This window comes from Felis catus, chromosome X (assembly GCF_018350175.1).
Source record: "Felis catus isolate Fca126 chromosome X, F.catus_Fca126_mat1.0, whole genome shotgun sequence".
Classification (NCBI taxonomy): Eukaryota; Metazoa; Chordata; class Mammalia; order Carnivora; family Felidae; genus Felis; species Felis catus.
Genome location: NC_058386.1, coordinates 90,980,576 through 91,557,291, shown reverse-complemented (window position 1 = coordinate 91,557,291; position 576,716 = coordinate 90,980,576). Strand labels below are relative to the sequence as shown.

The 576,716-nt window shown below is 40.4% G+C and overlaps 3 protein-coding genes and 2 long non-coding RNA genes across 7 annotated transcripts; 2 read left to right on the top strand and 3 right to left on the bottom strand.

Annotated features, from left to right (window-relative positions):
* Window positions 1-219,485: 219,485 nt before the first annotated feature.
* Window positions 219,486-486,108, top strand: TRPC5 (transient receptor potential cation channel subfamily C member 5). The gene is made up of 12 exons (XM_004000806.5): window positions 219,486-220,487; window positions 333,626-333,765; window positions 351,208-351,606; window positions 384,179-384,700; window positions 432,121-432,457; window positions 434,064-434,203; window positions 439,021-439,343; window positions 452,908-453,103; window positions 481,794-481,997; window positions 482,248-482,289; window positions 483,179-483,268; window positions 485,285-486,108. Exons 3-12 carry the CDS (start codon window positions 351,229-351,231, stop codon window positions 485,975-485,977), a joined length of 2,925 nt encoding a protein of 974 aa, XP_004000855.1. The 5' UTR covers window positions 219,486-220,487; window positions 333,626-333,765; window positions 351,208-351,228; the 3' UTR covers window positions 485,978-486,108.
* Window positions 387,773-463,852, bottom strand: TRPC5OS (TRPC5 opposite strand). Of its 3 annotated transcripts, none has more exons than XM_023249043.2 (4): window positions 463,717-463,852; window positions 405,747-405,793; window positions 395,849-395,937; window positions 387,773-390,881 (listed from the first exon to the last, which is right to left on the bottom strand). In XM_023249043.2, exon 4 carries the CDS (start codon window positions 390,771-390,773, stop codon window positions 390,438-390,440), a length of 336 nt encoding a protein of 111 aa, XP_023104811.1. In that variant the 5' UTR covers window positions 390,774-390,881; window positions 395,849-395,937; window positions 405,747-405,793; window positions 463,717-463,852; the 3' UTR covers window positions 387,773-390,437. The 3 variants fall into 3 exon arrangements, with proteins under 3 accessions (XP_023104811.1, XP_023104809.1, XP_023104810.1); XM_023249041.2 differs by lacking the exon at window positions 463,717-463,852 and adding an exon at window positions 415,085-415,417; XM_023249042.2 differs by lacking the exon at window positions 463,717-463,852 and adding an exon at window positions 408,399-408,541.
* A 4,479-nt stretch (window positions 486,109-490,587) lies between the features above and the next one.
* Window positions 490,588-496,410, bottom strand: LOC109496573. Its single transcript, XR_002152696.3, has 2 exons — window positions 492,523-496,410; window positions 490,588-490,912 (listed from the first exon to the last, which is right to left on the bottom strand). It is a non-coding gene; the product is annotated as an uncharacterized LOC109496573 (long non-coding RNA).
* Window positions 496,411-500,749: 4,339 nt separating this feature from the next.
* ALG13 (ALG13 UDP-N-acetylglucosaminyltransferase subunit) lies at window positions 500,750-562,714 on the bottom strand. The gene is given in 30 exon segments (XM_045051270.1): window positions 500,750-501,656; window positions 506,287-506,473; window positions 508,502-508,542; window positions 510,078-510,263; window positions 517,696-517,861; window positions 519,346-519,417; window positions 522,857-522,912; window positions 523,015-523,047; window positions 525,253-525,373; window positions 525,696-525,852; window positions 526,046-526,159; window positions 526,592-526,838; window positions 527,510-527,637; window positions 528,669-528,769; window positions 529,299-529,363; window positions 530,486-530,594; window positions 531,587-531,662; window positions 533,242-533,404; window positions 533,608-533,689; window positions 536,712-536,784; window positions 538,407-538,453; window positions 539,184-539,234; window positions 541,315-541,398; window positions 541,962-542,132; window positions 542,135-542,179; window positions 542,181-542,297; window positions 542,300-542,333; window positions 560,417-560,555; window positions 561,971-562,133; window positions 562,583-562,714. Coding segments are annotated over 28 exon segments (3,063 nt in total). The 5' UTR covers window positions 560,488-560,555; window positions 561,971-562,133; window positions 562,583-562,714; the 3' UTR covers window positions 500,750-501,390.
* On the top strand, window positions 512,593-517,789 carry LOC123383506. Its single transcript, XR_006593341.1, has 3 exons — window positions 512,593-512,778; window positions 513,289-513,365; window positions 517,655-517,789. It is a non-coding gene; the product is annotated as an uncharacterized LOC123383506 (long non-coding RNA).
* Window positions 562,715-576,716: the final 14,002 nt, after the last annotated feature.

Below are 576,716 nucleotides of genomic sequence, written 5' to 3'. Positions count from 1 at the left end.
GGAGTCCTGAGGTATTTTCTTCAAAATGCATAAACTTCTTCTACAGCTGGAAGTCAAATTCTGCTCTTTATTTGGCAGGATCTGCATCATTTACAATCCGAATCTTAGATTTTTAATGACGAGCTGTCATTTATCAAACACTTACTCTGTTAGCACTTTACAGATACCATCTTATTTACTAGTTAGAATAACTCTGTTACATGGGATTTATTGTCCCTGTTTACGGGTAAAGAAACATCAAGAGTTGAAGTGACTTTTCCAAGGTCACCCAGCAGAGCCATAATTCAAACCCAAATCTATCCAATGCCATGACTTGTGCCTTAAATTATTAAACTTTACTGCCTAGGAAGAAACTAATGGGTTAGTTATCTTGAGAATATAAACATTTTAATTATGTACCCAAGGAATGACTCTGTCCCAAGTTAGCAACAGATAGATAGGTTTTTGAGTAGGGGACTATTTCTAGCAGAAACTGTGAGTAAATAAATCTCTTCTCTCTGAGCCTTGATTTCTTCAACATTAAAATGAGAGTACTCATACCTGCCACACAAGGTTGTTTGAATGATTAAATGTGAAAAGAAATGTAACACTAAGGGTGCTCAATGAATGGTGGCTGTTGTTGCTATTGTTAATATTATTGCTAAGAGTGAATGGATTTTTAGAAAGGAAGCAGTTCATTCAAGTTAACTAAAGGAACGCTGGTTGTGGATAAGGTACTATATGTCTAGTATTAGTTATTTTTAGTGAATGAAATTTACAAAAAACTGGTTTGAGTTGGAAAGATCAGAGTAAAGAGTTGAGCAAGAAGTCTTCCAAAGTGCACAGGGGGTACTAAAGGGGAAGGTGTCTATGAAAGCACAGAAAGGGAATAAAGGGCCAGAATGGAAGTGAACGTCAAAACTTGGACAAATCAAGGAAGTAGGGTGAATTAGGAGACTGGCAAGATCACCTACACGGAAGATTTTTAAAGCAAAATTCAGGAAATCTTGAATACACTAATGGGTGGAGAATACCTTTTAAGTTGTACTTAGTTGTGGTTAACATGGTGTAAAGGAAGGAATGTGAGCTCATTAGATATTGCTTTCTAAATACGGAGGGGAGGAAGAAAAAAGTCTCAGTGGTGTTGACCACATGTGCCTTGTAGAAAGTTTAAACACGGTTATTGCATCACAATTCTTGTCCAGTGCTCCCCATTCCTCTTGTCAGAAATGAAACCTGTTCAGATCCAAGGATTCACCCATTTCCCTAGAACTCATCTGAGGACCCTCTTAGAAGTACAGCTAACAGTCTCGGAAATCGTCAGGAAATCATATGGGAAAGAGGTCACAGGAAGGCCAGTCCTCCCCTCAACAAACTGAAACTGAGGAAGAGAATAATCATGGGCCCCAGCTTCTCAGTTCTCAGTTCTGGCCCTTCTTCCCCTTCAGCGCTCACTTGTTCTCAGCCTTGTAACACCTATTTCCATTCATGGTCACCAGAGTTTCCTCTCAGATCTTTCATTCACATCCACATATAACCTACTCTTAACAGCTTCACAGACCTTAAGGCTTCTTCAGGACACAACTTCAAGTGGCACTATTCATACTGGAGCAACTTATGCAGCCTTGACAGTCCTTCTTAAAACTCACTTTGAGCATCCCTAGGCAGGGGAGAAGGAAAAATAGCCCCCAGGGCAACGTCAGAGATATAGCCCAAAGTGCTTTGTCGCACAAGACTGGAAACATTTTGCTATCTTCAGTTTTGTTGTAAAACAAAAGAAAATTTTTATGTGGATCCTGAGAAACTTAACAGAGGACCATGGGGGAGGGGAAGGAAAAAAAAAAAAAAGGAGAGAGGGAGGGAGCCAAACCATGAGAGACTCTTAAAAACTGAGAATAAACTGAGGGTTGATGGGGGGTGGGAGGGAGGGGAGGGTGGGTGATGGGCATTGAGGAGTCACCTGTTGGGATGAGCACTGGGTGTTGAATGGAAACTAATTTGACAATAAATTTCATATCAAAAAAAAGAAAGTTATATGAATCTCAATCAACTAGATATTGTTATAGACTGAACTGCAACCCCCATACAATTCATATTGTTGAAACCCTACCCCTCAGTGTGGTGGTATTCAGAGATGGATTGGAAAGGTACTGAAAGTAGGAGGAAGTTTTGTTTGGGGTTTATTAGAATCACCCTAAACCTCCTGCATTTCCATACCATGTGAAGTGTTTACTCGACCTAGGGTTTGAGTAATACTGGCTCCAACGAGTCCATGATGAGAACAGCATAGGCTAGCACATTGAATGATTAATCCAGAACAAGCAATCAACACACAGCTACTGCCCAAATCCACTCATTCACCTAGATAACCATCGTTTACCAAATGTTTACTATGTGCCAAGCAATAGTCCAGATATTGAATATGCAGGGAGAATTTAAACAGAATCTTAAACGGGGAAATCAGATCAGGAAGCTGTGAATGTATCCAGGAGAAAAGGCAAGATGCTCTTTTTCCCCTGTGCTCAACCTGTCCTCAAATTCCCTACTTAACTGGCCCTTTATCCAGTCAGAGAACTAGAATTGTTACGTACAGAATATTGTGAAGCTAAGTGCTGAGAAAAAGTGGGGCCTTCTCCACAATAGCTCATTTTTCACAGTGCCAATTTGTGCACACTGTTAGCTATGTGTTTGCCTTCACTATTTGCATTCATTATGGTATCAGGAAGATCCAACCCAGGAATAAAAAGATCATTAAACCAAAGCTACCAAGTCTTATCCTGGCTTTGTCTCAGAGTAGCAGCTGATTTATTTTGCTATATTTGAACGATACTCCAAATATCAAACTTATCTTCTCCCAGTTGAGTAGCGGTTGGGACCTCTTAGAGATCTCTAAACCAGCTTACTCCATTCTAATCCTGGTGCTTTAGCAAAAACACCCAGAATATGGTGCAATTTTAAGTCAAAATTGTGTGTTCAAAGCCTCCACATATCTTAGGAATTCCCCACACCTACTCTTGTTTGTATGTAATAGTACTAGGAAAGACGTTCTAATTGGAGCAGAGACTGTGATTCCTTGCAAGTCAACTAAACTACCCGAGCTTCAGCTTTATCACCTCTCAAAGGTGGCCAATGTAAGTGGTGATGGCTGCCTCACAGGGAAAGTTTGGAGCAAGTGAGTCCACCTATGTGTAAGTGAAGATGAAGAAAAGGAGATGCCGGTAAGAGAATTCTGAGGGCAGATCCCAGGCAGTTCTTATTGAGAAGAACAAAGATGGAAAAGCAACAGAAAGAATATCAGGGCGAGATTAAGAGACCTTAACAGTCCTCAGAGTTCAAATTAACCAAGCTATGGCAAAGTTCAAATTAACTGAGGTATGGCACAGTGATGATCACATGTGAATGTAAACTGAGGAGGCAACCAGAAAATGTGTGGAACTGGGGTGAGATGAATTGAAGGGAGAAATGGAAGGAAAATGAGAGAGAACTTAAAAAAAAAAACAACCTTAAGGAATCTTCTCATGTGTATGCTCTAAGGCCTGTACAATAGCCCAAAGACATTGAAAAGGAATCATTTGCAGTGGGACGATTTGCCATGGAGTTAATTCCTCAGATGAGAAAGCAACATCCAACTAGGCAGACTGGAGATGTAGGGAATTGACATACTATCTCTGAGGTAGTATTGGACTAGTGGACATGGACATAAACATGGGTTTTTGTGTTAGGAAAACCCGGGTGTGAGTTTTTCTCAGCAACTTATTGGCTGGGTGAACTAGAACAGGTTAAACCCTAAACTTCAGCATCCTTGACTACCAACAGGCTACAGGCTTGCAAGAATTAAACGAGATAACTGCATGTAAGTGTTGAGAACAGAGCCTCACACATAGAAAATAATCAATACATGTCAGCTATTATTGTGGGGTTTTTTTCCTATTACCACTTTAGTCAGCGATAGGAACAGGACCAGGAGATTTTAACTGTATGATGAGGATGGATAGGTCTGGAGCACTGGGAACTGTTGAGCAGGGCAGGTTGAGGTTTGGAGTGCCAGCATGAAGGGACCTGGGATCCCACAGGTGGCACATGCACACAAGGTTTCTAATAGGTGCTGGGCAGAGAGGGACAGGGACACTGAAAGAAGCACAGAAAAGTGCCAAGGACAAGCTCCTTATCTTTCAGGACTTAGCTCTTGGCCAGTCAGGTGTGCAGATAGCCCTGGGACAAGATTCCCGACGTGACCACTGCACAAGCTCTTCCTCCCTGCTCCCACCAGCCTGCCAGGGAGTACATTTTCCAACAGAGGTGGCAGGGAGTGCCAAATGTTTTGGGGACACTCTGGTCTCCGCTGCATCCGATGCTTCTACATAAAGCCAGCATTAAGACAGACAACGGTTGCCAAACCCAGGGCTCGCCCAACCGGGGCAAGCGGTTCTGCTTCCCTGCTTCTGTCCCTCCCCTCTTCATAACTAATTGCTTTCCAGGACACTTGTTTCATCCGTGTCAAAGAAACCATGCTGGTTAAGAGCTCTGAAGTCAGCTTGGCTATGTTTGAAAGCTGCTTCTCCAGTTACTTGTGTGACCTTGGACAAGTCATGGAATCTCTCCAAGGCTTGGATTTCCCACTTGTCAAATAAGAATATTGAGGACTTACCTTCCTTACAGGATTGTTGTGAGACTTGAGTGAGACAATACATGTTATGTTCTTCTCCTGGAGCCCTGCCTCTGTCTAAGTTCTAGATAAGTGATTGCTATGGTTATTCAATTGTCACACATTGTTCTCTTGACTTGCAGCACATCCTGGCTCCCTCCCAGAATGTCAATGAGAGCTGAACAAATGTGCTTCAAAATCAAATATTCATTGAGCAGAACAATGCTGGAATTTGGGGGAGGGGGGGAAAGGTATCGAGATGGACACACAAACACCCACCCATAATCAGCTCTCACAAATCTGTCATTCTTTCTCTTCCCAATGACATTTGGCAAGGAGCTTTTGAAAACCAGCAAGAGGTTTTGAAGGGAAACATCTCCTCTGCGTCTCCCACCTCACCTCACTCCAAGCCACCACCAAGGGGGTAGCCATCTCGTCAGACCAATCATAGAATTTCAGACTGGGAAGGGAAGGACCACTCCAGGTCACCTAATGAAAACTTCTCTGAGGACCAGAGAGGCTAAGTGGCTTGCTCAAGTTCACACAGCAAATCCATGACTAAGCTGGCAGTTGAAACCAATGTCCCTAATTCTTGTGCAGCTTTCCAAAGGAGGCAGCATGTGACAAAATCTGAGAATTGCACAATGTCCCTCTGAGAGTACAGCACTGGCTGTACAATGGCATATATTATACAGGGAATAACAATTGCGTTTCTTCTCTCCCTGCTGAGCGGTATTTGGCAAGTTGTTGGTACCGAAAAAGGTGTAGCTGTAATTCACTATGACTACTCCCCATCCCTTCCATGAACATGCCATGTGTTCAGCCATTTGCTCACATGTAGATTATTTATGTTACCAAGAATCTGCATATCCACCCAGCCCAGATATAGAGCTACTAACAGCTCTTGGGGGCAGGGAGTATTTTTTTTTCCACCTTTTGACAGCCCTTGGCGTTGTTCCTGATACAAAAGGGATTCTTGACATGCTTTCGGTGAAGGTCAGAGTCAGTGTATGTGGAAGGGAAGTAAGGAGAGATAGGGAAGGAGATGTGGAAGGGCAGGGTGGGAGAAGAGAAGCATGAGGAGAGAGGAGGTAGCCGGGAGTAAGAGGATAATGGGCGGGGAGGGAAGTTTACTAACAGTTATTATGTCTTATTCTAGAACAATCTACGCGAGTGTTTCTTGAAACGTGTGTTGTGGAATAGTGTTCAGTGGGCTACCACACAGGAAATATTTCTGTGGGTCAAAATAATGTGGGAAAACTCTGGTAAGCAAAGTGCAATCAGGTTTCTTTACGGCAGGACTCTTTGGGGTCTTTTATATGTTGACCACATCCCCACGAGATAATGTATACAGTGTTCCCCCACACTTCTTTGATTAGGGAACATGCCCTTGGTCCTTTCATCACGAATAGGTCCTTTTAAAATATTTTTCATTAGTAGTAAAACTAGAATTCCACTCTACATCTATCCATTCAAGTGCTTATCAACCACATACATTTGCAATACCCTAGGAGACGACATACTTACACACACACACACACACACACACACACACACACAGACACACACACCAGGCTGGTTGGTATCTTAGAGAACGGCATCTTGGCCACCTACCGACGTGAAGCTTCCTTCGCCATTGCTAACACTCTTGGCTCTGGGCATTGCTGTATTCCTAGCATGGCCTCAGAGCCACAAAGAGATATGACTGGAGTTGTGCACTTTATCTTCAGGCAGCCTTCCTTGGCTATCAGCCACAACAAGGTCCAGATCCTTCACTTTGAGGACTAGGCTCTATACCCAACCACATGACCATACTCAAAAAAGAGGAAGAGGGCAGCATTAGCATTTGTAAAGATCATAAGTGAAATGCTGGTGTTAGTAGTTGGTAGAACTTTGCAGGTAACAGTTACTACTTTGTCAGTGCTACTTAGTGGGTGGAAATATTGCCGTAGCGATTGCAGTAACAGGCATCCCTGCATATCGAAATATAAAATATTATTCAACACATGTTCTATAGTGAGTTAACATAAAGTGCAACATTATATTTCATTGTTTTGACTGAGAAAAGAACAGCACATTCCCAATTCATCCCAAAGCCCCAACCAATATTGAATATCACTAAAACACTCCTAAATAGTACTTAAACACTCTTAAATAACTATATATCAATTCACTAAGTATTTATCAATAATAAATTTATCGAATATCTAATTATCTAATTATTTAATATCTATTCAATATCTATTTGACACTTTATAAACTCATCAATAGGTATTTTTTAAGCATATTTTATTTTGAGAGAAAAAGAGAGAGAGCACGAGCAGGGGATGGGCAGAGAAAAAGGGAAAGAGAGAGAGAATCCCAAGCAGGCTCCACACTGTGAACATAGCACTCAATGTGGGGCTTGATCTCATGAACTGTGAGATTGTAACCTGAACCAAATTCCAGAGTCAGCCGCTTCAACCAATTGAGCCACCCAGGCTCCCCTCATCAATAGGTATTTTTATGTTTGGTATACAATAATTTGCAATCTCAGAAACAAATTATATTTCCTTTTTTTAATGTTTATTTTTGAGAGAGAGAGAGACAGAACATGAGTGGGGGAGGGGCAGAGAGAAAGGGAGATACAGAATCTGAAGCAGGTTCCAGGCTCTGAGTTGTCAGCACAGAACCCGATGCGGGACTTGAGCCCACGAACCGTGAGATCAGGACCTGAGGTGAAGTTGGACACTTAACTGACTGAGCCACCCAGGGGCCCCTATTTCCTTTTTAAACTTCAATGAACATATAGTGTAATTCAAATATACAATGAAATGATAGATTAGAGATTCTCAAGATACTGTCCACATGGACCCCGGTTGATAGTATCCCCAGGCACTGTAAATAAGCAAATACTGGAACTCATGGAGGGAGAAACTCCAAGGAAAAATGTGAGGGAGATGATAGTGATGTTTTTATTAAAATGTTTTCAATCAGTTGAAACCCAAGATGCCATCTTGTCCAGAGAGGGTCACATTCTATGTCCTTTGGACGGGACTTCCATACCACTCAAATGTGTCATTTGAGTGCTTTTGTTTTGAAAGGTGAATTTTGGGTAAACACTTTTGTAACTTGTTATAATGATTGTCCAGATAGGGAGAGTTCAGATAGCACGGGATATCTATATAGGAGTAGTAGCGGGAGTGGTGGTAGTTCTCATTTACTGAAAACGTTACTTAAGAGCAAGGTTCCTGTTTGTTTCACTCAGCAATGTATTGCCATTGTCTGAGCACAAAGCTCCGCACATTGTAAATGATCGACAAAGGTTTGTTCAATGAATTGAGCACAAGTTGAGTAGCAGACACAAACCAATTTATCTGTGTTATCTCATTGAATCTTAATACTAAAACCCCTATGAGGTAGATGGTGTCATTCTCATTTTTCAGATGAGGAAACTGAGGCCTAGAATTAAAGAGGAAATTGGCCAACATTATAAAGTACATGTGTCAGGGAAAGGGACTCGAACCTCTGTGTTCCTGAGTCCAAACCCAATGTTTTTAACTTCCATCCTATACATGCTTCTCTTCTTTCATTTAAAAATTCAGATACCTGTTTGGTTCTATAGGCTATAGAACTTTCTGACGCTTCATGTCAGAGACCTTGAAAAAAGGACATCTGCTTCTGAGAACTATGAATACCCTGCACATGATATCATTAATACTATTAGGCCAAGGCTTTAAATATTATGACATACTTTGTTTTCTTTATTAGCATCAATAATAATTACAGTTACCAAATGTTGAGCCTTCATTATGTGCCAATCAGGCACTGTGCTACGTAGTATTATATTGTTGAAAAGAAAACCACAGGCCCAAAATGGTGTCACTTAGGCCAAATCATCAAACTGGTGCTTAAAACCTAATTTAATTGCAGTTTCAACCTCCCTTCAGACATAGTCTTAACCAGTCAGTCAGGAATTTTCTGATCAGCGCCAACGAAATAATCTGCCACTTGGGCCCTTTCCATCCTCCAAGGGAAGAGGAAGTAATCTACATGATAAAAGACTTTCTGTTCTTCCTTCCAAGGGAAGTGATCTTGCCTGGAACAATCCTTTTCTTTTGCTAATAACTTTCTTACCCCACCCTCCTTCCTATAAAAAAACCTTCCATTTGGTATAACTTGGAGCCCCCCTCTACTTGCAAGACGGGATGCTGCTTGATTCGTGAACCAATTCACAAAGCCAATTAGATCTTCAAATTTCCTCAGCAGAATTTTGTTTTTTATCAACATCCATCATTGCAGTTAATCTTCACAGTAACCGAATGAAGTATGTACTGTTACGATTCCCATTTTATAGATAAGGAAACTGAGACTTGGAAAAGTTAACTAACTTTCCTAGGCAAATACCCAGTAAATGATAGAGCTGAAATTTGGACTCAGTGTGTCAGATTACAGAGTAAAGGATCTCAGTCACTTACCACACCACTGATGACTAGCTAATGAGCCAGCCCACATGACAAAATAGCAGATTTTACTACTGCTGCCTTATCAACTATTGTCAGGGCTTGAAGAAATCCCACCCTCCTCCTGTTGGCTTTTGTAAATCCTACCCTTCTTCCATACTCGACCCAATTTCCACTTCCTCCATGAAGCCTGCCCTAACTCTTGTTTTACTCCTTTGATTGCTCCCTGTGATAGGTCCCCTTCAGCACGGCATGTGTGAGCCTCAAAGAGTTGTCAATTTCTACTTCTCCTACACTGGCCTCTGGCTTCTCTGGTGTAGATGCCTTCAGCGCTCTCACTGGTTGGAGTGGGAGCTCACGTAGTGCAAGACCCAGATTCACCGGGAAGGGGAGCAAAATATGCCACCACCAAATATGCCTCTTTGGCATAAGGATTGTATTAAGCTAATTATTTTTAAGAAACAGCAGACGGAGGAAAAGCTCTGAAAACAAAGAAGTTGCTCTTTTCTAAGGGACATTTCTAAAAAAAAAATTCATTTGTAAGGGTGCCTCTCTCTCTGTACCAGAAAGAGGAAGACGACCAAATCTCTAGAAACTCTCATCGATGGAGAAGGCAATGAGTTAAATATGCATAATGACCTTACCCTTGTTTACTCTGCTTTTCCTGGTCACCTCCCATAACTGTATCTCCCACTCCCTCCCTCACCATCTTTCTTTTGTCTTTAGCTGGAGATGGTATTTAAAAGGTGGTGGCTTGGGTCATTTGGGGGAGTTTTTCAGTTTTTCTAGGTCTCTCTCATGTATACAGGAGGTACACATGCTATTAAACTTGTTTGTTTTTCTCCTGCTCATCGTTTATTACAACAGAGTCGCAGTCAAGAACCTGGAAGGGTAGACGGAAAATTACCTTTCTTCCCCTACAGCTGGTTCTGATACCTATTTCTTCACCATTAAGTAGAATGCCACAAGTACAGTAAAGACAGGAGAGTGTGGCTGCAATGCCACATGGTGCAGGTGAATCTTTTGTTGTTGTTGTTGTTGTAGTTGTTGTTACTGAAGCAATATATATTTACCGTCAAGAACTTGGAAAATAGGCATAAGCAAAATGGAGAAAAATACTTAAAGCTGTCATCTAACTACCTAAAGAAAATTTTTGTTAAGAGTTTAACAGTTTTATGCATACATGCTCATAGATTTTACCCAGATTTTACCCATCAGAGCTCAACTATTCAAACTAACTTGTAACTTGCTGCTCCTATAAAAAGACATAGTGAACACTTTGCTATGGCACTGAATGTGCTTTTATATCATTTTTAAAAGACTACATCATAGAATAGCGGACGAGAGAGGTGATTTAATGTATTTTGAAAATATCGAACCTCTAGATTATTTCAAATTCTTTGCTATTCAGACAAACTGGAAGCAACCTAAATGTGATTGCTAGAGAAGTAATTAAATAAAAATGGTACAACTATTCAATAGAAAGCTATGCAGCTGTTACAAAGCTTCATGTAGAATGTTAAGTGATGATATGGATTGATTACCAAGATATGTCATTAAGTAAAAAGAGAAAGCTGCAAGATCACATGTGTAAAAATGGTCTGTACCTAATTTGAGTAGATGGTTTTACGTGCAGAGATTTTTCTGGAAAGACATATAGACATAAAAAATACAACACTGTTATCAGTGGTTTTACCTGGAGAGGCATAGGACTAGAAATGGGCAGGAAGAGGCTTTTGTTTTCTTAATTTTATACCTTTCTAAAGGATTGAATATTTTGTCTTGTGCAATACATACACATATATACAGTATGGTGATGAAAAACCTTGTCACTAAATATTTATACATATTTATGATAGGACATTTTTCAACATGGTGGAGAAGGAAAGGCAGGGACAAGTTATACTGGCACTGAGTGCCCAAGAAGGTTGATAGAGGACACACTGTCAAGAAGAGTAAACATGTCCCCTGGGAAGGCCCAGGAGGCAACTCTGCTCCATGGCAGAGTTGATGAAGGCTGGCTTTCCGGATCGACCCACTATTGCAGACCCTAGAGCCCAAGGGGGAGAGTGAGGCTTCCAGTTCGTCCTCTAAATCAACGCTTTCTCAGCTGTGTTCCCTGAGGCCCTCCGAGGGTACTGAGAGAGATGCCAAGTTTCCACTGCCTGGCTGCCATTTTGCTCAAAGCAGACTCACTTTTTAAATAATTTTAAATTGTGGTAACATACACGCAACATAAAATTTACCATCTCAAACATTGTTGAGCATGCAGTTCAGTGATATTAGGACAGCAGATTCACTTTTAACTTGACTCATATTTGAGGCTCCGTAGTTAAAAGGCGTGTGATAACTGATATTCTGAACACAATACTTCCTGATTTTCCTAGGCATGGAACAGGTGAAAAACGATAGAGTTTGCATGGCATATCAAAGCAGAATGGTTAAGTTTGCTTATGGCCAGAAGCAAAATCTGCCCAAGGACTCTGGATGCCTTAGTAACTAGCAGACCACCTACAAGGATGACTAGCTCAGCACACCTGTAACTCACTAAGAAGGGCACATTGGTATGTCTCAATTTACCAGTTGGAAAGGAGTGTTTAAAGGACTAAAGCAACCAACTCTCAAAACTCAAAGTTAAAAAGCCAGTGTTGAGTGCCCTGTCTTGAATGTCCTGTGATTAACAGGTAAAGTCTGCAAAAAAGGAAAGGGCACAAAGGGTACTGAGAACTCAATGACTCAGAGACAGCTGAGCCCACTTACATGACTCAGAACAGAGTGTCATGGGCATCAGTCAGTATGTTTCACAGAGGGTTGGTTGATGCAGTCATTAGTTGGATTAAAGTTTAAAGAGCTTCTTCTGCCATTGGTATCATGAAGTAAAAGTTCACCTTGCTTCTGAGGTCTTGCACAGAAGAGGGTCCCTGAAGAACCCCACTTCTCATCAAGTTGGGGTTTGCACTCAGTCACTGGGGCTGCAACGGCTAGGCTCAACCAAGTCAGGCAAAGTCTGGGATCAAGAACACTAAATCAACCATCAAGTAGAGAAGCAATTAATGAGATCCAGACCATACATCTTTCTGCCCAAACATTGGTTCAAGTTCCTAGGGAATAAGGAATATAGGGAGATCCTATAGAAAGAAAAACCTCAAGAATAGGAACCTAAGACCTCAAAGAATGTTGCCCACATGATAAGGGATCCTAAGAAGAAGAGGCCTAACTTAGAACATTGGAGAGGTAGAGCTAGCCTGAACCTCTAAGGTCATTCAGGCTATGTTTTAGAGGTAGAACATCACAGCTATGCCTAGGTTGTCTTTCTTTCATAATAACTAACAGTTATGAGCATTTATTATATGCTAGACTATCTACATTCTTTATTCCATTTAATTCTCATGGGGAGGATTAATCCATTTAATCCTCATGGGGAAGATTAAATGAGTTAATCCATGTAATGCAGTGAGTACAGTGTCTAGTATGTAATAGACACTCAATAAATGCAAGCTAGAACAAACAAAAATTACTCTGAGGTGTATTATATCCATACTTAATGTTTGGGGCAACTCATGCCGAGAGAGATAAGATAACTTGCCTCAAATCACATTGAAAGTAAATGGCAAAGCTGGGATGCAGGCACTTTGATTCTAAAATACTAAACTATGTTATTTTATCCACCCAACCAGCCAACCAACTAACCAACACGTTTCTAGACGTGTGTATATGTATGTGTGTGCATTATACACACACACACTTCCAATATTCATTTCAAGGTTTCATATATATATATATACATATACATATACATATACATATACATATACATATACATATACATATACATATACATGTATATATACCTTTAACCTCTACCACAACCCTGTGAGGTAAGTAAGATGGGTACTATTAATCATCCCTATTTACAAGTGTGAAAGTTGAGGCATCTTGTAGCTTACCCAAGGTATAGAGCTAGTAAGTGGGACTTGACTTTTGAAGTCAAGTAGTCTCATCCAGATCTTAGGGTCTGTACTCTTAATCACAATGCTATGCTGTGGGTAAGCATGGAACATGCAGACAACATTAAATAGTTAAGACTGTACATGGTGTAAGTGGATATGTCAGAGAGTAGGCTATGGAACTGGAAGTAGGTCCAGAAATATTGTGGAGTATTGGAAGTACCACGATTATTAAAGTTATTGCCTTGGAATACAGAGAAGACTAAAAAAATGAAGGCTATTATTAATTGTAATGAATGACTAGAAAATAACTTGAGAGTATTTATAAACAACTACTGTATTTCCTGGGAGAGATGAGGTTTGTAGGTCTTCAAAAAAGGAAGCTATAAATACAGAGCGACATCATGAGGGAAGTCTTCATGGAAGAGGTAGAACCTGAAGATTTAAACTTTTCAAGCAGAGAAGTGAGCCAAGGCATGGGATGTGGGGAGGTAATGACAGTGACAGATAGTGCTGACTGAAGAGGAAGGGTTGTCTTAAGAAATCATTATACAAACTGCTCACACAGTAATAAAATAGGGACAGTGGCATTAATACTTTTTATGAGTGTTGCGCATTCCCGTTTGTACCATTTGGTAACGTGTTAGAGCGCTGGACGGAGAGTCTGTGGACCTCTGTCCATATGCCTCTGTTGTCACATACTAGCTGGATAACTTTGGGCACATAGCTGACCTATGAAGTAGGCACTGCCAGTTTCATTTTTGAGCCTTTTTTTTTTTTGGAGAAAGAAATGAAAGTTTAGAGAAATGAAGTGATTTTCCACCAAATTACATGGCCATTAAGTGGTATAGGATCATTCTGACTTCTAGTCTAAAATGAATTTCTTTGTCATCACATTTTCAGTAAGATAACTGGGTCACAGCATCATTTTGTGGGAATAGAACCGAAGATGGGGACATTTTACATGAGGAAGAGGGAGGCAGGACCAGCTCTTGAGTCAGTCCTTGCTTGGGATAAGGGTATTGGAAAAGGCCCCTAAATAGTCTAGAGGCAGCATGAGGGGCCTGGAGGTGGGACAGGTACCCAAATAGGTAGTAGGATGTAGAAAGTGTGGAGAGCACCATTGAGCAACATTTCTTTCCTCAGTTTGACCAGAACCAGTTTGACCAAGATGAGGGTTGGCTCAGTTTCTTACAGTGTGCATTTCGCAAAGAAGATTTGAGCCAAATTCATGAATATAGATATGTGTATATGTGCACACACACACACACACACACACACACACAAACACACAATGGTGGGGTGGTGGGGAGAAAAGGGCAGGAGTGATGTTTGGGATATTGTTTTCAACAGAAACATTGGCATGTCAAAATGGGGTCCATAGATCATTACAAAACATCATAGAGCAAAAGCCAGAATAAACACCATTCACCAGAAAGGACTTGACCTAATTAGACACCTGCTAGTTTTACCAACCATCTCCCCCTATCTTTCCCTCCTGCTTTTCCCCCCTAGGAGCTGGACCTCCTCCTCCCCCTACTTCTCAAACTACACTCACCAGTTGCAGCAGGGTGATTTCTGGAGAAATTGAATTCATTAGGATTTTTATGGATAATTATAGTTGCAATATGCTTGGAGTCATTTTATTAAAGCAGTTATGAGGTAATTAATCTTGTCAATAACCTCTGGAATGAATGTGCATTTTCTGTATTCTCCACGCTTTTTGCCTCTGTTCAAGTCTCTGAAAATATCCAAATGTGTTTGCCACTTCTGATGCTCCCACCCCCCTCCAGAGCTGAAAGTCAGCCAGGAGCCCAGACCATAATTATTTTCTTGGCCAAGGAGATATAAGACATAAGACCTTTAGTCGTCCTTTGCTTTTTTTCCTGTTCTTTGCTATTTGAGAATGAAAAACTACCTGTGGTCTTGTACCTCTCTGTGGCCCTTCTCCCCAAATTAGGGAAACTGACAATGCTTCTGGATAATGCCTAGCACAGCAAGGGCCTCTGAAGCCTATTCCCCACATTGAATACCATGTGGTATTTTGCTTATCCAAGAGCACCCAATAAGGCAAAATCTGAATATATGGTATTATGAAATGTGGGTGCTTAGCATCACAATTATCAAAAGATGTTTCCCAGCCCAGAGGTTTCCTCTAAATAGACATTTCATATAGGATCTAGTGGACAAAACCAACTATGTAAAAATTCCATAAAATGAAAATTTTAGAAAATGCTAGTTTGCTCAATTCACCATCTAAGTACCTCTCAGTATTTATTTTTGTTGGACTGTGAACCAACCTAAAGCTTTTACCCCTTGATGTATGGAGCAAAATAGCTCAATCCAGAATATATATATTCTGTTCAATAAGAAAAAATCTAAATGTATGTTATATAATTTATATGTGTGTGTATAATTTATATATATAATTTTTCAAATAAGGACCTTAGTAGAAAACAAAACATTCTTTTAACAGAACCAAGTATTCGTTGACTCATTGGTTTTCAGTCTTCAAGTTACATCTGACTTCCCAAGAATGCATCTACTGCGTAAAGAGGGCACCTTTGCTCTGCCTACTGTGCTTGTGAAAGCTTCTGTCCTAAGAATTGCTAATGGCGACACAGGCAGCCTGCAGAGAATCAAAGGACAAGCCAATCTGGACCTCCGACAGCTCTTTGATTTTCTTCTTATAACTCTTGTTTTCTGTAACTCAAAGGAAATGTCAGGAATGGTCATTATTGCCTATGTGGCTAAGATGGCTAAGGAGATAGATATGACAAGCTGTTCCTTCTGTTGGGAGTACTTTCATCTTCCTTCCGTAGCTGGCTGAGTCACAGAGGATCTCCATTAACGGCCCCCATCTAGAGTCACATACCCAATTCTGAAAGCACGCACGCCACTAATAGACATGTTCCTCATCTTCCCCAACTTTTGCTTTATTCTTGTCCATTGGTTACCAGCTCTAAAGAATATGGCACACCTTATCCATTCAGTTTCTTAAAATGAATCGTATACTTCCGGTGAGATTTCAGGGATGATATGGTTACCTGCTAGTATTGCCTGAACATCATCTGCTCATAACTTTTGCAATGTTAATCAATAAGAATGAGGTGACAGTCTCCATGCAGTCACCTGAATAGCAGGGTGTCTGGTGAGATTATGTCTTCCTTGGAATGGAACAAAGGGAATTAAAATGGTTCTTGATTAAAATTAATTTACTTTCTGGAGTGCCTGGGTGGCTCAGTTGGTTAAGCATCTGACTCTTGAATTTGGCTCAGGTCGTGATCTCAGGGCTGTGGGATCAAACCCTGCATCCAGCTCCACACTCAGCATGGAGCCTGCTTGGGATTCTCTCTCTCCTTCTCTCTCTGCCCCTTCCCTGTGTGTGTGTGTGTGTGTGTGTGTGTGTGTGTGTGTGTGTGTGTGCCTGTGCACATGCACGCATGTGCACGTGCTCTAGCCCTCTCTCTAAAAAAAATTAAAAAAAATTTCCTTTCTGGCACTGAAAGAAATCTTATTAACTAAAAGTACACTAGTCTCTACTCTGTATTTCCTGGTCACAAAACTGTCACTAAGGTTATATTGTCTATAAAACAGCTTCCCAGTGTTTGGACATGGAAATAGTACCCATAGGGACTTGGTGGTTGTTCAGAATATTAGGCAACAGGCTAAATTGTGACTTAGCCAAATTCCCTAACTCTATTAGTTTTGAGCAGAAACTCCAAAGTCAGTTTCCATATGTGCTGTCCCATTGGCTAAGTGTCTAGAACTGATTGATAGGTATAAAATAGCAATTACTAATAGGAAACCTTCCTAAATAATATAAGTCTAGAAGTGGGTCTTCATTTTGCGGGGAGGAGGTCTTTGACCACTTTGGCAATGACCTAAAAGCTACTGATTCTCTCCAGAGAAATATCTATAGGCACACGTTTCGTAGATAATCATGGGGACTTACACAGATCTTGTAAGTGCCGCTTTAGATAATACGTTAGCCTAAGGAGGCTTGGGCCCACAATATAGGCAGAACCTGGGAAATGGGGGCAGTGGATCAAATGTTTTTAGTGTGTTCTGGGATTTATCGAAAATAGCAACCATTTGTCCCTCAGAACTTTTGTGAATCTGTTACATAGTTTGACATCTCACAATACATTTAACTTTAATACTTTAACTCAGTCTTATTCTTCTGGGAATATATAACATGTTCATCGTAGCTTCTCTGGTTTTTTTTTTTTTTTTACATGTTTAACATCACAGGAAGGTCATTTCATTAGTAATCAGCAAGCTCAATACCCGATTGGACTGCTGAATACTAGATGGCCTCTTTTAACACTCTCGTGTATATTCTAGTAGATCCATTGCATACTAGCCAATCTCTGAGCAAGAAATGGTTTGTCCACTGTAATTATGTATTGCTACAAATACTTTTTTTACATATATAATTTAACTTTACAACATACTTTCTTTTTGTCTTCAAGGGCTACCCCCTAAAGCTAAGGGCATTTCAATCTCAGTATGCCCGTGAGTTTCAGTAGAATATTTTATGGAAGCAACATGAGAGCTATTTGCTCCTCGAAAATGCCTTTATTACTTTTAAGAGCATCCAGAAGCAATCGCCCAAAAATCATCCAAGAATCCATGATTTTGAAGGCTCACAGAAGCCTTGAATTAAACATCTCCAGGCAAGAGCTGATGTTTTTCTTTTTCATCTCACTTCATAGTCTCTTGCCACTGAGAATCTCGGCTCTCCATTTGATATTGTTGCCTTCTTCATCCTCCCAACATCTCCCTGGCTCCCTGGCCATTATGCTTTTTGGTATTTCCCATGAAGTTTTGCTTTCTTCATGCCCACTTGAAGCATAGACACTCAGCTTCTCTTCTCGTCACCTGTTGCTCTCATGTGATTTCAATAAGCCCTAATCCTCAAAGGGCCAAACCAAGAACATCACCGGCCCTTACTGCAGGAGCCTGCCTTCTGGGAGCAGGACACAGGAACATCAGGGGCCACAGGGACAGCCCACACATGCCAGTGACACATACCAGAGCCATACCCGTTTTCCTCCTGTCCCTTCTGCAACTTTGAGCCTCAGAGCCAAATTCACCACCTTGAGCTTCTGGGGTTTTATGGCCAATCATTTTCAGCTGTGGCTGATGGGCAGCATCCCAGAAAAAGTGAGCTTAATGGGTCTATTTCCATTCCTGCCTTCATCGTCTATAATGCCAACATCATCAAGCACTCCGAGTACAGCTCATTACGTTTGCATTCTTTTTTCCATTGGAATCACTGTGCAATTTGTCTAGAGTGTTTTATATTAAAGTACATGAAGATTGTACCCAACTGCCCCAATTCCAAAATCAGGTGAGTGACAATAATCAGTTGTATTTTACATTGCTGAAGTATATTACCACAAAATGATGCTGAAATGTATTCCTTTATACTGGAATGAACTGTGTGGCTATTTCCTTGCTTGTCCTTTACCACACTACAGAGGGGTGGAAGGACGAAGTGCTTTTTCTTCAGAGAAGCCAAAGCCCTGTGGGGGCAGCTGCCAAGGCCTGCCTTATAGTATATGACCCTTTATCTTACCCTTGGGCCTTCCTCTCTATCCAGTCTTATCTTCCTTCACTTCCCCTATGCACCCTAAAACTGGCCACAGCACAGGACCTGAAGTTCACCAACACTATTATTCTCTGAGTTGCCTTACTGCCTTAATTCATGCTATTGGCCCATTTCCCCTTTACCTGGCTAATACCTATGTGTATTTTAAGACTCAGCTTCAACTTTGGTTCCACTCTAGAATTCCTGGGTGCATCTCAGGAGTTAAGGCAGAATCAAGCAAGGCCCTTTTAGCCTTACTCCATTCTATATTTCACTATCCGCACCCCCGACCTCCTCCTACAACACCTCCCCCACCCTAGCTCTTAGTATGACCTCAAAGAATCCTTCCCTCATCTCTTGTTTTCTTTTCCTTCTTGGTTTTTCCCTCTTGAGAATCCCTTTTCTTTGCCTTCTCTTCCTCAGTCTTTTTTCTACCGAAGATATTCTTAAGTTGAAAAAATAGGATTTGAAGGAATGATGACTGATTTTGTCCATCTTTGTTCCTTTTCCAGTGGTGACTGCCTTTTCTTGTATTCCAGAAAGCTCTGTCTCACCTGCCATAAGAATCCTAGAAAACAAGATAATGTCCTTCATGTTACCCATTTTCTACCTTTCCTCAGCCCCAAGTGGAATTAATCACTTCCTCTTGTGCATGCCTACAACATGGTACAGAGGCCATGTTGCAGTTACTGGTTTCTGGGTCTGTCTTGCACCAGACAGATGATCTCAAGCTTTTTTATTTTTTTGTTGTTGTTGTTTAATGTGATACACATGTTCATTTATCCTAGATTTTTCATGTGTCTACTCCACTTGAACGATATAGAAAAGATGAACTATGAGTTCTGGGACACTTCCATCAGGGCAACTCTAGCTATAACTCTGTCCCTTCTCATAACTGAAACCTGGCTGGGATTTCTTCAGGACCAGGCCTGATACTTTATCACGTCTGTATCTGAAGTATGTGAGATTGAGTAGGTCGGGCCCCATGTCGGGCTCTGTGCTGACAGCTCAGAGCCTGGAGCCTGCTTTGGATTCTGTGTCTCCCTCTCTCTCCGCCCATCTCCTGATCGTGCTCTGTCTGTCTCTGTCTCTCTGTCTCTCCCTCAAATATAAATAAACATTAAAAAATTTAAAAGACTTACATTACAGTATGTGCGGCTACCTGTTATGTTCCCTCTAGAGCAACGAGCAGCAATGTTTTAACGATGTCTGTTCCGTTAGTCTGAGTCCAGAATAAGGATGGCATAGAGAGGAGCCCCAGTCGACTCACAAGGAGTGTGAAAAGGAAACTTCTACCAATTCAAGCCATTGTAATTTTTTAGGTTATTTCTCACTGCAGCATAATCTAGCATATCCTGATTGATAGAGTTAAAAGAGGAAAATAAGAAAACAGTATCCCACTCTCCTTTGCATCCATTGCTATGTATTTACCAATAGCTGTCTAATTAACTAATGGGGTTTGGAAGGCTGAATATGAGCACGCTTGAGGGGAAACAATGCTAAATATCAATCACAGCTATAGCAGTACTCTCAGCAGAGTAGGTAGCATCTTCATTATAGAGTGTCAGTAAAAACAAACACCAGTACAATAAAACTGTATACATATATCTGCATAGACCCAGTGAACATATAAACCAGGAGAGCAAAGCTTGAGTGCTTCCTTCAGTAGCAACCTAGTAATCAATTTTTTATGTTACACTGTTTCTTTCGGCTGCTCTCCATAAAAATGGACTTCTAATGTTCTCCCTGGGAAACTATGCACTGTACATTTTCCAAGTAAATATTCGTGGTCTACATAAGTCATCATAACTCGAGAGTGGGCCGTGGCAGCCATGAGAATAAATCTTACACACTCCTAACTACAATAAGCATAATTGACCAAGGGGCCTAGCTGCTCCCCTCTGAAATATATCAGAGGATTTGCTCCCAAGTCACACTCCCTATAGGCTACTCCCGACTACCCGTGGCAGAGAAATGAGGCAGGCTCATCCCTGGGGGACACAGGACTCCTCTGATGGCTAACTCCCTAAGGCCTCATCAACCCTTCTTTAGACTGCTCAAAAGTCTAGGACACTTCACTGGACTTGCCTTCCCTGTCTCCTTTACTCAGGGTCGGACATAAATTGTAGTCTGACAGCAATCCCAGCCTTTGCTGGCCCTCTCCCCCATTTTCTCTCACAGGAATTTCCCCTAATAAAATCCTTGGACATTAAATCTCATCCTGGTACCTTTGTCTCAGAAAACTGTGACAACCACATGGGCCAATTTGTTGTCAGTGCTTAAGATGTCACACTTAAGCCTAGACCTGGAAGAAAGGAATCATGTCCACTTCTACCATGCGTATCTTTCAAGTGAATGTCCCTACTGGTATGCAGGCCCCGTGAGAGTAGGGAATGTGAATCAATGTTGAGTCCACAATGCTTAGTCCAGTGCCTAGTAGAGAGTAGGTACTCATTTTATTTTTTGTCAAACCAATAAGTCAGTGAATGCTCCCTAGATTAGTGGTTTGTCAGTTATACTTCTCAGAATCTTATGCTCCTAGAAGGGAGCATTTAGTCCATGTAGGAACCAACCTATTTTGTACTACTACCTGGAAATCTCTTGTTTGCTGACTACAAGAAATGTGACGCTATTACTCTTAGGCTCATTCCAGGATTTAAGAATATTTTGGTCAAGATATTTTTTTCTTATGTCTAATCTCATTCTTCATCGGTACTCTAAATCACTTGTAGAAGATTATCAGCATTCTCTTTACAATAACCTTTCTATGGTTATAGTCACTCACTCGTGTATTCTTTTATCAGACATTGAGTATATTCTATGAGCCAGGTTCTGTACTAGGCACTAGAGATACAAAGTAAGACTTGGTCCTTGCATTCACCTAAGCTTTTAGGATAGTCAGATAAACAAACATGAAATAAATAATCCAATGACCAGATATGTACCCACAGTTGGTGATAAGAGTCATGCAGGAAAATGACAAGGAACCGTGGGAGCATGAAATGGGATTAACACAATTTAGGTGGAGGGAGGAGTTACACAAGGTCATTCCATGTGGTGATATTTAATCTTAGGTGCTATTTTTCAATTAGTTTCTTGAGAAATAGTCTGTGGTTTCATTGATACTGCTACTAGAAAGAGGAGCATTGCTGACAGCTAGAAAGAGGAGCAGTATCACTGAAACCACAGACTATTTCTCAAGAAACTAATTGAAAAATAGCATCTGAGATTAAATATCACCACATAGAATGACCTTGTGTAACTCCTCCCTCAACCTTCATGGCGGACTGGAAGGATGAAGGCAGTGCCATTCTCTTAGGCAAATCCATTGGCTCTACCTACAAAATACTGTATCTAACCACTTCTTACTATATCCACTGCTATCGCTTTAGTCCAAGCCACCATCATCTCTCCCTTGGACTTTCACAATAACATCCTGACTGGTCTCCCTGCTTCCACTCTGGCCCCCTACAGTCTGTTCTCATCACCACAGCCAGAGATCCTTCCACAATCTCAATCAACTTATGCCTCTCCTCACCTCAAAACCCTACAATGACTTTTCATCACGCTTGGAAGGAAATCAAACTCTTCTTATCATGGCCTACAAGCCCATATATGATCTGGCTCCTGGATACCTCTATGACCTCATTTCTCAAAACTTTTCTTTTTACTTATTACTCCAGCCATTATGCTTTTTCTCAAACACATCAAGTATATCCCCATCTCAGGGCATTTGCACATGCTGTTTAATGTGAAATATTCTTCCAGATATCTGCACGGCTTATTCCTTCTTTTTGTTCGAGGTTTCCTAAATTAATATCTTCTCAAAGACACCTTCCTTGATCACTCTATCAAGTACAGTATGCTCCCCATTACTCTGTACCTCCTAGTCGACTTTGCTCCCATATACTCAATGTACATTATATATATATATGTATATATATATATAAAAGCTGAAGTTTTCATTTATTTTTTATTATGAGTCCCTACCAATAAAACATAAACCCCAGAAGTCAGAAACATATTTACTGCTATATCTCTGATACTTAATACTATGTTTTGATACATAGGAACAGGGGTGGGAAAAGAGTAGTTTAGTTTGAGATGTGTTGATTTGGAAATGACTCGGGGACACCCAAGCTGGGGTAGGCAGTTGCATAGTAGAATCTGGAGCTCAGATCAAGTTGGACACAGAAATTTGAGAGCCATAAGCATACATAGAGATGGTATTTAAAGCTATGAGACTTGATAAGGATGAGGTAAACTAGAAAGGACTGTACAGTGAAAAGAGGAGAGGACCCAGGGCTGAGTCATGGCAATCGACGGTATTAAAGACCAGTATGATGGATATCATTCTTCCTTAATCTTTTTCCTTCAGCCTCTCCCAATTCTTACTTGGCTTTTAAATGTCTATTTCCAGAAGGTTTGTCCTAATTTGGCAGAATGCTGGGTTAAAAAGAGGCAACTACTCCTACATATACAAAATAAAACCCACCCTCGGAGAGTAACATCTTTCTGGATCTTCTAAGGGATGAGCCATATTTAGGAAGAATCCATCCATTGAAAATATGCCTGAACAATGTTTATTATGGTTCATGATTTGGAGTTACTTAAGAAATCTATGAAGATTACTGTTGTTAGGAATTCCATTAATATTAAAACTCAGGCAAATGCCATTGTAACTACTAGATCTAAATGAAATGCCTTCATTTAGTGTACTCTCTGTGATTGTCCCTCCTTCTTTTTAACTACAGCACATTTGAAACAGTTTAGGAGAACTTGAACCAATTCTCACTCTTCAGTGTCAGGAACCCAACCGGAGGCAGGTCCATAGAAATAAGCTACCCAAAATGGATGTGCAACTTTGATAAGCAAATACACTGTGATCCCTGGGCATGCACACTGAGCCACTGTTTTTAGATAAAATGGGAGCATCAATATTTGTCATTTAGCTTGTTTGACTTAGGTTGTAGAAGAAATGAAAAATCAGGAGACTTCAACTCTGTTGGATGCTTTAAGAAAATGTCCTTTAAATTATTCAGGGTCCATTTGTCTCTATCTGAGAGTGCATAAGGAGTCAGATTAATTTTCAGCAGTTAAGAAGGCACTAGAGTGACTCTGTGATCAGAGTGGGCAACTGAAATATGCTAAATTGATGACACCTGGGACAACATTTCTCTTTTGTGTGAGAGGCACAATAAGCTGTCGGGAATTAAGTAGTGTGAACGGAGGAGTCATACAAGCCTGGGTACCAGGTGCTTGTGAGTCATGGCCTAAAGGAAAAACGGAAAGGTGGCACTTTGCCATTAAATAATTATTACAGCCTGACCCAGGCAAAGATTCCTTTGGGCCACACACAACCACCTAAGTGCTTTGGCCCTTCATAGTTTAGAGAACCTTGCATGCTGACCCATAAATTTGGCATGGGCAGAGGACAGAAGGTTTGTTGAAGGTTACGACCCCCTGAGATGCTAGGGTGAGAAAGTTCAGGGAGAATGCAAAAATAGTAATAAATAAGTAATCCCTTTGGATCCTGCTTTTTTATAATGTACATAGTATGTTACAGTTGGTGAAAATGAGGTTCAGAGAGGGCTAAGTGACTTTCCCATAATCAAATAGTCACAATCAGTAAGTGAAAAAGCTGGGATTTGAATCCAAGCAATATTTTTTCATATCTTAAGTCAGACAATTGAATTTAATTAAAATTTTTGAAGATGAACCTTTCTTGCCCCAAATGTGGAGCTGATCTGCCTGAAAGAGAAGGAAGCCTGGAGCTCTATGAACCAAACCTCACGTCTGCCTCCCACCTCCCACCCCAGCCACTCTTTGGATCCTAAAGCATCACTATGAACTTCTAGGAGTTTCAAAACTATACAAAAAATTTTTTAAAAAATACCATGACATTGTTCTTTTGAGGATCTACTCACCCTTTTGAGGTATGTACTAGATTAGTAGAGAATTGAGACTAGAGATGAAGGCCAAGTTCTGGGAAAGATACGGTCACAGGAGCCGGTTATGAAATGTCTGCAGGGCAGGGGTGATAAAGGAGAAGTCAGAGTGGGATTGACATGACAAGAAGGTAAGAAAATTGTCCCAGGACAAAAGCACAGTGGGAGAAAGGCATAGGGAAGGCACAGAAAAATTAATTTGATGCAAAGCAAAAGGAGCATTTTATTTGCTCAGTTTGGAGCTAAGTTGTGGTCTGGAGAGCTCTGCTGCTCCGTGGATCCTACGTGATCTCAAAGCGCAGTAGGCTTGCTATAGGAACTTTGTGTCTTTATTTTCAACAGCTGTATTCTGATCTATTCAAGAAGCTTCTGATCCTTTTGGGAATACTACATCCTTGAAGCTTGTGATCCTGTTGGGAACACTACATCCCTGGGGGAGGGTTTGAGTTCTTCTCTGCAGGGTTAAGATTCCATTCCAACTCAAAATGGGCTTGGGGTACACGGGTGGCTCAGTCGGTTAAGCGTCTGTCTTTGGCTCCGGTCATGATCTCACAGTTCGTGAGTTCGAGCCCCGCGTCAGGGTCTATGCTGACAGTCTAAAACCTGCTTCAGATTCTGTGCCTCCCTCTCTCTCTTTCTCTCTCTCTCTGCCCTTCCCCTGCTTACACTCTGACTCTCCGTCTCTCTCAAAAATAAATAAACATTAAAAAAAATGGGCTAACCACTGGTATTCTTTTTTACCCCATCAATCTTTCTCTCTGAGAGTTCTACATCTCTCTGGCATTGGGATCAGGGTTCTGGAAGAGAGGACTATTGACCCACCACATGAGAGTAGACATACCTTCTCTTAGTATATCCTTTGACAGCTGAGGAAACTAATGTCCAAAAAAGGTGAATGGCTTGTTCAACATAGCACAGTATTCAGTGGCAGAACAGATATTCAAAATGAGCACTGGGGGTTGTATGGAAACCAATTTGACAATAAATTATATTTAATAAAAAATAAATAAAAATAAATGAATAAAAATTTTAAAAAACACAAAAAACAACAACAACAACAACAAAAAAAACAAAGTCTTTTCTTCCTAAGTGGACATTATTTAAGAAAACACTACCTCAAAACAATTTTTTTTCACATATGATAAAAATTAATTTAAGATTCCAGGAGCTGAAATAGCTTCTATGAAAGAGGAAAACATTTCTACGTGGTTCTTTTGAATGAAGTCCATGAGCCAGAATCTCTTATCAAAATATAAACATCAAAGCTGAAACCAAGTACATAATTTTCCAAACTGTTTATTGAACGAGACCCCAAACAAAATGATTTTTTAGTTCTTTTATTTTTTTTTCATTTTTTAAATCAAGGTTACACATGCCCCTATTATAATAAATCCATGAATTCTACAAGCTTTGTTAGGCCGAGCAACCATCCCTGTTCCCCTTCCCTCATTCCATTTTTCCTTCCTATTAGGAAGCCACTTTCAAATACTTTCCATTGATTCTTTTGATGCATATCCCAATATATCTAAATTTACATGCTTGTATTGCTGACTGAAGAATTTTCAGTTTTAGGCTTATCCATTGATTTGCATGTTTCGAAGATGAAAATTTGGTATTCTTTCTTTTCTCTACTTATCACAAACATATACATCTCCCATCTCTCTGAACTCCCAATATAATTAAATTTAGATCAGGGTTTACATGATGCCAATGTAATAATCTTTGACTATTTTCATTTTGCTGCACAAACTTTTATTTTTCCTAGAATGAGTGATATAATTGGGGTTTCTAGTTAGAAATAGTTTTTTTTCTTCAGAGTTTTAAAAGCATGTCTTCATCATCTCTGTTTTCCTGTTTTGCTGTTTAAAAGTCCCAAATCATTCTTGATGGTTTTTTCCTGACTTTTCTCTACCCCATCCCGAAAGCTTGTGGAATCTTTTCTTTTCCCCTAATAGTCTGAAATTTCATAATAATGTGCCATGCTGTGGGTTCACGTTAATTCATTGTGCTAGGCACTAATTGTGTCCTTTAAATTTAGAAATTCGTTTTCTTCACCATGGGAAATTTTTCTTATATTCTTTCACAGATAATTTCTTCTTTTCCATTTTCTCTGTTGTAACATCTGTCTCTTTCTGCACTTCGTATTATTAAGATGTTGGGCCTCCATGATTGGCCCTTTAATTTTCTCACCTTTTGTCTCCTATTTTCCACCTTTTGTTTCTGTGAGATTTTTGTACCTTATTGTCATCCACCCTTTCCACTTATTTTTGTTTGTTTTTGCCATTGTGTTAAAATTCCAAGGGGTTTTGAGTATGTGTGTGTGTGTGTGTGTGTGTGTGTGTTTCCTTTGCTCTTTTTTTTCCCTTTTGACATAACCCTCGTTTCATAAATCTAACACATATTTTAGCTCTCTGATGATATTTATGGTAGTGTTTTCTGGGAGCAAGCGATTTTATTCTCCCTGTATGGTCTCTGCTTCCTCCATGTTGCCTTTAATTATTTGTTTTGATCATTATCGTTCAAAGGTAGAGGCTTTCAGCAAATTGTTGTAATGCTTGGCTCTCTGCTCATATATTGACAGAGGAAAGAGCTGATTGGAAATTCTGAAAGCATGAGTGAGACTGTTCACCAAGAGCTTCACTATTTGCAGCATGGACATATGTTCTGGTATTACTAGGACGGTCCCAGGTTATAGCCGCTGCCCCAGAACAATTATTAATGTAGCCTCCTTTTACTCTCAAAAACGTCCTACTTTGTATGATAAAATAATTGGTCATCAGAAACACAGGGTGATCTGTCTGGGCCATTTGTTAGGAAACTGAATGTCAGTATCTTTAGGTTCTTCGTCTTTGGCTGCTCAAATTTCCCAGGGAATACCCTTTCATTTTCCTACCTAAAGGTAAATGTCTGACTGCCAATATTTGAGAAACCGCCACAATAAAACGTTCAAAAAAATTAAAAACGAGACTCACATACCAATCACGGGTCAGGCAGATTCAAAGAACATTTTGCATAGGACCAAACAAAACCCAGTAAGATTTCTATGAAGAGGACTTTAAACTTTAAAGTATCACTGAGAGGTATAAAAGAAAACTTGCACAACAAGGCAATAAAGACGATAACCTTTGAAGTTATGTTTTCTGCTGGACAAAAATTATTTGCACCTCTACTGGGTAGAATCTGTAAGTTAATTTCTAACTTCTCGGAGTCTGAGTCCTTCAAATAAATATCAAAGTCAAATAAATGTATAATTAAATCATCCTTGGGTGGCCTTATTAAACAACGCAATGGTACGCCACAGTCTGGAGATCCTATGTCTTGCCATCTGTAGAGAGTAAAGCTCTAGGTTTATACTGAGGTAGAGGAGTGGCAGTGGCACGGAAGCGTAGAGTTGAGGGAGTACCTCTAAGGACAGATTTCTTAACCAGCTTTCCATCAATCCTCCTTTAATACCTTGCTTTTTACGCCCGGTTCCAGAGATACATGGTGTCCCCAGCTGTAATCCTTTTGATGATTCTGCAGGGTAAACCAACTTGGCTCTCAGCTTTCCCCACCACCAGTCTAGAATTCATGTTTCTTAGATTTGCTAATTCTGTTAACCTTGACCTATTTGCTTTCTGTCTCCCAAAGTATTGTTGTCTTCCCTCATTTCTATTTGGGGGCTTTAGGACCTTCTGTTTTAACAGAATCATTTTATTGTAGTTTACAGGCATTTCAGGAGGTTTGATGAACACTCCAGTGACAGTATCTTTGTTATCTTTCTTCCAAAACCGGTAAGATTTCCCAGCAAATATGATTCCAATCTACCTATAGGGTAAAGATCTGGCTGCCAACATTCGAAGAATTGAGTAGCGGAAGAAAGCAGGAGGTTTCTGATTTCAGTACGTATAGATTCACTCAATTCCCCTAGTTTAAGTATAGCACTCTTGCCTTTTTCGGGATTACACTAGAAGCTTTCACTAGACCCAAGAAACGAGGAAAACTCATTGAGTGAAATTAGATGTATGTGTTAAATCCACCAGCATCTTAACCCCCAAAGTCTGAGTATTTATTTACTTTTTATTAAAATCTCCAGGGATAATTATAAATCAGAAATTTAGCAGGGCACCCGCGTGGCTCAGTCGGTTGAGTGTCTGATGGATTTCGGCTCAGGTCATGATCTCATGGTTTGAGACTGATCGATCCCCACATAGGGCTCCATGCTGTCAGTGCAGAGCCTGCTTAGGATTCTCTCTCTGCCTCTCTCTTTGCCCCTCCCCGTCAAAATAAATAAACAAACAAACAAACTTTTTTTTTTTAATTTAGCTATTCAAGTCATTGACTTAGGACAAAACTAAATGTGTATTTTGTGAACTGAACATTTTATTCATTTCCCCACCACAAAATATGCACAACTAGAATTGTGTTAACTATACATAAAAAGTGTAGAACAGTGCCTACCATTCAATATGTAATTCATTGAATTGAATAGTAATTCAAATGTTAATTACTTGATACTATTATCGTAAAACATACAATAAATTTAATAGGTAAATTTTCTTTAATTTTTTTAAAATTTTTTAATTTATTTTTGAAGGAGAGAGAGACAGAGCATGAACGGGGGAGGAGCAGAGAGAGAGGGAGACATAGAATTTGAAGCAGACTCTACACTCTAAGCTGTCAGCACAGAGCCCGATGTGGGGCTCAAACTCACGAACTGGGAGATCATGACCTGAGCTGAAGTCAGACGCTTAACCGACTGAGCCACCCAGTCGCCCCTAATAAGTAAATTTTAATGAACTGATGAACTATATCAGCACCCACACATCCTACGTGTTAATATAACCATCTATTTCCTTTGGTTTTTGCTGTACGTTTTAAATTAATTCAATAAACCATATGGTTCAAGCATCTTAATTTAGTCTGTGAGCCCTTCTGCTCTGTGACCTTGAGGATATTCTGCTAGTACCATACTTTGCGATGACCATTACATGAAGGTAATTTACAACTCCGAGAGGTTCGGAGGTCAAAATAAGTTTTAAGTATTGGATACAACAGAGGAAAACTGAATTTCTTATTGCAAAATTATTTAGAGCTTGTAATAGACTAACGTGGAGTATGACTTTCTAAGAAGGAGACACAACATGCTCTAGTCCTCAAACTTTTTGACAATGTGAACCTTTTCGTCCCCTGGAGAATCTCATGAGGCTAATGTTCCACAGACCATACTTTGGGAAAGGCTTCATTAAGAAAATAGGTACTGCCATCTTGGTGCCTTTTCAACATCAATCTCTTGTTCATGTTTCCTTTCACTTCTGCCCCTGAGCAAAATGGTTGGAATAACTGACACATTTTTGCAAAGAATACGGTTGAAGCTGTCAAAAGGTTGACTGGTTTGAATAAATGTCCACTTTAAATTGAAAGCCAAATGTAGGGGAAAGAAAATCCATAGAGACAAATGAATGAAGACCTTGGAGACCTTCTAAAAGATGACAGGAAAAGGAAAGAATGGCTGGTGAATCAGGCTCAGAAATGAACTACTGGGGTTCCCAAAAGTTCCCCAGAGGGAATAACAGCCAAATGAACTGAGTGCTAACTCTGCACCATTTTTTTTTTCCAAGCATTGATTATTTTATTTTTTCCTCCCAACAATCCTGTGAGATTGGTCCTAGTTTTCTCGCAAGTTTACCAGGGCTACTAACGCACAGAAAACCTAAGTAATTTACACAAAGTCATACGGTTAGCAAGTTTCAGAGCCTGCATTTGAACCCCAGTTCGGAGGCCTCTTAAATATCATGTTAATTCTCTCACTGAAGACGCTGTTGAGAGTCTATCATGACAATTTCAGTGAAAGGACCAGAGTTAACTCAGAGGCTAGGCCAGGGCTGGTCTAACTGGCACACTCCCATCTTTAACCACACCAACACATCCTTCCCTGGAAGGAGGCCTGGATCTTTATTTAGCTCTGTGGCTGGTCCCCTATTAGGTGACTTCAAGATGTTTTTCTACCCAGCTTCTGGACAGCTGTCATCCTGGAGAAAAAAGAGCAGAAATAACTAGATCTAACTAATGTGTCAATAGCAGATAATGGCCCAATAAAGCCGTATAATGTGATGAGAAGCATGCAGATGCCAATGCCAAACTTACTTGGATCAGAATCCTGGCTCTGCCCTTTATCAGCTATATGATTTTCATAAATTCCTTAATTTTTCTGTGCCTCAGTTTTCTCATCCATAAAATGGGGATGATAATAATATGACAGGAAAAGATAGGATAAAAAAGAGAGGGAAAGATTAGGACCTGACTCCCTGGCTGGGGAAAACCCCATATTTTGGAACAGTGCTGGGAGTGTCTGACCACAGCAAAGCCCCCCAGGCATAAGGTTGCTCTTAAGAATGTAACAACGCTACCCACTTCCCCTCAGGTTCCTCTCAGGAGACCTAACTAAAAACAAGTAGTAGACCATAAAACATACGACGCACAAGGAATGATATGGCCATAGACCACCCCTCATACAATGGAGTCGAGCCAATCAGAAATGGACAACCCAGCACCTAGAGTTATCCAGCCAGTAAGGGTAGAACCTGAGAAGGAATGAGAAGGAAGGGAGGAGAGGGCTGCCCAGCACCTTATAAAACAAGGACCTTTGCCTAGAGTTGCAGGCATTCACTTTCGAGTGTTCCCTCTCTGTAAAGAGAGCTTTCCTACTATTCGCCTTTTCTGATCTTATACTCTAATAAATTTCTGCCTGCTGCTTATTTTGTGTGGACCTCTTCATTCTTCAAAGCTGAGAGACAACGAATCTCGGGTATCGAGGTAAAAAAAATCCTGCAACTGTCAGATTTTTTTTTTTTATAAGGCTGCTGTGAAGATTAAATGAGTTCATATATGTAAAGCACTAAGAACAGGGTCTGGCTCGCGATACATGCTTTATTATGTCTAGTTATGATTATGATCCCACTATTAGGATATTACTATTTGATCACAGGAAGCTTCCTAGAGCTAAAGAAATGAATCTCAAAATGTAGAATTTCACACTGCACGCACGCTAGAAGAAAACAGAAGCACAGGAATTAATCTGCAAGTTAAGACCATGTGGAAAGGGAGACCCTAACCAACCACTGTGGTTAAGACCCTAGGATCTTTTTTTCCTGCTGGTGCCCTGCCTCCTGAGTCCTACTTTGTAGCTGTGCGTGTGACCTATGAGACTTTTCCAATCCACCTACCTCTGCCCTTTCGTGTTCTTAACCTTGTTTCCTGCTGGATCCTTAATATTGTACTTTTTGGCATGACTGACCGTTCTCAGTCAGGAGGTTTGCTCTTCATTTTACAACTTCTTTTCATTCGCTTTTTGCCCTTTAAAGAAGTTTGTGTTAATACTATTTTAAAATACTGCTGAAGTTTTCTAATTAAGCACTGCAAATCCCCTGAAGTGTTTACAGCACGGACTGGGAACAGGCTGCTGACTTCTAAAGGGAACACATCCTTCCACAGAAAAGAGAAGACATCCTCCTCTGAAAGTCCCCTCCAGCCCCACCGGTTCAATGTATCTCACATCCAATTTGTCTTTCATTCCAGACTGGTACTCCCCCTCGCCCCCCCCCCTTCCCATTAGCCTCTGGCATACCACACTCGAATGCTCCTCCTAGAAAAAGCAAGCCGGATTTGGGTTATGTGCCACTGGTGTGACCTTAGACACATTACTAACTAGAATTTCACTGAGCCTCGATTTCCTTTCCTATGAAATGGGGATAAAAATACCTCCTCGTGGGGCATCTGAGGAGTTAATGAGAAAAAACAAGTAAAACCTTCAGCCTATTGCCTGGCACATAGTAGTAGCCAACACCTGCTGACGTTTGCCCTGTGCCCGGCAGTGTTCTAGCACTTTTTGTGTGTTTTTTACTCACGTCATCCTCATAACTCAATATCATAATTACCACTATTATCCTTACTTTGCAGATGAGAAGATTCAGGCATCGAAAGGTTAAATTATTTGCTCAAGGTCACATAGGAGAAATGGTGTTCAGGTCAAGGAAAGTTAGCTCCAAAAGTCATGTTCTCATCTTAACCATCCCACTCTCACCTTCCATGCAGTATGCATTCAAAACTCTCACCATTTTCCACAAATGATGGCATTTACTGAATGTCAGGTGCAATGTGCCAGAGACCATGCTGAAAGCTTTGAATGCACGATGTTAATTAATCCTAAACCCTATGAGGTATGAACACTTCTCTCCATTCTATAGATAAAGAAACTGAGGCTCAGAGAGGTGAAGACACTTGTTTTAAATGTCTTCGTGAAACGGAAGAATTCTTTTTTTTTTAAATCTTTTTTAACATTTATTTATTTTTTAGAGACAGAGACAGAGCATGAGCAGGGGAGGAGCAGAGAGAGAGGGAGACACAGAATCTGAAGCAGGCTCCAGGCTCCGAGGCATCAGCACAGAGCCTGACGCGGGGCTCGAACTCACGGACCGCGAGATCATGACCCGAGCCGAAGTCGGACACCTAACCGACTGAGCCACCCAGGCGCCCCAAGAATTCTTTTGTCATGAGATTTCACCTGGGCATAGAAATGCTACGGTGACACACTTAGGTCAGGAAGAGTGTCATACTTAATGCCGTCAACTGTGAATATTAATTTTAGGCTCTAAGTGGCCACGTGGGCTCTGGAAGACAAAAGTCTAGAGAACATCCCTTAATACCTTACTCTAATTGTTTCAACTTAAAATGCAGTCTTTTCCAAGACACTGTGGTGTGTGAAATAGGGTATGCTACACTGTTAAGTGACCAATAAAAGTGATCATGCCATTCTTCTACTCAAAAGCCCTATAGAATTAAAATCAATATGTCCGGGTTGACATTCAAGAGTCTCCACATTCACAGCCCAACTTCCCTCCCTGACATGAAACCTATTGTAAGGGTTAAATTGTAGGGCTCACCTGTAGCCTTGAGAAATAACAGCTTTGTTTTGACACTGTAGGTTAAGAGATAACAGCCTTGTCCTATCAATCAACGGAACAAAAGTTCAAGGAAAATCAACTGGATTAGTGTTTGATTGGATTGGGGCAAGGGCATGTTGAGAACTTTGAAAAAGTGGCCCGGAGGCAAGGTCAAGCAGGTCAACTGGTTGCGTGCGGCTTAACCGCAGAGTGTCTGAACTGTTTCCACCCCCATCTGGGAACTATTTCTTTGTTCTGTTCCCAGGTGATGATAAGACGATGTGGTCGGCTATAAAAACTCTGTACTCCGGCTGTTCGAGGCCGCACTCTGATCAAGAGTGTCGGTCCCGGTCGGTCGGCCTTGCCTCTCATCGCAATAAATTTTGCTGTGACTGTCACTGGTGCCCGTGGCATTCTGTTTCAGGAGTCGTGTGGACGCAACACTATATTCCAGTCAAACCTTTCTATTCACTACTACCGAGTTACCTTTGATGCTTTCCCTTCCTCCGTGCCCATCCATTCAGTCCCAGTTTAGGATCTACCTCCCAGACAAATCTCAACTCACAATGAGCCCCTTGATTCTAAATTTACAACTCAGTCAATTTCCCTACAGAAAATAATGTTAGACGTGGTCGTTCAGGGACAACATACCACAATGACTATTTAACTCATGAATTTTTGAATTCCGTGAATTTTTTTTCCAGAAAACTTCTGTGTCACCATGATTTTTTTAAGTTGTATAATGATTGCAAATCTTGTCTCCAAAACAATATCGTAAACTCCTGAAGGGCAGGAAACATGTATGTCTTCAACTCTCTTTTTTTTAAGTATTCCTAACTTGTACCTCAGTTCTAGGTACTACTAAACGCTTAGTAAATGAATGAAACAGAGTAATGCTATAGGCGAACATCTAAAAAGCACGGACAAAAACAATTAATTGTATGAGTGAGTATGTCACAGCACAAACAACAAGCAGTTGGCTTTGGGGGAAAATTTGGTCAATACCAATTCCTGCCAAGCCTTCAACATGTTCTAACTGTCAAGGATACACATATATTTTTAAATCTTGCTTCTTTCAAAAGATTGATCTCAAAACAGCTCAGGCTTTGGGCCATTTTTGAGTCATTGCTAATCTCGCGCTCTGTCTTATATGTGAATCATTCAAGCCCTGCCTGTTCTCTTTAATCCCATCAGAGAGCATCAACTCAGTTCTCATTGTGCTGTTCTTACCTCTTTCCGGCACACCCTAACTGACGTGGACTACTGTTGTTCCATTCCTTTTTTTTGTTTGTTTTTCCTCTGACAGCAGTTCCGCAGTTTAGAGTGGGTGCCTCATTGATTCTTGACTGTGCTTTTCACCTCTGAGGGGCTATGATCACTAATAGGCCCAGCTGCCCAATACATCAGTTACCTCTGTGTTACAGAAGCATCTTAAAAAAAAAAAAAAAAAGCCCACTAGCCTTCAAATATTCCTTCTTTACGGCCTGTGATACAGAAAAAAAAAAAAAAAAGGGCAAGATTTCACATTACTTCTCTCAGTTAAGACTTCAGAGAGCCCATTCTCTTCAGGTATACTCTCTTTCCTCCAAGCAGAAGGCACTTCTAAGCACCAAACATCATCATGCCACCTCTTAACTGCCCACCCATTTCCCCTTCAGCGATCGGGACAGGCCTGTCTGCTAATGATCTAGAAAAGAAAGGCCTAGTCCTAGAAGGACAGAAAAAAGGAATGAAATAATAGGCTAATTCAGTTATAGCACTTGGAACCAGTGCCCAAACTCCATAGTCTCTCTTCTTCCCATCAAAGTTTACCTGTCCTATGTCTCCTTCCCTGGGAATTGTTCTGGGTAATGCTACTGTGATACAAAGTAATCCGAGCAAAGGCATGAATAACTAGTATTGTCTTAAACTATTCTACTCCTGACTGTCAGTCAAAACAGTCATTGGTTATCAACAGAGGTGAAAAACCAGAACTCCACATATGTGACCACATTTTTAAATTAGTTAATGTTTCATGGTTGTGTAGTGTTATAGAATGAGCTTTAAGGGGCACTTGAGTGGCTCACTCAGTTAAGCGTCCGACTTCAGCTCAGGTCATGATCTCACAGTTCGTGGTTCAAGCCCCATGTCGGGCTCTGTACTGACTGCTCAGAGCCTGGAGCCCGCTTCGGATTCTGTGTCTCCCTCACTCTCTGCTCCTCCCCCACTCACCCTCTGTCTCTCTGTTTCTGTGTGTGTGTCTCTCTCTCAAAAATTAATAAACGTTAAAGAAAGAGCTTTAATTCACCACTGGTGATTTTTCTTTAATTTTTTAAATGTTTTACTTATTTTTGAGAGAGAGAGAGAGACAGAGCATAAGCAGGGGAGGGGCAAAGAAAGGGAGACAAAGAACCTGAAGCAGGTTCCAGGCTCTGAGCTGTCATCACAGAGCCCGACAAGGGGCTCAAACTCACAAACCGTGAGATCATGACCTGAGCCCAAGTCGGACTCTTAACCGACTGAGCCACCCAGGTGGTAATTTTTAAAAATATCCACTGGTAATTTTTTTTAAACATTTATATTTATTTTTGAGACAGAGAGAGACAGAGCATGAGCAGGTGAGGGTCAGAGAGAGAGGGAGACACAGAATCTGAAACAGGCTCCAGGCTCTGAGCTGTCAGCACAGAGCCCGACGCGGGGCTCGAACTCACGGACGGTGAGATCGTGACCTGAGCTGAAGTCGGCTGCTTAACCGACTGAGCCACCCAGGTGCCCCGGTAATTTTTAAAAATATCATCCAAACAGCCGAGACACCTTAGGAGATGCAAAGTGCTTAGCAAACAGGTTTATTCTTTCACCTTCCAACTGGTAGATGTGACCCTAGTGGATGTAATTAAACGTTCTCACTTAAAGATGGACTTTCCCGATAGTTCTTCCAGCAAAGAAAAGGCACTTGATTATAGAAAAGGGAAGGGAACGGGTCCTCTCTAAGGATGCTGCCAATAATTTGACTTGAATGATGTTATAAATGGTTTTACCTAGCATTCTAATTATCCTTCTCTATAATTAATCCTGCTCGTGCCACAAAGCTATGCACAGTTATGTTTTTCCCTGGAGGAAACACCATGCTTTCGGATTACTGCAATATGTGGCTTGAAGTGAAATGGACAAAAAGAGGAAGAGAAACGTGAGCTCCAGTGTTCAAATGATTATAAATAATGCTTAGAACATTGGTTCAGTGCACTTAGTTTCAAAATAAATCATTTTGTATCTTGGGACTAAAGAACGGCATTTAAGTGAAAAACCACAGGGGCAACTTCTACATCTTGATCCAAGAGGCAGGCTTTCAAGGCACGGAGACCGGGGATCAAGCCCAGTCCTATTCAGTGTGTGACCCTACCTTTTTTTTTTTTTTAATTTTTTTTTTTAACGTTTATTTATTTTTGAGACAGAGAGAGGACAGAGCATGAACGGGGGAGGGTCAGAGAGAGGGAGACACAGAATCTGAAACAGGCTCCAGGCTCTGAGCTGTCAGCACAGAGCCCGACATGGGGCTTGAACTCACGGACCAAGAGATCATGACCTGAGCCGAAGTCGGACGCTTAACTGACTGAGCCACCCAGGCGCCCCATGACCCTACCTTTTTATTTAACTTGGTTGAACTTCAGTTTCTTCAGCTGTAAAACAGGCATCTCGTTATTACAGAATTGTCATGAGTATTAAGTTGCATAATGGATATAATGAATTTGGTACATGAAAGGTACTTAATAAATGCTAGTTCCCCTCTCCTGTTGCTTTCTGATGTGAAGTATGCATTTGAGCAAGAGGCCTGGAAACCTAGGCTATCCGAGCAAGAGGAAGCTGAGAGTTCAGCTTCTTGAATTACCTCATTTTTACAGATGAGAAAACAAAAGTTCACAAAAGTTGGGTGTGCCTTACTGGTGTGCTTTGTAAAATTGGAATGGGGCTACCAATTCCTATCTCAATACTTCAGGGAAGTCTATAATTTGCTCTGCATTACCTATTTCTATCCAGATCTGGTATATGGAAAAGAGGTGCTATTCTGCAGTCTTTTCCTGGATTTTCTACTTAAGCCAGCTTTGTAGTTTATTTATTTATTTTTAAACATTTATTTATTTTTGAGACAGAGAGAGTGCATGAACAGGGGAGGGTCAGAGAAAGAGAGAGACACAGAATCTGAAACAGGCTCCAGGCTCTGAGCTGTCAGCACAGAGCCCGACGCGGGGCTTGAACTCAGGAACCGCGAGATCATGACCTGAGCCGAAGTCAGATGCTTAACCGACTGAGCCACCCAGGCACCCCCAGCGTTGTAGTTTAAATGGACAATTACCCACCTGTGGCCAACAACTTCCACAGCTATTTGCTGAGATAGTTTCCTAAACAGCTCTCAGAATTAGGTAGGATGTGATTATAGTCAAGTGGATTCAATGAGGTCCTAGGATTCCTCAGAAGAATGGAAGGAAGAAATGACATCCATTTCATCCTAGGAAGAAATGACATGCAGGTCGAACTGACAGAACCTGAAACTCTGCCTAAATGTGGCAGAAGGTAGTGGGAGAAATATGTCTAAAGTTTGGATGCCTGCTTCGGATTCTGTGTCTCCTTCTCTCTCTCTGCTCCTCCCCTGCTTGCACTCTGTCTCTCTGTCTCTCTCTCTCTCCTTCTCTCCCTCTCTTTGTCTCTCTCTCTCAAAAATAAATAAACGTTAAAAAAAAATTAAAAAAAAGGGGGGGCACCTGGGTGGCTCAGTTGGTTAAGTGTCCGACTTCAGCTCAGGTCATGATCTCATGGTTCATGAGTTTGAGCCCCACACTGGGCTCTGTGCTGACAGCTCAGAGCCTGGAGCCTGCTTCGGATTCTGTGTCTCCCTCTCACTCTGCTCCTCCCCCCCCCCCTTGCACTCTTTTTCTGTCTCTGTCTCTGTCTCTCTCTCTCAAAAATAAATAAATGTTAAAAAAAAATAAAGTTTGGAGCTTGAATGGGAAAATGATGACTTTATTAACAGACATTTGGAAGTAAAGAACAAGAGTAGATTCACAGTGGAGATAAGAGAAGAGGATGAGTTTATTTTTGGACACATCATGTTTGAGGTTGCAATGGAACATTCAAGCAGTAATGCCCAGGGGGCAGAGTTAGAGCTAACCTCCTTGGAGATTTTGTGTTAACAATGAACAAGATGCTTTCTCCAGGTAGACAGCCCTGAGCATAAGACTTGGTCAGTGGACAGACAGCTGGCACATTCCTGGGAAGAAAAGAGTACCACCACTTTATCCAGTCTGCATGGTGCCGCCTGGTGCAAGGCTTGGTGAGCAGAATACCAGCTAGATTCCAGCTACCACTGTTTCCTCCAGAACTAGCAACTGGCAGTTGCTCTGTCAGTAGCCGGTTGGAGATGTGGATCTGGAGTTCAGAAGAGATATCTGGACTGGAAATAGAGGTTTGGGAGTCATGAGTTTATAGGTAAGAGTTGAAACCTCCCAAAGAGAGTATATAGAAAGACAAAGAAGAACAGCCTTAATGGGCTTAGGTGTCTTGAAGATTTCAAGAGGTTGTTTATCATTCTCTCATTGTTTTTGCTTCTTTCATTCGCTGAAAGAAGAAGTTATGTGTGTACATGGGAGAAAAATCCTTCCGGGCAGAGATAACAACAACAAGGAAAAATACCCACAAGCAGGAATAGGACTAGCTTGTTCTAGAAGGAGCCAGGAGGCTAGTGTGGCTAGAACAAAGTGAGCAAAAGGGGAAAGTGACGGGAGATGAGGTCAAAGTAGGTAAAAGATGAGGATCAGTGCCCAATTAGACAGGATCTTGCAGGCTGCTGTAAGGACTTTGCTTTTCCTCTAAGTCAAATAGGAGCCATTGGAGGGTTTTGAATGGAAGAGTGACATGACTTATGCCTCAAAAGGTTCACTCATGGTTCTGTATGGAAAATATAATGTAGGGGTATAAGGCTGGAAGGGGGAGCCCAGTGGAAGAGGCTACTGTAATGAGCTAGATGTGAAATCGTGTTGCCTGGACCAGGGTTTTGGCAATAAAAATGGTGAGAATTGATTAAATTCTGGATACATTTTGAAGGTAATACCAACATGATTTCCTTATGAATTGGATGGACAGGGTTGGGGGGGAATATTAAGAGAGAGAGAGGGGGAGGAAATTCCAGGATGGAATTGCCATTTCCTGAGATGGGAAAGACTATGGGAGAAGCAGGTTTGGCGGTGAAGATTAAACATTCCATTTTGGAAGTATGAGGCTACTACTTAGAGAAGAGGTCCAGGCTGGGGATTTCAAATTAGGGGTCATGATTGTACCGTTAGTATTTAAAGCCATGAATCTGGATAAGATCACTGAGGCAATGAGTACAGATGAAAAAGAAAAGCATTCTGAGATGGAACCCTGGGGATCACAGGGATCAGAGGACACAGAGAGGAAGAAGAATTAACAAAGGAGACTGACCAGGAGCAGCCAGCGAGGTAGGAGGAGGACCAGAGGAGGGCCAAATCCTGGAAACCAAGCAAAGAAAGTATTTTAAGGAGCATATTAGCTCTGTTCATTGCTGCTGATAGTCTAGCAAGACAAGGAATAGGAACTGATCGCTTAAGTAACAAAGTGGAGGTCATGGGTGACTTTTACAAAGAACAATTTTGGTACAGGGGTGCCTGGGTGGCTCAGTCAGTTAAGCATCTGACTTCTGCTCAGGTCATGATCTCACGGTTCGAGGGTTTGAGCTCTGTGTCGGACACTGTGCTGACAGCTCAGACCCTGGAGCCTGCATCGGATTCTGTGTCTCCCTCTATGTCTGCCCACCCCCCTCGTGCTCTGTCTGTCTGTCTCTCTCTCTCTCAAAAATAAATATTTAAATTTTTTTTTAAAAAGAACAATTTTGGCACAGTGATGGAGCAAAAATCCGGATTAGAGTGAGCACATAAGAGAAGTGGGGACAGCAAGTAAAGACAACTTTTAATTTAAAGGAGTTTTGCTAAGAAAGTGAGCTGAGAACTGAGGCCACAGATACAGGGCAGGTGGAGTTAAGAGGAGGTTTTTTGTTTTGTTTTAAGATACAAACAGTAACACTATGTCTATATGGAGGTAGGAATGGTCCAGTAAAGAGTGAAAATCACTGATGTGGGAGATCAAGGGGAGAATTACTAGCGCAATAGCCTTGAGGCTGTTGGCATGCCGTACACACAGGGAGGAGTTGGTCTTAGGAGCTGAGATGGTTCTTTCATAATGACGAGAGAAGAGAAAGAATACGGGTATATTTGCAGTAGGTGGGGAGATGTGGGAGTCTCTGGGAACTCTATTTTGACTGCTTCGGAAGGTCGGCAGGTGTGGAGGGGGTGTTAGGGAGGAGGGGTTAAGGGTTTGAGGAGGAGGGGAAAGTAAAAAGAGTGAGAGAGTGAATGAACGGACCAAGGAAATGGAGTGGCAGTCAGCACCAGGGGTCCAGCTGAGATGAACGGTCATGAAAATAAAGAGAACTTCATTAACACAAGGCTTCATCTGTATTCCATCCAGCTCCCTAGACTTCACCCCTATTCATTTCTGCTCAATCGCACAACAAAGGGGGCCTGGACTGTGTCCTCAAATCCAAACCATCTCCCTTTTTGCCTCTGAGGGGATCTCTTCTGCATAGCTGACGCTCAAGGAGAAGCAGCCGGTTTGAAGTGGGAAGTTAGATTTTGGAGAGGGAAAACCTGGGGGGCGCCTCTAGGACATCCAAGTGGTTTCAGATCTGGGGCTCGGGTCAGAGCTCTGGGCTGTAGGCACAGATTTGGGAGTTGGTTCTCAAAGCTAAGAGAACGCATGGCATTACGCGGGAAGGAAGGGAGGATAAATGGAAAGAAGAGGGCTCAGGACCGAGCTGGAGAGTCTGACTATACTACAAGAGCAGGCAGGGGTAATGGGAGAAAGATTTTCTAGTGAAGCAGGAGATAAGCTACCCTCCTTTTGCCTGACCACTGTCAGTCAGGCAACGTTTGAAAAAATACAGATATGGACCCCACCATATTTCATCTATTTTTCACTATGCCATGAGCTGGTTGCTGCCTCCCTGCTTTACAAATTATCCTGTCCCTGAGGATCTCAAAGGACACGGTGTTCCAATGCGGTACGAGCTTGAATCACGGATGTTGGTTAAACAGGAGGAAAGCAAATTAAAACCCCCATATGTGCAAGTTACACAGGGACTCTCCCTTCCTCTCTTCTTCTGAGTCAAGCCCTGGCCCTGGGAGTTTAACATCCCTTCGCATCTGTAAACTTTTTCCTTTGCAAAGAACTTTCATGACTGTCAGCCAAACTGGGTCCACACAGAACCTCGGTGAAGTGGGCAGAGAAAAGATTATACCCTTCACTTCACAGGTGAGGACCCTGAGGCCCAGGAAAGCAGGGAATTGCACAGAGTCACGCGGTTGGTTCTGGGGGCAGAGCTGCATCTGGAATGCAGGTCCTCAGCCTCCAGGCCTGGTACCCTGTCCCCAGCAGGGAGCTGCCTAAAGGGCTGTTACTGGGTGGCTGAACTCCGTGCTCATGAGAACCTGCCAGTCGTGGTTGCCAAAAACTGCCTCAGCCTAAGAGCTTATTTAGAGCCTGCCATGGGTCCACTACCATGCCAGCGCTCACGGGGACCTCAAACGGGGTATAGCATAGCCCCTCTCCTCAAGGAAATGACAAGTTCTGTATTCACCTCTCTCCTACCCCAGTCCTGGGGGGGGGGATGGGTAGTGAGGGCTAGGAATGATGAAGGATGGGAAGATGGGTAAAGAAAAGCAAGAGTTACTGTAAGTGTCGGGCATAGTGTAGAGTACATAGGTTATATGTATATCATCTCTATGTTTGTAATACACATATGTACACACACATACACACACACACACACAATCAATCCATTTCCATGGATTAACTCACTTAGCTGACTCTAATGCATGTGAAGAGCTTATAACATTGTCCGGCACTTAGAAAACACTGACTGAATGTTAATGATTCCTCCTCCTCCTCCTCATTATTATCAGCAGATATATTTCAAAGCTTGGGTACCTTCAGTGTGTGTGGAGTTGTTTACAGAGGAAGGCAGGAAGGCTCCAAGCAAGAATTTGATTTCCCTCAATAACCCAGTAGGGACCCGGAGCTAAAGAAACTGCTGTACACACTAGCCTAAAACTACCAAACTGCTGAATTTCCAAATATTTATTATTATTATTATTATTATTATTATTATTATTATTATATTGCTGTTGTTGTTGGTCATCTTTATTTTCCCGCCACCTCTCCTTTCACTATCTACAGATGTTCAAACCTCTTGCTTCACTGAGAAAATCAAGGTCATCAAGGGAGACTTTCCTCTCCAGCAACCTCCCACTGTTGACTCCTTTTCTCTAGTCGCAAAGAATAAGCTATCATGCCTCCTGTCCAAGACTGACTCACCGCTTGGATCCTGTTGTCCCTCTCCTGCTGACTCTTTTTCCACAGCCTCATGGCATGCTCGAGTCTCTTCCACATGAAGCAATATTGAAAACCCTCCTTAACCTACAACCCCTTCTAGCTGGCATCCTCTTGCCTTCCTTTCTTTCCCAGCTAAACTCTTTGAAATAACAGTCTACACTCACGATTCTAATATTCTGATTTCCCATCAATACCTCAACTAATTGCAAACTGGCTTCATCTCTCACAGTTCCACTAACACTGCTCTCCCTGAAGTCACCAATGATCTTCCTAATTCCAAGTTCAACTGATACTCTTCTGTCATTTTCTTAATTGATCTCTCTGTTCCATTTGATATTATTGTTTACTCCACCCTTAAACATCTCTCTCCTCTTTTGATTTCTATGAAATCATTCTCTCCTACTTGTGCTCCTTTTCTGGCCATTCATCCTTAGATTTCTATTCTAGATCCTCTTGCCCTGCTCAAACCTCAACTATTGTTGTGCTCCAAGACTTCCACCTTTGACCTCCCTGGGTGATCATCTCTGAACCCAAGGCCTCAGAACCCTATGCTTCTCTCTATCACTGCATTGAGCCCCCTGTTTCAGAATTGTCTTCCTATCTGTCTATAATGTCCTTGATGTCAGAGACCATGACCTGTTCAGTCTTATATTCTCAGTGCCTTGCACAGTGCCTGGTATGTTATGGACATTCCATCAATTTGTTTCATAAATGACTTAAAGCTAAGGTTTGACCTTGGTTAGGCTTTACCAAATTGGGAGTCCCCCAGGAGCTGTTGCCAGGTTTACAATTTATACTTTACATCAAGTAAATACTCAGTATTTGTTCTGAACGAGGCTAGATAAGCCCCTTAGCCTGCCTATGTGTCAAGGCAAAGTTGCTTAGTTAAAAGTAGATATTCACAGGGTTCTTTATGATCCAGAGACCCCAATCTGTAAGAAGTCACTGTGATTGTGTTTAGACTCAGTAAGATGATGTATCATGTATAAACATCTTATGTTTATATGCTCATTTCCTTCAGCCTTATAGAGTCATTTGCCTAGATATGTAAAGACAGTAACAACAATGACAGGATATAAAAAAGGATTGTGACTGCGTTAATTTGGCTATGTGTGTATTCAAGTTTGGTGTTAAAGAAATTTGCCTTTACAGGACCAAACTGTCCCTTTCAGAAATATTATCAATACTCTGTTGTAACAGTTCCCCAATATAATACCCCCACCTCCAGACATTCAAGACCTTCCTCTTTTAAAAGGTAGGCAGCTAATACAAATCTTTCCTTCTGAATTAACTGCACATTTCTGCAATCCTTTTCCTGTGTATTTATTTCTCAATTGCAGGCTAAAAGGCCTCCATGAGCTGACAGAGAAGAACTGAAAAAGACAGTGGGGTCTCCTTGGAATTCCAAATATCATAAAAGATGGACCAGTCTTAAAAGCTGTACTTGCTTCCAAGACCCAGATCCATTTCCTTCAAGGGCTCCTGTGAGCGGGTGCTGATATGCATGGATGAGTTAGATACTATAGCCAACAGCCCTTGATAAATTGTTCTTTCCAGCCAGCTAAGATTTTGTACCCTACCAGAAAAAAAGCTCAGATCTTTCCACCCAGGGGAGTCAGAAGACAGGATTCTTTCTACCTCAAACTTCAAAAATTGGTCTTATCAGGATTAAAAGCTCAGATCATGAGGAAAAATCAAACAGGTGCTCCAAAGCAGAAAGCATCTGTCTAGCCCACCAAAATTCATTTCATAATAATCCAATATTAATCACCTCAGAAAATGTTTCCCAATCATAGCGAGAGATTCCATGTTACTGTATTCTCCGTAATCAAGGAAGTCCTGCGTGGGTATGGAGGAAATATACCATGATCTGTTTAAGTACTCCAGATAGAAAGACAGAAACAGAGGAAAGAGCCCCTGAGAATTGCTTTAATTGCCAATGGTAAAAAAAAAATAATGAGTCATTCTCATTGTTACTACCACTTGTTTCTTGAAATGGCGATTGGAATTGCTTGTCCTATGTTCCAATAGGGATTCTAAGGCATACAGAGTCTAGATGTTACGGCGAAGAGTCAGATATCTGAGTGACAGTGTATTGTATACCCCTGGTAGGTTCATGACATAATGTCTAAGAATAAGTTCTCCAATGACTATGAAATGGCTATTCGGTGTCAGGCACTGTGCCAAGAGCTTTAATACATTATTTTCTTCAATCCTTGAAATATCTCTAGGAAGTAGCGGTTATTATTATCATTATCAGTTTACAAATGAGGAAACCATTGACTTTCATCTTATTAGAAACTCTAATGGAAATAAAGATTCTATTTAGAACAGGACCAAACAAAACCCAGTAAGATTCCTATGAAGAGGACTTTAAGCTTTAAAGTATCACTGAGAGGTATAAAAGAAAACTTGCACATCTAGAAAGATACACTGCTCTTGAATATGAAAACTCAATGTTGTAGGATAACAGCTCACAGATTAGTCTAAAATTTTGTCTATTCATTTGTGATCCAAATGAAAATACCAACAGGACTTTGGGGATTTAGATATGCAGATATTAAGTTCATGGAGAAAAAATAAACATGTAAGAATAGCCAGAAAAGTACTCAAAAATATATTATAAAGTTATGGTAATTATACACTGGCTAATAAGAAAACAAAGTGATCAATGAAACAGAACAAAGTGTCCAGAAAGGGCAGCTATACAGATAGGTGTTTTGTGCTATATAGATGGTATTTAAAATCTGTCAGGAAATTAACTATTCAATACCTGATGTTACTGAATTGATGACTGATTAATAACTGATGTTATCAATTGTTATGAAATTGGATGACTCCCTACCCAAAAATATATACCAGATAGATAGTAAATGATTTAAATATAAAAAATAAAATGACAAAAATACTAAGTGAAAATATGACAGGATATTTATAAATTAATCTAACGTTGAGGAAGGCCTTTCCAAGCAACACATAAAATGGAAAGAGTCATGCAGGAAAAGACTGATAAATTTCAATACTGAGAAAATTTTAATTTCTGACTGCAAAAACTATTCTAAACATTTGAAGAAAAATGAATCGATATTTACAGCATAGCATAAAGACCTAATATCATTTATATATAAAGAGCTCTTTAAAAACTATAATAAAAAGTAACAGCTCAAATAAAAATGAACCAACAACATGGACATGCGGTTCATAGAATAATTTTTAAATGGATTTTAAATTTATAAGTAGTAAACTTCACCCATAATAAAATGTAGATTTTTAAGTAATGGATTCCATTTTCGAGAGCAGTTTTAGGATCCAAACAAAATTGAGCGGAAGATACAGAAAGTTCCTACATATCCCCTGTCCCTATACATGCACAGTCTCCCCCACTATTGACATCCTGCACCACAGTGGTACGTTTGTTACAGTCAATGAGACTACGTGGGTACATCATAATCACTCAACATTCAAAGTTTACATTAGGTTTCACTCTTCGTTTGTACAACCTATGGGTTCGGACAAATGCATAATGACATGTATCCATCATTATGGTGCCATAGAGAGTATTTTCACTGCCCTAAAAATCCTCTGTGCTTCACCTGTTCATCCTTTCTCCCCACCCCCCAACTCCTAGCAAACATTGATCTGTTTACTGTCTCTATAGTTTTGCCTTTTCATTATACAATATGCCTTTGCGTTATACAGATGTATAATGACATATACCCACCACTGTAATTAAATGAATTTTTTAGGGATGATATTTTTAACCATCAAAAGAGAAGACTACAAAGAGCTTTATGCTAATTAATCTTAGGGAAAATTGTCTCCAAACCAACCCAGAGAGAAACAGAAAACCTGAAAAGCTATACGATTATTGTTCAAAAATTGAATAAATAGTTAAAAATCTCCCTCCACTAAATTTCAAAAAGTAAACTTTCAAAGAACATATAATATCTAATTTACATAAATGTTCCAGAAAAAAGGCATTCAGTGCTTTAATGAGCCTAGTTTAGTTTTGACATCAAAAGCAGAAAAGGACAAAGCAAAAAGGAACAATTACAGGCCAAGCTCAATTATGAACATAAACACAAAAACACTAAATAAAATATTACAAAACCAATCCATCTATATACCACATCATGACCAAGTTTGGTATCTCTGCAGACTACAGTGATGGTTTTGCATTCAAGAAAAAAACATATTCTGTGTCTTTTAACATTACAAGATCAAACAAAAATAATTTGATGAAATGCAGGAAAAGTTTTTGATAAATACCAACACATTTTCAGGATAAAAACTGTCAGAAAACTGAAAATAAAAGTTAATTTCCTAAAAGGCAGAACTATGCTCTGTGCTGACAGCTCAGAGCCTGCAGCCTGTTTCAGATTCTGTGTCTCCCTCTCTCTCTGCCCCTCCCCTGTTCATGTTCTGTCTCTCTCTGTCTCAAAAATAAATAAACGTTGAAAAAAAATTAAAAAAAAAAGGCAGAACTATGGAGACAGTAAAAAAAAAAACAAAAACAAAAAAAAACCAAAAAAAAACAACTTGTTGCCAGTGTGTATGTGTGTGGGGGTTACTGGGAGGAAATGAATAGGCAGAGCATAGAGAATTGGGGAGGGGCAATGATATCATATTACTCTATGATATTATAATGATGGATGGGTGTCACTATACATTTATCCACACCCATAAAATGTACAACACCAAGAGTGAATCCCTCAGGTAAACTATGGACTTTGAGTGATTATGATGTGCCAGTGTAGGTCCATCCTTTGTAAAAATTGCACCATTCTGGTGAGGAATGTTGACAATGGGGGATGTGACGCAAGTGTGGGTGTGGGGGTGTATCAGAAATCTCTGTATCTCCCTCTCAATTTTGTTGTACATTAAAACTACTCGAAAAAAGTAAAGTCTTCTTAAAAAGTTGATTTCCTTAATAAAGGCTAGCTACTGGAAAATATATAACAACTATAATTGGTGATACCTTTGAAATGTTTGCTTTAACATCAAGAACAAGTGAAGAATGCTACTGCCACTGTTTTTAGTCAATATTATACTGGGAAATCTGGCCAACACAATTAAGCCAGAAAAAGAAATCAACTATTTCAATATGGGAAAGAAAAAAATAAAACTGACATTATTTGGACATAATGTTTGTCTACACAGAAAACCCAAGAAAAACTATGATGTCGCATATAGAGTTAATGTATAAAGACTATGTTCTTAAACACCAGCAACAATTAATTTAAAAATAAAATAACTATAGATATTATTTACAATAGAAAAATACTACAAGGATTAGAGAATAAATCTAACAATAGAAATATAAGGCTTTTATGGAGAAAATTATAAAATATTAAAAGCATAAAATGAGATAAATATATAAAGAAATGTCAATGTCCATGTGACATTTTCATGGATAGGAAAATCAGTATCACAAAGATTATAATTTTTTCCAAGTTATTTCATAAATCCAATACAATTCCAACAAATCCAACAAAATTCCAATACAATTCCAACAAAATCCTTCAAAAGCTAATCGTAAAATTTGTACTAAAGAATAAAAGGCCAAGAGAAGCCAGGATAATGCTGCATCATCATCATCATCGTAAATGGAGGATTTATCCTCCACAAAATCAACTTATTAAGCTATAATTATTTTTAATTTTTATTGAATAGATTTGACATGACGTTGTATAAACTTATTTTTATTTTATTTCATTTCATTTTAAATTCCAGTATAGTTAACATACAGGGTTATATTGGTTTCAGGTGTTCAATATAGTGATTCAGCAATTCTATACATCATCAGTGCTCATCATGACAAGTGCCCTCCTTAGTCCCCATCGCCTATTTCATCCAACCCTCACCCACCTCCCCTCTGAAAACATCAGTTTGCTCTCTATAGTGAAGAGTCTGTTTCTTAACTTGTCCCTCTCTTTTTTTCTTTGCTTATCTTTTAAATTTCTTAAATTCCCCATATGAGTGAAATCATATGGTATTTATCTTTCTCTGATTGACTTATTTCACTTGGTATTTTACTCTCTAGCTCTATCCATGTTATTACAAAAGTCAAGATTTTGTTCTTTTTATGGCTGAATAATATTCCATTATAAATATATATACCACTTTTTACTTATCCATTCATCTATCGATTGATGGACATTTGGGTTGCTTCCATAATTTGGTTATTGTAAATAATCCTGCAATAAACATAGGGGTGCATGTATCCCATCAAATTAGTGTTGTTGTTGTTGTTGTTGTTGTTTGGTAAATATCCAATAGTGTGATTACTGGATCATAGGCTAGTTCTATTTCTAAATTTTTGAGCAACCTCAATACTGTTTTCCACAATGGCTACATAAGTTGGCATTCCCACCAACAGTGCAAAAGGGTTTCGTTTTCCCTACATCTTCACCAACACTTGTTTACTGTGTTGTTCATTTTAGCCATTCTGACAGGTGTGAGATGATATTTCATTTGCATTTCCCTGATGATGAGTGATGTTGAACATCTTTTCATGTGTCTGTTGGCCGTATGGATGTCTTCTCTGGAGAAATGTCTGCTCATTTCTTCTGCTCATTGTTTTAAATTGGATTATTTGTTTTTTGGGTGTTGAATTTTATAAGTTCTTCATATATTTTGTATACCAACCCTTTTTGGACATGTCGTTTGTAAATATCTTCTCCCATTCAGTTGGTTGACTTTTAGTTTTGCGTATTGTTTCCATCAATGTGTAAATTTAAAGTGTACAACATGTTACTTTGTTATATTTATACATTGTAACATGATTGCTGTTGTAGCAATATTTATCACATTACATAATTAGAGTAAAGTATGGTTGTCTGTATTCGGTGTACTGTGCATTAGATCTCTTTGGCTCATTTACTACTCTTTGCAAGTTTGTACCCTTAAACAGTATCAATCTCATTTTCCCACCTCATCTCCTGGTAACTGTTATTTTACTCTCTTTTTCTATAGGCATTTTTCTAAAGAGGACATCAAAATGGCCAACAAGCACGTCAAAAGATGATCAACATGACTAATCATCAGGGAAATGCAAACCAAAATCACAATGAGATATCTCCTCACATCTATTAGAATGGTTGTGTTCAAGAAGATAAGAGACAGCAGGTGCTGGTGAGGATGTGGTGATAAGGGAGTGCTTATACACTGTGGGCGGGAACACAAATTGGTCCAACCACAAAAAAAAAAAAAACGCAAAACATGGAGTTTCCTCAAAAAATTAAAAATAGATCTATCATATGATCCAACAATTCCACTTCTGGATATATACCCAAAGAAAATAAAAACAGAATTTTGAAGAGATATCTGCATCCCCATGATTATTGCGACACTATTCGCAAAAGATATACGTACAGAAACAACCTAAATGCCCATCAACACATGAATGGCTAAAAAATATGTGCTGTATATACACAATGGGATATTATTCAGCCATGAGAAAAAAAATCATTATTTTTTGTGTATTGGTACGAGAATAGACATATAGAACAATACAATGTAACAGAAAACTCAGAAACAGACCAACTTTACATATCTGAGCTTTGCATATGACATAGATTCCATTATAATTTAATTAAGGAAAGATGGGATAAATGAGTCAATAAATTTTGTCAGGCAACAAGCTATCTATATGAAAAAAGATAAAATTAAATTTCTACTTCATCTTGCTGAATTAGAGTTGAATACAAAAGGCAAAACCTTAAAACTTCCCAAAGGAAAGAAGGAAAAGTTTTGAGATTTGGGGTAGAGAAAATATCTTAAAAACTCATGAAAAATGCAGGTCACAAATGAAAAGACTGATAAATTTGACTATAATGAAATTAAATTTTTCTTTTTTTTTGCTTTTCAAATTTTTATTTAAATTCTAGTTAGTTAACATATAGTGCAATATAGGTTTCAGAAGTAGAATTTATTTAGTGATTCATCACTTACATACAACACCCAATGCTCATCATAAGTGCCCTCCTTAATACCCATCACTCCCCTACTACATCTCCTACCAACCTCCCTCCATCAACCCTGTTTGTTCTCTAAAGTTAGGTTATGTTCTCTAAAGTCTCTCAAGTTAAGAGTCTTTTATGGTTTAAAAAAAATAGAGGGAAATTTTGTACATAACAAAAGACACCATAAACAAAATTAAGAGGCCAGACACAAACTGGGAGAAAATATTTCTAATGAATATAGCCAATGAAGGTTTTTTTTTTAATGCAGAGAATATAAATAAGTTTAATAAATTAATATAGAGAGGGCAAACCCCCCCAAAGGAAATAGTTAAAGAATATGTACACGTATTTCACAGAAGAAACCCAGATGGTTAGTAAGTGTGGTAAAACATACTTGATCTCAGTAACAATCAGAAAATGCAAGTTAGGATAATGAAGGACCGTTTTATTCTCCTTAGGATGACAAAAAGGAATAAATTTAATTAATATCTAGCAGGGGTGGGACTAGGGTGAGGCAAGTGAGGCACTCTCCTCAGGCACAACATATAAGAGAACACACAAAAAAAACTCACTAGTCAAGGTAAGATTTTAGAAACTCAAAATTAATGAGAAAAAAATTCCAATGATGAACAAAGTATCAAACTTTCAAATGAAGACAGGATCTGACCATGAACTTGCATGACTCATTTCATTTGCCTTAACCCTAATGCTGGTCTGGTGGATCAAGGACTGCTAAGGATTTGGGAAAATTGGACATCTTACGTATTTCTGACAGGAACACGAATTTGTGCAACTATTCTGGAGAGTGATTTGATAATCCTGAAGATGCCACACCTTCTATCACAGTAATTCCAGTTCTAAGATTCTATCTTAAAGAAACTGTGACACCAGGGCACATGTGTACAAAGGTGTGCTCTGTGGCACTGTTAACAGGGAAAAAAAAAATGTGACAATCCTCGACAAAGATCCTCTCCTTGGCCAAACTCTAGCCAGGCTCCTCTGAGCCCCTTCTCAACTAGGGCTCAACCTTGGCCTATAAAGGCTTGCTTGAACAAAAACATTAACATAGTTTCTAAGAGCTCAAAGCCACATGCCTAAGATGATGTTCTCTTAAAGTCCCTTCTTGGCAAAAATCAAGTCTGTCTAAAGAAATGACTGTTCCAGCCAACATCGGAAGATAGGGTCCCTGTCTCCCAGTCTCTGTGGGAGGATAGAAGCCTAACTTCAGTAAGTGCCAGGTAGCAAATCTAGATGGATTTTACAGGGACAAACATCCCTCCCACTTTTTAAAAAATGTTTATTTATTGAGAGAGAGAGAGAGCACGGGCATGCACAGGGAGAGGCAGAGGGGGGTGGCGAAAGAATCCCAAGCAGGCTCCACGCTCAGTGCACAGCCTGATGCAGGCTCCATCCCATGACCCTGGAATCATGACCTGAGACAAAATCAAGAGTTGGAGGCTTAACCGATTGAGCCACCCAGGTGTCCCTCTCCCACTTTTTAATCTTTCACCTCCCTGACTCTCTTGAGCCCTTATACTCTTCCCTATTCCCTCAGTACAAATCGAAGTTGTGTTCACTTCACATTGGACTCTTTTTCCTATTGCAATAGTATATTATTGATTAAAGTCCATACCTACCACTTTAATTAGTTTTCAGCTTTGTTAATCCTTTACAGCACCTAACTGTTCCACAGGACGAAAATGGATAAATAAACTATGGTTTCCTCGGACAATGGAATACCACAGAGTAGGTAAAATGAATGAACTTGATGTGCATTTATCCACATAAACCTCAAACATAATTTTGAATAAATAAAAGCAAGTTTCATAAACCTCAAAAATAATTTTGAACTAAAAAAACAAGTTGCAGACAATATGATACCACTATATAAAGCTTAAAAGCACACAGAGATACTACATATTAATGTGAGTGTATACATCATATATATGCATATACACACATATAGAATGATATACATGATATATTTGTTATATATATTATTATATATCATTCCCTTATATGTATTTGTAATGCATATTATATATTATTATACAATATACATTATAATATATATGGGTAGTGATATACGTCAATTTTGAGGTAGTGACATATATCTTTATCTCTGAAGATGAACGGTTCCTCTCCCTTTGTATATATGCATCCTAGATATAACTAAGAAGAGTGATTCTAGTTATATCTGTAACATTTTATTTCCTCTTTGAAAAGAGAGAAGGAGAAGGGGGCCCGGGTGGCTCAGGAAGTGTCCAACTTCGGTTCAGGTCATGATCTCAGGTTTCTTGAGTTCGAGCCCCGCGTGGGTCTTGTGCTGATAGCTGGGAGCCTGGACCCTGCTTTGGATTCTGCATCTCCCTCTCTCTCTGCTCCTTCCCTTCCTGCACTCTGTCTCTCTCTTTTTCAAAAATAAATAAACATTAAAAAAATTTTTAATTAAAAAAATAGAAAGGAGAGATGTGCAGCAAATAAGGTAAAATATTAGCATCTATTTGTTACTGTACCTATAATACTATTTTCTGTGTTTTCTGTGTGCTTGAATTTTTCAAAAGTAAAAATGAAAATGAATGATCACCTAGTTTCCACCCTCTACACTAGCAGAAATGAAAATTTAATAATGCACAGCACTGAGAGGGTGTGAAGAAACAGGCAATGTCACACATTGGAGGTGGGAGCACAGATTAATGCAACTTCTTGAAACAGCAGTTTTGCAGTATCTGTTTAATTACGAGTGCCTGCTCTCTTTCACCTGGCCATTACATTTCAGGGGATATTTTTCAGACAGGTGCACAAAGAAAAAGGTTGCTCATTGAAACACTGCTGCAGCATTGATTATAACAGCAAAAGATTGCTAACCTAGATGAGCATAAAACGGGGATCTGATTAAAAAATTTAAAACAGGGGTCTGAAAAAGAATTTATATTTCTTTCACTCATGTGATAGAATAGTCTGCCACTATTTAAAAATGCCAGATTGACTTGTATATAGCAGGGATCGGCAAAGCACAGCCCATAGGACATACCTGGCTTCACGCAGTTTTCATAAATAAAAATTTATTGGAACACAGTCATGCCTGTTTGTTTTTTATTGTCTGTCTATGGCTGATTTCATGCTACAACAGTAGAACTGAATAGTTGTGACACAGACCATATGGCCTGCAACTTAAAACATTTACTATCTGGTCCTTTACAGAAAGGTTGCTGATCCCTGGAACATACCGATATGGAAAATCTTCAAATATGTTGATCAGCATTCACAAATATGTATAGAGTCTCCAGCATGTGTCGTTTTTTAGGTGCTAAAAAACAAATAAAACTGCCTTCCTTCCTAGAGCTTACATCCCATTGGCATTATTACATGTGAAGGACAAAGTACAGACAAGTGTATATGGTATGCTATCATTTGTATTTTTAGCTGTACATTTACTTATACAGAAATAGAATATTTTTCAAAGGATTTACAAGAAAGTGGCAACAGTGATTGCTTCAGCGTAAGGGTGATAAAAGACATAATATATCCATGGAGGGAAATTTATTGGTCATTGTTGAAAATTTTGTGATGTTTAGATGAGTATATACTACACACACACACACACACACACACACACACACACACACACACTCAAAAGCTAGCCTGATACAAGCAAAATGAAATCCTGTCTATAAGTTAACAATGCCATTGCATGTGTTCTGAATGAAGGGAAATTCCCTTAAGCAGCAATTCATGTGAAAAACACTCGGGCACGTTCATTAACTATAGGCTAAAAATGAACCAATCATATGGCATGGTTGCTAAAAAGGCTAATGCAGTGTAGACCACGAAATAGTTTTATTATCCAGATCAAGAGAACTGATGGTTCTACTTTACTATATACTATTTCAACCATACCTGGAGTACTATGCTCATTTCATCTTTGTAAGTGAAGAAAGATTCTCACTTCATCTAGGGGAGAGTATCCAGGAGAGAGAGAAGGAACCATAAAATAGCTGAGAAGGATTAGTTTCAGAAAGGAAGACTTAAGGGAAATAAGAGATCTATCTACAAATATGAGAAGGCAGGAGGGGTTAGACTAGGAAGGCATTATTATCCATTTTCCAGAAGAGAAAATGGAGTCTCAGAAAGGTTGAGTAACCTCACCTAAGATGGTATGGCTAGTAGCAGCAGGGCAAGGATTCGAGTCCAGCGTTACAACACGCTCCTAACTTGGTGCATATATCTCATCCTGTCCTTCCAATAACAACGAAGCCAGAATGCTCTCTTTAAGACATAAACCGGATTCTGTTACTTCCCTGCTTAATTTTCTTGGCTTCACTTAAAAGGCCCTTCGTGATCCGGTCCTTGCTTACCACACTCTAACCACTTACTACTTGGAACTGCAATGTAGCCACACAGAATATCTTTGAGTTACTTAAGTACACATAGGGGAAAAAAATTGTGTTGGGGCGCCTGGGTGGCTCAGCGGGTTAAGCGTCCCACTTCGGCTCAGGTCATGATCTCGCGGTACGTGAGTTCGAGCCCCGCATCGGGCTCTGTGCGGACAGCTCAGAGCCTGGAGTCTGCTTGGGATTCTGTGTCCCCCTCTCTCTCCGCCCCACCCCTGCTTGTGCTCTGTCTCTCTTTGTCTTTCAAAAATGAGTAAACATAAAAAGTTTTTTTTTTTTTAAATGTGTTTTAGTGGAAAACTATGCATCCTCTACAATATAGTTTTCCGGGCTATCAGATTCTATCCCCATTTGTTGTCTTTGAGCCATTTTGCAATTCATTGCTAGTTGTAGATAATGGAGACACATGTAAGTTATGTCCTACCCAGCAGTGATTTAGCTGACTCCTCTCTACCCCTGTGAAATCACCGGTTTTCTCTATTTGCAGTTCATCTCAATATTCCTTTACTCCATATATATCTGTGCTGTTTAGATACCAGTTACAACATCTGCCTGATTTGCTCGTATCATATGTAAAATAAATTCTTTAACACATATCCATTTTTATACCTGCACAAGCATCATGATTTTACCTTTTTCTGAAAATTATTTTTTAACATATGCCATGCTCTCTCCTTCCTTGCCTATTTCTTGCCTGGTGGCCTTCACACAGTCTGTTCCCTCTATCTAGAATAGACTCCTTATCCCATTTTCCTCTGTTGCTGGTGAAGGGTTCATAAGACATCTGTTGAATGAAAGCCACAGGAGGGTTAGAAGGAAGAAAGCAGCCAACCAACCCAGGCCTGCCTGACACCAAAGCTGTTGTTTTTTCCAATAGGTTGCTGTCTTTTGCCTCTTGCACATCATGTAAATGGTCTACCTCAAAGTAATGAACTCCCTGTCACTGGAAGTATTCAAGTTGAGCCTGGGCTGTCACCTCATTAGGGATATAGTACGGTGGAATTCTGGCATTGAGATTGTTAAGTAAAAAAAAAAAAAAATATTCTGACATTTGTTAAAACAGCAACGAAGACTTTATTCAAAGAGTATTGCGATCGAGTTACTGCAATAGGGGAGAAAGATTGGGCTAAATTCTGGCCACAGCAAAGACAGCTGGGTGTTTGTAGCCAATGGGCAGGGTGAAGGGATCAATGGATGGAAAAATACTAAGAAGGAATATCAAGGGTAGGGGGTTCTTACTAAATTGGCCTTACAAGATTCTTGATTAAGGCAGGCCAAGGGCTTACACGTCAAGAATGAGGGATGATCAGATCTCAACGGTAATTAGATATCAAGAGTGGGAGGATTACTTACTTAGCAGGATTCTTTCCTAAGACTAAGCTGAGTAGGCTAAAGACAGGGCAGGGGTCAAAACCAAGGCCTAGTCAAGAAGAGGAGAGCCAAAACCTGTATCTTATGTTTGTGAACACTTAAAGAGAAAGCAAGCCTAGGACGAAAGGAGCTCCACCCCTGTGAGTTTCCCACAGGACCCTGATACCAGCCCATTTGGCCTTTTTGGTTCTAGCCTATTAAGTTCCGAGCAAAATCTAGCAAGGAAAGCAGAAAGATGACTGTGATTTCTAAAGTGTTCCTGGATGGCTTCCCATTGTGAAATTCTTAGGGAACAGCCCCAGGCATTTTTAAGCAGAGCTGCTTCTTTCTATTTATGTGGGCAAGTCATATCAGTAATTTGCAAAAGAGAGAGAATGGAAATAAGCTCAATGAAATGGTGAAAACTATTTGCGATAGGCTCACCTCTTGCCCAGAAGCCACTTTTCTGACACCGTCAGAGAAGGTACCAGAGGTAGTTTTCTCTGGCAAACAGCACAGGTGCAACCAGCTAGATGATATGCTCACCTAGCACAGGGACCCATGCTTTGCACCTCAAGAGACAGAAGCCAAATCGATAGCAGAGAAGAAGGAACGACTTCCCATTGAAAACCTCAAAATGGCTCAAAACCGTTTCATATCTATTTTTCCACATCAAGCATGGAGTTAATTCCACCATTAGAGTCACTCCTTTGGGCTGAAGGGTACATAAAACAGGACATGGGAAGGATAACCTGTTAGCCCTCAATAACCAGCTGTATGACTTTGGTTGCAGTAATTTCTGTCTCTGGGGTCCGGGATCCCCAAGGTCAAAAATGAGAGCTTTAGGCCACATCTCATCCAGCTCTGATTTTCTATGTTCCTATGTTTCTTTAGCCCCCTAAGGCACTTACTATCAGCTAGGAAGAGCTACCTAATTAACGGGGTCAGAATAGTAAATTGTGATAATGGACAGGGACAGAGAAATGTACGAGAAGGAGACACTGCATGGAGCCAGCCAAGTCTGGCAGGGGCACTATAGCCAAAGGACTCGGGCAGCTACAGGACAGAACCAGCAGGAAAAACTGGGCACCCGCAACTGTTGGAGTTTAGAGTATGCTAATTATAAACTTTACTTACTACATAATTTTGCAATGCACAGGCTCCACCCTCCATGTTCACACACCGATAGATGCATACACACAGCCTCTCTCTCACCGTCTCTGTCTCTCCAAATAGAATAGTTCACAATAGACACTACCTGTTATTTCAATAATCAACCTGACATTGGAGGTTATAGAGCAAACACTCCCCAAGCTCATGTTAGCATAGCAGGTACTTGTTATGAGATTGAGCTTAGAGAATAATGAGCTCATAGCTTAGGAGAAAGCTTCTTCTTCTTCTTTTTTAATTGCTCCCTTTTATTTAATGACGTGACCCTTTGTAGGACGCCTGGAAAAGCTTGGGCCATGTAAGATGGTATGAATCAGTTTATTTTAAACTCGGTTCATTTTAGGTGGATTTCATTGCACCTAGCGATGTTGTTTATCTTTATGACAAAGAGGGAAGCAGCTGATACCATGGAAAAAGTTCCACTTAAATTATCTCCCAGAGCTCAAATGGCAGAGAGCTTAGAGATTGATCTGTCTCTCCGGGCGGCCTCAGGTTGATACTCACCTTCCATGCTTCAGTGTAGCTCATTTTCATAAGGTTCAAAGCCACATTTTTTATTAGAATGCTTTACAACTTCACCAAGTAAATCCTTTGAAATCGAAGTGTACCTGTTTTTCTCTTAGGCATTGGGGCACTTTTTAAAATAAAGCTGTATATCTGCTTTAAAATGAAAAGCTATTTCATCCCAGCTTATTACCACCGGGTATCTGAGGGATAGAGACCGGGGGTTATGGCTATCAATCTTTTAGAAGCGACTGCCAGCCTGCAAGGTCAATATGGAGTCATTTCTAATCTTTTATCCTTGATGCTAACACATACACCCCCCACACGTTATATATTATCTATGTAGGTGTGAAAAATAGTCAACAATAGTCAAAACTAAACTTACATAAAACTTGGTTGGATCAAGACTTAATTAATTTACTTCAAACATTGTGAACGTTGGAAAATTCCCTTAGTAAGTTTTCAAGTGGCCTGATGTGCAGTAATGTTTTCGAAGGATATCAACAGGGCCCACGCCACAAACAAAGAATGTCTTTAATCTTTCTACACGTGGCCACTGAAGGAAGGAGGAAGAAGAGGAGGGTGAAAGAAAAGGTAAGAATGAACAGAAAGGTGGAAGCAAGGTCAGAAAAGACAGAGCTTGACGTGGGTCAAAGCACCAAGAAATAAAGATCTAACACATTGACTTTTTTAAAGAAAATAATGCAATCAGTTCTAGTTTACCAGTAGGTAAAAACAGAAGTTAATTTCTGTTTAAAGTTCAGCAGTGCGGGGCACTTCTAAACTATGCCCTACGTCATCGTAGTCTACATCGCAGCTGTCATCATCATCCTTACATTTTGCCAAGATAAAGAACTTCAACGGGAAACCACTCCTCTCTTCTTGTTTTTTAAACAAATCCACAAAATACTTGAAATGTCACGTGTGTGCTCCCAACTACACACATAAATAGGATGATCTTCTAAAGTCTGACCTGCGGGCTAAACGTAAAATAAGTTCCATAGGTGACCTTTCCCCTCTGGGGGCTAAATGCTCCTCACTACTGATAACAACCAAACACGTGATGACCAGTTGCATTTTTCTTTTGCAACTTTAAGTATGTTTGCCAGGTAGACATAACCATGCTTTTTGGTTAGTCTTCTTTCTCCCGAGAGATCTGCATACAGTGGGCAAATTGCCAATTACTGTCTTATCACTGAACTCCACCGAAGCCCCCACATGTGGCGTTATCCTAGCCACTGTACCTGCGATACAACAATGCAATCTCTGCCCTGAGAACATTTAAAGCAGTGACACCCACAAATATAAGTGATGCACAGGCTGGCTCTACACAACACTCCCACTGATCCATTGGCCAGTCAATTCAGCCAGAAGAGCATCAGAAGAGCTGATTCTAGTCCCTTACGGTTATAGCTACAGACAAGCAGTTGTGGATTTAAGTAGGCGATAATTATTTCTTCCTCTTACAGGACAAGTGCAAGGTTATTCTAGCTGCTCTCCCAAGAAGGTCACCTACGGGAGAATTGGACGGATCAAGGGGCAAGCAATAGGAATTTTGGTACTATATTAGGGCTTCCCAGAGAAATAAAAAGAGAGAGAGAGAGAGAGAGAGAATGAGCTAGAGCATGCACATGTGTGTACATGTGTAGGAGAGAGATAGATTACAAGAAATTGGCTCACATGATATGAATGCAGACACAGGAGTCTGAAGGCAGGAAAAGACAAATGTCCAGCTTAAAAACAATCAGGCAGAGAGAGTGTATTCTTTCTTACTCAGCCTACCCACATTGGTAGGGGCACTTTGCTTTACTTGGTCTACCAATTCAAATGTTAATATCATCTAAAACACTCTAATAGACACAACCAGAAATAACGTTTAACCAAGTATCTAGGTACCCATGGAACAGTCAAGTTGACACATAAAATTAACCATCACAGGATCCAAAGGTTGATCAAGATGAATGGTCAGATCAAAGAGTGAGCTCTTCACACACTCACACACTGACCTTCATTCCTCATCCTCCCAAATCTTCATTTATTGGCATCAGTATAACCCAAGGGTTGTCACCCATCAGCACTTTCTGTTTCCCTCAGCAAAGGCCCATAAGGGGATTATTCGAGTTTTGGAGGGTGAGAAGATAAGACTGTTTCCTTAACCCCCTCACTAACCTTACTCTGGCCACAATGAAAACTATTGAATATACCACCTTCATTTCTCTCCCCAGCCACTTTATAGTGCTGGGCTCTGATTGGCGCATTAAAGACAAACAACAGTTCAGCCTAGAAGGGATGTTCCCAGGACTTTAAAAGTAAGCCCGTGCCAGCAATAGTCTGTCATTCAGGATAAAGTTGACCTGCCTTTATCTCATTCTTCAGGACTATTCTACTGCTATCTTGTTGCTAACCTAGGTTTTTATTCATGATTCTACCTCCAATATTAACTCTGCATACCGAAAAACACCCTCCTGACCCCCAAAGGATTGTTTTGAAGGGAAAATAATAACCCAGTGAGCACTCATTGGTTTTTGACCCTTAAACTCCCTACCTGAATTGGATCTGGCTTTGACTACACCTTAACCCACTTTTCTTATATATATATAATTTATTGTCAAATTGGTTTCCATACAACATCCAGTGCTCATCCCAACAGGTGCCCTCCTCCATACCCATCACCCATTTTCCCCTCTCCCCCACCCCCCATCAACCCTCAGTTGGTTCTCAGTATTTAAGAGTCTCTTATGGTTTGCCTCCTTCCTGCTCTGTAACTTTTTTTTTCCCCTTCCCCTCCCCCATGGTCTTCCGTTAAGTTTCTCAGGATCTACATATGAGTAAAAACATAGGGTATCTGTCTTTCTCTGCCTTGACTTATTTTACTTAGCATAACACTCTCCAGTTCTATCCACGTTGCTACAAATGGCCAGATTTCATTCTTTCTCATTGCCAAGTAGTATTCCATTGTGTATATAAATCACATCTTCTTTATCCATTTGTCAGTTGATGGATATTTAGGCTCTTTCCATATTTTGGCTATTGTTGAGAGTGCTGCTATAAACATTGGGGTACAAGTGCCCCTATGCATCAGCACTCCTGTATCCCTGGGGTAAATTCCTAGCAGTGCTATTGCTGGGTCATAGGGTAGGTCTACTTTTAACTTTTTGAGGAACCTCCACACTGTTTTCCAGAGCAGCTGCACCAGTTTGCATTCCCACCAACAGTGCAAGAGGGTTCCCGTTTCTCCACATCCTCTCCAGCATCTCCTGGATTTGTTCATTTTAGCCACTCTGACGGGCGTGAGGTGATATCTGAGTGTGGTTGTGATTTGTATTTCCCTGATGGGGAGTGACGTTGAGCATCTTTTCATGTGCCTGTTGGCCATCTGGATGTCTTCTTTAGAGAAGTGTCTATTCATGTCTGCTGCCCATTTCTTCACTGGATTATTTGTTTTTTGGGTGTAGAGTTTGGTTATTTCTTTATAGATTTTGGATACTAGCCCTTTATCCAATATGTCATTTGCAAATATCTTTTCCCATCCCATTGGTTGCCTTTTAGTTTTCTTGATTGTTTCCTTTGCTGTGCAGAAGCTTTTTATCTTCATGAGGTCCCAATAGTTCATTTTTACTTTTAATTCCCTTGCCTTTGGGGATGTGTCAAGTAAGAAATTGCTGCGGCTGAGGTCAGAGAGGTTTTTTCCTGCTTTTTCCTCTAGGGTTTTGATGGTTTCCTGTCTCACATTCAGGTCCTTTATCCATTTTGAGTTTGTTTTTGTGAATGGTGTAAGAAAGGGGTCTCGTTTCATCCTTCTGCATGTTGCTGTCCAGTTCTCCCAGCACCATTTGTTAAAGAGACGGTCTTTTTTCCATTGGATATTCTTCCCTGCTTTGTCAAAGATTAGTTGGCCATACATTTGTGGGTCCAATTCTGGAGTCTCTATACCTTAACCCATTTTTAATGTGGTATCACTCCCCACATTCAAAGGGTGGACCACCATGGGATAGTTATCCTGCTATAGAAGAGAAACTTCCTAGAAATATATTGAGGACTCTAGTTCTACCTTTTCTTCCTCTTCCCTTTCCCAATGCCACGATTCCTTCTCCAAACAGCTTGGCTCCTCCAGGAGCTATAAGAATGATAGGGTGCATGAGACGCTGTGTTCAAAATAGGCAATCTCCTAACAGATGGTGCAGAATGGTGAGTTGAAGAGAGAAAGCCATTGTTAGGCAACATTTCAAAAAACAAAACTAAGTTGTGGGGGCTTAGGGAGGCAATTGTGTTTTGGTTCAAAGCAGCAAATTACCTGGATGCCTTACAGTATCTGACAATCTAAGAATATCAAATTATCCACTGAAAATCTGGCTACCTAAGCTGCTTTTCCCAACTGCACATTATTTGCTCAACAAATCTTCTGCTTGCAAGTCTCTGAGAGGAAATTTCAAAATGCTCTTTTCACCGGTAAAGAAAAATAGATATTTTTTAAAGAGACTATAGAAAGAACTTCCAGAATGAAAACACCAAATTTCCCTGAAATTTTCAAGTTTCTCCTGGAAATAATTATAGCTATCTGTAGCAAATGATGTCTTCCACTTACATTTATTAAGCATGATAGCTTAGATAAATTGCCAACAGCTATGGTATAAAGTAAATACATATCCCTTTTATTGAAAACTTCAAAGTTCTAAAGAGGTTTAACCCCGTTTCATAGATGGGAAAGGATATTGGTCATATCGGTTGACATACAAGCAGAATTGGTCACAAATGAAAGATGTGGGAGGCCCAGTTCTGCAAGACCAGATTTCATGGTTGGAGAAAACCAGTCCTTCCTGTTCTCAATGCAACCAACTCAAGTGAAGGCCAATAGAATCCTCAAATGTTACAGCTATGGCCAAACAATAATCGTCACTAGGAATCAAGCAGATTCCAAGTTATCTCCTGGAACAAGTCCACCTTGTCCTGAACAGTGAAGCAGCATGGCCTAGTGGAATAAACATGAGCTCTGTCATAAGCCCTGGGCTTACTTTCTGGCTCAGCCACTTACTAGCTGTTCTGAGTTTCATTTTCCTCATCTACAATCAAGATGATCTTATTTACTAACTTCAAAGGATTGTTTGAAGAGAAAACAAAATAAAGCACTTCAATGACCCATCATAGTTCCTGGCACCATGTCTTGTGCCCCATAAGTGAGGAATTAAAAAAATGAGGGGGCATGCTACAACACGGATGAAACTTGAAAACATAATGCTAAGTAAAAGAAGCCAGTCACAAAAGACCATATGTTATATGATTCCATTTATGTGAAATATCCAGAATAGGCAAATCTACAGAGATAGAAAGTCAGTTAGTGGTTGCCTAGGGCTGGGAATGGGGAATAAGGGATGGGGAATGACTTTTAATGGGTACAGGTTTCTTTTGGAGGTGATGACAATCTCAGTCATTTAATGATACATTTAGACCAATTAAAGTAATGATTCATATGTAGGGTTTAAGTCTGTATTTTATTATTTGTTTTCTATCTGTTTGTTCTATTTCTTATTCCTCTGTTTCCCTTTACAGGCTTTCTTTTGGGTCACTTGAGCATTTAATAGAATTCCATTTGGATTTATGTTTAATAAATTTGAATTTTATGATATATAATGTATTTGTATATGGTTTTGGTGGTTGCTCTAGGTATTAATATATATATATATATATATATATATATATATATGCTGAACACATTACAGTCTACTTGGACCAATATTTTACCACTACAAGTGGCAAACCTTACATCCATTTAAGTATCTTTACTATCCCCACTTTTTAAAATATATTTTAAATTTTTATTTATTTTTGAGAGAGAAAGAGAGAGAGAGAGAGAGACAGACCATAAGTGGGAGAGGGGCAGAGAGAGAGAGGGAGACAGAGAATCTGAAGCAGGCTCCAGGCTCTGAGCTGTCAGCACAGAGCCCAACGTGGGGCTTGAACTCACAAACTGCAAGATCATGACCCGAGCTGAAGTCGGATGCTTAACCGACTGAGCCACCCAAGCACCCCTAAAATATAAATATCTGAAGTATTTTCTCTACATAAATTGGACACCACAATCAGATAATGTTATAATTTGCTTCAACCAACACACAGTTAAAAACCTGACAAGAAGGCCAGTCTGTTATAGTTACCTATTGCATTGTTGTTGTTTTTTTCCTTCTTGAAGTCCCAGCCTTCTTTCTGTTATCATTTTATTTCTCTTTAGGGAGTTTCTGTAGCCATTCTCTCTTTTTTTAAATGTTTATTAATTTTTTTGAGAGAGAGAGAGAGAAAGCACAAGCAGAGGAGGGGCAGAGACAGAGAGGGAGAGAGAGAATCTCAAGCAGGTTGCATGCTCCCAACATGGAGCCCGATGCAGGGCTCAAACTCAGGAACCATAAGATTATGACCTAAGCTGAAATCAAGTGTCAGGCACTAAACCAACTGAGTCACCAGGGCACCCCCTCCTTTAGCTATTCTTTAAGGGTAGTTTTGGTTGTAACAAATTCTCTTCTTTTTTTTTTTTTTTTCATTTGAGACTGTTTTCCTTTCCCTTTCATTCCAGAAGGGTATTTTTGCTGCATATAGAATTAGGTGTTGACAGTTTCTTCAGTGCCGCTTCCTTCTGGCTTCAATGGCTTCAGATGATAAATTCACTGACATTTCTTTTTTTTTTTTTTTTTTGTCTCAAACAACATTTAATTCACTCAGTTCTAGAGGCTGGGGAGTATAAGATCAAGGCACCAGCACATTTGGTGTCTGATGAGAGTCCACTTTCCTGTTAATGGCAGAAGGGGTGAAATTATTGCTCCTGGAGATCATTTTTTTTTAATGAAATTTATTGTCAAATTGGTTTCAACACCCAGTGCTCATCCCAACAGGTGCCCTCCTCAATACCCATCACCCACCCACCCCTCCCTCCCATCCCCCATCAACCCTCAGTTGGTTCTCAGTATTTAAGAGTCTCTTATGTTTTGCCTCCCTCCCTCTCTAATTTTTTTTTCCTTCCCCTCCCCGATGGTCTTCTGTTAAGTTTCTCAGGATCCACATAAGAGTGAAAACATATGGTATCTGTCTTTCTCTGTATGACTTATTTCACTTAGCATAACACTCTCCAGTTCCATCCACATTGCTACAAAAGGCCAGATTTCATTCTTTCTCATTGCCACATAGTATTCCATCGTGTATACAAACCACAATTTCTTTATCCATTCATTAGCCGATGGACATTTAGTCTCTTTCCATAATTTGGCTATTGTTGAAAGTGCTGCTATAGACATTGGGGTACACATGCCCCCATGCATCAGCACTCCTGTATTCCTTGGGTAAATTCCTAGCAGTGCTATTGCTGGGTCCTAGGGTAGGTCTATTTTTAATTTTTTGAGGAACCTCCATATTGTTTTCCAGAGCGGCTGCACCAGTTTGCATTCCCACCAACAGTGCAAGAGGGTTCCCGTTTCTCCACATCCTCTCCAGTATCTATTGTCTCTTGATTTGTTCATTTTAGCCACTCTGACTGGCGTGAGGTGATATCTGAAAATTCACTGATATTTGAAATCACTGGTCCCCTATAGGTAATTTGTTTCTCCTTAGCCTCTTTCAAGATATTTATCTTTAGTTTTCAGAATTTTGATTATTATGACATCTTGAATTTGGTTTCTTTGGATTTATCCTTTCTGTGATTTATTTAGCTTCTTAAATTGGTAGGTTTGTGTTCTTTTGCCAAATTTGTAAAGCTTTTAGCCACTATTTCTTGAAATACTTTTTTTCAGTCCACACTATTTCTTCTCTCCTTCCAGGGCTCTGATAACACAAATGTTAGATCTTTTTTATAGTGCTCATTGTCACTGAAGCTCTGCTCATTATATTTTCAGCCTACTTTTTCTCTGTTGTTCAGACTGAGTAACTTCCATTGATCTTTCTTCAAGTTCACTGATTCTTTTCTCTGTCATTTCCAATCTACCACTGAGCCTGTCTTGGAAGTTGTTTTTTGTTGTTGTTGTTGTTGTTGTTGTTGTTTTGTTTTTAATTTCAGTTATTATGTTTTCCAGTTCTGTAATATTTCTTCGGTTCTTTATATTTTTTCTTTACTGTGATATTTAATTTTTTACTTATTGTGAGAGTGTTTATTATTGCCCAATGAAGCATTTTTATGATTGCTACTTAAATCCTTGTCAAATACTTCCAAAATCTGTGTCATATCATTGTTGATTACTTTTTCTTATTCAAGTTATGGTTTTCCTGATTCTTGGTATAACAAGTGATTTTCAGTTATATTCTGGAAAATGTAGGCATTATGTTGTGAGACTCTGGACCTATTTAACCTTCTTTATAGTGGGCAGCCTTCATAGTTAAGCACAATATATAGGTATGGGTGCGAGTGGGTGTTCACCTTCTGTCTGGGCCTGCTAATACCACCTTAGCAAAAGTAGAGGCTAAAACAAACCATCCCATTGCAAACGGTGGTGCAATGAAAGTTCAGCTCCCCTCTTCGCCCCACTGACACTCTTTCAGTGAACATGGGGCACAAACTCACACCAAGTGGGTGTGTAAGCTTAGCAGCCCTCCAGGCCCTGCTAACACCAAGGATAGAGGAGGAAACAGAGGACCAACTCTCCACTTTGCACAGCCATGTTCTGCTTTGTTGTTGCCACGTGTGAGTGGAGGATCAGCTTCCCTGTGGGCCAACACCACGAAAGGGAAAAACAGAATGCCCATTTTCCCAGCCCTATCCACAATCATTCAGTATTATTGTTTTGTGAGCAGCAACACAACTCCCCAGTGGTCTCTCTACTTGGTCCTGCTGACATAACCTTGCTCCTCCTCATCCTACCTTGCCAATGTCGGGCAGGGGTGGAATCTAAATCTCCCCACAAGGCTCCACTGCTTCTGCCAGGTGCAGCGATGGGAAATCAGCTCCTTCCTGCTCAGCCCTACCAACACCACTGCAGGGAGGGAATCAGAATATCAGCTACTTCCACAGAATGGGAGGTAATGGGGTAAAGGGATGAGAGAGTAGATCAGCTCCCTACTCTGCCCACTGACGCCACCTGGGTGGGGGACTGAGTTTTTTCATCTGTTTTCCAGGTGATGATATGGTGGAAGATCTGCTTCCCAGTGGGAGAATTGGCGCATAGTCACCTGTTTCTGCAAGACAGCAGGGTGGGGTGTAAAGTTAGCTTCTGTTTGGCCCACTGAAATGATGGGAGAGCTTGGGTATAGTTTTTTTTTCACTGGTGTTTAGTTGGAGTAGGCTAGGTATTATCAAAAATGTGCCTTGTTGTTAGGTCACTCTTTCGCCAGTGATTTGGCTAAGAGTCACAGGCTTTTCTTGGAGATTTTTTGGCTGTGTATGTTGGTTCCAAGTTAGAGGCTACTTCAGTATGCTGTTTGGGATATATAGGAGGTAAAAAGAGAGCCCGGCAAAATCACTGCTGTGTTGTTCCTTAAATCCTGAGGTTCCTAAGACAGTCTGCCTTCTTCTATTCTCCTTTCAGAGATTTCTTCTTTGTTTGATGTTTTAAGTCTGTGGTTTATTTGTAAGAGAGAGAATATGAAAGGAATGAGGCTTCTCCATCTTGTCTGCAAAAGGACATTCCAGTGCCCTTTGTAATACCAGTAAGAGTGAAAACATCCCACTTATCCATCAAGAGGGGAATAGGATAACTACATTTGGTATAGTTTTATGGCTAACTACTACTGCAATTATAAGGTGTGGACTAGATCTGTATATATCACCATGGGCAGATCTTAGAAAACAATGGTGAGTGAAAAAAGTAACATATGGAATAATAAGTAAAATATGATGCCAATTATATAAATATGAAAATCATATACACAAAAATAATATCCGCTGTTTATGGTGATATACATAAGAGTATACAATTTATTATACTGCTTATCTCTAATGTGGAGAGGAATGAGACTAGGGTGGTGGTTAAAGGGGACTTTGGCTTACTTTTAATGTTATAGTGCCTAAAACAGACTAGAAAGAAATAGGACAAGATGCTAATAGTTCATTGTAGTAGGGGGGCGAGGTGGATATCAGTGTTATTGTTCTTTGCGCTTTTCTGTACTTTTAATATATCTCAATGGAAGTCAAAGGACACATTTGCTTTGTAATAGGAGCCATGTTAGTGAAATCTCTGAAGAAGTGGTCATTGTGCAGTCTCTAGTGAGCCACCTTTTTAACTCCAGAAAAGCATGGCATGTGCCTTCAGTAGATCATGGCTTTGAGCCTTCCTCGTGTACCAACCTCAGTGAGACTCACTCAGCATCCTTTGACTCTCAGTGGAAACTCCTCCTCATTCATCCACAAAGAATGTAGTAAGTGCCCCCTTTCCATGCAAAGTGCTTAGCATATACTGTTGAGTAAGATACAGAGAAAGCTAGTAATAAAATATATAAAAACTATAATAGAAATGTATACAAACTATATACCTCCATTATAGCAAGATTCAGACTAATTTCCCCTTAGAGTTTGATAGGATATAATAATTGAGCTATAAATGCTTGAAAGGAGGAAAAATATGTTTCTCTCCCTTAGGTTGTACTTAAACTAGAGTAATATAGGAAAGAATTTGCCAATTAGCAAATAGTAGCCCTCTGACTCATGGGTAGCTGCAATTGTTCCCTTGCTGGCCTCTTTTAGAGGCCACTCAGCTTCAAGGTAGATCAAGCTGGAGGTCACTACCCTGATCCTTAGGGAATTCTCAGGACAAAACTCTAGCTCCTGTGTACCCTGTGAATTGTATGAGTGAAATAGCTATGTGGCAAACCACTCTACTCCCATAGGCCCATATCTAATTGTTCTACTTCCTCAACAAATCATACCAGTCTTCCCTCCATGGTTCTAATGGGAATTCTTATGAGCAAGGCAGCCCTTTGTGATGCCCCTAAAATAAAACCATCTTGGCAGGACACCTGGGTGGCTCAGTCAGTTAAGCAACCAACTCTTGATTTTGGCTCAGGTCATGATCTCAGTCATGAGACCAAGCCCTGCGTCAGACTCCAATAGCACAGAGCCCTTCCCATGCTTGCTGTCTCTCTCTCTCTCTCTTTCTCTCTCTCTTTCTCAAATAAACTTAAAAAAAAATCTTGGAAGTTGACCTACCACTACATAATGATAAGTTCTGATCAAGAAAAAGACAACTTGCCTGAAATCTAGGATTATTTACTAAAGACTACTTAATTCTAGAGCTCTATGGTTCTTTTCTGAAAGCTCTAGGGGAGATTCATTTTCTCTGCTTTTTCCAGCTTTTAGGAGCTTCTCACTTCTCTTGAATTATCATTCCCTTCCATCTTCAAAGCCAGCAATGGCATCGCTCCAACTTCTGCTTCTGTTGTGACACTGTCTTCTGCCTTTGACCCTCTGGCTCTCTCTTATTAAGACCTTTGCAATTACATTGGCCCCACCTAGATAATCTAGGATAATCTCCCCATATCAAAATCCTTAATCACATGTACCAAAGCCCTTTTGCCACATAAGGTAACGTATTTACAGGTTCCAGGATTACAATGTGGACATCTTTGGCCAGGTAAGGCATTATTCTACTTTGTTTTTCTATCCACCTCATAGTCTGGACTACTGATCTAAAACTTGTCTCTGGTGTCTCTACTAATTCTAGATATTGGCCCCGATTCGAGTCTGAACACTGTATTTCTCTACCTTTTGGTTACTCTGACAGAATAATATATTTAAGGGTGTACCTAGGAAAGTCAAGAGCAGGCATGTGTACCATGGAGAGGGAAAGGGAAGGGTATTTAATCTTCATATAAATTTAGGAGGTATATACCATTATCCCCACTTTGTAATGAGGAAATTGAGGCTCATAGAGGTTACATCACTTATTTATATCACGCAGATAGGAAGCGGCAAAGCACAGTTGAAAGAATGCTGTTGTGACAATGGGTTCCCCTAACCAATTCACCAAAAGTAGGCAAATATAACCAGATAGGCGAACGGCTAGGTTCATTCAAATCATTCATTTTCCCTCCCTGGCACTTGGGCCAATGTTACAGTAAATTATTTCACATTTTCTCTTTCCTTTCATATTTTTCCCACCCCACCTCCAAAGCAATAACTTTGTTCATTGCCAAAAACATTTGGTACAGCCTGGGATGCATGGCTCTATATGGATACATGTAAGAAGCTATTTCCACAAACATTTACAGCTCTAAAATGGATCATTTCCTCAGCCTTACTTGTGAGTAGACTCTTGGAAGCTGAGATTTCCCTATATGCTTGTTGTAATATCTCCCAGATTTAAATAGCAAAGGACATAGTGGGAGCAAGTGAGACCTTGGCTAGCCCTTATAGAATTCTAAACTGGCTTGGCAATTTTACTGGATACAACTAATATCTATACTTTTGCTTATGTCACAATAACTAAAAAGATATTGCCCAATAACTTAGAAAGAAATGTTTGAGAGTTCTGGGACTTTATTTCATGGTAGGCCATATGGTCAAACCCTGCCTTCACAGAAGACACAGTCAGGTACACAGTCTGCTTCTGAGACAAACAACAGCCCTGGCAATGAAGCCAATTATGGGGGTTGCTTTGGGTCCAAACCAAAGGAACATAGCTGTTATGAAGCACTAAGGCATCCTGGGAACTTAGCAGGGGCATTCTAGAACTTCAGACCACTCTCCTTGTTGAGTAGGTTTCAGGCTCAGGTTTGACTCACATTTGGAATGCACTCATGTCAATTGCTGCGAAGGAAACTGTATTCTAGTCTAGGGTAGCTATTTGCGTTTGTCCTTGACTGAGGCCACTAATACAAGTTGGCTGCTAAGGGTAAGTCGTAGGTTGCAAAGAAGCCAAAACTGAAATGTCTGTTCATTTGAGTTTGATACCATCTGTGGCAAAGAATTCTATGAGTAGGCCTTGATAATATTTCTCAGTTTTGCTGCCAGAAACAATTTGAACATTAAAAAAAGAAGGAAAGGTAACTGAATCCTGAAAACAAGCAAGTCTGAATCATAAGCTCCAGGAGCAGAATCCCTGAACACATCTAAAAAGCCAAGCCAACCCTCCCACTTGATATATGCTAGCCAAACCTCAAAGCCAGGGTGAATATAAGCAGTCACCAGACCAGAATCATAAAACTCTAGTGCACACTCCTCCTCTTTTTTGCTCCATTAAACATAATATGATCATAATGACATTGTTTGAGAGTGATAAATTAAGCCATCCAGGCTTGCATTTTACTGGGGGGTGGGGGTGGGGAGTGATGTTGATCCCACTTGCCTGAAGTAGAGATTTAAAATCAGGTTTTCTGGAGTACAAAAAGGAGCCCATCAACCTGGCTTCTCCCCAGCCACTCAATTTCCCTGGCAAAGGCAGAAGAAAAGGAGGAGGGAGGACAGGTGGGTAGGTGGGACTCAAAGATGACTCATGGCTCACAGCCCTTGCCCCCAGTGCAGCCTGTGGAAATCACAAACCTTTGCAATTTGACCACTAGTTCTGGAGCTGACTGTAACTATGCAGACAGCACTCTTATATTTAGACTAAAAACCCAGGGGGTTCCAAGTCCCCAGAATATGTGGTGTTAATGAAGGTGCCACTGCAGTGGAGGGCCCCAGGAAATTCAACTATTTTACATGAATGCAGGTTAGATTTTGTACCTACTGGTTCCTCTTTTCCATGATTATTTCCTGCTTGTGAGGGCTGATGACCCCACACAAAGAACAAAGGGATAAGAGGATATAAGATGACACCCTGGCCCTTAAGTTCCTGAAGATTGTGTACTGGTTAACAAGTCAACCATTTACTATTTGTGGCAGAAGGTTTTTGTTTTGGTCTTTAAGGTAGATCAATATCCATGCCATCTTGCCACATAATGCCAGAACAATAAGGGCCAGGGAAGTGGTACTTGTTGAATGTGTAATCTTGTCAGGACACTATGCTGGCTGCTTTACCTATGGTGTCTCACTTAACCCTCACTGCATATCTGTGAGGAGTACATTATTAACCCTCTTGGACAGGGGAAAAACAACAGTACAGTTCAGAAAGATTAGGTGAATTGCCCAAAGTTACATAGCCAGTAAGGGTTTTACCTGACTTCAAAATCACAATCAATAGATCACTGACTGTTGAGAAAGATCTTCTTCCAACGAGTAAAATCAAAGTTCTAGAATAACAGTGGAATGATTCAGAAACTCCAACAACATTCTTTTTGTTGCTACGTTTTCAGTAACAAATGCTTGACTCTCATCTAGATCTTTCTAAAGGCAACTGGTAGGCAGGTCCACTTGGGTCCACTAATCACCAAGAATTAGATAAACTCAGGTGGTGCCTATGCCATACAAAAACACATGGAAAATGGATCTAATTCCTCCAAAAACGAATTTAATAGAAATGAAAACATTTCAACAGCACTTTTAGATCTATTATTTTCTTTTATCCTCACCATCCCTCTGTCAGATAGACAGAACAGAGACTGCAGTTTGGATCAGACTAATGGAAAACCTGAGGCTCAAAGAGACCTAAGTTGCCTACTGTTAACCAGAGAGGTAATGGTAAGGCTCAGAGTAGGACCCAGCTCTTCTGACTGACCATGAAGATACCAGATAGGACCCCTTTGCTGAGTGCACCTATGACACTTACTCCCTGCCTTTGCTGACATTTATGGGCTTTAACTCCTGTACTTGAATCGAAGTTACCTGTTTTCTGTTGTTATCTTTCTGTCATCCCATCAGTCCACCTGAATTACAATACCCGCCTATTCCAAGTTCATCTACCTGGGCTTCTAGTTCTAGTCTACCATGTTTTATTGCCATGATATGCCTTTCTGACCTCTTTGTCCCCAGGTAATAACCAAAGATTGATTTCACAGAAGCAATGGAACATAGCAGTTAAGCACATGTGCTCTGGAATCTACCAGGGCTTAAATCCTGGCCCTACCACTTATCCCTCATGCGACCTCAGGCAAGTCATATAACTTCTCTCAGTCTCGGTCTCCTCATCTGTAAGATGGAAATCATAACAATAGTTACCACATAGGGTTTTTGTATCACGTGACAGAAGGCAAAGTCCTTGTCACAGTAATATACATAATAGAACAAAAGCGTTGACTCTTGAACCAGACAAAACTAGTTCTACCACTTGTGGCCATTAGTAAGTTGCTGACCTTCTCTGTGCATCAGTGTTTTCATCTGTAAAATGGGGAAGAGATAGCACTTATCTATAGAACTGTTGGGAGGATTTAAGAGAAACTACATCTAAAGTATCTGGTACATATTTAATAATTAATACATAGTAACTATAATAATTATATTTTTAGCCTCAATGCCTGGCATTATGCATGACACATAATAAATGCTCCGTAAATATTTGTGAAGTGGACCTGAACAGCCTAACATCTGTAACAGGAGGGACAAAATAAGTAAAACATCATCCTTCAGGAGAGTGAATAGGAGTAGACACGATAATTCGTGGGCTGAATGAGGATTAATAACATTCAATCATTGGGGCACCTGGGTGGCTCAGTTGATTAAGTCTCCAGCTCTCGATTTCAGCTCACATCATGATTGCATGGCTCGTGAGTTCGAGCCCATGTTGGGCTCTGTGCTGATGGCCAGGAGCCTGCTTGGGATTCTCTCTGTCTTGTCTCCTCACTCTCTGCCCATCCCCCACTCGTGCATGCTCTCCCTCAAAATAAATAAATAAACATTTAAAAAAGTAATGTTGAGGGAGAAGCGGCAAGATGGCGGCTTAGGAGGACGCTGGGCTCACCGCACGTCCTGCTGATCACTTAGATTCCACCTACACCTGCCTAAATAACCCAGAAAACCGCCAGAGGATTAGCAGAACGGAGTCGCTGGAGCCAAACGCAGACGAGAGGCCCACGGAAGAGGGTAGGAAGGGCGGCGAGGCGGTGCGTGCTCCACGGACTGGCGGGAGGGAGCTGGGGCGGAGGGGCAGCTCGCCGGCCAAGCAGAGCCCCCGAGTCTGGCTTGCAAAAGCGGAGGGGCCTGACGGACTGTGTTCCCACAACAAGCGCGACTTAGCGTCTGGGAGGTCATAAGTTAACAGCTCTGCTCGGAAAGCGGGAAGGCTGGAGGACAAAGGGAGGGAGAGCTGCTGAGCCCCCTGACGACAGAGCTCAGCTTGGTGGGGAACAAAGGTGCTCGCCAGCGCCATCTCCCCCGCCCATCCCCCAGCCAAAATCCCAAAGAGAACCAGTTCCTGCCAGGGAACTTGCTCGCTCCGCGCAAACACCCAACTCTGTGCTTCTGCGGAGCCAAACCTCCGGCAGCGGATCTGACTCCCTCCCGCTGCCACAGGGCCCCTCCTGAAGAGGATCACCTAAGGAGAAGCGATCTAAGCCTGCCCCTCCTGCCCCCGTGCACCTTGCCTACCCACCCCAGCTAATACGCCAGATCCCCAGCATCACAAGCCTGGCAGTGTGCAAGTAGCCCAGACGGGCCACACCACCCCACAGTGAATCCCGCCCCTAGGAGAGGGGAAGAGAAGGCACACACCAGACTGACTGTGGCCCCAGCGGTGGGCTGGGGGCAGACATCAGGTCTGACTGCGGCCCCGCCCACCAACTCCAGCTATACACCACAACACAGGGGAAGGGCCCTGCAGGTCCTCACCACGCCAGGGACTATCCAAAATGACCAAGCGGAAGAATTCCCCTCAGAAGAATCTCCAGGAAATAACAACAGCTAATGAGCTGATCAAAAAGGATTTAAATAATATAACAGAAAGTGAATTTAGAATAATAGTCATAAAATTAATCGCTGGGCTTGAAAACAGTATACAGGACAGCAGAGAATCTCTTGCTACAGAGATCAAGGGACTAAGGAACAGTCATGAGGAGCTGAAAAACGCTTTAAACGAAATGCATAACAAAATGGAAACCACCACAGCTCGGCTTGAAGAGGCAGAGGAGAGAATAGGTGAACTAGAGGATAAAGTTATGGAAAAAGAGGAAGCTGAGAAAAAGAGAGATAAAAAAATCCAGGAGTATGAGGGGAAAATTAGAGAACTAAGTGATACACTAAAAAGAAATAATATACGCATAATTGGTATCCCAGAGGAGGAAGAGAGAGGGAAAGGTGCTGAAGGGGTACTTGAAGACATAATAGCTGAGAACTTCCCTGAACTGGGGAAGGAAAAAGGCATTGAAATCCAAGAGGCACAGAGAACTCCCTTCAGACGTAACTTGAATCGATCTTCTGCACGACATATCATAGTGAAACTGGCAAAATACAAGGATAAAGAGAAAATTCTGAAAGCAGCAAGGGGTAAACGTGCCCTCACATATAAAGGGAGACCTATAAGACTCGTGACTGATCTCTCTTTTGAAACTTGGCAGGCCAGAAAGAATTGGCACGAGATTTTCAGGGTGCTAGACAGAAAAAATATGCAGCCGAGAATCCTTTACCCAGCAAGTCTGTCATTTAGAATAGAAGGAGAGATAAAGGTTTTCCCAAACAAACAAAAACTGAAGGAATTTGTCACCACTAAACCAGCCCTACAAGAGATCCTAAGGGGGACCCTGTGAGACAAAGTCCCAGAGACATCACTACAAGCATAAAACATACAGACATCACAATGACTCTCAACCCGTATCTTTCTATAATAACACTGAATGTAAATGGATTAAATGCACCAACCAAAAGACATAGGGTATCAGAATGGATAAAAAAACAAGACCCATCTATTTGCTGTCTACAAGAGACTCATTTTAGACCTGAGGACACCTTTAGATTGAGAGTGAGGGGATGGAGAACTATTTATCATGCGACTGGAAGCCAAAAGAAAGCTGGAGTAGCCATACTTATATCAGACAAACTAGACTTTAAATTAAAGGCTGTAACAAGAGATGAAGAAGGACATTATATAATAGTTACAGGGTCTATCCATCAGGAAGAGCTAACAATTATAAATGTCTATGCGCCGAATACCGGAGCCCCCAAATATATAAAACAATTACTCATAAACATAAGCAACCTTATTGATAAGAATGTGGTAATTGCAGGGGACTTTAACACCCCACTTACAGAAATGGACAGATCATCTAGACACACGGTCAATAAAGAAACAAGGGCCCTGAATGAGACATTGGATCAGATGGACTTGACAGATATATTTAGAACGCTGCATCCCAAAGCAACAGAATATACTTTCTTCTCGAGTGCACATGGAACCTTCTCCAAGATAGATCATATACTGGGTCACAAAACAGCCCTTCATAAGTTTACAAGAATTGAAATTATACCATGCATACTTTCAGACCACAATGCTATGAAGCTTGAAATCAACCACAGGAAAAAGTCTGGAAAACCTCCAAAGGCATGGAGGTTAAAGAACACCCTACTAACGAATGAGTGGGTCAACCAGGCAATTAGAGAAGAAATTAAAAAATATATGGAAACAAACGCAAATGAAAATACAACAATCCAAACGCTTTGGGATGCAGCGAAGGCAGTCCTGAGAGGAAAATACATTGCAATCCAGGCCTATCTCAAGAAACAAGAAAAATCCCAAATACAAAATCTAACAGCACACCTAAAGGAACTAGAAGCAGAACAGCAAAGGCAGCCTAAACCCAGCAGAAGAAGAGAAATAATAAAGATCAGAGCAGAAATAAACAATATAGAATCAAAAAAAACTGTCGAGCAGATCAACGAAACCAAGAGTTGGTTTTTTGAAAAAATAAACAAAATTGACAAACCTCTAGCCAGGCTTCTCAAAAAGAAAAGGGAGATGACCCAAATAGATAAAATCATGAATGAAAATGGAATTATTACAACCAATCCCTCAGAGATACAAACAATTATCAGGGAATACTATGAAAAATTATATGCCAACAAATTGGACAACCTGGAAGAAATGGACAAATTCCTGAACACCCACACTCTTCCAAAACTCAATCAGGAGGAAATAGAAAGCTTGAACAGATCCATAACCAGCGAAGAAATTGAATCGGTTATCAAAAATCTCCCAACAAATAAGAGTCCAGGACCAGATGGCTTCCCAGGGGAGTTCTACCAGACGTTTAAAGCAGAGATAATACCTATCCTTCTCAAGCTATTCCAAGAAATAGAAAGGGAAGGAAAACTTCCAGACTCATTCTATGAAGCCAGTATTACTTTGATTCCTAAACCAGACAGAGACCCAGTAAAAAAAGAGAAGTACAGGCCAATATCCCTGATGAATATGGATGCAAAAATTCTCAATAAGATACTAGCAAATCGAATTCAACGGCATATAAAAAGAATGATTCACCATGATCAAGTGGGATTCATTCCTGGGATGCAGGGCTGGTTCAACATTCGCAAATCAATCAATGTCATACATCACATTAACAAAAAAAAAGAGAAGAACCATATGATCCTGTCAATCGATGCAGAAAAGGCCTTTGACAAAATCCAGCACCCTTTCTTAATAAAAACCCTTGAGAAAGTCGGGATAGAAGGAACATACTTAAAGATCATAAAAGCCATTTATGAAAAGCCCACAGCTAACATCATCTTCAACGGGGAAAAACTGAGAACTTTTTCCCTGAGATCAGGAACACGACAAGGATGCCCACTCTCACCGCTGCTGTTTAACATAGTGCTGGAAGTTCTAGCATCAGCAATCAGACAACAAAAGGAAATCAAAGGCATCAAAATTGGCAAAGACGAAGTCAAGCTTTCGCTTTTTGCAGATGACATGATATTATACATGGAAAATCCGATAGACTCCACCAAAAGTCTACTAGAACTGATACATGAATTCAGCAAAGTTGCAGGATACAAAATCAATGTACAGAAATCAGTTGCATTCTTATACACTAACAATGAAGCAACAGAAAGACAAATAAAGAAACTGATCCCATTCACAATTGCACCAAGAAGCATAAAATACCTAGGAATAAATCTAACCAAAGATGTAAAGGATCTGTATGCTGAAAACTATAGAAAGCTTATGAAGGAAATTGAAGAAGATTTAAAGAAATGGAAAGACATTCCCTGCTCATGGATTGGAAAAATAAATATTGTCAAAATGTCAATACTACCCAAAGCTATCTACACATTCAATGCAATCCCAATCAAAATTGCACCAGCATTCTTCTCGAAACTAGAACAAGCAATCCTAAAATTCATATGGAACCACAAAAGGCCCTGAATAGCCAAAGGAATTTTGAAGAAGAAGACCAAAGCAGGAGGCATCACAATCCCAGACTTTAGCCTCTACTACAAAGCTGTCATCATCAAGACAGCATGGTATTGGCACAGAAACAGACACATAGACCAATGGAATAGAATAGAAACCCCAGAACTAGACCCACAAACGTATGGCCAACTCATCTTTGACAAAGCAGGAAAGAACATCCAATGGAAAAAAGACAGCCTCTTTAACAAATGGTGCTGGGAGAACTGGACAGCAACATGCAGAAGGTTGAAACTAGACCACTTTCTCACACCATTCACAAAAATAAACTCCAAATGGATAAAGGACCTAAATGTGAGACAGGAAACCATCAAAACCTTAGAGGAGAAAGCAGGAAAAGACCTCTCTGACCTCAGCCGTAGCAATCTCTTACTCGACACATCCCCAAAAGCAAGGGAATTAAAAGCAAAAGTGAATTACTGGGACCTTATGAAGATAAAAAGCTTCTGCACAGCAAAGGAAACAACCAACAAAACTAAAAGGCAACCATTGGAATGGGAAAAGATATTCGCAAATGACATATCGGACAAAGGGCTAGTATCCAAAATCTATAAAGAGCTCACCAAACTCCACACCCGAAAAACAAATAACCCAGTGAAGAAATGGGCAGAAAACATGAATAGACACTTCTCTAAAGAAGACATCCGGATGGCCAACAGGCACATGAAAAGATGTTCAGCGTCGCTCCTTATCAGGGAAATACAAATCAAAACCACACTCAGGTATCACCTCACGCCAGTCAGAGTGGCCAAAATGAACAAATCAGGAGACTCTAGATGCTGGAGAGGATGTGGAGAAACGGGAACCCTCTTGCACTGTTGGTGGGAATGCAAATTGGTGCAGCCGCTCTGGAAAGCAGTGTGGAGGTTCCGCAGAAAATTAAAAATAGACCTACCCTATGACCCAGCAATAGCACTGCTAGGAATTTATCCAAGGGACACAGGAGTACTGATGCATAGGGCCACTTGAACCCCAATGTTCATAGCAGCACTCTCAACAATAGCCAAATTATGGAAAGAGCCTAAATGTCCATCAACTGATGAATGGATAAAGAAATTGTGGTTTATATACACAATGGAATATTACGTGGCAATGAGAAAAAATGAAATATGGCCTTTTGTAGCAACGTGGATGGAACTGGAGAGTGTGATGCTAAGTGAAATAAGCCATACAGAGAAAGACAGATACCATATGGTTTCACTCTTATGTGGACCCTGAGAAATTAACAGGAACCCATGGGGGAGGGGAAGGAAAAAAAAAAAAAACAGGTTAGAGTGGGAGAGAGCCAAAGCATAAGAGACTCTTAAAAACTGAGAACAAACTAAGGGTTGATGGGGGGTGGGAGGGAGGAGAGGGTGGGTGATGGGTATTGAGGAGGGCACCTTTTGGGATGAGCACTGGGTGTTGTATGGAAACTAATTTGTCAATAAATTTCATATAAAAAAAAAATAAATAAATAAATAAATAAATAAAAATAAAAAATAAATAAAAAAAAAAAGTAATGTTGAATCCTTGTGGAGGTACTTTTTCCCCCCCCTAGAGGGAACACCTGTTTTGGCATAAATGTCAAGCTTCCCTCATCTCACAGAGGGTTTGAGTATCTGGCGTTTTGTCTTTATCAGGAAACCATTGAGGGAATACTCTGGGTGCAGTGGCTTGGTTTTTGTCAATTGATTTGAAATTTTATTCTGAGATAATTCCCAGCTAATCAGATCTTGTTGAGACAAAATTAGAGTCATATGGAAGGAAAAAAGAAAAAACCTCTCTCACAGATTTCACTGTGTTACATTAAAAGAATAGTTTCCTTGAACTCGCAGGTCTGGCAGGGGAGAAGCCAAAGCCAAGTTTATCATGATTCTGGGCCCCTGCCCTCACCATCTCCCACTCTCCTCAGCTAAGGCACTTCCAAGAAATGTGGTCAGTACTGATTTCCTTCGATGTTATTCAATCCTTATTTCTGACTCAGTGATATCCTCCAAGATCCCTGCATCCACAAGTGGCAGAGCGAGCACTAAAAAAGCCTGTTGAAATAAACTGTGCAACCTTCCAGTCCCCGGGCTGTCGCAAGTGCATGCAAGTATGTCCAAATCTTGTCACACCATTACCTACTGCTTCTCAGTGCAGGCCAACAGCAAGTGATGTCCCTTGCCACTTGGCAATTCAGGGACCTGCTCTGAACCTGGGACCCAGAATCAGCCTGAGGCAAAATGGTGAAGTCTGGAAAGTTTGTCTCCTGAGCCACAAAATTCCCATTTCCGCATGGCCAAGTGTATTTTAAAAATCCTCCAATATTCTCCCCCTTCTCATGTTCTACCATTTGAATGCTCTATTAACCCCTGCCCAGTTCTGATACAAATATTACACATTCAAAGCAGCCTTCAAAAATGCCTAAGCTTAAAGAAGAGCATTCCAGAAAGACTTTAGGTACCACAGAGTTATGTAGAGTTGGATAATCTCCAGCATACCAGCCCGACAGCAATCATCCGGGAGGATCCAGGGCTAGGCCTGCGAACTCCAGACCCATCTGGCTCTCTCCTGCCTCTAGGCCAAAGGCCGAGTTGATGGATTGGTACTGGCTGTTTCTTTGACAACCTCTTCATCACTTCATCAGCCCACTGAGCCTGGCTGACACTCAAGCAGACCGCAGTGCATGGAAAGTGAGTTTTGATACACTGGAACTTTAGCATGTGGGCATGTAGTACACCTCAATCCCAGCTTTCTCTCTCCTGACTCACTCATTGCCCTGAAAGCCATAAACAATATGAGGCAGGAGAGGCAAGTAGATATCAGGCAAGTCAGCCATTTGCAGCTTAGCAAGGTGAAGGGAAGCAAAGGATATGGCTTCTGTGTGGGTTGGCAGCCCTGACCAAGGCTCAAGGAGAGGCTAAGGGTCACCAAAGCCGAGCTCAAATGCTGTTCTTTTTGTTGGGTCAGTGGGTGAATGGCATTCAAAGTTGATAAAGGAAAACTGTACTCATAGACTATGCCTTTGGTATCAAATTATTGAAGATACAAAGCCATGAGTGACATTTGTCAGTATATGGCAAATAGATGAATAATAACAAGTATAATTTATAAGTGCCTGGCACTTCCCATAAATTATTATTTATCTTTACATGATCACGCAGGGTCACTCTTACCGCCATTTTACATCTATGGAAATTGAGGCTTAGAAAGGTGACTACTTCTCAATACAGCTGATCAATATTGCACCTGGGGTTTGAGTTGATATATGTCTAGCTCCAAAACCCATGCTCTTACCACTGTGCACCATTGCTTTCCTGCACCATGCTCCTCTTTTTTAAGCAGAGTGGATCTGCTTGAAGAGCAAGTCCTCCAAAAATGATGTCTCTACATAACCCATCCCATAGCAATAGGAGAAGACACATCTGCTGGGAATGGGGAAATTGGAAGGCTTCAAGGAGGAGTCTGCAGCTGAGGTGAGCCTTGAAGGATGGGCAGAATTTTCACATACAGAACTGGAGGGAAAGAATATTCCTGAAACTGGTTAAACAGTATGCACAGAGGCATGGACAACGCAGGGATTAAAGGCATGGGCTTGGGGCTCCTGGGTGGCTCAGTCGGTTCAGCCTCCGACTCTTGGTTTTGGCTCAGGTCACGATCTCGTGGTTGGGGATTTCTAGCCCCACATCAGGCTCTGCGCTGATAGTGCAGAACCTGCTTGGGATTCTCTCTCTCCCCCTCGTTCTGCCTCTCCCCTGCTCATGCTCGCTCTCTCTCTCTCTCTCTCTCTCTCTCTCTCTCTCAAAATAAATAAATAAACTTTAAAGGCATGGGCTTGGGAGTGAAAAAGTGCTGGGTTTAAATCCCAGCTCTGTCACCTACTAGCTGCATTCAGTGCCCTTCCCCTTCCTATGTTACTGCCAATTTCCTATCCACACCCTCTGACATTCACCCTTTCAATGTGCAGGTGCCAGCTTGCACTGGCTTACAAGAATCAACTGTGCATGTGTCTTCCACAACTCTGAATTCAATGACCTCACATATGTAGCTGGAAATAAACCATGGCAGAAATATTTACACCACGAAAATTGGCAAATGCTAAGAATCAGATGTTGTTGTGGTTTTTTTTTTTTTTCTTTTAGAGACATGGTTATTTTACCATCATACCACTGCACACTCTCCAGAGGTGGATCCAGGGCATTTGTGTTCTTTTAAAGCCCCCACATTATTTCTTCAGACCCGGCCATTCACAAGGCTTCTTGGGGGCCGTGGATCTCAAACTCAGTTATGCATAAGAATCACTAGAGAGGAGCCTGCTAATATGCGTGCTAATATGTGCTATTCATGGATCCCTTTCCTAATGTTCAAATTCAGTGGGTCAGCAGTGGAGCCCAGGAATCTGTATTTTTATAAGATCCACCCTCCCCCCCGACCACCATGATTCTGTTGGAGGTGACCGAGGGCATTTGGTCTCATCTCAAATATGCAGGCACTTAAGGTGGAGTGCCAATCACAGACATCTGAGAAATAAACAAAATCACCCAAGTTTCTCACCAGGTTTTCTGTTTTTATCATTGGGAAAGCAATTGATTAAGTAGCTGGAAAGAAATCTTTCCTCATCCTGAAGGTGGCAAAAAAAAAAAAAAGTACAAGAACAAAATGCACATAGTAAAAGAAAGCTTACCATTTAGGCAAGATGATCCCTCCCAGCCATCTCTCTGCCCAAATCATGTACTGTATGGGGACGTTTAATTCATCCCCCCAGGAGGAACTCCATTGAGACTATTCCAACAGACTGTGTTGTGAGTTAAAAACTGCTTGAATGAGGAACCTTCAGTGTCTCTCCGCCCTATCCAATAATCCACAGCATAACGCATAATGCAAAATGCACTAGAGAAAAATCAATGGAAAACATGAGTTTAGGAGATACCAAGGTCCAGTCTTGGAAAAGAGATGGGCTTGGAAGGTGGGATGGAGAAGAAAGTCAAAAAGGCAGAGTAGTAGGTAAACAGGCAGCTTTTGAAATCAAACTGCCTAGCTTTAAATCTCTGTCCTGCCACTTATTAGTGGTACGATCTCAGACAAGTCATTAACTCTGGGCTACATATTCCTTATCTGTAAAATAAGGCCATTATTAGTAACTACCTCCTCTGTCATGTAGATTATATGAATTAATATTTGTGAAGTACTTAGAAGAGTGCCTGGCACATAAGAAGCCCTCTATGTGTTTGCCACATAAACAAATAAATGGCCAGTTAGAAAGGAGAACATTATTGAGGGCTATGGGCCAGACATTGTTTTCAAGGCCGAATTAAGAGTTTGACCACTTGCTTAATGAAAATCAAATTGAAGGGGAATGCAACATTGATCCCCTCCAGTAAACCCTCACCTGCCTGGGAATGGAAACCACTATGATTATTCTATTTGACCAGCGTGAGAGCCTGCCTGCCATTAAGGTGACATATGAGTGGGAAGCACAAACATAGCTGCTGTGGGTGGCTGAACTATTTTTCTGAAGGATCTGGAAGGTTTGTAATTATTTTCATTATTCATAATACAAATAATGCAATTCTCCAAGCTCATTTGGTATTACCCAAAATACAGAGTAGCACTGTTTCTCTCTGTGGGCCATGTCTCTTCTGGCATGATTCTTAGACTGTCTATCCCTGAGTGCCCAAGCAGTCCCAGCCTGTACCTCTTCTGGCCATAACAGGAGGGAGCAAGTGTGGGCTCCACAAATTCGGAACATGTGGAGAACCAGGTGGGGGCCAGGGAGAGCAGATAGCTAATTAACAGATATTCCAAACTGAGGCTGAGAAGGGAAAAACGCAGGAAATTGAGCAGTTTTCCCAGGAAAGATGAAGGAGAGAGCTGACTGTAATTTCCAGGAAGTATAATGCATCACTACATGAAGAGTAAGATAGCATTATAAATCTCCATTAAGGAAAAATGAGTGCTGAGATACTCTGTCAGTAATTTAGGTCAGATATTAAGAAGAACTTCCTGAGAGAAAAGGGTGATAGACACTGCTGTGGATTATTGGATAGGGCAGAGAGACGCCGAAGGTTCCTCATTCGAGCAGAGTTTTTAACTCCCAACAAGGTCTGCTGGAAGAGTCACAATGGAGTTCCTCCTGGGGGGGATGAATTAAATGTACTCAAGATCTCTTCCTATGAGTATAATAACTGGAAACATTCATGGAAGTAGCCTGAAGGTACCACAGATGTCCCTAGGGATAGGAGGGTGCAGAACCGGGGACTGTGGCCTCTTTATTGACCCAGAATACACAGATGATGCTGTCTCACAAGGGAGGCAAAGGTAGCAAGCACCTTACCCCATCCCCAGTTTATCCTTTGTCTTTAAACTATCTGTCTCATTTAAGATAGTCAGGTCCAAGTTAGATTAGATTACAGCAAGGAAATAGGATTCTTTTAAGGAGATAATATAAAACATGTCTAAGGAAACTCAATGATAATTGCATTATCTCTGGCATGCTGTCAGGGAATTATCTGTATTGTATTAGGTGGTGGAAAGATGCCAAAAAGCTGTTTAAAATGCAAGCCCAGTTGTGCTAGTCAATCAGTCATTGGTTACAAATGAATTAAAAAGCTGGAAGTTTTCATCTTCGTAATTCCAGTCACCCTCCTTTACCAACAGCTATGAGAGCTGAATACAATTAACAAGTGACAGCTTGAACAGGCAGAAAAAAATATCCTTGTGATGATAATCTCGTCTCCTGACCCTTCTTCCTCTTTCCCTCACCCAGTTAAGGCTGTTGGCAAAAGGTCGGCCAAAGGAGTAGCGTTCGGCCTCCTGTGCACGCTTCAGTCACTGCTGAGAATTGTCAATAGTTCAGTTTTCGTGATACATTAACACCGGTATTGTAATATGTTCAATCTGGACTAAACGAGGGTGAAAACGCCGGCAATGATTTTCCTCTCCCAACCCCCACTTCCTTCCCTGGCGACTGGAAGAAAAGTACAAGACGGTTGTCAGCAGTACACCAGGGCCTAGGGAACTTCTTGTCAATTACATGGCATCAGCCCCATTCAGCATTTCCTTGACTGGATCCTAATGAATGACAGAAAAAGTCTCGACTGTTAAAAACAATACAAAAAGATTGCTTCACTGTCTGTGGCTATTAAAGCCGGGCTTATTTCTGATGCTAGAAGTCTGCAGTCCTAGTGGATCTTCCAGGCTGTAGAATGTATTTCCTGTCCCTAGTTGTAAGAGGACCCACTGTCACGGGTGGGGTAGGAGGAGAGAGTGGAACTTCTGGAGAGATGGTAAAAATCTCATTTTTTGGTCTCCAAGACAACATAGGGAGAGTATTGTCTTCCCATCAATTTTTTTTTTTTTCTGGTCATGATTACAGATCTTGTGTGTCTGGTGAGCCTCCTCATATGCAAGGAAACAATTTAAGATCTCGATTCCTTAGGATGCCATACAGTTCTTAGTGCTATCTTAGAACTCACTGTCCATTCTGAGAAATGAGCTCTTGTTTTAAGTATTTACTTTGTAAAGAATGAAAGAATGAGGAGCACAGAATGAATACCAGATGAACTCCAGATTTTTTATTGTTCCACATTCATTGTTTCTGTTGTCTAGGCCGCAACAACAACAACAACAACAACAACAAAACAAGAAAAGCAAGGCCCTATTTTCAATAAACGCTCAGAATCTCACAGGAAACAGGACCCTCTTGATGCCATAATAAGGAAGTTAAATCTTCATTTTTGATGGTCCATTGCTCTTTCCTTTGGTTTCCTTTGGAAAGCAACTCCTCATGTGGTTTGGGTGAGGCTGACCCCGTTGCCATGACTTCACAGAAAAGCAGGTGACCCCGGTCTGGCCAGCAAGAGTAAGCCTCAAGATATTCACTAAAATTATCGGCAAAGACGGTTTTCCTGCTAGGGTTGCTAAGCTGGCAGGATGTAGGTCGAGAGCTGTTAGCGCCCATCTTTCTCAGCATTTGAGAAAAACTTGGCTGAGACCAACAACATGCACAAAAGCAGCACTAAAAGAAACAGTCTCCTTAAGACCTGGCTGAAATACTTTGATCGAGCCATACCTGATGCCAAATACTTAAGCTGGATCGCTTAGTTACATGAGTCCATTTTTCATTCAGAACCGCTTTGAGTGTTTTTTTTTTCTTTCACACAACTGAAAAAGTACTGATTCATGTACAACCAATTATGTCTCCTATTTAGAGAGCGTCTCGCAGTTCTTTTTAATCCAATTAATTGAATGATTACTGGTTTTACTGCTAATAGTGTCATTATTGCCTCATTGTACCGTTGCTTTGACTTGACTTGGGTCCTTATAAAGAATCTAATGAGCCCACAAAAAATATTTTTCAATTCGGCAAATACAATCCAGATTAGCAAAACAACTTGACCTTATTCTTAGTTCAAGAGGTCACTATTTCACCATAACTAAATCTCTTTTAGGTTTAAGGACTGTATTTATTTTTTCATGATGACTTTATTCATATACAGGCAATATATAAATGTTTTACCTTACTGCCATCACAGTGAAATGCTATTTATTTATTTCATTTATCAAAAATGTTCCATGGGGTGCCTGGGTGCTCAGTCAGTTGAGCATCCAACTCTTGATTTCGGCTTAGGTCACGATCCCTGGATCGTGGGATCGAGCCCTATGTCAGGCTCCATGCTGAGTGTGGAGCCTGCTTAAGATTCTCTCTCTTTCTGCCTGCCCCTCTCCCCTGCTCATGCTCTTTCTCTCTCCGCCTAAAATTAAAAAAAAAAAAGTTCCATGTTTCTACTTGTTAAAAAAAAGAAGTCATTATTTCATAGGTTTACTTAAAAATACAAATATGTTCTAGGAAAAGGGGACAGAGTCCCTTTGAAGAAAAATATTAGTGTCGGGAGCCAGACTATAAAACTGCTATGAGAAGTTTTTAATGAGTAAACATAACTGATTATAGAGAGAAAGAACGACTAATTTGACAGTGCAGGTGGAGGCAGGGATAAAAATATCGGAATGATTTGAATCTAACGGACTGGGGAAACAGAGAAGGGGAAGGACAGTAAAGGCTGAGAAACGCAGGGAGAAGATGTAGAGGAAGAAGGATTTTTCTATCCTAAGCAGTCCTCAGAATTAAGTTACCAGTAGTCTAACCAGAGGTATGCAGAGCATAAGGGAAGGGTTCATGCACCACCTTGCAAAATATTTTGGAAAATATGTCCAAATATATGTAAAATTCATTACCTATAAATTATGTACATAATCCTTGGTGATTCACTATCTCAAGGCAAAATATATACCGAGGATGAGATGTGATCATTAACAATAACGAATATAAATAGGGTTGTTTTCCTTTTTCAGACAGTCTCCTCAATAATGTTGTTTTGCTCGGGGTTGGGAAAACGGCTTTTCCAAACTCATTAGATCACCACCATTTTTACCTGATAAATCGCTAGCTGATGAAAAGCTCACGCTACAAATAGGAGAGGTGCCAGCTCTGCCATTTTATTGTTGCTCATTTGTGCTTACATCATGAGTACGATCTTCAATCCACAGTTGCTTTGAAAAAACATTTATTAAACCACATATCCATTTTATGTTAGTTTAATTAAAATCAGATATAATTCATAAGTTCACTGACCTAGACATACGTAAACTGCAACGTAGTGCAATATTCTGAAGGCAAATTAATGAGTTTCTAACTGTAGAACTCATACCCTTCCTTCCGAATATCTTGTGAATCTTAGTTGGCGTGAGTCCCTCTAACATAGACACTGAATAAGGGTACCAGTGTCGATTCAAGTATTAAATGTAAGTATATCCTTTAATACAATGAACGTTAACATATCACTAGAATTTCTAATATTTTCTTCAAGCACACCATTTCAGCGATTACTGCTCTAGAACCCTCCTTAGCACAACATGAAGACACGCATCCTTATTTATTATCTGCCGGATCAATCTAATGTGGCATCAGGAGCTACTCTGCCTCCTTCTTTATTTTTATTGAAGTATACTTGACATGCAACATCATATTAGTTTCAGGTATACAACATAGTGATTTGACACATACATTATAAAATGATCACAGTAAGTCTAGTCACCATCTGTCATCATACAAAGTTATAATAATATTACTGACTGTATTCCTTAGGCTGTACTATACATCCCTGTGACTTATTTATTTTATAACTGGGAGTTTGTGCTTCTTAATCCCTTTCACCTATCTTTACCATCTTTTACCCCTCCCCCCTCTGACAATGACCAGTTTGTTTTTGGTATTTATGAGGCTGTTTCTGTTTTGTCTTATTTGCTCATTTGTTTCTTAAATTCCACATGTAAGTGAAGTCATATGGTATTTATCTTTCTCTGACTTGTTTCACTGAGTATAACACCCTCTATGTCCATTCATGCTGTTGAAAATGGCAAGGCTGCATCCTTTTTATTGCTGAATGATATTCCATTATATTCTTCATCCATTCATCTATTGGGTTGCTTCCACATTTTGGCCATTAGAAAATAAAGCTGCAATTAACACAGGGGTGCTTACATCTTTTAAAAGTAGTTTTCTCATGTTCTTTGGATAAATAACCAGAAGTGGAATTGTTGGATCATATGGAAGTTTCATTTTCAATTTTCTGAAGAACTTCCATACTGCTTTCCGTAGTGACAACACCAACTCAGACTCTCACCAACAGTGCACGGGGGTTCCCTTTCCTTCACATCCTCACCAACACTTATTTCTTGTATTTTTTGACAATAGCCATTCTGACAAGTATGAGGTGATAGCTCATTGTGGTTTTGATTTGCATTTCCCTGATGATTATTGATTCTGCCTAATTCTTAAAGCCAAAATTATCTTGTCGTCTTTGTGACTCCTAAAATCAATTTTAAAAGGCAAACTGGTTTTCTTTGCTTATTTGTGGATAAAGGAATTAAAATGCAAATGCTGGTGTAAGCAACATAAATTTCAGACACTGTCAACCATAGTCTACCATGACTGTGGTAGCTTCCAGGCACTCAGGTCGTTATAACATACACAGGTGATAACCAAGCAGCACTAATGTCTACACAGTGATAGCTACTTAAATTGCACATAGAATATCTAATCAGAATTGTCAAGAATGAATCATTAACTCTTCATACAGCTAGTGAAAAACTACTGGATTAAATTTCTCATTAAGTGCACAGAGACCAAAGACTTTGGAATAAGCAGCAAGATGCCCTCAAATTATGGATAGACCTTAATGGGCTGCTCCACTGCCATTGGGGGAAATGAGCCAGTTTCTCATTCTATAGATGCTGAAGAGGATTTCTTACCCTTCTCTACTAAAATAAATATACTCAAGGAGACAATTCTATCCCAAGGTTCTCTAAGCCAACGGTACTTTCCAGCTTTACAAGTGCATTAAAAGGAGGAGCCATCCATCATTGTAGGAAAGCTCTTCATGGGGAGGCAAAGAAAGTAGGAGAACACAGAACCCCAATTTAACCCCGAATTTTCACACAGGTTTCATATAATTCCTACAACCAGAATTTAAAGACAAAATGAGTAGTGGGCTAGAGCAGACAAAATATCCCTCCAGTGCCCAAATACTAATCCCTAAAAATTCTTCCTTCAGGGATAAATTCATTATTGGGGATTTAGGCCGAGATAACGATCAAAATACAAATATCTTAGAGTGAGATATATGGTGATTATGAAGTCACGAGGTTCTAAAACACTCATTGAAACCACTTGTTTTGCTTAATTGCAGGGCTAGCGCTTAATATGGTAGAATATTTATTTGGATAAAGTTCAAAGAGGTCTTCTATTTCAAACTTTCACTTGCTTCACCAATCTTCTCTGCAATGCACCTGACAGATAGGGCTCTAAGAACTGACTGGGAACTCTTTTTGTCCTCCAAAGCAGCCCACCTATTGTAAGCGTTTCAAATTGAGTCCAGATTGACCTCCCTAGAACTTCTACTTGGATTTGGTGCTGCTCCCTAGACCTTCAATCTGGAATCTAAGCAAATAACACTGCCTCTCCTCAGCCCTTGACATAAAGGAAAATAATGTCGACAGATGTGAAACGTCCTGATTCTTATGTGTCGGAAACGAATCTGAAAGCCTTTAAATATACTCAGTAACCTTTATGCATTGCTGGTAGGAGTGAAAAGTGACACAGCCACTGTGGACAACAGTATGGTAGTTTAGCAGAGAATTATCAAACTAATTATCAAACTAGACTCGAAAGTTTAGCAGAGAATTATCATATGAACCGGCAATTTCACCTCTGGGTGTATATCCAAAATAATTTAAAGTAGGGATTCAGAGAGATATTTGCTCACCTGTGCATGGCAGCATTATTCACAATAGCCAAAAAGTAAAAAACGACCCAGGTGTTCATGAACAGATGCATGAATAAACAGAATGGGGTACACCCATACAAGGAATATTAATCAGCCTTAAAAAGGAAGGAAATTCGAACACATGCTACAGCATGAATGAACTTCCAAAACATTAAGCTAAGGGAAATAAGCTAGATACAAAAACGCAATTATTTTATTATTCCACTTACATGGCATAACTAGCCATTAGATTCATAGATACAAAAAGCAGAATGGTGGTTGCCAGGGGCTGTGAGGAGGGTAATGGAAAGATATGTTTTGGAATGTATATTTCACCACACTTCTTCAGACCACTGATTAAATCTGAATGAAGCCTGGAGTTTAATTAATAGTGAAAGAGCAATACTCAATGATACAAATAAAACATGTCTACATGGCACCAAGAAGGGGACCCAAGTCCCTACCTGTGATGTGGCACCAAGTACGACAGACTTTGTCACCTCCCTTGATCTGGAGAAGAGATTTTCATAAACACAGGGTTATTCTCATACTAGAACCACGGCACTTTCTGAATGCTTACAACACGAAAGGCACTGCTCGAAGCACCACTTCTCTAATAACTCATTTCGTCCTCTCCACGGTCCTGTAAAGCGAATAATGTGACGAGCCTTATTTTACTGAGAAAAAAACTGAAGCACGCCAACAACGTTGCATGGCTTGTAAAACTACACACTCCCAGATATGTTTGCCTTTCCGCAAGCTGTTGCCTCGTCAGTGCTCCCCCATTGTCGTGATTGTTCTGTTTTCTCTTTTACTGGCTATTCCTCCCAACTTAAGAGTAAAGACATAAGAAGTGAGCCTATCAGGTTTTCCCATAGGACAAACATAGTGAAGAAGACCAACACTGCCGCTCACAAACATATATCCTCTCCAGGGTCATTTGGCACTTAAGGCCAACCTTGTGGGGAAGGGGGGGAGGTCAGCCAGCTCAAGCCCACGTTGCAAGCCAACTTAGTCATTTATACATCACTGTAATTAAGTGTAGCAGCTCCCGTGTAAATAGGTTTTGGTAGGGAGAGATAATATTGTTTGAACGTGGGAAGGAAAACATCCACTGACCAAGTGAAGGACACTGCAAGGTGACTAGGGAAATACCGAACACTATCTTCACTGGCTATTCTGCCTCAGGCCTACGCTCCAAAACGTTTGCACTTCAACTTGAGACCAGCAACCTTTTCTCAGAACCTCAGCTGGGTCCTCTCCCAGCTTATGAGATTGTGGACATAGTACTCAAAACCCCAGCCTCAGTGCCTGGGAAGAAGAAAACCAAAACAGCAAGAGATCAGGAAGGCATCTTAGAAGAATGGCCAAAGGACCCAGGATGTTTAGTTTGGAAAAGAGAAGGTTTGGTGTCACCAGACCTTGTTCGTAATAGGACAGCAGTGGCGATGGTTGTACTCAGTGCTAAGAACTGACCTAAGTACTGCCTGCCTAGGCATCACGCCCTTTCCTTTTCACAAAAACCCTATAAAGAAAGTACCGCTGTTACCCCTAGTTTGCAGGTGAGATAATTTTAGACTCAGAGAGGGTAAGTTTGCACAGTAAGTAGGCAGCAAACCTTACTATACTACCTGATTATACATTCACCATTCACCCCATCACTAAACTCTGTGTGTTCCTTCCATAGAAACTCCTATGGTTTGTATTTCTTTTACTTTTTGTTCATTCCCTAGACTATTATAAACGCTAAAGGAGCAAGATCTATACCTAGTATTGTTCCACATTTTATTGCCACTACCTAGCACAGTGCTGGTATATTACTCAGAATTCAACAATACTTATGGGATGGAGGGAAGCAAAGAAGAAGGAAGGAACTAAAACCCAGGGAGATCTAACGTCAGGGCCTATGCTCTTAACCACTAAATTACACTGCTGAATTGTTATAGGCTGCCAGCACAATATTTTGGCCAAAACTCTGATTCAGTCATCTGCAAAGTTCACAACAAACCCAGATTCATGTGCTGTGTCAAAGCAGCCAAATCAACAGCAGGCAGAACTCATAAGACAGTCTATTAAATGCTGTCTTACTCTGTGTGCCACCCCCATGGTCCAATTCTAGGCAGCACTGTTCTAACTGGAATACACATTCTAATAAAGCATCCTACCACGCAGGGCTGGCCTGGGGTGTGGCTCACACAAGCAGATCCACACTTTTCTTGGGAAGCAAACATGCCAGTGCCCTTTTCCTATATCCCAGTGGCCTTGGTACAAGAATCATCTATTTCACTTTCTGTCCCTTTGTTTTAATTAGTGCTTTTTCTAAGCTCCTCAGTGGCTTTCCTATATACGAAAAAAGTTAAAATTAAAAGAACATTTTCCTGATTAAATCCCCTCCCTGCACTTGCAAACCTTCAGTTGTCTATTTATGACTGTGAGCTTCATTTTACTAAGTTCTATTTCTAGGCCACTAATATCATCTCATGCAGAGAAAGATGTATTCAGCATTCCATGTGGTGTCATTTTCTGAAGGGGGTGAAGTCTCATCTCCAATGCCTTATTATTCTTTTTTTACAGAGAGTTTCAGAACACATAAAGCACCCGTTTTGAAGGAACAGCTCCCTTATGCCTTTGCCATTCCTAGTACTGGATCTTAATGGTGAGGAATGAATGCATATCCCATGACATAGCAGAGACAGTTTTCAAGGAAAAATAGCTCTCCTTCAGGGAAAACTTGATGTTCCCTAGGACTTGGCGATATCCAGGCTAAAAGACGAACTTTTATTCTCAAGTTCACAAAGAAGCTGAAAAATCTAAGACCTGCTTCCAAGAGCCTTATCCTCCTAGGATGTGATGCCCTGAAGCCCATCTGAAAATTTCAGTTGAAATGTATTAATGAATGCAAATCAACTGACTATGTCAATGGTTTGCGTTGCTCTCTTTGTGGAGTCCCCACTGGCTCAGGAGAGCTCAGCTTGAATCTGGGATGAAAAGATACAGGGATTTCTGATCTTCAGGAAAGTAATAAACATGCATTCAGGATAAGATATAATAAAAATGAAGTACACTAAAGGATTAGCTCTGTATGTCAATAGCTGAAATGCTCCTGCTATTGCTTGAACTAAGTCACGCAAAACTGAACATGTCATGACTGCATGTTATCCCACCATTCAAGTTACATCATATTCTGTAGCTTGGACATAATGAAAGCTATCATCAAATAAGCACTTAATATGTGGCAGCCACTGTGCCATATGCCTTCATTTATTCAGTTATTCAACTTTCACAACATAACTCTGTGACATAGGTACTATTACCATTCTCATTTACACGTGGGGAAGCAGAAGTACAGAGAAGTAAATAACTTGCCCCATGATCACAGAGCTCATAAGTGAAAATGCCGAGACTATGGCACAGGTCTGTCTGACTCAGAACATCACATTCTTAGCTACGGTCTTATAATGACCCTCAGGTAAGACAAAGAGTAAAGGTTTAAGAGGGCTAGGTGAAAAAATGTTTATGAAGCATGAAATGATCATGGTTGGGCTGTTTTCACAGTAAAGCAAAATCTAAGAATCTAAATATTCCAAGCCAGCTTTGAAATAAAACTGCAAACACCCTTGGAAAAAAGAATGCAGTTAACAAGAGGAGAATTTCCAGAATAGGCGATCTATAAAGACAGAAGTTGCTGGGGGCAGGGAGGAGTAACTGCTAACAAGTATGGCATAATGAAAATGTTTTGGAATTAGTGGTGATGGTTACACAACTCTGTGAATATACCAAAAATGATTGACTTGCATGCATTAAGAGGGCAAACTTCATGGTATATCTCAATAATGTTGTTACCAAAAAAACCAAAAAAGCTGTAAAAATGAAATCAGAAGGCTCAAGCATATGATGGCAGAAACTTGCTTCAGAAATAACCAAAAGGGCTGGAAGTTCAAGGTCATTTGTGATCTACTTCTCTTGAGACACCAGGAGCCCTATTCACAAGCTTTCCAGGACCCCCAGAAGACAGCAGCGCTGCCTGACCACACTACAGTGCCTCCTTCTGGGCATTTGTACATGGTGGTAGGACTGGGTAGGGAAAGGATACATAGAACCTTCTTTCTTGCGTGCGTTTTGGTAAATATGTTGATACGGTTTCTAACCCAGTCCTGTTTATAGAGAGCTGATTGGTGCATCAATCTGAGGGGCTATGTTGTCATCACTAGGAACTTGGGTGTACTGTGACTGGTAAAAAGAGTTAAGGTCTAGAAGGACTATAGTACAGTCCTTCAGCCTATGATATCATATTGGGGCTTGGCTACATATCATACCTGGAAGATTCTTAAGAGGCTCAAAAATAGCCCTTTCTTCCAAAGACTGTCAAAGGCAGTTGAACTATGCTCCTCAGGTCAATTTCTGGCATAAAAACAGGTTAAATTATCTATGGTTGAGTCTTTATATACACATCCAGCCTTTCTGGTAATTTAACCTGTTTTTAAGCAGCTTAAAAGGCTTCCTTATCTAACAAAACAGATAATGAAACTGACTTTCTCCCTTGATTAGAATGGCAGTTTAATTGAGGCCATAGGTACACGATAGCTATATTGACTTTCTCAGTCTCTCCAAATGGCCCTTACTATTATTGGATATCATCCTAGTTCCTGGAAATAATCTTAGTGAAGAACTCAAGGATCTTATTTTTTTAATCGATTGCTGAAAGAATACAGATAAACTGTTGCCAAGTCACCTCTTGGCCTCAGAACTACTCACTGTTATAAGGACGTGATCCTGCAGACAGAACAATATCTGGGTTTGATTAATGATGGTGAGAACTCTCAGATCAAGTATGTCTGCTGAACTGGCCACTCCCACTATTTCCCAACACTGCAGAGGTCCTATTTCCCAACACAACACTTCCGAAGTCATAATTTGTATCAGCACCAATGATTTATAAAGAAACAAGAGGAACATGAACATCTTCTCTACATAAACAATTATCCAGTGACCTTTTCAGTTGAACTCCTCTTCAACTAACAGTAGTTTGGAATCATAGCACCATCCATTAATCTCAAGGGTAATTTCCCCTGCCATGGCAATAGGTGCTCTGATTTAATCTTTGACTTCAGTGCCATAAGTCCCTGTTCTTACCAAACTGAACAGTGCCCTGGCCTAATATCTGTCTAAATGAGACAGGTTTTCAGGCCATGGCATTCAATGGGGTCAATTTGTATAAGGTCTCTGATTTCCATTACTATTGCTAAACATATGTTTATAATGAGCATAAGCTACAGGAGTAGGGCCCAGTGTCATAACCCTGCATTCAATTCTATTAAATATCTAATTCAATGGTGCAAGCCATGTTTCAGAGCCCCAGGATTCTATGGTAAGTCTTAGGTAAGTCTATGGTAAGTCTTAGCTCCAGAGAAGCTTCAAGGGGCAAGACTAACTGGGAAGGCACAGTATCCCAACCTATCTTCTGCTTCACCAGAGGAATTCCATTTTGTCTGTTTGATTTATTGGGGTGGGTTCCACAGATGTCGTCTGAAAACAGTGATGCCCCTTTTTAAAAATATTAATTTTATAAGCCACTAGTGCAATTAATCCAGACATGATTGACCATTAATATGGATGGGGTCTCTAAGTAATGAAATTGGAGTTTCAAGAATAGCCCTTGTTCAAAAATACATGGTTAAGGTCGCCATCCATTAATTTATCACATCTACTTTTGAAGCAGTTTTTTTAGCCTAAATCACAGTCAAGTACTTTCAGATAGTCATAAGTACAGAGAAGAAAATAAAACAGGGTGGTGGGATAGTATGACCAGAGTGGTAGACAAAGGAACTATGTTAGATAGGAAAGGGTCAGGGAAGACCCTCAGGAGGGGACATTTGGGATGAGATGATATGGAGAGAAAAACAAAACATTCAGCTGGTACTCCGTGAACTAGTGTAATATATGCAGAGTGACTCAAGCTGAGATCAGAGAGATAGCTCATGCAGCCACCAAAAGAGTTTAAGCATAGATTGATTAACATTTGCAAAACATTAGTTCTGGCTCTGGTTGTGGAGGAGGACAAGATAGGAATTGGGAAAGCATTAAGGAGACTAGTATAATAGTTCCGTTGAACAAAGATGGTGACTAACTACAATGGTAACAGCGGAGATTGAGAGAAGAAGATATGTGTGGGATATGCTTTTATAGGTAAAGTTGAGAGCACTTGTTGATGAACTGAATGTGAGTTGTGAGAGAATAAGAGAGATCAAGGATGATTCCTAGTTTTTTTTTTTTTAATGTTTACTTATTTTTGAGAGAGAGAGAGTGTGTGTGAGCAGGGTAGGGGCATAGAGAGAGGGAGATACAGAATCCAAAGCAGGCTGCAGGCTCCGAGCTGTCAGCACAGAGCCCGAGTCAGGGCTCGGAACTCAAGGACTGTGAGATCATGACCTGAGCCAAAGTCAGATGCTTAACCAACTGAGCCATCCAGGAGTCCCCCCCCACACTTTTTTTTAATGTTTATTTATTTTTGACAGAGAGAGAGAGAGAGAGAGAGAGAGAGAGAGAGAGAGAGCATGAGCGGGGGAGCGGCAGAGAGAGAGGGAGACACAAAATCCGAAGCAGGCTCCACACTCTGAGCTGTTAGCACATAGCCTGACATGGGGCTCAAACCCACACTGTGAGATCATGACCTGAGCCGAAGTCGGACGCTCAACTGACTTAGCCACCCAGGAGCCCCCAGATGCCCCTTGTTTTTTAAAAGGGTTAAGCATTTGGATGAATGATAGTACCACTAAGTGAGATTAAAAAAAAAAAAAAACTACTGTGTAATGAACAGATAACGAGGACAGAGGAGGGAAGTAGAGAATAGAATAGAATCAAATGAATTATGTTTTGAGCATATTATGTTTGCAACATCTATTACACATCCAAGAGATGTCAAGAAGTCAATTGGATATAGGTATTTGAAGTACTAGGAAGATATAAATTTGTGATTAATCAGCATAGAGATGATATAAAAGTCATAAAACTAAGTGGGATCACCTACATAATGAGTATAGAGAGAGAAAACAAGATACAATTAAGTACTGAGGAGCCCCAATATTAGAAGCCAGAGAAAGGGGTTTCCAACAAAGTAGCAGAGAAAAAGCATTCTGCCAGATAGGAAGAAAACCAGGAGAGTGTGGTGTCATGAAAGCTCAGAGAAAAGAGTGTTTCAGAGAGGAGGGTGTGGTCACCTGTGTCAAAAGTTTCTGAGAGGTAGAATAAGGTAAAGACTGAGTGATGGTGGTATTTCAGGATTTGGCAATGAGTGGGAAGATTGGGGGTAAAGGGGCAAATCATTAGTCTTCCCACCTTTTCTGAAATCCTATCACTTGGCTAGCCATCGACTTTAGAGGCAGTAGAGACCTTTATGAAAGAACTAGAGAGGAAGTTACAAAGACAAAGCCCTGCAAACAAACATATTCTTGTCAATTGTTGCTTAAAACTATTGCTAGAAGTGAGACCTGGCCCAGTAAATTTTAACAGATCAAATTTTTGATTTACAGGGGGCTAAAGGCAATAACATGACCACAGATGTTCCTAGAGAAGAATACTTCCACCACCCCAAGAGAAAAGTAATATTGAATAAAGAGAGATTCCAAATGTATACAGGGAACTTCCAATATTAACACTGTGCAAACAACATATACATAATCTCAGGAAAAAGATGTGTAGGTAATTTAAAACCATTATCTATATCTAAATTTTTTAATGTTTTTAGTTTACTTTTTAAAGAGAGAGAGAGCACACAAGCAGGGGAGGGACAGAGAGAGACACACGCACACCGAATCCGAAGCAGGCTCCAGGCTCTGAGCTGTCAGCACAGAGCCCGATGCAGGGCTCGAACTCGTGAACTGCAAGATCATGACCTGAGCCAAAGTCAGACGCTTAACCCACTGAGCCAGCCAGGCACCCCCACAATCTATATCTAAAGAAAATATGCTAAAAGCCCCAGTCCCTTATGAGTGTTGCAACATACAATCATCACACCCTCTTCTGATACACTGCCTACTTTGCTGGCCCAATGCTCTTTCCCCATTGACTTGTTATTTTCCCCCAGTATATATATATATATTAAAACATGGTACAGATAAGGCTTCTGATCCAAACTGGCAAAACAGTTAGAATCATAATTACCACCGGGCACTCAATACTGACTATTTCAAAATTAAAACACTTGGGTGGCTCAGTTGGTTAAGCAGCCAACTCTTGATTTAGGCTCAGGTCATGACCTGGGTTCGTTGGATCAAGCCCCATGTCAGGCTTTGTACTGACAGTGCAGAGCCTGCTTGGGATTCTCTCTCTCCTCTCTCTCTCTGCCCCTCCCCCAACTCACACATGTGTGCCCATGTGTGCTCTAAATAAATAAATAAATAAATAAATAAATAAAACCTCTATAACAGTTGATCAAAGTCCCTCATGTTAAAATTAATGCCGATCAATCAACTGTTTGCAGTGTGGAACCGTTTGTGCACATGTGTGTGTGTGTCTGTGTATGCACATGTGTATCTATGAATCTAGGCACATTGTACATTTGAGAAATGAGGTATTCAGGATGATCAATTCGGTTGCATTTACCTCCACGGAAGGTCCAAGAATTTGATCCAAACCTTAATTTTTTTTTTTAATTTTTTTTAACGTTTATCTATTTTTGAGACAGAGAGAGACAGAGCATGAACAGGGGAGGGGCAGAGATAGAGGGAGATACAGAATCTGAAACAGGCTCCAGGCTCTGAGCTGTCAGCACAGAGCCCGATGAGGGGCTCGAACTCACAGACCGTGAGATCATGACCTGAGCCAAAGTCAGACGCTTAACCAACCAAGCCACCCAGGCGCCCCAACACGATTCCATTTATATAACCAGTTTTTTAGATGTACGAGGGGAATTTTTCTTCCAAAATTGTATATTTTTGTTGAAATATAATTAACATACAGTGTTCTATTAGTTTCAGGTATACAATATAATGATTCAACATACTATACATTTCTCAGTGCTCATCAAGATAAGTGTAGTCTTCATCCTCTTCAGCTATTTCACCCATTCTCCCACCCATCTCACCTCTGGCAACTACCAGTCTGTTCCTGATATTTAAGTCTGTCTTTTTGTTTATCTCCGTTTTTTTGTTTTATTTCTTAAATCCCATATATGAGTGAAATCTATGGTATTTGTCTTTCTCTTAGTGACTTATTTTACTATTATACTCTCTACATCCATCCTTTTGAATGGAAGAAGATATTTGCAAATGATATATTTGATAAGGGGTTAATATCCAAAAAGATATTATTTTGGATAATAATACAACCCAACACCAAAAACCAAACAACCCAACACCAAAAACCAAAAAAATAAAATACAGCAACAGAAACAAATAATCTGACTTTGAAAAATGGGCAGAAGACATGAATAGATATTTTTTTCCGAAGAAGACATACAGATGGCCAATAGACACATAAAAAGATACTCAACATCACTAATCATCAGGGAATTGCATTCAAAACCACAATGAGATATCATATTATACCTGTCAGAATGGCTAAAATGAAAAAAACAACAACAGAACAAATAACAAGTGTTGTTGAGGATATGGAGAAAAAGAAACCCTTGTGCCCTGTGGATGGGAATGCAAATTGGTGCAGCCACTGTGGAAAACAGTATGGAGGTTCATCAAACAATTAAAAATAGAATTACCATATTAATCAATAATTCCACTACTGAGTATTTACCCAAAGAAAACAAAAGCACTAATTCAAAAGATATATACACCCCTATGTTTATTGTCACATTAGTAAAGATATGAAAGCAGCCCAAGTGTCCATGGATTGATGAATGGATAAAGGAAATGTGTGTGCGTGTGTAACAGAATATTACTCGGCCATCAAAATGAATGAAATCTTGCCATTTGCAACAACATGGATGGACCTAGAGGGTATATTGCTAAATGAAGTAAGTCAGAGACAGACAAATAGCATTTATATAACTTTTTTAAATGACAAAATTACAGAAATAAAGAATAGATTTGTGATTGCCAGGGGTTAAGGATAGGGTTGGGGGTGCAACAGAAAGGTGAATTTGGTTATACAAGGGCAGAATTTAACTGTGGTGGTGGTCACACAGATCTGCACATGTGATAAAACTGCATAGAAATAAACACACACACACACACACACACAAACACAAACACACAACAAATAAACTTGGGGAAATTTATATATGATAGTTGAGTTATATCAATATTAATTTTCTGGTGTGATATGTTCTATAGTTATACATGATGTCATCATTGGGGGAAATGAGGTAAAGTGTGCTCTGGGATACCTCTGTATTATTGCTTATAACTGTATGTAGCAAAATTGCCTCAAAATAAAACATTTTAAAAATCAATCCACATTTAAAGGAAATAGGTAATGCAAAATCCATGTCTTAAAACAAATGTCTCACACAGAAGGAGGCTCTCCTACAGGCTCTTGATTGAATCTAATTTGATTTTTCACAGGCTCTTTTTTCCCTTATTACCTGGTTCTCAACTGTGTTCCCAGTGGGTCAGGTGCTTTTTAGTCTTCTCTCTTTCTTTCTGTTTGTTACTTCTATTTCTCTGGTCCTTGACATGTTTCAAGTACAGTATAACCACAGATGAAAGGCACTTACTCTCTTAAAGATGCCTTTGGGATGCAGGTGAGTGAAGAAGAATTGTCCTCGGGGAATCTGGGACTGAGGTAAGCGTTTGATACAACAAGGTAGAAATAGTAGAATGATAGAACAAAGAGGGGATAAGACTCACATAATGGTAATAAAAGGGACCTTTCTTCCTTGTTCCTTTCCCTTCTCCTGCTTTGTATATTCTATGACACCACTCTCAATTTTTTTACAGATCTTGACGAATTCAGAAGCCTACCTTTAATTGGGGGGTTTGTTGGGGAAAGAGATACCAGGTTTTCAAAGGGAGTATGTGTTCAAACCATCAGAGCCAACCAGAAAGACTGCAGACTCATGAATGATATCCCCTCCTCAACTCCTGATTTATACCTGTTGGATTTTGACTCGTAATAACACCACCAACTTTGGTGCTCAAATTCGTCCTGCTCGGATTTGGATGTCCTGGGTAACTGATTCCAATATCTGAGCTTGTGCTCCTCTCCAAGTCTTAATTCACTAGCTGGACTCTGGTATCTGTTGCCTTTTGCCATTTTTGACCCTTTTGTATTTTGGCACTGGCAACTCAGGGCAGCTTAGCTCACGATAGAGCCAAAGGGTTGAGTAGCTGATCCCTGGAATTGGACATCCCAAATTTGAATTTTTAACCCCCCACGTACAATCTGGGAGAACTTGAACAAAACCTTACTCCTCTATGTTTCAATGTCATCTGTAAAATGGGTATAATAATGGTTCCAAGTTCTTGGTTGTGGTGGAGATTCAATGAGTTATGTGAAGCACTTAGAAGAGTGCCTGGCACATAACAACATAATACATGGAAAGCCATTATTAATATGCCTGCCACATATAAATGCTCCATAAATTTTAACTATGATGACTACTACTGCTATACTACTCTTCTTATAACTAAACCAGAAAATTGTTTAAAATCTGAAAAAAAAGATGATCTGAAGGAGAATTCTGCTGTGCAATGTGATTAACAGCCACTTCTGGGAAGTATCTGGTGTTTCTTATAAAATAAACATTTTTTGGTAGAGTTGGATGAGCTCAAGGGCCCTTCTGAGGAGTTAGGTTCATCCAAATGGTCTTATGAGGAGTGATCTACACAAAGTCAGTCTTGTGACAAACCTAATAACTTTTAACCAGACATTCCTTTCTTGACTCTAATCTAACAATGTTATCTACTACTATTTTATCCTATGAAAAGTCTCCAAGAAAGAAATACAAAAGCAGACGGGGGAACTAGGAGGTTAATGGAGCCTCCCACACCTATCATTTCACCCATTCTTCCACAGGTAGCTTAAAGGAAAGATAAAATGTGCACATAGCTGGTCTGTTTGCACTCTTTTAAGAACTTCAGTGTACCTGTCTCCCTCTTGAATCTTATCTCATATCCTTCTGCCCTTAGCTCACTAAACTCTTCTATGAATTGGTCTTTCTTTACCTTACACGAGTAAAACCCCTTTATGCCTCAGGGCCTTTGTATCTGGTGTTCCCTCTTCTGGTGATTGCTTACCCACTTTTGCAACCTCACTGGCCTTACCTACTTTCAGCACAAAGAGTATTACCTAGTCCATTAGCTTAGAAGTTATACATAATTATACACTCCATGGTACTCCATAGTTCTCCACAGTAACACTCTGCACAACTTTAATCACTTCTTTTACTTCTGACAGAAATTTTTGTATATCTTGAAGTCCTTGTCACACAGTCAGTATTCAAGAAATGTTGGAATCACAAGTAAATTATATCAAATATCTAAGGAAGAGTTAATATCTATTTCTCTCAAACTCTTCCAAAAAGTAGAAAAGAAAGGAAAGATTTCAAATTCATTCTATGAGGCTAGCACTGACCTGATACTGAAACCAGATAAAGACACAGAAAGAAAGAAGAAAGAAAGAAAGAAAGAAAGAAAGAAAGAAGAAAAAGAGGGGCGCCTGGGTGGCTCAGTCGGTTCAGCGGCCAACTTCGGCTCAGGTCGTGATCTCGCGATCTGTGAGTTCGAGCCCCGCGTCTGCTCTGTGCTGACAGCTCGGAGCCTGGAGCCTGCTTCTGTTTCTGTGTCTCCCTCTCTCTCTTCCCCTCCCCCGTCCACGCTCTGTCTCTCTCTACCTTTCAAAAATGAATAAATGTTAAAAAAAAATTTTTTTTTAAAGAAAAAGAAAGAAAGAAGGAAGATACAGGCTAATAGCTCTGACAAACATAGACACAAAAATCCTTGATAAAATATTAGCATATCAAATCCTATAATATTTTTTTAAAAAAATCATTCACCATGATCAAGTAAGATTTATTCCAGGGATACGGAAATGGTTCCATATTTAACAATCAACAAGGTACATCACATTAACAAGAGAAAGGATAAAAACCATATGATCATCTTGATAGATGCAGAAAAATCATTTGACAAAATACAACATCTATTCATGATAAGACTTCTCAACAATGTAGGCTTAGAGGGAATACACCTCCACATAATAAAGGCCATATATAAAAATCGCACAGCTAACATCATAGTCAATGATGACAAATTTAGAGCTTTTCCTGTAAGATCAGGAATAAGACAAGGATGTACACTCTCACCACTTTTATTTAACATAGTATTGGAAGTCCTAGCCATAGCAATTAGACAACAAAAGAAATAAAAGGCATCCAAATACGTAAGGAAGAAATAAAATGTTCACTATTTGCATATAACATGATACTATATATAGAAAACCCTAAAGACTGCTAAAAAATGCTACTAGAACTGGTAAATGAATTAAGTCAAGTAACAAGATACAAAATTAATATACACAAACTGTTGTATTTCTATACACTAGTAATGAAGTATCAGAAAGAGAAATTAAGAAAACAATCTCATTTACAACTGTACCAAAACAATAAAATACTTAGGAATAAACTTATCCAAGGGGGCAAAAAACTTCTACTCTGAAAACTGTAAAAAATGATTAAAGAAATTGAATATGACACAAACAAATGGAAAGACATTTCATGCTCATGAATTGGAAGAACCAATACTGGGAAAATTTCCATACTACCCAAATAATCTACAGATTTAATCCAATCCCTATCAAAATATCAATAATTTTCACAGAACTAGACCAAATAATAATAAAACTTGTCTGTAACCACAAAAGACCTCAAATGGCCAAAACAATCCTGAGAAAGAAGAATAAACCTTAAAGATATCACAATCTCAGTCTTCAAGATATACTACAAAGCTGTAGTAATCAAAACAGTATGGTACTGGCTCAAAAATAGACACATAGATCAAAGGCACAGAAAAGAGAGCCCTAGAAATAAGCCCATGTTTATATGGTCAATTAATCTATGACAAAGGAGGCAAGAATATGCAATGGGAGAAAAGACAGTCTCTTCAACAAACTGGACAGCTACATGCAAAAGAACAAAACTGGACCATTTTCTTACACCATGCATAAAAATAAAATCAAAATGAATTAAAGACCTAAATGTGAGACGCGAAACCATACAACTCCTAGAAGAAATCATAGGCAGTAATTTCTTTGACAGCCATAAAAACATTTTTTCTAGATATGTTTCCTCAGGCAAAGAAAACAAAAGCAAAACTAAACTATTGGGACTAAACGAAAATAAAAAGCTCTACACAGCAAAGGAAACAATCAACAAAACTAAAAGACAACCTACTCAATGGGAGAAGATATGTGCAAATGATACATCTGATAAGGGGTTAATAAAGAACTGACACAACTCAACACCAAAAAACCCACAAGTAATCTAATTAAAAAATGAGCAGAGGACCTGAATAGACATTTTTCCAAAGAAGATATACACATGGCCAGCAGACACAGGAAAAGATGTTGAATATCACTAATCATCAGGGAAATGCAAAGCGAAACCTCAGTGAGATATCACCTCACACCTGTCAGAACGGCTAAAATAAAAAAAAAACACAATAAGTTATCACTTCACACCTGTCAAATAGCTAAAATTAACAACACAAGAAAGAAAAGGTGTTAGCAAGGATACAGAGAAAGAGGAACCCTCTTGCACTGCTGGTGGGAATGCAAACTGGTGCAGCCACTCTGGAAAATAGTATGGAGGTTCCTCAAAAAACCAAAAATAAAACTACCCTATGATCCAGCAATTGTACTATTAGGTATTTACCCAAAGATACAAAAATACAGATTCAAAGGGGTACATGCACCCCAATGTTTATAGCAGCATTATCAACAATATCAAACTATGGAAAGAGCTCAAATTTCCATCAATGGATAAATAGATAAGACAGATGTGGTATGTATATACATACGATGGAATATTACCCAGCCATCAAAAAGAATGAAATTTTGCCATTTTCAATGATGTGGATGGAGTTAGAATATATTATGTTAATCAAAATAAGTCAGTCAGAGGAAGACAAATACCACATGATTTCACTCATATGTGGAATTTAAGAAACAAACCAGATGGACATATGGGAAGCAGGGGAAAAAGACAAGAGAGGGAAACAAACCATAAGAGACTCTTAATGATAGAGAACAAACTGAGGGTTGATGGAGGGAGGTGGGTGGGAGATGGGCTAGATGGGTGATGGGTATTAAAGAGGGCATTTGTGATGAACACTGGGTGTTGTATGTGAGTGATGAATCACTGAGTTCTGCTCCTCAAGCCAATAATGTGCTATATGTTAACTAACTAAAATAAAGTAAAAATAAATAAAATAAAATAAAATAAAATAAAATAAAATAACCCTCCCAAAAAACACAAGAAATAACGATTTTTCTTGAGGATGTGGAGAAAAAGGAACCCTTGTGCACTGTTGGTGGGAATGCAAACTGGCGTAGCCACTGTGGAAAACATTATGGAGGTTCTTCAAAATATTAAAAAGATTAAAATATTAAAAAGATTAAAATATTAAAAATATTAATAGTCCAACCATTTCATTACTGGGTATTTATCTGAAGAAAACAAAAACACTAATTGAAAAAGATATATGTACCCCTATGTTTGTACATAACATATGTACATATGTACATAAACATTATGTACATATCACATTGATAGATGTGATAGTGTCTATAGTGATAGATGTGATAGTGATATAATATATATATATATATAATATATATATATATATAATATATAGACTGATGGAATATTACTCAGCCATAAAAAGAATGAAAAGAATGAGCCATTGCCATTTGCCACAACATGGATGGATCTATGAAGGAATCTAGAGGGTATAATGCTAAACGAAATAAGTCAGTCAGAGGAAGACAAACACCAAACAGTTGCAATCTTATGTGGAATTTAAGAAACACAACAAACGGACAAAGGAAAAAAAGGAGACAAAAAGCCAGACTCTTAAATTCAGAAAACAAACTGGTGGTTTTCAGAGGGGAGGTGGGTGGGAGAAAGGTTAAAAGAGATAAAGGGGGATCAAGAAAAAAAGAGAAAGCAGCCAAGAAATGCTGGATGGGTGGATAGTTGGATGGATAGATAAATGGAAGGATGGATAGAGGAATAAATGAGTGGATGGGTGAGTAAGTGGATGAATGGATGTCATAAATAGGTTATAGGAAAAGAATAAATATTCACAGAACTATTGAATAAGAGAGGACAAAAGGACCTAAACGATGTTTTAGTGCAATCCTCATCTTTTATAACTTCAGAAACTTGGCCCAGGGAAAGGAATATGGCCTGGTTAAGATCTCTAGTTAGTGGCAAAGTCAGGACCAGAATCTAGGTGTCCCAATATCCAAGCCATTCATTCACTTATACATTTATTCAACCAATATTTATTGGGAGCCTACTACATGCCAGACACCATTCTAGGCTCTGAGGATACATTAGTAAACAATTCAGATGAAAATCCCTGCCTTCGTGGAGCTTATATACTAGTGGGAAGACAAAGACAGGTTAGAAAGGTAAACAGGTTAGAAAGTGAATTATGTGTTAGAAAGTGGCATATCCATCTCTGTTCCTTGAACATATGCCAAACTCATTTGCAATTCATTTCCTCTCTTTTGAGAATACAAAAAAATAGCATACACAAGTTTTTTTCCTTCTGCCTCATTTATCCACACATACACATATCTCTTCAGAGCATGCTGCCCTCCCTATGGACCATCACAACCCCAGATCTCTTTAGTATTCCATTTTCTGCCCAGTTGCTTTTTTTTTTTTTTTTTTGCTGAGTCCTAATCCCTCACCATGTGCTCAATATCAGCTGCTCAGATGAGGCCTTCTGTTCTGAACTTCTCTTCTTTTGTTTCTCTGTACCATGGAAAAGAAGTCAGGGATTAGCTATTTATGAGGCTGTGAAGAGAAGCCAGTCATAAAACTGACATCTACAGAAACTAATTTAGGACTTCGGCTTCCAGAAATATTTGGTCGACATACTTTTCCCTATTTCTCCCACTAAGTACAACTAAAATCCTGAAAATTACATAAGAGGCAAACATAAGAAGATTCTTAAGGGTGAAGAGAAGAAAGCACAGCAACGAGAGACCTCAGGAACAGGAAACAACATGGAGATACGGTCCTTCACTTTTCGTTCTGCCTCCTATACCTCAGACTTGTGGTGGAAGAAGCCAATAACATGGTAATACCAATGGATGCAGTCCCAAAAAATGCCAACAAAAGCCTGCTCTTTAGCCAGAGAATCAAGAATGAAGAAGCCTAACAAAAGAAAACTTTTAAACAATACTGCAGTGCAATACTACTATATTCCAGCCATATACCACAGAAAAACTCATGACCTCACCCTAACCATTGAAGGCAGAATAGACAGCTTCGACTCCCACACTCCCAAGGTTACAATGAGGCAGCCTAACTTCCATGCCGGGGTGGGGCCGGATAAGGAGAAGCAAGAAGCTGACACTTTCATCACTGTATGACCAGAATGAGCTTCTCCCTCCCCGTTGTCAGTGGAAGCCAGGTGGGGAACCTAGACTTCCACCCATCCCTAGCATTAAGAGGGCCACATTCCTCTCCTTGCTGCACCTAACAGCTGAAGAATGCACATTCTTTTCAAGTACCCTTGTGCATATCGAAAGATAGACCATATCCTGAGCCATAAGACCTCACCAAATTTAAAGGATTTAAAACCACACATAACGCATTTGCCGATCACAATGGAGTCAAACTAGAAACCAATAGTAGAAAGATAAAAGGAAAATATCTAAAAATCTTGGTAACCATATCTAAATCTAAATCTAAATCTAAATAATACATGACTGAAAGAACTCTCGAGGGAAATTTTAGTAATACATGGGAATGGATGAAAAGGAAAATACGAAATCAAAATTTGTAAGACACAGCTAAAGCTGCGCTAAGGCAGAAATTTATACCAATAAAGGCACACCTTAGAAAAGAGGGAAGTCACTTTTTTTAATTTAAAAATTAAAAAAGAAGAAAAAGAGCATTAATTATAATGCAAAAAAAGAGGAAATCCTCAAAACAATAGTCTAAGCACTTGCCTCAAGAACCCAAAAAAGAGCAAAATAAATCCAAATTAAACAAAAGGAAGGAAATAAAAAAAAATCAGTGAGGGGCACCTGAGTGGCTCAGTCGGTCGGCTCAGGTCATGATCTCATGGTTCGTGAGTTCGATCCCCGCGTCAGGCTCTGTGCTGACATCTCAGAGCCTGGAGCCTGCTTCCGCTTCTGTTTCTCTCTCTTTCTCTGACCCTCCTCTGCTCGCGCTTTATGTCTCTCCCTCTCAAAAATAAATAAACGTTAAAAAAAATTTTTTTTAATCAATGAAATTGAAAATCAAGAGAAAAAATCAATGAAACAAAGAGCTAATTTTTTGAAGAGATCAATAAAATCGACCACCCTCTAGAAAGACTGAGGAAGAGAAAGAGAGAGAAGTCACAAGTTACCACAAGAACTAAAACAGGGTTTATCACTACAAATCCTGCATATATCACAAAGATAATAAAGGAATACTATTTAAAAAGCTCTACACACAAAAATTTCAGAACTTTGGTGAAATGAACCAGTTTATCAAAAAAAAATCTACCACAATTTACCCAATATGAAATAGATAATATGAAATGGTCTATAACTATTAAGGAAATAAAGTTGCAATTTTAAAACTGTCCAAACATTATCTCTAAGCCCACATGGTTTCAGTAGAGAATTCTACTCAAATACTTAAAGAATTAATACCAACTCTGCACAATCTCTTCCAGAAAATAGAAGAGGGAGGAACACTCCTCAATTCATTTTATGAAGCTAGTAATATCCTCATACCAAAACTAGACAAAGAAAGTACAAAGAAAGAAAATTCCAGACCAATATTCCTCATGAACACAGGCACAATAATCCTTCACAACATATTAGCAATTAGAATTCAGCAATATATGAAATGAATTATAAATGATGACCTAGTAAGCTCTATTCCAAGGATTCAACACTGGTTCAATATTCAACAGCATTCAGTATAATCCACTACACTAGCAGGTTAAAGAAGAGAAATCAGGTAAACTATATCAATTGATGCAGAAAAAACACGTTTGACAAAATTCAACACCTCTTCATGATAAAAGTGCTCATAAAAATAGGAATAGAAGGAAATTTTCTGAACTTAATTAAGAGAATCTACAAAACACCTACAACTAACATTGTAAGTAATGCTAAAGATTGAATGTTTTAGTCCCAAGATCGGGAATAACCCAAGGATGTATGTATGCTCTCACCAATATCATTCAACACAGTGATGGAAGTTCTAGCCAGTAAAATAAGGCAAGAAGTGTAAATAAAGGGCACACACATCACCAAGGAAGAAGTACAACTGTCCCTACTTACTGATGGCATGATTGTCAATGTACAAAATCCCAAGGAATTTACAAAATCTATAAAAGGTTCGCCTAGGACCGATAAATGAATTCAGCAAGCTTGCTGGATATAAAGATAAACATAGAAAAAACAATTGTACTTCTATATACTAATGATAAAAATGTACACACTAATATTAAAAATACAGTTTGGGGGCGCCTGGGTGGCGCAGTCGGTTAAGCGTCCGACTTCAGCCAGGTCACGATCTCGCGGTCCGTGAGTTCGAGCCCCGCGTCAGGCTCTGGGCTGATGGCTCCGAGCCTGGAGCCTGTTTCCGATTCTGTGTCTCCCTCTCTCTCTGCCCCTCCCCCGTTCATGCTCTGTCTCTCTCTGTCCCAAAAATAAATAAACGTTGAAAAAATAAATAAATAAATAAATAAAAATACAATTTGTTCAAAATATGAACTACTTAGGTTTAACAAAACATGTGGAAGGTTCGTATGCCGAAAACTACATAACCGATGAAAGAAATCAAAGAACATCTAAATAAATCTTTCCAAATGATGATAATCATTTATAAAGATGATAAGTCTTCCCAACTTGATACATGGGTTTAATCCTATTAAATTCCTATCAAAATGTCAGCAAGATGTTTTGTAGATACGGACAGGATTAATTTAAAATTTCACAGAATAGCAAAGGAACTAGAATAACCAAAGCAACTTTGAATAAGAAGAGCAAAGTGGTCACAATCAGAGACAAGTGATACAAATCAGTTTGCTTGATTTCAAGAATTGCTACGTAGCTATAATAATTAAGACAGCACGGTTATTAATAGAGAGATACACATAGATCAAGAGAACAAAATAGAGAATCCAGAAATAGACCAACACACATATGCCCAAATTATTTTTTACAAAGGTGCAAAAGCAATTCAGTGGAGGAAAGACAGCTTTTTCAACAAATGGTGGTGAGCACTTTGACATTTATGAGGGGGGAAAAAAAACAAAAAAAAAAAACAAAAACCTTGACCTAAACCTCACACACGCAAATTATACCAAAAAATTTTCCAAGTGGATCACTGAGTTAAATATAAAATCTAAAATGATGAGCAAAAAAAGATAAAAATCTCAGGATCTAGGACTAGGCAAAAATTCTTAGACTTGACACCAAAGATATAATCCGTAAAAGGAAATATCAATATATTTGAACGCAGGGTAGCTTGGGAAGGTGGCAGAGCAGGAGGACTTTACGCTCATTCTGCCCCATGTTTACAACTAGACATCACCCATACCCTTGTGAATAAATTGGAGAGCAATCTGAAGACTGGCAGAAGAAACTGACAACTAAATGCAGAGAAGAAGCCACATCTGAGCGGTTAGGAAAGGCAGAAACAGTGGTTGGGAGCTGCCCACAGAAGGGAGGGAGCTGCAGGCGTAGAGAGGGAAAAGAACCAGGGAGCCCACACAGGTAAGACAAATACCCATAAAGTCTGGCTTTGAAAACCGGAGGGGCTGAATAGTTTGTAGAACTACCGGGACTTGAAGCCAGAGCTTTCAGAGTCGGCTGACTCAGCACTAGATGAACCTGGAGGGTGGTAGCTTCGTCGCCACCCTTAAGGAGACAGCAGCCCACAGAGAGGCAACATAGAAGCAACAGCTTGCACAAAAGGAGGGAGATCTGTTTCTACTGGTTTCAGAGCCTTTGGGGGGTACTTCTCTGGGAACAAAGGTGCTGGCAGGCGCCAATTTCCCTCCCACCCACACTGGCATGAACAAAGCCACCTGTGGGAGGCACCACTGCACAGACACTTGCCACCTAACGTGCTAGCGGTGTGCCCTGGGCTCAGGGCGTATTTGGTTAACACTACCTGCGTGTACAGCCTGCATAGCCACCATACGCCCAGGCTGCACGCCCCCTCCACCACCCCCTCCTCTGCACACTGTACCCCTGGCTGCTGCCGCCACCGCCTCCATGCACCAGGCCCCAGCAGCCGCCATGCTTTGGGGGATCTGGCCTAGGACTAGTGGCTCAACCCAAATTTTGCTTCCACCGCTGCCCCACACCAGAGCCTTCCTGTGGTCACATGAGAGCTGGGCAGCCTGGGTCTCACTAAAACACAGAGAGAAAGCATAGGCCCCCACAGGCAGAGTCAGCGCAGACATCTGGATTGAAAGAAAAATGACTCAGACACAACAGCAGGGCATAGGGAACATACATAGGAGACCCCCCCTGAAGTGCTAGGTTCTGGTGAACAGGTGACATTGCACTGCACTGACCTCTTCTTGATAAAGCCACTTCTGTTGGAAACAGAAGATGCAGCTGACTTTCCTAACACGCAGAAACAGACACAGAGAGGTAGACAAAATGAGGCAGAGGAATATGTCCCAGATGGAAGAACAAAACAAAATCACAGCAGAAGATCTAAGCAAACAGGGATGAGTAATATTCATGACAGAGATTTTAAAATAATTATCATAAAGATACTCATAAAGATACTTCAGGAAAAGGTAGAGGATATCAGTGAGACCCTTGACGAAGAGATAAAAAAGTAACATATCAGAGATGAAGAATTCAACAAATGAATTAAGGAATCCAATCAATGGAAAAAATAGTAGACTACTAGTAGAGGAATATATCCGTGAGCTGGAGGATAGAATAATGGAAGTATACATAGAATAATGGAAAGCAATCAACCTGAACATGTAAGAGACGAATAGTTCATAATGAGAATAGACTTAGAGAATTCAGTGACACCATCAAGTGAAATAACATTTTCATTAAAGGGATCCCAGAAGAATAGAGAGAAAGGGGCAGAAAATGTATTTGAAGAAATAATAGTTGAACACTTCCTGAATCTGGAGAAGGAAACAAAGATCCAGATTCAGGAGGCACAGAAGTACCACAACAAACTCAACCCAGGGAGGTACACACCAAGACACAGAAATTAAAATGGCAAAAATATAGTCATTGAGAATGAATGGTAAAGGTTGCAAGAGAAAAGATGACAGTTACATACAAAGGACACCCTATAAGGCTATCACTGATTTTTCAGCAAAAACTTCGCATGCCAGAAGGGAGTGGCACAACATATTCAAATGCTGAAAGGGAAAAATCTGCAGCCAAGAATACTCTATCCAGGAATCCTATCATTCAGAATAGAAGGAGATATAAAGAGTTTCCAGACAAACAAAACTCAAAAGAATTCATGATGACTAAACCAGCTCTACAAGAAATGTTAAGGGGACTCTGTGAGTAGAAAACAAAACTCATAAGAGTAAGAAAAATTGGAAGGACCAAAGCAAAAAAATTAAGCATACCACTAAAAATCAGTCAAGAGAAGCACAAAATAAAAGGATGTAAAATATGATACCAAATTTCTGGACCATGGAGAGGAGAAGAGTAAAGAATGGGTTAAAAATTAAGTGACCATCAGCTTCTGCTGTATGCAGAAAATGTCACATATAACTCAACTCGTAACCATAAATCAAAAAAACAGTAACAGATATGCAAAAATAAAGAGAAAGGAATCCAAGTATATCACTAAGAAAACAAAACAAAACAAAACAAAAACATCAAAGAGACAAAGAGAAGAAAGGATCAAAGAACAACTACAAAAACAACTAAAAAAACAAGTAACAAAATGTCAGTGAGTACATATCTATCAAAAATTGCTTTGGATGTAATGGACTAAACACTCCAATCAAAAGACATAGGGTGACACAGTGGATAAAAAAACAAGATCCATGTATATGCCACCTACAAGAGATTCATTTTAGACCTAAAGGATAGAGAAATATTTATCACGCAAAAGGATTTCAAAAGAAAGCCCAAGGAGCAATACTAATATCAGATAAACTAGACTTTAAAACAATAACAAGAGGGGTGCCTGGGTGGCTCAGCCGGTTAAGCGTCCGACTCCGGCTCAGGTCATGGTCTCACAGTTCATGCGTTCAAGCCCTGCATCGGGCTCTGTGCTGACAGCTCAGAGCCTGGAGCCTACTTCAGATTTGGTGTCTCCCTCTCTCTCTCTGCCCCTCCCCCACTCACACTCTGTTTCTCTCTCTCTCTCTCTCTCTCTCTCTCTCTCTCTCTCCCAAAAATCAATAAACATTTTAAAAAAATAAAAAAATAAAAATAAAAAAATAAAACAATAACAAGAGACAAAGAAGGATACTATATGATCATAAAGGAGACAAACCAACAAGAAGATATAAAAATTATAAGTATTTATGCATCCAACATAGGAGCACCCAAATACATGAAACAGTTAATAACAAACATAAAGGAACTGATAATAACACAGTAATAGTAGGGAACTTTAACACCCCCCTCATATCAATGGACAGATCATCCAAACAGAAAAGCAACAAGGGAACAGTGGCTTTGAATGATACACTGGACCAGATGGATCTAACAGATATATTCAGAACATCCCATCCTAAAACAGCAGAATACACATTCTTTTCAAGTGAACATGGAACATTCTCCAGAATAGATCACATATTAGGCCACAAAACAAGCCTCAACAAGTTCAAGAAGATTGAATGCATGCATCTTTTCTGACCACACGCTGTGAAACTAGAAGTCAACAATAACAACAAAAAAATCTGGAAAGACCATAAATATATGGACATTGAATAACATGCTACTAAACAGTGAATGAGTCAATCAGGGATAAATAAAAAAGTACATGGAAACAAAAAAAATGAAAATACAAGTGTTCAAAACCTCTGGAATGCAGCAAAAATTGTTCTCAGAGGATAGTTAGGCCTAACTTAAAAGCAAGAAAAGTCTCAAATCAACAACCTAACTTTATACCTAAAGGATCTAGAAAAAGAACAACAAAAACAACCTAAAGCCAGAAGAAGGAAAGAAATAAGAAAGACATTAAGAATCACAAAAGACCCCAAATTGCCAAAGCAATCTTGAAAAAAGAAAAGCAAAGCTGCAGGTATTTCAATTCTGGACTCCAATTTTTACTACAGCAAAAGAATGAAACTAGACAACTTTCTTATACACCATACACAAAAATAAACTCAAAATGGATTAAATACCTAGATATGAGACCTGCAACCATAAACATTCTAGAAGATAACACCGGCAGTAAGTTCTTTGACGTCACCCATAGCAATGTTTTTCTAGGTATGTCTCCTGAGGCAAAAGAAATAAAAGCAAAAATAAATTATGAGGACAGAATCAAAATAAAAAGCTTCCGTACAGTGAAGGAATCAATCAGCAAAACTAAAGGACAACCGATGGAACGGGAAAAGATATCTGCAAATGACACATCCAATAAAAGGTTAATATCCAAAACATGTAAAGAATTGATACAACTCAACACCCAAAAAACAAACAATCCAGTTAAAAAATGGGCAGAAGAAATGAGCAGACATTTCTCTAAAGAAGACATCCAGATGGCCAACAGACACATGAAAATATGCTCAACATCACTTATCATCAGGGAAATGCAAATCAAAACTATAATGTCAGGGAAATGCAAATCAAAACTATAATGAGATAATACCTCACACCTGTCAGAATGGCTAAAATCAAGAACACAAGAAGGAACAAGTGTTGGAGAGGATGTGGAGAGAGGGGAACCCTCCTGCACTCTTGGTGGGAATGCAAATCAGTACAGCTACTGGAAAACAGTATGGAGTCCTCAGAAAGTTAAAAATAAAACTACCCTACAATTCGGTAATTGCAGTACTGGGTATTTACCCCCCAAATACAAAAATACTAATTCAAAAGGATACATGCTCCCCTATGTTTACTGCAGCATTACTTACAGTAGCCAAACTATGCAAGCAGCCCAAGTATCTACCAATAGGTGAATGGATAAAGAATATATGGTATGTATGAACAATACATTATTTAGCCATAAGAAAGAATGAAATCGTGCCATTTGCAACAACATGGATGGAGTTAGGGAGTATAATGCTAAGCGAAATAAGTCAGAGAAAGACAAATACCATATGATTTCACTTATAGGGGGAATTTAAGAAACAAAACAAATGGGCAAAGGAAAAGAAATCAAGAAACAGTCTTAACTATAGAGAAGAAACTGGTGGTTATCAGAGGGGGGTGCGCAGGGGCAATGGGTGAAATAGGCAATGGGGATTGAGGAGTACACAGTGTGGTGATGAGCACTGAGTGATGTATGAATTTTTTAAATCACTATATTGTACACCTGAAACTAATATAAAACTGTATATAACTATACCGGAATTAAAAAATTATATTGGAACTCCAATAAATAAATAAACACACGAACAAATTTGAACTCATAACAACTAAAAACTTCTACTCTGCTAAAGATGCTGATAAGAGGATGAAAAGGCAAACTACAAATGGGGAGAAAGAATTTGAAATTCACATATCTGACAAAGAACTAGTGTCTAGAATGTATAAAAGAATCCCCACACTCAATCGTAAAAAAATAAATAAACAAGCCAATTAGAACATGGACAAAAGTTATGAAGAATCATTTCACTGATGATGAAGAGCAAACAGTGTTTAAAGATGTAATTTGTGACAATAACGGCATTAATGGAGTGGGGAACATAGCTATAGGGAAACAAAATTTTTGTATGCTATCAAAATTAACCTGGTATTAATTTGAAATAAATTGTTACAATTAGTATTGGCAATTTCCAGTTCAACGACTAAAACAAATGCAAAACGTAACACAAAAGTATGCAGCAATATAAACGACAAAGGAATGAAACTGTTACATCAGAAAATATCTATAGCACAAAAGAAGGCAATATTGGAGTAACTGAGAAACAAGAAAAAAAAACATAAAACTTATAGCAAACAAATAGAAAAATACCAGGCATAAATCTACCTTATCAGTAGTTATGTTCAATGTAAATGATGCTAAAATAATTTGGGAATGAATGGGTAGTCTTTTTGACAAATGTCGCTGGGACAACTGGATATCTACATGCAAAGGAAACATTCAGTTTGACTCCTACTTCACACTATTTACAAAAATTAACTTAAAGTGGATCAACAGCCTAAAAAGCTAAAACCATAAACATGTAGAAGGAAGCACAGGTATAAATTTTCATGACCTTGCATTAGCAATGGTGTCTTAGATCTGACACCAAAAGCACAAAGAAAAAAAATAAATTGTACTTTATAAAAATTTTAAACTTTTGTGCTTCAAAGAACACTATAAAGAATATAAAATAAGCAATCCAGGGGTGCCTGGGTGGCTCAGGCAGTTAAGTGTCAACTTCAGCTCAAGTCATGATCTCACGGTCTGTGAGTTCGAGCTCTGCATTGGGCTCTGTGCTAACAGTTCAGAGCCTGTAAGCTGCTTTGGATTCTGTGTCTCCGTATTTCTCTGCCCCTCCCCCCCCATCTCTCTGTCTCTCAAAAATAAAAAAAAAAAACATTAAATTGTTTTTTTTAAATAAAATAAGCAATCCCAAGAATGGGAGCAGATACCTACCAGTCACATATCTGATAAAGATCTAGTCTCCAGAATATACAAAGTGCATGTGCACCTCAATATTAAAAAGACAACTCAATTTAAAAAATGGACAAAAGCTTTGGATAGACACTTCTAATAAGATATGCATATGGCCAAGACATACGTGGCAAGATGCTTAACACCATTAGTCATTAAGGAAATGCAAATCAAAACACAATGAGATTCTACTTCAATACCCACCAAGTACACTATAATCAAAAAGACAAAAAATAACAAGTCTTGGTGAGGGTATGGAAAAATTGGAACCCTCAGACATTGCTGTTGGGAATGTAAAATGCTGTAGTTCTTCAAAAAAAAGAAACAGAATTATCATAAGACTTAACAACTCCTCTTCTAAACATATACTGAAAATAATTAAATATAGATATTCAACAAATACATTCACACAAATGTACACAGCAGGACTGATCACTATGGCCAAAATATAAAAACAACCTAAATGTCCATCAAATGATGAATAAATAAAATGTGGTATATTAACACAATGGAAAATTATTTGGCCATAAAATAAATTAAGCATAGATACTTGCCACAAAATGGATGAACTTCAAAAACATAATTCTAAGTGAAAGAAGCCAGACACAAAAAAGCCACATACTGTATAATTCCATGTATATGAAACATTCAGAAGAGATAAATCCATTGAGATAGAAACCAGGAGCACCTGGGTGGCTCAGTCGGTTAAGCATCTGACTTCAGCTCAAGTCATGATCTCACGGTTCATGGGTTCAAAGCTCTGTGTCTGGCTCTGTGCTGACAGCTCAGACCCCAGAGCCTGCTTTGAATTCTCTCTCTCTCTCTCTCTCTCTCTCTCTCTCTCATTCTCTCTCTCAAAAATAATTAACATTAAAAAATAAAAAGAAAGAAAGCAAACTATGAGTCGTTAGGGGCTGGAGGCAGAGGAGAATGGGGAAGGACTGCTTACTAGGTGCAGAATTTCTCTTGCAGATGATAAATACATTCTGGAGTTAGAGAGTAACGATGGTTGCACAACATTGTAAATGTACTGAAAGGCACTGAATACACTTTAAAATGACGAATTTTATTGTGTGTGAATTCTAGGTGAATTTAAAGAGAAAGAGAAAAATCTAAGTTATCCCACTTAGTGGCTTTATAATCTTTGCCAATTTAAACTTCTGTGTATAGGTTGTTTCTGAGAATAAATGAGAATACCATATAATGCCCCTAGCATAGTGCCAATAAGACTTCTCCAACTTTTAGCTCTCAGAGAAAGAAATGGAATCAGGCTTTGTTAGGAAGTTTGTTTCCTGAGTTTTTCTAAGAATTAGGATTAGACAATATCCTTTAGGGAGCTGGGCTTCTTTGATAGGTCTTTTGCTAAATGAATAGATTCAACTGGCTTTTCCATTGGACCAATGGAAAAATGAAATTAAAATGGGGAAGATGGTTCCAAACTGAGCCATTGTCCAAAACCTGAAAGAGATCTCTTCTGCTTCAACTATGGTCAACTGTGGGAAAAAACAGTCTAATCAACAAACATTCACAGAGAACCCACTGCATGCCAAGCACCTTTAAGAATTTTACAGTCACACAAAAATATACATAACAGGTCACTATCTTTAAGAGCTTACACACTAGTTGTGAAAAATAAACCATGAGTAGATAATAAAAAAGAAACAGGAAAGGGCAACTGACCAGGAGGCCAGAAAATCTGGGCTCTAGTCCTTGCTCTAACATTCACTTACTATGAGACCACCTATTGGTCCTTTCTACTCTATGAAACTCAGTTTTCCAATGTGTAAGCTGAAGAGGTTGGACTAGATTCTTAAGGGTCTTTTTAACTCAGACATTTACTTAAAAATAGTATATGAAAGTGGAAGGAAGACCATTGAACATCTAATGCTAATGAGAGTTTAGTTTTTTTGAAGATGAATTTCTTTTCTATTCCAAGGGCATGAGGTATCTTCCCAAAGCTTTGGGGTCACTGGAAGCTGAGGGCCATAGGAGTACAATGCCAGTGATGGATAACATTTCCTCTCCAAGGATCGGTAAATGCAGTCTGGAAAGTTGGTGACTCATTCTAAGACCTCCTTGGGGCAACTATAGAGGGCAACTCCAAAGTCAGCTCCAAAGTTTCCAGACTCTCCTTTCTCATCATCTGCTGTCCAAATGCAGGAGGATTGAAAGAAGATACATATCAGGGCCGTCACTTTGGCAAAGAGCCCAGTATCTGCCTGACAATAAAGGCAGTGTTTGGCGCTCATAAATAAGGCTGGTAAATTGGTATCCTTTGTAATATTGCTGAGGGAAATATGCCAACTTTAAGACAAAAAGCCCATAGGTAGACTGGAGGTGAGGAGAAGACAATGAATGGGGATGGTCTATTACAGAGATTATATTCACAGGGTTTGAAGCCATCCAATTTTAGGCTCCACTCTAGCTCTAGCACTTTGAGCAAAATGTTAAACCATTGTTTTGAGCCTCAGTTACTTCAATTGTAATGTGAGGATAACAATAATACTGACAATGTATATCATTGCAAAGATTAAATAATATATTATGCATAAGTGGGGCATGCACCTGACATCTAGTAGGTGTTCAATAAATGGTAACTGCTAACATCATCATCATTGTCACCCACTTCTCTCAGTACCGGCAGTAAAGACATTTCTAAATCATTCACATAACAAATGACTTATCAAAGGTCATTGATATTAAATGTTAAAAAGTCATCAATGGCTCCTTATTTCCTATAGCTTCAAATCCAAACCCCTTTTCTTTGGTACTTAATTCCTTCCACAATCTGGCCTCTCCCACTTCATTAGTCTTCAAAGCCATTTACTTGCCATCCTAGGCCTGCTCGATTGCCCTACAAATCTCAGCCATGACTGGCAGTGTATTGGGAGCTTTATTTCTCCAGTTGGTAGGTTTGGTCTTGATTGTTCTTCCCCATCCATGGTGTCCAGTGAGACCGGAGTGACCCCTGGACTCCTGTCCCTGTGGCATTTCTGTCCCTTAACCCATGGTCATTCAGTCTAGATGACTGAGCTTCTGCCTCAGTTTTTTGGTGCGAATGAGGACTATCTTGTCTGTCTGCCTAGACCTGACAAGTTCCTTCTCAGGAAGCTGGGTTCTGTGTTATGGAACCTTCAGATATGGTCAGGATTCTTATTACAATAGACTGATAATTGAGAACCAGGATTCAACCCCTCATCAGACTTTGAGTGTTGTCTGTCACCTAGACCCTTTTGCTCTCATGCCTTAGAAACCCCAGTACATTCCTTTGAGTACTAGATTGGCCTTATGATGTTTTAGTCAGGGTCACAGGAGGAAACAGATGTCACACTTAAAGGGGATAATTGAGGAGAGTTTAACGAAGAGCCTATTTAAATGGTATAGGAAAGGTTAAGAGAATCCAACGAAGGTTGATATAGCACCCTAAAGCAAGCAATAACAGAGGAGACTTTACCACCCCTAGGCCTAAAGGGACAAGGAGGAGAGCAGTTACCAGAACCCAGAGAGAGACTTATAAATGAGTCTATATAGGAGACTGAACTTTATTCCCCAACAAACTGTGGTCTTTGAGGGAGGAATTCAGCCACTGACAACTAACATCAACCTGAGGGAATAATTATCTTGACCGCCATCTCCTCCCATCTTCTGGTGCTATCTTCCATTGGCTGCACTCAACTGAAAAGTCAAAAGGCAAAATAACCTAGTCAGTATATCCATAAAGGTCAGCCTCTTGGGGCACAGAGAAGAAAGAAGAAGGGTAAGGACTGAATCTAGAAAAGCAAATGGAAAATACTCAGCACAGGTGAATACTTCTGATGGAGACTACACTAACAAGTGGACCAGTTCTGCTATCACAAGTCCTTGCTCCCCCAAACTTCCTTGTGTTACTCAGGTCTCTGCCATCCCAATGTCCAATTCCCACCCCTCAACTGCCAAGTTATGCCAGAGCCCAGACCTTATGCATCTGTCTTTATCCCCCCATACCATTATACTTGGTGACAGATTGTTTTGCAAGAGTTACAATTTCTCCAAATTGTCTTCTTTCTATATTGTCTTTCTACCCACTCAACAAGTGTTTCATGAGTTTCCACCATATATCAGCCACTGTGCTAGGTGGAGGGATACAATGGGGTACATAAAAATATACATATTCTCTCCTCTCATGGCACTTGCAATCTAGTAGAAGAAAAAAAGTACTAATCAAAGAACCACACTGGCAAGTAGAAGAACTAATGTCTAGTAAATGCTTAGAATACACCAGGCACAGTGTGGTGGCTTTGTATTATGCCAAATTAGTTATAATCCAGAGCTATGCTTCTCAGAATTACTTTCTCTGTATGGTCCCAAGTTACGGTTGGCCACAAGAGAAATTTGCAAAAGATTTGAATGGTGAAAGTGAAGGAGCAACCATTTGTAACACTCCAAAGGTCCTTGTGGGGCCAGGTTTAAGTTCATGAGCATGATTGCTAATACCCTGATCCATCTCATTGGCATGAAGCAGAGGCCACACCTGTAGCTCCTCCAGCTCCCTCAAGATATCCTCCGTTAGCTTCTGTAAATTCTGGGCTAGGTACATGTTTAACTCCATAGTAAAGGACACCAGCTTTTCCTGGAAGTTACCCACATCATCAAGGCTAAAGGTGGTAAAAGATAGTCACAGGTTCTCAATTGTCCTCATGGGGTCCAGTTTGTCCTCTTAGGTTTCAATTTATCTTTGTTCTCCTCGACTTCTCCTGATGATTTTGGCTCAACACCAAATACTGCAATGAGCCTTGCTAAAACTATTTAACTAGCTCCCACAATTATATAATGTCTAATGCTTATAATAAAGTATCTTTTTCTCTATCACATATAATGCTTCTGCTTCTCTGATGGAACTTTAATTGAGACTGAAATGGGTGCTATTAGTATCCTCATTTTAAAGATAAGAATACCACAAAAAGAATGAAATCTTGCCATTTGCAACAATGTGGATGGAACTAGAGTGTATTATGCTAAGCAAAATAGAGAAAGAAAGATCATATGATTTCACTCATATGTGGAATCTAAGAAACAAAACAGATGAATATAGGGGAAGGGAAACAAAAATAAGATAAAAACAGAGAGGGAGCCACACCATAGGAGACTCTTTCTTTAATTTTTATTTAGTGTTTATCCATTTGTGAGAGACAGAGACAGAGTGCAAGTGGGGGAGGGGCAGAGAGAGGCAGGAAGACACAGAATTCGAAGCAGGCTCCAGGCTCTGAGCTGTCAGCACAGAGCGTGACTTGGGGCCTGAACTCATGAATCATGAGATCATGACCTGAGCCGAAATCAGATGCTTAACCAACTGAGCCACCCAGGTGCCCTGACCATGAGAGACTCTTAAATATAGAGAACAAACTGAGGGTTGCTGGAGGGGATGGGCTAAATGGCAATAGGCATTAAGGAGGGCACTTTTTGGGATGAGCACTGGATGTCATATGTACGTGATGAATCACTAAATTCTATTCCTGAAATCATTATTACACTATATGTTAACTAATTTGGATTTAAATTAAAAAAAAAAGATGAGGATACTAAGGCATAGAGAGATTAAGCAACTTGTCCAAAGTCAAGCAGATAATAAATGGGGGCAGCCATGTTTTGAACCCAAGTAGTTTGTATTAAGAATGTGTGTGTGATTAACCACCATGCTGCCTGCCTCTCAAACCTCAGTTTGAAATTATGCACACAGAGGTAAATAAGTACAATGAGAAAAAGCACACAATTCTATAACAGCACAGCATATAAGAAGAAGCCTGAATGAGATTATATATCTCTCTGTTTACTTACCAATCCTATCTATATGCTTAGAAATACACACACACACACACACACACACACACACACACACATATAATATATCTGGGTTTTTTTTACCTACAAATCCCATCTATATGTTTATTTTATGAGTCATGAGTTCAAGCCCCATATTGGGCTCCATGTCCAGCATGGAGCCTACTAAGAAAAAAAGAAAAGAAAAAAAAAAAAAATATATATATATATATAGAGAGAGAGAGAGAGAGAGAGAGCATTCATGAGAGCGAGTGCTATAGGTGTGGCTCCTGCTCCATATATTACATATATATATTTTATATATTATATATATATTTTTATATATATTATATATATATATTTTACATATATATTATATATATTATATAAGTACATATATTTAACAAAATAGCTGAGGCAAGAGGAAATGCCTAACCTTATTAAAATGGGGCAAAGGTGACCACCACGGGCTCTGGGCTGATGGCTCAGAGCCTGGAGCCTGTTTCCAATTCTGTGTCTCCCTCTCTCTCTGCCCCTCCCCCGTTCATGCTCTGTCTTTCTCTGTCCCCAAAATAAATAAACGTTGAAAAAAAAATTTAAAAAAAAAGGGGGCGCCTGGGTGGCGCAGTCGGTTAAGTGTCCGACTTCAGCCAGGTCACGATCTCGCGGTCCGGGAGTTCGAGCCCCGCGTCGGGCTCTGGGCTGATGGCTCAGAGCCTGGAGCCTGTTTCCGATTCTGTGTCTCCCTCTCTCTCTGCCCCTCCGCTGTTCATGCTCTGTCTCTCTCTGTCCCAAAAATAAATAAACGTTGAAAAAAAATTTTTATAAAATGGGGCAATGATGAAGAAAAATCTAGAGTATTTCTCCACTGTTGGGATATAGTGGCTGTCTATTCCACGACAAAGAAACCAGCATACCAAGCACATAATCACGCAGAAGTTGTTTGCAGTGCTGAAAACCAATGAGAAGATAGTATAAAGTGCATGAGATTGAGAATCAAGGAAATTGCCTTATAATCCTAGCTCTACGGTTAATTAGTTGTGCGACTCTGTGAAAGTGACTTTCCTTCTCTGATCCTCAGTTTCCCCTTTCTAAGACTATATGGTTAGACTCTATGATCTCTAAGTCTCCTTCTAGTTCTAGGATTCTATAATTAGTGGCCTATGAAATTAGAGCATGTCCAGGCTTTCAGCTCAGTTAAGAAAACACTTGGGTAATGAGCTGGGGACTCCTTGGTGGTTATTTACTGACTCTTAATAGAAAACCAGATTGCTAACATTTAGATAACTTTGCTGGAGCTCCTGAAGAGAAAGAAGAGATGGCTGGGCCAGTTTACCTGGTCATAAACCGGTCTTGCAGTTACTGGCTATCACCCATAATTCATTTCTCTGGCCAAGATCTCAAATGAATTCTTGTGTTATAACAAAAAAAGATGAACACATTCACTTTGGAGAGGTGATCTCTTCATTCAAAAAGTCTCCAGGGGGACTTTTATCAAATAGCAGAATGTGAAAGCAAAGCATGATTCAAGGAAACCACATGACCTTCTGCCCAGAGAATGATGAATACTTTCTGCCTTGGTCAGGAAGGAAAACATGAACTAGAATTGATGTGCTCTCTTCTCTTGGGAGAAAGTAGGAATGAGGGCATTAGAAATTCCACTTCTAGACTCAAAGATTCATCCCAAGTCTGGATTCACATTTTTTGTATTTATTGATAAGTGGGAGCTAAGAGAAACAAAACACTTGTCCTGTTCAATTATGTTTGTTGTTCGGCAGTTTGAACCGAATACATTTCTCTAATTAAATTTTAAGATAATAAAGTTTTAAGTAAGTGATCGATTCAGGTATCATGGCTAAAGTTATAATTCAAGCAGCCATTTCTTAAATGAAGAAAGAAAGAGAACAGCTACAGATTTAGCATCTTATCCTGAAGCATCTGAAGCACCTCCACCCGGTGTGTGGAGGGGAGTCTTCCTCTTATCTTGAAAGAGCATGAGGTGACTTAAAGAGATTGTTCTTAGGTCCATGAAGACCAAAGTCCTATATGTATACGGATGTGATGAGATCACATTGCCTTGACCTACAGGTCCATAAGGTACACTAATCAGTTCCTAGGTAAGGGAAATGAACTGACCTCATTTGATTAGCATGGAATGGTTTCTAAGGGGAAAAAAAAAGTTTTATTAACGGCATGTAAATGGTCCTATTTCAAAAGATGCAAAATCCACAGTGAGAATTTATGTTTGGAAAAATAAAAACTCTTATATCACAGGAAGTCATGTTTATCTCCTTTTTGGCTTTTAGTTGCTCCTCTTGTTTTGGCACCAGTTCATTCATTCACTCAAATATCTATTAAGCATGGATTTCATGTCAAGTACAGTGCTAGATATTATCATATCGCTTTGAATTTTAAGATATATGTTTAGACACTAAGCCTCCAGATATGGAAGTTCAATGCCCATTTTAAGATTTTTCCACTTTGCTTTCGAATTTCCTCCCTTTTCAGTTTTCCTCCAACCCACCCCTTTAATCCAGTTTGTAGGCTATCAGGAAAGTGGGAAGGGGGATGAAGCATGCAAGATAGAATTAATGCAAGCCACGGTGGGCATATAAAGGAATGTTTACAAACGTCAAGACATTTTAGTGACCATATATAGCAAAATCTGCCTCGGTTCTTTGGACCCCTTCAGGATCCTGATCAATGCCCACGGACAGAAGTCTGTCACATCCAGCAAAAGATAAACAAAAGTAGAGAGCAAGTGCTTCTGCCCTAGCATTACCATTTGTCATTAGTATCCCTTGCTCACAAGTGCTGGCTTGCTGGTACATTGGAGTTTTCAGCTTCTAAATCATGCTCACCTAGTTCTGGGACAGACCTCCGATTCTCATCATCACTATCCTTTCCCTTACCCTGCTTTTTTATTGCATGGCATATACAACCTCCTAACTTATTATACGTTTTCCCATTTGCAATCCATATGAACCCCATGAAGACAATTTTGTTTGTTCTGTTCACTCAGTGCCTAGAAGAGTGTCTAATGTATAGTTAAGCATGCAAAGAAAATATGGTAAGTAAACTAACGAATGAATGATACCTACCTGTCCCTTTTTGCCTTCGCTGACTCTTTGGGCCTCAATTTCCATGTCTCACCTCTGTAGCATCAACCTCACGTTCCTGTTCCTACGACATAAATCCTTTGCTTGACATAACCAGATTTGGATTAATGAACTAGACCCATACATAACCCAGGAAAGAAAATAGCTAAATCAAAACCTTTTTTGCATATAAAATGGCAACCCACAAATGATTCATTTATTCATTTTTGTTTAATTTTTTTAATGTTTATCTTTATTTTTGAGACAGAGAGAGAGTATGAGCAGGGGAGTGGCAGAGAGAGAGGGAGACCCAGAATCTGAAGCAGACTCCAGGCTCCCAGCTGTCAGCCAGAGCCCGACACGGGGCTCGAACTCATGAAGTGCGAGATCATGACCTGAGCTGAAGTCGGACGCTCAACCGACTGAGCCACCCAGGCTCCCCTATTCATTTTTCTTTAAGGTGATGTTCTACATTACTGTATATGTGAGTACATAAAATGATTTTGACCTCAACAGATGGGGCAACAGCCTCACTAACCACCACAGCCCCCCCTCCAGGTCATCATACTTTATTCAGGTTCTGTTCAGTTTCACTTGACTTATTTCCCCTCCTAGGCAACGTTTGCATTTTGATGGGGAACACTTTGATGCCCGAGGCCTGGCTGACAAGAGTGAAGAACTATGGGTCTCGTGAACTAGAGGGTAACAGGAACTGGGGATGCTTAAAAAGGAGCTTAGAAAATATTGAATACTAGGAATCTGTTCCTCAAGGAGGGATCAGTCTAACCAATCAGCTGTTTTTCTTTACAAACTCTTTTCGCTTATGTCCACTGGGCCAAGAACCCAAGAGGACTCTCTTTCTGGTGACAATTCAAGAGGCTCTTCACACACTCTTTGCTTCCAGTGGGTGTTAAGAACCTATTTTCTTGTTTTAAAAAAAATGTTTGTTTATTTATTTATTTAGAGAGAGAGTACATGTGCATGAGTGGGGGTAGGGGCAGAGAGAGAGGGAGAGAGAGAGAGTCCCAGGTAGGCTCCATGCTGTCAGTGCAGAGCCCAAGGCAGGGCTCAAACCCATGAACCGCGAGATCATGACCTGAGCTGAAATCAGGAGTCAGATGCTTAACCTACTGAGCCACTCGGGTGCCCCAAGGACCTATTTTCTAAGTGTGTAAGCAGAGGAATACAATGAGAATTGTATTCCTATCTACTTCAGAAGTATCCTTGGTATATGTTCGTTTATTCCAAGGAATTAATGCAGGAACTGGGGTTGGGGTGGGGAAAGTCACACTTTGCACATGTTATCATAAATGAGATTACCATGATACCGAACAATGAAGTGGGAGGGATGAGGTTGGGAGATGAGTTAAGCAGGAAGTTTTGTTTAAAATAAACTATATATTTTGGAATACTTTTAGATTCATAGAAAAGTTACACAGGTAGTACAGAGTATATACCCTTCACTCAGTTTCCTCTAACATTAACATCTTATATAACCACGGTGCATTTGTCAACAGGAATTAACATCAGTGCATTCCTATTAAGTAAATGACTTGATTTCAATAGTTTTTCCACTAACGTCCTTTTACTGTTTCAGGGTTCGATCTAGGATCTCACATCGCATTTAACAGACAGCTTTTTGGTAGAATGTGAGATCTAATCAGGAGGCCAAGCCGAGGCCAAGCTCATTAGGGGAAAGCTGCTCACTCGGGACTCTTTTTTTTCTGATTGCAAATCCCGGTTAGTCTGCACTGCACGGTGCAGCCAAGAGGAGTTTGGCTAAACACCAAAATCAAAAAGGACGTTGCAAGGGGAATGACATCTTTCAGATCATGGAAAAACATGAGGGAAAAGAAAGACAACAGTATCAGGTGCCAAGTAGAGATTAGGTGAACAAAAGAAGAATTTGATGGCCATTTTCCCAGAAACTCCAAAGTCACTCATCAGAGTTTCTAAAAATGCATCAAGGAAAAGAAACCACCAAGAATTCAGTAGGACTCCATAATAAACACAGTGGCAGGGGCGTGCTCAGGCATTCAAGCTGACACATTGAACGAATTCCCTGCCTCTGACTCTATTAAGAATGACAAGCTTGTATTGTCGAGTAGCTATGTTAGAGTTACTAAATCAGAGTATGTCAAGCACATGGAATGTTCTAGACCAGGGGTTTGCAAACTACCGCCCCACAGGCCAAGTCTTGTCTGTTGCCTGTTCTTGTAAATAAAGTTTTATTGGAACACTTGGCCATTTCCATTTGTTTATGTAAGGTCTACAGGTACTTTTGCACTATCAAGAGAGTCGAGGTCTGGTGCGTGGCCAGTGTCATACCCAGTAATAAGAGAGGCTTCCCTAGAGACTCTAGGAACAGCAGACTGCTGAGCCTGGCTTCTACCCCAGGCCCCGGCTGCTGGAATCTCTAATTAAGAGGAGATCACTGAACCACAGAAAGGCTGGAAAGGCATGCTTGTTGGAAGGGAGAAGTCACTCCTGACCTGTGCTCTGAGAGATCTCTGCAGGAGTACGGTAATATTGAAAAACAGAAATAAAGGAAACCCATGGTATAACCTATTTAAATATTTTGATGCTTTCCTTTGACAAAGTTGGATCTTCGGGATGACCTTGAAACATTAGATTACCATCAGATAAGATTTTTATCAGTCAAATCTTCATTGACTACTTAGTGCATGGCCCTATGGGATTCCAAAGAGGCATTAAAGCATCATGATTTTAGTGAGCAGGAAAAGACAGGCACCCAGCCACTTATAAGAAAAGCACCATAGAGAAAATAGCAAAATGTCTAAATGTCTCCCAGTTAGTCCCAATTTTCCCTCACTCCTAGGACTGCTCTGTCCTTCCTTTCCATGTATCAACCTTTTCCATTGGCCTCTCTGGAACCACCATTCCAGAGTAAGCAAAATCTCTGACATGCTCAGCTTCACACAACACTTCTTTGCTTAGCTGAAATCTGGCCCTGCCACAAGCCTCCTCCTTCTTCTCAAGCTCTCTCAAGAGCAGGATGCTCACTTCTCTACACCTCAGAAATCATCCAACCGTAACTGCTTTTATTGTCTTCATTTTAGAGACAAGGCTTAGAGAGGCCAAGTAACTTGCCCAAGGTCACACAGCCAGTAAGTGGCAGATCCAGCATTGCAACCCAGTTAGGAACGATTGGAGCCTCACACTCTTTGCCATCACACCAGACACCCTTTTAAATGTTCTATGATCCTCCATCCTCATTTGTTGCTAAAAGTGCAACATCAGAAAAACAAAAGACTTCAAAAAATTATTTTAGGGTCAGGTACTTTCTTAGAGTACCTGATGCAACTGCCTGATGTTTCTGCAGAGGCAGCAGGGATTACACAGTCTCGCTTTATGTTCTAGCAGCACCTGTTACTCACCCGATCTTTTTTCTTGGAGCCAGATATTGTCACCAGCAATCTAATTATGGTCTGGAGGCCAATTCTTGTCTGACAGAATATCTGCCAGAAGCCATGTGGAAGTTGGAACCAGGACAGGTCAAAAGAGATATAACTGGGAGAGCTATATGAGGAGAGTTGGGGACAAGGCTGTCAAAGCAGCAATGCTCCCTAATTAGTCTGCCCCAGCACTCCGGTGTCCTGCAAATGAGCTACAGGCTTGCCAATATATTCATGATATATGGAGTCCTCAGCCTCAAAGTCCCAACGCTGAATGCCCCTGGGTGCTACAACTCTCATCAGTTTTACACCAGGATTCCACAGAAATATTTTCTACTTATGCCACAGTTGCAGTGCAGGTGTTTGGAAAGCGCTGACCTTGAAGATGGCTACACTGACATTCTGGCCGCTGAAGATTTTGTGCCGTGTATCCAGTGTGTAACCCCTTCTTTTCTCCTGGTTTGCTACGATGTCAGAGGCTCAGGGTGCCTTTTGGAGAGTTCGGGAGAGTCAGGTAGGAGAGGAAGTGTGGAAGAGAAGCAGAGTCCACCACAGTGAGGTGCAGCGACGGCTCTCCAGGTGAACTGGCGTCCAGCTTTTCAGAACAATTTCAGCTCCCTTGACAAATCTTTTGCTCAGCGTGCAAGAGAGATGCAGAAGCAAAAATGGGCTTATTGACAAATAGGTGAGCCTTTCCACAATACTTGTGTCAGTCAGATCAGCCCTGATTAGGATGGACTGAGATCTTGGAGATCACCCAAATACAAATGAAGTGACAGAGAAACAGACATATATATAAAGGGAAACAGTCGGGGCGCCTGGGAGGCTCAGTCAGTTAAGCATCCGACTTTGGCACAGGTCATGATCTCATGGTCCGTGAGTTCCAGCCCCGCATCGGGCTCTGTGCTGACAGCTGGGAGCCTGAAGCCTGCTTCAGATTCTGTGTCTCCCGCTCACTCTGCCCCTCCCCTGCTCGCACTCTGTCTCTGTCTCTCTCTCTCTCTCTCTCTCTCAAAAAAAATAAATAAATAAACATAAAAAATTTTTTTACATAAAGGGAAAACAGTCTTGGAAGGCTATATAACAAAATGCTAACAGTGCTGTCATCATTTTTTTTTTAATTTGTTCAGGTCCTTCTGTATCTTCCCATTTATTTTACCATTACGTATGCATTTTCCTATAATAAGCAATAGCAATAAAGCTTTTTCTAGCTTGGAGGATGCCCACACAACAAATAAAGTAGTACATGACCTTGTATACATCCAAACCTCATTGAAACTCAGTTTTCCTATAAAACAAGGATAATGCCAGTGCCTTACAGGTTATAAAGATCAAAAGAAATAGTAGTGGACACACAGCAGGAACTCAAACAAGACAAAACAAAACATTTCTTTAAGCAAACAAGTCCTCCGAAAGAAGAATGCCATGATATAAATACGAGATTCTTTCTGCAAAAAAATAAAAGCAGAAGTCCTTGAATTCAGGGTCAGACTGCTTGGCGTTGGTGCCTCTGGAGGTCAAGAAAAAAGCAATAGGTGAAGCAACTTCGGTAGAACGAGGAACCTTCTTCCGAAGGAAGAAGCTTACCTGAATTCCATTAAAACAGTTTGCTCCGCCACTGTTCACTCCTGTTGTTGCTTTAACCCCTCTGCTTTTCCTTTTCCTGGCGATACGGGTCACTTAATAAACCTAACAGAGTCCCCAAGTATGTCACTGGAAGAGCCACCTTGCGAGAGGTAACTCTGACACACAGGTGGGCATCTGCTCTTGTTGTTACCGTAATCGGAGACTCTCTAAGTAGACACAGGTTCGGCTCAAACCTATCTGACCTATTGCACCTCCCAACTCGTGGTCTTGCGGTATATTTTTGGCTCTGAGGAGGTTTGTCTTATGCCATTAGATCTTGTCAGGTACACAAAGATAGAGGCTTTAAGTGTGTTTTAAACCTTTAAACAGAAGAAGTCAGAAAGTCATCATAAAACAAAAGACACAATAACCAGCATTCCTTGTGTAGCAATTACTGTGTATCAGGCCCCGTTCGTAATACTTCACATACGTCAACTCATTTAATCTTCACACAACTTCACGCGGTAGGTACTTTTATTGTTCCATTTTACAGATAAAGAAACTGAGGCACAGACTCACTTCGGTAATCCAGCTAATAAGTGGTAGAGCCAGAGAGCCTGACTGTCGGGTCTCTGCCAGTAAACACAGCGCTAGATCGCCTCCCTAGGAGACAAAGCACTTTCAAGCACAGGCTTCCGGCAACCTGAATAAAAGAGGTGTTGGGATAAAAGGCACAGCATAGGGAATAGCGTCAACGGTACCGCAACAGCTACTGATGGTAGCTGGACATGGGAGCCCAGCAATTATTATGTTGCGCCCCTGAAACTGATGTAACGTGGTGTCTCAACCTTCCTCAAATAAAAAATAAAAATAAATACAAACAAGAGAACCCCCCCCACCCCACTTGTTCCTTCTGAGTTTCTCCAGGGAGTTTCTCTTCCCCAACGTCCATCTTTACCCCTACTTTCTCACCCCTTCCACCCTGCAGTCATCCTCACCCACACTTGATGACACTTGGGAGCTCGGAAGAAAACACAAAAACAAAAACAAAACACTTCAGCAGGACACGGTCTCCCGCAGGTCCCGAAAACTAACCCCTGACTTCTTCCCGGCCTCCTCATTCATCGGTGCTCGCTGGATCTTGTCCCCTTGGTACTTGCCAATCCACACACACACAGAATGCTGTCTCCTGCACACGTACTATCCCTCCTCCTGCCAATTCGGGCTATTCAAGAATATGGTGTTTAAAGTTTTTTTAAAGTTTATTTATTTATTTTTAGAGAGAGAGAGAGAGAGAGCGCACACACACACACACACAGGTTGGGGAGGGGCAGAGAGGAGAAACAGAATCCCAAGAAGGATCCACGCCATCAGCACAGAGCCTGATGCGGGGCTCAAACTTACATACCGTGAGATCACGACCTGAGCTAAGATCAAGAGTCAGATGCTTAATGGACCGCGCCACCCCGGGACCTCAAGAATATGGTATCGTATAGGAAATGAGAAAGGGAACTGAAAGAATTCAGTACCCAGAGAAGGTACTGTACCCTATCTTTGCAAATTCCCACTTAGTGGACCCTGAGGCTCCCCTGGCACTTGGAGTGTTTTCACTGAATAGAGCCTCTGAAAGACATTGAATAATATGGACTTGTAAGCCATTACTAATCAGCGCTTTTGTCAAAAACATCACATTAATTACTCTTTAGAGCTTTTAAGTAAGGGTTGATCCTTTGGATGCAGGAGGTTTCAACAAGTCAATTATTCCTCAGGTTGCAAATCTCCCTAATCTCCTTCCTCCTGAAGAGTGCTGCAGTTTTCTATATGAATCGACTTTAATGAACATATGTTCCATTTCTAATGAATCTGTTCTCCATTAACGGCACCGGAGTGGAAGTGACAGCCCAGTCAGTATTTTCTGTAAGACCTTTCTTGGTTGTTACCTGACTGTGCAGAAAGAATAGAAAGCCAAGGTAATAGGAATGTGGTAGGAATACAAAGCCAAAGTAGTGAAAACTACAGCAAATAAACTAGAGTCAACAATATTAAGAAAAAAAAAAAAAGAATAGATTGAAGCCAGCAGATTCTGTCTGTAGGGAATGAGATTGCATACTGGTGTTGGCCCGGCAGGAGACAGATGATTCATGTTGAGTGGATGCATCAACCCAATTCCCCAAGGACTCGCTGGGGCCCACCTATGTGCCTTGCTTTGTGCTCAGAGCCGAGGAGGAGGGAGAAGTGGAGGCAGGGTCTGAAGAGAGGATTAGAAAAGAAGAAGAAAACAAGAGAAAAAATATGACAAGTCCTTTCCTTCAATGAATGGGACACTTAGTTGGGGGGACCAGACTTATGGACAGTATACAAAGGATAGTATATGCCAACCTATAAACAAGCGTTGGATAAAATGGTACAAGCTATTATATTTTCTCAAGACTAAGACCTGTGTATTTCTTTTGGCACTTTAATGCTCCTGAAATTAAAGGCTGTCTTACAGTTGCTATGTACATTTCATGTAGTGTTCCATTTTCTTTTCCAGAAAGCTGTTTTTAAAAGCAATGGTGCATCTTAGAATGACAGAAATATGGTATACGGGCTCTGATTCTCCGAAACGGGAACCATCTCAGTGATCCCAGTATGAAGGAGAGTCACCATACATGAGGCGGTATCTGGCCAAGTACCTGAAAAATGAGTGTAGTGGAATCAGGCAGAGAGAAGAAGGCGACAGACACACAGCATGAACAAGTCCAGAGACAGTTATAAATGTGGCAATGGGCATGGGAGCCTGGGCGGAACTGAAGCTGTTTACAAGGCTGGTAGGAAATCAGGCAGGAGAAACAGGTGAGCTCTGCTCTTTTTAGGAAACCTATCCTACGATGTATCCTATAGCCAAACTGTCATGGTCAGGAAATGAGCTAATTGAGGAAGGCACCCTGGGGTGAGTCAGGAGGGTGAGACGTTGAGAGGCAGTTGTAAGGAAACAGACAGAAAGCCAGAAAACAGGCCAGAGTCAGATTGGAGGGGTACTCTACCAACAGGAAAGGGCAGGCTGGAAGCAGATTATAGACAGATTTTTGAATTTCAATAAAGATAGTGAGACCCGGACCCCTCTGGGCAACAGGCATAGCCAACAGCACTACCAGAGTGACATGTCCTCTCCATGCCCTGCTGGACCATCTGTGAGCGGTCACAGGCGGGCAAAGGGAGAAGACGGGAAGCCAGAGAGAAACAGGACTTACCTATCCCATGATTCTACGGTCTTAGCAACTAACTGGAGTGGAGACTTCCCTAGGAGGGAAGAGCGGCTCAGGTGAAACTACCATTTTCAGGAAGTACCCTAAGTGGAGGGCAGACCTGGAGATCAGGGGCTGGGATGCCTGCAGGGAGGGTCTACCATGCACCCCTCTTCCCATCAGCTGCCATGAGAAGTATCATGAAACTATCTGCACGAGGCTGCACAGAATCTGTGGAAATCACACAGCCTTTGAGTCAGACTGCCTGGGTTTCGTTCCAGCTCCGCCGCTTACTAATTGGCTTCCCATGGACAAATCACTCCCTCACCCCAGACCTGAGTTTCCTTAATTATAAAACTTAGCCTGATTTTACCAACGAGATGACGAAGGTTTCAAAAGGATGCATGTCAGTTTTATATCCTCCACCAAAACTATCTCCGGTGACTGCAGAGGGAGAAAACTAGTTGCCCCATTCCCAAAGGCTCATGCAATTCCTGCCAGCCTTGCAATAATGGATTAAAACTTAAAAGTTGATGAGCGTTGGAGATATCCACTTTACTCCCTTGTCTTCAAAAGGAACTACCGTTTAGTGAAAACCTACTCTCCACTAGATACTTTTCATACTTCATCGGATTCAAACCTCCCAATAACCCTATAAAACTAGGTACTATTATTCATCCTCAATCTACAGTTGAGGAAATTGAGGCTCAGAGAGGTTACGTGTCTTTGCCACGATCACACAGTTAGGCCTGGAATCGGTCTGACTCCAAAGTTCAGACACACTTTCCCCTGCAAATGTGACCATCACTTGAAGCAGTTTCTGGTTGTGCAATTATAGGCTTTATCCTCAAGTAAAAGAAATGGAGGCCTCAAAGGTTCCACAGTAGAATGTTGGGAGAAAAACACGTTTGCAAAACTCTGACCCTAGGAATACCACATTGGAACCCCACATCAACCCTCTAAGGTACACAGGGCTGCAATTATGACTCCCATTTTACGGAGTTAAAGATGGTGAATCTCAGGAAAGTTAAGTAATTTGCCCAAGGTTACAAAGCTAGGAACTTGACAGAGCCAACATTCAAATGCAGGATTTCTGGCTGGATTCTATACACCTGTGTTTTTTTTTTTTTTTTCCTTTGGTTTCATGCTATGCTTTGTACAGATCCCCATGTGCTATTGATGCTCAACAAATAATCAATGACATCTACTGCCTGGCTCCCTACCAAGAGTAGGACACAGTGAAAATGTGCTCCATGAATCTTAAAGCACTGCAATATAAAGAGCAGATAAATGAAGAGAAGTGTAAAGTGTGTGCCAGGTGCTTAGTATTCATCATTTAGCATCAGCAGCAGGCGTCAACGTTGAGGCAATTCTATTTTCAGACGCCGCTAAATAAATTCATCTCCTTTCCCTGGTATGACAATAATAGTAATAAATTCTTCTGACTTTTCAACATGAAACTCTGTCTCCTTAGGATCCTCTGAAACAGAAAATACTGAGCAAAACTGGAGCAAAATCGGCTGCAGAAATTCTTGAATAAACTACATTCAGGGGAGTCTTGTCTACTTTAGGTGGCAAAGGACATGAAGTGAATCCACGAACTTCCCAGATGGCACCGATTGGAACCATTATAAAGGTCTCCTAGTAGCTTAGTGTTGAGGTCCCTTTTTGTCTTGAGATTTACCCTCTCCCATATAATTTTATCTAAAGAACTACTTCAGTTTAATGAGGGCAGTCAGGCTTGCTAGGAAATAGTGTAGTAGAAAGTACTGTGGGAAGGAGGTTCTAAACCAAATTCTATCACTAATGATGTCAGGCAAATCATTTCTCTTCTCCCTAATGGGAAAATGTTGCCAGGCTAATGTTTTCTCAACTGGAAAATTATTGTCTCACAGTTTTTTATCAGTTTTAGAACCAATCATGTGAACACTGTCCCTATGATATCCATCCCCAAAACCAATCTACTAATAGGAAGAGTGAGAAAAATGGAAAGGAGAAAACATGGCTCCTTAGAGGTAAGTTTGTTGCCCCAGAAAGGGGCAATCAGGATTGATTCAAAGTCAGTTGTTTCATACAATTTTAATTGTTTTTAAGTTTCTATTTAAATTCCAGTTAGTTAACGTGTAATATTATTATTTTTGTTATTATTATTATTAAACCAGATTGATTTGGTTACCTGTGGGTCATTGACCAATACTCCCTGTGATATCATTGTCTAAAATTTCTTTCCAAAACCTTCTTTTCTAAACAACAGAGGTAAGTAAATTTAATTAGAAGAAATACAAGGTATTGCTAAAAATCTATCCTGGTGAAGCTGCTTATAAGGGCATGACTCTAGCAAGTCACGATTTGCATATGGAAGAAAAGGTGTTAATCAGAAAGGCGAGGCACCATTCAAATGGATTTTCCTTCAAAATAAAAAAAAAAGGGAGAGAGAGAAAGAAAGAAAGAAAGAACAGCAATCTGGCAGAATAATTCTGGCAAGCACAAGGCCTCATGGTGCTCTGAGCCACATCAACCAGGCTGTCCCTCACTCTGCCTTCTTTGGCCTACAGAAAGGAGGGAAATGAAAGGTGAAATGTGCAGTAAATGCATTTGACAACAAGCTGTGTAATGATTCCTTAGGTTGAACTACTCTAGTTGACAACTGTGAAACTCTAAAATGGTTTTTGAAATTCAACTCTTAGAAGATTCCAGCACTCAAGTTCCAACAATCTTTCATGTGAATTAACTTGAAGATAGAATTCAGAATAGATTTGAAATCTAATCTATTATTAGATGTCTGGGGCAAATTTCAGGGTAGATTAAGCCATAACTAATAATGATTAAGGATTCATGAGAAAGGAACCATATCGTATCTATATGTTTAGTACTTTCAAAGCTTACTCTGAAGAGCAACTCATTTGTGTTATGTTTAGTTATTTCAAGATCTATAACTATAGAGAAGACATACACACAGGGGCACCTGAGTGGCTCAGTTTGTTGAGTGCCTGACTCTTGATTTCGGCTCAGGTCATGATCCCAGAGTTGTGGGATCCATACTCAGCAAGGAGCCTACTTAAGATTTTCTCTCTCCCTCTGTCCCTCCCCCTGCTCTCTCTCTCTCTCTCTCTCTCTCTCTCTCTCTCTCTCTCAAAAAAAAAAAAAAAGACATAGACACAGATATTTTAAAGGAAAGCTATAGCAAATAATAGCTGTAACTGGACCTCAAAGAACACATGCCTGTTGTTCAAATATCCTCGACCAATGAATCAAGGTATATACTAACTACCTAATGTCAGAGTATCAGAATTGCAGGGTCAGATTTACAGAGATGGATAACCTTTTTAATACTCGTATTTTCAAGCTTTAGGTGACAATAGAAATGTCACACTCATAATTTGTATTTGTTCTTAAATCTAAAATGTAAAGATCAATTAAACTGATTGAAAAATTGCACTATAATCCACTAACAGCATTTAAAATGATTGCAAGTGAGGAGCTTGTCTTTGCGTAATTTTGTTTCCCCCAACGGTGACTAGCATGATGTTGGGCTCATGGTAGGCATGAATTACATAACTAATAAGTGGTTGGGTGTAGTAGAGGAGAGTCAGATTTGCTGCTTGGCTGCTTGGTTTCTCTTTAGAACCTGTTCTCTCCCACTGCAAATTATCAAATTAACATTAAGAGGAGACCTTAGGGGCGCTGGGCTCTGTGCTGACAGCTTGGGGCCTGGAGCCTGCTACCGATTCTGTCTCTCTCTCTCTCTCTCTCTCTCTCTCTCTCTCTCTCTGCCCCTCCCCTGCTTACTCTCTGTCTCTGTCTCAAAAATAATAAACATTAAAAAAATCAAAAAGAAAAAAGAGGAGACCATAAATTTGCAATTAAGAGTGAAGAGACCGGGCAAGAATAGGCTTGGCAAGTGAAGCAAGAATGTTGATTTTAGTTTCTGTTGGGGCTTACATAAAGAGAGTCAGAGACTAGAGGGTAATCTTGTCTTTTGGATCCAGTCCAGCGGGTGTATCTCACTGTTACCTGCAACCCAGCATATTAAGTCATCATCACATTCCCCCCCACACAAAAATCACCTTCCCTTGGGTAAATATCTTTGTCACTGGTACTCCATTCCCCTAGGAGTCCTCTAGGCATCAAAACATGGTGGACGTACAATTTATCATCCAAATCAGGACACTTGAGAGTGAAACGGGGGAGCGATTAAAAATGATGCCAAGAGAACTGGTTTAAACCAGAGCCTAGGGTCACTCTTTTCATGCTCATGACTCTTCCTTATCCTTAGCCAGTTAGTAAATCATGTCACTTTTTCCTTCCACATTTATTAGACCTATGCTCTCTGACTCTAGATTAAGTCAACCGTATTTCATTGGACCCAGCTGATATTCCTTAAAGCACCTTTTCAGCATGTTATTTCTCTGTTGAAGTCATCAAGGTCTAACACATTTACTGCCAGGAATATCAAGTCTAAATGTCTCTGCATAGTTTTATTCCCCCCCCCTTTTTTTAATTGAGGCATACTTGAGATATACTATTATATTAGTTTCAGGAATACAACATAATGATTCAATTCATGTACATATTGCAAAATGATCAACACAGTAAGTCTAGTTAATATCCATCACCATTTATAATTATAAAATCTTTTTCTAAAGATTTACTCTCTTAGCAGCCTTCAAATATGCAATATATTAACTATAGTTTCTATGCTGTACATTACACCCCTATGACATCTATTTTATAACTATTTGTACTTTTTGCCCTCTTCACCCATTTTACCTACTCCCGTCCCCCACCTGTGACAACCACCAATCCATTTTCTGTGTCTATGAGCTTGTTTGCTGTTGTCATTGTTTTTGCTTTTTAGATTCCACATACAAGTGAGATCATATAATATTTGTCTTTCTCTGATTTATTTCACTTAGCATGATGCCCTCAAGTTCCATCCATGTCATTGCAAATGACAAGATTTCATTCTTTTTATGGCTGAATAATACTCTGTTACACACACACACACACACACACACACACACACACTATATCCATTCATCCATTGATGAACACTTAGGTTGTTTCCATATCTTGGCTATTGTAAATAATGCTTCAGTGAACTTTTGAATTAATGTTTTCATTTTCTTTAGACAAATGGTCAATGGTAGGAGTGCTAGAGCATATGAGAGTTCTGTTTTTCTTTTTTTTGAGAAACCTCTATACTGTTTTCCATAATGGCTGCACCAATGTACCCTCCCACCAACAGTGCATGAAGGTTCGCTTTTCTTCACATCCTTCCCAGCACTTGTTATTTCTTGTCTTTTTGATAATAGCCATTCTAACAGGTGTGATGTGATATATCCTTATTGTTTTGATTTACATTTCCCTGATGTTTAGCGATGTTGAGCACCTTTTCAGGTGACTATTAGACATCTGGATGTCTTCTTAAAATATGTGTATTCAGATCCTCTGCCTATTTTTTAATCAGATTATTTGTGTGTGTGTGTGTGTGTGTGTGTGTGTGTGTGTGTGTTTCTTTTTTGCTATTAATTTGTACGGGTTCTTTATATATTGTGGATACTAGCCCCTTATCAGATATATGATTTGCAAATATTTTCTCCCATTCAGTAGATTGCCTTCTCATTTTGTTAATAGTTGCATATTCTTCAATAGCCTTCATAATAGGGCTTTTCTCTATTTTTGCAACAATGTTTCCCGCCACTCTACACATGAGCACCTACCATTCTAATTTGTGAGTAGCTCCACAGTGCTTGAATACACCTGACTCTCTCATTCCTGTGCTTTCATTCACAATAGTCTCCACAACTGCACCCTCTTCTTTCCCAATCTAAATCTACACACCATGCCAGTCCCCCATGAACTCTTTTTTCTCTGCCCTCCTAGAAAAGGAGAGGAACATAGGTTTCATCTTGCACACCAATTCTAATTCATTGTGATTGACTGAAGATATATGTTGAGAAGGATTCTTAATCTGAGTCCAGGCCAAATGGGAATGAATAAAGTGATAGTCCATCCACGTCGAGTGATGGGCATGAGAGAGTGGAGTAGAAACAAACAAACCACATGTAAAACATCCCTGCCCTAGATTCTTTCTACTATTTTATGTGGATTGGTCTTATCTCTCCCATTAGACCAGAAGCTTCTATAGTGCCAATTCTGCATGGGGACATAGTAAAAGCTCAGTAAGCACTTGCCGATAAAAGGTCTTCACAATAAATGAGTACAATTTCAATTTGACATCCCCTTCAGGGAAAATTCTTTGGGGAATATAACGTTGCTGTTGTTGTTAAAAACACAGGCTTCAGAATCAGGGAGTTCTGGATTCTAATCCTGGATTGACCCCTTTTAGCCATGTGCCCTGAGCAAGTGACTCAACCTTTCTACATGCCTGAGTTTCTTCATCTGTTAAATGAGAATGGTGTTCAGACCCACTTTGCAGTGTGTGTGTGTGTGTGTGTGTGTGTGTGTGTGTGTAGTTTTTCAAATACAAGAGCAACTATATATGCTTAGCAGAGTTCCTGGCACGTAGTAAGGACTTCGGCAAATTAATTGCGGTCGTCTCAGTTTGTGTGTTTGAGCTACTGCCTGTCCATATTTACTCCTATGGCAGGGAAAGCTCTCTCCCCTCATGTTGTTCTTTGCCACCCCCCAAGCAAAAGTAGAACTAAAACTTTCATTCACATTGAAGGGGGAGGGGCTTAATGTGTTTGCTAACCCAGGCGTATTCCTATTTGAAGGAAGGATGATGGAGAGAGAGGAGTGCTTTCCTCGAAGGAATGAATCCCTGTGGTTAACATGTTAAGAACGGACCTACTGAAAAATTGGGGAGAAATTTTCGAGCTAGGGATAGGGACCACGTGTTGTTCACTTAAGCAACAGCAAGGACAGTACAACTGCTCCTTTACATATACACAGCACAGAGGCACATATAAGAGGCAGTTCCCCTGGTATTTAAATCTCTTAAAGATAACATGCTTTTTTTTTATTCACTCCTATTTATCATTTCCTTTCTCATTCTGCACAGTTAACATCGCAAAACTTCATCTCTTGGCTCAAATTCCTCAGCATAGCATTCAAAGCCCTTTGTAATCCATTTCTAACCTAATTCTCAGAGCTACCCTACTCTCTCACCTCCTCGCAAAATATACACACAAAACACACAGAGACACCCCCTCCCCAGTTCCTGTAACATACTCTGAACCGTCATGCTTTCTCTCTCCCTCTACCCGCTACGCCTATAACCAACATATCTAATTCAATTGTCCACCTTGCTCAAAACTCTCTCTTAAACTCCCTGTCTCTGGGTCCCACCTCTATCCAGGCTGAAAACATTTTGATAGACAATGTTTGCTGCCTGGTAAGTCCTGAGGTGTGACTTTCCCTTCTATTCCCTTAGCACTTTGTGAATATTTTTACTATCGCACTTATCATATTGTGTTATAAGGAGCTGTGCACATATATGCTTTTGGAGGGCAGAGCCTAATATCATGCATCTCTGTATCCCCCATGCCAAGCTCGCTGGCTGACACATAAAAGTTTGCGGAATGAATGAAATTCCCAAGGTCAACTATTAAGTTTTTGGCAGAGACGGGTTTAGAACCCAGGTCTACCTCCCACAGGGCGTTGTGATTTCCTTACAGGCACACACTTTTAGCACGTGGCAAGGTAGAGGCACACAATAAGTGCTTAATATATATTTCACTGAAATGGTAGACTCCACAAATACCCACGATCACCTACCAATTTACAAGCCTCTGCTCCAGGTATCCCATACCAACAGACAAGATGTACTCAGGCTCTGTCCCAACCCTTAAGACAAAACCACATGCAACCCTAAGAGACAGGACAGTACAGGAAAGACTATAGTAAAGCAACAGAGGAGTGTATAAAGATAAGTGAGAAGGAAAGGATCTGTAAAAGCTGAGATGGGGAAGCTCTATGGAAGTGGCTCTCAATCTGAATGCTGGAGGACAAGATGTGTTTATATAGACCCAAGAAATTGGAGGAGGAAGAGTATGGTAGATGTGGAGAACAGTAGTGTCACAGGGATTGCTACAGAGAGGGACACACTTGGCATCACTGAGGAGTCTGGGTGGAGCATATTTGGGACAAGGTGAGAAAATGACACGTAGCTACATGGAAGCAGATTACTAAGGGTCTTGAATGACAAACTGGGGGTCTGAACTTGCCTGGAGACAATGGAGAGCCACCAGAGGTGCGTGTGACAAGGAAGAAAGTGATAAAATGAATAAAGTGACCAAATGGTTGCCTTACCTTGCCCAGTCAATTATTAAATAGCCCATGTAAAACTGAACTTCTGCATTTATTTAAATCTAAACACGTTGGCATGAAGAGAGGTATCTTCACCATTTCCCTTGTGGGTGGCTTTGGAATCGGGAATTAGTAATTTAACATGACAATATTTGGGAAGATGGGTGTCATATCTCAGATCAGCCATGGAAGTCCACGGTGGTACTGAGCAAGCCACTGAACCTCTCTGGGACTTACTTTCGTGCTCTCAAATATGTCTATCCTGCCTCTGGCTCCAGTCCAGGCTTACAATGATACTGAAATAATAAATGAGCAAAACATTCTACTCCTGCTTATAACTAAAATTGGCCATGATAGTTGCAGTGAAGCCACTTCAGATCTCTGCTTTAAAAAAAATCTCATGGGGCGCCTGGGGGGCTCAGTCGGTTAAGCGTCCAACTTCAGCTCCGGTCATGACCTCACAGTCCGTGAGTTCGAGCCCCGCGTCGGGCTCTGTGCTGACACCTCAGAGCCTGGAGCCTGCTTCGGATTCTGTGTCTCCCTCTCTCTCTGCCCCTCCCCTGTTCATGCTCTTTCTCTGTCTCAAAAATAAATAAAAACATTTAAAAAAAACTTAAAAATCTCATTAGAAGATGTTAACAATCAATGTGACAAAGACAACCATGCTAACAGAAAAATAGGCAGAGGACACAAAGAGGCAACACATGAAAAAGAAATACAAGTGGCCAGTGAGCACAGAGTAAAATAAAAATCTCGATGGTAATCAAAGAATGTAAATTAAAGCAAGCATGAAATCACATTTTTTTTTTCTAGCAGATTGTTAAAGATCTGTACGACAGATAATACCCAGGGTGACCAGAGTTCCCAGAAACAGTCTTTCTCTTGTATGCTGGTGAGTGTGTATATTTGTGCAAATATTTTGAAAGTCAGTCTGGCTCTCCATTTCAAAGGTCTTCAAAATATGCATACACTTTGACTCAGTGTTTTCATTTCTAGGAACTGACCCTCAGGAAATTATCGGAGAATGGCACAAAGATTTAGCCAAAGAGAGATTAGTTACATAATGATTTCTAATAGTAAAATTAAATGCCAACAATATATATGTCCAACTGAAGAATGGTTAAATTATATCTCAGTATGTCTATCATAGATACTGTTGAGCCATTAAAAATGTCATAGAGGAAATACATAATGACATGGAAAGATGGTCATCATATATCATTAAATGGGAAAACATCATATACAATCATATTTGGTAAAAAAATATATAATTGTGTGTGGATGTATGTATATATGTGTGTGTGTGTCCAAATATGTGCATGTATACATAATGGTTTTCATGTATATGTGAAGAGACAGAGAATACCAAAAAGGATACATACATACAGGGGCGGGATTGCAAGAACTTATTTTATTTTTCTTTGTATTCTATATTTTACATAGCAAATAATACTTTTATTTTTTAAAGACTATTTAAAATCACATTAGGTGTGTAATAATTTCTTTTAAAATGGCTTGTTTTGGGGGCACCGGGTGGCTCACTCAGTTAAGTGTCAGAATCTTGATATCGGCTCAGGCCATGATCTCGAGGTTCCTGAGATCAAGCCCCATGTTGGGCTCTGTGCTGACAGCACAGAGCCTGCTTGGGATACTCTCTCCCTCCCTCTCTCTCTCCTCCTACCTCTCTCTCTCTCTCTCTCTCTCTCTCTCTCTCTCTCAAATAAATAAACTTTTAAAACATGGCTTGTGTTTCAAAAGACATCAGCTCATTCAGAAGAATTTCTGGTCTAGGCTGAGATTATGATGACATCTTGTTTTATCAAAGGCAAGCAGTTTCTTTGCAGCTTTGGATGCTGGGGTCAAATAATAGTCGAGTTGCCTTTCAAGGCAGCCGGAGGAAGCAGTGCATCAGGGCAGGTAGGGCCAGGCCAGTGTGGTAAAATCAAAAGAAGTCGCAAGAGCCGTAGGGCCGCGGGGAAGCAGGAGTAGGGCTCAGGGCAGTCCAAAGGGTACCATGGATCCAGAGAGAACAGATTAAAGGGAAGACCTCAGCAGGGGAGCCTGGCAAAGATCAGTTTTTACAGCACTGGCCTGTGCTGAAGTGCAAGGGTGGGAGCAGAGTCTGCATTTAAGGGGAAGGCCAGGGCAGAGGCTTCAAGCCAGGTAAAAAGGAATAACTGAAGAAGAGAGACTAATCAAAATGAGCCAGGGATGACCGCTCAGGAAGCAGGACAGGAGGGCATGAGTGTGACTGTCTCCGTAGCGCATATACATAGAAACAGAGTGACAGGGGCGCCTGGGTGGCTCAGTCAGTTAAGCGTCCGACTTCGGCTCAGATCATGATCTCACGATTTGCGGGTTCCAGCCCCGTGTTGGGCTCTGTGCTGACAGCATAGAACCTGGAGCTTGCTTTGGATTCTGTGTCCCCCTTTCTCTCTGCTCCTCCCTGTTCTCACTCTGTCTGTCTCTCAAAACTAAGCATTAAGAGATTATTTTAAATAAAAAATTAAAAAAATAAATATAAAAAAAAAGTAGAATGACATGTGTTGGATATTGAGGAGTTTCCAATCAATACCATCGACTTTCCTCACTAAGGTTATCAATCGACAGGCTTTTGTAAAAACAAAACAAAACAATCACAAAAAAGAGAAAGATAGTATTAATAAATAAAGCTGACACTAGAGAATGTGTTTATACTTGCAGCCAGGTATCTTTTCTCTTTCTAAAACCAGATTTACCCCCACTCAAGTCACAAGCAACGTTGGACAGTAAAACTTAAAACATCGACGAGGGGCATCTGGGTGGCTCAGTCTCTTAAGCGTCCAACTTCGGCTCAGGTCATGATCTCACAGTTTGTGAGTTCAAGCCCCATATCAGGCACTGTGCTGACAGCTCGGAGCTTGGAGCCTGCTTCAGATTCTGTGTCTCCCTCTCTGTCTCTCTGCCCCTCCCCTGCTCACACTCTGTCTCTCTCTCTCTCTCAAAAATAAATAAACATTAAAACTTTTATGTGGGACGCCTGGGTGGCTCAGTCAGCTGAGCGTCCGACTTCGGCTCAGGTCATGATCTCGTGGTCTGTGAGTTCGAGCCCCACATCGGGCTCTGTGCTAACAGCTCAGAGCCTGGAGCCTGCTTCGGATTCTGTGTGTGTGTGTGTGTCTCTCTCTCTCTGCCCCTTCCCCTGTTCATGCTCTGTCTCTCCCTGTCTCTCACAAATAAATAAACATAAAAAAAATTTTAAAAAAACAACTTTTTTTTTAAACATAGAGGAGTACAGGAAGACAGGTGCTCAATCTCACTCTGGCTTCCCAAGAGGAAGGAAAGATGGAAGGACTGGACTTCACTAACTCAGTCCTGCCTCCACACCCACCAATAGAAATCAATCACTTCTCTCCCCTGGAGAAGAGTCAGCAAAGGGGAAGAGAGAGAGGCCAAAACTGCTACACTAATGGGACTTCCTCAGTGTGAAAGGAAATATCCAGAGCGTGAAAAAAGCATGCCCTCACTAACAGCAGGATCATATAATCTTAACATCTTCAGTTTGACTAGACCCTGGCAAATCGTCCTTTAAAAATGTCTGTGCCAGGGCACCTGGGTGGCTCAGTTGGTTAACCATCCGACTTCGGCTGGGGTCATGATCTCATGACTCATGGGTTCAAGCCCCGTGTCAGGCTCTGTGCTGACAGCTCAGAGCCTGAAGCCTGCTTCGGATTCTGTGTCTCCCTCTCTCTGCCCCTCCCACCCTGCTCTCTCAAAACTAAACATTTTTTTAAATGTCTGTGACATTTTGCACTCCCTTAGTACCATTTTCTTCACACTCACAATGTTTGGAATCATCAGACTTAAAAATTTGCCAATGTGATAGGTAAAAAGTGCTGTGTGATTGCTCTTCTTTGCATTTCCCTCCTAAATAGTGAAGATAGGCATGGTTCTTTGTTTTAAAGATTTTATTTATTTTTGAGAGAGACAGAGAGAGAGAGAGAGAGAGAGAGCAAGTACACAGAGGAAAGGCAAAGGGAGAGGGAGAGAGAATCTCAAGCAAGCTCCCCACTCAGCACAAAGCCCAGTGTGGGGCTCAACCTCATGACACTGGGATTGTGACCTGAACCAAAATCAAGAGTCAGAGACTTAACCGACTCAGCCACTCGGTGCCCCCAGATAAACATGATTCGTAGTCATTCAGATTTTCTCTTCTGTGAATTGCCTGCTTATACATTTTCAATTTTTCCAATCGGGTTATTAGCCTTTTTCTTACATATGTGTATATGTTCCAAAAATATTCCGGATCATTTGCCAGCTAAATGCTCTGCACATCTTACATTCTTTGAACTGTCTTTTGACGCGCAGAAGAATTAATTATAATGCATTCCTCAACAGTTTCTGTGGGGAAATAGGTTCTACTTACATAAATGGGTTAGAAAAAAGCTTAGGGCAGAAAGCTGCCACCAAGGGGCGAAAGCGTCCGCGGTTAGGTAGCGAGATATTGTAATGGGATCACGAGTAACTTGTTATATCACCTGCAGGAAATTACTTTCCGTCTGACACCAATATACTAACGTACCTCGATCACAAACACCACTTGCCCCCCAGACGCTTTGCTTCTTACACACACAAGTTAATGATTACTGTCTGATTGTTTTCTCCATGTTCATGTGTCTAAGATCTTGTTTACTTCACATTTACCACGTGTGTAAGATCTTAAGTGCATAATAAATATGGAGACAAAACCCTTGTTCCGGGCTCTTGTCTCCTCCCAGACTTTAGCCTCTCGTATTCAATTCTGCATCCTCTCTCTTGCTGGACAAGAGAGAACTCCAGACTCCTAGTCTGCGACAAGTTTCCTTTATGGTTTGTCCTTCTTATGTCATGTTTATGAAACCCTTTCTAGCTCTGAGGTTATATCTTCGCCTACACAAAAATTGCAAAGTTTTGCTTTTTCTGTTTAAGTATAATGTCTTTTCCTTCAGAACTACTTTTATTTCCTTCATCAAATGTTTTATGATCTTAGAGTCTCTTTTATGAATATTTCTTTTATGAATATTTCTTTCCATCACATTTTTCTACATTTAATTACTGGTATATAAGTATTCCCTTGGTTTTATCGTGTTTATCTTGTATCTAGATAACTTATTGAACCCTCTTATTCGTAGTAATAGTTTACCTGTAAAACATATTGTTCTTTTTATTACTAGGCAGTGTCCCGGTAATAAAAATATTAATTAACAACATTAATTAACCATCATGTTCTTTGGCTTAAATTCTACATTTGTCTGACATTAATTTTGTCATACTAGCTTTTTTTAAGTTTATTTATTTATTTTGGAGGTGGGGAAGAGAGTGTGGGAGGGGCAGAGAGAAGGAGAGAGAGAATCCCATGCAGGCTCTGCCCTATCAGTGTGGAGCCCTATGTGGGGCTCAACCTCAGGAGCTGTGCCATGAGATCATGACCTAAGGTGAAGTCAAGAGTTGGATGCTTGGGGCGCCTGGGTGGCGCAGTAGGTTGAGCGTCCGACTTCAGCCAGGTCATGATCTCACGGTCCGTGAGTTCGAGCCCCGCGTCAGGCTCTGGGCTGATGGCTCAGAGCCTGGAGCCTGTTTCCGATTCTGTGTCTCCCTCTGTCTGCCCCTCCCCCGTTAATGCTCTGTCTCTCTCTGTCCCAAAAATAAATAAACGTTGAAAAAAAAATTAAAAAAAAAAAAAGTTGGATGCTTAACTGACCTAGCCACCGAGGCATCCCCATGCTAGCTTTTCTTTTGCCTAGTACTTGCCTCATTTGTTTTTCTCCATTTCTTTATTTTCATTGTTTTCCTTTTAGACTTGTCTCTTATAATGTGCTGCTTATCATGTTGCTTATAATGCTTAGATGCATTTTTTTAGTTTTATTTATTTTAAGAGAGACAGAGACAGTGTGAGCAGAGGAGGGGCAGAGAGAGAAGGAGAATCCCAAGCAGGCTCTGCAGAGCCCCACGTGGGGCTTGAACTCACAAAACCATGAGATCATGACCTGAGCCAAAATCGAGTCAGACACTTAACTAACTGAGCCACCTGGGTGCCCCTGCATTTTGTTATTTTGTTAAAGTTATTATTATTATTTTTTTCTGAGGAAGAGAGAGAGAGAGAAAGCACCCACAGGGAGGGGCATAGAGAGAGGAGTGAGAGAATCTCAAGCGGGCTCCACACCATCACCAGAGAGCCAGATGGGGGGCTCAAACTCATGAACTGTGAGATCATGACCTGAGTCAAAACCAAGAGTCAGATGCTTAGCTGATTGAGCCACGCAGGCATCCCTGCGTTTTGTTGTTTTTAATCCAATCTGGTGGGTCCTATCTTTTAAAAGTTTTATTTAATTTATATTGGCTGGGATTATTTTTTTTACCTGCTTTTGATGTGGGTTTTTTTTTTTTTGGCATTTTACCAAACTTTTTAATGTGGCTTTTGTGTTTTTCCACTCCTACTTTTTGTTTACTTGACAGTTTTATTTCATTTTCCCTGTGCTGGTTGGAAATTATAATGTATATATTTTTATTGAGTGTCTTTACATTTTTAACAAACATTAACTACAGACTTCTGTATCCAGTATCTCTACCCTCCTCTCAAACAAGGCAAAGGCCTTAAATATGTTAAGTAACACTGACCATCCACATATTTGCTGTGATTGCTGTCTAAAATTGTAGTTATACTTTCTGTTACAAATGCATGAATGTCATTATTCTATACAGTTGATAGTTCATTCAATAATCTTCATGTTTTATTGTTTCTGTCCTCCCCATTATGTCTTGTACCCCACCCCTTCTTTGTGGGTTCACTTCCTGTTTTTTAAAATACAATCTTAAGTAATATTGTATGCCAACTACACTTTAATTAAAATTTCTTTGAAATGCAAACTCAAGTAGTTCTTTTTTTTTTTTTTTTGTATTTTAAGACTTTATTTTTTTAGAACAGTTTTTGGTTCACAGAAAAAATTGAGAGGAAGGTACAGAGATTCCCCATATAGCCCCTGACCCCACACATGCTACCTCCTCCAGAGTGAGACATTTGTTACAACTGATGAACCTTCACTGACACCTCCTTATGACTCAAACTCCAAAGCTTACATTAGGGTTCACTTATGGTGTTGTTCATTCGATGGGTTGGGACAAATGTATAATGATATGTATCTGTGATTATAGTTTCACACAGAGTATTTTCACTGCTCTAAAAGTCTTCTGTGTTTTTCTTCTTCATACCTCTCTCCCCACTAACTCCTAGCAACCAAGGATCTTTTTACTGTCTTTTATAGTTTTGCCTTTTCCAGAATGGCACATACTTGGAATCATATAGAATGTAACTTTTTCAGATTGGCTTCTTTTACTCAGTAACGTGCATTAGGTTTTCTCCATGTCTTTCACGTCTTGACAACTCATTAATTTTTAGTGCTAAATAATATTCTATTGTCTGCATGAACAATAGATTATTTATCCACTCCCCTACTAAAGGACATCTTGGCTGCTTCCAAGTTTGGGCAATTATGAATAAAGCTGCTATAAACATTTGGGTTCAGGTTTATGTGTGCATGTAGGTTTTCTTTTTTTTTAATTTTTTTAAATGTTTATTTATTTTTGAGAGAGACAGAGACAGAGCGTGAGTGGGGAGGGGCAGAGAGAGAGGGAGACACAGAATCTGAAACAGGTTCTAGGCTCTGAGCTGTCAGCACAGAGCCCGAAGGGGGGCTTGCACTCAGGAGCAGAGAGATTATGACCTAAGCCGAAGTCAGACACTTAACTGACTGAGCCACCAGGCGCCCCATACGCTTTCAACTTACTTGGAGAAATACCAAGGAGTGTGATGGCTGGATCATATAAGAACATGTTTAGTTTTGCAAGAAACCACCAAGACGTCTTCTAAAGTGGCTGTACCATTTTGCATTCCCACAAGTAATGAATGAAAGTTCCTGTCGCTTCACATCCTCAACAGCATTTGGTGGTGTCAGTATTTTTTGATTTTCGCCATTGTAATAATTGGTTAGTGATATCTCATTGTTTTAATTTGCATTTCCCTGGTGACATATGATGTGGCACATCTTTTCATATGTTCAGTTACCATCTATGTATCTTTTTTGATGAGGTCTTTGTTAAGGTCATGGGCCCATTTTTTACTCAGGTTATTTCTTTTTTTATTATTGAGTGTTAAGAGTTCCATATATATTTTGGATAACAGTCCTTTATCAGACATGTATTTTGCAAATATTTTCTTCCAGTCTGTTCCTTGTCTTTTTATTCTCTTGTTAGTGTCTTTTGCAGAGCATAAATTTTTAATTTTAATGAGGTTCAGCTAGACAAACTTAATTGTCTCATTGTTGGATTCATTTTGCTTAGGTGTTGTATATAAAAAGCCATCACTAAACCCAAAGTCATCTAGGTTTTCGCCTATATTATCTTCAGGAATTTTATAGTTTTGAATTATACATTTAGGTCTTGATCAATTTTGTATTATTTTTAAAATAAACAGTATATTTCTGAGCTATAATGACAGGTTATCAATATGATTAAAACGAAAATATTTTAAAATATAAACATACTAATTTTCTATTGCATAACATGTTAGTTTCCTACTGCTGCTATAATAAAGTATCACAAACTTTGTAGCTTGAAACAATACAAATTCATTATCTTATGTTTTGTTAGATTATAAACCCAACACAGGTTTTACTAAGCTAAAATCAAGGTGTTGGTGTGGCTACATTCCTTCTGCAAGCTCTATGGCAGGATCCATTTCCTTGCCTTTTCTTTCTTTTTCTTATTTTATTTTATTTTATTTTATTTTATTTTATTTTATTTTTAGTTCAGTTTATTTTTTGTTTAAATTCTAGTTAGTTAACATATAGTGTAATATTGGCTTCAGGAGTAGAATTTAGTGATTTATCACTTCATATGACATGTGTATATACACCTGTGTGTATAGTCTGTGTCTAGATTCATTTTTTTACATGTCAACGTTCAGTTGTTCTGGTACCATTTTTGGAAAAGACTACCTTTGCTTCATTGCATTGCTGCTAATCCTTTGTGAAAGATCAGTTGACTGTATTTATGTGGGTCTGTTTCTCGGTTGTCCATTTTGTTCTATTGATCTATTTGTTTGTTCTTTTGCAATAACGCATTGCTTTGATGAATGTAGCTCTATAATAAGTCTTGAAGTGAGGTAGTGTCAGTTCTCCAACTGTGCTCTCCTTCAATATTGGGTTGGCTGTTCTGGGTCTTTTATCTCTCATTATGAACTTTAGAATCAGTTTGTCGGGGTGACTGGGTGGCCCAGTTAGTTAAGCATCCAACTTTGGCTCAGGTCATGATCTCACGGTTCATGAGTTTGAGCCCCACATCGGACTCTGTGCTGACAGCTCAGAGCCTGGAGCCTGCTTTGGATTCTGTGTCTCCCTCTCTCTCTGCTCCTCCCCGACTTGTTCTCTCTCTCTCTGTCTCAAAAATAAATAAAAAAAATTTTAAAGCATCAGTTTGTCAATATCTATAAAATAATTTGCTAAGATTTTGATTGGAATTGCATTGAAGGTATAGATCAAGTTGTAAAAACTGAATTCTTAACAATATTGAATCTTCCTATCCATGAACATGGAATATCTCTCTATTTAGTTCTTCTTTGATTTCATTCATCAAAGTTTTGTAGTTTTTCTCATATAAATATTGTACATGTTTTGTTAGATTTATACTTAAGTATTTAATTTCTGGAGGGTGCTAATACAGATTATATTATGTTTTTAATTTCAAAGTCCACTTGTTCATTGCTGATACATAGGAAAGCAATTGACTTTTGTATATTAATCTTGTATATTGCAACCTTGTTATAATCACTTATTAGTTCCAGCAGTTGGTTTGTGTGTGTGTGTGTGTGTGTGTGTGTGTGTGTGATTCTTTCAGATTTTCTACATTGGTGATTCTTTCAGATTTTCTACATAGATAATCATATCATCTGTGAACAAAAAGAGTTTTATTTCTTTATTTCCAATATGTATAACTTTAATTTCCTTTTCTTGTTTTATTGCAGTAGCTAGAACTCCAGTAAAATGTTGAAAAGCAGTAGTAAGAGGGAATATACTTGCATTGCCCCTGATCTTAGTGAGAAAACTTCAATTTTCTCACCATTATGTATGAATAGAGCTGTCCACTTATCATAGATATTCTTTAACAAATTGAGGTAATTCTCCTCGATTACTAGTTTACTGAGAGTTTTTATCATGAATGTGTTGGATTTAGACAAAGGCTTTTTCTGCATCTATTGATATGATCATACAATTTTTTTTCTTTAGCCTATTGATGTGATAGACTACATTGATTTTTGAATGTTGAATCAAGTTGTGTACCTGGGATAAACCCCACTTGGTCATGGCATATAATTCTTTTTATACATTGTTGGATTGAATTTGCTAACATCTTGTTGAGGATATCTGTATGTGTGTTCATGAGATGTATTGATCTGTAGTTTTCTTGTAATGTATTTGTCTGGTGGCCTTACAGAATGAGTTCGGAAAATTCCCTCTGCTTCTATCTCCTGAAAAATGTAGAAAATTGGTATAATTTCTTCCTTAAATGTTTGGTAGAATTCACCAGTGAACCCATTTGGACCTGACGCTTTCTGTTTCAGAAGATGATAATTATTGATTCAATTCCTTTAATAGATATAGAGTTATGAAGATTGCTATTTCTTCTTGTGTGAGTTTTGGCACACTGTTGTTCAAGGAATTTGTTCATTTTTGGTCATCAAAAGTTATGGTTATAGACTTATTCATAGCATTCATTTATTATCCTCAATGTCCATGGGATCTCGAGTGATATCTCCTCTTTCATTTCTGATATTAGTAACGTTTGTTATCTCTTTTTTTCTTAGCTTGCCTAGAGGATTTTTGATTATATTAATATTTTCAAAGAATCAGTTTTAGGTTCTGTTGATTTTCTCTATTTTTTAAATCTTATTTATTTCTGTGCAGATTATTATTATTTCTTTTCTTCTGCTTACTTTGGATTTAATTTTCTTTCTTTTTCCAATTTCCTAAGGTGGAAGCTTAGTTGTTGATTTTAGCTCTTTCTTCTTTTCTTATGTTTAATTAATTAATTTATTTATTTTGAGAGAGAAAGAGTGAGGTGCACAGAGGAACAGAGAGAGAGGGAGAGAGAGAATCCCAAGCAGGCTCTGTGCTGTCAGTGCAGAGCCTGAGGTGGGGCTCAATCTCAGAAACTGTGAGATAATGATCTGAGCCAAAATCAAGAGTCAGATGCTTAACTAACTGAACCACCCAGGTGCCCCATCTCTTTCTTCTTTTCTAATATATGCATTCAATGCTATAAATTTCCCTCTCAGCATTGCTTTCATTGCATCCCACAAATTTTGATAAGTTGTGTTTTCAATTTCATTTATTTAAAATTATTTGTGGGGCGCCTGGGTGGCTCAGTCGGTTGAGCCTCCGACTTCAGCTCAGGTCATGATCTCACAGCTCGTGAGTTCAAGCCCTGCTTTGGGCTCTGTGCTGACAGCTTGGATCCTGGAGCCTGCTTTGGATAGTGTGTCTCCCTTTCTCTGCCCCTAACCCACTCACATTCTATCCCCATCTCTCTCAAAAATAAACATTAAAAAAATTTTTTTTTAATTACTTCTTAATTTTTTTGAGATTTCTTCTTTGATTCAGGTGTTATTTACAAGTGTGTTGCTTAATCTCCACATATTTGGGGGTTTTCCAATTGGCTTTCTATTATTAATTTCTTGCTTAATTCCATTGTGGTCTGAGAGCAGACACTGAATAATTTCGATTCTTCTACACTTGTTAAGGTGTGTTTTATGGCCCAGAACATGGTCTATCTCAGTGGATGTTCCAATGTGAGCTTGAGAAGGTGTATTCTGCTGTTGCTGGATGAAGTATTCTATACATGTCCATTATAACCAATTAATTGATGGTGTGGCTGAGTTCAACTATGTCCTTAATGATTTTCTGCCTGCTGGCTCTGTCCATTTCCGGTAGAAGAATATTGAAGTGTACAACTATAATAGTGGATTAATCTATTTCTTCTTGCAATTCTATTAATTTCTGCCTCTGATATTTTGACATTCTGTTACTAGATATATACAGATTAAGGATCATTATGTATTTTTGGAGAATTGACTCCTTTATCCTTATGTAATGTCCTTCTTTATCCCTCGTAGTTTCTCTTGCTTTGAAGTCCATGCTGAAATTAATATAGCTATTTCTGTTTCTTTTTGTAGTTGTAGCATAGTGTATCTTTCTCCATCAATTTACTTTTAATCTATTTAAAGTAGGGTTTTTTTGTAGACAACATATAGTTGGGTGGTGGTTTTTAATCCACTCTGACAATCTCTGTGTTTTAATTGGTGCGTTTAGACTACTGACATTCAAAATGATTATTGATATAGTTCAATTTATATCTGTCAAATTTATGCTACTGTTTTCAATTTGTTGCCTTTGTTCTTATTTTTGTCTTTCGCTCTTTTTTCTGTGTTTTGTATTTTTTATTGAACATCTCATATGATTCCTCTATATCTCCTTTCTTAATATATCTATTATATTTCTTTATTTTTTGTTTTTTTTTGTGTGTATTTACCTAGTGTTTGTGATATACATTTATAGCTAATCCAAGCCCACTTTCAAATAACACTGTACTGCTCTACTGGTAGTGTGAACACATTATAATAATAAAATACTCCTAATTTCTTCCTCTCTTCCCTTGTGTCATTGCCTTCAATAATTTCATTTACATATATTCATAAATTAGCATATATACATACATATGCATCAAATATATTCATAAGCATATATAAACACATAGGTGATATTATTTTTTGAAAAAAATTTTTCAGATCAACTAAAAATAAAAATCATTTTTGCTTTACCTTCAAATATTCCTTCTTTAATATTATTCCTTTTTAATGTAAATCTGAGTTTCTAGCTTATATTATTTTCTTCTCTCTAACAAACTTCTTTTAACATTTCTTACAAGGCAGGTCTACTGGCTACAGAACCTCTCAATTTATGTCAGAGAAAATATTTCGTTTTCACTTTTTAAGGATAATTTCACAGAATACAGAATCATAGGTTGTTAGGTATGTTTTTTTTCTCTCAACAATTTAAATATTTCACTCCACTCTCATGCTTCCATGCTTTCTGATTAAGTCGTTCTTTTCAAAAGGTCTTATAAGTGTAAATTCTTTTAGTCTCTTTATATCTCAAAATGTCTTTATTTACCCTTTACTTATGAGTGGTAGTTTACCTGGTTATAGTACTCTAGATTGATACTTTCTTCAGCACTTTGAGTGAAAATCTGCCTTCTACTACCATATGCAGTCTAGAATTTATTTAGCTTTTTTTAAATTTAAATTTCTGTATTTTTATATTTCTAAGATTTCTAATTGTGTGTATTTTTTGTTTAATTTATGCCTGGTTTAGTTTTGTTTAATGGATGTCTTTATGTATATTTGAGTATTTTAAACAAGTACATTTTAACATCATCTTTTGATTATGTTGTTATTTTCATATGTAATCAATTCATTTCCTGATTGTTGATCTTATTGGTTACCTTTCTTAGACTTACTCTTTCTCAATTTTGGAATGTTAACTTGCAGACTCAACTTAAGTAAGATCAACTAATCTTTCTCGTTCATCAACATTCTGTCTAGTCCATTTTTAGTTGCCTCTACTCACAAAACTCCCATCTCCCTCTGTAGTTCAGAACCAGATGGCTTAGGCTCCCTATTTCGATATGATATTGATGATATTGTAGTTATAATTGTTGAGCTAGCCAGAGATTTAGCTTAAGTTCTAGATGCTAGGATGTGTCTGCCTCCTCCTACTTCCTTGGTATACAGCTTTACATAAGTCACCGAAGCAACGGTGAAGCTGTTTTCAACCTCTTTCAATGCAGAAAAGTCTAATCTTCTGCTCCAATGCAGAAAAGACTAATACCAGTCCCTACTTCTGAGTAGTAAGCCTAGCCCTAATTCTTAATCCTCCTATGAAGCACTTTTACTTCTGCTATTCCAAAATAGTTGAACATCCATCTACCTTTGCTTATATCTAGACCAGAAGTGCAATGGACCTATGATATTAACCTTACATTCAGGTTTTTTTGTATTTATGTTTAGTTTCCCATCTACGTATATGTTTACCTTATTTTGAGTACAATTGTGTTTTCTACATTTACTCTGTCTATATCTTATCCATCATTTCTATGTGTTAGGAAAGGAAGAATTCTCCAAGTATCAACTAACCATGCCATTTTGATCAAATGACTCTTGAAGTGTCTTTCATTTAATTTTATTTATGTTACTTGGTTTTTAAATAATCTAGCTCTATGACTTGTAAGTCACAGGTGACATAGGAAATAACTCAAAGAAAAAATCCTCCTGGAGTTTTTATCAGAGAGGAGGACATTGCCGTCACTCTCTTCAGGAAAGGTTAAACAGATTGAAAATAAAGTCTCAAACAAGGCAGCTGAAACCACTGAGAAAATATTTCAGAATCGGCTGTAAAGGAGGACAATGACTGGAATGATTTTTTGGACTGAAACCTAATGAGCAACCCAACGGCCACTTAACTTTGTAAGCACACTATGAGGCTGTACTGCTGAAAACTTGGCCTAAAACTCCCAGATCCATCCAGAATAAGTCAAAAGATGCATTTTGGTAAAGTCTTACCTTTAAACTATAGTGATATTCACCAAATATTAATAACAGGATTAGTAATTATGGTCCCTAGGGAAATTATATGAGTGAGAATACTGAGTGAGGCCCTTTTAAAAGCTACTACTCTATAGAAGCTCCACAGTAACTTTGAAAACTAATATATGCACAATCACAGTGAAACCCAACAGCCTAGTAGCCACTGGAGAGGGAAAAATGGTTTCAGAGCTTCACCAAACCACTATTATCAGAACTGTCATTATTTGACCTGTCTTGCAGTTCCGTTAAACCTCATGTCACTGGGCCTGTCTTTATTTGGCCTAACTCAGACATTGCTCAGTGTGCACAGCCTTATTCTTCAGAGTTTTGAAAACAATCTGTGGCAAATGTTTAATATTGTATCTACCTAAGACACCAATGAAACTGGGGGAAATCAAAAAGTGGCCTAAACACTTAAAATAAAAAGCAAGGGAGGGGCACCTGAGTAGTTTAACCAGTTGAGCGTCTGACTCTTGATTTTGGCTCAGGTCATGATTTCACAGTGTGTGGGGTCGAGCCCCACGCTGGGCTCTGAGCTGATAGCACAGAGCCTGCTTGGGAGTCTCTCTCTCCCCCTCTCTCGCTCTGCCCCTCCCTTGCTCACATTTATTTCTCAAAATAAACAAACTTTTTTTAAAAAGCAAGGGAATGAGATGCACATGTGGGAGTTTAAAAAGTTCCAATATATTCCTAAGTGTATAAAAGGCCATGCAAATGGGTAGGACTGTGTGTTTCCCCAGGAAAAACTTAAGACAGCCTTTTACTTCAGAACTTATGTTTACTGAAGAATTTAAGAAATCTCTCACTTTGGCTCACTTTGCGGCTCTGCAGATTAAGGCAGAGTTATAAAGTGCTGGAGGGCTAACAGCATGCCCCAAACAGTCACACAGAAACCTTCTGTGATGATTAAAACGCCTTTTGGTTCAAATCGTTTAAGTAAATCTCTGTTCAATCATTAGCTGACCACTAAGATAACTGATCAGAGACTTTGGTGACCATGCATGAAAAAGAATGCAGACTTTTCAGAATCAGTACAAGAGAGTGACTAAATAAACAAAACCAGCATGCCAACAATAATAACAAATGGCAACAACAAATCCTGGAGCAGTGGGAATCCAATTTCCAGATATGACACACTATATTATTGAAAACATCCAGGTTTCAACAAAAATTTATAATACGTACAAATAAATAAGAAATTTTGGCCTATAGAAAGAAAAAAAAAAAGCACTCCATAGAAATTATCCCTGAGAAAGCTCACGTGTTGGATTTATTAGGTGAAGATTTAAATCAGCTATTTTAAATATCTTTAAAAAAACTAATGAAAAAAAACTATGTCTAGAAAACTATAGGAAAGTATGAGCATGTTGCCTTATTAAATAGAGAGTAATAAAGAAATAGCAATTATAAAAAAAGGAAGTAAAAAACCTGGAATTTCAAAGTACAATAACTGAAATAAGATATTAAGGGGGGCTCAACATCAATCTGAGAAGGCGGAAAGAGTCAGCAAACTTACAGATAGATCAACTGAGGTTATACAGTATGAGAATAGAAATAGAAAAGAATAGCAAAATGAAAAGAGTCTAAGAGACATGTAGATGCCATTAAGAATACTAAAATATACCTAATGGGGGTTCTAGAAGGAGAGGAGAAAGAAAGGAGGGGAGAATGAATTTTTTGAAAAAATAATGGCTAATTTGCAGTAACGTGGATAGAACTGGAAGGTATTATGCTGAGTGAAAAAGTCAGTCAGAGAAGGACAGATATCATATGTTTTCATTCATATGTGGATCTTGAGAAACTTAACAGGAGACCATGGGGGAAGGGAAGGGGAAAAAACAGTTACAGAGAGGGAGGGAAGCAAGCCATAAGAGACTCTTAAATACTAAGAACAAACTGAGGGTGGATGGGGGGTGGGGGAGAGGGGAAAATGGGTGATGGGTTGAGGGCACTTGTTGGGATGAGCACTGGGTGTTGTATGTAAGCAATAAACCACAGGAATCTACCCCCAAAACCAAGAGCACACCTTACATACTGTATGTTAGCCAATTTGACAATAAATTATATTTAAAAAAAGAAACAATGGCTAAAACTTTGCTAATTTGATGAGAAACCTTAATCTACAAATATGAGAAACTCAACAAATTCCAGATAGGATAAATTCAAAAAAAAGTCACACCTAGATACTGTAAAATCACAAAATGGAGACCAGACTTGAAAGTCATATAAGTGAAACTTAATTTAGTTTGTTCTGCTAAACAAGCAAAACCTAACTTGAGCTGCTTCTTGTAAATGCCTCTGAAAATCATAAAAGAAACTTAAGTCATCTTCCTAAAAACGGTATAAGATAATCACTTTTAATCAATCTCCTACCATCTGGAAACCCCATGGTAGTAACCAATCGTAATAAAGATTAAGCAACTGCCTCATTTTTCCCTTTATAAGTCATTCCGTAACACTATGTTCCTGAGATCCATATCAGTCTTTGAATTTGAAAGCTCTCGGTTCATGAACAGTTCTTATATGCACAACGAACTCTTATTAAATATGCTATTCCTTTGGTGATTTTCATTTTGCTTTGCCTGGAATTTTGACAACACATTATAATCAAACTGCTTGAAAGTCAAAGAAAAAATCTTGAAAGTATTGTACCTAGCTGTTTCTATATTTTTCATTTTAAAATGTATGCTTTAGGGTGACAGATGGTATTGACACTTGAGGTGAGCATAACATAACATAGAGAAGTCAAATCACTATATTGTACACCTGAAACTAATGTAACATTATATGACAACTATACTCAAATAAAAAAATATTTTAAAGTGATAATTACATAAAATGAAATAAAATGTGTGCTTTAGGACTATTTACGTCATCTCATATTCAAACAGCCAAACACAAGCCTTACAGTTTCATTTTTATGGAAATGAATACTTGTATGGAAAATTGTCCTTATTTCTCTGTTATATTAGCTTACAGAAAGCCTGGCTGTTTGGATCTTGGATCCATAATCAAAATGCTTACAGGCAAATTATTTCAGAGGAAAAAAGCTTGATTATTAAATAAATCAAAATATAAAAACCATTACAGAAATTTCTCAACAATCAACTTTCATTTAGCCGGTTTGATGCGGAAATGGCATATTTCTTAATTGATCACTCTGGGCAACTAAAAGTTATCAGCTCGTTCTACTTTATATAAACGACCATTTTTCAAATAATCAAGATAATAACATGAAAACAGAAAATCTACCCTACTGAGAATGACCATTTTTCTTCAGTGACTGAACCTTGTTTACAGCTTTAATGTTCCCATGGAGAATATGATTTCTCATTATCCAGTACTAGGGATATAACTGGTTTTAGAAACTTGAGTTGAATATGTACCAAGTCCTAACCAGTCCTTGGATGGTGCTTCTTAAAAAATCAATTCCTTATGTCGGTTTCCTTATTCGTTCTCATCAAAGCAGTGGGTAGAAAATGCCAAAGAAATCTGCTTGTTTGACCTTTCTATGATCTGGACTTCAGATACATAAACAATTGTTTTACCTGGCTGTAAATTAAGTACTTTGGAAGCTATTGAACACTTTTAGATGAGTGGGGCAATGTTTAGTGGGCTTTTTCATAGGATCTTTAAGGGCCTCGAGGGACATGAATAAGTTCATCCAACTTTCAGAGGTTTCTTCCTTAAAGCCAGTAAGACTTTGCTATAACAGAAGAACCTGTTTCAACGATTTGAAAGGACTGTGAACTGTATTGAAGAAAAGGTCAGTAAAGACCAAAAGTCTTAATTTTCTTGTGTCTAACTCTCTAGTAGAGATAAGAGTAGTATAAATTTGCTGGGAAAAAACTTCACAAAGTTTATTTGACATGGAAGGGGCAGAGACAACTGACTTTCTTTCCTAAAAGCCTGTGTGGTTGGGCAGGATAGGAGACAAGGTCAAGTTGCTACCAGAGTGGTAAGTCATTAATTCATTCAACAAGTATGTAATAGAAAGCTACCATGAACCAGGCACTATACCAGGCCCTAGAGATAATACAGTGAGCACTAACAGACACAGATCCCATTCTTATGAAGGTTACAGTCCCGTGAAGAATAATTATTCTCCAAGTTTACAATTATAGAAACTTCCATTAAAGGTTTTCTAAATGGCTTTCCTTTTTTTTTAAATTTTATTTATTTATTCTGAGAGAGACAGAGACAGCACAAGTTGGGGGGGGGGCAGACAGAGAGGGAGAGAGAGAATCCCAAGCAGGCTCCATGCTGCCAGCACATAGCCTGATGTGGGGCTTGAACTCACAAAACGTGAGATCATGACCTGAGCCTAAACCAAGAGTCAGGTGCTTAATCAACTGACCCACCCAGGTGTCCCTAAATGCGTTTCTAAGTCCACTCAAAATTTATGTTAGCCATCAACCACTGAAACTTGGAGCCAAAAATGAAGTGTTTTTTTTTTTTCCAGAATATTCCAAATTGCAGAACACTGGGCAAAAATTAGAAACCTTTACCCCTACCCCAGCCCCATTTAAAGTCCTCAAGACCATGTGACCATATCCTGCAAAGCTGTTAGGGGCAACTATGGCCTTTTAAAGGTTGCATTTGTTCCTCTTAGGCCCAGTCTAAAAATTGCACTCTCATTTCAGCTAAAGAAGAAAGTACCCTGAGCAAGATACCATAACCTTACCTCCTTGTTTCTGATTGGTCCTTAAAAGCCTGGAAATCTGACAGGAAGAACCCCCTCCTCCCAGATGGTGTTTTGTTTTATGGATTTAGTCAAACACTGAATAAGCACATTAAAACTTGTGTTGACCCTACACTTGCTATTTCCTTCTCCTCTGTTTCCCTCTAGCATTCCATTTGTGAGCCTGCATGAATGTTAACATGGAGATTTTGTGATCAGAGGAGTTATGGGGTCAAGGCTTGGAACAGAATTGCTGTAAACTAGTTTGATTAGTCATTGCTTTGAATGGATTAAAGCAGCATGAACACCTGCCTTGCTGAGGGGGACAAAAGGCGAGACTGTAAAAATAAATTAAACTCATTTTGCTTCCAAGGGAACATACAGGGCATACCGAACACCATCAAATCTGTTTCTTTCTTTCCCAGTGGCTAATGAAAAGACACAGTGAAAAGACATTCAGCATTGACATGAAATCATCATACTTAAAAGTAACTTCAGTGCTGGAGAAGTAGTATCAATGGCTTCATTACTGATATTTCTCTATGTAATGTAGAAGTGATAAAGGCCAACTTTGGTCATGAGCCAAGATGAACTGAATGGTCAGTCCACACCAGGTTGTGGGGCAGGGCTGGAGAGAGTGATAAAGAGGCAAGGAAAACAAGTATCTCCAAATTATTATCACTTGTCAGTCTCCAACTCTATAAGTGCTTCATAATTGCCTTTGGCTCAACCCTGACCTTTTTTCCATTGAATATTTGCGGAGAGGCTTAAACATAATTCACAAAAAGGAGAAGCTTCCAAACAAAGAAAAACATCCCTAGGGGGGCAAATCTCTGTGAGAGCATACACTGACATCAGCATTCACTGCCAGCCAGGGGGCTGTCTTGCATACCGGAACCTAGTTGAAAATAACATCCTTCCTTTTGGAAGAATTAAAAATTATTTAGACTCCTTGATGTATCCTGACTGCTCCTCTTTTTCTTGACTCTGTTTCAGACCAGGTGGCCAGACCCCTTTCCCATGGGAGGGTGAGAAAGCAGAGGAGTCCTCAGAAGTCCCTGCCTGACGTCCCTCTGAATCCCTTGTGTAAACCAGATAGTCAGCACTGAGAAGAATGGAAACAAAGATTGCTTTTCAGAGTCCAGAGAAAATGGTTAGGTGGGAAAATAACCTCCGTTAATGCTTTCAGAGTAATGGTTTCCAATTGTTTCCCCTCATGGTCTTCTATGTCCCACATTTGCCTTTATTAAAGCAAAAGCCCAGTTGATTTCTTAGTACAGTTATTTAACCTGAATTCCAGGTTCTTCTAGAGTATCCATGGATGGGCATAAGGGGTCCACGAACTTATGGAAATACACAAAAATTCACAGTCATGTGTCTATACAACTTAAAAAAATATTCCATAGCTTTCACCAGCCTGTCAATGGGATCTTTTATTCTAAAATGGTTAAACATCACGGTTGTAGGTGCTGCCACTACTGAACGTTTGTATGTCCTCCTTGAATTTCAGGATACTAAAGCAGGGATAGAGAGGTAGAAGAAAAGTGGCTGTTTCGGCAGGTGGTGGGGGGCAATTTGTTTCAGTCAGGAGCAATCTGTTGCAATCAAAAAAGGGACTCCACTGCCTAGGTTTCTGTCACATCCTTTAACCTCTTCAAGATTACCTGCCTTCTCTGTTTTATCTGCTCCTTCCAGAAGTGAAGAAATGTCAAACTCCCAGTTGAAAAACACTACCTGACTAATAAATCTATTTTAAGAATCTCATCTATTCTAAGAACCTGGCCCCAAGTTTCCTTTACGTATACACCGAGATACTGTCCACACTTGGGAATCTTCCCATCTCATGGTCTTTATATTCTTTTTCATGTACCAAATTGAAATGTCTGTTTCTAAGAAAAGCAACCAAGCTATATCCTGACAACTTCTAAAACATGGATAACTTAATTAGTGTTGGCCTAGCATCATTCTAACTTCCTGGGCAGTGCACATATCCTTTGCTTCATAGGGACAGTAGAATTGTCCTGCCAAGTTTTAGAGATTGTATTTTCTTAAGAGATCACCAGCATTTCTTTCAGATGAATAAAAAACAAACCCCTTGCAATGGACTACAAGGTTTAATATCTCCCGGCCCCAGTCATTCTCAGTACTCTTCTGATCTTGTCTTCTGTCATTCTCTTCCTCTCTCATGCTGCTCCAGCCATATTGCCCTCTTCACTGTTCCTTGAACACACAAGCATACTTTAGCCTCATATCCTTTGTACTGGCTGTTCCATCTATCTAGAAAGGATTTCCTACCAGAAATCCCCATAGCCGGTTTCCTTGCTTGCTTCAGATCTCTACCCAAATATCATCTTAGCAGAAAGATTTTTCCTAACTACTTTACTGAAAATAGTGAATAACTCCCACCCCAGGTTTCCCTTTTCACCTTTTATTTTTATTTTTAGCATGTCTCACCATCTGACATATATTTATTCCCACCCCCCAGACTATAAGCTCCATATAGGTAGGAACTCTATCTACCTTGTTTCCCACACTTTATCCCAGCACCTAATACAATGCCTAGCACATGGTAGGTACTCAAATATTTGCTGAATCAACAACAAACAGAGAGCTCAGTATCAAAGCTCTCAAATTGAGTTTCTCATTGGCAATTTAAGGAAAAAGAAAAAAAAATCTATACTAATCACGCACTTCATTTCTATTCCAAAGTCAGATGGGACCTTGAAGTATAAGTTTCACTACCACACACTCTAGTCTAAGTTAAAACCCTCGTTATTCTTTGCCAAAACTCTCTTGTCCTTTTATTTCATAGCACCATTCAACATGTGTAATCATCATGTGTTTATATTTAAAAGATGTTTAATATCTGCTTCTTCTCATTAGAATGCAAAGTGATGAGGGGTCAGGGATCTAGTCTGCCTTGTTCACTACTTGTATCACTAGTGCCCAAGTAACTGATGGGGACCTGGTGGACTGTCAATAAATATGAGTTGAATGAGGAAATTAACAAGTAAAAAGGCCTTTATAGAAGTTAAATCCCCCTTTTTCTTAGCTACGCTGTCCCAGTACCAATGAAGGGGGAGCAGTTTTAAAAATGGGTAATTCCTCAAAACCACTATTTAAGAGACAAAGTAGGGACATTTGGAAAGTAAACCCCCAATTGACATGAATATCTTATTTTCCATTTTTGACCTCGTATTATTGCAATTTCTGTAGAGTCTGACTACAAATTTTGAAAGAAATTGGTCAATAGGAGGAAGTGGGAGAAGGATGCTTTCTCTTGTTTGGTTTGGTAAAGAAAATATAATTGCCACCTATAATTGCTAATGTTTTATTCTCCAGATCTATGAAAGAAGATGGCCATGTAATACAGTCTCAACCTTGTTCTAAATTTGCACTTTTGCTGAGTATCTTGACTCTTCAAATCACTCAAAGCTCACTGGAACTTTATTTTCATAGATAGAGCAGATGCATGAGAACAAGCATAATACTGTTCTCACTGTTTTCTTGGGTTTTCTTTGGAGCCACCATCAAATAAAACCCTCCATTTGCCTAGCTATGGACAGTTGAGCATTTTTACCTATATGAATTATTTCATTTAATGCTCTCTACTCTGGAGGTTGGGTACTATGGATATCACCATTTCTCACATGAGTAAGCTATGACCTAGGGAGGAGCAAGGACATTCCCCAGGTTACACAGGACAGATGAAGAGTCAGGATTTTCACCTAGGTTTTTAACACTAAGTTCAGTTTTCCTTCTATGATACCCTTCTGTTTCCATATTTTGTCCTTAGGGAAGATTTGTTGTCTGGGGCGACAGACTCATCCTGGTTTGCCTATGTCTTTCCTGGTTTTAGTACCGAAAGTCCTATGTCCCAGGAACCCTCTCAGTCCCAGGTAAACAGGGAAGTTTATCACCCCAGTTGTCACTCAGACTGATATGTCAGTCATATCTACAACTTCACCCTTTTTCTATCTTATAGTACCCATAACTACAACCCAAATTTGATGTCACGAAATTTGATATTTGCTTTATCCCTGTGTGCTTATTTGTCATATGTATACCTTTTGTATATAGAAAACAAAGATTTGGAGAAAACAAGTGTATGTACTTTTTGTTTTGTGCCTAGTATAAACAGGCACTTAATGAAGCCTGAATAATTCTGTGATAGGCACTGTGATTCATGTTTAGGAAGAAGCAATGAAGACTGGAGTCAAGATATGGGTCTATTCTTCGTTTATGGGCAAGACCCTTCCCCTCTTCTGGATCTCAATTTCCTCATTGGAAAATAGGTATAATAATCCCTGCCCTGCCCATCCCACAATTATGGAATAAGATATGTGTGAAAATAAGCTATAAAGGACTAATTGTATTAGCAATGTTGTACTCGAAAAACAGGAGGCAGATGATGAACCTAGCATCATGGAGGTGTGTGTAGGGAACAGCCTGGTTCATGTCAGCCATTTTTGTACTCAGCACTGCCCGGGGAGGCAAGCAGTGGATCATTAAGGCAGTGGAAGTCAACAGATTAGCTCTGCCACAATCATATTATTCTGCCTACATAGACATAACATTAGCTTTGCCCTCATTATGGCCACCTGATGGCTGAGAACATAGCACTCTTTCATCTTTCTTGGAGCCTGTTTACCTATTTACTAAATTTGCCAAATGTGTTCCCTGCCTCTGGGTGCAATTAGCAATAGGCAGGATGTCACATCCTGCCATTAGTACCTAGACCACTTCTCAGATGACGGGAAACTTAGAAATAGCCCCATGTTTATATTTCTGGATATTCAAAGTAAATGTAATTTAAGACAACTGACAATATCAAATGCTTGAACCTTGGAGAGCTCGTAACCCACAATTTTCTCATCCAAAGAACAAATGACATATGTAACAAACTTCCCAGATCTCTCAAACACCCAGTTGTTTTTACTAAAGAAGTTGGTGATGAGTGAATGGCAAAAGCCTGAGATTAAATCCGAGAGGGGGAAAAAAATGATGCAAAAGAGACACAGCAGGGAAGAGGCATGTCACCATAAGTTTGGGCCTTTTTCCAGAGCCAGAGTGAGACCCAAGATGAGGCTGTTGTCACAGTGATCATGACAGCTGAGCTGAGGCAACGTCTTGAGATTGGTGAGACCCTCCCCCCTCCACCTACTGCCAGGAAAAAACAGGTAACAGCAAAATTGATAAATCACTTGGTGCTTTGATACATCACTACCCTCCTTTTTTTATACTCCCCAGCTACATCCTCAAGTGGTAATGGTTTCAGACTGACTGACAGGCCAGCGTCCTCTTCTCAAGATAACCTTTTTCCTTCTACTGCCTTCTTTGCTGATGACAGTGGGTAAAATGGGCAATAACTTTCCAAATGGATGTTCTTCCCCTATTTCTTGCTCCTACCAAAATCTAATCTTCACACAGTAACCAGAGAGATCCTTCTAAATTCTCCATAGTTCCCGGGGCGCCTGGGTGGCTCAGTCAGGTAGGCATCCAACTTCGGCTCAGGTCATGATCTCACGGTCCGTGAGTTCAAGCCCCGCATCCGGCTCTGTGCTGACAGCTTGGAGCCTGGAGCCTGCTTCGGATTCTGTGTCTCCCTCTCTCTCTGACCCTCCCCCATTCATGCTCTGTCTCTCTCTGTCTCAAAAATAAATAAACGTTAAAAAAAATTAAATTCTCCATAGTTCCCTCATACTGTGTAACAGGCAAAGTACTTACTATTACCTGTAAAGTTCTCACCATCTACCTTCTGACTCCCCAGTTACCTCTCTGGCCATACTTTTTAGTGCTGCTTTGTTCATTCAACTCCTGCCACACTGGCCCCTTTGCTACCCCATATATGCATTAGCCATACCCCCTGCTTGAGAATCTTTGAACTTGTCTTGGACCCTTAGCCTAGAAGCCTCCTCTCCAGATTATTTGCATTTCTTCAACCCTTTACTCAAATGTCACCTTCTCTATGATCCCTTTCCTGGTCTCTCCATCCCAAACTGAAACTCTCACTCAGGATACTTTCGATACTTCCTATCACCTTTTCCTGCTTTATTTTTCTCCCTGGTACTTAGCACTATCTAACTTGCAATGACATCTTTCACTTACCTTTTTATTGTCTGTCTCCCACAAACATATTGTAAGCTTTATGAAAGTGAGAATTTTTGTCTGTCTGGTATCCCTACTGCCTCTAAAAGGGCCTCACTCATAGGAAGTACTTATTAAATATCTGTTAAAGGAATTAATAAGTGAGTGAATGAATGAAAGAGCTTAATCCTGTGGGGTAAACCCCTAAAGTAATCATCAGCTGCGGCTTTTTTTCTTTCCAGGAGGCAAGAATGACCGAATGAGTTAACCAATGAAAATACATATGCCTTGGGGCGCCTGGGTGGCTCAGTCGGTTAAGCGGCCGACTTCGGCTCAGGTCATGATCTCGCGGTCCGTGAGTTCAAGCCCCGCGTCGGGCTCTGTGCTGACAGCTCAGAGCCTGGAGCCTGTTTCAGATTCTGTGTCTCCGTCTCTCTGACCCTCCCCTGTTCATGCTCTGTCTCTCCCTGTCTCAAAAATAAATAAAACGTTAAAAAAAAAAGAAAATACATATGCCTCCATTTGCAGACAGATGAAGGATATATTGAGACACTTAAGGGCAGGGAGACTGCCTTCCTTATCTGCCCTCAGAAGTGCCATCATCACCCACTCCTTACCTGGGATGCTTAGCAGATAAGACACATTAAAAGGATAAGACGCAGGACTATTTCTGGCACAGGCAAAACGAATTTGATTTTTTTTTTAAGCTACTCTAAATTGGGAATTTACTGTGTGCTCGACCCTTTACATAACCGCCTGAACTCACACAAACTTACCAAGGTATACATCATTATCCTTATTTTACAGAAGAGAAACTAAGAGAAACTGAGTAACTTGCCACAAGTTACATGACTAGAAATACACAGAACTGGGTTTCAAACCCAGGTCAGTAGCACACAGAGACCCTATTCTTTCTGCTCTAGCGAGTTGAAGGAAGGACATATGCTCTTATCTGAGGTTTTCACTCTGAACAATAGGTCAAGGTTTTCAGACTTGGCATTACTCAGCAATTGCAGTTGAGTATTTTCCATGCTCAGTGACAGAAGGCCTCTGCGCGGACAAGAATGATTTGCTGCCCTGCCCCGCCCCCTGCAGCACATCACAACCAATGTCAATCTTGCAGGCTGTTGATTGCATTTGCCTATATGTCCCTGACTGTATTTTATTTCCACCAGCAGAGCTGGAGCTGGAAGACCAAAACCAGAATTTCGCACCCTAAGTGTCACACAGCAGTCCGATCACGTTGGGAGAAGTGGACACATGTACTCCTTCTTGTTTATAATACGCTAATAGGCACTAAAGAATTCTAAGCCTCTATGGCTGTACAGCACGAGTTCCCAGAGACAAAACGTTCCAATGAACACCAAATGAGTGGAAGGCACCAGGCTCCCTTGAGGTCTGCCAAACAATTTTCCTCCCCGTCCTGGAGCCGCCCCTCCCCAAAAGAAAAGTCTGTTATTCATTCAATGTTGGATGAGTACAGTGGCCCTGTGCTATGTGCCAAGGTGAATGTGATTCCATCTAGTAGAGGGGACACAGACATAATCAGATGATAAATGACTTCCCGATGTGGCAGTAGAAAGAGGATCCAAGGAGTACACAGGGAGAAGTCTGAATTTTACTACAGGATGTAGAGAAAATTTTCCTAAAGAAATGTCAAAGAACCACTCACTTCTTTTCAATTTAACCATTTATTGAACACCCAGTTTTTTCAAGGTATCACATTGGGTCATATTCATCGACATGTTCCCCTCAAATGGGGGCAGTGAGGAGCTTCCATTATGGCCACATCACTGAGGTGCAAGTGGTCCTGACTTCACCCCACATGTACTGATGACTCTGTGGTATGCGACCCAGAGCCACAGAAGAATTTCCTAACACTGACCAATAACCCTGTATGTGACACCAGCCCTTGGTCACATGGAGGGCATATGAGAATCTAAATTCTAGAGTTTTAAAAGCCGAAGGACACAGAATCCATCCAGTTGAGCAGTTTGGGAAGCACAGGGCAGAGAGTGGTGGTGGGGGGTGGGGGTAGAAACCCAGAATATGGGATTACTGACCCTATTATAGAAGTTGGAAATAGTGCCACTCTGTTATACTTCATGTTGACTTTCTGCATCTGCTTTTGTTTTGGATGAGGGTCCTGTGGCCAAAAATATTAGTAAAATAACTAGAATTTAAATAGAAATTTGGAGAAGAAAAACCCATATGAATCTACTCACCCATTCTATAGATAACAGAACCTGAGGCTCAAAGGAGGGAAATAATTTGCCCCAGATGACACTGTGATATTGAGCAAATGATTTTACCTCTATGAGCTTTAGTTCCCCCACCTGTGAAATGGGAATGATAATAGTGTATACTTCCTACAGTTTTCTTGGGATTCATTGAGCTAATTGCATTCATATGCTTAGGCGAGTGCATATGACATAATAGATCTGGAAAAAAAATTGATGACTACCAGTATGATGATGATGATGATGATGATGATGATGCAGTTAGTTCCAGTTAATTATTAAAACTCCTGTTTCCTGCTTTGCAAACTGGCATTCTTATTCTCTACATCATATGGGTTCAGGAGAGGCCGTTTAGCAGCCTTGGTCACCATGACTTGACACAGTTGACCACTCCCTTCTCCTGGATTTTTAGTTTGAGATAGTCTTGTATTTTTTGCTTTTGTTGCCTATTCCTTTGGTGTCATATCCAAAAAGTCATTGCCAAGACCAGTGTTAAGGGCTGTTCCTTCTGACTCTTCTCTGCATCCTCCTCATTTCCTTGACCATTAATCTCAGGGCTCAGGCTTCACATCTCTCCCCTCACCTACACTCCTTCCCTGAGGCATCTCATTCAGGCCCTTGGCTTTAAATTCCCTCTATATGTTGAGGACTCACAAATGTGTATCTCCAGCTCAGATCTCTCTCTCGTGAGCTCCAGAGTCATGATACCAATCAAGAGCCCCCATTTCAGGGGCGTCTGGGTGGCTCAGTCAGTTAAACGTCCAACTCTTGATCTTGGCTCAGGTCATGATCTCACGGTTTGTGGGACCGAGCCCCACGTCGGGCTCTGTGCTGACATCACAGAACCTGCTTGGGATTCTCTCTCTCTCTCCCTCTCAGCCCCTCCCCAGCTCGCTCGCTCTCAAAATAAATAAACGCTAAAAATGTTTTAAAAAAGAATCTCCATGTCAATATGGACATCTCAAAGTAAATATGACCAAAACAGATTTCTTGAGTTTTCTCCCAAATTTGCTCTGCCTTCCACTGTTCCTCATTTCGGTAAATACACCCAACATCATCCCAGTTTTTGAAACCAAAAACCCAGGCACCTTTTCTCTCTTCCTCCCATTCCATATCCAATTTGTCGGTAAGTCCTGCTGGCTATACCTGTAAAATTCATGATATTCATGGTATTCACAAATTCACCCATTTCTCATCCCCGCATTGTTAAAATCTTAGGCTAAGCCACCTCCAGTCTAATCACCCGTATTCACTCCTGCCATCTTATAGACCATTCTCTATGTAGCAGCCAGAGAGATCATTTTAAAATCATTATCCAGATACTGTGCTTTCTCTACTTAAAATTCCCTGCAATGACTTCTCATTGGACATCCTTAGGTAAAGCAGCATATCCCTGCCCTCACTCCCAATGCACTCTTTCTCACTATCCTGCTTCTTTCCTTCATAGCACTTATCACTATTTGAAATTTTATGTGCATATACTTAATATTTTTACTTGTTGACATTTTTAAATGTCTTTCACACATATGCTAGCCAATAGAATGTCATTGCCGTGAGGCAGGAACTTTACCTTCTCCATTGCTCTATCCCCAGCACTTAGAACAGTGCCTGGCACAGTAGACCTTCAGCAAATATTTTTGAGCACATGAATGAAAATGGAAACCTGACAAGAGACTTGAGTTGAGTGGGTCCTGATGTCCTCTGTCTGTCTCTGTGAAGCCCCCTTCCCAAATGAAGTCCACATTCTAGGTAAAACCATAGGGAGTTTGAGAAGAAACTGTTTTCCACCTCATCTTGACCTTGGCAGGTGAATTAAGCATCAATATAGCTCTGAAGGTATTCTTTTTGTGGCAAAACTGTGATTTCTCCAGTCTACAAAGGATTTTAATGTTTATTTATTTTTGATAGAGAAAGACAGACAGACAGAGAGAGAGAGAGAGAGAGAGAGAGAGACAGAGCATGAGTGGGTGAGGGGCAGAGAAAGGGAGACACAGAATCCGAAGCAGGCTCCGGGCTCCAACCTGTCAGCACAGAGCCCGATGTGGGGCTCGAACCCACGAACTGTGAGATCATGACCTGAGTGCAGTCGGGCGCTTAACCAACTGAGTCACCCAGGTGCCCCAGTCTACACAGGATTTTAATGAAAAAGGATCCATCATGATCAAACCTACTGCTCTTAACTATGTTTATGATGAATATACAATAATTAAGATATTCCAACAAGCGTCACTTTCTTGGCATACTCCAGTTATGGAAGATGCTATAAGTAAGGAGATTAAAAACATCACCTGTTGCAACATTGTATAGAAGAACTCCTGCACAGAACCCTTCTGGATAATAGTTCTGATGATGAATGGCTTATCGCTATAGAAAGAAACTGACTTGTAAAACAATAGACACAGGGAAGGAGGGGAAGATCGTGCTGATGTGCAAGGTCACTCCAAGCCAGCATCAGGAGCCTTAAAAACAGGTCAAAGTTGGGATTAAAAAGCAAAGTTGTCTGTTGGCAACAATGTACAATATACGATTAGGGAAGTTGTCCAATGGAGGAAGTAATAAGTGCAAGGGTTTTTCAACATCTCCAGTCATTATTCAGCTACGTGGGAAAGAAGGGGTAGAGAAACAGAAGGGAATTTGGCCTGAAGTTTATAGCACAGTGTGTTGCAACATTGAATTCACATTAGAATCACCTTTGAATATTAAAAGACCCCCTAGGATTCAGTCCCAGTGATTCTGATTTAATTAATCTGAAGCAAGTTCCAGGCACTAGTATGCTGTTTAAGATTCTCAGGTGAGACTGAGAATATATACCAATGGGCAATATATAATTGGTGGGCAATTGCCCACCAATTGCCAATGGGCAGTCAGGTTTGAGAACCATTTTTAGCTGATCCAAATCTTCAGCAGGCAGCCTGTTTCTTTCACTCTGGTTCTCAAAGTAATGTCCCCAGACTTGCAGCAACAGTATCACTAAGGAATCTGTCTGTTAGAAATGCAAATCATGGGGCCCCATCTCAGATCTACTTAATCAGAAACTCTGGGGACAAGGCCCAGTGATCTATAGCTTAACAAACCCTCTAGGTGATAATGCACCCTTAAGTGGGAGAACCTCTGCTTTAACCAGCAGTGACAGATTATGCGAAGTGAATATACCCCGTTTAACTGTAACAGAGTTGAACGGCTGGAGCTGCAAGGAGCAACCACAGGTACTTTGACTATAAACCGAACGACAGCAGGAGCTGTTTTGTTGCAGGGCTCTCACTCCAAGGGAAGATGTTAGTGAGTTAAGAGAGAGCACTGAACCAAAACGTAAATATAAGATTAAATCCAAGTTTAGAAGATATCTGGAAACATTTAAGAACTAACAACAAAAGTACCAATTCATACTAGAAGACTTTTTCCTTAAAAAAAAAAAAAATTAGTTCTGGGGCGCCTGAGTGGCTCAGTCTGTTTAGCCTCTGACTTCGGCTCAGGTCATGATCTCATGGTTCATGGGTTCGAGCCCCACATCGGGCTCTGTGCTGACACATCAGAGCTTGGAGCTTGCCTGCTTCAGATTCTGTTTCTCCATCTCTCTCTGCCCCTCTCTTGTTCGTGCTCCATCTCTCTCTCTCTCTCTCTCTCAAAAATAAATAAACATCAAAACATTTTTTTTAAATATTAGTCCTATAAAGTGCTTTTAAAAAATTAGTGTGCTACAGAAACCTGTGGGAAGCTTATTAAAAATATATAATCCTGGGCCCCACACCCAGAGATTCTGATTTAATATGTCTGGAGTGAGGGCTATAAATTTACATTTTTCAATAAGCTTTTTAGGTGATTCTGTAGTAGGTGGTCTTCTTAACCAAACTTTAGAAATGCTGTTCTATAGAAACTTTATTTTATCAATGGGCTGATGAAAAGAATTCCAATTCAATCCTAATGTCAGGGGTCGAGATCGCAGATGAAATGCGTACCTTGTAGAATTAATCATGCGACCTTGCAAATAAAGATATCTACTGACATCATTCCAGTAGCTACATGCTAACTGGGAACAAAATAAATGACAGGATTCAATAGCCTCTTGAGTGCTGGATCCATATGCCCAGAGTTACAGAACAATAACAATAATGCCAAATACAAGACCCATAAAGTGGACATGTGGAAGCTGACTGCAGCTTATTTTATATTTTCAATATAATTCTTGTCTAGAAACTACTTATTTTAACTCTGATAAAATTTCATAAGTTCATCTTAGAGTAATTTATGGTGTCTTAGAATACCTATCTTGGCATGCAAAGCAATGGAGAGGTCACAGCTTTCTGACTGATTTATCCTACACCGGCCCATCACCATGCATCTCCAGTCATAATCCATAAATATTCAATGATGGCAATGGCCTCTATAACATTCCTCTATTTCCAGAAGATGCCTGGATGTATGCTAGTGTAAGCCATAAATGAAAGATGGAGTAGTCTACTATTCAGCTTAAAACAACATATACTGTGTATGCACCAATTATATACATACACATACAGAAACACATTCATATCACAGGACTTTCAAATTCCACCTAGCTTTCTAGCCTCCCATCCCATGGTCTGGTTGAACTTATTAAAACAAGGACAACTCATTCACTGTCATAGACCAGAGCCATTGTTTAGTCTCTGCCAAAGCCTGTCTTGGGTATGGCCAACCAAGGCAACTGTCCAGGCCCAGATCTTTGACGGAGAGAAGGGCCTATTTTCAATAATGGGAAATAATTAGTCCTAGACTAAACATAACTCTAGATCTGCTTAACAAATCCCAAAGGGAAGAATTGAACATGTCATTCTAAGTGGTGTTGCTACGTCCCAGAACAAAACTCAAGAACATTTATAGGAATACAAAAAAATAACCAACCCCAACAAGTAAGACTCACAATATCTGGTATCAGATAAAAAAATTACCAGGCACGCAAGTGGCAGGAAAAAATGACCCATAATGTGAAAATAAATCAACCCACCAAAACTGGTCCACTACTAACACAGACATTACTATAAGCAGAAAAGGACACTTAAAATTTAGTGTAACTGTATTCTACTATATTAAAAGTTAAATAAAGATACAGAAGATATGTAAAAGATCCAAATCAAATTTGTAGAAATGAAAACCACAGTGTGTGAGATGGAAAGTGCTACAAGACACAATTAATAGCAGACTAGATACTGAATTTAAAAAGATCAGTGCACCTAAATACACAAAAATAGATACTATTCAAAACAAAACACAAAGAGTAAAGAGGAGAAGGAAGAGACGAGGAGAAAAGAAAAGGTATTTGAAGACAATGGACAAAAATTTTCTACATTTGATGAAAATATAAAAAAGTAGATCCAAGAAGATCAAGAAAACCCAAGCCAAAAAAGAAAAAAAAAACAAAGAAAATGACACCATTTTACATGATAATCCAATTTCAGGAAAGCCAGTGACAAATAGAATATCTTAAAAGTAGTCAGAGAAAAAAGCGCCTTCTGTAGAGAAACAAAGAAAAGAATGACAGATTTTTTAATTGGAAATGATGCAAGTGAGAGGACAGTGTAGTATCATCTTTAAAATAACAAAAGAAAAACAGTCAAGAGAAAATACCTTCTAAAAATAAAGGGGACACAGCCATATACTTCTGGGTACATATCCAAAAGAAGTAAAAGTAAGGACATGAAGAAGTATTTGTACACTCACATTCAAAGCAACATTATTTACCATAGTTAAAAAATGGGAACACAAATGTCCATCAACAGATGAATGGATAAACAAAATGTGATATTCACATAAAATAGAATATTATTCAGCCTTAAAAAAGAAGGTAATTCTGACACATACTGCAACATAGCTAAGCATTGAGGACTTTACGCTTAGTGAAATAAATCACTCATCAAAAGATAAGTATTGTGTGATTTAAGTTATATGCAGTCACTGAAGTAGTCAAATTCATAGAGATGGAAAGGAGAATGATGGTTGGCAGGAGTGGATAGCAGGGGAAGGTAAAGTTAGTGTTTTATGGGGATAGAGTCTCAGTTGAGAAAGATGAAAAAATTCTGGGTATGGATGGTGGTGATGGTTGTACAACAATGTGAATGTACCCAATGCCACTGAAATGAATAATTTAAAATGGTTAAAATGGTAAATTTTATGTTATGTATATTCTTCCACAAAAAAAAATCTTTAAAAATGAAGGGGAATTAAAGATGTTTTCAGACACACAAAAGCTGACACAACACATCACCAGCAGGCCTATGCTTCAAGCAATGTTAAAGAAAGTCTGTCGGAAGAAAAAGTATACTAGATTGATACCTAGATCTACAAAAAGAAATAAAGAGCACCAAAAATGGTACACACATGAGTAAATATGAAAGAATTTTCTTATTATTCTAATACTTTAAAAGATAACTGATTGTTTAAACAAAAATAATAACAATTTATTGTGATATTTGTTGCGTGAGTAAAAGTAAAATGCATGACAACTGTAGCACAAAGGCTGGGAGGAGAGAACTGGAAGTGTACTGTTGTAAGGCTCCTATACTATATGGTAGGTAGTATAATATCACTTGAAAATAGACTGTGATTAGTTAAAGAGGTATCTTATAATCACCCCCAAATACTAAGAGTCAAATTTAATAAGACAATAAAGGAGATTAAATGGACTAAAAATTTTCAATTAACCCAAAATAAAACAAAAAATACAGGAAAAAGAGCAAAGAATATATGTGACAAGTTAAAAACAAATGGCAGGAGGAAAGGTTTAAACCTAGCCATATCAACAATCACATTAAATGTAGATGGCCTAAACATCCCATTTAAAAGGCAAAGATTATCAAATTAAATCAGCAACAAGATCCAAATGTATGCTATCTTTAAAAAACACTCTTCAAATGAAAAGACACAAGTGGAGTAAAAGTAAAATGATGGGAAATGATATATTTTGCTAATAATAATCAAACAAAAATTGGGATGGTTTCATTATATCAGACAAACCAAAAAAGGTGAAACCATATGATCATCTTAACCACTGCAGAAATATTGTGAAACTCCAAAATCTATTACTGATAAAGACAAAGTCTCAACAAAATTAGAATGAAAGGAAACTTCCTCAACTCCTCAGCCTGTGAAGAATATTAATGTAAAACCTATAGATAACATCATACTTAATGGTAAAAGATGGATTCTTTTTCCTGAAATCAGGAATAAGAAAAGAATATTCACTCTCTCTAATTCTTTTAAACATTGAACTGGAGGTTTTAGTAACTACAATCAGGCAAGAAAATGTAGTAACAGTTATCAAGTTTGGAAAGAAAGATAAAACAACTATTTTTTTATTTGTGAATGACATGATAATGTAGAAATTTCAATTAAATTACAAAAAAGCAACTAGAAGCAATGAGTGGGCTTAGCAAAACTGCAAAAAATCAATATAAAAATTAATTGCCTTTATATTGACTAGAAATAATCACTCAGAAATTGAAATAAAAATAGAAATACCACTTGCAATAGCATTAAAACATATTAAATACTTAGGGATAAATCTGACAATATATATGCAAAAGCTGTAAAGTGAAAACTGTAAAATGTTGCTGAGAAAAAGCAAATAAGACCTAAATAGATAGAAACATATACTGTGTTTATGGGTTAGAAGATTCAATACTAAGGTGTCCATTTCTCCCTATATTGATCTATAGAATTAATGCAATCACAGTCACAACCCCACGATGAGATTGAAGGTGTAGAAAAGGAATTTACCACAAAGGAATAACACTGTGCTATGACTGTTCTATATCATACATGAGTATGCATCCACCAAACGTCATAGAATTGTACATCACAAGGAGTTTTAGTATATGTAAATTTTTAAAAATGGGTTAGTAAAAAGACAATTTCTAGCTCAGATCTGTTTGCTGAGAACTAGAAGCACTGATACCCAAGAAGCAAAGAGCACACCTAACATTTACATATTTATCTCAGAGTTCAATTTTTTAAGATTTTATTTTTAAGTAATTTCTCCACCCAACATGGGACTTGAACTTACAATCCTGAGATCAAGACTCACATGCTCTATCCACTGAGACGGCCAGGCACCCAGGCACACATATTTATTTCAAATGTCATTCTTCAACCAAGGATCTGGGGCTCCTTCGAGAAATGTCTGATTTTAGGATTATAACAGGGAAAACAGAAAATGGGCCTGGAGCATCTTGTAGTGCCATAAAAATAAAAAAAATACTCAGAAAAAAACAAGATAGGGGCATGTCAAAGGGACACGGGAGCTAACATGAAAGAGCTTCCAATGACAAAAACTTGAACAATCCAAGCAACAAGCTAAGTAGTGATAGTGTTGGATTATAACCCAAAGAATGAAATAAATAAATGACTGAATAAATAAATAAATAAATAAATAAATAAATAAATAAATAAATAAATGGAAGAGAAGCAATAGCTCTTCCTTACTGATTAATTCAAGCTCATGAATGTAGAAGAAATGAGGGAAATACAAAATAACTATTATAACACCACAGCAACAATTGCTATAGGCAAAATTCTACTCATAAATGTGAAAATTAGTGAGTAAAACTTTAAGGAGAAATATGATATTTGTATAGCCTCCAAGTACATTTTCCAAACTATTCATTAATAACCATGTTGGTTTTAACATAAGCCAACAATTTTGGATACATCTCCCTCCTGGAGATAAAGGGAGTTTAATTCCTCTCCCCTTGAGTATTGCCTGGACTTGGTAACTTTCTTATAATGAACAGTATAGAAACAGAAAAACAGTATGTTATAATGGGGGAAATCTAGCAGACCCACCTTAACCAAGTGATCAAGGTTAACATGACAAATGATAAGTCATTTTGATCTCATAAAACCCCTCAAATTATGTGATGAGAGGAGCACTTAACCTCTGTGGGATTATTTCCCCAAATCCATAACCTCACTCTAATAATGAGAAAATATCATACAAACCCAAATTGCAGAGCATCCAACAAAATACTTGACCAGTATTCTTCAGAAGTGTCAAGGTCATGAGAAACAAGAAAGACTGAGGAACTGTCATAGATTGGAATGACAACGAAACACAGTGTGATATCCTGCTTTGGATCCTAAACAATAAATGGACATCAGTAGAAAACAGGAGAAATCTGAATAAAGTCAATAGTTAATAGCATTGTAGCAATGTTAATTTCTTAATTTTGAATTATGTTATGTTATGACACAGTTATGTTAGATATTAACATTTGGGGAACCTGCATAAAGTGTGGATGGGTATATTACTAGCTATTTTTGCAACTATTCAATAGGTCTAAAATTATTTTTTAAAATAGTTGAAAAACACTTGCAGTCTTTGTTGTAAATAGAGCTGATTCTAAAATTTGACAAGATAATTCTAAATTTAACTTGAAAATTAGAATGATCTAGAATAGCAAAGCAACTTTGGGGGGGGAAGCAAAGTTGGAGGACGAACACTATGTAATTTTAAGACTTTCTATAAAGTTAAAATAACCAAGACAGTGTGGTATTCATGTATGAATGCATAAATGGGTCAATAGAACAAAATAAGGAACCAATAAATAGACCCAGACATATATTCAATTGATTTTTGACAATAGCTAAAAAGGAATTCAATGGAGAAATGATAGTACTTTCAGTAAGTGGTACTCAAAAAATCGAATGTCCATATGCACGCTAAGTAACTTTAATCCTATCTCACACTATATTACAAAAATTAAACCAAAATGGATCATAGATTTAAACATAAAAGTTAAAACTTTAAAACTTCTAGAAGAAAATATAGGAAAATATTTTTTTGACCATTGGTTAGGAAAAGATCTCTTAAATACAATACCAAAAAGACAATTCATACAAAACAATTGATAAGTTGGACTTCACCAAAATGATAACCCCTTGTCTTTAAAAGACACTGATAGGGGCGCCTGGGTGGCTCAGTCGGTTAAGCGTCCGACTTCAGCTCAGGTCATGATCTCGCGGTCTGTGAGTTCGAGCCCCGCGTCGGGCTCTGTGCTGACAGCTCAGAGCCTGGAGCCTGTTTCAGATTCTGTGTCTCCCTGTCTCTCTGACCCTCCCCCCATTCATACTCTGTCTCTGTCTCAAAAATAAGAAAACATAAAAAAAATTAATACAAGACATTGACAAAATAATAAAAATACTAACTACAGACTGGCAGAAAACCATTGCAAACATATTTGATAAATGACCCTCAAAATTCAATAATAAGAAAAACGATGACCCAATTTTTTTAATGGACAAAAAATTTGAACAAGCACTTCAAGGAAGAGAACGTAATTACCAGCAAGCACATGAAAGGATGTTCAACATCAATCATTAGGGAAATGCAGGTTAAAACCATAATAAGATACCACTATAAACCTATTAGAATGCTTAAAATTTTAAAATTGGACTAAGTGTTGAAGAGGATATAGAACAAATGAAAGTCTCATACAACGTTGTTGGGAATCTTAAATGGCAAACCGCTTTTGAAGATAGTTTGGCGTTTTCTCAAAATGCTAAAATTTAAACACACAACTACGATATGATTCAGCCATTCTATTCCCAGGTACTTATCCAAAAGAAATGAGAGCATCTGTCCATATAAAAACTTGTATATGAATCCTCATAACAATTTTATTTGTAATAGTTAAACACTGGGAATGAATCAACTGTCCATCCATATGTGAATGGATAAACAAACTATGGTATATCTATACAATGGAATACTGCTCATAAATAAAAAGGAATAAATTGTTGATATACAACATTTAGATGTAGCTCAAAATAACTACATTGTGTTAAAGAAGCCAGACAAAAAAAAAGGACAATATGCTGTATGATTCTATTTATATGAAAATCTAAGAAATGTAAACTATTATACTGTGACCAAAAGCAGTTTTCTGGGGCCAAAAGGGGATTCCAAAGAGGCCTGTTAAAACTTTAGGGGATAATAGATATGTTCACTATCTTTATGCTTATAATGGTTTCATGGATGTAGACATATGTGACAACATTAAATTGTACACTTTAAATATGTACAGTTTGTGTATGCCACTTATACCTCCATAAAGCTGTTTTGGGTTTTTTTTTTTTAACCTACAATGGGAGTTCTGAGCAAATAGACTCAAAATGTATCACTGTAGTGGGACACGGAGGCTAAGTTTCTCATTCAATGGGTATAAAAATGATCTCTAAAGGTAAGATATCCTTTTGTAGGATATGTATTTTCCTTGAAATGATGGGAGAATGGAAAATCTCAAATTGTATGCCCAAGTGAAATGAATTAGTTCCACAGAACCTAAGATATATAAGGGTCTCAGTGGTTCAATGGTTTCAAACATTGCTTCATGGAGCACTGGGGTACTTCTGAGTTTTCCAGAGTGTAGGAGGAAGGTGGTATTGTAGGGATTGAGAAGACATAGGAGGTAATGCTTCGTCTGCCATCTTGCCTCAATTAGAGTAGTGCTTCCCTTATCTGCTTTACATACTGAGTTTCAGAGTCATGTTTTATTTTAAAAAATAAAAGCACCCCATGACTAAAAAGAAAAAAATGGAAAATCACAGGTATAGCTCAAAAAGCCTCCTATGGGACTAGTTATTTACTACATTCATTTACTGTACTTATTACAGTGTAGCTAAAATGTTAGAGAGATTAGGAGGTCCTGTTTACCATGCTGGTTACTCTAGCTGTAGCATAGAATAGGAAGGAAAGAGTTATTGAGCAAGAAAGCACAATGGGCAAACTGGATGACCTAATTTTCATGAGCCAAGTCTTTGTTTAAAATGATATAGATCAATGTTAATAACAGCAAGCATCTGTTGAGCACTTACCATGTACCAGGCACTGGATAATCACTTTACATGTGTTTAGTCACTAAATCTTCACACCCGCCTTACAGAATAAGAGCTATTTATCATCCTCACTTGTCAGACGTGGAAACTGAGATACAGAGGGAGTAAGTAGTTGCTGAAAAGCATAGAGCTATTAAGTGGTGAAGCCAGGAATAGAACCCATATGTACTTGACTCCAAAGCACATGCTCTTGGCCATTACATGCTGTTGCTCTCCAGATCAACTACTTTCAACCTATAAGGAATTGGTTCATGGCTATGTTGGCGGTATGGAGAGAGAATGGGAAGCGGGGAGGGAATCAGACTTTGCCATCACCATCATCACCTTTTGATCCACAGCAGCTCTACTTCTATTTTTTTATGTAAGATTTCCACTGAACACAAGGTTTCCCTACTAAAAAAATTTGAAGAGGTTTGAAAAGCGTCGATAATAGTACAATCCCTTAAGTTACAAATGAAAATACTGAAGACACAAAGGGAACGTGTTCTACCTTCGGGAACCATAACATAGCAAGTTAGTGGCAGGTCCTGACTCTGTCCAGCATTCTGTCTAATATGCCATTATTTCACCATGAACCCCAACAAGATCTCATCAAAATTTTAGTGGAATACATGAGTTTGGAAAAATCAATATTGAAAGTAAGCGATGTCTAAAGAGAAGACCCTATTCTGAAATTCAGAGTGAGCTGTCTCTCCTCCAGGAGGTGATGGCCATCTCTAACCTCCAATTCTCAAGGCAAAATATTTTTCCTTGACCACTAGTGGGCACTGGGATGCACAAATAATTTAATGTTACAATGGAACTTTCTTAGTGCATATCAGGTAGGAGTCTAGGTAGGAATTTAAGCTTAAGCTTCTCGCATCAAAATTTTCATAAGAATATGTTTTAAAATTGAAGAGAAGATAACCACATCCAACCTTGCATTTGAAAAATGACTCATCCGAGTTCGGGCAGAGCCAAGGTGCCAGGTTTGGTGCTCATTCTGTGTCACAGATTTCAAGGTCACTTTCTTTGCAGTTCCAGACCCTAAGACTTTTATCTCTGATGTAAACCCCAGACCTTGAGGGGGCCTATAAAACTCTTGAATTGTTATGAAAATTTTTTCATGTATTTGTATATTTCTAGAGAGTGAATAGTTTTCCTTAGAATCTCAAAGGAGTTCATAACCCCTAAAAGGTTAGGAAATGCTACTTTGGACTGAGTTTCTATAAGTGAACTGGGCATTAAGCCCTTTGTGAGATCAGAGGGAAGTAAGCTGCCTGATTGACCCGAAAGCTGCAGTAATAGTAAAAACTGAAGCTGGAGTTTTATTTTTTCTCCCTGCCTGCCTGTTTAATCTCCTCTGTGGGGAGCATGAGGAGTGGTAATGAAGAGAAACCAAAGCTAGATTATTTCTATGTGTTCTGTTTATATGATGCCAAGTAACCTATTTAGCACAAACTCTTGCCTTTTAACCTGTTGTGTCAGTGTCATGCAGAGGCAGTCTGATACACTGGGGAAAGTATTGGCCTTCGAGACAAAGAGTCCTGGATTCAAATCCAGACTCCACCCCTTTGGGACAATTTAGTTAACCTCTTTAGGCCTCTGTTTTCTAATTTATAAAATAGGAATAATAGGAACTCCTTCTTAATGTTGTACAGGTTGAATGGTATAAGGTAAAAAGCCTGGTAAATAGAAAGGGCATAAAAAAGAGGAGAAAATTCTGTATTAGAATTCATTATTATCACCATAGAAACCCTCTTTCTACTCCTGTTTCATAATTCCCTCTACTTATTTCTCTGTTTTGCTAAATCTATTTATCTTCCTAGTTGGCCCATTTGTTCCATCTCCCTTGCTCCCCCTCTTTCTTTTCCAATTTCTTTCTACCTTCCTCTCTTTAATCTCTCTCCTTCTCTCACTATATATCTGTCTTCCCTGCTGTTCACCTGTCAGGAAGAGGGAAACGGAGCAACTTGAAAGATTCAAGACATGAATAAAAATATAAATCAAATTTCAAGGATATCAAGTCTCATTATTGAAGTTCTGCATCGTCACCTGAAATCTCCCGTCTAAATATGTAATTACTTCTAAACTTACCCTGTCCCCTTGAAGGGTGTGATCTCAGCCAAAATCAATGTCAGACTTCCCATTGTATTCGGAGTGAAAATAAGTCGCTGGGTGCCATGGAGATTTGAAGTTCTCCCTAAGCTGTTGAGTTTTACTTAAATAAAAAGCTAAACATCCAAGCAATATTTCCTCAAGAACTTGTTTGCTACATTAATTAATTACAGTATGATGCAAGCCCACTTACCAATGCAATAGAGACAGAGGGTTGACTAATTTAAAAATCTCCTTTAAAGCAGAAAACAATAAGAAAGCCTACATGTACACCTTAGATATTTTAACTTGAATAAATGTACATTCCTTTCCCAGTATTTTGATGTACGGCCAAGGTCTACATTATAATTTTTCTTGTATAAAACTCACCCGTAAGTGTCATCAATTATTCCTAGTTTCAGTTCTTTCAACATGGAGTAAGAACCTATAGGCACTTGTAAAGCATACTGAGTGAAGAATCCTTCCAGATTTTGTGATCTTATTCCCAATTATTCATAGATGTGATAACCTCACTTGGCTTGACAGCAACATTTTTAGTGACATGGATTCACTGAGTTTTTTCAATTCATTTTAGTATTCTTTTATTTTTATCATTAAATGTATTACATAAATTCTAATGTGTATGTAAAATATAAAGAATAAACATTAAATGGAGAACCATGTATTCACAACCCAGTTTAAGAAATATATCGTCACAAGGACGCCTGAGTGGCTCAGTCAGTTACGCGTCCGACTTTGGCTCAGGTCATGATCTCGTGGCTCGTGAGTTTGAGCCCCATGTTGGGTTCTGTGCTGACAGCTCAGAGCCTGAAGCCCGCTTTGGATTCTTGTCTCCCTCTCTTTCTGCCCCCCCCCCATTCATACTCTGTCTCTCCCTCTCTCTCTCCTTCAAAAATAAACATTTAAAAATTTAAAAAAAAAAGAAACATATCACAAATAATTGAAGGCTTTTGTGTCAAGAACTGTGAAGGGTCTGAGATTTTACTCTACTTGCAAGCTGACAGGATGGCCTGCCAGTTTCATGGATGCTGGCAAAAATCAATCTAGTTGTTTATCTTTATGCCAATACCACACTGTCATGATTACTGTAGCGTGACATTAAGACTTGAAAATCAGCTAGTGCAAGTCCTCCAAATTTGTTCTTTTTTTGAATTTGTTTTGGCTAATTTCGGTTCTTTATATTTCCATGTAAATTTGAGAACCATCTTGTCAATTTCCAACGAAAAAAAAGCATACCAGCATTTTCACTGCGATTGAGTTAAGTCTGTAGATAAAAAATTGTGAATAATTCACATTTTAGTCATATCAAGTCTTCCTTCTGATTCATGAAAACAACATATCTTTCTACTTACTTAGGTCTCCTCTGATCTCAGTCTTACACATCTTTTCTCAGATTAATCCCTAAGTATTTAACATATTTTGATGCTACACTTAATGGCATTGTTTTTTCCATTGCAATTTTTGACTGCTGCTAATATATAAAAATACAACAATTTTTTTTATTGATGTGTAGTTGACGCACAATGTCACATTAGTTTCAGGTTTACAACATAGTGACTCAACAAGTTCATACTTTATGCTACGTTCACCACGTCATGCAACACTATTACAATACCATTGACTATATTCCCTTATTCCCAATGATTTCATAATTGGAATCCTGTATCTCCCACTGTCCTTCACCAATTTTGTCCATCCACCACCACCCTCCCTTCTGGCAACTGCCAGTTAGTTTTCTGTATTTATGGATCTGCTTCCATTTATTTGTTTTGTTTCTTGGGTTCTAGATATAAGTGAAATCGTAAGGTATTTGTCGTTCTTTGTCAGATTTATTTCACTTAGCATAGCACCCTTTAGGTACGTTCATGTTGCAAATCCAAGATCTCATTCTTTTTTATAGCTGATTAATATTCCACTTTATATAGTATATATATATCTTCATCCATTTATCTATCCATGGACATTTAGGTTATTTCCATAACTTGGATACTGTAAATAATGCTTCAATAAACATACATCTTTTTGAATTAGTGTTTTCATTTTCTTTGGGTAAATACCCAGTAGTGGAATTATTAGGTCATTTGGTATTCCTATTTTTAACCTTTTGAGGCACTTCCATACTGTTTTCTATACTTGTTGAACCAATTTACATTTCCACCAACAGCATGTGAGGATTCCTTTTTGTCCACACCAACACTTGCTATTTCTTGTCTTTTTGATTCTAGCCATTCTGACAGGTGTAAGGTAATATCTCATTGTGGTTTTGATTTGCATTTCCCTGATGATTAGCGATGTTGAGCATATTTCCAGGTGTCTGTTGGCCATCTGTAAGTCTTCTTGAAAAAAAAATGCCTATTTAGGTCCAATCAAGTAGGATTTATTCCAGAGATATAAGGGTGTTTCAACATCCACAAATCAATGTAAACAAAATGGAGGATAAAAACCATATGATTATTGCAATAGAGGCAGAAAAAAACATTGGACAAAACGTAACATCTGTTCATGATAAAAACGTTCAACCAAGTGGGTTTAGGTGGAACATACCTCAACATAACGAAGGCCATATGAGACAAACTCACAGCTAACATCATAGTTAATGATGAACAGCTGCAAAACTTTCTTCTACAATCAGAAATAAGACAAGGATGTCCATTCTGACCACTTTTATTCAACATAGTACGGGAAGTCCTAGCCACAGCAATCAGAAAAGAAAAAGAAATAAAAGGCATTCGAATTGGTAAGGAAGAAGTAAAGCTGCCACTCTTTGCAGATGACGTGATACTATACACAGAAAACCCTGAAGACTCCATCAATAAACTACTGGACTACATAAATTCAGTAAAGTGCAGGATACAAAATTAATATGCCAAAATCTGTTCTGTTTCTATACACTAATAATGAAATTGCCAAAAGTGAAATTAAGAAAATAATCTCATTTACAATTTCACCAAAAACAATAGAATACCTAGGATAAATTTAACCAAGGAGGTGAAAGAATTGTGCTCTGAAAACTATAAAACATTGATGAAAGAAATTGAAGATGACATAAACAAATGGAAAGATATACCAGACTCATGGACTGAAACTACAATATTGTTAAAATGTTCATATTATCCAAAGTAATCTACAGATTCAATATCATTCCCATAAAAAACCAATAGTATTTCTCACGGAACTAGGGAGAATAATTCTAAAATTTGCATAGAACCACAAAAGACCCCTACTAGCCAAAGCACTCTTGAGAAAGCAGAACAAAGCTGGAGGCTTCATAATCCCAGATTTAAAGATATGCTACAAAGATATAGTAATGAAAACAATATGGTACTGGCACAAAAATAGATACATAGATCAATGGAACAGGATAGAGAGCCCAGAAATAAATCCATGTTTGTATAGTCAATGAATCTATGACAAAAGAGGCAAGAATATACAATGGGGAAGACAGTTTCTTCAATAAATGGTGCTGGGAAAACTGGACAGCTACATGCAAAAGAATGAAAATGAACCACTTTCTTGCACCATACACTCAAAATAGACTATAGACTTAAATGTGAGACCCGAAACCACAAAACTCCTTAAAGAAAACATAGGCAGCAATCTCTTGGACATAAGCCTCAGCAACATTTTTCTAGATATGTTTCCTCAGGCAAGGGAAACCAAAGGGAAACAAAAATAATTGAGACTACATAAAATAAAAAAGTTTTATACAGGGAAGAAAAACATCAACAAATGAAAAGACAATGTACTGAATGAGAGAAGATACTTGCAAACAATATGTTTGATGAGTGGTTAATATCCAAAATACGTAAAGAATTTATAGAGGCACCTAGGTGGCTCGGTTAGTTAGGCGTCTAACTTCGGCTCAGGTCATGATCTCATGGTCCGTGAGTTTGAGCCCTGTGGTGGGCTCTGTGCTGACAGCTCAGAGCTTGGAGCCTGCTTCAGATTGTGTCTCCCTCTCTCTGTGCCCCTCCCCCACTCATGCTCGCTCTCTCTCTCTCTCTCTCAAAAATAAACATTAAAAAAAAATTTTAAGAATTTATACAACTCAACACTAACATAAACCAAATAATCTGATTTTTGTATGTTGATCTATTCTGAATCTTTGCTAAATACACTTATTTTTAGTTGCCTATTTTTTTTGTAGATTCCATCAGATTTTCTACATAGAAGAGCATATAATCTTAAAATCACGACAATTTTAGTTTCATTCTTCCTTTCTTATCTGGACTTCTCGTTCTCACCTTATAGCAATGGACGGAACTGCCACTCTACTGTTGAATATAAGTGGCAAAAGATAACATCCTTGCATTGTTTCATAATCTCAGGGCAAAAACATAGTCTTTCACCTTTACTTATAATGTTAGCTGTAATTTTCTTGCTGGCACACTTTATCAGTTGAAAATTTCCTTCTATTCCTAGTTTGCTCTGAATTTTTAACAAAAATGGAGGGTGGGTTTTGTCAAATGCTCTATCTGTGTCTATTATGATGATCATATGGTTTTTCTGTTTTCATCTGTTAATTACACTCATTTTGAGAATCAGCTTGTCAATCCCCCCCCCCCCCAGAAAAGGATACCATACTCTGCCTTGTGAATTCTAAGTACCCTTGCCTCCCCTGACTCATAGCTTCATCTCCTCAAATTACAACGTTTAGTGATCTCTGCCTGGGTTTCCCTCCCTTTGCCATGGGCTGAACACTCTCTCTAGACAGTAATCTAGGGCTCACCTTATTTTTTCCCATCTCTAAGGTATTTCCACCCTTCCTTCAATGATAACCAATATCTTGAAAATTATTGTTTTATATGATTTGTCCAGATTGTTTTAGTTGTTTTAGGTAGAAGAGTAAATCAAGTTCCTATTACTCCATCTTGGTTATAAGCAGAAGTCTCTGCGCATTGAATTTGTCAAATGCTTTTGCAGAATCTATTTGAGAGGAATCTATGATTTCCCTCCCTAGGTCTGTTAATTTTGGGAATTACATTGCTTGACTTTGGAAGAGGAAATCAACTTTTCAATACAGAGATGAAAATAAACCATGAGACAGTATCCTTTTTGTATATTGCTAGATTCTATTTGCTAATATTTTGTTATGGATTTTTGTTTCTATGTTCATAAAGTACATTGTCCTATAGTTTCCTTGTCTTTTAATTTATTTTTCTGATCTTCATATCAGGGAAATTCTTGCCTTATAAAATATGCCATGAAATGTCCCCTCGTCCTCTATTTTCTACATGAGTTTGTGTACAGTTGATATTATTTCTTAAATATTTGGTAGAATTTACCAGTCAAGCCATTTGGGATTGGTGTTTCCTTTGTACAAGGGTTTTTAGGTATAAATACAATTTTAAAAATTGATATAAAAGTATTTAGATTTTCTGTGTCTTCTATAGTCAGTTTTCATCCCCTGAATTTTAAACTTTAGTTACAGCATTTTTATTTCTAGAAATTCTATTACAATTGAAATCTGGTTTATTTTATACTTTCTTATTCTCTAGAGGTATTTTAACCTTATCTCTTATTTGTTTAAACATACAAGACATATTTTTATAAACATAACCCAAATAATCTGTCTCAGAAGTCCAACATCTGAAGCATTTGGGGGATACTACTGGTTTTTTTGTTTGTTTGTTTCTGCTTGTGCTCATTCATGGTGCCTTGATACATTTTGTGTATACTAATTTTGATGGCGGGTTACTAATTATTCTTGGAAAATTATTTTGAGACATTCTTTTTGCTTTTTTATTAAGGTGACATTCCCATAAGAATAATCATCTTGAAGTGAACAATTCAGTGATATCTAGTACATTCATAAAGCTATACAATCACCATATCTACCTAATTCTTAAATATTTTTATCAACCCCAAATTAAACCCCATACCCATAAAGCAGTGAATCCCCTGGCCAGAACTAACCTGCTTTTAGTATTAATGGATTTATCTATCCTGGATATTTAACATTAATGGAAATATACAATATGTGATCTTTTGTGTCTGGGTTCTTTCACTAAGCATATTTTTACAGTTCATCATGTTGCAACATGTATCAGTATTTCCTTAATTTTTATGGCTAAATAAAACTCCATTCTGTGGATGTACTACAATTTGCTCACCTACACGTTCATTAATGGGTATTTGGATCATTTCTGTCTTTTGGCTATTGTAAATAGTGGTGCTATGAACATTCAGGTACAAGTATTTGAATACCAGTTTTTAATCATTTTGGGTATACAACTAAGGAGTGGAATTTCTGGGTCATTTGGTAACTATGGTTAACTGAGTCACCTTTGATAGTTTATATTTTTCTAGAAGTTTATTTATTTCATCTAATTTTTCAACAGTAGTAGCATGAAGTGCTTTGTAATATTTTTATTAATCTCTGCTATATCTCTACTTAAATCCCTTATTTTATTCCTAATATTGTCCATTCAACTTGGTTTTCATAGAAACAACAATTTTACTTTTGTAGTCATATTCCATTGATTGTCATAATATTAAAATCAAATTACGGAATTACAATAGCAAGTTCAATTGGCCTAAATAAGTTTGGGAAAAAATGCAACGCTATCTTGTCTCTTATACCTCTCAATTGGTGGCAGCAAGAGTATTCTGACTTAATAGAGAGGAGATAGAGCGCCTGGGTGGCTCAGTCAGTTGAGCGTCCGACTTCAGCTCAGGTCATGATTTCACAGTTCGTGAGTTTGGGCCCCTTTCTGTGCTCACAGCTTGGAGCCTGGAGCCTGCTTCGGATTCTGTGTCTCCCTCTCTCTGCCCCTCCCCAGCTTGCACTCTGTCTCTTCCTCTCTCGAAAATAAATAAACACTAAAAAAAAAAAAAAAATAGAGAGGAGCTTATCAGCTGCAAGCATTTAGTAAGCCCTGGGCATTAGTCAATAGGTTTTACAGAGGGACTATAATGTAGATATACAATTTTTTTAATATTTATTTTGGAGAGAGAGAGAGAGTGGGCGGGGGGGGACAGAGAGAGGGAGACACAGAATCAGAAGCAGGCACTAGGCTCCGAGCTGTTAGCACAGAGCCCAATGCGGGCCTCAAAGTCACAAACTGTGAGATCATGACCTGAGCCAAAGTTGGATGCTTAACCGACTGAGCCACCCAGGCGCCCCAAGATATACAATTTTTAATGTATATCAAATTCTCTGTATTCAGAATAAAAAGAGGTATGTTTCAACTTGTTGAAAATCATTTTTAAAATATGGGTCTAGTTGACAATGTTACATTAGTTTCAGGTGTACATACAGTGATCAACAAGTTTATAAATTAGGGTATGTTCACAAGTATAGCTACCAAATATGCTTTTCAACCCTATGATCAGGTATGTAGTGTTTTTCATGTTCTCCAATAATATAGTGTTTTTGGCATTTATCAGAAAAAGAGAAACTACTGTGTTTGAGGGCTTGTCTTATATATTAATGAGTTTCCAAGTTCCAAAAAATGCTAAGCTTTATATACCTATGCGCATATTCTTGACCTATGTAATGAAGACTCTTCTAATTAAAAATAATTCATGTCAGCTACATAAAATATCCTTGCAAAAATTCTATTTTCATGGCCATATCCATTTCTTAAAAATTGTTATTTATGTATCTTTTTAATTCCAGTATAATTAACATATAATGTTATATTAGTTTCATGTGTACAATATAGTGATTCAACAATTCTATACATTAGTCGGCGCTCATCACAATAAGTGTACTCTTAATCCCCTTCAGCTATTTCACCCATCCCCCTACCCACCTCCCCTCTGGCACCCACCAGTTTGTCCTCTGCATTTAAAAGTCTATTTTGGGGCGGGGCACCTGGGTGGCTCAGTTGGTTGGGTGGCCGACTACAGCTCAGGTCATGATCTCGTGGTCTGTGAGTTCGAGCCCTGCATCAGGCTCTGTGCTGACAGCTCAGAGCCTGGAGCCTGTTTCAGATTCTGTGTCTCCCTCTCTCTCTGCCTCTTCCCTGCTTGCTCTCTGTCTGTCTTTCTCTCAAAAATAATAGACATTAAAAAAATTTTTTAAAGTCTATTTTTTGTTTGTCTCTTTTTTCCTTTGTTTTCTTTCTTAAAGTCCACATATAAGTGAAACCATACGGTATTTGTCTTTCTCAGATTTACTTCACTTAGCATTATAGCTCTAGATCCATCCATGTTGTTGCAAATGGCAAGATTTCATTTATTATGGCTGAGTAATATTCCAGTGTGTGTGTGTGTGTGTGTGTGTGTGTGTGTGTGTGCGTATACCACATTTCCTTTGTCCATTTATCTACAGATGGACATGTGGGTTGCTTCCGTATCTTGGCTATAGTAAATAATGCTCAATAAACATAGAGGTGCATATATCTGTTCGAATTAGTGTTTTTGTTTCTTTGTCAGGAAAACCACAGCAAAATTAAATTTTTTTAAGTTTATTTATTTATTTTGAGAAAGAGAGCACAAATGGAGAAGGGGCAGAGAAAGAAGAAGAGAGAGAGAATCCCAAGCAGGCTCTGCACTGTCAGTGCAGAGCCCAATGTGGGGCTTGAACTCACGAACTGTGAGAACATGAAGTCAGCTGGTTAACTGACTGAGCCACCCAGGCGCTCCTAAACTATTTATTATACCAAAATAAAAGATTTTTCACAGTAAAGGAAACCATCAATAAAACAAAAAGACAATCCACTGAACGGGAGAAGATACTTGCAAATGATATATCCAATAAGGTGTTACTATCCAAAATATATAAAGAACTTCTAAGGCTCAACACCAAAAAAATAATAATCCAATTAAAAATGTGCCATGACCATTTTGAAAAGACCAAAATTTTGCTTTTGGTTTGTCCCCAGATGGGGACTAATAGCTGTCATCCTAAAACTGAAGTTAACTACATAATTCAAGAAAGATGTCTTAGGGGGCACCTGGGTGGCTCAGTCACTTAAGCGTCTGATTCTTGGTTTTGGCTCAGGTCATGATCTCAAGGTTTGTGAATTCAAGCCTGCATCAGGCTCCACATTGTTAGCATGGAGCCTGCTTGGGATTCTCTCTCTGCCCCTCCCCCTACCAATAAATAAATAAATAAATAAATAAATAAATAAATAAAAGCTGACTTAGTAACCAGTAAGGAGAAATGCTGTGCAAACATCTTTCATTAATTCATCATTATTTTTAAAGAGATTTAAGTCACATCAGAGGCTGGCCAATAACAGGTGCAACATAATAAGAAATATATATTTGGTCTCTGCCCTCTATTTCTGACACAGAGCTCCTAAAATTCTTGTAATTTCCTGCATAACAGGTGTTCTAGGAGCACTGTTAGGTCTAATATTTGGTCTTTCATGATGGCTCCTGACACAGAGGTCCTAACTCTTATAATTTCCTGAATGATGTAGGTGATAGAAGCAACTTAACACAGAGTTCCTAAATCCCTTGGAATTTTAAGGATTATAGGAGCATCTTTTGTTCTAATGAGGAGACTCTTGGTGGACTCTTAGATAGCTTCAGAAGGGGGACCAATCACCAGAAAGACCAAGCCATGATTAGAAGCTTGGAATTTTCAGCCCCATCACCATCCTATGTGGAGGGAAGAGTGATTAGAGATGACCCTAATATTTGATCATGCCTACATGATGAAGCCTTTATGAAAATCCCTAAACTATGAGGCTTAGAGAGCTTCTGGGTTGGTGAAAACATCCACATGCCAGGAGTGTGGTGCAGCTCAACTCCATGGAGACAGAAGCTCCAGCACTCAGGACCTTTCCAGAATTCACACTATGTACCTCTTCATTGGGCTACTCATTATAACCTTTATAATGTTGTTTATAATAAACCAGTAAATGTGAATAAATGTTCCTCTAAGTTTTGTGAGCTGTTCCAGCAAATTATCAAACCTGAAGAGGTTTGTGTGGGAACCCCTAACTTTGTAGCCAAGGCAAAGAGAAGTGTGGATACCCTGGGGACCCAATACTTGCCAATGGCATCTGAAGTGAGGGCAGTCTTGTGGAACTGAGCCATTAAACATGTGTAGTCTAACTCTGAGTAATTAATGTCAGAATTGAGTTAAATTATAGGACACCCACTTAGTATTCAGAGAATTGGAAAATTGGTTCCTGTGAGAGAAAAAAAGCCATTAGAGTAAAACCTTGGTTTGTGAGCATCATTCATCCTGGAAACATGCTTGTAATCCAAAGCACTTGTATATCAAAGCGGATGTCAAGAACCATTGGCTCAGCCGTTATCATGTGACATTCGGCATCACATATTGCTTGTATTGCACGACATCCCTCGTTTACCAAGTTAAAATGTATTAGAAATGTTTGCTTGTCTTGTGGAACACTCACATTTATTAGAAATGTTTGCTTGTCTTGTGGAACACTCACAGGACAAGTTACTGGCAATCCAAGGTTATGCTGTATTTGGTATCAAAAGTGTTGTGAGTAGAGAAACAGTGTTCCTTTAACATGAAAGGCAGCAAGTATTGTAAATAATCCACAGATGAACATTATTACACATTAGAGCTAGTAACACTGTTCCTTGACGTAAGACATAAGAGACCACAGAGACTATCATCTGGGCTCTCACGATTTCTATACAATCCTTTCTCTGGTTGGCACACTTTTCCATTTCAAACAACTGATGTTTCAAGCTTGCACAAACTTCTCCAGGCCTTTTACCCCATCCTAGTCAGGCTTACTAAAATATCTTGCTGCCTTTATCAGAGGGAAAAAAAGCACCATTATGTGTGAAATCCATCAAATTTCCTACCTTAATGCCCTAATATTTCTAATAATAGCAACTATATTTTCCTCCTCTCATATTTCAGAGGTCAACATTTCTCCACTACAATTCAAGGCTAAGTGTCTTGGCCAAAACCTAATATGTCTGTTCCGATACTTACAAATTTTCACATCCAATGCCAACCCTTTCACAAATCTACACTTTCATTATCACTCACTGTGATTAGGACAATGTCCTCCACCTGTACACTGGAGTGCACTCCCTTCCATATCCACCAGAACTCCATCAATGGTTCCTTCTCTCTCCTATGCCTCCATGACTCCCACTCATTTCTTTAATAAAATGGATTCATTGGTTGCTGATTTCATCAAACATCAGTAATTGTGTACACTATAAAAATTGGAAAACAGAAAAAAAAGAAAACATATATTTTTAAAATACCCACAATCTCACCACCCAGACATAAATATTCTTGATACCTTGATGTCCTTTTCCTCTCCATCTCCATGCAAATATATGCATATTTGTTGTGGTAGCCAGCCTCCAAGATGATCCACAATGACTCCCACCTTCTGGTATTCACACCCTTGTGTAGTTCCCTCCCACATTGTAACAGGGTTTGTCTGTATGACAAATATCAGATGACAGAAGTGATGGTATGACATTTCTGAGATTAAGCTAAAGAAGACTGTGGTTTTTTTCTTTTTCTCTGTCTCTACTCTCTTTTGGATCACTCACCCTAGGAGAAGCCAGCTTCCCTACCATGAAAACACTCAGGCAGATATTGGTTTGCCCACATAGTAATGAAAAGAAGCCTCTGGCAAATAACCAGGGAGGAGCTGAGAGATTCCAACAACCATGTAAGTGAATTTGGAAGTGGATTATTCCAACACAGTCAAGCCTTGATATGACCACAGCCCTAGCCAATACCTTGTCAGCAAATGTGTGAGGGACTCTGAGCCAGAACCACTCAAGTAAACCACTCCCAGATTCCTGACCCTCAAAAACTATATGATATAATAAATGTTTGTTGTTTGAAGCTATTAAGTTTTGGTATAGTTTGCTATGCAGCAATAGATAATTATTACCATAGTGTTCAGGAACAAGCTTCTTTCAAGAATATATTTCCGTGTACAGAAATCTGTTGCATTTCTATACACTAATAATGAAGCAATAGAAAGAGAAATTAAATAAACAATCCCATTTAAAATTACACCAAAAGTAATAAAATACCTAGGAATAAACTTAACCAAGGAGGTGAAAGACCTATACTATGAAAACTGTAAAACGTTGATGAAAGAAATTGAAGACAACACAAATAGGAAAATATTCTATGCTGATGGACTAGAAGAAAAAAAATATAGTTAAAATATCCATACTACCCAAAGCAATCTACAGATTTAATGAAATCTTATCAAAATACAAACAGTATTTTCCACAAAACTAGAGTAAATGACCCTTAAATTTGTATGGGACCACCAATGACCCTGAATAGCCAAAACAGTCTTGGAAAAAAAAACACAACAAAGCTAGAGGTATCACAATCCAGATTTCAAGTTATACTATCCATTTCTGGTAATCAAAGCAGTATGGTACTGGCACACACACACACAAAAAAAAACACATAAATCAATGGAACAGGATAGAAAGCCCAGAAACAGGGGCACATGGGTGGCTCAGTCAGTAGAGTGTCTGACTCTTGATTTCATCTCGGGTCATGATTTCACGGTTCTTGGGATCAAACCCCTCATCAGGCTCTGCACTGACAGCACAGAGGCTGCTTGGGATTCTCTCCCTCTCTATCTGTTCCTGCCCCTCACTTGGTCCCTTTCTCTCTCTTTCTCTGACTCTCTAAATAAATAAATAAATACATAAATAAATAAATAAATAAATAAATAAATAAACCTGTATAAAAAAAGAAAGCCTGGAAACAAACTCATGATTATATGGTCAATTAATCTCTCACAAAAGAAGCAAGAATATACAGTGGGGAAAAAGATAGTCTCTTCAATAAATGGTGTTGGGAAACTGGTCAGCTACATGCAAATGAATGAATGTGTACCATTTTCTTACACCATACACAAAAATAAACTCAAAATTGATTAAAGGCCTAAATGTGAGACCTAATACCATAAAAATTCTAGAAGTAAGCATAGGCAATAATGTCTCTACATTGGCTGTAGCAACATTTTTCTAGATTTGTCTCCTGAGGCAAAGGAAATAAAAGCAAAAATAAACTCTTGGGACTACATCAAAATTAAAAGCTTTTGCACAGCAAAGCAATCAGTCAACAAAACTAAAAGATAACCTACCAAATAGGAGAAGATATTTGCATAAAAGATAACCTACCAAATAGGAGAAGATATTTGCAAGTGACATATCTGATAAAGGGTTAGTATCCAAAGTATACAAAGAACTGCTACAACTCAACACCCCTAAAAAACAAACAACCCGATCTAAAAAATGGGCAGAAGAGATGAAAAGACAGTTTTCCAAAGAGGACATCTGGATGGCCAACAGACACATGAAAATATGTTTAATATCACTCATCATTAGGGAGATGCAAATCAAAATGAAATGAGATACCACCTCACTCGTGGCAAAAACACAAGAAAGAACAAGTGTTGGTGAAGACATGGAGAAAAAGGAACCCCTCTTGCACTGTTTCTGGGAATGCAAACAGAGTGCAGCCACTCTGGAAAACAGTATGGAGGTTCCTCAAAAAATTCAAAATAGAACTACTCTATGATCCACTAATCACACTGCTGGGTATTTACTCAAAGAATACAAAAACATTAATTCTAAAAGATATATGCACTCCTATGTTTCTAGCGGCATTATTTATAATAGCCAGATTATGGAAGCAGCCAAGTGTCCATCAAGAGATTAATGGATAAAGAAGATGTGGTATATATATATGTATATATACATATATATACATACACACACATACAGTGGCATATTACTCAGCCATAAAAAAAGAATGAAATCTTGCCATTTGCAACAACATGGATGGAGCTAGAGGGCATAATGCTAAGTGAAACAAGTCAGAGAAAGACAAATATCCTATAATCTCACTCATGTGTGGAATTTAAGAAATAAAACAAATGAGCAAAAGAAAAAGAGAAAGAGAAAGACAAACCAAGAAACAGACTCTTAACTATAGACAACAAACTGATGGCTACCAGAGGGGAGCTGGGTGAGGGGATGGGTGAAATAGGTGATGGCGATTAAAGTGTACACTTTAACATGATGAGCACTGAGTAATGTATAGAATTGTTGAATCACTATATTATACATTGGCAACTAATATAACACTCTATGTTAACTACACTGGAATTAAAATTAAAAACTTAATAAAATGAAAAAACAAAACAAACCAACAAAAAAGAATATATTTCCATATATGACAAGCCCACAGCTAACATCATATTTAATGGTGAAAAGCTAAAAGCTTTTCCTCTAAGATCAGGAACAAAACAAGGATGCGCAGTCCCAGCACTCGTATTCAACACAGTACTAGAAGTCCTAGCTAGAGCAAGTAGACAAGAAAAAAAAAAATAAAAGGCATCAAAATTGGAAAGAAAACAGTTACCTTGTCTTTATTTGCAAATGACATAATCTTATACATAGAAAAACCTAAAGACTCCATAAAAAAACTATTAGAACCAATAAACAAGCTCAGTAATATGACAAGATACAAAAGCAGTACATAAAAATTAGTTATGTTTCTATAAAAAAATAAATAAAAAATAAAAAAATAAAAATTAGTTATGTTCCTATATACTAATAACGAGATATCCAAAAAAATTAATTAAGAAAATAATCCCATCTACAATAGCATCAAAAAATAAAATACTTCGGAATAAATTTAACCAAGAAAGTGAAAAATATGTACGCTGAAAACTGTAAGACATTGATGACAAAAAAATTGAAGAAGACAAATAAAAGGAAAGATATCCTGTATTCCTGGATTGGAAGAATTAATATCGTGAAAACGTCCATACCACCCAAAGTTATGTACAGATTCAATTTAATCCCCGTCAAAATTCCATCAGCATTTTTTGCAGAAAAAAAAAAAACCTCTAAAACTTGTATGGAATCACACAAGATCCTGCATAGCCAATGCAAAGTTAAGGGAAACAAAGCTGGAAGCATCATCACACTTCCTGGTTTCAAGTTATATTACAAAGCTATAGTAATGAAAACAGTATGGTATTAACATAAAAATAGATATAGACCAATGGGACAGAATAGAGGGCCCAGAAATAAATCCACACATATAATCAATTAATCTTTGACAAGGGCACCAAGAATATACAATGGAGAAAGGACAGTCTCTTTAATAAATGGTGCTGGGAAAACTGGATATCCACATAGAAAAGAATAAAATTTTACTCTTATCTTAAGTTATACACAAAGATTAACTTGACATGGATTAAAGACATAACTGTAAGACTTGAAACCATAAAACTCCTAGAAGAAAACACAGGGGAAAAGCTCCTTAACATTGGTCTTGGCAATGACTTTTTGGATATGACACCAAAGGAATAGGCAACAAAAGCAAAAAATACAAGTAAGACTACCTCAAACTAAAAAGCTTCTGTACAGCAAAATAAACTATTAATACAATGAAAAGATAACCTACAAAATAGGAGAAAATATTTACAAATCATATATCTGATAAGGAGTTAATATCCAAAATATATAAGGAATTCATACAACTCAATATCAAAAAAGGAAATAACCCTGATTTAAAAATGGGCAAATAAGTTGAATAGAAAATTTCCCCCAAGAAACAACATATAAATGGCCAACAGGTATATATGGTGCTCAACATCTCTAATCATCAGGGAAATGCAAATCAAAACTGCAATGAAATAGCACGTCACACCTGCTAAGATGCCTATCATCAAAAAAAAAAAAGCAACAAATGGTGGTGAGGGTATGAAGAAAAGAGAACTCTTGTACACTGATGGTGGGAATATAAATTGGTACAGTTGTGGAAAACAGTATGGATGTTGCTTTAAAATTTTAAAATATAACTACCATATGATCTAGCAATCTCACTTCCAGATATGTATCCAAAGGATATGATCAGTACCTCAAAGAAATAGGTACCCTCCCATGTTCATTATAGCATTATTCACAATAGTCAAGATATGGAAACCACCTAAGTGTCAATGGATGAATGGATAAAGAAAATGTTATACACACACACACACACACACACACACACACACACCCAACGCATAAAAAAGAAGCCATAAAAAAGAAGGAAGTCCTGCCATTTGCAAAAACATGGATGAACCTGGAGGGTATTATGCTATGTAAAATAAGCCAGAAACAAAAAGACAAATACTGTATGATCTCAATTATATGTAGAATCTAAAAAAGTAAATCTCATAAAACCATAGAGTAGAACACTGGTTGCCAGGGGCCGCAGAGGGTGGTGGAGGAGGGAGAGACATTGGTCAAAGCATACGAACCTTCAGTTATAAGATGAATAAGTTCTAGGCATCTAATGTACATCATGGTGATTATTATTAATAATATTTTATTGTATATTTGAAATATGTTGAGAGTATATTTTAAGTGTTCTCCTCCCACACAAAAATGGTAACTATATGAAGTGATGGATGTGTTAGTTCACTAAATCCTAATCAAATAAAACATCACATTGTATACCTTAAAAATCATGTTGTACAACCTAAATATATATAATTTTTATTTGTCATTCACACCTCAATAAAGCTGGGAAAAATTAAAAAGAACGTATTTCCATGTCTAGAACTATGAATTCTACATTATTATATTTAATGCCTGTGTCATATATTGTATTTTAAAGATAAACCAAGGGTGCCTGGGTAGCTCATTCAGTTAAGCGTTCGACTCTTGATTTTGGCTCAGGTCATGATCTCACAGTTGTGAGATGGAACCCCACATCAGGCTCCACACTGGGCAGGGAACCTGCTTGAGATTATCTCTCTCCCTCTCCCTCTTCCCCTGCCCTGTTTGTGCTCTCTCTCTCTTTCCCTCTCTCTCTCCATCTCTGAACCTACTATGTCTACAATGTGTCTGAGAGGATGTTAACTGTATGATTTAGACCACAGGCTCTGAAATCAATCTAGGTCTGAATCCTTTAACTTGGGCAAATTACTTACACTCTCAGTATTTTCATTTGTAAAATAGCACCGACTTCAGCACCTTCACCAGACGTTGTATAGATGAAATTAATTAATGTATGCAAAAGTGTAAAACACTTAGAACAGTCCCTATTATATAGTTAGCCCTCAATTTTTAAGCTGAGACGTAGTTTCCTAGGACTGCCATTACAAAGTACCACGAACTGGATGGCTTAAAACAACTGAAATTTATTCTCTCACAGTTTTGGAAGCCAGAGTCTAAAACCAATTTTCTATAGGGCCCTAGTCTCTTCAAAGTTTCTAGGGAGAGAAACTTTGCTTCTTCCTTGCTTCTTCTAGCCCCTGCAATCTCTGCCTCTGTGTTCACATGGCCTTTTCCCCTGGGTCTGTGTTTTTCTGTGTGTCCACCAGTTACTCTGTGTGTCATTCTGTCTGTCCCCTCATCTGTGTGCTTACCAGTCATTGGATTTAGGGCTCATGCTCATCCAGTATGACTTCGCTTTAATTGCATCTGCAAAGACCCTATTTTCAGTAAGGTCACACTCTGACATTCTGAATGAACGTGAATTTTGAGGGCACACTATTCAACCACTACATAACATTTCTCATGTTGTGCTTTTTCTTTATTCTTTATTTCCTCTTATATTCTTGATTACTCTCACCAGAGATTTTTCAATTTATGTGTCATTTCAAACTCTGACTCTGACATTTACTTATCAGTTTTTCTGGGTTTCTATTTTCTGTCCCATTTCCTCTTTCATCTATAATAATTACTCATGCTTTCCTAATTTTCTTTTTTCCTTTCTAGCTTTGTGATTTTTTTTGGTCCTGTTTGACAAAAGGATTATGTGGGTTTTCCTTTGAATAAAGCATTGCAGGCGTTCTCTAATTTGTTAATGTGTTGTATTCATCATTATTATATAAATAATATGTAATTGAAGCTTTGACTTTACCTTTGATCCAAAAATATGTATTAGAGTAAGTTTCTTAAATGTTCTTCCTGCTTTGATTTTGCTTATTTATTTACTTTTGGTTTTTAGTATCTAGGCACATTGACTTGTGATCAGAGAGTATGAGATTATGAGCTATAAACCACCTCTGCTTTTTGTAACATATTAAAGTTTCTTTTGTGGTCATTTGAATACAGAAAAATTATTGTAAAAGTGTCTTGAGCGTTTAGTAAGAATATGTGTTCTGCATAGGACACAAAGTTGTAGACATAGATATATGTACAAAGTCAAACTTATTAATTATATTATTTAATTTGTTCTCTTTCTTTTTTGTCCATTTGATCTGTCAAAGATGAAGACATTTACACGGCAGAAGCTGCTACTTATCAACCCAACATCCATTCATTTCTTTCTTGTTGATTGCAGAGGCCTGACTTTCAGCTGAGCATACTGTCACCCAAATAAAAGCCCACATTTTCCAGCCTCCCTTGCAGCTGCCATCTGAGTTCTGGCTACTGTGATGTAAGCTTGTGTGGCAGGGGCAGCTCCTTTTCTCCCTTTCTCCTACATGGAATATAGCTATGAAAGCTGGAGTTCAAGCAACCAATTTGGACTATAAGGCAATACACTAATGATGGCAGAACAGCAACCCATAAGGCCCTGGAAAATCTACATCCAGAATTCTTTCTATAAGGGAGAAATAAGCCCTCATCCAGTTTAAGCCCCTGCTATTTTAGGTTTCTCCTTACGTGTAGCCAAAAGTAATTCTAACTAATACAGGTAGGTTAGTGTCTCCCGCTAGGATCAGAAGTTTGTCAATTTCTCCTTGTAATAATCTTTGTTTTTTAAACCGTCATGTTACATTAGTTGGTGCCTGAAAGTTCATGACTCATGTTTACTGTAGACATTAGCTTTTGTCAATATAAAAAAAAAATAATGTTTTCTCCCAATTAAAACTTTATGCCTTGCCTTTTTTGAAATTTTTTTTAATGTTCATTTATTTTGGAAAGAGAGACAGAGCATGAGCGGGGGAGGAGCAGAGAGAGAGGGAGACACAGAATCCGAAGCAGGCTCCAGGCTCTGAGCTGTCAGCACAGAGCCAGATGCGGGGCTCAAACTCACAAACCATGAGATCACGACCTGAACTGAAGTTGGACACCCAACTAACTGAGCCACTCAGGCACCCCTAAGCCTTGCTTTTTAAATTCATTTGATAATAATTTTATTTTTTATTCTTTGACAATCTCTTTGTTTCTAACTGTTCTCATTTAAAATCTCAAGCCAATGCAATCTTCTTTTTTTTATTTTAGAGAGAGAGAGCAAGTGGGAGAGAGGGATAAAGGCGGGGGGAGAAAGAGAGAGAGAGAGAGAGAGAGAGAGAGAGAGAGAGAGAGAGAGAGAGAATCTCAAGCAGCCTCCACGCTGAGTGAGGAGCACAATGCAGGGCTCAAGCCCACGACCTTAGGGTCATGACCTAAGCTGAAATCAACTGACTGAGCCACCCAGGCACCCAAAGTAATGCAATCTTATTTCTGCTCCCTAAAACCACTGCACTAAAATCACTCTTGTTAATGTCCTTTTGTTGCTGAATTTCCTCAGTCTGTTTTCAATCGTCACTATATTTTATCTTTCCAGAACATTTCACACTCTTGTTTTTTAAGATATTGTGTTCTGATTACCTAGCTGAATATACCACAGCCATTTCAAAACTGGATTCATGTTATTCCATTTAAACCTGCTTCCTTCAGTATATCTCATTTTGGTTAATATCTACATAGCCAACCTTCACATGATCCTTCACTCTTCTTTGGAACTTGCTGTGTATTTCCAATTAGTTATCAAATCTTGTCAGTCTTACCTCAAAAATTTCTCTTCAATCCTTTCTGTCATAGTTATTACTTTAGTTTAGACATTTAATGTCTCCTGCTTGGACTATTGCAACAGCTTCGTGGCCCCTTTCACCTCTAGTCTCTGCTTCATCCTCCATAAAGCTACCAATCCCATTCTCTGAAAAATAAAACCAAAAATATTTGATTACATATCCACCTTCCCTTGAAAATATCTCTGTTGATTCTCCACTGCCAAATTCCTTAGTATGATATACAAATTCCTTGACAATCTGATACTTTCCCTCTTCTACTTCATCTCCTACCATATCTTCCCCACAAACTTCTTATGCTCTAGCTATAGTAGGGTTCTCACATCACTACAAAATATGCTTTTAGTAAATCCTTTCCTGGCTTCATATTTTTGTACATGTTGTTCTCTCTGCATAGAATATATTCTCTACATTTTTTCTTCAGCATACTCATGAATCCTTCAATCCCCAGTTAAAATACCACATTTTCCATGAAACCTTCCCAGACTCCCACAGATGGAGTTAGTAACTAGTCATTCTTTCTCCTCTATACTCCCATTACTTTGCCCACACCACTGATGTGGCACGAATCATGTTGTGATTATCTTTCTCAGTGTCTGTTTCCCTCTGACAGCTCTTAAGCTTATTGAAGCCAGAAACTATCTTATTCAAATCTAGGATCTAGCACAGTGTCTGGCTTAAAAAAGGGACCCATAACCCGGGCCAGAATGAAGAAGATTCCTGGTTCTCAAAACACCCACCCCCTCCCAGCTCACTAATAACTAAAATGCTACCTTCCCACCTTGGGCTTAAGGCACTCACTAATGTTAAAATGTGTCTCTGGGATGGTCCAGGAGTGCTCATAGTCATTTTCCAGATATTTTCCAAAGAACACATTTAGAGGGGTACAAAAAGTGAATTTGCAGCTCTAGGCACCTATTGGGAGAAAACAGATAACATCCTTTGTTGGCAGAAACTTTGTTTTTCTTTCACTATAGCCTTATATCATCTTGGTAGATAAAAATGAAGTAACCCATCCCTTTTAAAATAAATAACCATGATTCTTTTAGTTGAATCTACTGCTATGTATTCCCTTCTAATTTTCCCTTCCTGTAAATTCCATGAGGACAGGAATTTTTGTTTTGTTCACTGATGTATCCCAATCAATAATCATTTGTTAAATGAGTGAATCAATGTATATGAGAGTAGGGGTAAGGATGGTTTATTACTTAGATTCAGAGTCCCCACCCTCCTCCAACTATTAAAGAAATCATAACCCATTGAGTCTGCTATAGAACCTTTACCATTAAGGCACACCTCGATTCTATGGCCTCTTCCACATCCGAGTTTGTGATTCTATTAGAATCCCCTGATATTGGCATATCTGGGTAGTGTGGAGGGAACTAGAGAACAAATGCTTACTTGGGACATGCCTTAAAATGTCAAATCATGATTGCATCCTCCAATTGTACCCTCTAAGACTACTGTGGATTTATAGGGATATGCACCTGCCTCTAACAGAGGATCTTCCTGGGAATGGCTTTACCCTGTTATCTCCCCATTCTACATCCTTGCTTTTCTATGCAGTGTGAGACTCATACTGTTGGGGCTGGCTGGTTGGTTTGTAGTCTCCAAAGAGGAAAATGGTTATTGGTAACTGTTACACCACATTGTTTAATGGGGCTTTTAAGGCACCGATGAAGCTCCTATCAGGTCACTCTGCTTATGAGTCTAATGTCACTCATTACTAATACAACTTTTGAGGATACAGCTGATATATTTCCCATCAGCCTCTTGCGAAACAAAGTGGGCTTCAGAAAACATGGCCTCCCTGCTGATGACCTGGCTGAGTCTGAGGATGTCACTGCTGATGTACTCAGCATAGCCTTGGTAAGAATGGGTCACAGATGACGGAAATAAAACCACTCAAGCTGACAACTGGGATGTCTATAGTTGGTTGAGATTTTATATCTGAAAATAATCAGAGATCGGTACCCAGCTTTATGGAGAGAAGAACAATACCTAAAAATATAACTATAAGCCTGGTGCTGTTCTAAATATTTTTCAGCTATTAACTGATTTGATCTTCTTAACGAACCTAGGAGGCAGGAAATATTATCATACCCACTTTACAGATGAAAAAAAAAACTGAGGCAACAGAGATTAAGTAACATCACATCCATCACTTTGTGGCAGGGGTCACAAATTAAGTTCAGTTAGTCTGGCTCTAGATTCCATATAATCCTTGCTACTTTAAAGTTCATAACTTTCAGCTAAATAGCCTTCTAACCATTCTTGTTATGCGCCAATTTCACACTTGATCACCACCATCCCCACCCTCTACACACCAATTCCCGCCATCACCTTTAGTGACATCCATGACTGTGTGGATGATCTAACCAACACCCTAACACTTCAGTTCTATTTCCAGTTACCTTAGTCTTCATGGTACCTCAGCCATTCACTCTCACAGTCACACCCTGGACTTTGTCAGACCGGAAACTGCCTCCTCTCTAAAATTAATTTCTGACCCCACGGTCCTACCACAAGCCTCTATCCTTTTTTTTTTTTTAATGTTTATTTTTGATAGAGACAGAGACAGAGCACGAGTGGGGGAGGGGCAGAGAGAGAGGGAGACACAGAATCTTGAAACAGGCTCCAGGCTCCGAGCTGCCAGCACAGAGCCCAACATGGGGCTCAAACTCCTGAACCGTGAGATCATGACCTGAGCCAAAGTTGAATGCTTAACTGACTGAGCTACCCAGGAGCCCCAAGTGTCTAGCCTTATGCTATGTGCACTCTATTGTTCTCAAGATAATGAAGTTCCTCAACCTCATTGAGACCATCTGTTCATTGAGCCCTCTATTTTTACCTTATCCATGGTCTCCACCTGCCTTAACTTGTCTGTATATTGAGCTTGGATTCAACGATCCATCACATCCCAGCTCTCTGGATCCACTGTACTTTTACCACACCCACCTAGCAAAACCTTGGATAGGTTAACCTTCTCTGCACTTGCATTCAGTCTGCTGAGCAGTGTTAGAAGAACCACCAACCTGCTCTCAACACTGCCTGGTGATTCTAGAGTACTCACTTAGCTGGAGCTCCCATCCTCAAAATTACTTTCTACACTATCTTTAAACCTCCAAATCCTTACACCTTGAGCCCTTCCTCTCAGTAAATGGTCTCATTTCCCAGTACTCCACAGTAAATACAAATAGGTCAGAAGGAAACTGCCCCACCTTTGGGCTATGAAATCTACAAATTTATCTTATTCCACATTGATGCTTTTCCTCCTTCATTTATGTTATAGCAAGAAAGATGCCCCCCCCCTCTTCTCTAAAGCTAATTATGCCCCCTGTTTGGGGATTCCACTATAGGGATTATCTCTTTTTTCCTTCCCTCCTTTTCTATTGGTCCCTTTCAGTCATCATTTAAACCTCTCAAAGGCTCTTCCATCTTAAAAACAAACAAACCCAACTTCACTTGACTCCATATGCCCCACCAACCAGTCCCTCCTTTCATTTCCTCTTTTCTGACAAATCTCTTGAATTTCCTCTTGATATATTTATCCCTTGGCCACCATCCTTAACTGCTATTGGAATATTACACTATTCTGATTTTTCTCCTGTCTCTCTAGTATTTTCAGTCTCTTTTGTGGCCTTTATTTCACTGCTTGATCTATAAATGTTGGAGGACTACACACAGCGTAGCCCTCTGCCCTTTTCTATTTATATTCTTTCCCTAGATGATATTGAATCACATGGCTTTAGATACTATCCACAGGCTGACAACTTCCAAATCTTGTCGCTGACCTTGATATCTCTTTGGATCCCCAGATTCATATGACCAACTCCCTACATTTCCCCTTGGATGTCTCACAGGCAACTTAAACTCTTCCTATCCTACCTGAACCCATATGCTTCCTCTCAAATATGCATGTCAGTTTCCCCCATTTCAGTAAAATGGTATCACTATTCACCTACTTGCTCAAGCCAGAAACTTGGAAATTTTCTTTGACACATTCCTCTTCCTCACCCACCATAGTCAATTCATCACTAACTTTTATTGATTATATTTCTTAACTCTCTCATTATTCTGTCCTCTTCTCTACAACCTGACTGTGACTGCCTTACTCTAGGCCACCATTACTTCTTTGTATATTATTTCAGCACCCTCTTAGTTAATCCTCCTGTCTCTAGCGTTCTTCTCCTCTAACCCATTCTCTCTAAACAGAGTGATCCTTTTAACATGGATTGCTAGTCACATAACTCTCCTTCTTCAATGGCTTTTCATTTTTCTTAGAATAAACTTCAAAGTCTCTAGCATGGTAAATTCTCACATGATTTTACATAATCGCATAATCTAGCCCCTGACTATACTGGCTACTCTTTTCTCCTTGTAATCTACATTACACTTATTTCACTTCCTAGAATATATCATGCTTTTGCTCAGGAGTCCGCACATACTATTACCTTTATATGGAATTTTCCCCTCAAATCTTCTCAAATCCAAATGACAAGGCAGAATTGCCAATAGATTTTTTTAAATGTTTATGTATTTATTTTGAGAGAGAGAGTGAGCAAGTAGTTGAGGGGGAGGGATGAGGGCAGAGAAAGAAGAGAGAAAATCCTAACTAGGCTCTACACTGTCAGCACTGTCAGCATGGAGCCCGACGTGGGGCTTGATCTCACAGTTTGTGAGCTCGTCACCTGACCTGAAATCAAGGGTCAGATGCTCAACTACTGAGCCACCAGGTTCCCCTTGATGTTAATGATTTCATGGAAGTGGAGGACTGAGAGGGAGGAATCCAAGATAAACTTAAGTCTGGGAGACTGAAATAATAAAATTCCTGATTATATTTTACTTACTAAAATAAATTGGGTTTTCTGGGGAAAAGTAGTCAATTTCAGAACAACTGTCTTTGAACATTAAACATTTAAGTGGATAGGTATGGCTGTGGGAAGTAGAGACTAGAGAGGTTGATTTGCATGCCTATGACAGAAGATGAGGAAGTAGGTATAGAGGGAAGTGAGGATTTTCTATTTCATAGTTATTGCATAAATATATGAAGAATAGATTATTAGCTTTCCCATACTGGTCCTTTACCATACAGAATCCCAAAGCAGAAGGGGAAAGCAGACACAAAAGAAGGTATAAATGAAGGAATTAGGAAACAAAAGAGATATATAGAAAAAGAATAGCAACATGGTAGTAGTAAGTTCTTCCTTATCAGTAATTACTTTAAATGTGAATGGATTAAAATATCCAATTAAAAGACAGAGATTGACAGAATAGATTTAACAAAAAAACATAATCCAAGTATATTCTGTTTTTAGGAGATTCACTTTAGAGCCAAAAACACAAATAGGTTGAAAGTGAAGGAATGAAAAGATATTCTATGCATATAACTACCAAAAAAAGCTGGGGTGACTATACTCATAACAGAGAAAATAGACTTTAAGTAAAAAAATGTTACAAGGGACAAAGAAAAATACTATACACTGATAAAAGGGTCAACTCATCAAGAAGATCTAACTATATAAAAATATATACACCAAACAACAGAGACCCAAAATAAATGATTCAAGAATTGAAGGGAAGGGGGCTCCTGGGTGGCTCAGTCGGTTAAGCCTCGGAATCTTGATTTCTGCTCAGGTCATGCATGATCTCACGATTCATGAGTTCAAGCCCCACATCAGGCTCTCCATTGACAGCACAGAACCTGCTTGGGATTCTGTGTGTCCTTCTCTCTGCCCCTTCCCTGCTTGCATTTTCTCTCTCTCAAAATAAATAAATATACTTCAAAATAAAAAGTTACTGAATACTTTAAAAAATAATTGAAGGGAGGAATAGTTCTAAAATAATAGCTGGTGACTTCAATACCCCACTTTTAATAATGGATAGAACAATGAGACAAAAATTGAATAAGGAAAGAGAAGACTTGACTAATAGTATAAGCCAACTAGATGTAAAAGATATATGCAGAATACTCCACTCAACAACAGCAGAATACACATTCTTCTCAAGTGCATATGGAACATTCTCCACAATATACCATAGGTTAGACCATACAAATCTCAATAAATTTTAAAATATTGAAATCATATAAAGTATCTTCACCAACTACAATGGAATGAGGCCAGCAATAGAAATCAAAGACACAAGGAAAACAGGAAATCTCAGAAACACATAAATTCAACAGCAAACTCTCAAACAACAAAAATATCAAAGAGAAAAATCACAAGAGAAAATTTAAAAATACTTTAAGAATAAAAATGAAAATACAGTATACGAAATCTTATGTGATATAATGAAAGCAGTGCTCCAAGGGACATTTATATCACAAACATTTATGTTAAAAAAGAACTCAAATCAATAATCTAACTTTACACTTTAAAGAACTAAAAAAAAAGAACAAATTAAACCCAGAGTTATGAGAAGGAAGGAAACAATAAAGATTAGAGAAGCGATAAAGCAGAGAATAGGAAAAAAAATAGAGGAAGTCAACCAAAGCAATGGTTATTTCTTTAAAAAGATCAACAAAATTAACAATATTTATAGTTAGATTGACTAAAAAAGGGGGGAAGACTCAAATTACTAAAATCAGAAATTAAAATGGGGACATTTTACTACTAATCCTACAGAAATAAAATGGATTATAAGAAAAAATGAATAGCTTAAATAACAAAATAAAATGGAAACATTGCTGGAAACACAAACTATCAAAACTAACTATAGAAGAAACATAAATTCTGAACATATCTGTAAAAAGTAAAGGTATTGATCAGTAATCAAAAACATCCCCTAATCAAAAATGTCTTAAAGAAAAGCTCAGCACCAGATGGATTCAGTGGTGAATTCTATCAATATTTAAAGTATAATTAAAACTAATTGTTGTTAAACTCTTCCAAAAGGTAGAGAATACTTCCTAACTCATGCTACAAGGCCAGCATTACCCTGATACCAAAGCCAGACCAAGAGATTATGAGAAGACAAAGCTACAGACCAATATCCTTTATGAACACAGATGCAAAAATCCTCAACAATATATTATAAACTGAATCCGGAAACATATTAAAAGGATTATATACCATAACTAAGTAGGAATTAGCTCAATAATGTAAGGTTGGTTCAAGAAAATCAATCAGGGGCGCCTGGGTGGCTCAGTCGGTTGAGCGTCTGGCTTCAGTTCAGGTCATGATCTCACAGCTTGTGGGTTCAAGCCCTGCATCAGGCTCTGTGCTGACAGTTTAGAGCCTGGAGCCTGCTTCGAATTCTGTGTCTCGCTGTCTCTCTCTCCTCCTCCCCCACTCATTCTCTCTCTCTCTCCTTCAAAAATAAATGTAAAAAATATTTAAAAATTTTTTAAGAAAATCAATCAATGTAATATACCACATTGACAGAATGAAGGAAATCTACATGATGATCTCTACTAATAAAAAAGATCATGTGACAAAACTCAACACCCTTTCATAATAAAGAAAACACTTAAAAATTAGGAACAGAAAGTAATTTTGTCAGCCTGATAAAAGAGCATTTGTGAAATACCCATATATAACATTATACTCAATTACAAATAATTGAAAGCTTTTCCTCTAAGATCAAAAATAAGACAAGGATGCCCACTTTTTCACTTCTATTCCACATTGGACCAAAATTTCCAGCCAGGACAATGTGGCAAGAAAAAGAAACATAAGGCATTCAAATTGGAAAAGAAGAAATAAAACTATCTCTACTTACAGATGGTATGATCTCATATAAAGAAAACATCCTAAAGAATGAACAAAACAACCATTAGAGCTAATGGACAAACTAGACAAAGTTGTAAGATCAACATGCACAAATCACTTATATTTCTATATATTAGGAATAAAACACCCATAAAGGAAATTAAGGAAACAATTTAACTTTTCAATAGCATTTAAAAGAGTAAAATACTTAGGAATAAACTTAACCAAGGACATACAAGACTTGCACACTGAAAACTATAAGACACTCCTGAAAGAAATTAAAGAAAACCTAAATAAGTGGAAAGACATTGTGTCTCAGATTAGAAGACAATATGGTTAAGATGGAAATACTCCTCAAAGTGATCTACAGATTCAGTGTAATCACAACTGAAATCCCAATGGCCTTTTTTGATGAAATGGAAATGTTGATCCTCAAATTTACATGGAGTTGGGAGACGCTGGTTAGCCAGCCCAATCTTGAAAAGAACAATGTTGGAAGCCTCACACTTCCTTATTTCAAAACTTCATACAAAGCTATAGTAATTAAAAGAGTGTGGTACTGGAACATGGATAGACAAATTAGACCAATTGGGATAGAAATGAGGGTCCAGAAATAAACCCAAACATCGATGGGCAAAATGATTTTTGATAAGGTGCCAAGACCATACAATGGGGAAGGAATAATTTTTTTCAAGAAGCAATGCTGGGACTAGATATCCACGTGCAAAAAACAAAAAACAACAACAACAAAAAAAGCAGACTCTAATCTCACATCATAAACAAAAATTAACTCAAGATAAATCAAGACCTAAACATAAGAAATAAAAGCATAAAATGTTTGTAAGAAAACATCAAACTTTATCAAAGTTATAGATTTTTCCACATCAGAGGATACGACCGAGAAAGTAAAAAGACAACCTACAGAATGAGATAAAATATTTGCAAATCATATATTGGATTAGGGTCTAGTGTCCAGGATTTGTATATAAATAAATCCTACAACTAAACAACTAACAGACAACTCAATTTAAAAATGGTCAAAAGACTTAGCTATTTTTCCACAAAATATAACATTGGCCAACAAGTACATGAAAAGATGTTCATGTAATTATTAGGAAATTCAAATCAAAACCCAAATAAGAAACCACTTAACACCCACTGGGATGGCTGTAATGTAAGAAAAAAAAAAAGGAAAATAACAATGTTAGCAAGGATGTGGGGAAATTGAAACATTATTGGTGGGACTATAAATGGTACAGCCACAGTGGAAAACAGTTTGGTGTTTCCTCAAACAGTTAAACATAGAATTACCATATGACCCAGCAATTCCACTCCTAGGCATATACAGATATTCAAATACTTGTGCAAAAATGTTCAGAACAGCATAATTCATTACTACTAAAAGATGAAAACAATCCAAATGCTCATCATCTGATGAACTGATGTAAACAAATTTTTCTATGAGCTAAATGTGTCTCCTCCCCCCAAATTCATGTGTTGAGGCCATAATCCCCTATGTGGTGGCTTTTGGGAGTAGGGCCTTTGAGAAATAATTAGGTTTGGATGAGGTCATGAGAATAGAGACCCCATAATGGGATTAGTGCCCTTATAAGAAGAGACCAAAAAGTGCGCTCTCTCTCTCTCTCTCTCTCTCTCATTCTCTTACACATAGTCCAGCTGCCATGTTAGGACACAGCAAGAAGGCAGCCATCTGCAAATCAGGAAAAGTGTGCTCAGCAGACATAGAATCTGCTGGCATCTTGATCTTGGAATTCCAACCTCAAGACTGTGACAAATAAATATTTATTGTTTAAACCAGTCAATCTATGGTATTCTGTTACAACAGCCCAAACGGAGACAGTAATATCTCCGTACAATGAAATGTCATTCAGTCATAAAAAGGAGTGAAGTACCAACACATGCTAGAACACAAATAAACCTTGAAAACTTGCTAAGTGAACAAGGCAGATGAAACAGGTCACATTGTATGAGTCCCCTTATATGAAATATCTAGAATAGCTGGATCCCTAGAGACAGAAAACAAATTAATTGTTGTCAGTGGCTAGGGAAAGGAGGAATGGGGAATGACCGATTAAGGGTACAGGATCCCCTTTTGGGGTGAAGATGTTTTAGAACTAGCTTTAGATGAAGTTTGCACAACATGTAAAGGTACTAGATGCCACTGAACTGTACATGTTTAAGATGGTTACATTTATGTTATGTCTGCCCCCTGAATACAAAAAAAAAAGGCAGAAATGGAAAAGAAAGGAAATGAGCAATTATTGAGTTACTGCTACATACTAGACTCCATGCTAAGCTTACGTATTATCCACTTAAATCCACTAAACAACTCTGAGCTATTATCCCCATTTGAGAGATGAGCAAACCAAGGTTCACATGACTTTGTTTTTACAACTAATAAGACACGGAGCTGGAATTAAGACCAAGGTCTGTTGACTCCAAAGCTTACACTCTCCAGCACAACCCACCCTCCAAAAACCTTCCATAGGTAGCCCCTCACTACTCTCTCCATGAGGGTCCATGTTATTGATCAAGAATACAACACAGCTCACCAGATACTCCTTCAAACCAGCCAACCCTCCAGAGAAAAATACTCAAATTAAACATTTCATTTTTGTACCAAGCCCTCCCTGAAAAAAAAAAATTGCCTATTCTTGAAAAGGCAGGAGAAACCAACTTTCTCTGTGCTACCCTGGCCTCCACAGATTTACAAATCCTGACCTGCACCTGGGGTGATTTCAGGGGCCTCAGGAAGTCTTTACATGAAAGAAATATTTGTCCCGTCATGCTTTCATTTTCCTGAGTAAGTATAGATAGAGGTTTTTGTTTTTGTTTTTGTTTTTGTTTTTGTTTTGACAATTGGGACAAAAAGGCTGAAGACAAAGGTACTCCTAAGAGAGAAAGCACTGGTATTTTGACTAGGGCAGATCATATAATTCCACGAGGGCAGATTTTAATAAGCGAAGAGGGTGGGGGCAGACAGGATAAAAACTAAACCTGCCCTTCCTGAGGCCACACAGGGAGTCAGTCACAAAGCAGCAAGACTTGATTGGGGTCTTGTTTCTGTCACTAACTATCAGGGAACTTCAGGCAAGGCCCAATGTTCTCTAAATGTTCTGTGATGGCGCAAATCCCGCTTTATAAACTAGCCCAGGGCCAGCTGCATTCGCATTCCTTTTAATGGTAGGCACAGCAAAGTCCTTAGCCAATCCATAAAGTGTGGTTGTGTTTACACTTCTTTTATTAAGATTAATTGCTATTTGAGGCCTTATGCCTTGATTACAGGGATCCTGTTGTGGTAGAAGAATTGGAACACACTTTGGAAATGTGAAACCTGTTTTCAATTACTTACAGCCATTCATGGTCCCAATTCAGGCAAAACTTTTATTTAAATAAATAATTGGCCTGGGCCCGAGAACCATAATTCATGGACCTACAAAGTTTAAATGTGCCGATCGGTAGTCCCTGTGTTAGGTTTTCACAAGTGACATGTTGCTATCTACATATGCATGGTATTGGGCTAAGACTTATTCAAAGCAGGTGACACTGATGTAGGTGTGGCTCACCAGACACCCATTTTCAAGGCAGGAGCTTACTCAGCTGATTTTGGACAGATATTCCACACTTCCTCCTGCATTTTCCTTTGCTGAAATCCTGATCAGGATCCTACCACTCACATTAGTGTCGTTTGACTTCCTGGGGCAGAGATACTGCTGAATGTTAAAACCCACAATCAACACTCCAGAGTATTTGAAGAAGCCTCTCTTCTTCCATTCCATTCCTTTCCTTTGTCTTTGCCACTGTGGAGGATTTCTCTAACTTGCCGGTGGACTAGAAGCCCTTTCCTTTGTAAATAAAAAACTGTCCTTCAAGCTGTTCAATCTGTCAAAGCCTTTGGGATGCTGTGGTCACTTTAATGCTGGATACATTCAATGTTGGATAAGGGTCATATAGAGAAAAGCCACAAACAATTCAATGGTAAAGGTATGGTGATTAGCAACACACAGAACAAACTCCCTAAGGCAGAACCTTAAAGAATAAGTCACTGTTTGAGGACAAAGGGGAAATAATAGGGAGAAAGCCAGGTTGGATTCAGTCCAGAAACTGGTTATCCAAGAAAATCTGTACCCCTGTTCCTTTGGGGACATAAAGGTCAATAGTTCCTTAGTATATTGAAGGCTGGAATTGTGCCTCACAGATCTTTGCTCTAATCAGCTCCCTAGTATAGTGAGTGCTCGCTCACCAAAAGTTAGATGGTGATGGGGAGGTGGCAATGATTATAACAATGAGTTCAATCATTTGACAAAATGTATCAATCCATACGAACTTCTTTTCACGCTGTTTCCTCACAAAATCTCCCATATTTTCTGAGAGTCTGTTCCATATAAGATCTGGACACGCCATGTGGGTAGAATTAAGGTAAAATATGGTCTGTGAAATACGGACACCACCGTCAATGGCCGTGGTACTTGATGGGGGGGGGGGGTGGGGGGGAGGAGGATTCTGCCCTCTAGGGGACATTTGACAATGTCTGGAGATATCTGGGGTTGTCACAAGGTGGGGGTGTTACTGTCATCTAGTGGACAGAGGCTAGAGATGCTGTTAAACATCCTGCAATCCCAGGACAGCCCCTCACCATTAGGAATCGTGTGGCCCATGATGTCAGTACTGCCCAGGTTGAGAAACCCTGCCTAAAGGGGAAAAGAAAATGCCTTTACTCTCTGGGTTTCTCATATCAATCTCACTTTGCCTCCAATATCACAACAAACTCTGGTCTGTATGTCCCGCTTACCACTCTAGTCAAGGCTGTAGGCATAAAGAGAGTGCCTCAGAATGTTTAAGTCCCAATGGCATTTTGAAGTCATATCGGGATGGTGTTTCAACAGGCCAGGCCATGTGAGTAAACCTAGCCTAGCAGCCAGGTAAATCTACCTTAAATTACTCGAAACTGCTTCCATTTGGGACTTTGAACCACTTCTGCAGCTGTAGCCTCTGGTTGCAAACTGCCTGAGGAGAATTCAAAGAAACATTCTCAGCCACCAACTAGAAAACTTGAGTGTTTCCATATTCACAGAGAGGATGAACCTCCCAGCCCCAAGGCTCGCAAACAACCTAGGCCAGCTCAGGCTCCCGCCCAAGTCTGCTTCTCAATTGCCTTAGGAGATCCCCCAGTAGGTTTGTCCTGGTATTGGTATAGTGATGCCTGACATTTGCATGGTGTGCTTTCAACTTTGGAGAGGATTTTCTTTTGTATGTCTTTGGTCTCCTGAAGAGGTTAGCAGGGTAGGATGGGCACCAGAAGAAAATCTGGGTCTTATGCACAAATCCACCGGGAAAACACCACAACTCAAAAACACCCATAATCTCCATATGTTAAAGGCAACTGCACTATAGACAAGGTCTTTGAAGGAGAAGGCTCACAAGAAAAGGACTTTTCTTCTCTCCCTGTGCGTTGCTCCTGGTTATATCCTAGGCTTGGCTTAGAAGCCTCAGCTAAACTACCCTTTGGTCAGAGAAAGGGAGATGCCCCAAGGTCTTGTCCAGAGCCACATAACCTACTCACCCCTCTAGCCAAAAGAGGGACCCGCTCAATCGCAACATTGACCTCTTTTGTCTGGAAGGCTGTATGTACATTTGAGGTTGTTGGCCACAGTAAAACTCCCTTTGAAAGGGAGAAAGGCAGAAAGGTTTAAACACTTCAGGAAGTACATTAGGCCATGATGTAGATGAAAAAAAAAATCACTCGATTCTGGAACCGTTCTGCCTCACCCTTGTCCCTCCTCGCTCACACAAACACACACCCTTCATCCCCCAGGCAATACTTTTCTCTGATGCCTTGCTCCCACACAAAGCTTCAGACTCTCCAGAATATTGGGCCACATCAGGGTGAAGGAGACTGAGGACAACAGAAAAACTTGTCTTGCTCGGTGCCCCGAGGGACTTTCCCAGGGTAGCCTAGGAGAGTTGCTAGGGCTCACACTAGACATAACTACGCCAGCTTCAATGACAAGGCAATGCAACACTTGGCCATTTAGACCGGGCAGAAGGTTCTGGCTCTTTCTGGAGGTCGACTCGGGCTCACAGCGTGCGTGCAGGCGACAGCTGAAAGAACAGTGGAGCATTCTCTGAGCTCCGGATTACTGTGGGAATGGGTAGGGAAAAGGGTTTCAGGTACCAGCCCAGCGCTCAGAAAGGCAGAGCCTCGCACCCTCCTTTCCGAAGAAAGGTAGTGAAGGAAATAAAAGACAAAGCCGAGCTTTGGGGCTGTGCGGTCGGGCCACGACATGCTGCCAGCTAGTGGACCTGAGTGTCCGCAGGTTGCAGGTAGTAGTCGCAGGCTTGTGGTGGGGGTGGAGCATTTAGGCTGGTCCCGGGAAGGTTCAAGACGGTCTGCGTTCTAGGCGCTAGAGTATAAGGTCAGAGATGGGGGGGGGGGGGCTGCCTCACCTGACACAAAGGCGCAAAGATCAAAGAGTCGCCCAAGTGTCCGGTGACGCTGCCTCCCCCCCACACACAACACACACACATAGAAGCCACTGCCACCACTAAGCAACTTACTCCCTCATCCTACAATAGCACTATCCGTCCCCACTCACCACCCCGCTTCAATCTAGGCTGGTCTTGGCAGGACCGACCCTAAGGGTGAGAGGGACACCAATGGGGAAATTGGGCTAGCTCCCGGGCTGCCCGCACTGGGTTACACTAGACCCGTCAAGGACCGAAGCCAGCCCAGACGACCCCAGGTCAGCCCCTGGCGACTCAGGGTCCCACTGTCCGGCTGTCCACGGCCGCTAGCACACGCTCTCACTGGCTCAACTACCCTTCCCCCGGGACGACCCGTGGCTGCCAACGCAGCCCCACCAGCAGCAGCACCGGGCCTGCGCTGGGAGGGGTGGGGGGGGGGTCACTGTCCAAAGCAAGGGGTACTCAAGCCAAGGGGGCAAAAAAGAGACTCTGCAAGCCAACCGCCCCGAGGCGCTCCGGTCGCCTCTACCCGCGCCCGCGCTCGCCCCCCCGCCCCAGTCTCTGCCACCACCCAGGGGAGGGGGAGGCCCGGGGAGAGCAAACGAACGAAACAGAAAATTCCGTACCGAGGGGGGAGAGATGAGGCGGTGGGACGGGGCAGCGGGGGCTGACTTGGGGCTGCGGCTGCGGCTTCCTTCCACCCCTGGCCACCGAGCTGCAGAGAAGGCAGTAGCTGCTGCCCCTGCAGGCTGCCCCGTCCTCCCTCTTTCCCTCCCCCTTCCCCGCCTCCCCCGCCCCGCCCCGCCCGCCCCTGCCGAGAGCTGGGGGTGTGTAAGGCCTTGGCCGGCCGGGGCTGGGGGAGGTGAGAGGTGCTTTAGCCATCCGCCGCTTTCTCCCCCTCCATACACACACACACACACACACACACACACACACACACACACCCCTCAACCGCGACGGGTTCTCCGCAGCTCGCAGACACCCTAAGGGAGGGAGAAAGAGAGAACGGGAGCAGAGGGAAGCCGGGAGCAGATAGAAGGGAGAAGGAAGAGCTCAGGGTTGGACATTTTTGGAGCTAGGGGTGGGGAGGAGAAAGGGAGCGTACCTCCTCGATTTTCCCCTCCCCACCCCTCTCTGCTTTTCTCTCCCCTTCGTTGTATAGCATTTTCCAGAAGCGGCAGCGGAAGGGGACAGAACCCTTTAGTCTAGAAAGATTTGGAGGGGTGGCCGGGTCTCCCGCCAGCCGCTACCTGGCAGCCGGAGCTGGGGTGTGCGTCTGTGCATGTCAGAGTGTAAATGCGGTTCTCTCTGTGTGCCTCGCTCTCCCTGTCTCGCTCTCCCTGTCTCTTCTCTCTTTCTCTCTCTCTCGCTCACACTCCCGTGCCGGCTCCCCTTGTCCGTTTCCCCGTGTCAGTTTCTTCCCCTGCTCCTGCTGTGCGGCTGGCGGCGTGAAGGGCGTGCGTGCCCTCGGAGCGGCCCAGGTGGGGTCAGACAGCGGGGAGAAGCGAGAGAGCACACGGCAGGGGCGGGTGGCGCCAAGAGTTTGGGGGCGCTGACGGAGGCGGAAGGTGAGGAGGGCCGGCCGGCCACAGGGAAGTTTGGGGATAACTGAGGAGCGAAGGGAGAAAAACCAAGGTAGGACCAGCACTTGCGCCTCTCGCCGCACCCCGCCCCTTTCCCGGTGCTGCTCTGCCCACCGCTGGGCAGCCTCCAGGCCCGGGGCTGTCCCGGGCGGCTGCTGTTTGCGCGCCGCCGCCGGTCGGAGACCGAGTCCGGTAAGGCGGCCGCACCGCGCGCCTTGGCTCGCGGACACCAGACGACGCAGATCCGAACAGACCGCTCGGCCCGGGGTAAGTCGACAGGCGGCCCTGTGCCCTGTGCTTCGCTGCAAGAGAGCACTGCCATAAGGGGTGGCGAGGTGCGGGTTAAGTGAGGGTGCTGGGATGCTGAGGGCTGGGAGGCGCTGGCTGGCTGGCTGGCTGTGGGCTGGGGTAGTGGGGAGCAGAGCAAAGCCAGCAACAGATTGTTTTGGGACACAGGAAGAGAGATGCGATGGGGGTACAGCTCTCAGGGGTGTTAGGACAAGGTGGCTCTTGGCAATGACCAAAACATCGTTTTCGTTCCGGATGCTCTCCTAAACCAGAGCTCTGCCCTACCCCCTGGACAGTGATCTGCTCCATCCCTGAGGAAGTATCCAGCTCCCTGGGGAGCCTGCTCCCAGGCTTCCTCAAAATCCTCCTGGGAGATGGGCATGGGAATAAGGACCCTGGCCCTTTTGCCAAAAGCCACTTTAAGATACAGAGAGCTGGGGTGAACTCATGAGAGTCCTTTTACCTTCTTTCTGTTTTATATCTTTCAAACTTAAGAAATGACCAGATTCATTTTTCTGGCTTCCTTAAAGGCACTAGGAAAGGCAAATGGGGGGGGGGGAACATCAGTCAGATCTCTGCTTTAAAGGGAACACCCCCCTCCCTCCAAACACATATACTGACTTTATCATCCCCCCCCCCAACACACACGGGTACTGAGCTGTATTTGCAAATCCTGGTATTTCTCCATGGTCTCTAAGAATGTGGCTAGGAAAAGGGCTTTTTCCCCACTGCCAACCTGTGTTTCTGTCCATGGTCAGATATGTGCTGATGGCTTAGTGGTTAGCAAGGTTATCACTCCCTCATGAAAAGCCTGAAGCCTAGAGACCAGTGTGGAAGACAGGATCTCTGAACTTTACCCGAGTTTATTATATGAATATGAGAGACACAGACAAATCAATAATGTTCCCTTTAGAGATTGTGCATGTCAGTCCTCACTTCAAACGAGAAATAATTACTACATTGGTATGGCCCCCAGACCTTGTCTATTACCATGTATTTATCTTCATGGCATTTAACAAATATGGCAAGTTTGTATATCAGCATTCATGATTGCCTTTTGTTGGTCTAAGACTTTTTTTTTTGTATTTTGGTACAGATGATTTATATCATGTCTCCTTTCCCACAGATTCTTAACGAGCTGACATATAAATGATGTCAAATGGTACCTTTCACTCACACTTTAACATCTACTTATTCTAACTCAAAAGGCATGAAAATACATTCACATAGTAGCACATTGGTTTCAGAGCCAATATCTAGCCTGGAATAAAGGAAATCCACAGGGTCAAGAGGAGCTGCTTTTGCTCTGTTCGCAAGGTTGAAGGAAAAACTGAGTGCCACTTGAAATCTATGTTTTGGTCTCTTGGAGATGCTGCTTTCATGGAGTTTTACTATATATATATATATATATATATATATATATATATATATATATGCACACGGTGTGTGTGTGTGTGTGTGTGATGCTTTCCTAAAGTGGTATCATACACACACACACACACACACACACACACGTGTGTGTGTGTGTGTGTGTGTGTGTGTGTGTGTGTTTTTTCAAGGACCCAGATCAACCCCATGCAATCGGGCTCTGTGCTGCTGTAGCAAAGAGGGGAATGTTTGAATTTGTGCTTCCAAAGCACCCAGGCTCTTCTGTTAAACTTTCTATTTATTACTATATTACCAGAATACAATGAATTACCTCCTTCCAATTCAGCAAATGAGAAAAACAGATTCTGCATTAAGTGAAACTGTTTACATTGCATTGGGCAATTTATCCTAATGCTCCCTGCCTAGAGCCTAGAGACAGAACAGAATGAGTACTCAAGTAGGATCTGAAAAGGTGCCCATGCTGTTACTTGTTTTAGGCAATCATAAGCAAATATCTTCTTAGATAGGTTAAAATTATACTTCCCCATAAATAGCAAAGACCAGGTTGCAGACAGGTAGGAAAGAACTGGCAGCTTCACACTTGGGGAAGAACTGAAAGTGTCTACAGGGATGCAGCCTAAGGAAGGTACAGGTCTCTGCTCTGTTCTTGGTGATGTGTATATCTGACTGCCACAGTGGGTCCTGATCCACAGTTACTCAAAGGACATGGAGGTGGGTAGTGCAGGGATACAGAACCGATGCAGTCCCTGGCTGTGTTGACACAGGTTCCCTGCCTTTGGTGCATGCTCCAACATAGAAGCCTGCACCAAATATCTGCCAACTATAAGAGCAACAGTCCTATGATTCCATGCTTTCTAGAATTAACTACCCGAATGACACGCAGGACCATACGTGCTTAGAGAAGGGTGGGCCAAAAAATTAAAGATACGGTAGGGAAGAAGAGAAGAGGGTTAGGAGAGAACCCAAAGATGTTTTGAAACCCATGGAAAGAAAACCATCCAGGTGTTTGCTTTCTTTTGCTCAGCTGAGGATGGAATTAGTCCAGAAAATTGATTCCGATGTGAAGCACGGTAAAACTGCCTATGACTTGCTTTGTAAACACTGAGTGAACAATGATAGAATTCCTTAGAACCAGAGAATTGGGAGCACTGGAGTACATTTTCACTTTTACCATCCCATTTCACCCCTTAGCATATTAAATCCCAATCTACAAGCCGTTCAGGTGCTTAATTATCGAATGGATATTTCAAATGTGTCATGCTATTTCCTTCCAGCCTGCTTCCAAATATTCCAATTTGTTTCTTGCCGTGGCTCCATCACTGAAAGAGAGGGACCAAAACATTTCTGCCTGCTTTATGCTTGTTTTTAGCTAAGTACACTAAGCTGTTCAGAAGCCTCTAGTTGGCTGGTGCGGAATGAGAGGGGCAGGAACTTTCTCCCCAAAGTGCCCTGTAGTCTAAACCAGCCCAACCTGGTCTGGTCGTTTTCCAGGTTTTCAAGGAGGGGTATCACAAAGTTTGCATCCTTCTGGCAGAAATGATGCCTCATTCTAGGGAGAAATTGCAGTCTTCTGTTGTAGATCAGGGCTAAGCTGAGGCTAGCCACTGAATCCAGAGCTTCGTAGCTGAGATTTGTCATTCTTTCCAAAACTCACGGGAGCTTTCCTTCTGTTGATGGCTCTCTCAACTCCTTTGAGCACTGAGACCAACAGACCCATACTGATTGCAAAGAATGAGGCCTGAATGATCTGGCTGTGGTCTCCTAAACAAATGTGTGCGGTGTGCACCACTGAGCGATAGCAGATGATTTCAATAAATAAATAAAAGCTGGTGGGACGAAGCAAAAAATTCACAGTTCACTGGGTCCGGGGAACTTTGCAAATTCCCAAGGTTTGGTTCGCCATCACTCATTGTGGAGTTACTACTCAAATGCTGGTAGCCAATGCAATTGTCCCAGCTTTTTCAAAAGCCCATAGTGGGAAATGAACAGGGATGGGAGCAGGAGCCAATGCTGTCATTTCACCTATGGAGAAATTGAGGCCCAGAGGGTGATAATGACTTGTCAAAATCACACAGGTGGCTAGCGACAGAGCCCCAACCAGAACCCAAGACTTCCTTCTAGGACTGAATAAATTCCCCAAAGCTCTCCGAAGATCTTTCCAGGAAGTCAAAGAGGAAACTAAAACCAAGTTTACCAAGATCACAACCCTCCACTTTTGTGCCACGATTGTGTTTACCATGTTTATTGCCATATCCTTGTGACTTGCCTTCTCACCCACCACGTGCCCCCAAGACACACACATGTACAGGCACAGACACACAGACACACACACACACACACACACACACACACACACATTCATTCACACACTTCCTGACAAATTAAAAGAAGCAGAAAAGACAAGGCAGATGGTTTTTATAGTAGAGTATGAGAAGAAGGAAGGTTTTCGGGGGGGGGGGTAGGGTGTTTTTCCTACCTCCATTCTTTAGCCTTGATACCTGGTTTCAATTAATCCCACCCCAGTTTTTTGCGTTTTTTCCCCCCACGATCTGTAAAATAGGCCAATGCAAACACGTCTGTTATAATCCAGAAGGATGATATGAAGAACTTCTACACTGTCGTGAGGCTATCACAAAGTTAGTAAGAAGAGGCTGGGATGGAGCAGGTTAGGGCCTTGCTACTCCAAGTGTGGTCCCCACACCAGTAGCACCACCATCCCCCGGGAGCTATTTTTTTAAATGTTTATTTATTTTTGAGAGGGAGAGACAGACAGAGCACGAGCAGGGGAGGGGCAGAGAGAGAGGGAGACACGGAACCTGAAGCAGGCTTCAGACTCCGAGCTGTCAGCACAGAGCCCAACACGGGGCTCGAACTCATGAACTGTGAGATCATGACCTGAGCCCGAAGTCCAACACTTAACTGACTGAGCCACCCAGGTACCCCGGGAGGTATTTATAAGTACAGAATCTTAAACTCTTCCTTGGACCTAATGAATTGGAATCTGATTTTTAAGAAGTTTCCCCAGTGATTTGTTCAAATGTTAAGATTTGAGAGGCACTGGACTAGAGTTTATCCCAAAAAGCATCTGAAAGTCATTGGAAAATAAACCATTATCTACGGGGCACGCAGGGACAATTCAAGTGACTTATCACTTTTTAAAAAAACTCTGAAATATAAACTTTCCCTAGGTCCACTTCTCCCATTATCCAGTGTAAAAGCCTTAAGTGTGGGCAAGAGAGTTGCTTTAAGGGGAGTCAGACCATAGGACTGTTCTCCTTACCAGGAGGACTTGGACTTGGGGACTCACACAGACCTGAGTTCAATTCCTGATCCTGCCCACAAATAACTAGCTATGTAAACTCGTACGAGGTACTTTGTCTCCCCACCCCAGATTCCTCATCAGTATAAAGGGATTAATAATAGTACCTGCTGACCCTGACTTGTTATGGAGATTAAATGAGACACTATGTGACATTGGCATATTGTGAACAATCAATACATGGAAAATATCATTATAATTAATATGACTTGGTCAATAAGTTTAGTTTGATAGTCAGCTAGTCACTAGATGTGATGTCTTGGGTGCCTAGCCTCTATTCCTAGTTGGCGTGAATCACACTGGGCTTTCCACAGACACCCAAAAGTAAAATAAATTTCAGAACAATGGGAGCCCCCAAACAAATATTATGCAGAAAGAATTAAAGGTTTTCCTGACAAAATCACTCCATAGAATAAGACTGAAGTCAGAAGTAGCCCTATTCTATATGGCATGTCTCAAAATTACGAAGGTAGAAAGTTAGTAGTGAGGCGCTTTCTGCATATTTGCAAATACATGCACTAGGCAAACACATGCACACACACACACACACACACACACACACACACACATCCTTCAGTGAAGCAACTGTGAAAAAATCAAGCCTGAAATAGCATTCCAGGGGCAGAACTAAATATTGCCAGATTTTTTGCCCGATACCAATCTGTAAAATGGGTGAATAGTAACCCTTACTTCACAGGGTAGGTGTCAAATGGTTTGGGTTAAAAAAAAAAACAATGTAGGGGCGCCTGGGTGGCTCAGTCGGTTGAGCGTCCGACTTCGCCTCAGGTCATGATCTCACGGTCCGTGAGTTCAAGCCCCACGTGGGGCCCTGTGCTGACAGCTCAGAGCCTAGAGCCTGCTTCTGATTCTGTGTCTCCCTCCCTCTCTGCCCCTCCCCTGCTCATGCTCTGTCTCTCTCCCTCTCAAAAATGAATAAATGTTAAAAAAATTTTTTTATTAAATAAACGATGTAGGTCAAGGCATAGCAGAGAAACTCAAAAGAGAAACTTTTTACATCTGAGTCCACCAAAGGAACAAAAATATTATATATAAATCTCCACCTAAGCTACACTGATTTTTCCCTCAGAAAGTAATGACGTATTATTACATAATACCTTTCCTTATCAACACATCTTACAAAGGTCAGCCCAACAGCAACAGTTAACACTTAGAAGGTGCTACGTTATGTGGCGAGCATTTTACGTGCAGTATCTCATTTAAACCCACAGGACAACTGCATAAAATAGGTATATTATCATCTTTATTTTATGGACAATACCGAAGCTCAAAGGAAGCAAGTAACTTACTCATTTTAGACATAATGACTTAAGTAAACACTATCCCTATCACTATTTTACAGGTGAGAAGAATGAGAAATGCCCTACCTCCTCCCAGCCCACAATGTTCTCTACCGGCTCCATATTCTCACCTGTAAAATACGATAGATATAGCACCTATGAATTCCAAAAATTCTATACGTTTTAATAAATTGCATACATTCCAATAAAACCACTAAGCACTTGATTCTCCAGAAACTTAATTCACTGGCATATACTGCCTTTGGGTCCCAGACCTTTGGTGTGTTTGAGACCCACAGCTTCGATTCGAACTGGGGTTGCCCAACATCCATTGATTTTCAAGAGGATCCCATTAGTGGGTCATCAATAATCTTATAATAGACAATGTAAATCACTAATTTCTGGGACTTCTATGATCACCCTAAATTAGCAATAGCAATTGCTGTTGATGATTGAACATCTTTGTATTAGTTCTCTATCGTGGCCATAACAACCACAAGTTTAGCAGAATTATAACAATAATATATTTGTATAATGCAGGGCTGCATTTCCTTCTGGAGGCCCTAGGGGAGAATCCATTTTTTTGCTCATTCAGGTTGTTGGTATAATTCACTTCCTTGCGGTTGTAGGAGTGAAGTCCCAATTTCTTTGCTGTTTGTCAGTTGAAGCCCCCCCCCACATTCCTTGATCCACTGCCCAGTTCCTCCAACTTCAAAGCCAGTCAGGGCAGGTTGAGTGCCCCTCACACTTTGAATCTCTCCTACCTCTTCTTCCTTTGCATCTCTCTCTGACTATTCCGCCTTCTCCTGCTGCTCTTAAGAGCCCACATGAAGAGGTTAGAGTGGGAGAGAGCCAAAGCATAAGACTTAAAAACTGAGAACAAACTGAGGGTTGATGGGGGGTGGGAGGGAGGGGAGGGTGGGTGATGGGTATTGAGGAGGGCACCTTTTGGGATGAGCACTGGGTGTTGTATGGAAACCAATTTGACAATAAATTTCATATATTGAAAAAAAAAAGAGCCCACGTGAGGGCACTGGGCCCACCTGGATAATCCAGGATAGTGTCCCTATTTGAAGGTCATCTAATTATCAACCTTAATTCCACCTGAAAAAAAAATCGCTTTAACCATGTAACCTAACACATTCACAGGTTCTGGGGCTGTGGTGACATATTTAGAGGGCCATTATCCTGTCTACCACAATCTTCTATGTGCTGAGTGCTACAAATATGTTATCTTAAATAATCTTCACTACAGGGTCTATATAGCTATGCTCCCATTTAACAGATGAGGAGACAGGATCAGGCATGTTAAGTGGTATGCCCGGTATTGCACAGCTAGTAAATGGTGGAGGCAGGTTTGGAACATCCAGTTTCTTCCTAAAAATCTTGCATTTCTCCCTTTGCCTACATTGTACTGTCTCCTCATTGTCAGAAAGCTCTTTTGGTTGTCATTTTTGTTTTCCTTGGTATTTTGGTCCGTTAAGCATTCAACTCTTGATCTCTGCTCAGGTCATGAACTCACGGTTCATGGGTTTGAGGCCCGCATTGGGGTGGCTCAGTCAGTTACACTTCCGACTTCAGCTCAGGTCACGATCTGATGGTTCATGGGTTCGAGCCCGCATCGGGCTCTGTGCCGACAGCTCAGAGCCTGGAGCCTGCTTCGGATTCTGTGTCTCCCTCTCTCTCTGCCCCTCCTCTGTTCATGCTCTGTCTCTCTGTCTCTCAAAAATGAATAAACATTAAAAAATGTTTAATGAAAATATATCAAAGGGTATTCAGTGAAAAAGCTTGCTTGCACTGTGTACCATCTACTTGGTTGCCACCCATTCCTTATTTTTCTTCCCCCTCAAGAACTTCTGAATGCAAATGCAAGAAACTATGAATTGATGTTCAGAAAGATCTTTACAGCATCACAAAATCTCTCAAACTACAGCTCAAATCTATCTTGTCTTTTTGCTGCATTCTCACTACAATGCAACTTTGGAAGAACTAACATCTGTTTAAGGGAGAGATCTTTGAGCCAATCAGTTATCCAAGCAACTGGTGACTATACCCAGTTTCTAAAATACTGTACAGTCCCCTTGGCCCCATGATGCTCCCCTTAATACTCTGTACGTTATATAACCCTAATGCTTCAATAATGTCGTATAGCCCTCACTGGGGAAAAAAACCATAGCAAATTCATGAAAGGTAGCTAGTATTATTCCATGTAGTAATAAAGGGATCGTATGTTCAAATAAATAATCTCAATATCTTATTTATGAATAATCTTTGAAAAAGGGCCACAGCTTTCTATCTAATTCGCAGAAGAATGTGGAACTCTTCCATCCTTGTAAACATCGAAATAGACTACCATATAGTTGGGTAGCATGTTATGCAGCAAAAGGCACAACACACACACACACACACACATATGCAAAAATTACAAGTTTAATTTTAAACAAAGAATTGTGTAAAGCTGCTAACAAAACCAGTACACCACAGTTAATTATTTTTGTTATCCCTACTATGGACTTTGGTCTTTAGTTGTGGCTTAAGAACTGTTCCTTGCCAGCTTGTCAATCGCATGCAATGTATACTTCCTTCTAGTAGCACAAAACAGAACATCTTATCATCTCTTTTTGTTTCCATCCTTTAAACCAGTGTTTTTCAAGTGTTGGCAATGATTCATTAATGTACTTTGAAATCAGATTAGCAGTTCACCACAACTGTTTTTAAATTAAATTGATAAAAAGAGAAAAATGTGAATCACGTATAGTAAGAGCGGACATTGTTTAATGACACTTTTGTTCAGTAACGTACGTGTGTGTGTATGTGTGTACATGTGCACAGGTTTGTGTGTATATTGGGTCCAATGTAAAATGTTTTTCTTGTGTGGGTTACTGTCAAAAAGTTTGATAAATATTACTTTGGATGACTGGAACCACTGAGCAGATGTTATAAACAATCCTTATAAATAAATGAAATCTCTGCCTAAACATAAAACACCATGATCTTCCTGAACTATAAAGGCATTCCATCCTGTCCCTCGCCATTGTGGTCCCTAATCTGTGGCAATGCCCAGAAAGCAGCAAGGATCTAAAACGCAAACAAATAAGCTAAACTAAAAAAGATTCAGTAAAAAATGAGAATGCTTTCTCTCTTGGATGTAAGAACATCTGGAGATTTATAATATCTGCATTTGGAACTAAGCCTCCCAGTTGTCACTTCCCTTGCCATCTCTTAGATACAGTCACTCGGGGACCCTGGCCAGTGCTGAACATGGCCTAAAAGTCTGCAGCTTACATAAAATATTTCACCTTAAGATCCACCAGAGGACTTTATGCTATAGGCTGTGCTATCATCTTCACACAGCGGTCATCTCCAGAAACCTTTCCTAGATTAGTACAATTTAGTCTAATGATAACTTGCAAGCAATGAAGAAAGATTGACGGGAAGGTATGTTTGGGGATAAACAGAGGAAAAAGCTGATGACATGGTTTTCCTAAGATGTTGGTACTGCAGAGAAGAGGATTTTTACATTTTTGTAGGGTAATTATGCTAAGGAATAGAAAATGAGAACACTATTGGTAAAGAAAGAAAGAGGAGAGTGTGAAGGAGTAATTAAACAATCTCCAAGTGGTAACTGAGTCCCTACTGTCAAACATTTGACATATATTCATCACGTGTAGACTAGGTGGAAGGCACTGTGGGGTACGAACATGCACACCCATCCTTTTCCCTCTAGGAACTCACAACAGGGTCAGGAGTGAGTAGATGATAGGAGCAGACATGACATCATGGTATGGCTGAGTAGAACACTGTGGTTGAATCCTTTCGCGGAGGTATATGCTTCCAGGAGACAGAGCTAGAAAGTTAGGTTGTGGTAAGAGTGTGGAGGGCCTGATATGCTGGGCTATGACTACATTTAATTCAGTGAATAAAAGGGAGATAGCAAATGATTTTGAGATGAGAAATGAAATAATGGTAGCAATGTTTGGAGATGATTATTCTGGAAACGGTCTACAGGAACGATTGGTGGAGGAGCAAGAAATAGAAGGCACGGCAGTTAGGAAGCAATTATAGAAATCTAGGGACGAGGAGTAAGTAGCACTGTGGTTAAGTAAGGAAGCTAAGTCCAAACCCATTTTGGTGTGATTCTCACTCTGCCACTCTGAGCCTTAGTTTTCTCATCTATGAAAAGAAGATACTAAGAATACCTACTTCGTAATGCTATGCAGATGAAAATATAAAATATAAATATAAAACACTTAGCCCAGTGCCCAGCCATAGCAAACATTCATTACATGTTAACTGCTAGAGTTGTTATTATGGTTGTTGTTATAATGGACCTGAAAAGGATGGGGTGTAAAAGATACCATAAGGGGACGGTAGATATACTATAGTGAATGACTGTATATGTGTGATGAAAGTAGTCAAAGATGACTGCAAGTTTTATCCAGGTGACAGAAGATGACGATGCCATAAGGACATGTGAAGGTGGGGTGAGATGGGAAGATGATGAGTTAAGATTTCAACATAGTATTAAGTTTGACGTCAGGCAAGACATCCTCATGAAAACATCCACCAAAAACTTTGAGACGTGGGACTGCAGCTCAAGAGACAGGTTAGGAAATGAAATGAAAATTTGGGAAGTCATAGATATAGGTCTACAAAAATTATCTCTAAAAACAGATTTAAAAATCTCCAAGAGAGACAGTCAAAAGAAGGATAAAAGTGAATAAAGTAGAACTTTGTGGCCCATGTTTATTGGAGGGAGAGGAGCCAGAGAAAGAGTGATTGAAGGCAAAAGGGGACCTGTGTGAGACACTATGGAGAATTCACAAAAGAGAACATCCTATGCTCTGTGAACCTAAGATGTTTATAATCCAGTTGAAACAGTATGACTTATAGACTTGTGACAAAAGGTTTTGTAAAGTATGACATATGTAATAGTGAAATTCATTTTAAAAATATAAGCTCTCAATTCCAAAATATACCTTATCTTGTTGATGAGAGAAGTCAAGATGACTTCATGGGTGTTCTAGCTCTTGAGTGATGAATGGCATTTGGAGATATATGGGGAGGTGCCTTTCAGATGAAAGGAATTGTGTGGTCAAAGGTAAGGAGTTAGAAATGAACACATCACGTTTAAAGGAGAGAGAGAAGATCATTCTGGCAGGAATAAAGGGGAGGAGATTAGGAAAGGGGAGAGAGGAAATTTTTCAAATCAATCACATAGCTAATCTCAAATCCCCACTGAGGGGGATTTAATATGTTCAGTCTCCTCTTGGCTTTAAAGCTGGATGTCTCATGTCACTTTTTTTCTGACATTAAACTAGATTCCCAGCTTTCTCGGTTAAGTGACTGAGTGGACAGTGATGCTGTTAACAAGAATAAGGAAGTATGGAGGAAAATAGCAGGTTAGCATTGGGGGGGGGGGTTGGGAGTGGGAGAGAGATGATGTATTAAGTTTGGAACATGTTGAAGTGAAGGTGCCAGTAGGACATCTAGGTTACAGATGTTAAATAGGTGATTAGATGTATAGGTGTAGGACTCGAAGAAGTCTGAGCTGGAGATATAGATTAGGATGCCTATATCTAATCAATAATAACATGATGATAATGAACATTTTATTAAGCATGTATTATGTTAACAACATGGTTCTGAGAATTTTCCAAATCATAAATCATTTAACCTTCACAACAACCCCATGAGGTCACACAAGTAGTATCTATTAGAGCCAGGATTTAAACCTGGGAAAGTAAACTCAGATGCCCATGCTCTGAGTTATTACATTAACAGCCAGTGTTAGTCATGGAAGTAGGATCAATTACTCTACCAGAGCAACAAAAGAAAGAAAGAAAGAAAGAAAGAAAGAAAGAAAGAAAGAAAGAAAGAAGTCAATGATTGATCCCGGGAAATACCAACATTTGAAAGGTAGACGGGAGAAAAGAGACTCTCAGAAGAGACTAATGGATTTATAAAGGTAGAAGGAAACTGGAAGTGAGTATTGCCTTCAAAATCATGGGAGGAGAAAAAGTGGGTTGTATCAACAGCATTAAGAGCTAATCCATTGGATTTGATATTCCGACAAGCCCTGAATAATGGCATGGTTAGAGCAGGAGTCAGCAAACCACAACCCATCACCTGTTTTTGTACAGACTGCAGGCTAAAAATGGTCTTCATGGTTTTAAATGCCTGAAAAAAACTCCGAAGAAGAAGTAGGATAGTTTATAGCATGTGAAGATTACAGGAACCGCAACTTCATTGTCCATTAATAAAGTTTTATTGAAACACAGTCACTCTCATTCATTTATATATTGTCTATAGCTGCTTTCACACCACAAGAACGGAGCTGTGCAGGGACCATCTGGGATGCAAAGCCTAAAAGCTTCACTGCCTAGGCCTTTACAGAACAAGTCTGTGGGTAACTGAGTTAAAGTATGGGCTCTTATGTCAGATAACCTCTGTTCAAATCTCAGCTCTATCACTCACTGGACCATGTAACCTTGAATAAGTCATTCAAAAGCTCTAACCACCCTTGTGGGTAAAATGGAGCTTACGATAGTACTTAGGTCAGAGGGTTGTTGTGAGAATCGAAGAAGACTGTTCATATGATGTGCCCAACACAGTGCCTGATTCATAGTAAGAACTTAATAGATATTAGCTGCTGTTAATGTTCTGATGTGGTAGAAATGAGTCATGGAGACAGAAGCTCAACTGTGATGGGTGGCAAAAGGAACGGGAGACAAAAACGATACAAATGGAGACTGAATGAGAATTTTTATTATGGGTGGTGACACTCGAACACATTCAAGGGTTGATAAGGGGAGCATTGAGTGAAGAAGATTAAGCATCTGAGAAACAAATGGAGGAAGGAGGTAGAGGACCAAGAGCAGAGGTGCAGAGATCAGTCTTAGAAAGGAATAGAAACACCTCCAAAAGTAAAATGAAATTGGATACAAATATAAGATTTGGCATAGAGTGGAGGAAGTTAACATCTCAAAGACTTTTCTCTGTGAGGTACGGGACAAGCTTTTCTGTTGTGAGGTGGATGGGGGGGGGCGGAAGGCAACAAAATGGATCCCCATCTATGGGACTTTCGAAAGGAAGACAACCCAAGAATTTAAAAAAAAAAAAAAAACAGAAGCGGGTAGGGGCGCCTGGGTGGCCCAGTCAGTGAAGCATCCAACTCTTGATCTCAGCTCAGGTCATGATCTCACAGTTTGTGAGTTCAAGCCCCACGTCGGGTTCTGCATTCATGGCGTGTGGAGCCTTCTTGGGATTGTGTCTCTCCTTCACTCTGCCCCTCACCCACTTGTGCTCTCTCTCTCCAAATACATAAAGAAACTTTAAAAATTAAAAAAAAAAAAGAAGCGTGTATAGAATAGCACCATGGGCTTGGCAGAGCTTAGAAGATGAGAACTTGATGGCACCAACCTGCACAGCCAATGTGACTTTCTCTAGGTACTCAAAAGCCTGAGAGGAAAAACGTAAATGAAGGGTTGAGGTATTTCAGGACTTGAAAAAGTGTTGAAAGTCTTGGAAAATGCAATGTTAACCCTGGCAACCGCTTGATTCCACACCTGCCTGTCCTCGAAACCACCACCTTGTCATCAGACTCTGAAACGTGCTCATCTTTATCCTGTCTGGTGTGGTATCTGGTTTGCATGATGGCACAGCCTCCCTGACATTTCTGGATACCTTTCCCTGAAATCTCATCGCAACATGATAACAGACAGACAATACACTGGAAAGGTCTGGAGAGGAACACAAACGGTGACTTTTATGGACAGAGAATGACTTTTATGGACAGAGAATGATACTGCTGAAGGATGGGGGCTAGTGCTAGAGATGGATTGAGTGCCTAGCAAAACTCCATGAGCCCAGCAATAAAATCTCTTAATTTATGAGGTACAGGACATGAGCTTTATGGTGTCCCGGCACAGATCCAAATACAATGCTCTTACAGCTGGTGTGTTAGATTTGGTTCCCTTGAGACTCCAGAGGTAAAGTGACAAGGCTAACAGGTCAACTCCTGTCTGGGCAAACCAAAGGCAGAACAGGGACTGGGGAAAGGGATGTGTCTCCCTAGTTGCTTGAAGAGGCTGGAGACGGAAGAAATAAATGCTTTGGCTAACAGTCAAGGTGGCAAGGAAGAAATGGAACAACAGGTGCTCCCAAACAGGTGCCCGCTGAGCTCGCTGGTCATGTGCAGCTCAGCTCATGCAACAACAGGTTAGAGCTGAGGATGCTGCACACCCCACCTTCCTGCTGGTGAAGGAGGGTCTCCTGTAGGCATTTCCCCATCCTGGCCTGACCTTCTGACCTGAGACCCAGACAAGCGTGCATTCCCCTTGGAGGCTACCAGGCTCATCTGGTGAGCCTATTAAAATGATGCAGAGGACTGGTTTGCAATCAGACAGCACTGAGGAAAGCACATCCCAAAGCACTTTCTCATTCAGCATTTTACACACTGCATTTCTAAACTGAGGATAAGAAGAGTACTGTCCTTATTGATATGTTGTGATGATTAAGTAACACTCCTTAGCACAGAGTCCGGCTTCTGATAAGCACTCATTGGCTTCCATCATTGTCATCATCATTATCTTCACCTAACATATAAAGACGCTGAAGCATGACCTTCCAACACAATTGGGCTTAGATCCTGGCTCTGCCACATAATCCTCCTGAGCCGGTTTCCTCATCCTAAGTTTAAACCAGACTTTCTGATCAAACAAAGTACTTTGTGTGAAAAAGTACACAGTGCAATCCAAATGCTTATTTTATATTTGAGAGAGCTTCACTGCATTTTATAGACAGGAGCAGGGAACTGAGTGGTAAAGGGATTTATTTACTCAACGAAGCAATGACAAACGTGGAACGAGAAGCCAAGGTCCTCTACTCCCAACCCATAGCTCTCCCCACGTGTATTCTCTGGGAGCAGTTGGTCCTCTACCCAGAACAGAGGGTCTCCACTTGTCCCAGGAGGGGGGGCTCTGCTAATATGTGTACTTCCCTACTGCTCACTAGCCAGAAAGGCAGCAGCACTGACTGAGCCCCCTTCAGGCAGACATCAGGAGCAAGAACCTTACACACTTCTTTGCCCCTGAAATAGCTGAATACTATTTGAAAATAGACAGCTCTAGCTAAAATGCGTTCCTTTCTCCGTAAGGAGACAGTGAAACGGGTCCATTCACTCGACCTTGGTGTCTGAATCTCCATTAGGTGAGCATTGTTCCTTTAAGCCTGAGCCCTGGCTGAAAAGAGGAACTCTCTAGAACCTGCATACAATGCCCATTACCCAAGGATCAGTCATCAGTTCAATAGTAGGAATCAGATCTTCAGCTTTCTTTCTCTCCGGGAGGGGGAAAGGGAGATCTAAGGCATAGGCCACTGCTCAGGCCTCATGTACAGCTAAAGGGCACTAGAGATCGCAAAGAAAATATTGTAAATGGAGAGAGAGGTACAGGAGGGGTAGGCTGTTATAGCAGCTTATCTGTACCCTTTCTGGGAATGGAGGGACAGGAAAGACAAAGAGACATCCCTGGATTGTCAAAAAGAGCATGGGCTTGGAATAGAAAGTTCAGGGTTCCCACATTATAAGCAAATTTCTTAATCTCTCTAACCTTGGTTTTTTCATCTGTAAAATGGGATGATAATACTATCTACTTCACCAGGTTTTTAAGTAAGAAAAAAAAAATGTGTGTGAACATACTTACAAATACTTTCCCGGATATAAGGAATTATTAGGACTCTGGCAACTAAAGGGTCTGGGAAACTTTTCAAAGGAGGCTCAAGGTTTCAGTGACCTTGACAGTTAATAGGCAGGGGAGATGCACAGTGTTCCTCCCAGCCCTTCTACTGTTCAATGGAGCGTTTCATGCACCTGCCATGCTTCTTCTCTGAGTGCATCTCCCTCCCTATCTCTGGCAAAGGGGAAGAGTTTACCAGCTTTTCCTGGGGTCGGCAGTAGGTCTCAAGAGCTTTGATCTGAGAGAAGCAGAGGTGGACAGTGGGCAGAGGGAAGGCGCTTGAGACTGCATGCCTTTCCCACTGGCCAGCCGCAACCTCCAGACAGACAAAACCCCTGGCACCGAGCTGAGGAGGCAGGAACAATTAGGACGACCTCTCAGGGACATGGCTCCGGAGTCATTAAAGCAGTGACATAGTTGGCCTGCCAAATCTGAGACGGCAGACACACGTTCTAGCAATATGGCAAAACAGTTGTCTCGGCAAATAAATAAAGCAATACAAAAATAATTACAGGGGCTATTAGCGATTTTTTCTTCTCTCCTTTCCCCCCTCCCTGACGCTACTGGGCTCAGAAGCCCCACAAGGGTGGGAGTCAGTGGAAGAGAGGCAACAAGGGAAGGAATGGCTAGGGTAAGGACCCTTTTTGGCCAGAAGTTGTCAAAAGCCCTGCAAAATGTCTGCCTGCGAGTCCCAGGCCCCCCCCCCCCACCACAGTTTTTTCTGCGAGGAGAGCAGGCAGGGATGGGCTAAAAGCCATTCCCAAAGAGGGATGGAAAAGAGATGAGACTGGTAATAACACAGGGAAACACCTAAGGCCCACTAGTCAGGGCCCCAGGACTTAGGCCTTGCCACACAGGTGACTGGGCCTGAGCAAGGTTGAGGGTCCAAGTGTGTGAGGTAGGTAAGTAGAAAGAGTGGCAGGATGCTGGGCTTTGCACTGCACCCTGAAGAGGCATTCTCGCCAAGCCTCCCTCTTTTTTTTTTTTTTCCTAAATAAGCTCTGAACCTAAAGTGACAGGAAGGGGGAAGGTCATTAAGAGAGGTAAAATCAGAAGTGGTAAGGAAGAAACAAGGTTAACCCCATTATCCCTTAAGCCAAGCAATTTAGTTTTCATTGTGCTCTCCACCAGATTTCATTTAATTTATTAAACACTTGGTATATGTCAGACACTGAGTGTTTTATAAATATTAACTCATAGGGGCACCTGGGTGGCTCAGTTGGTTAAGCGTCTTTGGCTCAGGTCATGGTCTCACAGTTCATGAGTTTGAGGCCCATGTCGGGCCCTGTGCTGACAGCTCATACCTGGAGCCTGGTTCAGATTCTGTGTCTCCCTCTCCCTCTCCGCTCATACTCTCTCTCTCAAAAATAAATAAAACATTAAAAAATTAATTCCTATAATCCTCAAAGCACCTCTATAAGATAAAGACTATAATAATTCCTATTTTACAGATAAGGAAAGAAAAACACAGGGACATTAGGTAAGTTGCCTAAAGCAACACAACTAGGAAATGGTGAAACCAATCTCCAAATCCAAGCTAGCCCAGTTCTAGAGAAGAGATTATGCTCTTTGCCTCTGTTTTATGCAGTCTGACAATGTAAATTCAAACTGTACACTTACCATATTCCATTAGAATTCTTCATCTATTTATAGGTGTCTCCCACCATTCTAAGCATTGATGGTAGGCCCCATGAGGGCCAGGGCCAGGCCTTGCAGGTTCATCACCAAAAACCTTGGGCCCAATATAGGAGCTGAATGATTAAATGAATTTCTTAATGAATTACAGATTCATTGAGTATTCACTGAAAACCAACTAAGTGCTAAATACTATGCAAAGTGTGTAGAATGGTGGGAGAGTGGATAAGATCTTCTCCTTATCCCCAAGCCTGTTTTATTTCTGAAAAACCAATAATTACAATACCTTATGACGGAAGCTGTTTTCAGTGTATTTACAGAACTATAGACAACTCTGGGACCATGGGAGCAGAGAAACAGGAAGTTTTGGTTCTACCTATAGACATTAGGGAGATCTATAGAGAGGGGAGGTAACATTTGAGCTGCAACTGAAAGAAGTAGGTATTCACAAGCAGAGAACAGGTATCAAGTGAAGCCATCCGAAGCCAAGACAGAGGTATAAGGAAAGTCAGAAATGTGCTGGGGAGAGGTAGTATGGCAGAGCTGGGGTCCAGGGTACGTGAGTGGAAGTAGGAAAAGAAACCTTTGGAGAGCCAGGTAGATGCCTACTGACCAATTCAAACATGATCCGGTAGACATAATAAAACCATCGGCAAGCTTTTAAGCAGGGGCAAGATATGGTTGGATTTGTGTTATGGAAATCTCACAATCACCAAGTGAAAGATGGAGGAGAACATGAAGTCAGGCAGATCATAAAACAAGAGGGTGCAATAATCCAGTAGAGTGACAAATCCAGTAGAGTGGCAAAGCCCTGAACCCAGACAGCAGCAATAGGACTAGAGAGAAGGAAATGGAGAGTAGAGGTGTCAGAGGCTGTACTGATACTTCTTGGCGATGGGGTATGGGAGAATAATAGAAAAGGGGGATTCAAGATGGTATCACCAAAAGCAGATATGAATTATGTGAGGTACATTAAGATGAGAGCGATGATGAATTTGGTATTAGATCTGTTGAATTTGACGTATGTGAGGAAGGATTACATACCACTGGCAATGCTCAGCAGGCAATTGATTGAGCCTACTTAAATCTTAAGTTCAGGATACAGAGGTACAAGGAGACTAGATTTGATATTCATTGCTTTATAAATCAGTCATTGAAACTATGGGCATGAGTGAGATTGGTCTTTGTTTAAATCACCTAGACTATGACTTGATCCATCCTATATTGTAAGGGAACTCATTATCTAAACTTTTCAGGGGGGAGATTACTCCCCATACAACATTCTAGATGCTTAGGAAAATTGATCCGTTGCAATGGACAAAGCAGAGGGTTGGCTTTCATTCTGAGGGATTGGGCCAAAGACCCTGGGTGCTTCCTTCCTATTTCTGAAGCTAGCTGCCAGAGATGTGTGGGGCTGCCATAGTGAACAGCAACTGCATTATCTCTACATTGTAGGAGGGACTTAATCTCTCTTCCAGTTGTCCCTTGCCCCTGATGACTGATTGACTATTGAGGCCCAGAGAAAAGCATGGCTATAGCCTTTCCTCTTCAGAGGAAAATAAAGAAGAAGGAGAAGGAAAAGGAAAAGGGAGAGGCAAGTGGAGGAAAGAAAAAGAAAGGGCATTGATGCTAAATTGCTTAGTGACCTTGAGGGAGTAATTTCTCCCCTGTGTAACTTGGGAAAGAATGATATCTTCCTGACCTACCTCACAAGAGAGCTGTGAGAATCAAATGAACTAAGGAGTATGAAAATGGTTTTTTTTTAATACACTATAAATAAGGGGTGCCTGGCTGGCTCAATCAGAAGAGCATGCATCTCTTGATCTTGGGGTCATGAGTTCCAGCCCCATGTTGGGTGTAGAAATTACTTAAGTAAATAAATAAATAAAAACTTTAAAAAATTACATGGTAAATGAAATATAGTATGATTCTAAGCACAAGATCCATGGACTCTACTTTCAAATTTATCATTATTCCAATCAAAAATGGTACTCTAATGGGAATGCAAGCTGGTGCAGCCACTCTGGAAAACAGTGTGGAGGTTCCTCAAAAAACTAAAAATAGAACTACCCTACGACCCAGCAATTGCACCACTAGGCATTTATCCAAGGGATACAGGTGTGCTGTTTCGAAGGGACACATGCACCCCCATGTTTATAGCAGCACTATCAAAATTGGCAAAGTATGGAAAGAGCCCAAATGTCCATCGATGGATGAATGGATAAAGAAGATGTGGCATATATATACAATGGAGTATTGCTCGGCAATCAAAAGGAATGAAATCTTGCCATTTGCAACTACATGGATGGAACTGGAGGGTATTATGCTAAGTGAAATTAGTCAGTCAGAGAAAGACAAAAACCATATGATTTCACTCATATGAAGACTTTAAGAGACAAAACAGATGAACATAGGGGAAGGGAAACAAAAATAATATAAAAACAGGGAGGGGGACAAAACATAAGAGACTCTTAAATATGGAGAACAAACTGAGGGTTACTGGAGGGGGTGTGGGAGGGGGGATGGGCTACGTGGGTAAGGGGCACTGAGGAATCTACTCCTGAAATCATTGTTGCACTATATGCTAACTAATTTGGGTGTAAATTTAAAAAAAATAAAAAATAAAACAAGTTAATAAAAAAAAAACTTCATCTAAAAAAATAGTACTCTAAGTCCATTTATTTTCCTATATATGACAGAAGTGACCATAGAACTTTGTTATTTTGGAGTGCACATGTGTTTGGGGTGGGGTGGGGAATATGCTGGCTTGTAGACAAACTATTATAAATGGTTTTGAAATAAGTAAACACTTACAACACTAAGTAAGTTTTTATATACTACCTGACATTATTCTTTTAATCTTTCATATAGATTCCTTTAGTGTCTCTTTTGCTTCAAGGAATTCATTCAAGCATACACTACTGAACCCAATCCCCTGTGAGGAAAGGAAAAAAATCTTCCTGAGCCTCTTAGCGTGCTCTGCAGGCAAAGGGCCCCTTTATTTAAATTGATAAATAAACTTAAAGGCATCATTAGTTTTCTAGGGCTGGTGCCTTCAGGTGCACAAAAAAGCAGCAAGCATCAATCCCCGAGATATCTGTAGTTCTCAGAGTCCAAAAATGAGCATGAAGATATGTGTTAATATCAAGCAGAGACAGTGCTGCCCAAGGGAGTTAGGAGGAAGACGCACCAATGAATAAAAGCTATTCAGTCCTTATTGATTGCCAAAAAAAAAAGGTGAGTCTGAGTAGAACCAACAGACTTGCAATCTGAATGAAATAGCAAGAGAGATGAATCAGGACACAATGGAAATGATCTGTCATAATTTTGGTTGGTCCTGCCTGTAGTCCAGATTTCAAACATGCCAGTCTAGAATCTCTAGAACTCTTCCAGAGTCCCAAGAAACAACAAAGCAAAAGGGACTTAAACAGACAACACAAATAGCTCCTTGAGTCTCGTCCTTTTGCAAACTAGCCTAAGGCAGCATTAAACAACGTCTAGGCAGAGAAAACATTACTGGTAATGCCACTGTTCTTCAGTCTCATGGACTAGAAGCCTGAGTCATCTTACTTTCTACCTTTCCTTTGTCCCATGTATGAAATCAAGTCATTAAGTCCCGTTCATTCATCTTCTACATGTTGTTACTCTATATCTTATAACATTTCCCACTGCTACCACTGTAGCTCCAGCCCTTATTACTTCCTGTCCAGACCACTCCAGTAGCCTCCCAGCTAGGCCACCTGCTTCCAGTTTCTCCCTGTCAGTCCAACCTGCACACTGTCACCAGGTGCATCCTCCCTTGACATTATCCTTTTCTCAAAACCTTCAGTGGTTTTGCACTACCTAGAGGAGAAAGCCCACACTCTTTTCCCATGTATCCTAGGCCTTCCATCATCTGGCACCAACCACATTTTCGATATGATCTCCTTTCATAAACCCTTTATTTTAGAAAAACTACTACTTCGGTATCCCCCAACACAATCTATGCTTTCCCCGCATTTGCCTATATTATATATTCTATCAAGAATATAGTTCCTGCTCTAAACTATCTCTCTAAATATTACCCATCCTTCAAGATCTAGCTCAAATTCCACTTCACCCAACAAATGTATGCATTGCATGTTTGGTATGTAGCAGGCATTTTAAAGCCTTTGCTAGCCTTCCTACTCTTTGGTGATTGTTCCCTCCTCTGACTTCACAGGATAGTATCTGAATTTCACAACTGACCTTTTAAATTATTCCTTTTGCATTATTCTTAGCCATAGTTTTCTGTCTAAACGCTTTCTCTTCCCAAGTAGACTCAGCTCCTGAAAGCAGGGACTCCATTCTGTATTTTTATTCTATCCAGTCCTCACAACACACCCTGAAAACAACACATTGCCTTGCATATGATAGGAAGTCAATAAATATTTTTTCAATTATTTTTATAACAGCGTATTTACAATCAGAAATCTTATTGCTTGGGAGAGAGTTAGCAGGCAGCATCGAAACAGTCTAAATGAAACAGGGCAAAAGTAAAGTAAGTTGGCTATCTCTGCCATAATACAATTGAATTCCAAGTCTAGAAGGAAAAGATATCTTACTGATTAAATGGAATGGCCTGGAGATACAAATAATGCCTATATCATACAGGAGAAATAGAAAGATGACTATAACTCATAAAGGAAAATCAAACCATTATATCATTGGAATAAACTGTTCCTGGTTTTAGGCAAGAGAACTAATTAAAAACTCTCAATAACTCCCAGTTAGGAATTTGCTTTAGGCTTCCTTACAGATTGTGGATTCATGTAAAAAAAATAGCAAAGGGGCTCCTGGGTAGCTCAGTCAGTTAAGTGTTTGAGCCCCACCTCAGGGTCTATGCTGACAGCTCAGAGTCTGGAGCCTGCTTCAGATTCTGTGTCTCCCTCTCTCTCTGCCCCTCCCCTGCTCTCTCTCTCTCTCTCTCTCTCTCTCTCTCTCACACACACACACACACACACACACACACACACACACACTAAACCTTTAAAAAAAAATAGCAAAGAGGTGAACCAGCACCAGAAGAACCTACTACTGGACTTTTTCCTTTACTCTCTTTCCCTCCCTCTCTATTTCCTTCCTGCTGTGTCCCCAACTACTCCTATGGCCCCTACATACACATATACACACACTCACATGTTGAACGCATGTGTGTGTGAGAGAGAGGAGGAGGGAAGGGAGAGGGAGAGAGAGACAGAGAAGAAGAAGGAGGAGGAGGAGTAGGGGTGGGGGAAGAGAAAGCCAGCTACCTTGGTAAATGTTGTACTTCTCTGCCTCCTTGCAGGGCTCAAATTCAGTTGGTGAGTGTGAGACTACAGTCCTAACCCAAAACCAAATGCCACAGACTCTCAGGGAGCTTGCTTCCTGGCCTACTCTGCCTTTACCCAGCTCCTCCTGGTTTGCTTCAGCTCTGATTTCAAGCCTCAAACTCATCTCATATCTGAACACTAATATGGTCTTCAGTTTTCCCCTGCAGCACTCCTCCGCAGACATGGCTTTGCATTCCCTCTTAGCCTCAACTTGTGCCTGGCCTCCCAATGAAACAAGCTTGTTCTCACATCCAGGAACTAGCCCCAAGTATACCCTCAAGTCTTGTACCCAACAGGGAATATAACAGGATTGAGTGCTGGTGTTCAGTAGGAGATGAAGGACACCTTCTGTCAACTTTCTTTTTCCTGTTTTGCCACCTGCCCTGTAGACCTCAGCACAGATTTGATCAAAATTGAGCTTAGCCATAGAGTAGACAGAGCTTGGTTCAGTCCAAGAAATCCTGTGGGAATTTAATTAATAAACAGTTGCTGGGAAGTTTCAATTGCCTACAAACTGAATCAGGCACAAATGAGGATGTAGCCAACCCAGGAATTGTTTTCCTTACCACTGGAAGAAAGTTTCCAAGGACAAAACACAACATTTAAGTCAGGGAAATGGCCAATTGTTGGAGACTCTAAGGGAAAGCCAAAATTAAGCCATCAGGCATTTTCATCTAGGGGTCCACAAAATAAGAAAACCAAGAAGATAGGTTTCATCTTCCCCATTTCATGGGGGATCTAATAGAGGCATGAGTTCAAAGAGAAAGCAAATTGCACCTAACAAACCAAACTTTTCTTGGCAATTCTTTCAATATAGACTCTGTCAGTAGCTTTCAACCATTTTTTGTTTTTGCTTTCACAGCATTCATACAAACAATATACTGCAATTAGCTACAAACCCATGTACAGAATGATTTACTGTGATAACCTCCCTTGGGAAGTTCTGATCTATTTATGTGCTCTCCCAGTTGAGAACTACTGAGATAAATTAGGGTGATCAATTCAACCAAACACTGGAATCAGAAAGCACCAATGTCCTTGACACAGCGCCTCAGATAAGGCTCTTTGTTTTAAGTTTGTTAATATCCAGGTAATTTGTTATGCTAATATATTACACTGATAAGAACACCCTTAATGTGCATCAACAATGGAAAATGGTAGATCTTAAATCCTTCAAAAGACATATTACTAGTATTATTTATAATCTCACTTGAATTTATAAGAGTAATCGTTTCATTCGCTCTTGTTTCAAGTTCTGAACAGTGGTATGTGGCCCTGGGTGGCCACCCCTCCCTTCACAGCGTATAATTTCATCATTCAGAGGTAGTTTGGCAGGAGTTGCCAATTTAAATGTCTTCAGGGCCCAGACCAGATAACATAAATGTGTGAAGCAGTTGGATACAAGACAATTAGGAGTGGAAAGAACTGAGGTAATCAGAAGAGGACATGCCCAACCAAAAGACAAATTCAAAACTTTTTTAAACCACATGCTGATCAAGCACATATTTCTAAGCTTTGGGCTCAACTTCTGGGCACCTCCTTTTTTTGCCCCTGGTTAGAACTACAAGGGAAGTAGGATGGGCTTGATGGGTCCTCAGCATCTTCCAGATAGATTTGGTCATTTTGTACTTACCATCGCAAATCAATCAAGATTCCTCAAGGATCAGGTCCTAAATGAGTGTTTGTAAAAATCCATTTTCTTACATTTAACATCACTCCCTTTATTCTGTCCTCCAGAACAAAGTTTTGTATGAGTCTCCTTTGACTTAAACGTCTCCACAAAGTTTCTTACATTTACCATCAATATTGTCCCTAATTATTTTCTGTGAGAGCTACTTGGCATTTTGGGGAGTATGGATCTGATGCCCTACCTTGGCGCCGTTCTGATGTTGACACAGATGAAAACTCGGATAAACAGATACTTTAGGTGAAATTTGTGATGGTAAGGATGAGCATGGAGCAAACAACTACCGGCTTGGTTGTTGGGCTCTGTTTTCTACCTCTTCCTAACCACCCATCCCTAAACTCTAGCGTAACTCAGAAGCTCCAGAAAGCTACCTTTTCCCCTGAGTGCCTACCATGAACCATGCCTTTGAATGGGTTTTACATAAAGAACAGTTTTAGAAATGGAACTGCATCATGTGACAGAGACTTTAGCAACCAAAATAGCAGTATGCAATGAGAACTTCTGCTGACTATGACAGTTTCAGAAATGCTTTAAAGGTAAAGTTTCTTAGAGGGCAGAGATCATTCCATGTGTTGTGAATGGACTAACACCAAATACGTTTTAGTAATGCTGAATAGCCACTCAGAAAGGCAGAATAGGCTTGGCGAGATGGTAGTCTATGAATAGTCATGCAAGGTATGGTTGGTGAGTCGGGGTTCTCATTTCACAACTGTTGGCATTCCTCAAACATCAGTGAAGCTAATCAAGATACATTATTTTTGTAATCAGAACCCAATGTGGATTTTTGAACAGGGAACTGATGGGATGGTTAGACTTTGATTAGAGAAGATCATTTTGGTGATCCTGTCCCTTGTGTTCGAGCCACAAGATGAATAGTGGTTAAGCTCATAGTCTCTGGATCCAGACCCTCTGGGTTCTAATCACAACTCTAAGGCTATCTGTGAGGTTGTAGGCAGTTTGCTAAACTTTTTGGTGCCTAGTTCCTTCATCTGTAAAACGATGATGATAATAATGATATTTACCCTACAGAGTTGCTGTGGGGATTAAATAGGAAGCACCTGGAACAGTGCCTGACATATAATAAAATACTCAAATAGAGTAGCTATTATTATATACTTTCCTCTTAAAGGCTATTAAGAGTAAGGGTTGAAATCAATGCTCAATATTTAAAGGTTTGAAGAGACCTTATCAGGTCACATCCCCTCTCTGGGTCATAGTTTACTCATCTGTAAAATGAGATGATGGGATGATATCATAGTTTTTCAAACAGTTTTTGGTAGCACAACATTTTATTCAAGATCTGTTGATGCTTCTTTTTAAATCTATATTTTAGTGTAAGGGAATGATATCCTGCATATGATTTAGGTCCTCTTAGTCCCTGAGACTAAGAGTGGTCCTTTCTACTCTGCCTTAACCCTGACATCAGAATTGTGGAATTAGAGGCTCCTGCCCTCAGCTCATATGCTCACACCAGCTAGTACGGGACAGTGGAGATTATCCTTTAGCAATGAAAGCTACAGCAAGCATTTGATAGCAATATTTTGTTCTTTTGTTCCTTATCAAACCTAACACCGGTCACTGGAATTACATAGACCAGCTGGTAGATAAAAAGACTAAGGGCTTTCTTCTCATCTATTGTCATCCTGAATGGCAGAGTAAGACTACTGTAAAAAGTCCAGTCTATGAGGTCAGCATCTAGCTAGGAGAAGAAATTCCAATTTGTTCTTTCTTCATTGGGCGGGGACTCTGGAGAAGTCACTTTACCTCTCTGAACCTGGAGAAAACAAGAGTTTGCAATCGCTGTCCCCTCTCTCACAAAGATACTACATGGAGAGCATACACAAGATCAAAGGGGGGTCAAAAGGTACAAGCTTTCAGTTATAAAATAAATAAGTCATGGGGATATAACATACAACATGGTGACTATAGTTAATAATACTGTATTGCATATTAGAAAGTTACTGAGAATAAACTTAAAAGTCCTCATTACACACACACACACACACACACACACACACACACACACAAATCTGTAATTATGTAAAGTGACAGAAGTTACCTGAACTTACTGTGATGATCATTTCACAATACACACAAATATCGAATCATTATGTTTTACACCTGAAACTTAATATAATGTCATATGCCAATTATACCTCAATGAAAAAGAAAACACTGCCAACAAGCTGGTGCAAACCATCTCCAAACTCCTCAGATCCATGGTTACAAAACAAAGATTAATCAGTCTGTTTCACACATTGACTAGGAGTCAGTGCCCTATACATACACTTTCTTAATTAATCAGGGCTGCTCAGGCTGATTCCAAGCCTGCTGAAGTTACCCCTCAGAGCTACTTCCAGGGCTATAGTAACACATAAAGTGGGCAGAGCCTTTGCACTCATGACACTAACCCACTGTATGACTTTAGGCTCATCAGTTTTTCTAAGTTTGTGTTCTAATCTAGAAAAGAGTAACTCACACTGGAAACAAAAGGACAGACCAGAGGCTAGAGAAATATCAAGTAGTGATTGACATTAGCAGTCTCTCTCCATTACCGTCTTTCAAGCAAATCGTTCCTCTAATGGTGGACCACTGGCTACCTACAGCAAAATCTTCTGGAGTGCTTGTTACAATATTACATTCTGGGGATCTGTTTAGACCCACTGGCTCTGAATCTGTGGTAGTACAGCCCAGGAATTTGAGTTTTAATAAGCTCCCCAAGTGATTCATTTGTTCATTAAGAAAGTTGCTTAAAACCCAATCACTGACATGATCTAAGCAATCACTGGTCTAACCAATCATCAGCTTCCTGAATCCAACTGTAGCTGGAGAGAATTGTATTGCGTAAAAGATTTTCTGGCAAGGTAGCCAGGCACATAAGAATGTGGAACCAATAACAGCTGTGGAAACTCTTAGCACATATTTCTGTCTTTAATAGGAAGTGACTAGGTTTGTTCATTGAGTAAAAAGCCTAAACTATATGAAGCCTAAACTACCTGAAGGGAGGTTTATATTTCGGTCTCCAGAAATAATAATAGAAGAATAATGGAAAAAATGCCTTTGGCTGTGCTCTATACACAGGTGCTCTATACATTTCTTGAGCTCTACGAACCCGAATGAACTTATTTTATAACCGAAGAAACTGAGGCTTAGAGAGGGAAAGTCATTTGTCCAAGGTCCCATAGCTAGTTAATTGGTTATACATCCTTATTAAATCAGTCATTGATGGGAAGACCAAACTTACTTGCCTCACGTTTCCCTTTCCTTCCCCAATTTTGAGAAGAAAATGCCATTTCTCCCACCATATTTTTGCCTCCCAGTTAGTATTTATTGCTTGTCAGCTAAAGCAGAAACTCTTCTGAGATTTTGGGCAGGAGCATCTAAAGGAGATCTAATGAAGTTTTGTGACTGAAAACACACTGTTCGCGGATCTTCAACCCCTCCAATCAAGGCTTCCAATTGTTGAAGCTAGACCTTTGGTTTCCCAGCTATCTACTGGAGCCACCAGGAAAGAAAACTGCTTTTGAATAATTTCCAAGGCCTATGAGTAAATATGGTATTCAACTAAGCAGACAGCCACATGAAGGATAATCAAACAACTGTAGTTGCCACTCTGTGGTTGGCTGTAAATGCTGCCTATGCTGCAAGAGGAAGACAGTGCAATTAATGGTAAAAATGGCCCCTCTCTAAAAACAGAGTTAGAGTGAACATATGCCTTCAACCCTCTCAGGAAAACGAGCCAAAACCAGCCAATAAAATGTAGCTGCACATGCTGCCTGGCAGAGAATTTTCATACATCGCTAAGCAGTAAAATGCATTAAACATACGGCACTGTGTCTGGAAAGGACCTTCCAGATCATCTAGTTCAACTCCTTTCATTTTATAACTGAAGAAAATGAAGTTCAGAGACAGAAAGTAATTGACCCAGGGTCCCCTAGCTAGATCACTGGTTACAGACATTGCTTACATCAAAACTCATTGATGGGAAGGCAAGGTTAGTGAGATGTCAGAATTATAGACCAGTTTCTAAAGTGCATTTCTCTTAAGAATTCTACGGAGTTTATGGAATAAATAAGTAAACACGGTATTATATAGACCAATAGTTTATAACTCTGGCTGGTCGTCAGAGTCATTTGGGGAGGCTTTTTAAATGGATATGCCATTTATTAAGTATTCTCATGCAGGGCCACTGTATATAGTTGTTGGGGTTACACACTGCACAAGAGTGATGGGAATAAATGGGGGTTCAGCTTGAGCCAGTTCACAGACTTACCAAGCTATGGACCCTGGTGTGAGGCTGAATCTACTTTAAGGAAGTTGTACCTTTTTCTAACTTATACAGAGGCACAAAATGGGTTAGCAGCAGCCTTATATCCATGGCTCCCACCTCTTGTAGGTATCAGTGCTACTCCCTGCCCTACCCTCCTGCATAATATTCTTTTAACCCCCAATCTTAAAATATTAAAATCCCAATCTTAAAATAGGCTTAATTTGTTGGCTGTTCCTTCTGTGTCTCGGAATAGAAAAAGCACTTTCAGTGCGTAGTACCCTTTCCCCTTCCTCCTCATTGCAAATATGCAGTTTTCTTGATTTCTAACTCTGCTACTAAGAAAAGAAACTATGTATAATTTTATAATGTAATATATATACTAACATTGTGTACATCATAAAACAAACACAAAAAAGAAGTTTAAAAGTATGCAATTTAACCATATTTTGATTTCATGTAAGATGAAATTAACTACATTTTAAAATACTTTATAGACATATTAACAGCTCCAAAATCCTTTTTGTTTTCACTGAAATAGTTAATATTAAAATAATATCTTTAGAGAGAGTCATGTGATTTAATGAACTTCATTTTATGTTATTTTTTTAATGTTTTTACTTATTTTTGAAGGAGAGAGAGTGAGACAGAGCATGAGCAGGAGAGGAGCAGAGAGAGAGGGAGACACAGAATTTGAAGCAGGCTCCAGGCTCTAAGCTGTCAGCACAGAGCCCGATGAACTTCGTTTTTTAATGTTAGTTTAAGCCTTTATTATTTAGCAACCTGAAGTTCCAGTCCTAAATTCAGTAATTCCAATTTTTGGTTTTAATGGCTGTAAACCCACCACCACCACCACCACCCCCCAAAAAGATACCTCACAGAGACTTTTGGAAAATTTTTGGAGCCCGCTTTATAATAGTTTATTAATTAGATTATTCCTGTTTTTATTTGGTAATGTGGCTGACAATGAGCTCATTCCAGGATTAGAACCTTCTAGGACAGGATGGCATTAGCCCCGCCATTTTCTTATTGTTCTCTTGTGCTTATACTATGTGTCTCCACAGTCCCTGGTTGATTTGCAGGAAGAATTTTAAACTGCTTTCTCACTGTGTGAGGACTGGGTTACTTAAAACTAGACAGTATAATCTGTAATTCCAAATAAGCAGGCACACACAAACTGCAATGGATTTCAATAATGTGGAGAGTAAGTGAAAGAGTGAGGATGACATCATAAACCTTTCCTTGTTCTGTACCTTCCATCTTGCCCTTCAAACGCTTCCCTTACTATTCATGATCTGCAACGATGGTTTTCTTGTATGCTCTCCCAAAGTAATCACAGGAGGGATCATAGCAGTTGGAAAAGAGTCATGGACCTCATAGGGCTTCTCAGGGAAGGCTACATCTGAGCTGGGCCTTGAATAATAGGCAGATTGAGAGAAGAAGATTGAGAGAAAAGGCATCCCAGGAAGAGGAAACAATATGAGAAGTTTCAAAAAAGAGCAGGTGGTCGTGTTCATAGACTTTGAGGAGAGTTAGGTTTCGGGGTTCTGATCCCTAGTTCTGGCCGTGGTCCTCACCTCTGTCACATGCCACCATTAATTCCCTATGTCCACCTCTCTCATTACCCACCCCCCGAATCAGAATCTTTGGGGATGCCACCTGTATTGGCATCTGTATTTTTTAAGCCAGGTTTGGGAACCACCAAAGTACACCATAGCCATAATCATGGTTAAAGAGTACTTTACTCACATCCTGTCACTGCCTATTGTAGTATGGCATAGTGGCTCCCTATTGCCTACCCAGCTAAGTCCAAGCATCTTAGCCCAGCCTCCAGTACCCTCACCTTAACCACTTCGTCTTGGCATGCCAAGTTTCTTGAGCCCTTCAACCACAACAAACCTTGTCCCTCTATTATTATTTAACATACGACGTTCCTCTCCCTTGACAGCTCACCTCTCTTCATCACTCCCTTCAAGGCTCAGCTCAGAACACATTGCCTCCAGAAGGAATTTCCCATATTCTTCTACCCTACCCTAATTACTTCATAGTCCTACAGCACTTCAAGCTGTTGGTAGTTTTGTACCACAGTCAAACCTCACCCAGTTTAGATCAGTTGAACATTCCAATAAATGAATAAAAAGACGAAATTTGAAGAATGTGGAACCTATCACCCTTTTTAAGTGCAAGTATCCACCTAAACTGGTGACTCTCAAAGTATTACCACATAGCAGCCTGACCAGGGCTGCTTTTTTTTTTTTAGTTTATTTATTTATTTTGAGAGAGAGTGGGTGAGCATGAGCGGGAGAGGGGCAGAGAGAGACCGAGAGAGAGAATCTCAAGCAGCCTTGCCCTGTCAGCACAGAGCCCGATACAGGGCTCAATCTCACAATAGTGAAATCATGACCTGAGCTGAAATCCAGAGTCAGACGCTTAACTGACTGAGCCCCCTAGGTGCCCCGCCAGGTCGGCTTTATTAAGATTTGTGTAAAACTATAATGACTACAACTATTATACATGTAAGTTAGATATATGTGAGCTCATTTGACACATCTAAGCTAATGAGTTACTTAAAAACAGTTTTAAGTACATTAAGTACTCTCATGTACGGGAAAACCAATACCTGGTGCCATATCCTTTCTCCAACATCAAGGAAGATATGCCCTTGCAACGCTCCCCGTTTTCCTCCACTTAGTTAATCACACCAGGAAATCGTTTCATGTACACACACACTTTCTTCCACCCTCTTCCTATATCTCCTGGTCCAGGCCAGCTCTTGATCTGTCATACCAGAAAAAAACTCATTACCATTCCCCCGTATGGCTCTAGCTACTCATTCCTCTATTAACTTTAAATACCAGATTGTAGGTTTGGTGCTATTGATACACCAACATCAGAACTAGTGTCATTAACCTCTAAAGCCCTTTAAATGTAAGTAAACAGCATTTGCTAAGCACTTCCTATAGTAGGTGCTGTGACAGGTGCTAACCATACAGAATTTCATTAATCCTCACTACAATCTTGAAAATATAAGTACTGCGATCACCATTTTATAGATGAGGAAACTGCAGCTCAAAGAATCTAAGTCATACAATCAGAAAGTAGCAGACTTAGATTATCTGACCTCAAAATCCTTCCCCTACTACTCTGCTCCACAGTTTGGGAAAGTCCCTTCAGACTCTGCAAGTCTTCACCATTCTCCTCTTTGATTCTCAAACTCAGTTTGTTTTTATTTCAGGGCTAGCTTCTAAAATACGTCAAACAAATTACAACCTCCACTCATTGTCTTTCAAAGAATAAGTTGGTATTCCAGCCTACCATATTTTTTATTACCAATAGCCACTATTCCAAACATATTCTGGGCTAAATAGTCTTTTATGATTTGGCTTTAGAAAGAAGGCACCACATATACCTTCTTCCTACAGGAAAACTCAAACCAAGTTCCCAAAGCTGTTTTAAATGTCAGCTTCTGGAATTGAACCACTGCAGGATTTGTACTCATGAGTGAGCTCATTTGTAAAGTGTTTCCATTTCTCCAGTTAGACTGCTTCCTACTTGGGTACACTAATGTTAATGTTACCATTTGCCAACAGGTTTTCTTAACATTGCCTGATATTTCCGTCTGATTCCTCCCGTGACTGTGTTACTACTACCCTACCTCACAGCACCATACTTCAGTGGGTGAGGGGAGCCACTACTATACAAAATGAAATTATTCGGAGCTCTCCATAAATGTTCCCTGGCACGTAAAGACAGACACAAACCAACTGAATAGACTAAGAGTCCAGAAAGAAACCATATATATGCTCAAATGATTTTTCACAAGGCTGTCAAGACCACTCGATGGAGAAAGGACAGTCGTTTTAACAAGTGATACTGGGAAAACTGGTTATCAACATGTAACAACTTTAAGTCCGAACCTTACTTCACGCTACATACAAAAATTAACTCAAAATGAATCAAAGACATAAATGTAAGCACTAAAACTATAGAGCCCTAGAAGGAAACGCGAAAAACTTCATGACATGGATTTGGCACCAAAAGCACAGGCAACAAAAGTAAAATAAATAATTAACTAAAATACATTGGACGCCAAAATTTCAAACTTGTGTCCATCAAATGCACAATGAACACAGTAAAAAGGCAACCTGTAGAATGGAAGAAAATATTTATAAATCATATCTTTGATAAGGGATTACTATACAGAATAAGGAACTATAACTCAATAACAAAAACAGTTCAATTAAAAAATGTGCTAAGAACTTGAATAGACAATTTTCTAAAAATATACAAATTGTCAACAAACACATGAAAAGATGCTCAATGTGACTAATTATTGGATAAATGCTAATTAAAGCCACAGGATGGCTCCTATCAAAAAAATAAATGAATAACAAATGTTAGAGAGAATGTGGAGAAATTGGTATCCTTGTGCACCGTTGGTAGGATTGTTGCAACCACTATGGAAAAAAATATTAGGTTTTTCTAAAAATTAAAAATAAAATTACCATGTGACCTGGCAATTCCACTTTTAGGTATATACCCAATGGGATTGAAAGCAGGGTATCAAAGAGAAATTTGTTCATCCATGTTCATAACGGCATTATTCATAAGAGCCAAAAGGTGGAAACAACCCAAATGTTCATCAACAGAGGAATGGGGAAACAAAATGTGATATACATATCCAATGGAATATTATTTACCTTAAAAAAGGAAGGAAATTCTGACACACACAACATAGGAGAACCTTGAGGACATTATGCTAAGTGATATGAGCCAGACGACAAGGACATATACGGTATGATTTCACTTCTATGAGGTACCTAGGGTAGGTATCTCAAATTCATGGAGAGAGAAAGTAGAATGATGGTTTCCGGGGGCTGGGTGGGTAGAATGGGAGTTGTTTAATGGGTACAGAGTTTCAGCATTGAAAAGGGCTCTGGAGATTGGTTGCACAACATTGGGAATGCACTTAACATTACTGAACTGTATACCTAAAAATGGTTAAGATGGTAAATTTTATGTTATATGTATTTTACCGCAATTTAAAAAAAGGCTTCCTGGCAAAACTGGTTCTAAGATCAGATGAAGCAGTTCAACAGCATTTTTTCTTATGCGTATTCAGTTTCTGTGTCCACTTCTATCAACTTTAGAGAAGACAAACATTGCTTTGGAAAACAATTGTAATCCCTGCTCCAACATTTCTGAGGCAGAAGGTTGTTGGGAAAAGCAGTAGATGTTGAGTTGACAAGGCATACTGTATCAGTCAAGGTCTCAGCAGGAAACAGAATTGACCCCAGATGTTCCAAGAGATTCTAATAAAAGGAATAAACAAAGGGTTGGTGAAGCACCCAGAGACTTAGCAACACCAGGACCCCATTGCCACTCCTAAAGGTGAAGGAATAAGAAGAGGAAATAGTGAAAAGTAGCTACCTGGCAGAAGCTAGGGTTATGGCACTAAGGAAATGGCCCCAAAGCTGAGAAAAAGCAGAGAAGTTATGTAGTGAGCTTTATCTCTTCCTATCATTCAGTATTCTGCAGGAAACTCCCATTGGCTGATCTCAACTGGAAAACAGCTAGCAAAAGATGTAGGTTATATGTTCTGCTAGAGTTAAACCCTCAAGGCACAGAGCAGGACAGAGAATAAACAAAGGATATCTGTGTTGGAGGTGACAAACAAAATAAGAAGCACATTTGGGTTCTAGTCCTAGGCCTGTTACTAACTGTGGACCTTAAGCGAGACAATTGACCTATTTTGATTTTTTACTCACATGGGAATTCGAATGTACTAACCCTTGTCCTGCCTCCTGACACGGGTTCTATGAGACTCAAATAAAATAACAAATGACAGACTTTTCTTTACCCTCTAAGTGCTGTTACACATGGAAAAACAATATTTCCTCCACTCTTTCTTTAACATGTTTCTCCTCTACCTCGGAAGGTCAGAAAACAACATGACATAATTCCTATATTTTCTTCCAGGAATTTCATGGTTTCAGGTCTTACATTTAAGTCATTAATCTATTTTGAGTTGATTTTTGTGAGTGGTATAAGATATCGGACAAGTTTCATTTTTTTTACATGTGAATATCCAATTATCTCAGCACTATTTAATAAAGACACTCTTCTCCATTGAGTATTCTTGGGTCTTTTGTCAAATATTAGTTGACTGTATATGCTTAAGTTTATTTCTAGGCTTCCAATTCTGTTCTATTGGTCTATTTGTCTATTTTTATGCCAGTACCATACTATTTAATGACCATATCTATATTGTATAGCTTGAAATCAGGGAGTGTGATGCCTCCTGCTTTGTTGTTTCTCAGGATTTCTTCGGCTATTCAGAGTCTTTTGTGGTTCTAAATAATTCTTAGGAGTGTTTTTTCAAACTTCTGTAAAAAAAAATGCCATTGGAATCTTGATATGGATTGTATTGAATATACAGATGGCTTTTGGTAGTATTGACATTTTTAAAATATTAATTCTTCCAATCCATCAACACAGGATGCCTTTCCATGTATTGTGTCTTCTTCAATTTATTTCATCAGTGTCTTGTTTTCAGCAAAAGGTCTTTCATATCCTTAGATAAATCTTTTCTAAGTATTTTGATTGTTTATTTTTTATTGAAGTATAGTTGACATACAATGTTACATTAGTCTCAGGTATACAACATAGCTATTTGACACATCTGTTCACTATGCTATACTCACCACAAATGTAACTACCATCTGTCACCATTCAACACTATTACAATACCATTGCCTATATTCTCTATGCTGTGCCTTTTATTCCCCTGACTTATTCATTCCATAACTAAAAACCTGTTTCTTCCACTCCCCTTCACCCATTTTCCCATGCCCAGCCCTCTCCTCTCTAGCCACCGTAAGTTTGTTCTATATGTTTGTGGGTTTGTTTCTGCTTTTTGATTGTTTATTCATGTTTTTTAGACTCGACATATAAGTGAAATGATTTGGTATTTGTCTTTTTCTGTCTGACTTATTTCACTTACCATAACACTCTCTATGACCATCCATGTTGTTGCAAATGGCAAGATATAATTTTTTTTAATTCTGTACATCTCTCCTTTATTTTTTGTCATGATATGTGTACTCTTTAAATCACCTTTTTCACCTATCCCACCACTCACCACCCCTCTGATAACCATTATTTTGTTTTCTATAGTTATGAGTCTGTTTCTTGGTTTGTCTCCTTTTATTTTCCTTTGTTAGTTTGTTTTATTTCTTAAGTTCCACATATGAGTGAAATCATAAGGTATTTGTCGTTCTCTGAGTGGGCTTATTTCACTTAGCATAATACTTTCTAGCTTCATCAATGTTGTTGTAAATGGCAAGATTTCTTTCTTCTTAAGGATAAATAATATTCCATATTATTATCGATTATATCAATGTGAAACATCACATTAATAAAACAAAGTATAAGAACCACATGATCCTCTCAATAGATGCAGAAAAAGCATTGGACGAAAGACAGCATCTTTCTTAATTAAAACCCTCAAGAAAGTAGAGATAGAAGGAACATACCTCAAGATCATAAATGCCATACACAGAAGACCCACAGCTAATAGCATTTCAATGGAGAAAACCTGAGAGCTTTCCCTCTAAGGTCAGGAACACGACAAGGACGTCCACTCTCACCACTGTTATTCAATATAGTGTTGGAAGTCCTAGCCTCAGCAATCAGACAACAAAAGTAAAAGGCATCCAAATAGGCAAGGAGGAAGTCAAACTTCCACTCTTCGCAGATGACATGATACTCTATGTGGAAAACCAAAAAAACTCCACCAAAAAAACCCTGCTAGAACTGACACATTAATTCAGCAAAGTCTCAGGATATAAAACCAATGTACAGAAATCGGTTGCATTTCTATACACCAATAATGAAGCAGCAGAAAGAGAAATCAAGGAATCAATCACATTTACAATTGCACTAAAAACCATAAAATGCCTAGGAATAAACCTAACCAAAGAGGTAAAAGATATGTACACGGAAAACTTTAGAAAGCATATGAAAGAAATTGAAGAAGACACAAAGACATGGAAAAACATTCCACACTCAAGAAATGGAAGAACAAATATTGTTAAAATGTCACTACAATCCAAAGCAATCTATACATTCAATGCAATCCCTATCAAAATAACACCAGTATTCTTCACGGAGCTAGAACAAACAATTCTAAAATTTGTCTGGAGCCATAAAAGATTCCAAATAGCCAAAGAATCTTGAAAAAGAAAACCAAAGCTGGAAGCATCACAATTCCAGACTTAAGCTGTATTACAAAACTGTAATCATCAAGACAGTATGGTACTGGCACAAAAACAGACACACAGATCAATGGAACAGATAGAAAAACCTAGAAATGGGCCCACAAATGTATAGCCAACTAATCTTTGACAAAGCAGGAAAGAATATCCATGGAAAAAGACAGTCTCTTCAGCAAATGATGTTGGGAAAACTGGACAGTGACATGCAGAAGAACAAACCTGGACCACTTTCTTACACCATACACAAAAATAAAATCAAAATGGATGAAAGACCTAAATGTAAGACAGGAAGCCAACAAAATCCTAGAGAAGAAAATATGTAACAACCTTTTTGACCTTGGCCACAGCAACTTCTTAGTTGACATGTCTCTGTAGGCAAGGAAAACAAAAGTAAAAATGAACTATTGGGACCTTATCGAGTTGTATCAGTTCTTTATATATTTCAGATACTAACCCTTTAATGGATATGTCATTTCCAAATATCTTCTCCCATTCAGTAGGTTGACTTTTAGTTTTGTCGATTTTTGTTTATTAGTTTTATTTGCTTCACTGTGCAAGAGCTTTTTACTTTGATGTAGTCCCATGTGTTTATTTTTGTTTTTATTTCCCTTGCTTCATAAGACGTAGCTAGAAAAATATTGCTATGGCCAATGTCAGCTAAATTACTGCCTGTGTTCTCTTATACAATTTTTATGGTTCCAGGTCTCAAATTTAGGTCTTGAATCCATTTTTAGTTTATTTTTGTGTATGGTGTAAGAAAGTGGTCCAGTTTCATTCTTTTGCATTTAGCTTTCCAGTTTTCCCAACACCATTTGATAAAAAGACTTTTTCCCATTGCATATGTGTGCCTCCTTTGTTGAAGTTTAATTGAACATGTAATGATTGGTTTATTTCTAGGCTGTCTATCCTGTTCCATTGTTCTGTGTCCACTTTTATGCCAGTACCTTCCTGTTTTGATTACTATAGCTTTGTAGTATAACTTGAAATCTGGGCTTGTGATACCTCCAGTTTTGTTTCTGATGGGATTTTCAGGTGATGGTGAGGTGGTCTGTAGCTGACAACCAAGAAAGAATTCTTTGGTGCAAAAGGTGATTTTATTAAAGCATGGGGACAGGACCCATGTGCAGAAAGAACTGCACTGGGGTTGTGATGGGTAACTGATTATATACCTTCAGGTTGGGAGGGAGTTAGGGATAAAGTAAGTCTCAAGGTATTTTGGAAGCAAGGTTCCCAGGACTTTGAGGGGATAGGTGTTGTTAGGAAAATGCCATTTATTACCATTTAGCAAAACTTCAATCATGAAACCCTTCAGATGTATATCAGGGGGCCACAATCTTGGAGTAGGATCACCAGCATGTATCTTGGAGGAGTTGAGATAAGGTAAGTTTCCACAGGAATTTTTATATGTTAAAGTAGACTTAACAGGATCCTGGGGTGAGGGGGTCAGCATAATGTTAAGCCAAGATTCCCTTTTGCCCTTAGCAAAGTGTTATCATTGAGGCAGCTGAGCTTCTAGAGGGAGGTCATTCTGCCTGTTTCAAGGACTCGTCAATGGGCTGTAGGCAGTAAGGGAAATAATTTTTCATTTGCCTTAGTTTCCCACATCACCATGGCAAGCACTTAAACCCCTTTCCTTTGTTCTTGGGTAGCCAGGAGTGTCTGAGGAATATCACACGTATTCCACCTAGGGGAGGTGCTAGCTTGTACTTTGTCCTCAGGTTGCCTTATGCTCCCTCATCCTTTCTCTTTTTCAAGATTGTTTTGGCTATTTCAGTACAAATTTCAGGATCATTTGTTCTAGCTCTGTGAAAAATGATGTTGGCACTCAGATTGGGATTGCATTAAATCTGTAGATTTTGGGGCGTAGGATAGAAATTTTAACAATATTTGTTCTTCCAATTAATGAACATGGGATATGTTTCCATTTGTTTGTGTTGTCTTCAGTTTCTTTCACCAATATTTTGTGGTTTTTCAGAGTACAGGATTTTCACCTCCTTGGTTAAGTTTATTCCTAGGTATTTTATTATTTTTGCTGCAATTGTAAATCAGATTATTCTCTTAAATACTCTTTCTGTTTCTTCATTATTAATATATAAGAATGCAATAGATTTCTGTACATTGATTTTTGTATCCTGTGACCTTGCTCAATTCATTCATCAGCTCTAGCAGTTTTTTTTGGTGGAGTCCTTAGGGTTTTCTATATATAGTATCATGTCATCTACAAGTAATGAAAGTTTTACTTCTTCCTTGCCAATTTGGATGCCTTTTACTCCTTTTACTTGCATGATTGTTGTATCAGGACTTCCAGTGCTATGCTGAATAACATTGGTGAGAGTGGACATCATTGTCTTGCTCCTGATCTAAGGGGAAAGCTTTCAGTTTTTCACCATTGAGTATGATGTTAGCTATGGGTTTTTTATATATGGTCTTTGTATGTTTCATACGTGACCTCTCTTATACCTATTTTGTTGAGGGTTTTTTATCATGAATGGATGCTGTACTTTGTCAAATGCTTTTTCTGCATCTATTGAGATGATCATATGGTTTTTATCCTTTCTCTTGTTGATGTGATGTATTACATTGATTGATTTGCAAATATTGAACCAACTTCACATCCTGGGAATAAATCCCACTTGATCATGGTGAATGATTTTTTTAATGCATTATTGGATTTGGTTTGCTAGCATTTTGCTGAGGATTTTTGCATCTATGTTTATTAGAGATATTAGCCTGTAGTTCCCTTTTTTTTTGTAGTATCTTTATCTGATTTTAGTATTGGGGTAAATGTGGGCCTCATAGAATGAATTCGGAAGTTTTCCATCCTTTTCTATTTTTTCTAATAATTTGGGAAAAATAGGTATTAACTCTTCTTAAAATGTTTGGCAGAATTTTCTCGTAAAGCCATCTGGTCCTTGACTTTCATTTGTTGGGAGTGTTTTGATTACTGACTTAATTCATAGCTGGTAATTGTTCTGTTCAAGTTTTCTATTTCTTTCTGCTTCGATTTTAGGAGGTTATATGTTTCTAGAAATTTATCCATTTTTTCTAGGTTGTCCAGTTTGTTGGCATATAATTTTTCATAATATGCTCTTATAATCCTTTGTATTTCTGTGATTTGGGTTGTTATGTCTCCTCTTTCATTTCCAATTTTGTTTATTTGTGTCTACTCTCTTTTTTTGATAAGTCTGGCTAAGGTTTATCAATTTTGTTTATCTGTTCAAAGACCCAGTTCCTGGTTTTGTTGATCTGTTATATGGTTTTTAGTTTCTATTTTGTTTCTGCTCTAATGTTTATTATTTTCTTCCTTCTACTGGTTTTGGGTTTTGTTTGTTGTACTCTTTCAAGATCCTTTACATATAAGGTTAGGTTGTTTATTTGATATTTTTCTTGTTTTTTGAAGTAGGCCTGTATTGCTATAAACTTCCCTTTTAGAACCATTTGCTGCATCCCAAAGATGTTTTCCTTTGTCTCCATATATTTTTTATTTCCTTTTTTATTTCTTTGTTGACCCATTCATTGTTTAGCAGCACGTTATTTAACTTCTATGTATTTGTGCTCTTTCCAGATTTTTTCTGGTGGTTGATTTCCAGTTTCATAGTGTCGTGTCAGAAAAGATGCCTGAAATGACTTTGATCTTTTTTAATTTGTTGAGACTTATTTTGTGGCCTAATATGTGATCTGCTCCAGAAAATGTTCCATATGCACTTGAAGAGAATGTGTAGTCTACTGTTTTAGAATGGAATGTTCTGAATATATCTGTCAAATCCATCTGGTTCAATGTGTCATTCAAAGCCACTGTTTCTCTGTTCATTTTCTGCTTGGATGATCTGTTGATGTAAGTGGGATGTTAAAAGTCTCCCACTATAATTGTATTACTACCAATTACTTCCTTTATGTTTGTTAATAACTGCTTTAAGTATTTGGGTACTTCTATGCTGGGTGCGTAAATATTTACCATTGTTATATTTTCTTGTTGGGTTGTCCCCTTAATGATTATACAGTGTCCTTCTTTGTCTCTTGTTATAGTCTTTGTTTTAAAGTCTATTTTGTCTGATATAAATATTGCTATCCTGGCTTTCTTTGCACATCTATTTGCATGATGAATGCTTCTCCATCCCTTTACTTTCACAAGATCTAATTTTTTACAGCTAAGTAATATTCTTGTTTTTATATATACCACATCTTCTTTTTTAATGTTTATTTATTTATTATTTTGAGAGAGAGAGAGAGAGAGAGCAGGAGCACAGGAGGGACAGAGAGAGTCCCGAGCAAGCTCCATACTATCAGCCCAGAGCCCAATGTGAGGATCTATCTCACAAACTGTGAGATCACGACCTGAGCTGAAATTAAGGCAGATGCTTAACTGACTGAGCCACTATACCACATCTGCTTTATCCATTCATCTATCAATGGACACTTGGGCTGCTTTCATATTTTGGCCTTTGTAAATAAGGCTGTAATAAACAGAGAGGTTCATATATCTTTTTGAATTAAGGGTTTTGTTTTCTCTAGGTAAATACCCTAGATCTAAGATATAAAACCATAAAACTCCTAGAGGAAAACAGGCAGTAATTTCCTTGATATCAGCCTTAGCAACATTTTTCTAGATGTCTCCTCAGAAACAAAAGCAAAATAAACTAATGGGACTACACCAAAACAAAAATCTTTTGCACAGCAAAGGAAACTATCAAAAAAACATAAAGGCAACCTACTGAACAGGAGAAGATATTTGCAAATGATATATCTGGTAAGGCGTTAATATTCAAAAACATATAAAGAACTTACACAACTCAACACCAAAAACACACAAATAATCTAAATGAAAACTGGGCAGAGGACCTGAATAGACACTTTCCTAAAGAAGACATATAGATGGCCAACAGACATATCGAAAGATATTCAACCTCACTCATCATCAGAGAAATGCAAATAAAAACCAAATGAGGTATCACTTTACACTTGTAGGAATGGTTAGAATCAAAAAGACAAGAAATAATAAGTGTTGGCAAGGATGTGGAGAAAAAAGTAACCCTCATGCACTGCTGGTGGAAATGTAAATTGGTATAGACACTGTGGAAAACAGAACAGAGGTTCCTCAGAAAATTTAAAATAGAAATTCCATATGATTCAGTAATTCTACTACTCAATATTTACCCATATTATTTTCATTTTTTGATGCTATTGTAAATTGGATCGATTTTTGTATATTAATTTTCTATCATGCAACTTTACTGAATTCATTGATTAGATCTCACAGTATTTTTAGTTTGAGTCTTTCAAATTTTCAACATATAAATCCATGTTGTCTGCAAATGGGGACAATTTTATTTCTTATTTTCCAATTCTAATACCTTTTATTTTCTTTCTTGTCTGATTGATCTATCTACGACTTCCAGTAGTATGTTACATAGGATTGAGAGTAGGCACCCTTGTCTTATTCCTGAGCTTAGAGGAAAGGCTTTCATCCTTTCACCATGGAGTGTAACATTAGCTGTGGGCTTGCCATATATGGTCTCTATAATGTTAAGATATGTTCCTTCTATGCCTAATTTGTTAGGAGTTTATATAATGAATGGATGTTGAATTTTGTCTAATGTTTTTTCTGCATCTATTGAGATGATCATATAATTCTTTTCTTTCATTCTATTAATGTGATGTATCACAATGACTGGTTTTTGTACATTGAACCATCCTTGTATTCCATGGATAAATCCCACGTGACCATGGTGAGTGATCCTTTTAATATAATGTTGAAATCATTTTGCTAACATTTTATTGAGAATTTTTACATCTATATTCATCAGGTATATTGGCCTGTAGTTTTCATTTCTAGTAGAGTTGTTTTCTTGTTTTGGTATCCGAATAATGCTGGTTTTGTAAAATGAGTTTTTCTGTGTTTCCTCCTCTTCAATTTTTCGGAAGAATTTTAGAAGTATTGGTGTTAATTCTTCTTTAAATGTTTGGTAAAATTCACCAATGAAGCCTGAGTTTCTCTTCACTGGGACACTTTTGAGTACTAATTCAATGCCCTTACTAGTTATTGATCTATTCAGATTCTCTATTTCTTCCTGATAAGTCTTGGTAAGTTGTACATTTTTAAGATTTTTTCCATTTCTTCTAGATTGTCCAGTTTCTTGGCATATAGTTGTTTATAGTAGCTTCTTATGATCATTTGAATTTCTGTGGTATCAGTTGTAATGTCTCCTTTTTGATTTATAGTTTTACTGATTTGGGTCCTTTCTCTTTTCCTTGTTTAGTCTAGCTAAGGGGTTGTCAGTTTTGTTTATCTTTTCAAAGAACCAACTCTTAGCTTGGTTAATCTTTTTTATTGTTTTTCTGTTCTCAATTTCATTTATTTCTGTTCTAAAAAAATTACACAAAAGTAAAAAATATAGTAACAAAAATTAAAGAAAATATTTTTAATAAAAATTGAAAATAAAAATGATTTTTTTCTCTTTCTGCTGAATTCTGTGGTTCAGGTTGTGCGGATTGTTGTGTTAATCCTCCAATCAGTTTTCTAGGTGTCTAGGATGGTTTAGTGTTGGTCTGGCTCTATTTCATGGATGCAAGACACACATAAAACTTCCATGCCGTTCCACCATCATGGCTCCTTCATTTATTTCTGTACTAATCTTTATTTTTTTCTTCTAACTCTGAGCACAGTTTGTTCTTTTTTGAGTTCCTTAAGGCATAGTGTTAGGTTGTTTATTTTGGGTCTTTCTTGCTTCTTAATGTAGGCATTTATTGCTATAAACTTCCCTCTTAGGACTGCTTTTACTACATCTCATAAGTTCTGGTATGTTGTATTTCCATTTTTGTTTAAAGAATTTTTTTTATTTCCCCTTTAATTTCTTCTTTGATCCATTTGTTGTTTAAGAGATTGTTGTTCGGGGCGCCTGGGTGGCACAGTCGGTTAAGCGTCCGACTTCAGCCAGGTCACGATCTCGCGGTCTGTGAGTTCGAGCCCCACATCGGGCTCTGGGCTGATGGCTCGGAGCCTGGAGCCTGTTTCTGATTCTGTGTCTCCCTCTCTCTCTGCCCCTCGCCCGTTCATGTTCTGTCTCTCTCTGTCCCAAAAATAAATAAACGTTGAAAAAAAAAAAAGAAAAGAAAAAAAAAAGAAAAAAAAGAGATTGTTGTTCAATTTCCATGTGCTCATGAATTTTCCAGTTTTCCTCTTGTTATTGATCTCTAGTTTCATGCCACTGTGGCCAGAGAAGATACTTGATATTATTCCAATCTTCTTGGATTTGCCAAGACTTGTTTTGTGGCCTAGCATAAGGTCTATCCTAGGAAATGTTCCATGTTCACTGGAGAAGAATGTGTATTGTGCTGTTGTTGGATAGAACGTTCATTTGGTCTATATTGTGCTGTTCAACTTTGCTATTCTCTTATGATTCTCTGAATGATGCATCCATTATTAAGAGTGGGGTGTGAAAGTCTCCTACTATTATTGTATTACTTTTTATTTCTCCTTTTAGCTGTGTATTTGCTTTATATATTTAGGTGCTTGGATGTTGGTTGCATAAATATTTATAATTGTTATATCTTCTTGATGTATTGACCCCTTTATCGTATAATGACTTTCTTTATCTCTTTCTACTATTTTAAAGTCTATTTTGTCTGATTTAAATATGGCTATTCCTGCTCTTTGTTGTTGTTGTTGCCATTTGTTTGAAATGTCTTTTCCATCCCTTTGCTCTTATCTATGTGTATCTGTAAGACTAAAGTGAATCTCTTGTAGGCAGCATATTCTTGGATCTTGGGGTTTTTTAATCCATGCAGCCATTCTATTTCTTTTGGAGAATTTAAACCATTTACATTTAAATTGATTTTGATAGATAAGGACTTACCTATTGCCGTCTTGTTAATTCTTTTATGGGTTTTTTTGTAGCTCCATTGTTCTTTTGTTATCCTGATGCCTTTTTTGTGTTTTGATGTCTTTTGGAATCAGTAGGCTTTGACTTCTTTGACATGTTCTTTTGTGTAATTACTACAAGATTTTTCCTTGTGGTTACCATAAAGTTTACATAAAATATCTCAAACTTATAACACCCTATGTTAAACTGATAACACTTTAACTTCAATATAATGCATATATGTTATACTTTTACTTCTCCCCTCACATTTTAGGTTATTTCTTCTGTAATTTGCATGTTTTTTATACTGTGTAACTAACAGATTATTGTATTTATGACCATTTTTGCTAGAGTTTTTAGCTTTTTTAAATGTTTTATTTATTTTTGAGAGACAGACCATGAGCAGGGGAAGGGCAAAGAGAGAGGGAGACACAGAATCTGAAGCAGGCTCCAAGCTCTGAGCTGTCAACACAGAGCCTAATGTGGGACTCAAACTCATGAGCCGTGAGATCATGACCTAAGTCGAAGTTGGACACTTAACTGACTGAGCCACCTAGGTGCCCCTACAGTTTTTAACTTTTAAATTAGAGTTGTAAGTTATTCATCACTATTACCATATTGCAAAATCTAGTTATGACTACATATTTACTATTACAATGAGATTTATACTATGTTTTCATGATGTTAACTAGGGTTCTTTTACTTCCCTTCTCCAAATTCCCTTTAGAATTTCTTAGAAGACAGATATAGTAGTAATAAACTTCCTCAGCTTTTGTTTGTTTTGGAAAGTCTCTATCCTTCCTTTGTTTATGAAGGACAGACTTTCTTGGTATAGAATTCTTGGTTGACGGGTATTTTCTTTTCAATATTTTGAATATGTCATCCATCCTGTCATTCTGTCCTTATCTGAAAAGTTTCTGTTGAGAAATCTTTTGATTGTCTTATGGGGGTTCCCTTATGTGTAATTTCTCTCCTTTCTCTTGCTGATATCAAAATTGTTTATTTTTGACTTTTGATAATTTAATTATAATGTGTCTCAGTGTAGCCCTATTCAGGTTCAATCTATATGGGATTCTTTGGGATTCATGAATCTGCATGTCCATTTCTCTCCCCAGGCTCAGAAAGTTTTCAGCCATTATTTCTTTAAATATACTTTTTGTATCTTTCTTTCTCTTCTTTTTCTGGAATTCCAATAATGCTAATATTGTTTCTTTTCATTGTGTGCCATAATCCCAATAAGATTTATTCACTCTTTTTCATTCTTTTTTCTTTTTGTTCCTTTCACTGGGTAATTTCCAATGTCTTCATCTTGCCAGTTGTTAATTTTTTCTTTTTCATGATCAAGTCTACTTTTGAAACTCTCTATTTAATTCTTCAGTTCAGTTATTGTATTGTATTTTTCAACTCTGGGATTGCTGTTCTTTTTTTTGCTATTTCCTTGTCAAAATTCTCATTTTATTCATGCATTGTTTTCCTAATTTCATTTCATTGTCTGTGTTTTCTTTTAGGTTACTAAACTTCTTTAAGAATATTATTCCGAATTTTTTGACAGTTCACAGATCTACATTTCTTTAGGGTCAGTTTTTGGAGCTTTTTTAGTTTTCTTTGGTGGTGTCATATTGATGTGATTTTTTTTTATTATCCTTGATTCTTTAGGTTGGTGTCTGTGTATTTGAGTAATGGGGCTCCACTTCTAGACTTTATAGATTCACTTTGGCAGAGACAGTTCTTCACCAGTCAGCTCAGTTTGGTTTTCTGGGTGTGTCTGCTGGTAATGTCTTTGGGTAGGTAGGGCCTGCTGTTATGGTGTATTTTGGGGTGAGGCAACTATTTGAGCTCTGAGAATATGGATGGGGGTGTACTACTGGCTGAGGACAGGTGGATAAGACTGCTGACTTTTTCCCCTACCCAAGGATGGGTTTCACAGCTGCCTGAATTCTCTGATTGGGTTTAGGAGATAGATAGGACTGGGTACTATATTCAGTAGGGTACTATATTCAGTACTAGATGAAGTCATGATTTAACTTTCCTGCACTGGAAAGTCAGCAGGCCAGGGCCCAAGACCTGTACAGCTCATTTGGAGGCCCAAATCAGGCCTGAATGTGTACTAAATTTTCTGATCAGGTAGGTCCACCAGTTTTGCTCTCAGAGAGGAGAAGCCATGAGCTGTGCTCTCTGTTCAAGTGCCATGGTATCTAGGGCTGCTGAGTGGGTTTTACAGCTTCCCGTGTGTTCTGGTTATGTTCTCTGGTTGGACAGACTGAAGGCTGTTTCAGTGATGAGTGGGGCTAGGAATTAGATTCCCTGCCCAGGCACAGCAGGAGAAGCAACTCTAAAACTGCTAAAGCTATTTGTTGTCTTAACCTGAGCTGACCTATACCCCAAGTTTCCTGACCAAACAGGGCCACTGCAAACTATTGGCTCTGTATGTCCTTCTCTCAGCTCAAGTGGGACACACAGCTTCCAGGAGTTGTCACCAACCCTTCTGTTCAGATGGGGCAGGAAGATACTTTTCACAGTGGATGGGGCTATGACTCAGCACCTTGCCTGGGTATGGACAAACCAGGCTCTAGGGCTGGCAAAACTTTGTGTCTGGGGATCTGAATCACCCAGATATGCACCCTGCTGCATGCACCCCTAACCTGATTCTGTAGATAAGCAAAAGCCATTGGTTAAGATTACTACTTGGACACTCCAGGTATGAACTCAGTATCCCAAGATCTTTGTGCTGCTTGTTGCAAACCATGCCTCCTTTTCCACTGCAGTCAGATTCCTAGTGGCTGCACCCTGCAGATTACCCTGCAGTCCTCCTGGTGCAAGGTCAGAGTAAGGGCTCCCACAAAGTGACCCACATTGCTAGGGTAGGCTGGTTCTCCTCCCTGAATTCTCTTTCTCACTGGATGAACAGGCAGCTCAGTACTGCACTGTCCTGGGGGAGTGGCAATGTGGTCAACATGAAGCCATTTCTCTTACCCTTATAATACACTCTATCTCGGTCTTTGAGTTGCAGACGGTTGCTTCAACCTTGCCCCTGTGTTCTAGGATTCTCTCAATGGTGTCTTGTTCTTAAATAGATTTATTTGTTTTTCAGGTGAGGGGAGCAAAGTCAGGAATGACCTAAGCTGCCATCTTGAGGATATTACTCTCCCCAACCACAGTTATTATTTTTGCTTTTGTCAAACCAGTATTGCCACACATGAGAATAGAAACCAGGGCATTAATTATTACTTTGTCTTTTACATTATTCTATGTAAATGACCAACCATCCCTGAGATAATTATCTAAGGCAATATTGCCCAGCATGTACTCATCCAGAATTTTCACAAATGTTTTTATGGGGGGGGGGAGCAAATCTATCTGGAAAACACTGGGATAAACAAAGGTAAATAGGCATCTTTACTGCAGGACTTCCCATAGCCTTTAATGCTCTAATGTATAATGTGCATCTCTGAGAGCACTTTAATAGCAAAGCGTGTTGTGGTTTTTATTTGTTTATGTGTTTGTCTTATTAAGTTTTTGCTAAATTTATTTGACTATAGAACTTTCTCACCACTGTACCCACAGAATCTCAAGTTCTTTGGAATGATCTGAATTATTAAACCAAGACCTATATCCAGACAGCCTCTCCGTACATTTGTATTTCAGTCCCAAATTGCTATATTTACAATTAAAGTATATTTTAGCCCATAATAAGTGCTTTCTTTCTCAGTTCCTGCCGTGGTGACCCTTGCAGTAAGTAGTGTTTCCAGATGGATTTGGGTGAGGGGGCATAAAAAGGCATAATTTCCTACCGAAATAAAAAAAAAAAATGACATGGGGCATCTGCTGCTCTTCAAATGTGAATTGTTATTTTTAGTGCACATCGAGCAGCCACATTTCATCTTGCCTAAATGATGCCAAGTACTAGGGACTACCTTGTCTTCATGGCATTCTGAAGTATTTTTTTTCCTAGTAGGCTCCATGCCAAATGTGGGGCTCAAACTCACGACCTGGAGATCAAGAGTTGCATGCTCTATCAACTGAGCCAGCCAGCTGCCCCCCAGTGCTTCTTTTAATTCCTTGTGATGATCCAAACTCAGTGGGTAATTGGTGCTAAGCATTCCACGATTGGGACATGAGGCAGGGTTGAGGACATGTTCTTGCCCTTGATTAACCTCCAAAAAGAGAGGAATAAGCAATCTTTAAGAGGTTTCCTTTTATTGCGGAAGTTAACCATACTTATTACTAAAGGCATCGTTGAGGATATGTTCTTGCCCTTGATTTACCTCCAAGAAGAGAAGAATAAGCAGAGTATCTTTAAAAAGGTTTCCTTTTAGAAACAACCAACAAAACTAAAAGGCAACCAACGGAATGGGAAAAGATATTTGCAAATGACATATCGGACAAAGGGCTAGTATCCAAAATCTATAAAGAGCTCACCAAACTCCACATCCCAAAAACAAATAACCCAGTGAAGAAATGGGCAGAAAACATGAATAGACACTTCTCTAAAGAAGACATCCGGAGGGCCAACAGGCACATGAAAAGATGCTCAATGTCGCTCCTCATCAGGGAAATACAAATCAAAACCACACTCAGATATCACCTCACGCCAGTGAGAGTGGCCAAAATGAACAAATCAAGAGACTATAGATGCTGGAGCAGATGTGGAGAAATGGGAACCCTCTTGCACTGTTGGTGGGAATGCAAATTGGTGCAGCCACTCTGGAAAACAGTGTGGAGGTTCCTCAAAAAATTAAAAATAGACCTACCCTATGACCCAGCAATAACACTGCTAGGAATTTACCCAAGGGATACAGGAGTACTGATGCATAGGGGCACTTGTACCCCAATGTTTATAGCAGCACTCTCAACAATAGCCAAATTATGGAAAGAGCCTAAATGTCCATCAACTGATGAATGGATAAAATATTGTGGTTTATATACACAATGGAGTACTACGTGGCAATGAGAAAGAATGAAATATGGCCCTTTGTAGCAACGTGGATGGAACTGGAGAGTGTGATGCTAAGTGAAATAAGCCATACAGAGAAAGACAGATACCATATGTTTTCACTCTTATGTGGATCCTGAGAAACTTAACAGAAACCCATGGGGGAGGGGAAGGAAAAAAAAAGAGGTTAGAGTGGAAGAGAGCCAAAGCATAAGAGACTGTTAAAAATTGAGAACAAACTGAGGGTTGATGGGGGGAGGGAGGGAGGGGAGCCTGGGTGTTGGGTATTGAGGAGGGCACCTTTTGGGATGAGCAGTTGGGTGTTGTATGGAAACCAATTTGACAATAAACTTCATATATTGAAAAAAAAATTTTTTTAAATAAAAAGGTTTCCTTTTATTGCAAAAGTTAACCATACTGACTAAAGACAGGTCAGCAACTGCAAATAAGGAAAAAGAAGAAAAAATCAAAATACCAATAAACACCTATAACTACCTACCCAGAAAAAACTACTGTTGATACCTAGGTGTATAATGTTCCAGACCCTTTTCTATGCGTATTAGATTCCTTTAAGCATTTTCTTTCATATGCTAGTGTTTTGGAATTGGGCCGCATCTTCCAAAGGATATTCACAGTTGACGTGGTAGTGATTCCCACACAAATATGGTTAGAGTTATCATATAGATGATGTGTCTTAAAATCATGGCATCTTAGAGTCAATTAGAAATCTTTTTTTTTCCCCAAAATTATGTCAGATTGCTGTTTTCGAACATGCTTTTATCATCCCCCATATTTCTTGGCATCATTGCATGTCAATAGATATATTTCTACAAAAATATATTTAGTGGATGCAAAACAGTCCACTGACTGTATGCACCATATATTTAATCAAACACCTGTTGTCCACCATTTAAGTTGTTTACAACTATAAACAGCACTGAGAAACAGTGGATTAGGCAAGAATGGAAGGTCTCTCTAAGGAAGGGACAATTAAGCTGAGATCTGAATGATGAGAAATAGGCAATGAAGGCAATGCTGCACCAAAGTTGACTCGCACAAGTAAAGTGTGAAATTCCTACTCTCTTACCAATACAGAATAGTCGCCTTTGGCTTTTAGTGCTCTGCTGGGCAGGGGGACTCATTTTTACTAATGAGCATTTTAAGAAATATTTGTGAAGTGGAACATTTATTTTTACTTCATGCTGTTTCCTCTCCACCAGAAGAGCTCATCAACAGCACTGTGTTCTCAGGTGTGACAAGATCATGTCTACTACACAAAAGCATAGCATAAACCTAGGACAGTAGCTCCCAAAATATACTCCCTCTGGGCACTTTACAGTACACTGGAATCACCTGAGAACTTGTCAGAAATGTGAATTCTCAAGCCCCACCAAGACCGTGGGTAGGGCCCAGCAATCTGTGTTTCAACAAGTACTCTCCAGGATTCTGATGTACGATTAAGTTCGAAAACCACTTTTAAGGGGATACTCAATGGATATTTGTGGATGGATGTAGGTAGTCTGACCAACAGATCCACCAAAGACAAATAAGGTATGGGCCTCAGTTGCAACAATAACAACAACAAAAAAAGGCTTGAGGAGCACCTGAGTGGCTCGGTCGGTTAAGCATCTGACTTCGGCTCAGGTCATGATCTCATGGTTCATGAGTTTGAGCCCCGCGTTGGGCTCTGTGCTGACAGCTCGGAGCCTGGAGCCTGCTTCGGATTCTGTGTCTCCCTCTCTCTCTCTCTGCCCCTCCCCAGATCTCTCTCTCTCTCTCAAAAATAAATAAACATTAAAAAAATGTTAAAGGCTTGAGAAGAGAGTTCATTCATTCATTTACCCAACAAATATTTTTTGAGCACCTACTGTGCAGCAGACACTGGGCTAGATACTGAAGATTCAATAAAGAAGTAAGACAAGGGACCCTGCCCTCACAAAGTTGGATGGCCAAGAAGTTCTAGTTGGCACATTTTTTTTTAACTCTAGGAAAGCAGCAGGAAAAATGGAGCAAAAATAACGTAAGCAAATTGTGGTCAGGATAGGGTAGGCAAAAGTGGAAGGAGAGAAGTGGACACAGTTGGTCACTCCAACTTGGTCCTGCTGAATCTTCTTCACAGACTGCTCCCCAACTGAGGTAGATTCCAGATGGGAGAGATGCCAAGGTTCTTCACAGTTCTCATTATCCATGTTATTTCTCTAAATTGCATGCATTTTTTCCCCTTTTCTAGGTAGTGTAGCCATGACTTCCCTCAATTCCTGAAATGTGCCCCAAGGATTTACAATGCTGTGTTAATGTGATACATAAAATAGAGTCACCTTGACTTTGCATTTATCTGGCTTATGTAAGCTCTAACCTTTTACTGCAGTGCAACAGAAATTCCAGATCCATTTTGTCTAGGCACGTAAACAAACATTCTGATTCTAAATAATATACTGGGGGCCCTGGTGACTGAGAGAGCATGACAACCTGCAGGGGGTCGAGAATTAAACTACTGATCCAAGAACTGGTATAGAGGGAAGCACCAGGCTCTGGCTCAGCTCATCCTCACAGCAGAACTGCTCATTGCAGTGAGGACTTTGGAAAGAGCTCCAGAACTTTTCCTTCCACTGGCTGTAAGCGAACAAAACCATCCAGAGAAGGGTTCTGATGAGCTCACTCTCCCACCGAGTTCCATAGCCTTGAACAAACTTTAAAAAAAAAATACTCTTTTCCAATCGAGAAGAAATAAATGTTAAAAGCAGATGGAAAGAGTTAGTCTGCTACTAGTTTTCTCCACCCCTCCCCCCAGGCAGGATGGATCAACTTCAGCACCCTTGAGGTTGTAAGCCAGATACTTATTTGTTGTGATGCCATCCTGGGCACTGTAAGATGTATAGCAGCATCCCTGGCCTCCACCCACCACATATTAGTAGTAGTTCCCCTCCTCCCAAATTGTGACAACAAAAGATGTATTGAATTATCACTGGTGTTCCTTGGGGAAGGGGGACAAAATTGCTTCCAATTGAGAACCACTGTCCTAGAAATAAGGGCAGTTAGAGATCCTGGACATTATCGCTTGGGAAGCACACAGACTATATTTGCCAAGCCTGATGGATCAAACAGTCTACACACTGCAGGGTTCACCTAAAAATATGGATATTTGACTCCCTCCCACATATAATATTTTTTCAACTACCTCCCTTTGACTTTCAACAGCCCAGCATTATTGGAGCACTATTTTCACTTACTAAAGATGAATTCTTGACGGCCAACATTTAGGGGCCCCAAATCAAACTTTGATGACTGCTCATTACAAATGTGTGGCACTTTATATTTTTCACATCTGTAACTTATGTGAGTTAAGTTTAACATTCATTGGTTATTTCCTATGCACCAGGAGCCTTTAATCCTCATACACCTGTATTAGTTTCCCATGGTAGCTGTAACAAATTACCACATATGTGGGAGCTTAAAACAACAGACTTATTCTTTCACAATTCAGGAGACCAGAAGCATGAAATCAGCATTAGTGGGCTAAAATCAAAGCTCCCTCCAGAGGGTCTAGGGGAGAATCTTCTGTTCCTTAACTCTTCCGGCTTCTGGTGGCAGCCAGAATCCTTTGATGTGTGACCACACCACTCCAGGCCGTGGCTTTGTAGTCCCGTTACCTCTTCCTTTTTTCCCTGTGTTATCAAATTTCCCTCTGCCTCCCTCTTATAAAGATGCATATGATTGAATTTGGGGCCTGCCAAATAATTCAGGGAAATTTCCCAATCTTAAAATCCTTAATTTAATCACACCTGCCATATGATGTAACATTCACAAGTTCCAGAAATTAGGACATGGATATTTGGGGGGAGAGCTATTATCAGTCTACCATAGCACCCCTGTGAAACAGGTAAAATGCAAAGATTATTATTTCTCTTTTATAGATGAGGGAATATTGGCATAAAGAAGTTAAGTGATTTGTAAGAGGTTGCATAATAAGAGCTGGCAGATGTGGGGAAAGAATCCAGGGCTCCTAATTCAGCTTTTTAATTAATTATGGCCCAGAAGGATAGAGTCTCCTTTTCCTATCCTTCAGAAAACATAGTTAAAAGCACTGTGGAGTTTGTATAATCAAGAGAGATTAGGAAGTGGAGTTTCTAGGCTAGGGAAAATTCTGGCAAACCTCATATCATGCTGAGGGGCTTAGGGATGGGCAACCACATAGAATCTGCCGAGATATTGGAACAGCACAGGGGAACCAAAGTAGATTTAACCTGGTATTAGAAGAAGGCAAACTGTAGTATTTTAATATTCATTGAGCCCATGACAGCATTTTGTTTCATTTGCTGTTCAACATTTATGTTGGCAACACCAAGTAAGCATATGTTATGTACAATTAGACAAAGCTTTTTCACACAGTTGTCTCCAGTTGGATTCTCACAACACCTCTGTATGGAAGGGCAGTTATTACCATCATCTCATTTTACAGATGAGGAAGCTGAGGTTTGGGAAGTTAAGTGACTTGCTCAAGCTGGAATAAAATCCAAGCTTTCTTCCTCATCGCAATTTTCTCTTCTAAATATTATCTCTCACTTAAGAATGAAATATTCAGAAGTCTCATAAAATTATTGAGATGTCAGTATAGATGGCAAATGTCACTTTACGTGTATGGCTGTGTAGTTCAACCCTCAAGAGACTCAAATACCCTTCAGGCCCTTTTCACGTAGTTCAGATACATGAATAACAGGTGGCAGTAAGTGCCTTGAGTAAGTGGTTTGAATGATCAGATTGAAACTTAACATGTGTTTACCTTAGACTACAACAAAAGTGGTGTATTTCTAGGACTTTACATTTTATAAAAAACATTACACTTTAGTGGTCTATCTTACTTTAAGTAATATGTTCAGATATGCTTAAAGATCAGGCACATTGGTGCGCCTGGCTGGCTCAGTCAGTAGAGCATGAGACTCTTGATCTCAGGGTTGTGAGTTCGAGCCCCACGTTCGGTGTGGAGCCTACTTAAAATAATAATAATAATAATAATAAAAAAAAGATCAAGCACATACAATCACTTAAAGAAAAAAGAACAGGGGCACCTGGGTGGCTCAATTGGTTAAGTGTCCAACTCTTGATATTGGCTTAGATCATAATCTCTATCAATGGGATCAAGCCCTGCATGGGGCTCTGCACTGACAGTGCAGAGCCTGCATGGGATTCTCGCTCTCTCTTTCTCTCTCTCTTAAAATAAACTTTCAAAAAATAAAGAAAATGTTATATATTTGTTGTCTCAAAGTAATTGTAATATCAACTACGGTTTAACTAAAGCATGGCATTATCCTCAGACTATAATTAGGATGCTCCATTCTACTTCACTTTGAATCTTTATTTTTAAATCAAATTCCTTCCTGACTAGTTCATGGCTTTAAGATTTCTATCTGCCTTACCAACAAAAGAGCCACGGGCTCTTTTTCTTAGGCGGAAAAGTTTTTATTCTTCCCCAGTTTCTAGCTAAGACTTCATGAAAAAGGCTTCTAAAATGAGGAAAGACTAGGCAAGACAGTCTCTCCTTTTGAGTTTCCTATCTCTATCTTTTCTGCCTCTTCTCAACAGAGAAACTATCAAATGGCAATATGCTAATTACTGAAGGCACAGAGCCCTATAGCTTTGCTTGCTATAAGAATGAGGCAAATTTGTCTTCTAGCCCTAAAAAAATAGTACCTTAGTTTATTAGGACTGCTATAATAAATTACCATAGGTGGATGGTTTATTAAACAACAAACATTTATTTCTCACAGTTCTGGATGCTGGGAAGTCCAAGATCAAGGTGCCAGCAAATTTAGTGTCTGGTGAAGGCCCACTTCTTGGTTCATAGACATCCATCTTTTCACTATGTCCTCACATGGCAGAAGGGGCTAGGAAGCTCTATGGTGTCTTGTTTTAGGCCTTCACTGTCATGACCTAATTACCTCTCAAATGTTCCACCTCCTAATGTTGTCACATTGGGCATTAGGTTCCAACATATGAATTTTTGTAGGGACACAAATATTCACTGTATAGCATATCACAACACCGCTCCTCCTAACAGTTATTTCCAAAGGTAACGGCTGGCTTAGTCTAACTTGAAATTCAATGGGATGAGTTTCCTTAGCAAATCACTACCTACAACATCCCTGTTGCACCTTTTGCCACAGGTAGGTTCTTTTTTCTTTCCAGGCTGTGATATAAACCCAAGCTCACACTGAAACTGCAAATTGAAGAACCTACACATGTAAGCACTTTTTATATGGGTATGTTCAATGGTTGCATCAAAGATACACTCGTACATGGGGTGCCTGGGTGGCATAGTTGTCTAAGTGTCCAACTCTTGATTTCAGCCCAGGTCATGATCTCACGGTTTGTGAGTTCAAACCCCTCATCAGGCTCTGTGCTGACAGGGTGGAGCCTGCTCGAGATTCTCTCTCCCCGCTCTCTCTGCCCCTACCCCACTTGCTCTCTCTCAAAATAAATAAATAAACTTTAAAAAAAAAAAGATACATTGGTACAGTGTAGTAAACAACTTTCAGTTTGTCACCAACCTTAAAAGTGAGACTTTCCAGACTTGGCACTCTGGAAAGAACTGTGAGAAGTCGGAAAAAAATATATACCCCACAGTTCTTGTCTCAAGAACTTTACAATCCAGTTAAGCGATGAGACTCTTTTTTTTTTGTAAGTTTATTTATTTATTTTGAGAGAGAGAGAGAGAGAGCACACAAGCAAGGGAGAGGCAGAGAGAGAGAGAGAGAGAGAGAGAGAGAGAGAGAGAATCCCAAGCAGGCCCCACACTGGCAGCACAGAGCCCAACGCAGGGCTCAGACTCATGAACCGTGAGATCACGACCTGAGCCAAAACCAAGAATGGGATGCTTAACCCACTGAGCCACCCAGGTGCCCCAAGGAGATGAGATTCTTAAATGAAGTATTTCTATAATATAAATAGAAAGTATACATAAGTACCTATCAAAAAGAATGATTGCCTATAGCATGAAGTATAGTGGATTATAGAGACAGGAAGGTTTCATGGAGGAGAACTTCAGTGATAGATAGACTTTAAGTGAGCATATTCAAGAAGCAGGAATAGTTCAAGTGGAGGGAATAAGGCTCATAAAATCAGAGAGGTGACAACAAATCTGATAGAACTGCAGGCCAGAATGGGGATTTGCCTGGATGAAGAAATCAGGGTGGAGAAACATGGCCAACATGTATCACATATGGTTTTAAAGGCAAACCATTTTTTGGAAAAGATGAGCAGCTTATAATACTTTTTGTCCGCCCCAGTATGGATACTGGGCTTTAGCAGTAACAATGACGGTTCAGATCAGAGAAAGTCTGTAGTTAGTGATAAAGCGGAAGCCAGGTGTGGGAGACTGAAGAGGGCCAATCCATGAGGAGTAAAGGGAGGGACCATTACCTTGAGGAGGTAAGCTAAGGAAAAGGAGCAGAAGGCCATCAGCACTAATTGAAGCCCGAAAAGAGTTGGAGAAGGGTGTTAAGTTGTGTTCGGTATGGTTAGTCTCAGAGGGCAATAGGTATATGCACAGAAGAGCCAATTGAAGATGTTATTAGGAAGAGAAGGAAGAGAATTAAAGGAAAAACATTCTTGCCTCTTGGAGTGACTGAGCACAGCCCATCAATAACATCAGAGTCCTCGGGTCCAATGTGGCACCTTCTATTTTTCCTCCAAATGTTCAGCACCATTTATCTTCCCTTCCCATGGAGCGTACATTTAATGGTTGTCACATTGCTCGGGAAACTTGATTCCAACACTGTCATTTCATGGGCATCAGTTAGAAGGTTTATACCAAAGTCCTTGTAGAAGACAGTTTTCAGATAAGATATGCACTTGTCATATCTGCAGTGAGCATCTGTCAGCCTCATCATAGGCTGCAAATAGAGAATTAGTTTCTAATCCTTAACACTCTAGCTTCCCCATGCTGCTTTTCCTGAGTGGATTGAGACATGCAAATTAAGCTTAGTTTATTTGTTTCGCATTTGAGTAATCACCCCACTGTCCATAAAGTGACAGGTAAAACAAAACATATTTTCCAAATTGACCAGCCTGCCTAAAACCATTGAGAACAAGAGAAATAGTCAAGCTATAAAATATCTTTCCCCAATAAGGGGAGCCACATTCATAAGACGTGTTGATTTCTTTCCCACTACAGAGCTATGTGCAATATAACCTGTAAAAAATAGATCAGAGATTCCTGTGATTTTCAAGGCACTGGTCCAGAAACCAACAAGCGAAACCTCAGCAAGATATCTTAAATCCTCTTTACCAGCTGAGGTGAGGCAGTTGGCTATAAAGGAAAAATTGAAGAGACAGGATCTTCAAGGTCACTGAAGAGGCAGCTCCACCCCTTACTCCCAGGGTTGTCAATAGAATATAGTGGTCTTAAGAGTATGGACTGGATTATTTAACTGCCAGGGTTTAAATCCCAGGCCTGCCATTTATTAGCTCTGTTGACCTTGAGCAAGTTATGTCAGCTGTCAGAACTTCAGTCTTACAAGATGGAGATAATAATCACAATACTTAGCTCATAGAGAGGACTAAATGGGTCAATGTCTTTAAGATACAAGACATTGTATCTCTGACACATAGCAAGTGTTTAATAGCTGGTATGCTTATAATTATTTCAATTTCTTTCCAACCATACGGAAAGTCATCAGTTTCATGGGTCGTAGCAGGCAACTCTAATTCTAATGCTTATAATTATTAAGAACTTCTATTTGTACCCAAACCCATTCATTTATACCTTTGTACTAAATGTAGCAGATGCTATCATGCCCATACGTCTTCACTGTTACCACTTCAGACCATGCTACCCCAACTTCCTACTGCCAGCATTTGCATTTCTTCTCTTGAGGACTTTCTCTGGATGCCAAAGCTTGTTTGGCCAAACTGTGTGGCAGATTGGACATGCCAAGGTCTTTCATGGCCCTAAACCAGACTAACAGGAGTTAGTGTCACCTCACCCCTCAGACGGGATAATCCTGACACAAATAACTTACACTGCTTCTCAGACTTTGTCCTGAAGGCTTAGGCACCAGTCACTCTCCATGGTAGCTAGTCTAATAATGTTGCCTTTAATGCATGCTTTCTTCCCTCCCTTATTTTACTACCCCATTCTACCAGGCGTTTCCTTCAACTTTCAGACAAACTACTTATACTTGAATCCTTGTCTTAGTTTGGGAAGCCCAAACAAAGATCTTCTCACAAACCTGTGAGATAGGTAAAGGTACACATTACAATTTTATAGTAATTAGAGTTATGGGTCATGTGAATATTTAATGGAAGAGCTAGGCCCATAACCCAAGTCTCTTGATCACCTATATTCTTTTTCTGTTACCAAAGTATATGTCATAGCTTTTTCCAGCTGTACACAAACCGATCAATAACATCAGTGATCCCCCATTATCCCCCTTCTCACTGTATCTCCCGGGCGTATGTCTAAACAAGGCAGGAAAGAGTCAACACTCCAACTGACTCATATCATTGAACTTTTCCATGTGTGACATGCATATTTATCATGCATATTGTTCTTTAAGTGTATAAACTTAACTAGTCATCTACCTAATGAAAACTAAATTATCTGTCAGAGTCTAGAAATGGGTTGTTCTAGTTCCTCAAAGAGTCTAGCTGATAGAGAAGTTCTGAATTAGCTAAAACAATTTTTAAGTGACATTTAGAATGGTGATTACACTGAATACAAATTAAGGTTCTGTTAGTAATTTGGAAGGATATTGGGGACCCAGAGGGCCTCAGGGTCAAGTGTGTACATTATCAATTCTCATTACCTTGGGAGACATAAAAGAAAAAGCTGGGTGCTGATGGTTACCCACTAATGCACTACTGGGTAATAAGGATTTATTTATGTGATGCACCATCTTTTCTGGGATGTCTCTATATTCTGTATCTCCTTCCAAAAGGAAACTGCCCCATAACCCTGAGTACTATAACTAAAGCTAGTTAGACTGAGCATCTGTTAGATGTAGAGTACAAGAAGGTTCTGTACATTGGGGTCTCTTATTTGAAGAGCCTCCTTAATTAATGGCCATCTGGTCCCCCATGAAGGACTGTAATTAGGGAATCAGTGTATGAACAGATACATCAGTGAAAAACTTGCCTGTGTACAAACAGATAATATCAGTGAAAAACTCGCCTGTGCTTGCCTTCCCTCTAAGACGTTCAGTACTCAGGTGAACGCCAAGGTCACATTGCGCTATTTTTATTTTTCATAAAAAATGATTTGGGCCTAGAGGTTGGGATAAAATAAATCATTGATTGAATTAAGTGACAAACACAGGACTTACTAACATCTGAATGCTCCTCACTGCACCTGATTCAGCACAGATCTGCTGTTTTCATTGTCTCCTTTTCCAGTTGATTTTAGGCTCTGCATGACAGTAATAGAGGCCCCCTGCAGCTTCAGGATACATAAAAGAACCAAACAAGACACTTAGCTTTGTCAAAAGGATCTGCAAATGTCTTTTTCAGTACAAACATGAGTGAAAAACTCCTATCATGGTTATTCCTTAAAAGAATAATCAAAGAAGGCTTCTTCATTTAAGCCTCCAAAGAACATTTGCCCAGTTGTAAATTATCTCCGCTGTCATATGCAAACCGAGGAATGTGATCAAACCAGAAGCTTCTATTTTCATGCAGAAATAAAAAGGGGCTTCACCCTGACCCTTGCTATCTACCTTATCTCCTCCATCTATAGGACCTATAGGCGAAACCCTTCAGAGCCTGAGCATTAGGTATAAGATGCTCATGGGGTCAGAAACTAAGGTTTCAGGAAAGAGGTGCAACCTACTGGTATACTTAAATGATGGCCCTCAGCTATGGCTTTATATATTTCTCTGAAAGGTAAAGCAATAAAGGTGTCATTTTAGAACAGTGAAGTGCAACATGAAGCACATTGCCAACTACCTTCTGGATTTACAGTAACTTGAATGTTACTGTAAAAAAGTGACCCTCGGGGTGCCTGGGTGGCTCAGTCGGTTGGGCTTCCGACTTCAGCTCAGGTCATGATCTCACGGTCTGAGTTCAAGCCCCGCATCGGGCTCTGTGCTGACAGCTCAGAGCCTGGAACCTGCTTCAGATTCTATGTCTCCCTCTCTCCCTCTGCCCCTCCCCTGCTCGTGCTCTCTCTGTCTCTCAAAATGGATAAATGTTAAAAAAACTTTTTTTTACAGTGACCCTCCATCTTTCCCACTGTCACTTTTTAAGCCCAGCATTATCACTTAACTATAATGTAGCTAAGAACCAAGAACAAAGCAAAGAGTGTACCTGAGCACCACACCCATGCATTTTAACACTGGTGCTTCCCTCAAGGTGAGCCCTGGTAGGACTTGATTCAGGATACCTACACTTATATTTTATGCACAATTATAACCAAGTTTAGCTACTTTATTTTCAACCCTACCAAAGATTAGGAAGGAACATCATGACAGCGGATGTTAAAACAAAGATAAGAGAACACTTACAGCAAGGGGAGAGAGGGAAAAAAAAAACTAGGAAAAAGCTGACAAAATAACTCTCTGCAGTCTGGGAACATTTAGTGTTGGAACAAACATTCTTATAGCCTGTAATAGGCCCTGAGGGTATCACTGGATACAGCACACTGAAAAGCTAAAAATCACAGCATGGACCCTGAGTCATCGAGAAAAGATGAAATATGTTCAATATATTCTACTTAAGGAGGCAAGGAAGTGTGCAATACATGCTAGAAAATGTTCTAGCCAAAATGATTAAATTAAAAATCGCTGAAATGCAAAGAGGTAAATTTGAACTCCAGAAAAGTCTGCTATCCAGAAAGATTCCTTTTTCAAGAGCTCCATGTGTTGTGGTTTCATTCTACATCATTCTGACTTCATATTGTACAGCCTTGGTCACCTCTTAGTGAAAGAAGATGATGATTTTGCATTTGACACTCTTTTTTTTTGCAGTGGAAAAATACATGTACCTGGTTTTGCCAAGTTTTTCAACTCTTGGAAGAAGGGGGGATCTTTATTTCTCATTGCGTGTTTTGAATGCCTCTAAGGGGTCACAAAATGTCCTGAATCTTATATTAGCAGTGAATTTCCAATTAAAACATAGTGCAAATATAGACAGCCCCCCAAAGTAGAAGAAAATTACCCACAATGCATCTTTGCAGTAGAATGTTGGTCCAATTAGGTTACAAGGCAATTAGTGTGATTTCTCATCTGTACACTCAGCATTTAGTTTCCATTTCACCTATAGCAACTGCAGCTTTGACAATTTGTCTGACAGGATCATAACCTACATTTTCTGAAAATGCCAAAGAAATGGAAGTATCTATGTTTGTAAGGTACAATTCAGAGATTTTGGAAAAGGGTAAGGATAAATGGACCCGGAGCAGAGAGAGTTCTAAGAGCTACTACAAAAGCTTAAAAAGTACCTATCATGGAGGGCAATGCTGCAGAAAAGATTTAGGGGGAAAAAAGATAAGGTCAAGATGGCAAAAGAAAATTGGAATGAATTTCCCAGTAAGTAAAATTGTTACATTCCAGAGGAAGCAGTGTAATCCAGATAGGGCAAATCTGATTATGGTTGGTTTTTTTTTTTTGTTGTTGTTGTTTTTATGCCTGCCCTTTGGTGGTAGTGGTAGGAGGAGAATGAAAGAGAAATCAGGAGTAGCCTTTGAGTGGGTCTGAGCCTTCAATGTTAAGGATTCCAGGCCAGGAATGGTAGGTGAACTGTAAAAAGTGATAAATATGGGCTGAGAGAAGAGGACTAATCAGGTAGGTAAACCTGGATGCCAGAGAAATTACCTAGCATGGTGGGATGTAATAATATTTCAGAGCTGTGTTTAGCAAGAAAATATGTCTTCACTGAACAAAGGATATTTACAATTGATGGAGAAAGGAGAAGTAACAAAGAACAACCCAAGGGGCAACTAAATGCATCAGTGAAAGCCATTTGTAGGGACGTATTTTGAGGGAAGACTGGAATCTGGTCACCTGACTGAAATGTTATTTGACTTCTCTTCCCATTGCCTTAATAGTTAACAGAATCTTTTCCCATCATTCACCAACATTCATATGTCTGTGGGTATACTCTAGGCCTAATTCTAAGCATGCAGTCCTATGTGGGGAAGGCATGTGGAGAGCAGGGTTCCTTTTAAGGGTCACTGGAGAGAACTGTCTGTGGTGGGCAAAAGTAATAGCTTTCTCAAGCCCAGCCTTCCATGACAAACCTTGGACTCAGTCAATGGCCCAGCTAAAGCTTTGTTGGTGTGAGTGCTATCAGGAAAATGTCAGGGTAGGCAGATCCAAACTCCCATCCCTCCCTAGAAACATGGAAAAACAGTGGAAACTGGCAGAATCAATTTTGTCAGAACTCTGGCAAACAGTCAAAGATTTATAGAAACCAAGAAAATGTTGAATCAAGAAGAAAAACAACTTCCACACGGTAGGAAAGCTTTATAGCATTTTGGCCTTCCCCTTTCCCTATCCTATCCCCAGCTCAGCAGCAGTCTTGAAGACAACAAATTCTATTGTTGAACCCTGGTTCCCAGTTCTAGAGGGAGCAGAGCAGATCTTATCTGATAATTAATTATGTTTATCTCTTCTAAACTGTTTGGGAACTCCCTGAAGAGCTCTGTTTCACCTAACTCAGAAATCACTCAGGGCAGAAAAATAGTGGACTTTGCTCAAAAACACTGTAAGGCAAATTAAAAACCTGCAGCCGCCTGGGGCAAAAGATTATGGTTGAGACAGATAATAGACTGCTTAAAGCCTGAAAGGATAGCTGGGAAGAGAGTTTTGGGGGAAAGTTGGGCATTCAAAAGCACCCATGTAGACTGGGGAATTTTAGAAAGCCACGCACATTCCCAGGGCAGGAGACATGTGCAGAAAAGACCTAAGAAGATCCTAAGGTTTCACCTCTGGCTGATCTCTGGGCTCTGGAAATAGGCAGTGGAGGCTATGCTAGAGTTGTAAACAGTCTAGCTAAGTGTTGAAAGAGTGTGCCAGCACAGAACCAATCTGCAAAGACTGGGAGAAATAGGCTTTTTGGTTTTGTATTTTGATGTTGAAGGGTGTGTGTGTGTGTGTGTGTGTGTGTGTGTATTCCGGAGTTCACAGAAATCTCTGTCAAAATACTAGTTAAATCAGTCAGTCAGAGAAAGACAAATACCATATGATTTCACTCATATGCGGGATTTAAGAAACAAAACAAACAAGCATAGGGAAAAAAAGAGAGACAAACTAAGAAACAGACTCTTAACTCTAGAGAACAAACTGATGGTTACCAGAGGGGAGGTGGGGGGCGGGGTGAAATAGGTGATGGGGATTAAGGAGTGCACTTGTCATGATGAGCACTGGGTGTTGTATCTAAGTGTTGAATCACTAAATTGTACAACTGAAACTAGTATGACACTGTATGTTAACTAACTAGAATTTAAATAAAAACTTAAAACATAATAAAACCATAAAAGCAATAACAACAAAGAAACTACACTGGATTAAAAAAAAATACTAGTTAAATACAGCTAAAGAAAAAGAGACTCCACTGAGTATACATGACAAAGAGTTCAGTCTGTAGAAAAATAGTTTGAATTTTATAGACTTTTACAATCAAAAATAGCAAATTCTGTACTGCAATTAAAATAAAATTTCAGAAAAGGAAAAAAAATAGCAAACTCTGGAGAACTTTGATTTCCAGAGCTACATAACATTATATTATTCAGTGCCCAGTTTTCAACAAAAGATCATAAGGTGTACAAAGAAACAGGAAAGCATGGCCCATTCACAGGAAAAAAGAAAAGAAACAGACAGCAATTACCCCTGAGCAAGTCCATTGTTAAGCAAGAGGTTTATAGTGGTAAACTCCTACATTAAAAAAAGAAAAATATCAAATCAATAACATAACTTCACACCTTAAAAAACTGGAAATGAAGGAGCAAAGTAAATACAAAACTAGCAGAGAAAAGGAAATAATGATCAGCGTAGAGATGAACAAAATAGAGAATAGAAAACTAATACAGAGAATAAAAGAAACCAAAGGTTGGTTCTTTGAAAAGATCAACAATATTGGCAAAACTTTAGGTAGACTGACAAACAAAAAATGAGAGAAGATGCAAATAACTAAAATCAGAAATGAAAATGGGGACATGATTACCAACCTTATAGAAATAATAAGAATCATAAGAGAATACTATAAATAATTCTGTGACAGCAAATTAGATGACCTAGATAAAATGGGCAAATTCCTAAACACTTACAGATTACCAAAACTGACTGAAGAAGAAATAGAAATTCTGAGAGATTAAGTTAATAAAAAACAAACAAAACAAAACATAAAACCTTCTCAACAATGAAAAGTTCACTGGTGAATTCTACCATACATTTGAAGAATAATTAACACCAATCCTTCTCAAATTCTTTAAAAACATAGGAGAGAAAACTTCCTATCTCATTGTATGAGACCAGCATAACCAGATAAAGACATCACAAGCAAATTACAGAAAGATATACCTTATGAATACGGAAGCCAAAACCCTCAACAAAATACTAGCACATTGAATGCAATACCATGTTAAAAAGATTATATACCATGACCAGATGGGATTTATCCCAGAAGTGCAAGGTGGTTCAACATAAGAAAATCCATCAATGTAAAACGTTACATTAAAAGAAATAAGTAGAAAAACCACATCGTCATCTTAATTGATGCAGAGAAAAGCTAGTAAACAAATGCAGCAAAATTTAAGGATACAAAATCAACATACAAAAATCAGTTGTGTTTCTATACACCAGCAATGAATAAATCCAAAAGGGAAATTATAAAAATAGTTCCATTTACCATGGTAGTCAAAAGAATCAAATATCTAGGAATAAACTTACCCAAAGAGGTTAAAGATGCACACTAAAAACTAAAAAAAAAAAAAAAAAAATGCTGAAAGCAATTAAAGAAAACCGCAATAAATAGAAAGACATTTTATGTTCATAGACTGCAAGACCTATTAAGATGTCAGTACTGCCTAAAGGGCTATACAGATTCCCTATCAAATTCCCTATCCTATACAGCAATCCCTATCAAAATTCTAACAGCCATTTTTCAGAAACGGAAGCCAATCCCCGAATTCATATGGATTTTCAAGAGACCCCAAGTACCTAAACAATTCTGAAAAAGAACAAAGCTAGAGGACTCCTACTTCCTGATTTGAAAACTTACTACAAATCTACAGTAATCAAAACGAGATGGTACTGGCATAAGGATCAACATACAAATCAATGGAAGAGAATTGAGAGTCCAAAATAAACCCATATGTCTATGGTCAATTGATTTTTGACAAGATGCCAGTACCATTCAATGGGGAAATGGTCTCTTCAACAAATGTTGCTGGGACAATAAGATATCCACATGCAAAAGAATGAAACTGGACCCTTATTTCATACCATATATAAAAATTAATTCAACACAGATAATGAAATAAGAGCTTAAACCATAACAACTGCAACAAAAAATAATAAGGGTAACCTTCATGACCCTGGCTTTCACAGTGGATTTTTATATATGACACCAAAAGTATAAGCAACAAAAGAAAAATAGATAAATTGGACTTTATCAAAATTAAAGACATATGCATCAAAGGACATTATCAAGAAATTGAAAAGATAAACTACAGAATCATAGGAAGTTTTTATAAATCAGATATATAATAAGGGCCTGGTATCCAGTATATATAAAGAACTTTTGCAGCTCAACCACAAAAAAGTAAAAGCTCAATGAAAAATGAGCAAAAGACTTAAATGTACACTTCTCCAAAGAAGATATACAAGTGGTCAGCAAGCACATAAAAAGATCCCTAATATCATTAGTCATCAGGGAAATAAAAATCAAAACCACAATGAAGGACTTCACAGCCACTAGGATGGTTTATAATTAAAAGAAAAAGGACAACATCAAGCACTGACCAAGATGTGGAGAAATTGGAACTTTTGTATCTTGTTGATGAGAACATAAAATGATTCAGCCATTTTGAAAAGCAGTTTGGAGACTCCTCAAAAAGTTAAAGACTGGACTTGTAGTATGCATGCACATTCCACTCTTTGGTATATACCCCAAATGATTAAAAACAGGTCCTCAAGCAAGTATATGTACACACATGTTCATAACAGCACTATTCACCAGAGCCAAAAGTGGAAAGGGTCCAAATGTCCTTCAGTGGATTTATGGATAAAGAAACTGTGGTATATACATAGAATGGAATATTACTCAGCCATAAAAGCAATGAAGTCCCAATAAATGCTACAATGTGCATGAACTTTGAAAACATTACACTAAATGCAAGAAGCCAGACGAAATGTCATATATTATATGATTACATTTATATGAAATAACCAGAATAGGTAAATGCAGAGAGACAGAATGCAGATTGGTGGTTGCCAGGGGCTGGGATAGAGTTGGCAGTGGAGGTGCAAATGAGGAGAAACTGCTTCATGGGTTAGAGGTTTTAGTCATGATGGAAATGTTTTGGAACTAGATAGAGGTCATAGTTGCCCAACATTGTGAATCCATTGATTGCCACTGAATTGTTCACTTTCAAATGGTCAGTTTTATGTTATGTGAATTTTACCTAAATAAATTACTGTTTTTAAGAAACTTTGTTGGTGTTCGGTACATGTTTTAAATGTTAATATTTTAAATAGTTTGCCCCTATTAACATAATTAAGAATACATAAGCTTCAGCAAAGTGAAAACAAAATTAGCCAATTAGCAGGTGCAGGAATTGGAAACAGGAGGTTGGAAGAAATTTGCAGTTAAAATGACAATAAAAACACTATCTGACTTTCATAGCCAAGAAGCCATTCCCAGATGCCTGTCTTTGGTTTGACTAGAGGCAGGAGAGGTACACTGAGACCCTTCATCCGGGCCGAGACAGGAGAAAACAGGAAATAAACTTTTAATTCCATGTCTCAAGGGGCTGTGCTTTCTGCCCTTTTTATTTCTGGGGATGATGGTAGAATGTGTTCATTCTACTCTAATGGAACCTCCAGAGAGGGGGGGCCAGAATTTAAGGACAGTTAAGCAAGACTGAGATTTCTTGGCTTATCTAGACTCTTATAGAAAGCAGTAACCATGTTTTAAATGAAGGCTTAGTGGTACAGTGGAATAGACCTTGCATTTAAATTTTTTTTATTTTAATGTTTATTTATTTTTGAGACAGAGACACAGCATGAGCAGGGGAGGCGCAGAGAGAGAGGGAGATACAGAATCTGAAACAGGCTCCAGGCTCTGAGCTGTCAGCGCAGAGCCCGACGCGGGGCTCGAACTCACGGACCACGAGATCATGCCCTGAGCCGGAGTCAGACGCTTAACCGACTGAGCCACCCAGGCGCCCCAAATAGACCTTGCACTGTAGAGTAAAAATGACCTAGGTTAGAATCCTAACTCTGCCTTTTGAACTCACACTATTTACCTAGCCTTCTCAGACCTCAGTTTTTTCTTCTCTTAAATGTAGATATATATATAACTCTAAAAGATTGTTGTGAGGATTGAGATAGATACAATATGCCCATCACAACACCTGTCACATAGTAAATACTAGGTGCTAGTTATTTTTCTTCCATCAAATTACAAATGCCTTCTCCCTCCCACTTCACCTTCCCTGCAGAAAAAGTTAGGATTCTAACCTAGGTCATTTTACTCTAAAATGCAAGATCTATTCCACTATACTACTAAGCCTTCATTTAAAACATGGTTACTGCTTTCTATAAGAGTCTAGATAAGCAGATTCCTCCAGAAGAGAAAGATGAGGCTGATGGGCAATTTAATCCCAGAATCCTTATCTTTTCTCATGACCCTATAAGAAACCAAGGTATCCACATCCCATAAACCAAGAGAAATTCAGCTAATTAATGAATCACAATGAAATCATTCCCTCCCTCACATAAATTTCTACCCTATTTTATAGAAAGGGACTTTTTAAAGACCAGGCTGTCACGAAAATGAATCTTCTACACCTTTCTTTTCGTTCAAATGGTCACTTAAAGGTCCTGTAATTAGGCTATATACATCCCTACTTGCTCAATTTAGTTGAGAGACATGGGGCGCCTGGGTGGCTCAGTCAGTTAAGCGTCTGATGTCGGCTCAGGTCATGATCTCACGGTTCGTGAGTTCGAGCCCCGCGTCGGGCTCTGTGCTGACGGCTCAGAGCCTGGAGCCTGTTTCAGATTCGGTGTCTCCCTCTCTCTCTCTGACCCTCCCCCGTTCATGCTCTGTCTCTCTCTGTCTCAAAAAGTAAATAAACATTAAAAAAAAATTTTAAAGTTGAGAGACAAGAAGTTTTTGTCAGTAGAAAATACAACACACTACTGAGTGTAGTCCTAGCCTTTCTACTAACTAGGACACCATGTTTCTGGGCCTATGTTTATGTACAGTGAATGAGGAGCTTGGTCTCAAGTATCCCTTTTAGTTTTAAACTTACTTGAAACCGATCACTAAAGCTGACAGTGAAGTTTAAGTCACAACCTGCTAGCAAGAAGAAAAGAGTAATGGACCTATGGATATTTGAGAGTTCTCAGGATGTCAACTAGTTTATTCAATTTAAGCCCAGCACCTAGGATGGAGATGACAAATACTTCCTTGTTGGTTTTTTCTAAGTTTTATTCTCTCTGAAAGTAAGCCTCTGTAATTTATATGCATAGAATAAAGAATATGCAAATAACATGGGTATATCATAGTCACTATGTTAATATAGTGAATCAACCTATTTTCAGAGACATGATGATGAGTTCTTTGGTTTGAAATGGCTTTGTGAAAATCATAAAAGGGGACTTAAAGAAGAGAATTTTGTTATTTGGTCTAAAATATCAACATAGCCTACTTTCAGATCTGAGGGCATTTTCTCCTATTATCAAACTCACTTAGTTAAGCTTTGACGTCTGTACTTTGAAAGAAAAAACATAATAGTACTTACAAAACTTCACAAATGTGCACACACATGAGCATGCGCTTGCGCACACACACACATGTTCCTCTCCTCCGAAGAGATCAGGTCTGTCTCTCAAATTATGCTAATTAGATGGAAGTCCAACCAGACTTAAATAATCTTCACCCAGCAAGTCAAGCAATCTCCCAATGCTACCAACAGTTGAGCTCCTAAGAAGCCAAAACTAAGGAAAGGTTACTAAAGGGCAAATTCAAAGTCTCAAGGTCAAGGTCAGAATGTGGTAACTGTTGCCTCCATCTCCTTAATCCAGGAAAGAAGCAAAAACTTCTTCAGACTGTTGAACAGAAGACTAAATTTTATTCCAAGGGCGCTCACCCCTTTCCTTGTCCCACATACCTTAAGGTAGCACCTTCTCTCCACAGGCAATACTATCAACTAGTAATCCAATGTCATATACAATCACTGCCCTTCAGAAGCTTGCAATCCGGCGAAAACTCCAAACGTGCACACAAAAGTACAGATTATAGAGACTAGAAAGGGTCTTTAGAGATCACCTAGCTTGGTGGCTTTCACACTCTCTCATAGAGCTCTTAGGATTCCACAGAAGGACCTCAAACCAACATTAAGAAGGTTTTTTTTTTATTGGTTTGGTTTTGTACCCAGAAGACTCTCAGTCCATAGCCTTGTTTTTTAAAAGAAACCCCCTTACTTGTCTCTGTATTGTATATTGGAGTTGTACAGATTTTGTTGCAGGAAGGGTTCCATGACCAAACAAAAATTGAAAACCATAGCTCTGGTCCAAATTCTTCATTTCAAAGATGAAGAAATGGAGATCCAGAAAAGTCCAGCAATCTGTCCAAGATTTTGCTGCAGGTGTTTGGCCAAGCCATGAAGTGTTGGAGAGGAGAATACATATTGCCTTGTGGTATCTCTCCTACTGCTAAGTGCCAAAGAAGTGTTGGACACAAATCATGTCGATAGACAGAATGACAGGGGGGCTTTGGTGGACAGAGACTGCTTCCTAGGGGAGACTAGACTTAAACTGGGCTATAGCCTGTGAGAAGGGTTTCAAGAATTGGAAGGAGAGGGTATCCTGGAAGAGGTATAGTCTGAGTAGAGGTACAGGGGAACTGATGCATCCAGAATGGCCGTCTAGCCATTCTTTGTGGAAAAGGTGCCAGTTACCTATGTCTCCTGTTCACAAAACTCCTTTATTCCTATTTAGACAAAATATGTTTCTACTGATCCTTTTAGAATGGTGTCAGTAATCGAGGATTCTATAAAATCAGCTTTAGTAGGAAACCTAATAAGTTGTAGTTTTGACAATTGGCATGTTCACCCACTTCTTGTTTTTACCTCAAACAACAAGCTTGGAAATAAACTATAAAATATTATCCCATATACTGAAATACCATAATTTACAGGGCTTTTTAACAATATGTGACTAGACTTTTTTCATAATATCTGGGTGCTGATTTCCTACAAATAATTTTGTTGAATTGTCACAACCATACACATGCAAAATTCTTGCTGGAAGACATTATATCTCTATTTCTATTTAAAAACACAAAAGAAAGCAAGGGATTCATGTTGCCCTTAGTATCAATAGCATCTGGGAAAATTTTAACAAATTGTTCTTGGTTGAAAGGGAAAAAAAGATTGGGAATTGATACTATTGCTCATTAACAATGATTGAGTTGCTTGAGTTTTTATAGCATACTTACAGCATAGGTATACGATGTACATTCATTAAAGTAGCTTCTCTCACTATAAAATGGAAGTAGTACAGGGGAGATGACTTATCAAATATCATGCCAAACACAAATAAATTGGGTCAGGATTACAATTTTGGTCTTTTGATTCTTAAAAGCATCCTTCCTCCAAATTCACCCTAATTTGAAATATTTCCTCAAGTATAATAAGACTGCTTGAAACTTTCCTCTATTTTTTCTCTTGCTCTTCATGGAGTAGCCAATGTGGAAGGGCAGGTGTATTAGTAAGCGTTCTTCAGAGAAACAAAAGCGATAGCATAAGAGAGAGAGACAGAGAGAGAAAGATTATAAGAAATTGGTTCATATGCTGTGGAGGCTGTCAAGTCCCAAGATCTGCAGGATAAGTCAGTGAGTTGGGAACCCAGGAGAGCCAATGATATAGTTCCAGCCCAAGTCCAAAGGCCTGAGAACCAGGAAGGCCAATAATATAAGTTCCGACCCCAAACCTGACAGTCCTGATACACAAGAAGAACTAATGTTTCAGTTTAAGTATGAAAACAAGACAAATGTCTCCAGGCCAAGCACTTGGGCAGGAGGAGTTCCTTCTTACTCAGGGATCAGCCTTTTTATTCTATTAGGCCTTCAACTGGTTGAATGAGGGCCGCTGACACTAGGGAGGAAAATCTGCTTTACTTAGTCTACTAATTCAAATGTTAATCTCATCAAAAATACCCTCACAGACACGCTCAGAATAATGTTTAACCAGATATCTGGGCACAAATGGCCCAGTCAAGTTGACACATAAAATTAACCATCACAGCAGGGATGGAGGAAACTTTTATCTCCTTGTCAGAGGAAATAGGGCTTGGGTAATCATTAGTCCTCTCCATTTCTGCGCAGAGATGGACCAGCATCTCTAAGAAGGTAGAGTTCATTTTCCAGACGACCTAGACTGAATGAAGCTTCCAAGGCCAGAATTCCTACGGAAAAGATTTCTAGCGATTGAGGACACAATGTCCCTACCTATATAAATAGGAGATGGGTGTAAAATCACTAGTTGAAACTGCCCTCACTCCTTTTGCAAATTTTCTTTGATTTGGACTGACCCCACCTTGCATTTCCCCTCTGTTGGGACTTAGGCAATGTTTGGAGCATCAGGAATATGAGGATATCAGGCAAAGGAACCATGAGCTACAGAAAAACATCGAGTTATAGCTGTAGATAAACGTAGATTGTAGAACCAGAATGTAGAAACACGTCAAGAAAATAGTCCACTTCCAGGGATTTCATGAAAATTGCAGGTCAGAATAAAATGACAGGTCAGAGCCAGACAAGTAATCAATAGAAGACTCCAGAATCTAGATGGCTAGGCAAATTGAAGGAAATCGTCACAATGGTAGAGGGTGACACAAGGATCCAGAGGCAAGAAGACTTGGAAACCAGATAACTCTGTCTCTGACAGGAAGCCTTTTAGATGTTTTCACAGGAGCCTAGGACCTGCTTGCCAGGTTCTGGCCAATCCAGGACCAACATGCCCACAAGTCACAGAATCAGGGTCTTTGTCAAAAGGATCTTCCAAGGACTTTGATACTCGCCAGAGGTTGGAAGTTGGGAACAGATTTCAGTGGCAGGTGGGAAAATTGCCAAGAGAAAGCCAAGAAGGAAGAAAACAATAAAGAATTTTTAAGTAACTAAGTCCTATTTGTAACAAATTTTCCCCACTCCCTAAGGATGGGTTTAATAGAGGGCTTCACTATGTTGGAATTGGACTACATAAATGCTAAACAATAAGAAGGTAGAAAATGCTAGTCCTGCTGTTAGTAACTTCATAGCAGTTAATCTTGCTCCAGTAAAAAAATATTTCCAGTAAATCCCATGACAATTAACATAATTTTTTTTTCTCTTTCCCTAGACTTAAGCCAAGATGGAAGGCCTTAACAACCCAATATTCTTTTTGTGATTGTAATTTTGGAACTACCATAAAATTCTTTCTCTCACAGCCAGGGCTTTTCTACATTCCATACTCTCATTCCATGACAGTTATACTAAAAAGGAATGTGTAGATATTGGTGACAAGGTTCTACCTGGAATGACGAATGAGCACTCATTCATCCATTCAACACATGTATTGTACCAGGCATTTTTCTAGTCACTAGAGATACAGCTAGACATGCTCACATAATTATTCCATTTATTCCTCACAACAACCTCGTGGGAGATGCAGAATAGGTATTCTTAAGCTTCCTAAACTTTGTGTTTCCCAGCAAGATGTATCAATAACTTACCCAAGATCAATAAGCTAGTAAGTAGTCCATTTGGAATATGAAAATCTTTCTTTTGACTCCATGGCCCTTGCTCCCTGGTGTCCTTAAGGGGAGACTCTATCGCTCCCCCTATGTGCATGAAACGTGGTCACAAACACAGACACACAATAGCCTTAGTCCTTGGAGCAAGTATATTCGATCATCTTGACTGTTTAGTAGCTATTGTTCTTTTTAGATTCTACATTTGCATGGGGACACCAAGACAGGACAGGGAGATAGTGGTGGTAATGAAAGACTCATTCACTAGCATGTGACTGAGAGTCTGTACTTCTATTTCTATTCAGTTTGGGATTGGAAAATCAGAGGTCAGGGCAGTTTCACAATAGAGATTAATACAAAAACAGAAGAGAAGCCTCAGATATCTGTATAAATGGTGAAATTTATGGATATCCTCCTTCACCATTGGTGGGTGGAGAAAAACCTTCAGTTTGCTTTGACTTGGCTACAAGGAATTAATTAGATAGCTGCATCTATACTGATCACCTAGAGGCTTTTCTGTGTTGTTTTTGTTTGTTTGTTTGTGTTCTTCTTGGTTTTTTTTTTTTACCTGTCTATCACATTTACTGTGTGGGTTGGCAAAGTGGACATCACTTAATATTGCAAACCCAGGGGGTTTCCTGAACCACTAAGTCCATCCTCAAATATATGTAAGGATGGGGCAGACCGGAAAACAAGAGAAAGGGATAGGTGACAGATAACTCCCCACAGCCCAGTAGAATCAATAGTGTGTTTCTACCCCTACTCCTTCCAGACCTTTCCTGAAAGCTTCAAACAAGAAAGTGAACTGATTTTTTCCAGTTCCTTCTATCTTCTTGTGACCCTGTGGTAGAGGTGGTAATAAGGAGAGTAAAAACCCCAAAGGCTAGAAGCAAATTGAAGTCATCAAGCAGGTTAGCCTGAAGCATCAGGCAACTAGATAAACATCCCCAGAAGAGTTAAGAATTGACTGCCGTTGTGAGTGGGAAAAGTCAGCTGCAGTCAGGCTATTGATTATTTTGCAGTAGAAAAATTATTCTCAGTGCCTGAACCCCGGGAAACGTGAACAATGAGAAGAAAACATTTTCAATGAATGATCTAAGTTGATCTGACAGGGATCTGAAAGAGGCCCCAGCCCAAATCCAAAGGTAAGGAACACAGGAGGCAGCTGTCATTAAATTCAGTCATGCCAGGCAGGCCCCCGAGATGCCATTTTTTTTTTCTGCCTCTGCAAAAATAATACTTGCTCATCTTGTCACATGGATAACGTACTGTCAGCACTGTAGGAACAAACTCCATGTGTACATTTTTAAAATTTGGGCCTCAGAATGTCACTCTGGTTAATGTTCTTTTGAGACCCCAAAGTATTACATTCCCTTCTGAGTTCCTCATCAGATCCCTTCTGAGGAGTCAGGATAAGAGGACTTTGAGATGCAAAGGTTACTTCCATCCCAAAGTATCAAGACCCCTGACCCACACTTGCCAGGTCTTCTAAGTCCCTGCCCGTAAAAGCCTGTTCTCAAATAATTCCATCACTGCACTTTGTCCTGACTGAGAAATGGAGCCGCTTCTTTCTCCAAGTTCCCCATCTCTTGAACAATTGGTTGAAAGACAAATATGCTTCTGAAAAATGGGAAATTCAGCACAACTCATGATTTAACCTTCAGTACATTCAGGGTTAGACCTGAAGGATAGAATGTATTCAATGTTACATGCAAAGTACATTTGTTTTCTGCAACTCAAAGAATAAACAGGTCTTTAGGCTGTAAGTTGCTTCAAAATACAGGAGGTCATGGAAAACGAGAAAGTTAGTTTGGATGAGAGATTTTAATCTCACCAGATTTCAAATGCTCCATCTGCCAATTCTTCCCAAAGGTCATTAGATTCTATAGAAGGAACATGAGGGGACTACAAGGAGCATTCCCAGAAGGCTTCCACTCCCTGGGCCTCCATTTCCACATATGTAAAATGTGCATTAACATGCTTTCCAATGTTCACATTACCTTATTTCAGAGTTCCCTCCATGGGTCCTTTGGCCACTTCCAAAATAGGCTTTCTTGGGCTTGGAAAAAATTGGCTCCCCATGTAGACTCAAAGTTTCCACTCATAATTTCATTCTCACTAAAACAACTGAAGACTTTATCCGAGGTCCTGTAGTAGGCAGAATTCTAAGATATGCCCCCAAGATTCCCAGTCCCTGGTGTATACACAGATTCTCCCAGTTATTCAATAAAACATTAATCCAGGTACTGCTGTGAAGGTATGCAGATGTAATGAAGGTCCCAAATCAGGTGACTTTAGGTGATTATCTGGGCAGAACTGACCTAATGGCATGAGCCCTTTAAAAATCAGGGAGATTTCAAAAACAAAACAAAAACAAAAACAAAATAACTAAGGGGCGCCTGGGTGACTCAGTCGGTTAAGCGGCTGACTTCAGCTCAGGTCATGATCTCGAGGTCCGTGAGTTCGAGCCCCAACTTGGGCTCTGTGTTGACAGCTCAGAGCCTGGAGCCTGGTTAGGATTCTGCGTCTCCCTCTCTCTCTGCCCCTACCCTGCTCATTCTGTCTCTCTCTCTCAAAAAAAAAAAAAAAAAAGTAAATAAATATTTTTTAAAAAGCAGGGAGATTTTGGGGTGCCTGGGTGTATTCAGTCAGTTGAGCCTCCAACTTCAGCTCAGGTCTTGATCTCACAGCTTGTGAGTTTGAACCCCACGTCGGGCTCTGTGCTGACAGCTCAGAGCCTGGAGCCTGCGTCGAATTCTGTGGCTCCCTCTCTCTCAGCCCCTCCCCTCCTCGTGCTCTGTTTTTCTCTCAACAATAAATAAAACATTAAAAAAAAAAAAAAAGCCGGGAGATTTCTCTGGCTGATGAGGAAGAGGAAATCAGAGAGACAGACTCTAGCTGGCTTGAAAGAAAGTGAACATCCATCTTTGTGAGCTGCCTTTGCAGGCCACGTGGCAAGGAACTGTGGGCAGCCTCCAGGAACTGAGAGGAGTCTCCAGCCAACAACAACTAGAAGAGAATCAAATTCTTCCAACAACCTTAGTAAAATTAGAAGACGCCCTAAGCCCCCGTGAGAAATGTAGCCCTGGCCAAACGCCTTGATTTCTGTTCAGTGAGACCCCGAGCTGAGAATTCAGGAATGCTGTGCCCAGACTTCTGACCCACAGAGACTGTGAAAGAATATATTTATGTTCTTTTAAGCCATTATGTTTGTAGTAATTTTTTACATAGCAATAGAAAATTTTTACAGTCCCTTTTAGCCACAACGTCCTGGCTCCTGTTGCCATCTCCCCCTTTTTCAGATTTTTTTAAATTAAGTTTTTTTTTTTAATTTTAAATCCAGTATAGTTAACATACAGTGTTATATTAGTTTCAGGTGTACAATATAGTGCTTCAACAGTTCTATATATTCCTCAGTGCTCATCCTGGTAAGTTTTTACATTAAATTTCCCTCATTTGGGGAATTCTTTCCTCTTCTTTACATCAATTCTCTGAACACACATGAGAAGGATTTACAGATTCTAAATCTGTAAGTGGAGCGGTGTAACATCACTTAGCCACAGCTACAACTTCCTGTAATTAGTGAAATTAAAGACATGAAATCCACTCATATGAATTAAGCACATTGTCACCCAGAGGATGGAAAAATAAATCTAGGATGATCCCATGTCCCTTCTATGCAAAGTTCCAGGATTCGATGCAAGCCCGGATGTAAGATTAATTCCTTCATTTGGTTATTCAAAAATATTTAGGGAGTGGTACTCTCCCGCAGGCAGCGGGGACACCATGGTAAACAAAACAGGCAAGGTGTCTGCCTCACGGAGGCATTATTTCACCATGTAATCAATATGAAGAATCATTAATAAGGTATTTCACATTCTTTCTTTTTTTCATGCTCAGTTTTCCAATTCTGGCGTGTATTTTACGTTCACAGCGTATCGTATTTCAGAAGCAAGGTGTACGTGATGTTACAATGCACTCTGATAACTTGTTATGCCATGAGAATTACTGGGGCCTGTGGGGACATTAAGGCAAGGCATGAAACTCGGTCCTGAGGAAAGGGGTGGGGGGAAGGAAGGCGTAATAAGTACCAACCAGGTAAACGGTGAGTGAAAAAGTGTTCCGGGTGAGCAAAGAACTGGCAATGTGAAAAAGGTGAGTCTACCCAAAAGCCATAGGAAGGAAAGCAGAGTATCCCCAGAGAGACTCAGGTATTTCAGACACAGCTGGAGTGTGGATGGAAAGGAAGAAGAAAGTTCCGAGACCCATCCCCCTCCCCTCCCCACCTTGAATTTAGCCTCACTGACTGCTGATCCACTCTGTCAGCTCTGCCCCTTCCTACTCAGGGTCCTTTGTAAGCAAATCCTGCCCAGTCCTTTCTCTGCTTCGAAACATTACTCCCTAAACCCCTCCTACCGAGAGTCTGTTAAATAGCTTAATTTGGCCATGATGTTAATGGCAATCACCCAAGGAAAAGGGTATCCCAAGGGCCCCAAATAGTGGTTTTACGATGCCCCCAATATTTAGGTTAATGTTGCCACTACTATAGGCTTCTCTGCCTTCTTCAGAAACCTCTCTCTTCCACCATGAAAGTAATGATAACAACAGCTCACATGTGTTAAGTCTTTATAATGTGCTAAGCTGAGTGCTTTACATGGATTATCTCTTTAACTCTGACAACCACTCTCTATATTAGGCTCTTTGGTTATCTCTTGTTTATTTCTTTTAATTTTTTTAATGTTTTTATTTATTTTAGAGAGAGAGAGAGACAGAGTGCAAGCAGGGGAGGGGAAGAGAGAGAGGGAGACACAGAATCTGAAGCAGCCTCCAGACTCTGAGCTGTCAGCACAGAGCCCGACGCGGGGCTCGAACTCACGAACTGTGAGATCACAACCTCAGCCAAAATCAGACGTTTAGCCAACTGAACCACCCAAGTGCCCCAATTTTTTTTTATTTTTTTATGTTTATTTATTTTGAGAGAGAGAGTGAGAGAGTGGGGGAGGGGCAGAGAGAGAGGGAGAGAAAGAGAGCATTCCAAGCAGGCTCTGCACTGTCAGCATGAAGCCTGACATGGGCTCGAAATCACGAACCATGAGATCGTGACCTGAGCAGAAAACAGGAGTTGACACTTAACCGACTGAGCCACCCAGGCGACCCTGGTGATCCCTTGTTGAAAGACAATAAGGGAGGCTTAGAATGGTGAAGTAATTTATTCAAGGTAATGCAGCTAATAGGTGGTACCGTTGGGATTAGACCCAAGGAGTCTGATTTTGCATAGTTAACATTGAGCTATAGTACATCTTCACCTCCTTCCTCTCACATATGTACACACATGCACACATACGTGCATGCACTTGAACACAGAGCAAAAGCTTAGTCCTGAGAAATACGTGGTTAGGTTGGACCACACTCCCAAGACGGTGAGCTGGTGGTCATTCTGAGGGAAGGGACCCAAGAGGATGGAGAGCATCCCATTCCTCACGATCTTAAGGTACTAGGATGTGAGGCCAGGAAGAAAAAAGGTATCAAGACTGACCTACCAATTCTGCTTTCTGAGTACCTCTAGCTAGGCCAGCATTTATGCCAGCTCATCCGTACAAAATTTAGTCAGAAAGACTCAATGTCTAATAAAATAGGTGTTATTCACAGACACACACACACACACACACACACACACACACACACACACTCATTCACTGTTATCTCCCAGAGGTGCTTCTTTTTATGGTGTAATGTAATTCGTGCCTTGGGGCTGCTGGACACACTTACCATCTCTGTTCTTGTGTCTGATCAAGTAGAGCAGGGGGAATGGACAGCAAATGCACGAGCTACATTGTTAGTCATTCTGAGCCAATGGAAGGACTAACCAATCCCTTCCCAAACTCATCATCCCTGCCTAGCCACCCTTCCCACCACCACCATCTTTGGGGAGAATAATTAACCTTGCAAGCACTGGGCACCGTTGGCTAAAGCATTCTTCCTTCTGCTCTGCGGCTCTGGATTAGGAATGGCTTTGATTTGTTTTGTCCTTTCTTGGTGCCTGCGATGTCTAATTTGCCCTTGCATTTCAACAATAAACCCGCTCCTTTTTAAATGGTAGGAGAAAGCTCTAGCCATGGCAGGTGGAGACGGAGCCCAAGCCCTACAGAGACTGAATCAAGATAAACAACCTAATGATTTAACTCTTTCCTCAGTCTCTGGCTGCCTTCCATTACCCAGGAGAACGTTTGCTTCGTGCCCCTAATGCAGTCCGTTTGTTTTTCACTTGTCTTTGCAAATGGACAGTTGGTAATTTTGAGACTGCCCTCCCCAACACAGCTGTGTAAATGTACACACTCTTACGGTGCTCAAAAATCGTCTTGGATTTTGAGAGCAAAAAAAAAAGTCACTCATCACAACTGTCTCTTAAAGGGGTGCTAGACGAAGAGAATTGTGTCCCTTTCCTTAACAGTGGCGGTTTGCAAAGGGTGGTCCCTGAACCAGCAGCATCCACATACCACGTGGGAACTTGGTAGAAATCCAGATTCTTGGGCCCCACCCCAGTGCTACTAAATCAGAAATTCAGAGGGTGAAGTGAGACTTTCTGATGCGGGTGATTCTGATGCAGGCTAACATTTCAGAGCCACTGCTATACCGAATCCCTTCTAAAATAACGCCCACAGTTAGAGAAACTCTGCTTAAAAAGGCAAGAAGACAGAGCAAAAGAAAAAGTGGCTTTGGTTTTGACAGTAGTTCTCAACCTTGGATGAGCATTAGAAACATCTGAAGAGCTCTGAAAACACTGATGCCTGGGCCCCCAGAGGTTCGGACTCAGATGATCTAATATGGGGCCTAGGCATTAGAATTTTTTATTTTTTTCATGTTTATTCATTTTTGACAGACAGAGAGAGACAGAGCATGAGTGGGACAGGGGCAGAGAGCCAGAGAGGGAGACCCCCCCATAAGAGAGCCTGACGCAGGACTCAAACCCATGAACCGTGAGAACATGACCTGAGCCGAAGTCAGTCCCTTAACCGTCTGAGCCACCCAGGCGCCCCGTAGGCATTAGAACTTTCTAACAGCTAACCCGGTGGCTCTAATGTGCAACCAAGTTTGAGAACCACCATTTTTAGAAGGGGAAGGCAAGGGAGCTAATGCACATTGAGTGGGTGGGCAACTAGATTCTCTGGGAGCAATCACTGTGGAGCATCCAAGGGGAAGTATTAGGATAAGGATGATTAGTTCACAGGACTGAACAGGGAAGATGCTCATCATAATCATTCAAGGCATAAATAAACAAAAAAGTGGAAGGAGCAACGCATATATTTGGAATGGGTTAGGTACATCCCAGCTTCGATGCAGAAAGCCAGATGAAATGACCTAATAATTCTTCCAAATTTCTTCTAGAATGCTATGGAAAAGCATAAGGACAGATACGATTTGGCAGCTGTTTCAGCACATTCAAAATGGAGAAAAGCGAGGTACTATGTCCAAAACCATTCTCATCTAAAAGTTTGAGATGACTCAGGCAACCTTGGGGGGCGGGGGAATGAGGTCAAATATCATGATACCCGTTTTGTAGACCAGAACAGCAGTTCTCAGTGTGTGGTCCCTGGAACTTGGTAGAAACGTACATTTTCAGGCCCCACCCCAGTACTACTCAATAGGAAATTCTGGGGATGGGTCCCTGCCATCCGAGTTTTAAGGAGTCCTCCAGGTAACCCCAATGCGTGCTGAATTTTAAGAACCACACCTCTAGTGAGTTCATTCAACAGATTCTCTAAGGAGTCTTTGATTTTTCCTTTTTTCACATTAGTGAGTATTCACCAAGGAGCCTGCCAGTGTAGCCCCCTGATCATAACTTCCTCAGAAGCGCTGGAAAACACTGACAGAGGGACCATGTGAACCAAGGATAATAGTGTCGAGGGAGGCAGGGTATAGTGAAGGGAGCAGGAGTGATATTTATCTCAGTGCGGGCACTGGCTCTGCCTTTAAACCCTTTGTTTTTGACCTGGAGCCAGGCACCTCCTACATCAGCCTCAGTTTTCACAGCTATCAAATGGAAGAGAGATATCCTGATTATAAGACCTCCAAGCGTTCTGTTGACTTCTAAATTGCTCTGTTTCGAGATCTGTGCCGTGATATGGACAGAGTTTAGTGACCCAGACAGTTTTTCTAGAAATAGGGCCACATAAACACAAAATCTTCTTATAGCCTCAGAATATGTTCTACATACATGATCAATTTCCAGCACCCGGCAAATGACTATTCCTACTACTATAGGTGATGGTTTAATCATTAATGGGCGGCAAGCAACCACTTGCAACTACCTGATTAAACACTGCCCCAACCCATTTGATAATTAGAGTTTTCCATTGTCTGAGTAGCACACAGGAGTCCCTCTTCTTGGTAGGAAGCTGTTTGGAATAACTGCGAAACATTTTGTACAAAAGACGGCAAGCTGATATGCTCGTTAGGATTGTAGGACTGAGTGAACTCCTCAATTGCCCTTAAACATTAGAACCTGCCCCACAGTGGCCGTGTGTGAACTTAGACTTGTCATATAACGGTCATAGGTATTTTCAGCTAAACACCTTTGCTGTAGGCATCTTTGCTGCAAGTATTTCACTGCAAATATTTGTGCCACATAACTAATCGGCCATAAGGCAATTTTGCCGTAAAAGATAAAGTAAACCGGTTGTTCAGTTTGGTTTCATCTCTCCGTTGACAAAGTTCCAATCTTTATATCATATAAATCTTAGCTAGCCCTCATAATGGTCTATATAAATCTTAGCTAATCCTATGCAGGAATGAGTAGACATGTTAGTCTTAATTTTTTAAGTTTATTTTGAGAGAGAGAGTACGCGTGCACACACGAGCGGGGGAGGGGCAGAGAGAGAGGGAGAGAGAGAATCCCAAGCAGACTCCGCACTGTTGGCACAGAGCCCAACGCGGGGCTGGAACTCATGGACTGGCAGATCATAACCTGAGCCGAAATCAAGAGTCAGACGCTTAACCAGCTGAGCCACCCAGGAGCCCCCATGTTAGTCTTAAAACCGTGGATAACAACTATGTACACTGACTTGATAAAAAATACGGTGATAAAACTTACTGGAAGTGTGAAATACGAGTGTAAAGTCAGATTACATACTGTACTATCCTAGAAAATGGTAACATACCAGTGACAATGATAAAGTTCAGTCACAAACGTATTACAGAACTAGCGTTTCCTCTGCATTTTCCATAGAACCTTGGAATGGCTATCAGTGGACACGTGACAATCTGCCACGAGCAAACAGTGCAGAAGGCTTTCACAATACAGTACAAAGCTCAGGTACAAATATGCAGCCTACTATTTGGAAACCGATACCTCTCTTAATGAAGGAAGAGACTTAAGCAAAAAAATTCCAAGTGTGATGCCAAAACAAGGAAATGATGAATCAGCAAGGAAAAGTATTGTACTATGAACAAAAGACTTTGAAGACAAGTGCTTCGGTACAATCCACAAAATAAAATCAGTTGTTTGCATAGTATTGGCATAAATGTACACACATTTTTTAAGTATTCAAATATTTGGTATTTTTCAATGATGTCTTTTAAATGTTGTTCCTTTTAGTGTTTCATTATATCCTTTATAATGAATGTCCCTCTTCAAGTTTTCGTGATTTTATCTTTTTACAGCAAAATTGCCTTATGGCCAATTAGTTATGCAGTGAAAATGTTCGCAACAAAATGCTTGCAGCAAAAATGTCTACAGCAAAGATCCATATGGCAAAAATACCGGGCACAGCATTTACCATCTCTGAGCCACAGACTTATCTGTGGAAAGGAGATAATTACACCTGCTTCATAAGGTTTTTCTGGATTAAATAGGACAATGGACTCTGTAAAGGGCCCAGTATAGAACCCAGCAAAATCTTGAGTGCTCAATCAGTGAGAGAGGATGTTATTATCCTGAATTACCTTTGCATTTGAAAGCAAAGGAATTGTGAGATCCTGCTTGCCTGCAATTTAATCAAACAAAAATAGGTTCGACAAGTACCTGCTACATACTGAGCTCTGCTGTAAGGGGCTGAGAGGCAGAGCCAAGAAATTGGCAGGCATTATCACACAAAATTGCGACATTTGGCCATTTTCCTGACAAACTCGCCAGTGTTACGTGGTTCAACCTAATATATGAGCCTGTGCCTCATTTCACATAAAGTCTGATACAATGGAGAAATGATTGATGTGCAGGAAAACAAGATCGATCTTCAAATGTTTCACCAAGGGCTGAATTGGATACAGTGCAAAAATGTGCAGTGCATGTAAGCAGACTTAGTGGGTCTGGAGGCAGCCAATGAGCTCTCTTTTTGGGCTGAGTAACCTACTGATCCCCACACTTGCCGAATTTTTTTTTTTTTTCAAAATACCTTCCTTCCGGCCAGCCATCTAGCCCCACTCCCTTTCTTCCCATTGGCTCACTCAGCCTCCTCTGGCATGCCACAGGCTGGTTCGAGGAGCTTCCCCCACCTGTTCCAGGCAAAGGAGCTCAGCACACCCAAAGTGAGTCTGAGATGGGAAACAGGCTTTGCTCCTTGAGAGTCTGCAAGCTTCCGGCCTCTACTAAGAAGAGGCAGCAGCAGCAATGACTCTAAGTCACCGTCATGATGATGCCTGTAACTTTTTCATTATAAAAATATATGCGTATCCCGCAGAGCCCTGCCATTTCCACTTTCCTTGAGTGGCCGCTGGGTTTCACACCCACCAGATTAGGTACATTCTGACTTGTTCAGGCACTGCCAGTTTAGATCCCTTGGTCCTGGAAGCAATAAAAGCAGCCAAGGGGGTTGAGGCCCGCTAAATCTAAGGAGAGGTTTCTCAAAGGCAGCTGCGTCTCTCAGCTGATGATGGAATCAGACTCCTCCTTTTCCCCACACTGCTTCATTAGGCTTAGCCTGTCTTACTTTTGTCAAACTGGGGAGAGCCGCGCTTGCCTTGTGTAGAGGTCTAAGACCACTCTGTTTCCAGCCTGGACATTCCTCATGCCCTCTCCTGGGGGAGGGAGGGGCTGTGTGGATGGCTCTCCCCCGGGCAGGAAGTTTGGCCTGCTCCACATGTATTCCACATCTCTGGCTCCACATCTCTGGCTCCACATGTATTTGACAAACATTTATGTAACCCTTACCATGTGCCAGGCGCTGTTCTAGGCGCTCTACGCATGGTAACTCATCGATTATTCCCATGCCAACCCTGTGCAGTATGTACAGTTATGAAGCCCATTTCACAGATGAGGAGCCTGAGGCACAGAAAGATGAAGTCACCTGGCCAAGGTCACAGAGCTGATAAGTGGGAGAGCTGGGATTTGACCAGGCAGTGTGGCTCCAGAGCCTACTCTCTGAACGATGAGAATGTCCCACTTCTTGAAGTAAAGCCTTTCTAAGGGATGAATGGGCCAGAGGAAAGGCCAGAGGTCTTACTCAGAGGTACATCCACTTGTACCACGGTTTGAACTGGAGGGCACTAAAGACATCTGCTCTAATGTGTCTCCTCCTTGCCGTGCTGAGTCAGAGTTCATACTCTGCTCCCTCTTCTGAGGCATCCAAGGCCCCTCCTTAATTGTGAATAAAACTCGGCAGGGGTGATACAGTCATCACGGGTCATTAACACTCAGGTGCAAAGCATGTTATCATATTCAAAGCCAAGCAGAATCCTGAGAGTTGGGGCCCCCAAACAGGCAAATTGTAGACAAAAGGAAGGGAGTTTAGGGAAGGTGTGTGACTGGAAGAGTTGCCTGGGAGAGAGAGGCCTGACAATGACCACAATGACCATTCCTGAGTAGTCAGGGATTTCATGTGAAAACACCGGGTACCTGGGGCACAAGGCCCCATCAGGAGAAGTAAGACTATGCTGAAGACAGTTGTCACCTCCTTCCTGGTTTGGCCCCCTGGTCTGGCTTCTCAAACTAGCCCCAAGTCAAACCTACAGGAGGAGAAGCTCCCAGATTAAAGAATGAGGCCCCTGGTGGTAGGTGGATGTCCGAACTCAAAGTTGCCCTCATCATGGCTGTGACACTCCCCAGTGAAGTCTGCTCCCAGCTCATCCACGCTGTGGCAGCATTTGAGAGAACAAGGTGACAGCAAAGCATCCAGATCAGAAGGCACAAGGAAGCCCTGTAGTGGTCTGAAAAAGCCAGGGTTATTGACTGTGGCAGTGACACGCAGATCCCCTAGGACATCTTGCAACCTAGACTTCCAGCTTGTGGTGGCTGCACAGCCCACATGTCCAAACCACTCAGCTCCTATCATTATGATGAATCTTCCCTTATCAAACATCTGATATTTACCAGACACTGTCGTGTTTTACATGCATTAACTCATTTAATTTCACAGTAACTTTATTAAGTAGTTGCTGTTATGAAGAAGAAAACTGAGGCTCGCAGAAGTAATTGATAAAAGGTCACACAGCTAGTAAGTAGCAAATTGGGACTTTCTGTTTGTCCCCAAATCCAGCTTCTCTGTTTTTCAAATACAGTAGAGTCCATGCAAAAGAAGGTGACTTCTGCATGAGAGTCTATCAATCTATTTCTCACATGGAAATACGAAGGATTCCGTGGCAGGCCAAGGACCCAGTAGGCTGGGGATCAGGGAAGAGGTGGGCTAATGCCATTCAAATCATCCACCAAGGCACCCATCTCCTCACTTGTATTCAAGCCAGGCCCTCCTCACCGGGATAACTAACATATGGGCATGTGTTTGGTGGTTTTCAACTTGGATGGAGGGCCTACTTTCTTCGTAGGGTACCTTTGGAGTACAGCTGGACACTTTATGAGACAGAAGATTAGCAGGGAATAAATCAGACACAGAGCTGCTCTTCGATGAAATTCCTCTCCCCATTTGTACCCCTACCACCCAAATGGTTAGGCCATGTTAAGGGGACTCCTTCACTTTGGTTCTTTGCTATGGCCTGCCCAAGCACTGGTTGACAAGCAGACCTTCCCTGCTGCACTTGGACTGAAACCACTCTGATTCCTGTAGCTCCAGACTATTCATTTGTCAGAGTGACCCAGTTGGAGAACCGTAGAGCCATTCAAAGGCTTTCATCTCCGACCAGGATCACCCAGAGTGCCTCTGTGTCCTAATAAGCAGCTTAGGAGGAACAGGGCCAAGGACATGCTGAGAATATAGGGGAGGCTGTAAGTCAAGATAATGAATCTGTTACATACTTGACCAATTTGTACTTAGAAAGACCTTCAGGATCTGAAGATTCTTGGGCATGGAAGGAGGGAGGCGATTGCTGTGTACTCTCTAGCTCCAACTCGTGTAGGTACTCCATTTCTAGTCTAAAGAAAGTAGATTGGAGGAGAGTTTACTTTGCCCACCTCTATGCCCGGAAACAAACTTTAAATAAATCTCTCTCAGGGAGGAAAAAAAAACATAGCTTCGTGGCTTAGCCAGAGACCAAATCACATACGAGACAGCATCTAATATGAATTAATAGCATTCACACTCATTTAAACACCAAGCACGCAGGTGAAACCGTGTAGGTTTCCAAGGCAAATTTGTCAATTTCTCTCTCAAATTAGCTCCACTTCCTGAGCCTTCCATTCTGTCATCTAGAGTTGATCTCAGAGTTGTCACTGAATACGGGAGGTGAAAGAGACAGGAATGTTCATGAAATCTTGTGGAATGCAATTTCCCACTGAGGCTGTCATCCATCCTTTTCTTTCTAGCCCTGGCCACCAACACCACCCCAGTCCTTAACTTTGTCCACACCCTGCCCCCTTCTGCCACTTAATGACTTCCAGGTTGTCTTCCTGTCTCCAGAGCTGGCTTCATGGGCATGCCGTCTCATGGGACTCACACTTGGTTTAAGACTTTGCTCTCACTGTCTTGAAAGTTTTAATATTTTTTTTAAATTTTTTTAACGTTTATTTATTTTTGAGACAGAGAGAGACAGAGCATGAACGGGGCAGGGTCAGAGAGAGGGAGACACAGAATCCGAAACAGGCTCCAGGCTCCGAGCTGTCAGCACAGAGCCCGACGCGGGGCTTGAACTCACGGACCGTGAGATCATGACCTGAGCTGAAGTCGGCCGCTCAACCGACTGAGCCACCCAGGCGCCCCAAGTTTTAATATTTTTTTAACAAAGTATCCTTCATTTTCATTTTGCAATGGGCCTCGCAAATTATGTAACCAGTCCTGCCTGTCTCACCCCATCTGGATCCATCTTACACATATTTGTTGCAAGAGTATTTTGCTAATGCCAATAATGATGCCAGTAATGTCTCTAATAGTTCTCCAGTGCCCCTAGAATCAAACCCAAATTCTTCAGCCTGGCCTCTGTCTAATCTTCCATACATCCCCTATAAATTCCAGCTGGGCCAGAATGTGGGATGGTTCTATCATGAACTAACTGCAGCAGAAATGGTTAACAGCTCACATTTTGGAGTCAAGCCTGGCTTAGGGGCCTGGTAGTATACTTACTGCCTGTGTGACTTTGGGCCAATGCCTTAACGTCTCTGAACCTCAATTTCCTCATCTATAAGAAAGGGCTACCACCAGTGCCTATCTAATAAGGTCAGTATAGGAATTAAATGAGATGATAGAAATAAATCTCTAAGCCCGGTGTCTGGCTCCTAGTAACTCTCAGTGAATACTAGCCACTAACACTGTTGTTTGTTCGTATAAGTGTTACAGAGCTGAGTGGTTCTACCGGTCACCATGCCTTTGCTCCCATCTAATCAGCCACATTCCTGGCTGGATTTCAGGTATCTCATGGTGACCTGCCATGTCCCTCTACTTCCCTCTCCTGTACACCCCCACTACCCACCTCTGGTTTTAGATCATCATAATTTGCATGCTGTTGAGCACTCTTCCTCCTTCTGCTAGTGTGAAATCAACCTGATGGGTCAGCATTTGCCAGTGAGGGCTTGTGAGGGAAGCAGCTTTGGGAATCAACGTTCAGGCTTCGAGCACCACTTCTTCTCCCGGCCAAGGCCTATCCATTTCCCTGGCCAATCCCATGGTGGACCCTTGGGGGATACATAGAGATTCTGGGTGAGCTTTGTCCAGGCATCTGTATGAAATGGCTCTGGGAAAGTCCCCTCAATCAGATCCGGTTTTGCAGCACAGATTTATCCGGAGCTCCTGAAGTGATTCACAAAGTAGTCAGGGAAGTGGCCCATATGAAGAGTTAGAGCCCGGCTTGGGCCTTATGCACGGGTCCTTATGCATGTGATGGCCCAGCTGTGGTGAGCACGGTCTCCAGCAATGTTACTCCCTGTTCCTTCCCATCCACTTACAGATGTGCTTTATCCTTCTCTTGGAACAGGGGTCCTCAACCCTGGCAGACTTGAGAATGATCTGCGGAACTTCTAAAACATACCAACGTTCGGCCACCCTCAAGACCAATTAAATCTGAAGGTCTGGGAGAGGGGCCGTGCTGGTGGTGATGTTGACACGCTTTCCGTGTGAGTCTAATGTGTCACCAAGGCAAAGAACCACTGGACTAGACAAGATTAGCAGCGTCATTTTTTTTTTTAAGTAAACTCCACCCCCAACGTGGGGCTCCAACTCACAACCCTGAGATCAAGAGTCACATACTTTACTGATGGAGCCAGCCAGGCCCTGCTCCGCCTCCCGCCTCCCCCCACCCCGTCCCTAGATTAACAGCCTGTCCATCAATCTCCTGGTTCCCATGTTTTTCTCCTCCTTGAACACCTCTATGTCACCTACTGCTTAAAATATAAAGTCTAAGATCCCCCCAATATGACCCTGCTTGCTTTCCTGTGACCTCTACCCATGGACTCTACCCTGTAGCCACGTCTGGTTCTTTACACGTCACGGAGACACCCCCTGGATTAATCCCATTAAAATTTGTTCACATTGTTTGCTTGACTTAGAATGCCTCTCCTTCTTTGCTTAAAACAGTGGTTCTCAAAAATGAGGATTTGTTACAACACAGATTGCTGGGCTCCACCCAGGAATTTCTGATTCAGTTAGGTCCAAGGGGGACCTGAGATTTGAATCGCTAACAAATTCCCAAGTGACACTGATGCTACTGGTCAAAAGACTACATTCTGAGAACCACTGATCTAAAAAAAAAAATTACCCTTTAGGCCAGGCCGGCTCAAATGCTGCCTTCACTACAAAAACTTCTTTTACCACCCCCACCCCCACTTCCCAGGTGAAAGTGAGCATTTCTGCTCCGTCCTCCCATGGGATTTCATCTGTGCCTCCGTTGATTATATGTGGTTATATTTGTCTCCTCCGTTAGACCATGATGCCATTGAATGTGGGTTTATGCGGTAGGCATGCTTGCTTCCCCTATAATGCTTCATGATGCATTCATTCTGAAAGAGCCCTGGAAATATGTCTTGAATGAAACCATACACTTTAACCTGTAGAGGAAGCCCGGGTGTATGGGCAGCCCCTGCAAACTGAACTCAAGTCACATAGGATAACACCATTCTTCTCTGAATGCATGGTGTAAGCCCAAAAGGCTTCAGCTTTCCCTTATAACTCAGTCAAAACTTCTCTCCCCTTCCATAATTTCCAGAAGGCCCCTTTCAAATTGACATTGCAGTACCAGGCAAGACATGACTCTAGCAGGACTTGCCCTTGGCAAATGTTAGAGGAACAAATTTGTGTTCAGCATCTTTCCAACTCTCTGTAGTGTCTTCTTATCCCTACCCTTGTATCCCAAGCACCCAGGGTATTCATGCTGGTCACCAGCTCTTCGAAATGCTCCATAGCAAAAGTTCTTGTGCTCCACACAGACTTCAGCCCGGTTCACATGCCCTTTGGTCTCTGTACTCTGCTACGACGCTCTGTTGATAATACAACATCTAGATATAGCACTGTGGCTAAGAGCATGGGCTCTGGGGTCAAACAGTCGTTATGGACGCCTGGATCTACCACTTACCTGCTAACACTGGGAAAGTCACTAAAGTCCAATGCTACATTTTCTCATCTGTAACATAGGGATATCATTAATACTTTGCACTGTTATCATAAGAACAAAATAAAATAATGTGTGTAGAGCACATACCACATACGTGGCATATATTAAGTACTCAATAGGCAGTTGCTATTACAAATGCAGTAAAATGCTACCATTCATGTCTGGTGAGAGTTCGTCCAGTTATCCCCTCCACCACCCCTCTGATCCTCAGGCAGCCTTTGCATGCTAGCAACAACCTAATCAGAGAGGGTCTTTGGGGAAACCCTCCAGTTTTTGCACTACAGGCAGAGTAATCTTTCTTTTAAGGGACTTTCTCCTCTTTAATTCCAGGAGGATATCTGAATCAGATCTTCATCCCCTACCTTCAGTATTTCCACAGTGATCCTGCTGGCATTCCTTTGCTTTTTATAAGACATTGACTTCGTTTTTTAGAGTGGTTTTAGGTTCACAGCAAAATTGAGTGGAAGGCACAGAGATTTCCCATTTATCCCCACTCATGCACAGCCTCCCCCATTATCAACATCCCTCACCAAAGCGGTACATTTGTTATCATTGACAAACCTGCACGGACGCATCATAGCAACCCAAAGTCCATAGTTTACATTAGGGTTCACTCTCAGTATTGTACGTTGTATAGGTTTGGACAAATATACAATGACACCTATCCACTATTACATTATCATACAGAGTAGTTTCACTGCCCCCCCCCCAAAATCCCTGTGCTCCATCAGTTCATTCCTCCCTCCCTACTAACGTCTGGCAACCACTGATCTATTTATTGTCTCCATAGCTTTGCCTTTCCCAGAGTGTCGTATAGTTGGAATTAAACAGTATGTAGCCTTTTCAGACTGGCTTCTTTCACTTAGTAATATACATTGACAAAATGATCTTTCCAGAATACAAATCAGGTCACGGTCTTCTTCTGCTTAAACTGTTCCTATTGTTTCCCCCTTGCGTGTAGGACAAGGCTTTACATCCAGTAGTTCTTAACCGGGGACTGTTTAGAAATTTAGGAACTTCTTGGTTGTCATAAATGCCAGGGGGATAATTTGACAGTTAGTGGGCAGAGACCAGAGAGGCTAAACTTCCTGGAACTTCGCAAATACAAACTAGCACTCCCCGCCCCCATGTACAATTGTGTTCCAAAGCTAGTGGTACACCCATCGAAAAACATCCCCACTGAATTCTCCAGCTTCGTCTCCCACAGCTCCAATACTGGGTGGACTTGCCGCCCTGACCTTTTTTCTAGTCCTCCACAGTACCTTGGACCTCCATTCTTCCTAATTGGAATACATTTTTTTTTGATCAGTCACTTAACTCCTGCTAACCCTTCAAATCTCAGTTTAAGCACTATTTCCTTGTGGAAGCCTTCATTAATTCCCTGCCATAGTATACACTTCCTTAGAACTGTTCCTTATTTCAGAATATTCATCTCAGTTTATAATTATATACTCATTTGTGTAATTATGTGGTTAATGTCTATCTCACCCGTGAGATCAGAAGCTCCAAGAAAGCAGGCATCACATCTGTTTTTGCTCACCGTTGTATACCCAACACCTAGCCCAATGCTTGGCTGGTAGTAGGCACTCACTCTCTCTGAAATGAATGCCCACATAATTACGCCAGTCTTACTCAAGCCCTAAGAGAGAGGGGTGGCAACCTACATGCTGTGCTTTCAAGGGTCTTAGACCAGCTCGCTCGCACTGAACTCTTTGAGTGGGAGGAGGAACTGGAAAGAATAGAAAGAGTCTTCTCTTTAGTTATTCTGCTTGCATTCAAGCTTATTAGAATGGAGTCACGATGGTTATGTTTCCAATTTCTTCCTGATTCCAAAATGCTACACATAGACATTCTGATTGATTGCCTACTCCTAAACCTAATTATATTAAAACAAATGAAGGAGTGTTTAAAGCATGTTTGTTTATTCGCTCGTTTGATACTTTCAAGATGTGCAGGGTATCCCTCTCCAATTTTTGGAAAGTTTGGAAAACACTCCGCCAAGGGTCTAACAGCCTTGGAACACAGTACTATAAGTGGTGGAAACATTTAACACCTCAATTTTCCCGTGAGCTCTGCATTGAAAATCAAGACAAGAGATTGCTTCAGCTCTACGTGGTTTGGAGTTGGAGGTGGTTTGTCTTTTCAGTGTGATAGTCTAGGTAATCAGAAAGAAAAAGGGCAAGAGATATGTACAAGTGTGTGATGGGAGAGGGGCTGCTGAGAAGAGCAAAAACATACTCATAGGCACCGGAGCCAAGGAATGGTGGTGCTGGTCAGAGGAGAATGTGGTGTCATAGATCACAGAAGGTCTCACCTTGACAGTCTTACTGGACGCAGGGGAGGCTTGGTCTGCATTATGATGTCCTTACTGGGTTGTCTGCTACTTGAGGACCTCTCCTGGACCTCTAAGAAGTAGTATGCAGCTGAGGTCAGGGTTAGAAAAGTCAGCTCCCACGTGCTGTCCCCATGCTTACCCCCAAGCCTGAGTTTTGGATGACGGCCTTGTCCCTCCTTCCTAGTTCTTAGGTTACAATTTGGGCTAGAACCAAAGAAGCTGGAGGCTCTGTCCTGAATCATTCACTTGGACACCTTAGGGCTGCTTCCTGACTGTCAGCCAGTGTGTGGAAAACATACAAAGTGGCTCAGAGAGTTCTGGTGGACATGTGCTTTGTAAAAGCAGAGAGCTTCCCCCCACCCACCCCCGCCCCAAGCTCATTGTGACTCATCTGATTATATGGATTTAACACAGATGGGAAAACCAGAGACTTCCTAATTTTTAAATCCCCTCCACTTCAGAGCATAAATTCACAGCCCCAAGCAAAGATCTGTGAATTAAACATCTTATACGGGGCTGCAAGTTCATAAACTTAAATACTCCAAAGCTTCGATAACCTTGTCTAGAGCTTTTACATTTTTTTAAAATTTTCCTATACTTGCCTACTATAAAGGTTTTTTTTTAAGTTACAATGTTATCAATTTTTTAAAATAGGAAGAAGTGCCATTGATTGATATTTTCCAAGGTTTTTCTCCCAAAAGAAAAAAAAAATCAGAATAGAGAAGATATTTTTATTTTAAAAAGATTATTCTTGCTCCATGTTAAAAACTTAATAATACAGAAGTACATAAAAATAAAAGTCTACTTTTCCCTTCCCTTGTTCCCCCAGAAAAAAATAATAATAATAACACATTTCCCAGAAGACACTGTGAATAGTTTGAGTCTTTGGAAAGATGTTATTTTATGGAAATAAAAGAACAGACTTTTCAGGATGATTTTTAAATGCAGCCAGACGGAGACTGGTAACAGTTTGACCAGACCCATAGAATGGAGGAGTGATATTACAATGTAATATCCAAATTTCCATCCCCAATGGCTTTTGTAAATATTTTCCCCAATGAGCCCAATGTTTTCCTATATGTTGCTTACCAAACTGATTTTGTGAAGGAAAAACTCATTTTCCTCACTCCAACGATCAAAGCTAAATGGAACTGGCCCTCGATGGAGGTTATCGTAGACTATAAGCTGCTCCTTAGAGTAAGAAGACGATAACAAGGGACATTATTTTTAAAGACCATCTATTCATTCATTCATCAAATACTTACTGAGGAATCAAAATATTCCAGGTACTATTCTAGGCACTCGGGATACAACAGGGAACAATGAGGATACAGCAGCAAACAAAATCACCAAAGTCCCCTCCCTGGTGGAGATGACATTTTGGAGAGATGAGACAGACCATAAGTAACAAACAAATAAAGGATATGTCAGGTGGTGAAAAATGCTATGGAGAAAACTAAAGTGGAGTGAAGTGTTGAGGGAACAGTAGAGGTGGGGATGGTGTTTTACACAGGATGATTGGGAACAGTCTCTCTAATGGCCATATTTAGGTAGAGATCTGAAGAAAGCGAGAAAGTAAATTAAAAGTGCTCCTGGGAGGGGCGCTTGTGTGGCTCAGTCGGTTAGGCATCCAAATTCGGCTCAGGTCATGATCTCATGGTTCGTGGGTTCGAGCCCCGCGTCGGGCTCTGTGCTGACAGCTCAGAGCCTGGAGCCTGCTTCAGATTCTGTGTCTCCCTCTCTCTCTGCCCCTCCCCTGCTCATGCCCTGTTTCTTGCTGTCTCTCAAAAATAAATGAGCACTGAGTGTTGTATGGAAGCCAATTTGACAATAAATCATATTAAATGAATATAAATAAACATTAATTTTTTTAAATGAGTGCTCCTGGGAGAAGGTACAGGAAGTGCAAGGATCCTGAGGCAGGAGTGTGTGCATGGTATATTAAAGAAATACGGTTCTATTCCAGTGTGACTGACATACAACAAGCAAAGGGGAAAGTAATACAAGATGAGATCAAAGAGGTAACTAAGAGCAGATCAGATAAAAATTTCGCCCTTTCCTGTGAATGAGCAGGGGGTCACGGGAGGATTTGAGCAGAGGAGCAGTGTGATATAAGGCTTAAAAAGGATCAATCATTTGTATGGAAGTGTTAAATCACTATATTATACACGTGATACAAATATTACACTGTATGTGAACTAACGGGAACTTAAATAAAAACCTTTTTTAAAAAAGGATCAAGAAAAAAAAGGATCAATCACTTTGAGTGTGATTTGAAGAAATGATTCTGGGCAAGGAGAGGGAGGCAGGATTGGAGCTGAGGAGGGATGGGGGCGGGGAGGGCAGTGGTAGTAAAGGAATGAAAAACCAAGGTTAGTTAGGATGAAGTTGTAATCATTTCGCTGAAAGGAGATAGAGGCTATTGGCCACATGGTAGCAGAGAAAATAGGCAAAAGTGGTCAATTCTAGATATATTTTGAAAGTAGAACTGATGGATTGAATATGATATGTGAAAGAGAGGAACTAAGGATTCATTCATTCCTTCAACAAGTATTTACTGAGCATCTTCTATATGTACCAGGTACTGTTCTGGCCGCTTGAGACACGGCAAACAAAAATCCCTACCCTCATGGAGCTTGTTTTTTTAATGGATAATAATAGCTAACATTTATTAAGCACCTCCTATGTTCTAAACTCTTTGCTTTCTTAACTCATTTAAACCTTACCACAACCCAGTTAGGGTATGTGTGTATATATGCATGGAATCTTCTCCACGAGGTAGACGATTGGCCTCACAGAGAGAGTGATTAAGGTTTTTGCAGTCTCACAGCTGGTAAGGAGCAAAGCTTTGTTTCAAAATCAGGAAGTTCTGCTCAAGAGTCTGAGGTCAAACTACTACATCCTACTGCCTCTTTACCAGGCTTGTACACCCACACCAAGAGTCAAAGCTGGACCACCTGGGTGCAAACCAGGACCCTGACTGCTAGATGACTCCAAGTTTTGGGGGCCCAAAAAATGCAAGAGTGCACTTGCCATTTACTTAATTATGAACAGAAATTAGTAGCCTATGGAGTGAATTTTTTGCCCCCCCCCCAATTCATATATTGGAACTCTAACCCCCAATATGATGGTATTTGAAGATGGGGCCTTTGGGAGGTAATTAGGGTTGGATGAGCTTGTGATAGTGGAGGCTTCATGATGGGAACAGTGCCCTTATAAGAATAGACATCAGAGCACACTCTTTTTCCCTCCCTCTCACCTCTCACTCACTCCTCCTCCCCTTCTCCCTTTCCCTCCCCGCCTCTCTCTATCTCACTCGTACTCTCACTCTTCCACTCTGTGTGTGTGTGTGTGTGTGTGTGTCTTTCTGTGTCTTTCTGTGTCTCTGTGTCTCTCTCCCCCCCCCACCCCCCGCCACCATGTGAAGACACAGTAAGAAGGAGGATGTGGGCAAACCAGGAATGGAATCAGCAAGCAACTAGACTTCTAGTCTCCCTTAATATGAGAGATAAATCCCTGTTGTCTGTGGTATTTTTTATGGCAGTCTAAGCTGACGAATAATATACCTAGGCACAGAAAGATTTGGGGCCGTGTGTCCTCTTCCTAAAATGTCCCATATTGCTTGACACAAAATGTTGTGTCATAGGACCATGTAAGTGTTAGCTCTAATTATCCGCTGGAACGGCTAAGTGGAATTCAGAAGGGCAGAAGTCATCAGGCCTGCCAAGAACCTTACCTACTGCCAGGCAAATAGGAGGTTTTGGTCAGTGAAACTGCCCTGGGATTCCTCTGTGGAAATCTCCCATCAAAATAGTAGAAGGAAAGATGTGGGAACAAAAAAGTGGAAAAGAACCCTCAAGTTTGGAGATACAATTCTAGAAATTGCTCTCGTTTTTGTTGAATGCTTGCTGTGCTGTAGGCTCAGTGCTGGTGCTCAAACATGCCTCATCTAATCTTCACAAAAACCTTAGAAGGAAGATATGAGTATCTCTATGTACGAAACTAAGGTTCAGAAAGTCTCCGGGACTTACCCAGGCTCTCCCAGCTAAGAAATGGTGGAGGGGGGACTCAAACCGTCATCTGTTTAACTATCAACCACCACTGTTCCCCAGTGAGCCCTGCCAGATCGTCCACTCACTATTGCTTGTATTGCTTCCCCTACTTAAATCAGGACTTCTCTGTATATTTCCATACATGCTTTGGTACAGTCTCCCTCATACGTGTGTCCCATCTCTCCCATTCATTCAATCAGCTCACTGGGGTCAGGGGCTCTGATCTGCATATCTTTTTACTTTCCAGCAGTTTCCGTTATGGGGATCTAGCCACAGGTGAGTATCTAATAAAGGTAGCTGATTGACTGCAATCAATAAACTGCTTTAGGAATCTGCTGGGGATTCTGCATGCATTCAGCCAAGACAAGGTTAATATCACATTTACAGGTACAATAATAGCTTCCATTTCTTTAAGGCTTAATTAGTGCTCTATACTGTGCTACGAACTTTCCATACCTTCTCTCATTTAACCCTGAACGTGTGAACTAGTTGCTCTCATTACAATCTCTATTTTTCAGATGGGAAACTGAGACTCAGAGAGGTTAAAAAAAAAAAAAAAAACTCCCCAATTCACTAAGCTAGTAAATGACAGCGCCAACTCCAAAACACATTTTCGTAACCACTGGGGCAAAGGTGAAAATTATGAGCTTCAAGAATTTGTCTCAGGGAAGGAGTGTAAAACCTGAAAATGGATATCTTTAAATTATTTTTAAAAGCCTTACTGAGGAATAATTGAAATACAATAAGGTCCGCATATTTAAAGTGCACAACTTGATTAGTTTTGACATATGTGTACACATATGAAACCATCCCCACAATCAAGATAACGAACATGCTTTTTTGTAAACCCTCATTCCACCCTTCATTTCCCCCTCACGCTGTCTCCAAGCACAAATTATTTTGTGAATATGCAAGGCAGGAACTTGGCAGAGATTCTGCTTGCCAATGATCATATCAGCTTTGTCCCTAATAACTGGGCTCATTTGATTAGTGTCATAGTTTACTTAGAATTGTCAATGCTGAACTTCAGCTTTAGGCTGACATCCAAACTAACTACAGGAAGAAGAATGATGATAAATTCTCTCTGAGTTAGAAAGCTAATGTAAGAAGTTAGCTGAGCGGATTGATTTCTTCTTTTTAGAAACAAAAGATGCATATTATTTATCAGATAGACCGAAACCCTAGGGATCATTTTGGGCTTCTGTATATTAGGAAAAATGAGTTTGGCTTTTGAAAAATCCCGAGTTTACCCAGTAGACAGTTTCTCAGGCTATGACAAAGGTAGCAGAGCCAGTCAGCAGCAAAATTCATTTTTTAATAAAACCTACTCAACCTATTTATTTGATGAATGGACCTAGAGGTGATAGATTGCTGCCTAGTTATTAGAAAATAATGCATAGGAGCCCTAAAGGCCTTTTCTTTATCAAATTGATATATCTATCAACATCGCTCATTTGCTCAGGTGTATTCTCCACCCGCACATTAACCTACCATTTTCACTCTAAATGGGGAGAAATAAAAACCTGGGAATGAGAAAAAGGATCAAATGAACATTGGGGCCCTAAGAGACCACTGCCCTTGGCCACTGTCATCCTTCCATCCAATGCCCAGGCTTTATGAAATGGGATGACAGGGAAAGAAGACATCGTTTAAATGGTGAGAGAATTCAAAGCAGTATATTATACGGATTCATCTATATGGTACGGCTGATATGCCATAGGAGTACAGAGAAGAGAGGTCACTGTGCAATAAGGTGGTCAGGGAAGGCTTTGTGAATGGGAGCTGGACATAGGTCCAGAGGAGAAGGGGGAAGTATTCCAAATGCATCTAACCACTGTGATGACTACTGCATTAGAGGCAGGAATAAGTATAGCAAATGCAGTGAGTATAGAGGGAAAGAAAGAATCCCCAAGTGTTCAGGGCTGAAGGTATCTAACAGGCCTGTATTACTGTCCTAGAAGGGATAGAAACACAAGAAAGGAAAGCGGAAAGAGACAGACAACTGGTGGGGGTGAGAGAGTTGCCAATTAGTTCTTCCGTCTTTTTACCACAATAAGTAGCAATCAGATGTCTGGGTTTTTTTTAATTTCAGACAAGCCCTTGTCTACTCATCAAAGATAAAGCAATTTCTGCTTAGAGCAGCTTCTATTAGCAGCAGCAGTTAACGTAAAAGAAAAAGCAAGCAAGGGAAGGAAATTCTGTAGGGAAAACATTTTCCCTTGACATTCCGGACAAAGGATAGAAGTATTCCATGGTGGCAAATGTCCAAGACAATTCTACCTCTCTTTAGTAAGCCTTGTGGTAGCCAAGTCCTTCTGACCCTCAACTCCTACACTTCACTTGTTTTCATAGACACTCAGTGCTGGAACAGATCTTAAAGGTAGTCTGCTCTGATCTCCCAGGGGAGAATTTAGCCAAAGTGAGCTAAGTGAGACTGTTGCAACCTTCCACTACTGAAGTCTTCCTTTCCTTTTAGAGCTCTAGAATATTACAGCTCAAAGAGACCTGAGGGACTACCTAATCTAACACTTTCCATTTTTTAAAATGGAATATTTAGAAATTTATTTTAAACATATTTTAGAAATTTTATTTTAGAATATTTTAGAAATTTATTTTAAAATAGAGAAAGTTAGAAAAAGTTTTTAGTTTAGGACAGAACATTAAAGATGAAGCTGATGGCCTCCTCCCAATCTAGGACACCTCCTTGTGCCCTTCCATTCCCCTCGGGTGCAAGAACTATAATTAGTTTCCTGCTTTTCTTTTCAGACCATATTTGATACTTCTACATACATATAAAAGTGTAGTATTGTTTTTGTGTTTTGTTTAAAAGTTATCATACAATATGTATCTGGTTTACTTCGCTCAGCATTGCTTTGAGATCTAGACCATTCCTTTTAACTGCAGTTCAATATTCCATTGTATGAAAGCACCACATTTTCTTTATCCTCTTCTGCCTTGATGGAACTTTACAAATCTTCTTTGTGGAGAGAGAATTGAGTCTCAGAGAAGTTACAGGATTGGCCCAAGGTACGTTTTAGCATAGCTGGAACTAGAATCCACATCTTGGATAAGAGGTAGATGAGTCTCTCAAAAGTTGGCTGTCTAGGCTCATTTATGGGAGTCTTCGTTGGTCTAATATGGGGTTGGAGTATTGAACTGAAGAGTATGAAAAGTCTGAGCATTCATACTTCCCAGAGCTGGTAAGCTCAAGACGCCCTAACCCACAGCCTTGCATGCTAAAGAGCTTCAGAGCTCGTAAATATTTCCTCTACCTTTGCTCATAGTGGTCTGAAACACCTTCCTTTCAGACTTTACAGCTTTAGATCGTGAAGGGTTTTCCGTCCATAAAAGTTCCCTGAACCCACCCTGAGAGTTAAATTAAGGTAATGTTGGCCAACAACAGACAGTTGGTAATTTGGTTTTTCAGTTCACGTATTAGAACAAGGTCATTAAGGAAAACGGATTCAGGACAAGCATCCAGGTAGGTGGTCAGGATGAAGCAAAGAGAAGGAGAAAGGGCAAAACATGGACATTTATTGATTGTCTGCTATGTGCCAAGCAATGTGCTAGGTACTTTACATATATATTATCACAATAATATTATTAGTACTACTTTCCATATTAGGAACCAAGAACTCAGAAAGATTAATAACCTTCCCAAAGCCCATTTGTATATTCATTCATTCATCCACTCAACAAAATTTTGCCAGGCTACTATTGCTATGTCACAGATGCTATGCAAGGTGATAGAATATGGAATAAGAGAGGGGGAAACAGGTAAAAAATGACAGAGTATCAACTACCACCACCATGAAACTGCAGTGCTATGTAAAATGCTTCAATCGACAAAACTAGGGACAACAAACCAGTTTTTGTCACCAACTAACTGACAGGGTTAGGGTTAGGGTACGGGTTAGGGTTAGGGTTAGGGTTAGGGTTAGGATACGGGTTAGGGTTAGGGTTAGGGTTAGGGTTAGGGTTTATTTACACAAAGATTATCAAGTTCTTATTCTCTGGCTAGAAGCAAAATGGCAAAGGAGTTTCCACTGTGTCTGGGTGTGGGCTCGTTTTGTTTTTCTAAGATCCACAGCAGAGACGTATCTGTCTTAGAGGTAGCAATTCCGCCATATAAAAGAGTTACAAGAGTATACCCCCATTTTTTCCAATCCCAGCATTTGTGCTATTGCTGCCAAAGGCTTGACTTTTATATTTTATAAGCTCCACAATACATTGCTTAAAATTATTGCTAAAATAGTCTGTTATAATCAGGAAGACTTAAGTAAGAAAAAGTAGCTTGTATATTTACCCATGAAGCTTCCAATTTTAGTGCTTATCATTCCTTTGTATACACCTATATTTCTATCTTACATTATTTTCTTTTTGTCTGAATATGCCTTTAATATGTCTCATGGTGTGCGTCTACTGGTAGTGAATTATTTCCAGGTTTTTGGTCTGAAAAAACTGTTTATTTCATTTTTCTCCTCTTAAGATTTTTTCTGCTTGTAGGATTTGGCTTTTTTTTTTCCTTCACCATTTTGAATTCCTTTTCCCTCTTCCCTCTAGCTTGTGATGTTTTGGAGGAGACATCACTGTTATTCTTTTCTTTGTTCCTCTGAACTTAAAGTGTTTGTATCCACTGAGAACTTTTAAGATTTTTCTTTTATCAATAATTTTGAGCAATTTGATTAAGATGATTCTTGGAATAGTTCCCTTCATGTTTCTTGTACTTGACGTTCTTGGATCTATAGGTATATATATTTCATCAAATTTGAAAAATACTTTACACTGAGATACCACCTCACGACAGTCAGAGTGGCTAAAATGAACAAATCAGGAGACTATAGATACTGGCAAGGATATGGAGAAATGGGAACCCTCTTGCATTGTTAGTGGGAATGCAAACTGGTGCAGCCACTCTGGAAAACAGTGTGGAGGTTCATCAAAAAATTAAAAATAGATCTACCCTATGACCCAGCAATAGTATGCTAGGAATTTACCCAAGGAATCCAAGAGTGCTGATGTATAGGGACACATGTACCCCAATGTTTATAGCAGCACTCTCAACAATAGCCAAATTATGGAAAGAGACTAAATGTCCATCAAATGATGAATGAATAAAGAAGATGTGGTTTATATATACAATGGAGTACTACTTGGCAATGACAAAGAATGAAATTTGGGCATTTGCAGCAACATGGATGGAACTGGCGGGTATTATGCTAAGTGAAATAAGTCAATCAGAGAAAGACAGATACCATGTTTTCACTCATATGTGGATTTTGAGAAACTTAACAGAAGACCATGGGGGAGGGAAAGGGGGAAAAAGTTACAGAGAGGGAGGGAGGCAAACCATAAGAGACTCTTAAATACTGAGGACAAACTGAGGGTTGATGGGGGCTGGAGGAGAGAGGAAAGTGGATGATGGGCATGGAGGACAGCACTTGTGAGGATGAGAACTGGATGTTGTATGGGAACCAATTTGACAATAAGTTATATTTTTAAAAAATAACAGAGGCTGGAAGAAGGATGAAATCTTACCATTTGTAACGATGTGGATGGAGCTAGAGAGTATTATGCTAAGTGAAATAAGTCAATCAGGAAAGACAAATACCATTGGATTTCACTCATATGTGGATTTAAGAAAGAAAATAGGGGCGCCTGGGTGGCTCAGTCGGTTAAGCGACCGACTTTGGCTCAGGCCATGATCTCGCAGTCTGCGGGTTCATGCCCCGCATCGAGCTCTGTGCTGACAGCTCGGAGCCCGGAGCCTGTTTCAGATGCTGTGTCTCCCTCTTTCCCTGACCCTCCACTGTTCGTGCTCTCTCTCCCTCTGTCTCAAAAATAAATAAACATTAAAAAAAATTTTGAAAAAAAAAAAGAAAGAAAATAGGTGAACTTAAGGGAAGGGGAAAAAAGAGAGGGAAGCAAACCATAAGAGACTCAATGGTAGAGAACAAACTGAGGGTTGTTGGAGGGGAGGTGGGTGGGGGGATGGGCTAAATGTGTGATGGATATTAAGGAGGGCACTTATATTGAGCACTGGGTGTCATATGTGAGTGATGAATCACTAAATTCTACTCCTAAAATGAATATTACACTGTATGTTAACTAGCTGGAATTTAAATAAAAATTTGGGGGAAAAAAAGTGGTTTGTCCTAATGGAGTATTCCTCATTGTAGTCTGGAAATCTACTGGTTTCCCGGTTATAGTCACATTTCAAATGTCAAAATACCCAGATTTTTTACTCTGGCATCAAATTATAAGTAGTATGATATTAAATTTTAAAAATATGTTCTCTAAAATTTTTTTGAAAAATATTTTGGTTATTATTTTTCAAATACTTTCTTTGCCAACTCCTTTCTCTTCTCCTGTGGAACTCCAATTACACATATGATGAAGTTGTCCTGTTTTGTTTTGTTGTATTTTATGTCTCTGTGCCTCACTTTACATGGTTTTATTGCTGTGTATTAAAGTTAGCTAATGTTTTCTTCCTCATCATCTAATCTCTTTTTCTTTACCATCAATCCCATGCAGTGTTCTACTTACCTCGGATATTGTACTTCTCAAATCTAGAAGTTCAGATATTGTACTTTTCAAATCTAGAAGTTCAATTTGTTTTTATATCTTCAATGTCTCTGTTTAATTTATATCTTAAAACAGCTTTATTGATTGATAATTCATATATGGTGTGCATATAAATAACCCACTTAACGTATACAATTCAAAAAAAGCATCATCATTGTTTTTTAGTATATTCACGCATATGTGCAACCATCACTATAGTAAATTTTAGAACATTTTCTTCACCTTAAAAAGCATTCACAAACCCTTTTGCCAAGTTCCCCATCTCTCAGCAACCACTAATTTACTTTCTGGTTCTATAGATTTGCCTATTCTCCACATTTCATAAAAATGGAATCATATATTATGAGGCCTTTTTTGACTGAGTTCTTTCAATTAGCATGATGTTTTCAAGGTTCGTCAATGTTGCTCCATGTATCAGACTTCATTCATTTTATGGCCGAATATTTTATAGTATGGATATAACCATATTTTGTTTATCCACCCATCAGTTGATGGACATGTAGGTGGTTTCCACCTTTTATCTATGACGAATAATGTTGCTATAAACATTTATGCATAAGTTTTGTGAGAACATATGTTTTCAATTCTCTTGGACATATACCTAGAAGTGGAATTGCTGGATCATATGGTAACTCTATTTTTAACCATTTGACAAACTGTCAAAGTGTTCCACAGTGGCTGCTCCATTTTGTATTCCCAGCAGCAGTGCATGAAGGTTCTGATTTTTCCACATCCTCATCAACACTTGTTATTATCTGACTTTTTTTTATTATAGTCATCATAGTGAATGCGAAGTGATATCTCATTGTTTGGATTTACATTTTCCTGACAACTAATAATGAGCATCTATTCATGTGCTTATTGGCCATTTGTATATTTTCTTTGTAGAAATACCTATTTCAGTCCTTTACATATCTTTAATTGGGTTATTTGTCTCTTTATTATTGAGTTACAAGAGTTCTACATCTGCTAGATATAAACCCCTTATCAGATATGATTTGCAAAAATTTTCTCCCATTCTGTAGGTTATCTTTTCCTTTTCCTAGTAGCATCTTTTGAAGCATAGAAAAATTTTCAACTTTGACAAGGTCTAATTTATCTATTTCTCCTGCTGTTGCCTGCACAACAATCTTTTGCCAAATCCAAGACTTGTGAGACTGTATGAACCATCTACAGCACACTACTGCCTCTGTCTCTGGAGATTAGAATCACTGTAGAAGCATCACTATAATCTGTATGCAAGGAGCAGAATTCTTCTACCTAGGGACATGTGTGTGTGCTCCCTGCTCACTAAGGGTGTTAGGCCACCCGAACAAATACATAATGTAAGCATTTGACCACCTTTTTCTCCCCAGAACAAAAATAGCTATTTTCAAAATTACACCATTAAAAATTCATTACTATGGATCTTGAAGTCTTTTTCATTTCTAAGAATTTTAAATGGCAAGGTATTTCCTGTAAGCAGTAATACTTTAAATCTTTTAATCACCTAACACCTATGTGGATATTAGACAGCTAAGTGAGAAAAAGGCCCCGTGTCATTGCCCCGTAGGCTCTGTGCTTGTGTAGGCAGTAGAAATAGATGTTGAAAGGAAATGAAAAGGAAAAATAGAAATATGCCCAGGAAATTGCCTTTTCTATAGTCTTTCAGAAGGTCAGCTCTATTGTACTCACATATGGGACTGAGTTTTTAAATTTTAAGAGAATAGCTGGTGTCCTTCTTCTATCTTGACCTTGCTATCCACTAACAGGGAAAGCTGCTGGCTGTTCTGTTCTGTCTTACCCATCCCCTCAAGAACATTCTTACACTGGGGAAATGGACAGAAGACAGGAATAGATACTTTTCCAAAGAAGATATCCAGATAGCCAATAGTCACGTGACAAGATGCTCAACATCACTCATCATCAGAGAAATACAAATCAAAACAACATTGAAATACCACCTCACACCGGTCATAGTGGCAAAAGTTAACAACTCAGGAAACAACAGATGTTGGCAAGCACGTGGAGAAATGGGAACCCTCTTGTACTGTTGGTGGGAATGCAAACTGGTGCAGCCACTCTGGAAAACAGTGTGGAGGTCCCTCAAAAACTTAAAAATAGAACTACCTTATGACCCAGCAATAGCACTACTAGGAATTTACCCAAAGGATACAAGAGTGCTGATTCATAGGAGCACATGTGCCCCAATGTTTATAGCAGTGCTGTCAACAATAGCCAAATTATGGAAAGAGCCTAAATGTCTATCAACAGATGAATAAAAAAGATGTAAAGATGTGGTGTATATATATATATATATATATATATATATATATATATATATGATACTGTATACACACACACACACAATCACACAATGGAATACTACTCAGCAATGAGAAAGAATGAAATCTTGCCATTTACAACAACATGAATGGAACTGGAGGGTATTATGCCAAGTGAAATAAGTCAGAGAAAGACAGATATCGTATGTTTTCACTCATATGTGGGATTTGAGAAACTTAACAGAAAACCATGGGGGAAGGGAAGTGTAAAAAAATAGTTTCAAACAGAGAGGGAGGCAAACCACAAGAGACTCTTAAATACAAAGAACAAACTGAGGGTTGATAGGGGCACAGGGGAGAGGGGAAAAATGGGTGATGGGCATTGAGGAGGGCACTTGTTGGGATGAGCTCTGGGTGTTGTATGTAAGTGATGAATCATGGGAATCTACTCCCGAAGCCAAGAGCACACTGTATACACTGTATGTTAGCTAACTTGACAATAAATTATATTAAAAATATACAGGGGCGCCTGGGTGGCGCAGTCGGTTAAGCGTCCGACTTCAGCCAGGTCATGATCTCGCGGCCCGTGAGTTCGAGCCCCGCGTCAGGCTCTGGGCTGATGGCTCAGAGCCTGGAGCCTGTTTCCGATTCTTTGTCTCCCTCTCTCTCTGCCCCTCCCCCGTTCATGCTCTGTCTCTCTCTGTCCCAAAAATAAATAAACGTTGAAAAAAAAATTTTTAAAATATATATAAATAAATATTAAAAAAAGAAAAAGGGCAAAAAATATAAAGAAACATTTCCCAGAAGAGGATTTATGGATAGCAAATGAGCACATGAAAAAATTTTCTACATCACTAGCCATCAGGGAAATGCAATATGAGATATGACTACAATGGTAGATACAACCCATCAAAACAACTAAAATAAAAAATAGTGACAATACCAAATGCTGGCAAGGATTCTGAGAAACTGAGTTTCCTCTATATGGCTTGTGGGGATGTAAAATGGAAAATAAGAAGTTTCTTTAAAACAAAAACAAAAACAAAAATGAAACATGCACATATAACACAGCAATCTTACCCCGGAAATTTATCCCAGACAAATGAAAGCATAAAACCCATCTATGATTGTTCATACCAACTTTACTTGCAATAGCCAAAAACCAGAATATCCAAAATGTCCTTCAACGGGTGAATGGTTAAAACAAACAGGGACACAGTCGTACCATGGGATAGAAAGAGGAACCAAGTACATGCACTGAATTTAAAAAGTGAACCTCAGAAGGTCACTTCTTGTACGATTCTATTTGAATAACATTCTTAAAATGATAAAATTATGCCATGGAGAACAAATTAGTGGGTGTAGATGTTAGGGATGGTTAGGGGAAGGTGGAGAGGTGCAGAAGGAGGATGAGCATAATGGGGTAAAACACAGAAGACCTTTGTGGTGTGAGAATAGTTCTCTGTCTTGATTGCAGTGGTGGTTACACCCATCTGCACATCTGATAAGATGGCTTGGAATGAAAGACACAGAATTTACAAATGTCAGTTTCCTGGTTTTGATACTGTACTCTGGTTATGTAAGAAGTAGCCATTGGAGGTAATTGAGTAAAGGGTGCAGAGGACCCCTCTGTACTATCTGTGCAAATTCTTTGGAATCTGTAATTATTTCAAAATAAAAATTTTTGTGAAAATAAAAAAAAAGAACATTCTTACACTGGGGAAAAAAAAGAAAGAAGAAAAAAAAAACCAAGACTATCCATATACTTCAAAGGTTTAAAACACCCTTAGGAAATAAAATAAAATACATTTACAACAATAGCCATGCCAAAATAGAAAACATCTAGGAATTTTCAGCAGTTCATGTAAGTAGAGAAAAGGAATACAGTAATGAGCAACCAGAGAAAAATGAGGAAAGAGAAGTTGCTATGTAAAACAACGTTTGTGATGAAATTGTTATTTTTGACTTAAGTTCAAAATAATACTTTTGCTCAGGATTAAAAACCAAAATTACAGGGCGCCTGGGTGGCTCAGTCGGTTAAGTTGCCGGCTTTAGCTCAGGTCGTGATCTCGTTGTTTGTGGATTCAAGCCCCACATTGGGCTCTGTGCTGACAGCTCAGAGCCTGGAGCCTGCTTCGGTTTCTGTGTCTCCCTCTCTCTCTGTCCATCCCCCATTCTCTCTCTCTCTCTCTTTCTCTCTCTCTCCCTCTCTCTCTCAAAAATGAAAGTTCTAAATTTAAAAAAATTAAAAAACAAAAAAACTAAAATTACAGGGGCGTCTGGGTGGCTCAGTCAGTTGAGTGTCTGACTTCAGCTCAGGTCATGATCTCATGGTTCATGGGTTGGAGCCTGGAGCCTGCTTGGGATTGTGTCTCCTTCTGTCTCTGCCCCTCCCCGACTCGTGCATTGTCTCACTCTGTCTCTCAAAAATAAATAAATGTAAAAAAACACCAAAATTACAAATGGGTGATGTATAATAATATATAATAAATACATAGAATGTATATAACATTTTTAACACCTTTGAATAAAAAGCGTATTAAGAGCCAGATCAAGATGCCTGGGTGGCCCAGTGAGTTAAGCGTCTGATTCTTGGTGTCGGCTCAGGTCAGGATCTCATGGTCCATGGGATAAAGCCCTGTGTCAGGCTCTGCACTGACAGTGTGGAGCCTGCTTGGGACTCTCTCCCCCTCTGTATCTGCCCCTCCCCCACTCCCATGCGCATGCATGCTCTCTCTCTCTCTCTCAAAAATAAATAAATAAACATTAAAAATTTTGCAATTCGTATACAAAGCTGTAGGCCAACCCACCAAGCAGTCAGTGCAAATTACTGGTCCCCTAAACTGAGTTTCAAGCGTTTAAGTAGAACGCTACTGACTCCCTCCCCTAGTAAAAAAAAGGAAAAAGAAAAGAAAAGAAAAGAAAAAAAGTTACTACCCCACACCAAGTCATTTAATAAAGCCACTCAGTTCCTTCTAACTCCAAATCCAGGGCAACCTCTCAATGCCTACTACGAGTGGATTCTATTAATTTAAATGTATCACCTCAGAAAGAAATAATTATAATCGACCTGTCCCATGTATGCAACTGTTGGACTGTCAAATCCAAAAAGTCCAAAAGACTTTTTAATTTTTTCCAAGGTAAGAAGAAACCTAAATTGGATGTCTTAGTCTGTGCAGGCTGCCATAACATCTATAGACTCAGTGGCTTTAAACAACAGAAATGTATGTCTCAAAGATCCGGAGGCTGGGAAGTCCAAGATCAAGGTTCTGGCTGATTTGGTTTCTTCTTGGTTGTAGGCAGTATGTCTTGACATGGTGCAGAGAATGACTGAGCTCCTTGATGTCTCTTCTTATATGGGCACTAATCCTATCAGGGCCCCACCCTCCTGACCTCATTTAACCTGAATTACTTTCCTACTCTAAATACAATCCTAACTGGAAGTTAGGGCTTCAGTGTGTGAATTTGGGGGAATAAAATTCAGTCCATATCAGTGAAGAAGGTTGCTGACACTTAAAAGGATTATAAGCATAGTTCAACTTGGTAAAGTGTCCAAGGGCAGAATCCTCTCCAGAGCTCAGCTGAAATGTGGTGACTCTGTCTCCCAACACAATGTGCAGTGCAGCCCTGGGATCACTTTAATCACTGTATTTCACAGAGTATTCCTCACTTTTCCATTTTACACTGAATGGACCAGGTGGAAAAAGCCCAGAACCTGGAATTAGAAGACTTGGGTTATAATTCTGACTCTGCCACTTACTAGTCCCTGGATGGTATAGCAAACTCTTCAGTTCTGTGATGCTGAAAATATTCATCTATAGTTGACTCTTGAACAACGTGGGCTTCAACTGCACGGGTCCATTTATATGTGGCTTTTTTTTCCAATATTGTACCGTACTGTAAATATATTTTCTCTTCCTTAGGATTTTCATAGCATTTTCTTTTTCCTTTTTTATTAAAAAGTGAGTTATTATAATAAAGATTAATTTTTGATTTACAAAATATGTCATGTGATAGCGAATCAAATCCTAGAAAGATAACCTGATAAGGAGAACTGTCCACGTTTGTAAACAATCTCAATCATATTAAAACAATTTTAGAACAAAACAATTTTTTTAATTTACTCTTTTTAATTTTTATTTTGTTTCAAATTTTTATTTAAATTCAAGTTAGTTAACATATAGTGTAATATTGGTGTCAGGAGTAGAATTTAGTGATTCATCACTTACATACAACACCCAGGGCTCATCCCAGCAAGTGCCCTCCTTTTCTTTTTAATAATAATTTTTTAATGTTTATTTATTTGTGAGAGAGAGAGTGACAGAGAGAGACAGAGTGCGGGGGGGGGGGGGCAGAGAGAGAGAGGGAGACACATAATCCGAAGCAGGTTCCAGTTTCCAAGCTGTCAGCATAGAGCCCGATGCGGGGCTCGAACTCAAGAACTGTGAGATCATGACCTGAGCGGAAGTTGGATGCTTAACCGACTGATCCACTCAGGCGCCCCACCAACAAGTGCCCTCCTTAATACCCATCACCCATTTAGCCCATCCCCCCACCTCCTCTCCATCAACCTTCAGTTTGTTCTCTATAGTTAAGAGTCTCTTCTGGTTTACTTCCCTCTCTTCTCTTTTCTCTTCCCCTATGTTCATCTGTTTTGTTTCTTTGAGTGAAATCACATGGTAGTTGTCTTTCTCTAACTTATTTCACTTAGCATAATTACATTCTAGCTGCGTCCACATCATTGCAAATGGCAAGATTTCATTCTTTTTGATGGCTGAGTAATATTCCATTTACACACACACACACACACACACACACACACACACACCAACTCTCTTTATCCATTCGTTAGTCGGGGGACATTTGGGCTCTTTCCATAATTTGGCTATTGTTGAAAATGCTGCCGTAAACATCAGGGTGCATGTGCCCCTTGAATCAGTATTTTGTATCCTTTGGGTAAATACCTAGTAGTGCAATTACTGAATCATAGGGCAGTTCTACTTTTCACTTTTTGAGAAACCTCCATACTGTTTTCCAGTGTGGCCTGATAGTGTTTTCCTAAGCTGACTTTATTGTGAGAACACAGTATATAATACATATAACATACAAAATAAGTGTTAATTGACTGTTTATGTTATTGGTAAGGTTTCTGGTCAACAGTAGGCTAATAGTAGTTAAGTTCTGGGAGAGCCAAAAATTATACATGGATTTTTGAATGCACAGGGGGTCAGCACCCCTAACCCTTGCATTCTTCCAGGGTTAACTTATATTTTAAGAAGTAAATGATAGCAACTCAGTGAGGTAGGCAAGGATAAGTAAAATAATTCAATGAGATGGTGTATCTAAAAAAAACTTTGTAATCAAATAAATATTAGGGACCACTAAACCATAGAGAGAGCCTAAAAGCCTCCTGACTCAAGACATATTTCATCTGGGAGAGACAATGGCCAAGAGGAACATTTTTAAATTTTTTTTAACGTTTATTTATTTTTGAGACAGAGACAGAGCATGAACGGGGGAGGGTCAGAGAGAGAGGGAGACACAGAATCGGAAGCAGGCTCCAGGCTCTGAGCCATCAGCCCAGAGCCCGACGCGGGGCTCGAACTCACGAACCGTGAGATCATGACCTGAGCCGAAGTCAGACGCTCAACCGACTGAGCCACCCTGGCACCCCAGGAACATTTTTAATAAGCTACTAGTATCCTAAGATGCTAGTATTTGAGGAAATTTGAGGATAAACAAAAGTCCCACATTGTACAGTAAGTTAACATAACCTACAGAACTGCTTACTGTAAGTAGTAGTACAGGATGACTAATTATATTAAATAACACTTAAGATGTTCTGTTCAATGGTATTCATCCAATTACAGTTCCACACATCACGGGTGTTCTTCAGGTTGAATCAAGGGATTCTGCCACCAAAATCAATCCGTGGCAGGCATTTCTTAATTTGCAAACACAATTTTAGTTCATGGGGAAAATTTTCTCCATTTCAGGTTTTCACTCCCAGATTCCTCTTAAATCATTTAGTGACTGCAGCAGACAGCAAAACAAATGAACCTGTGGCCAAAGAACACCTAGGACAAGCACATCAGGTGTCACCAATGGCTGGCTTTTCTTCATTTGTGGTCACATACTTGTGTCTGTATTTTAAACTGCTAGTAAAAATACCCTGTAGTCATACGATGGTCTGAAACATACTGTCTCAATCCCGCTTGTAAGAATCAGTTGCCCACAAAAGAAAGTAGTGGGGATGCAAGACAAGGCAATTGTAACTTGAGGCAGTCTTGGAGGCAGGAAAATATGAACAGAAGCCAAAGTTTGAAGCCAAGAAGAACACAGTTCACATCAGCATTTAATCCAGAGAGCAAGGTGTGGATAGGATAGGTAGCAGGGAGAATAGACCACATGAGAGAACAGGGTTGGATTGAGTTGAGAGATGAAAAATTGGCTGAACAGAGCTTTTGTATGTGTTAGTATGCCCCTCTATTTACATGGTGCCCAGTGCATATTGAGGTAATAGATGCAAAAGCTTAAAGAAGTCGGAATATACTTATAGCAATATTTTATAGGATCCACAGAGAGCATTCTGACTTCCAGGTGATCTGCTATCCAGATTTCAGAAGCACCAATGTTAACTGGTGAATAACAGATTCATAGGGGATCATTAGCAGGCAATAGAGATACTCTGACAATAGTCTTAACTCTTAGGCGGGGCACGATGAAGTAAGAGCCTCTTTTCTAACAACCTACTCCTTGGAATCTCTATTAGAGGAAAGATCTTGGGCTGGTCTCCTCCCTTATGATAAAATTACTAGGATTCTTTAAGATGGCTCTGTGCAGTATGACTGCTATTTCTGGGAATCAGCACTCCAGAGGCTATAGACAGGCCTCAGAAAATCAGAGCAATCCCCTCTTTGTGTCCTGTTCTATTCTACCTTAGGAGAACAGGCATATAATGTTGGACTGATTCCAATGTGAAAGGGAATGGTGATCCAGTCTGAATGATATAGTTTATTTTATGCATAAAAACGATCCAAACCAGTAACTGAGTCTCAAACTTCATTTCTCTCAACCGGAATCATCCTGTTTTGCTTGTCTTTAGGGAGTAAACACATTGGCTAACCAATAAATGTGGCCCTCACTTGGTGCTCTATCTAACCCCATGGTCTCTGAGTATCATGAATGTTACTAATACTGTGCAAACTTTGTTTTAATAAATAGCCGGTTTTAGGGCTAGCGTTGATCTTACAATCATCATTTCTATCTTTCTCATTTCACAGAAAAGGAAACAGACATAGAGAAGAGGTAAATGTGACTAGTTCAAGTTCATACTTCAATTAGCAGAAGAGCTGACACTAGAATCCAAGTCTCCTAATTCCCAGGACACTATTCTTCAAACTGCACCATTTTACACATACAGGTATGTACCATTGTTTCCAGGTAAGTCCCCAGACAAATTTTTAACTTTTGTTCTGGAAGTGTACAATTGTAACATTGCAAGTCCTAATCTTGTGTGTTATTGAGTAAGGAAGGGAGGTGAACTAACCAACTTTGCAGGAAATATATCCTTGTTACAAAAGTACCAATAGTATCAACAAAGGTGACCTGGTTTTGAGGATCCCAATTTGCAAAATGAGAAAGTTACAAAACAGTCACATTGAAGGAGATTGCATTATAAGGGAATACTCAGCAGAACTTCTTGAGTTCATTTAAGCATTTACGATTATTACTTGGCAGAATCCTCTGGGACAGAGAAAGAAAGTTAAAATGTTAAGAGCCACTGCCAGATGAAGACCAAGAAGAAGGCAAAATAAGCATCTTTGAAGTAAAACTGAAGTGATGAAGAAATAGAATCTGTTGGACAGAAACTCAGTTTCCCCTGAAAGTATCAGGGCCCCAGTAGCCAGCCTAGTGAAGAGTCTTTCTCAATTACATGGATAGCACCATTACCTGTGTTTTAGTCACTCAGGCTTAAACTTGAATATCATCTTGAGGTTCTTTCTCTACCTCATCCCCTATACTGTATAGATTACCAAGCCCTGTCTTTCTCTTTCTTTGAAATAACTCTAACATTCTTCCCTTCTCCCATCTGGCGGCATTCCAGATGGGACTCCAATATCTGATGGGAAAAGTCCTATTCTCTTCTACTCTAATTCACCACTGGCACAGCCATAGAAGTCATCTTATAATATACAGCTTTCTTGATCACATCCTGTTTAAGAACCTAGAGTGATTCCCCAGTGCCTCCAAGATCAAGATGTAGCTAGTTTCTCAACCAAATGTTCTATATCCTCCAACAAATGGGCCCAGCTTAGCTACGTCTACATACTTCCCTCTCTTCCCAAATACTGCCATACCCAGGGCATTGCCAAGTCCCACCTTTAGCTTCCATCTCCACCTCACGTATAACAGAGGTGCTTTCACAACTCTTCCCCTCTGCCTATCTAAATCCCACCCAGTTTTTCAGATCCAGCTCGGGTTTACCCCTCTACATTCCTTTCCTAACCACCTCCCTAAAACTCCAGCTAATCTTGATCTTTACTATTTTAATTAGTGCCAGCTATGCTCAAGGCACTGATCTTCTTCCTCCATTAGAAATGAGAAAAACTAACAGGTAAAATTTGGGGCCCATTTTTATAAAGTCCTGTTCTGAAGCAGAGGATTGGAACAATGTGCATGTTAGCCCTTAGTGTCTGTTACTATAGAGAGTTCCAGGGCATCAGTTGAAGGATTCCCCAATCTTTCTCCCTCCCAAGATGAAGGTAAGATCTGTTGGAACATCCAAAATGTACTTCATTCATGACACATTACCCATTTGTTGCAGAATCACAGAATCTTAGAATACATAAGAGAAAGGGGGCTTTGGATCATTAACTATATATTATACATGAGAAAACTGGGGTCCATTTCTGTTCTGTCCATTTCTGGGAATTGTGATGTTTTCTTTTACTTTAAAAAGCTACTACTGGGAAATAGCACCATTTTAAAAGAAATTCAGCAGTACATATCTTTAAAAATGCTCCTGGTTTTTGACCCAGTAATTTGACTTCTAGAAACTACACTGAGAAAATTATCTTGAATATTTTTAAAAAATTATGTACAAAAATATCACAGCTTCATTTTTAACAATGGAGATAAATTGAAGACACCCTAAATATCCCCAAATTGGAGACCAGTTAAGTACGTTGATATACCTGATCTGATCTAATAAAATATTACATAGCCACTTAACATGATATTTTAACATAAGATGGCAGAAACCATACACCCTCAATCTCACCTAGCAGAGTCATTTCTACATAAGGGAAATTGGTGGCAGAAAAGGCAGAAGATTTAAAGAGTGTGTGGGATAATAATAACGTGTGGGAAATTCTTTTAAAAAAATATTAAGTGAAGAAAACTAGATAGAAAATGTATATGTAGGATGAACTCATTTAAAATGCATGGGGGGGAAGACTGGAAAATTTTATTTTAAGCCAATTGTTTGATTTTTTAATGAAAATTTTGATTTGCTGGTATAAGTAATTTTTTTATTTTAAAATAATTTCAGACACATAAAAAGGTACAAGAACAGTACAAAGAACTTCTGTGTACCCCTCACTCATATTCCCTAAATATTAGCACAAATAAACTTTCATTTATTTATTTCCTTATTACAGTTTTGAAGTCTTTTGTTTATTTTTTTTTAACATTTATTTATTTTTGAGAGAGAGAGACAGAGCACGAGCAGGGGAGGGACAGAGAGAGAGGGAGACACAGAATCCAAAGCAGGCTCCAGGCTCTGAACTGTCAGCACAGAGCCCGACGGGGGGCTCGAACTCACAAACCACGAGATCATGACCTGAGCTGACGTCGGACGCCTTACCAACTGAGCCACCCAGGCGCCCCAGTCTTTTTTTACACTTATCATGCCATGAATTCATAGGGAATGGGTTCCAGCAGCTCAGGCTATTTCCATTGGTTCTCACGAAATGTGCTTCTCTGGGTGGGGCAGGCTGGCACTTCAGTTGAATCCAAGTACCTTTCTCTTTGGCTTTCTTTTTTCCTGATCCCTTCACATGCTTCAGAAAACTCTCTCGGCTCTTTGAGTCCTTAATATGCTCAATACGTACATTAATTCTTGGGCAAGAATCTTGCCCTTAACTTGTTTGTTTACAACAATGCCAACGGTATGCTGGGTAACGTTGTAGACTCTCCAGTTTGGTCATGGTAACATTTGTGGGGCATTCCGTTTTGAAAAGCACCCTTTCCTCTGATGTCAACAACCTCACCTTTCTTGTAGATTTGCATGTATGGGGCCAAAGGAACAACTCTATGTTTTCTAAAAGGCATAGAGAACAAATAGTGGGTACCTCTCCTCTTTCCCTTTGCGGTAGTCATTTTGGTGAATTACTGGAAGATGGCAGTTCTGGCCAAAAGGGATAAATAAACTTAAAGAAATCCTTCTGCCCCATTTAAGGATTGTTTGGCCAGTAAGCTCCTATGTGAACAATGTCATGTTAGATTCCAAAGTGAACAGGTAACAGTAAGGAGACAGACACTCATTTCTGACGGCCTGTGGGATCTAGGATGAAAGCCAGTCCCAAGACTAATAATCAGATGCAACACTTTTAACCAATTACACTGCCTATTATTTGCTGTAATCAGTGCCATCCATTCTGCCTTTCCCTTGACTACTTCAAGGAATATCATGCAGACAAAGTGATAATGAGTGTTGAGCAAGAGTTAAACTTCCCGATTCAGCTGAGTGCCTTGAGGGAGACAAATATATATTTTTTGTTCATGTCTTCACTTTAGTGAAAGTGAAAAGCATCGATGTAATTCAGCTGCCAGCAGTTCCACATAACTCTGCTGGACATCAAAGAGAAGTTTAATAAAGATTTGGAGACCTTACAAAAATAAAAACACCACATGGCCATAGCCATGAAAATGATTATGCAAACTAGAGTACCTACATTTTAGCATAGATACTATGTTGTTCTACCCTGAATTTGAAAAAGTCCTCTGTATTGTAGACATTGTGGAGGTAGAAGAGGCATTTGGGTGATCCAGCACTGTCCAAGAGAACTTTCGGTAATGATGAAAGTGTTCTGTATCTGTGCTGTTCAGCATGGTAGTCATGAGTCACCTGGGACTAGTGTAACTGCAGCACTGATTTTTTTTTTATTTCATTTCATTTTAATTCATTTAAATTTACATAACTGCATGTGGCTAGCGGCTACTACACTGGACAGTGGATATCTAAACCTTTCTCCACACTAAGTAGAAATTTCCTCTCCAGTCCCCCTGATCTCTGCACTCTCACTGAAAATCATATCCATTCCCAACAGTTCCAGTTACCTTATAATGATGGTACTCAATCTTGGCCGCATATTACATTCACCCAGGGAGTTGTCCTTAAGTGTCAGTATTGGGGATGGGGATACTATGACCCAAGCATGGATATTTTCTAAAAGCTTATCAGCTCATTCTAAGGTACAGCGAGATTTGAGAACCTTTGATCAATATTCTGATAACTCCCAATTCTACATCACCAGATTTCAATGCCGTGCTCCACATGCTGACTGGATCTTTCCTTCCTGATTCCCCTCCACCTCAGCCCCCCCAAAACCCTCAAACACCAGTGTAGCCAAATGGGACATCATTATCTTGCATTGCTTCCACCTAAACCCTTCAAACTATAATTGCTGGACTTACTTCTGCCATTTTGCTATTTGTTTCTTTATGTCTTATATAGTTTTATTTATCAATTCCTTCATTTCAGCCTTGTGTTTGATTTACTTCTCATTTCCTATTCTATATATATATATATATATATATATATATATATATATATATATATTTTAAGTAAACTCTACCACCCAACGTGGGGCTCGAATTCATGACTCCAAGATCAAAGCCTCATGCTCTACTGACTGAGCCAATGAAGCACACCAAGAGGGGTCTATTCTATATATGTCTTTAATTATTTCCTTGGTGGTTACCCTGGGGATTAAAATCAACATCTTCAATGTATAGGAAGCTAGTTGCAGTTAATAGTAACTTAGCTTCAGGGCGCCTGGATAGCTCAGTCGGTTAAGTGTCTGACTTCGGCTCAGGTCATGGTCTCGCTGTTCATGAGTTCGAGCCCCACGTCAGGCTCTGTGCTGACTTCTCAGACCCTGGAGCCTACTTCAGATCCTCTCTCTCTCTCTCTCTCTCTCTCTCTCTCTGTGTGCCCCTCCCCCACTCATTTCCTCTCTCTCAAAACTAAATAAAAACACTTTAAAAAATAATAACTTAGCTTCAATAGTATAAACACTCTCTTCCTATGCAGCTCCATTCCTCCCCTTCTATGTTGTTTTTGTCACAACTTACATCTTTATTTAGTATGTCAGTTAACATAGATTTCTAATTTTTGTTCTATGCATTTGTCTTTTAAGTCATGTATACAAAAAAGACTTATAAACCGAAAGTAAGATACTGGCTTTTATATTTAGCTATGTACTTCTCTTCACCAGTGTTTATTTCTTCATATGGTTTTGAATTGTTGTCTAGCCTGAAGGACTCCCTTTAGCATTTCTTATAGGGCAGGTTTACTGGCAATCAACTCCTTCAGCTTTTGTTTTTCTGGGAATGTCTTGATTTCAACTTTATTTTTGAAAGATAGTTTTGCAGGATATAGAATTTAGGTTGAGAAGGTCTTTTTTCTTTCAACATTTTAAACATATTACCCACTGCCTTCTGGCTTCTATGGTTTCTGAAGAGAAATTGGCTATTAATTTTATTGAAGATTGTTTGTCTACGACAAGTCATTTCTCTTGCTACTTTCAAGATTCCTTCTTTGTCTTTGTCTTTTGATAGTTTGATTTTAATGTGTCCCAGTGTGGAATTCCTTGGAGTTTAGCCTTCTTAGAGTTTATTAACCTTCTTGGATATATAGATTCATGTGCATCATCAGATTTTGGATCTTTTTGGCCATTATTTACTCAAATATACTTTCTGCCACTTTTTCTCTCTCTTCTCCTTCTAGAGCTCCCGTTATGCATCTGTTGGTACACTTGGTAGTGTCTCACATACATCCAAGGTGCTCTTCATTTCTTTTTACTTTCTGTCCCTCAGACTGGATAATGTTAATTGAGATGTTTTCAGTTTCACTGATTCTTCTACTTGCTCAAATCTGCTGTTCAGCATTTGGCAAATACTATTGGGGAGGGTGCTCTAACTCAGAAAATTCCAAGGGGGGAGGGTGTGTAAAAACAGGCAATCTTCTCAGCTGATCCCTTTTTTTCATGCAGCAATTCAGTACATATGTATTAACCAGTCAAAATATAAGACCACAATTCTTTGAGAACAAAATCCATATTGGCCTGCCTGACACCAGCAAGCCACAACTAGGAAGGGGAGCCACTGTCTCCATAGCTTTATCCAAGCTGAGGAGCAGGAGATGGTAGGCAGTTCATTAGAAATGCTACAAAATTCTCTCGCCAAAATTTAGTAGCTTCTTTCTTCATTAAGCACTAATCTTATTCTTTTAAGTTTTTTATTCGATACCAGAGTTCAGAAAAGTTGATTCTGATGGTCTTTGTTATGATGGTTAATTACTGCATTAGTGGAGACATGGGTTTTTAGAGTTCCCTACTTTGCCATTTTATACAATGTCCTTTTTCCTTAATCAAAAATTTTGTGGAAACATTACACATTTATCCCTTTATTTAAACTTTATTTTTTTTGTCCAGCTCCATATAAAACCTGAATGACATACTTTTTGTAATTTATATCTTAATTTAATTAAGAAATTATATTTTTCTTAGTCTGAGTCTTTCTGTTCAGCAACATAATGTGCTTCCCTATTCTCTTTGGTCCTGTTTTATCCCCTTTAATAACTTCTTTTACATAGACCCTGCTCCTTGCTAAATAAATTAATTCCTGGATATCTTAAGATGTCACTATTGTGCCCTGGGTTTCTTCCATTTTAATTTCTGAGTGATGGTGATGATTATGGCTACATTTTTTTAAGCTATTGATATTTGTACATTTTTCTTACATTCTGTCACCTTACCAAATCCCTTGTTAACTCTAACAGATTTTTGTAAAGTTTCTTGGGTATTTTATTACAAAATTACATTATGTAAATGTAAAGGTAATGATTATGGTTAAATTTTTTAAGGCTATTGATATTTATATATTTTTCTTATATTCTCTCACCTTACCAAAGTACTCTGTTAGTTCTAACAGATTTTTGTAAAGTTTCTTGGGCACTTTATTATACAATTACATTATGTAAATATAAAGGTAATTTTGTCTCCTCTGTTAAATATTTATCATATTTTCATGTCCTCTTACTACAAAAGTCAGAACCTTAAAATTGAATAATAGTGCTAATAGTGGCAAACCTACCTTGTTTTTTTTTTTAATTTATTGTGAAATTGGTTTCCATACAACACCCAGTTCTAATCCCAAAAGGTGCCCTCCTCAATACCCATCACCCACCCTCCCCTCCCTCCCACCCCCCATCAGCCCCCAGTTTGTTCTCAGTTTTTAAGAGTCTCTTATGCTTTGGCTCTCTCCCACTCTAACCTCCTTTTTTTTTTTCCTTCCCCTCCCCCATGGGTTTCTGTTAAGTTTCTCAGGATCCACATAAGAGTGAAAACATATGGTATCTGTTTTTCTCTGTATGGCTTATTTCACTTAGCATCACACTCTCCAGTTCCATCCATGTTGCTACAAAGGGACATATTTCATTCTTTCTCATTGCCACATAGTACTCCATTGTGTATATAAGCCACAATTTCTTTATCCGTTCATCAGTTGATGGACATTTAGGCTCTTTCCATAATTTGGCTATTGTTGAGAGTGCTGCTATAAACATTGGGGTACAAGTGCCCCTATGCGTCAGCACTCCTGTATCCCTTGGGTAACTTCCTAGCAGTGCTACTGCTGGGTCATAGGGTAAAACCTACCTTGTTCTTGATTTTAATGACAATGGTTCCAGTATTTCACAATTTATTATATTTACTCTTGTTGTAAGGTAAATATTCTCTTTTTTGGATAAGTAGTTTATTTCTGTTCCACTGTTACTTTAGTTTTTTTTAAAAATAGGTGATGAGTTAAAGCAAATTATTTTTTTCATGTATTGATATAATCATGTTTTCTTTCCTTTAAGTTATTGACTTATTTACCAAATTGTATTGACAATTTCCTCCTATTGAACCATGATTGCATTCTTAGGATAAATTCCTTTGGGTCATAAGGTATTATTCTCCAAATTCACTACTGTGTTATAATTTGCTAATATTTTATTTAGAATTTTCGGTATTATTTTCATGATTAAAATAGTCTATAGTTTTCATCTTAGGTTATCTTGATTAAATTTTGATCTTAACATTATGCTGGCCCTGTATAATTAATTCTTTTTCCATAATCCAAACTATTTTTAATAACAAGATGATCATCTGTATGTTTTTTTTTAACGTTTATTTATTTTTGAGACAGAGAGAGACAGAGCATGAACGGGGGAGGGGCAGAGAGAGGGAGACACAGAATCTGAAAGAGGCTCCAGGCTCTGAGCTGTCAGCACAGAGCCCGACGCGGGGCTCGAACTCACGGACCGTGAGATCATGACCTGAGCCGAAGTCGGCCGCTTAACCGACTGAGCCACCCAGGCGCCTCTCATCTGTATGTTTTTTTTTTTTTTAATTTTTTTTCAATGTTTATTTATTTTTGGGACAGAGAGAGACAGAGCATGAACAGGGGAGGGGCAGAGAGAGAGGGAGACACAGAATCGGAAACAGGCTCCAGGCTCTGAGCCATCAGCCCAGAGCCCGACGCGGGGCTCGAACTCACGGACCGCGAGATCGTGACCTGGCTGAAGTCGGAGGCTTAACCGACTGCGCCACCCAGGCGCCCCTCATCTGTATGTTTTTAAAGCTCTATATATGCAGCTGTGAAACCACTGGAGTAGAAAGACTTTTAATTGGTAGATATCTCAAACTATTTTAATTTCTTCTATAATTATTAATCTGTTCAGTTTTTCCATTTATTTATGGTTTAATTTTGGTAATTTTTCAGAAAATGCAGTCACTTAGGATGTCTTCAGCTTCTTATAACAGAAAAGCATGCTTAAAAGTGGGTTAATAAAAAGGGAGTTTTTATCTCATACAACTAAAAGACTAGAGATTGAGCAATTCCCAGATTGGTTAATTAAATGGCTCAAAGACCTCATAAAGGAATCAATTTATGCCATCCTCAGCATGTAGGCTGAATCTTTTAGGTTGACTGTCCTCATAGTTCCAAGGTGGCTACCAAAGTCCTTGGGGTCACAAGCAAATGACAACATTCAGAGGCAAAAAGGGGAAATACTTCTCTTTTTACATCTCTTTTGCAGAACAAAGAAACCTTTCTCAGAAGTCCCCTAGGACATCGCATTGGCCAGAGTTGCAACAAATACTCAAACCTAGATCAATCACTTGCCAAAGAAATATTGGAATTACCAATATTGACTTAGTCTTAGACCAGTTAAGACTCTTTCCTTGAGGTGAAGGAGGGGCTTCTTGCCTGAACACATGGCTGTATGGAGGAGAGGAAGTTAAACATACAAACAAAAGCAGAGCTCTAGTGACAGAACATTACCCCATCTCTATCCTCATCATTATTTCATGTAATAACTCAATACAAATTTACTGAGAACCTACTATGTGCCAGGCTCTGTGTATAGAGTAGTAAATATTATAGGTAAGGCTCTTGCTATTATGAAGTTTATATTTTGGTTGGGAGAGCTAGTTGTTAAAATAATAAATATAAATATGATCATTTCAAATAGTGATAAGTTCTTGAAGAAAAACAAGTCAGGGTAATGAGATGGAGAGGAACATGTGAGAGGTTCCATTAGAAAAAGTGGTCTAGGAAGGCTTATTGAGGAGATGACATTTGATCTGAAACCTACATGTTAAGAAAGAAATTATGGGATTATGGGGTTGCCTGGGTGACTCAGTCAGTTAAGCGTCCAGCTCTTGATTTCAGCTCAGGTCACGATCTCACAGTTCATGGGATGGAGACACATGTCGGGCTGCATGCTGACAGCATGGAGCCTGCTTGGGATTCACTCTCTCCCTCTCTCTCTGCCCCTCCCCTGTGCTCTCTCTCTTTCCCTCTCTCTCTCAAAATAATTAAGTAAACTTGAAAGAAAGAAAGAAAGAAAGAAAGAAAGAAAGAAAGAAAGAAAGAAAGAAAGATTGTGGAAAGAAAGAAAGAAAGATGTAGTGGAAGAGGGTTATAGGCAGTGAACCACATGTGCAAAGGTCCCCAGGTGGCACATGCTTGAGAGGTATGAAGAATAGAAAGTTAACATTCTCTTAAAATACCATTGTGCTTTATACATCTATATCTGAGCACGTGCTGTGTCTATTGCCTCGGATGACCATCCCGACATTGCTATGTAGTGAACTCCTATCCACTTTACAAGACATGGCTCAAATATTACTTTCTCTTCAGTTACCTCCCCAGGTAGAGTTGAATGCTTCATCCTTTGTGCCCCTACTATATGTTAGAATCCTTATCATACCATAGTACATTTGACTTATTTTCATTTGTTTCTCCCTCTGGATTTGGCGGTTGCTTAAAAACAAGGTCTATATCATTTATATGCATAGAACATTATATATATATATATATATATATATATATATATACATTATATATGTGTATATATATAGAACATTATATATATATATATACACACTATATATATATATATATATATATATATATATATATATACACACACACATATTTGTATTCCCCACTACCAAGTACTCTGGGCCTGACAAATAGAAGGTGCATAACAAGTATTTGTTGAACTGAAACAATGAGTATCTACTGTTCCTGGTACTATTATAGGGATTATGGAGCATAGAAAAGAGTCTACCTTCACTGAAGTAGTTAAAAATGTAGACTCTGGAGTCAGAAGCTTGGCTCTAATCCCAAACCACCACTTACTAGCTGTGTGAACTAAAACAATTTACTTAACCTCTCTGTGTCTCAGGTTCCCTATCTGTGAGATGGGAGATTATAATAGGAACTGTCTAAAAGTGAGGAATAATGAAATAATGTAAGTGAAGCATTTAGGGCCATAGTATCTGGCATCTGATAAGTGCTTAATGTTAATTTATTATTATGTATAAATTAATACAATTCTTGAATTGATAAATTTTATACACATGAGAAACAATACTGCAATACACCACTATGCAGGCTGGTTTAAAAAATTTTTTTAACATTTATTTATTTTTGAGACAGAGAGAGACAGAGCATGAACGGGGGAGGGGCAGAGAGAGAGGGAGACACAGAATCCGAAGCAGGCTCCAGGCTCTGAGCCGTCAGCACAGAGCCCGACGCGGGGCTCGAACTCACGGACGGCGAGATCACGACCTGAGCCGAAGTCGGCCGCTTAACGGACTGAGCCACCCAGGCGCCCCTGCAGGCTGGTTTAAAGTGCCTCCTGAAACAAGATGCTATGGTACCTTGACCTCAACTAAGCACTGCTGAATGTATGAATGAAGAAAAAAATAGGTGCACTGTAATCTGTGCCAGCCTGACCATTCTAGAGCACTCCGTGCATTTCTGAGCACGATATTTCAAGAGAAACAAAATATAGTGTAACTAGAAGCAGACCACTAAAATGATCATAACTCCTGAGAAGGGGAGACTCAGTGCAGAGAGAGATACGAGAGCTGAAATTAAACATTTGAAGGGTTTTGCTGCTCTAGACAAAACAACTAGGGCAATGAGATAGGAGTCACAGGCAGAGGATTTCAGGTGAACGTAGAAAAGCATTTCCTGAAAGTCCACATCCACCACACAGGTAAGAAAGTGCTGAGTTTCCCATCAGTGGAAGGGCTCATTAACTGAATAGTCACTTAACAAGGATATCGTCAAGGGGACCTTTTCATTGGGCAGGAGAGTATTCTAGATGACCTTTGAGGTCCCCTGCAGGAGGTTTACGATCTGGTTCACCTTTCTGAGAAAGATTAGAATTACTACATTAAAATTAGGACGTTCTCAAAGTGGTACTCTGAAAGGAGCCAAAATGCTCTCAAAATCAACACTCCACCAAACACACGGGTGCACACACACACACACACACACAGTCTTCCTCTCACCAGCCCACTCCTGTGCCTTTGTACGTAAAATTTCCATTTTAGTCACTTTTTGGATTGGGCATTAAAGATTCCTTTTTAAATGTAATTTTTTCCTGGAAGACGTATGGCCTTAAGCCCCTCGGCCATTACCATCATCTTCTACCACAGTGCCTGGTACATATTCACTAAATGTGCTTATTATCCACCATTTATACTTGAGATTGTACAAGTTTATCAGATTAAATCTACCTGTCTTAAAGGGCTCTGAGGAGATGCAGAAGTGGATAGATAGGCTTGGATAAGGGTGAGAGGTCACAAGGGTTTCGCTATTCAAGCTCAATCCTCACGGCACAGAGTGAAAACCACACACAGATACCATGTCCCTCTAAAGGCACAATTTTTTTTTAGTTGGGTGGGAAGCCATGCTCTCCTCCTCACAGAAAAAGTCCTGAGTTGGGCAGTGATCTGGGCTGGGATTTGCACCCTGGCCTTCTGCCCAGCCCATTGATTGAGCTCCTTAAATCACATCATTTAAGCCTACAAATGTCACAGATCCCATTAGACAATCTCCTCTGGCTAGCAGCACAGAAAAGAGAGAACATGAGAAGCCCCCAGGGGCACCCTCTTAGACCATTCCTAATGTTCCATACTTGGGGGACTACACTGGGAGTGAGGTTCACTTGTAGAATGGCATAAAGTGCTGGCTGGTTTTGTTTCATTCAGTTCAGCATATACCTCAAGGCCAGTGCGGAATGATGGGAAAGCCAACCTCATCTCTTGGCTTAGGTTAATGGCAAATGAGTACAACCTGCCAAGTATAAAGGTGACGGGAAGGAACCTTCCCAATAATACATCCTCAAGAGATGCCAGAAACTCTATCATTAGCTATTTGTTCCCAGAATAATGGCAGAGTAGGACTAACAGCAAGCATATGAAGAAAGGATTGGTCCCAGAGCCTGGAGCAAAGCTGAAGCTAAAGCTGTAAGCAAGGGTAAAATGGCACCGGCCGAGGGGTTGGAAGAGAGCAGGGCACTAGGCAAGTCATTAGATGTTTACGTAAGCCTACGTATAGTCAGACAATGCAGGGAACCCATTTTACAGCATTGTCAGTGTGTAGTATAGAAGTGGGCATGAAAGAGATTTCCAAGGGTGGATACCAGGCCTCTCTTTTCCCCTTCATCACACCTTCCCTGCCCTAGACACATGTCTCTGTACTTCGAAGGCCACAGCAACTTCCCTAATCAAAGAATACACATTAAGGTGTTAATAGCTGTTGGGGCGCCTGGGTGGCTCAGTCGGCTAAGCGTCCGACTTTGGCTCAGGTCATGATCTCACGGTCCGTGAGTTCCAGCCCCGCGTCGGGTTCTGTGCTGACAGCTCAGAGCCTGGAGCCTGCTTCGGATCCTGTCTCCTCTCTCTGCCCCTCCCCACTTGTGCTCTGTCTCTCAAAAATAAATAAATGTAAAAATAAGTTTTAAAGGTGTTAATAGCTGTTAGCCACGTGATCTTTTATTCCTTCTGGGGGTAGTTTTAGAGATGCAGTGCCTTAACGCAAAAGAGTGACTCTCTAATAGTATATTCTCAGGCAAACCTCTGGAGGAGAGATTTTTCTCTAAGGGGAATACTGTGAGGCTTCTCATAGCATAGCCCACTGGAAATGCAATAGACCAGATCCGTTTCAAATGCAAGAGATGAAAAGTAAATCTAGACGCTGAATTGACTATATATAATCCAATTATCCTTACTTCAAGTCTCAAATTACCATGATTTTACTGCCCCCCCCCCATTCACTACTATAACCCACACGTCTGGCACACAGTGAAAGTTCAATGAATGGTCCTGCGTGGTGCCTCCATTATTATTACTATTAGCACCGGAAGCAGTAGTGGCAATAGTTCTGCCCTGGCACAGTGCCTGGGGCATATTAAGTATTCAAAGCTATACTAATTGTTTTGTTGCACCAGCTCCTGGCATAGTGCCTGGCACATAATAGGGCACCGATTTAGTTAGCTCCCTTCCTTCTCATCTTGCCCTAGGATACGGTTGTCTTCAGTTTACCCCACAGCTTTGCCTTACTCAAGTGGGCACAGATCTTCCTTCGGCAACAGTGCTTAGCACAGCATCACTCGTGACTCCATCTGAAAATACATCTAGCCTTTTCTCCCAAGGTAACTTCTTAAGTGGCAAATGGACAGCGAGCATTTAAGATCGTTTTGCAGATGGGACAACTGAGGTTGTGAGTGCTTGCCTTTTAGCTCACCTCTCATCTTTGTATCTTATCATAGCCTGAAAACTGTGCTCCTATCAATTTCTCCCAACTAGGCCATGATCCATCTCACTACTATTGTTCTTATGTTATGTAGGGCCTGGACCACCCTCACATTTTCACATTGCCTTTTTTTTTTTTAATTTTTTAAGGTTTTATTTTTAAGCAATCTCTATACCCAACATGGCACTCAAACTCAACCCCAAGATCAAGAGTCACAGGCTCTACCCACTGAGCCAGCTAGGTGCCCCCACATTTGTCCTTTTAATTCATCCTTCAAGAACTCACTAAAGAGCTACGTCCTCCATGAAACATTCTCTGAGTTCTCCAGCGTTCACTGAGCCCTTCCTGAAATCCCAAAGTATCAAATCACTACCACATAATTTAGCCCTTCATTCCATGACCATGCCAACCTTTCTCAGCTAGATTGTATTTGTTCATTAAACATTCATCTGTTGAGCACCCGTCATGTTCTAGACCCCATTGCAAGTGCTGGGAAGACAGGAATCAAGGTACTCAAACCCTAGTGGCATAAAGACAAACATGCTATTAGGTGACATTGGAGAAATGTCATCCAAGTACCAGTGGAGAACTCAGAGGGAGATTGGCTAACCTTCTGAAGGTGTTGGGGGTGGGGTGGGGGGACTTCACAGAGGAGGAGAACTGTGAGCAAGGTGCTGAAGCCGAGAAGGAGTTTGTTAAGTGGAGAGAGTAGGATGAAGCTATGTGCAAAGACATGGTCATTAAAGGGCCACTCAGAGAACATGGCTCAGTATGTCTAGAACTTAGGTTGGGATGGAGAAAGATGAGAGAATATCATGGAAGGTTTACTCATTCATTCATCAAATATATATCAAGTATCCAGGGTGTGCCAGGAACTTGGCTAGGTGCAGGTGCTATAAAAACAGGACCGATGCAGTCCCTGAACTTGAGATTTAAAGCAAATTGGACAGAAGAGATGATTATCCAGTAAGACAAAGAAATATGTCACTACAGGGGCACCTGGGTGGTGTCCGACTTTGGCTCGGGTCATGATTTCATGGTTTGTGAGTTCAAGTTCCGCATCGGGCTCTGTGCTGACAGCTCAGAGCCTGGAGACTGCTTCCAATTCTGTGTCTCATTCTCTCTCTGCCCCTCCCCCACTTGTGCTCTCTCAAAAATAAACAAATATAAAAATGTAAAAACAATTCAAAAAAGAAATATGTCACTACAAATTGTGATAAGCATTAAGAAGGAAAAGAATACAAAGGAGAGAAGACCATGAAGGCACCACTTTAGAAAGAGTGGTGAGTGAGGGCTGCTCTGAGGAGGTGACATTTGGTTGAGACCTGAAAGATTAAAAGAGCTGGAGAAGAGTGTTCCAGGAGGTAATCAAAGGTCTTGAGGTGGCCAAAAGCTTGGCATGTGGGGGGACTCAAAAGCAGCTGCACAAGGCTAAAGAATAGTGGATGAGGGTGAGAAGTTGGAGAGGTAAACACATGAACCAAAACCAAGCAGACCTCAGAAAGGAATGTTGAGTTCATCACAACTAATCAAGGAAGAGCGAAATGGAACCAGATTTGTGTTTGACGGGATAACTTGGGGATGGTGCGGGAGGCTCCGCGGAGGGGGAAAGAATGGAGTCAGGATGATCAATTGTAAGGTTGTGGAATGGTTTAGGCGAGAGACGAAGGCATGCACCTATTCTTTCATACCCTCCCCAAGTGACTAGCACAGCACTAGGCCTACTGATGGCTTCCGGCGTGTTCATATAATATAAATAAATACACAAATATATATAAATAAATAAATACAGATAAATAAAATAAATATAAATAAATATAAACTGAATCCAGTTGTTGAGTCTCTCTTCAGGAGATCACACTGTCTCTTCTTCCTCCCCCCTTTTTGTTTACAATGGAGATGGGGAGGCGGGGAGGCAGTCTACAATTAGGATTATTAAAGTCATTAGCTGTTTAGTGACAAATGCTTACTCTAAGTGCCACTTTCCTCAGCCACTGCTGAGTTACTTGAAAGTAGCACAGACTATCAGTGCGTATCAAGACAGCCAAACAGAGATGTGGATGCAGAGAGAAATTTGTCCTTTGGGCCTGTTCAGGGTATGAGGTGACACTCACCTTCAAATACTAACTTCCCAGAAGACCACAGGCACATGAATTGCAAATGCCACTCGGTATAATATATGCTTCTCCCTTTGCCAAAGCAGGGATGTAATTACCTGGAAGACTGAGGCATATGTCATGTCTTCATCTTCTCTTCCACCCAGCAGATGACACAAGTGGCCCTTTATCACATTTCCATTTCCTTTTGCTGGCAAAATACTTCGGTAATGAGACACTTCAGTGGGTCCAGCCAAACTCAGCCTCCAGAGGGTCCTGGAGGTCCCCGGGGTGGGAGGGAAAGGGGAGCCAATCACCTTATGGATCTGAGCCTCATCTTCTCCCCTGGGGAGAATAAGCATTCCTATCTCACAGGGCTAGTAGGAGGAGGCCAGTGAGGAATGTGCATGAATTTGATCTGAAACAGTATAGAGGCAAGAACTCTATACTGCCGTTCATTCTATGCAACTGAAGGCCAAGACTGTCTTTTTTTCTTGGTTTCCCAGAGAAAGTGAAACACATTGTAGGAATTCAGTAATAGGTTTTACTTTAAAATCACTTCCATTGAAATCGGGCTTTAGATGTGGTGCATGTAAAACAGACCATTCTCTTCTCAGAACTGAATCGAACAGATTATCAGATCCATAAGCTCCTTGGTTTCGAGCGGTAGAGGAAAAATCATGAATCGGCAGAGGGGGTATGTGACTTTGGCCTATCAGAGCCAATACCCATTCCCCACTGAGAAGCAGCAAAAAGCAGGGCTTCAGGTAGCATGAAAACTGGATTTTAATACAGGGTCTACATCTGGGGAAGCTGCAATGTGACACTGAAAATTAGCACCGGCCCATAGGCCCAGGGTCTAAAGAAAATTGGCCAGTGGTCGCTCTGACAATCAGCAGTATTATCATGAGTATCTTCAGACAGCAGAAGGGAAGGGAGGAATTAATTTGCGCCATGTCTTGGGAGGTTTACACACTGCCAGTTGCTCTGATAGTATATTATCTCATTTGACTCTCACAATAGCTTTATGAGGAAGGAATTCTTTAGCACAGAGCCTGGTTCACAGTGAGCTATAACTAAATGATAACTGCCACTAATGCTATTAATATATTGATAACATTAATAATAATAGACCGAAGCACAATGGGCTTGAGCAACTTATCCAAGGTCACAGAGCTGGAAAAGGCAGGATTTGAACCCAGGATTTGAACCCAAATGTCTGGGCTTCTTTTGCTATACCACTTTGCAAGAAGAGAAAGATCGTGGGGGGAAAACAGTTGAGGATTTTCCAACCGCTTAGCCATGCTGCCTCCATAAACTGACCAGTTGAAACCTTCAGGCACCTAAGCATCTCTTTGGTCTCCCTCTCTCTCACTCAGGTTGCTAAGTTGCTATGAACCATGGCCCAACTGTACTACAAAAAAGTCAACTACTCACCTTACAGAGACCGTATCCCCCTGCAAATCGTGAGGGCTGAGACAGAGCTCTCTGCAGAAGAGAAGGCGTTCCTCAATGCTGTGGAGAAGGGGGACTATGCCACCGTGAAGCAGGCCCTACAGGAGGCTGAGATCTACTACAATGTCAACATCAACTGCATGGATCCTCTGGGCCGGAGCGCCCTGCTCATTGCCATTGAGAATGAGAATTTGGAGATCATGGAGCTACTGCTGAACCACAGCGTGTACGTAGGCGATGCATTGCTCTACGCCATCCGCAAGGAGGTGGTGGGCGCTGTGGAGCTTCTGCTCAGCTACAGGCGGCCCAGTGGAGAGAAGCAGGTAAGAGAAATCCCTACAGGCTGGGAAATAGCCGGGAACAATAAGGCCCCGGGATCAGAAGCCTTGAAAACAGGGAAGGTTAGGTAGGCTGGCATTAAGTAGCCCTAGCATGGCAACCCTCTGCTCTCAGAAATCGCATCAGTGATCTCAGGTGGCATCCTAGAGCGACTCTGCGTGGCCCACACTAGGTCTTCCTCATTTGCCTTTTCTTTGTGAGCATTTGCCCGTATACATTCAATACGTGGCAACCCAGAAGTGTGCTCTCCATTTCCAGAACATCCAAGCTCCTACCCTCCCCGGCCTCTGCTCTCTAGCCTCATTTTCTTCCTCTACTCAAAGATTACAATCTAGAAAAGAAGAGGCCAACCACAGACCTGGGAGTTTTCCTTCTCACCGGTCTCTCTCCCGGACAATGACAGAAGACCTTTAAATGTGAATACTATGGTGCACGTGCAAATGGATATAGGGGTTCATGTATTTTCCCAGTACCTGTGATATGACTACATTCCACCCCTAAATGTTTAGGGGGTTGCCTCTGTGACTCTCCTATCCTCCAAAGCACTTAGGTTTAATACTCTGGAGTCATCTTTGAGTTCTTCCCCTTCCCCGCCTCTATGTCCAATCCCCAAGCCCTGTGGTTTCTTTCGCTCCAATCTCTTACATACTTTCTCTCCTCCCACCACTCTCCCTGTGTTCCTCATCATCTCCCTCCTAGCTGAGGGATTCTCAAAGTGTGGTTCTTGGACCAGCAGCATTAGCATCACCAGGGGAACTTGTTAGAAATGCAAATGCAAATTCTGAATCAGAATCTCTGGGGGTGAGGCCTACCAAGCTGTGTGTTGACCACCCCTCCAGGGGATCCTGATGCACACTCAGCTTTCAGAATCACTGCCCCAGACTGACATGAAAATCTTCTAACTGGATTCTCTGCCGATAGCCCCTTTCTTTCTCACAAGCCTTCCTGGACAACGATGCCGGCTTGTTCTTCACAGCACAGCATAACAATCCTGCCATTGATACCCACCCTTTCAGTGATTACAAGCTCTCATTAGAAGAGAAACCAGTGCATGAAGCCTAGTGCTCAATACCCTTCAGTAATGGTCTTTTCATGTCCTGTCTCCTGCAGGTTTCTCCTAAACCCCTCAAGTCAGACAGGTCTCTCCACTCTCTTCCTTTGGAGCATAGTAGGGACGAAGTAGGGAGAAAGATATAGTAGGGACAAAAAAAATACAGTATCATCAAACATGGAATACGACAATGCATTAAAAAGCCAAAACAAAAAACAAAACAAATAGTGGCGCCTGGGTGGCACAGTTGGCCCAGCGTCCGATTTCGGCTCAGGTCATGATCTCACAGCTCGTGAGTTCGAGCCCCGCGTCAGGCTCTGTGCTGACAGCTCAGAGCCTGGAGCCTGCTTCGGATTCCGGGTCTTCCTCTCTCTCTGTGCCCCTCCCCCGTTCAGGCTATCTCTCTCTGTCTCTCAAAACTAAATAAACATTTTCTTAAATTTTAATAATTAAAAAAGCAATAAAATAGTAAAAATCAAGCCCCAAACTGCAAAGTGCTCAGATAATGAGAACACTTCAGATCAAACCTTATGGGTCATGGCCAAAGCTCGGCTTAAAGGGAAGTGGAGCTTTACTGTTTGCCTGCCTGGTTAAACAAAAAGAAAGAAAGTACTTAAGTGATAACTCTCAGACTAAGAATTGGAATGGATAGAACAGGAAGAAAGACAGTAGATGAAAATTTCCTTGAATAAAGGGCCTGAATGCCTCTGTTCTCCACCAGCATTTCATACAGCGCAGCTGTAACCCCACACTACAAAAGTGCCTGCAATATCACGGGCACTCAATAAACACTTATTTCATGAACAAATAGTATGCAGCCAGCACCATGCTAAGTAACTTACACCACTTGGCTCATTTAATCCCCCCAGCACCTCTGTTAGGTAGACACTATTATTACTGCCCCCATTCTACCCATAAGAAGAATTGAGTCACAGTTAAATCAGTTGTCCAAGATCACAGTTCAGTGTCAGAGCCAGGATTCAAACCCAGGCCACCTAACCCTTAAACCTACCCTCTTAACCACTTGGCTATACTGCTTCTGTGGCAATCTAAGTCTTGGGATTCGCAGAACAGAGTTCTGAGACAGGGTAGACCCGTGAAGGATCAAGAGCTCTCTGGAAAGGACAGGCCAGAATTTGGATGAAGAGCAAAGCAGAGAGGTATGAATATGTTCCCTACTGAGTCCACATCACCATTCCTATCAAAACTGATTTGTTCTCTGCCCCATTTCACCACAGCCCTGCTAAGGGTCGGAGTGATTTAACTGCGTTACTCTGGGGGCGCCTGGGGGGCTCAGTCGGTTAAGCATCCAGTTTTGGCTCAGGTCATGACCTCACAGTTTGTGGGTTCGAACCCCGCATCGGGCTCTGTGCTCACAGCTCGGAGCCTGGCGCCTGCTTCCGATTCTGTCTCCATCTCTCCCTGCCCCTCCCCCCGCTCGTGCACTGTCATTCTCTCTCTCTCTCTCTCTCTCTCTCTCTCTCTCTCAAATATAAACATTAAAAAAATGTTTTAAAAACTGCATTACTTGGGGCGCCTGGGTGGCGCAGTCGGTTAAGCGTCCGACTTCAGCCAGGTCACGATCTCGCGGTCCGTGAGTTCGAGCCCTGCGTTGGGCTCTGGGCTGATGGCTCAGAGCCTGGAGCCTGTTTCCGATTCTGTGTGTCTCTCTCTCTCAGCCCCTCCCCCGTTCATGCTCTGTCTCTCTCTGTCCCAAAAATAAATAAAAAACGTTGAAAAAAAAATTTTTAAATAAAAAAATAAAAACTGCATTACTCTGAACTAAGGCTTACCCAGACACCCTACCCTGTGATGATCTTGCCCACCCCTGAGATTATGCGGTCATTAGCTCTATCCTTCCTTTGACACCACTCACACACAACTGTGTACTATTGGTCAGCCTCACTTGTGTAAATGTCTGTTCTCTGTAACTAGATTGTTTCTTAAATGTCAGGCATAATCTAATGCCCAACTGTTTCCATGTTTCCCCCAGTAGTACCTAACCCAATGCCTAGTATATAATGGCTGATAGATAAATATTTGCTGATGAATAAGGAAGAGCTATGTGTATCTCTCAGACATCCTGCACGTTCAGCTTCATAACTGTTGCGAAAGAGAGCAGAGCACAGGGGGGTTTCCAAAGAGGGGACTAGCAATACTTTCGGAGTTTTGAAAACAGGCCATGTCTTTATTTGATGACCCCCATTTCCCCCATCTTTCCCCCAGTGCCCTGGCAAACTCTGGGGAAGAAAGGCACCAGGAAAACTCACTCCAGGGTACAATGTAAGGCGTGACCTCCCCTGGAGAAAGGCAGAGCTTAACTCACAGGAATGAACCACTAATGGTGAAATGTCAGGCGTATGGAACAGGGGTGAAGCTGTTTGGGACAGGCTGTCTTTTCCCAAGATCCTTTCAGACACCGCCAGTGTAAGACCTCCTTTGTCCATACTTGAATATCATACCATATGTACAAAGGCACACAGCCATCGGCCCCAGCTCCAAGTCTTTTCGGCAGATTTCCCTTCCTCCTCTCTCTCTCCCAACCCCCACCACCAGCCTCTGCTAAATTTTATTTTCTCCCATTGCTCTGACAATCACTGTGGCAAGTCATATGTCAGTAACTATAACAACAGGCCACCACCGTGCTGAAGTTCTGCCTTTCTGGGAAATAGAACCAGGATTTGTTTACCTGGGAGCAAATCAGGGATGTGAGCAAACACAGGCCTCCTGAAGGACCGCAGGTCCGGCTGGGTAGGCCACTCCCAGGAAGGTGCCCCTCCCACACCCAGAAGCCAAACACCTGGCCTTTTTCACTGGCCCTCCCCCATGTCGCCAAGAGATTGGGCACAGCTGACCTCCATCAATCTTGGATGGATAAACTGGGGCCCTCTTTGGCTTTACTTGGCCAAGGGCTTGGCCTCAGGCTGGCAAGGAGACCCCCTCTGCTCAGCCCATCCTGCTCTTCTCCCTCTTCTAGCCTATCAAAAGTGCTCTCAGGTAAAGATCAAAGGCCAGGCATAAATGTCTGACACTGGCTTCAAGTATCAGCACTCATATGGAAAACTGCATTTTTAATAGGGACCAAATCTTAAAGTCAAAATGGTGATGCTTTATCAGAATTCTCTGCACCAGACAAGTATAAGACTGCGTGTGTGCGTGTGTGCATGCGTGTGTGTGTGTGTGTATGTGTGTGTGTGTGTGTTGTTCTGGGGTCTTCTGGCTGCTCCAAAAATCTGACTCTCTTGGCAGATTTTGTGACTCCTTAGGGTAAACACTCTTAAATAATTCTCAGAATTCAAAATTTTTGCACTACAGAAGGCTTAATACCAGCCAATTTCTTGTACATCAAGCCTTTTTCCTTTGGCGCACTGACTCTGGGAGCAGAGTCTTGTACCTGTGTATGGTCAAAACCAGCTCAAAGATTAATCATTGTGCATATGGCGAACTTGTCAAAATACAGACTCTTGAGCCCCTACAGGTTCAGAGGCTTGGGGTTGGAGCCCGGAACCAGCATTTTAATAAGCCCGCCCTCACCCATTTGTAGGTAAAAGGTCTATGGACTTCTCTGTATCTGTTTCCTAGGCTGCCATAACAAATTCCCACTAACTGGGAAGCTTAAAATAAAAGAAATGCATTCTCTCATGGTTCAGGAAGCCAGAAGTCTGAAATAAAGGTATTGACAGGGCTGGTTCCTCCTGGAGGCCCTAAAAGAGAATCTGTTCCATGCCTTCGCTTGTAACCGCATCACTCCAATCTCTGCCTCCATCGTCGCACAGAGTTCTCCTCCGTGTCTTTTCCTTGTGTCTCTGGGTCCTGATCCCCCTCTCCTTTCTAAGACACCAGTCATTGATTTAGGGCCCACCCTAATGCACGATGACTTCATTTTAACTTGACATCTGCAAAGACCCTTTTTCTAAATAAGGTCACATTCATAGGTACTGGGGGTTAAGAGGTGAGTATATCTTTTGAGGGGACTCCATTCAACCCACTAAACTCTCCATGAGAAATACTACTAGGCAAGTGGTTTTCAGACATTTTCAGAAGCAGAGCCTTTCATTAAATGAAATCCTTCCCAGAAGTAAAATAGGCAAACAGACCCAAGCAGAGCTGGCCTAGTTTAAGTGCAGATCAGGGCCCAAAGCCCCACTTGTTCACACACACACACACACACACACACACACACACACTCCGTGTGTCCCTGAGGAGCAAGCATAGCTGGACAGCCACTCGTCTAGAAGACAGGATGACAGAGTCTAATTCAGAGTTTGAGGTACTAACCAGCTTGCAGCTAACAGGATGACCTTGGGCAAGACCCAAGGTGTTTTACACCTGTCCAGTTACAGAATCACCCTATGACTAAATTTCCTCATGTATAAAATGAAGGGAACAATACCTAATCTAGGGGCTTGTCATTAGGATGAAATAAGGTACATTAAAGTCTTTTGAAAATAAATTTAAATGCTAGACAGAGGTCAATGACTATTATTTTCAGCCTCACTCTATCAATTTGACTTAGCCGGTCATATTGTGTGGAGAGACCAGCTGGCAAGTGGCACTCATCACAAGAAACGACTAATACAATGAGAGAGAGGCTGGTGAGCGGGCTGGCTCGGTTCGCAGATTACCTCCTTCTGCCCGGCCTTAATGACAATGGTCTCCCTTCTGCTGTTAGGCAAGCTGTATGACCTCAAAGTCATCCCTCCTTGTTCAGTGGTGTCTAAGGATTTAAGCAACAGGGAAGTAGAACTGCTGGCCTTTGCATCAACAGCCCACCCAAAGAATTTTCTTTCTTGGTCACTTGCGTCAGTGCAGGCAGGCGGAAAGAGGCTAAGCCAACCTTCTCCCCAAGGCCCACCCCTCTGGGCTCTGCCATAATTACTCATTTGTCTGTGGCAGATGGCTCCAAATTAAAATTGGTCTCACAGATGAGCTAGTGAGATTAAGTTTCAACAACACTGATAAGTGTTTGTGTTAAGATTGTAGAAAATCAGCAATGAGACACTACATTTACTCCCTTCTCCTGCCTGCCTCTTGGTCTCAGGGAGAGATTGCACAGTGTGGAGGGGCACCCTGAGGGCCTGGGCAAAGGTGACTGAGGCACAGAGAGAGGACCTAAAGAGTCTAACCTCTAAATCTCCAACACTCAATATGAGAGCAGAAAGTAAAGGAGAGAATTGCCGTTTAGTGGATAGGTTTCCTTAATCTCTCCAGACCTCAGTTTTTTCGTCTGTAAAGGAGAACAATAATGGAGTCCACTTCGTAGAGTGATAGCTGGAATTAAGTGGACTAATGCACATACATTACTTAGAACAGTGCCTGACACAGAGTAAACACTCGATGAGTAAGTAGCTAATACTGCTCCTACTTCTACTGGCTGAAGCCATGCTGATATCACATGCTAGCTAATCTTATTTACTAATTGTTTTTTAAATGTATTAAGCACCCACTAGCACATCATAGCTGAGAGTTCAGACTGAGTGACCTTGAAAAAGTTGTCCACTGTGACTCAGCATCAGTTTTCTTACCTGTATAACGGGGATAATGATATTGCCCGTGTCACAGATTGTTGCAAGATTTACGTGAGAACTATTTTTGAACACTTGGCATAATTTGTGATCCGTAGCATTTGCTATATAATACCCATACATTAGCATTAATACAGAATAGTAGTAACATTATTAACTCTTTGTTACCTGACTTGCCCAACAGTAGGTATCTACCTTTATAGTAGTCTGAGTAACAGCTTTCATTCTCTGATTTTCATTCCAAAGTCAAAGTTCTAGATCAAAAACATGGGGTGTGTCAATCAACTCAAGAAAATAAATCAGCCAAGGCATCTGGGTGGCTCAGTTGGTTGAGTGTCCAACTCCTGATTTCAGCTCGGGTCGTGATCTCACAGTTCATGAGTTCGAGCCCCACTTCGGGCTCTGCGCTGACAGCTTGGAGCCTGCTTGGGACTCTCTCTCTCCCTCTTTCTCTCTCTCTAAATATATGAATAAACTTTAAAAAAAAGAAATCAACGACTTCTTTGGAAGAAAATTTCAAAATGACTGCATCACATCATAGTGGCCAAGCTGACAAACTGAGTTACTTCCTCTCGTGTATCTTTGTTGATTTTCAGTAGACAAGGCCTACTGCACTCACAGAGCAGAACTATAGAGAGTTTGAAAATCATGTGGTCTGAAATTAACATGTCCAAGGTCACTTAGCCGAGTCCAAACTGGCACAAATGCTTCCTGTCTCCCAAGCCACTCTTTCTACTACTCCGCTCTGCCTCTGAGGGATCATCAGAAGTGGTGACAATTACAACAAAGCTGAAAATAAACAAAGCAGCTCCAAGTCGTGTCTCTCTGGAACAACTCATTGATGACAGAATTTCAGCAAATGATTAACTCTCTTCAGTTCAATTCAATTGTCTAAGTATTTTTGACTGCTAATTATATGCCTCACAGTAAAACTGAAAGATACAGTTAGTGCCCTCAAGAAATTTATAGATTCGTGTGGAGAACAGACGTGCACATGGTGTCCAACCAGCCCCTGCCCCTCTTAGTGAGCACGGCCTTCTGTGTTCCAAGGGACACAAAAGATATGATAGTGATATTCACCTCTCAGAAAGAAAAAAAAAGCATAATTACTTAAACCTGGTTTCAAGAAGCCCAAGGGAGCTGGCTGCATAACACCTCACAAAGAAGAATCCCTAAAGTAGTGTAAAAAGTAAATCACTAAATAAAAACACATGCGACTTTTTAGCCACGCTCCCTCCCCCCCTCCCTTCAGGGTTACCACCAACTCAGGGCTTCCTTTCTACAGCTTTACGCTCATGGTCGACATACGTATGTCCAGTTAGGAAGTTTCTTATTCTGCTCTGTCCTAGGGCAGGTATATCTCATCTGCGTGTGATATTCTCCCCCCCCCCTCCTTCACCTAATATGTTCAGTTGTCTAAAAGGCAGCCAATGTTTGTCTCCTTTTCACCCCAGGCTCCTCTCCTCACTGCTATTGGTTTTTCCAGCTTATACCTCTTGTTGCAAATTAGTTCAAGTGTGAAATATCGGTGCAAAACTCAGAGCTCTCCTTCCATCTCCCTTCCCAGCTGTCCTATCCCAGTGCACCAAACACTACCTTGTTACTGTGCCTTTCCATATGCCAACAAAAGCCGCGGGACAGAAATAGAACAGTGCAAGCAAATGGATGCTACATCATCTAAAATGTGTGATGTGGACAATACAGGAAGACACTCCAGACACAAGTAGACACAGGGGTTTTAAGGGAGGAACATTTTTAAGAAATAGGCTTTGAGGGGCACCTGGGTGGCGCAGTCGGTTAAGCGTCCGACTTCGGCCAGGTCACGATCTCGCGGTCCGTGAGTTCGAGCCCCGCGTCGGGCTCTGGGCTGATGGCTCAGAGCCTGGAGCCTGTTTCAGATTCTGTGTCTCCCTCTCTCTCTGCCCGTCCCCCATTCATGCTCTGTCTCTCTCTGTCCCAAAAATAAATAAACGTTGAAAAAAAAAATTAAAAAAAAGAAATAGGCTTTGAGCTGGAAAGGAAGAAAGGGATGGCACGCTGGTCAGGGGGAAGTGAATGAGTAATGTTGGGGGAGTTGGAATGACGGTGGCCTGTTCACAGTGGCTGCTGGAGTGAAGGGTTGGTGATGAAAGCAGTGCTTGGGACGCCATTACCCTCATGATGGAAGGTGCCAAATACCTCACTCAGAGTCAGGGCACTGGGCCAGGTATGCCCTGAGTCTTATCATAAACAGCAGTTGTTGGGTTCCTGTGCTCATGTATCTGCCCTCCTTCTTTTTTTCTCTGATCCTAGTGGGAGTAGAGGGGAATTAGTCTGTGGTCACTGGTTGAACCACTCCTTAGTTGGGACCTTGGTGAATAGTCACCATCCTCCCAGCTCATTGCCACTGGTCCTCTGACTGGAAGCTGGGGCAGAGGGGACTGAAATGGGATGAAGCCAGAGGGGTGCCTGGGTGGCTCTGTCAGTTAGGTGTCTAACTCTTGATTTTGGCTTAGGTCATGATCTCACAGTTCATGAGATGGAGTCCCCCGTCAGGCTCTGCACTGAGTGTGGAGCCTGCTTGGATTCTCTCTCCTTCTCTCTCTGCCCCTCCCCACTCATACTCTGTCTCTCGAAATAAATAAGTAAACAAACAAACAACAAAAGAAGCTGGACCCACCGATAACCCAGGGGACTGGTTGAACAGTGCTACCCCTCAGCAAGTATTTGTGAGGAGCTGGCCATACGGATCTTTGACTCTTTCCCCTTTCATCTATCTACTTCCCCAAATGACATTCTCTCCCTCCTCTCTTCCAGTCCCTCTCCATACGCACAGTTCCAATGTTGGTGTCCCACTTTAATCTCATTGGCTGACGACTTTCGTAGCTTCCATGATATCATGCCTACATGGTTCCTCCTCCTTCTCTGCCCACTGCCTTTTAGTCTCTTTTTCAGAATCCCTGTTTTTTTCTTTCTTCAATACTGGTGCTGCCTGGAGTTCTATCACTTCTCCCTTTGTAGCTCAATATCTATCATGTGATCTATAATTTATTTCCCAAGTTTCAGCTAGACATGCCCGCCTAGATGTACCCCAAACATTTAAAATTCACTATGTCTAGGGGCACCTGGGTGGCTCAGTCGGTTAAGCATCTAACTCTTGGTTTCAGCTCAGGTCATGGTCTTGCGGTTTGGGGGTTCGAGCCCCACATCGGGCTCCATGCTGATGGTGTGGATCCAGCTTGGGTTCTCTCTCTCCCTCTCTCTTTCCCCCACTCACTCTCTCTGTCTCTCAAAAATAATCTTTTTAAAAATTGTTTTTAAAAATATAAAATAAAATTCACTACGTCTAATAATAAAAGTAGTAAGCACCAATTTGCACTTACTGTGTGCCAGGCACCATTCTACATACATAAGCTACATTCACTTGTCTGATGCTCACAGCCATCCTGCGAGATAATTCTATTACTCATTTTTACAAATGGGTGCGTTAAGGCACAAAGAGGCTAAATAGCTTTCCCAAGCTTATGCAACTAGTAAGTAGACCAACTGGGATTCAAACTGAGGCAGCATGGCTGCAAATTCTGTGTTCTTAATGCCGCCGCTAGCCTCACTTTGCCCTCTAGGTCCTCCTCGGCATCCAGTGTATCCTCTCTCAGGTGATGGCACCCATATCCCTCCCGTCATCCTTCCAGTGTTCTAGATTCGAAACCGTGCCATTGTCTTCATCTCAACCCTCTTTCAGCCACCACACCAAGTTGAGTACTAAGTCCCTTTCAATAACTTAATTGAAGAGAGGAGGCAAACCTATCAACAATTAGTCAAAATATAAGTGCTGTTAGAGGTAAGAAAGTACTGTATGTACCCAAGCATTAGTATCTGATCATGTCACTCAAATGGTCAACGTTCCTCCTTATTTCCTATAGAATAAATTTCAAACTGTGGGTGCAGGGTTGAAGGTTTGAGGAGAGAGGGTTGGCAATTCATGCTGAATCGTCACTGATAAATCCAGCCCTAAGCTTGGAGGCAGAGTGAGTCCAACAGACAAGGCATGTTAATGAAAGTGGTTTCTTCTACCAGAAGAAACTCTCCAGAGTCAGAAGGACAGCCACTTTAGTGAGGGCCTGGATTTCAGGCACCTGCTGGTAAACGTACGCTTGGTTGCCATTGGCAGGATTAAATGACCCTAATCTGGTGGGGCCGGGGGGGGGGGGGGGGGGCTGTGAGCCAGGTAAGAAAAAGGCACTGAAAGAACTGTCCAAAGAAATACAAGTCAGAGAAGGGAGAGGAACATGGTACCATTGACAAATCTCCTGTGAGTCTACCTCCTTTAACTCTCCTCCAGAAAAGGGGGGTGATAACCCAGAGCAAACACTTCTGCAGCTGGAGAGTGGAATTTGTGAATCCTCCTCTGCTCTTCTGCTCTTCAAGGGCAACCGGGAGTGATTTGATGTTGGGCAACATCAGCTCCATTATCTATATGAGAATTGTGGATAGAACTGTGGAGCTAAAAATGGCCTCGAGATCCTCCAATCCATCCCCTTGTCATCGAACAGCCTGATAGTCTCTTCTCACCTGCCAATGGGCCTAAATGGGGAAGGCGTCAAGCAGTTTGGGCTCCGTCTACCCAAGCAAAATGAATATGTGCCCTATTTACTCAAGCAGTTTTCTCCCTTTCCCCCTCCATTATTTCTCAACTCTCAAACTGAGGTTACTCAAGCATCCGGGCCCCAGACCACCACCACCCTTCTCCACAGCCATGTTCATTTTAAAGTTTTTGTTGTAAAAATAATACATGTTGTTACTCTCAAAACTCACTCCCTAGAAGTCATCATTATGAACAATATAGGTGTGTCCTCCTAGGTATTCTCTATGCATATTCAAACAAACATATACACAAACACACACACACACAGACTTCTTTGCACGAATGCTCTGCGACTTGCTTCTTTTTCTTTAACGACACACGGTGGACCTCTTTCCCTCTGAAGGTATTTATCTTTACCATAATCTTTTTAATGGCAATATTGCATTATATCATACAAATGTGCCATATTTCTTTAACCGGTCCTCTATTAATGAACTCTTAAATTGTTCAAGGATATTTAGGTTTTTGATTTTTGATTTAGGTTTTTGAATTTTGCTTTTTTCTAAACACTACTGTGATGAATACCCGTGTGTGTGTATGTGTGTGCATGCATGTGTGTCTTCGAACACTTGTGTGATTATATCTGCAAGGGAAATTCTTAGTAATGAAGATTATGGAATCATAGAGTATGCGCATTATTTAATTTTTATTTCTATTGCCAAATTGCTCTCCTACCAACAGTGTGTGAGAATGCCTGTTTCTCACATCCTTGGAATCAGAGACTGCAAAAAAGTCAATGATTTGGGGAAATCTTTGTCAATCGGACACTTAAATATGCTACCTCATTATTGTTTTATGTTTGAATTTTTATTATAAGTGGGATTTCACATGCTCTCATATTGTAAGCAATGTGTTCTATTCTGTGAATCAGCTGTTCATTTTTGAACCCATTTTCCTACTAGTGTCTTCATCTTTTTCTTACTGATTTGTCTAAACTCTGCCTATTAAGGTCATTAGCACTTTATTCATCCTTTAAAATTAACACCGATGTATTAGAGAATAGTGGTTTACTCAGTTTTACAGCAAGTCTGAAGCAAAGAGCAAAGCTAATTGTATTCGAGATCTTTTAACTTTTTTGCATAAAAGTATACAATTGTTTAAGTGATGCTTAAAATGTCTTAATGTTTCTCTGGTATAAGAAAGCCTGAATGAAAGAGTATTTATGCTTAATCATTCCTTTATTTTTAAGTGTCCAGTTTAGTGCTTAAGTACCTTTGTTCAAAGGGAAGAAACTCTTTATGGCTCTTATAGCTAGGATTCACCAAGTTGGAGGCATAAAAGGGACCAGACAGGCTTATACCTCAAGCACAAAGGAAGTAGAAATGAAACAGAAACAGGAAGAAGGGTTGGTCTTTAGCAGAGGAATGAGTTCTTATACCCAAGCAATGACAAAAATCCATTTAATCCATTCTTTGCCCTGACTCATTGGCAGCATAATAGCTACTTCAGAAAAAAAGGGAAGTATCAAATTATACGGGAAAACATTTTCCCGAATTTCCTTAGTAGGGAGGAAACATATGAGAGAGGAAATGTAACATGACAAGCCTATACTATTTCTGGTCTAAACTCTTCAAATTGTCTACATTGATTAGACAAATAGGATAGTTTCCAAATTCTTTACTCGATGCCATGCTGACGCAATCATCTAGATTAAGAATGTTTTGGGGACACTGAGAGAGTACACAGTACCTGTGTCAAAATAAGATGGTCAGACAACCCTGACGGATAATGCCAGCAGAGATTCTTGATAATGTAGAAGCTTTTAGTGTCATCTTGCCCTGCAGTCAATAAAATGGCATTTAGCCCTAGAATAGAACAACCTTACCAAGTTCAAAGAGGAGAAGCCCTCACTAGACTGATGGTACCAACGACCTCCATTGTTACTCAGAATATTTTTTTTCCACTTTGATTTCAGAAGAGCTAGGAATTTGGGGAATTCTCAAAGGGGATAAACAAAAATTTCTTGTGATTGAAGTACGTAAACTGCAATTATAGACTCATAATATCTGGAAGGGGCTCAAAGAAAGAATAGAGGAAATCATGAGATTTCCACGACAAGAGCTTTTAAACCTTGAATCACTCCAGACCACCCTAGAAACTGACCATTTCTCATGGCCCCTACCTCCTCACCCTAGTCCAAGCAACCATTACCTCTTACTTGGATGATTATCACAGCTTCCTAACTGGTCTCCCTGCTTTCTCTCTCAGCCCCACACAATCTAGTCTTTTCCCAGTGGCAGTCACCTTTTGAAAATCTAAGTCAGACCATTTCATTCTGGTCAAACCCTCCAAAGCCCTTTCCAATGCCTCCAAGGCCCTGCATTATCTGACCCCTGCTCTTTTCTCTCATCTCCTACCACTCTCCCTCACTCGATCTGCTTCAGCGATAGTCGCCTCTTATAGGAATGGTCTAGCATTAGTGCCTTTGCCTGAAATGTTCCTTACCCAAGTAGCTACATGGCTGGCTCCCTTCTTTCCTTTAGATATTTGCTGCAATGCTACCTTATCAGGCAGACCTTCCTTGATCTCTCTACGTAAAAATAACACCTTCCCCATTGCTCCCTACCCCCTTTCCCTGCTTCAAGATTATTAGTAGCACTTATCACCAGCTAACAGATATGTTTGTTGCCTGTATCAGCCTCTCTAGAGAAGTGGCTTTTTGTAATTTGTTCATTTTTGAATCCCCAGGGCCTAGAATAGCTTTCGGAACATGTCATGTACTCCATAAATGTTTTTTATTGAGATATAATTGACATAAAACAGCACATTAGTTTCAGGTATACAACATAATGATTTTATGTTTGTATATGTTGCAAAACGATCATCAACAAAAATAAAGTCTAGTTAACATCCATCACCACACATAGTTCGCACTTTTTTCCTGTGATAAAAACTTCTAAGCTCTACTCTCTTAGCAACTTTTAAATATACAATCCAGTATTAAATTATAGTAATCCAATATGATTAACTATAATCACCATGCTGTGCATTATATCCCTAGGACTGATTTATTTTATAACTGGAAGTTTGTACCTTTTGGCCAACCTCATCCATTTCCCCTACCTCCTACCCTCTGCCTCTGGCAACCATCAATCTGTTCTCTGTGTTGATGAGTTTGGTGGGGTATTTTTTTAAGTTTCCACACATAAGTGAGATTATACAGTATTTGTCTTTCTCTGTCTGAGGTATTTCGCTTGGTATAATGCTTCAAGTCAATTCATATTGTCACAATAAGTGGTTTTAGGAATGAGTGAGATGAACAGAATGTCCGACCTAGAAAGATTGTCTAGTCCACCTCCTCCCCATTTTATAGATGGGGACAGTGAGACTCACAGAGGGAAGTGATTTATCCAGGCTCAACAGACTGACTTATATAGCAGAACCAAGATGCATAACTTCGACTTTCAATTGAGCGTTGTTTTCACTACATTAAAATTACTCTGTCTTTAGGGGCACTTGGGTGGCTCAGTCAGTTGAGTGTCTGACTCTTGATTTTGGCTCAGGTCATGATCCCAGGGTCGTGGGATCAAGCCCTGCATCAGGCTCTGTGCTGAGCATGAGTCTGCTTGGGATTATGTCTCTCTCCCACTGCCTGCTTCTCTGTCTCTCTCTCTCTCTCTCTCTCTCTCTCTCTCTCTCTTTCTCTCTCTCAAATAAAATTTAAAAAATCATTCTGTCTTTAAAGCCACCCAGAGTAAACTTTATGGCATTCTATAGTCACACATTCTGGAGTCTGTCTTCCTTGCATCTAACCTAAATCCTTCATCTTATAGGCTAAACAAATTTCAGCTCTTGGTGAAGAGGAAAGACATTCCAAAGATATACAAACCTTCTTGAAATCAAATATTTGTTATTTTAAGGAGCTGGTATTTGCTGTGAACAAAATTCAAGGCAAGGTTTCCAATCTCCATGGTGCCCCCAAAAGACTTATACCAATTCCATGAAGCAAACCTCTCTTGTTAGATGACAGGATCTACAGACCCAAGGAAATAAGGCCACAAAAATGTCGCAGTGACAATATCTTTGACTCCACATTAGTACATTTAGTGCAGGAGAGCATTAAAATATATTCTCTAAAACTTAAATATATTTGTGTCTAAAAACCAAGCCTAACAACCCCTAATACTGAATCTGAAATATTCATCCATTATATAGATGTAGTCATAATTCAGAGCTTTTACCAACCAAATAGCCTTCCCTTGGACTACTAAGGGGGTACACAGTGGTGAGCCCTGGCTTGTCTTTTGTGCAGTTATTTTTCTGCCTTCCCTCCTGAGAGCTTGATTTCTTTCTGCCAGTGTTAGAATCTCCATCATTTTAATCAGAGACTGCCATGGTTTCTAAATCAGCTGGTTCCCCTTTGTAAACCGGAAACAGAACAAGATGAACTCATATATTCTGCCGTCAGTGCTAAGCTTCTATGGGCAATAGCTTGTCTGATCAGAATGGAAACTGTTCTCTGGATCCTAGAACTGACTTCGGAGAAAATGCTATAGATATCATTTAGGGGAAGTAGTTCAAATAAGCTAGGCTGTCTTTACCTGAAAATCATTCTTTGGTGGTTCCCACTACTTTGGTTCATTTAAAGCACCGAGGAAGAATCCTGAATTCATAATTTCAACTAAATGATTCAACTGGTAGCATCAATTCCATCCTTCTTGGTCTTCAGGACTGGAGAACACAACCCAGTAGGCAGACAGAACAGTGTGGCCTAATAAAAATACCAAGTCGGCATTCTCAATCCTGAGCTCCTTCTTTGGGAACTGGGCTGAAATATTTCCTTGGGCCAGCATCCATAAATTGATCCGATGAGCAAGAAGCCACCTTGTACCAAGAGGGAATGAAATGTAAGATAGGAAAGGATTTTTTTTTTTTTTTTGAGCAAGGCAGACTGAACCACATGGCTTCATTCACAAAAATCAGTATCACAAAGCACTTCAGAGTTAATACTGGTGAGGGCGCCTGGGTGGCTCAGTTGGTTGAGCGTCCGACTTTGGCTCAGGTCATGACCTCATGGTTCGTGGATTCGAGCTTCACATGGGGGCTCTGTGCTGACAGCACATAGCCCGCTTGTGATTCTCTCTCTCTCCCTCTCTCTCTTTCCCTCCCTGACTTGTGCTTTCTTTCTCTCAAAGTAAATTTAAAAACTTACAAAACAAGAGTTAACATTGGTGAACTTCTTCCCAATGGTGGGTATAACATGGATGAAGCAACACTGCTACATCCATTGCTGATACAGCCCATTATCATCTCCTCCTCTCCTTACTTTTCCTTTTCCTCCTTTTTGGTTACTCTGGGAGTCTGGCTTCTCACTTTCTCAGCACAGGCCAGAGTACCATGGACTTCACCTCCACGCATGTGGTCAGCCACTTCTGGAGGTCCTGGCCTCCACCCCACACTGACCAAGGGTAGCCTCCTCCTCCAGAGGTATGCCTGCAAGAAGTACCACTTGATCTTCCAGAGTGATGCCCTCCAGTGGGGCTCCATAAGCCTTGATCTGGGCAACTGTCTCCTAGCCAGTCATCTTGAGGATGGTAGCTCTTCAGTATTGACAAAGAACTACAGGTCAGCTACTGAACCAACCACAGCCATAGCTGCCACTCCCTTGAAGATGAAGTCAGGAAATAGGAAGGAGTACATCCTCACCGCCTGCTGCATGTTGTGTCACTACTCAAGAAAACATTCTTAATAAAGGGTTCCATACTAGAATGGGCAGCCCATGGGTGCTGAGTCGTGTTTGATGGGGAGGAAGGAAATGTTGCCACCCAATTTCAAAACCATAATATATATCAGTAGTGAAGAGAAATGAAATGGCATATCACCCCAGGACATATGTGAGCAGAGGCAGAATGGCCGCTGGGCAGGAGTGTTAGCAAAAGGATTAAACATCTATTACGAGGCTGGGCTATGTCATCTCCAGCATGTCTTCCAACCCTGCAATTCTGCAATGTGTATACAGGCTGTGGCACATGATATGTTGAACAAAATCTTAGAGTGGAGTTCACATGACGATTCCATTCCTCAACTGTTTATGTAGCCTTAGGCAAATTACTTAACCTTTTTATACTTTAACCTCTTACCACTATAAAGCAAAGGGATAATACTAAATAATATCACAGGGATGCTGTGAGGAAATGAACAATATTTTGAAACTATTCTAAAACTACTTTATAAAGCCACATTAAATAGGTACTGTACCTGACATACAATTGGTATAGTACATAGGCAATAATACAAAGTCCCAATATATATATATGTAAACCATAGGGGAGTTCACTAATAATTCTACAGGCAGTGATGTCATTGATACATTTCTAGAATAAAACTTTTGAAGTTCTGGTGGAGATCTGTTTGGGTGGAGTGCACTTACTTAATCATAGAATCATCAGGATTAAATGAAACATAGTAGCAATCTAGACCATTTCTCTGTCACTGCAATCGATCCAAGGTGCAGTAACCTCTAGCCTCAGAAAGAGTTAAGCACCCCAATGTTAATTTGATGGAGCAGAACCTTTGGCAGGGTATGAAAGAAATACCAAGGCAATTCCGTGCAAGTGTCAATTGCCCCAGACTCTTCAAATGTATGTCGGGGGCCCCCAGGGAGTCTGAAATTTATGAATGAATGATATTTATGAGACCACAGATGAAGAAGGGTTTCCTGGGGGCTAAGCCTCCTCCTATCATACCTGATCACCTTTGCTGCTTTTATCTGACAATACACAAATCCCCCACATCTATGGAGCTGAGAGCTCCAATTACACACTGGGGAATAGAACAATCAAACATCTGGGAGCCTCAATCACTGCCTCTTGCAACATTTCAGCACTCTTTGGGATTCTTGTCCCCTATTAACTGAATATGAAGGAGAAATTTAAGCAGTAGTGAATTTAATCGACAGCCCCAGTGCCTTCTAAGTTCCTTTCATTAGCCCTGGCCTGCATTCCTGAAAAGGTGCCGCAGAATGAAAGACTTCATTGAAGCTCTAAGATATCTGGTTACATGGATCTTTCAGAGAGAGGGGAATGCTTTGCAAGAGACTGAAAGGTCATCCTTACATTTGAAATGTCTGTGCCTTTCCGCATTTCAGATTTCAGGCATGTTTGACTTCAGGGAAACAAGGACAAGGCAGTTGATGTCCTCCTAATTCAGTAGTGATCAGCACCAACTTAGCTGTCTCTAGAGAGACCACAACCTACACCTTTAGCCTAGGAGTGTACTGGGAGAAAGACAGACAAGAGACAGAAGAGACAGTAGCCATGCGGTAAAAGCCCAGAGTAGCTCTCCCTTCTCCCATCTCCAACCAGAGGCAGCCAAGCTCCTGCCCCTTTCCTTTAACATTTGGTCTGTTCTGACAAGAATAAAAGGCATTCTGCCTGAGAATGCACTATTGGAAATGCAGCTGCAAGCTCAAAGCAATAAAATTAAAAGTAATGTCAGAGAGAGGAAGAAATTATGGCGGGGGGTGACATTTTTCTTGAGTTTTTCCTCTCAAAATTCAACAAAGGGAAAATATATGAGTAAATGCAGTACATTACATGGATATTAGTAAACCTCCGCTTGTCAAAGACTGTTTGGAAAGAACTTGCTTGCGATTGATGGTGTCAGCATGATGGGCATAGGTTCAATCATACAATGATTTAAAGCTGCTTTTCCTATCAACCAAAAGTTACATCTTTTTTTAAACATGACCCGTTTCTTATTATGACCCCATAATTTAATCTTGGCCATCGCATACTGCGTAATCACCCATTCCTCGTGATGCATGCTGCCACAGCCACCCCAGACTTTTGAATCCTGTGTTTCTGCTAAAGAAAAAAAAAGAAATATTCTTGAAATGAGTTTTGCCGAGATGCCTGTCGTAGGTGGACCCAAGCTTCTTGCCATTATGCGGGCTCAAGCTTCTTTTCTCAAAGGCTTCCCAACCTTAGCCAAGTCCTGCTACAGAGGGAGGGGCTCCTTGTTGCATGGGTGTTTCTGAGAGAAGCCACTCGGAAATCCCAGGTGGGGAGTTCAAGAAACAGGGGCCTAAATACAAAATTCCCCAGGGTGCCTCCAGCAACACCAACCATAAAACATGTTTCCTGCCAGGAACGGCGTTGTAGGTTTGTCTCATGTTTGCCTGGCACATCCATAACTCATGGACTTTCCATTTGGATGATAACCAAAGACCCTGACGGTGCTGATGCCATGAGATGCGTGTGCTAAAGATAATAGAATAATAGTGTCGTGCCGTGGGAAGGTGATCTCCATAATGAGCTGCCTAGTTCCCTGCCACCGTAGCCCTTCAGTACCACCGCCCCTAAAGATACTTCATTCCCATGGGGGGACTCTTCTAGTACAGGCTCTGGGACTCATCCTGTTCCTATTCATGGAGACTCTTAGACCTGGGGTCCAACAGCTCTGCAGCTCATTGTCCGGTCAGCCAAGCTGCTGGTCCCCTCTGAATCTTGTATTTTGGTAGCTATACCGAAGCCCTTGCCTTACTGTCATGTAACCAAGACTATGCTTTTACGCTCTACTTTTCTAAACTTTAGGCAGTTTTGTGCCTCGGTGGATATTTGGCAAGGTCTAGAGATGTTTTTGGCTGTCGCACTTGGGGAGGAGTTGCTACTGGCATCAAAGGGGTAGAGGCCAGGAATGCAACTAAACATCCTACAATGAACAGGATAACCCCCACAACAACAACAACAACAACAACAAAAATCATCTGAGCCAAAATGTCAAGAGTGCCAAGATTGAGCTTTGTTGGACGAATTCCAGGAAGTGAGTCCCAGTACCCTCTTATATACATAGGATATACATATCCTAGGGGCGCCTGGGTGGCGCAGTCGGTTGGGCGTCCGACTTCAGCCAGGTCACGATCTCGCAGTCCGGGAGTTCGAGCCCCGCGTCAGGCTCTGGGCTGATGGCTCAGAGCCTGGAGCCTGTTTCCGATTCTGTGTCTCCCTCTCTCTCTGCCCCTCCCCCGTTCATGTTCTGTCTCTCTCTGTCCCAAAAATAAATAAACGTTGAAAAAAAAATTTATATACATATCCTATATATCTTATATCCTTCCCAGTACCCCCATTCATGTTTCCAAACCTGTACAATACCAGCCACCTGCCTCCTAGGCCTCTGTGTCGATCCACACCCTCCAGATACACTGTTCCGCCCACATATTAAGAAAACTCTCTTGTCCACAACTAGCAACCACTAGCATGTCTTGGCTGCTTCTGATGCCAGACAGCGGTCATTCTACCACCTTGAGTCCATATCGCGCGCTTGTTAGCAACCCAAGCTCTGGATCGAAACCACTTGGGTTAAGGTCCTGGCTCCTCCATTTGATAGCTGTATAGCCTTAGACAAGTCGCTTCACCTTTCTGAGCCTCAGTTTTCTTCTCGATAAAATACAAATAATGGCAGTGCTTACCTCATAAGCGAGATAATACACGTCAAGGGCTTAGCAAAGTTTCTAGCACGTTTTTAAGAATTTAAGTATTTTTAAGAATCGGGTGATTATCAACCTCCTAGAGCAGTGCTGTCCAATAGAACTTTCTACCATGATAGAAATGGTTGTTTGTTTGTTTTTGTATCTACTCTGTACAAAAGGGTGGCCAACGTATGGCTATCGAGTACTTGAAATGTAGATAACGTGACTGAGGAACTAAATTTTTAAAATATTACTTGAAAAATAAAATATTATTTAATTTTAATTAATTTAAGTAGCCAAACGTGGCTAGTGTTCATCATAATGCACAACACGCCTCTAGAGTTTTTCAAACTTAATATTCTCCTGAAAATAAAATTCTAGTAACCTCTCCTGGGGAAAGGAGTGGCATTCTCACTCCCTGTCCTTCCAGGCATTGAGGATTCTTGCCCCCGTGAGCTAGTGTACCGATGGGAGTGTGTTGCAATCCTCAGGTGGATTGGGATAAAAGAGCCTAAGACTGGTGTGGTGAATTCTAGCTATTTCTGCCTCCCCCTGTTCCAGTCAGCCCACTGCCAAAGAAGCCTCGTAGCCTAGAGCAGTGATTCTTAACCAGGGTGATTTTGCCTCCCAGAGGACACTTGGCAATGCCCAGAGATATTTCTGGTTGTAAAATCTAGGGGAAGGGAGAGCTGATACTGGCGTCTAAGGGGTAGAGACCAGGGATGCTGCTAAATATCCTACAATGCACAGGACAGCCCCCGCAACAAAGAATTGTCTGGCCCCAAATGTTGAGAAACTCTGCTCTGGGGGCATTCTGAAACAATCTCAGACAGGGAAGCATCTATTCTGCTCTCAAGGGTCTTCTGCAATGTTTACACTAACTCTACTGCCTTCGAATTACCTGGAAGGAAATTGTTCCTTTCCATGGTAGGGACAGAATTTCAAAAACAATTTTTTTAATTTTAATTTTTTTAATGTTTATTTATATTTGAGAGAGAGAGAGAGAGCCTGTGTGCAAGCGGGGGAGGGGCAGAGAGAGAGGGAGGCACAGAATCCATAGCAGGCTCCAGGCTCTGAGCTGTCAGCACAGAGCCCGACACGGGGCTCGAACTCGCAAACCGTGAGAGCATGACCTGAGCCGAAGTCAGACGCTTAACCGAGACACCCAGGCGCCCCCATGCAGTAAGTCTTAAGCGTCCGACTTCGGCTCAGGTCATGCTCTCACGGTTTGTGAGTTCGAGCCCAGCGTCGGGCTCTGTGCTGACAGCTCAGAGCCTGGAGCCTGCTTTGGATTTTGTGCCTCCCTCTCTCTCTGCCCCTCCCCCACTTGTGCGCGCTCTCTCTCTCTCTCTCTCTCTCTCAAAAATAAATAAATGTAAAACAAATTTTAAAACAACAATTTTTCCATCTGAATTGCAAAGAATAGAAATCTCTAAGTGATTGAGGCTATGGAGAAGGAAAACTGGGAACTAGGTCCAGTTCACTAATTAATAGGATATTGGAAGGAAGAGAGACTTTGAACCTGCCAAAGTTTTCAGATGAATGACAGATTGCGATTTCAACAGTATGTAATAAAATGACTGACCATATTAACCCAAAAGACGATACAGTATAGAAGGGTAAAGACATTCTCAAAAGGCCTTGGATTGAGCTATGTTTACAGCTTCTAAAATCATAAGGGACTATTTAGAGGAGATCAGGGCCACGCTTCTTTGAAATTGAGAGCATGGAAGGAATTCATGCTCTCCTCCAACACCTCTTGTGCCTCCAAGACCGAAATCTTGGCTATAAGGCCCATGGGCCTGAGACAGTCATTGGACTAGATCTTATATGTCCGGACTTCTGAATTTCTCCATGCTGCAGTTTACATACATTTTCTCATATGATGTCTTCAGGGAAAAGTTGAAAACTTCTATGTTCATTCTAGAAAACGAAACTAGATAATTCAGATTTTAAACCCATTTTTCTTCTGCTAACTCTGAATTTGGGGAAACTCTAAACTATACTATATAATGGCGGCCCCTCACTCTTCACTGCACTTTGTCTAACTATACAGCAAAATGCAAAATTCAACCCTGCAGATGTTTTACCACTAGACAAAAGGGAATTGATGACCTTATAATGTTTGCTTTGCTGAAAAGATCGAAGACAGTCATGTAAAGGAAAACCTCCCCACCTCCTCAGGGACTATGCCGGCATTTAAAGTAGCTGTTGTGGGGTACCTGGGTGGCTCAGGCAGTTAAGCATCCCGCTCTTGGTTTTGGCTCAGGTCATGATCTCACAGTTTGGGTTCGAGCCCCATGTTGGGCTCCGCGTTGACAGTGCAGCGCCTGCTTAGGATTCTTTCTTCCTCTCTCTCTGCCCTTCCTCTGCTCCTTCTCTCTCTCTCTCTCTCTCCCTCTCTCTCTCAAAATAAATAAATAAATAAACTTAAAATAAAGTAGCTGTTGAGCAGTAGTATTCTACCCCTGGAGGCTAGGGCTAGCTACCTGGCTTGCCTCAGGTGTGGATAACTAAGAGAAGCAGGAAAGTGGGGTCAATAATTGCTTCATGAATGTGACAACATCTCTCTCAAGCCTTGTCCTTCAATTATATAACCCTTCAGTCCAATGCCTGAGCAGGAACTGAGCAACCTTAAAATAAAACATCATTGGGGCCCCTGAGTGACTCGGTCGGCTGAGCATCTGACTTCAGCTCGGGTCACGATCTCACGGTTTGTGGGTTAGAACCCCACGTCGGGCTCTGTGCTGACAACTCAGAGCCTGGAGCCTGCTTCAGATTCTGTGTCTCCCTCTCTCTCTGCCCCTCCCCCGCTTGCACTCTCTCAAAAATAAATAAACGTTAAAAAAACTAAAACAAATTACATTCAAAAAAATGAACCAAGAACAATGGCGTTCCTAAAGAGATATTTGCATCAAGCTCCAACATAGGGCTCTCTGAAAAGCTAACTACACTCACATTGGCAGATCCAGGCTCCATTTCTCTGTGCCATCATAGAGACACAATGACCACCCTTCACTTCTGACATGTTTTCCATCTCCATAATAACGGACATCTTCTGATTTACTTATTTTTGACTCGCTGCATCATTTTCACTATTTTCCTGAGAAATGTCATATCTCAACGGTACATAGAATGCCTTCACAGAGGGCTGGCTTCTCAAAAGCCACCCACAGTGTATGCACTTAGCATCTTGGCTTCTTTTACCTCCTCCTTCATTTGCAATATCTATCCAAAGGTGCACCGTTTGGAGTCAATGGCTCCCATCATTCATTACAGCTCAAATTTTGCAAAGAAAAGTGTATGGAATGATTCATTTACACTTTGCGACAATCTAGATTTGAGAAAAACCTTCCTAGGTTTCCTCTAACTAGAAAACTAAAATCACAAACACTCACAACCTATGGAATTAGCTATATATATTTTCTCACAGACTTAGCTCTTATCTTTTCGAAAAATTAAGAGCCCCCATCTGATGAGAAATCAAGAATGATTTTGTAGGCTTCCAAACATTGAGCGGTGCCACATAATGTTTATCTATCTGGGTTTAGAGTAGAATACTAGTCGATTAAGTTAATTAATGCCCAATAAAACCTATAACATATACTTACGATATATCTGAATATTCAGCGTTAGGACTGTAGATTTGTTTATTGATGTAATAAAATCAAACAGTTGGCATTTTGCTTGTTGGGGGTGAAGTGGTATATTGGTTAATGGTACAGACTTCGGAGCCAAACTGCCTGGGTTCAAGTTCTGGCCACTCTACTTCCTAGCTTTATGACCTTGGACGAGGCACTTATCTTCTCTAAGACTGAGTTTCCTCAGGTGTGAATGGGGATAATTACTATGCGTATAGCATAGAAACATGGTGAGGACCAAATGAGATATTCCAGCATGGTGCCTGGTATATGGGAAGTGTTTGATAACCGGTAACCATTAGTATCATATTTACCCCTGCTAATCGGGCTAATGCTGGCCATGGTTATATATATTATTGATTTTTACATATTAATATTAACTTTTTAAAAATACCACCTGAGGTCTGTAACATTGTCCCCAAATAAGGTTGTTGTTTTTTTCATTTTAGCCTTCCAATCTAGATTATATATAGTTTAGCCTTGAAATCAGCTGAGACGATCCAGCAAATCTTAATTCTTACAGTTCTGCTTTTATCAGCCTCTGGGAAACAGATTATTTCCCATCTGATGCCAATGGCTGCTGCAAAGTAGCTGGCATATCACCACTACTAGCTAACTGACCTCACAGGTAAGGCAGAGTCATGTTGGGGGCAGGGAAGAGGGGATCCAGCAGGTGGAAAAAGAAGTATTGCAGTTTCACCAAATCCAGGCATAAGATGGGAGGTTCATTTCCAACATGATGCTATCAGGCCAGCTGCATGAGGAAGTGCCAATTATGGAGAGGTTTGGCCTATGACCAGACAGCATTGTGGGTATGAATGAGGTGGCTCCTGATAAGGGGTCTGCCCATTAATTACAAATGAGGGGTTTAATTTCAGAAGCTTGTGATAAACTCCAGCAAAGGCACCTGCCTAAGGCTGGTAACAATAGGGTTCAGAAAAATTCCAATTAGCAGATTGTGTCCAGTGATGAGGTTAATGGAAATGAATGTATCATTTGGGCCCCTTGAGTATAATAACCTTGTAAAAGCTCTGGCCAGTCCTGAGAGTGGGCTAGGTGCAGCATTTTCTATCCCTCTGTATCCTCTGGCAATGGAATTTAGGTGAAAATAAGAAAGAAGCTGACTTTAGCTCACTGTACTGCATTTTATGCGATGAGGGCTGAGCCTAGCACAGCTCTGTTCTGAGCTCATTAATCCAAAAGGATCCTCGAATACAATGCTAGCTTTTCGACAGGGAGACCTCGGGCAGATCCAGGAGCAAACTCATTAGGGCCTGAATGCAAAGCCCCAGGGAAAGGCAGGCAAGGTAGCTTCTTTAGGGGCCATGGCCTGAGCCCACATCATTGCAAATTTTAAAACTCAAGTCGGTTCATGCACCAGGTTTCTTTAGAAATACAGTTGTAGGTAATATGAACAAAATCTAATTTCTTCGTGTGTTGATTTCCTTCCCCTCCTTCCCTTTTCCTTTTAAAAATAATACTTTTTAATGGGAAGCCCAAGATCCATCAGTATAATTTTGGAGTTGAAAGAGAAGGCAAAACTTGATAAGGAAAGAATAAAATTGAATTTGCTACCTGACCTCAATCTGAACACAAAATGGCTGTTAAAGGATTACTTAAAAAAAAAAAAAAGTTAAATCATGATCCTTATACAAATTTAAACACGTGTCAAAGATTTTATTTAATTCATTAATTAGTGAGGGATCCAGGAGGCCAGGGATCTGCATTCTCTGGCCTGCAAGCCAAATTCAGCCTGTCACCTGTCTTTGTAAAGAAAATGTTATGGAGTACAGCCACACCCATTCATTTCACATCGCCTATGGCTGTTTTCCTGCTCCAAAGGCAGAGTTGCATGGCCCATAAAGTCTAACCTATTTACCAGCTGGCCTTTTACGGAAAATGTTTGCTGACCCCTGATATAGGCTATCAGAAATGCTGAAAAAAACTACAAATAGATGCAGAGAAATTTACAAATAGATGCTGCATAAGGCACTGATCAATTCCATTTCATTAAATATTTGTATTACAATTTACAGACTTGTATAGCTCAAAGACGAAGCATGGATAATCCAGAAAATACACTAGATCTGGACTATTAGGCCAGTTACATGAACAGAAACTCAGATTATGATCCAGGTAGAAATCTTGTTGAACAATGGAGGGCACACGTGGGGAAGAGGCTGGGATTTAGAAACTAACAGAACAAAGAGCATCCTAATGCAGGGCCCCAGTGATTGCAATTTGGAATGGAGGAGACAGAGACTGGCCATTTGAGCACATCCCACCTCAAGCTTCACTTGCTCTGGAAACGGGCTGGGCCCAGTCCTTGGAGTAGATCAGCAGACAGAGCTGTGCAGGAGCTGGGGCAAGCTGAGGCTGATCCTACTTATTCCCTTGGTTTCAACTACTTTTTTTTTTCATTTTATTTGTATTTGGTAGACAGAGAGAGACAGAGCACAAGTCGGGGAGGGGCAGAGAGAGAAGGAGACACAGAATCTGAAGCAGGCTCCGGGCTCCGGGCTGTCAGCACAGAGCCCGACACAGGGCTCGAACTCACAAACCGCGAGATCATGACCCGGGCGAAGTCGGACGGTCAACCGACTGAGCCACTCAGGTGCCCCAATGACATCTTTTAACTAGTCTCATCTCTCTGATACTCATCCAGTGATATGCTGGAGCTGGCTTACACAGGCTGGTAAGAGCTGGTTGTACGCATCTCATACCAACTCTGTGCTCTCTGGTTGTATTGGTAGCGTGAAATTGGCTGCAATGGGAGTACTCACACCACAGAAACAGGCAAACACTACAAATCAAGATTTTTTCATGGAAAGCTGCTTATTAAACATTTACCAGCACATTTAATACTGCGCATTCCCCCTACTTGCATTACTGCTCATTCCCCATACTTGGGCCATACTGACCTTTGTAAGACACTTGTTCAACTATGCCACTCTCCTTGATTAAAACTCTTCAGTAGCTCCCCATCGCTAACAGACATTAAGTTCCTTAACATAACATATGAGGCCTTTCATCATCTGGCCCCTGACTAAATGTCCAGCTTCCTCTCCTACCCCTCCATCTCACAATTTCTATGTTAGCTCGAAGGTCACAAACTGATTCACTCCAGCCTAGATCGCCATATGTATTTTGTTTGGACTGCACACTATCTGTAGCTTTTTTGAGCCAACATTTACAACTTTAAGAAATTCTACCCTGAAGGGGATTGAGAGGTATAGACTTCCAGTTAGAAAATAAGTCATAGTGGGTGGCTCAGTCGGTTAAGCATCCAACTTCGGCTCAAGTCATGATCTCGCCGTTTGTGAGTTCGAGCCCTATGTCGCGCTCTGTGCTGACAGCTCAGAGCCTGGAGCCTGCTTCGAATTCTGTGTCTCCCCCTCTCTCTGCCCCTCCCCTGCTCATGCTCTGTCTCTATCTCTCAATAATGAATAAACATTTAAAAAAATTTTTTTTAAAAGAATGTATAAAAAAAAGAAAAGAAAGCATAGGAATGTAATGTATAGCATCAGGAATATAGTCAATAATATTGTAAGTTTTTTAAAATGTTTATTTATGTTAAGAGAGAGCCCTGCGCAGGAGGGGCAGAGAGAGAGGGGCGGGGAGACAAAGAATCCCAAGCAGGCTCTGCACTGTGAGCACAGAGTTCAACGCAGGGCTCAATATCATGAAACATGAGATCATGACCTGGACCAAAATCAAGAGCTGGACACTTCACCGACTGAGCCACACCCAGGTGCCCCCGTAATAACTTTCATTGGTGACAGATGGTAACTAGACTTATTGTGGGGGTCATTTTTTAACACTTCAAAATATCAAATCACTATGATGTACACCAGAAACTAATAGGATTTGTATGCCAATTATACTTCAATTTTTGAAAAAAAGAAGTGAGCCAACAACAAAATAAGAAATTCTACTACAAAATCCATACGTCTGACTTCTCTTGAGAACCCACAACATCGGGCCTTTATGCGTGCTTATAACAACAATTTTATGACAACAAGGAATGGAGCAGCAGATACTCCCTTTGAGAGGATATGTGTTCTACAGTTCACTAGTTTCTATCATTCATTCATCCAAATTATGCATATGGACCCACACATAGCCATCATTTCTATTACCTATTACCTGTTTGGCCCCTGTTGTAGACCATATCACAAAGTCTTGAGTATTATCAGAAATCTCTGACCTTCATTATTGAATCTCTCCTTCCTTACCATGGCTATCCTGATGCTTAGCCCATAGTCCCTACAGCTGGGGAAGGGAAAAGCAGCAGGATGAGAAAAGAAGAAGCAGAGAGGCAAAGAGTAGTATAGATCTGTGGTCTTTGGGTCAGAGTCTCCACTTTGAAACAATAGAATTGTGAAAATGGCAGGTACAGACTGTCCTATGATGGGGGGAACTCAAATATTCCCTATAAAGCCCATTTGCTATCCCTCCTTAGTCTTGGAATGTCTACCTTCTCAGCTGGACATCAGAAGGAAAGACCCAAGGAAATTGGCTCACATTGACTCAGATTATGGGAGCTAGGTCTGTAAATGAGTCAATTTCTTAAGCTGAGACTAGAAAAAAAATTTTGTTGGCTGGTGCCTGTTGTGGTGTCTCCCACTGTGCTGTAGATGCTATAGGGAAAACAAAAGCAGTCTAAGACAGCTCTGTGTTAGACTCACACAACCTCATCGATGAGGCAAGAAATGCGTATGTGAAATAATTAGAGAACAACATAAGACAGCATCAGAAAAGTGAGATCTTTGATGTAACCTAGTGTTCACAACATCTGGGTGGTCACTAAGGGGTAGGATCAAGTTAAGAGGAGGAGTTATTGAAGAAGCCAGGGCTCACAGTGGCCCTTCACTTGCAGAGAAATGAGGAGAGGCCATTACACACAGAGGATCCCACAAGGACATACAGACAGAGAGCAATGAATGAGATGAGTGTGGCCACCTGTGAATAATATTGACGGGAGAGTAGGAAGACACGGTTGGTCACCGTAGACCAGTTTTCCTTTAAAATTATTTTCTCTCTTGTGTCATTTACTCAGAAAGCCAAAGAGAGAATCAGAGGCTCCTTGCGGAGCACCACGTCAAAGACAATGGAATCAGATGGCTCCAGAAAGCATTTCACATTCTAAGCATAGACAACAACCTTTCAGTTCCATGACACAAGTGGGGCTAAGCAATATTCACATGTACCATCGTCTGTCTTGGACAGGCCTGTCAGCATTGGAATAGAGGGAAAGAAAGAAAAAGGGTAAGAAAAGGAGAAAGAGCAAGGAAGTGAGGAGAGAGAGAGGACAGGAAGAGCAGCATGGTAGGGAGGACACATTCCTCCAACACGACCCAGGGAATCCTGTGCTATAGGCTATCTTCCCTCCACTCACCACATATCCTGCCTCTAGATCATAGCAGAGACTGAGAAATGCTTCTGCCCAGTAGGAAGGAGCAGATTTCCAGAACTGAGTTGCTTTCTTCCTGGGCAGAACATTACTCATCTACCATCTCCCCCAACTCGAGGCTTTGTGTTGGTTGTTGTGTTTATGTTTGTTCCTGGGCCCACTCAGAACTACTTCTTCCTTAGCCAGGAGGCTTATGTTAATTTCTGAGATGATTCTTTCCTGTGTCCAATTTACTTTATGAGCCAGTTGCTCACTTCCTGCTGTCTTGTTTGTAGCTGCTTCCTCTAAATGTTTAACAATGCTTTCTCACTGCTCTATCCAAGTAATTGATGATCAATGTGCAGCCAGTTCTCAACTATTTAGAGACCGATGCAACCACTCCATGAAAGAACTAGATTTCTTGCACACTCTTCCCCTCCTTCTCCTCTACCTCTCTCGCACTTCCTGTTTTCTGGTCGCTTTCCTGTTTGTGAATCTTTCATCCAAAGCGAGAAGGATGCGAAGATGATGAAAAACTGCTACACATCGTTTTGTCAGTTCATCAGCAACTGCAATTTTCTAAAAAACATTTTTAAGAATAAAAAGAAACTTCTGAGGGGTGCCTGGGTGGCTGGGTCAGTTAAACATCGGCTCTTGGTCTCAGCTCAGGTCATGACCTCACGGTTTATGAGATCGAGCCTTGCACCAGGCTCTGTGTGGACAGTGTGGAGCCTGCTTGGGATTCTCTCTCTCCTTCTCTCTCTCTCTGCCCCTTCCCTGCTTGATTGCTCTCTCTTTCTCTCTCTCTCAAAATAAACATTTTTTTTTTAAAAAGAAACTTTTGAGTAAAACAATATTTGTCTATTCCATGAGAATCTCAATCATCCATGTTTTGTTCTCCCCAATCCAAATGAGTATTTGGAACTATTCTTTTCTAAGTGTATGAAGATCAGTATTTCACAGTTTCCTGGAATCCTACCCATGCTTTGAATGCTCAGCTCCACCCCTCCATGAAGCCTCCTCTGACTGTTTCAGTCCTCCTCATTCCTTAGCTCTAGATCCTACCACACTGAGACTCTTCTGTGGGTATAGAGCTGTCTCCATTTCCCTATTACACTGAGAACAGACTGGGTCCCAAAACACACATTTTATTTTTTTTCTTTCTTTTAAAGATTTTTTATTTAAATTCAAGTTAGTTAATGTACAGTGTATTATTGGTTTCAGGAGTAGAACCCAGTGAATCATCGCTTACATATAACACCCAGTGCTCATCCCCAAAAATGCCCTCCTTAATACCCATCACCCATTTAGCCCATCCCCCACCCACCTCCTTCCATCAACCCTCAGTTTGTTCTCTTATTCAAGAGTTTCTTATGGTTTGCCTCCCTCTCTGTTTTTCTTATTTTTCCTTCCCTTCTCATATGTTCATCTGTTGTGTTCCTTAAATTCCATGAGTGAAGTATGATATTTGTCTCTCTCTGATTTATTTTGCTTAGCACAATACACTCTAGTTCCATCCATGTCATTGCAAATGGCAAGATTTCATTCTTTTTTACTGCCGAGTAGTATTCCAGTGTGTGTGTGTGTGTGTGTGTGTGTGTGTGTGTGTGTGTGTGTATCACATCTTTATCCATTTATCAGTTGATGGAAATTTGGGCTCTTTCCATAATTTGGCTCTTTTTTTTTTTACTATTTATTTAATAATTTGTTGTCAAGTTAGGTAATATACAGTGTATATTGGCTTCAGGAGTAGATTCCTGTGATTCATCACTTACATACAACACCCAGTGCTCATCCCAACAAGTGCCCTCCTCAATGTCCATCATGCATTTTCCCTGCCCACCCAACCCCTCACGCCCCTCAACCCTCAGTTTGTTCTCTGTACTTAAGAGTCTCTTATAGTTTGCCTCCCTCTGTGTTTGTAACTCAGTTTTCCTTCCCTTCCCCTTTGGTCTTCTGTTACATTTCTCAAATTTCACATATGACCAAAACACACATTTTAAAGCCAAAATATTTTTTTTATTCATTGAGCAATGATCATTGATCATTGCACTTTCTGCAAACTCACCTCAAAATGCTCGTGAATACCCAAAGAACCCTATGCCTTCCACCAATAACTGCTATTTACAGCAAGCATTGCATCATGGACATAACAGTGTTATCAAAGGTCCCTTTAGCTATTGGTAACCCCTCACCCAAGCCAAGAGGTCTTCATTTACAGAGTACTTCTTTCTGACAATAAGAGATTCTCTCTACCTTGCTGAGACCTACAGGAAGTTGGAAGAACTCTATCTGGCCTTGGTCTTTGGTCTCCGGAAGTCCTATATACATACAAAGTCAATGTAACCACTTGAGATTATCTTTTCTTTAGCCTCCAGGGCTTGATTTAGTGGCATGGTCTTTACGATTCATTTGGAACTGAACACATGCTACTGTGTACTCCTACTTACCAATTTTATATAAGTCTGACCCACTCAACTAAACTCCAGAAGGTTAGGAAAAAATTTCCCTCTCTTTTCTATATCCCCCATTGTGCCTCAGATGGAATTGGGCATATTGTGGTTGCATAAATGTAAGAACCAAGCTTTAGAGTCCTATTGCTTGGGTTTGGATCTTGGCTCAGTTACTAAAAGCTATGTAAGCTTGGGTATGTTATTTAACTTCTGTGTGCCTCAGCTTCTTCATTTGGGGAGAATATTTGCCTCACAAGGTTGTGGGGATTAAATGCGTAAATACATGTAAAGTGCTGTATGCCTGGCATATAGTTAGTATTCCACAAATAGCTATGATGATGAAGGTCATTGGCAAAAGAAGAGTGACTCCAATTCCTGAATCACTAACATTTAATGCCCTGTGCTCCCTCTCTCTCCTAGCCTTAATCCTGGCCTTTATGCCTTTATTTTATTGCACCTAGGTTCCCACTCTGATGATGGATACCCAGTTCTCTGAGTTCACACCGGACATCACTCCCATCATGCTGGCCGCCCATACCAACAACTATGAAATCATCAAATTGCTTGTTCAAAAACGGGTCACTATCCCACGGCCCCACCAGATCCGCTGCAACTGTGTCGAGTGTGTGTCCAGTTCAGAGGTAGACAGTCTGCGCCACTCCCGCTCCCGTCTGAACATCTATAAAGCGCTAGCAAGCCCCTCACTCATTGCCTTATCAAGTGAGGACCCCATCCTAACTGCCTTCCGTCTGGGCTGGGAGCTCAAAGAGCTCAGCAAGGTGGAGAATGAGTTCAAGGCCGAGTATGAGGAACTCTCCCAGCAGTGCAAGCTCTTTGCCAAAGACCTGCTGGACCAAGCTCGGAGCTCCCGGGAACTGGAGATCATCCTCAACCATCGAGATGACCACAGTGAAGAACTTGACCCTCAGAAGTACCATGACCTGGCCAAGCTGAAGGTGGCAATCAAATACCACCAGAAAGAGGTAAGCTGAGCTCTTCTCTGCTTTAAGGAAACCTTACACCCTCCAGAGTCCAGCACAGCAGAGTGAGAGTTGGCATTTTTCTACTACTTACCCCTCCACAAACAAATGGTTCAACAGGCCTCAAAAACAAAACAAAACAAAACAAAAACAGGTTCATTTATCCAAGGTACACACAGCCTCTGCATATGTTCTTTATGGACAGATAAGTAGGGGAAAAGACTGACCATCTGATTTGTTGATGAAATAGTACTCATTCTTTCACAAAATGCTTACTAAGCACTGTTCTAGGTGTTTGGGATACAGAAAATGGGCACTGACCCTACCTTCATGAAACTTGCAAGCTAGTTGTGGACATTAAGTAAATGATCACATCAGTGAATATATAATTACATGCAACGTAAGTGATCTGAAGGAGAACTTCTATGAGAACACATAACAAATGACTCCACCCTTCATCCTGGGGCCATGGTGGTCAATAATCATGGAGGGCTCATGGTCTGGATACTTTTTGAAATGAATTATTTTCGTTAATAGCATCTTTGATTAAAGGCATCTGAAACACTAGAGTTGTGTTTCATAACTGCAGCTCCCTAGTCCACTTTACATGAATACTTATGTCAAACTAAAAAATACTTCTTGAAACGTTTTCAATATTTTACTAAGGTCTTTAGGATGAAATTGTGACAAGGGGTAGAGAGTTCAGTTGTTTTCCTTATCTTGCTAAAATGCATTAACATCCTTCAGAGGTACAATGGAGATCACCTTCAAAGATTCTTTATGACCCTGAAGACATTTGAGACTGATAGGTAGCTGTGTTTGTCAATACAAATAACTGTCAAAGAACTAAAGGAACTAAGGGTTATTTTTTTCTTCTTTTTTATGTTTCTTTTTTTTTTTTTTTTTTTTTTTTTTTTTGGTTGGTTGGTTGATTGGCTTCTGAGCTAAGGGTTATATAGGCAGAAGAAAAACAAGTTTTAAATATGGACTGGGGAAATAGGGTCTTTGAAAAGATAAGTATACCCAAGAGGAAGAGGAAATGGCTAAATACCTCTAATCTATTAAGATAAGGCTATTGATATAAGAACACAATAGTCAACTTTGATTTAAAAAATCATTATAAAAATCTAGTTAGGTAATAATGGGGTAATAAATGTTCAGAGTTACATAACCCCGTCAGCAACAAAATCTTAGCCTTGAATGAAATATAATTTACTGTTTCCTAGAAGGCTTTTTCATTGTTGGTTTTTCCTCATTGTTATTCCTACTAGAACTTAAGTGGACCCCCAGAAAGAATTTAATTTTATGGTTTAAAAAAAAAGAGCTCAGAAGAATGAAACATAAACCAATTCCAAACTATAACTTTGACATGGAGCAAAATAAGAAAGCTCTAATCTCTTAGAAAACAGGTGTAAAACTATTGGATAATCTTTACATGTCACATAGACTCTCGGGTATTGTCCTATAGACATTTTTCAGATACTCCTAAAAAGTGCTGATTTCATGTATTGTCCCATTGTCAGATATTCATACAAAAGTCTTTGAAAACTTTTATCACTTTAGTTAGTCCTTATTACCATTGAAGGTAGGCAGAAAAGTAATTATAACTCATTTTACAGACAAGAACGGACCATATTTCAGAGATTTGTTCAGGATAATCTGACAAAGCCAGGACTAGAATTTCAGGGACACCTGGGTGGCTCAGTTGGTTAAGTGCTGGACTCTTGATTTTGCCTCAGGTCATGATCTCGTGGTTCATGAGATCAAACCCCACAATGGGCTCTGTGCTGACAGCATGGAGCCTGCTTGGGATTCTCTGTCCCTCTCTCTCTTCCCCTCTCCCCCACTCACTCTCTGTAAATAAATAAATAAACAAACTTAAAAAAAACAGGAACTAGAACTTCAGACTCCCGGTACAATATTTTGTGTATACTCCATCTTCTGTTGAGTGGGGTTCCTTTATGCTGGTTTGGTAGCCTCCAAATCCACCACCAGGTAATTTAAGAGGAACACATTATTTGACTTATGAATGAAATTTTATTAGTTAAAATCTGTTAAAACACATAGCAATAAAATGATGTGCATCAATAGCAAATAAGGATTATACAAACTGTAATAACTGGCGTTAATCATCACATAAAGATATAACTATGTAATCACAACTGCTCATTGCACATTAGCCAAAACACACAAGGATAGACTTGTGCTTTCTAATTGCCATCTATCAACCTAACTCCCTTGGTTTTCACAGCTTTAAGTTTGTCTCAAATGATGAGCCTGTCTCTCTATCCGTCCATGCCATACAAGAATTGCCTTTGGTGTTAGTCTCAGGAAGATCCAGAGAAGGGCTAGTTTAAATAAAGGGCCAGCCACTCTCTCCAGTCTCCTGGAGGAGAAATCCAAGATTCCAATCAAAAGCCCAATCAGGGGCACCTGGGTGGCTCACCAACTTCAGCTCAGGTCATGATCTCACGGTCTGTGAGTTCGAGCCCCGCGTCGGGCTCTGTGCTGACAGCTCAGAGCCTGAAGCCTGATTTGGATCCTGTGTCTCCCTCTCTCTCTGCCCTTCCCCTGCTCACGCTCTCTCTCTCTCTCTCTCTCTCTAATAAAATAAACATCAAAAAAATAAAAAAAAAAGAAGTATCCAATCAGTGGACTGCTGAGTTAATGTATTTCCCTCTAATTGTCTTTTAAGTGCATGACCTGTGTCAGCTGCCAAGCAGCTATTTCTATCAATATCACCAACTTAGGGTTGGCTAATTTGCATATGACAAAAACAGGGACTTGTTCATAAACCTTCTTCGGAACTAACTATACCATGGCTTTCCACCCTAAACAGTTGCATGACTATTCACAACTCTATTGCTTTTCTTCTCTCTCCTTGAAAATACTTCCTTACTGGCTCTTATTCCTAAGTATCTTATTATTTCCTACACTTATTTCTTATCACTATCAACTCTATTTCTAATCCTAATGTCTAATTCTGTTCTGTAGAGCAAACATACTTAATACAACTACTCATTGTTTGGAACAGGGTTGCATCTTAACAATTTCTAAACACATATAATCACGCAATCAGAGCAAACAATGGGATATATTTTATCTAATCCTAAGGTGCCATTATAGTACAGTCTTTCCACATCTAGTCAGGAGGTGAGCCAGCTTCACATGTTATGAGGTTGTAGCATCTTCCAGCTTTGACATGTGAGGACCATGTTGACCATTAGTTGTTTTATAGGCTGGTTCAAGCTTCATCTTGTTTCAAGGCCTGGAGTAGTCCCACAGATTTCTCATGATGTATTTGAATAACCTGCTTGAGTTGGTATGGTTGCTGGTGTTTTCTCATTAATATTCACGTTTTTAAGAAGCTCGCACTAATCCGTCGTGGTGTTGTTCTGAAGTCCATATTCCAGAGTTCTCCTTGGGGGACTAGCTACCCTTCAGCATCTATCATATTTGAGGAGCACCGGATCTGTCCATTTACAGTTAAATCACTCACTAAATAGAATTTGTAGCAGAATGGTGGTCTTTCCTTGAATGTTTCCGGATCTTGTCGAAGTACTCATGCTTTGCCTTTTATTTTGACACAAAATTATAGCCCAATTTCCTAAAGTCCAAATTCCTAGTGGGAGAGTATATAGCTTCCCTGGCTGTTTCTAAACCTTTAATTAAAGCATAGATTCTATCTTTTCACTTTTATCCAATTTCTCTGTTATTCTTCTTCGTTGCTACATGTATAGATTTCCTTGTTTAACTGTTACCACTAATCTTCCTTTAGAAAAGTGCTCCTAATGGAATGATGGGATGAACCATTTCTTCTTGTTTTCCCAGCGCTATATTTTAGTTAATTTGGCACAGTCCCTTTGCACTGCATCTCTTATTTTCCATTTTGGACATACTACATAGTTAGAGTCCCCTACCCAAGGAAAGTAATGCTCAATTTGTCCAATTAGTACAGCAGCAAAGTCCCTCAATCTGTTGTCTGGTATGGCTTGTCATCCACAGTAGTTGCTTGATGATAAAACTTGGATTTCTCCTCTTTGTCTTTGTTCATCCATCCAAGTGTCCTGGATCCTCCTCTACTCTTTCAGTCTTTCAACATAGCAGTCTTCTGTGGAACTTTCTCATGCTAACATGTTTGAGTAGCTCCGTAAGTTCTTCTGATTTTCAAAAGGGTCTTTGGTAGCTTTTTTTTTTTTTTGATACAGCAGTCTTTTTCTTCAATTTGTTACATGTACTTATCCTGAAATTCTGTGGCAAACTGATTTATGTCCCTCCTGCTACTGCTCATCCAAACAAGACCTGGCTGTGTAGTCTATAATTTCCACCCTCCGTTTGCCTTTAAAAGCAGCTAATTGTCTATGTATGTAGACCTCACTTAGGATTAGATGCAGCATCTGTATTTTAATCTTTTTGACAATAATATGCTTTACTACTCTACATGAATTGGTATAGTCTGGTTTCCATCCACATGGATGAGCTTCTACATGTCATTTCTTCACAATTTGCATATGTCAATTTGTCCTAGCGACACTTTTATGTCTTTGCCGAGTTGTTGGCCGTGTTAAGAGATGCAAAGGCCATTCCCTAGGAAGGAGGACCACAGTGTCCATGTGCTTGTATGAAGGGTAGCTGTTTTTCCAAATGAAAATGAGACTACTGAATGGCATGGGAATTAGTATGACCAATGAATTCCCCATAAATTTATTGGGTCTCTTTCTGTTTTGATATGGGGGGGGGGCAGTCCTCCAACTACTCCATTTTACCCTTCTGGTATTTCTAGAATTATTGTGGCTAAATACCAGTCCATATTTTATTTAAGTTAATTATTGCTCCCATATCGTAATAGTTAAGATTTCTGTGTCAAGGTTGCAGCAGGTTAACTATAATAAGCCTATCAACTATTCTTTATAAATCTAACTATACTAAAGAAGATATACTTTATCCCCTTCCATTTGTGGACCATCATCTCTGAGCCTATGCCATAAAGCATTTGACTCTCCATTGGTGAATAGCCTTTGTAGGGCTTTGTTTAGGCCTTCCAGTGATAGTACTACTCTGTTATCTGGTATAATTTGTCCTTTCCATTTGGGAAACCATATGGAAGACTCATTGTAGTGTGCATTTGAGGGAACAATCGTGCATCGGAACCTCTTGGCCTCAGCTTTTTCAAAGGTTTCTCCCTGACAAAAGTTATTCAAAAACTTTTCTACAGTTTATCAGCTTTTTCAAAATTGCACCCTTTAGTTGACACATCCTCTCCTCAAGGCCTAGCAAGTAGTTATATCTTTTCCAGTAAAAGTGTCCCAATGTTGTTCTGTCTATGTGATGTATTCACTATAATACCATCGTGGGGGATATTCCTTTTTTGGTTTCCATTCATGGAACAGTGAAATTGGGTTCCAAAATGTGATCTATCCATGAGGTCTTCACTCCTCTGTTAGGTGAGAAATTTCTTGTTATGCTATTGTTTGCTTCTGTTCTTAGGAATTCTAACAGGTGAACAAGTGCAAGCAGGGAAGGAATCATAAGGCTCAAGTCAGAGCTTTTAAAAGGAATATAAAGAGGAAAAGAGACCAGCTTCTACTGGCAGTAAATCTAATATTACTTGTTCTATAAGGTATTAATAATGAAAATGTACGGAACTAGGAGAAAACTCATTGCTAACACTCAGAAAAATCAGAATATCTTTAAAACAGAAAAACTATCTGTTCTCACGTGCCGGTGGGGGCATGTGGTCTTATCCACTTCTTAAGTCATCGTTTAGGCCAGAGAGAACATCTTCATATAAGTCTTCTATGTCTAACATTGCTTGATCTATGTCAAGGATTAGGTCTTCATCCTCTCTTGGTGTAAGTATTGATTCTAAATCTGAGAGCTCAGCGAGCTCTGGCAGCGTATCTTCTTCTTGAGGAGAAGGTGCAGCTGCTCCCATCACTTGTGCTGCACCACTTTGCCCTGCACAAGGCATTTGCTCTCGTGCAATCAGCTGTAAAAGCTCTTCAGAGATCCTTATTAGCTGGGCAATACAATCAACAAGCCCATCAATCAGCACAGGGATTGACACGGACTCCATACCTCAATGACCTCCTCAGTAGATAAATATTATTAAAAGCTGTAGCTCTTGGTGACAATGGATGCTGTGGGACTGGCAATGGTACTATGGTTGGAAAACAAAGCAGATCTAATAATAGAAAAGAGAAACATAAAGATTAGTATCCTTGAGCCTTTATCTATCCCACAGTTTCTGGCTATAGGATGAAGTTAAAAGAGCATCCCTAGTTACTGATCCTCCTTTTTGTTGGCCTTATGAGGATCTACTACTCCACTCTCTTTCCTTTATACTTCTCGTTCTCTCTTCATAGAGGAATTGAGGGCAAAGGGAGTATAGGTTACTTGTCCGCCTTTCACGAACATCTCTATAGAGGAAGTTATATTCACTCAGAGTCTTTCAATTAATTCTGTCTTTATTAGCACTTTACCCCATTGCCACTTATATCTGGTGTTGCTAATTCTTTCTGTGTTTTTAGCATCCCATTCATTAAGGTTTCCAGCTGCCCCTCCAGCCTGGGGAATTTGTGAAATGAAAGTCCCACAGCCGTTGTCTTTTGTCAAATTTTGGACAACTTCTGTTATAACGCTAGTTCCTTGGTCATTTCCTATTACTGCCAATATTTCACATCTAGCAGCTAGTTCCTTCAATTTTGTCTAAAGCCGTGGACATCTGCATGTCTGGCGTGCTCTGCAAAACCTCTTCCTCAGTTTATACTTGTATGCGGCAATATTCGTTGTTTCAAACGAATCTAAAGATTGGCCCAGTATAATCTACTTCGCATATGTGTCTGGTTTAACATGACCTCTTAAAAATGAGTTTGTTGCAGATGCAAGTTTTTCATAATTTGACATGTCTCGTCGTATTGCTAATTCGTTTGTTTGATTCATACTTTTCTCCCCACTCTTCCTCATCTAGGACATTCATGTCCATAAGTCCTGAGGCTTCACGTGCTCATTTTGCAACCTTAAATTGAACTGACAAGGGAGCTGAGTTGGGACTTGGAGTCCCCAAGACTGTAGAGTCTACATTAGTTTGGGGGGTCAGATTATCTCCTCTTTTAATATTCTGTCTTTCCATTCTAATGAGTTGGTATATATCCTACATAAATTGCTAAATTTCTTTCGTTGATTTATTTTCATATCTCCCTTCACCAGATTGTTTTTCCTGCAATAGTCCAGTCTGTAATTTTTCATTTATTATGGCATACATCTCCAGTCCATGGCTGACCAGTTTAGCTATATACCTTTGACCAATTATTTTCGCTGGTGTATATACACATTGAATTTCTAGCCACCAGTCCTACAAATTGGGCTGGTTTTAATTTCTCCAGCCTCAGTCAAGTGTTTCCTAGTAGAAAGTATTAGGGAGCAGCTATCTGTCTCACTCCTTTAGGATATTGCCAAATCTATCAATACCCTTTTCTAACAATTCTGACCAGAGCGGGGCCCAAAAACCACAGGCATTACCTCCAGCTAATTGTACTCCTTAGACCTTTATCAGAGTACAGTAAACCACTGGCCAGAGGATCTGTGATTTTCACATGGAGCTTGCTGGTCTCCACGGGACCTGCTTTGACCCACTCCCTTATATACTATCTCCATTTAGCATAAGTTTTTTTCAGAACCACACATTTTTCTTTGTCCAAAAATCCTGACAGTACACATAAAGTTTGCCCCGGTAAGGATCACAGCCATGATGACCAGAAGGCACAATTATGGTTGGAGGTAACTTCCCCTCTGAAATATGGGAGAATGGATATTAGAGGTTATTTTATTAACTTAAAGAATCTCTGCTTTTCGATTAGACAAAAAGCAGTTTGGTGGAAGGAAATAATGGAAAGAAATCATGCAAGGAATTTGGCATTACTGTAGAGCATATATCAGCTCTTCGGAAGGGAAACACAAAAGAAAGATGTGTGTTAAATATTACTAGAGAGTACCATCACATTTTTCAAAGGAAGCAATAACCTATTATGACACCTTTAGCCCAAGGGCACAAGACAAATATACTCGCACAAAACTTATTTGACTTCTGGCTTCTCTTTTACCCATTTTGTTTCTCAGCTTCTCTACCTCCCACTAGAACTCTTTTTATTTCTCCTCTTGCTCAATATACCTCCATTATTTCACCTCTGTGTTTCATTCTGCTTGACTCTATCTGTATCTCCATCTTCCACTATCCCTTCCCATCATCTTTTCTTCCATCTCTCCCGAAACTGGGCAAAACTGCCAAAATAGATTGTATCTCACTTAAATGAATTGATACTGATTTGACAAACTTTTACGTTCTACAATCTAAATGTAAAATGCAGAGAGGTAGCACATTTCATAATTTGCTGTTTTATAAAGATAAATGTAGCTACTTATTACATACGCAAACCTTGATTTATTTCTTCTATCACTTGGTCACCTTTAAGGGGGAAAAAATTCCTGACCTAGCCTTAACCCTGTTGACCATCGTGTTAACTAATCCACAATTCCTATCTTCAAAGCATCTTGAAACCTAGGACCTGGGGGTTTAGGGAAGGCAAGGAGGATGTTGAGAAACTACTAAGTACTGTAGTACTAAGAAAGAGGAAGAGTATAGCATCAGGGTATTCCAGTTGTGGTAATTTTTAAAGCAACCAACTTCTGACACCTTAGTTTGCTTAAAGGGGTATTTTGGATAGTTTGTGCCTAGCCTCAACTTACATTAAGGGCCCTTTTATTTTTATATAACTCTTACGTATTTCGTTTTTTATTTTTATTTGTGTTTTATTGAGGTCAAATTGGTATATAACATGAAATTAGTTTCAGGTGTACAACATAATAATTCGATATTTGCATATATTACAAACCACCCGTCAGCATACAATTAACGCCCTTCACCCTTTTCACCCAACCCCCAACCCCCTTCTGCTCTGATAACCACTGATCTGTTCTCTATATTTATGACTTTTGCTTTGTTTTGTTTATTCATTTGTTTTGTTTTTTAGATTTCACATATATAAGTGAAATCATATAGGATTTGTCTTTCTCTGCCTGACTTATTTCACTGAGCATAATACCCTCAAGGTCCTTCCCTGTTGTTGCAAACGGCAAGGTCTCTTTCTTTTTATGGCTGAGTAGTATTCTATCGTGTATATATACCACATCTTCTTTTTCCATTCATCCATTGATAGACATGTATGTTGCTTCCAGGTCTTAGCTATTATATAATGCTGCAGTGAACATGAGGTGTGTATATCTCTTCCGATTCGTGTTTTTATTTTCTTCAGATAAATACCCAGAAGTGGAATCACTGTTATCATAGGGTAGTTCTATTTTTAATTTTTTGAAGAACCTCCGTATGTTTTCCACAGTGGTTGCACCAATTTATATTTCCACCAACAGTGTTATGAAGGTTCCTTAAAGGCCTTTTTATTAGCTATTCCCTCTACCTGGGATCCCTTTTCCCCAGGGAAAAAAAAAAATGGATGGCTTCTGTCATTCTGGTCTCAGTTTAAAGATAATCTCCTCAGATTTCTGACCCTCAAGCCTAAAAAACTCCCCTAACCATCCCTTTCTCAAGCATACGGTGCATTTTTGCATTATTGTACCGATAGGTTGGAGGGAGGGACAACTACTACTAGCTCTTTCATTCAGTAAATATTATTAAGTTGCAGCCGGGGTAGCAAGGGGTAACAAAGATAAACCGATTCATCAAAACACACCAGAAGCAAAATGAGCAGCAGTCCACAGTCTGAGAAAATATTCACAAAGCAGATATCTGACAAAGAACTTATAACCAGAATATACAAAGAGCCCCTACTGGGGGACGGGCTGTGGGGGAAATGGGTGAATGGAGCCAAAAGGTACCAACTTTCAGTTGTAAAATAAATAAGTCATGGGGATGTAATGTACAACATGAGGACTAAAGTGAATAATATCGGATTGCATATTTGAAAGTTAGTAAGAGAGTAGATCTCAAAAATTATCATAACAAAAAAAAGTGTTTTGTAACTATGTACGGTAACCAGATGTTAATGACATTTATTGTGGTGAATATTTTACAATATATACAAAGATCAAATCATTCTCTTGTGCAGCTGAAATTAATCTAATGTTGTATGTCAGTTATACCTCAATAAAAAAAAAACAGTGCCCCTACAACTCAATAATAAAAAGATATAAACCAATTAAAAACTGGGCAGAAGATATGGACAAACATTTCACAAAGGAAGAAAAATAAATAGCTAATAAGCACATGAAGGCATATTCAACATCATTAGTCATCAAAGATATACGAGTTAACTTCACAATAATACTCTAAAGTGGCTAAAATTAACGACTGACAACACCAGATGTTGACCAAAGATGTAAAGTAAATAGAATTCTCACACATTGCCGGCGGGAGTGTAAAAGGGTACAACCTCTTTGAAAATGTCTTGCAGTTTCTTATAAAACTAAGCAAGCACACACTTGATCCCAGCAATTCCACTCCAAGGTATTTACCCCAGCAAAATGAAATTCACAAAAAGACTTTCAGAAGAAAGGTTATAGCAGCTTTATGCATAATAGTGCATAATAGCACAAAAAAACAGCTGTCAATCAAAAGGAGAACGGATGAACAAAATGTGGTATATTCGTACAATGTAATACCAATCAGCAAGAAAAAGAAAGCCAATACTGATAGGGACCACAGCATGAATGCATATCAAAAACATTATACTTAATGAAAGAAGTCAGACATGAAAGAATGCATGCTGTATGATTCCATTCATATGCAATCCTAGAGAATGCAAAATGATCTATGATGAAAAAAAAACAGAATAGAGGTTGCATCTAGGGGAGCAGGAGCAAAATTTGCCTCACTCGGGCCAGACCTGACATCTCATTCTAAGCAGGGATAGAATTGAGAATTCTAAACAGGGATAGAATTGAGAATGTTAATCTCATTTGCCATCCCTGGAAACTGGCTGAAATCCAAGTTGACTGTGAGTCCTAGGCAGAGGGATGGAGACATCCTGAGCAGTGCCCTCAGGGATCCTCATCATCTGTGAAAAAAAGGTTGTGTCCCATTTAATCTGCCCTTCCACTGACCTACTGAACTGGCCCAAACACTCATGAACTACTCACCTGTGATAGAGCCGAGATGGATAAGAAAGTCAAGGTTCTATGGAATGTTCTCTGGACGTTCACGTGGGATGCGAATGGTCCCGTCCGAACTAAGAAAGAAAACAAAACAAAAAGAAACTGCAAAATCAACAAGTAAAGATATCCCTGATCTGTGGAAACAAGAACAAGATGAACTAAAATTTCAAAGAGCACAGAACCCTTCCTAAATGACCTGGTATTCGAGAGTTTTTTGCCTCACTGAGACGTCTGCTAATTCTGGGCACAAGTTGAAGAGGAGTTTTGTCCACAAGGCAGAGGGACTCGACAGTGGAAAAGGAAAATTCTGCATAACATTTGAGGTTAGTGTAAGGGATTGGAAATTAGAGAAGCCTGAAATGCAGGGCTAGTTTTCTTCACCTGGAAGTCAGCTGAATTAGGCTCCTTTCTGAGCAGGGAAAAGCTGGGTGGAATTTCCCACAGTCTCATGGTACTTCAGAGACAAATTCTCACTCGAGGGAAGGGGACTGCCACAAAGCACACTACCAGTGCCTCCTTCAAAATGTTGCCTAGATTTTGAAACTGTGAGGGCGTGGGGTGGCTGAGTCAAGAAGCTCAAAACCGTCCCCAAAGAGCACTCTGGATAAAGAGATTCTAAAATATTCAAGGAGGGGCGCCTGGGTGGCTCAGTCGGTTGAGCATCTGACTCTTGATTTCAGCTCAGGTCATGATCCCAGGATCGTGGGATTGAGCCCCGCGTCAGGTTCCACCCTGAGCATGGAGTCTGCTTACGATTCTCTCTCTCTCTCTCTCTCTCTCTCTGCCCCCCTTCCCTGCCCACTCTCTCCCTCTCTAAAATAAAATAAAATTAGAATAGAAAAAATAAAATAAATAAAATTAAATTAAATTAAATTAAATTAAATTAAATTAAACATACAAGGGTATACTTAGGGCTTAGTAGAGCCAAAACATCTTGAAGAAGAACAAAATTGGAAGACATATACTATCAGGGACAAAGAAATCAATAGAAGCATGACCCTTACCTCACATCACATACCAAAATTGAAAATAATTGTAAATGGATCCTAGACCTAAATATGAACGATAAAACAAGAAATCTTCAAGCTCAAACTGTAAGCAAATATCCTCATGACCGTGGTAAGCAAAGATTTCTTACCTGACACGAGAAAACATGAACTAGGAAAGAAGACTGAGAAATTGGATTTCATAAAAATGAAGCACTTCCATTTATTACAAGACACGTTAAGAGGGTGAAAAGGCCAATCACAGACCGGGAAAAAATATTCACAATAAGTACACATAATGAAAGGCTCGTATCCAGTATATACATATATTTTTATACTCTTTCAAATCAATAAGAAAAAAAGAGAATCCGTGTTTTAAAGAGAATCTGTGTTTTAATGTTATAAGAATTAAATGGCACCTGAGAGAAGAGAACATCCGAATGACCTACAAGCATATGAGTAGGTTTTCATTACTGCTCATCAGAAAAATGCAAATTAAAACCACAATAGGACACACAGAAGCCTACCAGAATATTTAGCTTTGAAAAAAAAAAAAACTTAACAATACCAAGCATTGAGAAGAACATGCGTTGGAACCCTCATACATTGTTGGTAAAATTGTTAACTGGTACAACTACTTTAGAAAACGACTAAAACCAGGGCACCCGGGTGGCTCAGTCGGTTTAGCGTCTGACTTCCGCTCAGAGGTCATGATCTCGCAGCTCGTGGGTTCGAGCCCCTCATCAGGCTCTGTGCTGACAGCTCGGAGCCTGGAGGCTGCTTCAGATTCTGTGTCTCCCCCTCTCTCTGTCCTTCCCCTGCTCTCACTCTGTCTTTCAAAAATAAACATGAAAAAAATGAAAAAAAAAACTACTAAAACCAAACATACCTCTATTGCATGACCTTGCAATTCTATTCCTAAGTATACAGCCAAAAGAAAAGTGTACAAGTGCCCACAAAAATGCACGGACAAGAATGTGGAAAGACACCAGATGTATAAAAGTGCATATTGTAGGGGCGCCTGGGTGGCGCAGTCGGTTAAACGTCCGACTTCAGCCAGGTCGCGATCTCGCGGTCCGTGAGTTCGAGCCCCGCGTCGGGCTCTGGGCTGATGGCTCAGAGCCTGGAGCCTGTTTCCGGTTCTGTGTCTCCCTCTCTCTCTGCCCCTCCCCCGTTCATGCTCTGTCTCTCTCTGTCCCAAAAATAAATAAATGTTGAAAAAAAAAATTAAAAAAAAAAGTGCATATTGTATAAGTCCATTTACATGAAATTTTAAAACAGGCAAACAAATCTATGGAATGGAAGTAAACGAAGTAGTTACCTTTGGGTGGGAGGATACTGACTAGCAAGGGATATGAAAACGCTTTCTAAGGTTCTGGAAAGGTTCTGTGTCATGATGTGATTATATATGTTTAATTTTTTTTAGTGTTTATTTTTGAGAGGGAGAGAGCATGAGGAGGGGCAGAGAGAGGGAGACACAGAATCCGAAGCAGACTCCAGGCTCTGAGCTGTCAGCACAGAGCCCAATGCGGGGCTTGAACTCACAAACCCGTGAGATCATGACCTGAGCTGAAGTCGGATGTTTAACCAACTGAACCACCCAAGCGCCCCTGATTATATATGTTTAAAAAAAACATTCAGCTGGGGACGCCTGGCTGGCTCAGTCAGAGGAGCATGAGACTCTTGATCTCAGGGTCATAAGTTCAAGCCCCATGTTGGGTGGAGAGATTACTTAAATAAGTATTTTTAAAAAACACACAAAAAATCAGCTGCACCCTTAAAATTTGTGTACTTCACCATATGTATGTTATATCTCAAAAAATTGTTTTACTTTTAATTTCAGGTCTCTTTCCTATAACACCAGTAAGGACAGCAAGACAGTGATGAGGGTCTCGCCAGGGTTTAGCAAGCCAGTCATCACAGCCAATGAAAACGGAGTGAAGTCCGAAGGTACAGAGAAGGGTCCTCATGTCAGTGCTTAGTAAACCAAGAGAGCTTTATAGCGAGACGGAGTTATAAATTGACACAAGATGACATAACCCACGTCTTACAGAAAGACAGCTAAGAGCAGAGGCCATGCTAGCCATCTGATAGCTAGGGTCTTTAACCCCACAGGTTTTTATTCATCTCACTCTTATGACATTTTTGTCAGCCTAACGAATCAACAGCCATCATTTTTCTTTTAGCTGATAGTCCTACCCTGCTATTTTGTGATGCTCATAACTAGCAAACCGGCAATAAGTGTCTAACAGCAGGATGGAAAAGGAGCAAAGGAATCCAAGTCCTCTGGGTCTATGTTTATAGTTGATAAGCTTCTCTGCATCAGGCAAGGTAAATTAGTTCATAGCCAAGGGGAACAGAGACAGCTATGTGGGAGAGATTAAAATGTGCCTTTGGTGAGTGTAGGTGCCAGGTTCCTATCTACGAACAGTAAACTTTTATTATTTTAAATTTTTTTAATGTTTATTTATTTTTGAGAGAGAAAGACAGAGCACGGGCGGGGGAGGGGCAGAGAGTGGGGAGACACAGAATCCGAAGCAGGCTCCAGGCTCCAAGCTGTCAGCACAGAGCCAGATGTGGGGCTCAAACCCACAAACTGTGAGATCATGACCTGAGGCGAAGTCTGATGCTTAACTGACTGAGCCACCCAGGGGCCCCAAACAGTAAATTTTTTCATAATGTTTTCTTCTCTGGTGCTGCAGCACCATTTGGATACATGCATTCAATATAGATTTAAAAAAAAAAGCACCCCCTCAGACATTACTTCTCATTGCTTTCCTCCCCACTCCTGAGGAAACATCAAGAGGTCCTTGTCCCCAAAAGTCAAATTTTATAATTTTGACATAGCTGGTGCTCTCTGGGGGCGACAATGAACAGTGTGACAGTATTTACCCTTTAAACTCCTTTTTTAAAAAGCAACAAACCTTTGCCTTTAAAAAAAAAAAAACTGTGTGCAATAAGGCATTTGCCTGTTATAGGATCTGACATTTAAAATCCCCATGAACCATCTTTAATTTATCAAGAGAGAAAGGAAAGGATTGTGCAGCTGAGGAGCTAAACATGGTCCCTTCTTGAAAATATATGAAAAATTCAAAACAGAAACTGGAAAAAGGAGGGAGTAGGAAATGTCCTTATGGTCAATTTAAACTGAAGTCTACTGAATTTCTTTCCTCCTCCTCCAAATTTGCTCACTGCTGCAGAGAGAATCACAAATTCTTGCTTACCCTTCAGAAAGACGACTTAGTCACCGGAGAAAAACAACCACTTTTGAAACTTATCTCTTCGTTATTTTCCTAGACAGACAAATAGCTTCCTCAAAACACTATTCAAACGTGAAAACTGGCCCCCCCCATCTTGACTTGGTGGGACCCTGCAGAGGCTTGTCCCTGAATCTTGGCTGTTGTGAGAAGCCCCCAGGCCCCCCAGAGAGCCTGAAAGGAGCTGTAATACTTCTAAAAAGATTCTTGGCTTTCAAATATTATCAGTGCAGAGGACAGGGTCTAAAGTAAGGAAAATTAAAACAAAACTTGGGAGTAACAGGAAAAGGGATTCTATTTCCACATCTTTCCCCAGATTTGTGAGAAGGAAAAAGGCAAATTGTTTTTGTTTGTTTACTTGTGTATTTTCTTTGGGAGAGACAGTAAAATGATGCCAGTGGTTGTAAGGGTAGGATCTGTGCCAAACAGGTCTATGTTTGAATCTCAACTTTTCTACTTACTAACTGGAAGGTTGCTCAACTCCTCTGCCTTAGTTTCCTCAAAATGAAGGTAGTAACAGTTGTGAGAATGAGAGGAGTTCATACATGCAATGAGTTTAGAATGGTGCCTGGTATATAGTAAGCTCTTAATAAACGCTAGCTAATGTAATTGTTCTGGAGAAATTCCAGGATCCAGGAAACAGTGTGTGGTGCATCCTGAGTACTGTCTAGTGACCCCTGGAAGGTAGGAGGGGAGATAGCTGCAGGTATTACGAAAACTAGAAGGAGGCCCCCCGGGTGGCTCAGTCAGTTGAGCATCTGACTCTTGATTTCCCCTCAGGTCACCATCCCAGGGTCGTGGGATCGAGACTCATGTCCGGCTCTATGCCGACTGTGAAACCTGCTCGGGATTCTCTCTCACCCACTCTCTCTGCCCCTCTCCTCCACTTATGCGCTCTCTCTTTTTCTTTCTAAAATAAAAAAATAACAATAAAAATAAAAACTGGAAGGAAGTACCAGATTTATCTCATAGATAGAACTGACATGACTTTGAACTTGGGTAAAGATATGAGAAAGCGGGACTGTCTTGTAACTCTTGCTCCCACCTAACCCTTTCAGGAGACCTGAGACCAATCAGGTAGGGAATCCTTGAGGATTAGTGGATCTTCCTAGCCTAACTCCTTCTTGCCTTTGAAGCACGTGCTTACTCTGGCTTCTAGCTCTGGCTGGTAAAAGCTGGCTACACATCAGACTGCTCACTGGCTATTATTCCTCCAGTGTATTTGCCAGCTGTGTGGAGAAGTCCCTCCACTTGACCTTATGGCAATGAATCTTTCAAAACATTAACTAGCGATTCCTTGGAAACGCTTGGAAAGTGATTGGCAAAGTCTAAGGCAAGATAATGACGGCCATTACCCTGTGTCTGGCATGACTTCACCTGAACCAGCCCAGACTTCCAGATCTTCTCATGTGAATCATTTGGGTGAGAAATATATTTGTATACTTTTTATCCTCTACCATCCTAGCTTGGATTTAGCCCTGAGTTCCAAGAATACTTCTCAGAAGTTTGACACAAGCAAAACTAAGCACCAGTCAGGGCCTCCTCTCTGTTTCTGTGGCAAATGCCCGCTTGCCGGAAGAGACCCGATTCATTTCTTTTTCCACCTGGAAAAAAGATCAGAGGTCATACAGTTCTTCCTGCTGCCTGCAAACGTGCTTACTGCTTATCCATCAAAGGAAGAGTGTTTCTGTTTTTAAGGATCTCAAGATAAGAATCCATAACCTCCCTTGGCAGTTCATTCCAGTGTTTCATGGTTTCCTTCTACTGCTAATTACATCCCCAGTACCTTCACATACATTAACTTATTTACTCCTGATAACATCCTGTGCAATAAGGATTATTCCTTTTCTTACGACTGAGGAAGTGAAAGACGCAAAGATGATAAGTGAGTTGCCGGGATTACCCAGCTGGTTAGTAGCAGAGCAAGAGTGAGAATCTGATTCTTTGCTCTCTCGACCCTCTGTGCTGTCCCTTACACTGGGGTCTACCTAGTAATGCTCTGGGAGGAGCTCCCAATCACCAGCAGAATAAGAAGCAGTGTTAAGAAGGCAACAAGAACACCGTGGTGGGTGGCTGACCAAGTGGCTCAGAGGACACAAGTCCCCTTGAGGAGAACCATTTCATTGTCCTCATCCTTACATACAATTGTTCCCAGGGTGCACCTACAGTTAGAACACTCTAGTGAAAAGGAAAGATGCCAAAAACCTAAAGGAACAGTAAAATCACCCAAAGACCATATACTGATCCATGGAAATAAAAAAATAACACTTCTCCATTTTTGACCTCTGAGACAGATATAATCAGAATAAATTGGAGGAAGGGAGGCAGAGAAGATGCTTCTTAATATCCTTTAAAGAAAAATGCTTTGCCCTCGGGCATGAATTTCTTATTTCCTTTGCCTCTGAAGATTTCAAACCTCCACCACTCGAGGTTCCCGAAGGGGCCAAAGGTTAGCATTTTAAACATGGGTGAATAGTTCATCCCATTATCTATATGCTTGGCACTCAGGAAAGCACATCAGGGCCACAGCTCTTTGGTCTGGCAAGAGCCCTCCCAATATGAGACCAGCCTGCTGCTCAAGTGAAAGCGAAAGGCTGGATGAAGTTGTCCTTTCAGGATCACTCGCGGAATTCCCTTTTTAATATTAGCTAGAGACAGGGGAATCTCAAGGCACGCTTGCTCGATATTACCAGGTTAAATATTTCTGTTCTAAAACACACACTTTTCATTAAATATAATGGCTACTCCACTTAAGTACCCTTGTCCAGGACCCCAGTGGCTTCCACACTTGACATGGCTGATCACTCCCCAAGTCGTCCTCTTCTCCACTGATAGCTACTTCCTTGATGATCTCCTACAGGCTGTAAATAACGCCTATATGCAGATGACTCCCAAGTTTATTTAGCTACTTCAGACTCTTCTCCAGAATTTCATCCTTGTATATCTAATTGCCTTCACATGTGGTATCTAAAACTCAGTATCCCCAAAACTGGATCCTTGGTCTTCCCTCCCAAACCTACTCTACCTATAGCCTTCTCCAGGTCAGTAGATGGCAAGTCTATCCTTCTAACTACTCAGGCTAAAAAATCTTGAGTTTATCTTTGACTCCATTCTTTCCCCCACAGTCCACAGCCAGCATCCTTTTGGTCCTACCTTCAAAATATTTTATTTTAAATAATTTTATTTTAAATAAAATCTAGGGGTGCCTGGGTGGCTCAGTCGGTTAAGGGTCTGACTTCGGCTCAGGTCCTGATCTCACGCTTCGTGGGTTGGAGCCCCGCGTCGGGTTCTGTGCTGACAGCTGGGAGCCTGGAGCCTGCTTCGGATTCTGTGTCTCCTTCCCTCTGCCCCTCCCCTCCTTGTGCTCTGTCTCTCAAAAATACACATTACAAAAAATTAAATATATATATTCAAAATCTAATAACTCGTCATTGTCAACCACCACCATATACCTCTCACCTTGCTTATTTCGACAGCCTCCTGAGAGGATGTCCTGCGCCTCTCTCCAGTCTCTTCTCAACACGACAGCCAGAGTGATCTCTTTAAAATACAAGTCACACCATATCTCTCCTCCTCTAATGGCTCTGCGTTTCCCTCAGACTAAAGAGAGCCCAGATCCTTATAATGGCCTGCGTGGCCCTCCCAGATGTAACCTGCAACGTCATGTCTACTTCTCTCCCCCTCCCTCTGTTCCAGCCCCTCTGGCCACTTTGCCATTCCCCAGACTCTCCCAGCCCACTTCCTCCGTAGGCACTTTGCACTGGCTGTTCCTTCTGCCTGGAATGTTCTCAGGTCAGGTATCTGAATGACCAAATTCCTCACCCCCTTCAAACCCTTTGCTTACGTCTCACCTCCTCAGTGAGCACTACACATGCCACCCTTTTAAAAATTTAACTTCCCCTCCCCCACCTGGCATGCCTGGGTCTTCCTTATTCCTTATTCTGTTCTATTTTTTCACGGTTCTTATAACGTATCACTTTCTATACATATCGTACAGCTTACTTATTTATCATGATTATTATTTTTTTAATGGCTCCCCTCTCTAGAAGGTAAACCCCAACAGGACAGTGATCTCTGTTTTGTTTAAGGGTGCCTAGTGGGTACTTAATAAATAGTTGTTGAGTGAATAACAGGACTAATAATCCTTTGACATTTTTATAGGACTTTATACTTTTTCTATGTTTTCACATTATTATTTTGTCATCTGATCTTCACGGTTACCATATAGCATAGACAAGGGCAACACAGAGTTTATTGCCTCCATTTTACATTTAGGAAAATTGACATCCAGAGAGTGAAGACGATGTCACATAGCTAGAATGTGATAGAATCAGAAACCTAGTTCTCTGCTCTTTTTCCATAGCCTCCAACGTTACATTGCAGAGCCCCCAGTCCTCAAGGAAAGGCCTTCCAGATCTTTTGTTAGGAGAGAGATATGCCCTGCCTATGCCACAATGCCTTGAAGCTAAATGTGTTTCACCAGCTCATGGAGATACAAACACATGAAGTCATCTAAAGACCTGAGTTCATGTGGGGAAGCACCATGTGAATGTCAGAGAAAATAATGCCATTCCCAAATGGCGCTCTCTTCGAGAAAGAAAGCAACGTTTGAATCTACCAGCTGCTCAGCGGAATAAATCATTTGTTTCTTGCTAACCAGCTCTGTCTTCCTCTCGCATGAGACAGTAAACCAAATCGTTCTCCAAAGCAACTTAACAGCAGAAAGCAGGAAATCCCAGTCCAAGAAAGCATCTGCTACCAAAAGTGCATCCGAGTGGCTTCGTCCACAGTGCCACCATCCAAGCCACCCATCACCCACGTTGAAAGCTCTCACCCTCTATCACTGCCACACAAGAAGAATGGAGGCTGTCTCTTTAAATGTACCACTGAAGAGGAAGCTGGTGTTGCCTTGGCAGAGGTGGGGGGAACAGGATACTTCATGCTTGGCACATTGCTACCATTGGCATCCAATCCAGAAGCTGCTACATTCTGCGGGGGTGGCAACTATTTTGTCCTCAGGATAACATAGTGGAAGATACAGCTATATTTACATACAGGCTTTTTCACAGAGACACCTGTCACCCCTGGTAGGCTTACAGGAGGCAACAGAAATGGCACAGCCGGGAAAAGGCAAGCCAAGTTCTCAGTGCCTTCTGGCAGCTGAATCCACAGTAACGGAGAGGGAGGCCTGATCTCTTTCCCTAGTCCCCAAAATGTCATTGCGACATGGATACATCAAGTCGCCCTCCCAAGAATTACTGAGCAGACCAAGTTTACCTTCAGTGTCTCCATCCTTTGATCACAGCAGGTCAAGTACTTGAGCCTTGACTCTACTACCAAAGTCAGCTCTGCTGCCAGACTCAACAAACACCCCCCTGATGAGACGACAAGCATCAGTTCAATAAATAAACCTCAGGCTGAAACCGGAAGTGTCACTGCGAGTACAGCCTACCAAATGCCTGAGGGACTTCAGATAATAGACGTAGGTAAGCACCTCTGACACCTGACAGACACGTACTGAAGTGTTTGACACTGAGGAAGGAGGGAGGATGGAGGAAAAAGAGAGGTTATTTTTAAAGGGGAAAGAAAAAGAGATTCGGAGGCAGAAGAAACTGAGTTCAAGTTTGAAAGGTTTCTTACCTTGGGCAGGCCACTCCAGCTCACAATAGATAACTCACTTCCCTGATCTGAAAAATAAGGATGATGATAACACGTTGAGCAAGTATTACTTTTGTAACTTAGACAACTGTTAATTATGGGGAGATGCCCCTTTGCTGTAGCTTAAAAAAAAGAACAACCTGACTTTTGAATTCAAACATTTTGAATTTTGATTTCAGCTCTGCCTTTGACACTGACGGGACAGCATCAAGGAAGGCACTTCCCTGTAAACTGGAATTTATTCATCTGTGTATTAGGGATGATGATAACAACCATCTCAAACAGATGCGCTAATAATCAAATGAAATAATGTTGAAAATCTGTTTTGTAAACTATAAACTAAAACGATACACTACAACTATGTTTTGTAAATTCCAAGGCAAAGAAAAGTTGTTTTTAAAGACCCTGACTAGAGCGACCAGTCTGGTTTACCAGAGGCTAAGGGATTTTCTAGGACCCAGAACTTTGCTAAATATGGAAAGTCTTGGGCAAACTGGTATAAAATGGTTACGCTAGTCTTGACTAGCCTTGAACAAAGTGAAGGCCTAAATTGGCCTTAACTGGGATGACTAGGCCTTAACTAGATGTAGGCCCTGGCTTCCCCATAACTAAACTCTAACTAGGCATTAACTAGGCCTAGGCCCCGGCTTAGACTTAATTACACTCTGATTAGGACAAAGCTAAATTTAGCCCCTTCTGGGCTTTAACTGGGTTAAATAGACCTTAAACAGACTCAGGCCCTTGTTATGCCTTAAATGAGACTCTGGCTATCTATGTCTTCTCTAGACTTAGGTCCTGGCTGCGCCCTAACTACACTCTGACTATATGTTAATGAGGCTTGGTCCGTGGCTAGGCTAAATGGGCTCTGACTAGGCTGATTAAGTCTTAGCTGGGCCTTAAATAAACTCACTAGGCCTTAATTTGACAAACTATCCCTTAACTAGTCTCAGGCTCTTGCTGTACATTTACTAGACTCTTCGGTTCTGAATAAACCTTCACTGGGCTCTGACTAGGCCTGAACTAGGCTTTACCCCTAGTTAGGCCTCAACTGGGCTGGCTAGCTTTTAACTAGGTTTGGGTTCTCTGAATACCTTAACAAGACTGACTAGGCCTTACTAGGTTCTGACTAGGTTTGAATAACCTTAGGCCCTGGATCTGTCTCAAGTAGTTTCTGACTGAAACTTAAATAGAATTTGGCCCTAACTGGTCTCTGACTAAACACAAACTAGGCTTAATCCACAGCTAGTCCTTTTCATACTCTGAGGAGATCTTACACCGTGTTGGTTAGCTTTTAACTAGGCTGAGGCCCTGCCTATATCTTAACAGACCTCTGGGTAGGCCTTGACTAAGCTTAGGCCCTGGCTATAACTTAACTTGTTTCTGACTAATATTTAACTAAGGTTAGGCTTTATCTGGGCTCTGGACAGAACTTAAATAGGCTTAAACACTGACAAGGCTTTAACTAGAGTTTAACAAAATCTAAACTAGGCTTACATCCTGGCTGGGCATTCACTGGGCTCTAACACTCAACTAGGCTGAAGCCCTGACTAGAACTTAACTAGCTCTGATTATAGTTTAACTAGGTGTCGACCCTAGCTAAGTCTTAACTAAGCTCTGACTAGAACTAAACTTTTTTTTATCCCCTTACTAGGACCTAAATAGACTAGGACTAGGACTTAACTAGGCTTGGGTCCTAGCTAGGCCTTAACTGGTGTTTGCCTGGACCTAAACTAGGCTAGGGCACTGATTGTGCTTTGACAACACTCTGATGAGGCCTTAACCAAGCTAGCTAGCTTTTAACTAGGCTTAGGACTTGGCTAAACTTTAATAAGACCCTAATAGGCCTTAACCATACTCTGACTAAACCTAACTATACTCTGACTAGTAATTAACTACATTTAGGCTCTGGCTGTGCCATAACTAGACTCTGACTAGACCTTAACTATGTTTAGGCCCTGGCAGGGCCTTAACTGTGTTATCTAGACTTTAACTGGGCAACTAGGCCATAAGTAGGCTTAGGCTCTAGTTTTATCTTATCTGGGCTGACTAGCCCTCAGGCTGACTAGGCCTTAACTAGGCTTTGAACCTGGCTGCGCCCTGGTTAGGCCTAACTGTGCCAAGGCCATGGCTTAATTAGGTTTGAGCCCCAACTAGGCCTTATCTAGACTGTGCTCCTCAATAAGCCCTGACTTTGCCTTAATTAACCATTGGTTAGACCTTGACTAAATTGCAGTTAATAGGACTGGACATGCCTAAGGCCTCTTTACTAAAAGTAACTTCAGTTAAAAACTCCCTTCAGCTTGAGGCACCTGGGTGACTCAGTTGGCTAAGCGTCCAACTTCACCTCAGGTCACGATCTCACAGTTTGTGGGTTTGAGCCCCACGTCAGGATCTGTGCAAACAGCTTAGAGCCCGCAGCCTGCTTCGGATTCTGTGTCTCCCTCTCTCTCTGCCCCTCCCCCGCTCCCGCTATGTCTCTCTCAGAAATAAATTAAAATGTTGAAAAAAGTTTTTTGAAAAACCTCCCTTCAGCTCTCAACCCCACCCCCACTAGTTTGCCTCTGCCGTTACCTCAATTATCCTGCAGTTTCAGGCTGCACTCTTGGACATAAAAAAGAACGGACATAATCCTACCTTATCCAACTGCGACAGGAAATAAACTCCTTCTAGCCTCACTGCAGCCAGATGTATTTATACTGTAACACAGGAAGCAACCCCTGAATTGATAACCCCCCAAGAAACCAGGGGACCCTCTTTTAGGTAACACACGACCCGGAACCTTTTTGCTTAGTCAAGGTGGTCTTGCGACTCCTTCTAGGACACTTACATTTTGTAACAAGTTTGTAACAGATATAGAAGAAAGGGTTCTCCAGTACAGGAGGTACTAGGCATTCCCACAGCTTTTGCACGCAACCAAGTCCAGGAGGTACATCAACAACTTTGCATGTACCTCAAGTCCGGGAGGTACATACATCAACAGCTTTTGCTGCAAGTGCAAGAGATACACCTGCAGCTTTTGCATGTAACTCAAGTGCAGGAGATACCCCTACAGTTTTTGCAGTAACTCAAGTGCAGGAGATACCCCTACAGCTTGTGCCCTTACGTGCAATTGGCAGTTAAGAAGAAAGATGTCAAACACACCACAACTGCACTAAAGGGAGTATAGATAAGCTTCACAAGGCTGAACTCAGAGCATTTGTTCACTTTGGCTCAGCTAATCATTTTTGCCATCCTTCTCAACTTAAAGAGGCCTGTACAGTCCTATTAACCCTGCAAGTAGAGGATGACTCAGTATCAGCCCTGAATGAGCTAACTGAGATCTGTGGGTACTATCCATGGCAAGATTCACAGGCTAGTGCCTGAACAGGGCCTGATCTTGTAGAATATAACCACTCCTTATATCAGGCTGCGTACCACAGTAGGTCAAAGGGACTGATCTGGGCCCTGAGATCTGGAAATTCATTCATTCATTCATTTATTCATTCATTAATCCCATAAAAGTGGATTGATTGCCTGCTATGTGCCTGATATGGTCCTGGGTTCTGGGAATATGACGGTAAGCACAAATAACCACAGCCCTAGCCCTCGTGGGGTTTTCATTCTAGAAACAAAACCAAGGGCAGGTCTGCACAGCAATGAGTTGAAGTGTAGATAAGAACAATCTGTAGCCTACAAAATCACAGGGCAGAGTCAAAAGTGATGGGAAAAGCTCAAAATGAAAGAATAGCTGAAGGAATTGGGGGGAAAGAGCTAGGCAAATGGCCGGGTGGTCAGAAAAACAGACAGCAGCAACAAATGAATACCATCCTCACTTTACAAAGATGGAAACAGATTGTTGCTGAAGATCACATGGCTGTAACTGGCCGAGATAGGATTCCAGCCCAGAACTAATGGACTCCAGAGCCCAAGTGCTTTCCAGGGTCACCACACTACAGGACCGATGTCTGGCCTTAGAAACCTCAGAAAATGAAGGAAAGAGCTTTAAGGATCTTCAGATTCCTTTCCTAAAGCCACTCATCACCAGCTCAGTCTTTATTATTCAGTTCTGCCCACTTCATGAGGATGGGAAAGAGATGATTTTGACGGGAAAGAAAGTGTGAAAATTTGGTGACAGACCTCCAGGCATGTGGCATGGACAATGGCTGAAAAGGAAAAGATGGTTACAATTGTATAAAACCTCTGAGCTATGACCACTTTTGTGGGAAAAGAAGCAAAAAAAGGACACTTCATGAAGATTCTTTCCTGGTAAATTACTGAGAAAGGGTAAGAATAACCAGGTTTATGACTGTTGAATGTAACAAAATTCTCTGAGGATTTACAGTAATCCCTGGGGTTGTGAGAAATGATAATGCTTAATAATCCACATTCTGCAACAGAACAGTGAATTCTTGCATGTAAATATGCTATCTATATCAAACAAAAATAAAACGAAGTCTCCGGGAAACAAAAGCCTAGCCCTATCCCTTTAATTTATTCACCTTGACCCAATGATGGGAGGGAGTTCATTGCATAAGGGCGTAGAGGGGAATTCCAAGGTTATTCCAGGTACCCAGCCATCACTCAGTTAAGTCTTGGGAGGTGCCAGTTGGTTCTGCATTTCTCCTCCCTCTCTCTCCTCAAAGTGACTCAGAAGCAACTTAGTAATGTTACAGAGAACCTCTCTTTTGGTGGGAGCTAAATTCTCTAGCCCCGCTCTCTGGTCAAAGTGTATAGTATATTCTTTCAATATTCTCCCTTCTTATTTATATTCTATATATTCAGTATAGTCTTCAATCCTCCTGGAAGATCCTGAAGGGACGCAATGTACTCTCCCCTCAAAGCCTGCTGGCAGGCTAACTCCAATATCCATTATCCAATGGGAAAGAAATATCTCCAATATCCATTGGGAAAGAAAATGGCTCCATCACCTGATTTGTCAGTGCCACAGAATTCAGAAATTCAATATCACACAATCAATGGCAGGCTTCCCTTTCTAGTTCTTTGATTGTTTCCTAGAATGAGAGGTATCTTGTCTTCTAAACCAGAAATAATGCAATAAGGAGAAAAAGCACATGCAGTGTAAGAAACAAAATGTGTTTTTCTAGCTCTTCCACTCCTACCCCCACCATCACCACCACCACCACCACGTCATCCCGGGCAAGTCATTTATACTTCCTGGTCCACAGTTCTTCCTTCTATAAAATGGAATCGCTTACTCATTTGAAAAACAAAATGGAGAGAAAGTGGACCAGATAAATGAATCACATTAGCATAGTGTATAGGAGCACAGACTTTGGAGTTAGAATGGGTTTGGACTGCAGCTCTGTAACTTTGTAGCTATATGCCCTTGGCATGTGATTTAACGTCACTGAGCCTCATATTTTCTGTCCTGTAAAAAAGAGGCCAGATACTGATAATATCTATTCCATAAGGCTTTCATGGAGCCGAAATCCAAGAATATATGGAAAATTCTTAGTTCAATAAATTAACATGCTCCAGTAAGAACCAGGAAGAATGAGATATTCCTTGCTCAACCTTACTCCTTTTATTCATAACACTTTTTGGTGTCTTAAGAGTATTTATCATGTACTTGATAAAAATGTACTGACTGGTTTATGGCACTTTCCCAGAGAGCAGCAGTAGGAAGATTCATAGGGCACTACCAAGGAACCTTCTGAGGTTCTGGAAAATGGTGATAGGACAGGACAACATATCAGTTTTTTCCTTATCCTCACCCCCAGCCGAGCTCAACCCACATGAAATGTCTTTGGGGAACCATGGGCCCCACTGGGATGATACATAAAAATGTCAGGAAGACACTTCAGGTTTAACCTAAAGAATGAGAGCCCAGGACTCCTGGGTTCTCCACTCTGCTCAGGCACTGAAAACTCCTGTACCTTTATTTTATACATCTTCTCTTTCTCCGAGTTCCCCAACCTCTGACCATTCTCTGAGGAGGCTACAGACAGAGTTATAATATAAATATTTGAAAAACACTTTGAAAAGAATGAGTATTATTAACTACTAGTTACACGTTGTGAACAAATTAATAAATGCTTCGCTTACAGTTGTAGAAACATTACAAACCACTACTGTAATTAGATGTCTCTGGCTTTGCTTTGCTATTCAGGATCATAAGGGAAGTGTGTTGACATCATTTCAGTACTTTGTGTTTAAGTGCGAGCACTGAGCCATTAACTCACTCCAGGGAGAGGCAGAGAAAGAAATGAGGTTAAGGGTTTCAGAACTGAAAGTGAGTAACCAGGGAAAGTTATACATCCCCTTTGGAGGCTTTGAACTGGACACCAATGTTTTTCGATGGGAAACGGCTTTGGATTGCCCCTGCTGAAGGACAAGGGGGTAACTAAGCTAGGCTCAGGTCACCTAGATTAGTGGATCTCAACTGAGTCAATTCCCACACCCTTCCTGGGAGACATTTGGCAACCTCTGGAAATATTTTCGGTTGTCACAACTGTAGGGTGGTGATAAGGAAGTGCCACTGGCAACTAGTGGGTAAGGGTCAGGGATACAACTAAACACCCTAACAGTGCTCAGGACAGTATTCCAGAACAAAGACTTATCCTGCCCAAAATGCAAATACCGTGGAGGTCGAGAAGATGTGAACTAGAGAATCTTTCCACCCTTCCCAACTTAACAACTAGCAAATATTCCTGAAGGCCTTTCTTGTGGGCACTATGGGAGATCTAAGCCATGGTCTCTGCCCTAGGGAAGCTCAGAGTTTAGGAGGGAGAGTAAACACGCACACTGAAGCTACTAGAAATAAAGAAGTATATCACACATAGTTATATTTTTTCCTACATAGTGTGGTATAGCCCCTGGTGCTGTGGGGACTTTGAGAAGGAGGAGAACAGCAGGCATGGCAATAATTTCGAAAAACTTAAGAAGAGTTGGATCTTGGGGCGCCTGGGTGGTTCAGTCGGTTAAACGTCCAACTCTTGGTTTTGGCTCAGGTCATGATCTCATGGCTCGTGAGTTCCAGCCCCACGTCAGGCTCTGTGCTGACAGAGTGGAGTCTGCTTGCTATTCTCTCCCACTCTCTCTCTCTCTGCCCCTCCCCAGCTTGTGCTCTCTCTGTCTCTCTCTCTCTCTCAGAAAATATACATAAAAAAAAAGAGTTGGATCTTGAGCTGGTATTTAAAGGAGAAAACTATTCTTTCTCTTCCCCTCATTGGTGGGAGAAAGACGAATCTATGCTACTCATACTTCCTTTCTTCTCTTTCTCTGATCAGCATCTTATAATCTGATTTCAGAACGCCACAGACTCTAGGACTCCACAGAAACTGTTGTCTTGTAGGTGATCAGTGATACATGAATTACCAGAACCAATCTCCTGTCCTCAATATTAATCTTCCTAACCTCCACCCTTTTGAAATTCCCTTCCTCCCTGACATTTTTTCACATCATCATCCCTTCTGGTTCTCTTTTGCCCTCTTGTGGCTCAGCCTCAGATTTCTTTCCACAGCCAACCTGTACAGGTACAGGTGCCTCAAAGGGCAGCCTGCTGTCTTATTCTTATTCACTCACCTCTTACTCTTAGTCAATGATGTTATTCATTCATTTATGTTCACAAGGATCTAGAGTTGCACAGGGGATTTGAGAGAGGTATAATCTCATGCTGTGTATTCTCCCTTAGTTATTATCCCCAGTCCTGTAGTGTCACCCATCTTTTGTCATAGGCAACCCCCCAAACTATGCCTCTTGACTCTGATGTCATTTGTACACACCGCTTCTACATGCCCAAACACCTCCCGGACACTGTCTGCATACACCTCCAATCCAACATATCTTTTTTTTAATCTTTTTTTTTTTGAAAGAGAAAGCAAGCAGGGGAAGAACAAAGGGAGAGGTAGAGAGAAACTTAAGCAGGCTCCGTGCCTAGCGCAGAGGCTCGATCTCACAGGGCTCGATCTCACAACCCTGAGATCATGACCTGAACCAAAATCAAGAGTTAGATGCTTAACCGACTGAGCTACCAGGACCCTGCCCCCAACCCCCCACAACAGATCCTAAACTTAGTGTGACCAACTCATCTCAGTTTTCCCAGGACTTTCCAGGATTGAGCACTGGAAATCCCATGTCCTGGGAATTCCTTCGATATCAGACAAACCTGGACCATAAGTCAACCATACCTAAAACGAACTTATCAGTATCTGTCCCAAACCCAGTCCTCCACCTGTTCCCTTATATGACATAATGGCAGAGATACCCTCAACTCTCCTTTACCTTACACCCCTTCGTGCAGCGGAGTGCCAAATATTGTCTTATCCACCTCCAAAATATCTCCATAATCATCGTCTCCTTTCAACTCCCACCACTCTAATTCAGACCCTGTTACCTCTCACTTGGAAAGTTACAACAGACTCCTAATCAGCCCCCCACCATCTCCAACCATTCTGCCACCACATCGCCATCCCTTTTGCCAGTTAATCTTCCATATGGCCAAGATTGGGAGAGCATTCTGCAACACAAATCTGAGCACGCATAGGTAATCGTCTCAGCAATATGAGGTCTTGCAAACTGAATCCTAAGAATAGTGTTAAACCAAAGCTCTCCGGTATTTGGGCATGGTGACTACACAGTGTGATACCTAAGAAATGTGGCTGTGAGTGACTAAAATGCCCCCAGTAATATTAAGAACTGTAAGAAAAAGGGAAAAGCAAAGCAAAGCAAAACCAACCACCATATTCTTCAGAAGCCCAGCATTTCTGAGTCTGTTGGTTACAATTTTGTACCTCATTTCTTCAGAGAAGCATATGACAACCACAGTTAAGGCAAGTAAGCATTGCTAGGGAAGCCTGGGTAGTGTAGATCAGTTATGACCTTGATCCTCATCGGAAACAGAATCATCTGGAAGTTACATTACGCAGAAACTAAGATAGCTTGAGAGAGAATCCACTTGCTCCCTTAGGCTATTAGGTCTTAACTCGTCTGTGGTCCTCCTCCAAATTGTGGTTGCAAGAGCCATAGGCTTTCCACCCCCGGCTGGCAAGAAACAAAGAGAATTGGCTTGAATGGTATTTCTGTCAGTGACAGGAAATATGTATCCCATTTGAATAATGGACACAGGGCTCCAAATATAGATTATAAGAAGTGAAAACTGACATCTGAAAGAGAAGGGCAAGTGCTTTCCCCAAAGGGGAAAGAGAGCTCATCCCTTCCTCCCTTAGCAAAACATATCTATGCTCAGTGTCCTCTCCAACACTTGCAAGTGGTGAATTGTTTATGAAGGAACTCATCTTGGGAGTGAAGGGTTGCCCTTCACAGAGTCATTAGAAAAAGATGGCCCTCAGAAATAGAAATGCCATATCCCAATGGCTTACCTGTCTACTGTAGGAGCTTCTATCACATTGCAAGTAACTTCCTCTTTCGTCTGGGTAATTAAGAGATGGTGGCCACCGAGCAGAAGGTCCCCTGGCTAAATCCCTGCCTTTCTCTTCCCAAGTTCTCTTCTATAGTCCTTCTGTTGTTTAGGAGGACATTGAAACATTGAAGCATTTCATTTATCTCCCAAAGACCTTGCTTCTGATATTCATTATCCCTTCACACACACACACACACACACACACACACACACACACACACACACACCCCTTCTTTGTTTAATAGTAGCAAGACCTTCTTTCTCCCTAAACCTGGGAGATGCAGGTCATGGTCTCTGCCCTACAGGAGTTGAGAGTCTAATCAGGGAGACCAACCAAGCACAACTGAGAACAAAATGTATCCCAAGTCTTCTTTTTGCTTTTTCTATACTTGCTACAGGAACTTGGAGAGTGGGGAGGTTAGCACACACTGAAATCTTGAAGAAAATTTCAAAATTTTCAAAAAAAAGTGGAATCTGAGTCCATTTGAGGGTAACCCTGGGAGAGAACTTTGAGGATTAAAGAAAAAAAACCCACAGAATGGGGGTGCACATTCTCTCTTGCTCTTTCACACACACACACACACACACACACACACACACACACACGTCACTTTGGTCACATATTATGGTTCAGGCTTATTCAAGATTAAAGCATTAAACAACTTATCCCAGAGTAAATCCTCTGCTGACAACCATCCTCTAGGCCAAAACCACTATCTATGTTCACTGCCCTGCCCTACTGATGCCCCACCTCTCCCTCCAGCCTCAAACTTCAGTCTTTTATTCGGCAAACCCAAGGCCCTAGAAAAGTCAGCAAGAAATAGGAACAAAACAAATTCAAATATTTGGTATTTAAGTGACACTTACTATGTGCCAGGCACAGAGTTCTGTCTGTCTACCCACTGTCATTACTACTCCAAATAATTCAACTATCATTTTTTAAGAGTTTACCATGTGCCAGGCATCCAGTCACTGTGCTAAATACCTTCCACGCATCGTATCTCATTTAGCCCTCTCAGCAATCCTAGGAGATACTGTTCCCATTTTACAGATGAGGAAACTGAGGCACACAGACGTAAAAGGACTTGTCAAAGGGCATGCTGTTCATAAATGGCCAAGCCAAAGTTTGACCATAGCTCCAACTCCAAAGTCTACATACCAGAGACCATGTAGTATGGTGGGTAGAATGAGGGGTCAGCAAGTTTTTCTGTAGTAAAGGGCCAGAGAGCAAATATTTTAGGCATTGTAGTCCATATGGTCTCTGTTGTAATTACTCAACTCTGTCACTGTAGCACAGAAAGAGCCATACATAATATGTAAACAAATGAGTAGGCTGTATTCCAATAAAACTTTATTTACACAAATAGGTAACACCCTGGATTTGGTCCCCAGGTTGTAGTTCGATGACCCCTGGGTCAGAGCACCCGCGGTTTACACCGATAGGCCTGGGCTCAAGACCTGGTTCTCACCACTTACTAGACAAGTTCTTTAGTCGCTCTGTGTCTCCATTTCTTCATCTGTAACATGGAGCTCATACCTCCCTCAATGAGTCATTCTGAGAATTCAGGATGAAAAGAATGAATAAATACAAAGCCCTTGGCATATAGGAAAGCACTCACTAAGTCATTAATAAAAGCCCACCATAAGGCTGGTCCCTAGAGGGAAGGAAGAAGGACAGGGGTTAGGATACATGCTGCTGTCTTTAAAATCAAGCCACCAAGGCTCCAATGGTCTTGGTACTCAGCAGTAATAAGGAACCCCCTTAGGATACCAGCTAATTCTGCTCCCCTCCAGCTACATTAACCTTGTTCCTTTATGAGTTTTTACATTCCTGTTTTAGTCATTAGTGAGAAAGTCTCCTGGTTTCATTATAGCTCTTGTCAGGCCCTGGGAACCACGTCACGGTGGGCGGGGGAGGGAGGCAGGAATATAGTTTTGTCTTTATTTGTTAGGGGTTTTCCTTCAGGGATGAGGTTCTGGCTGCTTATGTCCCAAGTACCCAGCACAGGGCCTGGCACGGAGTAAGGTGGTAAGGAAATGCCGCTGGTTTCATTGAACTGGCTTTGGAGCAATCCTGCCTGGAAGCAGAAGGGAAGTGACTTGGGAAAAGCCCTCACAGCACTGAGGATCCCTGTTTTCTCCACGAAAGGGAGAGAGAACATGTGCATGTGGCGGGGGAGGGCATGGGAGCGTGAGGGTTGGTTGAGAGAACAGAGAAGTGCAGAACATCCCGTCCCTGGGTTACATCAAGTACACAGGAGCCATGTTGCAATCGTCTCTCCAGGCCATCCTCCTCAATAATCACCCGGGGCAAGCCACTTGGAACAAGTTTTTTTTTTTTTTTAATTTTTAATGTTTATTTATTTTTGAGATAGAGATAGACAGAGGACAAGCAGGAAAGGGGAAGAGAAAGAGGGAGACACAGAATCTGAAGCAGGCTCCAAGCTGTGAGCTGTCAGCACAGAGCCCGATGTGGGGCTCGAACCCACAAACCGTGAGATCACGACCTGAGCTGAAGTCGGACGCCTAACCGACTGAACCACCCAGGTGCCCCTGCCTGGAGCAAGTTTTGTGCTTTGACCCCAAACCATACTTAGAGAATCTTCCATCTCAGCTTTAGAGAGTCCCCTGAGATACCTCAGCTTGGCAGTCAGCCCCCCCAAAAGCCACCCTTCCTGCAATCCTGACTTGCCAATCTTTCTCAATCAGTAATTGTCTCCTTCAGGGCGCCCGGGCGGCTCAGTTGGTTAAGCATCTGACTGCAGCTCAGGTCATGATCTCGCGGTTCGTGGGTTCGAGTCCCGCGTCGGGCTGTGTGCTGACGGCTCCGAGCCTGGAGCCTGCTTCCGATGCCGTGTCTCCCTCTCTCTCTGCCCCTCCCCTGCTAGCACTCTGTCTCTCACACTCAAAAATGAATTAAAAAAAAAAAAAAAGAAATTCCCTCCATCTACCGAGTTGTCCGGCTTCCTCTAAAATATGTCTTGCGTAATAATCCAGTTTTTCACCCTGGAATTAGAGTTATTTATGGGCTCTGACTATATGGCGAGGTCTGTACTGACTCCAGTTGGATGCACTGTCTAGGGAGGCCTCTGTCAAGTCACATAGACAGTCACTTCAAGACTATCCAAGAAGCAATGATTCTCCATCTCATAATAATGAGAGCCATAATGATGAAAATAGCTAACACTGAATGCCTCTTTGTCTAATTCTCAGAATAATCCATGATGAAAATGCTATAATAATGTTTCTTTCCTCGTTGCCAGGCACTGAGTTAGCTCTCTTCATCTTTAGAACAACCCTATGACATGGGTTACTAGCATAATCCTCATTTTTCAGATGGGGAAACTGGAGGCCAGAAAGATTGAGCAACTTGCCCAAGGTCATCCAGCCAGGAAGTTGTGGAACTGGAATTTGCACCTCGGGTCTGTCTGTCTGACTCCAGAGACCATGCTGTCATTTCACCTTATTAGAAATATCTTTATGTATGAGGCCTATATTGCACCGATAAGCTACCAAAGATGTATGAGGAATGCTATCTTCCTTTTGTTTAGTGTTGAGAATGTTCCCAAGCACTTTCCCACCCATGAGCCATTCGATTGTCAGGCGAGCCCTGTGAGGAAGGCAGGGTGGGTGGTGACCACCTATTGCATAGATAAAAGCCCAAACACAAAGACTTGCCCCAAGACCCATCACGAGTCACACGCCAAACCAGAGGCAGAGTTCAAGATATATGTTTCCAGGGGCTCCTGGGTGGCTCAGTCCCTTGAGTATCTGACTCTTGATTTTGGCTCAGGTCACGATCCCAGGGTCGTGGGATCAAGCCCCACATCGGACAGCACACTCAGCATGGAGCCTGCTTGGGATTCTCTCTCTCTCTCTCTCTCTCTCTCTCTCTCTCTCTCTCTCTCTCTCCCTCTGCCCCTCCCCTGCTCTGTCTTTCTCAAATAAAAAAAAAGATATATGTTTCTGAAATGTGTTCTTTCTTATAGCTAGGGGTTAAGTTTCCTCCACCACCTTAATTCTGATTTCATGCTGAAAATTTCCAAGTGGGCAGCTCACAGCAGGTCATGAAACCTCTAGCCAAGCCTTCTTATAAATGTGAAAACGACTTGGGTGTTACCTGACTTAGTCTCCTTTTTTGCCCCAGTTCTTCAGGATCTGCAATGCCTGAACATATTTGTGACCTGATGAAAAAGGAGGGACCTCGGCCCTTAAGAACGAGATACACTGAAGGCATGAACACATCTCACCATAGGTCTCTCCACTGTTTTATGTAGTGAACAATTACAGGCCCACAATTCCGATATTGACCAAGTCCTGAACCAAAAAACAATTTTTTAATAAATTTCCTATCAAAATGCACGTGGTGGCAAAACATGAGACGAACTGATGCAAGGCGATTTATTGTCTTTGTTTATCCTGATGCGTCTAAACATTCACAGGTTTCACTGCTGACATTTTTTTAGATGTTTTCTAGGAAGAGAGAGTGCCTGCACACACGTGTGGGTGAGGGGCAGAGTGAGAGGCAGAGAGAGAATCTTAGACAGGTTCCATGCTCAGCAAGGAAGCTGATGGAGGGCTCGATCTCACGACCCTGAGATCATGACCTGAGCTGAAATCAAGAGTCAGACACTTAACCGACTGAGCCACCCAAGCGTCCCCCACTGCTGCAATATTAATGTGTTTGACTACAGTAGGATTTCCAGATAAAATACAGGCCGCCTGGTTACATTTGAATTGCTGATAAACGGTGAATCATATTTTAGTACAAGTTTGTCCCCTTACAATATTTGGGACATACTTACACTAAAACATGTTTCACTGTTTATCGGCAATTCAAATATAACTAGATATCTTGTATTTTTATTTGCTAAATTTGGCAACCCTAATTATGAGTGCTGCCTTAAATCCCACTGGGGGTGTTACCTAATATATGGTACAAACAGCATATTATTGTTCTAAAACCTGGCAAATTTAGAATTGCAAAACACATCTGTCCTCAAGGATTTTGGAATAAGTACTGTGGATCTGTGGACCTGTAGCATCCTCCCAGCACTGGGCTTGGAACTGCCAGGGCATCCAGCTCTCAAAGACTCATGCCATCAGAATTGGTTGCCTCTTTGGCTCTCATTATATTTTGCCCCCATCTTGGCTTTAGTGAGTTTCCAGGCTCTCCTCTTCAATTGCCCTGCCATGCAGGTGCACTTGCTCCCTCCCAGGTGAGAACTTTGCCAATACAGCCTCCTCTTTCCTTCTAAAATAAAAAAAATTAATGTTTATTTTTGAGACACACACACACACACACACACACACACACACACACACACAGTGTGAGCTGGGCAGGGGCAGAGAAAGGGAGAAACAGAATCTGAAGCAGGTTCCAGGCTCCAAGCTGTCAGCACAGAGCCCGACAGGGGGCTTGAACTCACAAACCTCGAGATCATGACCTGAGCCCAAGTCCGACCCAACCGGCTGAAGCACCCAGACACCCCTCCTCTTTCCTTCTAGAACCCCCCCCCCCCCCCCCCCCGCCACCCTTGGAAGTGGAAGTGAGCTCCCATCACTCTCTGCTGCCATCTCATGGCTAGAATAAGCCATTGTGATCGGACTTAATTCCGCACACTACATGCTTTCAAGAGCCTATCACCTCTAACACAGGAGAATTATGACACCTGCCAGGAAACCCCATTTAGCAAATTCCAGCTGCTGTGTATATGTGCAAATGGAAAACTATATTTTTTTAAATATGTATTCTAAAACCAAGTTTTCAGCATCTAGCTTCACCTTCCTCCAGTTAGTTCAAATTAGTGAACCTTAGCTCAAACTTGAAATTAGAGGAATGACTGCCAGTTGACTTATTTTGTGAGACTGAACTTGTGTTGCCTTTGATATCAGTATCCTTGTTCAAGAACCATGTCCGCTAGGTAATTGCAGCAACAGCCAACCGAGTACAAAATGTCTCAGTAATCCCTGGGGCAGTACCACATCTCCCTCTTAAAAAAAAAAAAAAAAAATCACCACGAATTAGTGATCTGAGTGAGTAAATATCAAATTGTTAGAGACTACATGCAAAATGTGGGGGCCACTTTTGAATTGTAACCTGGGCCTAATCTACTTGCCAAAACCTATTTCTTCGCCTCTGGTAAAAAGCTGAACCACTTGATAACAGTACGGCTCAGCGAGCTCACTGCAATGGTAGGTGTTTTGAACATTTTTCCCTCTTTGGAAAATTTTGTATCGCCATCGATTTCCTTTTTGGGCGTTTTTGTCATCAAAGCCCAGCTTGATTGGCAACTATAAAACAAACCAACAAAACCTGTTCTATCTCAGATCATTTTTGCAGGCTGGCTTTTTAAATACACCCTTATACACAATCGGACTCTCTTTGGAAGAACTGACATCTGATGCAGTGAAAGTTGGGCCGATTCCAATGTGCAGCCCCTCACTGAGGGAGAAGAAGGTTCTTGAAAGATCAGTAGACTTCTTCAAACCACCAAGAAAGGCCCTTCACTCCGATCCTGCCATAGTTGGGACCTCAATTTTTCTTGCAGATCCTTCTACTCTGGAAAGGGATGAAGGGGTGGGGGGAGATTCACTCTCACATTTCAGATTTTCTCATCCTTTGAATGTACTAAAGGAAGAAGTGTTTATAGCAGTAAATCCCCCAACTTGAAGTCAGCTGATCTCTTTTAGGAAGCAAAGATAACTCATTGCCAATCACTTCAAGGAACAACAGGCCTGTACTGTTTAACAAACCTCTAAATGCTAAACGTATGTCAAGGTGACCTTTCTTCCAGTTTCATCTACTGCACTTTTATACACACCCAGCAGTTGACAATCATGTGAAAATCACCAGTGAGGTGACTCAGTGTGGGACTGGCTTGGTCTATCCTGATCTAATGTTTCTCTTGCTGACAGCCTCCATGGCATGGAACAGAGTGGATTGTGGGAATTAAGAAAGATTTTTCTCCTTTGATCATTGCCTGTTCCTAGTAGAGCCACTGGAAACTCACTGCTACTGTCTTGTTTTTTCTCTGCCTCATGGTCTGGCTTACTTGTCAAGAGCCCACACCCCCCACCCCTAGATCCTCTGTTCCTACCAAGGGACTTCTTTTCACTTTCCATTGTATCTTCAGAGACTGGGGACTCAATCAATAACCAGGGAAGTGTATCCCTAGTTCACTACTCTTTTTTTTTTTAAGACATATTGACTTTATTTTTTTAAGTTTATTTACTTATTTTGAGAGAGAGAAAAAGAGCGTGAATGCAAGCAGGGGAGGGGCAGAAAGAGGGAGAGAATACCAAGCAGGTTCTGCGCTGTCAGCACAGAGCCCGATGCAGGGCTCAATCCCATGAACCATGAGCTCATGACCTGAGCCAAAACCAAGAGTTGGACACTTCAATGACTGAGCCACCCAGGTGCCCCCCTCGCTCACCACTCTTAAATGAGCACTTACTACAGTGCTTGACACATAGTAAGTGCTCAAATGGTAATTGTTGTCTCATTAGTGTCTAACCTCTCTGAGCCTCAGTTTTTCTCATCTGTAAAATGGGTGTAAAGGTAGTAGCAACTTCTTGAGTTTGTTAATACATATATAATGCTTTTAAATGTATCCCAAACATAGGAAGTTCTGTGTACATTTAATCTGTGACTATTACGCCCAGTATTAGAGAAATACCTTGAGGGCACACAGAATATGAGGTGAAAAGAGAAGTGTGTGTGTATGTGTGTGTGTGTGTGTGTGTGTTTTGGGAGATTTGGGGGACAGAAAGTTCCATTTGGGTTATGAATCTGAAATGTCCACTGGGGATTGAACATTCAGGTCTGAAGTTTAGCAGGAAAGCAAAGAGGAGAACTTTCTCACTTTAACAAGTACAGTAAATATCTGCAAAGCCTTTTGAGCTATGAAATGTCACACAACAGACAAAATTGCCCCCCGCCCCCGCTGCTTCAGAAGCTTACCATGGGAGAGGGGCACCTAAGTAGCTCAATGGGTTAAGCATCTGACTCTTAATCTTGGCTCAGGTAACAATCTCATGGTTCATGAGATCAAGCCCCATGTCGGTGTGGAGCCTGCTTGGGATTTTCTCTCTCCCTCTCTTTGCCCCTCTCCCACATGCGCTCTCTCTCTTTCTCAAAATAAATAAATAAACATTTTTTTTAAAAAAAGAAGCTTACCATGTAAGAAAGCCAAGTCAGGTGTTCTACATAAAAGTAAGTGTAACACAGGTCAGGCTCTAAGAGGTACCATAAGAAAGGAGCAAAGTAGCCTGTGCTTAAGGAGGAGGGATCGCCTCTGGCTGGGGCAATCAGGGAAGGCTTCCAGGAGGAAGTGAGATTCTCTGATTTGAATGCTTCTCTACAGCCTTTCCTTCTGACTCTAGTGCCTGCTGATTTGTCCCTTCTCTGAATGCCCTGAGTTCCTAAGTTGCTGTGCCTCACAACAATGTAGTCAGCTTTTCCTAAGGCTAAATGGATCCAGTTTGAATGACTATACTTTATTCTGGCCTTTCTTTTTTTAATGTTTATTTATTTATTTTGAGAGAGTGAGTATAAACGGGGTGGGGGCAGAGAGAGAGGGAGACAGAGGATCAGAAGCGGGCTCTGCGCTGACAGCAGAGAGCCCGACGCGGGGCTCGAACCCACGAACCGTGAGATCATGACCTGAGCTGAAGTTGGAGACTTAACCAACTGAGCCACCCAGACGTCCCTCTGACCCTTTTTTTTTTTTTTTTATGAAGCAGTGTTAACAGAAAATCAAAGGGGGCATAGCTTTTATAATCATGTCTTTACTTGGCAAAATCTCCCGGTTTGGAAGGGAGTGGCTTTGACCAGTCTGTGGCCCCCAACCATCTGAGAACATGACACTCTTACCACCTGCCCTGCTCTTGCAGGCATCTGAACACAAACATTGCTGTCGTGTTACTTGTTTCATGTGAGTTTGGCTGGTCAGTCAATGAGATCCTGCAGGCCAGAATCACCATGGGTCCCTCTTGTTGTGACCCTCTTCCCACGCACCACACAGAGCTGGACACAGAGCAGGTGTACAGAAATACCTGTTGAAACGCCTAAGTTGAATCATGTTGATCTTGTGTTCCCTTAGCAATGAGCAAGTCAAATTGTCTTCTGCTTTGTGTTCAGCATGCGAATCAAATGCGAAAGTTACATGATTATCTAGACCGCCGTAGGAACAGGGGCAGCTGGGTGGTTCAGTGGGTTAAGTGTCCGACTCTTGGTTTCAGCTCAGGTCACGATCTCACGGTTTGTGAAATCGAGCCCCATGTCAGGCTCTGCACTGACGGCCCAGAGCCTGCTTGGGATTCTCTCTCTCTCCCTCTCTGTCTGCCCCTCCTCTGCTTGAGCTCTCTCTCTCTCTCTCTCTCTCAAAAAAAAAACATGTTTTTCAAAAAATAAACAGATGTAGGAATAAAAGTCGCATACAATAGACTGGTGAGGAGCTAGGGAAACAATTCTCCTCACTGAATGAATGAAGTCAGAGGTCTGTTGAGGTGAAATCAAAACGGGTTTGCTAGTTGCCTGGGGGAGGGTCAGGCTCCTTCCAGTAGAAGCTGACATTATTCCTATCAAGAATCACTCATTTGGGGCGCCTGGGTGGCTCAGTCGGTTAAACATCCGACTTCGGCTCAGGTCGTGATCTCACGGTTTGTGAGTTCAAGCCCCATGTCAGGCTCTGTGCTGACAGCTCAGAGCCTGGAGCCTGCTTCAGATTCTGTATCTGCCTCTCTCTCTGCCCCTCCCCCACTCACACACTGCCCCCCTCTCTCTCTCTCTCTCTCAAAAAAAAATAAACATTTAAAAATTTTTTTAAAAAAGAATTACTCATTTGAGGGGCAAAGAGCTATTGAGCCCCTCCATTTAAAATGCAGCTTTATGTCAAAGGAAATAAGGCAAGGCTTTTCCAAAAGTCCCATACAGTAAGGAAAAAATTAATTTTCAGCCCTTTCCCAAGAGCATTGGAGACACAAAGCATTGCAGAACTGCGGTGAGAACCCTAGCAGGTCGGTGGAGACAGGATTTGGACAGGTTGAAAAGGTGGGTCCCATACAGACCTGGCCTGGGGCTAAACCAGGAAGGTAAGATCTTCAGAGCCTCCCCCATGTCCTTCGCTATGCCCCGCCCACCCTGCCTTTCCCAGCTGCCACTCAAGAGCCCAGACCTGGGCTTCTGACCATTTGCTGGTATGCAGGTCCCTTGTAGCTCGTTAACCGGCTAATATGATACACACACTTAAAACCATTAAGGTTAGTTAATAGTTTCATATGTTACCCCTTCCTAAAAACACGAATATAATTTTAATAATTTCAATACCTTGACCCGAAGCAATAAGTGATGTGAGCATTTCAATCCCTGTGACAAGGCCAATGGGGAAGATACTGGGGAATTCAGCTTTCTGCAGGCTCACACCGTCCACGGATTGCCAGAATGCAGTGTTTAAGGGCTTGGTCTATGGAGTCAACCAAGCCAGGGCTCCCATCCTGGCCCTACCGCATACCATGAATGTGATCTTGGGCTTAGTTTCATCACCTGTGAAAGGAGTATAATGCCAATATCTGCCTTTAGGGTTGCTATGAGGTGATGCGTGTGAAAATCTGATATAATGTTTGGTGCATTGTAAGAGCTCAATATATGGTAGTTAATCTATGCTAAGAGTAGTTCCTAATTTCAACTCCCAGGAGACTTGTCTTAGCTACCATACTTCACCCCCTCTATACATTAAGGAAAGAAAGCTTTAGAAAGAGAGCATTCCACCAAGGTTCCTCCATCGCAGACCTGTTTATTCAATCACTCATTTAACAGATATTTATTCAGTGTTTACCTTGTGCCAGCCGGGCATTTAGCAAAATATTGGGAATATAATGGAAACTAAGACATGCTCCCAGTCCTTGACCAACACCCAGTCTTCTGGCTTTTAGGAAGCTCCCATACTGCTCAAACTTTGTTTTCTTGAAGCCCCCCGAGGAGAAAATTGGGAAAGGACTCTATCCTTTGGACTAACCCACAACCCAACAACCCAAATACAACATCATGAAAAATTAAAAAGTTACAAAGGGAAACACTTCCAGAATGGTGGAATAAGGACTTCGGGAAATCCACTCCTTCAAAAAACGAACAAGGCATAGGAAAAATATTCCAAATAAACATTTTCACAACTCTGAAAATTAACCAAAGGCTCGCAACAACCAGAGGAGCATGTATTCAAGAAAAACAGCTGAATCTTGGTAAGAACAGCAATTTTTGTGATATTTTAATACCCCTTTACCCAAGCCCACCGTAGTCTTGAAAACCAACAGCCTTGGAACCACAGCAACTGTGAAAAGATTGGGTTTGCATCTCCCCCAAAAGACCCATCCCCAGAAAATTGTCATCATATGACCTGTCTGGCAACTTCCTAGAAAAGCTCCATTTACAGAGCTGGTGTTTGTTTATGTGATATGACTCAGCACCAGCAGCCCTTTTCCTAAGGGTGTTCGTTGAAAACTTGAGCAGCAATTGTTTAACACCAAGGCTGCCTGAAACAGGGGATAGCAGTTGAGGCAAACAATAGGCTTAACGAAAAGCAATCCGAATCCAGAAATACATAAAAAGGATTATACACCATGACCCAGTGGAATTCATCTCAGTAGTGTAAGAGTGATTCACATAACAAAATCAATCGATGTATTTACAGTATATTCGTAGAAGGAAGGGAGGAAAACACACATAATCATTTCAATTGACATAGGAAAAGTATTTGACAAAATCATTTTATGATAAAAAAAAAACACTCAGAAAACAGATGAGAACTTCCTTAACCTGATGAAAACCATCTATGATAAAACCATAGCTAATATCACACTTCATGGAGACCAACTGAAAGGCTGTCCCCTAAAATCAGGAACAAGACAAGGACAGACTCATTGATACAAGGAATAGATTTAAGAGTCCAAAATAACCCCTTACATTTATGGTTAGTTGATTTTCAAAAAGGATGCCAAAACAACTTAATAAGGAAAGAGTAGCCTTTTCAAAACATAGTGCTGGGACAAATGAATGAAGTTGGGCCCTTTTCTCATACAATATGCAAAAGTTAATTCAAAATGGATCAAAGACCTGACTATAAGAGCTAACGCTATCAAACTTGGAGAAGAAAACGGTACAAATCTTTGTGACCTTGGATAGGGTGATGGTTTCTTAGGGCAGCAGCAGCACAAGTAACAAAATAAAACACAAATTGGACTTCATCAAAATTAAAAACTACCACTCTAGGCTCTGTACAGCTTGGCTCTTCGTGCAATGAAAGCAGACAACACTTACACACTCCACTGTTTTTCCTGCAATCTCTCCTTCTGAGGCATTCTTGAAATCAAGTAGAGATTGATTAAATAACCTGTCAAATTTGAACTTCAGTATGCAAACAAGAATCAGGATTGTGCAGTCAAAGCTCACAGATGTTTTGGGCTTCAATACTACGTGGTGGCTTAATAAAAACTTCCTTGGGGCGCCTGGGTGGCGCAGTCGGTTAAGCGTCCGACTTCAGCCAGGTCACGATCTCGCGGTCTGTGAGTTCGAGCCCCGCGTCGGGCTCTGGGCTGATGGCTCAGAGCCTGGAGCCTGTTTCCAATTCTGTGTCTCCCTCTCTCTCTGCCCCTCACCCGTTCATTCTCTGTCTCTCTCTGTCCCAAAAATAAATAAACGTTGAAAAAAAATTAAAAAAAAAACTTCCTTTACAAATATTCTAATTGCAGTTTGTTCTACTCCTGTAAGATGTAAAAACAGAAAACAAAACCCTGTCCAAACTTTAAAATTACCAACTTCAGCCCAATCAAAAATCGGAGCAGCGGCACTGAAGATAAAGGTTGGGCGATAATATCCATTATTAAAAGAAGCTTCACCTCTGCACTTTTTGCGTAAGGGAAAGTGATTTCTGGGGTCAGAGTTCTTAGGGATACACGAGGGCAAGTCCCAAGAGGTCATAAAGACCATTGCAGAAGTGGTCCAAATATTTGTTTGGTTCTGGCAGCAGCAGGGAGCAATATCATGGTACAGGGATTGGCAAACTACAACCAAAGTTTAATTGGTGCACACACAGCCACACCCATTCATTTACGTATTTACGCATTGTCTATGGCTGAGTTTGCACTAAAACAGTTGAGTGGTTTCTACAGGAACTATATGGGTTGCAAAGCCCCAAATATTTACTTTCTGGCCTTTTACAGAAAAAGTTTGTCAATCCCTGCTATAGCACATCAGTACATCAATCCAAATATCTCCATTCAGTGTCGCACAGACAAATCTAACTCAACAGATCTAAAAGTGCACGCATCTCCATAAACCTGTTCCAGCTTCAGTGTTCCCACTCTCAGCTGACGACACTGATGTCTACCAATTCCCCGCAAAGAGAAGCCCCCCCTTCCTTTACACTCAATCTCCATCTATTACTTCACTCCCCATTTATCGCCGTATCCTGCCACTTCCCACCTCCTCCCTGTATTTTGCATCTGAGGACATCTCTCCATTTCCACAGTCATTACCTTAGTCTAAGTCACAATCATAGTATACCAGATTCCTAACCGGTCGTCTTCCTGCCTCGAGTTTTGCCCACTTTCTGCCCCCAGTTCATCTCCCATTCAATACCCAGGAGGATCTTTCTCACATCTAAGTCTGATCCTATGACATGCATAATAATATATGCAGCTAAGATTGAAATGAGCCCTTACTATGTGTTAGGCCTAGTTCTAAGTGCTTCAGAGGTAAGAAGTGATCTTACTTCTCACACCAACCGTAGCTGGTAGATGCTGTTGTTATCTCTATTTAGATGAAAACATTGAAGAACAAAGAGAACGAATGCAATCTAGCTCCAGAGTCTACTGTGGAGAGTCTTTTTAGTCTACTATACTGTTTATAAACACACACACACACACACACACACACACACACACACTCACACACACTCATACACATAAACATATTGCTTATGGCTCCCCATCGCTCTTAAAATGAGTCATACTAGGGGCGCCTGGGTGGCTCAGTCGGTTAAGCGGCCGACTTTGGCTCAGGTCATGATCTCGCGGTCCGTGAGTTCGAGTCCCGCGTCAGGCTCTGTGCTGACAGCTCAGAGCCTGGAGCCTGTTTCAGATTCTGTGTCTCCCTCTCTCTGACCCTCCCCCGTTCATACTTTGTCTCTCTCTGTCTCAAAAATAAATAAACGTTAAAAAATAAAATAAAATAAAATAAAAATAAAATGAGTCATACTATTTACAATAGCCAAAGGTTATCATTGTAATCTTCTGTAACACCCTGTCTACTTCTCTAGTCCCATCTCTTGCCATTCATGGCTTTGCATTTCAAGCCACAGCCACCCCAGACTGCTCTAGTTCCTCATACAAGTCATGTTCTTTTTTAACCTCTATGCCTTTAGTCATGTTATCCCCTCTGCCTTGGCTGTCCACTTCTTGCCCCTCTCCTCCCCTATGCTTAACCACCTTCTACACATCATTTAATGCTCCACTCAGGTATCACCTCCCCCAGGGATCCTTGCCTGTCCACATTTGCTCTCCTTTATGTTCCCATTATGCTTTGTTTGTATCCATTTAAAAAGGGTTTTTTAAGATTTTTTAATGTTTATTTATCTTTGAAAGAGAGAGCACGAGCAGAGGAAGGGCAGAGAGACAGAGAATCCAAAGCAGGCTCCACACCGTCAGTGCAAAGCCCGACATGGGGCTCAAAGTCACAAACCATGAGGTCATGACCTGGGCCTAAGTCAGACACTCAACTGACCGAGCCACCCACGTGCCCCTAAATTTTTTTTAATGTTTATTTATTTTTGAGAGAGAGAGAGACAGATTGGGAACAGGGGAAGGGCAGAGAGAGAGGGAGACACAGAGTCCGAAGAAGGCTCCAGGCTCCACGCTGTTAGCACAGAGGCCAACACCGGGCTCGAACCCATGGACGGTGAGATCATGACCTAAGCCAAAGTCAGACGCTTAACAGACTGAGCCACCCAGGTGCCCCTGTTCGTATCCATTTTAAATTTAAGCCCTTACTATACTGTCTTATAACCATCTTTTTTTACATCTATCCCCCTCACTAGACTGTGTACTCCCAGTGCTTTTCCCATGCATCCAAACATCTCGCTTTACCCTTCTACTTTTCTGTACTTTATTTGTTAGGACTCTTTCACCCCAGCCTTAGGCATGGGCGATAAGGCCAGGAAGAGTAGAAAGGGACTATAGGATTGTGTCTTTCTGTGTGACACAGGACGTGTTGGGGACCAGAAGCATCTTTGAAGAAAATGAGATCACAGGATAAAAAGATCTTAGAGCTTATTTTTGGTAGTTTCATAATCGTTAACTGCTTGAGGGTAGTCTAGACCCCCAAATATATAATGGCTCAAACATGCTGGAATCCTCTCAGTCAGGTAACAGTCCAAGACAGGTATCAGCCTGATAGTTCTCCTCTATATGGTCATTGAGGGACACGAGCTGACAGAAACTCCTAGGTCATCCTGGGTTACCTCATTCCAGTCAGCCGGAAGCGGGAGAGAACAGGGAGGATAGCACAGAGGAGACCTCTATGGGCCAGGCCTGGGAGTACCACTCATCATTTCTCTGCACCTCCCCTTATTAAGAATTTAGTCACGCGGCCACATCTCACTGCAAAGGGAGACCGGAAGTAATGTAGCCCAGCTGTGTGCTCAAGGAAGAGCAGGACGGTTTTGGCGGGAAGCTAGTGATCTTCCCAGATACACTAACAGTAAGGTTGGGCTACTTTACCTGGGGTGTTAGGTAAAAGATGGAAGAATTTTATTTCCTTTGCATTAGTAAGCTATAGGGTACAGCTCTAGTTAACCATTTTTTCCCATGGGAAGCTGGAACAGTCAGATACAGGCAGTATTTAAAATCATGACTGACAGTTGAGCTCCCTACTGAGTTGGGTACCAGGAAGTAGCAGCTTAAGGATTACTTGCAATGATGACTCCTTAACTATTACTCACTGACACTTGGTAGATTGCCTTTAAGTAAAATCCCAGCTGGGTTGGTACACAATGCTGTGATTGGGCCCCCAAATATTCTTTCTTCCTCGGCACGTCTAGACTTGAGAGGGTGTTAATAGATGGCAAAGCAGCAAGCTGATTCACTGCAAGCCAGCCAGGATGTGCTCAAAACCAAAGGGGAAGAAAGAGAAAATCAAAAAGGGGACTCATTTCCATTCCAAGCCATAGCCACAGGCATGAGCTTACTCCCGGCCAGTTTGTGTTTGCCCAAGCACAGTGCACATTTGTTGACGACCTCACGTAAGCTAGAGGAATGAGTAAAAGTGAACCAATTTGAAATAAAATATCCCCACGATTCTCTGCTAACAGACATGTAAACTCTGCCAAAGAACCTTGTAAAACAGCTGCCCAGGCTATCCTCCTCGGAGATGCTCATTGAGCCAGTCCTTGGTGTGACCTGGGAATCTGAATGTTTTTAATACTTATTTATTTTTGAGAAAGAGGGCACAAGTGGGGGAGGGGCAGAGAGAGAGGGAGACGCAGAATCCGAAGCAGGCTCCAGGCTCCGAGCTGTCAGCACAGAGTCCCACACGGGGTTCGAATTCACAAACAGTGAGAGAGATCATGACCTAAGCTGACGTTGGACGCTTAACTGACTGAGCCACCCAGGCACCCCTGGCATCTGAATTTTGTAATGTTCGCTGGATGATTCTGATCCAGAGGCAAGGTTTGGGAACCATTTCTCTAAGATGATGGGAGGAAGAATAGGGAAGCGTGTGAAAACACAAACAAAAATGTATTTAATATATGAAATAAATAACCCTAAGGAAAATCTAGTCTCATAGCTTGACATGTAGAGCTGTCTCCAGGGTTAGATCCATTCATGGAAACCTGGAAAACAGGCCTCTTCTGGGGATTGGTCACGTAGCTGTATTATGAATGTAGACTTCCCCCTGGACACCCAAGATGCTTAACTTGTTCTCCTTTTTTTTTTTCCCAGTTTGTTGCTCAGCCTAATTGCCAACAGTTACTTGCCACTCTGTGGTATGACGGCTTCCCTGGATGGCGACGGAAACACTGGGTAGTCAAGCTTCTTACCTGCATGACCATTGGATTCCTCTTTCCCATGCTGTCTATAGCTTATCTGATCTCACCCAGGAGCAACCTTGGGCTGTTCATCAAGAAACCCTTTATCAAGTTTATCTGCCACACAGCATCATATCTGACCTTCCTCTTCATGCTTCTCCTGGCTTCTCAGCACATTGTCAGGACAGACCTTCATGTACAGGGGCCTCCCCCAACAGTCGTGGAATGGATGATATTGCCTTGGGTTCTCGGTGAGTCAAAGAAACCAAGAGCTATGGGCAGAGTGCCTGTTTCTCCTGTTTAAATAAAGTACTGGAATAGGCAGTTGGGCTGGCCCTGAATTAGGACATCTTTTTGTGCAGTGGGGAAGCCCTTTGTGGGGAGTTTCAGAAATCTGGTGCCTTCCTCCCCAGGCTCTGATCACTTAGTATTGCATGGTCCACAGTGAGATTGGCAGTGACCCCACGGCTTAATTCTGTTAACCTAACATCTTCAAATACAAGAAACTGCCTGTCGGTTGGTTTAGAAGGAAAGCCAAGTATCAATCAGAATGGGTTTCAGGTAAGCTAGTCAGGCAAGTGCTGATCAGTCTATTCAAAGCCCTTCCTAAAACTCAAGGGCATTTGTATCTGCTGCTTTCTGTGGCTACTCCACACAACCCCAGTATTAATCAGGGTCTACATCCTATATAGATACAGATTCCGCAGTCAGGAGGGGAACCTAGGAAATTCACACCATCCGTGGTAAAAGTAACTTTACCCGTAGTCTCTAAGCATAGTTAGATTGCACTGGACCCTCCAGTGCATCACTATCCCCCCGGTTGTTACCACTCAAACTCTAATATGCAAATCAGCAATGTCAGCATCATCACCTGGGAACTTGTTAGACAAACAGAATCTCAAGTCCCACCCTGTATCTATGGAATGAGAATCTGCATTTCAACATGATCCCCGGCTGATTGACATGCACCTTAAAGTCTGAGAAGCACCGCCACAGCCACACCTTTTACTGGTTTCCCAGTTCTAAGGTTCAGGAGGCATCTATGTCACCAGACAGAATTCCACAAACCCCCCCCCCCCACACACATACACACGCAGTGAAAGGAGAAAGGAGAAAAAAGGATTCTAAATTATTTTGGGTCCCTGCCCAGGTGGCTCAGTCGGTTGAGCAGCTGACTCTTGATTTCAGCTCAGGTCATGATCCCAGGGTCATGAGATTGAGCCCCGTGTCAGGCTTGGGATCCTGCTTGGAATTCTCTCTCTCCCTCCCTCTGTCCCTCACCCCCGATCATTTGCTATCTCTCGCTCTCTCTCTCTCTCTCTCTCTCGCACTCTAAAGTAAATAAATAAATAAATAAATTTGGGCCCCATTGCCTAGCTTCTGTCTCAAAATCCAGTAATTTGGTTGACGGTCAGCTAGCTCACCTCAAAACTTACCGAGTTTTCCCTCTAGCACATGGTAGAAAGAAACTTAAGGACTACAGGGTAATCTTGACCTAATTGATCTGTTAATGAAATTCATAAATTTCCTACCTCAAAATGGGAAGAGGGTAGAATCAGGCACCCCAAAATTGCGACAACATCCCAGTAACTATAACAACAGCACTAAAAGTGAATAGCATCCAGAAAAGTATAATGTACAGGCATCTTCAGGTAAAGCCTATTAGGTCTGGCAAGTTCACAACTGAGAGATGAAGTAGGAAAGAAAAAGAGCTATGTTATCATTACCATCTCTGTGGGCTTCACTCCAGTGATCCCAATTCATTCATTGTTTCCATCTGCCTTTACTTGGGAGAATTGTACTGTGATGTCTATTCTGACCCTGTCCAGAAATAAACCTCTTGCCTCCACTCTTCAGGTTTCATTTGGGGGGAGATTAAGGAAATGTGGGATGGTGGATTTACTGAATACATCCATGACTGGTGGAACCTGATGGATTTTGCAATGAACTCACTCTACCTGGCAACCATTTCCTTGAAGATTGTGGCCTATGTAAAGGTAACTTGGAATGTCTGCCATTTTTCTCAAGCAATGATTTGGGTTACGTTCAGTTTCAGCACTGGGAGCATACAGAGCTTAGGGGAAAAGTGCTGATGACAGTCCGACCCATGCGGGAAAGTACCATAGAAACAGACATTCTTTCAAAAGTTTGTAAGCAGTGTCCACCTAAGCAAAGAAAGTGGAGAATAGAGCAATTTACAAATGAATCTTCAGCTTCTTAAACTCTGACAGTAGAAGGGTCTTCAACCACCCACCCATCCAGTCGGTGTTTAAATCCTCTCTACAGTATCCTTACCAACAAGATGGCGCACCGACCCTTCCATAGGTCAGGGACAGGAAACTCACTGAATTCCCAATCTCCAAAAGCCTCTCTCCACCTTTGTCACTTCATTAAAAAGTGCTACTTTATGTTTTTCTAATATTATTCTCCCTGTGACACATCCATTAATAATCCTTCTTCCCTGGGGGGTCAAACAGAACAAAGCTGCTCTTTTTCTGTAATAGTGCTTCCGATGTGAAGTCATCTCTCCCTAACCTGCTGAGTTGTCTCTTCTCAAAGCTAAGTATTCACACTTCCCTCAAGTGTTCTTTATATGACAGGTAGCAGAACCCTAGAAACTTCACTGCAGGAGACAGAGATCTTTAATCATCTCTGCCTCCCTCATACTTTCAGCACCAGGATGATCATTCAAGCTGTTATAAATCCAGCTTTTTGAGTACCACACTCAACCTATGCCTCTCTACCAATTCAGATAACATACACACACACACACACACACACACACACACACAACCTTTATGCTTTTCCCACACAATGTACAGCCTACATTATCCTGAAAAATAGCTTCATGTCCAACATCTCACACTGGGTAGTCACAGGCTCTGAGTTCAGATTTGGTGCTCATTAGATAATAGAATGGCTGTGCTCCTACCCTGAGTTGAACTTCTCCAGCATGGGGAAAAGCTGACAATTCAGTCTCCGAGATTGTCTAGTCAGTCATGCTTTTTGGCACTAAATCCCACATTAAGGAGTTTTAGAATGGGAATATGGCTGTCCCCCAAATCTCCAACAACTTATTTTTATATCCCTAATATGCATATTGCATAAATTTTAAGACCTTGGGAGTTAGTTACGTGGAGCATGAATATTGAATGCAGTCATGAAACATTTTTGAAAGAATCCTAAGAGTATGCCTTATACTTGTGGTGATCGCTTAACACAGACTTACAACTTCCTTACAAGAAAAAGCTGGTGAGGAAAATGTTTGAATCTCTGGTTAATGTGCCTGGATGAAATCCATGTCATTCTGGCACTCTGCTGACTAAGTAACACTGTTTGCTTCAAAAAAAGTCTCTTCCTTTGGAAGTGGTATTTATACGCTGGAGGGACAATAGATGATCAATCTAGAAATTGGTTGGTTTTGTTTGAACAGGAAAGTTTAGAATAAACGATCAAGAAAAGGATTTCTCTTAGGGATGTAAAAATGTGTCTGTAGATGCCCGACATTAGATCATTTTATAACCTGTCCAGTTTCACTGGCAAAGATTCCCAAGAGTGAGAACCTCCCCACCACAGGGTGTAAAGATAAATCAGCTATACTCAGCTGACTAAATGCCCCTCAACTGACAAACACTTAACCCAAGGGAGACGTTTACCAAGAAGTTGGATGTCTTCCCAAGAAAAAAGAGAATTGACAAAGCATGACATGCCACATGCAGATTTGGATCTGCAATGAGAAATTGCAAATGCTCAGTCTGGTCCACTCACCCACAGAGGCACACTAGTCTGAGATGAACTTCTCCAAGTAGGCTGAGACAACCTCTATGAGGTAAAGCCTCAAAACCTGGTCGCAAGGCTACTTGAAACACTTCAGATCACTATGGTACTAAGGCAGTACAGAAATGCCATGGGATAAGCTGACCTCAGAGAAGATCCTTTATTAGAGCAAAAACAATTGTCAATGATACATGTACTCCACCACACGTGGTCTGCAACAACAGAAATGAAAAGACACATAAGAAAGCACTCAAAAGGAATAAATACACATAAGAGTGGCCCTCATTGCCCCCAGATAACCCTACAAATGGAAAATAATTGTCTTTTGTCTTCTAAGATGGTTCCACCTGCATTTCTCCCACCACTACCTTACTTCCATATGTTCAAACTAAATCCAAACTTTGACAGCCATTGAGTTGTGGTCCTTTCTTCAACCAGTACTTGGCTGAAGACAGTCCCCGACTCCATCCTTATTATTGTTAAATCCCCACATTAGGCTGGCTTCCTTCATATTTTGCTTTTGAACTCACAGAGTGTGATGTACACCGATCTGAAAGACATGGAGGTCAATTTTCAATCTGCATTCTATCTCAAAGAATATAAGAAAAATCACTTGCCTCCTAGTCACTAACCCAAGAAGCGGGAAACCTGAATGTAATCCCTGCTCTGACACAAGCTGGGTTACCATAGGCCATCCTTACACCTCTCTGAACCTGAGATTCTGCCTCTGAAAAATAAGCAGATTGGGCTAGATCAGTGGCTATCAGCCTTTTCATTTTTCCCATGAAATCACATCTTGAAGCTAAAACTTATTCAGAACTTCAATGTACTGAAGAGCTCAAAGACTGAATTCCGATTGAGGACGCAATCTTCCAGGCCCCCTCTATGGCTCCCACAGTGGCTACCAGTTGCCTCTACTGAACCTTCAGGCTTCAAGGAGCACAATTTGAAAACCATTTGTGTTAGTCCAGGGGCCATCAAACTATGGTCTGCAGGCCAGATTTGGCCTGCTGCCATATCCACTTATTCACTTACTCCCTATGAGTTCTACAGGGAAGAGTTGAGTAGTTGTGACAGGGACCATATAGCCCACCAAGCCAAAAATGGCTAGTATCTCACCCTTGACAGAAAAAGTTTGCTGACCTTTATGCTAAATGAGCTCAACCTTTATGCTAAATGAGCTCCAAGTTTGGTCCCTGCTATCATATTCTATAATATCTGCCTCCAAAGATGTATATGCAAAACATAGATTTGCCATCAGGATCACTTTTCACATTTCTGAATGTGCTGCAAATCCAGGCTCACTGTCCCATGGGCAGCAGACTTCCCTGTGCTTACAGTTGTGATTGTGGAGGGAGAAAGTCCTGAATTATGAGCTGTGCGTGCTCCAGTTGATAATTTCCAGTTTTACAACATAGGTCTGTTTCGTTATCAGCAGTCTCCATCTCTCATGTATAGCTCAAAACTTTTAAAGGCCTATCTAGCATATGTGCTGTGATATCAACCAACATTTGAGGGAACATTTAGTAGAGACAACGTCCCTCTGCCTATCTGGACCTCAGCTCCTCCACTTGTAAAACCGACATGGCAATGCCCACCCCTCACGATGACGCAGCCAATGGGGGGTGTTTTTGTTTGTTTGTCTTTGGAAGGGAAAATGCAGAGATACAAGATTTGGCCAAGAGTGTATGAAGCGGATTAGCCACCTAAAGTTCATCTGAAACAGAAGCACAAGTGTGGCAGGGTTTCTCCAAACTCCTCTGACAGTGAAGAATATTGGAAGCACGCAAACGATGCTAACACCGGTTTTGTCAGTTGTTGGAACTGAAGCACATTTTAGAAATGCTAACAATATAATTTGGCCCCCAAATGCAACATTTTCTCAGAGAAGTTGTTTACATCTAGTCCTAAGAAATTGTGATATTTAGATGAGAGCTCAAGGCAATATGCTTCAGATTGAATTCCAGGCAAAATCTACTTCTGTCTTGGGGAAGTTAATAAGCAAATTCTTATATTTCCATAACATCTCTCCTTATGGAATACACACACTCTTACATATGGATACATAACCACAAACGTGTGCGGTGATTAAGAGTAGATATTATCCTCATTCTATGGTGAAGTTGAGAGATACAGGCAGTTTTAAGTTGACAAAGCCCCATTTGGACCTCGGGTCTCACAACCAAGCCATCTTTCTATAAAACTATTTCCAATGTTCCAGGAGCTAGAAGTCCAGGACAGGGCTGAAAAATGGGCAACCAATGCCAGAAACACTGGCTTTTTCCCCTCCTTCAGCCCCCGGGTTCTTCATTTGCACTAGAACTTGAACAAGCTTGTAGGGCTGTCAAAGGAACAAATACATGCATACATCACCGTGCGGAGCGGTACTAAATTCACTACCCGGAAGGTTGACATGCTATTGGTGATAGTATGAAATACATTACAGACTGCTGAAATTCCACAGGAAACTGAATAATGACCCTCTAAGATTGCTCTAGCAGTCCCAGACTACAAGTCGGCAAAAACTCAGGAAGAACATTGCACACTGAGGAGGCTGAACCTGTCCCTTGCCCTTCAGTGACTACAGGTTGTCCGTGGCGCTCAGAAGAAAATGGGGGATTGGGGAGGCAAATCTGATTTGAAATCTCATTAAGAAGCAGAGTAATTTGTCCCCACTACCTTGGGCATGCCAATCAATGGCTCTGTTCCAGTGACACTCCTCAACAATCTGGTAGACTTTTAGTTAGAAAATGTCTGTTGATAAACCACAGGTGGTTACTCCAGATGATGGCTCCAAACTTCACTTTTCTCTGTGTATATTCAGGGAATATATTTGGATGAGAGTGGGAGGAAAAGAGTTATTAGCATCATATATTGATTGGGGGGAGGAGACAAATAGTGCCATGCATGGGGTCTGTTGTGTAAATGAATGTTTGATGCTTACCTTGGTGGCTTTATTTAGGTGCAAACAGGAGAAAAGAGGGAAAAGTTGAAAATGCTCACTGTGCCTCTCATCTTGTGCACTTGTTTCTTTCAGTATAATGGTTCTCGTCCAAGGGAAGAATGGGAAATGTGGCACCCGACTCTGATTGCGGAAGCACTGTTTGCAATATCCAACATTTTAAGTTCGTTGCGTCTCATATCCCTGTTCACAGCCAACTCCCACTTGGGGCCTCTGCAGATCTCTTTGGGGCGCATGCTGCTTGATATCCTCAAATTCCTCTTTATCTACTGCCTGGTACTGCTGGCTTTTGCCAACGGACTGAACCAGCTTTACTTTTACTATGAGACCAGAGCGATCGATGAACCAAACAACTGCAAGGGAATCCGATGTGAGAAACAGAATAATGCCTTCTCCACGTAAGACCCCCCCTCTTTTTTTCCTTTTTCTGCTTTCTCCTTCTTTGCTCCATTTTCAGTCCACAGCTTTGTCACTACCTTTTGACAGTGCACACAAAGCTCACTCAGGGATCAACCCAAAGGGTCTGAGGTAGAGAGAGGGCCTTCTCTGGATATAGAGGCCTCGGAGAGGAAGCAGTTAGGTAAGGGAGGAAAGCGACACACACACACACACACACACACACACACACACACACACACGGGCTCCCAGGAACTCATCTAAAGAGTTAGTTTTGAATTATTTTGGTAGTATCTCATATTTTTAAAGGAGTTGATGGGAAGGGGATAAATAATTCCTCATTCAAAAAAGCATCGCTAACCAAGGAAATGAAAGAGCAAGGCTATTCCTCTGAACACGTGATTACCAAAGCTAACTTAATTATTCTGAATCAAGAACAAAGGAAAAGGAAAGATCAGAAATATCTTAATGCACCCTGGGATATGGTGATTCATAATAAGAAATAAGAAATATTGGGGATTGTATATGAATAAGAAATATTCATAATAAGAAATCAGAAATACATATTTCTGGCACAGAGCTCCCAAAAGCCTTGGAATTTCCTAAGGGCTGAGAGCGAGAACAAGGGTGTCTTTTCTTATGTTAAGGAAGTGACTTTTGACCTCCACCTAAGGATGGAAGCTGGTTGCCAGAGGAATCAACCTTGCAACTAGAGGGTTCAAACATTGGGTCCAACCCCTCAACCACCGGGGAAAGGAGAAGAGCTGAAGATTGAGTTCAGTCACCAGTGGCCAATGAGTTTAATCAATCATGGCTGGGTAATGAAGCCTCCCCCCAAAACCCAAAAGGACAGGTTTTGGAGAGCTGCCAGGTTGGTGACCACATGGAGATTCGGGGACAATGGTGCACCTGGAGAGGACACGGAAGCCCTGCACCCTGTCCCCCTACTTTGTTCTATATGCATCTCTTCCATCCGCCTGCTCCTGGGTTGTATCCTTTTATAATAAGCCAATAATCTAGTAATTGAAAAGTTTGAGTTCTGTAGCCACTCTAGCAAATTAATTGAACCCAAAAAAGAAGGTTGTGGGAGTACCTAGTCTATAACCGGTCAGTCAGAAGCACAGGTAACAACCTGAACTTGCGACTGACATTTAACGTGGGGGATAAAGGGGCAGTCTTGTGGGACTGAGACCTTAATCCGTAGAATTTAAGATTATCTCCCAGTAGTGTCAGAATTGGGTTGGATTATAGGACACCCAGCTGTTGATTGGAGAATTTGTGATGGGCGGGGAAATTCTCCCCACACCCATACATTGGGTTCAGAAGCTCTTAGTTGGCATAAGAGAAATGGGATTTGCTAAAAGAGCCCTGAATCATGGAAACACGTTATTAGGGAAAAGAAAAGATAAAAGTCACGGGTCATGAAATTGGTTTGTTTGATGTGATGTCAGCTAGGGAGAGAGCATGTAGAGGAAAAGACAAAGAGACATCTAAAAATGTGACTGTGGGATCACAGGGGATTTCTGCATACTTAGTTTTGCTTAACTATTTTCTAAATTTCTCCATATTGTGGGATTTTTAACAATGAATCATGATGAAAGCTTTTAAGAGAAAAGTGTCAAAAGCCCATTGCTTGCTTCCATTTGCAGAAGACCCTATACAGAAGACCCTATAAATCTAGGGGTGCTGGGTGGCTCAGTCTGTTAGGCGTCTGACTCTTGATTTCAGCTCAGGTCATGATCTCATGGTTCATGGGATCGAGCCCTGTGTCAAGCTCTGCACTGACAGTGTGGAGCTTGCTTGGGATTCTCTCTCTCCCTCTCTCTCTCTGCCCCTCCCCCATTCACTCTGTCTCTCAAAATAAATAAATAAACTTAAAAAAAGAAAAGAAAAGATAAAAGGGCAGGAGATGATGAGCCTTTGATCCCTGGATAGCTACCTAGTCACCCACAGTGTGAAACTTCAGCTGTGCTGTGGTCAGTTACTCAAGGTAAAAGTCAGCAATGGAATTTAGAAATGATAGTGTTCGAGGTGAAGTTTTTTTTTCTACCCTCCAAAGGTTCTTCTGGCTGGTCTAAAATTAAATTGACATGAGATGGATTAATAGGAGAAAATCAAATTTAATTTCGTATGTACAGAAACCCCACATACATGAGAAGTTCAAAGACAGCAAGGAAAAAGGAAGTATATATGGCATCCCGAGCTAAGGAATGGGATAGAGGCCTGGGGTTTCAAAGGGTGATTCACAGGACAGTAAGAAGAGTAGATGTTTGGCAGTTGTTTGCCCTCCCATACAGAAGGATCACTCAGATAAAATTTATCTCTGGTAAAATTCCAATTTAAATTCTTCTAGGTAGTTAAAAGAGGGGCAAAAGTTTCTCTTGAGCCTTCCGGGTCTTGATTGCCTTCCGCTCAAAATAGCTCAGATGCCAAAATGGCATACTTTGGGGAGACTTGTTCTAAACCGCTTCAGTAATAAACCCAACTCTTAAGAAGGAGTGAGCTCATTGGATATATAAGGGAATGCAAAATAAGAAGAACTATGCTAAACATACAATCCCTCGGTTATTATCCATAAGAGCTACAATGAAAGTAAAAGAAAAGTGCTGGGTTGGGCCTTGATGCTAAACCAAGCTCAGATTTAGGTCAATCCGAGTTTGGGTCACTAGCCTCAAAGCCAGCCCTGAAGGTAAAAATTGTACAGGGACAACAGAAGGCCCCTATAAGACCTCTGGTCACCAAAAAGGTAGTCAGTGTGGGGGAGGGCAAAATCAAGAAACTATTGAAACCAGAGACTATAAAGAATTTTTTTCATTTCGTAGATCAGTATCATCAATTTCCTGAAGAACCTTTGCTAAAATAGATTATGAGAGTAACTAATTTAGGGGCTGCGTCTTTGGTTTTCAATACTGTGGAGTGAGTGGAAGGGCATGTTTGGGTTGATATAGGACCCACAGTTCACGACTGAACAATCACAGATGGCTATATGTGATCCAGATACACAGGAGGTTATTCCTAAAGGGAACGACCAGCCTGGTTAACTGGATAAAAGTCACTGTAGGGTCTGTTTACCCTGAGAAGGGGGACTTCTCAACTCCCCCTATGAATGTCAAGTGGAATACCCCAGATGAAGCCATTAACATGCTTCATACACAAGCTATGTGGAACTGAGCTTAAGATGACTGTGATATTTGCCTACTGAATATATATGCCCATTACCTGGGTCATGGTAAATGCTGTGGTTAAGGGGTCTCTTTCACATGGGCCCCACATATAACCTTACTGCTGCAAAACCAAAACACAGTCTGGGAAGCCTTTGCCAATTTACGGTCTCAGCTTTCCCTCATGGGTCTTAATAAAAACATTAGGTTAATTAACAAGAGAATAGGGAGAGGCCACAAAGGTGGAAGCTTTTAAACAGTTTTTAAGGAATGAGGTGAATAAAGCAAATATTGGTAGGAACAAAAGACAGAGGAAACAGAGGAGTCCCAGGGCTCATCCCACAGGATGGAAACCCTTAGATGGTTATTAAGAAATGAGATGAATAAGACAGACATCGATAGGGTTAAAGATTTTAATACAGCACTATCAAAGGCTGGGAGGGCCAAAGGAACTCTGTGATGGTCCCCCCAAATTAAAGGGCCCCAAATAAGTCTACTCTATCTATCCCAGTTTGGAGAATTTTAAAAAGCCGGCGGGCAAAAATTACAATGAGAAACCGGACCACCAATCATTTGGGGCAGTGTTTGGGCAGATTAGTCAAGCTAAAGATTGACAAAAGGCCCAGGGTCCCTTGGCTCAAGAGTGGGTAAAATGGTCAGAGGGTGGAAAAGAGAAGTTTCCAGGCCCCATTAATACAGAAATCCTCCTAATGCTGGTACCAAAACCCATTGGTGAAGCCTTGACTCAGGCTACAATGGATTGAGACAATATAAATATGTAAGGGTAGGGCAGCTGGCTGGCTCAGTCAGTGGAGCTCCTAACTCTCGATCACAGAGTCATGAGTTCAAGCCCTACGTCAGGCATAGAGCTTACTTAAAAAGAAGTAAAAAAAATAAATAAATAAAAATGTAAGGGTTGATAGGATCATGAAAGATGGAATGTTTGAGCAGGCTTTATGTAAAAACATTGTGTCTCCTTTACCTAGATGTTTTTATGGGAATGGACCTCATGTCTGGCTGGGGAAAACTTCCACTACCTAGTATTATGAAACCAAAGCCTGTCAATGAAATCCTAATAGAGACTAGAGGTAGGAACACAAGAGTGGATGGAATTAAGGTAGAAGTTTGTAGAATGGGTATGTTTGAACAGGCTCTATGCAAAGTGGTTGCATCCCTTTTATCTGATTGTACTGTGGGGATGGACATTATATCTGGGGAGTGTTTCTCCTACCTAGTATTGTAAGACAGAAGGCAAGTAAACCCACCCTTCAAGCAATATTAATTGGGAATGCTTCATAAGAACCAACAAGATTGCCTGAGTCCACACAGTGTGGAATCAAAGCTGAAATGCCGGCAGGGACAAGTTCTCTGTGCCGTAGCCCAAGAAAAGCATAGACTGGGCTTATGGTAAAAGCCTGTGTGCACCTCCCAGTGACAACTGCACCCCTTTCACAGGAGCAAGCTAGAAAGGCAACAGGCTGAGGGCAAGATTCGAATCAATTCGCCTTCTGAGATTAATTTAAGGTTTCAGGTGGGCCAAAGGGCACTGAGCACTGATCAGAAATGTCTCCCTTTCCCACTTGGGATGCAAGAGACAGCTCAGGATCCTGTCCATGTCCACTGCCTCCAGACGCATGGAATTCCTATACCTTTTCTTTATAAACTCAACATCTATTTCTTTAGGACCTTCAAGCCTCCAGAATAGCTTTTATTTTTCTGACAGATCATTGTTAGGAGAAACAGAGGAGAAGAAAATAGGCACGTGACAGGAAATTTGTTAGGTTCCAGGAGAGGTCTTGGGCTTACCCAAGACTCAGGGTCCTCTAACTTGTCCACCTCAAACCCCAGTTCTGGAAAGTGCCACTCATTACCACTGGTGTTCACAGTGATGACTCCAAGGTCATGAGAGGTTTTTAGTCATTAAAGTATGATACATTTTTCTCTTTAACCCTATAAACTAAGGCAGTTCAGTGAACTCAGACATTCTAGAAATGTGCTCAATAACAAAAGCCAGGGGGAAAAAAAGAGTTTCTTTGCACCCAAGTTTGCACCAGTAGAGAGGGGAAAAAACAATGCTATGTAGATTACCCCTATTATTTGTTTCTAGCAGCATTTCCTAAAATCGGTTACAAAACACCATAGTTCACAGGGATGTTAACAGACCAGACATAATAGAAAAGGATATATGATCCAATGAGCTTGGAAATGCTAGGACAAACTTTCAAAAGTTTCTTCACTGCAGGTCTTCGCAGAGACATTTCATTTTGGATACACGATGTAGGGAAAGATTTCCCCCAAATGCATTGGCCAGGATGATGTACCAATGAACAGAGTTTGAAAAATGTTGGCTCACTCCAATGCCCCTTTTGCAGCACCCACCAATCCCCCTCCATTAGGCTACACCTCCTGCCTCTCTCCTCAGAAGGGGAAAAATCTCGGATAGGGAAATCAGACTCATGTGAAAGGGAAAAGAGGCCAAAATGGGTTGACAAGAAGATGGTGCTGTTTTGGTTAAGCCAACCAGGAGTGTATAATGACAACTGGTCACCTTGCTAGTGCCTCTTGACTAGGACCTGCTTCCTCTCCTGCATTACTCTAGAGGCAGAACTCGCATCAACCTGTTTTCAATACAAAGAGCAATTCTGTAGTAGCTTGAGCACCAGGAGACTGCATGTGTTCACATCAAAGGGTTTAACAGGATTGAACATCTGAATGCAAGGTGCCTTCCAGGAGGCCAGGTCCCCTGCCAATTACCCTTTCAATGTGAACTCTGCTGAAGAAGTTTACGAAATGCCTTCTTGCAAGTTTGTAGTCATTATTAACACCCCGGTTGCCAACTGACATTCTGTTCCCATCGCTTGCCCAGCAGGGACAATTGACAAGAATGGGCACCTGGTATACACAAAAATTATACCTTGGGGCATTGGGTATGAAGAAGCATTGTCACACTAGGGCCAAATCAGCAGTAATGTTACCTCAACTTTTCCTCTAGGTGTCAATTTGTTTCCTCCATAGAGGTCTGACTCAGCGTTGTTTTCTTTTAAATACCTCAACTCGGGCATTTATATATAATACCTGCTAAAATACATACTACTTGGTCAGCGTAGGGAAAAACTCAACTTTTAGAGAAAGAGAAAGCGAACTCATTTATATACCTGACATAAATTATGCCATAAGCTTACTGTCATCCTTTTCCTTCTGATTCTCCAGAGATGCCTTTGCTATTCTTTGGCTTAAAAAGAAAAAGAACAGATATTTTCCCTAGGGAACACCGTTCAAAAGGACCTCATTGTTCTTTGTGATAAATACATGACAAGACTATTGGCAGTTAAAGCCTAGTATCCTATCCTGGGAACCCCTGGCCTTCATTTACTGTTGAGAGTAGTGATTGGGAAGGCATCATCATTCTGAGGGCATGGGACTTGTGAGAGAAAAAGGGTAGAAGTGGCAGGAGCTAACTTGCAGGTCCTATGTCTCCTTCTGAGGTTCCAGCCCTCAATTCCAGATGCCTTCTGCACACACATGGCTGTGTTACGGGCCTCGCAAAACACAAAATGTCCCAAACTGAATTCCATTATCTCCATATCCTCACCCCAAACCTATTTCCCCTTCAATCCCTCATCTCATTAAATGACACCAGTCTGAATCCTAGGAATCATCTATGACTTAACATCTTCCTCACGCGACACATCCAGGCTCTCACTCAGCCCTATCTGTTGTACTTCCTAAGTATCTCTTGAATTCGTCCTTTATATATATATATAAATATATACACAGAGATACACACACAGCACTGGTCTCCTTGCCTCCAGTCTTCTTTTTCCTCCAAACAATTTCACACCTGTCTCACAGAAGTTTTTTTCCTAAATACCAGTCTCATCTTGTCACCACCCAGCTTCGTGCCTGCCCCATAGTGGAATCTTCTCAAGTGTAAAACCCACCTCTTTACCACATCTCGCAGGGCCTTGGTACTCTGGACCCCAACTCTCCAGCCTCTCACTCGTCTTCGCCAGAGTCAACATCCTGTTCTCCCCAACTATAGGAGGACGTCTTGGCCCTATGGGTCTTTGCACATCCCACACCATTCCACCTGCCTGGAATGCCCATCCCTAGCTGGCCAGCCTGGAAAACTCTTACCCATCTTTCAAGCCTCTGCTGAAAAATTACCTGGTCTTTTATGTCTCTTCTTACCCATTCCAACCCCACTCTCAGTTACAGGCTCCTTCTGTGTTTGTTCTCCATGGCATTCTAAGCACATTTCGGTGACAATATAACCTGTTGTGTGTGAGTCATTTGTTGTCTCTTTCACCCACCAGACCCCCCACTTTAGTAAACCTTGCACCTACCACAGAGGCCTAAGACATAACGATGTTCAACATGCCTACCCTATCCTTGATTCTAGAAGATTGACTTTGGCACTTCCCCCCTCATATGGCTGAAGTATCTGGCCATACTGAAGTATCTGAGAATCAAGTATTACAATACATGCAAAGCACTTAGCACAGTGTCACTCTGCTGATCCATTTTTAGCTTGCTGTCAGAAAGAAAATCCTTGGCATTTCTCCTACATCCCTCATCCTGAATTTGGGCACTTGGCCTAAGAGCAAAGCTCTATATTGATCCCTATCAAATTTCATCTTGTTAGTTCCAGCCCATTGCTCCACGCTGTTGAAACCTTTCTGAATCTTGATCCTGTCATCCCATCTATTAGCTATCCTTCCCAGTCTTGTGTCATCTGAGGATCTTAGAAACTTGCCATCTCTTCTTATCCAAAGCATGGATTAAAATGTCAGACAGGCTTGATATTCACTGGGTGGAATATGGGCAGCTATTAAAACGATACACCCAAAGACTCTGGATATACACCAAAAGTGCCGTACCCCAAATGTGTAGTTTTTAAAAACACAAAAATTTTACACACTATGACTACATCCATGTACAACCACGTATGGAAATGAATGACAATCTATAAAGACAAGAACAAAGTGTAAAGGTTAACGATAGTCATAAAAATATGTAATATATACTGAGCGCTAGGTCGACGCACTAGTACAAACTGAGCTTTACGTGGATTAACTCATTTAATTCTCACAACCATGCTATGAGGTAGGCACTATCATTATTGCCCATTCTACAGAGAAATGAGGGTGCAAAGCAGTTAGACAGGCTGCCTGCAGTCATATAGACGGTAAGTGGCAGAGTCAGGATTTCAATCCAGGCATACAAGCTGTAGTCCGTGCTTGTATCCAGAGGCACAGTAGAAGACTGGTTTTGTAAAGTTACATAAAATTTGTTGCGTCAAGTTGCAATAATCATGAATACAAGCAAAGCGATAAGACAGAGCCACGACCCGGAAGGTCACTTGGGACCTCCTTGTAGACCCACTCCATTTATTTGTGGCTATTCCTACTTAATCAGTGATGATTTCTCTACCTACCATTCAGCCCTTCGTATCCCATCTTATTTGCATGGATATGAACTCAGCCTCCATCAAAGGCTCTTCTTTATGTTCTGGCCAGATTTTAAAGGTTGTTATTGACTGTCTCCTCTTTGCCCCCCTATTTTAAGTTCATAGCCTTCCTGCTACTCTTATCACAGGATGATACCAATTATCTGTACTTTCCTTAGTTGTGCGCTTCTCCTGTCATCTCTATCAGATTTATTCAACAACGTGTTTTCAGCAACTGCTACGCGCCAGCCAATGAGGATACTAAGAAGGCACCTCTATCCTTAAGAAGCTCATAGTCTAATGGAGAACATGAGCAAATAATTCGAATAGCTGCCATTTTTAATGCTTCTGCCAAACACTTGTGCAGGGTGCATTACATGCAGCATCTTATGTAGTAGACAATGGTGGTTACGCATGTGGGCTCCAGAGTCAGAAGAGCCTGGTCAAAATCCTACCTTTGCCATTTCCTACCAGTGTGACCACTCTGTGCCTTAGTTTCCCATCTGAAAAAGATAAAAGAATAGTACCTACTTCTCAGGGTTATTTTGAGAATCAAACAATACAAGACCCGCAAAGCACTTAGCACATTGCCTGGCAATAATGAGAGCACAGTAAATGTTAGCAATTAGTATTTATCCTGCCAATAAACTATTCTAGAGGTGAGGAAACTCGAAGTTTAAAGAGGTGATTTAAGGGGTGCCTGGGTGGCTCAGTTGTTTGAGTGCCCGACTTCGGCTCAGGTCATGATTTCAAGGGTTCCTGAGTCTCCCTCTCTCTCTGCCCTCCCCCCCGCCCCCGCACTCTGTCTCTCTCTGTCTCAGAAATAAATAAATATTAAAATTTTTTTTAAAAAAGAGGTTATTTGGGGCGCCTGGGTGGCGCAGTCGGTTAAGCGTCCGACTTCAGCCAGGTCACGATCTCGCGGTCCGTGAGTTCGAGCCCCGCGTCGGGCTCTGGGCTGATGGCTCAGAGCCTGGAGCCTGTTTCCGATTCTGTCTCCCTCTCTCTCTGCCCCTCCCCCGTTCATGCTCTGTCTCTCTCTGTCCCAAAAATGAATAAACGTTGAAAAAAAATTTTTTAAATAAAAAAAAAAGAGGTTATTTAACTTTGACAAAGTCAAATAGTTAATAAGGGGAGGAGTCTAAAGTTTGCTCTTAACCACTCCCCTCTACTGGGTCTATAATGTGATATATGTCTTTGTAGAATCAGGCTAAGGTGCTATGGAAGAACAAAAGAGGGGCATCTAACCCAACCTTGTGGGGAAGGAGTCAGGGCAGGACAAACAAGACTTGGGCAGAGAAGAAGACAGGATGAAAGTGGAGACTAGAAGTTGGGAGCATGGCAGGAACATGCCATCCAGAGTTAGAAGCGTGTTAAATCCATGATGGACTAAGAAGTTGCGAGTCTAGGAAACTGCAGAAGAAACTCCAGTCCTTCACTGGTATGAATTAAGTCCAGAGGGGTAAACCCTCTCCGTGGTCCTTCTACCTTTTGAAAGATGAACTCCCCGTCTCAAAAATGAGACTTTCAGAAAGTGCCCGGAAGACTGCAGTTCCCATCTCTATTCTACTGTGCCCCTCTTAGCTTTGTGATCTATTTGTGGATGGTCTCAACACGCTCAAGTTCCCCCTTAACCAGCTGGGATGGATTTGTCTTCCATACATTTAATATCAACTCTCCTTGAATCTTTGTATCCTCAATTTGTGCCCCTCTTTGAACTAACAAGTCCCATATGTCTGTTTACTCTTTGCTTTATTTAGAATTTTTATTTAAATGGATTATCTTCTTTAAAATCATATGCTTTAAAATCAAAAAGACGTTCCTTTGGTATTAGGATTCTAGGGTTTAGTCAACAAGTCTTCCCATCCCTGTGATGATTTTATTATGGGCCTGGGCACCAAATAATGCCCACCCCCCTAGGTAGTGGCTCTTTCCCTGTGGATTCAATTGTGTCTAGAAGCCACAAGGCTTTCTACGAATGTATCACTAGAATGCTCTTATCTACCCCATACGTCAGTCATCCATTTTACCTGGGCATGCCCTTCAACAAGCCAGCTTCTCCTAGTGGCCAGGCCATAATGTGACATTTTGTGCCCCGTGTGGAAGGCATTCTCAATATAAAGTACCAAAACTGAGGAATGACCTTTTTGTCTTTTTTTCCTCTCTTGTACAATTGTACATATATAGACTCTCCCTGACTAGAATATCACCATAGTTGCGGGAAGATTTTAAATGCTTGAACTTCCACTTTTAGGGAACCTTGATATCAGTCATTGGAACAGCTAGTAGTAAGCTCTACACTCAAACGTTAACCATTGCAATTTTAATTGTTAATGGCGGTACAGGACTATAATGCCATCTATTCTGGGGAAACAACCAATGACCTAAGACCCTGCCAACATATCAATGATACACCTGCCTCAGCCTCTGTTATTGGCTACCTGCTTGGGCCATTGCTGGCCTCCCACCTGCCCTGATTTCAAATGGACCCTGCCACGTCCGGGTTGTGCCCTCTTGGTACAACCAGACTCCTGAGCCCCGTATCTTTCCTTTCTTTGACCCTCTGCCTGGCTCTATAATGAACTGCATTGCCTGGCCCTGACTTTTAGACTCTCCTGGAAATTCAGATCCTGCGAGAAGTCTGACTTGCCACATTCTGGTTCTTGTGCCCTGGCCCCTGAACTCCAAGCTCTCGGCTTACTTTTGATTCTCAAATGCTTCACCAACTGGCCCTTTGTTTCTTCAAACAAAAAGCAAATTTCTTCCTTCTAGGCTAGCTCACAAGCAGCGTGCTACTGGAAGAATCATGGAAGTGACCTGTGATGATAAGAGAAGAGCCATCTAACAGGTTGAAAAGAACCATGTGCATGTTTCCCAGGCATGGGCTCCATGAAGGAGGCTCCGTGAGAGTCAGGCCAGTGCAGACAGAGCACAGCCTTCATCAGAATGACTAACCCCATTGTGCAGCCTACTGACCGTGCAATTGTCAGTGGGCCTGGAGACTCCTAGACTCTAATCCCTTGATAAGAGTAATAGTAATAGTTAATAAGTGTTCATTCATTTATCCACCAAGTATTAGTGAGTGCCTGTCCTGTGCCAGGTACATTGTAGCTGTACGTCTCTGCCCTCACAGAGCTGACATTCTAGTGGGGATGGACAGAAAGTAAACATTTTAACAAAAAAAAATATTTCATATAATTTTAGGGAGTTTGAAATGCTACAGAGAAAATAAAACGAGACAGTATGATAGAAAAAAAAAACTCGTGGAGCTACTTTTGGTAGAGTGACCAATGAAAGCTCCTCTGAAGAAGTGGCATTTGAGCTGAGACTCCAATGATGATGAGACAGTCCTGCAAAGATCTGGGGGAAGATCAGTCCCAGATAGAAAGAATCCTTAAAACATTTCCCATATTCCCCCCCACCGATGAACCCAAGAACGAATCCCTAAGTCCTTCAAAATACACTGCACTCTAAAAACAACATATTTTGAGCGATTGAAACAGGACACCTAATCTTAAAGTAGCATTTCTTATGTTCTGCACCTCAACCATGTGCTTCAGAAATGGCTGATTTGTGCCACCCAGAGCTGGCTGCCTTTTATTGCTACATTCACAGATTTCTGAATATGAGGCCAGAGAAACCCTAGACACCAAAAACATATCATTGCAGAGTTAGATATTTGGAGGTGGATACTACAAGAGGAAATGACAATTTGTGAAGCCATCTAAAATAATGCTGCAGTGGTTTGGGGAGGTGAGATGGAATTGGGTTTGAATTCTGGCTCAGCACTTGAGTGACCTCTGAATCTCGGTTTCCTCAGCAGGAACAATAAAGATTTTACAGGGATTATAATGATCAGTTATGGAAAAGTGCTTAACATGTTTATATATAGTAAATTCTCAGTAATTGTCAGGTAACATACCATTTAAAACAATCTACACACACAGGGGCACCTGGGTGGCTCCGTCGGTTAAGCATCCGACTTTGGCTCAGGTCATGATTTCTCACGGTTGGTGGGTTCGAGCCCCGTGTTGGGCTCTGTGCTCACAGCTCAGAGCTTGGAGCCTGCTTCGGATTCTGTGTCTACCCTCGTTCTCTGCCCTCCCTGGCTCACACTCTGTCTCTCTCTCCAAAAAATAAACAAACATTGGGGCGCCTGGGTGGCGCAGTCGGTTAAGCGTCCGACTTCAGCCAGGTCACGATCTCGCGGTCCGTGAGTTCGAGCCCCGCGTCAGGCTCTGGGCTGATGGCTCGGAGCCTGGAGCCTGTTTCCAATTCTGTGTCTCCCTCTCTCTCTGCCCCTCCCCCATTCATGCTCTGTCTCTCTCTGTCCCAAAAATAAATAAACGTTGGAAAAAAAATTTAAAAAAAAATAAATAAACAAACATTAAAAAAATTATAACAATCTACGTGAAGCCTTAATTCAAGGGTCTTTGAGCTCCTCCACTGAGCTTAGCACCATGTGGGGCCCTGTCGGAACCACAAAAGAAGTATCAGAAATGGTAACTGGTTCACATCCACTCAGCTAGCAAATGACAGAGCTGAGATTTTTAACCTAGAACAATTTAACCCAAGCACTATATTCTCAACTACTCATCTACCGTCTTTGTGTAATTAGAAAGGTGATAAGTCATGTGGTCTCAAGATGAAAGAGAAAGTTTGGCAAAGGAAGTAGCCCTTGCAATAAGTCTTAGGAAAGTATAGGCTCTGTGTAGACTGAGAAAAGAGAAATGGTATTCTAGGTGCAAGAGGAAAGCGTAAGACATAGAAGTGGTAACAAACAAATAAACACACCTGATTGGTCTGTGTGGAGAAAGAGACCAAAAGGAGTGAGATCATCAGTCTGCCTGATGGGACATAAGTCTGGCAAGTCCCTTATTAAGCAGATCCCGTTTTGGGTCTCTTTTTCTTGCTCTTCCTAGAGAATTAACTAACCTGCTCTTTGACCTCTTTTAGGCTGTTTGAAACCCTTCAGTCGCTCTTCTGGTCTGTATTTGGCCTTCTAAATCTCTATGTTACCAACGTGAAAGCCAGACATGAGTTCACAGAGTTTGTGGGAGCTACGATGTTTGGGACATACAACGTCATCTCCCTGGTGGTGCTGCTGAACATGCTGATTGCCATGATGAACAACTCTTACCAGCTTATTGCCGTGAGTAGTTTGCTTTACAAGGGTGATTGCTTGATTTCAAGGAGTGATCACGTTGGCATGGAGCCCATTGGAAGCTCAATGAAGCAGTCTGTCTGCATCAAGTATTTTACATTAGCCTTCGCAGTTGTTAAAGTATTTCTTTCTAAAGCAACTCAGTTTGGACTCTTAGTCCATTGACTCTCAGTAATTTAGAAGAGGATGTTCTAGTTAATAAGACTTTCTGGTAGCCTGTTAAAAAATGTGTTTAAAATTCTGAATCGATTTTCTTGCCTTCCAAAGGAGAGCTCGGGAGCTATGAGCACACTTTGGCTATCATTTGTCGCCCCACGAATCTTTAGGGTTGATTGAGCTAATTGGTTCTCTAGGCAGGAGGGTCCTATCTCCCTCTTCACTGCAAGCATGTCCTTCACAAAACTGAACATTTCATTGCCAAAGACAACATTCTCAGAGAGTGACTAATTTTCGATCAAGGATATATGAGTAATTGCTCTCCATCGTGAGACATGGCCTAGGTACAGTCAATCACTGAATCCTTTTTGACCATCATGTTACCATTTGGATCAGCAATATTACTCTAATCTAGAAATGGTGAAGGTATAGGATATGGGATCAGTCCAGGCCCTGACCTGATTTTTGATGTCATAGAAAATATCTAAACTTAGCTTATTTTCTTATAATCTGCCTATCATATTTAGAAATATGGTATTATCAGAGGAGTTCCGGCTATCTGAGGTATAGTTGGGTATCAGTGGATTTGGATATTTAGGTCATATTAAGATGTTAGATCAAGCCCATGGGTCTATCTGTTGCTGAAAGTTTTTGCTGTAGCACAGAAGACAAATGGAAAGGCCCGACTCTTATCTTCCTTCATACATGCTATTTCTCAGATTTGGTCTGCTACTGAGGAATCTTTTAGCCTACAGAAAAGAAGCTTAAGTTATCGGTTATATAAATATAAGTATACATATAAATATATGTATGTATATACACACATTTTACACACATATATACACACACATATTGTCCATATTCCATAAATATTACTGGTAATAGTGACCATCCTGATCCATTTTGACTAGGGATAGACCAAAGAGGAATGAGTTTATGTTGCAGCAGGAGGCTTTTGAGTTACCTATTTGGAAAAATTTCCTAACCATAAATAACAGTGAGACACAACCTCCTCGGTGGGTTTTTAGAATTTCTTTCACTGGAAAGAACTTCTTTCACTGGGTGGTTTAAAAAACCAGAACACACATGTATCCACCAGGATGGCTTATATCTTAAGTGCTTAGGTGGGGGCGTATGGTGGAAACATATTTTAAAAGTTAGAAGATCAGGGACTCTAATCCTAGTCCTGTTGTTTATAAGTATGACCTTGTGTAACTTATTTCCCTTTTTGGGCGTCAGTTTCTTCATCCAAAAAGTGAAAGGGTTGAAGTGGATGGCCTTTATTAAGATATAATTGGCATATACTATTGTGTAAGTTTAAGGTGTACAACGTGATGATTTGATACACATACATATTGCAAAATGTTTATCATCATAAGGTTAGTTAACACATCCATCACCTCACAGAAATTATCTTTTTCTTTTGGTGAGAACATTTAAGATAGCAAGCAACTTTCAAGTATATAATATTGTTAACTATAGCCACCATGCTGTGCATTACATCCCCAGAACTTATGCAACTTCTACCCTTTGAAAAACATTCCTCATTTCCCCCAACCCTCAACCCCTGGCAACCACAAGTCTACTGTCTCTATGAGTTTGACTTCTTCTAGATTCCACATATAACTGAGATCAGACAATATTGGTCTTTTTCTGTCCGACTTACTGTCTTAGCATAACTCCCTCCAGTTTCATCCATTCCTTCTTTCTCATGGCTGAATAATAATATTATTTTACATATATAATATTCATAATTATGTATACACCATATTTTCTTTATCCATTTGTCTGTCAATGCACAGACAGGTTGTTTCCATGTCTTGCCTATTGTGAACAATGTCACAGTGAACACGGGAGTACAGATCTCTCTCTTTGAGAGAGCGGTTGCATCTTCTTTGGATATATACCCAGAAGTGGGATTGCTGGAGCATATGGTACTTCTATTTTTAACTATTTCGAGAGCCCTCCCGTGCTGTTTCCCGTTGTGGCTGCACCACCATGCACCAGGGTTCCCTTTTCTGCACATTTGCACCGCACTTGTTACCTTATTATCTTTTTAATAATAGCCATTCTAACAGGTGTCATGTGATGGTTGCTTGTGGTTTTGACTTACATTTGCCTGATGATTAGTGATGCGGAGGACCTTTCATGCACCTGTTGGCCATCCGTATGTCTGATCCAGTGGTCTTTAATATTCCTGCCAGCTCTGACATCCCGTGAGTCTGCATGTCTAGATGAACAGGCTAAGCTTGCAAGGTCCCTTAGCTCTGAAATTCTGCCCATCTGCTACTTTTGACATGAAATATACTTCAATTTTACACTTTTCTCTCTCCATGATTCAAACCCAGCCAGATCAAGAACTCTGGAACGATCTATACTCACTCCAAATCTGTCTATATAAGGGGGACAGGCATAAAATCTCAGGGGGGTATCTTTCTGCTCCTATGCCTAGCATCCCCTTACCCCTGCCAACGATGGCAATATTCATGCTGAGGCATTTGTAATTTTCTCCCTGGTTATCTTGTAGCTGATTGCTCCTAATGGCAGTGGAAAACGAAGACATTTTCTCGTCACTTAATGCAGGGCTTTGGTATCTCCCACTGAGCTCAGTGACATTTTGCTAGGAAGGGTGGAAATAATCAACTCTGGCTTTCTTGTCACCACCTGCCGGTAGCAAGTTGCGTTTTAATGCCACCTACTGTTGTACCTGAAGAAAATATCTTAGCTTGGGAGAGGGCTGGGGGCAGAGGGGTGAGGGTTTGCTGGAAGGTGACCTGAATGGAGTCTATACCATCTCACACATATGGAGTCAGGCCAACCATTCTGAATCCTACTTGCTACTTCGGGATCCTCTGGTAATGTGTCTTTATCATTTGGATCTAGTGGGATCCTGACGTTGGGTAACCTGATTCCCAAAACTATCTGGATCTGGTTGAATGGTAAAGACCAGGAGGAAATGTTACAGGAAGGGAAGCCACTGAAGACAAGTCTCTCCTACTACGAAAGTTTCAACAGGCTGACTCGGTCTAAGGAGAGACTCAGTTGTTGACATGCCTTACTGGGAATATGTTTGGTGTACATTCTAGGACAGGGCTCAGGGATGTCAGCTAACAGCAATCCCTTGAAGGGTCGAGCTCTTTCTCGATGCTCTGTGTAGGATGCAGAGCTGCTGGTGGAGTAGATATATGGCTCTTTAGAAAGTCATATTTCTATGCCAGAGGAGGCTACACTGTAGTAATAGTCAGCTTCAACATACGGGGAAGCCAGGATCACTCCAGGTCTGTGCTCTGTGGTCCCAGCCAGCATCATCATTATGTGAGGCTGGCCATATTTCACATTATGGTTGTTTATGATGCACAGTGATTTACTCTCCTCGCTTTATCCTTTTATCTCCCTCACGTTGCTTATTTCTCTCTGTGACACTTCTTTCAACACACCCACCTGGTCACTGCCGTTCCTTGTGCGTGTACGTTCCAAGTTCCACCATGCGAAGCTGCCCTTGATGCCATTTAAATGAAATTCACCCTTATGAAAATATTAGGTGGGAGGGACAGGGCAGTCCCACAAAATTCATCCACCCTAAGCCCCATTTCTACCTCCAACTCACCCATAAGGGGCATCTCTTTTGCCAGAGACTGGTCCTCACAAAACATGAGGCTGCTAATGATCTGTTGTGGTATGGCCTCATTCGGCAAGTTAATAAGCACCCTCGGTTTCACTGGCTACTGAGGAGTGTTCACTCCAAAGCTGAGAGTAAGTAAATAGGACTTGCCTGACTGAGCCACATCTGCTCCAAGGCTTGGGGAGAGCCCAAATACATAGAATCGATTGTCTCCCTTGGGGAGGCAGCATCTGGAGGCGCAGATAATGGATGAACTCTCCCACTGCCAAAGACAGCTTTGCCCATGGAAACATTCATCAGAAACAATGCCAGCGCTGCAAAGACAGTCAGCAAGGCTGGAGGGGGCCCACTGCACACCCGGAAGTGCCAAGTCGGGGGGGGGGGCAGGTGGTCTTCCCGCCCACCCGCAGTCACCCGGGACCAACCTCAGACTTTCAAAGCACAGAGAAGACGACGACAATTTGCACACTACGCCGTGATTTGTAACCCACTAACCAGGCAGGTAACCGACTCCTATGCGCTGATACAGCACCCAGTTGTTAAAACATTGAAATATTCCCATATCAGTTGGTAAAAGCTGCCACTCCAGCTGTTCCCTCTGGGATGCCCCCCCCCCCCCAGCTCACCTCACAATCCAGCAAGTAAAAGGTGACGCCTGAAACATCAAGTATTTTCCATGCCTCTGTTCCAGTGCTAGTGCTGGCATACATTCTGATTGGTCAGTTTCTTAAACAGTATGAATATCCTCATGGCAGGCTCAATCCTAAGATGCTCCCCTAAGATTTCCCACCCTAATCGTCAGGACAGCGAATATGATGAGATAGCACATGTGTGATTATGTTGCACCACGTGGCAAGGGAAATTTTTATGGATGTAATTAAGGTTACTAATCAGGGAGATTATCCAGATGGGCCTAATCTAATCATGTAAGTCCTTCAAAAGCAGAGTTTTCACCAGCTGGTAGCAAAAGAAGATGTCAGAGGTTCGAAGCATAGGGAGGGTTTCATGTGCCGTGGCTGGCTTGACAATGGAAGGACACGTGGTAAGAAATGCAGGTGGCCTCTAGGAAATGAGTGTAGCCCCCGGCTGACTGCCTGCAAGGACGTGGGGACCTCAGTCCTGCAACCACAAGGAAATGAATTCCGACAACATAAACGAACGTGGAAGCAGATTCTTCTCCAGAGTCTCTAGATAAGAGCTCAGCCACACTGACACTCGGATTGCAGCCTTGGGAAGGCCTCTATGACTGGAATGGAGGACACACATCACAGAGAAGTAGGAGATGATGTCAGAGAGGTAATGAGGATAAACAACAGGTCGCATAGCGCCCGAAAGACCTTTGTAAAGACTTTGGCTTCTACTCTGCCCCTCCTCTGCTCTTGCTCTCTCTCTCTCTCTCATTCAAAATTATCTTAAATAATTTTTTTTTTTAAGAAGCTGGGAGAAGATCTATGTCTCAGAGGGAGAGAGAGAGCGTTTTTTTTTTTTAATTTTTTTTTCAACGTTTATTTATTTTTGGGACAGAGAGAGACAGAGCATGAACGGGGGAGGGGCAGAGAGAGGGAGACACAGAATCAGAAACAGGCTCCAGGCTCCGAGCCATCAGCCCAGAGCCTGACGCGGGGCTCGAACTCACGGACCGCGAGATCGTGACCTGGCTGAAGTCGGACGCTTAACCGACTGCACCACCCAGGCACCCCTTAAATAATTTTTTTTTTAAAAAAGAATATGCTGATTAAGAAAAGACAGAAGTGGGGCAGCAGCAAAGACAGAGGGACTAATTGTGAGATCATTGCATTAACCATAAGAAAAGCTGACGGTGGTTTTGAATAGGGTGGTCATGATGGATATGATGAGCAGCGGTCAGATTCTAGGTATATTTCAAAGCTAGACCCAATTCTGATGGATCAGAGGTGGGGTATGAGCAAAAGGGAGGAGTCCAGCATGACACCAAGATTTGGGGCCTGAGTACCTGGAAGGGTGGCATTTTCCCTTACTGAGATGGGGAAGAGTAGTAAAGGAGCAGGCATAAGAGCAAGGCAGAGATCCAGAATTCGGTTTTAGATATGTGGACTTGGAAATGCCCGTTGGACATTTGAGTGGAGATGTCTGGTAGGCAGTGGTCTACGGGTCTAGCAGAGAGGTCCAGGCTGGAGAGAGAGATGTGGGAGTCACTAGCATGTGCACAGTATTTAAAGCCATGGGACTCGGTGAGGTGAGTGTGGATACAAAAGAGAAGAGGTCCAAAAGTAAGGCACTCCAATGTGTAGAGGTTGGAAAGAGAGGACAGATTGCCCAAGGAGACTGAGAAAGAACAACCAGAGAGGGTAGGAGAAAAATCAGGATAATGCACTATATTATAATACTATACCATCTCCAGGATACTGATACCATCACATGCTAAAGAGCGGTGAGAGCCTGGATTTGAACTGAGGGAGTCTGACCCCAACACTCATGCACAGAACTGCTACCCTATCCCATCGACCTCAAGGCCAGGAAGCACAACTCCGAACCACCAGTCTCCTTGTCCTACCACTTCCAGTGGCTAAAGATTTCATTGGGATAGGAATCACACACACTTCGTCTAACATACCTGTATCCCTCCCTTAGCTCTCAAGAACTGCTTCATAAGAAAACAGAACAAACCATAAACCCTGGCAGCTTTCAGTCCCATAGAACAGTCCAAACTACAGAAACTGTAGTAAGTCTAAGGGATAGGACAGCCTCTTTCCTGGTGAAGGAGCTGCTCAATTCAACCTGTAGAAATTTCCTGACATCAGAGCGGAGCCATTTCAAATTTTAATAACTGTCTCTTTCCTTTGGGAGACCCTCAGGCAATCTAGATATTGATTTTTCTCATTGCAGCTTGTGTTTTTCCCTGTTGCCAGACCATTCTCTGGAATCTGATCTGGGATTTCTGCATCTCACTAACAAGAAAGCAAATATTTAGAACCACAGAGGACATTTTAATAGTGCCCCCACTTAGGGTAATGTGGAACCCAGGAAAACCTGCTAATAATCCCATATCAATGAACAATCTACATTTTCTGGGCTTGGTGCTATAAATGATATCAAGGTAAAGACATAGTTGATGCCTTTGGGGAACTTAAAGTCTAGTTCAGAGGGAGAAGTCTGACATGAGTAAAATAACAATAGCATTATTACTATGAGTATATAATAGCAATGATGACAAGAGCGCCTGGGTGGCTCAGTCGGTTAAACATCCAACTTTGGCTCAGGTCATGATCTCGCGGTTGGTGGGTTCAAGCCCCGCATCGGGCTCTGCGCTGGCAGCCCGGAGCCTGGAGCCTGCTTCGGATCCTGTGTCTCCCCCTCTCTTCCCCTCCCCCGCTCGTGCTCTGTCTCCATCTCTCAAAAATGAATAAACGTTAAAAAAATTTTTTTTTTAAATAGCGGTGATTACAGAGAGCATGGGCACAGGAGTAGTCAGATGCCTGGATTTGAAACCTGGACTGCCATTTAGTGTGGTTTGGGGCAATCTGAACTGTTTCTGCCTCAGAGGACCTCTTCTGCAAAATAAGGATGATGATTAGGCTTTTTATCTGCTTCTGACTCTCAGATCCATTCTCTGTCCATTTCCTGCTCTGCTCTGTATCAAGGGAACTACATTCTCCATGGTCCATTGCCCTTTGGCTTCTGGGTAGGTTTGGCCAACCCAAAGGTAAGAAGAAGGGACTAGTGAGGATATTTCACTTTGGGGGTACCTGTAGCAGCAGCAGCTGTATTTCCTATGGGGCTCACCTTCCACCACCACCAGGCATCCCCTCCCTCGTTGGCCCCAGCTTCTGCAAGGCATCCCCACCTTGGCTCTAGCTCCCACCAGATAGCCCCAGTCCTCGAACTCTGGTAACACCACTCACCACCTCTCCCAGTTGTCCCTGTAAGTCTAGGGATAAGAGGGGCTTCCTGTGGCTGCTAATCTCTGAGTTGCCTCACTGTCCCCTGTCTGGCTTCTCATCTCGTCCATCATCGGCATACTAATCCCTGTGTTAAATTTTGTATGTCTGAAAGACCTAGCAGGATTTCTGTTTCTCTGGCTGTACCCCAATCTATCAGTACCTATCTGATTCGGTGGTTCTGAGGTTGATTTAGGAAGGACAAATGGGGCTGAGATTTGAAGGTCAAATTTGGAAAGACAGAAAAGTGGGGATAGCTTTCAGATCTCATTTCTGGTGGGGAAATGGTTTGTACACCAGCAAGGATCAGCCTGGAGTTTATTGAAGGCAATAAGGGTGTAGGAGCTGGCCTTGTTCTTTTCTGCCTCCTATTCTTTGATTTCCTATGAAAATATCTTCAAGTGAAAATGATGTTCTCCCTGTGCCAATAGGGAATATGCCCCAGCAATGAAAAGAAACATATAGAGGAATCATACCTCTAGGAGCTAGATGAAAAAGTTCAGAGTCTGCCTTTAGAAAAATAATTTTAAAAGATGAGGTCTGCTCTTGTGGCTTCTCACATCCCCATTCTGAGCCTTCATACTGCTGTCTACCTGGCTTGGCACAGCACCCTGGGCTAACTGCCTTGCCTTATGTGGACCTTACCTTTGACAAGCCCTTTCCCTCTATCTCTGGGCCCGAGCTGAGCTCTTTCTCAGTCCCCTAAGGCTTAGAGAAGTCGGTAATAAGAATGCAATGACTATCTAGCATATAAACAGCCTTTATTAAATCTTACAGGCGCTCAACTGTTTCCAATCTATTATCATTAAACTACCATCAATAATAACTACCAGGACACTTGGGTGCCTGGGTCAGTTAAGCGTCCGACTTTGGCTCAGGTCATGATCTTGTGGTTTGTGAGTTCAAGCCCCAAATCGGGCTCTCTGCTGTCAGTGCAGAGGCTGCTTTGTATCCTCTGTCCCCCTTTCTCTCTGCCCGTCCCTTGCTTGCACTCTCTCTCTCTCTCAAAAATAAACAAACATTAAAAAAAATATTAACTACATATGGAATACTACTTGGCAATTAGAAGGAATGAAATCTGGCCATTTGTAGCAACATGGATGGAACTGGAGGGTAGTATGCTGAGTGAAATAAGTCAGTCAGAGAAAGACAGACACCATGTTTTCACTCATATGTGGATCCTGAGAAAGTTAACGGAAGACCATGGGGGAGGGGAAGTGGAAAAGAAAGTTACAGCGAGGGAGGAAGGCAAATCATAAGAGACTCTTAAATACTGAGAACAAACTGAGGGTTGATGGGGGGTGAGGGAGAGGGGAAAGTGGGTGATGGGCACCTGTTGGGATGAGCACTGGGTGTTGTAGGGAAACTAATCTGACAATAAATTATATTTAATATAAAAAATAAAATAAAATTATATATATATTATATATATATAAATATATATAAATTTATATATATATTTATATATATATTTATATATATAAATTATATATATATAATTTTAATAATATATATATTTATATATATATAATTTTGTTATATATATAAATTTATATATATTTATATATATTTATTTATATATACAAATATATATATTTATATATAAATAAATAAATATATATATATAAATATAAATATATATAAAAATAAATATATATAAATATATATATATAAATTTATATATATAAATTTATATATATATAAATTTATATATATATATATTTATATATTATATATAAATTTATATATATAAATTTATATATTATATATATAAATATATAAATTTATATATAAATATATAATATATTTATAAATTTATTTATATTTTATTAATAATATTTTATTAATATTTATTAGTTATATTTTATTATATATAATATATATTTATATATATAACAAAATTATATATATATTATTAAATATATTTATTATATTATATTATAAATTATATTTATATTTAATATAAAAAATAAAAAATATTAACTCCCATTTAGTGAGCACTTACTATGTGCAAGACACCACACGAAGCACTTTTCATACATATTTCCTCGTTAAATTTTTACAACAACCATATGAAGCAGCGACTATTCATTCCATTTTATAGGTGAGGAAACTGAGGCACAGAGATCAAAGTGACTTACCCCAGGGCACACTCTCAGTAAGGGCACTGGCAGGTGTGTCTAACCCCAAACAATCACAGTACTGTACCTACTTCTTTCCTACCTGCATTCCAATCTCCTAGACCCTGACACATGGCCCCCCACCCCCAACCTCCGTCTCCCTCAGCTTTTTATTTTTTTTTAATTTTTTTCAACGTTTTTTATTTATTTGTGGGACAGAGAGAGACAGAGCATGAACGGGGGAGGGGCAGAGAGAGAGGGAGACACAGAATCGGAAGCAGGCTCCAGGCTCCGAGCCATCAGCCCAGAGCCTGACGCGGGGCTCGAACTCACGGACCGCGAGATCGTGACCTGGCTGAAGTCCGACGCTTAACCGACTGCGCCACCCAGGCGCCCCTCCCTCAGCTTTATCCTCCCACTCGGTTCACTGACTCCGTCTTTTGAGTTCTAACCAGACTGTAAGGAGTCTTTCCCTTAGTTCTAGAGACTAAGTGCCCTCCATTTCCCTGAGCAGAGATTCCTTGCCCCCACCCCCAACACACACACACACACACACACACACACACACACACACACGCCCAGTAGCTCTCTTTTCCTTCTTCTTCTGCTTTAGTGTGCCCGTGAGCACTTCAAACTTCCAGTTTCTTCTTAGCTCTGCCTTTTAATACTCCCAACCTCCTCACTGAACAAGCACACAGCCCACCTGAGGTATCACACCCACAGAGGGTAAAAAAGTTCGGCTCTACCCAGCTCATTTGCACGACAAGAATTCCTCATTCAACTTACACATCCAGCCTTGGGACTTTTCAGCGGTCTTCCTTCCCAGTCAGCTTTTGCATGCGGAGAGCCTCCCTTGAAAAGTGTATCCACACAAGCAAGCAGACTATCCACCCTCCAGCTTCACGGGAGGAGAGAGGAGCCTTGACTCCACTAGCGCTGCAGGGGGCACCAGAGGATGACGTTTCATATCCTCTGCATCTAGCCTGGGCTGGCGCCCCCTACCCTCCGTGGTCTACCCCGGAAATGCATTCCTCGGTCATTCTGCATCAAGGCCCGCTCATGGTTTGGTCCGCCAAGCTGTCCGAGAGCCCGCACCTGCTGAGGACGAGAGCTCTTCGCCTCAAATGCTGAGGGTATGCTTTGGCAGGTCCCCGCTGAGCTGCAGCTCTGCTTCCAACAACCCCCGGCAGCCTTTGATGCGTGCTGCTACCTGGCGATGATTTCCCTCACCCACAAAGATGCCCGGGGGGGGGGGGGGGGAATAGGAAGAAGTCAGTGAAGGGAAGTGGGTTTCACTCCCCTGTGCGAAAAGGCCACCAAACAGGGCAGATGTCTGCATCCCAGATTCTCCTGTCCTGGGTGTTCATCAGGAACATCAGTAACTGTCATGGATACTTCATCTCGGGTGACTCAAATGGAAACAAGACCAAGGATGCAAGTGACAAGAAGGGCTTCACGCCCAAAGAATACCTCTATCCACCTGCTGGCTGGTGTCCTCTACTCTTTCAGCCATTCACCTAGCAATAAATACCTCTTTTTAAAAAAATGTAATGTTTACTTCTTTTGAGAGAGAGAAAGAGTGAGCCTGAGCGGGAGGGGCAGAGAGAGAGGGAGACACAGAATCCAAAGCAGGATCCAGGTTCTGAGCTGTCAGCACAGAGCCCAAAGGGGGGCTCCAACTCACGAACTGCGAGATCATGACCTGAGCTAAAGTCGGACGCCTAACCAACTGAGCCACTCAGGCGCCCCAACAGTAAATATCTCTTAGATGGATAAATAAGTAAATTTAACAAATATTTATTGAGACACTACAACAGACTACACTACATTCTTGTCACCGGGGATACAACAGGGTGACAGGTGAAGACAGATACAGTCCCTGTTCTTACGGGGTCTACAGTCATTGACCCACGGTTTCAAATTTCACTATTTGAAATTCATGTCTTTACCTTGAGACTGCCCTTAACCTTTTTTGGGGTCATGGATTGCTTTGATAATCTGTCAAACATGGACAAGAAAAATGTTCATGTGAGCAGACATGGTAAATTTTAGCATAAAATCTCAGAGGATTCACAGACATCCTCCCAGGGGCACCCAGAAACCCGTGCGTCACCTTAAGACCTGTCCCCAGTTATCATGCAAATATGTTTTAAGCTGTTAGCACATCACTTGTGACTCGGTGTAAATGAGTCCAATCCCTTACTGAGATCAGGTTTTCATATGGGGCCAAGCAAGTAAGAGAGACCATGAGGGACATGTAACTGATGAAGACTGGGGAAGGGACACCAACAAAAACAAAAAAGAGACAGAGAGGGAGATTGGAGGCACAGAAGGAAAATGTCACCATCATCACAGCTTGGCAAAGGATCGGCTCTGGGCAACAGTCCCCAAGCCAAAGGTGCCTTCAGTTGCTCTGTGAAATAATAGCTATCAGTGGACTATCTGTGTCCATAAAAATGACTGTGTTTGCATTTCAAAAGATTTCTGAGTTGAGACTCAGGAGGAATTGTTCCTTGTGGAAGACCTGGCCTTCCTATGGACTGGTCTCTGAATGTTCTCTGCACAGGCTACAGATAATCTTTGTGGACAAGTCAAATGCCCTTGGCCCAAAGTTCCTCACTGGGGAGTGGGATTCTTCTTGGATTCTGCCTATTCCCATTATTAGTGTTCTGGACACCAGGAATCCGTTGACTAGAAAGCTAAATGATACAAATGTTCTTTAATTTCTGAGCAGCTTGAGGTCCAGAAACGAAATGTGAGCTCTGAGTTATTAAGATTAATAAGGCCTTGCTCTTCCTGTGGTCACCAGAGCCCTGTGTTGTAGCCTGGCTCCATGTGAGACGGCATGGGCGAGGACGTGTCCTTTGGATACAACACAGAAGTCAAAATTCCCAGAAGGAGCATCAGAGGTAACGACCCACCGCATTACTCTGCCTTTGACTTGAGGCCTGACAGCAAAATGACATTACATCAGCTGTCAAAGCAAATCTGTGTTTGTTTGAAAGAGAAAAATAGAGTAAAAAAGAAGAGAAAGGGTAATTGTATTTCCTTCTTAACCTCCTTTCTTCTGTCACAGGATTTTGCTTTTTCCTCTGTTCTCTTTCCCAATGTTCCCTGGGTGTTTGGACTTATATACAAGTACCTGCGCCTATAAATTTGTGAGCTAATCACAAAAGGTTTATGACAAATATATTCATCTCAAACTTGCTCTTTTTTTTTTTTTTAAATTTTTTTTTCAACGTTTTTTATTTATTTTTGGGACAGAGAGAGACAGAGCATGAACGGGGGAGGGGCAGAGAGAGAGGGAGACACAGAATCGGAAACAGGCTCCAGGCTCCGCGCCATCAGCCCAGAGCCTGACGCGGGGCTCGAACTCCCGGACCGCGAGATCGTGACCTGGCTGAAGTCGGACGCTTAACCGACTGCGCCACCCAGGCGCCCCTTTTTTTTTTTTTTTGAGGGGGGTGCGCAGAGGTAGAAGGAGAGAGAGAATCTCAAGCAGGTTCAGCACAGAGCCTGACAGGGGCTCAATCTCAAATCAAGAGTCTGACACTTGGGGGGCACCTGGGTGGCTCAGTTAGTTAGGCATGCAATTCTTGGTTTTGGCTCAGGTCATGTTTTCAGTTTGTGGGATCAAGTCCCGCATCTGACAGTGCAGAGCCTGCTCGGGACTTTCTCTCTCTCCCTCTCTCTCTGCCCCTCCTTCATTCGTGTGCTCTCTCTTCATGTGTCAAAATAAGTAAACTTTAAAAATTAAAAGAAAGAGTCTGACGCTTAACTGAGCCATTCAGGCGCCCCTCAAAGCTGCTCTTAAGGGGCACCTGGGTGGCTTAGTCAGTTGAATGTCTGACTTCAGCTCCAGTCATGATCTCGGAGTCCATGAGTTCAAACCCCACATAGGGCTCTGTGCTGACAGCTCAGAGCCTGGAGCCTGCTTTGGATTCTGCGTCTCCCTCATACAGGAAAACTAACTAATGCAAAATACTTTCTGCTAGAGTCCCTCTGTCCTTAACCAGGATACGGTGTCTGACACATAGTAGGCTCTCACTTCATATCTACTGACAAAATGAGCAAATTCAGGAATTCCTAACGCATATGACAAAATATTTCAAAGTGTGAAGACGTGCAACTGACAAAGCTGACGAAAGCTAAGTTTCTTGTCCTCTAGTACAGAGGTTGGCCAATTTTTTTTCTATAAAGGGGCAAATAGTGAATATTTTAGGTTTTGTAGAAACCTAAGATCTAAGATCTTTGTCACAACTATCCCATTCTACTATTATAACACAAAAGAAGGGGTTCCTTGGCGGCTCAGTCGGTTAAGTGTCCGACTCTGGATTTTGGCTCAGATCATGATCCCAGGGTCAATGGGATCGAGCCCACAGCCCTCCGTTGGGCCCTGTGCAGAGTATAGAGCCTGCTTCAGATTGTCTCTCTCCTTCTGCCCCTCTCTCTGGTTCCTGTGCTCTCCCTAAAATTAAAAAAAAAAAAAAACTTTAACACAAAAGAAGCCATAGAAATACATAAACAAATGGGCATGACTGTGCGCCAATAAAACTTTATTTATGGGCGCTGAAATTTGAAATTCATGTAATTTTTGTGTAAAAAATATTATTCTACTTTTGATGGGTTTTTTTTTCAATCACTTAGAAATGTAACAACCATTCTTAGATCTCAGGCTGTTCAAAATCAAGTGGCAAGTCAGATTAAGGCTGCAGGACGTCTTTTGCCCACTCTTCTAATTGTATCAATATATATCTCTTTCCTACCTTTGTGGACTGAGGCTCTGTGAAGACAGGGGCTCTGCTCTAGGTTTTCTTTATATTCCCCTGGTGCTTAGTCACATGTGGGACACATAGTAGGTACTCAATACATACTTTTTCACTGATTGATAGGGAGAAGCTTGAGGAAGTCTCTGATCTATAGTGTGTCAACCATGCTTTTAAAAATGCATAATGTGGATTTATATCCATTGCAAGTGCTTGGCGTTTGGAGATGAATAAATTTCTATGGCAATGGGTAGGAGCATTATCTAACTGAAAAGAAATCTGCCTACATGATGGATTTCATAATTATAGTCACACAGTGCTTTATAATTCCCAAAGCACATTTGCATATATTGTCTTATTTGATCCTCACAAGGATTCTGTGAGCGTCGGCAATATTATCTGCATGTTACAGGTGAGGAAACAGGCTTCCAAAGGTCAAGATTTGACCGAGGATACGTGGCAAGTGTGCTCGTGCATTAATTCATTCCTTCTACGAGGACTCAAGAGGCCGCCCTATGCAAGCAATTCGGTCAGGGTGAACCCAAGCCCAGTGACTCCTCGAGTGATGTTAAGAAGCAATCCAGAAAATAGAAACGTGGCCTGGAAAGTTAAAAGTAGACTCCTGACAAGGGAGGCAGATGGGGACAGACAAGTAGATTTTCCCATGCCCACGACGCAAGAAGACACCCTTCTCTCTTCCGCCATCCAACTTCGGCTCAGGTCGCAATCTCGCAGTTCATGAGTTCGAGCCCTGCATCGGGCTCTGCCCTGACAGCTAAGAGCCTGGAGCCTGCTTCGGATTCTGTGTCTCCCTCTCTCTCTCTCTCTCTCTCTCTCTGCCTCTCCCCCACTTTCTCTCTCCCGCTCTCTCTCTCTCTCTCAAAAATAAATGAAGGAAAATTTAACAAAAAAGATGATATACTTGAAAAATATATATTACTGATGGTGGGAGCCTAAGAAGAAATAAATAGGGACAAGCCCATGAAAGTGGTTTGTGAGGATCGGTGTGAGAGGACACAGCAGGGTGCTGTGAGGTGGAGGACCAGAGAAGCTCACTCTACATTGGTTGTTGAGGGCACGTCTCTTACTAAATTTTTTTTAATGTTTTAATTTTATTTTTGAGAGAGAAAGAGAGAGCACAAGCAGGGGAGGGGCAGGGCGGCAGAGAGAGACAGAAGCCGAAGCAGGCTCCAGGCTCCACGCTGTCAGCACAGAGCTGGATGAGGGACCCGAACTCACAAACTGAGATCGTGACCTTGAGCCGAAGCCAGACGCTCAACCGACTGATCCACCCAGGCGCCCCTAGGGCACATCTCTTTGAGGAGGTAATAGTTGAGCTGAGAACTGACAGGTGAGAATAAGCCAGCTCTATTCCCTGACTAGGAAAAAAAAAAACACACACAAACAGAAAAAAAAAAAATTTCCCAAACCGCTTTCCGTTTACCCCGGTCGTTACATCTTCAGTCATTCTACGGAGACTCTTGGAGAAGTGAAGCCTTGAGCTGCAACTTAATTTGGGGGTGTGAGAGAGGGCCCAAGGAATGTTTGCTCACTGGGTATTGGTGAGCCCACATCCACGGCCCAGAAGAGCCAACAGGAGACTGAGAAGCAGGAAATGAGGACACAGTAGGGTCAGGCTACCCGGAGCTTCTGATGGTGATGGGGTACAGCAGGATTCTAAAGGTGGTTCCAGGGGCGCCTGGGCGGCTCAGTTGGCTAAGCGTCCAACTCTTGGTTTCGGCTCAGGTCATGATCTCACGGTTCATGGAATCAAGCCCCGCGTCAGGCTCTGCAATAAAAGCCTGCTTGGGGTTCTCTCTCTCTCTCTTTCTCTCTCTCTCTCTCTGTATCTCTGCCTCTCCCCTGCTCACGCTCTCTTCCAGTAAATAAATAAATATTTTTAAAATAGTAAAAAAAAAAAAAAAAGATGTTTCCAGACATCATCCCACTGAATCCTTGTCTAAGCGTTATCCCCACAGAGAGTAAGCGAACCAAGTAAGTGGCACGTGTGGGTGGAAGCAAGGGGCAGAAGACTGAGACTCTAGATCTGCTTTACCACCAACTAGATGTGTGACCCTCTGGAAGTTTCTCTCTGCAGACCTCACTGGCCCTCTCTGCATTTCTCTCTGCAGACCTCACTGGCCACGTACAAAATGACAAGCAGCATACTGCCAATGGCAGGGGGGGTGTGGGGGGGGGTGGTGAGGGTCCAGTGAGAAAATGGGAAAGTGCTTGGAAAAGCATTAAGCCCTAGACAAATGTGAAGTTCTGTCTGTCGGAAGTCCCTTTCCCAGGGGCGAACTAAAGGTGAAACACTGGGCATTTTATTTTCTGGCCCATTGTGTTTGACACTAGCCAGAAAGCACTTATGTAGAGAAGACAGGAGCTCCAGAAAGCACGAACGGAGTCCCCCTCCCATGACGGCCAGGAGCCCTTGTTAGGCTGTAGGGAGGACAATTCTCCCATCACTTGAGCTCAGTAGGACCTGAGAGGCCAGTTCGAGCTGATTTTGTTTGAGGACGACCTGAGATACCACAAGAATAATTTTTTCGCAGTGATAAACTGGAGGCCTAGAGAGAGTAACATGGCTTATTTCCAAGTCTCAACTATGATATACGTATGCTACACATATGACATCCATATGTGACATACATATCCATGTGATATACATGCCCAGAGGCTTGTATGTTGCTGTCCCTCAGAACTTTCCTATGCCGTGTGCTACTCCACTGAGGCCCCACTTCCTCACCTAACAACGGATAGTGGTAGGTGTCTACTGGGAAAGAACCACATTTTTAAATTTCCAGCACCCAGTCACCCTGAGCCCCCTTTTCGTTTCTTTTCCCCACACCCCCACCCCACCTTGTGGTAGGACAAGGAGGACAAGAACGAAAATAATCAGGGCGCTTGGGTGGCTCAGTCGGTTGAGCTTCCAACTTTGGCTCCGGTCAAGATCTCGCAGTTCATGACTTCGAGCCCCGAGCCAGGCTCTGCACTGGCATCCTGTCAGCACAGAGCCTGCTTCAGATCCTCCGTCCCTTTCTCGCTGCCCTTCCCCCCACTTGCACTCTCCCGAAAATAAATAAATAGATAAACAAATAAACAAACAAAAAGAGAGAAGAGGAAAATAATCGAAACTGGCAAGATGACAACAGAAAAGGTAGTAAAGGACTGCAATCCCACTGGTTGGTTTCTGCAAGAACTTAAATGGCTTAAAACCGCCCAAATGTCATTCTGAACCTCAGAAAGTAGACGGTTTCTTTGAAGGGCAGCGGAGTGGGTCAGAGGTGGGCCACAGAGGAGGGATTTCTCCTCCAATTTGTTGGCCACTTTTCCTGCCGTGATCCTTGGAATCAGAGAGAGAACCATAACGACACTTCGTTGTTTGTGACCTGCATTGTTTTTATGACTGCACTTGTGGTCCATATACTAAATGGTCTCTAAATAAAACCCAGCGATGTTTGTGAGGACCTTGCAGGAAGGACCCTTTTAGAAGATGGAAAGTAGACCCTTCTGGAGTCTCAGGGACCTAATGCACCAGGTCAGTTTGCGATTGTCTGTTTTTCTGCCACTTTTATTTATTCATTTTTATTTTTTTAAGTGTTTTTTTAAAGTTTATTTATTTTTGGGAGACAGAGAGAGATAGAGCATGAATAGGGGAGGGACAGAGAGAGAGGGAGACACAGAATCGGAAGCAGGTTCCAGGCTCTGAGATGTCAGCACAGAGCCCGACATGGGGCTCGAAGTCATGAACCATGAGAGCATGACCTGAGCCAAAATCAAGAGTCAGACGCTTAACTGACTGAGCCACCCAGGCGCCCCTCTCCATCTATTATCGTCCTCAGTACAGGCAGCCTGCTGCCTTCTCATTAGATAGGCAACATACATGGACCTTGAAAGCATTACTCAAAGTGAAATAAGTCAGGAAGAGAAAGACAAATATCATATGATCTCATTTCTATATGGAACCTTAAAAATTAAACTAAAAAAAGGACTCATAGAAAAAGAGATCAGATTTGTGGTCACGGGAAAGGAAATTGGAAGAAGGTGGTCAAAAGGCACAAACTTCCAGTTCTAAGATAATAAGTACTGGGGATGTAACGTAACAACACGAGGACTATAGTTAACACTACTGGATGGTTTATACTGAAAATTGCTAAGACAGTAGACCCTACAGGTTCTTATCACAAGGAAAAAAGCGTTTTTTTTTCTTTTTTTGTGTCTTTATAAGGATATTAATTAAATGTATTGTGATAAGTGTATGTAAGTCAAGTCATTCTGTTGTACACCTTAATCTTGTAGGGTGCTAGGGGCGCCTGGGTGGCTCAGTCGATTGAGTGTCTGACTCTTGATTTTGGCTCAGGTCATGATCTCACAGAAGTGAGATCGAGCCCCACTGGTGGGGTGCTGGGCTGTGGAGCGTGCTTGAAAGTGTCTCTGCTCTTCTCCCCACCCCCGTGCACGCTCTCTCTCTCAAAAAGAAAAAAGAAAAGAAAAGAAAAGAAAAAAAAGAAAAGAAAAGAAAAGAAAAGAAAAGAAAAGAAAAGAAAAAAGATCTTATACAGTGCTACATGCCAATTATATCTCAATAAAACCAAAAGAAAAATAAGAAGTTTTGCAATGTTTAAATAGGGGCGCCTGGGTGGCTCAGTCAGTTAAGCATCTGACTTCAGCTCAGGTCATGATCTCACGGTTTGTGAGTTCGAGCTCCATGTCCGGCTCTGTGCTGACAGTGAGGGGCCTGCTTGGGATTCTTCTTCTCTCTCCCTCTCTCTCAAAATAAATAAATAAGCTTAAAATTTTTTTAATAAAGATAATAAAAAATTTAAAAAGTAAATAACAATTTCTTCAGTGTTAAACACTATCAGCTTCCCCCACCCCGCCTCCCCAAAAAAGAAAAACCAGAGAGCACCAAGCCTCAGTGACCACCAAATATCTTCCCCACCACTATTTATCTCTTTGGCTGTGTTGTGCACACATTAAGAAAGGTGGAGACTGTCAGTTATTAATTCTGCCTCGGTCCCTCCTTCCCCCACCCTGTGATTCTTTCCATAGTAGCCTGATAAGCCAGCTTTGTGCATAATGCTGGGTGACCTAATGACATTTTCTTTGGGGGTGTACAAACTATACCTACTTCCTACCATCCCGTCAACACAGGGATGGAAGGGAGGGGTGGCCATGGGAAGATAAGGACAGATAGGGACGAGGCAGAGATGCTGGTCTGCTACTTTGGACTGCTGAATACATCTGAGCTAGCAGGTTGAATCCAAGAATTAGTGTTTCCAAAAGTGTGGTCGACAACCACCCGCATCAAGATCATCCACAGAAACTTATTAAACAACGTAGATTCTCGAGTCTCCCATCCCCGCAGCATCGGTTTTTTGTAGGTCTGAAGTGGGGCCCAGGAATCGGCATGTTGGCAATTTGGGCAATTTGGGCAATTCCCTACTAGACAACTACATATGTTCACGAGGGAGAAGGACCTGCTTGCAACACCCCGTCCTGCAGTTCGAGAAGGTTAATTGGGCTATTGAGGGGGCATCACTGCTAGGGTGTGAGGGATGTTGGGGACAACGGATGGGCAGTGAGTTGGCACTGGACGAAGGGCTCTCTTTTTATGTTCTGCAGCTGAGTTTGTGCACTTGACCTGAGGTTTCTACAAGGGCTCTAGAGTAGATAAACCAACATCAAAGTCAGTCCCAGCAGGCCCCAGAATGATTCGAACAGGATATTCTAACCATCTAGCAACCTTGCGGAAGAGAAGAGGACCACTGTCTTTAGTGACGGGGACCTGACTCCCCTCTAGACCACTACACAGTAATAAGCTGGAGGTGAGGGCATGGGAAGGAATGGTGATACTCACTGAGGGGACCATCTCTACTTCAGGGCTTCCAAGAGACCCGGACTTCCTCCACATTCTGAAGATTCCAGTATATATTTTTTAAATGTTTATTTATTTATTTTTGAGAAGAGGTGCAGAGAGAGAGAGGGAGACAGAGAACCCCAAGCAAGCTCTGTGCTATCAGCGCGGAGCTCAACACGGGGCTTGAGCCCACGAACCGTGAGATCATGACCTGAGCCGAAGTCGGACATTCAACCGACTGAGCCACCCAGGCGCCCCTATTTTTTAAATGAATCAAAACAAAAATGGAGTTGCAAAAACTATGATATATTTTAAATGCTTACATCTTTTTTAAAATTGCATTTTTAGCCCCGAGGCAAAACCACAATACAATGTATAACATTGGGTGAGGTCCAGAAATCTGCATTTTTAACAAATGCCCCATATGCACACCAACATTTGAGAAGCATGCCCTGAATTTTACCAGGAGGAGAAAGTGCTCCAAGTGAGGTAGACTTCCCTTGAAATGCCAGGAAAGTGAATTCTCTCGCCTCGATTTGGGGTGTGTATGCCACAGCAATTTGTGTTGCTTTCCCATCATAGGGAATCAGAGCTGGTCTTATGCCCAAATGAAGTAAGCAGCTACGAGTTAATGTGAAAAATGCCAAAATATCCCCTTACCCAAAATAACCCTCCGACAAGCCTGCCATTGGGCCCAAGATTCCCGGGAGTAGCTTTTCTCCTTAAAGGTTATTATTAGCTCCGCTCTGCTGTGTCGATGCCTGCCACTCTCCCTTTGCATTATGTTATAAAGCTTTCCAATTTGCTAAGGCAAGATGGTTGCTGGCAGGAGATCTACGGGAGTGCATAAGAATTTGTCAAAAGCTGGTAAGAAATTGGCCTTGTAGCTTGATTGCAAGGAAAAGAACCTTGAGCTTGGATTTGTTGAGAAACGTGAAATTGAACAGATATGTTCGTTTGACCTAGCTGTGGCTGTGTGTTCAGAATCTGAGCTAGTCGACAACATTTGAGGGTATACTCTTCAGTCCCAGTACCTTACACTGGGACAGTGAAAGGAGATAAAATATACAGAAGCCTTGGTCTGCTCCACAGGACCTGACAATCTCAAAGGCAATGCAGGGCACACACATGATCTAGAACACATATGTAAATCCATGTGTCATTAAGAGCACATTGAAAGCACATCGTGGTAGCACAAAAGTCCTGAAAATTTTGGAAAGTATGGAAGAGGAAGGACTGCTGCCTATGGTTGTGTAGGTATATCTTACACAAGGAACCCCGCCAGGGGCGGATCTTGGAAAATGTTTAATAGTAACAGTTGAGTGCAAAGGATAGGGCAGAGTAGGAGAACGCATCACCACCAAACACTGAAAATAGGCAAAGAAAAAGCCAATGTGTGATATGTCCATCACATAAGGTGAAAGGCTAGCCCCATGCAGATGTATAAAAATCTTTGAGGCATTGGGGCCCCTGGAGGGCTCAGTCGGTTAAGCATCCGACTTCAGCTCAGGTCATGATCTTGCAGTTCGTGGGTTCGAGCCCCACATCGGGCTCTGGGCTGACAGCTCAGAGCCTGCTTTGGATTCTGTGTCTCCCTCTCTTTCTGCCCCTCCCCTGCTCCTGTTCTGTCTCTGTCTCTCAAAAATAAGTAAATGTTAAAAAATTTTTGTAAAAACCTTTGAGGCATTTAGGGATGTTTAGACAAATACAACCACAAGAACCAATCTATAATCTTGCAATTCACATTAGATCAAGGATTGAAAATAAAACAGATTTCTACATGCCAAATCATCTTTTTGTCCATATTGTTCGCTGCTGCAATCGTAACACCTAGCATCTATATATATTTGGTGAATGAATGAATGAATGAATGTATGTATGAATGCATACTTACTAATCACTTTGCAACTCACGCTGTTTAATCCTTCCAGGTGGTCTGTTATTTCCAGAGCTTCAGGATCCAGGTGTTAATTCTGTACACTAATTACATTCTGTGTGATGTTCCCACCACCACTACTGGACAGTCATCACTCTATACCCAGAGCCTAGCAGAGTGCCTGGGATATAGTAGTTAGTTGCTCAACATAGGAATCAAAGAATGGAGGTTAGGTGGGCCATGAATTGATACATGATAAGTGAATGGAAAAGGACCATTGAGACAATAATTTGCAGTAACTTCTGTGCTAAGTTACATGGTAATTCCCAACCTAAGCCCACCTGAGCACTAGGGGAATGGAATGGTAGCAATTGGGGTCCTAAATGGAGTAGGGACAATGAGGGACACCAGAAAGCCTCCGAAGCTCAAAAAGATGCCTATGGTGTATAAGTTCACCCACCATATGACTCTATTACTTTGTTGAGATCGAATGCCTTTTTCCCCTAGAATTTTAGACAACTATTTTCTTTTAAAAAGGACATTACTTCTTAGTGTTTAAAACACAAAAAGCTTACCTCACCCAGGGGTTTAAAAAAAAAAAAGAGCATTTCCAGATAGCAGGATCTCTAGGCAAGTTTGAAAATGTGACTCAGTTCATCTTAAGAAATACTTACTGAATAGCTACTTCATTTCCAGAACTATGGAAACATTCCATGAATGAGAGACTGGCTATTTGGGGCCGTCAAAGGGTAAAATGAAAATTCAAGGTTTGTTTCTGGTGTTGTTGGCTCAGAAATGTAGTGGAAAGAACCAACAATTATGTAGGTCTTACTACATAGCAGGCCTTGGCATTTTACATTGATTTCTCTTTTTGTTGTTTATGTATTTTTGAGAGGAGACAGAGTGTGAGCGGGGGAGGGGCAGAGAGAGAGAAGGCGACACAGAATCCGAAACAGGCTCCAGGCTCTGAGCTGTCAGCACAGAGCCCACTGTGGGGCTTGAATTCACAAACTGTGAGGTCATGACCTGAGCCAAAGTCGGACACTTAACCGACTGAGCCACCCAGGCGCCCCTTTATTTCTGAAATTCCACGGCAATTCAGGTTGGTAGATATCTTCCTCGACTTTAACATTTGAGAAAACCATCAGAGATTGGGATTGACGGGTCTGAAGTCACACAACTAATAGCAGAACAGTATTTTAAACCCTGGTCTGCCGAACTCCAAAACCTCTGCTCTTTCCACAATGGCAGGCTACCCCTCACGATTTCATGCTGCCCTTACCCCCATCTTCCTCTGCATGCCAGCTTGCCTACAGCACCATTATCTCGCAATGCAGGATTCCAGGGCAATGATAGTTACTATAGCGATAATTGTGTGTGTGTGTGTGTGTGCGCGTGCGCGCGCACGCGCGTGCATGTGTGTGTGCAATTTACATATTGAAGCTCTCATCAAGGGCCTTCAAGGGTTTGCCCAGCATACTTTCTAATGAGTTTGAAGGGAAAAAAATCTATGTATCCTTTTATATTTTGGGGGTTGACATCTAGAAATGTCATCATAAGTTTAAACAATTGCAAATGATATAAGTTCAGGAATATGATAAATATAGATATTTAAAATAAAATTATCCTGGGGGAACTGGGTGGTTCAGTCAGTTGGTTAGGTGTGCAAATCTTGATCTCAGATCAGGTTTTGATCTCAGGGGCTTGATCTCAGGGTTGTGAGTTTGGACCCCGAGTTGGGCTCCACACTGCGTATAAAGCCTACTCAAATAAAACAAAATAAAATAAAATAATAAAATAAAATAAAATAAAATAAAATAAAATAAAATAAAATAAAACTATCTAGTCACTCATTTAAATTTATCCAATGGAATCTGAATGCCACAGAGATTTGCTACTCATAGGCATGTATTTAAAAATTAAATGGCTATAATCTTTAAGGGCAGAAAGTTCACATCATTCCCTTTCTCTTTGAATTCTTCTTTCCATTCATATCCCCACAGGATTTTATCCTAATGTCATAAGATTTTTGTTTTGAATATTTTATGACTATTGATCATGACAATATTTCTTCAGAACAAAAATACAAATTAAATTTTAATGTTTTATTTCCTGCAGCCAGAAGGTAATAAATGTTAAAACATTTCTTTTTTTTAAGTTTTTTTTTTTTTGAAAGAGATAGCAAGTGGGAGAGGGGCAGAGAGAGAGGGAGACGGAGAATCCCAAGTGGGCTCCGTGCTATCAACGCAGAGCCCAATGCGGGGCTCAAACTCACAAACTGTGAGATCATGACCTGAGCTGAAACCAAGAGTTGGATGCTTAACTGACTGAGCCACCCAGGCACCCCTAAAACATTTCTTTTGAGTTTAGTTATGATTCAATGATTAGCAGTCCAAAACAGCTCAAGGAACACAAATACAATACAAATTTTGGTAAACAACTTTAGGACATAAACATACATTTTTATTGGAAATGCATTTCTTCAATATGTGGTTAGGGTTTTTCATCCAACTAGTTATTATATTCATAGAATATTACGTAATATTTAGGAACAAAATTCAGCTTCAACTATGTTTCTATATTTTTATGACAGTAAGTGCTAAGAAACCTTTTCATATCAATAAGTATATGTGAATGGACAGTTTTATTATGCCGTTGTCATTCAATTTTCTTGAACTCTCAGTTACATGCCAAAAGATCATATAATCCTTTTTTGAAAAATAATATTTTAACAATCTATCATCTGACAACTTGATTAGGTTCCCCTTATATTTTACATAAAGCAAAGATCTGTAAACTGTATTCCTTAGAAAAGGATTTGTTACTCAAGATTACCGCCATTCAGTTTCTCCATTTCTGGGAAGTAATACTGTGGTAAGAAGCCTCTACAATGGCCCTCCACTGATCCCCACTTCCTGGAATTTGACCCCTTATACAATCTGTTCTCCTTGAGCATGGGCTAGACGTAGGGACTCAATTCTAACAAACAGAATATGACAAAAGTGATGTCACTTCAGAGATCAGGTTACATGAAGATCTTGGCTTTTCTCATTGACTCCCTCTGAGTGAAGCCTGCTGCCATGTTATGAGCTCTCTTTTGTTTTTTTAATTGTTTTAATGTTTATTTATTCTTGAGACAGAGAGAGAGAAAGAGAGAGAGAGTGCGCGCGCGCGCACCTGAGCGGGGAGGGGCAGAGAGGGAGACACAGAATCCAAAGCAGGCTCCAGGCTCCCAGCTGTCAGCACAGAGCCCGACGCGGGGCTTGAACTCACAAGCCGTGAGATCATGACCTGAGCTGAAGTCGGATGCTTAACCGACTGAGCCACCCAGGTGCCCCAATGTTATGAGCTGTCTTTTTTTTTTTTTTAACACTTTTTAAATGTTTTTATTTATTTTTGAGACAGAGACAGAATGTGAGAAGGGAGGAACAGAGAGAGAGGGAGACACAGAATCTGAAGCAGGCTCCAGGCTCTGGGCTGACGAGCTGTCAGCCCAGAGCCTGGTGCGGGGCTCGAACTCACAGACTGTGAGATCATGACCTGAGCTGAAGTCGACTGCTTAACCGACTAAGCCACCCAGGCGCTTCACCCAATGTTATGAGCTGTCTTAAAGAGAAGCCCGTATGGCAAGGAGCTGAGAAAGGTCTTCAGCCAATAGCTAGCAAGGGACTAAGATCCTCAGTCCAACAGTGATAAATTTCATTTCATTGAAATTAATACAGTTTGCTCTATGAAAACACCAATAAGAAAGCACTATGAAAAGATGCAGACTGGGAGAAAACATTTGCAAGTCACATTCCTGACAAAGAGCTTGTATCCAAGAATACAGGCATACCTCGTTTTATTGTGCTTCGAAGATACTGCTTTTTACAAATGTAAGGTTTATGGCAACCCTGCATCGAGCAAGTCCATCGGCGCCACTTTTCCAACAGCATTTGCTCACTTTTTGTCTCTGCCTCACATTTTGGTAATTCTCTCAATATTTCAAACATAGTCATTGTTATTATATTTGTTATGGTGATCTGTGATCAGTGATCTCATTTTTTTTGAGAGAGAGAGAACACACATAAGCGGGGGAGGGGCAGAGAGAGAGAGAGAGAGAGAGAGAATCCCAAGCAGTCTCCATGATAACAGGGTGAAGATCAGAACTGCGAAATCAGACCTCAGCCAAAACCAAGAGTTGGAGGCTCAACTGACTGAGCCACCCAGGTACCCCAATGGTTACCATTTTTTAGCAATAAAGTACTTTCTAACTAAATTATGTACATTGTTTTTTGAACATAATACTATTGCACACTTAAAAGATGACAGTATAGGGGTGCCTGGGTGGCTCAGTCAATTAAGCATACAACTTCAGCTCAGGTCGTGATCTCGTGGTTTGTGGGTTCAACCCCCGCACCGGGCTCTGTGTTGACAGCTTAGAGCCTGGAGCCTGCTTCGGATTCTGTGTCTCCCTCTCTCTCTGCCTCTCCCCCGCCCATGCTTTGTCTCTCTCTCAAAAATAAATAAACACTAAAAAAAATTTTTTAAGGTGACAGTATAGTGTAAACATAACTTTTATATGCACTACCAATCCAAAAAATTCATTTGACTCACTTTAGTGCAGTGTTAGCTTTATTGTGATGGTCTGGGACCAAAACCACAACGTCTCCAAGGGATGCCTATGTATAAAAAAATATATCAAAATTCACCTGTAAGAAAAAAATGCAATACAAATGGACAAAGGGTCTGCACAGACGCTTCACCACAGACGGTATATAAATATCAAATAAGCATATGAAAAGATGCTCGACATCATTCGCTATTTGGGAAGTGAGTCTTAAAACCATAATGGGATCCAACTACTTATCTGTTAGAATGGAGCAACTTTCAAAACCTGACACGTGGTTTGTCAGGATGAGAACAGGGTGACATTTGGAAGTGTTGAATCACTATATTGTACACCTGAAACTAATATAACACTGTATGTTCACGAGCTGGAGTTAAAACAGAAACTTGATAAAGAGAATAAACACCTGACAAGTGCTAAGGAAGTCACGGAGCAAGTGGTGGGAGTGAAAAGTGGCACAGCCACTCAGGAAGACAGTTTGGCAGTTGATTATAAAGTTAAATGCACACTTGGGGCGCCTGGGTGGCTCAGTCGGTTGAGCGTCCGACTTCGGCTCATGTCATGATCTCACAGTTCATGATTTTGAGCCCCACGTCGGGCTCTGTGCTGATAGCTCAGAGCCTGGAGCCTGCTTCAGATTCTGTGTCTCCCTCTCTCTCTGCCCCTCCCCTGCTCGTGCACTGTCTCTCTCTGTCTCAAAAATAAATAAAAACATTTAAAAAACTAAAAGAAAATAAAGTTAAATGCACGCTTACCACGTGACTCCGCAATACCACCCTAGCTTGTCAAGCTACAGAGGTTAAACTTATGTTCAGCAATAACCTGTGCGTGAATGTTCCAAGCAGCTTTATTCATAATTGCTAACACTGAAAACAACCAAATGTTCTTCAAGAAGCGAATGAAGAAACCGTGGTACATCCATATAATGGAAAACCACTCAGCACTAAAATGGAACACAGATGAAGCTCAAAGCCAGTCTCAAAAGATTATCTACCATATGATTGCATCTATCTGGTATTTTGGGGTTTTTTTTAAGTTTTTTTTTTTTTTAAGAGAGAGAGAGCAGGGGAGGGGCAGAGAGGGAGAGAAAGAATCCCAAGCAGGCTCCATGGTGTCAGCACAGAGCCTGATGAAGGGCTTGATCCCACGAACCAAACTGTGAGATCATGACCTGAGCTGAAATCAAGAGTTGGATGCTCAAGACTTAGCCACCCAGGTGCTCCTAAAGTTTATTTATTTTGAGAGAGAGAGAGAGGGAGGGAGGAAAGGAGGGAGAGAGAGAGACAGAGAGACAGAGAGAGAGAGAGAGAGAGAGAGAATGAGCAAGGCAGGGGCAGATAAGGAGACAAAGAATCCCAAGCAGGCTCTGCACTGTCAGCATGGAGCCCAATGCAGGGCACAAACTCACGAACTGTGAGATCATGACCTGAGCTGAAACCAAGAGTCGGTCGCTCAACCAACTGAGCCACAGGTGCCCTCCCGCTGTTGGATGTTTAGCCTGTTGCCAGTTAGTTTGCTAAGATAAGCTACAGCGCTACAGGGAACGACCCGGCACATACATCTTTTTGCAAGTATAATGATAAGTTAAATCTCTAAAAGTAGGATTACCAGGTCCTAGGGTATGTGTAATTTGAGTTTTTATACCTACTGACAGATTGCCCTCTATCGAAGCAAGCAGAACTTTTAGAATGAGTCATGTGTGCATTCTGCAGTGCCCCATCCCAAACTCTTGAATTCTCTCTTTCATAGGATCATGCCGATATTGAGTGGAAATTTGCAAGGACAAAGCTCTGGATGAGTTACTTTGATGAAGGCGGCACCTTGCCACCTCCTTTCAATATCATCCCCAGTCCCAAGTCATTTCTCTACCTTGGTAACTGGTTCAACAACACCTTCTGCCCCAAAAGAGACCCTGATGGGAGACGGAGGAGACACAACTTGAGAAGCTTCACAGTAAGGCTTTTAAAAATTATGTTTTGGTTTTTTTTAAACAGAACTGTTTTCTCTCTCTCCCCACCCCCAACACCCTTGGTGACAGTCTGTATATTAAACATCAAAAAATCACTTCAACCCCCCAATGTTTGGGGCTTGTCAGGCAGGAGCTCCTCCGTTATTCTCCAGCCCTAATATTTAGAAATATATTCGAGTGGATGGGTTGCTGGGAGACCACTGATCTAAGCTCTCTGTCCATTTTCAATTACAGGAACGCCATGCTGACAGCCTGATACAGAATCAACATTACCAGGTAAAGCTCGTCCCAGGGACTAAGCACAATAGTTCTTGGTCAGTTGTGTGACCTTGGACAAGTCACTTAACCTCAGCGAGCCTCAGTTTCTGCATCTGTGAAATGGGGGGGAACATTTAAGTCACAGTATTGTCACGAGAATTGAGTGGTGAGCATGTATGTACGATGAAGTGTGCATGTGCACGCGTGCCTGTGTGTACGTGTGGCCTGCCTGGCACAATGCCTGCCACGTCTCATCACCACTACTAATACAAAGCGGAGCACATCCCCAGGAGGCTAAGTGAAAAGAGGCCATCCCTGTGAAGGACAGGTGATATTTAAGAAAAATATCTGGACTGGGGCGGCTGGCCGGCTCAGTCTGTAGAGCACATGACTCTTAATCTCAGGGTGGTGAGTTCGAGCCCCACGTTGGGCGTGGAGCCTACTAAATAACTAAATGAATATCTGGATTATGTAAATTAGTGGACATTGAGATCAGCAGACTTTGTGACACCGAAGAATGACTTTCTCGATTTTCTAAAAGGAAGAACTCTCATCTTACTGGGAGGGTTAAAGCTTCATCCAGCTTGAAGGAGGAAGGGTATTGACCATGTCCCTTCAAGGATTATTCCATTCTCATCATTGTATAGATGGGAATCTGTGTTTGCTTTGTGTGTGGGCAGAAATTTTTCCCTTCGGGTAAAGCTGCTCTTATGAGCCCACTCTGCCACCAAATTTGGACACTTGCAGAAAATGACTGAATCCTGGGAGAATGTGCTATTGCAAAGACAGTCTAAGCGTATTTTATTTCTTGGATGTGTTTCTTATTTTACTGAGAGCCTGAGAAGAAAACTGAATGCTTCTTTATGTGTGTTTTTTTTTTGTTGTTGTTGTTGTTGTTAATTTCCAGGAAGTTATCAGGAATTTAGTCAAAAGATACGTGGCCGCTATGATAAGAAATTCCAAAACGAACGAGGGACTGACAGAAGAAAATTTTAAGGTGATTTAATCACAAAGTGGTTGAATTTCTCATTTCACATTTCTTAAGCATCTTTTGATCTTCACCAAGTCTGAGGTTTCTGGTGATAATTTCAACCTCCTATAACCCACCAACACCAGCTAGAATTTTTACTTTCTCTCCGAGTGGTCTGTCCCCCAGAAAGTGGAGAGATTTCACCAATGTCTCTTGCCACAATCAGCTTTATGAACGAAAGACGTTTGCCTTATTCTTTTAATATTCTGGGTGTCTCACGGTGTGGGAATTGAAATTGAATGATATGGCAAGGACGTATCGTGAGGGGCAACATAGCAAAAGGACATATAAAGGCCTTCTTTAAAGATACAAGATGAAGACCAACCAATCCATTGTTAAATCTTCCTTTTCATTTTTCTAATGCTTATTTATCTTAGAGAGAGAGAGACAGAGAGCGCAAGCAGTGGAGGAGCAGAGAGGGACAGACTCTGAAGCCGGCTCCAGGCTCCGAGCTGTCAGCACAGAGCCCGACACAGGACTCGAACCCGCGAACCGCGAGATCATGACCCGAGCCGAAGTCGGACACTTAACCAACTGAGCCACCCAGGCACCCCTTCCATCTAAGATTTAACAAACCCTATCATTACACATTAAAACTCTCCTAATACTGGCATGAGCCCAAAGCAGTGGTTCTCAGTCAGAGGCAATTTTGTTCTTTAGGGCACATTTGGTGATGTCTGGAGGCAATTTTGGTGGTCACACCAGACGTGTGTGCCACTGGCATCTAGTGGGTGGAGACCGAGATTGTTACTAAACATCCTACAACGCCCAAGACAGCCCCCCACGACCCAGACTCTCAACATGGCAAGTGACTGAAGAGCCCTACCTTAGAACACAGGTATATTTTCTAAGGAACATAAAAAGGCCGTTATCCTAACCCACAGATGGAAGTCATCTCGTGAGGGCCTGCTACGTGCCAAGCACTCCCCTGGGTGCTGGGGTACAGTGATGAGCAAGACCTAACCAGCCCCCACTCTTGTGGTGTGTCACGCACTAATGATCGAAGGTGACACATGACTGGATCTCCTGACAGGATCGACACAGGGCGCTGTGGAGACAGGAGAGACACTCAAGTGGGATTTGGGATGTCAGAGCAGCTTTTCAGAAGAAGCCGTGTTTAAGCTGGGGAGCCAGATAAAGGAGAGTTGCGGAGGAGAGTGTCCTAGGCAGACACACCAGCACAGGCAAAGGCCCAGAGGCAAGAGATGGTATGTCTACGCAGGTGGACAGCAGGAGAGCGAAATGTTCCCACTTAAGCTTTGAGAAGGTGGTCTTTAAAGGAAAACTCTAGGGGCGCCTGCGTGGCTCAGTCGGTTAAGCGTCCAATTTCGGCTCAGGTCATGATCTCATGGTTCTGGGTTCGAGACCCGCATCAGGCTGCTCATTGTCAGCACGGAGCCCGGGGCCCGCTTGGGACCCTCTATCCCCCCGTCCACGCTGCCCCTCCTGCACTTGCGTGCACTCTCTCAAAAATAAACAAACACTAAAGGAGCAATCTAGCATCTAGGCAGTCAGAGATAGAATTTCCTGGGGACCTGTGTAGACAGGGACCCCTGTCCTCAAACAGCAGTCTCTAACCTGACATGTTCTACTTCCCTAGTTTTATTCCGTGGGGTCCTAAAAGCTTTTTCCTCTGCCGCAGTCTTTGTATATGCAGATACGCCTATGAGAGCTAGTGCCCTAATCGAATACCTTAATCACTAGTTAACGTTGTAATAGGGACAGGTCTGCTGCTGTCCTCTTGATAAGGACCATCTGAAATCAGCGTTACTAATTGCACGATGTTGCCAATGGCCACCCCTGCCCACAGAATTATTAATATATTTTTCTTGTACTGGAATAATGTGAGATTTTGCCGGTAGTTTGTGTACTTTGTGATTTGCCATTAGGCAAAGCCTGGAACGTTCCGAAGGACACCCAGTGAGCCTATCTTGAACAAAAGGCCACGCTTCTTAACATAACGTATCTTCTCTCTTGCCCCAGGAATTAAAGCAGGACATCTCCAGCTTTCGATATGAAGTACTCGACCTCTTAGGAAATAGGAAACACTCAAGGAGAAGCTTTTCTGCGAGCAGCACCGAACTGTCCCAGAGGGATGATACCAATGATGGCAGTGGTGGGGCTCGGGCCAAATCCAAGAGTGTCTCTTTCAATTTAGGCTGCAAGAAAAAGGCCTGCCACGGGCCACCTCTCATCAGAACCATGCCAAGAGCCGGCGGTGCCCAAGGGAAGTCAAAAGCCGAGTCATCAAGCAAACGCTCCTTCATGGGTCCTTCTCTCAAGAAACTCGGTCTCCTATTCTCCAAGTTTAACGGTCATATGTCTGAACCCAGTTCAGAGCCAATGTGCACCATTTCGGATGGCATCGCTCAGCAGCACTATATGTGGCAGGACATCAGGTATTCTCAGATGGAGACCGGGAAAGCAGAGGCCTGCTCTCAAAGTGAAATTAACCTCAGTGAGGTAGAATTAGGGGAAGCCCGGGGCGCTGCTCAGAGCCGTGAATGCCCTCTAGCCTGTTCCAGCTCTCTCCACTGTGCATCCAGCATCTGTTCCTCGAATTCTAAACTTTTAGACTCCTCAGAGGACGTCTTTGAAACTTGGGGAGAGGCTTGCGACCTGCTCATGCACAAATGGGGTGACGGACAGGAAGAACAAGTTACAACTCGGCTCTAAGTCAGACCCCTACCACCTGTTCTGGAACTCAAGAGAAACTTTGTAATTTCCTTGCTCTCAAAGGTGACACGGCGTACGACTCCCTCATTGCCCTGAGCCACCCCAGCCCCACCCCTCCCCCACCCCTCCCCCACCGCCCCCCCAGAAAGGGGAGTGAAACTCCTATTATTTTCACTGTCTTTTATAGCCACATTTTCCATGTTCCGTTCTTGTGATTATGATTCTCGTTACTGCTATTATTTGCCTTTTTATACCTATTAACACTAAGTCCATTTCACAACCAACTGAAGGGGTGTTTGCCCCTGGTCAGCAGAGGTGCAGTGGGTGCTTAACCCCTTGGCTTTGCTTTTCTTACCCTTGCTTCCTTGAAGCTCCAGGTGCCACTTTGCTACTGTTGCTGCCGCTCAGATTCCTGACCTTCCTCAGGGTCTCACCGCATTTCCCCACGAGACTGAGGGAGGTGCTCAGCAGTCCCCACCAGCTATCAAATAAGGCAAAGCAACCTGCCTGTCTCCGTCGCCCTTCAGTGCTCCACGCTGCCCATTCTGGTCCAATGAACAGCATCAAAGGGAGACTGAACAGACTCCAAAGAATTGTCAGCTTGTGGTTTCTAGGTATAACTGGCCTTCTTGTTGTTTTCGTTTTTAAACACGACAACTTCTGTGCTCGCTTCAGCTGCACACACACTTAAACACGACAAGTTCTCCTGATCGTGGGGGCGGTTGGCTTCTTTGGTTTCTTAAAGATGTGCTAGTTGCCCTAATATTTAACACGTAGTATGTGTCGTATCTAATAAGTTAGTGAATTCCTTTCTTGTGTTTGTGTGTTTCCGTTCCTTACGGCATTTGAAAATGCGACAGTATCGAGATTAGTATTTAGGATGTGTCCTGTTTTTAAAAAACTTCTGCACTCTAACCAGTAGTCACTACATCTCAGAGGTTGGCAAGAAAAATAATTAGCTGGTACATTCATAGGGTCCTATCTACTGTGGATAGTTTTAATCATCATTGCTATCGAAAGCATTTCTAAGGTAAAAGTCTGGGTTTGAAAATGTTTTTTAATCAGAAAGATAACCTCTTGTTAAGGTGTTGAAATCTGAAAAGAGCATCTTCGTGAAAAAACAATGTTGGGTCTAGATAACCTGATTCAGGTTGCAGTTTGAATATTCATGGGGGACAGTGAAATTGCATGTGTAAACTTATGTTAGACATATAACGTGACCTTAGTGAATTCATGGAACTATAAACGTGATCCGAATTCTACTGTCTTCAAAGAAAGCAGCATTTATACATACAAATTATTTGCCACAGCTTGAGAGTACCTCATCAGATTCCAAAGGTTAAAAATGAAGGTTAAAAAATGAAGTCCATAATACATATGGTTATTATGTTGAACCAATAACCCCTGAGAGATAATCTGCTGACCAACGGTGGGTTTGGGGGGGGGTGTATTTTTTTTTTTTTTACCAACATCAGCACAAAGTTATCCCCAACTTACACTCTAACATATGATCCAAACAGCCCTAGGTCTGGGTACTAGAGAGTAAATTAACAGTGCGTAGCTCAGAAAACTCAGAAGGTTAGGATGTTCTGTTCCTGTAAATTGCAACAGTAACAGAAATCCATCTAAAACCATGTGTGTACTTTCTGGTAAAAGTAAGTATGATGAAGCATTTTCAAATAATGCCTATATGCCTCCAAGAGAGCTTTTGACAGTGTAGTTTCTGTTATTTGAACAGATTCCCATTTCCAGCCCTAGCTTTGGTGACTGATGGTCAAAATATTTCACATGAACATGAGGTTCACATGAACAAGAAGTGAGGAGGGGGAGAACAGGAGGAAGTGTGGAAGAATAAAGCTCAGATCCAAGGAAAAACCATCAAGAGAACGAGATGCATAAAGACCCATATGGCAACAGACTGTCCCCAAGTAATTCTCTGATCATATCTCAAGTGATTGTTTACTCAAATTCAACTTCTCTCCTGCTTCACCAAGTGGAACTATCATAAATAGCCTTAACGTCAATAACAGGCTATTTTCCAGAAGGAAAGTTTCTAAATTTACAGATTCGACTTTTGCAATTGTCAGATTCACTTTCAATAATAAATAGAACCTGGGCTACATCCCTAATTCACATTAATGGCACCCAAACCCAATACATGGCCCTACTTCATCAAAAGAAAAAGATATCTCTTTCTCACAAATGCATGTACTTATGATAACCTAGGTATAATTGTTCTGGCAGTTACTCTATTGATTTGTCAGAAAACGAGGGTAGCCACACAGCCATGCTCCAAAACAGTCTTCTCTCGGTTAGGTTCTAAAGAGAGAATATGTATAAATTATAGCAGCCAATCTGTACTACTAAGAGAAACCAGTGTCATATTTCATGGGCAGTACATTTCTTTCCAGATCTCCTCAGGGATATTGTCTTTATGACTTGGCTTACAACTTCACTAGCTACCTTGAGCCCTGGTTATGATGGGGATTGAGGACAGCTGTTAAAGCTGAAGGGCAATTGCCCTAACATTCATACTGGTGACATCAACATTTTTATTAACTCTAACTCAGAAAAATAGGAACTCTTAACACAGAAAAGAAGGAAAAGAGATTTGTGTTCACCTCTGGACCTCTGTAGACGCTCTGGACCGGCTACTATCAACAAAGGCATTTCAAATACAGTGCTTAAATATGCCATCTGACCCTAGAGAAGGTCTAAGCTGATGTGAGAGTAAATTTATAAACAAAGAAAATTAGAGCTAAGAAAGAACCTCAAAGAGGGGCGCCTGGGTGGCGCAGTCGGTGAAGCGTCCGACTTCAGCCAGGTCACGATCTCACAGTCCGTGAATTCGAGCCCCGCGTCAGGCTCTGGGCTGATGGCTCAGAGCCTGAAGCCTGCTTCCAATTCTGTGTCTCCCTCTCTCTCTGCCCCTCCCCCGTTCATGCTCTGTCTCTCTCTGTCCCAAAAATAAATAAAAACGTTGAAAAAAAAATTTAAAAAAAAAAAAGAAAGAACCTCAAAGAGAACCTACTCTAACGCAACCTCTTGTTTTACAAATAGAAAAAAAAAGGTCCAGAGAAGAATAATGACTTGTTCAAGGTCACAGAGCCAATCAATAAACCCAAACCTTCTAAATCACAGAAACAAGACATTTGTTATTAAGCATATATATTATATATTATGCATACGAGATGTGAAAATGGAATAGCTGCTATATGTATGTTTTTGTCCATTTGCCTACAAACTTCAGAGTGACATATTTTTTAAAGTTTCTTTATTTATTTTGAGAGAGAGAGACAGAGAGAGTGAGTGTGTGTGGGGGGGGTGGGGGGCAGAGAGAGACGAGGAGAGAGAATCTCAAGCAGGCTCCACATCACCAGCGCAGAGCCTGATGCAGGGCTCGATCCCATGAACTGTGAGATCATGACGTGAGCCAAAAAAAAAGTTGGGCACTTAACCCACTGAGCCACCTCGGCGCCCCGAGGCTGACATATTTTAAATGTAAAGCTAAAAATGTGCCCCAAAGTCAAATATAATAATACATGGTATGAGTCATTTACTACTTGTCTAAATACCTAATACCATGGTTCATCTCCATTATAGTTGGCCTTCTCACTTCTAGACACCTGTACTTATTTGGTTGATTCCATCATAATTACATCAGAGTGTCCCTGATCATTAGCAAGGGTAAAAATCTTGCAATGAAAATGACCATTGTTGAAGTATCTCTACCACGCCTAACTTTAAGTCCAGGGGAGTACAAATTCAGAGGAAAGATTTTAGCTTTAAGTCCAGGGGAGTACAAAGACAGAGGAAAGACTTCAAATTCAATTTTCACTCTTCTCTGGCCTAATTTAGTCTATTTAAGCTAAGTCCAAAACATCTAAACATCCGTCTGCAATTTGATTAAAGAACTTAAAAAAACCTAGGGCCTCTACCTTTCGTGAATGACTTCAATAATAATCAAATACTTTTTCAGTAAGAACTTCACAGTTCTTAGGGCAGTGCAAACCTCTCCTGTAAATTTCATTGAATTTCAGTGAAAGACATGAGTTGACACCTTAGCCAGAAAATAGCAGTGGCCATTTGATATTCCTATTGCCTTGTGAGTGAGACTCAAGTGGTATTTTGACTGAACAGTTTAGGTGGCCCAGACCTTGCTTTATTAAATCATCAGGGAAAAAGTACCTGAAGTTATTAGGCAGACATTCTTCCCTGTTTAAAAGTACATAAGAAAAACTGACCATATTATTTTGGTAATCAAGTTTTCAAAACTGCTAACAAACAGATTGTTTGTATAGACGTAGCCAATGGAAATTGATGGGATCGTTCAGATCCTTTAAACAGTTTCTTCACATCTACTTGTCAGCTCCCTCTAACTCCTGTGGCTTTGCCTCAAATCTATGGGCATGTTAGAATGTTTCTCTGGCTTACTTTATCTAGATAATTGTTCCATATATCCACTTTGCTGGTGTATAACTAACCACTGGAACAGAGTACCACAGTTCAATGCGATCACACTTTACTACAGAGAAGTGCTATTTCTACTGTATCTCCAAATCACATTTTATCCAACAGAAGTGGGTTTTGACTTGCATTGCTTTTAGGCAGAGGTTTGTAATAGTGAGAACTTTATTTGTGTTATACACACGCACACACATACACACACACACGCATGCACACAATGAAACCTAATAGCATTTGATTGTTCTGTCCTTGGCCCTTCCTCTTTTTGGGTAATTATTCGATCATTTTTAAGGAAGGAGGAGAAGTAACTTCAATGGAAAGAAACTTCCTGAGATATGGTGAGGAATTTCTCAAATAAGTTGCCACGACAGTATCTCCTGTAGCACAATTGTTAATACTGAAAGCCCTCAGAATTTCAGGTTTCTGGTTTGAAGAAAAATAAAGCATTTAGGTTCGAAAAGAACATACCTGTAAAGATAAAAATACACATTTTTAGTGAATTAAACCTGCATACTTTGGATTTATTGCATACTTGAGCTATTACTATTCATATGCTAGTATGTGGTTTTAGGATTTCCATCTGTAGGCTACATGGTGGTCCAGAGAAAAAGATACTGGTAGGTGGTTTTGAGAGCTTTACTCTTAGAAAATGAAACAAAGTAATTAGTTGCTTGGAATGATACAGTCTGCAGGCTAGGGTGCTCTGGCATTTTTAAGCTCAGTATTTGTTTTAGCCCTACTCTTGAGTGCACTTGTACCTGATACTTGTTAGTTTATTTGGTCTGAGTTGTAGTCATTCATTTTTTAAAGATCTACCATCAATGTCTGTGGTACTTGGGACTCATGTACATATTAAGGATTATAATGTTTTAATATAAAATTAAGTGGAATGCCCTTATGCCAGAAGCTGGCTTTCTCCTCTGGTGTGAAAAGCTGTGAAACTTTGTAGAAACTTCCGGTTACTACACAAATAAAAGGCAAGTTGTGTAGGAACGGGAAGAGCCCACCACCTTTGACCGCTGTAATCAATCAACTTTCCTCAGTCCATAACTGTAACACACACTACCCTCATTCTGGACCCTCAAAAAGAAAAGCCTTTTTCAGAACTCTCCAAATGACTCGATAGAACCAAAAAGACCAAATGAAGTAGCTAAGAATGGCCTTCAGTGTAAAGGTCATTTTCACCAATTTGCAGTATATTTTGCCCTCTGACGTCATCTATGAGCAGGTTTCAGGGAATCTAACATCCCAGGAGCTGCACCTCAGCACACGCACACACACGTAGCAAGGCCATACCCTTGGTGGCACTTGAACGAGTAGGTGGCGGTGTACCTTTTATTTTAGCCTAGGGTGGCCAACCACAGTTGAGCTGGGCTTGGCCACTTTATGCCTTTCCCGCAAAGCACTCATTCCCCAAAATACTCATTGCCACCAACTGCCTTCCAATTTAGAAACCTTCTTGACAGTTCTCCGGTCTTATACAACCCTTAAAACTGACCCTTGGAAGACAAGACAAACAAGAGGCTTTGAGGTACTTAGATGGTGAGGGTGTAGTAAGAGATAGATGCAAAAGCTTGTAAAGAATGAGTATGGACAAACACTTTAGAACATAGGGGGCTAAACCACCAAATTGTCAAACTCTTTAGATGACCAAACTGAGATGGGGTTCCCCAATAATTAAAAAAAAAAATGTAGTTCCTGAAATAAAACACTAACATCACCATTTTTTCACTCAAAAAAATCCAGAAGTGCCACAGTGTATGCAAACTACCTCTGAACAAACTGTAATCCTTTTGCAAAGTTCGGGTCAAATTCCGTTTGAGTTTCAGATCACAGCAATTTCTCACCTTGTGATCACTGTGTTGATAAGCTCAACAGAGTGAGACTCAAAGGCTACATTTTAAATTGTGCACTATCACTGATTGACTTTTATAAATATGCCCTTCTGATCAGTTACCGGCCTTGATCTCTCCAAATTTTATCTAAGGAAGAAAATGACTTTGTTCAAACTCTACATCAAAGAGAAAGAAGAGGTCAAGTTGGGGGAGGGGAGTATAGAAGAAAGCTAGATTCTTTACCTGGTATCATGTTTTAGCCTCAAAAATGTGGAATAAACATATCAACTGAGATTATAAAAGGAGACTGATCATTTTCACACGCATGCTGGAACGTATGTGCCCAAATGAATGCGGTTCTTCAAACTAATCATCTTAAGCCACACCCATGTGTGAAGGCTGACGTTACTCAAACCATTGTGGACTTCTGCTTTTGGGAAGCCTTTAAAAATCCGTAATATTCTCAATGGTAGAAATATCCTCAATGGTAGAAAACTATGATCCTGTAAGACAAAATTTTTAGAAAGCAACAGTCAAAAGTAATTTTTAGGTCCATATTTGGTCAAAAATTGGGGTGATCCAGCGGAGTTCTAATTTTTCTGGTTCAAGCGCTAATACATAATAAGCACTTCATTAGGTACAAGTATAAAATGAGACAGTTTCTTGTGTGATTTGTAAAGCGACCTGACACTCTTTGGAAACCAGTTAATTTTTTTTCTTACCAACTTTATTATAGAGTAATAACTGGTGTACACTTGCCTGCATCCTTACTTTAATGTGTGCAATTCAGTGAGTTTTCACAGTTGTATCTATCCCTGGAACCATCACCAACATTAAGATGCAAAACTTTCTGGGGCACCCGGGTGGCTCAGTCGGTTAAGTGTCTGACTCGTAATTTTGGCTCAGGCCATGATCTCACAGTTCATGGGGTTGAGCCCCACATTGGGCTCTGCGCTGACAGCATGGAACATGCTTGAGATTCTCTCTCTCTCTCTCTCTCTCTCTCTCTCTCTCAAAATAAACATTAAAAAAAAATTCCAATATCCCCAAAGAGTCCTTGTCCCTCTCAGCAGTCTGAAATCTAGTTTTAGACATGCTTGGGACAGCGAGTGGCAGTCTTACTGAAATATGTGCATCTAAAGCCTCCCGAGGAGGAAACATTAAAGAACACATTTAGGTATACAACCTCCACGGATTTGGGAACAACCATAATGACTGAACCCTTAAAACATTTGTGTTTAATAGTGAAACACATTCCGAGTTCCAACAGCTTGTTATAAATAAACCCAGCATTGGCTTCCAAAACCTTATTTGATGCATTAGAAATGTACTTCATGATGCAGAGGTTCTGACAACTAGGCTGTTGGCAGGAAGAAGGGGCCGTAAAGAAAAGCCCCAGCCTTTGGAGAAATAGAGGGGGTGGGTGTTCGTTGAACTTAGGAGGAACTCTGGCAACAGAAGTAGGAGGCGGCTCTAGAGGGAGGATGGCGGCAGCTGGCTGAATGTTCAAGTCATTTGAAAATCACATGTATTTCCTGTGTAGGGTCTAGTTATATTAAGGTAAAGCTTTATCACTTCATGGTCACACCGTGCAGGACTTCCTTTTACAACATACATTAAGTGATCAGTTTCAACAACCAAAGCAATGGAGCCTGTAGTCCAACAAGCACAGTGATAACTGTACTTAGTATACTTGAACAGGAGAAGCAGAACTCTGAAGTGTCTAACAGGAGCATTGGAACCAAGGACACTAAAACGAATGTCGTGGGAGCTCATCAGGAAATCTCTAAACCCAAAGGGTTGAACACATTAGTCTCTGGCTTTCATAATGCTAAAGGCAATCCGATTTGATAAATTATTAGCTATGAAATTTTTAACTGTTCAAACTGTTACTTTAACATACTAAAAGTAAACACAAACGGTTTCTTATGTCAACTGTAAAGGTAAAGACTTTCTCAAGGACATTTAAGTATGAATAAACACATCCTTCTCAAGCGAAAACATTTTCTTTTTGTTTCTTGTAACATGGGAATGCACACCAGTGGTAGTATTCAAGAAAGTATCAATATTTAAACCTTTCACAGAATTGTTTCCAGATTTCTCAAAAACGAGGTTGAAACTGCGACTGAAGAGCTTCTGCCTATTCAAAACAATGAATGTAGTTTGGAACTAACATTTGACGCAAGACAAAGAATTGTAAAGAACACAGGTGGTGTTTAACTCACTTTCTTAACCTAGTTGACAGCCCCAATCACACATTGCCATACAGAAAATGTTTGCATCGAACTCAAGATGAAAATTGTATCTCTTGGGCTTAATCATGAAAAAGGAAAATTCCAAATGTGTTTGTGTAAATGTCATTTTGGCTTTGCAGACAACAATTTTAAAAGCTAAAACCTCCTTGAGTAACCTTACTTTTATTTAAATACTTTCTGTAAGAAGTGCAAAGTTAGTGTCATCTTTAAATGTGTTAAAAATACTGTACAAAATGGTTTTGTGTATTTTTAGCTTCAGTATAAACAAAAATAAAGCATTGACTTTTTCCCCTGAAATGAATGGCTGCTCAGAATTAAGGTGTTTTGTTTCTCCGTTTTCCAATGGTTTATAGCCGCCTATTATTAACAAACATTTGTGAACAATGGATTTTACACTATAATTTAACCAACAGACACTTCAGGGAGACCTTTGCAGTCCAATATATTTTAAAAAGTAGATGATTGAGAATAAACATTATTAATGTCCTGTTATACTTACCACCTGTTATACTTACCATTAGAGCTATTAAATATTTAAAAATTGAATAAGCACTCATAAAGAACTTTGAGATGACACGAAGAGACCAATAGTTATAAAGCTATAGCTCGCACATTGAGAAACCTTACAGGCCTTATCCTCAACATTTTTTATTCTTTATTGAGTACCCAAAGTACAAGTTGTGCAGAACAGTTTGAATCCGTGGGCCAGTAGAAAGAGACATAAAGTGAGGTTAGGCTGGTCATTATTAAACTGGTATAATCTGAGTACATTTGGGTAATATTTCCTCAAGTATCAGTTGATGCTTTTTTTTTGTAGTAAGACCTTTCAGCAATTAGCTTTCCCCTAATTAATTCAGATCCCTGAAGTTTGTTTGTATTTTAATAACTAACATTAACTTTTAGGCCACCAGAGAACTGGTTAGCATACCAGAACAGCTTAACTTTCAGCCAAATAACTCGCTTGCAAGTCCTGGACTAATTATTTAAACTATGATTGGGTGTATAACATATAATACACATTAGTTAGGTAAGGACACCTAAATAGGCAGTAATATAGCTGAAAAAGATCTGCAACTGGCATACGGAATAAACCCCTATAACTCAATAATAAAAATACAACAAATTTGAACACACTTCAATAAGGAATGTATACAACTGGCAAATAAGCACATGAAAAACTACTCAACATGATCTTGGGAAATGCAAATTAAAACCGCAATGAGAGAGGTGCCTGGGTGGTTCGGTCAGTTAAGTGTCTGAACTGATACTCTGATTCATTTATAAACATTTTGAAAAATCAACTAAACCGTGAAGGGGGGGAATCAGAAGGAACAGTGGTTGCCTAGGGTACACCCCAGCTGGGGTGACAGAGATTGACTGGGAAGGAGCATGAGGGAGTTTCCTGGGGCGAAGGAAATGTTATCTTGACAAAGGCTGGAGATTCACAGATGCAGGATTTGTCAAAATTCATTGCATCAAAAACTTCAAGATTTGTGTATTTCATCGCATGTAAATTTTACCTCAAAATAAAAAAAGTGAACCTTTAATAAATACTAAATTCTAGCTAACAATATGCATGCTGAAATGTTTAGAAGTGAAATGTACTTGAATCTGTAATTTTCTTTGTAATGCATCAAACACCAAGGCTTTATAGATGGATATGTGAAAAGCCGAGTAAAATGTTAATTGTAAAATCTAGGTGGTGGGTACACAGATGCTCACTGCACCATTACTTCAGTTTTCCTGTATGTTTAAACTTTTTCCTATTAGGGGCGCCTGGGTGGCTCAGTTGGTTAAGCATCCGACTGTGGTTCAGGAGTTCGAGCCCCGTGTCAGGCCCTGTGCTGACAGCTCAGAGCTTGGAGCCTGCTTCTGATTCTGTGTCTCCCTGTCTCTCTGCCCCTCTTCCCTACTCGCACTCTGTTGGCCTCTCCCTCAAAAGTAAATAAATGTTAAAAAAAAAAATTAGGGGCGCCTGGGTGGCTCAGTCAGTTGAGCGTCTGACTTTGGCTCAGGTCATGATCTCGTGGTTCGTGAGTTCGAGCCCCGTGTCGGGCTCTGTGCTGACGGCTCAGAGCCTGGAGCCTGCTTCGGATTCTGTGTCTCCCCCCCTCTCTCGCTGCTCCTCCACCGCTCACACTCTCTCAAAAATAAACATTAAAAAAATTTTTTTAATTTTTTTCATAATAAAATGTTGAAAATAAAATATAAGCAGTGAGTAAAGGAACTAGGTTAACTAAAGGCAAATCTATATACCGTGTTTCAAAACTAGCAGGGTAAACTTCTTGGGTGGTTGAAGCTATTTTAGCAGAGTGAGAGGAATGAAAGAAAATTAAAATCAAAACTCAACAGCTGAAGCAGGCAAAACAACAGAGTATAAAATGGTGGAGTTTTTGGTTTTGGGGGATTGTTTTTGTAGGGATATCCATGCAGAACTTTAGTTTCTATTTTACTGTGGTAAGAACACTTACCATGAGAGCTACCCTCTTAACAGATTTTAAGTGTACAATCAGAATTGTTATCTAGAGCCACAATGTTGTACAGATCTCTAGAACCTCATCTTGCATAAATGAAATCTGTCAAGATAAAAACTCAGATCTAATATACTAGTAAGTAAATAAAAGGTTTTTTTAAGTATAGAACTACAGTACTCTAATACTTCTAATTTTTTATGTTTATTTCTTTTGAGAGAGCACGTGCAAGAGTTGGGGAGGGGCAGAGAGAAAATCTCAAGCAGGCTCTGCACGGTCAGCGTAGAGCCTGATGCAGGGCTCAATTCCACAAACCCTGAGATCATGACCTGAGCCGAAATCAATAGTCAGACACTTAACCGACTGAGCCATCCACGAGCCCCTAGAATTTTTTTTTTCTATAATTCTACAAATGATTTGAGAAACCTGCCTTGTATAGTTTGGAAAAAGCCGTAAGGTCTGCAAGAAAAGATGTTAGCTGTGTAAGTGAAGGGACTGACCGCCCAGAGAACACCAATAAATCAATACTATTAATCCGTAATGTTCGCTAGGATAGACCTTAACATTTTTATTCATTGCCCTGAATACTCCAAAGAGCTGATTCAGTTTAATATCATTATTGTTGAATCACTTCCCCAGCCCCCTTTCACAAGAGACATAGCCATTGGCAAGTACCTCTTACCAGGAAATAAAGCCAAAAAACAAACAGCTGTTCAACAGCAAAGGATTTCCTGATTTCCGTGCTCCCTTCTGGCAGCCAGAAGAAGTGAACTCCAAAGTGTTGTATTATTAGGGAAATAATGAAGCAGTACCTGAAACGGCTCAATTAGTTTTAACTACAGATGTGTATCATGGCTTAACAAAATCTAGTTTTACAGGTAGCTAGTGAATATTCTTGAGAATTACAGAATTTGAAGAATCAGTTGCCTGTACTTACAGGCTTCTCCCAACCCCCAGGTATCCTGACAAGGTACCAATGTAGGGACCTTATGTGACAGCCACTCTTAAATTGTTTTTTGGCATTCAAGGCAAAATTTTTTTAAACCTCAATTCTAACTTCATAAATATTTACTCTCCATATTGTCAAGGTAGTTTTTAAAAAACGATTATGAAAGATTTCAAACACTAAAGTAGAGGGACTTGCATTAATGAACCTAGGCTTTGACAACTATTCACCAATTAACAGGCAGCAAATCTTTCATCTATAAACCCCGCCACCCAGGTTTTGATGGGATACCCAGATTTATCATTTTGGAGTGGTTTTAGTCCCACCCTAGTTACTAAACTCTGATCCATCCTTTCCTGAAGCTACTTTTCCCCTAACACAAGGACCCCACACATCCCTGAAACTGCCTTTGATACTGGAAGAAGACAAGTGTTCCAATCAAGCTGCTCCGATGGAAACTTAACGTTCTAGGTGAAATGGAAGGAAACAAGACGTTGTCTTTTGCTGTATAAATTCTCCTGAGTTTAGTTTTTATTACAAGTGGAAATATAAATGGCTCCAAATAGGTTTCGTACAAAATGGACATTAAAAAAAAGTCATTTGTTCATGTACCACCCTCTGTCAATGGACTGTATCGTTATTCAAGGAGATTTATGTCTAAATTAAGTGCTGCATGTCTGGTGTCCACATAAGAAATGATTTTGTACTTTTATCTATCTCCAAAGCTAATTAAAAGGTTATGCCTTGATTACAGGCTCCAAGGAAATCAAAGATGTTTGAAAACTTCACACGTCTTGAATTTCGATAGTAAAACAGATTCAGTATGTGCTCTTCACCAAGGCAGAAAACTGCAATTAATTTTGAAGAAAAATATACACAGCATAAAAAAGAATTCTAATTGTTTTCCTCCCTATGGATGATTTAGCTTTCCACCTTTGCTTTGGTGTGATCACATCTATCTCAGGAAGGGGTGAAAGTAAAGGGTCAAGAACAAACCACTGTGCCTTTGTATCTCTTTCCCTGTTTAACAATTCTAAATGGATGAAATTTGGTTGTAACAGCAGAGGAAAGAGGAGAAGGGCCCTAAAGAGATAATATGTAAATATGCTTTTTGTTACATCAAGGGCCCTAAAGAGATAATATGTAAAATGAACTCTACCACTATGTTTATACTATGAGGTTGATTAAACATATTAAGTCAGGGTTTTTTAATTACCAAAAAACAAACCACTTCCTTTTTATCTGGAAGCTACTTTCAAAAACCACTGCAGACTTCTGCAGCAGTACAGATTACCTTCACCCCCTCTCAACCCCCAAAACAACAGGAGGGTCAGGGTACACTCCTTGATTATGTGAGAAGATGGGTGTAATACATCAACGAGTGGACTACACTTGTATGTTTTAACAGACCATAAATGCTGTTGATTTCCACACCGGTAATATTTAACAATTAGGCTGACCTAGTGTACGCCACTGAGCTTCAGTTTTCTGGTGAAGTTAGTAACTACCATCTCATTCAATCACATTAATTAGTAATGGCACTCAAGGCAAAGCAACAACCTACAAGTTTAAAATAAAAACAAATCAACTGGAAGCCTAAGGCAAACATGCTGGTCTCAGACTGATTTCCAGACCCACATTCTCAAGATAGACTAGAACCTTCTCAAACACCCTTAGAAGCTAGTTAGGAAACCACTGGATACAGGACAGTCACTTGCTGAGAGTTCTGTATATTTCAGAAACATTAGTGTATTTGAAAAATGTTGGAGTGGGGTTGCTGCATGTTTTAAGCTCGACTGAAACCTCTACTTAAAACAATTTGTAGGCTGCACAAATGGAGGACCCAGGAGGTTAGGAGAGAAGAAGCTAAAACAAACACAGGTTGTTATAAAGATCCGTGCACTGGGTCCCATCTCTCCTTAGTAAAGCCTGATGCCAACTTGCACAGCAGGACTTAAGTGAAGGAGGTAAAAACAAAATACAACCAGTTCCAGATCTATTATGAAAGAGGAACCTTAACTAGTACATGATTTGGAACTCCTTACTATCTGTTATCTTGAGAACAGTACACTGAAGACTGCACATCTTCTTTACAACGGCTTCCATTCCAGTTCTGACTGCTCAGGCACCACAAAACCTGGAGGTTTCAATGCTTCTTTGTGCCCAGGGTGTAGCGGAAGGTGGAAAAAAAATAGATGGATTCACAAGCATAAAGAACCTTTAAAGATGGCATTATAAATAGGTTTTGTGGCAACCAAAGAACACTTTTTAAATAGCTGTTTGTCAGGTGAGATACAGCAAAGCATTCATTACAAATAACCCCAGAGGAGAACTGGCGGGTTCAGAAGATTCTGTGGTCTTTGGGTAGATGAAAGGGAAAAGACAGAAAGGCTGACAAAATGGGTCTCACAGAAGTCTGAGACAAGGCAGGCCTACAGACATAAAAGGTTAGTCCGAAAATAAAAACGGTAAGATAGAACTACTGGACATATAGCACAATGAGAAAGTAAGTCCAGATTAAAGTTCCATATGGGAATCAAGACTTAAAAAAAAATAAAACAAACACCACCACAAATACAACTTAAAAAGGGACATACTCAAGGGAAAAGAACTAGACCTGGTCGTTTGCCCTGCCACGGTCTGAGATTTACATTTCAACTGGCCCCACCCGTTCATGTCATCAATTCATATTCTTTTGCCACCAAGACAGCAGGGGAAAAACGTATACAACGATCAAATGTATGGTACTCTTCGCTGCCATGAAAAAGAGAACAAGGAAGAAAATCCCACTCATTTTAGCAATTTTAAATGCTAATTTTATTTACTGCTAAATGTGCAAACACCAATTCAATACTGTGCAGTAAAAGTTACATAAATCCAATATTAAACAATAGCATATGAAATAAGTAAAGCAGAGCACCATGTGCCTTCAAAACTGATTAATATCACAGAACACAATTCAGACAATTCTTAAAAAATCTGAAGAGGTCGCTCATTTAATATTTAGTTATCCAGAAGCCAATGCTCTTTTGTTTTTTACTTTCTAGAAACAAGTGAAAGCTATTCCAATTTTGCACGGTTTAACATGTTTGACATCTGAGCCAAGGAAACAGACCCTACGATTTATTCCTTTTATCAACTGGAACCATCAGCTAATACAAAGTTGACAAGCTGGCTGACAGGAGAACAGCTGAATACAATGAAATATGCTCAATATGGGGCTAGCTGTACAGCCATCTCCATTTCCTTATCCACAACCCAAAGTAATGTTCCTTTATTTAAAGTAGTATTTTAAATCAAAAGATAAAATAATCTTAAAGACAGATACCATAGTAACCACCCTAACCACCTAAATCACTTAAACACTAACATAAAACACTTTTTAAAAAACCAAAATAGCAAAAAATGGCAGTGCAAGAATACTTCATACTGCTGAAGCTTACATGTTCTGAGGTATGTAATGAGAAGCTGAGGGAGGTGAAGCAACATAGCCAACTGGCCCAGGATTCATAGCACCATGAATTTGAGAAGAGCCACCACATGCTGCACCAACTGAATGCCAGGGGGCAACATAGGGATAATCGGGCACAACAGGAAGACAGGAATCAAAACCTGGCAATGGTGGAGGCCCATAGGGATCTGACATCACTGGATAATAGACTGCTCCAGGAGGGACAGATGCAGGGTCAGCATTTGGAACAGTACCTGAAACAAAGAATGCATATAGTACACACTTTAGATACCAAGATTCACTAAAACATCAACACACATTAGAGGTCTTTACAGGTAGAAGAGAAATTTAGCACTAACTATGGGAAAGATCACAGCAAATGTGGTAAAAGCCCTTTAGATAAGAACACTAGTGACTAAAGCAGGCTACTAAAAGCTTATATGAAAATTTCCCAGCTAAAGAAATGTGTGTGTGCATGCACGCCCAAGCACACGTGTCACGTGTCAAATGTATTCTACCTAGAGACAGTTATCTTTCTAGGATGATCTAGGTACCCACAGACTAAATACATACAGAAAACATTCTCTAGAGTCCTTCTAGTCAATGAAATTCTCATAAAGGGTAGGTCACAAGTAAGTTACCCAATAGTTTCCCACTGTAGCACATATCATCCAAATAACCATTTTGTATTACTTTAGCAATGAAAAACTCAAGTGCCTATACCTGAAGGTATAGTTCTGAAAAGCATCCTAAAGACCAAAAATTTGTCATCAATTGACCGGCATTAAGATCTTATCCTAGCATTATTTTAATGTTCCACCACTTAACTACCACAAGGGACTTTTTTTTTTTTTCAGTATTTTTTATTATTTTTTTTTATATTATTTTTTTTAATTTTTTTTTAATATATGAAATTTATTGTCAAATTGGTTTCCATACAACACCCAGTGCTCATCCCAAAAGGTGCCCTCTTCAATGCCCATCACCTACCCTTCCCATCCTCCCACCCCCCATCAACCCTCAGTTTGTTCTCAGTTTTTAACAGTCTCTTATGCTTTGGCTCTCTCCCACTCTAACCTCTTTTTTTTTTTTTTTTTCCTTCCCCTCCCCCATGGGTTTCTGTTAAGTTGCTCAGGATCCACATAAGAGTGAAACCATATGGTATCTGTCTTTCTCTGTATGGCTTATTTCACTTAGCATCACACTCTCCAGTTCCATCCACGTTGCTACAAAAGGCCATATTTCATTTTTTCTCATTGCCATGTAGTATTCCATTGTGTATATAAACCACAATTTCTTTATCCATTCATCAGTTGATGGACATTTAGGCTCTTTCCATAATTTGGCTATTGTTGAGAGTGCCGCTATAAACATTGGGGTACAAGTGCCCCTATGCATCAGTACTCCTGTATCCCTTGGATAAATTCCTAGCAGTGCTATTGCTGGGTCATAGGGTAGGTCTATTTTTAATTTTCTGAGGAACCTCCACACTGCTTTCCAGAGCGGCTGCACCAATTTGCATTCCCACCAACAGTGCAAGAGGGTTCCCGTTTCTCCACATCCTCTCCAGCATCTATAGTCTCCTGATTTGTTCATTTTGGCCACTCTGACTGCCCTGAAGTGATATCTGAGTGACCACAAGGGACTTTTAATGGAAATAGATGCTGTTCTGACTTTGCTATACTGACCATGTAAATATTAAAAAGGAGTCATTCATTATCTGGGATAACTTAGAAGACTGACACTGCACTGTCTCATGGTGTACCACAGTTAAAAACAGCTCTATAAAAGGTACACGGTACAAAAATGCAATGAGGGGGACACTAACTTTTATTACTATGGGCCATATCACATCACCATACTAGGGATCATATTCTATAGTGTTAATATTCCCAAACCATTAATATGCTTTAAAAGGGAGGAGGAACAAAAGGAAAGTCACATTCTTCACCTATTCTAAATCCTTTAAAACGGGTCTCCATCTATACTGTACTGTGAACTAGAGCAACCATCTTTATGGTCTGGCACACTGGTCTCCAATGTTTTGGTCTCAGGACCCCTTTACACTCTTAAAAATTGAGGATCTCAGATAGCTTTGGTCTATGTGAATTAGATCTATCAATATGTACTGTATTAGGAATTAAACTGAGAAAGTTAAAAGTATTTAATTCTGGTAAAAAAAAAAAAAAGCCCATTAATGTTCAAAGTTTTTTTATGAAAAAAGTTTACATTCCAAAACAAAAATATTATGAGACAAGTGCTATCATTTTACACACTTGTGCAAATCTTGAATGTATGATTTAATAGAGACAACTGGATTCTCACATCTGCTTCTGTATTTAATATAATATGCTGTTCTGAAGTATATGAAGAAAATCTGGCCTCCTACAGATAAATAGGTGGAAGAGAGAAACCTTTTAACAACCAGCCTTTTCAGATACATTCAGATATATTCTTTGATGCTACACCAAAACCAGGTAAGTGGTAGTTTCCAAAGGTTAGCAGCAATGTGGACTTTTTCATACTCAGTCAACATTAAAATCCACTGTTTTATCTTGCACTTTGAAATAGACCTTTTACAAAAACGTTACACAGGTAACACCATTCACTGGTAACCGGAGAAGTATTATTTCATGGAGTTATATAAATCTCCCTAAATGTTGACACATTTCATTATACAATGTGAAAAAACACATTCCTTAATAGCCCCATCTACCTTTTTTTTTTTTTAAGATTTTATTTTTTTAGTAATCTCTACATCCAACATGGGGCTCAAACTCAACCTCGAGATCAAGAGTCTCATGCTCTACAGAGTCAGCCAGGTGCCCCAAAAGCCCCACCTATCTTATTAGAAAAGTTAAGCATTGAGAAGCTGTCAAGCTCATGGTGGCAGATACAAATTTTCCAAAATTCTAATTTTTATTTGAAAGCTGGAATTTTTATCTTTGACAACAAATTCTATCAGTTCTTTCTTTCCTGAAGTGACAGGCTCACGTTGAGAAAATGTCTGCCAGATCTCCAAGTCTAAATAACCATAGTTTGTCTATCATGTAAGTAAAAATAGTGTTGCATAAAAAGAGCTGGTTTAGCTCATTAGTCAATCTCACAAATCCTTAAGTTAATCATCCTTCAGTATGCACAGTAATTTATGAATACTTTCCATGTTGTCACATAGAATATTCAGTACAATTACTCAAAAACAAAGATTTAATAAAAATATTTTGATTTAATATATATATATATATATATAGAGAGAGAGAGAGAGAGAGACAGAGAGAGAGAGAGAGAGAGAGAGGGAGGGACAGGGAGAGAGGGGGGAAGAGGGGAAGGGAAGAGGGGGAGAGAGGGGGAGAGAGGGGGAGAGAGGGGGAGAGAGAGGGGGGAGAGAGGGAGAGAGAGGGAGAGAGAGGGAGGGAGAGGGAGGGAGAGGAAGGGACAGAGGGAGGGAGGGAGGGAGAGAGGGAGGGGGGAGAGGGGGAAAGAGAGAGGGGGAGAGGGGGAGAGACAGGGAGGGAGGGAGAGAGGAGGGAGTGAGGGGGGGGAAAGAGAGAGAGGGAGGGAGGGAGGGAGGGAGGGAAGGAAGGAGGGAGGGAGAGAGAGGAGGAGAGAGAGGGGGAGAGAGAGGGGGAGAGAGAGGGGGAGAGAGAGGGGGAGAGAGAAGGGGAGAGAGAGAAGGGGAGAGAGAGAAGGGGGGAGAGAGAAGGGGGGAGAGAGAAGGGGGGAGAGAGAAGGGGGGAGAGAGAAGGGGGGAGAGAGAAGGGGGGAGAGAGAAGGGGGGAGAGAGAAGGGGGGAGAGAGAAGGGGGGAGAGAGAAGGGGGGAGAGAGAAGGGGGGAGAGAGAAGGGGGGAGAGAGAAGGGGGGAGAGAGAAGGGGGGAGAGAGAAGGGGGGAGAGAGAAGGGGGGAGAGAGAAGGGGGGAGAGAGAAGGGGGGAGAGAGAAGGGGGGAGAGAGAAGGGGGGAGAGAGAAGGGGGGAGAGAGAAGGGGGGAGAGAGAAGGGGGGAGAGAGAAGGGGGGAGAGAGAAGGGGGGAGAGAGAAGGGGGGAGAGAGAAGGGGGGAGAGAGAAGGGGGGAGAGAGAAGGGGGGAGAGAGAAGGGGGGAGAGAGAAGGGGGGAGAGAGAAGGGGGAGAGAAAGGGAGGAAGAGAGAGGGAGGGAGGAGAAGAGAGAAGGGGAGAGGGAGGGAGAGAGAGAGGGAGGGAGAGAGGGAGAGGGAGAGGGAGAGGGAGAGGGAGAGGGAGAGGGAGAGAGGGAGAGAGGGAGAGAGGGAGAGAGAGAGAGAGAGAGAGAGAGAGAGAGAGAGAGAGAGAGATAACAGGCATTGCTGTATCATGAGTATGTATGGCAGGGAATACAACAATCACTAGCACAGTTTGGTGCCCCCTCTTGATTTGTGCTTAGGTGGCAGCAGTTTACCCACTACTGATTTTTGCATCCTCAATGCAAAATCTAACAGTAAAAGGGACATATAAAATCTTTTAAGATCTATGTATTCTGATGAATACTTTTGGCTTTATGGATCCCCCAAGAGGGAATCTCAAGGGTCCACAAATCATTCTTTAAAAACACAGTTCTAGAATATGGACCAAACAAAATATCTGAGCGTTATTATTAAATTACACACAATAGGGGCGCCTGGGTGGCTTAGTCGGTTAAGTGTCGGCCTTTGGCCAGGGTCATAATCTCAGTTTGTGAGTTTGAGCCCCACATCGGGCTCTCTGCTGTCCGCACAGAGCCCACTTCCAATCCTCTCCCTCTCTTTCTGTCCCTCCCCTGCTTGCGTGCTCTCTCCCTCTTTAAATCAAACATTTAAAAAAAACTTTAAATACATTACACACAATCAAATCCAATTGTCCTTCTTGCAGGCAATCTCATTACATACTCACCATTTCCTGATGCTTCCACCTGTGTACCATCTTGTCTCCCCACCTCACTATACCACTGAGGAATACTTTGATCTACCAGAGGGGGTGGCTCAGCATAGACTGGATAATTCTCTACATGAAGCTGCTGTTGCTGCTGCTGCATCTGTGGCACATAGACCATGGAGTGCCAGTAGTTGTGGTGATAGCACTTGGGCAAGAAAGAAAAAAAACAAACACTTTACTATCCTTTTACTTAAAGTAGTACAGTTTTTCACAAAAAAAAAAAAAGTTTGGCTATGATTTTCAAGAAAGGTAGCTATAACTTTTTTCCCTGAAAAAAAAAAAAAAAAACAACAAGAGGAAATCTATTCTACTACAACTTTAAGATCTTTAGCAGCAGCTGTGTCTCATTTTTGAGCATAGGAATTCTTTTAAGAAAGCATCCTAAGGAAATTACAGACATACACAATGACCTGTATATAAAGATATCTTTCATAGCAATATTTTTAAAAGCAAAAGAGTGGAGGGGTGCCTGGGTGGCTCAGTTGGTTAAGCGTCCAACTTCAGCTCAGGTCAGGACCTTACACACGGTTTGTGGGTTTGGGCTCTGTACTGACAGCTCAGAGCCTGGAGCCTGCTTCGGATTCTGTGTCTCCTTCCTCTCTCTCTGCTGCTCCCCCACTTGCACTCTGTCTCTCTCAAAACTAAATTAAAAATGTTAAAAAAAATTTAAAAAAAAAAGCAAAAGAGTGGAATAAATCACAAGGATGAAAGGTACAGCATGGGGAATATATAGTCCGTGGTATTGTAATAGTGTCGTATGGCAACAGATGGAAACTACATTTGCGAGTGGCCTCATAGCAGAATATCAAATTGCTACCTTATACACCTGAAACTAACGTTAACATTGTGAGTCAACTATACATCATTTTTTAAAAAAGCAAAATACATGAACAACCTATGAAATCTTAAACAATAGGGAACTAGATGAATTATATATCCGTGATGGTATACAATACAGGCAATAAAAAAACTTATGCTGTCAAATATTTAAGAAAAACTGCTATCATGAACTTAAAAGTTTACAAAATTACACAGCAGTCAATATGTGGTAAAAGAAATAAAGAAGCTATTAAGGAAGTATGTTACAGTGCACAGTGGTTATGCACAAGATTTCAGTTTCCTTTATATTTTAGTATTTTTCAGATGTACTACAACGAAGGCTATTACTTTGAATATAAAGAAGTTTATTAAAATAACTATTCTGCATTTCCTCATATTCCCATGATGTAAAATGCAGGAAAAGGTTTTAAAATACCTCAGCCATCTGAAATGAATTAAGTTTCCACACATAAATATAGAAAACCTAACGGAAGGTGCAAGTAGTTTATATTTTCAATTCTTGAAACTGAATTTAGCAAACAGTCTCAAAGAACAAAATATCACTCCACTACTCTTAATTTATAAATGTGTGCCATTTGGAGAAGATAGTTTTCTGGAAATGATAATACCCAAAGGTTTAGTGAAATTAGTGTCTGGGAATATGAACTAATCTGAACATTATTCAGGAGACTGTCTGAAGTTTACTATCATCTACCCAATCTTAAAATGCATCATTCCTTTTTAGGAAATATGCTATCTTGTTATAACATCAGAAGTCAGGTGTATTTCAGGGGGAAAATGATTCCTGAATGAAAAAATAAAAGCTCTTACCTAAAATCAAAAACACCTTTCAGTGATAGGAAGATATCTGTCAGAATCCCCACCCTTCTACAACTCCAGCGAGTGATGAAAATCAGTGTTTGGTAAATATCCATGAACACATACGGGCTTTAGAAATAATACAGCCCTTCAAATGTCTTTAAATTTGTCCAATTACTTTTAGGATTAACATGCAGAAATAACCATAAAAAGGTTTCAATTAAGCAGGACAAATAATTCACTTATTATTGAGTCAGAAAAACATAGTGAAGGGTTGGCATACATAGGATGCTAAACATGGAGGCCAATATATGCTAAAGTTGTGCTGCTTTAATGTAGCAACTATTTCATAAGAGGAATTGAAGCACTGAGAGGCTAAAAGAGAAAACTGACCTATTGTCTTCAGAGAGATCTTACAAAGACAAATTTTAGGCTCCTCACAGTGTCCTTGGCTTTTAAAGTTCAAGAGTATGATTATCAACCCAGTTTACATTTTTAATCTAGAGCTTATCAAAACAATTTCATCATGACTTACCTGCAATCCCAGATTGAAATAGTACTGCAAAACTTTTGTATCTAAAATTTAAAAAAATAGTAATAATACAAAATAAGTAAATAGAGCTAACTTTAAAAATGTAACGTCACAGAACTTAAAATGTTTCAGAAATAAAAACTAGATATACAGGAGAAGAGGGTAGTCTTACTGTTCTAATTATATCTAAATGTATTTTTATTGACTGACCCGGGATACATGTATATTCTTACAAATATAAGAACTTGAGTCCCACAAACAAATGAACTCTAAGAAAACTCCCCTTAAGTTGGAGACTTCGGATACATACAAATATATTCACTATACCACTCTAAATGCCATCAGTTTGTATTTTGACTATTATGTGGGAGTGGAGTATAAAGACTAATGGTTAAGCTAAAGAATATGAAAAGGTAATAGGAAGTAAATTCACAAATGGCATGGGATTCCATCCCTTGGTGTGTGTGTGTGTGTGTGTGTATACACACACACACAAAATTTGTATATAGATATCCATAGCAGTATTATTCATAACAGCAAAAAAGTGAAAACCCAAATGTTCCATCAAGTAATAGACAATAAAAGGAGGCATACCCATACAACGGAATATTATTCAGCTATAAGAAAGAGTGAAATATGGACACACGCTATGACATGAAGTTTGAAAACATAACGCTAAGTGAAAGAAGCCAGTCACAAAAGATGACATAGTGCATGATTCATTTATGTCAAATGTCCAGAGGAGGCAAATCGATAGAGACACAAAGTAGAACAGTGGTTGCCAGGGCCAGGGGGGAAAGACAAAAGCACTTCTAATGGGTACAGGGTTTCTTTTTGGAGTAATGAAAATGTTCTGGAATTAGACAGTGGCGAAGGTTGCACACATTTGTGAATATACCAAAAACCAATGAATTGTACAATTTACATGGGTGGCTTGTATACTATGTAAATTAGACCTCAAGCTGTTAAAAAAATCAGGTGCAGAGTTCTGCCAAAAGTAGAAAAAGAGGAGCTACAACTTTGGAAAAATGGCCAGCAGTTTCTTATAAACCTAAATACACATCTATCTATGACCCATCAAATTCTACTCCTAGGTATTTGCCCAAAGAGAATGAAAAGAGAATGAAAAGAGAATGTTCATAAAGACTTTTTATAATACGCATAGCCTTGGGGCACCTGGGAGGCTCAATCAGTTGGGCGTGGGACTCTTGATTTTGGCTCAGACCATGATCTCACAGTTGAGGAGTTGGAGCCCCAGGCCAGGCTCTGCGCTGATAAAAAAGGAGCCTGCTTGGGATTCTCTCTCTCTCCCTCTCTCCCTGTCACTCCCCTGCACCCTCCCTCCCTCTCTCTCAAAATAAATAAATATTAAAAAATAAACATGAATAAAAAGCCCCAAAATGGAAATAACCCAGATGTCCATCAACAGAAGAATGAACAGAAATAGAGACTCTTAAATACAGAGAACAAACTGACGGCTGATGGAGGGGACAGGGGAGGGGGAAATGCGTGATGGGCACTGAGGAGGGCACTTGTTGGGAGGAAAAGAACCCTCGCCCAAGTCTCAAAATCTCCTTACCTTGAGGCAGATCACTGCCACTTGGATCACAGGAATAAGGTGGAGGTGGAAGTGGTGGTGGTGGGAAGTTTGAAGCCTCTCCCACCTCAAGAGGTGGAGGTGGTAAAGGAGCAGCAGTGGTGGCAGCAGCAGCAGCAGCAGCAGGAATAGGAGGAGAAAGATATGGATAGGATGGCGAAGCAATCACTAAAAAAGAAAAAGTAGGAATGCACACCTGTAACACCTTATCAGCAGTAGTTCATCTACTTCTTTTGTGTCTCCAGTATGGTCAAAAGATTCCAATTCTTATGGTTTGACTTAAAAACAAAAACTTGGAAGATAAATTGCCCACCTTCTTAGACATGCCAGTTGAAAACTGGGAGTTCATTACAGGTTATTTTGAGTTCAGGTAATTACTTGAAATCAAAAGAAAAACAATCTGGAAATTGCAGAGTTTTCACCAGCAAGACTTTTTAAAAAAAAACATCAGCTAACAGGTACAAAAATGAACTATCATTAAAGCAAAATTTTTACTTAGCTTAATACAAAGTTAAGGATGTTTTCAGCCATCTGCCATCCTTAGTCAAATCACAAGATGTAGAAGCTAATAAGAGACTAAATTACACAGATTACAGATTTAAGTAATCCTTGAAGGTTTCTACTTGGTAGCATCATTGGAACATAGGGCATTCTAAATCATGCCAGTTCCATTTGTAAGCACAGAATCTAAAACAGGCTAGATGAAATAGCATATTGCTTTAAGTTTCTATACCTATTGTTATAGTTTAAAAACAGTATTCATGGGGCGCCTGGGTGGCTCAGTCGGTTAAGGTTTCAACTTCGGCTTAGGTCATGATCTCACAGCTGTGAGTTCGAGCCCGCATCGGGCTGTCTGCTATCATTGCGGAGGCTGCTTCCAATCCTGTCTCCATCTCTCTCTGTCCCTCCCCTGCTTGTGCTCTTGCTCTCTATCTCAAAAATAAACAAACATTTAAAAAAAAGTTGGATAAACAACTCTTTGGGGGTGATGAAACTGTTCTCTCTTGATTGTAGTGGTGGTTATACAACTCTATACATTGTCAAAACTCAGAGCTGGGCACCAAAAAAGAATTCTTACTGGATCTAAATTAAACAGTAAAATTTTAAAACTTGCCCAACTGTTTTTAGTTTTATCATGTATGTAGAAATCTCCACTTTCACAGTTTTGGAAGACACATTTAATTTTTAGAGTAACTCCAAATATTCTAAAGGCTTTACGAATTTGTTTTCTATAAAACAATGGCTTCTTCAACAAAGCTCTGCTTATATTCTTTTTAAACTAGCACTCAAATCACACCATTTCTTAAAAAGTAAATTAGCAATTAGCTAAAGATACCAGAATGTGATTATGATCGCTAGGTAAAAACCAACTACCAGACATAGAGATAGCTAAGTTCGTTCTCACAGACCTGAAACAATCCAATGCAGAAGAAATCTGGAGGTTACTTTATCTGAACTCACCTTCCCTGGAACTGCATTGTGTAATATGCCCCCTAAGAAAAAGCTTTTAGAATTTCCAATTGCTCTGGAGATACATGAGCATTTCATTTGCAGACTTGAAAGGGCTTTATAGGTTTAACAGGTAAAATTTAAGGGATAGCTCCAAAACAATGCAAACAAACCTCCCTAAAATATTAATGGAGGGGTGCCTGGGTGGCTCAGTCAGCTAAGTGTCTGACTCCTAATTTCAGCTCAGGTCATGATCTCCCAGTTCATGGGATCCAGTCCCGTATCACGCTCCACACTGACAGCACAGAGCCTGGTTGGGATTCTCTCTCTTCCTCTCTCTCTGACTGCCCCACCCTACATGCATGTACACTCTCTAAAAATAAACTTAAAACACATTAATGGAAACAAATGTAGTGCATTCAAAATGCTTATTTCCCTTGTCCATGAATGTACAGTCTGTTTCAGGACATCTCAGAATATGAATACACACAGTAAGATTCAACTTCTCTATACGTCAAAGGGCGGGGACTTGGGTGTAGTGAGGTGCAAAATTTAAGGGGCCACCAAATTAATGCCAAAAATATTCATAATTAGTAAAATATCAAAATTCTAAATAAAGATAGGATCTAAGCCTGCATTTGCATGATCCCAAGAATGAGTGCCTTACTCAATTCATCCTCTGAGCTGACAGCTCAGAGCCTAGAGCCTGCTTCAGATTCTGTGTCTCCCTCTCACTCTCTGCCCCTCCCCTGCTCACACTGTCTCTCCTTATCTCAAAAATAAACATTAAAAAATACATTTAAGTATTATTTACCTTGATTACTGTGATTTTTTGGCATTCCCTTAAATTGTGCACCCAGGGAAAATGAGTCAATAGTCCTGGCCCTGACAAAAACCTTGGGGACAGTAACAAAACTCAGCAGTATTTAATGCCTATGAGGAGATTCATACTAAAGGCAATCATGGCATCTAACTGGTTGGCAGATAAGTGACTTCACAATGGAGGATGGGGTGGGGCTGCCACGGAGACACATGAATAACACAATGGGAAACATGAGTTGATTCAGCTAGAGGAGTGAACGGAATGTTAAAGAGCAATTAAAAAGCAGCCATGACCTAGTAGAGTTATAACTGAGGTTGAGAAGTGACTCAAAGAACAAAAAGAAAACATATGAAGGTAGCACACATTTTTAGGAACGTCAACAAAGAACACAAATCTGGCATTTTAAAAATGGTAAGCTTTGAATAAACTGTGCATACATGAGGCATTCCAATGCTTGATTCATCAGTCACTTGGTTTTTTTTTAAGCTCAGCACCCAATGTTTTTCCTTGCAATTGGCACACGGTAAAACCGGGGTCTACATTTAACATTTTCAGTGAAAAATCTCTCTGGTCATCAGTATCATATATTGAATGTTTTTGTTGTAGGCACAGTGCTAGTAAGTACTTAATTTTTAAACTATCGGATACAGAAAACAAATCAAAACGAAGTATTTAAGGTGGATACTATCTAGATCAAGAAATAAGACTTTGCCAGCCACTCCAGAAAACTTCTGTGTGCCCAATCACAAACCTCTCTCCCCACCATATTTTAACCATTTACCTTTTCACAGTAATCATTCCTTCATGGTTCTAGGAATTTTGTCACCCAAATGTGTATTACTGGTTTTTTAAAGCTGATATCCTGAATCTCTTTAAATTGAATCTATCGATCCTTTCTCCATCCCTGTCATTTCCTTTCAGTTTTTCTTTTGAAGAATCTGGGACCTGTGACCTGTTGAGTTTCTCAGAGTCTGGATTTTCCCGATTATATAGTGATGGTATGTTTCAACATGTTCCTCTGTATTTCCTGCAAACAGGCAGCTAGATCCAGGAGACTGGATCAGACTCAGGATTGATTCCTTTGGCACATCTATAGGTAATATTTCTGCAACCTTCATAGCTACTGCTGTTTAACACTCATTCAGTAAGGAATGCAAAATGATTATCTTCACTGATTAGTTAGAATACTAACACGTAAGAACAATTCTCCTTATCTACTATTTGGTTACCCGGTGGTACAGTTCATAGAAGGTAGGCATGATAAGCACTTGATTCTTTCACTTTATTTTCCAGTTTTTAAGAAAATGAACTGGTTTCTCATCACCCTCCTAAGGTGACCAATTTTTAAAATATCATTAAGAACTTGTAAATTTAACATATTTGGTCTGTTCCAGTCTGCTTCGATTATCACTGTTGAGGCCCAAATTGTTATGTCTTTGGTCAGTTGAGAACCTCTTTAAGATGGCTTCTGAGTGCTTTCTGACATGGCCCCAGTACTCTGGTAGCTTCTTTGCTATCAGGCATGACGAAATGATAAAGGCTCATCTTGAACACTTCCCACCCAGACCTGGAATCAGCAGCCATTTCTCCACAAAACTGTTTTTGTTTTTGTTTTTAAGTGAGAAATGACATTTCAAGACCACAAAATCAGTGCTAAAAATATTGTTTCTGGGCCCTTTCAATGGATAGAGCTGGTAAATATATACACATATATCTAAAGATAAAACACCTGAAGTTATATCGATACTTCCAATTCAAATTGGACACCATAAAAGCTTTTCTTTAGCCTTATTATGTCCATATAACCTTCCTTCCATACTGAGACTCCTGGTTTGCAAGGACACAAGGGGTAAAATTAAAATATCCCACACTTACTCATTTTAGTTGACATTACAGCCTCAGAATAAGAATCTGATTATCTAAATAAAAGAACCTGATGTAATTATTGAGCATTAAAAATGCTTGGCAGATGGTCTGTCAATTCTGTTCTTAAAAACAGCTACAGGGATCCTGGGTGGCTCAGTCGGTAAGCATCCGACTTTGGCTCAGGTCATGATCTCACGGTTCAGGAGTTGGGAGTCCCGGGAGTTGTGTGGGGCCCTGTGCTGACAGCTCGGAGCATGGAGCCTGCTTCGGATTCTGTGTCTCTCTCTGCCCCTCCCACGGTCACATATTTTTTTTCTCTCTCAGAAATAAATTATTAAAAATATTTTTTTAAATAAAAATAATGATATAAGCAGTGCCTGGGTGGCTCAGTCGGTTAAGGAGTTAAGTCGGACTTCGTTTACGTCATGATCTTGCTGTTCTTGAGTTCAAGCCCTGCGTCAGGCTCTGTGCTGACAGCTCAGAGCCTGGAGCCTGCTTTGGATTCTGTGTCTCCCTCTCTCCTCTGCTCCTACCTACCTCTTGCGCGCACACACTCTCCTTCTCTCTCAAAAATAAACACTAACAAAAAACTTTAAAAAGTAGCTATATGGTATCTGCCTTGTCCAAACATAAGGTTATCACTATTCCATAGTCGACTGTCTACCTCTTAGCCCTCATTATGTCTTCATTCTTTAGGTAATTATACGTTTAACACTTCCCATCAGGTCTTATTGTTGATATCCTTAACTTGTTTTGGTAGTCTAAAAGTCAACTCCTCTGGCACACTGAAGTCCATCTAATACAACTTTCAGTGATGGTAGAAGTATTCTGGATCTCTGCTGTCCAATACGCTAGCCACTGGCCACATGTGGCTTTGAGCACTTGGCATGTGGTTGGTCCAAGTGAGGAACTGAAGATTTATTTAATTGCAATTAACTAAAACTTAAATTTTTACATGTGGCCAGTAATTACCCTGGTTGACAGCATAGCTTTAGTAGATTGTTCAGGAAGGGCTCATGCAAATAATATCCTCTGAATTCTTACTCTCTTCTAAATTAAGTTTGGTTGCACATAAAACCTTTGGTTTATACGTTGCTTATTTTAAATGTTACTCCATTTTCTTCTAGCATGAAGCACTTCTGTGAAAGTTTGATGCTTATATTTTACTTCTTTTATATTCCATAGACTCTTTTATCTGGACAAAGGACTTTCTCTTTAAAGACCACTCATTAGGGCACCTGGGTGGCGCAGTCGGTTAAGCGTTCGACTTCAGCCAGGTCACGATCTTGCGGTCCGTGAGTTCGAGCCCCGCATCAGGCTCTGGGCTGATGGCTCGGAGCCTGGAGCCTGTTTCCGATTCTGTGTCTCCCTCTCTCTCTGCCCCTCCCCTGTTCATGCTCTGTCTCTCTCTGTCCCCAAAATAAATAAACGTTGAAATAAAAATTTATAAAGACCACTCATTTTACTAGAATACCTTGGTAGGCTGTTTTGAGTCATTATTCTCAAATATGCAGAGTGTTGCTTCAGTATATAGTTTTAAAGATTTTTAATTTCAGGAAAAGTTTTCTGAATTATAGTTTTCAGTATTTGTTCTTTTCCCTTACTTTGGTTTTCTTCTTCAGAGACTTCTATCACTGATCTCCTTTGCCTAATGTTTAACATGTCACTTTTGAATCTTTATTTTCCTTTTCTTCATTTTCAATTCCCCCTCCCCTTCTTCTATCTTTTAAAGTGTCATCGGGGGGCGCCTGGGCGGCTCAGTTGGTTAAGCATCCAATTTTGGCTCAGGTCATGATCTCACAGCCCGTGATGAGCCCCACGTTGGGCTCTGTGCTGACAGCTGAGTCTGGAGCCTGCTTTGGATTCTATCTCTCCCTCTCTGCCCCTCCCCTGTTCATGCTCTCTCTCTCTCAAAAATAAATTAAAACATTGAAAAAAATTACAAAAAAATAAAGCATCATCTTTGTATATACCTGATCATGTCCTTTATAGTTCAGTCTTCAGTATTGAAATGACTTTCTGCCATTTCTAATGCTTTCCTGTGTTGTCACCTAATTTGAGTTTTTTTTAATTCTGATTGGTTATTTTTTTAAGTTTTTATTCTAATTCCAGTTAGTTATACTCTAATGTTTTAGATTATCTGATCTTTAGCTCATTCTGAAATAGGTGTTTGTTTAGTTGCATTAGTGAGCACATTTCTTGACATGTTTTTACTGCCTATACACAGGTTATTCTTTTTTGTTCTTAAAACATCTTAGTATAGGATTTGACCTTACTGCTTCGTTACGTGAAATTATTTTTTACGAACTTTAGAATGAGGTGGATACAGGATCGTTCTGGTTTTTGGTAGTGTTCAAACCCAGGACTGCTTTCTAGGATTCCTTGGCTCTGTTCTCATCTTCAGTCTGGATAGGCTCTTTCCCCTGTCCTGATCAATTCTGATTTCACTCCCAGCAGTTTCTCCCCAGTGAGGAGTACTACCTTAAAAGGGAGCCCTGGCAGGTCAGTTTTGAGAGTTCTTAGGGGCCAGATTGCTCCAAGCCCTTCATTTCCTTTACCATGTACCCAAAGCACTCACCTAGTACTGGAGAGATCAAATCCCTTCCCAGTCTTAGGTGCTCCTTCCGAATTGGCTGCCCCACTTTCCAGTGAATTGTTTTTAGCTCTTTTGGGGTTCTCCTGTTCCCAGGTCCATCAGACAACATCCCCGATGCTTCCTTCCATCTTCTTGCTCCCACATAGAAACTGATAGCATGCAGTCCTGGGACTGGTGGTTTGTTCTACCTGCTTAAGTTTTGGGGTGTGTGGGGATACCTTGTCACCTAATTTTATTATAAATGTTGTCCACGGGTTTTGGTTTTGCTATTTCCATTTTTATTTGAAGCCTCAGATTAAATAGCTATCCTGTTTTTGCCACCACCTTCTCAGAATTCTGAGAGCATTAACTTGTATTAACTCATTAGAATTTCACAACCACTTCATAAATTGGTACTATCAGTACCCCCAAGCTACGAAAAGGCTCGATAGCTTGTCCAAAATTACATAGCTAGTGAGTTGCAAAACCAAGAATCTAACCTAAATTTCTTAAATTCTAGAGCCTATATTCTTTCATGAGAAAATGATTATATAAAAATATATTTCACAGCAAACTTTTCAGGAATTCTGTGAAGTATGAAACACCTCTACTTTCATTCCTGTATAATAAAACTGAAAATTTAAGAAATTAGTAAAGTCCTCGACGTTTCCAGCTACAAAATCATATCAAAGCCAAGATAAATATTGAAATCCTGGCTCTCAAATTTCAAGGATTCCTCAACTACAGAACATACGTTATTAAGTAGGTTAAACTAACTTAATACTAGAAATTAAAGTAGCCCTATCTAATCACTATAATTGTCATTCTATGCATGTTCACGAATAGGAAAAGAGGCTTCCCCAAGTCAGCAACCACTAACAACCTACCTGGCCTGCCTTGCATAGATGGAGACACGAGTAGAGGCGGTACAGCATTCTGTGAGGAGGCTGAAGCGGTACTACTAACTTCATTAGCTGCTGCACAGCTAGGTAAGACTGGAGCTGGAACATTATTGGCACAGGAAGCTGCACCTGCTGCAGAATTTGCCATCACCTGTAAGTGTAGAAAAAAGTTTTAAAGTTTAGGGATTTCTCAAACACCAGGAGGCTCTTTTCTGATCCTCTATTTCAGGATACAGTGTATTCTGATAACGACAACACTGAGAAATTAATCTTTATGTAAACCCTATATAAATAAGATTATTCCTTTTAGGAGACCACAATTACCTTTAAGATTTGTAAATTTTTAATTTATTATTTTTCTGAAAAGGTGATACATTAATAAGATTCAAAAATCAAGCATGAAATTATATACAATGGGATGTTTCCTTCCAACCCCTCTCCTCCATCTGCCTAGTTCCCCTCTCCCCAAACAGGTAACCTCTGCATTTCCTACGTGTTATCCAGATACTGTTACATTTATTTTTACATGTGTGTCCATTTCCCCCATGCTAATGCACTTTGTTTTTAATTTTTTTTAATAGAAAAGGTACTTTGCTTTTTTGCGTGTAAGCTTCATGTGACTGCAATTGATTTGTCTGATTAGGCCACAACACTCAATACAGTGCTGTGCACAGAGATATGCTCAACAAATCACAACAGACCCTTCTTGAACACACTGTTCTCAATGCAGTCTCCATTTTCTTACCACCCATCGCTGTGTGGCTGCTACCCGTTCTGGTCCTCAGAAACCGAATTCAAAGTCACCAGTGGTCTTCATCGCAACATATCCTAGTAGAATCTTGCTAGTCCTTATGTCCTTGCTAGTCCTTGCCTGACCTTTTGGCAGCAACTGACACTTGACTGCTCCTTGAAACATTCTCTTACTAGGGCTTCCAGAATAATACACTCTCCTCTCCCCACCCCCTCCTTGGCTATTCCTTCTCTACCTATCTGCTAAAATTTGGTGATCTACAGGCTCTGTTCTGGATGCTCTTCTCAATCTCTTCCTTTTCCCAGGATGATCTTATTCACTCCTATGGTTTCAGCTACCTTTTTGATGCCAAGTCTGTATTCTTTACATTTAAGTTTCATCAAATGACCAAATTGACAGTGAATTCATATTAATTTGATTATATAAGAGGTTCGGAATAAAGAGACTATGAGTAGTCAAACGTCAACACACAGAATGTGTCTAGAACACAGATTATCAATTTGTTGAATGAATTTACTAAGCACTGTGCCAGGCACCACAAAGTACAATAATAGTTAAGATAAGGATATATATATAAACAACTTCTTTTAGGGGAGCCTGGGTGGCTCAGTGGGTTAAGCATCCAACCTCGGTTCAGATCATGACCTCATGGTTCGTGGGTTCAAACCCCGCACTGGGCTCTGTGCTGACAGCTCAGAGCCTGGAGCCTGCTTCGGATTCTGTCTCTCTCTCTCTGCCCCTCTCCCCTACTCACACTCACTCTCTCTCTCAAAAATAAACAAACATTAAAAAAGGTTTTTTAAATAAGATGAAGGGCAAGGAGAACAAAAAGGAAAAAAGTCATTTCCCCCCAACTGATTGTTTGAGAACACTATGAAGATTACCTTCTGGGGATAGTTGTATGAGGTAACTGTGTCCTGAGGAGACATAGAACATGGTCTTCTGTCCTGAAGAGACTTTAATGAATACAGAAGTATAGTTAAATAAGGTGAATCAAGAAACCAAATAGCACATCGATAAAAGATCTGCTTTATTTCAGTATCTTCTTAAATTAGGTGAAAAGTGCTCTGTCCTGAAAGTATTCAGATTTGGAAGCAACTACTAAGAGAACATTCCAAAAGGTATCACTGTAGTGCCTGATTCAGGTGATTGTGCTATTTCCTATCTACAGAGATCCTGATCATATCCAATTCTAGTCCAATGTAGGTACTAAAATGTAATAGAGGACTGTAATTTAAACATTTCTCAGTGGCCTTTGTTGCCTTAAAAGCTTCGAAATCGGTAGGACCAAGAACAGTGTTGCTAAAAGAAAGTATTCCAAATAAAGATGCAGCTTGGTACAAGGGTGGATATCTGGTTATTCAGCTGTATCCTATCTAAGCAGGATGGAGTGAGTATACTCCAAGTAACCACTCCCCTCTGGTTCAAGACCCTCTTTGTGAAAGTAAAAAAGATTTTAAAAGGCTCAGAGCTAAGCAGAACAGTCATCACAACAAAAACAAAAAACCTAGCAGCAGAAATTGGTTTAATAATGAAAGTAACATAGAGAGCATCAAGGGAAGTAATTGCAGAAAACAAGAGGAACCACACTGTGACAAAGATGAGCCCAAGTTAACGTGGATCTAAGACTGCACATTTCTAAAGTTTGCGCTCAAGTACACCCAACGCACCTGCCAAAAAGCAAACTTTGGCTTTGGCTCAGAAAGCCCAGGGTGAATGTTAAACAATTCTACAGAAGGATTCAGTTGAGAGTTGGGCACAGAAATAAGAAGTTTCAATAAATGTTCACAGTTTTGTTACAAGGCTCTAAAGCCTGGACATCTTTAAGTCCTGCGCTGAACCTCTCCCCACAGCATGCTGTGATAAAAATTACTTAAAAACTTGCTACAGCGTTGGTGACTGGGGTGTGGGAGTGGAGCACATCCTGAAGGGACTGAAAGTTACCCGGGATGTATGATAATGGAAATTCAGAACAAAAAGGAACATGTGACAAATGATAAAGGGACAGAAAGAAATTAAGTATCTACTCTTGTCAAACTGGATGGTGAGATTTTTGCTTGCTTTTTCACTGGAGTGAAATCACTAGGGTGGCTATTTAAAGAAATGGCATAAAAAGCCGACGAGGAGAATAATAATGGCAGAGTGGGGGGAAAAACTATTCCTCTAGAAGGGACAAGGAAAGGGAAGGAGAAATAAGGGGAAGAGAATCACATATCATAGTTTTCTTCATTCCTAAAATGTATCACCTGAACAGTGAAAACAAAAATTCAGTATGTGAAATTAAGATTTGCCATAGTTAGAGAACAAAGTTCTCTATTCTAGAGAACAAGTTCTTAAAAATATCCCAGTTCTCCTTCGGGGTACATGGTCAGCTGTTCTTCCTGGCCCCATCTAAAGTTAGGTGTGGCCATGTGATATATCTGGTCAATGAAATACGAGCAGAAGTCTTAAAAGCCAGTGTTCAATTACCTTATTTAGTTCTCCAAAGTACCTGTGAAAGCCCATGTCCATTAGTCTGGGTCCCCTAAGTGACTATGACAAACAAAAGCCTGCTACCAACCTACACTAGACACAGGATTAGCAAGAACAACTGTCTTGTGTTAAACCACTAAGATTTGGGGTGTGGGGGGGGAGTGTTACTGTAGCATAACTTAGCTGTACTGAAATGGTATTTTGGTAATTAGAAGTAGGGTGCTACTGTAACAAAAATGTCACTTGAAAAGGAGATTATGAGCTTGTAGCTCCTAGGGGAGGTTTGGAAAACAATGTTCGTTTTGTGTTTTGATTACTGTTGGCAGAGTTTAGCAACCTATTTTAAGACAGGTGTGTATAAAAAAGTAGTTTGTAGGCAGGAATGAAACGGAATAGAGAATCCTTGAATACAGAGACTTACAGGGTTGAAGAGGTAACTGCTTCAACCCCAAACTGTAAAATATAAAATTGATTAAGTGCTTTGGACAACGAAGAGCAGTTAAAACTTGGCTTTGAAGCAGAACTCAAATCACTGTTAAAATCTGACTACATTAAGATATCTCAAAGCATGTGTCCAACTAAGGATGCAATATCCATTGAATCCTTGCTCTTGGACAAAATGGCTCACGGAAAAGCCTCTAAAAGTATGGTTCCTCCATCCCTGAGAAGCCCAGGTACTTGCAATCAAGTAGAGAGAGAGATAGAGAGGAAAAGAAAGCAAATTACAGCAAATCTAAGTAGTGTATCTATAGAACAAGAAATGTCAGTATGGCTACCGGCATATAAAACTAATAGGAATCAAACAGAGAAGCAGCATAATAAATTAATCACGCAGCCAAAGACACTATGAGAACTAAAACCATCCAACTGAGATAAAACAAGCCTTGGGCTCCAATTTTCTTTGAATGAGAAGCAGGCTGAGAAAGCTCCTCAGCTGCCAAGAAGGACTATTCTCCAATGCCTACTTCAAATATGGCCAAGGAAAGAAGGGCCTTGGAGCAACCAAGAGCCCCAGAAAGCAATGAATCAGAGAGCCTCTCCAGGGAAGAGTCCCCATGTCTAGGTTGTCTGTCCAGGATGTCACCTACAGGCCATGAACTGTGTTTCTCCCATTTTCCCCTCTTTCTGAATGGGAATTTTTACTGCCATTCTTCAGTCGGCTCCACCACTGTAAATTGGGTGCGTAGGGATGAGATAACTTTGTATCTTTGGTTTTAGGCCTCCAAATGAAGATGAGCCACATCTGGACCCAATTCAGAGAACACTACACATTTCCCAGAAACCTTGGGCTCTGAGTTTAATTACACTGAATAAAATTTCCAGATTGCCTCCCTTGAGGTGGAAGCAAGTAATCTGCCTGTGGGAGGGAGTTTGAGTTGAATGTTGTGGTCCTTAGTGCTGTTAAATATTTCAAACTTTTTGACTTTCAGGCACATAGAAATTAGACTCTTCAGTGGAGCATGCTCTGGCAGATGAAAAAGTAAGTGACATGTGTCATCTCCAGGTGGAGGCTGTTATGAGCCAGTGCATCATTCACTACCCTTTTAATGGAGCTTCTATCAGCCCAAGTCCCTGAGTAGAGCCCTCCTGTAGACTTCCAGTGGACGTGAAGCAGAACCAAGAAACAAACTTCTGTTATGTGAAGTTACTATGACTTGTGGCCCACTCTTACTGAAAAATCATAATAAAATCCCCTAAAAAAAATCATCACTGCCAGTGTCCAAATTTCCTCTTACATCAACACATTAGGACGATCTCTAAATACATTAACACCAGGGTCTTAATTTCTTCATCTACAAAATGGGAGTGAAACCCTACTTCATAGGGTTGTTCTGATTTAAATATATTTCTATATATAGCTCTGAGAACAGTGCCCTAGTACACAGGAGACAGAAGTGCTTGCCATTATTATGAAATACCTACCAAGTTTGCTGTAGATTCAGTTGTGCTATAAACACCTGAAGTTTCATAGTCTGGTTCTAGAGAATATAGCCAAAGTAAAGTAAAACATGAGCATTATTTTACAATTTAAAATTGTATAAACAATGAAGAATGTCAGAGTATATCTAGATCTCACTGACCTGAAGGATAAATATAATCTTCATGATATCTCCCTATAAAAAAAGACAGAAGAAGTGTTTATGTAGGGCTTTTCAGCTCAGCAGAGCCAGATGGCCAGCACTTGCTTTTTCTCAAGTTTTATGGATATATATTCAAAACTAAAATGTCTATGTCCTTGAAACAGGTGATTTGATCTTTCATACCAGTTAACAGATATAGAAGCCAGGGACTGACAGTAAACAGGACAAATTCCTCCTCTGAAAATTTCCTTAGTTCTTAAGAGTTCAGGCAGAGGTGAAAAACCCAGAGCTGTATCCAATCTTTCCAGTCAAGCAGTAGAGTACGATGATTAAATTCACTGGCTCTGGAGTTAGGGCTGTCTAGATTTGAATCCTGACTAACTTATAGAACTTAACATCACTTTAAGTGGGTTATAGTGCATCAATTTCTGCACTATAAAACAGGGGTAACGGTACCCAGCTCATAGGGGGTGAAAAGAACAGAACATGGTGCTTAATATATATAGCAAATGGTGTCTGTAAAGTACTAAGTATGACCCATAGTTTGCTTAAGTAGACATTAAAGGGGTGTATCATGCCTCATCTGTTTCTCAGGCTGTTTTAAGTAAATAATACTTTTAAAGTTGGTTTGTTCTCAGAGGATGGCTCAGTGAACTAAAGTATTTTGCTTTAAGACTACAATACCATTGAAATGCAGAGAAAATTAATCATCAATTGGACAGTTTTCCACCAAATAAAACCCCACAGGTCAAAACTGGATTTGATTCTTAAACACGTCACTTATCAAACACATACATGCAACCACTCCAGACAGCAAGATTTACAATGGGAACAAAGATTTGATTACTCTGAATATGCCACTACAGGTGAGCAGTATATCTGAAGGTACCCACCAAGCTAAAGGGAAAAGACAAAAGGGTCATGCTGAGAAGAGCAGAGAACATACACCCTTAAGCACATGCATGCACATGCATGGGGACAAAGTCTTCACAGATCATTCTTGTGCTAGATGTTTTGTCCTCATTAAATTCCCAGAAATACCTTTTTTCTTCTACATCAGTAGTAGAAAGAAGAACATACAAGAAAATAAAGAACTTGGCTGCTAAGTCAAGTCACTGAGACTGCCTCACACTGCCTTAATCCACCCAATTCCTCCAGAATTGTTTGAGTAGAATTGTCGCTTATGGATCATTTTATGATAAAATGGTAAAAATAAGCACACCCCATAGTGAGAGACACCCTAACTGTTAAGAACATACATATAGGCTTTAGTGTCAGACAAACCCAAATTCAAAAGTGATCTCTGCCAATCTCAAAAGACTATATATTGCATGATTACACTTGTATGAAATGTCCAGAATAGGCAAATCCTTTGAGATAGAAAACAGATTCGTGGTTGCCTCAGGCTGGGGGGGGGAAGGGAGGTTGGTACAGAAAATGGGGAGCGGCTAATTAGTACAGGATTTCTTTTTTGGGGTGACAAAATGTTCTAAAGTTGATTGTGGTGATGGTCATTCACCGCTGTGACTATACTAAAATCACTGAACTGCACACTTTTTAAACAGGTGAATTATATGCTATGTAGATTATATCTAAATAAAGCAGTTATAAAAAAGTTAAATCTCTGTCACTTACTAAAGGTACGACTTTGGCCAGGTCATTTACCCTCTGAACCTCAATTTCCTCATATAACAAACAAGGGTACCAAATTCCTTTGAGGGATACAGTTAAATAGATTAAATTATAAATATACTTAGTACAGTAGATGACCAAGAGGATACGATGAATAGTAAAGTTCTAAGTCAAGTAGACTTCTTCAGGCAAAGACTGTTTTATAGCAGTTTTGTACAATAGAAGCTAGTCACAGAAAAGCCTAAAATATACAAACAAATGGTCTTCACCGTAACAGAAGAAGTGCCTTGCTCATAAGGAACAGATGTTTCCTATACCAAAATCCCACCAAATCAAAACTCACTAAAAGACCTATGCAGAGAGCTGAAAATAAGTTATAACGATGTGGTGGCCTATAGAAATAGATGTCTGGCCTTCTGAGAAAGACCAAGACATCTTCAAAATCCTAGCAAAGCTCTGAGACAAGAACTGAGAACTCATTCAAAATGAGCTACTGGAACAGTGTGAGACCCCAAAACCAAAACCTGTTAAGTCTACTTCACAGCCCTGATGACTAATGCCACAAGAATCCTCTTTTAAAGAGACATTTAACTGTAACTGACTCACCATTGTGACTCTGGCCACTGGCCCCTTCTGAGTTCAAGGTCTGTTTGCCTGAGCTATGTCCTCGCCTTGCAACACAGTATCGCGAAGCAGCAGGAACCAGTGTGGAGGGCCCTCCATGACTCTGTACCAAAGACACACAGTTCATCAAAAAAAAGCTGTATTTTAATGTACTTTAGAATCAAAATATGTGAGAAAATTATCAAGAAAACAGAAAATATTAGCCCACAAGGCAAGTGTATTTGTCCACCTCTACTCCTTTTCTCTAAAAACAGCTTTAAAAGTTCTCCTCTCCCATCTTTAAAAGCTCTAAGATAAAAGCTCAAGGTTTCCGTGTTTTATTTGCAGTTTGTTCAAAGAGCTAAAACATATCCACACTGCTTTTACTTAAAAAAAAATAAGAGAAAAAGTAAACAGCTTTTTGATTAAAGCTTTGACCTACTTACAGGTAAAGTTGGATAAGCAGTCTCATCCCCTTCCTCAACTTCATAAAAGGTAATGGTTTCTTCTACGCCCCTGGGCATCTGTCCATTCTCTGGGGCAAAGCTATACTGGCACTCCTTGTTCATGCAATGCATCTGGCGGTGACTACGTCTAAAGGAACTTAAGTATTAAGTAGTTCAGAGAAAAGGGGAAAAAAGTTAAAATATAGTATGGTAACTTGTTCCAAATTTCTAAATAACTGTTCAAACATCTCAATGCTGACACTAAAAAAAATTTAATCCATGTATTTGTCACTCAGCAATGAAGCCCAACTTGCCCATTTTCTGATTTTCAACATTTAAAATTCACTTACCGAGATCTATAGGAGAAGTTATCATAGCCCTGGCAACACCTTTTACCTGGGCCAGGGTAAAAACCAACTTTAGGGGCTTCCATGTTATGCCTGTTGATAAAGCGAGATGAATCCCTAAGAATGAAGGGAAAGGAAAACAAAACTGTTTATCTAGTAATTGGCACTTAAATAGAATTATTTATCACGTTATCGGCACTTAAGTAGAATTAACACATTTTTCTAAAAATATCCCAATAGAAAGAGCTGTTCTGCCCTCACTACTTGTATTAGGCCTATCCATTATTAGTGGATACAGTGCCATATCCACGACATTCATCTTGATAGCTCTAGCTTATCTCTTCAACCATTCCGTATTTGTTCAGTGAGAATACAATAAATTCATTTGAAAAAAATTTAAGTACACATCAGTTCCATCCACTAAGCAAAGATTATAAAAAAAAGCTAAACTATTAAGATATTTCTAAATTCTACTTTAATTCTGTCTAGGAATTGTTCACAATACCTAAACAGAGATGTACACTACCTTGGAAGTCAATTAAGCCTTACCTGGGCATCCCATATCCCCGACCCTGTCTCTGAGGTGGATGTTGAGGATGGAAATGCTCATTAGACAGGACATTGGCAGCTGTCTGTGCGTAGTGCACTGAAGGGTCGTGCCCATAATGCACGCTGTGCTGAAGCCTGGGCGGGAGGAAGGCGTCTCCCCTGCCGTAAGCCATAGTCACATAAACCTCTTTTCCTCTAACTTTTTTGAACATCTTCTTCCGTTGCTTCATGTCCATCTCTGACATAGCTTTCAGGCAAACAAAGTAGGAAATAAGCTTCATAACCAAACCAAGAGATCCAATCCCCCCCCCACCCAAATGCCTAGAATTTTTAAGGGAACAAACCAAATAAATACAGGAAGGTAATGACTGTATTTTTTAAGGATGTACTAGATCTTCCATTTGGAAGGGCAAAACCAGCAGGCAATTTCCCCTATCAATGGACATCTCCACACTATCTTTAGTTCAGGTGGCTTTGCTCATCAAAACACAGTCATTCAGTCACCTACATTACTTATTTTCCCAGAAATTATGGCTACTAATAGAATGTCTGCTTCTATGAGGTGTTTTCCTAGTTCTCTGAGAAATCCTTTCAAGTTTTAGAGTCTAAAATCTACTCCAGCTTGTTAGCACAAAGTCCCCTGAACAGTGGTTCTCTACCAGACAATTTTGCCCCTCCCCACCCTGAGACCCATGTGGCAATGTCTGGAGACATTTTTGGTTGTTGCAACTGTGGTAAAGATGCTACTGGCATCTAGCAGACAGTCAAAAGATGCTAAGCAACCTACAATGCATAGGACAGCTGCACACAGCAAAGTTTTCCATACCAAAATGTCAGTAATGCTGAACTCTACCTGAGAACAAGACTTCCATTAGATCTTAAGAAGGGGTAAAGAATAAAAACCTTCAGTATACAAACCCATTTCTGGGACATAGCCCCCGGAAATTTTCTGGTAACCTCTTCCTTTCCGACTGGGCATACCACTCCAGGCAGGAACAGGTGTGACTTGGGTAACTGGTTTTAAGTTAGCCAGTGGAACAACATGCCTTAAAATTAAAGATACCACCATAAAGCCGCTGCAACACAGACTTAATTTTCACTGGATATACATACCCTCACCCATCCACTTCATTTCAAGCATTTTCTACTTAAACTTGCTGACACACTTGCTACCCTGGTGAGGTTTTCTTTTTAGGTTAGAAAACCTAAGAGTAATTTGTACAATTTCACAGCTATTTGTAGCATATATCACGTTCCAGAGGAAAGACTGTGACAGACTAGTCTACAAATATTTGTTGCCTTTCCTTGGAAGAGGATGATAGTTTCCCATCCCATTGACTTCAGGCTCAGCTATGTAATCCACTTTGGCCAATAAAACACAAGGAGATGCTTTAAGAACCACCACGTGGTTTGTCATGTTCACCTCTTTCCCCTATGATCATGGAAATGGGTCTAGATAGAGCCTTTGATGGCCTGGATCCCCTTTTCTGACACACTATGAAATGCTAAATGAACACAAGAAATGAACTTGTTTTAAGCTACTGAGTTTTTGGTTAGAAGGGCAGCTTAATCAAGTTAAATGGTTCTCAAAGTGGACCAATAGCATTAGCTATCACCTGGAAATTACTGAGTTCAAATTCTTGGGCCCCATCAGATATACTGAAACCAGAAACCCTGGGAATGGAGTTCATCAATCTGTTTTAACAAGCTCTCTAGGTAATTCTGGGGCATGTTAAAGTCTGAGAATTACCAGACTAGCTTATCTTGGTACAGGCAGAAGCTTGTTTAGCAAACCAGCTTTCCAATTAGTATGAATGGTTTTATACCAGAATTCTGTTGTATTTAGTATTTCTGGTAAGTTGACTAGAGCCTAGGGATTTGGAAACTTTTATATACAAGTATACTGAGATTTCATATTTCAGCATATGCTTTTACAATCTGAGATAAGTCATCTTAAGCTGGTACCAGATGTAACTCTGGATCTCTTACTAGCATCCTGGCAATTCTCAATTTACTACTACAAAAAGGCATCAAGAGCCAAAGATTTTAGTAATACAACAAACTATTGTATTCTTACTTTTCTGCCAATTCTTCAATGAAGACTGTTACGGAATTATTCTCATTTCCAACTTCTTGAATATGAGCATTATAATATCTTCCACCTGATTCCAAGCGAACCTGAAAGAGAATAGGAGACAGTAAACATACATCTAATCTCAAGTCTTTTGCCAGATCTGGCTTCTGACAAACAAAAATACAACTCCTCCCCCAGAGTACAGTGTCTACTTATCAAAGCAGTTGCTAATAAACACTGCCAGCCAGTCTGGCTCAACAGATGTGGCACATGATAAAAAAGATCCTTACATCATCTCACAGAAGCTTGTAATTAAAGTTTAATACAACCATTAAAAAATTTTTTCTAGCATTTTGTAAATGACCTTTGTTGAACTAAAACTGCAACCTTGGAAAAACTAATTTTTTAATGCTTATTTATTTAGAGAGAGTGAGTGAGCAGGAGCAGGGGGAGGGAAGAGAAGGAGAGAGAGAATCCCAACCAGGTTCTGTGCTGTCAGTGCAGAGGACGACGTGAACCTCCATCTCATGAACCATGAGATCATGACTTGAGCTGAAATCAAGACCTGAACACTTAACCAACTGAGCCACCCAGGCACCCCCAAATTACTGAGTTTTTAAAGGACGAACTAACCTGACACTTGTCTCCCAAATAGTACTGTCTCCCAGCATACTCCATGTAATCAGTTTTTTGAAGTTCTATTAAAAGAAAATGAAGATTCAAGCTCAACTGAACTGGTTCCTTTCCCGTTTTACACCATTTAATTTTCTACTTTACATTTACCAGTGTTTTTGACAATGCTACTACTATAAGCTGAAACCTGGGGGCAGGACTGGTGGGGGAAGAGTCCTAAAGGGTCATTCCATTACTCTTGACAGGTTATTTCTGTGGTTAATTTAAGGAGACCTGCCAAAATAGTTTGGTGCTATAAAACACAGGTGGAAATTGGGAGGCTGTAATCTTAGTTATACCAATGGAAACAACTTGATAGTAACACACCTCAATGAAAAACAAACAAACACTACCTAGTTTCTTCAAAGCATCTTATTATTTTTAACAACTTATTGTGTCTTCACCTGATTCTAGATCGTTAGACTGCTAATTATACCTAGGTTCACCAAGGTTCAAGAAGTTGAATATGAAACATTAAAAGGCTACCTTGAAGGCAGAACTTTAAGGGCAAATTTGAATAACTTAGTTCTCTTATAGGGAGTCATAAACAATTACCTATTTCAACAGTTGGCAAACTTTCTCTGTAAAGAGTAAGTATTTCAAGCTTTGTGGGTCATACAGACCCTGTCACAACCACTCAATTCTGTCATAAAACTACTTATAGACAATTGAATTTCATATAATTTTCATGTGTCAAAATACACTGTTCTTTTACAATTTTTTCTGCCATTTAAAAATATAAAGACCATTCTTAGCTCACAGACCACACAAGAACAGGTGGCAGGGAAGATTTGTTCTAAAGGCCAGTTTGTGGACACCTGACCTATTCATTTATCAGTGAGTAGTTTTAACACTTTAAATCTAAGATAAGCTTATTTACAGTTACATATTTTGGGTACTCAAAGTTATCTAAAGGGTATCTCCACAGTCTTTGCAAAACTAAAAGTCCCAGATAAACATCATATTCTAAAAGATCCTTCCCCACTTCTATGTTTCCTCTTCTCGATTTAAAATCATGTATTAAGTAAGCTAAAAAGTAGGAGGCTGTCCTTTATAACAGTACATTAAAAACATCTCATTAGAAATAATTTGCAAATTTTTTCCCCTGGAGGTCAGGATTCAAAAGCATGCTGTCAATATTTCATTACCTTTTCTGCTGTCCAACCAAACATCAAATTCTACATTACGATAGATTTCTGGATCCAGGGCTTTAAGCACCTTATACGGGAAGAGCATCTTTGATGGACTCTCTGGAGACTAAAACAAAAATAATCATGCTACAAAATCATCATCCTTAGCTTCAAAGTTCCTTCTATGAAGAAAGAAAGTTGTTTTTTTAACTATGTACATATGCCTCCCTTTCCTTCTTTATTAAAAAAAGAATTAAATGCCACAGTAAGTTTTGTTGCGTATTTTAAAAATCAGGAGATTAAAGAAGCAATATGCAAATAATCTAAAAGGTTTTAGATGGCAGAAGGGAAATATTGAAAGCAGCCAACAATTTAGGATATATCTCACATAAATCAATGCAACACAAAGATTAAAGATTCAGTCAGGCTATTCAATAAATCTCATATTGATATACACAGAGAGGTGCAAGTGTTCTTGTACCCTAAAATCACCTGAAAATTCTATTTCATTTTGGTCAAAATCTGTTGCAACTTTCAAAGGAATTTCCTTTTTCTTCTGCTTTCCTAGAATTTCACCATATCCAATAGTTACTGTTCCCAAATTCCCAGAACTTGGGGCATAAATAAACATTATTTTAATAGTATTTGCCCTATTGAGCTAGCCTCAAACTAAAGGTCTGCTTGATTTTAGGACCATAAAGACGGTAAAAATTTCTCCTGTTTCTTCAAACAGGATTATTACCTATTTCCTTTGAACAGAATAGGGCAAGCATCACATACTTTAATGACAGAGAAAAACCTTAGCATCCATAAGATTCATCACAAAGTAGCTATTACTGGATTTGTAATATTTAATTTGAAAACAACAGCTTCTGAAAATTCTAAAGTGTTCAGAGATTGCTTTGAAAACAATCTATACAATTCCATTAAGAATAAATACTCAGACAACATTAAGCACCCATTTTACATTTTAAGATTAAAACTTCCACAAAGGAAAACACGAACTCCTCCCCCACCGCATATAACTAGAATGGACTGCTTGACCTTAACTTAAGGCCTTTTAAGTTATGATGCTACAAGCCAAGATTATGAGAATTTTTTGCCTAGAAAATTTCAAACCTTTGCTTCTTCTGTTCCTTGATTGCACCCCTCTGGTGTATTTTCAACATTGCAGCAGGCACCCAACTCTTCACTCCTAATTGAAAAGATTTAGAACAAAGAGCTTTATATAAAGGCAGTAGCTGAGTTTTAAGTCTAATGACTATACCACCACCTAGTGGTAAACTAGCTCAAGGTCTAAAAATGAGGCAAATAGTTTTTCACCCCAACATTTACATTCATGCTTCCTTTTTATTAGGATGTACTACAATATACTTAAGCAGACTATCTCCTATATTTCATACCTCCATCTCTTAAGATGGTCCCTATGATCTTTGCCTCCTGGTGTTCACATCCATGTAGGATTCCCCTACCTCAAGTTTGCTTCTTAATAGATAAGATGTATATTATTATTTTGCATAAGAACGTAGTGCCTGTATTGCTGGTCCCTTGCTGACTATAAGGAAGCAAGCAGTCATGTTCACCAACCACATGTGACAAATAGGTGAGGGTTCCCTTAGGCTGACAGCCAGCAAAACAACAACAACAACAACAACAACAACAAAAATTTCTCAGTCCTACAGCTTCAAGAACTAAATGCTGCCAAGAACCATGTGAGTGTCAAAGTGGATCCTTCGTCGGTCAAAACTCCAGGTAAGAACTCAATCCTGGCCAACAACCTCATTGCAGTCTTGTGAGACCCGAAGCAGAAGACCCAGCTAAGCTGTGCCCAGATTCCTAGTCCACATAAACTGTGAGATAAGTGTGTTAAATTGCAAAATCTGTAGTAATACTGTCATGAAGCAATAGGTAACTAGTACATCTTGCTTTTTTTTTTACTACTATAATTGCCCAAAGCCGGACATCCTTAGGACAAATCATCAGTGAAGAATGAAGCAACTTTTACCCTGATGCATGAGTGCCACTCCCTGCATTCCCAAGTAAGTTTAAAAACCTCTCTTCTACAAAAAAAATTGCAATCAAGACAAAAAGACAAGGTTGACACCTGACTGGCACCAAGCCTATATGAATTTCCTTCACATAAGTAGGAATCAAGAAGAAATAGAAGATAACACCTACTTTATTATCTGACACACCAGCTGTTTCCTCAGAGGCCACAATCTATATTTCCAACAAGTACCAAAGGCAGACACTCAAAGGCTCTTAAAACTCCCCTTAGTCTGAGAAATTCTTTTCTACTAGTTGGATGTGTGCTACTTCAAGTAACCACTGTGAATCTCAGTTACCAACTAACAAAATGATAGTGCTGGTTTACAACCAGCTTTTTCTCATAATATGGTCCACAGCTTACCTACATCAGAATATTTGGAATATACTTGTTAAAAAAAAGAAGATTCCTGGCCCCACTCTCACCTCAAATTTTGTGAAACTAGGCCCAAGAATCTGCCTTCCTAACAAGCACCATTTGAGAACCATGGGGTTACATAGTTCTAAAGTCACTTCTAGCAATTAAAAAAAAAAAAAAAAAGGATCCTGACTTGGATCAAACCTCCGAAGCCTGAACATCTCAAAATACAACATATCTTTTTGGTAAAATTTCTCTTCCCCCAATAGAAAATGGATCTCCACATACATATGTGTGGGTATGTCAAGCCCCTTCCACTTTCAAATGATGATGTTGATCTTGAGGTTGACACCCCCTTTCCCTTTATTACCTATTACAAGCTGAACTCTTGTAGTCAACATGGACATCCTCGCTGCCAGTCAGCGCATGGTTTCTGTTCTTTTTGGAACCACTTCGAAACAATTCAACTGCAGTCTTCAACTCTTCTTCATCCACAAAAAACACATCTTTATAGAGAATTTCATACAGTACAGCTAAAGGAAAAAAAGCCAAAACTCCAACTGTCAAAGTAAGATCTCTTTATGACAATGTGAAAACAGCCATAAGCCAGTATACAATTTCAATAGGTGCCAACAAAACAGCTTAGAAGAGTTACTTACGGTGGGTCCCTCAATTTAAAGATGGGAAAACAAAATCATCTGAAACACACCTAACCATTTGTAAAGCTTTCACATACCCTGGCAAACAGCTGCACTTGACTGAAATTGTTTTGAGTACACTGAATCATAATGGCCATTACTTGAATAGCAGAGTAGAATCTGAAGAAAAACACAGAACAATTAAGTGAATGTTACATATCTTACAACCATGAACTACTTGAAATTAAATTGCTAACCAGAAATTGAGAATGAATTTGTTTTTTAAAATGTGATTTTTTTTTAGATCCCACATATTAAGTAATATCACACAATACTTGTTTCTGACTCATTTCACTTAACACGCCAATTATATCTCAATAAAGCTGAGGAAAAGTGATTTTTGAAATCTGAATAAAGATAAATGCTAGCTATAACTTTCAAAAGAGATGTTCTCAAAAGTGACTTTTAAATGCCAAGATTAAAATCACTAATAAGGCTACACTGAATCTAAATCACATTCCCATTAATGTAGCCAACAAGTTCATTTGTGAATTTGCAAAAATATAGAACTTTTACAAATTGAGTAAATCTAGTAGAAATCCTAACAGAAGTCAAGAGACCCAGCTTAACTTTGAAAAAGGACTGCAGAAATTATGTCAAATATCCAAATACTCCAAACTCCGATCATGAGGGCAGGGGGAGACTTAATTTACTCAAAAGGTTATCCATTCTACCGAGTAGTAATATATGAATACATTATATAGGAACAATACTGCTAAAGAGACTTTCTTGATGAATTAAGGCACTGAGATAGCTACAAAAGGAGTTAATTTCTTAGCTGATCTTTAGTCTCTAGTTTTCCCAAACAATTCAAAGCCATGCTTACTAACCAAAATATTTTAGTAAAAATGCTTGCAGGCTCTGTATGATGAAAACTGTCTGAATTAACAGCTCCAAAACCTTTTTAAATTTTGGTTCAAAAATCTGTCTTGAGTAAGGGATATATCTAACCATAAGTCTATTTTATTTCTTTTATTTGAGAGACAAAGAGTGTGAGCGGTGGGGGGGGGGGGGGGGGGGACAGGAGGAGAGAGAGAATGAATCTTAAGCAGGCTCCAGGCTCAGCACGGAGCCTGACATGGGGCTTGATCTCACAACCCTGGGATCATGACCTGAGCCAAAATCAAGAGTTGGACACTCAAATGACTAGAGCCACCCGGGCACCCCAAGTCTATCTGATTCTGAAGCCACGTCTCGTATTAGCAACCTGAGGGACCAAAGAGGATTCTCTTGTGTTCTATGGGAGGATGTTGCCACTGAGCTTCTTTGGCAGAAAATTCCAAGTCCCCTGTTTGCTGCCTTCCTGCCTAATCTGGGCTAACTTCTTCCAATAATAAAGTTCTCTACTTCAGGTCTATTATTCTTCCCTAGCCTTTTTTTGAAATCACAATTCCAACTCCACCAGTATAAACCATTTCAGAGTATTGAGGGCAAGTGTCAAGCTACAGTAACTCACGGTAAAGTTTAAGTTATGAAGTTTCACACCACTCTGAGCACTCTGAGGGGTTATTTCCATTTAAGAGTTTATTAATCCAAAAGAAAGTGAACAGATTTTGAGCAGAGAAGCCCTGTGTAATTTGGACTAGAAGAACTTGGAACTCCAACTAACAAAGGTCAATAACTGGAGGCAGTTGTTAAGGAGTAGTTAAAGGAATCCGGCTAACCAGAACTAAATAAATAAGCAAGAAAAAACTCCAGAGGTAACAGTATAGTTTCTTTATTCGTGTGGCAAGAAGTTCCATTTTGATTGGAAGAGGTGTCCCCGGTGGTATTGGTATCCCAACATAAAATAATAGTTCTGATACATACTTGTGGGTAGGCAAGTATGATATAATGGCATTAAACTAGTAAAAAAAAAAAAATGAGGTAGATCTAGATTACTGATGAGGATAGGTGAAAACAAGTAATAATATGTTTAGTATGAGCCCATCTACATTAAAAACATTATATAAATGGTGCCTGGGCAGCTCCGTGAAGCATCCGACTGGCTCAGATCATGATCCCCTGGTTCCTGAGTTCAAGCCCCACATTGGGCTCTGTGCAAAAAGCTCGGAACCTGGAGCCTACTTTGGATTCTGTGTCTCCCTCTCTCACTGCCCTTGCCCTGTTGGCACAGTCTCGGTCTCTCTCTCAAATAAGCAAACATTAAGAAGTTTTAAAAAATGTTGCCTGAAATATATTCCATGGTGTGACACAAGCCTTAAATAGTCAATTACTGTATAGCCTATACTAACTAATCAAATAATTGGGATAAAAGGTTTTTTCCTTAAAAACTTTTTGGGTGGCTCAGTTAAGCATCTAACTCTTGGTTTCAGCTCAGGTCATGATCTCAGCTTTGTGGGATCCAGTGCCCTGTGGGGCTCCACCCTGAGGGCAGAGCTGGCATAAGATTCTCTCTCTGCCCCTTCATCCCCCCTCACTCTCTCAAATAGATAAACAAAAACAAAAAAAAAACCCAGATTTTTTGGAAGAAACACTGTATACTGAAAAACAATCTGTTTAACGGCTAAGAGTTCTCAACCAACAAAACCGCTTCCTACTATTTTCCAAGCATCTTACTGGGCAGTAGTAGCACACTGGCCTGCTCTCAAGAAACTGAAGATTTAGGAGAGAAATAAGCATGAAAACAAATACAATGTGATTAGAATTACTTGGGTGATGCTACAGGAAGGAACACAAAGGGAGGAAAGAACTCCAGGGGAGTTGGGAGTTTCAAAGGAGTGAACATCGGAGATACAAAGGAAATGAAAAAAAGTGTAAGTCGGAGTATCTGGAATCAAAATATACTAAGGTTGTAAGACAGTGAAGATGAAAAGGGGACTAAATGCCTAGCTTCCAGGTTTGAACCTTATCTCCCAGCCAACAAGGAGCCAATTGAGGTTTGGTTTTTTTGGGTGTTTTTTTTTTTTTTTTTAACCTATTACAGGACTGGTAAGGTAAGGTCTGTTCAGGAGGGTGGCTAACAACACTCAGGATGACTAAATGGAGAGGTAAAGGCTGGTGGCGGAGAAGCTTGGCATTTAGACTATGCTTCCCCCCCACCCATTAATTAGGTAACAAAGAATGATTTCTTATTATCTTGTTAAGCCAGCAGCATCATTCAATTTCTTTTATTTTAGTAAACATTCACTCATCTTCTTACCTTGTCTTCATAGCCATTATCTGTGACACAAGTTGGAGGCTTTCCGGGAAAGCGATAAAGAATGAAATCCCGACTACACGGGTAGAAAACAAAGGTGGTTGAAAAGAGATAATTTAGTATATCCAAGAAGATAGTTTATAAGAACAAGTATCTGGGCTTTCACACTGCCCACCTTATTCATATAAAATAATCTGAATGTTTAAAGAGGCTAAATAATGTTAATTCAAAGTAGATAGCCAACTTCTCTAAAGTCCTATGGATTTCTTAAACATCTTAATTTGGGAAAAGGAGAAGTAAAGAAGATAGGTTCCCAAATGTATGTGTGTTTCTGAGTTTTGGGGGCTCCGCACTTATTTAAAGCATAGGCTGGCAAATTTTACTTGGTAAAAGACCAGATGATAAGCATTTCAGCTTTTGCAGGCCGTATGGTTTGCTCAACTTTGACTCGGTAGCATGAAAGCAGTCAGACCCTGATAAACAAGCACAAATGACTGTGTTCCAATAAAACTTAATTTACAGACACTGAAATCTGAACTTCATAGAATTTTCACATGCCATGTAACAGTACTCTACTTTTCATTTAACCATTTATAAACTTTGAAGAAAGCATTCTTAGCTCGAGGGCTATACATAAAAAGAAAGCAAGCCAATTTAAAAGCTGGCCCTTGGGGCGCCTGGGTGGCGCAGTCGGTTAAGCGTCTGACTTCAGCCAGGTCACGATCTCGCGGTCCGTGAGTTCGAGCCCCGCGTCAGGCTCTGGGCTGATGGCTCAGAGCCTGGAGCCTGTTTCCGATTCTGTGTCTCCCTCTCTCTCTGCCCCTCCCCCATTCATGCTCTGTCTCTCTCTGTCCCAAAAATAAATAAACGTTAAAAAAAAAAAAAGCTGGCCCTTGACTTAAAAGCAACAACTGATTAGTCACCTGCCCAATGCCTCTTCTATACAACTTCTTGATGGATTTAGTGAGAAATGAGCAGACTGCAAAACACTAACTTGAATGAGTACCCATAACCAGAAGATTCAGACTATACCAAGGTATATGCCATCTCACCATCCTAAAAACTGTGAAGGAAATCTTATGTACAGATCAACTTCCTCAAATGAACAAGATTTCCACTAGCCTCTATCCTACATTAGAGAAGTATTTTTCAATAGTTCTGTGCAACCCCACAGCTTCCAGAAATGCCACTTTTGCTATTTTGGGGACCAAAGTGATAGAGCAGTGTTTCTCAAAATGTTCATTATCATGTGCCTAAAGAGCCTTTTTATTTTTAATTTTCCTATGAAATTTTCATACCAGAGATATACCATATATCTGCTTATGTACCGTAACCCTCTGAAGGACTACAAACCACCATAGTATCTAACATCTTTTTGTCTTCAAGAACCAATTTCTACCCTCTTGGAAGCTATATTGCCCCACTAAAGATGCATTGAAGGGGCACAAAGTTAAACAGACAAGAATTCTAAGATAGACATTCTGATTTTCTACAGGAATACCAGCATTCCTTAAAGTCCTTTATTTCATTCAAATGGACACAAACTCTAGAGGCTCTCCACCCAAAAGTTAACACAAATTAACTTTACTTAGACATCTTCATTCTACAGATCATTCCCAAATCCCAAAGAGCCTTTAATAGAAACTTTACACACAATGACACATATGCACTCAGTCTTTAAAAAAAGATTTAACTTACTTATAAATTAGAGAAAGAGCTCTTATTTCCAGCTGGCCAGCACTTTCCTAAACATAAATAGTACATAAACTTTTAAAAAACATTCTGTAGCTATCAGGTAAAAGTTTTGCAAGTTCAACAAGTTATTTTGGATGCTTAGAGACGTTTCAAATGAAGAATTTGTAGAACACACTATAACTTGTTTTAAGATATTGCGTTACTCATTTACATAAACTTATTCTGAAACTAATAGTCCTAAAGACCTTCTCAGTTAACTATGAAGTAACAAGGACAGTTAATAGGAGAGATTTAAAAGGCACAATAAAAATGGAATTAGTGTTAAGATTATGAAGTTAGCAAGGTATTTAGTAAATGCTAAGTCCAGAACTATGGATTAATCACATAAATTATTTTTAATTAAATATGTGTTTATGAAGCTTACTCCCACATAAAGGATAACTACAAATCAGGGGAACTGTTGAATAAAAAAATGTAACAAATGACCTCTTGTAACATTCATTGCCATCCCTCCTCCCCCATTAAAGTGAAAGGACTTAGGCTTGTCCTGTTTGCAGTCTATGGATGATAAAATTGTTGACATAGAATTCTCAACATTCAACACAAAATAGGTCAATTGCCAGCTTCGAAACTTTTGCAAGAACTATTTGATTCAACACAGCTGGCTACTTAAGAAAATAGGTTGTGTCTAACTAAAGCTAAGGCGACACAGCTGAATGAATACTTCGGTTTACTATTCCAAATACTCTGAAAAGATTAAACCCCCGTATTTGATCTTACCTTGGGATCTCCCAACCGTTCCAGGTATTTCTCAAAAGATCCCTCCACATACTTCAAAAATAAAACAAACTTGACTTAACCAAATACATAGCATTACTAAAATCTGATTATATTCTGCAATATTACCCTCCAATGGGTGTTTGTTCAGCTCAACAATTATGGTATTCAAGGACTATTTTGCACAGCACCTCAAGAAGATTTGCACATACACAAAAGTTATGAGTGGAGAAAAGCTGGACTTTAAAACTGTCCTAGGAATTGGTCCTGGCTTATCCACATACCAGTGCATTTCATCAAATGGTAATGCTTTTGAGTTTCTTTTGAAATGCCAATTTAAGTAACTTGACAATTTTCATAAATCATGCAATCCCAATAATCACAAGGACTTTAAATTTTGACAGGAGACATGCATTTACAAAGTTAAACTGAGGAACTTAAAGGGAATTTCATTAGATTCAGAAAAGCCTAGGGCACAAGGGAACTTCTTGGGGTAATAGAAATGTTCCATATCTTGACTGCAATGGCAGTTGCAGGACTATGTATTATTGCCCAAACTGAAAATGCCAAACTTAAAATGGTAAATGTTATTTGTGTGTAAAATACACCTCAATAAAAGTAAAAGTCAACTCGGGGAATAGAATATATGTCTAGTTTCATGTATATATTATCACTGGACTTGAAGATCAAGTTTCAATTTTGCTCAATCCCTTTTTAAACAGCTTGTGGTATAACTGACAGACAACAAACTGCACATATTTAAATGGCACAAATACATTTTGACACATGTATGCACCCACGAAACCATCATGACGATTCTGATAGTGAATATATCCATCACCCCCACAAGTTTCCTTGTGTCCCTCTGTAACTCACACCAACCTCCAACCACTGATCTGCTTTCTATCACTACAGACTGGTTTGCATTTTCTTAAGTTTTATATAAAGAAAATCATATTCTGTATGCACTTTGGGGGAGGGTCTGGCTTCTTTCTCTTGGCATGATTATTCTGAGATTTATCCATGTAAGTTTTAAAATTTTACACAAGTCTTTGTTACTCAAAACATGGTTACTATTACTGTATCAGGAACAAGAGCAAGCATCACTTGGGAGTTTTGTTAACAATGCAGAAATCTTGGGCCCCAGCTCAGACCTACTGAATCAGAATCTGCACTTTAACAAGATCCCCAGGTGATTTGTATGCACAAAAATACTTGAGATGCACTGTTTTACACCATGGTCTTGCATTTGAAGTAATTCATGAATAATCTTTTCCCCAGGTGTTGTAAAGACTGTAATTAACTTTAACCTAGGTAATAAGCTTTAAAGTCAAGAAGGCTTGACAGTTTTAAGATTCACTGAAACCTGTTGAGAAAATTAAGAGTAAACCTCGAACAGCAGGCTAATGCCCATAATATACAGTGAGAAGAAAACAAACAGTACTGGAAGGGCTGAAAAAAATTTTTTAAAGCCTCACAAGAGGGCACACTTCAAACCAGACCTTGATAAAACCCCATTCCATTAATAAGAATTCAAATACTTCAAAGTATGCAAAATGTCTTCTAAAAGTTGTTTTAAAGCCAATTGTTAGTGGCAGAGTACCTATTACCAGTTTGTCACATGAAAAGGTAAATGTTTAGAACTAATTTGTTTCCTTACAATTAGGTTTTGTAAGACTATTCATATTGGCTCAAGAGCATTGTGCACAGAATTAAGAGAACAGAGGGGTTTTCCCATTTGTACATATTTGAAAGTATACATTAAAATATCAACATAGCCAAACCCTTTGTGAACTATGATTACTTGTTCGAGGAACAGTGGTATGGATGTAGTATACAGGACACTAGTCAAAATGTAACGTTTTAGGGTTTGGGAGGTTTGGGGAGGTCTATGGGGAGCAGAAAGTAGTGGGAAGGATGCAGACGAATTGTCTTAATTCTCAATTAGAGTACAAAAATAGTCTAATTCTGGAGGTCTAGAGGTATGCTAAAGGGAAGGCAGCTGAAAATTAAGTATTTGCTATTGAGAGGAAATTGCATGACATAATTTTCATCATGTACACAGCTCAAAATTCATTTCCCATTTACTACACACTCTACCGACATCTCTACCTTGCTTATGTGTTCTACTTACAGACTCAAAAGTTTGTTGATTTTCTCTCATATAGGAGACACAAGCCTTCCTGATTTCCAAATGATGGACCTGGCTGCAAAACAACTAAAAAGAGAAAGACCAGCTCACTCTCAAGTCATTTGAAATAGCTATCAAATTAAAATGATAAACTGGACACTTAAGTCCACCTTATTCAAAACATATGTAGGACATGGGAAAAATAGGTCCTGACCTTACTAAAATGTTTTTGCCACCCTTAATGAGATTGGGGAGAGATGGTTTGGTCTTACCACCCCCACCCCTTTTCTACTCATGGGCACAGCCTATGAGGTTTCCTTAGGCATAAAATTTAGAGAAAGTAGGGCTGCTTATAAAGGATCAAGATTCATTTCAAAGTTTCTGTAATCCCATCCTTATTTCTCTTACATTCCAAACTGGCATTTAGAAAACAGAAAAGACAGCAAAGGCACAGCAATATATTTGGACTGATCAGCAAAGGCCTACACCAAGCTAGTAAGTGCCAGGTAGACCCGGAAGTTTTTACTAGGAAGAGAAAGGGTTTTTTTTTTTTTTTTTTTTGGTGGGCTACAGGTCTTCTAGCTACAGTACCGTGCCATGTTTCAAACCCTGAAAACTCAGTATAGGGAAGATACATATTTTCCTTTTACCTGCTCCGAAATAGCCCGAAAGAGGCAAGAGGCATCCTTGGCAGTCAGCTTTCGAAACAGCCCTAAGCTGCCTAAATATTCATCCATTGATGTCTCATTCAGAGACTTCTGGCCGCAGTACTTTTTCCATCCTTTATGCATTTTGCCAGGGGTGGGGGTGAGGATGGGGAGAAAGGAACACAAACGCGGCAAGAAGGAAAAAGCAAGGTGCAGGTAGGAATGGGTAGCAGTGACAAGGGCTTGCTTATGCAGGTATCCGGAAAGCAGCCCGGAGTCTAGGGATGAGAAGGCAGTTGTCAGCGCTGTAGAATCCTGGCACTTCTCAGGAGCAGGAGAAGCAAAGGGCTGGCTCGCCCGGTACAAGTCAGGACCCTGTGAAAAGAAGAGGAAGAGCCGATGCTCCTAGGAATAGAGAACTGGACTTGAGAAGACATGGGAGAAGGCACCTGCGGAGCTACCTTGTTGGGGAAGGATGGGATTTACGCAACGAGCCCAAGGTTGAGAGAAGTATGCACAAGCAGCTGAGCTTTGGGACCAAAAGGAAGTCGAGTCTGCAGCTTAACTCAGGGCAACTGCGGCACGAGGCTGCAAACGGACTGCAACAAGGCTCAGGTGTGTACGATGCAGCCTGGCCCACATTGTATCGCTTTAAGGTCTCTCGCCCAAGTTCCCTGCTCCTCTCATAATTTCATGGAGATGAGAGAAAAATATTCTAAACCTAAATAACTAGTAAGCTTCTGTATTAAGAACACCTTTAAAGACTACATAGGCTGGTGTTGGGGGGAGGGCAAGGGTCTCCCTTGATCTATAGGGGCAGAAATCACAGTTCAAGCAAGTAAAATGCCAAAGCAGATTTCTGGATACTTCCGGTATGGGAGTTAAGTAATTTTCTCATTTGGTTCTTCTATATAATAATAACCTTCTGCTAGGATCACAGAAACTAAATCCATTAGCTATGCTAGGAAACACTGATACAATTCTTGACTAATGTCCTCAAGTTATTGTAGAGCATTAACAAAAAGAGACGATGCAAAAATTTTCTTAAAAAATGAAAACAATGGAAGCTTAAATTGAACAGCATGAAAGGAATGTCTTACCAATAACATTTCAGTGTATTAGAGCACTTTTCTGGGAAAACTACTCTAGAGTCTAAGAAAACCAATGTAAACAGGACCGTATTTGTGAAGTTCAAAAACAGAACTGATCACTTGCATTACTTGATTCCACTGTCAAGTGTCTCCTTTTTATTAAATGCCAAAATCAAATTCCTTAATTAAGCTGCTTTGAAAATTGTTTTTCTTGTATCTGTGGATCCAGTAGTAATCATGACCAACGTGCCTATAGGAAAAGCATCAATAATCAATCTTCTAATTTAAGAATGAAATAAAAGCATGGTTAAAAAACAAGTAAAATCCTGACTTCTTTTAGCATATCAATTTGAATTACCTTAATTTCTTTTTTAAAGAAACAATAACACTAGGGAAATTATGCCTTTTGAAAAACCATGAAACATGGTTTGGACAGAGGGATCACCATCTTTTTCTAAGGCCACAAATTCATTGAGGAAAAATTAAAGAGTTATAAATGAAAAAGTTAACTCATTTTGGGAAGTTTTTACCTGTAGAAAAGAATACAAATTCTTCACATTTATCGCTATTTACACTAAAAATAAATACATAAAACTTCAATTAGTACAAATCCACATACTTCATTTTGAGGAAGGAAATCAAAGGGAAAACTGGGAGAAGAAAAAGAGAACCAGAAAAGCAATAGAGCAGGAAATACAATAAAAATTAGAGACAAGGAAACAAAAAGAAACAGAGGAAGAAAACAGAAGAAAAAGGTGGATACAGAAATAAAAAAGAAAAAAAGAGAGGAACATACAGAGAGGGCACACAGAAAAGACCCACACAAATATGGTTAACGGATTTTTGACAAAGGTACAAGAGCAGTTCAACAGAGAAAAAGACACTATTTTCAAATGGTGCTGCACAATCCCATCCATATATATAAAATAGAAAAAAATGGTCTTTATACCTCATCTTTATACAATTAATCTTCTATAACTTAATTATAATTAAAATGGACCAAAGGCCTAAATGTAGAACAAAATTTCAAAACTTTCAGAAGAAAGCATAAGGGAAAATCTTCAAGACCTTGAGTTAGGCAATGAATTCTTAGATATAATAAAAATTAATTGGACTTTATCAATATTAAAAACTTGTGCTCTACAAAGGACACTGTTAGGAAAATGAAAATGGCAAGCCATAGACTGGAAGAAAGTTTTATCAGTATATATCACACGTCTGACTAAAAAGCTTTGTATCAAAAATATAAAAAAAATTCTCAAGTCAACAATAGGAAAACGATGATACAACTAAAAAATGCCCAAATGATTTGGGGTGCCTGAGTGGCTCAGTCGGTTAAGTGTCCAACTTGGGCTCAGGCCATGATCTTGATGTCTGTGGGTTCAAACCCCGTGTCAGGCCTTGTGCTGACAGCTCAGAGCCTGTAGCATGCTTTGGATTCTGTGTCTCCCTCTCTCTGTCCCTCCCTGTCCACGCTCTGTCTCTCAAAATATATGTTGAAAAAATTTAAAAAAAAAACGTCCAAGTAATTTGACTACACATTTTACCAAAGATATAGGAATGGCTACTAAGCTAAAAAGATGCTCAACATCATTCGTCATTAGGAAAACACAAATTAAAACCATTAAGAGGTATCAATTCACACCTACGAGAATGGCTATAATAAATACACAGACCAAGTATCAGCAAGGATGTGGAGAAACTGAAACCTAAGTGAAAGAAGCTAGATGCAAAAGGGGGTTGATTCGAAAAGAGATAGGATTATACTTATATGAAATATACCAAACAAGCACATCTACAGAAAGCAGATCAGGGCTGCCTGTGGTTGGGAAATGAATAGGTATTGACTGCAAACAAGCACAAAGGATCTTTTTTGATGTGATAAAAAAAGTTCCAAATCTGTTTCTGCACATTCCTGTATATTCACTAAAAATTAGTGAATTGTACACTTAAAACTGATCATTTTAACAGCTTTTTAGTTTACATACCCTGTAATTCAAAGTATAATTTCAATAATTTTTAGTACATTGAGAGTTGTGCATCCATCGGCACCATTTTAGAACATTCTCATTACACCCAAATGTAACCACATCCCGTACCAACCAACTGCTAACCCCCTATGCCCACAAACTCCAGGTAACCACCAATCCACTTTCTGTCTCTCTATATTTACCTATTCTAGACATTTTACGTAAATGGGATCATACAATATATGGTCCTGTGTAACTGGCTTCTTTCACTTAGGTTTTAAAGGTTCACCCATGGGCAGCTCTTTCTGCCCATGGATCCTGTCCCCATGCTTTAATAAAACCTTTTATGCACCAAAAAAATAAAGGGTTCACCCATGTTGCAGCATGTATCAGTATTCCAATCCTATTGTTAAACTATACTGTATTTTATTTATCCATTCATCCATTAGAACTAATGTGGGTTGTTCCCACTCTAGCTTTTTATGACTAATGCTGTCAAACATTCATGTGCAAGTTTTTGTTTGGACATGTTTCTATCCTCTTGGGTAACACCTAGGAATGGAGTTGCTTGCTGGATCAATGTTTACCATTTGAACAACTGTCAGGCTGTCCTCCACAGCAACTGCACCATTTTACGTTCTCATGGTGTATGAGGGCTCCCATTTTTCCACAACCTATCCATAATTACAGTCCATCTCTTTACTACAGCCATCCTAGTGGGTGTCAGTGGTACCTCATTGTGGTTTTGTTTTCCATTTCCCTGATGGCTAACAATGCTGAAAATCTTTCATGTGCCTCTTGGCCATTTGTAGATCTTTAAATGAGATACCATCACATACATCTTAAAATGACTAAAATTTTTTAAAAACTGACAATACCAAGTGTTGACAAGGATGCAGAGCGACTGGAACTCTCATATGTTGCTGGTGTGATATAAAATAGTACAACCACTCTAAAAACTGGTTTAGCAGTTTCTAGAAGGTTAAACAGAGTTGCTACATGACCCAACAATTCCACTTCTAGTTATCTACCCAAGAGAAATGAAAACTTCAGCTCACAAAAAACCTGCATATAAATGTTTATAGCAGCTTTATTCATAATCATGATTCCCCCAAACTGGAAACAATCCAAATATCCTTCAATTGGTAAATGGGCAAACTAGCACATCCATACAACAGAATACTTCTCAGTATTAAATGCATACTAAAAGAATGCAGTTATGACACAATGGAAAAGACCAAACTACTGAAAGGGAAACCAGATCAGTTGCTGGCAATAGTTACGGCTATAGGAAAAGGCTGACCACAAAGGGATGGCAGGAAGGGATAAATGGGGATGATGTAAGTATTCTATACCTTTTTAAAATTTTTTAATGTTTACTCATTTTTCAGAGAGAGAGAGAGAGAGAGAGAGAGAGAGAGAGCGAGCTAGAGCAGGGAAGGGGCAGAGAGAGAGGGGGACAGAGGATCTGAAATAGGCTCTGTGCTGACAGTAGACAGGCCGAGGCAGGGCTCAAACTCAACAAACCATGGGATCATGACCTGAGCCAACGTCAAGACACTTAACCAACTGAGCCACCCAAGCGCCCTAGTATTCTGGATCTTGAGTGTGGTAGTGGTTACACAATTGCACATTTGTCAAAATTTATACAACTATACAAGAAAAATGCTAATTTTGCTGTATTTCAACTGAAAAATAAAAAGCAGAAAAACAGAATTAAGTTGAGGAGCTCACAGAATGGACGAGAATGAAGACAAAAACCAAGAAAATTAGAGGGTCACTATAGGATGGCCAACATCTAACCAAAAGGAGGCCCTCCCCAAAAGATAAAAAGTATAAGGGGAAGAAATGATAGTGATGATGATAATGATGAAAGGAGAATTGTAGCACTGCAGGACAGGAGTACCTGTATTTAGAATGAAAGGGTCCATGAAGTAGCTCGAACAATAAAAGCAAAAAAGATGATCAGCAATGCACAGGACATTTCTGAAGTCAGGGGATAAAGAGGAAAAACAGGTCACATACAAATGATCACACATAGGAGTAGCAATAAACTTCTCAATAGAATAACTATAAGCTAGAAAACAATGAGGTTCAGTATGTGAGGGAAAATTATCTCCAACCTTGAACTCTATACCAAGCTATCAATCAGATGAGAGAGAAGCATTTTCAAACATGAAAGATTAAAACAATTTACCTCCTTTCTACAAAGTTATGGAGCATATTTGAAACCAAAATAAAGAAGTTAAACCACAAAATGGGGTATGGGGGCAGAGTCCTAGAAACAGAAGATTCATTGCAAGAGAGAAGCAAAATGATTTCTAAGATAAGAGTGAAAGGGAAATCCCAGGAGGACACACATTCAGCAGGACTAGAGAATAACCAGTTCACATAAAAGGACACAGAACTCCAGAACACACACACACACACACACACACAAGAAAAAAAGAACTCCAGCAGACATTTCAGAAATAAATAATGAAAGTTATGGATAAAAGATATATAACCTCTGGAGAGTGTGGGAATATTTTTATGGAAAAAACGGAAAAATAAGCAAATGAAAATACTAAAACTGAGGTTAGTTTTATAGAAAAGGGAATGTAATCAATGAATGTGGACTACAGGACTCAGATGTGAATACTGTACTTAAGTAATCCTGTCAACACTGCAAACAGATCTCACAAGAACTGAGAAAACTAAATTTAAGTATCATCTACAGACTTCCTACTATGGAAGAAAAGAGGAAGATAAATCCTCCTCCTCCACGTTAGCAAGTCTATAGGTGATATTTAACAAATGAAAACAAGTTTGAATATATTCACTTATAAAACATAAAATCATGCAATATGGTCAACTACTGAAAGCAGAGTCAGAGATGGGGAGAAGTGGACAGCAGAACTGCTGTTTATTATACACCTTGTGGAACTAGTTAATCTTTTATACTACTTACATTTATTATCTTAAATAAAAAACTTTTAAAATATTTGGTAAATGAGCAAGAAACAATAGCATAATAAACTGGGAAAGTAAATGGGAAATAGAATTTTATAGCTACAAGGGACCCCTTATTTTGCAGAAGCAGCACGTTTCAAATAATTCTAAAACCTCCAGGTTTTCATATCCTGTCATTAACAATACTAGGACTAGAATTATGCACTGATTGTTACACAACTATAAAGAGGAATCGAATATCAAAAAAAGAAAAAATGAACAAAGGCTCTGAGGTGGTTAAGTACAGGTTACATTCCCCAAATCAGTACAACAGAAGTTTTTTAAAAAGACCTGTGGGACAATAGTAGACTCCATCTTGTATATAACAGCCACTTGATATTATTTAATACTGCCCTTTCAAAGTATCTATTGCACTTGAAATCTCAAGTGGCTTACTATTTGGGGGGGGGGGGCTTGCTATTTTAAGTAGGCTCCACACCCCATGCAGAGCCCAACTTGGGGCTTGAACTCCAGACCCTGAGGACCAAGACCTAGCTGTGATCCAGAGTCAGACGCTCCACCAACTGAGCTACCCAGGCAGCACCCTGGCTTAGTATTCTTCTACAGCAAACTACTCCAATCCTGTAAACCTCTAGAACAGTAGTTTTCAAGTCAAGGGCTCCATAAACTAGATTACCCCATGCCTAGAGTTCTGACTCAGCAGGTCTGGGGTGGGTCCCAAGAACGTGCATTTCTAACAAGTTCTCCGGTGAAGCCGATGCTGGTGGTCCAGGACCACACTTTGGTGCTCTCAATGTTGTTTCACAAGTTAGTAATAAGCGTTCCTAAAGAATTTCAAGGTGAGTATTTCTGGAAACACTGCACACTATAATCCAATCTTTGAGGTTCACAATGCCCATTAGCAGTATCAAAGGCTCTAAGGAATGCTAAAATCATCTGCTTAATTTTGACCTGGCCTTTTCCATAGGGAAAAGTACTTTGTAGAAATACAAAGATTCTCCAAAAATCTTCCCAAAGATTTGGGAAAAGCCAGATCCAAAGTGAATGGCAGGGAACTTTACCATTCAAGTTGCCAACAGTTTTTAATGCACAATAACTACTGCTATTAAATTGTTACAGAGATTGAAAAATGTTGCTGTACAAATTTGTGATCTAAACCTAAGGTTGCTGTAATAACCACAGAAGATACTGAATGTTCAGGGGTGCTTGGGTAGCTCAATCAGTTAAACGCCTACTTCAGCTGAGGTCATGATCTCAAGGTTTGTGAGTCTGAGCCCCACCTCAGGCTCTGTGCTGACAGTTCAGAGCCTGAAGCCTACTTCAGATTCTGTGTCTTTCTCACTCTCTGCCCTCCCCCACTTGTGCTCTTTCTCTCAAGAATAAACAAACATTTAAAAAAAATTTAAAGATACTGAATGTTCAGTGCTTAGCACAAAGTACTTAAGTATTGAATGCTGTCAGCTGCAACCTGACAAAACAATTCACTAAGAAATTCTTTGGTCAAAAAAAACAAAACAAAACAAAACAAAACAGAAGAACCAGAACAGTTTCACCTAGATTCTACTGGAAATCAAGCCAAAGTTCAAATATAACTCCCCAGAGGTGCTTTCCCCAACACTGATGAAGTTTCTTTCAATTCTGAAAATAATGGAACAAAAAATAATTGCCTTAAAAACTATTAGGTACTATATACTCTGGTTACAGATTAAAATAAATTGAAGTAAATTAAAATAACTTGTAATAATTAACATTACTTGACTTGTCAAGAAACTGATGTGCTTTAACTTTATAATTACTGCTTTTTATATTGTAATTTAACTTGAAAATGTGACTTATAAGTGCTAGAACTGTTTCTTCACTGATCAAATAAGGAAATTCTTTGTAGTAAAACATACAAATACTAGTAGTTTCAGTTCTAAGGTAACACTCCTTTCCTGTTTCAACCAGTTAAATGAGATACATGCCTGAAAAATTTTTAAAGCATACGTTATCTGTGACATACATGGTTCGCTTGTGAATGTATGTATGTCATGATGCTTCAGTTTCTGTTTTAGTTACTGAGAGGCAACATGGTTCCATGAACAGAGTATTATGAACTTGGTTATGCCACCTTCTGAGTCAGTTCCCTCATCTATAAAATGAAGATGGGCTGCGTGATGTCTAAGCTCTTTTTCAGGTCTAAGAAACTGTTGGCTATAGGTGACTCAATGGTGGATAACAGATTTGCCCTCCCTTTCAATGGTCAACTTTGTGATCAACATTAACCATAAAAACAGCCTATACGGGGATTAACCTATTATCCTGGCAAATTATGTGGTTGGCCCACATAAAAATGAATAAATCTTACCTCACCAAATGAAATAAACTGACCTAGATTTTTAAAGGCAACAAAATTTATAACTATACGTGATGATGGCTTTAGCTAAACTTACTGTGGTAATCATTTTGCAATATATGCATGTATTCAATCATTATGTCGTACACCTTAAACCTCTACGATGTTCTGTCAATTATCTAAAACTGGAAAAATAAAAATGACAATCACATGTATGTAACTTGGGAAAGAAGCTGCTGAGAGGCAATAAGTATTAAAAAAAACACTTAGTACTAAATCATTTCACATTTTTAGTACCACGATAACACAGGGCCAATTAAGGGAAATAGCTCAACTCTACAGAACCTCTGAGGTTTTTCATTACTGAAAAATATTAACGGTAAGCATTTTTAACAGCACCCTGAAACTAGAACCTGTCACTTCTTTCCATAGTGGACATTTAAACAAAATTAGCAAAGCAGGATTTAGGAGGAAAGGGAACACAATGGTTCCAAAACAAAATGTGGCCACACGACCTTACTCAACCTCTTCTTCAAACGTTACGAAAAGAGACCATAAAGAATTGATTTCCCAGAGCAGTGATCCTTGTTCAGGTATGCAAAACAGAAGAAACATTACCGAGAGCCACTTGCTTTTTCTGTCTCTTCCCCACTTGCATCTAAAGCACTCTAATAATGGATTAGAAAAAAAAGGAAAGTAATACTTTGCTTAAAAAATGTGTTATACTGGCACAGAAATACTAAAGGTTGTTTTTTGACTTTAAGTTCCTTACAGTGTCTTAACAGTCTACCAACATGGAGAATAAAGACCAGAACACACTTGTTTTGATGCACTTACTTAAATCTCTAAATAATCTTTTATTCTCTAACTAGAACTCCATCTAGAGACTGACTAGAATCCAAAGATGAAATTCAGTGAGGACTTTGCTTTCTGTATCACTTACGAGTATATACTGTGAATTTCAAGGAAATCTAAGTCCATTCCTACTTCTTAAAACAAAAACTCTAACCGAGAAAATGTATTATTTCAATGACATTTTTTATTTTCAAACATGCCACACAATTGGTTTTAGGTCTTATAAATCACCTATGAAGGAAGTTAGTTTTACGAATTCACAAATGGGAAAATTGAGATCCAGAAAATTACTTAGGCCCAGGACTTAAGAATGTTTTTCACTCCTAAATTTGGGGAGTGTATTATCCACCCACTTCACACTGGAAATAGAGAAACAACCAATAAGTTCTGTAATAAGGAGAAATGAACAGTAAAATGATGCAGTATAGGGTCTCACACACACATCATTCCAACAGTGACTATCAGAGTTCAACAAACAAATGTTAAAAGCACACGTAACAGTAAATAAGGTACAATAATACTGTATTGCTTCACCAAATAGTCTAATCTAGCAGATCCTAAAATAATTACTACAAATGAAAAAATCCATTTAGTTCCTTTTACCAATTAGAAACAGTGCTACACAAGACATTATGGGTTATGTACAGAGTTAACAGAATATTAAAAGTAGTTTCGAAATGTGTTTGGTAGGTGTTAAACTTGATAAGTTTATAACTGATATGTCATAAAACTGGGAATTATTAAGCTTACTGTATTTAATCAGAGGGCTCCATTAAAAAGGAGTCTGGTAGTTATCACCAGAACACTAATGAACAACAAATGAAAATACAGAAGTTGGCCTCAGTCTGGGGATTCTTAACCTGGAACCTTCAAGGTACCTGTAAGAACTCCCTGAAATTCATGGCAAGATGTGTATAAGTGTCAGTAGAAAAAAAAGCAATAGTTGTAAATGATCACGTCAATCAAAACAATTTTGGCTAGGATGTAGTAAAAATTCATAAACACAATAAAGAGCTAGGAGAGAAATACCAAAATAGGTGGTATTTAATGGTCTAAAAGACCCAGAAATATTTTTCAAGACTCAAGATCAAAGTCAATAAGCATATATTCTTCATTTCTATTTGAAGCAAGCTAGGTTTGCTCACCTGCTGTCTGGCCACCTACAAAAATTGTGAGAATTTAAGTAACTATTCAATATAAAGACTGTGCTACAATAATCATGTAAAGAGTTAACCATTTAACAAGGAATTAAATGTTTGGTAGTTGTCCTAAATCTCAAAGTAATCTTTTACTGGAACACACCATAGCTACTTCTTTTAATAAACCTCTTGATTTTTAACATCACCCTTTACCAAAAATTCCCAATTGGTACCATTATTTGACAGATCCTTAAATACCATTAGAATATTACACAGATCAGCACTACTGTTTTAGATGCCATTCCTGTAAATATCTGATCCTACAAACTTCATACAATGTGATGACCACATCTTTCTTATGAACCAGACATCCTAGATAGACTGTACAAAATGAATGTGTGCAAGATTACAGTGTTTCCTAATCAAGACCATGAGAGAAAGTGCATTTATCATTCATGGAAAGCCTGTGCTTCAGGCAAGGATTTGAGAATAAGTAAGACACTTCCTCCTCAACTAGACTGTTGAAGGGTTCCTCCAGAGCAGGAGTCACATCTTGAGTGCAAAAAGATTCTTATCATGCATTTATGTTAAAATACTAAATGAGCCAATAAATAAATGGGCTCAAGCTATTTAGGAAGTAAAGCTAAGTAAGAGAACCTGGTGATCAATCAGATATAAAGGGTTGGAGATAATAAGCCTGGAGTACTAAATGGTAACACCATCAATATGGGCAAGGATCTCAGAAGGATGAAAGGAACAGAATTTTAGTTTGGGACACATGAAGCTTACTGTGCTTAGAGAATTAACAGACCTACAGGCAACTGGAAGTACCATTCAGGAGCCCAAATCAGAGTTGGGGGGATATAAATAGGAACATCAATAGTAGCTCTGGGAGTGATGAAAATACCAAAAACATACAAAGAGAAAAGGACCAAAAATAGAACCTAAAACAAATATTTAGAGAAAACAAAAGAGCCAGTAACTTGCAATCACCTGGGAGAATTTCTCCACATCAGTATGCTTTTAAATAATGATGTAAAAACTAAAAAAGGTTACATACCTGTGGTCATCATACAATCAAAATTCCTTAGAACAATCCTGTGACTTCAAATATTCTACCCTCTCACCATAAATGATGGAAATACAATGGAAATCACCATTCTAATTAAAATTCCCAGTCCATCAGACACTTCAGTGGCATAAAACTTCCTTTCTGCGTTATCCTGAGCTCAGTTCCTCATTCCCAAAATGGGAGAGTAACTATTTCAGAGAGTCATTGTAAAGATTAAGTGACCTCGTATCTGTAAACGGCTTAAAATAGTACCTGATACATACTAATCACACAACAGGGGTTAACTATTATTATTTCTTTCCCCACGCCCCCACAAAAATATAGTATTAATTATACAGCAGAAAACAGATTACCACACAACTATCTGGACCACCCATTCCAAATGTTTCCGCCAAATCAGTTTCAAAAGGCCTGCCCATACATCTAATTTCTTAAGACTGTATGCAGATTTTGGGTCATCTCCAAAAATTTTATACTTTGAACAAATGAGATTAGTGCTTATACCATAAAGAAGGGCCACGAAAAATACCTAACAAGTCATTCTTGACTTTCTTTAGTCTTGGAAAACTCTTCCTCAAACTATCAAAGTGGTGGTACACACTTTTATACTATGCTTTTTATCTACATGATTTGCCTTTGAAAGCAAAGTAGTGTTCCAAAGTGTCTAAAATCACACACTTGACAGTATTTTCAGATAATGACTAGCTGACCCTGGAACAACATGGATTTGAACTGTACAGGTCTACCTATACTCACATTTCTCCAATACAGTACAGTATGGTAAATGTAGTTTCCTTAATTTTCTTTACATTTTATCTCTAGCTTACTTCACATTAATAATATAGTACGTAATACACATAATATACAAAACATGGGTTAATCGATGATTTATGTTATCAGTAAGGCATCCAGTCAACAGTAGGCTATTAGTCAAGTCTTTTGGGACTCAAAATTATTTACATGTAAATTTCCAACTGCACAAGGGTCTTGCACTAATGCCCACATTGTTCTAGAGTCAACTATACCTTTAAATGTTCCAGAATCTCAGATCAAGTTCATCAGTTGTGCTCTTACCCACCACCAAATCCTTCCAGCTGTCTTTCCTCCCAAATCATAATAAGCAGCCATCAATACTCCTTACTTCCCAGGGTCGTCCTATAACCTCACATCACTTTTCATCTAACAACAGCAACTGTCTACCATTACTTGTCTACTTCTGAACCTATCCATGATACGAGTTTCTCAAAATACTGAACTTTCTTTTGCTTCCCCATCCCTAGAAATCTAAATACCTCTAACAGAAAACTGTTACTCTAGAAATCTAAATACCATTAACAGAAAACTATTAAATATAAAACGACATTCCACTTTTCCACTGATTTCAAGAACCTGAAGCCTGCCAGGTAATGAAACGAAACGAATTTCAAAGCAAACATTCCAAATAGAATCTTGATTACCATTAATTTTTTCATAAGGACCAATAATAGGTAAACGGGCAATTAATTTATCTGAAGCCTCTTCCCTCATCTATAAAAAGTTTGTAGTACGTATGCTTAATATTCTATTCCAACTCCAAGAACCTACAATTCTTTGTCTTAAAGTCTTCATTCAATCTGGTATCAATCCTACCCATGGTAGTTTGCTACATTCCAAACTCAGAAATCAGTTTTCTAAGTCCAAGGTAAGATTATACCCCAAAGAGAAACGCAATTAAGTGTGAAATTCCTACTAAAATAAACTTCTAATAAATGAACAAAACTCTCCTTGGAAGGGATTAAAGTAACTAAACACTAGGCAAACAACTATAAAGAATCAAACAGCTTACAACATATGTTCTTATGGCAGAGCACAAGACCAGGAGTCAAAGAGCTGCTTCTAGCGGCAGCTCTGTCAAAGGCTGTTATTTTAGACAAGTTGTGACCTCTGGCCTTCCTCATCTGAGAAATGATGGGATTGGACTAGATGACTTCAAGAATTCCTGTCAAATCAAAATGACTCTGAGATACCTTTTGATTTTTAGGCCGAACAATGGATATTAAATTTCACAAAGGTATACAGTCAAGGGAGATCACTACACACAAATAACACCATAGGGTTAAGCCTCTGCTAAATGAAATAATGGAATCTGAGTTATATATTCTTGTGGGAAAGAAAACAGAGGCTTTGGAGTGCCATATTACTTTACAGTTGTCTGATGTTTGAGTAGACCCTTTGTTTAGAATTCTCTATGGTTCATGACATAAAATAGCCAGACTCAGTGATCAAAATACATTTTAAGCAGTAATTTTTCTCAAATTAGAGAAGCACATTTATAAAAGAGCCCAGAAAAGTCAAATCCTCACCGTGTATTTGAAAAGGGCCTCTCCTGTGATATTAGTATAAGATCAACATATAATTATTATTCCTGTAATATCAGTATATCAATATATAACTATTATGGTGCTGTGAATTCTCAACTATGCAGATGTAGATTACTCACTTTTTAGATTATTCTCAGCAAAATTTTAATCGAAGTTGGCTTCCTCCTGCTACCCAGAGTATTTCTCAGCCACCACCTTCTACTATTAGTAAGAATTTATTTTAATATTAGCCTAAGTAAAACAATCAGGAAAATAAATCTACAAAAACATTAAGTAGAGCATCCCAAGTAAAATGTTTAGAACAGTCAATATATTGTAATAACGTTATAGAAAGTATGTCTTTATAGCGTATGCTGTTTTTATGAAGTAGATCTAAAACTTCTCCCAGAAAACTATGAACACTTACAGATAATCCAGTTTATTTTACAGGACTCAAGACTACTTACTCCCATCAGAATTTCATAATGTATCGATCCTGAGCTACATGAACCTAAAAGCCATGTATTTAGCCAATTATATACATCAGATCATATATTCACTTGTAAAACTTATAAGTACACTGAGTTATAAATTGCTCTATGTTGTTACAATAAATGCTTCAATACCACTGTGAGAAGGGCCCTTAGAAAATAACAGCAAGTCCTATTGGCCTAAGTCCTTTGATTTACTCTTTTCAAACCAATAAAGCTTTGATACTGAACAAGGTTATTTTGTCATTTCCTATTTAGATTTTAGAAGGGACTACATCCACTCCACTGAAAGTAGTTTCTCCAAGTACCATAGATCAACTGACTTGATATTTAATCTTGATCACCTTTTTAAGATAATTATTAAACTGTATATTTCACAGAAGAGAACTCATTTTTTTTTAAAGTTTTCTTCCTTAAATTATAAAGGTAAAGACGCTAACTCTCAAATGTCTTTACAAATTGGTTACTGCTTCATTTTTTATTCTAGGACCACCAAACCAATAACTACGTTTGAAGTTCTTGTCAAAGTTTTCAAATTTAACTCATTTTTTTCATGATTCTAAATCAACTGGGAATTTTAAGATAAAACCTGTAAATGCTCACTAAATACTTTACTAAAATAAAAAGATTAAGTAAAAATCTACTGAATTTACTAAATTGCGATGAGGATTTGGACCCAAATGCTAACATTCACACCATAAAATTTTCTATACATTCTATAGATGTAGAAGTTTATTAATTTATATTATTCTGCAAATTTGTATTTAATTTGATTTAACCACATTCCATAGGTTGAATTTGGGGGGTGTTTTTAAAGTGTTCAGAGTTTAGTGTTTATTTTTGTAATCCAACAACTTTATCCAAAAATGCAGAAAATTTTTCTGGCTGGCCAGGAGGAAAACATTTCAGTGTTGATAAGTCCATTGACTGTAACAGCCCAGGAAGCGTGCTAAAACAAAAGAAGAAAAATATTAGGTAACAAGGGAGAAAATGCCATAATTCATCTGCTGCCCACTTGATGACTGATTCTAACTTCCAAGAATACTGTGATGCTTCTCAAACTGTGTATGTGAATTTTAATGTAAAATTTTCCTATAGGTATCTAGTGGACCCTTGAACAACATGGAGTTAGAGGAAGAAACCCACCTCCTGCACCGTTCAAAATCCATGTACAACTTGAGACTCCCCCAAACCTTCACTACTAATAGCCTACTGTTGAGCAGAAGCCTTAGTGGTAACACAGTCAATTAACACATTTTGTACATATTACATTCTGTATTAACAATTACATAAACCAGAGCAAATGTTATTATGACAATCGTAAGAAAAAGAAAACGCATTTACAGTTCTGACTGCAAAAAATCCACGTATTAAGTGGACCCATGTCGTTCAAAGCTGTGTTGTTCAAGGGTCAACTCTACATGCAAAGATAAAAGCAATACCAGGAACACTACACTACCTGTCAATACCAATTCAACAGACATGTTTCTCATGTCAACTGAAATATTACAAAAATGTTATTTCATAAAAGATGTGGTCACATGGCTTTTGAATAATTCTCAGGACTGGCCAGATATAAACTGAAGCAAAATTTATGAAAACAGAATAAACGGAAAAAAAAGTAACAGCTGCCAGACAAGAATAAGCTGGGGAGACTACTAAACCATGCATGAAGATTGCAAAATAAAATTTTTTTCCAGTAATTTACTATCATAAATCCATATATAATCAAGCAATGTACAATCACCATGCATGTTGGAAATAGATTCCAAACCATGACATAAAAGTACTACTTCAGAAATTTAATTAAAGCAGCCACTTAAATTAGAACAGACATACAACCACCCAGCCTAGATTCAGGGAACTAAATAATACACCTAAAATGAAAATACAACCAATTATTGATTTTTACAGTATTCATGCCTGTGACTTCCTGGAAATATAGAAAAAAGACTTATAAAACTGTAAGAAATTACCAAATTGGAGACCTGTACAGCTTCCTTTTCAGCTTAAGGAATACAGATAGGTTTCTGAAATCAATGCTTTCTCCTTTTAAATGTACAGACATAAAAATCAGGGACGCCTCAGTGGCTCAATCGGTTTTAAGCCTCCGACTTCGGCTCAGGTCATGATCTATCCGTCAGTTCGAGCCCCACATAAGGCTCTATGCTGTTGGCTCAGAGCCTGGAGCCTGCTTGAGATTCTGTCTCCCTCTCTCTCTGCCCCTCCCCTACTCATGCTCTCTCTCAAAAATAAGATTTAAAAACTAAAAAAATATACAAATGTATGGACATAAAAATCAAAGCTGATTTGGGGCGCCTAGGTGGCTCAGTCGGTTAAGCATCCAACTTTGGCTCAGGTCATGATATTGCAGTTTGTGAGTTCGAGCACCGCATCAGGCTCTGTGCTGACAGCTCGGAGCCTGGAGCCTGGAGCCTGGAGCCTGCTTTGGATTCTGTGTCTCCCTCTCTCTCTGCCCAACCCCCCTCCCGCTCTCAAAAATAAACAAACATTAAAATTTTTTTTAAAAAAATCAAAGCTGATTTAACATCTAGAATAAAAATACTTATCAAAAGTGTTTGGAAAAATTGACTTGCATACCAGTTAGGAAGAATTTATTCTCTAAAAAATGAGGTCAACCCCTAACAATCTCAACTACCCAAGGAAAGCCATGCCCATTATCTGAAACCTACATGATTTTTATTATCTAGCTTCTCCCAACTCTGAATACTTTTAATAATGACTTCTAGGTTACACAGCCACCCTGATGTTCCCTCTCCTCCATCATGTATGGATTAGGACACCAATAACTATTCCTGAAACAATCAATGAAACTGTCTCCTTTCAATGAGAACAAGTATCATCTGTTTTGTTCACCAGTGTATGCCAAGTACCTAGAATAATGCCTGGAACATAGTAGGTGCTCAATAAATATTTAATGAACAAGAATTTACTGAGTGCGTAAAAGACAGACGCAGTGAAATCGAAAGAAATGCTTACGTTCTAGCCAGTTTCTTCTAAGGTTTTTCACTTTAAACTTCAACTTATTATAACATAAAAAATACATTATTTTGTAATACTTCTATAAAGTCTTTACTTCTCAAAACATCAAAAAACTTCAAATTAAAATAGCTTTTAAAGTCAAATAATTGGGTATTACTGACCTGACCCTTTGGCAAGCTTCTAGTGTCTCAAGAAGAATTACTAGAAAACAAATCAGCAATTTTCTTCGTCCTTCTACTGTGATGTTGATCATTTCTTGTTGAATTTTAATATACTTCTAGAAAATAATACTCCTTACCATAGTAATTCCTCTGGCTTAAAATACCTCAATGGCTTCTCACTACACATAGAATAAAATCAGTACTCTTACATGAGCTCTCCCCATCCAGTCTCATACTATCTTCTTCCTTGCTCACCATACTCCTGCTACACTTAATAACTTTCCCCTCCATTCCTCAAACACAACAAAACACCCTGCTTATTCCTAACTTAGGGCCTTTGGAATTGCTGTTCTTTCTTCCTCTAGAGCTTCGTACTACCTCTTGTTATTCAGGTCTTAGCTCAAATGTCAGATACCCATCCATGCCTTCCCTGACTATTCTAATTAATCTTCACTCCAGTTATCGTATCAGCTTGCCTAATTCTCTTCATAACACATTTCACCATGTGAAATTATCTTGATCACTTATTTATGAACTGTTTACTATCTCCCAGTACTAGAACATAAGTACCATGAGAGCAGGGGCTTCATCTCCCGTTTACCACTGTATCCACAGCACTTAAAAGTAATGCCTGTGACATATTAGGTATAATTTTATTAACGGATGAATCAATTTCACTTAGGGATTCCAGTGGATTTACTAAAAGCAAAACCTTAATTATAAAATATGCAAACGCCTTCCTTGAATGATGAAAATCTAACAAACTCAAAAATTATATTCCCAGAGACTTGTGCACCCAGATGAACTTACATACATGCACACACACACATTCACATGCAATGGAACAGGCACAGATACGGAAAGAAATAGAACACAGAGATCACGCTCACAGTGGAAGACAAACAAATAAGGGTTTTACAGGTGAGAGAAATCAAAGCATGCTTGGTAAGTGGGAAAAGGTAAGAGGTTGAAAAGACAGGTTAGGTAGGTGGGTAAGAGTAGTAGGGGAGGATTTAAGGCAAGAGGTCAAATTATCAGTCTCTGGTATACCTGCAAGTACAGTAGAAGAGATGCCCGTCTTTGTGTAGCTGCTTTGCCAATTCCAGCTGATGATTGTTCATCAACTTTTCGTTTATAACCACCACAAGGGGCTTTCTGTTTTCCAGAGTCTCCAAACAGCTTCCTGCACCTACAAAAATTAATCAAAATTGTTAGTTTTTTTTTTTTTAAAAAAAAGTTAAGTAAGGTGCTCCACATCAAGCGTTAGTTAGAACTGAAGATGAAAACTTAGCTGGCAGAACTACAAACCACGCCGTTCAATCACACGCTCAAAATAACAAAAATGTAATTATCAGTTGCTTTTATAGGATGTTATAACCTGGACTTGAAAAATACATCTTTTATCACTGCCAACAATATCACGATCTACGATTCAGCGTTTTGCCACTTGCCCTCTATTAGTATGTCCTGGGCATGTCTCGAATCCAAGTAAGATTCAGGTTCAACACACTGTTCATGAAACTGTACCACACTTCTACTCACTTCTACTCAAACACAAGTGGAAAAAGCAAGTCTTCAACAGTGAAAGGCACCAAAAAGAAAAACTTTGACCACCCTTAGGAGACTGCCTGTGAGGTACCATCCCCGACACATCAAGAATAAATCTCCATGCATGTGCATATGTACAATATTTGGGTCAATTCCACTCTGATACCTAAAATAGTTTAGAGGTTTTCAACGGGAGCGAAGAGACTGTTAGCTAGACAAAACTTTTCTGGGTAACTACTTTAGGGTAGAAGATAGACTAGACTAACACCAGACTTACTTATGGACTAGACAAATTACAGTTAATCTCTGTGCCTCTACTTCTTCATCTGTAAAATGGGAATAGTACTTAGTTTGTATGTTTGGGAGAATTCTACAACTTATATACACAAAGCACAGAGACCAGCACCAAGAGCGGTTTACTATTATCCTATACCACCCATGTGTTAGTAAGGCCTGTTTCTAAGAAGTCTTCTCTCTTCACATCAGGCCTCGTATAAGAGCCAAAAAACTTCCTCACTTATCCTGCAATCGAAATTGCAATGCTCCCCAAAAGCCGTTCTTCTGAAGGTACCGGTAGTCTAACTAGATCAGGTTCTTTGAAGAGCAGGCCATGATTTACACAGTATGTGGGTTAAAGAAGATCGACTACATTCGTTTCACGCTCACACTTAAAATGTTAAAAAAAAAAAAATCTTTCAAAGCCAATTTCTCCAGGGCCAAGCCAACCAATAAGCTGGCTGAACATTCCTGCAGATCTAAGCCCAAATACTGATCTCAAGTTTGACCGCTCGCTCGTTACACAGGACGTTGGGGGTAAATCATTTGGCTCGTGTTTAGGGTTTCTTACGGTAAAGTTGCGCTACGGGATTCGTTTCCTATCCTTCTATCACCCGGACGCAATAAATTCTTTCCGATAATGTCAATAGGTACATTCGAAGAAATAATCTACCCACCACGACTACAGTGAGGTACTGCAGTGATTTGGGTTTACCTCACAAAAAGTCAACTCTGTTCTCACTACCAAAACCCAAATCGCGGGATTCTAAGGCACTTTACCTGCGTGACTAATAACAAGATCTGCTTTCTCAAGATCTTCTTTCAATGAATCCTTGTACCTGTAAACATCCAGAGCAAAGGACTCAGTACGGAATGGTTCGGGTACCACCTTCCCTCTACCTATCTGGAGAACGAGTCGGTCGTAGCCAAGGCTCTTGATGATCTGAAAAAGGCGGGGGGGGGGGGGGAGGCGGGATTTTTAAAGAGGCTAATGTTAAGGAGAGAAAAAAAAAAAACACCACCACCCCCTGAAAGTCGGTGTTCAGACCGGGACGCGCGGACCGCAAAATATTCTACCCCGCGGCCGGTTTCGCTTTCCCAAAACGACGCTTCGCCCCTCACCGGACCCCGGGAAGGTTCCTCACAAGCCCTAGCGGGCAAATCTAAGCGACCCAGCTCACCGAGCCCTGAGAGGACCGGCCACGCCACGAGCAAAAGAGCAAGCAGAGACCCCGAGAAAGGCGTCCAGAACTAGCGGGGAGGCAAAGAAACGCCTGCGATCCGCCTCGCGGCCGAAGCTGCGCGAACCCCCAGGCCGGGGGAGCCGCCGCAACGCCGCCGGAGGACGCCGGCCGCGAGGAAGCCCGCGGAGAAGGCAAGACGCGGGCTCACCCGAGAGCGGCGGGGGCAGGGCGGGAACGGCGCGCCGAGCGGGTCCAGCCGGATCGAGGCGGACCGGACCGGACCCGGCAGCGCTCGCGAGGCGCGCGGTGCCGACCACGCGACCCGGCGTGGGCCAGAGAAGCAACGGCAGGCTAGCTAGTCCGAGCCCAAGGAACACCAACTCAGAGAGGCGGAGCAGCGGGAAGGAGGGGCGAAGCCGGAGGAAAGAGAGGCGGAGGCGGAGAGTCGGCAGGCTAAAGCCAGGGAAAGGAGGAGCCGGAGAACCGACGGGGAGGAGCGGCCGAGAAGCCGGCGGGGAAGGAGAAAGAGGAGGTGGAGGACACTGAGGAGAGGGGGAGCCGAAGGAGGGGCCAGGCGTGCGCGGGGCGGGGCCAGGCGTGCGCGGGGGCGGGGTCAGGCATGCGCGGGGCGGGGCCAGCAAAGGGGCGGTGGCACCTGAGGTCGAGCCGTGGGGGGGGGGGGTTCCTTCCGAGCGCTGCGGTTCCGGCAAGGTTACCGAGGCTAGCGGTAAGCCTAGGGGCGGCGAGCTGCAAGCGAAACCGCGGCGCGCCGGCCCGCCCACCTCCCCCACTCACTTGCAGAGTGTCGTGCGCCGAGACACACGCAATGAGGTCGTCAAAGCTCGTGGTCCCAACAGTAACAAATACGCACTTCATCGCGCGGGTTCCCAGGCCCGAATCGCAAGGGCCGGATGTGACGTGGCGGAGGCCACGTGGGCCGCAGCGGCTGCGCTCGGTGGGGGAGGTGGAAGTCGGCCCTGGCCGCCAGAGGGCTGTGGGAACCGGGGGTGTGGTCCAGCGGGCGGGCGGGCGGGCGGGCGGGGGTGGGGCGAAGGGTAACGAACGCCTTACGCGCCAGAAACTTAAGGTGTGTGTGAACTCACCAGGCCCTCGCGATAGGAAGGTGGGCGGTTGAAAGATTTACTTTTTTTCAAAATGGTAGTTGAAAGGTAATGATGAAACCTCATACCCCGGCGCTGTGTTTGCGTCATTGCTTGGGTACTACAAATCTTTTACAAATAAAGGAGTTTGGGACTCTTTATTTGCTACCCTGTTTTGCCAGTAGACGTTTGAGCGATGGTTTATTTTATTTAAAGGCTGTTGAGAGCATGTGAAAAAAAAAGGTGCCTTTTCAAGATCACTCATCATTAGCATAGGCTCTTCAAACTGGTTCTCAGGAAGCCAGAGCCCTACAGGGTCTCTGGGAAGTGGCGAAGAAGTTGCCTTCATTAGCAAGCATTGTGTGTAAAATAGAGGCACTAGGGCCTGGAGCCTACATCTATAATTCATTGAACTCCTCCATTGAGCCCTTTAAAATGTAAAATTATGATAAATTTAAATTATGATGAAATGTAAAGTTATACAGGAGCATGAATAAATACCACAGATCCATTACACTGAAGTAGTCAAACACCCTAGAGCTGATTTCTCAAGACTCCTTACTCCTACCACCAGTATTAAAATCGTTGTCCGCTTTATTTCCTTGTAATGTTTTCTGTTGCCTACTCAAAATCTCACTTTAGTTCATATTTGTGTTTTCCCCTGCCTGGTCATATACAGAAGGGAAGCTGCAAAAAATTAGAGAGGAAAAGGATAAGACGTGAATTAGGCCTAGAACAAAAGCTGAAAAAAAAAAAAAGCTCTTCTGCCTGTTTCTGCCAGACCGTGTCTTTAAATCTTGTAGCTTGGGTCATTGTCATTTTGAGGAGTGATATGCTGCTACCCCTTTCTTGATAACAAATTTCACGAATTGATGATAACAGGGAAATTACACTCTCATAGTAGTAATGTGGAAAGATCATGGTTAAATAGTAAAACATAAGCAATAGTCAAATTTTCTGCCCAATAAGAAGAATAAGCTATGAATATTTATTGAAATATTTAGAGAGTATATTCCAAAGTATTCTGTAACGCAGAAAGACCTTTACCTCTTTTTGTGTCTGTGAAATCTTTTCCTATATCTAGAGGATACTAAATTAAAGGAGCACCGTTCTGGTTAGCATAGAGACAATAGCACACATATAAATTGAATATTTGTAAATTCCCAGAAAATGAGGAAATGGAATTTCTAGTATTTTAAATGTGCTGCACTTTAATAAATCATCTTCCTGTAGAAACGGATCCAAAAATGTTTTAAGAACCTGAGATTACATAATTAATGTAAGATTTGGGCAGTTAGTCTTCTCTGTTTTGTCAGTGTTAAATATTCTACAAAAATGCATTTTATTTTACTTGATTGTGTTTTTCCTAAACTCACATTTAAGCCTGGTCACAGACGTTAACATTACCTCTAAAAATGTTTCATTATGAAAAATGTAAATTTGTTTTCAACTACATTCAATCAGTATTCTGACAAACTTTATTTCAGCTGCAACTATGCTTTGTAGTATGCCAACTTGAAGATAATTTCTAAGATTTTTAAACAACTGAAGATCGTGGACTGACATTAAATTGAGTTAATGAATAGATAATCATTGCATCGCTAGGTGCTTTCTAAGTAAAATAGAATATTGAGACATTGGTTTAAACTAAGCATAATTCTAAGTTTATATAACTTGGCTTCTTATTTTGAAATGCTATAGGGAAGCCATATCTTGGAGTTGTATAATGAATGTGTTCATTTTTTTTTTTTTTTGCCACTTTAAGAAGTTATAAAAAGGATTTGTGTGGCTGCGGAGAGTGTCGTCATGTGTATTCTTAAGCTCTGCTAGTCTTTAAAAATGTTTGTATATGCCAGATAATTCTGTTTCCCAACCTTCACTTTTCTCTTTACAATAGAAGTTAGCCACTTTGGTCCAAAGTTATAATTAATATGATAGTTGAAGCTCTTCAAAGAGTTAACAGTGACAAAGAATTACAAGACAATCTGTGCTTTTTTTTTTTTCAAGGAAAAAGAATAGTTTTGCCTAATGCAGCTTTTTAGTTTTCAGACCCTTTTATACTATCAAAAATTACCAAGAACCTTGAAGAGCTTTTTTTTATGTGGATTATACTGTGCGTTAAACTATTATTATCATATTAGAGATAAAAATTAGAAACTTTAGAAATATTTTTTCACTGGAAAGTAGCAATGATGAGCACATTGCATGTTAACATAAATTACCTATTTTTTATGAAAAATACCTTTTTTCAGAACAAAAATTTTCATGGAAAGAATAGCATCATTTCACATTTTTGCAAATCTCTTTTACAATCTGGGCTAACAAAAGAAAGCTGGATCTTGGTATCTGCTTCTGCATTTCACATATTGCATAGCCTCTGGAAAACTCCACTGTGTGCTCAAGAGAGGATGAGAGTCAAAAAGACAGATAACATCTGAGTATTACTATGAAAATCATTTTGACCTCACAGATCCTCCAAAAGAACATGAGAGTGTATAAAAAAAAGACAGAACTTGGAAAGTGAATTTTATTTGCTTTGGTTTATAATACCCGAATCTGAAATGAATCTGTGAAATATATTCAGATGTTTACAGTACCCTCTCAGTTTAGATGGTCTCACTTTCTTTATTTAGTAGCTAATTCTACCTACAATACAAAAGGTCATTCTTTACATGAGGTGTGCCTGGATAGCAGAGATTCTGTGTCTCACAAGAATAATTTTCTGTGATTTAAGTTGCCTGTATTACATACTTGATAATTTAAGGGGGGAAAACCCATAGAACATACGCTTTTCACTTACAGTAGTGTTACCTTCTGTGTTTCTTTTAAAATGCTTTATTTTGCATAAGGGCACCCCCCCCCCCATTATTCGCTGTTTCGCTTTCTGCGATTTCAGTTACTGCTAGGCAATCTGCAGTCCTGAAACAGATGACCCTCCTTCTGATTTCTGACTTATCATCAGGAAGTCAGTAGTAGGGGCACCTTGGTGGCTCAGTCGGTTAAGTGTCCAACTTCAGGTCAGGTCATGATCTTACAGCTTGTGGGTTCTAGCCAATGTCAGGCTCTGCCCTGATAGCTCAGAGCTTGGAGCCTGCTTCAGATTCTGTGTCTTTTTGTCTCTTTCTGCCCCTCCCCTGCTCATGCTCTGTCTCTTTCTCTCTCAAAAATAAATAAGTATTAAAAAAAACATTTTTTAATTAAAAAACAAGCTCGGGGCACCTGGGTGGCTCAGTCGGTTGAGTGTCCAACTTCGGCTCAGGTCATGATCTCGCCCTCTGTGGGCTCGAGCCCTGCGTCGGGCTCTGTGCTGACAGCTCGGAGCCTGGAGCCTACTTCAGATTCTGTGTCTCCCTCTCTCTCTGCCCCTCCCCCACTCATGCTCTGTCTCTCTTGGTCTCAGAAATGGATAAACCTTAAAAAAAATTTTTAAAAAAACAAGCTCAATAGTAAACCTAACACAATGCCTACATCAGTCACCTCACTTCATCTTATCACGTAGGTATTTTATCTTCTCAAGTCATCACAAGTGTGGGTAGAGTACAATAAGATATTTTGAAAGAGAGAGAAAGAGGGACCACATTCATATAACTTTTATTATAGTATATTGTTATAATTGTTGTATTTTATTATTAGTTGTGATTATTAATCTCTTGCTGTGCCTAATTTATAAATTAAACTTTATCATAGGTAAGTGTGTATAGATAGGAGAAAAGATATATATATATACACACACATATATGCAGGTTTGGTACTATGCAGTTTCAGGCATCCACTTGGGAGTCTTGGATTGTATTCCCTGGATAAGGGGGGACTACTGTACTTTGATTAAATAGGTAAATAAGTATTGTTTCTTGGTCACTCATGACCCTATCTAGTCAAGTGAACAGATGTCCTCTGACAACTCTTAATTTTGCCTTCCCAAAATCAGTTCCTGAATTTTGAACAAATAAAATTTTCAGGATGTATTTTATACCTGAAACTAAAACTTCTGTGTGTAAAACCAGTGAGATTTATCAGAGGGCCTTTGGAATCACAAAGATTTGCTCTGTTGCCTTATAAAGAAAGATGCTGGAAATAATTAGGTTTGTTTAATGTGTTACAACTGTAAAATTCCATGGGAAGAGTTGTTAGGTCAGAAGGGATACAGCTGCCCCTAAATTAAGATTTTTTGGTAAAATATTATCAATATAAACATTTTAGAAATCATACGCATTATGGGACGTCCTGGGTGATTTGTCAGTGCCCTTTCTGTCTATAATACTGTTTTACCTTCAGGAGTAACCCTTATTAAAACTCTTACGAAATAATTATATACTGCACTCCAGTATAGAGTTTTGTTCCTCTCTATTAAGGATTGGCAATATGTAGAATTGGCAATAGTAATAAATTAACCACATCTATTAAATCTCCTAACGTTCTCTTTTACTCTAAAGCTTACGTAAAGGTTCTACTGTAAAATACAGGCCAGAATTTGCATCTTCAAGAAAAAACAATCTCAGAGCCTCATGGAAAGAGACCATACCAGGTCCTCAGATGATTGCCACTCCAAAGACTAGATTTTGGGGTTCAGGCTTCTGAGCTGACATCACTTAAATAACTTTCAGACCATACCAGTGGACTGCGGCCAGATTTCTAGGGCTCATTTTAATCCAATGGAAGGCACTGATAGCATAGCATCAGATGAAAGGGATGGATGTGCTAGACAATTGCTAGCCTTCCATTAGATACCTAGTAATCCTTTTTTCTTTTTTTTTTTTTCTCTTTCAAAATCTTTCAGAATTTTTCACATGAGACCCGGGTATCTTGACGTGCATTTTAGAAACAAAAATTCGTACATCCTTTCCCAGATAAAACATGAAGCTATTGCTGAGACTCTAAAAGGAAATACTGAAAGTAAAGTGGCATTATCCCTACAATAAGTGTGGTTTCCTAATTACCTTAAATAACCAAGGATCTATTTGATGTTTTAAACAATTCAGAAAGAAATTGTAATGAATGCATGCCACATTAATTTCTTCAAATTCTTTTTATAAGTTTTGTTTGTGCACTTACTATTTTCTCTGCCTCTCCATCATTATGGATAACTCATCCGTCAAGATTGAGCAGAGGTACGATTTTCCCCAAGAAGCCTTTCTCTGACCCTTGTAAGGGATGTCCATTATGTGAAATACTACTCTTTGCCTGTCTTGGTCATACTTCTTCTTTTTTTTTTTTTAAGATTTTTTTAAGTTTGCTTATTTTCGAGAGAGAGAGAGAGAGAGAGAGCTAGAGAGAGCGAAAGCGAGCAAGCCGGGGAGGGGCAGAGAAAGAGAGGAAGACAGAGAATCTGAAGCAGGTTTCAGGCTCTGAGCTGTCAGCACAGAGCCCAATGAGGGGCTCAAACTCACTAACCACGACATCATGACCTGAGCCTGAGCCGAAGTTGGGAGTTTAACCAACTGAACCACCCAGGCACCCCTCAATCATACTTGTTGATGTTTAAATTACTGTCCTTTTTTCTTCCTCTGGACTGTAAAATCCTAAAAGGTAGAGACCATGTCTACCTCATCGCTGAATTCCCAGGATTTAGTGCTATCCTTGGAACCTAGATGATAATAAATGTTTATTGAACTAAAAAGAGTTAAATTATTAGGTACTATGGTAGGCCCTGTGGGAAATAGAGATGATTAAAACATAGTTCCTTTTCTGTTCCAGTAATAGAGTACTTGTTTTGTTCCTTGGCTGATCATTGGATCTTGGAGTTTAAGAATTAAGAAATCTTGGTATCCATTCTTTTTATTTTATGGACAAGAAACAGAGGTTCACATAGATTGTAATTTTCCCCAATGTTGTAATAGCAGAGCTAAGGGCTAAACCCAACCTTCCAAATGCCTGGTGAGTGCTCTCCTATACTATGCCAAGTTATCCTTTAATTATGAGCAGACAGCAATAACTTCTGCATTATAATATAAAGCAATAATAGCAATATAACTTTTAAAGGAAGATAAATCAGAAATTTTTCTTCTTAATCTTTTCAAACACAGCACATCATAGAGTCCACAAGCCCCCTCACTTGTGTTTAGATCTCTTTAATTTTTCATCATTCACGAATGCTTTGTGTATATCTTTTATTATGGTTATAGTAAATGTCTTATCAAAGCCAAGAAGTCGTGTGTTATAAAACATTTGTGTTTAATCTCTGCTTTGTGGATCCATTGTATTCTTGAAAAGTTGCCAACACTTGACTCTCCATTTCTTCTTCCCCCTCCAAAATGTTATTGATGGCAGTTGTCTTACTTTTAGGGATACCGAAATGACTGTTTCTTGGCCTACACTGGTCAAATCTTGGATTAAAATAATACTATAATAGAGTCCATTTTTAGAGAACCGTAAGGAAAATGGTTTAATTTTAAAGGGTAGCAGAATATGCCACCTCAAGAAATGCACTTCGACATGAGGATTATTTCAAGTTGAAGGCAGTTGAGATGACGGTGACAACAGAGAGAATGATATGGAATAACCACTGTTAAAAGAGTTATTTAAAATGGAGCTGGGAGGACACTGAGATGGAGCTTATGCACATCTTCTGTCTCAAATTCTTGGAATTTTTGCTGAATTCATCTAAAGCCAAGGCATCTGCTATATGTTAAAATGGACATAATAGGACTTTCTGCCTAACACTAGCCTTAGCAACCAATCACACACAGATTAGTGTAATTGTAGAGATACCAGCACCAATCACCTTTTCTTCAAAACAACTTATGTAAATCCCCCGTTTCCTCTTTAAAAACTCTAACCTCCTTTGTCTCTCTAGAGCATGCTTTCAATTTTAGGAGAATCTGTCTCCCGGATTGCAATGCCTAAAACCCCAAATGAACACACATATTTTATTTTGCAGTTTGCAGTGTTGTCTTTTGTTGATTGACAAAGCAGATACAAGAAAAACTCTCTGCCTTCCCCTTATTTGCTTGAAAGTAGTTATAAAGGTGTCCCTCTCCCCTCTGTACCAGGAAGGACAGAAATTAACCACCAGAGACAATTCTACACCCGTATAAGCCTGGAGTCTGCATTAGAGGAATCTACATAACAAACTACTAACTAGCCCTTAGGGTCCTTTAGTTCCCCCACATCTTCACCTTCCCACAATTTGCCACCCAGAAAACTCAAGTCCTTTTCCTTTGTCTTGTTTCGTCTATAAAACTTGTTCTTTTGTTAAGATGCTATATAAACTCAAGTTCTAACCACCCCTTTCAGTTACTCATCATTGAGTACTCCCATGTGCTGTGCATGGTGCACATATTAATAAACTTCTGTTACTTTCTCGTTAATCTGGTTTTTTTGCCAGTCTAATTCATGAGGCCCTAGGTAGAGAATCCAGAAGGGCAGAAGGACAAAAAAAGATTTTTTACCTCCTCTATGGTTTATTAACCGATATTTTTATTTTAACGATGTTTAAAAAATTCAGACTAGGTTGCCTAGTTTCTTCAAGATCCTAGTGAGTAAAAAAGATCCTAGTGAGTAAAAGAAATATCCAAGTGAGTAAAAGAAAGGACTTCATTTACCCAAGGGTGTGCAGGACAGCTGATAAAATCAAGATTCAGTAAAATAAGAAAGAGGCGCCTGGATGGTTCAGTCGGTGAAGCATCCAACTTTGGCTCAGGTCGTGACCTCTCAGTTCGTGAATTCAGCCCCGTGTCGGTCTCTGTGCTGATGGCTCAGAGCCTGGAGCCTGCTTTGGATTCTGTATCTCCCTCTTTCTCTGCCCCTCCCCCACTCACAGTCTGTCTGTCTGTCTGTCTCTCTCTCTCTCTCTCTCTCTGTCTCTTTCTCTCTCTCTGAAAAACAAGTAAACATTAAAAAAAATTGTTTTAAAGTTTGAAAAAGATGAGAAAGAAAATAAGGAGCAGAAGCAACGAGTTCAAATAAATCAGATCAAAGTCTTAGACTTAGGTTTAAAAAAATCACTATGCAAGTACAAAATTGGGGCTTTAATGTACCATAATGAATGAGAGTTGGCTGCATCACTACTTGAATTATCAGAGTCAGGAGGAAAAAAACTAATTTTTATTGAACATTCCTAATGTGCCAAGCACTGTGGTAGACATATTATATGTCTGATCTCTTTTCATTAGGCTTAAATTGTAAGATTTTTACAAATCTTATCTCTACATGAAATTACTACTTATAAAAATTACACTAGAAATCATATTAAAGCTACAATATTACTGGAATAATTCAAATGAACCTTTGTGATTTTCACTTCACATTCCTTCCCAGGCTACATAGACAAAGATCAAAACCCATGAAATGTTCACTTTAAGTAAAATCCAATTGATTCTGAAACAAGTCACCTAAATGAAGCATTTAATTCTATTATTGTGACTACAAGACTAAGTTACACATCTCATTACCGTGTATTTTTAGAAGAAGGAAAAGACATTTATATGATCCTGATTATATGGGTATATGCCTCCTGTATGGATCAGTGATGTTAATTAACCCCTTGTTGTATAAAATTTTCATAATGAGCTTAACTACAAATGATAAAATGTTTGATTAAAGGAGGCTGTACTGAGTATAATTCCAGACATTGCTTAGAATCCATTGTGTAACAGAAGCTAACGGTTAGATGAGCCAATGGCATTAAGACTCAAATGTTGTTCACAATTCAAGTTTTCAAAAGGTCTGAGTTGTATAATTTTGTTGTTTTTGTTAGTTTTAACGTTTATTTATTTTTGAGAGAGAGAGAAACAGAGTGTGAGCAGGGGAGGGGCAGAGAGAGGGAGACACAGAATCCAAAGCAGGCTCCAAGCTCTACACTGTCAGCACGTTGCCCAAGGAGGGGCTCAAACTCATGAATTGTGAGATCTTGAGCTGAGCTGAAGTTGGATGCTTAACCAACTGAGCCACCCAGGCGCCCCTATAATTTTCTTTTTATTTAATTCTCTTTATCTGGTTATTGCTAACATATAGCAAAACTATAGACTATAACATGCTATTGTTTATAAATGTCAGAGGCATGGATATATCACTTAATAAAAAAATTCATTAAAAATATTCATTGAGCACTTAACTATGTACAAGTCCCTCTGCTACTCATAGATGCACTAGGCAGGTTAGGGTTTAGTGAAAACGCACAAACATGTATACAAATTTATTTTTTTAATGTTTTATTTATTTTTGAGAGAGAGGGAGACAGCGTGAGCGGGGGAGGGAGAGAGCGAGGGAGACACAGAATCTGAAGCAGGTTCCAGGCTCTGAGCTGTCAGCACAGAGCCCGACACGGGGCTCGAACCCACGAACTGTGAGATCATGACCTGAGCCGAAGTCGCACACTTAATGGACTGAGCCACCCAGGCTCCCCTATACAAATGTTTTTACAAATTGTGGTACAGTGCAATAAAAAACAGAGCAATGTAAGAGAAAATGACAGGAATGGGGGGAAGCGTGGAGACACAGTGGTCAAGAGAAATTCAGTGGTCAAGAGAAAGCTTCTCTGCAGATGTGACATTTAAGCTGAGGCTTGAAAGATAAGGAGGCAACCAGGAGATGATTGAGGGAATAACCTTCCAAGCAAAATGAATTGATTGTGGGCAGGTCATGAGGAAAGGTGCTTTGCTTGTTTGAACAGAGAAATGAAAAAGGACAGTGTATGTAGAGCATAATAAGCAAAGGAAACGGTGGCATGCAATGAGATCAGAGTTCCACAAGCCCTGCAGGTCACGCATGGCATGGGTTTTTGTGTCCCTGAAGAATTGAGTAAGTGGCAAATGTGCTGCTGTACCTAAGAGCATTTTTCCCTGTCTTAAAAATTGTGATTTTTAGATTAGAACATGTACATAATGCATCTCAGAAGAATTAACGCTAAGCACAGAAATGCATTGTTCATAAGAAGAACTCATCTTTAAACTAAAATTGTAATTTTACTGAATTAATTCCTTGTACATAGATTTTTTTTTAAAACAGTACAGTAAGAAGACAAAGGTCCCCTATACTATCCCTCTCCATTCCCGATTCTTACTCTTGAAGGGCAATAACGTTAAACAATTTTAGCTGTTTCCTATGGTATTTACTACCATGCTTTTATGTAACCTATGCCTATATGGCTATTTCTTGACTCTTCAGCTTTTTAGATAATATGTATGAACTCTCTTATGAAGGGTGGCAATTTGACTCTTATGCGCCCATAAATACACATTTCCCTTCCAAAATTTTTGGTGGAATCAATATTCAGTGATTATGTTACTTATGTGACTTTGTAAACATTATTAAAAGTTTAACCAAATATGGAGTATGTTAATACATTTTCTTCCCTATAAAAATTTGGTTTTGACAAATGTATTTAATTTTTATTCACTTAGGATTTTTTTATGTATCTATCACTTACTCATCCCCAAATAGGTTTTTCCAAGAAATCGCCACATCTCTTTTCTGTGTATTGAAATACATCAGGTTATCTGTAAGTTTCATTTTTTTTTTAAATTAAAGATGTCTGTGATGGGGGTTTCTGTCCTTCTGTTCCAATCTGAGCAGGTTTAGTCTTTCTGAATGGCTGTCTTCCTGGGTTATCCCTACACCCTCATCCTAAAAATTGCTTTTTCCTTTCTCTTGTGTCGGATCCCCTTTTATGGATGTTATGTTCCCCTCACTTTTGCTTTAACTCCCTCATTTTGATAGACAAATGCCCTCTAGTAATTTCTTGAGAAAGATGGTACACCTTTTGAGATCTTGAATGTCTGAAAACACCTTGTTCTAATCTCTCATCTGATTGTGCATTCAACTGATACAGAGTTCTAGGTTGGTGTATTCGTGTCCTATCGCTGCTGTAGCAAATTGTCCCAAACTCAATGGCTCAAAACAACACAAATTTATTCTCTTTGGATCAGAAATTTGAATTTGGTTTCAATGGGCTAAAGTCAAGGTGTCGGCAAGGCTGGTTCCTCCTAGAGGCTGTAGACGAGAATCTTTTTCTTTGCCTCTTCCAGTTTCTACAGGCACCTGCCTTGCTTGGCTCATAGCTCCTTCCTGTATCTTCAAAGTATTATCACTCCAACCTCTGCTTCAGTTTTCACATCTCTTTTTTTCTTACTTTGATTTTCCTGCCCCCTTATTATAAGCACCCTTTTGATTATATTGGGCCCACCCAGAATCCAGGAGAATCACCCCATCTCAAGATCCTTAACTTAATCACATGTGCAGAATTCCTTTTACCATATGAGGTAACTATTCACAGGTCCAAGGATGACATCTTTGTGGGGAGTAATATTTATGATACCACATTTGCAAATTATTTTCTCTAAACACTTATCTTCAGGATTCTAGGGATACAGATTAGAATTTTGTTCCTAATATTACTTGTGATCCTTTGTATATGACCTGTTTTTTTTTCCCCTCTGGAAACTTAAAATCTTCTCTTTATTCCATCTTCTGAAATTTCAGTGTAATGTCCATTACTGAGAATCATTTTCTCATTCACAGTTCTGGATACTTGGTAGACCATCTGGATACTAATATCTTGCGGTGCTAGGAATTTTTCTTATATTATTCCTTTAGTAATTTCCTCCCTTTTACTTTTTATGTCCTGTCTTTCTGGAACTTCTGTTAGTCTAATTTGACCCTCCTTTACTGAATCCTTGAATTGTGTCATCTTTTCTCTCTTTTCTACTTCTTTTTCTTTCTGTTCTACTCTCTAGGAGAACTCCTGAATTCTCAATTTTTATTCTTCTATTAAGATTTTTACTGTAACATTTTAATTTCTGAAAGTTCTTTCTCATTCATTGCAAGTTCCATTTTACAGCCTACTATTCTTATGTCTCCAATGTAGTATCTTCTCATATTTCTGAAGACATTATAGTTTTTTGCTTCTTTTTACTTTGACTTTTGTTACTTTTGTAGTTTTCATTTCTGTGTTTCATTTTAGAAACTTCCCTCAAATATCTAGAAATTTGACTAGCCATAAATATTTAAGACTGAGGCACAAAAAAGAAGTTCTGTCTCCATTGTTGGGACTTTTGGATTGTTTAGCTTCCCTGGGGAGTAAGTGAGCAGTTTTTTCAATGGGAGAACCCCAAATACCAGTGTCTATAGGTCTTTATTCTAGCGCTAGTCAGCTTCTCCAGAATTATCCAATCTCCTGCTCAGCTGACAGTATCTTAGAAACCAAGCAGCAGAAAGGTGACAAGGTCAGGAGGTGTTACTATTTAGTATATAGAGACTTAATCCTCATTTTCATTAAAGTCCACACCCCAGCCCTCAGCTATGCCTATTGTTTCCATGACTAGAGCTTTTGTTTTTTTCCTAGAAAGAGGTCTCAATTACTCCAGAAAATAAAACTTGAATCATTCATTTGTTGGAATGGGTAAGTGGCTTTGGGGACCTAATTTTTCCCTAATATATACATTCTATCAATCCTCATCTTTTTTTTAAGGCTTATTTACTTATTTATTTATTTTGAGAGAGAGAGAGAGCACAGTGTGAGAGGAGCAGAGAGAGAGAGAGAGAGAGAGAGAGAGAGAGAGAGAATCCCAAGCGGGGTCCATGCCGTCAGCTCAGAGCCCAACACTGGGCTCAAACTCATGAACTGTGAGATCATGACTGAGCCGAGATCAGGAATCGGATGCTTAACTGACAGCCTCCTAGTCGCCCCAAATCCTCATCTTTTTAAGCCCTTCCCTCATCCTGTACCTCAGAGATACCCAGTAACTTTAAGAACTGAACCCATCACCACCAGCCTTAGGTTTCAGCTTTCTCTAGTTACTTAAATCTCAGCTGTCACTTTCCAACTTCCCCAATTTTGTTGACTTCATCTGTCTGCTGGCCTCTCCTCTCCTGTTCTCTTTGTCCTTCTCCATTTATACTTTTAAAAAATTTCTTTACTGTCATTTTAGTGGAGCTTCATCATGCCACAGAAATAAATGCATGTTTAGCTGGAAGTCTTTTTTAAAAAATATTTTATTTTTAAGTAATCTCTATACCCACCATGGGGCTCCAATTTCCAATCCAGAGATCAAGAGTCATGCTGCACCGACAGAGCCACCCAGGTGCCCCTAACTAGAAGTCTTTTAGCATACTCTATATTGACAAATAATGCATTCCAGAGATAATAACACTAAGGGTGCAAGAGTAAGAGGAGAGGCCCACTATGCAACAAAAAAGTAAATATCTGTTCCAGAGAAACATGAAATAAACAATTGTATGATATGTAAGCCATATATAGGACTATTCACCGCACTGTGAAAAAGTAAAAGGTCTGTTGCTATGGAA

Coding starts and splice junctions, on each gene's coding strand:
- TRPC5 (XM_004000806.5), top strand. CDS start 351,229: ATGGCCCAACTGTACTACAAAAAAGTCAACTACTCACCTTACAGAGAC. Junction 432,458..434,063: donor GATATTGCCTTGGGTTCTCG/GTGAGTCAAAGA, acceptor TCCACTCTTCAG/GTTTCATTTGGGGGGAGATT. Junction 434,204..439,020: donor AGATTGTGGCCTATGTAAAG/GTAACTTGGAAT, acceptor TGTTTCTTTCAG/TATAATGGTTCTCGTCCAAG.
- TRPC5OS (XM_023249043.2), bottom strand. CDS start 390,773: ATGGAGTCCGTGTCAATCCCTGTGCTGATTGATGGGCTTGTTGATTGT.